Source organism: Lampetra fluviatilis, chromosome 10 (genome assembly GCF_964198595.1).
Source record: "Lampetra fluviatilis chromosome 10, kcLamFluv1.1, whole genome shotgun sequence".
Classification (NCBI taxonomy): domain Eukaryota; kingdom Metazoa; phylum Chordata; class Hyperoartia; order Petromyzontiformes; family Petromyzontidae; genus Lampetra; species Lampetra fluviatilis.
In genome coordinates, this window is record NC_136284.1 from 15,471,366 (window position 1) to 15,986,802 (window position 515,437).

The following is a 515,437-nucleotide window of genomic DNA, read 5'->3' on the forward strand; positions in this document are numbered from 1 at the left end:
ACCGACATTGAGATGGTTACCCAGCACGTGTGAGACACCAGACCTGGGCCCATGTCCCCCACGTGACTGTGGAGACCTCATTCACCCACCGCATTAACCACCTCCTCGTACTTTTCAACATCGGCTCCGTTCTCTGTTGCCTAGAAAGGGGCCGCGTGTTTTTTTTAGTCTTCGTGTCGCGATCCTCCCGGTAACTTCCCTCCGTGTGTGATGGTGCGGGATAGTAGCGGTAATAATTATTCACTTGCACAGAAATATCCCTCGTCGAATGCAAGTAAATTCTTCCTCGCTCATTTGCATGATGTTATCATGCGCGCTGCTGGTTTGGTTTGTAATTGTACCAGCGCTGATTTGAGCCTTAAACAATCAGATCGGATCAGGATATCCCCGTGTGACGTGATTAAGACGGGTCATACGTCCGGCTTGGCTTATCAGACTGATTAGCCAATTGGCTACAACGCATCTCTATCCATTGCAACAATCATCAACATGACGCGTGCTTAGTCACTCGCCTGCGTTTCAACGACGTACCGAACCTTTCCTGCGGCTATACGTACCGCGATCCAGTCATCCTAGGACATGCTCGATCTACCGCTGGATGAAGGCCTGACCCAAATGGCCCTTTCTCACGATTCTGCGTTGTAACGATCCACCCAGCTCCATCTCTCCAGCAGACGACGTGCTGTCGGACGCGTCCTGTCTCTCGGTAACCACTACGATTATCATCATCATCATCATCGACCATCGTTGCTTGTGGAGGGGATTGAGGTATCACAAGTCAATGGTCGAGATGGCTCCACGCTCGAAGCAGCAGCCGGGCAACGACACCTCTGCACGGGCAAGCCTAAAGCCCGTGGTGAACGTTACACGTTCCCATGGCAGGGCCCAGTCTCTCCGGAGGAAAAACGCAGCCGAAAGTGCCGCGTTTTTTTAGTTTTGCTCAATCGGATATGCGAAGACGGCGATGACGGTCATTTGATATTGATCAGCTGATCGGGATCATATTCTGCTGATTGCATCTGAAAGAATGTTTATTGGACCCTCGAAGAATTGGAACCAACATCTGAACATGATTTAACATCAGCGGGTTTAAGGAAATCAGAACAACGCATCCCTATGATATATGGACTTACAAGAACAGCAGTTGGAATGCGTGCGCTGCTGCCAAGTGCGCGTGTGTTTTGAGCCCGCCAGTGCGTGCTGCACAGAGCCACGTGCGTGACAAGTGACACATTGTACGCCGTCACCACGGGGAGTTCCTCCTGTCCGCAGTCTTCTTGTACTTAGCACTCGCGCCATATCTTCGCCACGCATCTGCACAGAAGAGACAAAGCAAACAAGACTCCCACATTCCTGGGCAATATCAGGCGGAGTCTCCGTGTTATTTTGGCGCAGGCATTGTGCCTTGTGGGCACGTCGTCATCACGCGTGACCTGGAGACGGGATGACCATCGTACACACTCCGCCTCTTCAATGAGGCCTGACGAAGACGTTTCCCAAATCCACGCTTTTCACCACGCCGCCGTTTTGTGGTGCAGCAGGCTGCCGTGACCCAACGGGCGGCGCACCGGACCTTCGGTCCAGAGGTCACGGGGTCCGACCTCCTGGCGCGGCAGTTGAAACAATGGGGACAGGTTTCTCAAATCCTCCCGTCGCCCTGTGTCCACCCAGCGGTGTGAGTGGGTTCACCACCACAGTCGATCGGCAGGCAGCGTGTGGGTGGGGTAAAGTGTGGGCACTAACACCTCCTCCAAGATTTCTGGCCAGCGTGGAAGAGGAGGCCAAATACACACTCAAGGGGCTCTGAGAAGCTTCTTCTAGTGAAGGCCATTTCGCGATCAGTGGAGAGAGCAAGCAACTACACGGCTGCACCTTTGCCTTCATGCTTCCCATTTTCTGTTTATTTTTCTGCGAATAAGTGCAGTAAATTGACCCCGTCAATATCAGGATGGTCCCGTATACCAGCACGGATAAGAGGAGTGCTCCTCTTTCAGTTGACATCAATTTGACAGTAACAAGATGATCACGGTGGACCTTGTGTGACGACCGTGTGATGTCTAGTCAGGTGAAAGCCCGACGAGACAACACGAGGCCTACAGGGCAGGACGTGGTGCAGTGCCTCAATCCGAGACGCTGGGCAGGTATTAAAGAAGAACCACGTTGCTCGTGGGTTTGAATGTTCACGTCACGAAAGTGAATCAAATGCAATCGACTTTTTGAAACGTCATTTTATTTGAATGTACATAATAGTAACATACAATGGATTAATTTAACTACATGGTTTAATTATTTTCATTACTAAATATATTATCAATATATAACTCAATGTATATAACTATACCGTATATAAGACATTTCAGGTTGGCGGTTGTATAACTTGTTCTTTTTTTACCCTCAGCATTGTTACTAAAAACACCTGTGGATAATTTACTCTGTGTATGTGTGTGTGTACCTGTGTATGTACATGTGCGTGTGTGTATGTGTGTGTACCTGTGCGTGTGTGTGTTCCTGTGCGTGTGTGTACCTGTGCGTGTGTGTATGTGTGTGTACCTGTGCGTGTGTGTACCTGTGCGTGTGTGTGTGTATCTGTGCGTGTGTGTGTGTGTACCTGTGTGTCTGTGTATATGTGCGTGTGTGTACCTGCGTGTGTGTGTGCTATGGGGAGCGGCAGTGTAGTGGATCTAACGTGCTGCGCTGCGAACCCGGCAACCCGAGTTGTCTGACCCGGTCCCGTGTCTCCCCCAGGTCGACTCAGAGCGCTTGCCCCGACACTCGGTTCAAGGCGATTGGCGGCGGATCTTTGTCTCCGTGTGCCGCGTGACCCTGGGGACGGGCGGGTCTGTGTCCACGCAAGGCGCTCTCCTCGCCTCTCCCCCCCAGGCCGTGACGAAAGCGCCTTTCGCTCTTGGCAGAGCACAGGAGGCGCTCGCAGAGAAGCCGAAAGCGACTCGCGGCAGGCCCACGTCCCTGACTGTGAACAACTTCGTCAACGCTTCCCAAACTTGCGAGCGTGGCTCTCGTCAGAGCTCCACGGTGCCGTGACGCTGTGGGCGAGGTGATCGTCAAATAGCGAGCGAGGTCACTTGTTCAATGCCCTGGTCTTGCCACGCAGCGAATACTGTCCCTCTCTCGTCCTCTCGTCCAATCTTTAACGATCGTTTGTTAAAAGACGACGGCACCACTTGCAAGACACAACTGAGATGCCACCCTCAAGCAAAGCAACATGTCAATGACGTGCGGATTTGAAACGCTGTGAGCTCAAACTTACATATTCACGCCATTAAGTTGCAATTTGGTTAACCCACGGAACATAACTGCTCGTCACACCACCCCTGATCCATGCGATTACATTCTTTAGCGATGTGCTGAGCTGTCAATCTTGATACCGGTGGTTATTAAAAACCAACAATGCCCTGGACCAGCGAACACATGTTTACGAGGCATGAACACTTTTCAAGTCTTGCTGCAAAAGCAACTTTCACAGACGATGTGTATTACACGTAACTTTTAAACAGACGTCAAAAACCGATGCGATTCCAGATTTGCATTGAGTAGGCAAACCTTCCACCCCCTGATTTTCTCACTTTTGTAGCGACGGCCAACATTTCTTAACTGACGTCCAATTTAGCCAAACACAACTTGAGCATTTGTTTTGGTATAGTTGCAAATAAATTGCAATGTTGGGTTTTACTCAAGAAGTTATTTAACCGAAGGCACAATGAAATTTCTTTTTTTTACAAAACCTCAACGTTCTCGGGTCAGCGATAGCTTGAATTTGGTCAGCGATATCCAGAATTGGCACATCGTCTGGGAGCGTGATTGTTTAAACTGCTTTGGGCAGCAAATGCCCTCCTCGTGGTTGTACGTCGGGTGCTACGCTGTTTTGCTGTCATCGTTGATTCGAAGCCAACTGATGATGAGGCATAATGGTTCTTGCAGTACATTTTCCACGCTCACCATTTTACATATTTTAATCCCTTCTTACACGGCCACTATATATCAACAATGCATTGCCAAACAGCTGCTAATAATCAGAAGTCTAGCTGCAAAGAGTGCATCCCTGGGCTATGTCATTTTTCCGATGAAACAAATAAAATCGGTATGAAGATAATAAGACGAAAAATTAAATGGCGTTCATAACAGAGGTGGTGGTTTAAAATGAAATAAAAAATACGGAGTAATAAAACAAAACTTTCAACAATGCATGTAATAAATAAATCATATTAGTGCCTTACGCAAAGCCCTGCAGCAAAGTAAGCGCAGATGAGATCGCAGTTGCATACGGTCAGAGTAAAAACACAACGAATACGCGGGACATAAATTACAACTCATTCACAACTCGGCACATATTTACAAAGTTTTCCCTGCCGGCAAACGCGCCAGGGCCTCGCGGGGAGTCGCGAGGCGCTGGGGGTGGAGGGGGGGCAGGGGAGAGGGGGGGGGGGGCGCGGGGGGGAGAGGGGGGGGGCAGGGGGGTGCCGAGGGGGCTCACGAGGGGTCAGCGCAGTGAACGCGGCGGCCGCGTGCCGATGCCACCCCCAGTGGCCTGGCGTCCAGGCCGCACGCGCTGCGTCCACGCTGGGGTGGCGGCTCTCCCACAGCTGGGAGATGAGACTGCGGGATCCCACACCGGAGGGGCTTTGGGAGGCTTCGTCGGGCAGTGGATTGTCCATGCTTGACGACGACGATGATTCCCTGAGCTGAGGGACATGGATGGGAGTGGTGTGGTCGCATGTGGCTTTTGTGTTTGCAGCTGGACCAGGCCGCAACTATTTGCGGGGCCACTTTGGAAATGAGGGCGATGGAAAAAAAAAACATCTTTAAATAAGTTGGTGTCCTGGTTTGATTTTGTTGTAGTACGAATCAAATAATTATATTCCATTGACAATGTTTTGCTCATTGTTATGGAGGCGAAGCCTGCATTCATCCCCACAATCGCACAACGAGCCCCTGCACCCCGGGCCCCCGAATCCGAGGCTGAACTGAAATGAAACGTCCGTTCCGCGCGCCATCCGCAGGCCTGCACAGGTGGCTTCAATCAGCGGCGCTCCTGGACATCGCACTCACAGCGGGGAGGCCAATGAACGCTCTCAAACTCCCAAGTGGTTTCCTGCTCAAAATACGTGCTCATCTCCCATTTGCAGCCTGAGCCAGTGGTGGAAATTCCACATTCATGTTGTTGTGAGGGGTGTCTCACCGTGAAACAAACAAAAAAATCACCCCACTCTGGTACTCGGTTTTCTGGCATGGATTGAGAAAGGGCTGAGTCAACCTCCTAGCGGATTGAGGGAGGCCTGTTGATTTTTCATAGCCACCGGTATCACGTGGGTGGGCGGTGGAGGTCATCTTAAAGAAAACGGTGCCAAGGGATGTGCAAAATGACAACAGCAAACACTCACACCTGCATTGTAACAGCTTCGCAATGGCAGCCGAAGTAACGTTTGGCTCACGACTGCACCGCAGCCTGGGCACCGTCAACACTGCGCAGTCGGCGTATTAATGAGGCTCCGACATTTAGATGCGAGTGACATCTTTTACATGGCACAACTTCCAGCTGTCGGGCTGATTGATTCCCTGCGTCGACGACATTGAGACCAAAACAAGGACCAGGGTGGCATTCGCTTCAACGACGTGGGCGGCAAATATAACGCAGATACGTCATCTCCTCACCGGTCCAACATTCTAAACAATGCGACACACAAAAACAGAGAGCTCTTATCTCTCGAGATCTGCACCCAGGCTGCTCGTATCAGGCCGTCCAACAGCCTGCCAGCTAACGGGGGAGGGGGGGGGGTAGCAACAGCCTCCCTGCCCCGCTGTGGCGCTGCCTATGGGCGGAAGAGAAGTGGCCTTGGGGACGAACGGACGACGAGGAGGATTTACGATGGTGACGATGAGGTGTAGATGAGAATGATGTAGCAGAAGAGGCGTGTGGAGAAGGAAGTGGATGACTAATTGCAAGGATGGACGGAAGGGGAAGAGAGCGAGAGGCAGCTACCCGGTCGAGGCAGCCGCGGAGGAAAGTGACTCGTGGCGCAAGAGAAAGTGGAGCAAGGGGAGGCGGAGGGAGGCAGACAGAAAGCACGTGATGATGCAATGTAGGTTGCAGAGAGGTGCCTGCAAAGGTCAGGTGTGGGGGGAGGTCGAAGGTCAGGTGTGGGGAGAGTTCAAAGTGAGGGATGAACTCACAGCCGAGGACTGTGAAAAGGAACGGTAGAATGACAGTGGTGGGAACGAGGGGGGGGGGGGGGGGGGTGGAGAAGGCGGACATTGGGGCAGGGAAGAGGAGGAGGCGATGGTGTGGAGATGCATTTGGACTGCGGACAACAAAATAAGCACAGCACTTTTCAAAACAAAGCTGGATGCAATCATGGGCTGTGGCGATGGGAACGACTGCCGTCCCAGGAGAGAGGACGGCGCATAAATAACGGCGCTGCGCCCACTACCACGCTCGCCGGCTTCCCTCGTGACGACGAAGAACTCTTCTTGTGCACATGCTGAGCGGACGCCGCGTGGCTCCGCCGAGCCGCGTGCTCACGCTGCTGCTCTGGGCTTCTGCCACGGGGCGTCACGCAATGACCAGCGCGGGCCGTGCCCCCCCCCCCCTAAATGCGCTTTAGCCCTTCCCTGTAGACGCGGGCGGGGGAATTGTGAGCCGGAGCCGAACGGCGCGAGAGACAAAAGCTGATTGCGTTGCGACTCATTCTGTTCGGCGTTGGACCGTTTGCTGAAGCGCGCTCAGCGTCGCCGGCGCTGCCCCGGGGGTGTCGCGTGCACCCTCGCACGTGGCCCTCCGCCCGTCGAGTCACCTGCAGCGGCGTCTCTCGCCCACCTGACCGAAGGGCCGCTAATTGTTTCCTCGTGGTTTTTTGATTTTTGTCTCGTGAAGAATAAAAGCACCGTTAAATTAGAACAAGTTTGAACACTTGCTATATCGTCATTCAAGTACAAACATGGCAACGCATGCACGGCATGTAGGTTGAGAACATCTTACTGGCGGCGGCGAGCGGGGCTCTGTGAAACGAACGCGCTGAGCGAGAGTGATGCCACCGCTTCTCCACCCAGTAACGCACACGGCCCCCCCACACAGCGCACTCGATAAATACAGCAGCAGCAGCACCGCCTGCACCACCGCTGTCGCCAAACTCAGACGAGCTTCCAACAACGACAACAACGTCGCCCGCTGCCCACATCCGATCGCCGGCAGAGAGAGAGAGGGGGTGTGTAGGGGGGGTGGGCGCTCCTCCGAGCCGGCCGTGCGGGGCGGTCACGGCGCGGGGCACAGCGCCGGCGCGATGCAGCGGCCCTGGTGCAGCACGGCGCCCGCCGGGCAGTGGCAGCCGGCCACGCACGGCTCCTGGCACGCGGGCGGCACCGCATTGCCGTCCCGGCAGCTGCGCGGGCACGCCGGGCCGCACGCCGACCACACGGCGCCGTGACGGCACACCGGCTCTGCGGGAACACGCGGACGGCACGTGACGTCGTCAGGGTGGACGCTATTTGGGTTTTTGTTTCTTGCGCAACGCGCGCTGTGGCACCTCTCTCGCGCAAAGCTGCCGCTCAAAAGCGCCGTCGCGTTCATACCCAGCGGTGGAAATGGGTCCCGGCACGGTTAATCGATCGTGATGTCGCGTGTGGTGGTGTAAAGCGTGGGTACGCATACCCCTTCCAAGTCGTCTGACCGGCATAGAAGAGTAGGCCAAATACCCTCTAGAGCCTCCCTCTCGTGGAGGCAGTTCCAGCAGCAGTGGCGTGAAGAAAGCTATTGCAGGGATGCACCTTTACGGCTCTTTAAAATTCCAGAGCAATTTGTATAGTTCTGTTGCAGGGTATTTGGTGCCCAATTAGTTAATTTGGCTGTGAGGTTGCTGGCGACTCTCTGGCAGCGCCGCACTCGCAGTGCACGAGACGCAGCGGGTGGAGCCCCCGTGGCTGCTGGGTTGGACCTCGGGGCCTCGTTGTTGCTGGCTCAGAGTCTTGCCACAGGGTCAGGGAGTCTGAGTGTTCATCTCCTCGTTACACGTGGGGGGTTCTCCAGGAACTCAAGTTTCCTTCCACATGCAGCAGCAGCAGCACCCCCAGGGCAGCACCGCCCTGGACAAGTCTTGGGACTCACCGCCGCTTGTTGTGTAAATGACGGCGGTTTTATTGTTGAGTTTAAAACAGCGAAGCCCCATGTCGCTGGACTAACCACAACGCGGGAAGTGTCACCATGCTTCCACAGCTGAAGACAACCTTGAATCTTTGTGCCCGATGATGATGATAACATTCTTAATTGGTTATAATCGTGTTTTTATGTTCCGCGTTACATGAATGTGTGCGCGTGCGTTTGTGGGGAGGAGCAGCAGCGGCGCAAACCCAGCAACCAATTCCCGCGTTAACGACCAGTAACAGTGGCGAATATGTACACTGGTTCTGGGGCTCCTTTAGGTCAACTCAACCGTAAATGAGTACCCGCTATAGCGTGTAAACATCAGCACGAGGGAGACAAAGGCAGCGGGGGCATGGTGGTGGCCACCCACCCCTCGTGCGCCATGCCGCCCTCCATTGAGTGTTCGCTGACGACACACTCGCCCAGGCAGCCTGCTGACGGCTCCGCGGGGGATCTCCCTCTCCGCGTGCTTGTGAGCAGTGGCGCGCTCTCACCTTGGCAGTGCAGCAGCGGGTCCCAGCGCACGGGGGCTCCCTCACGGCCGCACGCGCGCGAGTACGCCAGGAACGGCTCGCAGAAGCAGCGCTTGTGCAGCGGGCACTCGCACATGTCCATCACGCACGACCTGGCACGCACACACACGCACGGCGGCGGACTTGAGCGCGGTGTGTGTGTGTGTACCGGCTGACGCATGCCCCGTGCCCGGCCCTCTTAGGTGCTGGCTAACGGAACTTACCCTACACGGCCTGTGTCGGGTACACTGGGGGGTCCTCGTCTTTGTGTCCGTGTTCATTCGGTGAATTCCTCGGCAACGGTGGGTTCATGAGTTCACGGCGATATCCTCGAACTTGCGAAGACAAATCACGGCTGCCGTTTCGGTAGCAGGCAAATGCGCAATCACTCACGTCGCTGCTGGCGGAAAGGCTTCCTCTAGGGAGTCCTAGGAAGCCCCTAGAGATTGCAGTGTGACCTACTCGTCCATGCAGGGCCAAACACCTTGGGGATGGGAATACCCACACTTTACCCCACCACTAGCGGCCTGCCGTTCGACTGTGTGTGTAATCACGTTCATTTGGTTAATTCCTCGGAAAAGGAAATGCGTTCTTACTTGTAAATCACACGTTGAATAATCGCGGAATTTCCACAAACCATAAACACTGCAATCCATCTGGAAGTTAACATGAAATGAACTGTAACATGTATTTGGCTTCCTGTATAGGGACGTTTCATCAAAGCTTAGAGCAATTAGCCTGACTCGTAGTGGGGTTGAAAAGAGAAAGGTTTAGGCGAGAGTCCCTGTCACAGAACAACGTGGAGTGTGAAGGAAAATCGGGGCAGAGATCTAGCGGTGGTAACACCCCCACCACCCCCACCACCACCCCCACCACCACCCCCACCCCCAGCACCACCACCACCCCCACCACCACCCCCACCACCACAACCCCACCACCTCCACCACCCCCACCTCCACCCCCACCACCACCACCACCCCCAGCACCACCACCACCACCTCCACCCCCACCACCACCACCACCTCCACCACCACAACCCCCACCTCCACCCCCACCACCACCACCACCACCATCACCACCTCCACCCCCACCACCTCCACCCCCACCACCACCCCCACCACCATCACCACCATCACCACCACCACCCCCACCACCACCCCCACCACCACCACCTCCACCCCCACCACCACCACCACCACCCCCACCACCCCCACCACCACCACCTCCACCCCCACCACCCCCACCACCACCCCACCACCTCCACCACCACCACCCCCACCACCACCCCCACCACCACCCCCACCACCACCCCCACCACCACCCCACCACCTCCACCACCCCCACCTCCACCCCCACCACCACCACCACCCCCAGCACCACCCCCACCACCACCACCACCTCCACCACCACAACCCCCACCTCCACCCCCACCACCACCACCACCACCATCACCACCTCCACCCCCACCACCTCCACCCCCACCACCACCCCCACCACCATCACCACCTCCACCCCCACCACCACCACCACCTCCACCACCACCACCTCCACCCCCACCACCACCACCACCTCCACCACCACAACCCCCACCTCCACCCCCACCACCACCACCTCCACCCCCACCACCTCCACCACCTCCACCACCCCCACCTCCACCCCCACCACCACCACCACCCCCACCACCACCACCACCTCCACCACCACCTCCACCCCCACCACCACCTCCACCACCACAACCCCCACCTCCACCCCCACCACCACCACCTCCACCCCCACCACCCCCACCACCTCCACCCCCACCACCACCCCACCACCACCACCACCACACAGGGAACTAAACTGCTGTGTTCCCCCACTAATCCTATTTCTTGTGGTGGAGGCAACGCTGCGCTGTGGGAGTTGGAGGGGGATTCCCCCTCGTGCGTGGGGTCCCTGTGGCTACCGGTGACGTCACAGCAGCACAGTGACTCGGCAACCGCTCGCACGGTACGACGATAATCACCACACTGAACGCAGAAGTGACAAACCCAATGCAACACGTGTTTAACTCACGTGAACTACGCGACGATGATGACATTGAATCTACGTAGCACCTCCCCCCGGCCGGTGCTGAGCCCACTGCTCGGGCGATCCCGCGTATACAAGGATTGGCCAGCGGCACAATCGGGCGTCGCGGCAACACGATGTTGCCTGCCCATGATGTTGCGGGAGTCTCTCAGCCACGTGGAACAGCAGCGCGGTGTGCGGTGGACCCCCGCGACCCCCCGCAGCCCCCCACAGCCCCCCGCAGCGGGCCCTACCCCCGGCGTGCCGACACAAACCACTCCGCCGCCTCGCTCGGTCCACCGCCGTGGCCTCATTTTTGTCTTTCGGCGCGGTGCGCTCCTCCTGCTCCTCCCCCTCCACCTCCACCTCGCCGCCACTCCGGCCGCTGCGTGGAGGTGCGCCGGGAGGCGGCGTGGGTGGTCCCCGGGGTTCGCCCGCGGGCGTCAGCGCGACGCGCCGTGCGTGCCGTGCGTGCCGTGCGCGCCGTGCGTGCCGTGCACGCCGTCGGCCGCGACGCGAGGTCCCCCCCGCTCCGCTCACCGCGAGACGGACCGGCGGCGCTCGTGGCCTCCGAGAAGGTGCACGCAGATTAATAGTGCGGTGCCTTTTACGGCGCTTGGTGCTGGGCAAACACGCGGAGGACAGCGTGTTTGCTTTCCTGCCGAGGTATCGCTCCTCGCTCGCTCACCGGGCAGCCACCGCCGCCACCGCCGCCGCCGCTTCTTCGTAACTCTGCCTCGGTGTGTTTTGTGTTTGCGGTGTTAACCCCCAACCAACACCCCGCCGCTCCCCTCCGCTATGCCACAAACCCATCAATAAATATTTAAACGTACAAACAACCGATCACATGCTTCAAGAAAGTTGTTTTACCAACGGGATTGAAGGAGGCAAACGATGCAGAACCACCGCGACGCAGCTGTGCGGAGAGCCCCCGCAGCAGCGGTAGCTTGCATGGTGCTTGCTCGAAGCCCAATTATTTTAATTGGGCTTACTCGCTCTCTCGACTCCGGCTCAACTCTGCTGCCTCCCCACGCGTCCCTCGCTCATCTGCTCTCACTTGTCGCGCGGGGACCCGAGTGCAGGCTGTGCTTATTTCTTCAAATCGACAACGTAAACTCCATCCGTTACCCAAAAATAGCAAACAGATCCTGAACGCGCCGATTTCTAACGTCGATCTCCCGCCCGGCGCTCCCACCTGCCGTGATGTTGGGGAGAACCCCGCGGCTGCCTCCGATCACTGGGGGGAGACTCGGGGGCCCGCGCTCATCAGCTCCAGAAATCCACAGTGCACGAAAACTGAGTGAGCCAGTCCCACTCCCCCCCCACCCCCCCCCCCCACGGTAGCCGTGAGCCAGGACTTGCACCAGAGCCGAGGCAACCCGCCGGGAGCGTGGCTGAATGGGTGGTCTGCAGCTCGATGCTAACCGAGGCACGTTCCATTGTTGTGTCACTTGACAGTGATTTAATTCACCGCTTCCACGCTGGTGCTCTGGGCCAAGGCGCACGGTGCAAGGGAGCGGCGAGGTGCCCTTTGGAAACGGCGCGGGGAGACGGAAGAGCGATTTTGCTTTTTGCCGTCGTGCCCGAGTGTTGGGCAGAGTCGTGGCTCACGAGGCACGGCTCTGCCCGTGGCTCGGCTCGGGCTCATTGAAGTCCTGAGCGTGGCCGGGACCGTGCCCACGCCTGGCTCGGGTTAAGCAGGCGCTCACTTGAGCCGGAGTCGAGCCTGAACCAGACCGTGACGAAGAATTCCAGCCAAGGGGTTCCTGCACACTTGGTCCATTACCTTTTCATAATTTGATGCAGTATAAATTTTGTTACATAAAAATTAAGTGCATAATTTATTTAGCAGATTGTTTTTACAAAAATAATTAGAAAAAATATATTTAATATATTTAAACGCACGTTAACAAAACGCCAATTCGTTACATATTCAGCCCACCGGTGTGTTTGAAGAGTGAATCCACAACATTTATTATGAATAATACTGGTCGCGAAAGCCTACGTGTTTGTTGTCCTTCCCCCGCACACCTAATTAGCACGGTTGTCTACGTATGGTGCGAAAGAAGTTCAACTTGCATACATACAAAAGTTTTTTTTAAGTTTTGCTGGTTGTCTGGCCACGTGCCGCCTTGTGCGCAGAGCGGAGGGGACGCACAAGCGACCGGCAAACGGGGTGGGGGGGGGGCGCGGGTGAGGGGGCGACCCAAGAGGGGATGTATGGGCGCGGGGGGGGGGGGGTCACACACAAGAGGGGAGCACCCATTGGTGGACGAGGATGGCCATTCAACGTCCGGTACCTCATTCGTTTTTGTTTTTCCGGCCGGCCGGAGGGACAGGCAGACAAATAGCGAGCGAGCGAAGGCCGCGGCGTGGCACCTGTAGAAGGGGATGACGTCGATGACGTTGTGGCATTTCTTGAAGTCCCACGACTTGAGCTTGCGGCACTCGCGGTGCGCTCGCACGCGGTGCTTGGCCGACTTGGAGCAGAGGTGCGGCGCCAGGACGCGCGGCGCGCCCGAGCAGGGCTCGCGCGAGTCGCGCCACGACTCGGCAAACTCCTCCACGTCCGGGCGGAAGAGGCCGTCCCCGCCCAGCAGCTCGTCGCGCCGGTGCCCGTTGTAGTTGCCGCACAGGCCGCAGAGGCGGCCGCGCAGGTGCGGCGACGCCGTCACCTCCACGAAGCTGTCGCCGTCCCACGTCACTGACAGGCCTGGACGGTCAGGCGCACGCACGAGATAAAGACGAAAAGCACCCGTATAGCCTTCACAGACTGTTGGGGCAAGTGCTGTTAGTGAGCACCTATGAAAGCCGGGTACGGCACACGAGGGGGTGGGTGGCCAGCACCACGCCCGGCCGCCTTTGTCTCCCCAGTGGTGATGTTTACGCACCGCAACGGCTACGTCGCTGGCGTTGGCCGTGATTGGGAATCGAGCTCAGGTCGCTGGGTTCGTAGCGCAGCGCGCCAACCGCTACACCACATTTTTCAAGTCCCCTGAAGACTTCTTTATCGTCATCGTCGTCACCGCTCGATATATGCGGTAACATCTCAACGCCCCCCCCCCTCCTCCTCCACGGCCCGCCGGGGAGCTCACCGAGCGCGGTGCTGGCGGTGACGAGCTGCCCCGTGGCGTTGACGCTGTAGCCGCGGCCCTCGAAGGGCAGCGGCACGCGCGTGCCGTTGACCGCGACGCGCAGGTGCTGCATCAGCGTGACGGTGGCACCGGCGACGCGCAGCTCGACGGCGCGCGTCCACGAGAAGAAGCGCGTGCGGCGCGCGTCGTTGTGCACCACCACCTCGACGCGCGGCGTCCAGGCGGGAGGAGCGCGCGCCGGCGGGGAGCACTCCTTGGCGAGCGTGTAGCGGCACGTGCCCTGGAAGTTGAAGGCCTTGCCGTCGAAGGTGCGGTAGTGCGGGTCGCCGAACACCGTGCACACGCCCGGCTCTGCGCACGCACGGGCGGGCGAGCGTGAGCGTCGAGGAGGGACATCGCGCGCTTCGCGTACCCTCGTCGTGCGTGCAGTCGTGCGTGTACGGTGAGTGTCGACACATCTCACGTCGTCACACGGTCTCACGCAATGGGCAGTGGCGGATCCGGTGGGGGGGGGGGGGCAATGGTGGAGATCGATGGCTCCGTCCATTGAAACTGAACATTGAGCGTTCGTCGTGCCAACGGCCAGGTCAGAGCGGGCGGCGAGAGGAGTCGCGTTTCACTCGCTCCGCACGCCGCACAGCGACCGTTCAACGTCGCAACCTCGGTGCCAGCGCCCCTCCTGACTCCGCTATCAGGGCTAGTGCGTCAGCAGTAACGGATCGCTCTCTGATCCGTGAACACGACCGTAAAACTCCTGCCAAATAATAACTCCCCCTCCACCACCCCCCTCCACCGCATCGCACACTTGCTCGCGTCGTCGATATTCAAATCAGGACGGCTAAATGCACCGCAGGACCGCAAAGTTTTTGTTTCAAAGCTCACGGCCCCGGCAAGCCACGGATCCCGGATGAGGGATCTCGTTGGGCGGGCTCCAACCGTTGTGACGGCAACGCCCCAGCCCACGCGGGGCGCCTCCGCTGCCGAGGAAAACTCCGTGGGACGCCTTTGGTCATCAGGGCGACAGAGGAGACTTACTTTCGGCGCACTTGAGGCAACATTCGTCCGGCTTCTGGGTCAAAACCTTTCCCTGGAAGGACAAAGGGTCGCCAATTAGAATCTGGCACGTGCACGTCCGGACAGCGGAGTGCCGTCGACGTTGCCGTGTGCGCACGCGAAGCCGAGCGGCTCTCGCCTCTCTCCCACGATCCTCACTGCCACCGAGCACCGAGTGATAACTATCACTATCAACTAAACTATCAACTAAACTATCAACTAAACTATAAACTCAACTATCAACTAAACTATAAACTAAACTATCAACTAAACTATCAACTAAACTATCAACTAAACTATCAACTAAACTATCAACTAAACTATCAACTAAACAATGTTTTAATTTTACCAGGCAAGGCCCACTGAGCTATGTGGCTCTTTTTCAGAAGCAACCTGGCTACATATGATAGCTCAACGAAGTGGCTTATCACGTGGAAATGTATAGCAGTCAAATACTCTAAACGTACGTTGATTCTAAATGTGGAGGGAAAAAACGGTGGACCCGGAGAAGAATCCACACGACCAAGGGGAGAGAGAGACACGCAAACTCCAGATATACAGCAGCAGGCATCTTCAGGGTCGGGATCGAACCCACGACCTCCTGCATACCAGGCGAGGTAGTTAACACCTCGCCACCGGGGCAAGCGATGACTCCCTCCATTGGACCAGTCCTTGGCTGCCATTCGCCAATCTGCACTGACCAGCGTGGTGCAGTATGGTCAGGCAACCCTAATGCCCTACACAGGACTTCATTCAGCAGTGGCTTGAAAGCTGGATGAGAATGTTTCCACTAATTGTTATTAATTAAATCCTTATACGTTTGAGGTTCATCACGATTAATAAAAATGTGATGAGGTGGGGGATCAAAGATGACTCAGCCCGTGTTAGGTCACGCCAGGTCATTCACAAGCGCTTCAACGTGCACCGTGCGAGCGAGTGCTCGACAGGAACGTGTCGCGTCCCACGTGCACGAGATATCCTCAAGGTCACCGCACGGAGCGGGCATTCACTCCCCGGTGAGCGATTCGTTTGACAACATTCACACGGAGGGGCGAGAGACGAAAGCTCCCCCCCCCCCCCCCACTCGGCCCGCAGCCACAAGGCACTCCGACGAGGGCGACTCGCGCGAGGCGCACGCTGGCTGTGAGTTGGCCGACGCTCACAGCCCAACGCTCATCTCTCGGCGCATGTGCCGTGCAGCTCTGGCGTTTTGCCGTTTCGCCTTTCTGCCCGAGGTGGAAATATAAACGGTATAGCGATATAAAAAAGGGCAAAAGTGTACGAGGAGGAGCGAAACCGATTGGCGGCTCGTCGATACTCCAGCGATACATGCGTCCCGCCGTTCAGCCAGCCGCGAGACCCGGTTAGCTCATCCCTCACGGAGAGAGAGAGAGAGAGGAGAAGGAATCAGGAAGGAAAAAGAGTCGGCAGAATTGTCAGTGTCGCTGTCTCAAAGTTGTGCAGTCTCCTCTGTTTTATGGAGGTTTTTCTTTAGTTATCAACGCGTTTGTCATTCGCAGCTGTAAAGCGGCGATCGTGTGCGGGGTATCGAAAGCAATGTGTGCTGATAAAACAGAATCCTTAAAAAGAGCACTCTGGATTCCAGTGAGGCACTTAGAGTGTAAGAGGGCATTTAGCCATGGCCTTGACATACCGCCGTTATTGCCTCGGGCAATTAGGGTTCATCAAGCACTTCCTCCATCACTTTGGAAAAATAAGAAGGGGCGACTGTATCTTTCCTAAAGGTCAGGCGCTTGACAGAGCGGGCACGGGTCACGGGCGCAAGCGACGCGTGCTCAGGAGGCAGAGAGAGGACCCATGAAGAGGATGGCTCCGTCTGAAGCAGATCAGCGCCGAGTGCAAAAACAATAAATTCCATAACCTCTGGGCCGAGAGCTGCAAGTGGCGCGGGGGTTCTAATCTGCTACAGAATGCACACTCCAGGATTTAAACATCAAGATGACCTACGCATGTTTGAAAATGTTTGCGATGCAAAGCTTTCCCTCGAGTTATACAACAAGCCGAGGGGTAGCGATCGCAGGGCTCCGGGTGGAGTTGTAATCACAGCTCGAAAAGCGTTGCGTTTGAATAACGATGGGTAAAGTAGTCACGTCAAATCAATCAACTTATCAACTGATCGATTCATTTAATAAGCATCTTATTTTAAATCGATGCATGCAATGTATTTATAATGTATGTGGTTAGGTGCTGATTTTGATTAACATCCCACCGCATCGGAAACCCGTACTTTGTAATCATTGCGTTTAAAAAGACAATCGTCTAAACTGCCTTCGGGAGTCATCCATCAGCCTCATCGTAGCGCGTTGAGGCCGGGCGCACGAATCGCCGTGGTGCAGGCCGGGGGAAGAGAGTCAACGAGCGTGAAGATGACGAGACGGGGAAAGACCCACACGTGGAACACTCACACAGCAGCAGCAGCACGTCACCCCGTGTCCCAGAGCGGCCCACGGAAGTTGATGTCCGGAACTACTGCTGAGATCCCTTGAAGTGACCTCTTACCCACGCGAGGTGGTAAGAGCCGAGGCGGAGCGGGGATTTCACTCGGCTGGTCGGATCATCGTGGGGGGGGGGGGGGGGGCACGAATGGAGATGCCGAATCCGTTGCCCCCCAGTGGACGTGGCGATGAGTGAGGATACACACGGAGCCTGCGTGCGCACTCCTACAAGGGCGACTCTCCCAGCGCAGCGAGGAGGAGGGAGGGAGGGGAGGAAGGGAGGGAGCAGAGGGGAGGGGGGAGAGGGAGGGAGGGGGAGGAGGAGGGGAGGGGGGAGAGGGAGGGAGGGAGCAGAGGGGAGGGAGGGAGGGGGCAGCAGCAGGAGGAGGAGGCTCGCGACTCACGTGGGGGCAGCTGCTGACGGTGGGGGGGCACTGGATGGGCTGGCAGCGCTGGCTGCCGTTGTGGCACACGCAGGAGGTGCACACCTCGGGCCTCCAGCTCTCCCCATCCTTGCGTCACACAGAGACACAAACACAAAGAGACACAAAGAGACACAAACACAAACACAAACAGACACAACAAGACACAAACACAAAGAGAGACAACGAGACACAAACACAAACAGACACAGACACAAAGAGACACAAACACAAAGAGAGACAACGAGACATAACCGCGACTGTGAGCGGCGGGCGACGGAACGGGCAAACGTCACGCCCCGGTCGCAACTGTCAAACGCGCAATTATATTTCACCGCCTTAAGAGCTAGCGTGCACATGTTTGTACATATACACATGTTTGTGTGTATATATACACACGTGTTTGTACATATATACACATGTTTGTGTGTATGGTTGTGGAGGTAAACTGAGAAAACCTTCTCCAGTTGTATTCCCTAACAAGAGTGAATACTGAACACGCGTTTCCTCTCATTGATTTGACATTGCGTGGCCTAACCCAAAAATCAATTATGAATCAAAATGGAATATGAACGCACCCCCCAAATGTCTTCCAAATGAGAGCTGTGCGTGTCCACAGCTGCCGTGTCGAGTCGTGTCCCCTCTGTGCGTGGAGTGTCTCCCGGCTCTCCGCTCGCCACCCACACGTGAACTTACTCAATCAGCAGCGAGTGAAACACGTGCCGAGCATCATCCCTCTTGACGAGAAATGTCTTGAAGACAGTGCGAAGTTCTCCCTTGTTGATTATGAGTTTTTGTTTTATTAAACCCACACACAGGCCAGCGGTGGTGCGGTGGTGCGGTGGTTATGAACCTGGAGATCTGTGTTTGCTTCGCAGGCAGAGCTAACAGCTGACACTGTCGACTTCAGAGTGCTCCTCGCCAGCGGTACCTCGACACGTCCGTCGCAGGAGGCAGCCAAATGGGGCTCCTCTCATCCACAGCTTCGCACTGCCAGTCTAATGTCTGATGGATTATTAGCTACCGGGACTAATTAAGAACAGCAACCTTTGACCTGTGACAGCACATATCCCTGATGAAGGGAGACGTACTTGGCTCCTCAACTCAGGTCAGATGCTCCAAGTTCACCGTTGCGCCGCGTCAGGATTAAACCCCCCAACAGGGGGTCGGTCCGAGTGACGTTGGCCAGTGACCTGAGCTTCGATGCCACCTTCGTGGGCTGCTGCCGAGTCCCCCCCTGTCACCCCCCCCCGCCACCACCCGCCCACCCCTCATTTCTTAAAGTTGCCTCAAGCACCCCGAATCACTCTGAACAGATGTGCACGCTCAAAAGAGGCAGCCAACATAAGTTGACACCAGGATAACCAAAAATGCCAACGCGACAAACTCAACGCAACAAACACAACGCAACAAACACAACGCGACAAACGCGACAGACACAACGCGACAAACACAACGCGACAAACGCGACAGAGAGCCGTCCTTGCCCCGCGCCTCCCATGAGACGGCCAAGCAGAGGAACGCGCTCGGCCATCGCGACTCTGGAATCCGCGATGTGAATCCCCCCCGTCGGAGGGTGTTGCCCGGGGGCTGCGTGGCCGCCCACCTGGTAGGTGGCGTTGAGGGCGGTGCAGCTGCTGTGAGGGCGCACGGCGGAGATGCACGCCTCACAGCCCGTGTCCCCCGGCACTCCGGGCCCACAGCTCCGCTCGCACTCCACCGTGCCGTTCTGGAGCCGCGCGCACACACGCACGCACACACACGCACACACACGCACACACACGCACACACACGCGCACACACGCACACACACACGCACGCACACACACGCACACACGCACACACGCACACACACGCACACACGCACACACGCGCACACACACACAAACGCACACGCACACACGCGCACACACACACACGCACACACACGCACACACGCACACACACACGCACACACACATGCACACAGCACAGTCACTCGGTGGGTCGGGAACAAACGTCTGACGGACGTTCGCGGTCGAGCGCGGTACGGACGTTTCTCTCGTGCTGCAAGGAGCGCCGTCGGTGCCGAGGACGGGGGAGGGATTCCCGTTGCTCTGTTGAGGGGCAGTCCCACCGCAGAACAACCACCGGTCACTTCCCACCGAGCGGTGCTCAAACTCAGACAGAGATTGAACTCGTAATTGCAGAATCGTACCAACTCAGCTGCAGTGTTTCCCAGCCAGGGACAGGGCACGGATGCAGGTTAGGGGATGCGTCCATCGCATCACACCGTTGGTTCCAATAGTTTTTGTTAATTTATTTCCCTGAAGCATCCCATTTTGATCAAATACCGTCCTGTGACACGAGCGCTGCGAACGGCGCATGAGGTCTGAACGGAGACTCCCGAGTGTGGACTTGAGCGACGTGCGGCACCACGCAGCCTGGCCAAGGCTGGCCGAGGCTGAATCCGTCCGCGCTGACGACGGCGTCGTCCCACCGCTGCTACGGGGGAGGGCCTGGCGGGCCACCGCCCCTGGCACGTGGCTCACAGGTGAGCTCTGCCCTGGGCCCAGACATTCGGCGAGCACGCGACGTGGCCAGAGGGCGCTCCGTGACCCCCACGATCGCGGGAGTTCCACTCAAAGCAGCTCCTTGAACGGCTGCACAGCTGCTCTATGTCAGGCACGCTTCATGGACGTGGAAGGGGGGTGCTGGAAATTTATATAAACGAACATGAAATGGTTCTGAAATTGTAATAAAGAGTGCTTTGATGTCGTGGGCACCTGGCTTGTATCACAGCTAAACCGTAAAATTTTAAATGTATTGCAATTTGGAAAAATATTCTAAACAAGTGTATTTTTATTTTAAGAACTTGCATAATTTACAACTGCCTTGAATGTTTGCCACGAAGCAAAAAAAAATCAAATGCAAACCAGATGATATCTGGGCCAGATTCACACCCGGGTGAAGCGCGGTGGCGTTACGGGCCTCTCACTCCAGTCACTTTGATTCTGCCGGACGCTGGCAGAGCTCACACACCACACACACAGCTCACCACACGCAGCTCACACACACACACAGCTCACCACACACAGCTCACACACACACAGCTCACACACACACAGCTCACCACACACACACAGCTCACACACACAGCACACCACACACACACAGCTCACACACACAGCTCACCACACACACACAGCTCACACACAGCTCACACACACACAGCTCACACACACACAGCACACACACACAGCTCACACACACACAGCTCACACACGCACAGCTCACACACACACAGCTCACACACACACAGTTCACACACAGCTCACACACACACACAGCTCACCACACACACAGCACACACACACACAGCTCACACACAAACAGCTCACCACACACACACAGCTCACACACACAGCACACCACACACACACAGCTCACCACACACACAGCTCACCACACACACAACTCACCACACACACAGCTCACCACACACACACAGCTCACCACACACACAACTCACCACACACACAGCTCACCACACACACAACTCACCACACACACAGCTCACCACACACACACAGCTCACCACACACACAACTCACCACACACACAACTCACCACACAAACAGCTCACCACACACACACAGCTCACACACACAGCACACCACACACACACAGCTCACCACACACACAACTCACCACACACACAGCTCACCACACACACAGCTCACCACACGACTGTCAACGCCCCATAAGAGACAGCCAATATCCACTTGCAGCTCCTTGCTGTTGAGCGTCAGCTAAAGCCGTGCGTGGAACAACCCAATGGTGCAACGGAATACGAGGAGTCTGAGAGGGGGCGCGGTGGTGTGGTGGTGCGTGTGGGTGGTGGTGTGGTGGTGTGGCGGTGGTGCCGTGGTGCGTGTGGTTCCTGTGGGTGGTGCGGTGGTGGTGTGGCGGTGGTGGTACGGTGGTGGTGCGGTGGTGGTGCGGTGGTGGTGTGGCGGTGGTGCGGTGGTGGTGTGGCGGTGGTGCGGTGGTGGTGCGGTGGTGCGTGTGGTTCCTGTGGGTGGTGCGGTGGTGGTGTGGCGGTGGTGCGGTGGTGGTGCGGTGGTGGTGCGGTGGTGGTGTGGCGGTGGTGCGGTGGTGGTGCGGTGGTGGTGCTGTGGTGCGTGTGGTTCCTGTGGGTGGTGCGGTGGTGGTGTGGCGGTGGTGCGGTGGTGGTGTGGCGGTGGTGCCGTGGTGCGTGTGGTTCCTGTGGGTGGTGCGGTGGTGGTGTGGCGGTAGTGGTACGGTGGTGGTGGTGCGGTGGTGGTACGGTGGTGGTACGGTGGTGGTGTGGTGGTGGTACGGTGGTGGTGCGGTGGTGGTGTGGCGGTAGTGGTACGGTGGTGGTGGTGGTGCGGTGGTGGTGCGGTGATGGTACGGTGGTGGTACGGTGGTGGTGCGGTGGTGGTACGGTGGTGGTGCGGTGGTGGTACGGTGGTGGTGCGTGTGGTTCCTGTGGGTGGTGCGGTGCACACTGCTACCTTACACACACACGAAGTGCAGCCACCGTGGCTGAACACGTCTCCGTTGTCCAGAACCTTGGCCTGGAAGACGCAGCTCCCCGCGGGCAGATCGAACACCTTCCTCTGGCCTAGAGCACGTGGCACGCCGAGGGGGACGTGGGGCGAAATGCGTGCGAGGGTTGGAGGCGCGGCGAGCGCGGCTCTCTTCTCACCGCCGTTTTGCCACCCCCTCGACAACTTGGGCCGACGGCGGTAACGACGCCGAACGGCGGCGAGGAGAGGCGGTGCCGTGGCGCACCGCAACCTGGGTTCGATTCCCGGCCACGGCTGACATCAGTGGCGAGTGACATCTGAAGCGGTCCTGGACCAAACCCCTTTCGCCGACCTGCATTGACCGCCGTGGTGAAGCTGGGTCACAGAGCTCACGTTCCGTCAAGGGACTTTCATCCAGCAGTGGATTGACAAAGGGCTATAAACGATGTTTAATTACGATGCCTCGACGCATGCCCTGCTGCTGGATCTACAGGCTCGTACGGAATACTGAAAATATGTTTTTTACTTCGTGAGCAACTCTTTGTTGCCTTCTAAAGGCTTCAGACAGCAGCCAGGTGCTACCGGTCACCTGACCTATTGAGAGCTCCCTGCTCAGCCCAGCATCGTGCACGACACACAAGACTGCGTTTACACGTCCTGCGCTCGCTCAGTAACCGGGACGATGGCTGCACAAATCACTTGTCAGAGAACAATGTGACAGTCGTATTTAACAATTTCACGTGAGCATATTACAGGGAAGAGACCACTCCGATGTCGTTATCTAGATGCGGCAAGGTTACTCCCATTCGAAGTCCCGGTATAGGAGTTTAGTATAGGAGTTTAGCACACTTGGCCCAGAATCCAGAAAGTAACAGGTGCATCCTCATCATGTCTAAACCACATGACAGAGGCTCCGCGTTGGTGTCCTCTGTCCGTGCGTGTACCCTGGGAAACGTTCAGCGTCGGCCCGCCGGCACGTCGATTTGCACGATCTCAATCCTGGGCACCGATACGTCAAGCGGCCCGTCTGCTCGGTATCAAAGGGCACGCGAGATGCCCCTGCGAGGACAAGGAGAGAGATCCTCCGCCTGCGACGGGGCAAGCTGCGTTGCCGGTGCAGACCCCGTAGCAGACCCCGTAGCAGACCCCGTAGCGCCATCCCCAAGCCAGTCAGCTCGCTCTGTCAGCTCGCTCCTTCATAAAACTACACGCAGCTGGGCTGGGCGTTCATGCGTCGTGGGGACCACATCAGAGGGCATTCCATCTACAGATTAACCTTTTGACCGCCACTTCATGGCCCCATCTGCTCAACTAAGTCAGGCTGCTTTAAGAGGAATACACGTGCTGAGGAAAAATGCATAAAATGACAACTATGGCACCGGTGGAGGCCTAGACGCCCCTTGACCGCACAGTCGCTCGTCCAAGCGAAGCATCGGCCTGAGCGTCACCCCGCCAACGAAAATGGACGAAGTGAAGAGCTTCTGTCCATCACCCTCACGTGACGGCAGAGCGTTGCCACGCGTGCGGCCGCAGTGACCGCTGAAAACATTTCCACATCGCTGCCTCGCTGCCCCGTCCACGAGCGCGCAAATCAAGAGCTCGCGCTTCATGCCATCTTCCCATTGGGGACAATTTATGGATATGCCACCTCCACATAAGACGTAGAAAGCGATGATCTAAATACGTCGCATTTAAGACAGACTTTGCGCTCGACTGCGGCCTGAGCTAATGTACACACGGCACACCAAGCAAGACCGCGCCGGTGTAATTGGTCCCTGTGAGAGGGACTGCCTTGAAGCGCACGGTTCTACGGGCAGGGAGAGAATAGGGAAACGCGCTGGCAGTGATGCACAAGGAGAGACCACAGCGTTCGTCATCAGCACTGCCTTGTCACAGATACGTAGAGAGAGGAATAACGTGATGGACTGATACACAGGGGGGCCGTGAGAGATGACGATGGCTTGTGGATGCCTTCATCCGGTCGTGGATAGATTATGGCTGATGATGCTAATCACGTTTTGGGAAATGGCCCATTCAGATTAGAGAGACACATGAACGGTTTTCCACTAACAGTAAGTAGCAATACACACTCTGAAGGGAGGGCTGTAAATGCCTCCACATCTCTGAGCTGATCCCTCAGAAGCCATGCTGAGCCACACTGCAGCAAGCCAATCATTGTCACGTGGATGATTCTCGAGGACATTGAGTCATTGAGCACAGCACCGCACACTGTGGATGTGGCGAGCACATGTTTAGGAAATCCGTACGGAGATGCGGGATTAGTGGGCAAATCCCGTGAACGTTTCTGTTGTGTGAAATTCCACATGCGAGTTCCATGATTTAAGCAACATTCACAATTTATATGGAAAATTATCTGACGTAAGGAGCGCACATATGTATGGTGGACTTCTTTCGCACCGTACATAGCCAACGGTGCTCATCGGAGGTGCGGGGGAAGGACAACAAACTAAACACAACAACATTGAGACAAATCGCATTGCCCTTGACACGAATAGCGGTATCTGTGGCCAATAAAAAGCCACTTTGAGGTGAAGATTAAACCGCACGAAGCCACAAATGGTGCTCGTGTCTGGAATGTTTGTGAACGGGAGGGCAAATGTGAAGTTCATTGAGCTGACATAATGGAGCCACTGAGAGCGTCGCACAGGATGACTCAAATTACAATAAGTCTGATCTACATCACGCGGTATGCTCAATCATCCGGTTAACTGAACATGAATAAAATCATTGTATGTTGGCCGTGGATGGTGAGAGAGAACCGGGGGGTGGGAGGGGTGTGTGTGGGGGGGGGTGAGGAGGATGGGAGCAGCGGACACCGATGTTCGAATGTTGTTCTCTCTTTGGCCGGGAAAGGTTCCCCGAGTCTCAGGACTCTGTTTCTGCAGCTCGACTCAAGGGGAGGAGCCCTGGTAACGCCACTGCACATCACCGCCAAGTTCTACCCTTCTGCCCCATGCTACGGTTGTTAGAACATTTCCAGACATTCTCCACGCTCCGTTCTTCGACGGTCCCAACAGCCGGCTGTCCGTCCACCCCCCGCACGCGACCGCCCGATCAGCACCATGGCTCACAACGTCGCCCGTTCAACCTGACTGCGCCTGGACGCTGGGGCACTCTCGCTCGGTGGAGGCTACGCTAGATCGGGGGGCTTCGCAAGCCAGCCTCAGCTCCAATTAGCACGGTTGGCTACGTACGGTGCCAAAGAAGTTCTACGTGCAGCGTTAACTGTCCCGTGGCAGCACAGCAAGCCTCAAACGGCTTGTTTAACAAAGTGTTATCATCGGGATATATTCATCGAAAAAACCCACCGTTGAACGGCTTGAATGATATTTTATTTCCCCCAGTGAAGCACGCGCCTGTATTCATTCATATATACACATTTACATTACCTAAGATTCGCCCCTCATATAAGCACATTCAATGTCTGAACGTTACTTGTGCAGCCTGACGTTCAGGAATAACGCGGTGCAGAATGGGCTGCACCGATGCTTGCCGCCACCATCCGGGCCTCAAGCCGGCGGCGATCTGTTTAATGGGCCACTCCTTGCTGATGAATCTTAGAAAGTCCAAACCAGTCCAAGTCCGAGCTGCCTAAACAAATACGTCTGGAAGACATTGGTCAGGAAGACCTTTGGACTCATGGACCTCAAATGCAATTTGATTGTTGTTGCAATGAAAGAGCCTTCTTGTCTGGTGAAGTTTTTATTATTCTTCTTGTCTGGTGAAGTTTTTATTATTTTATTACTGACAGCAACGCTCGTCTCTGCATCGTTACACTCACTTGCTCCCCGCTAGCTGCACGTAACAGCTGCGTTTATCGGCCCTTATAAACGACTGTGGTCTCAAACACAAGGTAGCCTTTGGAATGGTGTGTTATTCTCATTGGCTGTGTATGTTGCCCCTCCTGTATTGGTTGGTTCTTGAACATTGTATTTGGTCTGCCTCATATTTCACTTCCCAGCAATTATTTCAAATGCCCCATTCATTGTGGCACCTGGAGACACACTGCATGAGAGGCAGAGCGGTATAAATGATGATGCTGATGCTGACAGTGATGACGGTGATGATGATGACGATGATGGTGATGGCGGTCAAGATGATGATAGACACGTACCCTTGCATGTGGCGCAGCACTTGCCAGGCGGGATGTGGGACAGCCGGGCCGGGCACGAAAGCACGGGGCACACCTCCTGCTCGCACTGCAACTTGCCGTCCTGCGGACGGGGGCCGGTCCCCAAACACCGTTACCACCCCGACTCCACCGGCTCACACACACAGGCCAGGGCAGAGCCCTCGCGATACGGGTGAGTTTCCACTGCACGTTCGAGCGATGCCAGCGCCGGGTCGGCACGGTACGGGTGGTTTTCCACTGGCACACGTGAGCTGTGCCGGCGCAGGGCCCTGACGGCATGCGAGGTGTTCCGCTGGCTCTCTGCCGTGAAACCCTGCACAGTCGTAGGAGTCGTAGCCACAACATCGAACCGCTAGCGCTGAGACGCTGGGCTCCTACTGCCTGTGACTACAAATGTTTGCTCAAGGCTGCTGAGTTGATCAAGTCTGCCCAGTCAGCGATGACTGCACACAAAATCATTATTTTCTGTGTGAGCGCTTCCTTCATTGAGACCATTTCAGCTCTGAGGACTGAATTGGATTAGGTTTAAATGCCACGTGACGAACACCTCCACAGCATGGCACGTGAGAAGGTGACACCGCCCCCTGGAGTTGAGGAGGCCATCGAGGGGCCCTCAGAAGCAGTTCTGATATGTCCCCTTCCAGCGGCCGTGTGGCGTTGCAGTGATTTTTTTAAGAGAACCGAATTCAAAGGTCTCCATATCATGAAGTCACCCTCAGAGGAAGCAACGAACAGGCAGCTGCATGTGTATGTACGTACGTATAGGTCTCTCTGCGAGTCTATGGGTCTCTGTGTGAGTCTATGGGTCTCTATGTGAGTTTATGGGTCTCTCTGTCAGTCTATGGGTCTCTCTGTGAGTCTATGGGTCTCTGTGTGAGTCTATGAGTCTCTGTGCGAGTCTATGTATGTATGTATGTTGAGCTTGTTCCGCACCGTACGTAGCCAACTGTGCTAATTGGAGGTGCGGGAGGAAAGGACAACAAACTGGACACGGGCCGTGGTCCTCACCGAGCACACGCACGAGATGCAGGGGTTCCTGTTTGGGTGGAACTCGTCTCCCTCGCGGTACGCGTGGCCTCCAAACGAGCAGCCTGCGGGAGCCGCCGTGCCACGGCAGTGTCAGATAGCGAGTCAGGCATGGCATGTCAGGCACGGCGAGTCAGACACGGAGAGTCAGGCATGGCAAGTCAGGCACGGCGAGTCAGACACAAAGAGTCAGACACGGAGAGGCAGACACGGTGAGTCAGACACAGCGAGACAGACACGGAGAGTCAGACACGGTGAGTCAGACACAGCGAGACAGACACGGAGAGTCAGACACGGCGGACTCACGGCAAGTGGCCTCGTCAGCGATGCCCTCCGCACAAATAGCAAATGCTTAGCACACTCAACAATCAAAGTGGCCTGCAAGGAGAAGACATATACATCTATAACAGGTGACGACTCAGGCAATGCTCCTTCTGCTCCTTCTGCGTCTTCTTCTCCTATGAAGAACAATGCAGAGGAAGGGCCATACCCAAAATGTCAGGCCGTTGCCTGAAATGTTGCCTGTTATATATAGATATTAACCTTTTAGAGCAGTGATAGTGACACATGTGTCGAATGCCCCGCGCCATCACCACGTCATCGGTTTTTAACTTTACACAGATCACTGCGTGGCCAAACACAACAAGTGAACTATGAATCAACATCGACAACATCAACATCATCATCGTCGGCTGCGAGAACCTCAGCGCCATAATGGGTGGGGAAGCTAGCGATCTCGCGTCATGCGGAGAGGGGTCCTTCGGTCCCCGCCGCGGCACCGCGGGGGCCTTACCGGCACAGAGGGGGCAGCAGAGGCCGTGCTGGTAGAGCGGGCGGTCGCAGGGCAGCACGCAGCGCCGGGCAGCCACCGTCAGCACCCCCTCCTGGGGGGGCGACACGCAGGGCGGGCACATGCGGTCACACCGTCACACGCGGTCACACCGTCACAGCGTCACACCGTTACCGTGACGTCACACCCTCACACCATTACACCACAGTCACACCACAGTCACACCACAGTCACACCGTCACACCACAGTCACACCGTCACGTCACACCGTCACACCGTCACACGTGGTCACACGTGGTCACACGTGGTCACACCGTCACACGTGGTCACACGTGGTCACACCGTCACACCGGAGATCCTCGCGACACCGCACTGTCCCTGCACCTCCCGTCAGCACGGTTGGCTACGTACGGCATGAAAGAAGTTCAACATACGTACGTACATCGGGAGTTAAGAAGCAATTAATGGTGACGTTTGAGTGCATTGCTTTAAGCAATTTGCCTCATTTTATCTCACTCGGGCGATCAAGAGTCAGCTCATAAAAAATAATTCCCTTCACCAATAATAATTACACAGACAGCCTCAGAGAGAGAATCTCAAGCCTCATTTCTGTGAGGGCCCCTGCATTAGGATGTTGGCCGATTGCATGTCACAGTGCGTGGGGGCAAGTCGAGCAAACCCACACACACGAGGAGGTAACACGCACAGGCTTTGACGACGACATAAGTGATTGGTGCCAGAGAGATGCGGCACTGCTGGAGCGCGCTGGGAAGTGAAGCAAATGACGAGGTGCAGTGGACACCGACGGGCGATCCGCTCGTTGATTGTGATGGCGATGATGATGAAGTCACAGCCTTGTTTTTAAGAAGTCTTTGGCGACCGCCTTAAAGCGTCGTCGCACAACTCGCATGGCCCGTAGAGCCACCCCGCAGCGACAGCCGCCAAGAACCCCCCACGCAGAGCCTCCTGGAAACGAGTCTGGACACTCAGCGAGGTTTTCCAAGAAAACTAGATCCCGTTGTTATTATGAGAATAATTACGTTGGGTATCGACCCAAGACGACGACACCACACAATCACTTCTAGATTCATTGCAACGAGCCTCTCAATAACAACAATAATAACAGTGTCTCTCGTGGAATCTCACGCAAAAAATATTCATTACAGAGTAAAAAAAAAGAAATTAATAAATGCTGTACAGAGGGCGGGCCTCCCGCGCCTCCAGCGAACGTGGTTCAGCGTCCAACGCACAGCGGCAAAAACACCGCGCGGGGACATGGCGGGAAGACAACAACGCGACCGCCCCCACGCCGTGCTGGAGACGGCACGGGCAGCATGGGGCTCCCGGGGTTCATGGTTACCTGGCAGGGTCATGGTTACCTGGCAGGGTTATGGTTACCTGGCAGGGTTATGGTTACCTGGCAGGGTCATGGTTACCTGGCAGGGTCATGGTTACCTGGCAGGGTCATGGTTACCTGGCAGGGTTATGGTTACCTGGCAGGGTCATGGTTACCTGGCAGGGTCATGGTTACCTGGCAGGATTGCTGCAAGCAGTGTGGAGCTCCCACCAGGTGCGCCATGAGTTCCTGCGGGATGGTTTCCCGCGCTCGGCAGCCTGCAACACAAGCGGAGACCTCCCGTCGTCATCGTCGTCGTCGTCCTCACTCACGCAGGGCGGCCGCAGCAGGTGTGAGCCAGCCCCGTCTCTCAGCAAGGGAGACAATTCCACTGCAACAGGGAGATTGTCGTCACCCTCAACTCGGAAACTGCCCACTGTCCCTGCTGGCTAAGATGCCATCGTCACAACGCGCCTGAGTGACGTTGCCGCACATTCGAGCTACATTGCAAGTCACACAAAAAATCGCACGTGCAGACATTGACTTCAAATAGAACCTCCTACGCGTTAAACGGTTGTTGTTGATCCCACTTCTCAAGACGCACAACGGCTGTCGTTGTGTGATGGGGGGGTAAGGGAGTTGGGTGACATGAGATGAGACCGTGGAGTTCGTGGGGACACGGATTGGTTCTGTGTCAGCTACGGTTCCCACCTGTCCGGGAAGTGCCACGTGTGTCTGGGTGGCAGGAATTGATTTGTGCCGTCCTGTGCCACAACCCTGTCCTGTACAGCCACTCGCCCAGGCTGTGGGCTGCTCTCAGCGTCTGCGCTCGCCGCGTGTCGAACATTAACTCGAGGAATGTGCTTTATCTGTGTTTTGCACACAAAAATGTTATACTAACTCCAAGTGCATTTCTTATCTGTGACGTGCTTTCAAATATTTTGAGTTTAGTGTTATCAGGAGCCACTGGTAGATGCAAACTGATACGGGGGTCATCACACAAGGCCTACCCCGTCTTGACGTGCCCAACGTAACTGGAATCGGGCCACTGTTCACAATCAGTTACTTCAATAGTTCACGAAGGTGACATCGCATCGATGAAGACGGCGTCTGCTGTGGCCCGTTCAAGCAAAGCAACGCGAGAGCGCCGCGCGCGGCTTGACCCGTGGGTCACGGCGCGCCTCGGCAGAGCGCGCTCGGCAGGCGTCGTCACCGCCGCTTCCAGCAGCACCAGCTGTACGCGGGGCCCGCGGCCTCCTGCCGGGGAGAGCACGCGAGAGGCGGCGGCGCAGAGGTCGTGTTTGTCTGGCGGGGGGGGGGGACCCCCTACCTCCCACCCCCTCCCCCCTCTCCTTGTGGCTTCTCGCGATGCTCGAAATGGCACAGGACGCGAGAGTAAATAATCCACGCGTGCCTCGCTCCTCTCTCGTTTTGTGTGTGTCGCTGTTTGCTGTAAGTGCTGGTGGCGGGACCAGCCTGGCGCCACCCGTGCTGAAGCACGGTAATTAATGACTCCCCCCACCCCCCCTCCTGCTGCTGCTGCTGTTGTAAGAGTGGGTGGAGAGAAACGCCTTCAAAGCCGCCCGCGTGCCCCACGTCAAACCGCGGCGGCTCCACTCCGTGTCGCGCGCACTTCGCCGGCCCCAGACAAGGCGGGGAGACAGATACAGTATATATATCTGTATATATCTGTATGTATATCTGTATATATCTGTATGTATATGTGTATATATATCTGAATATATATAGTTTACATTGTGCAGCGCGGTGTCGTCGTCGTCGTCGTTTTCGACACGTGTGTTCTGGCCACAAGGTTCAAAATGGAACTTACGGCGGATGTGAACGTAATGCACCCGAAGAAGCGCTGAAGATTTTTAGCAAACGGTTTGAGTGGCGTTGCTGCTCATAGCCGGGAGGCAGATTGGGACGCCGGTAATGGGCCAGCTGCTTCGTTCGGAGGCTCGGTTCCAGTTCTAACACAATTTCACTCCGTTTCCTTCAATTGATCTGAAACTGTAACGTGTCACGCGCCCGCCGCACGCAGATGGACACCCAAGCGCGCAGAGCCCCACACGTTGGCAGCACCACAAAGAGCCCGGTCCTTGCTCCTTCCGAGTCGCTACTTGTTTATTTATTTCCACATCACAAGCAAAAAGTGAGGGATTTGTTTTGACACGAGAACGAGCGCCTCTCGCCACTCACGCGTCGCCAGCGAACAAGAAGAGGGTGGGGAGAGAGTTCCCGTGTTCAAATTGTGTCTCTTGGGCGAGGGAGTCACCCTTGAGCTCACAGCCCTGTTGCCCAATTGTGCCCGAACAAACGCCTACACAGCATCTACACAACGCCTACAAAACGTCTACACAACGTCTTCTCAACGTTTATACAACGTCTATACAACGTCTACAAAACGTCTACACGAAATGTTTTTTTTTTTAAGCAGCTAATGTCCACTGAGCTAGAGAGCTCGTTTTCAGAAGCGACCTGGCCACAAATGAAAGCTCAACGAAGTGGCTCATCACGTGGACATCTATAGCGGCAGCCAAGCACTCTAATTGCATGTTCCTCAATGTGGAGGGGGAACCAGAGGACCCAGAGACAAATCCACGCAACCACAGGGAGAGCATGGAAACTCCAAATACACAGCAGCAGGCGTCAGGGTGGGGATCGAACCCACGACCTCCTGTGCACCAGGCGAGGGAGTTAACGTCTCCTGGCCACCACGGCGCCCCGCGGTGCGGGATCGGTGTGGTACAGTGGTTTGTGCGCTTCGCTATGAACCCCGCCGACCTGAGTTCGATTCCTACCCACGGTCTATCCAGGCCGGTGAACCTGGGCATTAGAGGACGAGGGTTTTTATTTTTCAGGAGAAAACATTGTGACGTTGCATGAACCCGAACTCACCAGAGTGGCGAATTATGGTCAAAAAACCTATAATCGCAATGGGTGTGGGGCTTTAGGTACAGGGCTGTAAATGTATTTATATCCAAGTGTAATTACACCACGTGGGCTGTAAACCCTGAACCTGCCACCGATGACGCTCACGCTGTCGGCTGTCGCCGAGTGAGGGCTGGGGAGCCCAGGGGGCGTCTCCCTCACGAGGCTGCTTCTGTGACGTCACGGCGCACGTGCTGCACGGGTCCGAGCACGTGCGATGCCGTACGTCGCATTCCCAGTACATCGCTGCGCCGGGTATTCCGAGGCGCGTAGGCAAGGCTGTGCGTGCCGCAGGGTACATGTCGCTACCGCTGTCTTACGCTGTGTGGATGGTAATTAAGTATAATGTGCTCCGTCCAAAGATGTCGCTGTGGTGTGATCGTCGGCACACTGGGCAGCACACGGCATGAAGGGGCGGGGTCCAGGGAGACGTGGGCCTGGCGGCAGCCCTGCCACGTGCTGCAGCCTGCGCCACACGCCGCAGATGGCGGTGGTGGCGGTGGTGGTGGTGGTGGAGGTGGTGGTGGAGGTGGTGGCGGTGGTTGCAGGCGGTGCCGGCGGTGGTGGAGGTGGTGGTGGTGATGGTGGTGGCGGTGGTGGCGCTGGTGGCGGTGGTGATGGAGGTGGTGGTAGTGGCGGTGATGGTGGTGATGGTGGCGGTGATGGTGGTGGCGGTGGTGAAGGTGGTGGAGGTGGTGGAGGTGGTGGAGGTGGTGGTGGTGGTGGTACCTTGGCACTCGAGGCAGCAAGCCCCGCGCTGCTTGACCACGAGCAGGCAGTCGCTGGGCACGGGGCTGCACTTCTCCCGCTCGCACGTCACCTCGCCGCTCTGGGGACGCACGGCACGGACACACGCACGGTCACACCACCACCGCCGCCACCTCCATCACCACCACCACCACCACCACCGCCACCACCTCCACCACCACCGCCACCACCTCCACCACCATCGCCACCTCCATCACCACCACCGCCACCTCCATCACCAAAGATAATGATCCCCATGTCGCCTTGACAGACTGTTAGGGCAAGCGTTGTGAGAGAGCACCTATGAAGGCCGGCACGGCACACGATTGGGTGGTTGGCCAGGACCACGCCCGACGGCCTTTGGCTCCCCAGTGGCGATGCTTTTTACACAACGGACCGGCTACTCATTTGAGGTTGAGTCGACCTAGGGGAGGCTCAGGACCGTGAGCGACACTCCGGTGATGGCGATGCCGATGGTGAGGATCGCACGACGGATTGGACAGGGATCCCCGTAGTGCACGAGCCAGACACGCGGTGCCCCTGGGTGACACCACAGACTGCCAACATGCACATTAACAGGCGTGTTAACACGCACGGATCGAGTGTGCTTGATTCCCACTACTTTGCTTTCTGCTGGGTGTGGGATGAAGGCTGGGGGAGAGAGAGAGAGAGTGTGCCCGTGTGTTTAGGCAGCAGGAGGAGTGCAGAGGATTGGCGCGACATAGGAAGCCGAATTTTGAGTCTCTCAGAACAATGTGCCCTGTGTGTGTGTGTGCGTCCTGTGCGTGTGTGTGTTCCATGTGTGTGTGTGCGCTCTGTGTGTGTGTGTGCGTCCTGTGCGTGTGTGTGTGTTCCATGTGTGTGTGTGCGCTCTGTGTGTGTGTGTGCGTCCTGTGCGTGTGTGTGTTCCATGTGTGTGTGTGCGCTCTGTGTGTGTGTGTGCGTCCTGTGCGTGTGTGTGTGTTCCATGTGTGTGTGTGCGCTCTGTGTGTGTGCTCCATGTGTGTGTGTGCTCTGTGTGTGTGTGCGCGCTCTGTGTGTGCTCCATGTGTGTGCTATGTGTGTGTGTGTGTTCCATGTGTGTGCGCGCTCTGTGTGTGCTCCATGTGTGTGCTATGTGTGTGTGTGTGCTTCCTGTGTGTGTGTGCTCCATGTGTGTGTGTGCTCTGTGTGTGTGTGCTCTGTGTGTGTGTGTGCTCTGTGTGTGTGTGTGCTATGTGTGTGTGCGTACTCTGTGTGTGCGTACTCTGTGTGTGTGTGTGCTCTGTGTGTGTGCTCTATGTGCCTAGCGCTGGTCTGCGTGTGGCCTCGTCCCTGGCCACATCGCCACTTTCACGATGAAAGTGGCTCCCCCCCCTCCCGGTGGCGGGCGCGAGGTGTCGTCGCGCGCGCCCCCCTTCGTATCCGTCGCCTCGTCTGTCCTGCCACTTGTCTCAAGAACGTCGCGTGTGGAACATCGTCGCTCAACCCATTGTCGGTCTCGGAGTCCAACAGCGAGAGAGACGCTTGATGAGCAGCGAGAGAGACGCTTGATGAGCAGCGAGAGAGACGCTTGATGAGCAGCTTCTTACTTTCGCGCGCAGACGACGATGGCTTGCAGATGAGTCACCACTTTTTTATGTGACCATGTGAGGCTCACTGAGCTATGCGGCTCTTTTTTCAGAAGCGACCTGGCCACAATGATGAATCAACGAAAGTGGCGTATCGTGTGGAAATATATAGCAGCCAAACACTCTAATCGCATTTGTGTTAATGCAGCCACGCGGGTGCCGGCTGAGAGTTGCACGCGCCCAGCTCTTGTCGATGCGCACGCGACGGAGTCTGCGTCTCGCGGGGCTTCTCTTCGATTGCCCAGTCGGGATTCGCTCGTGTGAGAAGGGGCGGGACGGGGGGGTCTCGAAGCTCGCCGAGGACATTGCGAGACGAGCGCGTGGCAGGCTCGCGCCGCTCGGTGCGCTCCCAGGTCTCGCACCCGATGCGTCGCCTCACCGCCGGGAAGAGCGAACCACACAGGAGGGATGTCGAATTGGGGGGAACTTTAACTCCGTCGGCCAATTTGCCTCGCGACAAACACCGCGCGTCACTTACTTCGTGCCAGAAACACTCGGTTCTGAGTAGTTCTGTTCAGAATGGAACCAAAGACAAAGATCCCCCGGCTAACCTTTACAGACTGCTGGGGCAAGTGCTGTTAGCGAGCACAAGAATGGAACCACACGCAGACACACACACACAGGGAACGTAATTAATGAGCGGGATTGTTCAGATCCTCCCCTTACAATATACTCCACGCGTACTCAATTACAACTTCATCAATTGTTGTTCTTGGCAGCCGCTTTCTCAATGTCTCTCAGACGCCAGCCGCGGCGCGAGGGGTCAGGGAGCGCTCTGCACCATAAACCCGAGTTCGGTTCCTGCTCACGGCCAACACCAGTGACGAATAGCTGAACCGGTCCTGGGCCTGCCCGAGGTCGACTCAGCCTCAAATGAGTACCTGGTGCGGTGTGTAGTAAACATCGCCACTGGGAGACAGAGGCGGCCGGGCGTGGTGCTGGCCACCCACCCCCTCGTGTGCCACAGTGCCGGTAGCCTTCACAGGTGCTGCTCGCTAACAGCACTTGCCCCGACAGTCTGTCCAGGCTACACGGGGGATCTTTGTCCGAGGGGCTCGGTGCCGTGCGATGGATGTCTCCTCCAGCAACCGAGCGCACCTCGAGGGCCGCGGATGAAGATTTGTTCGAACAAGAGGAAGTCCGCGGTTGGACATCGGGGCCGATGTCTTTCTCTCGCTCGAGCGACTGCGGCGAGGCGCTTCGCGAGGTTTGCCGCGACCCGTCCTGGTATCCCACGAATGTTCCTCTCTTTCTGAGGCAGCTGCTGTGAGTCTTGCCGGGCGATTACAAGTCTCGATTCTTATTCTGAGTTGCCCAAACACAATATACCGATAATTGTTTCTAAATAATCATTCTGATTCAAATCCAGCTCACAAATCTTCCTGTGGCCTCATCTGTATGTACGTTGAACTTCTTTCGCACCGTACGTAGCCAACCGTGCTAATCGGAGGTGTCGGGGAAGGACAACAAACTAAACACAAAAAGCAGCTCGAAACAAATGAGATGATTTAAAAGTGCATTATTCCAGTAACTTCCTAATATCTGAAGCGAGAGCGTTCCAGACGGCCGCAGAAACGCGTCTGAAAGCGCCGCCGCGATGATGCTCGACTCGGTCGTGGCGAGTCGTGGAGGGATGTCGCCTCGACACCTGGCGGGCAGCGCCGCCGCGACTGATATTGTCCCGGGCAGGTGAGCGCGCGGATGTCAGGTGTCGAGTGTGCGAAGGGAACACCGCAGTCGCTTCAGGCGAACCCAGCGGAGCCTCGCTCGGCGCGTGTGAATGAGAGCGGCTCAGCATTACGCCTTCTTTCTGATCACTTACAGAGAGCGGCTCTTCTGTTTGCTTTCTAAGAAAATGTGAATTCCAGTGGTTAAAGACTTTTTTTGAAGGTTCTGAATAATCCCACCTATTAGCCTGCCCTGTGTGTGCCTGTCTGTCTCTCGGCTTTGCCTGTGGGCACTGCGCATTCCTACCTCATTAAAGAGAACCATTTATAAAGCACAATACAGAAGCGGCGCGGACAAGTGGTCAAAACAGAGTCAATTTACGGGCGCACTAGGTGGGATTCGCTTAATTGTTTATATATTTCTTAAAACATTGCCGACACAAAAACTTGTCGTTTCAGAATATAAGTGCACGCAGCACGGCGTGAGGCAGCGTGGCTCCCGCCGTGTCACGAGCGAGCGCTTGGGGCCCGGCAGAGCCGTGCACAGGAACCGGGCGGAGGGCGCTGCGCTGGGTGGAGGCTGCCGGCAGAAGCCAACTCTCAACTTGGGCGCAAAGCGATCGCGGACAGCCTGTCGGCGATTTGAACGATCGGACGAGCGCAGGGAGTGTCCTCGTTATACAACTGCTGTGACGCACACAGGCCAAAAGGCCCAACAACGCCATGTGGGCAGCAACAAACAGCAACTTTTGAAGGTGCAGGTGGTAAGAGTTCACGTAACAATTCGTCGGTTTAAATGAATTATGGCATGCAAGTTACGTGCGCAAGAAGTGTGCGTCTCGCGACTGGGCGATTACTAATGTATACAATTAAACTGCAAATGATGTGAGAATGTCCCTTCAAAGTATTTAATATAAATCAGATGAAGCAAACGGGAGAGAACATACCGCATGCAATAAAAAAACAATACAGTACAAACATGACCGATGTAAATCACTTTGCGAATCTAATTGCAGCCCTAAATCACGACAGATAATTGAATCGCTGGGCGAAGGGGAGTTAATTATCACCTGCCTCGAGCACTCAGCGCACCATATGGAGGAGCGGTAACAGTGGAGACCTGGGTTTGATTCCCGGCCACGGCGAGCATGAGCATCTTGTGATGTTTCAACCATTCCTGATCCCGTCTTCACCAGCCCACACTCACCAAACTATCCCCGTGACCGACACGGCGTAGGGAGGCCTTAGTCCAGCAGCAGATTGACAAAGGGATGTGAATGAATTATTATTACATGAAAAAAAATCTACCAATGAGTTGCCAAAGGATGTAAATTAACCCGAGCGTAGGTGAACATGTTGCTTGTTCACAGCCGGAAGCCGAGTGATCATGAGAGTCCTGTGCTCACATCAATCCTTCATCTCACGGCACAGCCATCGATTCGCGTGCCCAAGAAAGGCGCATTTCTATTCACACGTTGCACGAACTGTGAATGGTTTACATGGCTAGAGGCTGCTACAAGCACCACGACGTGAACTGAATTGTGACGCTGAATCGCGATCGAACCGCAGGGAGTGTTTTTTAAATCATCTCGACTGCGAATGTCCCAGAATGGTTTTATTCCGCTTCTTAGCTCCACGCTCACTGTACCGAGGTGCTATGATGGCTCTCTACTTGCTGCGAACTCAAACAGTTGAACTGATGTCGCTGTGGGATTGTTAACATGCGACGTGAATACAGCACCAGACGAGAGGCACCCCTAATGCCACAGACGCACGCTGTCTCCACCAACGGAGAGGCGTGTCAACTGTTGCACCTCCTGCTCGAGTTTGCACAGTTTTACCTCCATCCATTAAAGTGGCGTCACAATCAGAACCAGAAATATTTATTTATACTGGAAAATCCGATGAGCTATAAAAAAAAAAGTGTTTTCAGATGTCCAGTCGACACGTCCAGTAGCGTGACAACCCAGGAGGATGCTTGCGTGGCAATGGGAGGCTACAACGTGGTAAATTCTATGTCGGGGTTAAATCTGTGGAACGTGTAGGGGAGAGCGCGAGCCTTCGCGCACCGCACCGCCGGCTCTCCGGCCAGCCGGCACATTTCGTTCGCGCGAGCACGCCCAGCTGCAACAAATTACGCGCAAATGTTTTAGCGTGAAACAATACGCGAGGTTACGGGGAGCAATTACATCAAGACGAGCGGGGGGGGGGGGCACGGAGAGTCCCTGGCGGGGACCGCGGGGATCGAACGTTGCCGCCGGGAAAGGCGCTGCCGACGTCCCTCTCACCTTGCAGACGCACGTGATGCACGGGTTGTTCCAGCTGAAGGGGATCTCCACCGCCTCGCCCTCGTTCGTGCACTTGGCCACCGTGCCTGCGTCGTCAGCACAACGACAGCGACGACGACGAGGGTCATTATCGAAGCCGGTGCGATGCGTCCAGGGCCGTGTATCCGGTGCGGCTGTGTGGCTGGTAGTTTTAGGGCAAAATTCGCGTCATTACAGAACTTCCCTTTGAGTTGGTGGTCGAAATGAAAAAAATGGCTACACGTCCAGTTCTTTTGAACCGGTGGTTTGGATAAGGCTGAGAGCTTTGGTTCGTGCAGTGCTACGCATATTTGTGCGTTGTTAAATAATGTTTCATTACGCGTCTTTACATCGCATCGATCACCCTCTCACGGCAATTTTACCACAAGCGTGCGACGTGCCCCAAAATGTCGACGTGGTACTCGCAATATCTGCTGGACCGAATCTCCCCTCGCTGGGAAGCGGCTGCCGCGTTCCGCTGGAGGAGAACGCCCTGTGGCGAAACCTCTGGGAAGCGCTCATGGACACGCGTGCCAACTGCATACCCACATGCGCCCGCGTTCGCAGTTGGCGAGCTTACAGCGAGAGTTTAATTACTTGAGAAATCTACACCCACCAAAAATTCCACCGAGTCTCAACGTCTCTTTGTGCAGGAGAGGGTCTCGCGTGGAGCCTGCGTTGCAGTTCCATTTCTGATATACACTCGCACACGACAAGAGATGCGTTTATGGAGATCCCACGCGTGCTGGAGAGCACTCGCACGCATCGCAGATGGGTGGCAACTCTCACCACGACACCACGGAACTCTAACTGCAATACCACGGAACTCTAACCGCGATTACACGGAAATCTAACCACCATATCACGGAATTCCAACCGCAATACCACGGAAATCTAAGTGCTACACCCCGTAACTCTGACCCCTATGTTATGTAACTCTAACTCGTGCCTAAGCACCCTGTCAGGGGACACTCGGCCATCTGCGGTGTAGAGGGAGTCGTCGTGCCAATATTACTTATTTGAAAATAAATAAATATCTGAGTCCTCTGTGTGTGCAATCATGTTTTCCCTTTGTGCGGACTTCAAAACAACTCACTGATTATAACTGCCATGCGGCAATTATTAGTGACTCACAGTGGTCAAAGATAATAATAATGATGAGGCAACATGTGTAGTAGGACCCACGTGGTGGGCTAGTGCCAAAGTTCCATCAATTACGTTGCAGTAACGTAGCAGAGCAGAAGACGTTCACGCACTCCGCTACGAACCCAGGCATCCGAGTTCAATCCCCGGTCGTGGCTACCATCAGCGCGAGTGATATCACATCGGTCCCCGGCTGCCCATGAGCAATCCGCATGGCTGACGAGGCCTTCATCCGGCAGCTGATTGAGAAGAGCTGCAAAGTGACGTTTACTAATACTTTGTTGGAATGTTTAATCAACGCGCTTCTGTTTATGGAAGTAACTACAATTACAAAGTTTTCCGATGCGAGTGAATCATTGTATACGCGTGTTTTGCATACAGTGGTATACACTGTTTGCCTGCGCAGTCATTTGAACATCCGGTGGCCCGTTCGACGGAACCCACCCAGGGCACTTTCTCTCCGTTCCATCGCGCGAGTGACGGGGAAGCGGCCGTCACTCGTCCCGCAAGCCACCCTGCTGGGCCCCCTGCCAGGCGGCCATGCCGCTTATGTGACGCGCCCGAGTCACATGGTGAGCGGTCTTGTGACGCGGGGAGAGGAGCGGCCCGAGTTGGACCAACTCCCGTGCGCGTCACGCGCGGGTCGTGCGTGACGCTCGGACGGCGGCGAGTCAAAATCCCATCATCGGCTCAGCCCATCGCATCTCTTTGGTCAGTAAAATCGGTACACGACGGTGGGAATCACGCAGGCGATGCCAACAGTCAATCAATTGTTCTCTGTAAAAAACTAAAATTCAACGGTCCTCATCACAGGAACGTGGAATGAGCAGCGATGAATGACTCGAATCACGGAGAAGCATGGAGCAACGACAGTGGCCACAGTCGAGTGAAGAATGCACCACCTTGCACCACCTTGCACCACCTTGCACCAACGTGCACTACCTTGCTCCACCTTGCACAGACGTCAAGTTCACATCCCGCGACCGGGGCCGAGTGGCCGTGCTGCCTCTGAGCCATCGGAGGTCACGGCCGTCCATCACCAAGTCGCGAGTTGCCTATAGAACATTCACCGTGAACTCACTCCAATAGTATGTCGAAAGCACTGCAGTGCAAAGCCATTAACAACAATGTTCATTCACGGGCCTCTGTCACTCCGATGATGGATGAAGGTTTCCTCACACCCATGTTTATCAAGGGGAGTAGCTTTTGTAACCATACTTCACCAGAGGTGGTGAAGGGTGGTGTGGGGGGTGGGGGGTCTAGACGTGGTTCAGACGTCGCTGGCGAATCAAGTCGTTTGCTTTGGCTGGGAATGGAACTCAGGCAGCCAGACTCAAATCACAGTGACCAGCCCACTGCACCAACAACACCCCAACTCACTCAACCTCTCAACATCAAACCCAATAGGCATCGCTGTTGGTAATTAAGGGAAGTGTTTGGCCAGCAAGGCATAATATAGCATGTGTATGTTGTATCACATTTTTTATTCACTAGGATCCCATATTGTAGATGGAGTATCCTTGCCAATAACATCTGGCAGCCCAAGCAGACTTGTACAATCCTGACTGCTGATGAAGTTGACGTTTATTTTGCGTAACGAGGTGAGAACTCAAGGAGACCAGGATAAGTTGCATTTTCCAGAGTGACCTGGGGCATTGGTCTGCCGGTAGGGGGCGATGATCGCTATGCCCCGTCCCCAATTCCAATCCCGGAGGTGGAATCCGGCCGAGCGCTTCCTCGCGAATGCCGCTAGTTCGTGTTGGTGCGGGACACGAGTATAGTTATGGTGGACTAGGGATTGTTTTACTTGCGTGCGGTGGAGAGGCAGAGGGAGACGCGTTTACTCGGATATTTAATTTCCGCTTCATTAGCCGGGCGTGGTTGAGCATCCATGCCTCATCCAGCGCTTGGGATGCAAGGGTTGGTGGATCACGCAGATTTGTAAAACTCCCACCAACCTCGCTGGACTGCAAGGTGACCGATACATGCTAGTATAGCACGTGGCTTTACGAATTCACCTGTGCACACACGAGCTATCATCATGATCATTATGATCCCATTGCACGCGTGGAGGGTTTTAGACAGGCACCCTGGTTCCCTGCCGTAGTTGGAACATTTCTTCAAGTGGAATTGGCCACAGCTCTCAATCAATGCCGGGGGCCCGACCACAAGCCTCGTCCCCTGGACAAACAACCGCGAGCGGGCGTGAGGATGACAGAGGCCGGCAGGCTGCTGCTGCTGCTGCCAACCAGCCACTCGCGCACACATCGCCCCACACGGGCGCGAGATCAACTCGCTGCGTCGCGCGGCGGGCAACGGCGCAGCCAAGAAAGAAGCCACCGCGAGCCGCTCCTACCCCAACAGCGTCCGCGCCGTGCACCACCTCCACCACTACACCACCACCACACCACCACCACTACCCCACCACTACACCACCACCACTACACCACCACTACACCACCACCACTACACCACCACACCACCACCACTACACTACCGCACCACCACCACACAACCACCACACCACCACCACACCACTACTACACCACCACTACACCACCACTACACCACCACCACCACACCACCACCGCACCACCACCAACACCACACCACCGCACCACCACCACCCCACCACCACTACACCACCACTAAACAACCACACCACCACCACTAAACCACCACCACTACACCACCACACCACCAATACCCAACCACCACCACACCACCACCACCACACCACCACCACCGCACCCCCACCACCACCACACCACCACCACTACATCACCACCGCACCACCACCACCACCACACCGCTGTGACCAGGCGACACCGCTGAGAATCCCTCGTCTGAGCCATTTCCCGCTGCCCTGCGCATTAAGTGACAGCGCGTGTGACCGTAGCGTTGGCTGTGAATGTGAACACCGCCGTGTGTCCAGCAGTCACAACCACCCCGTGCCATCACCAACAGCGCACGTCGGGTTAAGGGCGTCCGTGATTCACGACCACAAAATTATGAACATCTCCCACGAGCTAAATTACACAACACGGGGAGCGGTGGCGCAGCAGTTGGCGCACCCGGGTCCCCTGTGATCCAATCCCGAACACGGCCAACATCACGACTGGCGCTGGGAGCGTGCTACCCGAACCGATCAACCTCGCCAGCGTGGGGGAGCACGAGCAGCCACCCTCCGTGACCGACACGGCGTGGGGAGCAGGCTTTCATCCAGCAGTGGATTGACAAACGCCTGCGGGTTTGCTGTTGCATAGACGTTGCAGGAAGCCGATGGGGTTTTGTTTCGTGCCGAGAGGTAATTCAACCGCGCCAGCAACGCGCGGAGATGATGCTCGTACGGACGAATACAATTATCGATAACGTCCCATTTACTCCGCCGTCGACAAAGAATTCCCCACGTAGCCAACACAGGCTGTTGGGGCAAGTGCTGTTGCCGAGTGGGCCAAACAGCACGCCCGTCCGCCTTTGTCTCCCCAATGCCGATGCTTGTTTTACACCGTACCGGGTACGGCACTCATTTAAGACTGAGTCGACCTAGGGGGGAAGCCCAGGGTCGGTTCAAATATGTGCTACTGTTATCGGCCGTGAGCTCGAATCGAACTCGGGTCGCTGCTGGCTTGGTAGCGCAGCGCGCTTGAACCCCTCCACTGAATCTTGATTTGACGCTTTCGTGACTGCAGGAATCGCAACTCTCGGCTCTTTCGGTAAAGTCACGTGGGTAGGAAAAGTAACAGATCACGACGTTTCGATCGCCACTCAAGCAGCCGCCTTCAGGTGCCCCGCGTCGCCTGCGACTCGCCAGTCTTGCTCCGTCTGTGCGCCGACAGCCGCCACGGAGAGCCGCTGGGTCGGTGCAGAGAGAAGTCGCCGACTGTGGAGTCTACAGGGCTCCTCTACCCCGCCATAGCTGCCCCCCTCGTACAGACGGAATGGAGATACATCATTGTTCATCTGCATCATCATCATCATCATCAGCCATGGTCACTCCGCTGCTGGATGAGGCACTCCAGCAAACCGTCGAATAATCGTTGCAGCTCGTACCGTGAGGCTGCGAGCTGAGCGCGGTGTGCAGGGAGGGCTCCCACCGGGCACGGGTGTTTGGTTGTTAGCAAGGCGACACTGCTGCTGAAGAGACTCGCGACGTCTACACCGCTGAAACGACGCAATGCGACCAGCGACGTGACGAGACCCGCCTCACCAAGAAGCCCCATCGTGGCGGAGAGCGCGACCGCGTCTCCTTGTTTCAGGAGGCAGCCGCGCCATGGGACGTTTGGCCAGCGCCGTGGACACGCGCGCCCGGATGGCCCGCGGTGCCCCAGGGCAAGGGGCCCATGAACCCCTATTGTGATTACTGAATACATACAAATAGTCGCATTGCGGCTGACAGAATAGTTAATGGCGTGTGAACACTTACGAACGGTTGAAACAGCGTTTGTTGTCCTTCACCCGCACCTCTGGTTAGCACGGTTGGCGACGTACGGCGCGAAAGAAGTTCACCACACGGAGATCAACGTCACTGTGGAACTCGGGACGCATCCCCACCGATTCCATCTCCCCATTGGAATCTCGGACCCAGTGGCGAGCAAGTCGGCGTTCGCATGGGGGGTCGAGTCCGTGCACGGGAAAACCACTCTCACCTTGATCTCGTATTTATTTTAAGACATTAAAGGATTGCATTGTCAATTGCAATGCAAGGATATGGTGCCCTGCTGCAATGCGTGTAAGAACACGTGAAGTCCGCGTGTGTACTGTGTGTGTGATGTCCGCGTGTGTACTTGGTGTGTGATGCAGGCGTGTGTAAGGAATGTAACCAAACCATGAGCACGCGTGAGCCCTGCCCGGCACGCGTGAACACCGCGGCGCTGCGCTCTGGGGGCGTTCGACTCACGACAAATTGTCACGGGCCGACTCAGCGTGCCACCCCTCCAGGGCTGCTACGGCGACGAGCATTGTGTGTCAATTGTGGTCGTCCACCGTAGAAATGTGGAATTCCCACCACTGACCAAGGGCCGCCAACCGAGATGAGCGCCGGCGCTCTGCTGCATTTGGGCTGAAAGACGTGAGCGGTAAGTGTCGCCGCGACGTGCACGCGTGAACCCTGCCCGGCACGCATGAACCCTGCCTGGCACGTGTGAACCCTGCCTGGCACGTGTGAACCCTGCCCGGCACGCATGAACCCTGCCTGGCACGTGCGTGAGCCCTGCCCGGCAGGCGTGTGAGCCCTACCTGCCAAGAGCTGTGCCGGCGCGGGGGAGAGCACGCACCACATGTGGGTGAGCGTGAGCAGCGCCCACACCCAGCCGGCGCCGCGACACCCGGCACACGACATCGTGCTCCCTGTGGCAGCAGCAGCAGCTGCAGCTGTAGCAGGGGCAGCAGCTGCAGCAGCAGGGGCAGTCTGCGTGGCCACGGACTGGCACCGCCTGGCTCAGCCGCAGCTTCTCCTCCTCCCTCTTGACGATTGTAAAATCACCGCCGATGCCCGAGTGAGGAGGAGGTGGAGGAGAGGCTTCTCATTGTCCGCGGGTCCGTGCCGGCGTGCTCGAGTGGCGCTGTGCAGAGTCCTCGGCTCACGCTGACGATGGCGCAGAGAGACGCTCCCGGCTCGAGGGAGGAGGTCCCGGGCTCGGCGGGGAGGAGGGATGCTCGCTGGGGACCCCCCTGGGTGGGTCGCGGCGTCTGCGCGCGGCGCGGATTGCGCCCCTCTGGGCAGCGCGACTTTGTTTTGAAAAGTGCCGAGCGCGGACGCGGGGCGGGGCCACGAGGAGTCGGGGGACTCCGCTCAGCGAATCCGCCGGCGGGGGCGCCCGCCCGCCCCGCCGACCCCGCAGTCGGTCCTGGGGGCCCCTCCGCGTGGCCCCTCTCCCCCCGCGGCCCCCACCCCCTGCCCCCCCCGCGACGTCAAAATCTCTGCCGCCTCTGGCATTGCGCAACGCGCGCCGCCGCCGCTGCGCGCGGGGAGGAAGCGCGCTCGCTCCCTGCGAGTGGCCGCGACGCGACTCCACTCCACGCGCCGCGGTGCTGACCAGCGCCCCGGCGGGCGAGACGAAGTCGTCGCTCTCCGCCTGCCCGCCCCTTCGCCTCCTCGATAGGCGGCGGTGTGAGCCGCGGTGGCGAGCGCGCACCCGCCCGCCCGCCCGCCCCTCCATCGGAAACGTCTCGGCACGTTGACGAACGCGCGTCGAGGTGCCGCACGCAATGTGATGGCACGGGACGAGCACCCACGATGACCGCTCTCTCGCGCTCACGGGTCAGAGCGGTTAGAGAGGAAGCGTGGAGCGCAATGAGACCCGGGCACTAAGTGGGAGCGAGCACGAGGGGTGTGCACGTGGTGCAGCAGGAGGTGTCACGTGGTGCAGCAGGCGGTGTCACGTGGTGCAGCAGGAGGTGTCACGTGGTGCAGCAGGCGGTGTCACGGTGTGCAGCAGGCGGTGTCACGGTGTGCAGCAGGCGGTGTCACCGTGACGCTTTCTAATAAGACTTTGTGACAACGATTCACAGCCTTTATTGAATCCACTGCTTGATGGGGGGGGGGGGTCTCTCTACGCTATGTGGACATGGGGGGGCTCTTCGACCATACTTCACCAATCTGGTCCGTGCGGATTGAAGAGAGATTGGCCAAGGACCGTTCTGGCGGTGGCCCTTCTTCAGAGCACGTCGACTTGTGTGTAAATAGCGTGTTGATGTTGATGTTGGTGATGCTGTTGATGTTGGTGATGATGATGTTGTTGATGCTGTTGAAGATGTTGTTGATGTTGGTGATGTTGTTGATGATGATGTTGAAGATGTTGTTGAAGATGTTGTTGATGTTGTTGATGATGTCCTTGATGTTGTTGATGTTGTTGATGATGATGTTGTTGCTCCACGTTAGTTCCCCCATTGGTTCCTCTTCGAGATGTCCGCCGTTTAGCTGCCGCCGCTGTCGACGGCCCCGGCCTGTGGCGTGGAGCAGGGCGACGGAGCTCCACGGCTCTCCCAGCTGAGATAACGAAGTCTCGCTTCATGGGGACGCCTCATTGCCCATGACGGCGCCGACTCGACAGGACTCTACTGCTGTTTGTTTCCCTTCGAGGGCAGTGTCCTTGTTGTACCGCGTCTTGAGATGTTCCTGTCATTTCGCGCTGTATACACCCTCATTGTAACGGCGTACATAATACACTACATACTACACTACACACTACACTACACACTACACTACACTACATATTACGCTACATACTACACTACACACGACACTGCTCACGTGCTGTGGAAGCCCTGCAGTGGCCACACAGCAGAGGTGAGTTTCGCTGCCCGCGCGGCCCCGTGGATCTCAGAACGATGACGAACAGCGCAGCGACACAGCGCACACACGCCGGCTGTGTGTCACAGCGCACACACGCCGGCTGTGTGACACAGCGCACACACGCCGGCTGTGTGTCACAGCACACACACGCCGGCTGTGTGTCACAGCGCACACACGCCGGCTGTGTGACACAGCGCACACACGCCGGCTGTGTGACACAGCGCACACACGCCGGCTGTGTGTCACAGCGCACACACGCCGGCTGTGTGACACAGCGCACACACGCCGGCTGAGTGTCACAGCGCACACACGCCGGCTGTGTGACACAGCGCACACACGCCGGCTGTGTGACACAGCGCACACACGCCGGCTGAGTGACACAGCGCACACACGCCGGCTGAGTGTCACAGCGCACACACGCCGGCTGAGTGTCACAGCGCACACACGCCGGCTGAGTGTCACAGCGCACACACGCCGGCTGTGTGACACAGCGCACACACGCCGGCTGAGTGTCACAGCGCACACACAGCGCACACACGCCGGCTGAGTGTCACAGCGCACACACGCCGGCTGTGTGACACAGCGCACACACGCCGGCTGAGTGTCACAGCGCACACACGCCGGCTGAGTGTCACAGCGCACACACGCCGGCTGTGTGACACAGCGCACACACGCCGGCTGAGTGTCACAGCGCACACACGCCGGCTGAGTGTCACAGCGCACACACGCCGGCTGTGTGTCACAGCGCACACACGCCGGCTGAGTGTCACAGCGCACACACGCCGGCTGTGTGACACAGCGCACACACGCCGGCTGTGTGACACAGCGCACACACGCCGGCTGTGTGTCACAGCGCACACACGCCGGCTGTGTGACACAGCGCACACACGCCGGCTGTGTGACACAGCGCACACACGCCGGCTGTGTGACACAGCGCACACACGCCGGCTGAGTGACACAGCACACACACAGCGCACACACGCCGGCTGTGTCACACAGCGCACACACGCCGGCTGTGTGTCACAGCGCACACACGCCGGCTGTGTGACACAGCGCACACACAGCGCACACACGCCGGCTGTGTGTCACAGCGCACACACGCCGGCTGAGTGACACAGCACACACACAGCGCACACACGCCGGCTGTGTGTCACAGCGCACACACGCCGGCTGTGTGTCACAGCGCACACACGCCGGCTGTGTGACACAGCGCACACACGCCGGCTGAGTGACACAGCACACACACAGCGCACACACGCCGGCTGTGTGACACAGCGCACACACGCCGGCTGTGTGTCACAGCGCACACACGCCGGCTGAGTGACACAGCACACACACACGCCGGCTGTGTGACACAGCGCACACACGCCGGCTGAGTGTCACAGCGCACACACGCCGGCTGAGTGTCACAGCGCACACACGCCGGCTGTGTGACACAGCGCACACACGCCGGCTGAGTGTCACAGCGCACACACGCCGGCTGAGTGTCACAGCGCACACACGCCGGCTGTGTGTCACAGCGCACACACGCCGGCTGAGTGTCACAGCGCACACACGCCGGCTGTGTGACACAGCGCACACACGCCGGCTGTGTGTCACAGCGCACACACGCCGGCTGTGTGACACAGCGCACACACGCCGGCTGTGTGACACAGCGCACACACGCCGGCTGTGTGACACAGCGCACACACGCCGGCTGAGTGACACAGCACACACACAGCGCACACACGCCGGCTGTGTCACACAGCGCACACACGCCGGCTGTGTGTCACAGCGCACACACGCCGGCTGTGTGACACAGCGCACACACAGCGCACACACGCCGGCTGTGTGTCACAGCGCACACACGCCGGCTGAGTGACACAGCACACACACAGCGCACACACGCCGGCTGTGTGTCACAGCGCACACACGCCGGCTGTGTGTCACAGCGCACACACGCCGGCTGTGTGACACAGCGCACACACGCCGGCTGAGTGACACAGCACACACACAGCGCACACACGCCGGCTGTGTGACACAGCGCACACACGCCGGCTGTGTGTCACAGCGCACACACGCCGGCTGAGTGACACAGCACACACACAGCGCACACACGCCGGCTGTGTGACACAGCGCACACACGCCGGCTGTGTGACACAGCGCACACACGCCGGCTGTGTGACACAGCGCACACACGCCGGCTGAGTGACACAGCACACACACAGCGCACACACGCCGGCTGTGTGACACAGCGCACACACGCCGGCTGTGTGACACAGCGCACACACGCCGGCTGTGTGACACAGCGCACACACGCCGGCTGTGTGTCACAGCGCACACACGCCGGCTGTGTGACACAGCACACACACGCCGGCTGTGTGACACAGCGCACACACAGCGCACACACGCCGGCTGTGTGACACAGCGCACACACGCCGGCTGTGTGACACAGCGCACACACGCCGGCTGTGTGACACAGCGCACACACGCCGGCTGTGTGACACAGTGCACACACAGCGCACACACGCCGGCTGTGTGACACAGCGCACACACGCCGGCTGTGTGACACAGCGCACACACGCCGGCTGTGTGACACAGCGCACACACGCCGGCTGTGTGTCACAGCGCACACACGCCGGCTGTGTGACACAGCGCACACACGCCGGCTGTGTGACACAGCGCACACACGCCGGCTGTGTGACACAGCGCACACACGCCGGCTGTGTGACACAGCGCACACACGCCGGCTGCGAGGCATAGCGCACACACGCCGGCTGTGTGACACAGTGCACACACGCCGGCTGTGTGTCACAGCGCACACACGCCGGCTGTGTGTCACAGCGCACACACGCCGGCTGCGAGGCATAGCGCACACACGCCGGCTGTGTGACACAGTGCACACACGCCGGCTGTGGCAGGCTTGACACAGCGCACACACGCCGGCTGTGTGACACAGTGCACACACGCCGGCTGTGGCAGGCTTGACACAGCGCACACACGCCGGCTGTGTGACACAGCGCACACACGCCGGCTGTGGCAGGCTTGACACAGCGCACACACGCCGGCTGCGAGGCATAGCGCACACACGCCGGCTGTGTGACACAGTGCACACACGCCGGCTGTGGCAGGCTTGACACAGCGCACACACGCCGGCTGTGTGACACAGTGCACACACGCCGGCTGTGGCAGGCTTGACACAGCGCACACACGCCGGCTGTGTGACACAGCGCACACACGCCGGCTGTGTGACACAGCGCACACACGCCGGCTCGCAACCCCTGGGCGCGGCGAGGGCTGCGTGGGGTGATCGGCTGCGTCTCGCGGTGACCGAGCGCCGACACCGACACGCAGTGGCCAGCGCACCGCGCTGTGGACCCGGCTACCCGAGTTGGAGTCTCGACCAGGGCGAACATCAGCGGTGAGCGACATCTCCGCTGGTTCTGGCCACGCTTTCGTCAACTCCCGCTGACCAGCGCGGTAAAGTATGGTCAGACAACCCCCGTGACCAAGACGCCGTGAGGAGGGCTTCACCCATGAGTGGATTGCCACCAGAGCTCGACAAGACACGGGGGGCCAGGGGCTCAGTTCAGTCGCCGACTCGCGACGTCAAACCACTGACGAGAACGCGCGGTGGTTACTTACCACGAATGGTTTATTAAAAAATAACGATTTGGTTACAAAACATATTTGTTTGAAAACCAAACTATGCACGGATACGCTCGTTGCAGAAAACACGTTGGCCGTTTACATTTGACATGAGGTAATTGCACGTCAACATCACAACGTATACACGTACGGATCCTACATAAACGTTACGTAGCCGGTCATTCTAAATGTAAAGTATCACGAATTAAAAAACATCCCTGAATAACAACATTGGAGACTAAACATTGGAACAAAAAAGCGACGCTTTAACACAGAAATGCTGCAATTTTTGTAACATTGAAAGATATTCATAGTTTTAGTATGTTATCTAAAAGCAACATTTAAGCGAATGTAGAACCAAACAAATGGATAATTACTGGGTTTAGTCGAAGCAAAAGTGGCACGAGCATCAACGCGTGCGGCCCCACCACGTGGTCCACGGGCCCACACCACGTGGCCCACAGGCCCCACCACGTGGCCCACAGGCCCCACCACGTGGCCCACACAACTAAACAAACAGCAGCAGCAGGAGCCACCTCGCCAACACAGACGACGCTCTTGCCGCGCGCTCGCAACAGGTCCCGTGACAATCAGAGAGCGACCACACAACACCGCACGCGCTCTCAAGGTTGCAGCATGAACCGGCTTTGCCGACGGGCCACTTAGCCCACCAAATAATTGCTCCAACGTCATGTTAAAGGTTTGGCTACGCCTCGGCTGTAAATTCACCGCCGTTTCATTTGCGACCCAGCTCCCGTCAGTGGACGGACCTGCCGCGTGCGACTGTGATGCCACACGCGACTGCGATGCCACACGCGACTGTGATTGCCACACGCGACTGCGATGCCACACGCGACTGTGATTGCCACGCGGCTTCTCAGAGCGCCACCGCTCCACGCGGCACCCGCGGTGCGCGTGGAGGTTTCGCGCCCCGCGCGCTGTCCACGCATCCGGAGCCGCTTCGAGGATGAAGACGGTGGCGCATTCCTGCGAGGAGGAGGAGGCGAGAGCGCCGGGGTTGTCATCTCTCCCGCGTGGGTGGGGGGGGGGTGCCTCTGGTAATTGGATACAGTGGCGGATTTAATGCGAAGGGGAAGAGGGCTGCTCGCTTACGTCGTGAAACAGTGGAAGCAATGCCTCGTGCAGACATTGTTTGGAATGAAAGTAAACGACGACCCCTTACGCCGCTGTGAGTGTGCGTCCGAGCGAGAGCGTGGCGCACACGCGCTGCGATTTTGATCAGGGGCAGCAGGGTCAGAGAACGTGGCAGAGTTACATTTCTGTCACCTTCAATTCACTTCCGATTTTATTTGCACGTCACGGCCCTTATAATGGTCGTTTTAAACTGCTGTAAACGCTCCATGAAAAGAGAGTGGGTAGGCTGTATGAACGCGCGGTAAAAAGCGAGTAATGGTGAGCACAGATTTCGACAGATTGTAACTCATCGGATTGCATTGTAGGCAATACCACTCGCTGACAAACATCATTCAGGCCTTGTGTAACAGCAAGTCTACATGTATGTCCATTGACGTTAGCTGCACCACACTGGATGTGTTTTTGGGACAATGTGTTGTGATGTGGATACGGGTTAGGTCTCAGATGCATGCCAATTAGGCAACTTCCTGAACTCATACGTCTACAACATTGTGTGTAACGTAGTGAAACGTGTTCCCTGCTGTTTGTGAATCCGAGGTCCACACAAAATGACAAAATGTATTTTTTTTCAATAGTGCCATTTATCATCCTCGAAATGAAAAACAGATGTACTCTTAGGGGTGTTTAGAGAACACACGTTAAAGGACACCGTACACCGGGTTCAGAAAAATTAAGTATTCAAAGAACGAGAAATGTATTTTAAAGAGTGGTGAACATTGTAGTCGTTGCTCAATTACATAAACAGGTCCGCGCTCATCACAAGACGCCTGCCGACTGTGTTTGCAGCAGAAACGGCGGCGGCATGGGAGGTGCAGGCGCATCAAAAGAACAGGCGCTTGATGGGACGCCACACAGGGAGAGGATGTCGGGTGGCGGAGCGATCGGAAGGAGCGCTGGAATCGCACTCCAAGGGTAGAGGCAAAGCTGCGGTCAGGAGTTCCCAGCAGGGATCCAGCGCAGGTGGCTCGAGCGCAGGTGGACATCCACGACCGGAGATACCTCGACGCCAGTGCCGATGCATTTACCGTGACAGGTTGGCTAATGCAACGTGCAGGCCACTGAGTGAAGATGAGTTGCGCGGATGGGACACGATCCACGCTCAGTGTTGTACAACTGCCCGTTCACAACAGGAGATTGTTTTTGATGCACTATTTTGGGTGCCTAAACTATCTCCACGATGATATAATTGGTGGCCGAGCAGTAAAACACATTAAACGTCTTCAATCTACTGCTCAAACCTCAACCATTGAAACAATCCCATTGACACGTATTTGTTATAGCTATTGCGATTATAAACATTTCATCTTCATAACTATACCTACCGTATTTCCATTAAAAATATATATATTTCAATTCCAATTTCTTCGCCAATATGCTTCCAATTAAACTAAAATAACTAAATTTTGTCAAATTGGTGTTGGTGCTTCCGTGTGTTTTTCCTGGCCCTGGTCCTGAACTAGGCAAAGCCATGTGGTGTTGTTGTACTAAACAATGACTAAATAATGGTGGATAATTATATGAAATCCCCAGTGTTTGTAGGATGCATTTTTCTCTCAGCGCTGAGCAGTTGAAACCCAAAAAAGTAAGAAATCAAGCATCTTCAATTCCAGGAAAAATATAACAAGGGGACCTCAGAACACTTGCAAATGTGAAGGACGTAAGCACGCACGCCCCGATTTTGTTAGCTACAGAACGACCAAAGCATTGTCAGTATTTCGTCACTTTTTTTGTTGAATGCTTAAAAGCAAAAAAAACCCACAAAGCCCTGCCTGATTGGTCTCATATACTCGGGGGAAAAAAGACGGCCTGTTAGCGGTGCACAGGCAACCGTGTTCGCTCTGCTCGGCCACTCTGCTATGGAATCGTTTCACATTCTTGGTGAACAGCCATTGCTTCCTGGGCAATAAACCCACCAGCTGAGACCACACTTAAATGTCGGGTCAGTGCAATACACTCTGAGCTTGTTCCACTGAAAAGTAACCGGCTATAGCTTGAACAAAGCAATTGAAAATTCTGCTGCGGCAATAACTTATGTGTATTGATGACTGCGTGGTTTTTTTTCTCTCCCAAAGAACCTTGGACAAGGTGCTGTGACACCGGGTTATGTGCAAGGGTGGAACATTCATCCAGGGTCACGAGTCTACACAACGCACCGAATGATAGCACCTCGAGTGGCTGTATGGGTTGCATGAACACATTCTATACCACACGCACGAATGAAAAAAACAATCATCGTTACGTGTGCGATACAATGCACGTATTGTGAGCGTAAGAATCAACATTGATGAACCGATGGCTTGTTCCACCCATGTCCGTGTGCGCGATGGCCGTTATTCGACGACTGACGCATCATGCGAAGTGAGATTTGGTAGCGTACTGGAAATCACGCGTGGTGTTTAGAAGCAACGGGCACACGCGGTAGGAACGCAGTGACGACAGAAACCTACGGGACCTCAACATTGCACGCCGGCACGAGCGTTCAGCACCGCCGCCCATGTGCTTCCTGGATTACGCTGAAAATGTCATCCGAGGCATTTGCGCGAGAAGCGATGTTACACACAGTTGCATAGCGCTATTCGGTCTGCACATCCTAAATCTGATTGAGGACATTAATTAGTAACGCCATTAACTGCTGCATGGGAATGTGAAGGGGAGTACAGGGAAACACTTAGTCATTGCTTCTCAGAGACAGTAAGCGCCGTTTGAAAGGCCGTTACTGGTGAAGTAGAAATAGAATCGTTTTTTGTATATTTGGACGCGCGACTAAAACAGGCGCATTACATTGGAATTGTACGACTATCGTCCTAAACGACAGGACACAGTGTCAACTCGTGGCTCGCAGACTACAGGACGCTTGCAATAATTGGTTTACTATGGACATAAGACACAGCTAAATTAGCATTCAGTTCCAAATTAGCATTCCGCATCTAAACAGTGACTCGTCACTTTACTGCTCGACGTAACGTTGACAAACTCTGTGCCCGTCTTGTCCACAGGGTGACGTGCTGCGCGACGTTTAACCGCGAGGGGTACGGGTAGAAGAGTCGCCCCGACGATGCCCTGCAGCAGCACGAGGAGCTCCTCGGCGCCAGCTCGCCTGCACGCACGCGCGGCGAGCTGGCGCTGCGTGACGGGGACGCGCCGGCGACGAGGCCCCCTGCGCGGGCTGCGTGGCGCGACCGCGTTGGCATTTGCGCCCAGGGGCTCCGGAGCCGTTATCCATCTTCTGGCGTCCCGGACTCGGGCGCATCCGTCTCTTCCCCTGGTCGTGGAGACGGCAAAACGGCATTAGCGGCATTAGCACGCCCCGCGTGTGTTTGTGCAGTGCGGTGCCTTGTTGGGTTAAACTTCTCCTCCGAGTCGATATCAATCAAGAGGTCGAGAGTCAGCCGTCAAACTGCCCGTAGAATGTCGTGTCTGTTTAAACATGCAGAAGGAAAACATTTAGACATTCTAATTTATAACAATTCAGAAAATACACGTCACACGGTGCGCATACCACTACTATTTTGTAGTATATGCGGTCAACACGACATTATATGAAACACAATCCACATTTTAAATCACAGAACCAGATAAATGACAGTGTGATTCATATGGGTTTGTGAGTGGCCTTCCTGGGGTTTAGGAGCACAGATCTTGCACATCAATTACACAATGTGGGAAACGCATCGCATACTTCACCACTTGTAGCAATCCAACACTGATATGGTAGATGCAGAAGGTCCCTAATGCATGAATAAGAAACCTGATTCTCATCCATGCTGTCTTAAGGCTTCTCTCCTTGTCGGGCTAATGTAGTTCTGAAGATGCATGAGCTCAAGTATTCCTTGAGATGAAAACCAGGGGCAGCGGTGGCACAGCAGTTAGCGCATTGCGCTGTGAACCCAGCGACCTGAGTTTGAGTCCATGCCAAGGCAAACATCTAAACCAATCCCGGCTTCCCTCCCTCCCTCCGCCTCACAAACCGACTGGTGAAGTGTGGTCAAACAACCCGCCAGGGCAACAAGCCGTGGGGAAGCCTTCGTCTAGAAGTGGACTGACAAAGGAAAGTAAATTACTATTATATGATGTGAAAATTGTGTCCAAAGTAAGGTTTGCAGACCTGTGAGGTTGTTACAATCTTGGCCGTGCCTTACATAACGTGAAAAGGACAATTGACACAAACGTTGAATGTAAGTGTAATGAATTGACTAAACACTGTAAAAGTGATAACATATACAATGTATTTTGATACTAAATAAATGAGCAACTGAAACTAAATTCGTTGGCATATCAACCATAACCATTGCTACACTTAGATGCCCTTATCACCACAAACAATTCATCGTTGGCACACCAACGGGGCCCGAGAAGGTGTCTGTGTGTCAGTGCGAGAGTCTGCGGCACCGGTGCTGTAGCCGTGCTAATGTTTCTCCATTAACTCTAATAACATCAACGATTTTTAGGGTTAACTCTGCAAAATACGACTCAACACACAACAATGTACACGAATAGACATCCAGTGGCTTGATTACAAATAACTTGAATAAGGTTTTTTTTATTCTATGTAATAATAAGATTGCAAATGTAAGTATTTAATACAATTAGTTTTGTCTGAATAGGTCAAATGTAGAACAATTTCATGTACAGGTAGGGCTGCTTCACCAATGGCTGGGGGATAGGCCAAGCCCTGGTATATGACGTCTCTTGCAACACACAAACATTGCAGAGAAGATGATTTAATAAGAGCAATTATAGCTTTTGCAAATAGTTTGACGTTTACCAAAACCAGGACACTAAATACACACTGGGCAGCCGGCGGCAATAGAAGCTTGTTGTGCTTTAGTGTTTACACTGCTGCAATAGGCCATTCCTAAGCTATAGCAGTGGGCGTAGTCAAGTGTCAGGGATTGTGATTAGATAGCAGCGTGATGGGGTGGGAGTGTGATGGGGTGGGAGTGTGATGTGATGGGAGTGTGATGGGAGTGTGATGGGATGGGAGTGTGATGGGAGTGTGATGGGGTGGGAGTGTGATGAGATGGGAGTGTGATGGGATGGGAGTGTGATGGGATGGGAGTGTGATGGGAGTGTGATGTGATGGGAGTGTGATGGGAGTGTGATGGGAGTGTGATGTGATGAGAGTGTGATGGGGTGGGAGTGTGATGGGAGTGTGATGTGATTGGAGTGTGATGGGGTGGGAGTGTGATGGGAGTGTGATGGGATGGGAGTGTGATGGGATGGGAGTGTGATGGGAGTGTGATGTGATGGGAGTGTGATGGGAGTGTGATGGGATGGGAGTGTGATGGGAGTGTGATGGGGTGGGAGTGTGATGGGAGTGTGATGTGATGGGAGTGTGATGGGAGTGTGATGTGATGGGAGTGTGATGGGAGTGTGATGGGGTGGGAGTGTGATGGGAGTGTGATGGGGTGGGAGTGTGATGTGAGTGTGATGGGGCGTTGCCTGCAGGCTGGGCCGCTGAGCGGGTGGTGGCATTGTTCCTCCTCTTGGCGAACCGGGAGGGCGACTCTGCGGCCTCGGCCACTTCGACTTCAGGTTCCTCCACGATGGTGTCGCTGCACGCTGCACCGCAAGACACCATTTAGCATCGCCGTGCTTGTCTGTGTTGCTGCCCTCGTGACGTGTTCGAATGACCACGTTGCACATACAGATGCCTCTACTTTATTTGCATCGCGGAAGATATAGTTCTTCAGGCCAAATGCTTTATTCAAAATATAATGACGCTTGTGAAGTGGACCTCTGCGCTGTCCAGGAGAATGGGGTCACAAGGTTAAAAGAGCTCTGCTGAGCAACGACAATGACAAGCGTTTAACCCCTCGCCTCGTTCTCCAATGACCTGTCAAAACAAGAAATAATTATTTTAATGAACCCACACATTCTGAAAGATTTCGTTTGAATATTTGACCTCCTTTACAAAGGAACTCTCCAAAAAGTTGACAGAAATGTTTGCGGAGGTTTTGTGTTGATGCTTGTTTTTGTGATGAGGATTAAATAATGCTGAGCGGCATGAGGACAACTTCTGGCCTAACGTGGGAATTGACAGTGACAAAAAACTACTATAGTGAACATCACATACACAATAGAGATGACATTCTACACTTACATTATCACGCTTAGCGTAAATCATCGTTTCAGAAACCCGTGTTGAATACTGAGCTTTGTCTCCTATGGCTGTCTCAATCCCCATCGATCGCGTTGTTTTTTTACCTTCACCAGTTTGCCCTGGCGATTTGTATTTTGCTGTGTACGGTACCATGGAGCTCTTTAGGATGCTATAAGATTTTCTCGCGTTATCCTTACATGTCACAGACCGCGCTCACAAAAAGTAGACAATAGGCAATTTCACACGCATATAATAAAAAAACCCACGGATTTGCACTCGCACGCATAAACAGGGCAGCTGTGCCTGTCATTGCCATCGGTATTGGTCATTGGAATTGGGGCGTTTGGAATTGCTGAGGGAGAGGGGTGGGCTGCCGCTGAAAGGTTAAGGTGTGTCCAAGTAATTTTAGAAGATTTTTCAATGCCAACAATACGGCGCCGCTTGTTATTAGCTCAGGATTGATGACATTTTTTAAACAACATGTTTTTTTTTTACACACACATCACTTACAACCGGACCGCACTGCCATTGACTGCTGTACGCAGAGATCAAACGCCGCCGTGGTGCACGGCGAGAGTTCCACCGGCGTTAGCCAGTCGACAAAACGTTGCTCTGAAGACATTTTAACCTTTTTTTTAACGCCGTTAATTGTAGTTTAAAATTTTCAGAAAGTTTTGTTTAACGTGTCGTATTGGAATTTTAACTATAAATACGTGAGATATCATCATTATCATCATCAGCTGTGATCGATCCACTGCTGGATGAAGACCTCACTAAGCCGTTGCCAAATGTCACAGTTCTGTGATGCAGCAATGTGTGGGCTGCACATGCAATGCTTTGTTTAGTCAACTGCTTACCCACTATAAGACCAAGTATTTAACTGGAATTAACATTTTTTTTGTTCATACCTAATTAATTAACAACGTTTTATCCAAATGTAATCTCAAACCAATTGCTTGTTGATGTTGTTGTAATCCAGTGTCTAGATTAGGAAAAGCCCCTAAAAATTCACAGAAACTGTTTACAAAAACCGAAGACGTGAGAAGGTGTGCAGATAGACATGTTAAATGCGATATTATACGAAGCACAGAACATTACATCGCCATCAGCGATGACCTATCCGATGAGCTATAAAGCTCTTTTTCACAGATGTCCAGTCGGGGCGGGTCAGAACATTACAACAACAGAGAATACAAAAACCCGATAGGAGTGCAAAATAGAGGAAAGTTAAACAAATCACTTAAGAAATGAATATAAATAAAACTAAACTATGTTTTATCTTGCCAGGTAAGGCCCACTGAGCTATTAGTTTCGTTATTATAAGCGACCTGGCTATCACAAATGATAGCTCAACAAAGTGGCTTATCATCATCAGGTGGAAATGTATAAATAATAATCTACGACTTGGCGACAATGAGGGTGCAATGCCAAAGTCACCGGACGGAGCCCTCTCGCTCTGCTGGGCGGCATCGCTGCTGCTGCTGGCGGCGGTGCCGGAGAGGAGCAGGCGGCCCCCCTTCCCCAGGCGCTCGCACAGCAGGGCGAAGTGCTTCTTGAGACGGGCCGTGTCGCGCGGCGCCGCCAGCGTGCCGCCGCCGCCACCGCCGGGCGTCAGCGCCTGGTCCTTGCCGCTCTTGGCCAGACAGGTGCGCAGCAAGTAGGACAGCGCCGTGTCCACGCTCTCCTCCCAGCCCTGCCAGACGCGGCGCTCACGCCCATTTGGAGGCGGCCGAGGCTCGACAACATCCACGCTCTTGCGGTTTTGTGTTCACTGGTATCTCAAATGCATCACCGGCTTGCTAACGTGGCAATTGCACACAATTGTAGCACATTGTGATGAATGTTGTTGTTCGTGGCTAATACATGTCCTCAATCGTAATATCAGCTTTATCTTTCCTACTGACACAAAATGAGTTGTATATGTAATATTGATCTTGCAACTGAAGGAATGCATGTCAATATATATAGGGTGGCTCTTTATGCCAACCTCGAGCCTTTGACATTTTACCTCAACGAGAAGCTCTGCAATCATCTAGGCAGCACGCTTCGGCTGGCAACTCCACGCCGCCACTAAGTGAAAAGTCGTGCAGGCGTTGGCGCTGGAGGACCACGGGGCGCGCGCGCGCAGGTGTGGGTGGGTGGGTGGGTGGCACAGCGGCGTCGCTCACCAGCTGCTGGTTGTCCTGCAGCTCGGGCAGCAGGGCGGTGTGCAGGAGCGCCACCTCGTCGGGCGACAGGCTCTGCCACAGCGACAGCAGCAGCACCAGGAGGCGTGTGGCAGCCCGCAGCCGGGAGGCGGCGACCGTCAGCCTCGCCTCCGTGTCCTGCGCCATGTCCGCCAACTCCACGATCTGTCGCATGCGACGCGTGGGCGACAGGCGATCATTCCCGATTTGCATAACGGGAAAAACGCGCTCGAATCGAAGTGTAAAAGCGTTGTGGGCGATGTTGGTTTGAGGTGGCGAAGAGCTGAAATGTTTCTGAGAGATGAGCCGTGTGCCGCGTTACGTTGTCGTCATTGTGGAATCAGAGTTTGTGTAAGCGCTTTCTCCGCCAGTTGCAGAAGTCCGCGGTTCACATCCGGCAGGCAGCCCTGGTTAGTACTGTAGTCGTATTAATCGTAAGGTACGCTCCACCTGCTTCCCAGTGGACGCTCAAGGTTCTATTTAAAAAAATCAGGCCATTGTGTGCCAGTGTCATGGTCCAAGGGTGTCAAAAAGGAGTGTTTAGCACATTTGACTATGAACCTGGCAAAATGAGTTTTATTCCCAACCATAACTAATGTCTGAAATGGTATTGCAGATTTCATTCACAAACCCACATTGACCAATGTGATGAAGTATGGCCAAACAGCTGACACGAGGATGGGGATACTTTCATCCAGATTACAAAGAACTCTAAATTGTTATCATTGTTGATCTTATTTATTTTATAGAAATACATACACATATGGAAAACACTAAACGTTTCAGAAGCAGAGGCGGAATGAACTGTACGCTTTGGAAGACATTAAACTCAGAATTGTCTCCTGGAACAAATCTCGTACATCTTACCAAACAAATGCTTGATAGAAAAGCCAGTACACTCACCAAACTTAATAACCAGGCTACAGTCTACATTATAGACTGCCAGTACACTCACTCCGATTAAGAAGCAGGCTACAGTCTACATTAATGTTGATTTTATTTTATTATTTTTATTTAATTTTTATCATTTTTATTTCTATTCACTTTATTTTTATTTTTCTATCTCCATGACTTTACCGAAAGAACCAAAGGACACCAAAAGAAGGTTAAGTGTGTTCCTGTCTGTCGCCATGCTGGTTAGTGGGACCAGATCTGGTGGTGCACTTTTCAGCAGCACTGGAGAATTAGTAGCTATATTTGTCACAAATCCATCACTGCAGTAAGATGACATTAGACAAAAAATGCATAAACGTAACCATCTCGGACCTAAACGAAAATCACTTGCAACATTCTGTCATCGCCCATTCCCCATACGAATCTACAGTAACTCTGTCAGCAGATGACACACCAAGATATGGCCAGAGGCTCGCCGCTGCGTCCAACGCACTAAATGCCCGCATTGTGCACTCCACTTCAATCTGACACAGACTGTCAAGTCAACACACAATCCTCTCCGCCGAAGATTGTGCCGAGACAGCTGGCTGCCCATTAACGCACATTAATGTCAAAGAATGCTTACTCTCTCTTCTCTACAGATGCATATAATGGAGGAGGTTTGCATTACAGGGGATGGGCAGGCAATGAAAACCTCTTTATCTGGTTACCAGCTTTACTTAAGAGATGCTTTGGATATGAGCAACACAGAGATGACTTATCCATTTGCTCTTGCGCAATTTACAGTTCCATATTTGTACGAAGTTATCTGTATACAATTTCTACAATGCCGTCTTGTAATTTCACATGTAACACAACGCGAGTTATTATTATTTTAAATATCGGTTGATTCAAGATTAAAACGATATCACCACAATTGCCAAGTCCAATAACAAACTTCATAAAGCATGGAAATTAATGTGCAATTTGCACACGAATGTTTATCCCCTATTGCCTATTTCATAAAAGACAAAGAAGTAAATGTGGGTCTGAAACAGCCGAACGCAGCACACCACTTGGTCTCTCACCTGTACCGCCACTCTCTGTCGTGAATTTGAGTGGAGCAGGCCTCATAGGCTCAGAGTACTTATAGTGACTACGTTCAACCAAAACACAAAACCAACTTTTTAAATTTAGCTTGGCCTAGCCCAATGACGGATTTAAAAGGCATGAATATTGATAGCTGGCTTGTTCTCGTGGCGTCAGAGAGTTTATTTTCTCAAGTGAGATCCTACAGGGCCTGTTTTACAGGGTCGACCTGATCAAAACTGCCATAAAAAAATATTTCAAAGAAAATGGAATAAAAGTGACATCTATTCATTAGGACTCTTTATTTACAAATTCATTTTTCATTTAACAAATTTTTTTTATCACGTCCACTGGGTGGACTTCCTATGCAAATGGTTCACAGTGGTGCTGTGAGTCACGTGACATTAACTATCTTGTTATTCTCTCTTGGAGTGTTTTAAAAGCCCGTTTCTCTCTCTCTCGCAGTTTACTTAAGAGATCCAACCGATATTAAAACGCCCCACTCGGTGCTAAATGTGCAACACTCATGAAGCAGAACATCTCCGAGTGCGCCTTGTATAAATGGGGCCGGCCGTGACGCAAGGGCTCCCGCAGTCTGTCTGTGTTGTCTTAATCAGGCAGGGGAATGATGGCAATGGTCACTAAATAGAGACAGATAACATGAACAGGAAGTACCCATGGCTCTCTGCGGGATTCTTTAAAACTGGCAAAACTGGCCACAGCTAAAAGGTCGAGACAGGGTATGAAAAACACCAACAGCATTGCCAGCGAGTCTGAATAAAGAGTATCTGAAATAACATTTATTCAAATGTATAAACTCAACACTTTTGTCAGTGACACTGCCTTAAAAAGAAAACGTATATAATAGGTCAGGTTTTGGGGTAAGTTTGAATAAGCGTACATTCAAACGTGCACTTCGTCAAACTTAGCCCCGCTAAGTGAAGTAAGCAGTGTCAGCAACGATGCACAATCGTACAGTTCATTCCGCATACTGCGGAATGAACTATCCTACGCTTATCCCCTCTGGCAGCTGCTCCAGTCAACGCAGTTGACCACTCGGTCCCACAGCGAATCAAGCGAGGCGTGGTCTTGCGCAAGGGGCTGGGCCCATGGGGCCACGTGTTCCCACCTGCTGGTAGGTTCCCTCTAGAATGGAGTCCAGGTTCTGGAGGGGCGATGGCGTCTTGTCCTTAAACCTGGTGAGCAGCCGTCGCTGGACGGCACGGAACTGCACTGCCCGCTCGCTCAGCATCTCTCGGTACTTCTCCGCATCTGCACGAACCTGCACGTAGGCACACAGCAAGTAGGGGGGAAACGTTACACATTTGTTCACATTGAAGCACACGTGGCAAAGACAAACATCGCTTATCTTATCCTTGGAGTGTAAAATGGCAACCACATACTGTTTGTTGCCTATTTTCCCATTTCCTTCCAATTATATTGCAAGTGTGCTCTTGGCATCACGTCATGAGACAGAGCTATTATCGTGAGTAAAGCACCACCGTGTGGCAGGGAGTGACCGCAAAGGACCATGCCACGGAAATCCATCTGAAGTGGCTTCAATAGCATCTTTATCCACACGACAGACTCTTGTTTTTAAAATATGGAACGTGTCAATCACACGGAAATGTTTAATTCCGATTTGCGGAACAAACCGAATTAAGCGAACACACACATGTAATGCACCGTGGAGTTTTCAGTGACCGGATTGATGGAATCGATTGAGTACAACACGGCTGAACGATGGGTTGGTGACCACCGAGATTCAAGTCCAGATTCTCAGCTGTGCCAGCTCCGTGCCCAGACGACGCTGTGTTCGGCCCGCGAGCCACCTGCCCACCGTGACTGTAGCCCTCTTCATTAACCGTTTGCTCAGCATAGATGATGAACTATTCAAAGCAGCCCAGTAAGTTGTATAATTTAAGTCGTCGATAATTAAGTATACTCTCGAATCAAAGATGTGACAAAAGTGGTCTAATTTGGGACAGTAATGGACATGTTGGCTATAGCTAAGGACAATATTCTGTTGTCATTTCCGCTTGTTTTCCATATTAACCATTGTATTCATACTGTGGATCATCGACAGGTATTAGCTGGAGTGAGGATTAAACTAAAACCAACACTAACGGAACTGAAAATGAAGAAATTTTAAATTGACAACTTAAAAGAGAACATCAAAGAGAAGTGCTGGATAGCGATTGGAGTAAGATGAATTGTCTCGAGGACGACGTGGAGAAAGAATGGGATTACATCAAGAACCCATTTCGAGAAACAGCAAGGGGCAAAACCCTGTACGTCTCAGAAAGTGCCAGAGCTGAGCGATCGGAGGAAGCAAAACTCATCAGCCATGATCTATCCACTGCTGAGTTGAGACCCCTTCCGCAAGCCATCGCCAACCCCCATGATTTCGCGATGGAACAATTCATCCTGCACACAAACTGATTTCAGCGCTCCATCTCCACGCGGGACACAGACGCGTACCCTCCACTGACTCCACTCGTCGTTAGACTCGACCGCCGGACATCGTCTCTTCTCGTGGCGCCCCCTGCCCGAGCCCAACTTACTCTTCCTGACAGTCGATGTGGGCGTTGACACGGCCCAGTGGGAACGCGTTCGCCCCTTGTTGCAGGGGTTCATGGTTCCAATTCAGCGGCCGCTCTGAGTAATGCTGCGGGCGTCCGCTTCGACGTGGACGTTGAAGATCCCGTGACGTCATTCGTAAAGAGTAGGCCATTGTGTGCCATCGTTATGGTCCACATTTGAATTTAAAAAATCCGCAAGCGACTCTTTAAATATGCATGCCAATCATCACCCCTCCCTACGAAGGTTTGCAGGCCCTCCCCTATGCAATCTCTTTCACTTAATGCCGCTGCTTAAAAATATATTGCATCGGCCTTAATATCAAGCACATTCACGTAACTGGGATTTCATGATCACTCTGCAGAAGCCACAACATTGTTTTGAACACTGTATTAAGGTTCCGGTAGCGGTTGTTTCGTTTCTGCAACGGTGCAATGTGCATTGGACAGAGGGCGGCAGAGGGAGAGACTCACGTCAAAGTGCTGGTCCAGCAGCTCAAAGTATTCCTGCAGCGGGAGGGGCCCCATGAAGCTGCACTTGAAGTCGGCGGTGCCGAGCTGCTTCCGGAAGTGGCTCTCCAAGCGTCGCACCAGGTCGCTCGTCACCAGCCACAGCTCGTCTAGCTGGTCGCACTGCACGCGGTAGCGCTCTGCCCAATAGACACATCACCGCCAATCGCCACCCAGAGTGCCTTCAGTAGCGTCTTCATCCACACGAGAGACACCGCTTACATACCTTTGCGTATCAACCGAATGGAAAAATTTCATTCCGATTCGTGCAATCAACCAAATTAGACACAACACAAATGTAATATAATGGTTTTGTTTGTGCAGTTATCGGTGACCCCGGCTGAGACCATTGATGCATTAAACTTGAAAAACAGGCTTAGTAAAGGGTGGTGGCGACCGAGATTCTCAGCTGTGCCAGCTCAAGTGTTGTGACGCCGTATTAGGCGGCTGAGCCAGCAGCCCACATTACCCGAGCATTCTTGGTTAACCGTTTGCTCGGCACAGCTGAGAAATGTTCAGTGAATTCACTTGACACTGTATGAAAGTACCATCTTTCACGCAGCAGCAATAGCAGGGTCCTTTGTTTAATCAGGAGATGGAAATAGAGGCACGTTGAGACACATGAAACATTACCTGTTTGGTAACGGTCACCTGGGTTACAATTGATCAATTCGAATTATTAAACAATATATGTTAAAATAATCGACAAATCTAGATCATATTTAACAATAATTTAATGCAATTCAAACAGAGCAGGGGGATCTTGAGAGTGTTACAAGATCAAGGATTCCTTGGGATCGTAGGACTGAACCAAGGTGCCCCCTCTGCTCATCGACGGGACAGTAATAGAGCGTTGATTGATGCATTCATTATCAATTACGATTATCACCTGTATCTGCCATCAACCATTGTTACTTGAATGCATTTCGTTTTTTTTGCTCACTTCAAATTTGCAGCACTTTGTTTGACTCAGTGGGAGTCAGCTGGGAACGTCGCAGTTCGGCAGCATAGCTTACGGACCGTTTCACGCGACAAGCGGAGCAATTGTCTTATCTGTGACACCATCTCCCGGCTTCATCTCAAATAACAGAAGTTGTCAATTATAAACACAATTTTTGACATGAAGCGAAATAGCAACAACAACAAAAACAGTTTACTAGCGGCTAATCGCCATAAGCACTTTTGCGGTTTCAAAGCAACAAAAATATTGTAGGAGATTCTTCTACGAGAAATAAAAGTGCTTCAATGCCGTCAAAAACAATATCAAATCCAGTATGACTTATGGCTGTACTTTCACACCCACACAACACAAATACTTTATAATGGAACATCTTAGAACAGAGCAATAACAATTCACAAAGAGATAATGCTTGACAAAAATACCGGTACCACTTTATTGGGAATCAAGACACATGGCCAGGGATATTGTGAGTGCCGACTTCGGGCAGGCTGTTGGTGTCCAATGGGAGCGCCTGCCAAGCGTACTCACGGGATGTTTTAGAAGCCAGGACGGTCACCCTAGAACCCCGCAGCAACTGAAATCCAAGTGCGTTGACTTGGCCTTCTTCAGACTGCTGTAGAAAATCTGTGCACAAAAGTGACATGCATTACATGAATGGCACGTTCTCCATACACTGTACGAGTTTAAATATGTATTGAAAAACATAGATGAAAAATTTCGATGGCATAGCGATTGACTACATTTACTCACATCAACAATCTGAAATCTACGTATGCAACGTGTATGCTCAATTGCTCATGAAAGCTGAACTGTTTTGTTGAAAGTGTAAATGCCATGGCCAAATTAAATGAATAATCCTGTAAAAAAACACAATCCATCTCCTTAATAATAAGGAGGTGCATGATAATTATTTTCATATTTATTGTTAATGATTCATTGTCTTTATAGAATTACTGTAAATGCATAGAAGTTGAACTGTTGGTAACTTAAAATCCTTTTATTGAAAAGGGCAAGAATGTCTGACATGCATATGTGTTGTAATGCTGCCACTCATACCAAGGCAGCTGAAAACGGCATCATGCCTATAATTACCTTTGGATGATACATTCAACCTGTTCCCTTTCAATGAGAAGCCAGCTCCAACTACGCTCTGACGGTGAATGCATTTACAGGCAAGTTATTGGGATTACTGAAGTTGGGCATTTAATCTGGACTCGTAGTGCACTGACTACGTAGCCACCACGTGAGTGGTGCTACTGCAAACCAGTACAGTTACTGCTGTCATTTGCTTTGGTTGTTTTATTTCCATTTTACTTTTCATTTACATTTTTTAACTCAGGAAAGCCTCACGAAATCTCATTGCTCTCTATCAGGAGGGTCTTGCCAAGTAAAATCATTCAAATTGTAAGCAATGTTAGTGTTTTGGGTTTTTTATTGCCACGAGGCACGACGACACGCGGCTTTCGGTTACGGCGGGGCTTCTCTCTTGAACGAGGTGATGAGACACGTGGGCTAAAGTACATTTTACGTTGGCAAACAGCACTTCTATTTGCATGTTAACATTCAAAAAGTGCACTTATAAAAAGTGGTGTAAAATAGCAGTAAGTGCGGTCACGGCAGCACAATAAGTGGACCGAAATTACCTCATGTGTTTGAAATGTCAGCGGTAAGTGGAACTCAACATCAAACGCCGTGATATAAAACAAGACCGAGGCCACCATAAGATAATGTGACGCTTTGCCGCACCTTAAATGCTCCATGGCGCACGGTGATATAAAGCAGACAAACATTTAGTGGGGCCTCCCCTTGTACTCTCCGCCCAGTTTAGACCAATAGGTCATTGTTTATTTCGCCTACTCTGGCCGGTACTTTGCTCCAACGACAACGAGCACAGTAGTAGACTCGGTGGCCGGGGAATTCCTCGCGTACTCGTCTGTCCTTCTGTGCATCTGTCTCTCGTCACCACAATAACCCGAAAGCCGACAAAACCAAGTAACCTATAATTTATCGCTCACCACAACTCAAAAGTGGCTCAACCTAATGACCTAAAATTTACAGTTATCTTGTTCAAATGATGATCTTTTCTACGTTTGGTCTGAACCTTTCCCACAAGATCAGTTTACAAACCAGCGCAGCCTATCCCCATGGCATGAACGAGGAAGTGGGGCCTCTGTGCGCTGCCACTCCGCCACTATTTTTGTTCTTTATTCGTCATACGTCTAAAAAAGGGCCACGGCCTATTAAAGCAAACAAGTCATTGTAGGCCTACAACTGTATATATTGTAAGCAGTTAAATACTTTTTTCTTGAAAGTTTTTATTAGTTTAAAAAAATCTATAAACCCAACACACGCAGCGAGCGCGTGCGCAGGTATACAGGTGGGAGCGGCGAGGCTCTCCGATTGAATGTGCGCTGGGATGGCGCTCATCGCCACTTGTGGCAATGAACCAGCAAGGGGAAGTTCCACTCTCTCACGGTGGGGGCCGCCTCTCCATAGCCCATTTACATTTGCCAATGAAGCAGAGTAGAAATGCAGGCTTCTAATTTGTGCAAATGACTATTCATGCACTGTGTTCCGTTTGCTGCAAACTAATATTCAACAACAATAACTGACAGCTGTTTGTCAATTCACAGTTGGATGAATGCTGCCCCATGCTGTGTTGGTCACTGGGGGTTGTTGCCCCCCCCCCTCCCCCCCATCTAGAATCTGGACAGTCCAGGTTGGTGAAGGGCGGTTCGGGACTGCTTCAGACATCGCTGGGCACTGATATTTGCCTTGGCCAGGAATCGAACCGAGGTCACGGGTCTTATAGCTCAGTGCACCGTTCACTGTGTCCATCACTGGCTCGAGGATACATCCTACACGTGCATAAATGCTGCAGGTTTACAGTACACATCATTAGAATTCTCACACTATTTATTTTTCTTGTCAGTCGATTAAAAACCTGTAATACGACAATATAAACGTTTTACACTCGTCACAGTTTTGTTGGCAACAGTTCCCTAAGCAGGGGCAGAGTTATACGTGCAGTTGGTTCCTAACAACCGAAGAATGTTGCCATGCAATGCGTGCAGGAGCGAGGGAGATGGTGTGGAATGAGTCGAGCCGTGGCCACTGCGGGCAACTCGACTGCTACCGCTCATAACGTCTGGGCTGGCTCGTGCACAACAACAGCAGCAGCAGCAGCAGCACATCGTGAGCGTAGGGCGAGGTGAAATAAGCTAACGTTGCTGAAATGCCAAAGAGATACTTTCAGTGATTGGCATTCCTTAGAGGCACCTAGAACAGCGGTTCACAGCCCGCGATGCGCATACCCCTGGGGGTACACGTGACTTCTCTAGGGGGTACGTGAGCAAATTCACGTCACTGCGGTGGCCACCTGGGGTATGGTGCTGCTGTGCGCTCGCATTTCTACAGCTGCGTACTTATCAGCTGTATCGAACTTGGTGAGCCTGCGCAATTGGACGCCTGGGTCACCCACGTGCACGGCTACAAGTGCATTCTCTCATTGATCACTTTGATCAAATTTAGTTGTTTTACAAACAAACAAATTCATTCTACGACCCTCTCAAAAAACCCACGAAGCATTCGACGCCCGGCGAACCTCGGCCTTCGCGCTCTGCTCCACGGTGACAGCCTGAGACTCCGCTTCCACTCACAGGAGGGATTTTTAAACTGTTCTTAAAGCATATAGATTGCCTAAATTGTTATTCATTATTAAATAAATATCTTAGGTCTTAATTTTGTGTAAACGCAATTCAAATTGCTATATATCTACAGTAATTGTACTATATCCACAGCACAACTGATCGTACTGGTAGGGGTACATAGACAGGTGATGGGTGTGGGAGGGGAGTAGGCGACACACACTGCCTGAAGGGCTTCAGAGGAGTCACATGCTGCAGTGCCTCTGATCACAGCCAGCACTTCACAGAAAACACTTTTGCTTGAGGGAAGGCTGCAGCTGAACCACGGCACAATTGCGTGCGTTGGGGGAACATTTGCGGAGGTGTAATTCGTGAAGCAGATAAATAGTAGTAACACATTTCAAACGTTAAGTTGCTAAAAATGCATTTAATGATGTGGGAATTAATAGTTAGGCGGTACACTGACAGCACTGACTGTAGCTTTCATCAGCGACAGGCAAAGGGCTGCAGCTTGGGAGGGGATTCAAGTCGGTTTTTAAGTCTCAAATGGCACAAACAGGTGGCGTAATTCAGACGTGATTTGCACCAACCCTGAAAACCCCGAGGAGGGTGCTGGGGGCCACTCCCACGAACAGTGAAACCTTCACAACACAACAATGCATCACAACGACTACAGAACACTTCATTTGCGATAGAAAGTTACCATACTTAATATATATAATGTATGCTCACCACAGAAAAGTTCCTGACTTCCACTTTGAGATTTAATCAGTAACTAATGAAGCACCTTTCACTAAAGACGTTTGGATTTATCAAAAATTGTTGCATTCATACCCATAAATTATACCAATCAAATTGGAAGTGTAACTTGTTAGAAAAGCATTTTAAAAAATGTATTCAGCATGCAATATGAATTAAGGAATTACAATAAGATGCATCTATGCCTATCAGCAAATCTCTAAATGCTTCGCAGGCAGTGATCAACAATAGTTTACCAAAGCTGGCACTTAGGCACTTAGCATTAAACTTACCCCAGAAGTTTAAATCTTTTTGCAACAATACAAAGCATTCTTTTTAGTAACAATGATGTACAGTTAAATCCACTGCTGGATGAAGGATTTCCTTTGCCATATCTGTCATGGGCCTTATCTGACTGTACTTCACCAAGCCCGTTTTTCAAGGTTTGTTATTGCAAGGGAGAATGCGTCATTCACCAGCAATATGAAAAACTGCAGTTAGTGGGCTTGGACTCCCGTTGTACCCTAGAACGAACGCAATAAGAGGAGAGTAGATTGTCAACTGCGCTTCTGCGGAGCTCCACTTTCCCCGGAGGGTGAGCCCACCCACCTGGGAAGAGGGCCGCCAGGCTGACGGGTGGCTTGTTGGTGTCGACTGTGAGCTTGTGCTGAGCGCTCTTGGCCGGGGAAGTCGCGTGACACGCGAGGACCAGCGGGAGCGTGAACGCGCTCTTCACCACTCGTGGCACTCCTAGAAAGGAACGCAAGGCCTCAGCGAGGGGCTTGCACGAGGTTTGGATTTAAGCTTTGATTTCCCGTTCTTTCAAAGCTCCGGACAGACACCGCTGGCCGAACAAAAATGACGAGGTAATTGGCAAGCGGTTTAGAAAGACGGCCAAGTGTAAGAAGAGAACATCTCAAGAGAATACCTGCCAGGAAGATTGCCAGGACGGCAACAACGGAAATCGCCCTGTACACCCCAACACCAAAGTCATCCCATGATAATGAGGACACTTTTCTGCACAGCTGTCTCCTCCTTCACTCTACTGGGGAGACCACCTGGTGTTATGATATTTAACAGTGAAATCAAGTTATAATGTCCCTCACAAAAACATACTTTTTTGAATGACGTGTTTTGGTAAAAAAAAATACCAGGAAGATTCAATGCTTAAGTAACTAAAATTAACGTGGAAATTGCAAAGTCCTGGTACATATTTTTACCTTCCACTATCAACGTATATACAGGGCTTCTTTGCTCACTCGTTATTTTCCAGAACGTTGATAGGCTGGCTGCTAAGAAGTAGGGATTATTGGCATAAGGCACTACCACTAGAGGTACAAGGTATCCCGACCCATAATAATCCTTTATGATTGTACCCATATTTAAGTGCTTTTCGATAACACTGTGTAACATATATTGTTTTTGTTCCTGGGTAGTGTTATTTCCTAATTGCTTATGCCTCAAAAGTACAGAAAATGGTTATTTTTCCCCACAAACTTTGCTTTTGTGACCGGGACAGTGATATTAGAAATTTACCTATTTTCAATGAGAAAATTGGCGAATTTGTGTCTTTTCGTTCAAATAAAGCCAGAACATATGAATCAAAATTAACATTTATTTATACTAAAGTAATACTAAAATTACTACAAAAGATTTAGACACCAAGGCGCACGACCACAGGCGGTACTGGCCACAGCGGACCGAGTTCTCTGTGGGGAGGAACAATCTCGACAAACTACTCACTTCTAAATCTTTTGTAGTCACTTTTGTATGAATACTAAAGTAAAATTAGAAACGGCGAGGTGGCCAGGTCAAAATGATCCCGTCTGGTACCCCCTTAGTGCTGATGAGATGTCTGCGGCGGTGGCGGTGGTGGTAAATATCGTACTCGTCGTTACAAGAGGTTACTGCATTGAATATCTTGGCTCCACATTAAATAGTGAGGGTACAACAGCCAGATGAAGTCCACAACATTTCGAGCCACTGAAAAATTCTCAACACGATATCATGAGACAAGAACATGCACATTGACTCCTGCATGCATTGTAGTTTCTAATTTCCTCTATAGGAGATTGGATAAAATTGCTACGGGTTTCTTACACTGAATATAAAATCAATGGTGATGCGTCTGCAGTATTCTCATGCGAAATTGTGAAAAATTACAGCCTTGTGATCAATTAAAGAGAAGTAAGCTATTGTGATTCATGCCACGTGATGACCTTGTCCCTTTAACCTTGTCCACGTAATATTGCAAGGCGAAGTTGATGACGGTAGGAGGCACAAGAAGATACAGAAACAATTGGCAAGGAACGATACGTAGAGTGAACACAGTTGCCTCTCAGCAGTCTGATGGTTGCTGCCAAGGACGACGCTAAATGGAGGATCACTAGTCAGCAATGGTCCCCCAGTGGATGACTCTGCTCAAGGGAATTATGATTGTGATTCTGTCTGTAAAGACTTTCTCCTTGGACTGTGGTATGCCTTTGAACTTTTTAGCATTCTTGCCTTGGGGTTATGTATACACTGCACTGTTATGTATATCATTAGGTACAGCATTGCTATTTTATAATTAAATACAGCACTTTGAATTACAACCATTATTCAGTGGTTGAAAACACAATAGATGACAAACATACAGTATAATTATTTGACTACTGCACATATTTTACAACGAAGTATGCAAGGATACTGAAAAGTAATTCCAAACAAGGTTCTAATCAAAGCTAGCACGAGAGTAAAATGCATAAAGTGTGTGAATCCATGCATGGAAAGTGTACACTGATACATATGGAATAAATCCCGGGGTTTGAAAGATTAATATAATTGACACTGAATAACTTCTGTTTTCTTATACACATTTTTGGAGAGGTTTCGACCTAACAAAATGCTCACTTAACATGCAAAGATAAAGTATTAATAAATAGAGCATGTGCGACATTACTCCAGCCAGTGGATGCCAAATGAGAGTGGTTTTCAAGCCAACTTCCTGACAAGCTGCAGAAGTACTCGCATGCATGATGCATCAATGTTTGGCTCTGTACTTGGCAAGCTTGGTTATGCGCACGCAGCTAAAGTACAACAAATTTGGGACAAATCTTTAGCACTTACTTGACTTAGTGTACCGAGCTAATAAAACGTTCTTCGTCTTCAACTCAAAATTGTGCAATCTGCAGGGCATTGCCTGCACAGTAATGAAATAAATTACACTTACAGCTCTTGTTGGAAGAACTGCGCAGCAGATTTTCTTTCGCAACTAAACAGGGCCGCACATGTGTTTACTAAATTTTGCGTGGGACATTCGAGCATGCTATCAAGCCCATCCGGCAGATTTACATATACCATTTGGCAATGTGATCATCTACGGTATAAAGACACACTATTTGTTGAGATTCTACATGAGGTCTGTCATGTGAATTACATTTGTTCACATTTCATGGTGTGGAGAACAGTGTGGGGAGAGGGGATGACATAGAGGGGGTTCTTCAAATAATGAGTTAAACGGACAATTTAAAATAGTGAGTGAAATTTAACTAACTACTCACGAAGTGAAAGGGTAAAAGATGTTATGATGGTTAACAGTGATTACCTAAACACCTTTTTGACAACCTGCAACGTGATGACCAGGCCGTGCCATGGCCGAGTGGCAGTACGTCCGCCACTTATTGCAGAATTTCAGTGGACGTTTAAGATCCTGTGACGCCATTCAAAAACAGTAGGCCCTTGCATGCTGCTGTCATGGTTCAAATATACCAAGTTTGAAAATTAAGGGACTGGCTATGTACACACTTGTACACTTATGTCGATATAATAACATAGAAGCTGCTGTGATAACAATATCTCACCACATACAGTCAATGTTCCAGGAGTGAAGTTCTAATATTTAAATGGTGCCAAGACGCATCACTAAAGATTTCAGACTTATCCCTCTCAGGCTGTTGGGATAGCCACATTTTCTCAAATCTTTGAGTCGGTCTTAAACATCTAAATGGCCACACAATCAGTTATTTTGAGCCGCTGGTCTGGTTAAGGTTGATAGTTTTCGGTGCATGTAATACACATCTATGTGTAATGTTAAAACTACAAGGAGAGTGTTTGAAACCTCATAATTTAACTCCCGATTTTGGGGTGTATCACCGCCAATCACTTTTCCTAACATGAGTGGGAAAAGATTACAATATCATTTAAAAATTCCTCAGTCTAGAGAGCACACTGGACAAAAAACACATTCTCTGACGTGTAAGCTGCTACACGGATCGCGGTGTAACTTTGGTGACCTCGGCCCCGACAGCTGTCTGAGTGGGGAAGACGCATGCAGAATTAGTCCTCAACAAGATCACGTGCAGTGAAGGAAGCAAGCCATGGCTAATCCCTGGATCTGCTGACCAATGTTCCGTGGTTGCCACTAAATTAGGCTGCGATTTTCACGGACACAGCTGTGCTCTCTATCAAGGGTGCGTGGGCTCAATCGCAAAGGCCAGCAGAGCTCGATGTTATCAGTGTGAAGGGCTTACCTGTTGGGTTCCGCTCTGAGTTTGCAGGCAAAGAGAAGGAAATGCATGTCAGATGTGTGTCAAGCACCATTGCTCACAATCAGCTTTGGTCGAGATACTTTGGGGTTTGTTGTTTCATCCTCCTATGTATGTCATTAAAGTTTTAATTTCTGACAAAAAAGATCGGAATTTACCCGCATTGTTCTCACACATAATAGCCATCCAAACCACCGGGAATGTGCCCAATGTCATTAAATCTCGTAAGCTAAACCAGATTTGTGGAGAAGTCCAACTGTTTAGTTCCTCATATAGAGGCGTAGATGTGGTGACCACGCTTCTGTGCTCTTGCGCACAAATCTGGCTGTCGCCTGATGAAGCTCGTTGCAATTACTGGCGAAACGTCGTACTCAGTTTGTAAATGTTGTGGCTTTGCTCTCAAACACACCGGTTAGTGCTGTACTAGTGACAAATTGGCACGTTCTGTTTACGTGACAACCCTTACTAGTTGGCTGTGTCGGGTGGTGGCAGGTTTTAACGACACATTTCTATATTTAGGCGATCTAACCCAAAAAACCTCTATTATGGATTATATCGGTCGCGAAAACCTACATGTTAAACTGGAAAATCCATTTTGAAAAACAAACTCGAGAAATAAATGGTAACTGTATTAGCCGTATCAGATTCGCAAATGGAAAAGTCATAACAGCTGATGGTTATTAATTGTCGAAAATTACCGAATAAATTAACAGGGAAGACTGCAGTGGGGATAAAGATAACATGAGCAAAACAAAAACAAAACGCATATTTGAGGGACACCACTGGGAAAATACAACGATGTTGATGCGGGGCAACTGCTGAAGGCAGACCAGGGTCAATGTGCGGAGGTAAGCGAGAGCAAAATTACAATTGATATCGAAAAACAATACACAGAGGCTCTGAACTCAGAAGCTTACCCAATTAAGGACACTCCTACTCTATGGGCCATGTGAATGCATGCAATAGGATTATCTTAAACGAGAGGCTGACTGCACAATTCTGGCAAAGATTACACCGATGGTGGGTTTAACAACATATACATTTACGCGATCTAACCCCAAAAAAACCTCGACTATGGATAATATTGGTCGCGAAAGCCTACGTATTACACTGATTGCAATAAAATTCGACAAGAAATGGTCTTTGGAACAATATAAAGTGGTCTATGAACTGGCCGTCATGATACACTATGCCTGACGAAGCCAATATACTCACTGACCTATTACAGAGATATGAGGGTGTTTATCGAAACCAACACAATGGATAAGAGACAATGAACAACGCAACAATGTTTGTAGACTTCTATCGATAATTTCAAATCCGACCAAACTAACGTTTTAACAGAGGTAGCATTCATCCCATTTCATGTAAACATGCAGATCGCGGTATCAGATATCCCAAGATCACAAAGAAAGCGTGGACAGATGCACGGCCGGATGTTGTAGATGCACGGGCGGATCACGATGGTACAACCCGCCCGTTGTCGCAGCCACGAGCTGCCCCCCCCCCGCCGCCGCCGCCCTGGCTGCGTGTGCCGGGCTCCGCGTCACCGTGCGCACCTGTGGGCGTGCTGTAGTGCACCACCACCTCGCCCTGCAGCTCCGCCGGGGGGTGCGGCTGCTTCAGGAACACCGACACGGTGGCCGCGGTCGGCCTCCCGGCTTCTGCGGCGCGATCACGGCACACGCACGCGAGGGGAGCTCGCCACCCGTCATCACACCCCCCCCACCCCCCGCGCACTTTTGTGAACTTTTTTGGTTTTTAGATTTCCTGTGAAGCATCTGCTGGAGATTAGGCTGTGTTTAGACGCTCTATAACTGTAAATATTATTGCATAAAAAAACAAAGGCCTTAATGCATTCAAGATGATGCCTGCCTTCATCCAGCAGTAGATAACTAATGGTTGATGATGATGACGATATGAGGACTATCCAAAACTACTGCCTGCTATCCTTGTTTATCAACAAACATTCCATTACACTGATAATCATGAATGGAAATGTTATAAATATTGTGAACGTTTGTCAGACTGTCGGAGCCCTCGTCTCGCATGGCAGCGCTAGATGGGAGCGATGCGATGTAAGGCAGTGGTATTGATGAGTGTGCCGAGTTATTAGTTCAGTCCATTGTAAACGGATTTTGAGAAGGGTGTAATGTGAGCGAGACATCCTGTGGTACCTAGAGTGTAGTATGTGAACATATCCCTGGTCACGGATAGGGGCTCTCGGACAGACACCATCACCTTCACACTCTGCAGGATGCGTCTGCTCTGCACGGTTATCTGCAAGACAAGCGATGGCGTGTGAGCTCACGAGCGCCACGGCCTATCAAACGAGTGGTCATGCAACACGGCACATCAACGGCGTGTCTGGCAGCTCGAATAGCCGCTGCTCCCACAAAGCATACCACTTGTGCAGTTCTATCTAACAATGTTCACCTGTCTGTCCACAATGACGAAGTGAGTGTCTGAGTACGGGCTACGCTCTGATCCATATTCTTAGTCACGGCTCACCTCAGGCTTGGTTCTGGCTCAAGTGCATTATTATTACAAAGTAAACTCAACCCAAACCCCAGAAAAGGCTGTAAGCATTTCTGGAACCATGCTTAGAGCGGGCTCAAGTTAAACATGGCTTTGAAAATCCCGAGCATGGTCCCCAGCTATGCTCGGGATTTCCATGAGCTGAACCTGGGCCAAACCATGGCTCAGTTGCTTTCTTGTCCACTGAGAGCAACTGAGCAGCTCCAGCCTGAGCTGAGCAGCTCCATCCTGAGCTGAGCAGCTCCAGCCCGAGCTGAGCAGCTCCATCCTGAGCTGAACCGCTCCATCCTGAGCTGAGCAGCTCCATCCTGAGCTGAGCTGCTCCATCCTGAGCTGAGCTGCTCCATCCTGAGCTGAGCAGCTCCATCCTGAGCTGAGCCGCTGTTCGAGGCCAAGCCAGTGCTGAACCCGTGACTGGGCATAGGGCCCCTAGTGTTTGGGTTTTAGGTTGAATTAACTTTGGAATGATGCACAAAACAAAAGTATTGGGTTACATGTAATTTTGGCAAGTTTTATTCCATTAAGTTAAACACATTATAAGTTATTCTTTTAATAACATAACAAATAAACATTTGCTTTTGATATTGTTATATTAGATTTAGGAAGCATATCAGTTCTGTATAGCTATCTCAAGATAATTCCCAAGTGAGTTTGAGACAAATTCCACTAAAATTGAACGATTAAACCCAAAATCACGCCAATATCACCGAGTGTGGCACATGTTTTCTAAGATTTTGATAGCTTTCGCAGTGTTGAGTGTCAATCAGGTTAAATCCAAACCACAGATGCCAACGGCATTTCATCACTGCTTTGCAATTATAGGCCTCTAACAGTCAAGTTAGGTACTGTATGTTATACATTATAGATGGTTCACATCATAGCATTGGAACACTGATTATAATTAGCAACTGAAATAAATGTAAATAAACAAACGAAACTTAAAACTTCAGCAACGCACTAACATATGGAATGGCTCTTGGTGAATTTTTTTTGCGCAGATACAACTGTTACAAAAGATATTAGCTTAACTGTTAAAGTAAACCACATTTTTCTACATGCAAGATAAGTTTTCCGATGACCTACCTTAACGCTGATGGATGGCACAGACTCTCCACTTATGTCTATCCCAGATGCTACCTAGAGGCAGGATTTATTGAAAACAGGTGTTAATTTTGGGACAGATAATATTCCAAACAGTACAAGAACACTACCAATTTGGATAAAGACAATAAACAGTTCTGCAGACATCCAAGCATTGAGACAATTATCTTCTTAAAGATGAAATAAGTTGATATTAAGGGAAGGAATTGTGAAAAGGAATACAAATGCAATTCAGTTACTTTTTAAAGTTACTTTACTTCAAGCAGACGTTACTTAAACCCTAATTATAGCAAATTATCATACTCACGACCTATAAACAATCTGTTGAGTAAGTCCATTACGTAATCACGCACATTCATTTCCACATGTTATGGAAGATCTGTAATTTGGGAGCGTCTTGCCTTTGCTGCATCTCTACGTGAAGTGTCTCTCTCCTAGTTAGAGACTAGCATACAAAGGGGCTGCAGTCGTTCACATTTGAGAATGTAACTTTGCACAGGAATAGCACGGCTATGATACAATCGGTGCTTAGATGGCAGCGATAATAAAATACAGCTCCGTGGAAGATTTTAGCTGGACCTGCTTGCAAAGCTAACTTTTACTTGACTATTTGGAAAAGTCTGCTTTGCACAGAGAAAGGAAAATCAGGTACCATTGACAAATATTGTATTCTACAGATAGGGGACAATTTCTCCACAAGAAGCAATGTTGAAACAGCAAGACAAATTGATGGTAATATTCAAGTTACAGTATTTGTTGCGAGCACCCAGTTGTTTTAATTTCCTGTTGCTTGAAAAATTGAGCGGCAGAAGTGGCAATGGCCATGGGGAAGGGGCCAAACAAAACTGCTGGTTTATGTACAGGTTTTATTGTTTGGCACTTCAACAAATCATAAAATGCAGGCCTTTGTGGGCTGACAAAACATTTAAAGTACCTCCACTGACCAGAAAGGTGGAATGAAAAGCAGAAGAGAAGGCAATTGCATGAAGCAATGTGTTTTTGAGCAACCAACCATGTATTGGGAACATAAATGATCATGCACATCCGTGTCTCTCTTTGAGTATGGTTTATGGTAAAAACAAATATTTTATAATGTTCCTTTTTGGCCGTACATTACGTTTCCAAAATACCCCGGAGTGCATCACATATATAGAGAATGCACAGTGCAACAAGAACATGCGATTTGCTTGGTTTAAATATTAACCCACAGCATCTGTTGAGACCAACGTGGCAGATCAGCATTTAGAAACTAACAGATTTATTATAGAATCGCACTTCCTGGCTATGATGCAAGAAGCCAACATAAATGTTTTATAATTAATCTATGACAGTCTATTGTGGGTTCCATAACACTGATAACACATCAAGAATAGCCTGTCAGGAGACTAAACTTATTGACTGAGATGCAATGAGTTTCCATTTGGCGTAGATACATGATAAGGTTATATGGATGCTTTACTGTGCTGCTGTAAGAAGTAATCACATCAGAAGTAGACATATAAGAGGGTGACAGAGAGTGTGGTTTACCCAAATTTAATTAATCCAGTCTCTTGCCTGGATGTCCCACATAGGACAGCTGGACCATAGTAACATTACAAGTTTAGGATGTAGGAGCTTTGAGGATATCAACTTAAAATGCACTTTTATAAAGAGCGGTTTTGGAGATTATTACATTGCCCAATCTTTGCTGCTTCAAGCGTATGTCAGACAGCATAGCCACACCTCCGAGGTATGTGTTTATCAACGCCAATGTTTACTTGTGTTGTGCCTTCCTTTAACGTACGTTAACTGAAAACAAATTGATGCTTACTGGCTTGTTACACCACAAAGGATACCTCATGAGGTGATACCATATAAATTCTGACACACACAAGGGGGTGAATATGTTTAAGTTAAAGACAAAAGAGGACGTGATAGAAGCACTCATCCTTAGTATGACAGTGAATCCACAAGCATTGACAAAACGTGATGAGGTTATACTCACAGACGCGCTGTCGAGAGAAGAGGACACAGCAATTGTGACTGTCAGGTCATCGTCCTTATCTTTGGCAGGCAAGATGTCTACGCACGGAGCACGGCACCCAGAATGCAACAGGTTAGCTTTACATTGATTATGAGGAGTGACATCTGATATTGTTATGACTATGCTGTCTTCGAGGACTCGCTGATGACTTTTAATTCAAAGCTTCTCTTGATTCTTAGCAGAAACATTTCCAAATGAGGTCAGTAAGGGGAAGAAGCTTTTTCCCACAAAACATTGCCAGAAAAATGCCTCATGGTTTTATCTGATGAATGCATTCTTAGATTTGGTAACTGTTAAAAAAACAAAGACAACCATTGTTGTCTACAGTAACTGGCTATGTAGAACCGCAGCTCATTATCCTTAAACATGTGGTTTAGACTCGGCGCTCCATGGATGGTAACCCAGGATTTTGCACTGCGGATTCAATTGGAGTTAAACCAATGAGCTATACACTCACATCACTTTATTATTCTTGGCTACCTACAGATATCGGACTTTCATGAAAAAGCTAAAATCTATGTATGTGAATTAATATATCACAATCAGAATATTTATACTCGAGGAATCCGATGAGCTATAAAGCTCTTATTCATTCAATTACCATAGTTAACTTTTTTATTTACAAAAAGCCTGTTAAACAATGACTTTCATTGTACAGGTCAATGTGTCTATTGTAGAGTGACACGACTGGTTTTAAAATTGTGCAGTAGAGCTTTACAATCTATCTTACACCGTTTGTGACATTTGGTCACTAAATGCTGGAGGATTGTGCAGCGTTAGGTAAGTTGTTATGGCTACGATAAATGGAAATGCTTATCTATGTTCGGGGTTTTTCACTGACGAGGTCAAAGCAACTTCCTTCAACATCAAGTTTTAAACGTTTAGAGATTGCAGCGCATCAACAAATATGCAGCCTTCATATTTGGACAAACGACCATACCGGCTTATTCTGCTACGTAGCTTCCCACTTACTCTTTGTCAAGCACACAGGTTTCCCGGTGGAGTATTTCCATTTGGAATAAAAATTTCCTCCACACGGAATACCAACGACTCACCACCACCACCACGTGTTTCACTGATAAAGAATATTTAACGTCCATTGATGATGTGCTACACTCAAGTAGAATTTCAAACGCCTTCAAAAACTTCGATTGCTCTGATATTCAGTGCAGTACGCATGGCCACTACAATGGTCAAATACTATTTACACGGTTAGTCATGAAAAAACACTACCTTATGGTTAAAAAATATATATATGTCAAAATATGGACAAAAGTTTCACGTGATGGAACTTCATCAGATCAGAGAAGTGGAACATAAAACATAATATTAAGTGGTTCCTTGAAAAGACTGATATTAAGGGAAAACACAGCAGGAGTATGAGTAGGCTTACGCTATTCGACATATTAGGAACGAATCCAACTTAGAAAAAAGGTTAGCAAAACTATTTAAATACAAGATAGTAGGGTATGATAACATGTCAGTATGGTGCATTCTGGGAGGCACACCAACTGTGTAAACAATTGATATTTGTGAAACGCACGTGGACTCCACTGTATAAATAAGCGTACCCCCTTGGGACACGACGGTAAATTACGGCCAGCCTCCGCTACTGTGCCACAGTCAACTCAGTGATCGATGTTTCATTCGACGTTCCCCTGGAGGCCACGTCAAGTTGGGTTAGAGTTTCACAGAGGACGCCCACGAGAGACATTCACGTTAAACACCGGTTGCTGTAAACTATTTCTACGCAACTCTATGGGTGGTGAGGGTGGACACTCTGGTGTCTGTGTAACAACGGGCGCTCTGCAGATGGTCCACTTGTCCCCAGACCACTTACTCATTCATGTGGTTCGTCGTGAGAGACGTGCCTATTTCGATGAATAAAAAAAACACTCTTTTGCAACTAAATACGTTTGATGAGCCAGACCTGCTTGAAGATTAACACACATTCCTCTTTTGATACTGTACTGGCAGTGGTGCAAAAGCACAAATAACAAAAGACTGGACACATTTGTCAATAATACTGCTATAGAAAGTAAAAATATATACATGTAAAATAGGCTATAAATAAGGGTCAATGCTCAAAATGTCGTGTATTATATAAAAAATGTGTTACCCGCTTGGTGTTGCAAACACGCATTGAGTGTCGTGTGAAAGCAGGAAGCTTGCGAGCGTCTGTGCACCACCTTTAGTCCTGGTGGCTTCACGGATCAGCTTTGTGAGCTCCCTCATCTCGGCGTCGGTCTGCGTGTAGTTGAGGTCTCGGGCCTCCACGCGCGGCGCCTGGAAGAGCGAGGGGTCCGTGCCCAGGTAGGAGCACTGCAGCTGCCCCTCGGCACTCAGGGTCACCAGGATCCCACGAAGGTCCCTGAGCCACACACACGCGGTCCACACATGCACACGCGGTCCACACACACGCACATGCGGTCCATACACACACACGGTCCACACACACACGCACACGAGGTCCACACATGCACACGAGGTCCACACACACACACACGAGGTCCACACACACACACACGCGGTCCACATGCACACACGGTTCGCGTGCACAGCATCAATACAACACACGCCATGACCACACACGGTCCACACGCACACCGTGCCGCATTGCACTACAGCCAACTCAAACACCTATGCCATTTGTTTCTCTGCAAGTTGCAACACATTTTTTTTTAATACCAAGAACATTACAAGAAAGTGAACATTTACAAATGTGTCCAGAATCTGTGCACATTTAAAATACAGAAAACAATATAATAATATCGTAAAGGAAGCATGATAGGACATGGTTTAGCTTGCGTAGTGTTTCTAACTTAATAGCTTGGTCTTCTATCACAGATGTTAATTTGTGATTAATATATTTTTTTATACGATGATGGTTTATGTTTAAATACGTGCTTGTCTACAAGTCAACTGTGCCAGAAAAAAAAGCATGTTATCTGCTACACCATCAATTCGACTGGCATTGCAACAATATGTGAAATATCTTGTGTAAACAGCTGTCACTGAGTAATTCATCAACTGGAGATGCATGCATTTGGATCTTATCATTTATGTAACAGTTTCTGAATGCTGGACCTGCAGGTTGCCCTTCCTGTTTTGATTCACTTTGCACAATAACAGGACACGGCTCTATGTACACACAACACACACCGCTGCAGGAATGTACCCACGTACAATGGGGTGACTGATTATCAGGGCTCCACGAAAAGGTTCAGACACACCGATCGACTTCCTTTAACAAGCACGTTCAGGTTTTGAGGTGGAAATGTAACCTCGTGAAAATGTGATGCAAGTATTTGAATTAAGAATTCATTTCACAGCCTACCCACAGCTATTAAGTTTTACTGGCATGTTCACACCTTTGCTATAATAAGCATCAGCATGGGCCAGCCCAGATACACCTAAAAGATAGATCTTTACCACGATATATAACGTGTGTTTCCATGTGCTAGCAATTCCTAGCACCCATAGAGGGGGTATCAAAGTCAAGGTCTGCTATTTACCTATAGTTATGTTTCTCAGTCAAACACAGAAAGACAAACACTTTGCTGTCCACAAAGTGTGTATATGAAGAGTAGTGACTTTAGATTTACATGAAAATATGAAGCAGAACTTTGCCTCAGAAGTTATTGGCCAATAAAGTGTGATTTTGTGACTGAAGTAGATATGTAATATATAGTCCAATCCTGACTGACCAAACTTCAATATTCTGGAATTTGAACTTGGCTGGACTTTGCCTGGAAAATAAAGAATTTTTTTTTTTGTTCAAGCCAAAGATCCTCTCCATGTGTAGACAATTCTAAACTCCCCCCAGCCCAACTCTCCTAGCACAGACCAACCCCATGCAGCCCTCACGGATAGGCTGGCGACCAACTACACAGGGTATAGTGTCGTGGTCTGATATACAGTAAGTCATGTACTGTGATTTCACGTTTAGTGACCTTTAAGTGGTCACTTTATTTTACTGAACCAAGGCGAGAACTCGAGAGACAAGGGATAAGTGTCATTTGCAAGAGCGACAGGCGTCACGAAATTACGAAAGCCAAACAAATAAACTAAATAACTTGATGAATAATAAATAAATTAGAGCAAAAGTAACTGTGTCCATTAAGGTGAGTTTAGATTCAACCATTTACTCTTATTCATGTATAATGTTAGGTAGGATTTATATATAGTTCTTGTATTTATTTAGAATTTTAGGTATGGTTTACAGGGTGTAATTGATTTAACTGTTTATTTTTAAACGTAATCAAATTTACCTGGAGATCCGGCTAAGTGGACAGGATCTCCCCGTATTACACAGCGTTTTCAAGTATTCTGAAATAAATATTTCAGTGTCAAATGTTTAAAGTATGCCAGCAATCAAAGGTTAAACCAATGGGTCAAGAAGCTGACATTGAAATGCACCGGCTGAGTTGCACTTTTCAAATAAAAGATAATAAACTGCCAAAGTAAATAGTTTTGACTTAAACATTTCAAGAAAATAAACTACCTCCACGAATTGTATTTTTTATTTTGCAGGGTTTCAAGAGATAAATCAAATTATCTCATTAAACGTAACTGGCTTGGTCAAAACTGTTGTACTGTGTTTGTGTTCGATCCACTTCACAATATGGGTTGAATACGATGATGAGCACGTGGAAATGTTGCGATGCATTTCCCACGTGTCTTTAAAGCATGTATAATATTACCACTGCCGGGATGTGTAACATTGAGATGTGGCTTCGGTAGCATAGTTTTCTTTCATCTTACTTGCACACTGGCACTGTGTACAATCCAGGTACAATCTCTGTAAACGTGAACAACGTTTTTATGGAGGAAGCAGGGACGCAAGCAGATGAAGGATAGACTCTGAAGGTTGAGCAGCTGTCATCTGGGCTATGTCCTGTTGTACGTTGATACTCACGTTTGAACACAAATATTCAAAACCTGGCCACTTAGCAGGAATAGAAAGATACTAAGATGATTTATTCTAGATTTGAAGATGATTTATGTTACCAGACTTTACCAAAGCGTTTCAACTGCAAGGCAATATGATAAATGGACATTTACATCGTGTATTGAAGGTATTATTTTGTAAACACAAGTGGGAATCCCACTTTTAACGCTACCGTCGTGTATAAGGTGGTTTATAAATAAAATTTGTATGATGATGATGATGGACAGTTGCATCGTAAGGCAAGGGATACGTTTCATTTGCTAGAGAGGTGGCAGTGGTGGCTTGAGGTGGCCTTCATCCAGCAGTGGAATGATGGTGGCTGATATGACAATGGGTAACAGAGACAGATGATGATAAGAGATGTGGCAGGGATGGATGATGCACTTGACATTGCATGATAATGATGATGAAGTTCCTGAAAATTCTTATTTGTTTTTTTAATGAGCGCCCTGCACACCAGGGACTTCTAAGACTGTGTTACACCCAATAAGGAACTTACATCACACTTCATCCCACACAACTGATAGGGCACCCCCAGTGGTAGCTATCCCAGTGTGGCACAAGGTGACTCAGCACCTGGCCTGCAGGCAGATATTATTCTGCCAATATTGCGCAATGATTGCTGTTTAATCAAAATGTTGTAATTTCCAGGTCAGTTTCTAACTTGGCAAATTTAGACCGTGACATGTACACAATGGCCTTCTCATCTGGAATGACGTTAGAGGGTTCTTTAACGTCCATTGCGAAGCAGACGGAACGTAGCATTTTTACGGTTAATACACCCACAGTAATAACCAGGTCGGCTTGGCGGATTTGAACCACGAATCTCTGCAACAAGCGGCAAGCGGGCTGCCGCTGGGTAACGTCACCGGCCCTGATTGCGACGCTTGCCGTCGCTTCTGCTTCCCCTGTGTACTGATGGAAAGGGCACTCACTGAAAGGTCGCGATGCGCACCGCAACAGGCACATGGGGCAGCTGGGCGGCCCAGCGTAGCCGGTTATCTTGGTACACGAGGAGCGATCTGCTGTGGGTTCCCACCACCGAATGCACAGTCCCCTCACTCACTATACAAACACACGCACAGAGAGCAAGCACCACCACACAGACGCTGTCTTCATCATGCCGTCGTAACAGCGACACCACACTAACACTGTTAGTGGCATCATCCACGTTTAGAGCAGCAACCCCCACAATGGCCAAAAACCACATTCAAAGGAATGGCCAACAATGCTTTTTTTAAAGTACAATCTCCTTCTTGCGTTTGCTATCAAAGGTCAATATCCAAATCACTCAACCACTTGATCCCCAATTCAATTTAATGAGCCTTTTCACTCCACCTTTTATCCATCGTAAGCAACAGTCTGCGACAATGTGGAGGGACGGCTGTCTGCTGAGCAGCTACGCAGTTGCACGTCACCGGACAAACTAAGACGGTACCACATCAGGATGCCAAGACACCCATAGCCACACAGCAGTCCCAAATCGAGAATACTGATCACATATAACTACTCTTTAAACATTTTAATGTTAAAATCTAATGGACATTTTTAAGAAATGCTGCTATACCTTAAGCTGTTCACACAAATCCACACACGTGATTCCTTTCAGACGCAGCTGAATAGGATTTAGTAGAACAATAAACCAAAGCAACACTGAGCACGTTGAATGGCAATGCATCTTTCGGTTAAGGATCTCTAAAGATATATCCTATACATCAAAATAAACTTACTTGTAGAAACATGCACTGACATGTGAGGCTTTCTGAATGTATGTTGCATGTTATTGTTAACGTCAAGCAGTGTGAGAATTTAAAACATAATCAAATAGCACAGCTGGTTTATTTTAACACACTGATGGGTACTGATAGCGTACTACACAGCTCTTTCTGCTTTCCAATGCCACCACGTATGCTCAACGCTCCACTCGTAGATTAAATTCGCAGACTCAACCTAACGTAAGACGTTAGCGCCATACCGCAACGCAGCCCAGAGCCACACGGCGTTACTCCAAACGTACGCGGCCACTCGTGGGACGAACGCCGTGCTCGTTCCACGCGCAGCACAACTGGCACATTCACAAAAAATAAAAGAGAAGCATCTGCGCGCTCACCAGAGGCGTAGGGAAGGATGCAACTGGGATTGTACTCCAGCTTCTTCATGAACCGCAGCTGTCGGCCGTTCTCCTTGAGGCAGTAAACGTTCCTCTCTCCCAGGACGAATATGGACGGCGGTGCTTGGGAGAAGGCGGCGACCTGCACGTCCAGGGCCTGCTCTCCGATGTTGAGCGACCAGTCCGCCTGGAGCACCGCTCGCGGGACGGGAAAAAAAACACGCGCCCTCCACCTGCTGACCCCAGGCAAAATCTACGCCAGGCCCGAGATTCGCAGCGACGTTGGAAACCTCCCTCGTTGATTTTCACGAAGCCGAATTCAGCCGATCGTTTAAGCCGAGGAGCAACGTTGCAAGCAGAGCTTCACTTATTCTGCCTCCCTGTCGACGATAACGGGAACGTATATGATCGTAAAGAGAGCGCAGATAGGTACAGGAGGTTTCCAGGGTGGGTGTCTGTACAGCTGAGGGGTAGAGTCATAGCAGATAGTCAAGTGTGTAGCAGGAAATGTGTCGGGGGAAATGTAATTTTCCTGATGCACACTTGGACACTCTCCCATCAAAATGCATCATGTAAACCAGTGACACTTTAATAACATCAATACGGTGACTTTGAATTTAATGTGCATTACAAGTGATGCACATTAATCATGCACCAATGTGCACTAAACAGGTCTATTGGAGTCATTTACAAATTAGTTCCATGACATCTTCCGGGGTAATTCTCAGACATGAGGTGGTGCACTGCTCACTAGGAGAGTTCCGAATAGATTCCCTTTGCTACATCACATTATGCCAAGAGCACAATTGAAATATGTTGGGGGGGGGCGGGGAGAATAAAAGCCGCATTCATAAATATGCACTCATCCACAGCCGCAATAAGATATCATTGCACCCTCGAGTGATTGATACTGTGACGAGCGAGATGTGGTCACACGGCTGTGCCTCTCACCACCAGCTTCTTGCCCGAGCTGAGCTTCTGCTGCTCCCACTCCTGCCGACTGTCTGCGTCTGTGGCGACAGCCAGAGCCTGGTACCTGCGTGGACAATGCGACAGGTTACGGGGACAACAACAACGATATGGAACATCCATTTCGTTTTCTCGAACAACGTTCACGACCAGCTCATTTCAGGCCTTTCACCTTGCCTTAGTCAGCTGTCTCGTGCGGTGATGGCAATAAATACTGTAGCTTTATAAACTACTAGCCTATAGCCCGTCCAAGGACGGGTGTATTGCAGTAAATCTGACACATTCAAGCGAAAAGCACACAGTAAAATCATGTTCAGTGCATCCATTGGTGTGCCATTTGTAAGGCCGGTAACACAGACTTTGTTTATTTCACGGTTATATCCCATGTTCATCATGGCGCCCTTTTCCCTCCTACGTCTCAATAGGGTTACAGAGTTCGCGTGGCATGAGGGTTCTGGCTTTTTAAAGAGGCTTAAGGTCTCAGTGAGGAGCCCCCCCCCATGTGGAGTGACGTCAACCGCTCACGATTATTAATGACAGCGTTACGGAGTGAGCGTGACATCAAGGCTCTGGCTTGATATATATTAATGATTTCTTTATTACCTTTACTTTCCATAAAGGTCAAAATGAAAGCTAATTTGCGTAAACAAATTTTCGTTTCCGCTCCACCTTCTTCATGCGGAGTGACGTCACCTGATCATGATTATTAATGACGGGGGGGGGGGTGTCCATGTGGAGGACCCCACCTGTTCATGATTATTAATGAAGGGGGCTGGTCTACGTGGAGTGACGTCACGTGCGTTACACACAGACATTCTTGGCTCATTATATTAGTGATTACACGTGAAATGAAGTAAAAAAAATGACAAAAATATAAAATAATAAGTGCCCATCTAGATTAAATTGCAATTACATTTGACTTCGTATCACATTTTACCAGGAGTGTCATTTTAAACTTGGGTCTCAATAAATATAGCATTGTAAAATCACACTGGTGAGGTTTTTTGAATTCCACGTTAACCAATGATTATTCAATCTGATAAGTGTACTGTATTTGTCCAACTATAAATCCTCATACCACGAGAATCAGCCAATACAATCTGTCATGTCAAACTCATGCAAACATCATAAAACACTGGAATTTGGTAATTTGTGAATAATTTCCATGTCAATCTACAGCTTGATTAAGGCCTCCCTACACCGCTACAACGTGTTGATCATAGATATTGTTTGACCATACTTCGTCTTGCTGGTCAGTAAGGGTTAATGCAATAAGATTGCCAAGATAGGTTCGATATCACTCACCGCTGATGCTCATCATGTGGAGGAATCTAACTCGGGTCACCAGGTTCCGAGAACAGCACGCTAACCACTGGACCAGCAGAACTCTGATTCGCATGTACAACTGAATTTAAGTGAAAATATTTTCCTCTCACTCAGAAAACTTTTGCTTGCAAAATTACATCTCGAGGTACTGGCCACACATCCCAAATAGAACCCTTCCTTGCAAGTAACCTTGATACTCAGCTGAGCCTTTCCTCTGTGAAATATTAATGAAAAATATATACTTGACACAATAATATAAATCAAAGTGGGCTCATAAAATCCATACACATTTCCTTATGGGAAAGTATTCACGAGGAACTAACAAGTATCTAAAATTAAATCTGTGATCTCAAATGTAACCCTACCTAAATGTTTGTTTTTAATGGGATTGTCTGACCTTGCATAGCAGTATACCTTCACAGAACGAGTATAGACACGAGCATACAAAACGTTTCCACGACTGCAAGAAAGGCTGGTCTGGTTGCCTATTTATCGAGAGTGGAAAGTAAATCAGCCAGCTGAAATACTGAAGCAGTCCTACTGCAAAAAACAGGTATTAAAGACAGGTGAGAGTCCCTCAGCAAAGTGTGCTCTCATCTGATGCAACAGCTCGCAGGCAGATGGGTACATAATGTTCACTGTAACATCATAGGAAGAAGAATACACCATAAAACATTACTATACACCGCACATAAACCGTGGCTATTGTAAAATCATGCCCCCAAGTAATAATCAATAGTCTGTATCCAAAACTTTATTCTGAATTCTTATAGTTTATAACAATATTATTGCATACGAATAAATCAATGAAATAGAGTGCATCTTTGCACATTACAGTTCCTAATAAATTACAAATAGCTATGTAATTCTTTGTTATATTACACTTCATTAACAGATTATTACCATTAGTATTTTACTGATGGATTAAATGATGAGTATACACCCACATAGACTTTACATTCTTGTGGAAAAGTGGCGATGCAGCAGAGTGCTCAAGACAGAAGTGGAAGGTTTTGAGTGAAAGGCCCAGTTGCAGGGTCGACTCGCTATCCTCCCGAGGGCAATGCAATGACAACCAGCCCAGTCACAGGAAGGTGGAATGTCCACCCATGCTTTTAATAAGTGGAAATAAATGCCCAAGGCTTGTTTGGGCGAGGAAACACTGTCTCCTTGATGGACGAAAATGTATTATTATTATTCAGTGAGAATTCTACAAATACAGACATACCTCATGGAAACAATACAATACATTCAAGATGAGCGCATACTCGACTGACTTGCAACACTGGGTGCAATCCACCAACGTTATTACAGACACTGTGCAATAGCTCTAAGCGTTTTTCCTTAATGTCATGCTTGCCATTCTCGTGCCACCTTTGGGAATATCATTTGACCTTGGTCTCCCATGCAAGAATGTAGTTGTATAAAGAAACAATGGCTTTCTTTCACAGTTATGGCAAGATCTTGTCGACCCAAAAGACTACTAAACGCAGAGTGAAATCCAAGAATGTCAAACAGTTTTAAAGAAGTGATTTTTCTTTACATAAATTTAACCTTCAATTTCACAACCATAATCGAAAGTAAGGTAATACAAACATTACAAAGAAGAAACAAGATACGCTAGACCTTTAAAAGCTGCCTTGCACAAGTGAATGCATGCCCCATTCGGCTGAAATGTACAAAAGGATGACACCACACCAGGTATGTTTCACATCAGGTATGTTTCACAGCAGGAAGCTACAGAATTATTTTATAAAAGGCCATTATTGCTCATGTTAAGGAAAATAAAACACCACAGCCAGTTGAATTCAATTATAGGAGGATTTGTCAATGAATCTTCACACGTACACAACAGATCACATAAATGTATTTTGCATCAAACAAATGCAACATGTGTTCCATGCACACCTTCCACATTAAACACACGGTATTAAACGTCAACATAAAAGGTGATGTTACAGAGAAAGTAACTATGTATCTTCGTTTAAGCTGTATTAATGATTCAGTAGTTGTTTAACAATGCTTGTTGGAATTAAATGAAATAGTGACTGCCAAACTTCGCTATGAGCCCAGTGACTTGAGTTGCATTCACAGCCACGGCTACTAACGTCAGATGCAAGTTATATCAGAACCAGTCCTTGGCTCCCTTTCCCCGCCCACGCTGAGCAGCAAGGTGAAGTACGGTGAAAACAACCCCCATTCCCAAGACAGCGTCGAGAATACAGCTGGGTGATTCTCATGATTCCTAGCGAGGGGTAGACTGAGACTACACGAGGCCCACCGCTCAGACCACCGTGAACACCACCAGGAACAGAGTAAACAAACGTTGGCAATCCCGAATATTTGTTTCCCTAGCGGAATGAATATTTGTTCCGCCAAACTCTGTAAGCAAATGCCCATCAGCTGTTCATTAGAACCTATTCACACTGCAATATAATAACCACAGCAGCTGGGTCCGGTGCCGGTTTGCATGTCATCCACATCCCAAGTGTTCTTTATACTGCACGAGGAAACTTGTTCACAATACATTTCCAAGCGTAAATGCAGCTTACCCGCCAACACAACGTACGTGTCTCTCAAGCTACTGACGTACACACGTACACGGAGACTGTTAGAATATCCACTGGGTAAACCTACCCTGCAGATGGCAGAACTCACTTTGTGACCAAACTCAAGCATTGCAGTCTCCTTGTGGTTTTTATAAAAGCTAACCTTTGACAACTTATTGTGTCACTCAACCATGTCATTCTATCTTTTTGTCACACATTTGTACCTTCATTGACTTCAATGCCGAACACATAATGCGTCAATTCATTCTCTCTTCGCGTTCCATGGGTGTCATGGAATATTTCCGTGACTGGGTGTGGTGCCACACGGCTGTAATAACGTGACTTGGAGCTCAGGTTGATGAACTGCACAGGGATGTTGAAGCAAGATGTACACAAGACACTGATCTGTTGGACAATGAGGTGCTTGCTAGAGGCAATAAAGCAGGCTTGTTTCTGGCCTATCTGTGCAGTGCTTGAGAATTCTCCCCTTACATGCATGTGTTTTCTGTCATTTCGGTTTCCACCCACGCCAGGAATTTTGCAAAAACAAAGAGACCAAACATCCTGAACAGGATCTTGCTGGAGAACCAATGATCCAGGTATGTATATTTGTAGGTATACATTTGTCGGTAAATCTTTCACCCGACTGCTACTACAGTTGACTCGATTATAAGTGGGCAGATTGCCCAGGCTGCGGAATAACCATGCTTGTGGAAGAAATACTTTTTTTTTTGAATTGCTGGTTTAATTATTAGCAGCTCCTCGCTCATGACAAACATGTTGCAAGTAAACTGCCTACATTAAAACAAAAGACACGTTCCACATCTTCGCCCGTATTCTGCAGTGAAAAACACTTTAGCCTAATTTGCACATGCTTTGCTGAATGTGTTATATCTGGGCCACCTCTCCTCCTAATTAGCCTGGCTAACCGAGAAAGGACTACGGCACTTTAGTCGGCGCTGTCCTTGCTCCCGTCACAGATTACAGAAAAACTGGTAAAGGAGCTACCCAATTGTGTTGGAAGCTTCATTTGAATATTCCCAGCATGCGATACCATCTAATGCAACAGACAGAAAATATTCCTTGCGAAATAAAAATTACAAATTAAACCCCAAATACATCTCAGAGCTGACCGTGGGGTGCCTCCGAATGTTCCGCAATCGTGACCTGGGCAAAGTGTGAGGGCTCTGATTTTGTGAACACAGACACTGATGGGCCCCATCATGGCTATGAACAATCATCATACTTACTGGGCTGATGTCATCCCAAAAGACTGTGCCATTAAATTATTTTGCATTAAATATATAGCCATATATATCAAGTGGTTCACTCTTGCACATATTTTTCTTTTGCTTGGAAACATTTTTGTTTTCATCTTTGATTATTTTATGTTATTTGTCTATTTATCCATTTTCTGAACGTACCATTGCACTGTACATCCATTGCATCTAAGCCTTTCCTCGAAAATGAGGTGTTTGTCTCAGTGGGTTTTTTCCTTGCTTATAAAGTTAAAGTAGTTGCAAGGAAGTAAAAATGTTCCGTGCAATCTCACCATAAGTGCCAAACGATAGCGCACGTCAATCTCATGCTCTCACTCACCAAAGAGCACAACTCTCAGCAGCATGACCTTCGACTGGCGTTGGACAGCCCGTGAGATGCACAACGTAGCGAGGATGCTTGCTCTCCACTAGGTCTTAACCGAGTGATTAACATGTAAAGGTCCCGAGTAAGGGTGCAGCCCTGCCACTGCTCTCTCGCGCCACTGCTAGCGGCAGGGTCTCCACGAGAGGGAGCTCTCAAGAGCCCCTCTAGGAGAGGGCGTCACTGGCCTACTCTTGCTTGCTGACCAGGCGTCTTGGAAGAGGTGGGAGTACCCACACTTTACCCCACCAAACACGTGACCTGCCAATGGACGAGCTATAGTGCACCTATTTAAACTGCTGGCTGGACAGAGGCAACTGTCACGTCGGAAGGTCGGACCGGCAAACTCTGGATTGCAAATCCAGAGTGCTGGCCATTTAAACTACAGCAGCATTCCTCTTTAAAACGTCCTGCTGTAAATATGCTTCAGTAAAGTCAGATCTGCAGCCAAGAGATTGCCCTGCCTATATCCATGATTAGAGACAACATTACTCACAACAGCTTTAATCGGTGCTTCTTCCACCGCTCCACTTCTCCAGAAGTGCAGCAATGGGCCTCTGAGATCCCTTACAGCTTCCCACATACCTGTGGTTTCCTGGCATTGCTAGTTTTCTAGACACACAGTTCCACCAGCCACAGGACAGCTTCTCCAATCTCACCCCAATCACAAAAGCATGACTACAGTGTTAGGAAAACGAGTGAAGATGGTGATCTCATAGCCACACAGCTCATACCCATACATCAATGTCAAGGGAACTGGGTTCCCCGCCAGCAAAGCATCTTTACAAACGGATCTTTCTAGGGCTGCTAAAAACCACTAGTCACATTCACTGCTGTATTCTTATGTTTTTTCGGGGGCTATTTTGCCTTGCATATCTATATTCATCATATATATTTTTTATAAACTACACAAGTTATTACTTTCAGGAAATGCAGAGTTTAACCAAAAATGATATTTTAAAACCCACACCAATCTTGATTTGTGAAATAGAACCTTGCACATGAGGATTCAATATAGCATCGATATTCAAAGCACCATGTTACTTAATTTATTTTCTTTACCCTGTAACGTCACACCACTACACACGTACTGCTAACCCCACGATCCTTAAATATCAATACATGTTCCGCGCAACTTCCTTCCAGAAAAAAACATAGATATGCAAGAGCTGTTCCATTACCGCATACTCTGCTTAAGAGCGCATGTCAACCTGCTCTGCAAGTCATGCGGATAAAAGGAGTTGGCTGGATACAAATATTTGTTTTTAAATCTCCAATAAATATTAGACCTTATGAGTGGGCATAATTCACTCATTGGTAGCCTAACAGGAGGAAGCAAGTGCTGCATACAACACTTCTTTGTATAGTAATTTTAATTTCAATTCCCTATAGAAATAGAAATGTGTGGTGACAGTGCAGGATGTCACTGTGCAATGCCGGCCCTAGAGAGGCACGGCGTGCGATGTATTGACATCGCGGGCACCACGTGGATGTGGGTGCAGTACAGGCCCTAGAGGGGCTCGGTGAGCGCTGACTGGCAGTGCTGGATGGCACCACGCTCTGCGTGCAGTGCCGGCCCCTACAGGATAGGGTGCGGGAGTGCCGACCATGGGAATGGAGTGACTGAGGGCCATGGCACTCTGGTTGACCCCAAAGGACACGTGACCGCTTAGGTCTACACAGGGGCCCCAGGTGGGGGCTAGGGGTGGTCACGTGTCAGGGTCGAGATGCTGCTCGAGGATTCTAGAAGGTGGGCGTGGCCAAGGGCGGAGCCAGCCCCGCCATAGAGGATAGAAGCCGGGTCCCCGAGAGGGACCGGCTGCTGTTGTTCATCCTGAAGAATCTACGTTCTACGTCCTACAGAGTCACCAACACGTGGACTGGGACCCAAGCTGTGGTCCGGTCCATGGTAGCTAGTTCCAGTGTAATTAGTGTAGTTAGCCTGGTGGTCCACCACCATATGTTGTTATCTTGTTAAGGGGCAGTTACCCCTTGTGTTGGTATTAATAAATGTGTTGCCTCCAAAGAGTACGTCTGCAACTCAGTTGAACTCACTACAAATATATTAAGTGACTTATGCACCACTGAGTCATTTAAAACTGCAGTTTGTGTGCCTTATTTGAGTAAAATTTAGTAAAACACGAAACAATATTTTCCAATCCCACAATGGAAACTTTATGGAGGTCACATAGTAGTCGTATCGTGCAGAGACGCTCATAACCCAATACATTCCCAGGATAAACGAGCACAACAGCTTCCTGCGGAGGCTGGCATGAGACAGGCACTCACACCGGACAGGGCGACAAACCTGTAGCTTTCCACGCAGCGCTGCGAGGACACGGTGATGAAGGAGTCTGTGCGCCGGTTGTAAGTGAGAGGGCCTGGGATCAGGAAACCCGGCAGGAATCGACCAAACACGAAGCTCTCCTGCTCGAAGAAGCTGAGCATGCCATCCATCGATTGGATGCAGATGAAATCACGCCCTAGAGAAAAACATTCAAACTCATATTAGAATTACTGTGTATTGTGAACGACTAATATGTGGAGAGTTAAAATTCAAAGTCACATTGCTACAGGGTCAAAACAGAGGGTGATCTGTTCTCAAAAGCTGGATTTGCTATTTACTCCAGATGAATATCACAAGGTTACAAAACTCTGCCCAGACAATGCCTTGTGAAAACCCCGTTCAGTGCTTGATCTTTGCTTTGTGAACAATGCACAATATAATATAGGAGTATAGATTAGTTAATTTATTTTGTAAATAGTTCTTTTTTGTTATGTCTTTATATCCCATGTATGCAATGAAGGAACAAAGTAAAGAGACTCATTTAGGTAATTCCATCAGCACCAACACAGTGGTGTCAACATTAGAAATTAATTCAGAATCCAACACCAAACAACGAAAGTGATGTTAGCATCTCTCAATGTGTCTCTTCCAAGATGATTATTCATCCAGTTTTGAAAAGTATAATTTAAAACAAACAGTATTTACAACTTTATACATTGTCCTGATTTAAGTGGAAAAAACTTTCAAAAGCTTTGACAATACATGGCTGCATGAAGAGCTCCCCACACCATGCCTGTCATGCAGGCCTGACGATACTTCACCATGCTAGCCAGTGTGAACTGGTGAAGGGGGATCCAGGACTCGTTAAAATGTCGCTCACCGCTAATGTTAGCCATGGCCGGGGATCAAACTCAGGTCAATAGGTTCAGAGTGCAATGTGCTAACAACTCGTCCCGATTTCAAACAGACTCTGAAAGAGTCCCATGGCAAGCTTCAGCCATGCTTTATTTGGTATCGTCAAGCAAGTTAAACATGAGGCTTAAGATCTCATTACAAAGATAACGAGCCCTCCGATAAAGCGGCGTGCCACAACGCCAGCGAGGCCACCATGAGGGTCTCGGCCAAATAATCACCACGTCAGAGGGAGGGCTCAAGAGCCGTTCGACCACCATAGGGGAGACGTAAACACGAGGTCGACTTAGATGCAATCATATGCACCGACAACCGCAGTTACTCTTGATGCTTAGTTACCTTTCACCTCGCCAAAGGGTCCACAAGTCATGTTACAAGCTGTTCTCTGCAGGTTGTGTTCGTACATGAGTCTCAGCTGGTACTGATTACCATGTTCCACGGTACCAGAGGCACCTGCAGGCAAACACAAACATTAGGCGAGGGTGACAATTTTCAATGTGAACATTATCACTTTACCAATGTGTCATCTCTTCCTGTAAACCACTTTTCATTTAAACAAAACACCAGCTATCATTCTGTATTTACGGATGGTTGGCAACTTTGACTGATGAGCGTGACAGGACGTTTAAGTCATTAAAAAACACTCAACTGTCCAGATTCACTAATGACATTATCACTATATCAGCAACTGCAATTAAAAACAACACAAGGATCAAGTAACAGCATGAGAACAGATGAATGATTAACAAAACACAAGGCAGCAGCCAGCTCAGGACATTTCATGCAGCACTAAGAATTTCCATGTTGCCAAAATGTCCCAGTGTCCTGTGCACATATGCTTGTTACTGATCCATGAATGCGCTGAATACACTGTGTATTTGCATGCACAATGTAAGATTTTTCATTCATAAGCAAATGAGTTATATTTTTCCCCCGTTTTGAAAAATACTTCACATGTGGAGACTTTTAAATGGATATCTCTTGATCGATATTTGTGTAAACAACTTTATTTCATTGTTGATGCTAAACATATAGTATAGGCCCTTGTAATTCTGGAGCATATGGAGATAGAGATAAGCAAATATACGTAAAAGTCACCAGCAGTTTAAGTACTCCCAATAGGAGGAAGTAAGGAGTAAAGGGCCCTAGTGCTAAGGGATTTACAAATTGGTCTGTGAGAAAGAGCTTGAAAGAACGTTATAAATGTAGAGCTACCCACTACCTGCCAAGGCAGTGCATGACGGCATGTAGTTGCTGTTGCCGTGTGTTTTACCCCAGGACTGGTTGGTCTACTGGTTGCTTAAAAAAAGGGGTAATCTGTATTTTTCAAAATCACACGTAGGATTACGTTCAATCCTACATGGCGATTTTTCAGATCTGATGTTTCACGGAGAACTTTTAAGAAAGTACTCTGAAGATATAAAATTCCCATGCCTTGATAAATAAGTTGGCAGAACAAAACAAGAGACTTATGTAGCCCAGATATGATACATTTGATGGCTATGTTTTATTATAACTCTCCAGGTTAAACTTGTTATGACTATGGAAAGTGTTTTTTAGAGAAATGTTTTCATGTCACGCTTGTAAGTGGTTGTCCCGTGCCAATGACACAGAGCTGTGGCTCCATTTATCACGATTTCAAACAAAAACCTTCAAACCGTAGCAGCTTGTCTTCATATACCCTCACAGAGGCTAAAGTAAATACAGCCGATATGATGGGGGATATTTTGCACACTTTAAACGTGCAATTCTAATTTCAACGGCATCACAAAATTCAAATAAAACGTACAAACCTATTGCTACTGCACTTATTTTACATTTTTTATAGACCTATAATGCCAATTTAAGCTCTATGTAATTCTAAAGTACTGTGACTGCTCCAAATTAGAACTGTTATCCTGTATATGTAGTATGCTGAAGTGCCCAACATTAAGTTGTAACGTAATTAAAAATACAACTTTTCTCATTTATATCCCATCACGAATGGCATCACTCAAAACTTATCGAAAATTGCACGTTCCACAGTTTTCAAATCCACTTTAAAATAAATATCACCAGTATAGCGGCAGTTTAAAACAGTTACAACAAACGTCTGGCACTGTTAACATTGGCAGGGCACGCTTACAAGTTATAAGCACTTGGCATCTGATCACAAAGATAATGTTTGTAAGTGCACGCATTATGCTACCTGTGACGGTGTAAACGGCAAGCTTCCTAGGGTGCAGGATGGCCAGGTGAAGCAGCTCCGAGCCTCTGTCAGCACAGGGAACAATCGTACAACAACAACACAGGCAAAGGCCCCATTGAATTGAAGAATGTCTACGGTACTTTTGACTAATACACACAGCATGGGCCGTTGTGAATGGCAAAACAGCCATATTATTACGCACACAGTTTCTGGCATTTGAATGACTAATTTATTGACAATTGAACAGCCAAGTGGTGATTGTATTCATCCTATTTAATGCAGGAATGCATCAGAGGCTCAAGATTGATGTCCAGAAGAGTCCAGCTTGGCATGCATGGTCAATTCCTTATTGAGTTATTGTATGTGGGAGGAAACTAGAGCCCCTGAAAAATAGAAGGGGTCACTTAACAATCTGCAAAGATAGTTTAGCAAAGCACCTGCTGTAATGCTTGAACTTGTGGGTATCTCTAATGGTGTCACCACCACTGCCGGTCAGTGTGGAGTATCAGTATACTGTGGATGTTCACCACAAGGTTATATAATGTCTATGATAACATTTCGATGTTACGTTATGAGAGTGTAACATTGCTGATCTTACTGTTGTACTCTTATTGAATTGCTAGTCTATATCACCAATTAAAATATATGACTGGCATGTCGAGCAGACGTACTAATATTTAAACTAACTTAAAGAGGAGAACATGGAGTCAAATGTCAATTGCACATCTAAATTGTAATATCGGGACTGGATCTTCAGACAAAGAAATGCCCATTCAAGAATTCTCACAACCAGCAGTGCACACATCTTGTGGGGAAATGATCCAGGAAGATGATACCACCACACTAGAGCAGATATGACTTCAAAAGACTTCTCCCACACAACACTAGATAGTGGTGCTTGTAAACATGTTCAATACAAGTCTATCATCTGATGTTTCCATCAATTACCAAATTCTGTTTAAGCAGCCACTGACAATCCAGCTGATCATTTTTACTCACTGCTGTAGAATAATGAGAATTGTGTCCTTTAAAACAAAATAAACAAACTGAACAAGGACAAAAGAGCGCATGCCTACAGATCGTGAGTTTTTCCGCAGCTGTGCGAATTGTGCAGGACACAAAGGCGCGTGGACACGACGAGACTCACGAGATGAACTTTCCAGCCTCCACGTGCAGCACGGGCTGCTGGAGGTGCACCTCCAGGATGAGGTCGTCCGGGTGGAAGCCGGCGCCAGGCTTGGCCGGCTGTGGGGAGAATATCCGCAAGTAGCCACTGAAGCTGCCCACGATAATCTTATCTGCGACAAATCAAATCAAATTATTAGTACATTTTTGCTACTTGTGCTATTCTTATATTCTTCTACAGCAAGGCTCTCATGAAGGAAGGCACTATGTTTCACAGTCGAGTTTTGTCTGTAGTAGTTTCATAGTAGGGGGTGATGTTGCTATGTGGTTTAACCCAATGAAGTAATTTGTGAGTGAATTTCAAATTTGGAAAATTTGGACCGCAAATTCCAGCGAGCATAGCCTAGTCTGTTTTCGAATAACCTCACTATATCCGTAACGTTCACTCTGAAGCAGATGGCATATATTTTCGATTAACCAGGGCGGCCGCTCGGATTGAACCGCAAGCTTCCGCTATAAGTCCCTGCTGTTTCCTCTGCACATAGGAAACATTTCCAGATTTCAAATGAAATAACATTTCACGGACGCACAAACAGCACAACCTTTATGTATGACGTTTTGCCAATTATGCTCATTGTAATTACTGGTGAAACGTCGTACTGGAATTGTAAATGTTGTGGGTTTACTCTCCAACACACCGGTGTGCTGTACTAGTAACAAGCAACATTTTCAGTAAGATGTCAGTGTTTGTTAGTGATGATTGCAAGAGAATACTTTCAGACTGCTTATTTGTAGCTTATGCCATTGAACTGTGACATTATTATTGAGTTACGAACAAATACAATGAAAAGCCAATTAAAGGAGTTAAACTGCAATGCAACATTAAGCGGAATACACCAGGATGCAACCGAGCGCGTAAAAGTGAAATGCACATGGACAGAGGCAAGACGGCGTTTACCATGTCCAGTGCTGCTGTTGTCAATGTTGGCCACACAGAGGCAGCCCTGGTCAAACTCCTCCTGTTGGCCTGCACTGGTGGACCACCAGTCGCGCGCTTTGAACAGGGACATATCCGCCGCGGCCTCTCCCTAGCCCTGCAGAGAAGCAGACATGTCTACATTGGCTTCCCGTTGGAAGTTTACGGGACGTTGCTTTATTGGTTGTCATTAAAACACGCAGTGCTCCCTCAGACAAGTGTTCTGCATTGCAGGTCTCGGAGTTCCAGTGGTGGCCCCTGGTGGCCTTTAGTGTAGCGCCTGACGTGCGGCCTCCCGACAGGACATAAAATGTGAAACACCCCTTGCCGGCAGTGTGGCGACCCTCACACTGATGATGTCTTATCGGCGAAAGTGAAAATTTGTGAAGAATGCGGTCTCAGACTAATGGAAGGACAAAATCTTTCCAAAGCATAAGATTAAGTAGCCTTCCGGCTCTCTTGAAACAATGGTGCATCTTGCTTAAACGAATGTTACGAAACGAATAGTGTGCAGCATTTCAATGTTTCATGTTATACAATAACTTTTCAAAAATGTGGTACGCATTGATAAACATTTGCAACATATTTACAGATAAATTCACCTTTGGTCTGAATGGGTATATAACTATAAATACTGAATCGTTGGTGTTGTTATATTGAAATGCTTGTTTTGTTGGCTGGGAAAAGGCAGGAAACGGGACAGTGCAGGACTCATGCCGCTGAGATGTTGTCTAGAGTTGTCTTTATACCACTTGAGAGTGCCAGTAGATGCTTTCTCTTGTAGAGGTTGCCCTCTGCTGGACAATACCGTGTGAATCCACCATAAACATTACCAATAACGCTACTTCATAGCAAGGTGCTCGGTTAAAAACATGTTAAAAATACAGACCTGTGACAAGGTGTCCAGCACTGTCCGTCGTGTTGACAGTCTCAGAGGAGTCGGACCTCCTGCGCCCGTTTCCGAGACGGCTAAGCTGATTACATGCTGCTTAGTCGGAGATAAGAGTAGGCAGATCTGCATCTGTAACAACAGTGGGCAGTTGTCACGGGAGGGGAAGACAATATCATTACACCCACACAGAGAAGTGTCAACCAGAATACATATTTTTATTATTTTATTGTTTCCCTTCTACGTGACTTTACCGAAAGAACCAAGAATACAAAATACAGCTGTTCACCTTCATAAAACTGGTGTCAAATAATATCTGAAAACCTTGCACATCAAAATATAATTGCATTTACATTCGAAAGAAATGCATTACAATATTCGTGAAAATATTACCACGCGCTCATTATAACTGCAAGCGTGTAATTGAGAAAATATTAATTATTTAATAACTTTTCATACCATACCTCCACTTTGTAAATTAATTTCACACAATTATATACAAAATATGTAGCAATTTATTGCAAAAGCACCATTTACGAACGTGGCTAACATTTTTGTATCTTGCAATTGCACAGATATACAGAAATAGGGAGTATGAGACGCATATATACAAGCACAATGCGCGTGAATTCTATTGCAAAAAATTGTAAATGCAGGAACAAAAAGTCTCATACCCACTCTGGTAACTTATAAACAATCTACTGCACTTTTTGTCGAGTATAAATGTAGATTCTAAATGTGTGTAACATTTATAATACCAAGGTCTACTATAAGCTGAGAGCTATTCTTGCCAACTTGCTGTCCAATGTATTTTCGAAACCATGGGTTGATACAAGCAAATATCATGCGAATAACACTCGTGCGGATTAATACATCATGGGACCTCCTTTGCCAGTACCAAAATATGAGAATAGGTTTTTCACCTTTTATCTGGCAACAAAACAGGTGTTAGGTTGTTAAAACACCAACCTGAAACCTTTTACAAGGAATCATGTCTGCATTAACCACAATACTTGTGGTCAAAATGCAAACAAAAACATACTCTGATAATATATGCATTGTCTTTAAAAATGATTGGTCAACACCAGAGACAGCTTTCTTTTGAGCCTCGTCTCAAACGGTGTTAGACCAGAGGACGCCAAAAGGCGTACAGCCCAAAGACAATGCACTATCAGAGTAATGAGAGCTCAAAATGCAAACCAAAAAAAAGGGGAAAAACTTATTCTCATATTTTGGACTGGCAAAGGAGGTCCCATGAAGTAGATGCTCACCCCGAGCTCTCATTACTCTCATAGTGGCATTGTCTTTGTGCTGTATGCCTTTTGGCGTCATCTGGTCTAACACCGTTTCAGACGAGGCTCAAAAGAAAGCTGTCTCTGGTGTGGACCAATCAGTTTCAAAGAAAATGCATATATTATCAGAGTATGGGTTTTTTGCATTTTGACCACAAGTATTGTGGTTAATGCAGACATGATTCCTTGTAAAAGGTTTCAGGTTGGTGTTTTAACAACTTAACACCTGTTTTGTTGCCAGATAAAAGGGGAAAACGTATTCTCATATTTTGTATTAATACTATTCAGTAAGTGGTAATCTTGATTTGAAGCTTTCGTGACTGCAGGAATCCATACTCTTTGGTTCTTTCGGTAAAATCACGTAGGTAGAAATAAAATAAAACAAATCATGACGTTTCCATCGCAACACAAGCAATCATCACACAAGCAATCCTCCTTGTGTTGCGATCGAAACGTCGTGATTTATTTAATTTAATTGTATCTCTACCTACGTGACTTTACCGAAAGAACCAAAGGGTAAGTGATAATCGTTTTCAACAATATAACCGATTACAAATCACACGGAGGCACCGGTGAAATAATTATTGCAAGTGACACAAGCACAGAGCGTGGTCACGTAGCAACCTGTAGCAGTCGGCTCTGCCCGTGTCCACAGAGCCGCGCCTTGTTGGATTTAATTGCTCCGTCGTCGCAATGCATGGCCAAAAGGAGTCTCTGTCATTCAAGACAGATGATATGGGGCACATTAGTTGCCAGCTCGAGATTGCATTTAACTACAGTATTCTGTTACCGTATAAACAGCACGTTGAATGATTTAACTGCAGCATGTACACACTACCTTGTATGAATACCCTATTGTTTCTGTAAAACGGTATTCAACCCACTCGGGCATCCTAAGGTAAATTATGCCCGAGATTATGGTTTATTCAGTCAGAAAGCTAATATGTTGGTATTACTCGGAGTGAACAATTTGATGATATTGCATTGTCAGTGGTGCACAAGAACAAATAACACAACCTCAATAGATTCGTAATAAAATGCCTTAAAAGGAAATGTGTATATAATACGTGGCGTTTGGAGCAATTTGCCAATATCCCTTCTCCATACGGAATTTACCCGAAGTTAATATATTTGTTGATACTGCTTCACGTGGTCTGTAACTACACAAACGTATTATGTATTACTTAATGCAACAAAGCTTGCTACCCAGCTGAAGCTCACACACATTCCCCAAGGGATTTCATCCCTAACAATTAATGTCCCTAAAAGTTAGCCGAAACATTTTCACTCTGCATAATTGTGATAGTGCTGTGAACACACTAACCAGTTGTGCACCACATAGCGAGTTCTCCGTTCGGCCAGACCAACAATATACGTGGAGCGAGAATGAGCTGAGCTCCGGCCACAAGGAGTCAAGAGCCAATGGAGAGCGCTTTCTCAAATCTCTGCTTTGATGACCAAAGCTCCGAGAGGGGTAGATGAATACTTAATACATGCAAAGGAATCTTGAGGTTTATCATTAATACATGTGTTGAGACATCAAAAGAGTTTCCTGCAGAAATCCAGTCTCTGCTATTTTGCATAAAAGCAGTGAAATGTTCACCATTCCATAATCAGGCTTCTTTTGTTGCTGGTAAAACCTGGATTGCAACATCTCATAAAGCAGGCCCAGTTTAGTGCCAGCATTATCCCCACTCGTGCCATAGCATTCAGGGATCGAACTGCACCATCAATGCTGAACCAGCACGTTTGATTGAGGACGCCCGACGTGTATATTCGATCTTAGAGGAGCCCACACAAACCAGAAGATAAGGACCACTCATACCCCATTGCAATGGGACCCAGCATGCAACAAGTGCCAATGCAGTGTTAAGGCACATGTGTTCTCCACAAGTAATACACTTAAGCACGTAAAAGTCAGTTCTGCGTTGCACAATGCCAATATGCATCAAATGTAATCAAAGTAATGCATGAACCAGCATGCATACCACATGTACCAACAACGACACGTCACGCATCACGTGAACCAGAAGACATGATTCGCACGTCGCATAAATAGGCTCAAAAGTACCACATAAATCAGCACACGTAATGCATACATCAGGAAAAGAGCAAACGTGATCCACATAAAATGACCCAGCACACAATCCATGCAAGACATGATCCAACAGCATGCACCCGCATTTCGCCTTAGATCACGCACGCCCGGCCGCCTTTGTCTCTCGTACTGACATTGACCACAGTACATCAGGTGGAGACTAATTGATGTCCGAGTCAACCTAGGCGAGGTCCAAGCCAGGCTCACAATCCGCCTCTCTGCTATCGCTCCGAGCCGTGGGTCGGACTCGAACCCTCGAACCGCGGAACCACAGCGGGCGCGACACACACGGGGCTCGTACCAAAAGGGAGGAGCAGCAGCAGCGCGACACGGAGTCGCGCTTCTCGGCGTCTGTCGCGACAGGGAGCGCGACCACTGCCCGCCAGAGTCGCGACACGTCTCGCCGTGCCCGCTCGCCCGCCCGCCCGCCCGCCGGGAGCGCCACACCAGCCGTCTCCCAGTATCCCAGCGGAGCGCGTTCGCCACACAGGGTCCCAGTCGATAAAGTCGCGAATCGGGGACTCTGTTCGCGACGTGATCGCGACGCCGGCTGGCGGGGTCTCGACAGGAAGGGCCGCCCCGGGTCGCGACCTCCTCCTCCTCGACGACGACGTCGTGCGCAGACGCGGTCGCTAGGCTACGGGGTCAAGCACAGGGCCGGGGGTCCGCGGCGAACAAGACGAGGCCCCCTCGCGCGCGCGCGTGTGCGCGTGCGTTGTTGTTGTTGTTGGTTGTTCACCGCAGACCCTGAGCTCGCCAGACACATGGGCCCCCCAGTGGCCCACGTGCTCATGGCCCTGTAGAGTCGCCCTCGTTCACTCGGGGCTAGCCGGCTCCCCTGTCACCCTCGTTCACTCGGGGCTAGCCGCGTGGCCAGGGCTCTGAGTGTGTCTGCTTAACGACTTTAACGATCGTGCTGTGCAGTTTTTGGTTGTCCCGATAAATTCGATAAAACGCCTCCTCGTTCGAGACCCAAACGTGGCCGCACGCCTCCGCCCGGCGTTGACATTCCTCGTCATGCGAAGACCCCGGTCCCACCGGAACGTCGGACAGGCCGATGAGCAAACTCCTCCTTCGTAGCCCCGAACTTGAAGACAAACAGGGCCGCAGTGGTGGCGCAATCGCGGCCACGCGACTCGAAGCACGGCCCGGTGAGCGCCGCGCTCCTTCGTCGGATGAGGAAATCGCGAAACGAGGACGAACTCCCTCGCGAAGCCCTCCTCGACGTGCCCCACGGGACTCGACGTTTCGCAGCGAGCTCTCGGACACATTGCTCCCTCCGTCGTGCCATTGAACAAGAACGGGAGCTGCTGCGTGATACGCGTGGCTCCACCTCGGGGTTAGTGCTGCTTATCGCAGTCTCCCAGGCGCCGCCCTCTGCACGGGATACCGCCCTGCTTCCTGATACCCCTGCTGCCACAGCCGCCGGCTGCTGCTGTCGACCCTGCTGCTGCCCCTGCTGCGGCCCCTGCCCCTGCTGCGGCCCCTGCTGCGGCCTCTGCTGCCCCTGCTGCCTCTGCTGCCCCCGTCCCATCCGCGATGTGGCTCCTCGGTGGCCCCGGCACGGCGCTGCTGGCCGCGGCCGCGACGCTGACGGTGTTGGCCGTCGCGTGGAGAGCGGCGAGGAGGAGGCGCGGCCCTCCGGGACAGGTGAACTCGCACACAGCAGTGGATACAGCACACACAGTACAACAGATAGAGCACACACAGTACAACAGATAGAGTACAGATAGAGCACACATAGTACAACACAGCAGTGGATAGAGCACACACAGTACAGCAGGTAGAGCACACACAGTACAGATAGAGCACACACAGTACAGCAGGTAGAGCACACACACAGTACAGCAGATAGAGTACAGATAGAGCACACACAGTACAACACAGCAGTGGATAGAGCACACATAGTACAGCAGGTAGAGCACACACAGTACAACAGTGGATAGAGCACACAACGATACCACAGCACGTGTCCACTCAGTGTTTAAAACTCAGATAACGCAGCATTGAAGATGTAACAAAGCAGATGGCAACATAGCATATCCCATCTAACACAAAGCAGATACCACATACATCACGGCAGACACCAGAGTGTACCACACGCCGCAAAGTCGATGGCATGCTGCAAGTAGCTGCCACAGCACATACCACGTAGCAGACAGACACAGCAGATACCATATTCACACAGCAGATACTGTGCAACAGAATACATTCCACGAATTAGACGCCACGTACCAGTAGCACACACGAGTTACCGCATACTAGATGCTCTAGCACATATACCATTTAAAAGACACCACACAACAAAGACCGGGCACGTGGGGAGAAGTTGCATGTTGACGCGTCCCAGTTGGGCCTATGGAGCGACCAGGTCGTGGCTTGAGAGCCCACGTGGGAGGCCCATGCGGCCAGATGCCTAGAGCCTGCCAAGGGAATTCCACTGATCACGTGACATGATGCATGGCCAGCAACACCTCGACACATCCATCAACACCGCGGCTCTCGACACAGCACAGCAGGCTCCGGGCCTGCCCCCTTGCAGTTTAACAACAACACAAACCACGTACATCTTTACACATAACTGCACGCAAAGATAATAAGTAATTTAAGAAAAATATGACAGGGAAACGGGTCACCGTGGAATGTCTTGGTGGCAACAAAATGTACAACAGTCAAACTGTTGTGTTAAAGATGAACTAATTGGATACAAAGGGAAATAGACGCAGTTTATTCCGTCACCTATGTCGAGTCACAATGTAATGTGTGTTTGTCATCTGCTGTACACTTGCTGTGGCTGTGTTTGTCATCTGCTGTATACTTGCTGTGGCTGTGTTTGTCATCTGCTGTATACTTGATGTGTTTGTGTACAAGTGGCTCTGCGTGTGATACGGCTCTCAAACTACTTTGGTCAAAGACTAAAACCACCCCAAAATGCCACTTCTTTGAAAGGTCGCCGGCCCCTGCTCTAGAGGACACCGCGATGTGATGGGTGGCGTTGTGGCACGTGACGTGTATTCACAGCAGAGGTCACCAATTCCATCATCACAACTTTTTTTTTAGTACTCTCTTACAAGGTTATTTTTACAGCTGACCTTGGGGTTCGAGTTTGAGCTGGAGTGACCCGATTTCGAGTTGTAAGAACGTGGGGGGTTTGAGCTGGAATCGCTGGAGAGTCATGTGCAGGCTCGGGCTGGCCAGGGGGCAGTCGAGGCAAATGACCGATGGGGGGGGGGCGGTCCATTCTGAGGGCCGGTGGGCCGGTCTGTGTGGGGAAATTGCAAATGTGACGAGAGTAAATAGAATAATGAAACCATGTTATTGCCTCTAATGTGTACACTTCTTGCTTTTTTACACTCAGTTTGCGTTAAGTCCCCATATATTCAGCAGCCCCATAGATTCTTCTCAACCGACCATTTGTTTTTTGGACAAGCCCAAATGGGCCAATGACATTGCACGGCGATTTGGGCCGCTGTGTTTGCAAATGCCTGGGCCGATTTTTCTTGTCCCAGTCCACCATTGATCCTGTGGCTGGTATCACAAAACTCCTGACATGCGATGTTTGTCTTCTCCCCTGCTTGACACCACAAAGAGGAAACTAGTGAAGGCGTTTTTGCATTTCGGCACTGGATTGGAGGTGGTTGGTCGTGGGTTAGAGTTGCCAGATTGGAACCAATCGAGGAACAGATCAGAGCCGATCACGCACTGCACTGTAATCCACTGTTTGACGGCAATAATGCCACTTACACATCAATTTGTCATCATATGCTGTGCTCTGTGCACCCCAGCAGGATACAGAAAACCCTTCCCTCTCGCGCGGGTTTAGTGGTTGCGGTTTTGCAGATTCCTGCCAAATTTATTGAGGTACAGTTTGCTGATCGCACCCTCCCTCTGGCTCGACCAGTCGAGGTAACTGCACTGCTCGCGATGATGCTGTTGCCGCCGCAGAAGAACACGTGGCGCCCTCCTGCCTCCATCTCGTCTCCTGTGCGGCCGATCGCGGTCCCAGGCCACGCGGTGTTCCCAGCCTCCAGGGATCTGTCTTCCTGTAGAGTTTGAGTTTGAGGATCGCGGATTAGCCGTTAGCGGCAATTTACAAAGAACGTGACCCCTGCCGCGATGGACAGGTTTTTTTGCTGTATACGATACCTACCACCAGGTAGCTGTTGTAGAATCACCCTCACAAGGTGACACACGTGGTGCCGGGAGGGCGGGGGGGTGCCTGTGTTGGTGCTGGGGAGTAGAGGAGGAACCCACGTGTGTTGTCATGTCTGGTGCACACGGGGAGGGGGGTGGGGGTAGGGGGGTGGGGGTGTCAACATCAGAGGCCCTTCACCCAACGAGCTCCAGCACTTTCAGTTTTAAATAAATTGTTTTGTTCCAGACACTTGCATGGATCCAGTGGCAATGCCTCTGGCTGAGAGAACCACACGAAGGCATGCAAAGGGGATGACGTTTCTTGACGTCATTACAATGCACAGGGCGAGGCCAATGGTGAACCCCACCGCATTTGGAACTTGTCCGACCTTGGTAAAGGTGCAGCCCTAACACCATTGCTAATCGAAGGCCTCCTCTAGAGAGCCCCTCTCTACAGGGTATTTGGCCTACTCTTCCACACTAGCCAGACATCTTGAAAGAGGTGGGGGTACTCACACTTTACCCCACCACACGTGACCCGCTGACCAGCTAACTGTGGTGTAGCCATTGATACTCAGTCCAGACAAATATAGATGACCTTTAATTGGATGTTCTATTACCTTGTATTTTTAGTAACGGACAGTTCCTGTAGCACACCGCATTTTATTTACACTCGGTATAAAATAGCTGCAAGCGTTAACGCATGGTCCTTAGTTTGATTCCAGCGTGGTGAAGCATGGTCAGACAACCCCGTGTGGAGAAGCCTTTATCCACCTGTAGATTAACAAAGGGCTATAAGTTGTTATTTTTCTTAAGCACAAAATACAGTCATGGAGAATGTAGCGCACTGACCAAAAAAGTCACACTAAGCAGGGTGGCACAGTGGTAACACTTGTGCCTCAGAGTAAGTAGGGTCTGGGTTCTATTCCTGACTCGGATACATCTCTGTGTGGCAATTTGCATGTTCTCCAAGTTACCTGGTTTTCTCTGCCATAGCTATAAAAAAACACTCAGTGTAATTGGAACTGACCAAACATCACAATGCTGAATGAGTACAGGACCTACAAATTACTTAATTCGAAATTACAAAGTGCAGCATCGCCCCCTACAGCAAGAACTTGGCAGGACCCTATTGAAAAAGAGTCGTTAGACTCGGTGAGGTTTTCCTGGGTAAACGAGCGGAACAACACGGTTGATCATGTGAGCTGTGAATTTGACTGTCTCAGTGTTTTGCCCAAAACTGTCGCGTATTGGCACGCTACACTGTCTCTCTGTGAATTTCATCACTGTCGGGACAATTGGGTAAGTTCCTAGTTCCTACATACAGTGCGGTATATCATTATGGCATTGTGGATACTTTTTCGTACGATGATATCCGCAAATGTACTTCATTTTTATGCACACAATTGTGGATGATTGCCGATGATAGGAAGAATTGAGCCATGGACCCTCGTGCAGATAATAGGCGTCGTGGGTAATAGAGTTGCGACCAGAGGGGCTCTACTGTATTAGTATAGTGGTATCGTAGCCAGGGAATCGCCTGGCACTGTGTTGTCCCCAAGCAGTGCTCCTTTAAGTCAGCTGCCCGGTGCAGCGTGTTTAATTTCAACAGCAGCATAACCCGTGCTTTCATGTCACCACATCACCGGGGAATGTACCCAAGTCTCATCAGATCTCAGATGCTACGCAGGGGTGAGGGCTGGATATTGCTTGGATGAGCGATCGCCGTGCATAAGACAGCTTCCGCGTGGTACTACGTAATTGACAGCGGAGAGCAGTGCATCAAAATCCATTGTACCGCGCTCCTCTTCCACTGTGTGCTCTCCTCCCTTCGCAAACCCTCATGAGCAGCGTAATGAAGCATAGTCAGTAACCCCCATGGTTCGTATGGCTTTGGGAGGCACTAATCAGCAGTGGATCGACAATGAGGGGTGTGCCTGTAACACTATGGTCGTCCCCCAGGTGGCTAGGTATGCTACGTACTTGAGCTAAGAGCAAGCACTTAGCCAGGGCTGGGCCCCAAGTGATCGAACGAGTCTGGGTGGAGCTGCAGCAGCAGCCTCCGCTGGCGGCGGTTCCAGTGATCGTGCCTACTCCCTTCGTGCAGAGTTAGGGGCTTTGTGGGTAAATTGAGAATGTATTGAAAGAAACGTCAGTACGGAGCCGGCTTGTCAGCTCACAGCGAGCGCAGCAACTACGCTCAACAAGTCTCTTGCTTTCTAACCATGTGAGTGGGAACTCACATGGGTCGTTTTGAGGAATTTGTAAATGCTGTAACGTGGAACAAAAATGTGGATACTTGCCGGATATTCCAGCACGAGTGACATCTCCAGCTTGGCCCATTGCTTCTACTGTCTCGTGATTGCATTGTCTTGGATAAGCATGGATCTGTTGGGCTTCATTGGACAATCTTGAATGGTGGTGGATGTGTTTAAGCGTGGAGCATCCTGATTCTCACTTTAAGCTTCGTTCAAGATTTCGGATTTTATTGCCAATTCAGGTGAATAAATGTTTCAAACCTGACCTTGGATTCATGAAGCATATGATTTCATATTTGTTTTTGTCAATTATGCCCAGTGTGTTATGTATGGTTATAGTCTACATTGATTATGAGTCATTGTAAAAACTCAGCCTGTTTGTGCATTTATCATTTACCAGAGGAGATACAATTTAGATAAACATGTGTTTTCATTCCATGTTAATACGTAAATCATTATGTCTGTGTTCTCTATTTGACAGACTCAAGATGAGGACGACCAGAGCAGCAAATCACCAGAAGACAGCAAGTACAGCACTGCATCGGACCAGCGACAGGACAGCCAACCCACGCTGGACAGCAGTCCAGTAGTCCAAGCATCGTCCAGCAAAGCAGCGCTGAAGAGGAGACCACTCAACCAGGCAGGCGGGAGCCACTCCGCAGCGCAGGGCGACTTATTAACCCAACGAGCGGGTGGCAGCTTGTTAAACCAAACCGGAGAGAACAAAACATCCGTGGAACGCAGAGCAGAAAACCTCGCGGAGCCCGAGTCGAAGCCAGAATGCGGCGGTGCTGACTGGCGAAGGCAGAGAGGGTCATTTGGGGCGGAGAGCGGCGAGGAGTGGCAGTTACCGCAGAGTAAGGAAGTGCCACGGGGCGACCACACGACTCAGCAGCTGCCGGTCAGCAGAATATTGCCACCGAGATACAGCGCAGAGGAGCTGGAGAACAGCAGCACGGAGCAGCTGAAGAACAGCAGTTCTGAACAGCTGGAGAACAGCAGCTCAGAGCAGCTCAGGAACATCAGTTCTAAACCGCTGAAGAACAGCAGCTCGGAACAGCTGAAGAACAGCAGCTCGGAACAGCTGAAGAACAGCAGCTCGGAACAGCTGAAGAACAGCAGCTCAGAGCAGCTGGAGAACATCAGTTCTGAACAGCTGAAGAACAGCAGCTCGGAACAGCTGAAGAACAGCAGCTCGGAACAGCTGAAGAACAGCAGCTTGGAACAGCTGGAGAACAGCAGCTTGGAACAGCTGGAGAACAGCAGTTCTAAACAGCTGGAGAACAGCAGTTCTGAACAGCTGGCGAACAGCAGCTCGGTACAGCTGGAGAACAGAAGCTTGGAACAGCTGAAGAACATCAGTTCTGAACAGCTGGAGAACAGCAGTTCAGAACAGGTGAAGAACAGCAGCTCGGAACAGCTAGAGAACAGCAGCTCGGAACAGCTGAAGAACATCAGTTCTGAACAGCTGGAGAACAGCAGCTTGGAACAGCTGAAGAACATCAGTTCTGAACAGCTGGAGAACAGCAGTTCTGAACAGCTGAAGAACAGCAGCTCAGAACAGGTGAAGAACAGCAGCTCGGAACAGCTGGAGAACAGCAGCTTGGAACAGCTGAAGAACATCAGTTCTGAACAGCTGGAGAACAGCAGTTCTGAACAGCTGGAGAACAGCAGCTCAGAACAGGTGAAGAACAGCAGCTCGGAACAGCTGGAGAACAGCAGCTTGGAACAGCTGAAGAACATCAGTTCTGAACAGCTGGAGAACAGCAGTTCTGAACAGCTGGAGAACAGCAGCTCAGAACAGGTGAAGAACAGCAGCTCGGAACAGCTGGAGAACAGCAGCTTGGAACAGCTGAAGAACATCAGTTCTGAACAGCTGGAGAACAGCAGCTCGGAACAGCTGGAGAACAGCAGCTTGGAACAGCTGAAGAACAGCAGCTCGGAACAGCTGGAGAACAGCAGCTTGGAACAGCTGAAGAACATCAGTTCTGAACAGCTGGAGAACATCAGTTCTGAACAGCTGGAGAACAGCAGCTCAGAACAGGTGAAGAACAGCAGCTCGGAACAGCTGGAGAACATCAGTTCTGAACAGCTGGAGAACATCAGTTCTGAACAGCTGGAGAACAGCAGCTCAGAACAGGTGAAGAACAGCAGCTCGGAACAGCTGGAGAACAGCAGCTTGGAACAGCTGAAGAACATCAGTTCTGAACAGCTGGAGAACAGCAGTTCTGAACAGCTGGAGAACATCAGTTCTGAACAGCTGGAGAACATCAGTTCTGAACAGCTGGAGAACAGCAGCTCAGAACAGGTGAAGAACAGCAGCTCGGAACAGCTGGAGAACAGCAGCTTGGAACAGCTGAAGAACATCAGTTCTGAACAGCTGGAGAACAGCAGTTCTGAACAGCTGGAGAACAGCAGCTCGGAACAGCTGAAGTACTGCAGCTCGGAACAGCTGAAGAACTGCAGCACAGAGCAGTTAGAAAACAGCAGTACAGAGCAGCTGGAGAAAAGCACGGATCAGCTAGAAAACAGCAGCACGGAACAGCTTGAGCAGAGCAGCTCAGAACAGCTTGAGCAGAGCAGCTCAGAACAGCTTGAGCAGAAGAGCTCAGAACAGCTTGAGCAGAAGAGCTCAGAACAGCTTGAGCAGAGCAGCACAGAACAGTTTGAGCAGAGCAGCACAGAACAGTTTGAGAACAGCAGCACAGAACAGCTTGAGCAGAGCAGCACAGAACAGTTTGAGCAGAGCAGCACAGAACAGCTTGAGCAGAGCAGCACAGAACAGCTAGAGAACAGCAGCACGGAACAGCTAGAGCAGAGCAGCTCGGAGCAGCTTGAGCAGAGCAGCACCGAACAGCAGAGCAGCTCAGAACAGCAGAGCAGCTCAGAACAGCAGAGCAGCACGAAACATCTAGAGAACAGCAGCTCGGAACAGCTAGAGAACAGCAGCTCGGAACAGCTAGAGAACAGCAGCTCGGAACAGCTAGAGAACAGCAGCTCGGAACAGCTAGAGAACAGCAGCACAGAACAGCAGAGCAGCACGGAACAGCTTGAGCAGAGCAGCTCAGAACAGTTTGAGCAGAACAACTCAGAAAAGCTTGAGCAGAGCAGTACGGAACAGCACAGTGGCACGGAACAGCTAGAGAACAGCAGCACAGAACAGCAGAGCAGCACGGAACAGCTAGAGAACAGTGTAGAACAGTTGGCGAGCAGTGCAACAGTAATGGAGGGTCGCACAACAACAGATCCGTTAACGCAGCACAGCGGTGCGGTTGTGGAGCTTCAAGCAGAGCGGCGAGAGCAGAGCGAGACGCCACTGGACTGCACCGGGGAGCTGCTACAGGAGGGGAGGACGGAGCGCGTGGTGGATGGGCCGCAGGTCCGTACCGAGGCACAGACCGCCGAGAGCGCCGAGCCCACGGGCGACGGGGCGGCCCCGGCGCGGAAGAGCGGCACGGTGTTGGTGCTGGGTCTGGACGGAGCCGGCAAGACGAGCCTGCTGGAGGCGCTGGCGGTGCAGCCCTATGCCGGGAGCCCGGCCCCGCAGGTCAAGCCGGCGCCCACGCAGGGCACGCACACGGTGTGCGTGCACCACGCGGAGCAACACAGCACCAAGTATCTGGAGGGTACGTGCGCGTCTAGAGCTTTGAGCGGACACGCGTGCGTGTGTGTGCGCGCGTGTGCAGCGGTCGTGTAAATGGCTAGTGCGCTGCGCTACGAACCCAGCAACCCGAGTTCAATTCCCGCTCATGTTCAACATCGGTGACCAATATCTGAACCGGTTCTGGGCCTCCCCTAGGTTGACTCGGCCTTAAATGAGTACCATGTGCGATTTGTAAACAACACAAAGGCTATACAGGGGATATTTGTAATTTCTTTGGGTGCTATTGCGGATAGTAGGCTGCATAACAAACCTGGCGACTGGAGTTTGATTTTCGGCCACGAATAAACATCTGGCATATTTTCCAAACTGGTGCTGTGCCTCACTTAGGTCGACTCGGCCTTAAACGAGTGCCCAGTGCAGTGTTTAAACATCAGCGCTGGAGAGAGAGAGAGAGAGTCAGCCGGGCGTGGTGCCGGCGACGCCACCCCGACGTCGTCCTGCGCCGTGCCAACCTTCGCCGGTGTTGGCTCCACAGCGCTTGCCCCACCCGCCTGTGAAGACTCCCCTGCAGAGTTATGGGAAACTGATGTCGCAGTAATCGTCATATCGTGAAAAAATCGTGTAGTATTGTATCATGAAACATTGTCTCGTGGCAACCCGACTATCAGCTATCATAGATAGGTATCCCTATCTCAGGTGAGCAAGCCAAGCCATGGGAGGGTTCATTAACATTCTGACTGGGTGGTAGTACGTTAAACATTCGTAGAGGGCAGTGCGAAGGGAATCTGAGGTTAATTTACATAAATTATCAATCAGAATGCAATTATAAAAGCTGTATTGAGTTCATGACACTTGTTTCCATGGCATTGCACATTTCATTATTGCATGATTTCTACGTCAATTGTAGCGGTGTTGCAGTGGTTGGCGCACTGCGCTCCGTACCTGGCCACCTGCGTTTGATTGCCGGCCAGGCTTGGTGCTGGCCGCCACCACCCCCTCGTGCGCCATGCGGCCCTGAATGGGTGCACACGAGTGGCACCTTCCCAGTCTATAAAAGACCGTACGGTGGAACTTTTCATTTGGTATGGGGATTGATGGTGCAGTGATTCGCACACTATGCTACAAATCATTAATTCCCAGCCATTGGTTAATATCATTGGCAAGTTGTGTCCGAACCTGTTCTGGTCCTCCCCTAGGTTGGCTCGGCCTTCTGTTAGTATCCGGTGTGGCATGTGGGCATCGACAGTCCGAATACAAAGGTGGCCAGGCAAAGAGCTGCCCACACTACCCCGTCGAGTGCCATGCCAGCCTTAATAGGTGCTCACTAACAGGTCTTCCTGCAACAGTCCTCATGGTTGCATGCGGGATAGTTCATCTTTGTCTGTGTGTGTGTGTTTGTGTTACCATGTGACACGTGGACAGTTGGGGGAAGCGAAGACCTGCGGCCCCACTGGCAGCGCTACTTACAGGTGAGGTGTCGCCACAACACACTCGCCTCAAACCTGACAAGCGCCGACACTCGGTACTCGGAGGAAACCCAAGCGACTGCACCGGCACACTGATGTACACCTACAGACCATCGTTGTAATGAACACCGCCGTGTCCTTCAGCCGTCCGAGCAAAATCATTCCACGGTCAACACGCCTCCGTCACAACGTGCGTCTCTCCACGTGAAACAGTGCAGTGTGCCAAGCGTGTACGGTTGTGTTGTATCACATGTGAGTGAGTTTGTTGAACAGTGGCAATGTGGTCGTTACGTTTGAGAAAAATGAGAATCACGCAGCAAGCTGTTGGTGTGCGATAGCTGCACATTGCAGGTGGTGTGCATAGAGAATTGACGAGGTTGCAGCAGAGTTTGTGACATTGTGGTTACGAGCCAAGGAATGGATGGAACATGTCCGAGCTGACGTTAAGCTTTAGAGATGGAGCAGTGAAATCCGTTCACCTGTCGGATGGATTTTGCATCGCCCGATTATGAGGGACGGTGGCAACTTGGGGAGGTCTTTGTCCAGCAGTGGATTGATCATGGCTGGTAATGATGATGGTTACTTGGGGTGTAATTATGCATCGACTCATTAAGCTAAATGGGTTCTTAAATTGTGCTTTTAACAAACGATTCGTGATAATTTGTATGCCTTGTATGTCAATGGCTTGCATGACCCCACTTGCCACTGGAGGCCAATATATTCAACACAAAAGCAAATAAAATAGATTCTCGAATCAAGTTGCAACCCTGAGTCTCGACAATTCGTCAAATCGTTAAAGGCTTAGTGATTAATAACCTGCATGAACATCAATGGTGTTGACTGCTATTTGAACCTGGCCTAGGTCAGTACTGAATTAAAAGTAAGTACCGGGTGTAGCGTGTTCACATCGGCACTGGGGATACACATGGGGCCAGTCGCACATCCTTGAGTACCACGCTGGTCTCAAGAGGTGCTCACCAACAGCCTTCGCCCCAGCAGTCACCCGAGTCTGAATGTCCCTTCCTACTTCGCAGAACGTGGACGTGATGCTGTTTGTGGTGGACTGTGCGGACCACGCGCGCCTCCCGCTCGCTCGAGAGGAGCTGCAGAAACTGATGCAGGCGGGGTCCGGCCTGAACATCCCTACCATCGTCCTGGCCCACAAGCAGGTGAGTGGTGCTCGCTCGCTCGCTCGCCGTCTCACACCCGTGCCTCCCCGCCACGTGCATGAGCCACCAGCTGCGCTCCGGCCTACCGGCACCACACGCACGGTCACGGTTTGTCCCATACAGTGGAAGTCCTCTTTACAATCCTGCCTCTGATTACCCGCTCTTCTTCTTATCTGCGTTCCTGAATTGATCCGTGGACCCTCCTATTTATAATAGATTTAACCCAGACGTCAGGGCAACATCCTATTATTGTCATAACGTACAGATGTATTGTGAGAATTAGCCAAGCTAATGGGCCCTCTCGTGTGAATGTGGGAACTCTACATATTTGGTTCCCAGAGACAGACTTTGCAGCGGTGGGCACTGGTGACTATACTGTGCTGACGAGCCCTAATTGTGACGAAACCAGTCCACAGTTCTCTGTCACTGCATCACGACTGGCAGACGATCACATTTGCTCAATTTATTTTGATGCCGACCTAAGACAAAGACCCACAATGCACTTCTTCAGGAACTCATGATGAATTTTGCACAAGGCTCAAATTAACCCAGAGATCATGGTAAAGGTATGCTATTATCCGCATTTATCTGCGGTTTTGAAGAGATGTAAAATGCGCATATAAACATGGACACTAGGATCCGGCCATCATTACCCCCCCCCCCCCCGGCAGTATCGGCACAGTTGGAGGCGTTCACTGTTGTTTCACAAAGGCCATGTTTTTGTACGAACGTCGACGATGTTTTCACATGGCCAACGAGGAGCAACTGTTAAACATCGGTGTGAATGAACTTAAATAACTTTAATTGTGTAGCCAACTTCGTTCTACCTGACAATTGCCATTGTGAGAACTAACCCCAGTACATCACACCTACTGTACCGCACGGAGTTAGTTTGCGCATGATATTTTACAAACGCCAAGTCGAGCTTTCGCGAAGGAGCCTGTCAAACAAGTTCATCACGGCCTAACAGCTAATGCCCATCCCTAGCAGCTGGAAAATACTTGTGTTAGCCAGAACGAGAGGTCAGTCTGCTCAGAAGTGAAATAGTTTCAGATGAACGGCTACACAGGGACAACCTGCAATACCATACGGGCCTATCTTTGTGCGCACACACACTGCTCATACAGTGAGATCAATAGTGTACCTTCAAGTTGATATAACAGAACGAGCAGGAAAGCACATGCAAGCCATGCATATACAACAGTACAAACAAAACAAAAATAGCCTTGATTATAGAATCGTGACCCTGAATTAGCGACATTCTCTTCTGCGTATGTGCTATGAAGAAAGGGCCGTTGCCCCGAAACGTTGCCCATTATTTATTTGTGCTGTCCAGGCCGCACACACAACTGTGGTATTGAGCGTGGGGGTCCGTGCGGCGCCGTGAGCGTGCGTGGCCGTGTGCTTGCAGGATGTGGCGGGCGCGTGCGACGTCGCGGCTCTCTACACCGCGCTGGCCCTCGACTCGGACGAGCAACGTCAGCGGGTGGGCAGACTCTTCGTGCTGCCCACTCACCTGCCTTCCCCCGACATCGTGGACGTCTCCCTCCTCATACAGTTCGTCTTGGAGGGAGACGTCAAGTCAACGATTCCGATGCATAGCTCCAACCCGCTTCTGTAAACGATAAAGCGGCTGAATGCTTTTGAACGCCCGTCGCAGGTCTCCGGCACCGATTATAATTGCCGCCTTTGCGGGTTGTGAAGTCCCCTGGCAAGCGCTGTCTTGTGCCTTAGCCAAGGCGACTGGGTTCCCGCGCCCTTGTGATGGGTCTGGGGGTGAAACCCGCAGCTTTGGAAGGGGCTGAGCCCCCACACCCCCCACCTTTCTGAACTTTAGCTGAACATTCGTTTGAGATTTAACAGCGACCTTGTCGTGCTCCCCCTGTGTTTTTGGGTGCCATCCACACCCCCCCCCCCCTTGTGAGAGTGCCGTGCTAGACGTGTGGGCGGCGTCGAGGTGACTACTCGCGCGAGGCGTCGGGCCCGAGTGTTGAGGCTGCGACGGAATCGTCGCCGGGCCTCCGTGCGGTGCAGCCGTTGAGGTGAAACGAGTCGGGAGACTGGCAGTGTCCTCTCTTCAAGTTACAATCCCCGTGTTTGCCCGTTCGGCGGTATTGACAGTTCATGCAATACGCACAGAGTCGCATCAGGCTGATGTCGCTAGGAGGCGCTATCGCGTCGTTTCTGAAACTCGCGCTTTGGCAAGAAGTACTGTTTTCTCATTCACAGAGTGTTGGACTTATCAGACGGCTAAGGGCGTGCACCGACCATGCATAGCAACTGGTTGTTCTTGAGTTCAGTCTTAAAGCGATATATTTTTTTAACCCAGATGTCTACGGCTTTGGTTAGAGTTCTTTATTCGCAACCTGAATACCGCAAGTTCAAACTCGGCTCAGAGTTCGCCTCGGCCCATCATCAGCCCATCGTGGTCAATAACGTGACGTCCTGTGCCAGGACACGAATGGGCGTGGTATCGTGGGGGTGACCGGCCATGGGAATGTGGAATTTCCAGTGTTAGCTCGGCGGGCGCCAACAGAGGGAGCACTTGCACGTCGGAGCAGGGAGGCAGCGGCTTTTTGTTTGTTTCCGTGCGTACGCGTTTGGTTGAAGTGCCCTGCAGGTTTCTATTGTTCCGTGTGCACGTTCCCAGATGCAGACACGATCACAGTCTGTGCGAGCGTTGGCCAATCCACTCTGTAATCCATGCCACGCCAATACATTTGCCACAAATGCAATGAATGTGTTAAGTTATGGGTCGCTGTGCTGTACTGTGTATGCTTTCGGGTCACACAGTTCGGCATTGTTTCGGGTTGTTCGTTGCGGACTGTGTAATGTTACTTTGAAGGGAGGGAGATGGAGCTTTGAACCCAGTATCTCAACACCGCTCCAAGCTATGAAAACGAATACACAGCGGTGTTCTACTAGCTCCATCGTGGCCCAATCCAAACCCGCGGTGAATGCATCGGCAGTAGTGGCGTGTTTATAATTCTCTTCCTAAGGTCGGTTAATAAACTGTTTTGTACGCGGACGATGTGTGGAGAGCACATTACCTTGGCACCGATGAAGAGTACATTGCCGTGCCTTCTAGACCCTGCAGCAATGTCTCACGGTGTTGAGTTTGTGTTTGTTATGATGAACAATTGTACGCTCACAGTGGCCAAATAAAATAAATGTTGACTTTCTAAAGATTGTTTGTTTCCCTCTTTAACAACAATGCATCGGTTATGCCATGGCAAGAGTTATGTCAGACCTTGCAGAGAAAGTGAACAATATCTTGACTTAAAGCTTTCATGACTGCAGGAATTCATATTCTTTGGGTCTTTCGGTAAAGTCATGTAGATAGATTCAAAGACAATAACAAAAATAACCTAAAAAACTACGACGTTTTGATCGCAACCCAAGCATCACGTGGGTGCGAGTCGATGGAGACCAGCGCTCGACCATCACCAGGCGGTGGAAGCCGCTGGCCTTGGGCAGCTGCTGAGTGATCGCTGGTTTATGTAAAGAAGCTTCGCTCATAAAGAGGACGCTGGCATGGATTGTTCAGATGCCGTCATTGAGGTGTGTTCACATCAACGCGGACAGGTGGCTGTGTGGTCACCCACAGCACATGGCGCGTCCACACGCAGAACCACAACCGACGCTCAATAATCACGAGTTAGTGTCGAACTCAGAACCCACTACTGATAGAAATGGGTCCCTATCTTTAAACAAATGAATTGATGATCCCGCCGCGGAGATGGAGCGATGAGATGAGTCGGTGTGGTGCAGGAGGTGCTGGACGGGAGCCAACACTGGGTTGAGTGGTGGCTACGGGGGAGGGAGGCCTTTGTCCAGCAGGTGATAGACAATGGCTGATGATGGTGATGATGTGGTTAGCAGCAGGACGAGCTCAATGTGTGCATGTGATCCAGTCGTTCCCCCCTCACTGGACTTGAGAGCGCTCTTCATCGTCAGCCTTCCGCGCGTTGCTCATCAAGGAATTATAAAGTGTGCATTGTGGGGCTGCTGCTGCTGTGCTTCGTGTCAGGGCAAGTTGGAAATCTGCCCGACAAGCAGTTACACACACACACATTCAGTTACACACATGCAGTTACATACATTCAGTTACACACACATTCAGTTACACACATACATTCGGTTACACACATTCAGTTACACGCACATTCAGTTACACACACATTCAGTTACACACACATTCAGTTACACACACACATGCAGTTACGCACACACACATTCAGTTACACACAATCAGTTACACACATTCAGTTACACACATGCAGTTACACGGGGCATTCACATTCAGTTACACATTCAATTACACACACAGGTCATTCACATTCAGTTACACATTCAGTTACGCACACATTCAGTTCCACATGCAGTTACACACATGCAGTTACACACACACATGCATTTACACACAGGTCACTCTCGCATTCACACGAAACACCTTTGCCAAGCGCGGCACCAGGGCTGCATACGGAGTCCCGTACTCTGGTCCCAACGCCGCGTTGCTGATGAGACTCGCAGCCATCGGACCTCCCTGGGGCCGGCGTGGGCCCCTGCGGTCGCGGCGAGCGACACGTGACCTCGCGTGCTGTGCCTAAGGGCCGCGTGTCTCCCCCGCTACCCTTCGTCATCGTTGCCATCGGCCCTCATTAATCCGCTGCTGGATGAAGGCCTTCCCAGGCAGCCTCCATCTCTCATCACGGCTCCGCGATGCGACAATCGCCCTGGCACCCTGCACCCGAGCCGACCTCGGCACTCCTCCGTGTGCGCCGCGGACGTCGTCCCGGGCGCGTTCCTCCTCGAGTCGTCGTCTCTCGACCCGCCCGACTTCTCACGCGCACATCGAGGACCGCTTATGGGGTGCGAGGAAGCGAGTTTGGGATGTGAAGAGAGCACTGAGCATTTCCAGCGGGTGCCAGTGGCTGGCAAAGAGTTGCTTGGTGGTTGCAAGAAGCAGCGGCGACCGCCCAGGAAATTTGCAGAGCGCGGCTTTATTCCGACGCACGGGGCAGGCTCACGCATGCCTGGGTCACAGTCGCGTGCTTGGAATCCCACTGCGCTCCGAGCAATCACAATACAAAGTGCGTCGGTGCATTCGTGGATGCGTCGTCATCAACTTTCGTACGAAGCTTCACGGGGTCCGATCCCCGTCTGGTGCGCACAGATTTGTCCACTGGACTGCATTTAAAACACATAATAACGGCGCGATAGACGTATGGTGCTGTTCACAAGGAACACAAACAACTCAACAAGACGCAACAAATGTATAATAAGTGACGTTTGGGGAAATGTCCCTTCTTCAGAGCACAATGATAGATGTGCGAATTTTACACGTAGGCTTTCAGTGTTATGATTCATAATTGGTTTAATTTGAGTTAGGTAGTGGTGTAAAATGTGTGTCGTGAACCCTCCTCCACCCGACAGAGCCAACTAATGATAGTGGCACGTGATTCAAACGTGCCAAACTTGTCACTGCGCCAGCATCACCACCGGCGTCTGAAGAGTGATCTCACAACACGTGTACACCGTTTCACGCACGGCCAATTATTATTACTCGCAATACACGTGCATTGAAAAAGGGCCATTTATTTACACATCAGTCACGTGCCATGAAGAAGAAGGGCCATTGCCCGAAACGTTGACTATTCTATATTTGTACCGTATATATTTTAGGTTTGCCAACGCAAGCATCACCACAATGTGTCCACAAGTAGTTGTGTGGCTGTGTGATGTTTACCTGTTGAATGTCACGGTTCACACTGGTGGGCAGGAGTGGATGGTGAGGGGGAAATGACCGCAGCTTCTCCGCAGCGATCTGATGCGGCCGTGCTGTCCAGCTGTGAGCTCAAGCGAGTCCACCATGACTTATTTAGGGTTATTAATTGTAAAACCAAGGTGTGCACACATCCCTGAGTGTATAAACCTTACATATGCACTCACAAAATGCTGCCATACCGTGGCAGGGATCATTGTATGAGTAGTGTTGGTTTTACACATGGATATTTGACCGATTGTTGAGCATTTCATTGCCTGGTTTATGCAACTATTGTTCCGCTCTCCGTTAAACCCCAACGCGAAGAAATCCCAAACGCGTGTTCATGTTCAGAGCGGTGTTGTGGCTCCCCTCCACTCTGACTCCTGGTACCCGCTCATTTCCCTGGCTGCCTTCCAAACCAAGCCAACTCCACCACCACCAACAGCAACTCCACCACCACCAACTCCACCACCACCACCACCAACACCACCACCAACACCACCACCATCAGCGCAGTAATGCCCCCTCAGGCAACACACCTGGGCGCACCTCCACGCGCGCCCCCCACCCCTCGCCGCGACCGTTCAGAATTCGCTGGCTCTGCTCGACGGCCGCGAGCCGGAGCCGTCCTCTCAGCGAGGGCGCCGCGTTCCTAGCAGCCCGCGACCATCCCCGAGGCGCGGACATGGCGTACGCTCGGCGCTCCTCCCTCGACTTGGCGTACGGCGGCCGCCCGCGGGAGACGGCGGCGCGGACCTTCTACCCGGGCCTCCCCCTCGGCCGCGGCGACGGAGCGGGCGCCACGGCCGCCGCCCCGGGCGCGGACTCTTTGGGCGCGAACGGCGCCGCAGACGAAAAGGCGGAGATGCGGGGTCTGAACGAACGCTTGGCGGAATACATCGGCAAGGTAAGCGGCACGGCCCCGGGCGCGCGCGGGGCCGCCCGTGGGCCGCTCCGGCTCGCCGCGGCCGTTGTCGCTTTGAGCGGCCGAGCGGCCGGGTCCCTGCGAGTGACCCCCAAGCGAAGTCCCGCGGCGCGCGGCCCTGGAGCCTCCCCTGGAGTGACCGCTGCAAGGAAATGCCACGAACGGCGCAGCCACCCTGGGGGCCTTGAAGCCGCTGAGGTCCCCATTCACCTGAAACTATTGCCAATCGATACTTTTGACGAAATTAGAAAAAAAAGTGTAAAAGTTTAATAAATATTACTTTTTTTTTTAAACAGGAAATTTTAGGCTACGACAAATATTGTTGAATGTTTGGGCCGACAAAGCTTTCTGGCAATAGATTTGCCATTTGGGGAGAAGCTGAGGCATTTCTACCTCATTACTGGTCATCAGCAAGCCAACACAGCCCTGGACTCGGGAGTGCTATCGACAAGGAGTCATCATCAGCTGCAGCGTGGGACTCAATGCTGATTACAGAAATAGTTCTGAACAAGATAACTCGCTTTTCAGGCGCACTTGCTCATAAGGTTTCCATTGGCAAGGTCAGCATTACAAAATAGCTCCATCCGGCTCACATTTGCCATTTAATTTCACCATTTTAACATGAATCTGCCTTCTTTGATTGCCCTCGGTATATATGTTTTCGTTTGTATGTAGCTTAAGTGGATGCTGTAATCAGTTCGCTTTGTCCTGCACGTTTATAACTTAATTTGTCCAATGCAATTGTGAACAGCCCAACTCCGTCTTCTGATTTACATTTTTCTTGTCTCATGCAATTTCAACTTCACAGTTCCTTGCTTGTAAATGGTTTCTCTATTTGTATTAACACCTTGGCTGTTAATAAGTTCGATACCAGATTTTAGTGTTGACTGGATCAGAAGGTTTTCAATCCGTGTGTGTCCTGATGCCAGCTATGACCCATGGATCAGAGTTACATCAGAAACGCGGACACTCACAAGCAATACGAAATAACAGCTGAGAAGTGCCGAAAGCAGAGTTGAGGGATACCGAGCCAATACTAAAATACAGGCACACATACTCAGGGGATACAAATCACAAGACACGATGCAGCCTGTTTCGAGAGGTACATGGGCTTGGGCATTACGCTTGGCCAAAAGGGGCGATGTCCAGTGACCCACGACTGGGGATGAAACGGCAGCCGAAGGAGCGAAGGCAACCCGAGAGGAAGTGGCCACCACAGGGATGTGGCAATGCGAGGGGTTCACGTGCAGCAGTGAGACGGGCGGGTTGTGGCGTGACGGGATCACGAGGGATGGCGTGCAGAAGCCTCCATCCAGGGCTGGGGAGCAATTGTCTGATAATGATGACAGTGATGATTGTACATTTAGAATCCTGCTTCAAATGTCTCTCACCAGGGATGTTAGCCGTGAATTAAATAAACTATGGAGTTGCCTGTCGTTTGTTGGCTACGTACGGTGCGAGAGAAGTTCAGCATACATACATACAAACACTGCACTCAATCGCTGTCATCTGGACACCTGCTTTAGAACGCTTGGTGTGGCCAGGCCACGGTGGCTAGGAGATGTTAACTACCTCACCTGGTATACAGGAGGTTGTGGGTTCAATCCCGACCCTGACGCCTGCTGCATATTTTAAGATTGCATCTTCTCTTCCCGTGGCCGCGTGGATTTTGCTCCAGGTTCTCTGGTTTTTCCCTCCACACTTATAATCACCGTATGTTGAGAGTATGTGGCTGCTATACATTTCCACAAGATAAGCCACTTCGTTGAGCTATCATTTCTGAGAGCCATGTCGCTTTTGAAAAATAGCTAAATGGCTCAATGGGCCTTACCTGGTAAAATTAAATAAAAAATTAGTTAAAATCTCCACTTAAAGCTTTCGTGACGTCAGGAATTCATATTCTTTGGGTCTTTCGGTAAAGTCACGTATATAGGTTCAAACAAATAATATAATAAAATAAAACTACGACGTTTCGATCGCAACACAAGCGGTCATCATGAGGAGGAAAAAGGGGGGGAGGGAAGGGGGTGACGATCGTTTGTGTTGCGATCGAAACGTCGTAGTTTTTTGTTTATTTTATTATTTTTTGAACCTATCTACGTGACTTTACCGAAAGACCCAAACAATATAAAAAATAGTCGATTGTGTGGAGGCAGCAGCACTCTGAACGACCTTGTGTGAACGTGTGCAAGGTGCATTACCTGGAGGGCGTGAACCACGAGCTGGAGGTGAAGATCAAGGAGCTGCTGAAGAGTGGCCATGACAAGAGCCAGGCCAGCGGCAGCAGGTTCACAGCGGTCGAGGAGCTTTGTGCCAAGGTGAGATGCAAGCACCGCCTCGCGGCGAGCACCGTTGGCTATGTACGGTGCGAAAGAAGTTCAACATACATACACACAAAGGGTTTAGACATTTTCGATACCTGGAATTAATTTCTATATCGATTTACAACTTAGGGGACATCCATGTAGTACGTACGCAAAAATCTGTCAAAACTTGACCCCTCCCCCCTCCCTGTACGCACGCGGACTTTTTACACCCCCCCCCCCCGTTTTCTATGCGTACGCACATTGTCAGTAAACCCCCCATACGCAAGCGTGCGCATTTGGGTTACCCCTCCCTCCATGAGTACGAACTAAATGGATGGCCCCTTAACTCATCCATGGCTGCGTAGACAGCTCCTGCTGCTGCCCGTTGGGCTCAGCAGGAGGAGACGAAGTCCACTGCTGGACGGCGCGGTGAGGGATGTTGAAAAGAGACTCCGTGCCCTCGTTCCACCACGACTACCGCAACGTCCTGTCAATGGCAGTTGGAGGTTATCCGTTCCGAGTGAAGCACACGAGGTGTGAACCCGCAACCGCACAGATTGGCGAGGTCAAAGTTAATTGGCTCCATAGCACGCGGAGCGTCTTGCACAATCCGCCCTGCAACGGGGACGAACCTACTCAGTGGCCTGGCCTGGACATTGGACTTCGCTTGGCAGCCAACCATAATCTTGAACGATGGACGCCACGACGAGCTGATGTCAACAAACGCCAATGAGAGGGCGACCTTCGCAGATACATTCATCTTCACGTCTCACTTTGCTGCAGACACGGACGCGCGAGGCTAAGTCGGTCTCAGTGACAGAGACGCCCGCATCCGCTCCACATACTTCTCAAAGAGCCCCTCTGCCGTGACGCAGCAATGTGCACCCAACAATGTGCATGGCATTGCTGGGTGTAATGAGAGTCGGAATTTTAATCACATGTGCCAACACGATCTGTAGGGTGCTGTATAAAAATTGTTTAATATTCAGCCCAGGGTGAACTGTCTACATACAATGTAGCCGCTCGTTTTATGCAACAAAGAACGCTTTCAGGTACAAGTTGTGTTCCTCGTATTTGTAAAACAACACAAACCTGTAGTATTCACGTACTAAGGTACAGATAATGGGGGATTTGTTTATGTAGGAATTTCATTTTCCATTGAGAGAGAATAACTGTACGAGTAACCTTAATGTATGTTTAACTTCTTTCGTACCATACGAAGTGAATGTTATTCACAGGCCGAATGAATATTGTTTCAGCGATGCCGCTTTAGCAGACGTTTCTCTCCAGGCGTTCTCAAATCACTCACGCCAACATGCTTAGACAACACGCAAGGCAGGAAGGGATGTCCCGTTTTGTACTATATTCACATTATTTTGTCTCAGCCCAGGTATCCAATCAGCGGAGTTCATGCTCACATCCCAGGGCGCCCTTAACAAGAGCCCCGACGATGCGCGCTGCTCCCGTCACAGCGTTTGATTTCTTTCAGATCAAGAGCCACATCGTGGACAATGCGCGCGCCGGCGTGAAGATAGAAAATGCGCGCCTGGCAGCTGACGACTTCCACTACAAGTGGGTACTGGGAGCATTGGATGCATGATTTGAGTAAATATTACGGAAAGAGCCGAGTGGAAGGAAGGCCATGATCGTGATGTCTTTGAGTGAGGACACGGCTCATCGAGCTTATTGAACAAAGCCAAAACAATCTCCGCGACATTTGCGTCGCTGTTGTCAGCTTAACACACGCGGTCTAGTCTAAGGAGGCAAAACCTCCACGCGACTCATTTCTCATTGACCTCCCGCGTGCTCACGACGGCGCTCGCTCTTCCCCAGGCTCGAGACGGAGCGCAGCGCTCGCAGCTGCGTGGAGGAGGACATCTCCAGGCTCCACGCGCTGCTGGAGGAGTACGGCGCGGCGGGCGCGGGCGCCAAGGCGGAGATCGAGGCACTCTCCGAGGAGCTGCACTACATCAGGAAGACTCACCAGCAGGTGGACGAGGGGGCTGCCGCTCGTGCTCTGTGCCTGTGTGTGTGCGGAGTGCGGTGCTTTGTGGCTCACAGCCGGGCGATGTGCCGGATGGGAGGTGGGGAAAGACAGTGCTGATATTGCTGGCGTTCGGAACAAAGCGCCACTCCGCTGGAATGTGACTCTCACGTCTGGAGTGACTCTCCATCCTCCATTCTCTGCCCTCCTCTTCGTTTCCACCATCACAGATCCTCGGCCTCACTCTCATTCTCACCCCTTCCATTCCCTCCTTCGGTTCATCAAACGGTGCCCTCCAATCTTCTCTCCCGGCGACTTCCATCCCCACTCCTCCCTCGCCGATGCCATTCGCGATCCTCTCATCGACCTTCCTCTCCATCCCGCCTCCCCCTCTCCCCACATCCACATCTCGACCGTGCCCACGGTGCTGGCGGCGCGGCCTGCGATGGGTTAGCGGCCGGGTTCGATTCCCGCTCACAGCCAATAACGGTGACAGCGAATGTCTGAACCGGCCCTGGGCCTCCCCTAGGTCGACTCGGCCTCAAATGATTACCTGGTGCGATGTACAAACATCGTCAAAAGGGAGACAAAGGCGGCCGTGCGTGGCGCTGACCCCCTCGTGTGCCACAGTGCCGTCCTTCGTCGTTGCTACTCGCCAACAGCACTTTCCCCAACAGCCTGTTAAGGCTACACGGGGGGTCTTTGTCTTTGATGTGCCCTGCAGGACATGGCCACCCTCGGTGCCCGTCTGGAAGCGTCCTCTGTGTCCGTGGAGGTGGCCAGCGCCAAGGGGTCGGACCTGAGCGAGATCCTGGCCGGCCTGCGGCGGCAGTACGAGGCGATGATCGTCAAGACCCACGAGGAGACGGAGTTCGCCTACAAACAGAAGGTCGTCGTCGTCGTCGTCGTCCCGCCACAAGCCAGCGAGACCTCGCAGCCCAGAATCCGTTGTAACGACAGTCATAGACGTCCGCTCATTACGATGCAGTTGAACTCGAGGGGTTAACTTGTTTTTGACTGTGAATGCCGCGTCTAACGTGGCTACATAGACACAATGCGATCCCCTCCCATTCGCCGTGCCAGTGCGTGCACTCTGTGACACTTCGTACTTACCCGTGCCGCGGTTCTCTTCCCCCGTAACGTCTCTCCCGCCATGCCGATTCCTCGTCAAAGATGGACACGGTGAACGTGACGGTTTCTGAAAAGAAGCAGGCCTTGCAGCTCGTCAAGGACGAGATCTCGGACATGAACCACTCCAGCCAGAGTCTCCAGAAGGAGCTGGACACGCTGTGGGGCCTGGTGAGGAGGACTTCCCGCACGGCGCTCGCTCGCTCACGCGCCGCGCCCGGCCACCGATGCCGCCGTGGGGCAGCGGCGTCGGACACGCAGGGAGGTTCGCGGTTCGATTCCAGCGGCCGCCCCGATTAATACCGCCGGGCGTATCAGCCGTGAAAGCGCGCGGCAGTCTGCTTCGCAGCGGACGTTAAAGACCCCGCGGCGTTACTCGCAAGAGGAGGCCGCGGTGCGCCGGAGGAGGGGTTCAAATTTGCCAAAATTTAGAAACACTTCTTGCAAAGAACTCGATTGGAATCTCCGTAGCAATTATCGCTCGCGACTGTTGAAGCTTGGCAGGACCCTCCTAAAACAAGAGCCTTGAGATGTAGCGAGCCTCTCCTGGGTTACCAATCGTTATGATGTCATCATTGACGCAAGGGCAGTAAATGTGATGCCACTCGCGGGACCGCACTCTCTGATGCCTCCCGGGTGTCGGTCTCTCCCAGATCCGGTGTCTAGATGAGCAGCTGAGAAGCGCCGAGGCGTTGAACGCCGATAGCCTCTCGGGCTACAGCGGCGCCATCAGCGCCCTCGAGTCTGAGCTCGCGAAGCAGCGAGCGGACATCCACCGGCAGATGCACGAATACTCGCTGCTGCTGAACGAGAAGATGAAGCTGGAGCAAGAGATCTCCACCTACAGGGCCTTGCTGGAGAGCGGACACAGTCGGTGCGTGTAAATCAGAATCTCTATTCACCCTGGAGAAATCCGATGAGCTGCGAAGCTCTTTTTTCCACAGACGTCTCCAGTAATTGGGCGACGCGACTAACGTCACCGTCGACTGACATCCTGAACGAGTCTCCGCCTCACCCACGTGCGCTCCTGGCGATCGCCTTCAGGAGCTCGTTGCCAGTGTCCAGGTCGGCGAGACGCGAGAGGGCTTGTTCAGAGTTCGCGTCGTGGTGCTGTCCCTCCTCCGTCGACGGAGCGCAGACTAACAGTGAACTGAAGTTACATGATGAAAACGTTACTTGACTGTGCGTGCATTTCGGAACACATTTGCATTGTGTGAGGATTGATTAGCTAACAGATTGACTTGCCCCCGCCATATAAATGTCGATTTGTCCATAAGTGGCTTCGGGTCGATAAACAGGAGATGATCACCACCTCAATGTTCATCACTTGGACTTGACTTCAATGTCATCATATTCTCCTAAGATAAATGTGAACCCAACGCGAATTCGAATCTCTCTCTGGCTCGCACTGCAGCATCCCTCACCCCAATAGAGAAGCCTCCAAATGCCCATAAAATGCGGCAGCCGTTCGCTGCAATGATTTCGTGATGGACGTGCAGCGACTGCGATATTGAACCCAATGTGTGTGCGGGACGACGTGAACCGGAGGGGAGTGAACGTCGCGAAAGTGACCGCGTGCGTGGACTCGAACTCCACGGGCCCCTACACCCGCAGGCTTGACGACACCTCCACTGCTGCTGCTGCAGCCGCTGCTGCTGCTGCGTCTTCCGGCACGGATGATGGAGACGGCGTGGGGACTGCCGCTGCTGCTCCTGCTCGGGGTAGAGACGAGGACATCGGCAGAGGTGGATTCGCTCGCTGCACTTTGTGTTGTGTGGTGTGCGTATTGTGTGTGTGTGGTGTGCGTGTTGTGTGTGTGTGTGGTGTGCGTGTTGTGTGTGTGTGGTGTTTAGCTTTTTTAGTTGGTTTTCCTTTCCCACGCGCCTCCGATTAGCGCGGTTGGCTACGTCCGTTGTTGTTTTTAATCTGCGCGTTGCTGCCCCGTGCCCTTGTGCAGGGGAGAAAAAGAAAAGCGCGGTGATCGTCGTCACCCAGCACGTGACGGACGGGCGGGTGACGGAGGAGAGCGAGGAGCGCTGCGAGCACTGAACCACGAGGCGTCGTGCCGCTCACACCCCGCGCACACCACGAGCGGTAGTCGTAGCGAGGCTTTGGCGACCAACGTCATCCATGAGGTTGTTGTTTGGGGTGGGGGGGTTAGATCGCGTAAATATATAAATGTGTCGTTAAACCCGCCACCACCCGACACAGCCAACTAGTAAGGGCTGTCACGTCAAAAGAACGTGGCCAATTCGTCACTAGTACAGCATTAACCGGTGGGTTGGAGAGCCAAGCCACAACATTTACAATATAATTACGTTTCGCCAGTAATTACAACCGGCATCATCAGGCGGCAGCCAGATTTGTGTTGGCTGTGTCGGGTGGTGGCGGGTTTAACGACACATTTATATTGACGCGATGTAACCCCAAAAAAACCTGTATTATGGTCTCGACAATAGACTTGCATCCACACACAAGGTACACGCTGCCTGTACGCATGCCCTTATACACGTGACTGATCCCGCAATGCATTGCCGCGTGTTTGCGAGCGCTTGGCGAGAGCTCGAACAAGCAGGCGATGTTATGGACACACGCGACGAGGCTCGCGTCAACAACCCCAGCGCCATCCTCGTAACCCGCCCCGCATCATCCCTCACGGTCCACCTCGCTCCTGCACGCGAGCTCAACTTGCTTGCTCCATCCTTCTCTCAGTGGTCGTCCTCCTGGGCACATTCTCTCTCTAGGCTGCCCAAACACTCGACAGACTCCATCCTTCATCTCAGCCGTCATCGTCTCTTCGAGCGATGTGTCCGAGTCACACTCCGCTCAACCATCGCTGTTCTCTCTCGAGTTGACGTTGCCTCGTCCACGCGTTCATTCTCTCGTCCACGCGTTCCTCGTTCCGTCTCTCCGCGCTTCTGGTCACTTTTAAAATTTTGCTCAACTTTACATCGCTCATCTGAGCTGTCTCTCGTGATCTCATAATTGACAACAAATGTGTTTATCAATGGTGGCTTTCGTACTTGGTGTGGTTCATCAAGTCGTGTACTTTATACACGTGGATTCCATCCAGCATTAAAGGGAACAGTTAATTAAGCATTCAAGGAGGCGAACAATGTATTTTGTGACGTAAAACATTGTTGAATCATCTCAGGCCTCTGGCTCATGTAAAATAAAGCGTTGCTTTCTCTGGAAGATTCGTCCGAGTGTTGCCAGCATGTAAAGCAACAGTTGTACACAATCATAATAATCACTGATGGTGTTGCAAAGTGTTGCGTGAGTCATTAGGGCCTTACCCATCACATTTGGCTTTGTCCCAGTCATGCTGGGTCACGTGGATGTATCTGCATGGTTCGATTCTGCGATAGTTACGGGGCATATAGCTCTCCCACGGATGTGATGTTCGCGTGATGTCCGATGCTTTTGTTCCAAGTAGTGGCAGCTTCTTCAGAAGAAAGCTTCACAAGCTTGGATTTCTGAAGAAGCTCAAGGTACGTGGAGCGAACCGTCGGACGGCACGCACGAACAGCACGCGGTAAAGCTAGGGGACGCGGGAGAGCTGTCAGCCGCAAACACCTGCGCGGTAGCAGCGGCACTCGTGCTCTTGCTGACTGCTACGGCAGGGGTCGCCAACATCTGCGGCTCTGTAAGGACCGCGTGGTGACCTTATTCATTTGGCATTGCGGCTCTTGAAATTTTTAGGTTTTTTACCGAATTCGAACAAAAATTATAAAGACTCTTCTTCTTGCCCTGGTTGCCGACTCCTGCCCTACTGCGTGCACTTGGCACAGCGACCTATTTGAAAGGAGCTCCGTTCCAGAAATGATATAAAAAAAATCCGTCCCCCATGTTCCGGCCACATAGTGAGCGTGGGAACGAATATTGGCAAAGCTCCCGTCCCACGACCTTCGCACGTGGATTGTTTATTAACTTTGTGCGACTAACAAAGCAAGCGAGCTCTTGGAGAGCTGGTGGACAAAATCCGACATGAAAGGGGAGCAGCATCACGTGTCGTGTCATCAGTGCCTCTGCCACCACCGCCGTGAGGTCCAGGGCACTTGCCCCGGCTCGGGTTGTGTTGAGCAGCAGCAGCAGCAACTCGCCTGCTCATTCTGCTGCTGCCGCTGCCGCGCTTGTAAATTCCGGCTCGCCGCGGGAGTGAGCCACGCGGACGAGCGAGCGAGCGAGCCGGAAGCGAGAGCCAGAAGCAAGAACCGGGGCCGACAAGTAGCTGCAAGGGGGGGGGGAGGGAGGTTTGGCGGCGCGGGGATGGGCGACCCGGGGAGGCTGCGCGTGGCGGTGGTCGGTGCCGGGGCCGCGGGGCTCTGCGTGGCCCGGCACCTCCTGGCCCGGCCGCACGACTTCCACGCCCCGTGCGTGTGGGAGCTCGACTCGGCGGCGGGCGGCACGTGGGTGTACAAGCAGCACGGGGCGGGGGCGAACCTCTCCAGCATCTACCGCGACCTCATGTGAGTCCGCGGCGCGCCTCGTGCGCGCACTGCGGGGTCGACTGAAAGTCGTTCGCAGGTCGACGCGGTCGGCTCGGCCGCACGTCGATCGACCCGCCACCAGAGACGCGTCTCGGGCGCTGTGAGCAGAAGAGGAGCGACTCGCCTCACTCACTGCGCCAGTGCGCTGCAGGAACTCACTTTGGCTCGCGAGTTGTCCTGTGAGTGGTGCCTATCGCTACGTTCGCCGCAGGACAGCCACAGTACCTCGAAACGAAACGTCACTTTCCAGCTAAATAAAATCAACAAGGACAGGTGGCAACCCTGGGTGATGGAGAAAATGTCACGTTACGTCTTCTTAATTCGCGCGGCTGATGATGTAGATGGAGAGCGATGACCACAGCCTCACATTCAGGTGGACAAGCCAGCGGAGTTGCACCATCGCCGGGACGTCTCCTTCGTGTCTGTGGATCGGGGCACCGCGTCCTCGTTAAATGCCGCGCTGTCTGTTCTGGATGACCACGGTCGCACGCAACATCAGATAGCCGCAACTTCTGCCATGGTTTGTGCAGCGGATGCGATTGAGACGGCCACTGTCAATTCCCACAATCGACGCTTTGTCGTATCCCACCCTGGCATGGTTGTGTGGAGTAAGAGGAATCCACACGGTGCCGCAGGGCTTCAACACAGCAGGCGCAGTGACCTGCAACGCCTTTCCAAACTACTGGATTTGTTATCTCTTGAGTGAGAGTTCACTCAGTAATGCATACGTAAGTTACTGAGTTTCAGGGTTGTTACTAATTATATGACTTCTGTTGCCTATTAATGTACAAATTGTAAGATAACATTTATTTTGTTACGTAACAGTTTTGTTTATACTGGTAGGAACCTCCTGGTTACAGCAGCCCACAGGGGATTATTGTGTCTGTCCGTCCGTCGTGAAGGGAGGGGCAGGGTGGGGAGGGAGGGGCTGGGTGGGGAGGGGAGGGTGTGGGGGGGCTGGGTGGGGAGGGTGGGGAGGGGAGGGGAAGTTGGGGAGGGGCTGGGTGGGGAGGGTGGGGAGGGTGGGGAGGGGCTGGGTGGGGAGGGTGGGGAGGGGCTGGGTGGGGAGGATGGGGCTGGGTGGGGGTGGGAGGGGTGGGGAGGGGCTGGGTGGGGAGGATGGGGCTGGGTGGGGGGTGGGAGGGGTGGGGCTGGGTGGGGAGGGTGGGGCAGAAGAGTTGTTTCATTTAACTACTGCATAATCGGTACTTCAATCGATCGATTAATCGGATAGCCCAGCTCGAACTAAATACATCCCAGCTGTGAAGGCTTAATGCGTGTTTACAGTTAAGTGATGTAAGCAAACAGGAAACTACTGGTTTGTATCAGATACATGCACGGGATCTCTGTAATTATACGAACGATGACACGGGCGCTCATTGCGATGTTCGACGCTGCTGCGGATCGCACGACCGGGGTCGTGCGGTTCCCAGCGACACGAGACTGGAAGACAAAGTCGAACGGCACCCAATTACAATGGCAACAATTGGAGTGTTTGGGCAGCAGCCGTCAAGGAAGAGCTCCGTGGAGGCTGAGAGACATTGACCAGCCACGTGGAATTGAGCCATCTTGACAACTATTCATGTTCGTGACAAAAGCAACTCATTTAAAGCCGTAAATAATGAGCAATTAAGTTGAAACAATATGCAGCCCTTGTTTCTTTGGAAGTCTGTACTAATTTTAATGTAACAATTGAGATCGTGCCAGGCGTTCAGGCTGAGACAACAAGAGGCTGGTGTTGGTCCAGGGGTCGTTAAACCCGGGAACAGTGGCCATGTATGTAGCAGCCTGGCCCTCTGTTGGCCAATTTTATTTTATCTTTAATAACTTTTCTCCGGGGTTGTTTTGTTTATCTCCACGCGCAAACCGCTCTTAAGTGGGGACACGGCCAGACACAGGACGCGGCGCTGTCTCGGGGGGGGAAAACCCACTTCGCATTTTCCTGCATTCACGAATAAATAAACAAGACGACCGTAAGAAAGTGCCGTCTGTGGAGCTTGTCGCGCGAGTCGGAGGCGCTGACGTCTGGTCGTCGATCGCCGCCGCCGCCGCCAGAGGGCGTCGCATGCGGCTGCCGGGCCCCGCCACGGCAGCCGCATGCGACGGTGACCACGCGGGTCGGGGCGCGAGGGGGTGAGTCGCGGGGGGTGGGACGCACCAGTGGCCGAGGCACTCCGCTCTCCCACACTCGAGTGGTTCTCGCACGCGTTGTGGTTGTGCGGCGCCTACTTGGTTCGCGTCATCGGGAGGTGCGTTCGCAGAGGCACCGCTGGAGAGGGTTGGTGATTCGTTAGTAGCATGCAAACATTTTGGGTTGTGCCACTCATAGGGATGAAATGTGTGAAATGCTATTTATTCCGTGTGATAAGGCACAGTGCTTTCTCATGCTCGTGCTTATGTCAAATATGACGCTGCTGCACGTGTGTGTGTGTCCTCAGTGGGGAGCGGTGGTGCAGCGGTTCGTGCACTGCGCTACAAAACCGGTGACCCGAGTTCAATTCCTGCTCACGGCCAACGCCGTTGACACATATCCGTTGGACTGAACCCCCAATGATTGCCTGGTGCACTGTGTAAACATCGCCACAAGGGAGACAAAGGCGGCCGGGCGTGGTGCTAGCCATCGACCCCTTCGTGCGCTGTTCCGGGCCTCATAGGTGCTCGCGAACAGTTTGTTAAGGCTCTGCGGGGGATCTTTGTCTGTTGTTGTCCACAGGACTAACCTGCCCAAAGAAGTGATGGCCTTTCCCGACTTTCCTTTCGACAAGAGCCTGCCCTCGTTCCTGCATCACAGCGATGTCCGAGCATACTTGGACAAGTACATCGATCACTTTCATATCCGGCCACACATCAAGGCAAGGCCCACCAGGCGTCGTATCAAGCCATCTTACTCTACATCTCTACACAGCTACACATGCTTCCAAACCCACAGTGATGATTGTGCCACTGGTAGTTACTTTTAAAGTTTGTCAGTTATCTATCGTTGTTGGTATTATCCCACGCAGCACACACGGTCACATCGGTATAGGGAAAGGTTTTAAACCAAATGTTCGGCGGAACACCTTTGTTTTTTGGCGCGTGGTATGTTTCGTTAATACACCTGCAGTATTAGCCAGGGCGGCTGCTGGGCTCGAATCAAGAACCTCTGCAACAAGCGGCGAACGCTCGGCCTGTGACCACTCCACTTCATTCCCCGTCGCCTCTTCTGAGACACAATTCTTATGAATTTGCGTTGTTAAAATAAACAAGAACTTGAGCGCTGGACAATGTGGCCATCCTTTATATATGGAATTGGTTTATGGTAATATATTAAAAATATGCAATGAATGGATGAGAGTCCAAGTGGTGTTTTAAAGATAAAAAATAAAATCTATTTCTACGTGTAAAGCAGCTGCAGATCATCGCCTGGCATATCTTTGTAGGCAACCAAACAGTTAATTCGTGCACGGATTGGGTATTATCTACCTAATCCAGAAATGAGTCTGGCTTTCAGTGTAAACAGTGGGCATCCTACGGATATACCGGCACCCCCGCCATGGGAATGTGGAATTCCCACACTTGGCTGATGGATATCAATGAAGGCGAGTGCCGCCCTAATGCTGACGATTTAGCAGGGCGGAAGCCCCTCTGCACGCACACCGCGTGCTCTGCATCGTCCCGTGGCATGCGCCGGTGGGTGAACGTCTGCGCTGTCGCCTGGGCGTGCGAGCAGCTGCAGTGGCGCGTGGAGCGGGTGCAGCCCGTGCCGGCACCGGAGGGAGCTCCACGCCACGAGGCCTGGGACCTCACTGCGCGCAGTCTGGCCGATGGCGAAGTTGTCACTCGGCGTTACGACTCCGTCATCGTCTGCAACGGGCACGTGCCTCCACGTTCACACACTGCTCAGAGCACCCGTAGCACAGCGACACAAGCTCAGTTCATATTTATTTACAGTTCATATATATACAGTAGTCAGATATAAGTTTGGCTGTAGTGCATATGTCTTTCAAGCAGACAGCTGTGATCACATTTCGAGTAAATGAAGGTGTGGAGGCTCATGTCGAGATGGGGGGTAGATTACGCGCTGTGCAGAGGGAACGCCTGCCGATTCTCACGCTCCCTCGGTGGTAGGTGACCAATCGGTTCTGCCACCCTCTCGAAATCCTTGGCTCCTTCAAATCTTGAATAATTAGCAATAAGATACTTTTCCAAAATGTCCCTCCCAAAATTGCACAGAATCTCCTGTAGGGTAGCCAATATACGGTATTCATGTAACGTTTTATATCCATGTATTGATATATTAAATGAATACAACTTGAGGTACAGCAATGTCTAGCATAAGAGTTGGCAATACTCTTTGTGAATGTTTATAAAGACGATAACATCGAATAGATCATCACCAAACATCGTCGAGCCCACTCCAGCGATCAGCCCTCCCGCACAGTCCTTTCGTGCCACAGAACTGGGGCTCAACTCACGCCGACAGCGAGTCACGAGCTTGTGTGTGCGCGTCCGTGCGTGCGGAGCTTCTTTCGCACCGTAGTTAACCAACCGTGCAAATTTGTGCGCGCGCGTGCGCGTTGTGCTTTTCAGACATTATTCCAAACCCTATCTGCCAGACATCCCCGGCCTGGCCGACTTCAAGGGGCAGGTGCTGCACAGCCGCGACTACCGCAGCCGCGAGCGCTTCGCGGGCCAAGCGGTGGCGCTGCTCGGCGCCGGCAACTCGGGCCAGGACATCGCCGTGGACGTCTCGGCCGTGGCCCGCGAGGTGTGGCTCTGCCACCGACGCGCCCCACTGCGCTCCCGGCTGCCCGACAACGTCCGCCAAGCGCCGTCCGTGCGGAGCTTCACGGAGCGCGGCGTCGTGCTGGTCGACGGCTCGGAGCGCGCGGCCGACGCGTTCGTCTTCTGCACGGGCTACGAGTACTCGTTCCCATTCCTGGCGCCCGAGGCGCGCGTCGGCGTGGGCGACCGCCGCGCGTCGCCGCTCTACAAGCACATGATTCGCGCGGCCACGCCGACGCTCGCCTTCGTGGGCCTCTGCAAGCTGGTCAACCCCTTCGCCTTCTTCGACTGCCAGGCGCGCTACGCGCTGGCGACGCTGCGGGACCCCGCGCTGCTGCCGCCGCGCCCCGAGATGGACGCGGAGGCGCGGCGCGAGTCCGAGGCGCGGCGCGCCGCGGGCGTTCCCGAGCGCGACCGCCACCTGCTCGGCGAGCGCCAGTGGGCCTACATGGCCGAGCTGGCCCGCCTGCTCGGCACGCCCGAGGCCGCCCCTTCCGCCGCCGTGCGGGCCCTCTTCGACGCGGTGAGAGCTCACCGGGAGGGCAACCTTCTCGTGTACCGCAGCCTCAACTACCGGATCACAGGCGACGGTGAAGATGGGTGGTGCGTCGTTGGCTCTGGCGAAGGGAGCCGGTGAGCACCGCGGCTGCGTGCGGGGTCCCACCGCAACGAGCCGTTGTTGTGAGCGTTCGATTACCAACGCTTTAACCGCACACACAAATCGACCACTAATAAAGAAGAGTTCAATAATGTAGGGCTGTTGTTTGTAGGCCTACTGGCTAAGATATGCTAATAGAATGTGTGCTCCACACTAACTGAACTATTGTAATTCTACCACTGATCTCTACAGCAATTGTTCAGAAGCGACCTGGCCACAAGTGACAGCTAGTGGCTTACATCACGTGGAAAATTATAGCAGTAGTCAAAAACTCTAAACGCGTGATGTTGATTCTAAATATGGAAGGGGAAACCAGGAGGTCCCGGAGAAAAATCAACGCGACCACGGGGAGAACACACAAATTCAAAACGTAACGTTCTGTTTCTGCACACTGGGGACTCCTGGGTGATTACTCATCCAGAGCCATCAGGCGACGCAATGTCCCGTGTTGGTGCCGGAAGGCGCCTTCAGCACGTGCCTGACACGAGGCGCCTCGTGCACCAGACCCAGACACCGCTCACCACTCACTGCCTTCTCATTCCCATCCAGGACTCTATTCCGGCTTCCATAAGCGGTGGTGTCGCTGCTCCCCGTTGCTATTTTAGAGATCTTGTGCCGTGGGCTTTCCTCTGTTAGCGGAGGGAGTCGCTGAGCCCGTGGCTCGGCTCAGACTCAACTCGTGGAGATCCTGAGCACGGCTTGGATCATTTCTCAGAGCCGGCTCAAGTTTAAGCGTTTGGCTTTGAGCCGGCTCGCTTGAGCCAGAGCCGAGCCTGAGCCGAGTCGAGTCGTGATGAAGAATAGGGTCCTCCAACGCTGTGCGGTGCCTCAAGGAAACGGTCCCGAATCTTAAAACACCTTCGATTCTCCTGGCTGGCCGGTTGAAACATTTTGGCGGACCAAGTTGTTACTTTGTGGACTTTCCGGGGTCTTATGGCGCTGCACGTGTAACCGCCGTACAACACAACACACGTGCAGCAACATACAGCACAACACACAGCACAACACACAGCACAACACACACCACAACACACACCACAACACACAGCACACCACATGTGCAAGATGCTTGGCTGTGGAGTGTCCCTGCGTGAGTTGAAGAAAACCTGGAACCGCTCTAAGGCAGCGGAGATTGCACACACAGCACAGTAGTATTATTATTAAAGTGTTTATTAATAACCTTGAAATAAAGATTTTTGCACATCTGCCCAGGGACGAAATGCGTTATGCATGTTGTCTTTCAGGATATTCTGCGGACATCTGGGACAAAAAGGGGCTATCAGAGGGACAAATGTCACTCTTGTGTGTGGGTTTAATATGGCCCCTTCCACGTGAGCATTTAAACGAAGGCTTTGTTACCCAAGGAAGCCTTCGAGTTTCCGAGCACTCATGAAAGTTTATATTTGATGTCTAATTATAAAAAAAATATTCCTTAATCACACGGCTTTTTGAATGTTAAAAATATATATGTTGACGCGATCTTTGCTTTGAAAATCGGTTTGCCTACTGTTCAATCTGTTGGTTTGGCCAGATGAGGTCATTCTTACGTCGATATCGTGACAGGCTATACAGTATGTATAGCACAATCACCCGCTCCTCTGGGAGCCTGCTAACCTAACGGAGTTGTTCATCAAACAAGGCAGCGATATCACAGAGGTGTGTAGAGACCTACGTCTACGGGTGAACAATGGTGGTTGGCAGTGCTCCAGCTTCGATAACAACGAGACATCAAACGATGTGGTCTTAAACAACTGCAGTTTGACGATCGTGACATTCGTCAAATCTACCACCGAGGGCCACCGCCGTCTCACGATGTGTTCCAGTTTGTTGCGAAACTGTCAGGACATGCATCACGCTGGCCTCACCGCGAGATTCCTCTCCAGAATGGCCACAGCACTGTGGAGTGACGCTCCTGCTTGACGCATGAGGAGGAGCAAGAGGATGATGGTCCGAGAAAGGTGTGGAGGAGACACGAGCGCAGGAGCCAGATAGATTGTGGCATTGGAGGCATTCGCGTGCACAGTGTCCATGCGACAAACATGCTACATACATGCTACATACATGCTACATACATGCGACATACATGCTACATACATGCTACATACATGCTACATACATGCGACATACATGCTACATACATGCTACATACATGCTACATACATGCTACATACATGCTACATACATGCTACATTCCTTTGGTGTGTCGTGTATACTGTGCACGCGATGTCATGGGCAGCAGCAATACGTCTCCCCGACAGTGAATGCATACAGGAGGCAGCGATTACTTTTGACAATCAATGACAGTTGTAAACAAACTAACGCGATCATTGCAGCATAGACTTCACTTCGCTGCACACGGGAAGACCGAAACACATTTCGGTCTTCCTGGGCCGAGTTGTCCCTCCCGCCGACAGGGGTAGTGAGCGATGCTGCTGCTCATGCCACCGAACTGGTTCTCCCAGTGCCGGTGACACGTGGCCAGGCGGGGCTACACGTGACGGACCGGGGGAGTTCCCGCTTTGGTGCTCCTGAGATCGCCCTCCTCACTCACTCGCCCACTCACTCACCCACTCCTCACTCACTCACCCACTCACTCACCAACCTACCCACTCACCAACCCACTCCTCACCCACTCACTCACCCACTCACCAACTCACTCACCCACCCACTCACCCACTCACTCCTCACCAACTCACTCACTCACTCACTCCTCACCAACTCACCCACTCACTCCTCACTAACTCACTCACCCACTCACTCCTCACTAACTCACTCACCCACTCACTCACTCCTCACCAACTCACTCACCCACTCACTCCTCACCCACTCATTCACTCCTCACCAACTCACTCACCCACTCACTCACCCACTCACTCACTCACTCACCCACCCACTCACTCACTCCTCACTCACTCCTCACCCACTCACTCCTAACCCACTTACTCCTCACTCACCCACTCACTCACCCACTCACTCACCCACCCACCAACTCACTCACCCACTCACTCACCAACCCACTCACTCACTCACTCCTCACTCACCCACTCACTCACCCACTCACTCCTCACTCACTCACTCCTCACTCACTCCTCACTCACCCACTCACTCACCCACTCACTCACCCACTCACTCACCAACCCACTCACCCACTCACTCACCAACCCACTCACCCACTTACTCAACAACAACGGCCATTCGCCACGAAGTGACGGTGACATCAACACGGCGCTTGTGCCAGGCTGTGCACTTTAAGGCCACGTGAAGTGTCGAACGCCCGCCGGCAGGAAGTCACGGGACAGACCCTGCAGGTGCCGCGTGGTGACTGAGGCGACTGGCAGATGCACCACCTGGGTCCCCGACTGTGCCAACTTGCTGCGTTTTAGCCGCCCGGCGCGCCGCTCGTTGTTGTCACCCGCCCAACTCACTCACCCACCCACCCAACTCACCCACCCATCCACCCCCACCCATTCACCCAGCCACCCACCCCGCCCACTCACCCACCCCTCCACCCGCCCGGCTGAGCAAGTCTTGGCGAGTGACACGCGGCGAGTGACACGCAGCGCGTCAGGCCACAGGTGAGCGGACATCGTCGCTGAGCGCGCGCACCGCTCCACTGCCGCTCCCAACCCGCTTCGCCTGACCCCGCGCGGCTTCGCCTGACCCCGTCTGACCCCGCGCGGCTTCGTCTGACCCCGCCTGACCCCGCCTGCGAGCGGATGAAGCGAGGCGAGAAAACAGCCGCTTCCCCGGGGGAGCTTCCGTGCCCTGCTGCTGCTGGTAAGTACCCAGGGTTATGAACCGATTGTCAGTGAACCGGTAACCGTTACCAGAACCGATCACCTATTCCGATCGACAGGAATCGTTCAAGCTCTGATTGGTTGGCGGCAAACGTGTTTAGATCGAAGTCACCCACCGCGTCATTTGTCTTTGTGTGTGCTCAGGTCAAAGGGGAAAGGCGCTCTTACTAGTTCACCCTAGCGATTGCAAGTCTGTGTGAGTGGATGGACATGTGAGTCTGAGTGAGTCTGAGTGAGTGGGTGGGTGGTAGAGGCCGACCGAAACTGAATTTCTGGTTTCGGCCGACACCGAAACCAGACAGAAAGTAAAAAATAGACTTTCGGCCGAAACCGAAAGTATGCCGAAAGAGGTAATTTTCCAACTTTTGGCGCCGAAACCGAATTTCGGTCGGCCTCTAGTGGATGGACATGCGAGTCTGAGCGAGTCGAAGTGAGTCAGTGGGTGTGAGTGAGTGGGTTAGGAGTGAGTGAGTGGGTGAGTGAGTCTGAGTGAGTTAGTGGATGAGTGAGTGGCGGATGGACCTTCACTAGAGGCCCCTCTAGAGGGCATTTGGTCTACTCTTGTACGCTGTTGGAAGAGGTGAGCGTACCCACATTTCGCCCCTCCACACGCGACCGACTACTTGTGGTATTCACCCATTCTGACTTTGGGCATGGGTGCAACGTGCACCACGTCGACTCGATCCGGAGACGTCTGGGTGGCGATGAGCCCAGTAGCAGTCTCGACTCGAAGCAACGACACCGCCACAGCCGCCGCCTGCGTTCCCAGTCGGCCCGGCACAAACAACGACAACTCTGGCTGCTGATGCTGCCCACGCCAAACAAAGATCCCCCGTGTAGCCTTCACAGACTGTAGGGGCAAGTGGTGTTAGCGAGCACCTGTCAAGGACAGAACGGCACACGACGGGGTGGGTGGCCAGCACCAACGCCCAGCCACCTTTGTCTCCCCAGTGCCGAGTCGATCACACACCACAACAACAACAACGCCACAAAGTGGCGGTGATGTCACCACGGCGCTTGTGCCACTCAAACACACCCACCCACACTCACACACAACAACAACAACCGCCATTCACCACTAAGTGGCGGTGACGTCACTACGACGCTTGTGCCAGGCCATGTGCACCTTGAGGCCACGTGAAGTGTCGAACGCCCGCTGGCAGGAGGTCACGGGGCAGACCCAGGTGCCACAGGTCGACTGAGATGACTGGCCCATGCACCACCTGTGCCCCCTACTGTGCCAACTGCTGTGCTTTAGCCACACGGCGCTCCGCTCGTTGTTGTGAGCATCGCTCCTCCACCATCCGTTGTTGTTCGAGGGCAACTGCCTCCAACTGCCCGGAAGCGTCCTTCACCAGCCTCCTCCAGAGGCCGATCTTGAGGTATTGTTGAAATTCCCTACACCTCTGCTGTAGCAGACAGACAGAAAATATGGCACCGCCCTTTCCTGAAACCGCATTGGGGCTCCGCAAACCTCTCCTCAGCGTGCTGTTGAATAATCTTTGCCAGGACCTTTCCCGGCACACTGAGGAGTGAGATGCCCCTGTAGTTGTTACAGTCTGTGTGGTCCCCCACGTGCAGCAGCTACACCACGTGCATTAGCTACGGGCCCCGCACTTTCAAGGGCCCCGCGCTAAATGCTTTCAAGCTATCAATTCCGGTTCAGCGATTCTGCACTTGCTCTATTACTATAGTACTATACTGCCTTCAACTTTTATGAACGACTGGGTGTTGAAGGTTAGCGATTTGCCGTATTATCTGGCTGTATAGCAAATGAAAACATGCAATTACTTTACAATGCAAGCAAAAAATTTCTGTTTTAATATATTTTAGTTTTTTTATTTAGGGCCCCTTTATAACATACTACAGGCCCCGCACTAACTTCGTCCGGCACTGGTGAGTGGTCGTGGCCTTTGCTCAACTCGTGGGGGTTGTCTTTCTTTCATCGTCTCTCGCGGATAACAGGGACGACGATGATGACGATGATGACGGTAATGATGACGATGACGAGGTTGGGAGAATGATGGCGATTAGCGACGATTCTCAAATATCTCCAGTGCGTAACAATCCTACTCTTGACGTGAAACTAATGCAGCATTGTGTTTGATCTCAATTGCAGATCAAATAAACGCCGAGAAAAATATGAACTTTACCCTCAAAAGGTTGGTAACCTCGATACTTGCTCTGCTCCTGTTGGCCTCTTTGCTGCACCGTGGCTTCGAGTCGCTCAACAAACGCGCGCAGGGGCCTCTGCAAGTTACCAAATGCTGCGGCCAGACATGTCTGCTGCGCACGGAACCCTTCACTCCAGCACTGCGCGCAAACATCCTGATCGTGTCCGCCTTCTGGGACAACAGGAAGCGGCCAAACGTCGTTCGTATTCTGGCCATCGTGAACCGCAAGAGGCGTTACGCCCTCCGATGCAAGTTTTGTTCCAGCAAAAGCTTCATCCATTATGGAACTCCAGCCAAGGTGTACGTGCACAATGACCATTTCAACTTCCCTTGGGCTCTAGCAGACATCATATGTCTTCCTGTGTATTACAAAGAACATTACGCTCCCGACTTTGTCGGCTTGCAGCACAATAAATACACGTTTCCACTCATACCCATCGAGAATACGAGAATACGACTGTCCAAAGAGTTGAGCTTCACCCACGACTTTGGCGTCTGCATCTCCACCCTGTTCGGAGGCTACAACAACGTGCTGCAGTTCACGCAGGCCATGGAGATGTACCGGCTGCTGGGAGCGGGACGCGTCACCATCTACAACAGCAGCTGCGGCCCCGAGTTGGGCCGGGTGCTGGCCCACTACGCGGCCACTGGTCTGCTCGAGGTGATCCCCTGGCCAATAGATCGGCACCTCACGCCGTCCACGGGGTGGACGTACCCAACTCACCCGGGCGACGTGCATTACTACGGACAAACAGCCGCCCTCAACGACTGCCTCTACCGGCACATGTACGACACGCGCTACCTCGTGATGAACGACGTCGACGAGATTATAATTCCAGTGGATTGCGCCGACTGGCGTTGTCTTCTTAAAATGCTCAACAGGCTGTACCAGGCTGATATTTACATGGTTGACAACCACGTCTTTCCGTACACAGCCACGGACGACTTTGGTAAGATGTTCGATAAGTGGAAGTTCATCCCAGGGCACAATATTTTGACGCAGGTGCGACGTGAACCTAACATCCCGGGCATCTTTAACCCAAACAAATTGATTGTCAATCCAAGAAAGGTCATTTGGACTTCGGTGCACTCTACGGAGAGAGCCATTGGTAAGACGGTGCGTGTGCCCGGTAGGATTGCCAAGATGCACCACTACCGCACACCCGAGCAGCCCAGACTGCCCAAAAAAGAACTCATCTTCGATGCTAAAATGTGGCATTACTATTCTGCCCTTATTGACAATGTAAACACCGTTTTGTATGAAACGGGGTTTCTTAGCTAGAGCGGGTCGGATGGGAACAGCGTGTATTGCGTGCGAGTAAAGAGCTGGGTTCTGAAGTTGGCGCATACGCGACTTCCACGGACACATTTGACATGTTTTGTTCCAAAATTGCTTTTTTGTGTGAAAGTTCCAAAGTGGTATGTTGTCGTCTCTAGGATTCTGGTTTCCCTGCGACATTGAGATATGCCCTGAAGCCAGGAGGTGTCGTGGTTATGCAGTGAAACATCTCAATGCTCGACTGATTGGGGCTTCCCGGTTATGGATGGGGTGCCTGGAATACTGCACGAAATTAAACAAGCCATTGCATTGACAGATAACACAACACATTTAATCACATGTAGTAATGTGATAGCAAGTAACGAAGTATTTATAATTGTATCGGACTTGAAAATAATATCTCAATTTTATTCAGCATTATTCATGCAATTTGCATCTCGGAACACCGCACAATCTGCAACACACGGAAGTGTACACTTATATTAAGATGTTTTCAGAGAATGAGAATGTGTACACGTGGGAGGGAACGGGAAAACGTGTGCGAGGGGGCAACACTCTATCCCGTACAGATGGGACAGATGACATTATTCCACACTGTGCTGTACCGCTGTCTCCTGGCAAGCCGGGGTATGGCACCTCGATGCCCCGTGCTGGATTACAGGTGTGCAGACCCACCACTTCCCAGCACAAATCTTTGAACAATAAAGTTTAATCCGAGCCACTTAGCCATCACCGTGAAGCAGAGGATGAAGGCTGAGGTTCACCTCGTGTGGAAGGCTCCGTTTATTTTATTTATTTATTTAAATATGAGAGTACACCGAGAGCACGCGGACCTGTGCAAGTGCACAGGTTCACCAAATTCCATGCAACAGACAAGCACTTGATGTGTATATATATAGAGCTTTAAAGTGGTTGGTACACATACTTGTGTAAATTGTATTCACTGTATTACAATGGTCAGGCCTGCAATTGGTAGACAATCAGCCTGAGCCAGGAGCAGCCCATGGCACTGCTATTGTCACCAAATGTCATCCTATCTGCTAGATCCCGGCACCTGTTGTGCAGCTAACACCCAGTCGTCACCAAGGCTTATTGTTGCAGTTGGCCACCATCTGCCTTTATAACCCAGAGAATACATTTTCAGAAGTACGTGTTTCTCAAGCCGAAGTTTATTTTCGCGAAGTGAATAAACAGTTGCTCAGTCTTAACACCAAAAAAATGGGTTTAACATAAGAAATGATGATTACCAGCTGAGTCCACTCTCAGTAATTAATTTGTCCAAAAGTATATCTTACTACGAGCAGCTGGCTAAAGATGTTATCGTTTTTTCAACAAAGATATTTCAAAACCTAGTCAAGATGCTGCTCATTACATGCGTGCTTTCCAAAATAAGGTCCGTTTATAGTTATGTCAAATGTATGTATCAATATATACAGTCCATGTTTTGCTGATACCAATATGCTATTTCTCGAGTGAGAATGGCCATGAAATGTCAGGTTGTAAGGGGCACAGTTCAGAAAACGATGGTTACCTGGTCCAGGGTGGCCAATTTACGTGCATTGTGACAGGTTGTCAAGGTCGGGTGATGTGCGTCGTCTTCGTTGATGTAAATGCGATCGTACATTTCCAAACGGTCTCAAGTGTCGTCACACGTACAGCTGAATGAGCTCGTCGCTCACGGCAGACGGAGTGAGAACCCCCAAGTCGGTGATGAGCAAAGTGAGGAACGCGGGCGGCGTGTAGTCCGTGCGTGGGTGGGCTTCAGATCGAGCTTCGTTTGACAGCAACGCATCCGGTTCGTACTGGCAACACAGCCACGGACAATACACAAGTCACCGAAATACAACGTACTGGCGACACAGCCACGGACAACACAGTCACCGGAATGCAACGTCGCAGGGCAACACGACATTAAAATGTAATCAGCCCTGCAGTTGTCTGCTCAGCCGGCGCTGCCAGAAGGGCCTCCACTAGAGGGAGTTCTCGAGGGTACTTGGCCTACTCTTCTACGCTGACCGCGGGCTTTGAAATTTAATACATTTGCCCATTTCAACTGCCGCGCCGAAAGATTGAATCGATTGCAGTTCCCTACCATGTCATAATGCAATAATAATAACACACGTTAATTTACATTCATATGTTTTACCTAAGGGAAGACGCTGGCAAAACCAAACAGCTTCACTCGCGAAGAGAATAAATCCACTGAAATGGCATCACTCAAGTGCTCCTTGTCTATTTAAAACTGTTTAGCTCCGACTTTCAACTCGTGTCAGGCAGCTAACCTAGTATCTACCAGAGCTGTTTGGATTCTAGTTAACATCTCCATTGAATGGAATAGTCCAGTGAACAGAAAATCAATCATCAGATGACATCTCACCTGCAATGTTTCTCAGTACAGCCCGTCAATGGCTGAGTAACGTAATGCGACAATTGAATTCCATTGTGTGAATAAGTATATGTATATTTGCATTCAGAATTTGGTGGAATATTTTCCCTATATCTATGAATGACTTAATGTTCACCAAAATATGTATTGGTGGAAAAACAGTTCAAAGCAGTAGACTCCTGATCTGCGTCTTGAGACTCTGTGAAGCTTCCCTCGATAAAGGGAATTATTATTAAGATAATTAACATTGGTCCTTAAAAACTTTAACAAGTACTTGGCACTCATTTTACTTCAATCAGATACATTCATTTTACGGACACATTATAATAATCTTGGCAACAGACTGCAAACATTAATTTATATTTTAAAATATTAAAAGCTAAAAAAGAAAAACTGACAATAAAAAAAAAGCTTGCGCAAAACAATAAAATAGGCGCAAAGTTCAAGAGTTGCAGCAAGTGAAGCACTCTAACGTGCACTCTCGCCAACGCACGCTTGTGAACTATTGCCCTACATGACACACACAGCCACGATCGGACACCGCTGGCGTCATTCTGCAAAGAGATTCGTGGCACCAGCGTGCAAACAGCGGCCAACGTCAAGTCCATCTCTACGCCCCCCCAGGTGAAGAAGGGCCACTGCCCCAAACGTTGGCCTCGTGGATTTATTGTTCTGTTATGAGGCAGTGTTTGTGAAGAATGTGTTGAGTTATCTGACATGTGCTTTTGCAACCACTACCAATGTAGCCCAATCAATCTTTATTGTAAAAACTGCCGTTACATAATTACCTTGTATTTTTCAGGTACGTCCTGTTGGTTTAACGGGTAGAGTCTCATGAATTTGAAACTTTCTGCTACCACATACAGCGGTTTATTTTGCGCCTTAGCACAGATTGCCATCTGGTACGTGCCGATCTGCAACGAACAAACGCACAAAGGTTAAAATTGAGTTTATGAATGGCTCAACAATGTTGGTGGTGCTCAATCTGCTTTATATAATATTCATGCAATTTATAACACGTACAATATTTCACAAACATACACCGCAATGTCAATGCGCTTTTTTATATACACAGGGCATATATACTTCCACGGATACGGGTACAACAGACACGATTCAGATGAATAGAAATGGAATCAATGAATAGAAATGGAATCAATGAATACTGTGCTCACCGCAGAGGCGCTATGGCCACAGACAAACACAGGGACATGCACACCCCCACACGCAAAAGCACACAGACGTACACTCACGGCAAGACTAATGCACACACAGTATGCACGTGAGCAAACAATGAAATTAGATCCATTCGGCATTGACGCACGGAGTGATAAAACTGGACCGGTCATGTGCCCCCCACCCCATGCATCAACCCGTAATGACCAGGGTGGTGAAGTATGGTAACAACGCCGATGACTGACATGGCATGGGCAAGCCTTCAGCCAGGCAGCGTGAGTAGACGATGACTTTCTGTAATTAGGAATGAATGTGTATATCATCCTTCAAGGATTTAAAAATGAGGACCTATTTGTGGTTCTTCTATGCACTGACCCCTACCAGACAAATATGGAATTTCCAACACTGGTTCAGGGCTGGCAAAATAAAGATGAGCACTGGCCAGTGACGTGATAATGAATTGTGAGAATAAGTCAACAGATACATCGTGATAGGAAGGATGTGTTCTGGATGGAAGTGGCTAGATATGAAGAGGATCTTCCGGCCTTCGGGTCTCGGTAAGTGGGGAGAGAGAATGTTAGTCACTTTATTCCAGAACCTGCGATGTAATTAGAAGTGCATAATATTAAACGGCAGGGAAACATGACAGACGTTCTTAAAAAGAGGTTCCAATGGCTGAGGTCAGTGTTCCAGACAACGGAGGAGGCTGGCAAGGCAGAGGCACCTAAACGAGGAAAAGACAAAGTAGTCTTTGCAGATCTGGTGTTAAAGCTGCACAACCGTTACAGATTCTCGAATGCGTAAGCAATAGCGACGCTTGGTGCATCAACAGCAAAAGCCGTGATGCCACCTTGTGTCTTTGACAAGCACAGCTATCCCCACGCAGGTACACGGACGTGAACAAGCATGTGTCAACGTGCACAAGCTCACGAGCAAAGGCACTTGGCATACCTTGTTAATGATTCCTCCACTCTCCACAACTCCTTCTGCTCCCACAAACACCAAGTCCACTTGCTCCATGATGTAGCTGAAGACAGTGCCAAGGACACCACAGAAAACCACTCAAAGCGTGTATGTACTCTGTCACTACCATCAGCACAAAATGCACCATGCTTATCACAGTTGTCATGGGTTGAAAACTTACAGAAGTTTAATTGATTCGTTTAGTGTCATAACTGGAGGTCGTGAGTTTTCATGTGATATGTACGCATGTGGAACTTCCTTCGCACCCTACATAGCCACCCATAAACTTTCCACAGCAGAACCACAACAATCCACACCGTCTACGTCTCGGCCACGTGGCGCTGCTTCGGCTGGCTGCCTTCTGCTCCTTGAGCTCTGGCTCAGTGCCGCCTCCCAGTTCTGGTTCCAACGCTCTGTCCCATCCTTGAAATATGCGCACGTTATACATTGTGTTTATTATTCGTATTTATAATTATTACGAGGGGCGACCGTACCAACGTGGATCCCCCCCAATCCACGGCGCACCGCAGAGGTTGCGTAATCTGCAACAGAACATGTGGCCAGCGCATCGTGCCGCGCGTTACGGGAGGGAAGCGCGGCACGTGATCCGCCGCTAAAGTAATCCGCGATAAATTCGCAATTACAACGTTATGGGTTTTTCTAAGAACTAAACGAGACATCTATCTGCCGGATGGGTCGAGGTTGAAGGATATTTAGCATTTTTTTTTTTTGACATGCAAGTTTTAGAAATGCTAAATAATTTTCTCCTAAACAAATGCAGCCAGCAGACACAGCTCATCTGCGCTTTCGCGTTTTCCCCACCCACTTCCACGGGTCGCGCTTTGCAGTTCCGCGAAGCATTTTCACTCCATCGCAGATTACGGGGGCAGTCACAAACCGCCAATAAGTCGCAAATTACAAGGGATACGCGGATTACTGGAGTTCTGCTCTATCTGTAGATAACGTGTGGACTAAGATAATAGGGACAGATATATATATGTAGGATCCCCAGTCAAATGTATAATGTCCCTGCGGAAGCTAAAAGCCAAATATATTCTCTGCTTACCCGACTGCAGCATCCAAGATAACAGTTACAGGAACGGAAAGCTCCCGGATTCGCTGGGCCATGGCATGTCTGCGATTCAAAATAAACACAGTCACACGTCTACCGGAGCCCACTACGGCACATGCACAACAGTTGCTGAACAATTCAAATCTGTGACATCTCAACAGAAACATCAGCACAGGCCAGAAAAACGAATGGTTTAACAACATGCAAAAACATGCACTTAGTGTATGTTGAGCCCTCTGCCTTCAGCATTACGCACAACCATTTCCTGAAGTCTAAACATGACTAACTCGTTTGCAGTTGTTTCTTTATGTCACTGCTGCCTGTTTGGTTCATCATGGAGAATTTTACAAATTATGTTGTACAGCTCCGCCACGTAAAGGACCCCGATTGGTTCTTACCTGGTTTCAAAAGGAAGGCATACACGAAACATTACGGTTGCCATAAACGATGACAAACGTTCTCCACGCAGTGTCCACTGTAGTTCTCCGATGCATTTTCGGGTTGTACCGCGCATTGTTTAAACTATACTAAACTATTTTTTGTTTCATCAGGTAAGGCCCACGAAGCTATACAGCTCTTTTTCAGAAGTGACCTGGCCACAAATGATAGCTTAACAAAGTGGCTTATCACGTAGAAATGTATAGCAGCCAAATACTCCAAACGCACTTTTCTAAATGCGGAGGGAAAAACCGGAGGACCCGGAGACAAAACCACGCGACCACAGGGAGAGAGACACGCCAACTCCAAATATACAGGCATCAGGGTCAGGATCGAACCCACGACTTCATGCATACCAGGCGAGGTAGTCAACATCTCGCCACCGTGGCGCCATGTCCAACGTAGCTCCCGGCACGCACAGTGACACGTCGGAAACGACGCCGAGCCACACGCGGCACAACCCGGGCTCGCATGGGGGAGCTACACAGAAAACCGCGGACACTCCACGCACGGCGAGGGTGTTTACCCCGAGCGGTCGGGGCAGGACTCCGTGACGTAAACGTGGAAGCGCTTCTTGGAGGCGGCCGCCTCTGCCAGGACGCGCAGGACGACCCGCGAGCTGGAGTGGGTCAGGATCGTCTACGTAGCAGAGTGACAGAAAGCTCAGAGATGTGTCTGCCTACTTCCAGTACGCGGCACATGAGACATCGGCAAAACGTGTTTGTGGATTTCCAATACGATGTGGTTTTATTCAGCATTAAAACACGACGATGCTCAATGATGACACAGTTATACAACATACACACACTTGTTACACGTTGTGTGTATTGTCAATAAAATACAAGTGGTCATGTAGATATGGGTCCTAGTTCAACTCAAAAACATAATACGTAACACAAAATAATTTGAATAATTATGTCCAGTAGAAAGCTACTTGCCCATAAACATCAGGGAGTTCACGATAATTGGCCTGAGCAAGCCTGGTGAGACACTGAATGTTGAAACCAGTCCACTGCTTCTTGTAATGTGAAGAGACAAATATGTGTCTCTTTATTGATTGGTTCCTCACATTCTCCACAATGTTGTGTCTCATCGTCCCAGTTTCCTGCCTTGTTCCCACTTAACTCCTCGGCCAACTCTATATGCCTCTTCCGAGGAACTTCCCCACTCTGCTCGTATTGGTTTATTAAAGGCATCCTCCTCCCGTGTTCCTTACGCATGTATAGTCAGGGTGATAAGTGTTGATGCTCAAGCGACCTATGGCACTGTGCTCTATTGGAGGCCCTGAGCACACAGTAGAACTCCAGAAATGAATGGACGCATGAACTGGCATATACCGCCAGGTTTGACAGAATGTAAACATTTAGATATGAATACATTTTGACTTAAAACTTTCGTGACTGCAGGAATTCATATTCTTGGTTCTTTCGGCAAAGTCATGTAGATAGGAAAAGGATTTTTTTTTTTAATAAAAGCAAAAAACCATGACGTTTCCATCGCAACACAAGCGGTCTTCATCAGGCGGATTTTAATTAAATTTTTATTTTATTTTCTATCTATGTGACTTTACAGAAAGAACCGAGAATATAAATACATGTTTCACAGTATATAATTAGCATGCAGTGTTAAGGACAGTTGAACATTCCTGTAGGCAACACAAGAGAATGCGATCACGAGTGTAGCTATACCCCACACAGTTGCACGGATCACTTACCGCGCCATCACGAATGAAGGACTGCGACATCTTGGCAATCTTGTTCCTCGAGTCTGAGATTTTCGACAGAAACAATTCGCCTCTTTCGATCAGGATCTGCCGGCACTCAGCGATGGGCTGTTCACCACACGCATTGTCGGAATAAACACAGAGAAATATTAGGCACTGACGCTTGGAAAGAGTCTCTGACTTTTTTTACATACAGTGATAAAGATGTCAGCTGCCTGGAACGTAAAACATTCCAATGATTCCTAATCCACAAGTGGATGAAGGCCAACCCATGCCATGTCAGTCATGGGGTTTTGATTTTTAAAGAACATTTCAAGATCGTACTGTCAAGATACATTTCTACATTGAGGTTGGCGATGGGCATCAGTGTTTGGCGAGAGTGAAAGCAAGTTAAACACGCTCTCTCACCTTCTCATCAAGCTTAGTGAGAGTGATGGTTCTCAGGAACAGTTCACAGCAAGAGGACATGGACACAGATGCGTCGATGCCACTCAACAGGCGCATAATGCTCTTGAGGCTCTCCCTCAGGCCCTGCAGGGTCTCCCCTATACACACGCACAAACACAAGACAGAGAGGCCCCATCGCAGTCTAACCTTGACAGCTGTTGGAACAAGTGCAGCACCTCCGATTAGCGCGGTTAGCTATGTACGGCGCGAACGAAGTTCAACATACATACAAGAAAGTTCCTAAGGCAATGATGGAAAACAAAAGGTGGTTAATCACTTATTTCAAGTAAACATGGTGTATCCGATTTGTGGTCGTCCTCCGATCCACGCGTTCCTTCGTATCTTCGTGTAATCCCCAACATGCATCTCTCCACGTTTCCTTTTTGCACTTTTCAGCTGTTGTTCAATTTCCATCGACACCGAACACACTGGACGCCACTCCCACGTGTAGCATGATACACGTGGGACGGAAGTGAGGCTTACCGGTGTCCCGCTTGAGGAAGTGGATGAGGGTGCGGATGGCAGCCACAGCCGACGGATTGTCTGGGTCCTGCTCTATTTGACCTTTGAAGAATGCAACCACTCCTAAAACAAATATAAAATGTCACATCAACACAACTCCAGAACAGTGTGTAACCTTCCCATCAGTGCGCATCTCTTAAGTTGTTTAACATGGTGCCCTTTTTCTGATCTCATGTGCTTCATAACAGCACTTGCCTCATGCTTGTCCAGTTGCATGCTGCCACCCTCTCCCCGTGTGTTCCTCAGGCCTGGCTCACAAAGTCCACAATAGCTCAACGGGAGCTTACCTGGATTACAAATGCACTGGCCAGGGAATAAATTCGGCTGGCATGCAGCACTGTGCATTGCAGCAGTCAATGTGGATGTGTGCAGCCCTTTGTAGATCCACTGCTGGATGAGGGTCTGCGCATGCTGTGTGGGTCGTGAAGGTCGTTTGACCACAATGCATGTCACTGTCCGTATGGCTTTGTACAGGCTGTCATGGGCGCAAAGAAACCACGGACAGAACCGTGGACTCTGCTGCACTGCCATCTGCTGGCCACCACCACCGAAACGCATGATAACCACCAAACACACTGTGACGGACAAGCACAGCATTGGCATTCCCCCTTGGACACACCGGGACATGTCAACCTAACTTGACGTGAAATCTCATTTGGCTGTGATGTTTACTGTGAAAATGGCCGTGCATTGTGACGCGCACCGCTCAGCTACCTTTGTCATCCATAACTTGAGGCATTGCGAACTCCGTGCGGCACCTGTGTCAGAATTCGTTACCTAGAAGATAAAAACACGAAACAGTGGAACATTGTGTAAGCGGGCCCCGTGTGTGTGGAAGTTAAAACTCGGCCAAAAGCCTCAGCTGGGAAGCGTCACATTGACACTTGGCGATGAGGTGCAACCAGCGGTAGAATTCTCGTCGTCTCCGATGCCAACATTCAATTAATGATCAGCATCTTCACACGTGGCGTGAGGGCAGTGCCGACTCCACGGCAAAGTACGTGAGGTGCGTATGGTGGTGGTGTTGGTGGTGGTAGTGTTGGTGGTGGTGTTGGTGGTGTTGGTGGCAGTAGTGTTGGTGGTGATGTTGGTGGTGTGGGTGTTGGTGGTGTTGTTGGTGGTGGTAGTGTTGGTGTTGATGTTGGTGGTGTGGGTGTTGGTGGCGGTGGTGTTGATGTTGGTGGTGATGTTGGTGGTGTTGATGTTGGTGGTGATGTTGGTGGTGGTGTTGGTGGTGATGTTGGTGGTGTGGGTGTTGGTGGTAGTGTTGGTGGTGATGTTGGTGGTGGTGGTGTTGGTGGTAGTGTTGGTGGTGATGTTGGTGGTGTGGGTGTTGGTGGTGTGGGTGTTGATGTTGGTGGTGATGTTGGTGGTGTGGGTGTGGGTGTTGGTGGTGTGGGTGTTGGTGGTGTGGGTGTTGATGTTGGTGGTGATGTTGGTGGTGTTGGTGGTGATGTTGGTGGTGTGGGTGTTGGTGGTGTGGGTGTTGGTGGTGTTGGTGGTGATGTTGGTGGTGTGGGTGTTGGTGGTGATGTTGGTGATGTTGGTGGTGTTGGTGGTGTTGGTGGTGTTGGTGGTGTTGGTGGTGTTGTTGGTGGTGTTGGTGGTGTTGGTGGTGGTGGTGTGGGTGGTGTGGGTGTTGGTTGTTCGTCTTCAACGCGCGAGCTCCGCCACTCACTCCACGCCGCACTTACCCACGCGCGCCGCCCCTCGTGTCAGATCGGAGGTTTTAAATAAATAAAAACCTCCAGATCTCGAGGCAACCCCTCAGTATTCTGAGCAAAGATTTGACGATAGATCCTGTGGCCGGATTAGAAGTTCACGAATCGGGTCACACACAGAGCTCGCGTTATTAGAGGCGCCCCAAACTTTTGCTTTAAAACAACGGAGGGAAGTTTGTCTTGTAAATCCGTAGAATGCGGTCATAAACGCCACAATTGTGCTCCCCTCCTTTCCAGACGTGGAGATCATAACGAGAACACGCGGGACGGACCTCGACATGCAGAGAGACCAGCACGTGGACGCGTGACTGCCCAAACTCCACGCCGATGTCAGCTGCTCCCAACTCTCCCAATGCTAGAGCATACACCCCTGGCGGGAAGGGGTAACCCTGGTGTTAGTTCTAATGTCTAATAGATAAAACAGCTTCGTTGTGGTGAAAAGCGACGTCGCGAAAATCGTGAAACCTCGATGTACAGTAGCGACAGCGCTACTGTACCACGCAGTCAACGATCCGTGTGGATCGGAAACGTGCGTGGAGTCGCATCGATTCCTCGAGTCGGAGTCACGTGCATCGATTCCCGGAGGAGAATCGGAATCGCCGTTTCATTGAATCGCGGCAGAGCACGTGGCCAGCGGCGTGCGGCGGCTCCTCCCGGCTCCTCCCGGCCTCTTCTCGGCTCCTTCTCGGCCTCTTCCCGTCCTCCGTGCCCTCGCCGCCGTCACCTCGCCATGGACCCCATGAAGGCGCAGCAGCTGGCGGCAGAGCTCGAGGTGGAGATGATGGCGGACATGTACAACAGGCGAGTGGCGGTGTCGTGGGGACGTGCGGAGTCGCCAGGAGCAGGAGGCAGGAGCTGGGGCCCTCCCGCGGCCGTGAAGGTTGCCGGCGGCGGCGGCGGCCCCGTGGCCTCGCGTCATCTCCGGGGGTCTGGCCCACGGGGTGGCTCGCTCGGCAACCCTTGCACTGTGCCCTGCGCCCTGTGTTTAAACAATCACCCGTGTGCAGTGGCGCCGTGGATGTGTGTTTTTCTTTCGTTTGGCATGTAAGCAACAGTTTGTGTAGATGTCACCGTTGAATGTTGAGGTGCTTCAACCAATCCAAGGCGACGGTAGATGCTGGAGAGCGGTGAGGGATGACGGTGGCTTGGAGAGACTTAGTCCAGCAGTGGCTTGACCATGGCGGGTGATGAATACATGTACAGTACTGACATCGCGTGGTTGTCACCGCATAGAGCACTGACTCCTCACAATGGTCAAGGGTCAACCCTTGCTGCTTCATCATCATCATGATGGGTGTAAACGTCGTACCGTGGGCCCGGTTCCCCGACTCGCATTCGCGACAGGCGCGTGACCTTCACGAGCTGGACGCTCGTGCCGCTGCCGCTGCGCCCCACGTGGGGGCGCCGGCAATCTCGGTCTGTGGTCACAGACGGGCGGTGCGGGGGGGCTCCCTGTTGTTACCCAGCACTGCTGGAGGCAGCAGCAGCAGCAGCGAGGGCTGATGGATCACCGCGCGCAAGTTGTGAAACTCCATTCACGTCGAGGCGGTGCCATACCCTGGCTCGCCACGACAAGGCCGCGGACAGCGAGTGGACTGATCGCCGTCTCTTTATTCCATCTGTACGGCGGGGATAGAGTGTTTCCCCTCGCGCGCGAGTGGGTTTTCTCCGGGTGCTCTGGTTTTTCACCCGCATGTACAATAAACACTCGCCGCTAATTGGCTGAAAATAGCTTTAAATAAAAAACAAACGCAGGACCCTCCTGAAAGAGCCCTGCGACTGGGTGTAGTTCTCCTGGGTAAACAAAAAACTAAACTTGCAAGTCAACGGTGCTGCTTGTATGATATCATGGTACACTGGGTCTCGCTGTACAAGTGACACTCGTGGTAAGGTAACAGTGGTGAAATAGAACAAACGTCCCGTCTCCTTCAATAAAATAACGTTTTAATCCATCAACCTGCATTGCTGCTGAATTTGTGTCATCCAGAGACGCATTTGTTAAAGGAGGAAAACCCTGGGCAGATCCTGACTTCAGGATGGGGCTCGTACAAAATCGCGGCACACCTGGGACCGAACCACGGCAGCCCGCCATCCGTGTGCCAAGCACTGCTCTTGTGGAATCCCTTCAGCCAGCCGTGGCATGAAACTAAAAACTAAACTTTTTATGTTACCAGATAAGGCCCACTGAGCTGTGTAGCTCTTTTTCAGAAGTGACCTGGCTACAAATGAGAGCTCAACGAAGTGGCTTATCACGTGGACATTTACAGCAGCCAAATACTCTAAATGCATGTTTCCAAATTGGAGGGAAAAACTGGAGGACCCGGAGAAAAATCCACACGACCACGGGGAGAACGTGCAAACACGAAATAAACAGCGGGCATCAGGGTCGGGATTGGATCCACGACCTCCCGTGTTGCGGGCGAGGTCGTCACAGCTCCTAGCCACCTTGGCGTGAGATAATATTTGCAGGGCGGCACCATCGTCCGTTGAATCCTGCACGACGGCCGCGTGTGTGTGATGCGTGTCGCACAGAATTTACAAACGCGTCATCCAGGAGGGGTCCCTTCGCTGTGACATTGACGGTGGCGCGCGTCGCTTGTGCCCGCAGGATGACGAACGCGTGCCACCGCAAGTGCGTGCCGCCGCACTACAAGGAGGTGGACCTCTCCAAGGGCGAGGCCGTGTGCCTGGACCGCTGCGTCGCCAAGTACCTGGACGTGCACGAGCGGCTGGGCAAGAAGCTCACGGAACTCTCCATGCAGGACGAGGAGACCATGAAGCGCTTGCAGCAGGCTCCCTGATCCGCGCCGCAGCCTTCGGGGATGCATTCCCCCCTCCCTCCCTCCCCCGCATTAGAATCTGTACATACCTAAAAGGCTTCTAGGTTTGTGATTGAATGGTCGATCGTCTTGAATAGCGTCGCTCTTATCCCAGTGTCCACGTCTCGATGCCTTAGCACGTTAAAGGAGCCATTGCCCCGTGAGAGGATCGACATCCGTCACACAGACAGACGGTGCGGCTCGTGACGTCCCCGCTTGACTGTGACGATGCCAGAGATGGGAACTGAATTGCTGAGAACCTCCTATGCACATCGCCTAAAGGTGAAGATTGCTCCTAACTTTTGCTTTGTAATAACCAGGAATTTGTTTTCTATGATTTAAAAGTAATTCTTAGACTCATGTTAATTGTGCATGTAAGAATTTACTATTTATGATTTATCTCTCCACTAGATTCATACTATAGATTTCCATAGTATTATCTGCGGTGCATCGCAACATCGGAGTAATTGGGCAGTTAGAGAAGTATGTTACGTTTACACGACTTCCATTTGTTGTATCGCCGTTGAACGTTACCATTATTTTCAGAAACATTTTTTAATACATTACGTAAGAACATGAGCACATCCCCCCCTTGCACTGAGCAGATGTCCAGTTATCCGTTGACGTGGTGAATTGCATGGAAGAATCGATTTTATTGTAATATTCAACATCCTTGGTGATGTGGCGAGTTGATTTGCAGACGTGCTCTTTTGCACGTGATGATGTGGTGTGTGGTATTCCCAAACAGGAAGCAGTACATGTGGATTTACCTGTAAGCGGATTTTTTGTATCGTATGGCTCCTGCCTATCATTGCGGGAGATGTCACGCTGCTAATGGTGCTTTTCCTGGTTCGAGTTTCCCGCGGGAGAAACGAGGCAAGACGGGGTGGTTTGCGATGTTACAATCGCGTTAACCAAAGTCGTCGCTCGCGACAGGATTGAGATGGTGTACATCGTCGACATGTTACGATGGGAAATTCCTCCGTCCTGTGATGCCATTCACTGCAACGGGCTGTTATTGTTCTTTGCACTGACTGGTGATCATCGGCGATCTTTATTCTCGGTGTCGCTGTGGCCGCCTTGCCCCGTGCGTGACGCTCGCGGCGCCGTGCAAGTTGTGGGAGGGATGGTAAAGTCGATTAAACCTGAATTTTGGGCTCACGAAAACTGCATGTGAGAATGTGTTATTCACTCTTCGTGTGTACACTTGTAAGTGCATGCTACTGTAGAGGGTTGGGGCACCAATAAGGGAAACATTAATTATTCAAGGAACGTTGCACACAGTAAAGCGTGGAGAGGGAGTGACTCATTATAACCTTGGGATGCAGTTAAGGTTTTTTTTAAATGCATCTAAGCACCTCCACAGATAACGGGATCTGTATATTTGTTTTCTCTGAATGTGTAGAGTATGTGGGGGAAATGTTAATGACAATGTCTACCTAAATAGTGTTCTATCTTTAATTTGCATACCATTTTACTTCTGCACATTAAGTGACCTTGACACCAATGTACAGTGGGATTTGCAGTCACAATGGCAGTGCATCAGCCCTGTTGCTCTCCCCTCAAGGGCCATTGCCAATCATTTCGAGTTGTACATCTTTTTTGTAACAAGGCAGTATTATTTTATGTATTAACTAATAGAAGGTGATTTATTTTTGCTTGTGCACCAGTCAGCAGGGGTCCCATGTAGTATAACATTCAGAAAGGGAAACTTGTTGAACGGTAATATAGCAACACAAGTAAATGCACATGATTGTGTTTATTGCAGTAAAGTGAAATATTCCTATCAGTGATCTGTTAAAATGCAGCGTCGTCGGACACAATGGAATCTCCCGCTAGATGAAGACCCCTCCCCAAGCCGTCGCATTCTCATCACGGTCACGTGATGCACCGACCCATCCAGCAGTTGCACGTGAGCGGATTTCATAGCTACAGCCACCTGGAGATCACGACGACCCAAACCCACTTGACAGCCAATTTTACAATTATACGAACTTAAAAATATTTTAATTAATTAATGTATTAACATCATTACACCTCAATGGTACAATATCAATTGTTGCATAATGGAAAAAAAAGCTTAGAAGGTGATATTTTAGTTTTTTACCATTTTGGCAACATTCACAAACTGGATCTCAATTTATAAATGATTTTAAGGATGTGTATTTTACCATTATTTTTAAATATGTTCAACTAAATTAACTGACGAGTTTATTGCACGGTCAATTAATTAGATACATTTTTACCCTATACATCACATACATTTTCCTGCGGTACAATATAACTAACATCAAATCGCATTAAAATTCAGCACAATAGTGAACCATTCATTTCTAGAATCTTCTAAAAGATTTGGCACGATGGAAAATGTGTTTTTATCAGTAGAACATGCATTACTTTTTCAAATGTTTTCATTTGAAAAAGCTCACGTTGCAAGAGTCAAATTGTCCGACCGGTCTTACCACCCTTCTCAAATGTTTATCGCAAGCATCAGCCCTTCTCATCATGTGTCTCCACATCAATAAAACATTCTTTGACATTCAATCTGCCACACGGCCTCTGGGGCGTGCACGCTTCTGCTGTGCACGCAGCCGCCACAGATGTTCACGTTTGGCAGGCACAGCGATGGGTTTCCGCAAGTCCTGATAATTCTACTCCAAAACTCTCTCATTATGGCAACCATTTAAACGTACAATATTTGCTGCATTTTACGAGCATTGTAGCAACAGCGAAAATACATTGAGGTATCAGTAATAAATAACTATAAATATGTTCAACTGGGCACCGTCCCCTGGGCGGGTGTGAATGCATGCGATGTGGTGTGGACTGCCGTGCCAGGTGAGACGGTGCAGGGTAGGGCTGCGTGCTCCATCTCCCATCACGAATCAGTTTCACGTCTGCACCTGTAGGACAGATATTACATGAACTATACAAGAAAACATGATATTCAGGTTTTTTTTTAAGATCCCAATATTTTTGATTTAAAGCTTTCGTGACTGCAGGGATTCATCTTCTTGGTTCTTTCGGTAAAGTCACGTAGAAGGGAAGTAATAATTATTATGTTTTATTTTTATTATTTTATTACTTCCCTTCTACGTGACTTTACCGAAAGAACCAAGAAGATGAATCCCAATATTTGTTTCTCTGTATTGCACCCAATAGCATTTGGGACAGCATTCTACTGCCGAGAATTGGGAGTGCACTATGCGGATGGCAGAGGTTTGGAAGCTAGGACCTTGGTTGAGACGTCAATGATGTTGGCATGCTTTGGTTCTTGAGACTGAACACTGCGGCCTTTAAGGCGAGGGTTTTAGACATTGTACCTCCATAGAAGCGGGGACAGGTCGCATGGATGTTGAACTTCTTTCACACCGCATGTAGCCGGCCGTGCTCATCGGAGGTGCAAGTTTCGAGGGAAGCACTCGGATTTCCCGAACGATAATTTACAATCATTAAAGACATCTTCAAGGCGAATGAGGTTCATTCCACAAGTTTTGACTGTCACTTTCCGTCTGCCCAATTCTTGAGCCCGAAGCTCTGATATATATGCAATTAGCTGAATATTTTGGCTTTAGGTCTTGCCTTTCATCAGCGTTTTGGTGCCAGTCCAATGCCTGTCTCATTACCCAAGTGTTCAGCCGCAGGATATTTTATATCTCGCTGCGCGGCATGCTCTGGATGTACATAAGTAAAATTTCACTTTTTAGAAAATCTCTAAAGTCGTAGTCTGCCACACTTGCCTCTTCGTACTTCCTCTTTCGGTAGAAGGGGCTCTTCTTGCTGATGTAGAGCAGGACGAGGTCGCAGAGGAAGACTCCCTGAGGTTGGAGACAAACGCACAGGATGCGAGACGATGTGCTGCATCACGCGAGACCATCCATCAGTGGAGCGATCATGGCTCGTGATGATGGTGAAGATGATGATGATGCAATCTCGAGTTCAGTCGGTGTGCGGCAAATGTGTGGTCCAGCCTAAGCTGCACCCACTGCACAAACCGTGGCATTGATGCGGATACTCGATGCACAAATGGAAGCTGAGAGACTGGGTCACCCAGAAGAGACGGCGCACGACAACCCACAGCCCCACGCGCTGTGCCCGGTCCACACAAGCGAAGGAGACGTCACAGAGACGAACTCCGCTGCTCCTGACGCATGTGACACGTGGTGGTGGTGGTGGTGTTGTGTGTGTGTGTTAGAACTCACCACTCCTAGTGTGTGTGTGTGTTAGTACTCACCACTCCTAGTGTGTGTGTGTGTGTGTTAGTACTCACCACTCCTAGTGTGTGTGTGTTAGTACTCACCACTCCTAGTGTGTGTGTGTTAGTACTCACCACTCCTAGTGTGTGTGTTAGAACTCACCACTCCTAGTGTGTGTGTGTTAGAACTCACCACTCCTAGTGTGTGTGTTAGTACTCACCACTCCTAGTGTGTGTGTGTTAGAACTCACCACTCCTAGTGTGTGTGTGTTAGTACTCACCACTCCTAGTGTGTGTGTGTTAGAACTCACCACTCCTAGTGTGTGTGTTAGTACTCACCACTCCTAGTGTGTGTGTGTTAGAACTCACCACTCCTAGTGTGTGTGTGTTAGTACTCACCACTCCTAGTGTGTGTGTGTTAGTACTCACCACTCCTAGTGTGTGTGTGTTAGTACTCACCACTCCTAGTGTGTGTGTGTTAGTACTCACCACTCCTAGTGTGTGTGTGTTAGTACTCACCACTCCTAGTGTGTGTGTGTTAGTACTCACCACTCCTAGTGTGTGTGTTAGTACTCACCACTCCTAGTGTGTGTGTGTTAGTACTCACCACTCCTAGTGTGTGTGTGTTAGTACTCACCACTCCTAGTGTGTGTGTGTTAGTACTCACCACTCCTAGTGTGTGTGTTAGTACTCACCACTCCTAGTGTGTGTGTGTTAGTACTCACCACTTCTAGTGTGTGTGTGTGTTAGAACTCACCACTCCTAGTGTGTGTGTGTGTTAGAACTCACCACTCCTAGTGTGTGTGTGTTAGTACTCACCACTCCTAGTGTGTGTGTGTGTGTGTTAGAACTCACCACTCCTAGTGTGTGTGTGTTAGAACTCACCACTCCTAGTGTGTGTGTGTTAGTACTCACCACTCCTAGTGTGTGTGTGTTAGAACTCACCACTCCTAGTGTGTGTGTGTTAGTACTCACCACTCCTAGTGTGTGTGTGTGTTAGAACTCACTACTCCAGTGTGTGTGTGTGTGTTAGTACTCACCACTCCTAGTGTGTGTGTGTGTTAGAACTCACTACTCCAGTGTGTGTGTGTGTGTTAGTACTCACCACTCCTAGTGTGTGTGTGTGTGTTAGTACTCACTACTCCAGTGTGTGTGTGTGTGTTAGTACTCACTACTCCTAGTGTGTGTGTGTGTGTTAGTACTCACTACTCCAGTGTGTGTGTGTCTGTTAGTACTCACCACTCCTAGTGTGTGTGTGTGTGTTAGTACTCACTACTCCAGTGTGTGTGTGTGTGTTAGTACTCACTACTCCTAGTGTGTGTGTGTGTGTGTGTGTTAGTACTCACTACTCCTAGTGTGTGTGTGTGTTAGTACTCACTACTCCAGTGTGTGTGTGTGTGTTAGTACTCACCACTCCTAGTGTGTGTGTGTGTGTTAGTACTCACCACTCCTAGTGTGTGTGTGTTAGAACTCACTACTCCAGTGTGTGTGTGTGTGTTAGAACTCACCACTCCTAGTGTGTGTGTGTGTGTTAGAACTCACCACTCCTAGTGTGTGTGTGTGTGTGTGTGTTAGAACTCACCACTCCAGTGTGTGTGTGTTAGTACTCACCACTCCTAGTGTGTGTGTGTGTGTGTTAGAACTCACCACTCCTAGTGTGTGTGTGTGTGTGTGTTAGAACTCACCACTCCAGTGTGTGTGTGTGTGTTAGTACTCACCACTCCTAGTGTGTGTGTGTGTGTTAGAACTCACCACTCCTAGTGTGTGTGTGTGTGTTAGTACTCACCACTCCTAGTGTGTGTGTGTGTGTGTGTTAGAACTCACTACTCCAGTGTGTGTGTGTGTGTTAGTACTCACTACTCCAGTGTGTGTGTTAGAACTCACTACTCCAGTGTGTGTGTGTGTGTGTTAGAACTCACTACTCCAGTGTGTGTGTGTGTTAGTACTCACCACTCCTAGTGTGTGTGTGTGTGTTAGAACTCACCACTCCCAGCAAAGCAAGGCCAGCGCCGACGTTGGCCAGCGTGGGCGCGATGTTGAATTTTCCAGCCTGGTGACGCAATCGAGAGTTGGTGGTTATGTAAAAAAATGGATTTGAAATTACATGCGGTGTCGGCCTTTACTGATTTACAGATTATAATTATTTCTCACGCTCAAGATATTTAGATAAATTACCACCTACCAAAATTAAAATCTGTAAATTATGAGAAACGCCCATCTGTACAGAAGAATTGGTGCAGGCCACAAAACAACACACAGAGACGGCACTGTGTTTACTCAACCTTAGAAAAACACCAGTTCAGAAGAACTGCATTCCTAGTTGTTATGGAAATGTTGGGCTAACGGTGGTTTAACGGCTCCAAGCACATGCCAACATTGGCAAATTTTACATATTTACTGGGTACTGCTAATGTCTTATATCACCGTCAATCAACTGAGATGACGACATTGTGTTTATTCTGAACTGGTGGTTTCCTGTACTCATATTGTGTTGTTTAAACATGTTCATGACTGAACAAGTATATATTGAAATAAAACTCAAATTTATATCACGTATATATGTAGTCGCATGCTCCAGTCGCTTGGCAAAAATATGAAAACGAAGACTGATAATGCTGCATCCTGAAAAAATATACTCCCGTAAAAAAAAATTCTCTCTCATTTCACGTGAACGTGCATCATCGTTTTACTGCCACTCAATCCTGTCCTGGCCCACCATCTCCACGTCCACTCCACAGACCTTCACACCCCGGTTCACACTCTGATTCACACTGGTTCACACTCTGATTCACACTGGTTCACACTCTGGTTCACACTCTGGTTCACACTCCAGTTCACACTCTGATTCACACTCTGATTCACACTCTGGTTCACACTCCGGTCCCCCACGTGGAGCCACCCCCAACCCCTCCGCGTGACTCTCGGTCTCTGCCGCTGGTGCTTCCACGTCCATCGCCACTCGTCTCCCCGCGTGGTGTCCCCCTCTTCTCCCGACGCGTCCCACTCATCTCGGTCGACTCTCGCTCCCTCTCTCTCTCTCCGCTTGTCAGGGATGGGCACCACCACCACCACTCTTGCCTCGGGCGTGCAAGAGTAGATTTGTGAAATAGTGCACGTGTTCACACCTGCCCTGATGCGCTGTGTCGTAGGGAGTGTATCAGACGGTGGCGTGTGACCCAATTACCTTCCCATGCACCATGACATCAAATCGAATTCCGTACACCTTCATTAACGTGCGATGCTCCACGCCATTGACTTGATAGTACCTTCCAAATCTGACCAGAGCAACACGTTATCATAAACCATTCACATTATCAGTTGATACAGGATATTCAATTAATAGGTTTGTTAATTTATCTGTGTATGTTTTAAAATTGTAGTTCGAACAGTTGCACTGAGATTACTTTAAGAAAGAAACGAGCTATAAATAAAAACTAACATTTTAAATATGCAAACATGGATGGAGACAGTATTATTGGTCTCAAATTATTGGATGACACCAAACTAAATACAAAATAACTTCTTAAGAAATCGGAAGGAAGAACTTTCCAGACGGCCGCAGAAGCGCCTCTGAAAGCACCGCGCGATGATGATGCGGTGACCACCGCCTTAGTTCGATGACGCAAGACAACGTGGGATGGTGACAGCTCAGTGAGCAGCGCAGCATTCTGGCCGCCACCACCCGCCCGCCCGCTCGCTCGCCCGTCACCTGAAGTTGTACCCCGTCGCCACGTCCGCCGCGTCCGTGTCGAGCCGAGAGAAGGCGTACGTGGGCACGCACTCGCTGGGCGGGCGGTCCAGGTCGCACTGCCAGCCGATGCGCACGCCGATCACCCCGCCCTGGCACGAGAGCGCACGGCGCGACACCGATCGCCACGCGCGCATGAGGTGTACCAGCACGACGCAATCTGTCCCGAGGCGCGCGCGCGTCCTCGGAAGTGATCGATTAGCGGCGTGGGAGCCGGCGGGTAGCTGCCGGGGAACAAGGCGATGTCTGCTCAGAAATTTTGACTGAAAACTTTCGTGACTGCAGGAATTCATATTCTTGGTTCTTTCGGTAAAGTCACGTAGATATAAAACAAAAATCAATTGCTTTTAATTTAGATTTTAGTTTTCTATCTACGTGACTTCACCGAAAAAGCCAAGAAGATGTTTGCTCAGGTTCGTATCTCCAAGTTTTAGGCGGCGATTGATTCATTTTGCCGGTTTTCTCTAATAGCAACACAAATGTAGAACACTGTGCAGTAGAATTCATGAGAGAGCACCTCGCTTAGTGCCTCCCGTTCCGCACGTCTGGACGCACTCGCAGGGCTGATGCACGCACTAGTCGATCGCCGTGCGTTCAGAAGAGACTTCTCCAACATACGGTGCAAAAGAAGTTCAACAAATACGAAGACGACAACAACAACAACGACCACGACGACGACTACGACGTCACCGACCTTGACGGCGATGGCGTCAAAGCGCGTTACCCCGGCGCTCGTGACCAGGTCCCCCAGGCGGAAGACGGGGCAGTCCGGGGCGCTGGCGGCGTCGTAGCGGCACCGCTTCAGCGCGTCACCGTCGCCGCCGTCGCCCTCGAGCACGTTGTGCCTGCAAGCGCGCGCACACGGCTCGCTTGAGTCCCATTCACGTGCAAGGAAAGATAGACAGGCTGCTTCGAAACGTTTGTTTTAGCACTTCTGAGAATTTGCAACGACACTACAAGAAGTCTGCTGCATCCGGGCTCTGGAGACCACCGGGAGAAGATACCAGGCACGCGTTGACAACGATGGCGAACACGTGGAGACTCTTTGACTTTTTGAAGCTCTGAACAGTACATTGGTTATCATGTTAGGGTGAATTATCCGTTATTTTTCCATTAAAAACGATAGTCCCGTATAAGTGTTAACATGTTTTAAGCACCCTGTATATGCTCTGCTTAGACAAAGGCAAAGATCCCCCGTACAGCCTTCATCAGACTGTTGGGGCAAGTGCTGTTAGCGAGCACCTATGAATGCCGGAACGACACACGAGTGGGTGGGTGGCCAACACCACGCCCGGCCACCTTTGTCTCCCCAGTGGCAATGTTTACACACCGCACCAGGTTCTCATTTGAGGCTGAGTCGACCTAGGGGAGGCCCAGGACCGGTTCAGATAATCGTCACTGATGTTGGCCGTGAGTGGGAATCGAACTCGGGTTGTAGCGCAGCGTAGCGCTAACCGTTTCACCACCGCTCCCCACTGCTTAGAGAACATAACACTCACACACTAATTATGATTTCGTTACTATAGCGCTCGTTCGCCCAGGAAAGCTTCGCTCAGTCTCAACTCTTTACAGGAGGGTCCTGCCAAGCTTTCACAGTAGGGGGCGATGCAGCTACTGCTGTGCAATCCAATTGAGTCAGTTGCTGGTCAAGTTTCAACATTGGGACATTTGGCCAATACCAGTGAGAGTGTGGAGTTTTGCTGCTGTTGTTGTTGTTTAAGCTGTGGGAGGAAACTGGAGACACTCAGAACAGGGGGAGAACATGCAAGCTCCATGAGCCGCGGTGGCTATGAGATGTTAACTACCTCGCCTGGTATACAAGAGGTCTTGGGTTCGATCCCGACCTTGACGCCTCTGTATTTGGAGTTTTCATGTTCTCTCCGTAGTCGTGTGGACCTTTCTTAGGGGTTTCCGGTTTTTCCTTTCACATTTAGAATCCACATCACGCGTTCAGAGCGTGTGTCTGCGACACGTGATGATTATTAGCCACTTCGTTGAGCTATCATTTGCGGCCAGGTCGCTTCTGAAAAAGAACTCTGTAGCTCAGTGGGCACTTACCTGGTAAAATATAAATAGTTTAGTTTCAAAAAGTGTCAGAACAGAACCCAGACTCAGACCCCTCGTGCTGCGAGACACGAGTGTGTGCGCTGCGCCACCCTGCTGTGTCACCCTGTGCCACCCTGCGCCACCCTGCTGTGTCACCCTGTGCCACCCTGCGCCACCCTGCACCACCCTGTGCCACCCTGCGCCACCCTGTTGTCACCCTGCTGTCCGACAAAGTCGCGCTCCTTACTTGCGGAATGAGAACTTGGGAAAGTGGATGCTGTTCTTGATGAACACTGTGAAGTTTTCAGCTCCAGCCAAGATGAGATGCCTGCACACGTCCGCGCGGGTAGGCGTGTTATATAAACGTGCCGTGTCTGCATACTCCAACAATCGCGGAGCCAGTCAATGCTAACTCGTCCATGATGAGATTCCTATTGATGACAGTCGATCGGCACAGGCAGAGTGGAGTGGGGGCTCTATAAAGATCCCACGAGCGGAGGCCCTTCCCAGCAGCACTGGCCTGAGCAAGGAATTGCAGGGCTGCGCCTTTACCAACGACGACGATGATCGTCGCTGTTGCCCCGAGAGAGCGCCGGGGAGACAAGGGGACACCCGCGGGGGGGAGGCCGCGCGCTCGCGAGGAGGGTCGCCACCTGGGGGTAACGCCGCCTCCGCTCTCCACGGGGCACCAGGCGCGCACCTCGCAGCTCCGCCGCCCCGACTCGCCGCTCGCCACGCAGCGGCCCGTGCGCACGCCTGGCACGGCGGGGGGGTGGGGGGTCCCCCAGGGGAGGGGGGAGAGGGGGAGGGAGGCGGGGAGAGGGGGAGGGAGGGGAGGAAGGGGAGGGAGGGAGGGGAGGTAGGTAGGTAGGGGAGGGAGGGAGGAGAGGGGAGGGGAGAGGGGAAGGAAGGGGAGGGAGGGGGAGGGAGGGGGAGAGGGGAGGGGGACGGGGAGAGGGGAGGGAGGGGAGGTAGGTAGGTAGGTAGGGGAGGGAGTGAGGGGAGGGGAAGGGGGGAGGGAGGGGAGAGGGGACATTGGGAACGTTCACACAGCACAAGGTAAACTCCAAGGGTGCGATGGCAAATGCTGAATTCCGAACCGGTGGTCTATTCACATGTACAGTTTGCCCGCATTAAGTAAAACATTTTAATTATAATTATCAACACAACAAAGGTCAGAGTGATTTCCCTCACACTCTACTCTTTGGTTCTTTCGGTAAAGTCAGGTAGATAGAAAATTAATAGATCACGACGTTTCGATCGCAACACAAGCAACTATCATCAGGTGAAACAACCACAGCAGGAGAACTACTGACGTAGGAGCGAGTTCTAAACGCTCGTCCTTGATGATGTTGCTAACGGGTTTCGTAGCGTTTTCGAGGAAAGCAGCGATTTCAGATCTTGCTACGTCTGCCGAGATGTGTCCAAAGCCTTTGAGGGCCACGTCGACCTGGGCAATGATATCATCCACTGAGAAGTGTTTAGGGGTGACTGCGACATTCAACCCTTTAGCTAATACCGATTTTAGGCTGTCGGAAATTGCGCTGTTACTCTTATTGATAACAATCTTGTTGACATCGAACTTTTCCTACTGTATGTGGATCTGGCTTCTTCTTCGACAGGAAGTTGAATTTAGCAATCGGGTTAACTTTACATTTTGCTGACATTGTAGCGGCTGAAGAAACAGTCGTGTTATCTACACGGTCCCACTCAGATGTGGACATTGTATCTGTCAATGCTACGTGAGATTGTAAGAGAGTCTTGTCTACATTATCAGGTTCAAATCGGAGCGGTCTTATTCTCTCTGGGATCAGGGCTAGGCTAGCCCTGAACAAGATCCGTTCAATAGTTCACTGAAGCGGTGCTCATCTCCTGTTCACAGCCCTGAGACAGTGATTACAATTACACAATCTCATGGCAGGGTCGAGTCCGTCCATATGACAACCATTGTTGGCTTCCTCCCGAAGCGGCACTAATGTTATTGCTTCTGGAGGGGGGGGGGGGGCTGAGTCAACCCCCCACCAGGGTGTGAGTTGTCGACGAGGGATATCTCCAACTCTCGTACCGTTGCCAGTAGCCATCGGTTCCCCAGAAGGGCAGTCGCTGTCATTGGAGCAATGCGCTCCAGGAATGTCAGGATTCTACACTCACGCAAAGACAAAGATCACCCGTGTAGCCTGAACAGACTTTGTGGCAAGTGCTGTGAGCGAGTACCTGTGAAGGCCTGCACGGTACACAAGGGATAGGTGGCTAGCACCACGCCCGGACGCCCTTGTCTCCCCAGTGACGATGTTTACACAAGGCACCAGGTAGTCAATTGAGGCTGAGTCGACCGAGGGGAGGCCCAGGACCGGTTCAGATAATCGCCACTGGTGTTGGTGGCCGTGAGCAAAAATCCCACGGGCTCGTGACAGATCTCGCTAAACACGACACCGCCGTTCCCCGCTGAAGCACACACACACATATATAGTACACAATATATACGTGATTAATTATAATACTCTCATTCTATGCATTAGTTATGTTTGTGAAAATGTATTTGACTGTATAATGAACTGAGAGACAAAATAGCCCTTGTACGTGCGATCACAAATGGCATTGATCGTGAACACTCATCCCGTATTGAAGTCGAGTGGGATGGGCGCAGCACGTGCTGAATCACGCGTTCTTTATTTAGCCTTTCCCATTCTTCAAACGTTTTGCGACACAGTGCAGGGTCTGGCGAGCACAGCACCCCGGAGGGGTCAGAGGTCAGGCGACAACACTCGTGGTCGCGGAATCAACCCCAGCTCGACCTGGTCACTCGACACCGCTACAGAGCAAACAACCCCAAGCACAACGGGAGCTGTATGTACAGCGCTAATGACTTCTCTCCTTTATTTGCTCGTCTCTCTATATGATTGATTAAAAAAAAATGTTACCATAGCGACACCTCCGATTTCCACGGTTGGCTACGTACGGTGCGAAAGAAGTCCAACATAAATACGTAGTAACTCGTACAACTATTACCTGGACACATTCATCAGATTACACTGTGGCCTTAACAAGAAATATACAAAACAGGCGACGTTTCAGGCAATGGTCCTTCTACACAGAGACGCTGGATCTCAGCGGCCTCTCCGCTGGTTATAAATACTATGAATACATGTGAAATGCATCACGTTATGCCATTAACACGACATTTAACCATGTACCAAACGACGTATAATTGTTAGTTCCAGGAACGTGTGTGTGTTTTGAAGTGAAAATGAAATTACGGTGTCACCGTGCGAGTTCTGTCCGTGGTGCACGCCCGCTGGGCCCCGTGATGGTGGCGTACGGGTTACCTCGGGACAGACGCCTTGACACTGTCCAGGGGTTGCAATCATGTTCGTGACAACAAAGAACACATTTTCTCCCTAGGACACAGAGCGCACGCAGTTAATCACTCGGGTGCAGTAAAACATGCACGCCCCATCCCCAACCCCATCCACGTGCACAAATCACACTGCCCGTAGCCCGTGGACTGCAGGACATCAGTGGCCGAGGCCTGGTCGTCCAGTCAATACTCTCTGTCAACATTGCATTGATCTTCTTGGTAGAAGGGAGATAATAAAATAATATAAATATAAAACAATAACAATTCTCACGATATTTACATAATTTGATTATCTCCCATCTGCGTGACTTTACCGAAAGAACCAAGAATATGAATCCCTGCAGTCACGAAAGTTTAAATCAAAATTGCATTTATCATGCAACTTTTGTTTCCATGTGAGAATAGCCGCTTATTAGTACGGTGCATATTTGTTTCAGATATGTTTCCACTACAGTTATGAATCGGCAATTGAACACACAAGAAGACAATGGAGAACACATGAAGACAATTGAGAACACAAGAAGACAATGGTCCCTTGCGCACCGCCCCACGCAGGTGCAATACCGCCCTTGCCCACCAGTGGCCGTCACTTAAGGCAAACACCCCGTGGGGTGGTGCAGTCCAGTTGTGACGTCAAAGCAACGTGGTCGCCCACCAATCAGAGGGCGCCGGTTCAATCTCAAGGCACGGCGGTTGAAACAATGGGAAAGCGTTTTATCTTAATCTATAACAGTTCTAAAATTGTACATACGATGAAAGTGGTTCAGATAAAGAGTGGGATTGTTATTCAAGGTGGTGTTGTAGTTATGGTGACAGGAGAACAGGCGAGAGAGGTTAAGGTGGGGTTGAGATACAGTTAGTGATAGGGGTAGATGTAGTGATAGGGGTTGGGGTAGTGATAGGGGTTGGGGTAGTGATAGGGGTTGGGGTAGTGATGGGGGTTGGGGTAGTGATAGGGGTTGGGGTAGTGATGGGGGTTGGGGTAGTGATAGGGGTTGGGGTAGTGATAGGGGTTGGGGTAGTGATAGGGGTTGGGGTAGTGATAGGGGTTGGGGTAGTGATGGGTAGGGAGTAGCAGTCGTAGGATGATGGGCGAGGGTAGAAGAGATGGAGGTTCTGTTTCAGGCTGTTGTTGTTGTTGTTATTGCTCTGTGTGCTGTAGTGGGAGTTTGTTCCAGTGGAGGGGAGCGAGAAGGGAGCAGGAGAGTGAGAGAAAGAGCGACTGGGCGCCGCAGGGCGAAGGAGGCACAGAGAGGGGCAGCGGAGACTGCGAGCGTAGAGGATGGGACACTTTACTGTAGTGAGAGAGGATGGGACACTTTACTGTAGTGAGAGACGAGAGAAGCGAGGAAAAGGTGGGGCAAGCCTGCGGAGGAATATATATAGACAACAGAGTGAGTGATGTAAACAGCGACTAAGATAGCGAGCCAGTGGCGGTTGGGAAATATGAGCAGAAATGTGGGAATTGTGGGGAACGTTCACAAGGATCCGGGCTGAGGTATTGCGAGTGTTGTCGGAGAGGAGGGAAGGCGTCGGCGGAGAAGAGAGGAGCTGAGTAAAGACGAGGGAGTGAGTTTCGCAGCGGGACGAGTATTGAATGTTGAATTCTGTACAGGGGCTGAAAGCGGCAAGTGCGGGTGGTGGTGGTGGTGGCACGGAGGGAGAAGGAGGAGTTGAAGATGACAGCAAAGTTGCGAGCAGATGAGGCAGGAGGGGTGGTGAGCGGTGTAAATGGATCAGTCGGCACCGTGTGGTGAGGTACAGAGTGGGTCCTCCCACCAGCGTGGAAGAGTAGGCCAAATACTCTCTATAAGGGTCCTCCAGAGCTCCCTCTAGTAGAGAGCATTCCGCCAGCAGTGGCGTGAGCAGGGGATTGCAGGCCTGCGCCTTTGCCTCTGCCCTACGCTAGGACACGAGATGCATTCTCAGCCTACCTACTTTTCTTTTCTTAAATTCATCACCTTTTAATTCTACACATTGATTCAATTAACTCCTCGCCATAGCAATTAGAATATTCCCTGTATTTCAGGTCACAATTTTGTATAGCAATGTTTTGTGTGCTAACCACATGCCTAAATGCGTGTTAATGTCTATTGCGGTTATTTATTCAATGAACTGCGAGGTTAAATTGACAACGTTTCCTGCGATAATGTTGCTAACAAGTCATTTTTGCTCCATTTAGCATGGGCTGAAACTATATTTAGAGATAGCAATGGTCATACAGTATTTAGAGATAGCAATGATCAAACACTATTTGGAGATAGCAATGATCATGTAATATTTGGAGATAGCAATGGTCATACAGTATTTAGAGATAGCAATGATCAAACACTATTTGGAGATAGCAATGATCATGTAATATTTGGAGATAGCAATGATCATACAGTATTTAGAGATAGCAATGGCCGTAGCTTTGACAATCCACTGCTGGCTGAAGGCAGCCAGCAACCACGTCAGGCGATGTTTGGCCAAACTTCGCTGCGCTGGTCAGCAGTGCGGATTCATGAAGCAGGAGCGCTCGGGACCGGTTAAGACATCACTCCGCTGATCTCGGCCGTGACTGGGAAAGTTGGAATCAAACTCAGGTTGCCGGATCTCATAGGGCCGTGTGCTTTACCGTTGAGCCACTGCTCCAGCCATACAACACTGGGTGAACTTGTTTAGAACGTGACGAACACAAAGCCGCTTTGGTCGGTGTACATTTTGTTCACCGATACTCGGCTGTATGTACTGCGTTAATGACGAACACATACACGTGAGTGCAGTGTGTAACTGCGCTGTGAAACAGAAGCAATGGAGTCACCACGTTGAACAAGAGACGCTGCACCACATAGAAGGAGGCGTGCGGGAGGGATGTGCCGTGAGCCACACGCGGAATCTGGCATCCTCATCTGCTCCGCAAATATCATCGTGGACTTCGGCGTTTGCTCTGCTTGTCCCATGGAGATAGGCTGACGCAATAAAAGGGCTCAGGTGATAGCGACACTCTGCCCGGAACAGCTGCGAGATTATTGTTGCCACAAACCATACGCTCGGCTCACTGGGGCCGGGTATCCAATGGTGATATTTATTTTGAAACTGTTCCCGGTATAGAGTGTCCCCAATCAATAAACAAACGCTCTCACCTCTTTTAGTTGAGGATACATTAGCCTGGCGCAGTGGTTCACACAGCTCGCTGCGGACCCAGTGACCTAAGTTCGATACCCAGCCATGACTGACATCGGCTGCGAATGACCGCGCCAGTCACGTGTCCACCCTTCCTCAACCACAATGACCAACGTGGTGAAGTATGGCCAACAGGATTCCCATCACCGAAATGGTGTGCGGATGCCTTCATCCAGCAGTAGATTGGCAAAGGGCTGTAAAATATGTAAATAAATTACCCATTACCTGTGGAGGTATGACATAGTCAGCGGCATCCCAAACATGCGCATCTCCGTGTAATGCATCACTTGTAAGTGGGACGCTGGGTTGGTCTCGTGTCATGTCGGGCTGAAGCTCAGACACCAACTCGCCAGGCGACGCGGCATCTGAGCCTTGCGTTAACTTCCCCTCCTTGGACTCAAGACGACGGGCATCGGTTTGCCGATCTCGGAATTTCACCTTTGACTCTTTCATTTCTGCACCCGCTCGGAGCGGCGCATTGCCCCGTGAAGCAGGTCGCAGAGATGCGGAGTCCGGCTCAGCTCCCTTCCCTTGAGTCTCCGACTGTTGGCGGATTTTCAAAAGTTCCTCTGGCAGGAACCGCCTATCTGGCTGCTGCTGCTGCTGCTGCTGCAGCTGCTGCTGCTGCAGCTGCTGCTCTGTTGCGTCGGAGTTGCCCTCCGCGGCTCGCGGTCGGGGCGCTTGAGTTGGCCGTGCCGTGTCGGGCTCTGGCCGCCCGGCCCCCGGCCCGCGGGGGACACTGGAGTCGGGGCGCGCGTGGAGTCGTGGGGGGCGCGCCGGTGACGGCCGCGCCGCAGCGACGTCGCCACCCAGCAGGGCGGCGGCTCCTTTCACCTTGGTGATAACGGAGCTCTCGATGCCGGTATCGGTCTCCTGATACGCTTTCTTGGTCACGAACACCCAACTTGGGAGGCGGGGGACGGACAGCGCGCGGGGGTGGGCACAGAAGCGGGCAGAGGACGTCAGCTGGAGTGAAATCGTGTTGCGGTAAATTCAAACAAAACATCGCAGGGCTGCGATTACTCCCGGAGCAAGCTCGAGATCACAAGAATAGTATTCCATCATCCCACATATCCACGATTGAGTTAGCCTCTACTGTACTGTGTTCATTGTATTACCCAGGGCTAGAACGCCCTACAACGTACAATATGACAGCGAACTCAATCGTATATCGCACGACGCGAACGGCACTTGGCTAACGAGTTAATCTCAAAAACGTCGAAATCCATCAAGGGAGCTGATGTGATGCGACATGCGCTCGCGGTGACGACGGTGGAGAGCCTCCACAGAGACCTCACTCAGTGTTGGGCGAGAGCAGGGGACGAGTGTGCAACCGGAGGCCACGGGCGATGAATCGGTCCTGGGCCTCTCTTAGGTCGACTCAACCTCAAATGAGTACCTGGTGCGGTGTGTAAACATCGCCACTGGGGAGACAAAGGCGGCCGGGCGTGGTACTCGCCACCGATCCCCTCGTGTGCCGTGGCGGGTTTCATAGGTGCTACCTGCTAACAGCACTTGTCCCAACAGTCCGTTGAGGCTATGCGGGGGATCTTTGTCTTGGTGGACAGTGGGCAGAGCAGCCTCTGGACGTGTGGATGGTCTCTGCAGGTCGACACGTGGAGTTGTAAGCGCAGCGCGCGAGTCGAGGCGCGCTGCCGGCGAGAGGCGACGGCACGAGAGAGAGGGAGGGAGGGAGGGAGGCAGGGAGGGAGGGAGGGGGAGGGACGGGGATGCTTGGAACGCGAGCAGCAGTCCCGGTTCGCTACCCAGTGAGGGTTTGAAACTTTGATTTTTTTTTTGAAACTGAAAAATCCCCTTTGTTGTACGATTAGTAAACTTGTCAAACAAGGCGGCGTGGCGCACAGTGACGCCTCCTCGGCTCCTGCGTCCCCACGGCGACTGGTGCTGCCTGTTTATACTCTACACTCGGAGTTTGCCGAGCAATCTGCGGCATCGCTTCTTTACCCCCCCGCCCGCCACTCGAACGCATTCTTCTCCAACAACAACAACAACACCAACAACCAGGGTGAGGACGCCTTCAAAGCAAAGCTGTCCAGCGTGTAGATGATACCAAGTGACATGTCGGGGGCGATGGCAGCTGCATCACGCAGAGAGGTCACGGCTCTCGGTGCCCCGAGAGCGGCCACACTCGGTCAGGCAGTTTGAATCGTTCCCTGCTTTGTGATTCTTCCAAGGCGCTCTTCACACAGCAGCAGCGTTGACGTGTCGCTCTTTACTATGAAACGGCACTCAAGTGAAGCAAAAGTTGATACGGGCCGCCGGAGTTCTCAACAAACCAAGGCCGAGGTCACAAACGAGCACGTAAATAATAACCCGTTTACAAAAAAACGTAACAGCCACACTGGCAAGATGATGACATCAATACCCAAGAAAACACGCCAACAAGCGACCAGGTGACCCGGCCTGAGGCCAAGTCGCACGCAGCGCCAAGGAACTCGAGATCTCTGTGTGAGCGGCACAACTGGGAAACAGCGGAAGGTGCGCGCCGTGCCATCGTTGAAGGCCGACCGGAATCAGAAATTACGAACTAAGGGGGCAGACTGGAGGAGGAGGAGGATGGAGTGGTTTTGTAGAGATTAACTTGATCAAGGAAAGGTAACAAAGCAATGCGTACAAAGAAGAAAAAGAGTCGAATGAGTGGGTACCACCTGCTATTACCGATGTGGTTAATGAAAATAAATTCCTAACCTATGAACGGTGCACAAATAGCCGTGGCGAGAGAGACTCGTGCTCGGAGTTGCACCGAGAGACGGAGAAACACGCCGAGACGGCGCGAGACGCACGGCGGCCGTCAAGAACACGATGGAGTGGCAGCCACGTGGTGGGTGGATTATTGAAGAGTATTGATGAGTATTGATGAGTGAGTATTGATGATGAGTATTGATGACACCGCGTGCCGGATCGCGAGATGGCACCGGCTCGGGGGAGACCTTCGCCCGAGCGTTGAATCGATCCTCGCTGACGACGTAGGGCACGCGCAAGAACACAATCCTTCAGAGGCGCATTTAATCCACACACCGCCTTCTGACCGAGCATCAGCCTCCAAGCAACCCAGCCACGTACGACGACTCTGACGTATTGTTGTTTATTATTTGTGTTTGCTGTTCGTTACTGGCACGCGAAGTGTCAATCCGACGATGAACAGATTCGGGTTATTGGGGCCACACGCGGCCAACTTGGCTCGAGTTGTCACAACAATCGGCACGCACGGCCACCCCGCGCCAATGGGTGGTGTGTGTGTGTGTCTCTGCCTCTGCGTTGCGACACGGCAGAGTGTGTGCTTATCCACGCATCATATCCACTGTAAGCTCCTGAAACTACACGTGGAAAATTCGTACAAAAAACAACTTTGCCTTCGAGCCACGTGGTGTTGCAACACGAAAACAAATTGGTTTAAGCCTTGTGCCTGGACTAAGCTGCAGGGATATATATAATGCAGTGTTCACGCGACGGATGTGTTGAGTGCGATAGGTGTCACAACTGAAGGCGCACCGCCTTCCACAAGGCGGTTGCTGTAATAGCATCACATGAAAAGGCGGCTCCGCAATTAATAACAATCACAGATTTGCCATTCTGTCAACAATTGCAGGTTTCAACACGAGGGTGCCACTTTGCCGCCGTGCGGTCGCGGTGGAGGCTTCAGCTCCCCTTTGTTTGCTCAATCGGCGCTCTTCATTTAAACGCAAAAATCCGTGTGGATTCGCGGCTGTCCCGTGACTCACCAGGATAGTCGCAGGTCGGTGAAGCCGCGGACGGCATCGGCGCTGCTGTTGCTGAGGAAGGCGGCTCACGAAGCCGAGTTTCGTTGTGGCATTGCAGTAAACTCCCCTGACGGAGATTAAATATCTCTTGTGCTGAAGCGGCTTCACTTTAGTTGCAGTGCTATTGTATTGTGACGTCAGTATTGCATTGTGACGTCAGTAGTGTGAAGTCTGTGGTGTGACGTCAGTATTGTGACGTCAGTATTGTGACGTCAGTAGTGTGACATCTGTAGTGTGACGTCAGTAGTGTGACGTCAGTAGTGTGACGTCATTATGGTATGGCCACTTGCACGGACAGCACACAAGAAGGTGTTTTCACCTGGGTGACACGTTTGAGACTAAATTTCGATTTAAAGCTTTCGTGACTGCAGGGATTCATCTTCTTGGTTCTTTCGGTAAAGTCACGTAGAAGGGAAGTAATAAAATAATAAAAATAAAACATAATAAAACAATTCTCACGACGTTTCGGCCACAACGCAAGTAGCCGTCCTCAGGCGAAGAATGAAACACCACCAAGCTTGGAGCGTATATTTAAGCTGGGTTAGAGGGGGGGAGGTGGGAAGAAGAGCGCCTAGACAAAATAATTTGCATATCAAGAGGAATTCAGCATATGGAAAATGCGTAGGTGGGCGGCGGGGGTTCCAAATCAATACTATGCCCGTGCATTATGCAGGATTAGCAGCATCAAAGGGGGGGGGAGGGGAGTTTAACAAAGGAAAGGAATGTTAATAGTATGTAGCTGCAGTTACTAAACAACCACGTAAAAAACTAAAGTAAAAACTGCATAACAAACTAAAGTATAAACTACATAGCATCATCAGTGTACTTACTATACTCTACAATAAGCTGAGTTACTAACAGTAAGTAATACATACAAAATTCTACGTTGTAAAAAATTATATAATATGCTTCCATCTAAACTTTATTCTCTTACATCACACGCGTCTATACCGTACTATATACTGCCATAGACAAACCCAACATTAAATTACATACTGTATTGCTATAAACCACCCTATACCTTATACATTTTAATATAACACTATGTATTATTCTACCCACCCTAATGTGTATCGAAATGGTTTATTACGTCCTTCCAGTGATTGCTAAGCCAGAATCCATCTTCTCGGTTAAAATTGTCTCTGTGTTTGTATATGTGGATCGCCTCATGAACGAATCTCTCATGATAGCCAAATGGCTTGCAGAGAACCTCTGTCTTGGAGAAGTCAATGTCATGTGAGCCCACTGAGTTGTAACAGTGATCTGCCACGGCTGAGGTGTTTGTCCTACCGTGTTTCAGGTCAGCTTTATGTTCACGGATGCGGTCCGAGACATGTCGTTTGGTTTCCCAAATGTAACTGCTACCACAGAGGCAACTTAGTTTGTAGACACCAGGGTACTGTATGTCTGGAACCACATCTTTTACAGACGGTACCAGATCGCGGATTTTATGTACTGTGTTGAATCGGACCTGGATCTTGTGTTTAATCAGGATTTTGGAGATCTTTTTTGTGACCCCAGCAATGTAGGGTAAGGTGATGGTCTTGAAAGGCTCCTCAACAGGATCCTTCTTGATGGTTGGAGTGATGGCTTTGCGGATTATGTAGTCGGAGTAACCATTAGCCTTAAGAGCTTGGCGTACGTGTTTGAGTTCACTGGAAATGTGTTCCTGGTCGGAGATGCATTGGGCTCTATGATATAGAGTCTTGATGAGGGAATTCTTCTGGGATGGATGGTGGTGGGAATCCGGTTGCTTATCTAAAACCAGATTCCCACCACCATCCATCCCAGAAGAATTCCCTCATCAAGACTCTATATCATAGAGCCCAATGCATCTCCGACCAGGAACACATTTCCAGTGAACTCAAACACGTACGCCAAGCTCTTAAGGCTAATGGTTACTCCGACTACACAATCCGCAAAGCCATCACTCCAACCATCAAGAAGGATCCTGTTGAGGAGCCTTTCAAGACCATCACCTTACCCTACATTGCTGGGGTCACAAAAAAGATCTCCAAAATCCTGATTAAACACAAGATCCAGGTCCGATTCAACACAGTACATAAAATCCGCGATCTGGTACCGTCTGTAAAAGATGTGGTTCCAGACATACAGTACCCTGGTGCCTACAAACTAAGTTGCCTCTGTGGTAGCAGTTACATTGGGGAAACCAAACGACATGTCTCGGACCGCATCCGTGAACATAAAGCTGACCTGAAACACGGTAGGACAAACACCTCAGCCGTGGCAGATCACTGTTACAACTCAGTGGGCTCACATGACATTGACTTCTCCAAGACAGAGGTTCTCTGCAAGCCATCTGGCTGTCATGAGAGATTCGTTCATGAGGCGATCCACATATACAAACACAGAGACAATTTTAACCGAGAAGATGGATTCTGGCTTAGCAATCACTGGAAGGACGTAATAAACCATTTCGATACACATTAGGGTGGGTAGAATAATACATAGTGTTATATTAAAATGTATAAGGTATAGGGTGGTTTATAGCAATACAGTATGTAATTTAATGTTGGGTTTGTCTATGGCAGTATATAGTACGGTATAGACGCGTGTGATGTAAGAGAATAAAGTTTAGATGGAAGCATATTATATAATTTTTTACAACGTAGAATTTTGTATGTATTACTTACTGTTAGTAACTCAGCTTATTGTAGAGTATAGTAAGTACACTGATGATGCTATGTAGTTTATACTTTAGTTTGTTATGCAGTTTTTACTTTAGTTTTTTACGTGGTTGTTTAGTAACTGCAGCTACATACTATTAACATTCCTTTCCTTTGTTAAACTCCCCTCCCCCCCCCTTTGATGCTGCTAATCCTGCATAATGCACGGGCATAGTATTGATTTGGAACCCCCCCCCGCCCACCTCCTACGCATTTTCCATATGCTGAATTCCTCTTGATATGCAAATTATTTTGTCTAGGCGCTCTTCTTCCCACCTCCCCCCCTCTAACCCAGCTTAAATATACGCTCCAAGCTTGGTGGTGTTTCATTCTTCGCCTGAGGACGGCTACTTGCGTTGTGGCCGAAACGTCGTGAGAATTGTTTTATTATGTTTTATTTTTATTATTTTATTACTTCCCTTCTACGTGACTTTACCGAAAGAACCAAGAATACGTTTGAGACTATCGCCAGATTCACCTGAATACATTTGAAAATCGTTGAAGACATTTCATGGCTGATATTCTTTTGGTTTTTCGGTAAAGTCACGTCCAAAAATTAACACAAAACGACGACGTTTCGTCACCACGAGGAGGATGAAACGTAGTTTTTTGTAAAAAAAAATCTTATTTTCTTTGAACCTACCTACGTGACTTTACCGAAAGACCTAAAGAATACGAATTCCTGCAGTCACGAAAGCTTCGAGTCAAGATTCCGTGGCTCGCCGCGCAGCATGGACGGCTACGACACCTCGGCGCGCAGCGCGTCACTGACGCTGTGCAGGTCCTCGTGCCTGCGCAGCGCCAGCGAGCCAGCGAGCCGCTACAGCAGCAGCAGCAGCGGCTGCGGCGGCGGCGGCTCTTGCACGCGATGCGTGGCCTGCTAATCCTGCCCCGGGGGATATTGGGGTGGGGTGGGGGGGGTTCTACTCGACAACGCAGCTGCTCGCCGCACCACGCCCGGCGCACGCCACGCGCGGGCCGCCCTTCCATTGCTGGCTGCGGCGCGCAGCTCGGTTTCTCGTCTTTCTGGATCTGCCATGGCGCGCCTCCTCACCCAATGAGGTAGGCGAGAACCGCGAGCTGTATGGCCCGGAGCAGCACGCCCACGGCGCGGTTGTGCGCGATCACGAGCTTCTCCGTCTTGTAGTCGAAGAAGCTGCAGAGGAGGCTCCTGGCCGTCCACGCGTGCTCCTCCATGCTGCACGGCCCGAACCGCGCACGCCGTGAGAGACAGAGAGAGACACAGAGATGGTGGTGGTGATGGTGGTGATGGTGGTGATGGTGGTGGTGATGGTGGTGATGTTGCGGCTGCGTTATTGCGCTGCGCTTTGCTCGAGCCTCAACTCCTCCCTCCTCCTCGCTGCTGCGGCAGAGATGCTCCCTGCTAAGGCAAAGACAAAGATATCCCGTATGGCCTCCACAAAATGTTGGGTCAAGTGCTCTAAGTGAGCACCTATGAAGGCCGGCACGGTGCACGAGGGGGGTTTTGGCAAGCACCAAGCCCGGCCGTCTTTGTCTCCCTAGTGGCGATGTTTACACATCGAAGCAGGTACAGTACTTATTTGAGACTGAGTCGACTTCGGGGAGGCCCAGGACCGATTCAAATTTTCGTCACTGGCGTTGGCCGTGAACTCGGGTGGCCGTGTTCGTGGCGCGGTGCGCTAACCACTGCGCCACCGCTCCCCACGTAGCCCTGCGTACTACACGCACTGGCCCAGCCGTCTTTTCGGTCACAATGGTGGGAGCAAACCAGAGCACGGGAAACTCTCGCCTCTGATGGCACAACCCCCACGTGCCTTCTCTGATGGTCACTCGATTTCTCGGCCATTGCGCGCCGTTGCTCAAGTTCAAGGTCATTTATTAGGTGTAGCCCTGTGAGCCATTCGGCTCTTGAATCAGGTGCAACCGCAACAAACAAAAAACAAAAACATGAACAAGAAAACATCTTAAAGTGACTATGTGCAAACAGAAAAGACAACAAAATATTGCAGAAAAAGCACCGTACACCAACACTATCTAAATCACTCTCATTCATGTAAAGCGCCTGGAGTTAAGGCTCTCTCCGTGTCAACGTAAAATGAGATAACAATCCATTGTACTGCACTGTTGACGCTCCCTCCTTCACCAATCCATATTGACCAGCGTGGTGAAATTTGGTCAAATCATTGCGACGATGGACGCATTCATCCAGCAGTGGGTTCGCCAGGGGGCCGCGCGTGCACGAACGGGGCGACCCGAGCGGGCTGCGGCCGTCAACTCCCGCGGTTCAACCACGGACGGCTCAGACCCGGATTCAAATCCAGCTCCTCAACGGCGCCGACTGAGTGCCCTGGAACGCGGACGAATCCACAGCCCACATCGTCCATTCCTCGAGTGGCTCGAGTAAGTCGACTTGAGTGGAACACGAGAACGTCCGTGCACGGCGGAGGCGTTGGGCGGTCGCTCGTCACCGAGACCATCAACTCGCCATCACCGAGAATCCGTGCGGTGAGAATTCGGATTCGATCCCAGCACGTTTCTTGCGCTGCAGCCAGGATCTATGGACGAGAACGGCCACCTTCGCAGCCACGTGCATTGCGATGCGTTTGCGTGTCGCTGCACCTCCAGCACGAATAAAGATCACGGACTTAACTCCACACGCTCCTCGATGATACCGTGGCCGCAAAATGAAAAGTTTCCGAAGCTGATGTACTTTATATGCTGCATCATCTTCTCCGTGTAATAATGCGCTCGTCCGTGTGTCCGGTGGACGATGCACCTCTCGTACCAAGTCAGCCCTGGAGGGCCTCGACATCTCCATGATTTTGGAACAAAAAGAATCGACAAATATCTTCACAAATCATGCAAAGCGATAAAATATATATATATTTTTTAAACGCTGCGCGTGCCTTGTAAACATGACTGAGTGGAGTTTGTTTATTGTACATTATCAGGAGCTTGTCTATGTACATTATCAGGAGCTTGTCTATGTACATTATCATCAGTGTCTATTGCACACCACTGTCGTGACAGAATGAGTCACTCGAGTACGGAGCACGGGAAGCTCGGAGAGAAGAGGATTATGGGTACAGCAGCCCGGCCTGCCAGTGAGTCACGTGGGCAGAGTGAGGGACCTGATGAGAGCCAAAAGGGGCCGTGGCCGAGGGCGGAGCCTGGCCACGCCGGGGAGGATAAAAGGGAGGCTCCGACCGTCAGTCGGGGCTGTCTTCTGGGAAGGGAACTCGTCGTGCTGCCGGCGTCCTCGTCGTCACGTGCTCGGCATCGTCGGTCGGGTGGCGTGGGGACCGTGGGCAGATATCCCGTGTGGCTATATGGAACGGAATAAAAGATGTGCCTCCAACTCTTAGTGTGTTCAGATTGACACACTACATCATCATCATCAGCGTGTCTATTGTACATCATCATCGTCAGCGTGTCTATTGTACATCATCATCGTCAGCGTGTCTATTGTACATCATAATCGTCAGAGTGTCTATTGTACATCATCATCGTCAGTGTCTATTGTACATCATCATCGTCAGAGTGTCTATTGTACATCATCATCGTCAGAGTGTCTATTGTACATCATCAGCGTCAGAGTGTCTATTGTACAAATCATTCGTCAGCGACCAATTCCCGACGCGCTTTGCGAGTCTTGCCTCTCCCACGCTGCCATTGGTCGAGATCATCACAAGCAACGATGATGACGTCGTGGCGTCATTTTTTAAGACGTGAAAAGAAAAATCGAACGATACGATTATGGTGGATCTGGTATTGTACGATATATATACCCCCGCAGTATTTCCGCATTGCGGCGACCATATCGATCACGCTTGCAACACCGCGATCACACAAAGACAAAGATCCCCCGTATAGCCTCAACAGACTGTTGGGGCAAGTGCTGTTAGCGAGCACCTACGAAGACCGGCACTGTGGCACACGAGGGGGTGGGTGGTCGGCACCACGCCCGGCCAACCTTTGTCTCCCTTGTGGCGATGTTTACGACACACTGCACCATGGTACTCATTTGAGGCTGAGTCGCCCTAGGTGAGGCCCGGGACCGAGTCAGATGATCATGACTGCTGTCGGCCGTGGGCGGGAATCGCCGGGTTCGTAGCGCAGCGCGCTCACCGCAACACCGCCCACTCAGCCCGGCACGCACCCTCCGCGCCCCGTCACCTCCGAGACCCGAGACGAGCGTTTGCGGCAGTGCGTGGAGGAGGCGCCACGCGCTCACGACGAGTACTGCCGAACTGCCCCGCGGCTCCTCCATCGCGCACGGCAGTTGCTGCTGCCATCTGTGCGGCGCGGTCGCTGAAGCCGCCCCACCGCCCGACTCGCGCGAGAGGAAATTGTCTCTCGGGAGGACGAGAAGGAGGAGTTGCCCACAGCCATTTGAACATCGGAGGAGGTTTGCACCATGACCCCGACTGCCAAGAGACGGTGAGAGCCCTCGTCTCTCTGAGCGCTGCCACTGCGACCGCGGGCTCCACTCGGAGTGCCTCGCTTGGACCCTGCTTCCTCCTGGCTTAGACACACACACGCACATCATCATCATAACAACACAGCTGTTGTTTCTAGACCCGAATTACAACACTTGAACATTAATATTTACCTTTTATCTTTCTATACTCGACTCTCCTTCTCTTCGCTCCGTCTCCTCGTTTTATGTTTCTCTATTTGTTACTTTCGCTCCGAACGCAGCGACTCTCGTGCCGACGCCGACATCCTCGGCTCGGCTCCTGCCGAGGGCGCAGCCTGCGGGAATAGCTCCGCGCTCACAGCAGGGCTGCTCCACATCTGTCCGCCTCCCTCACCACCCTCTCCCTCTCTTCCCCCCTCTCCCTCTCTGCCCTTCTTTATATTTACTTGTTCCTCTTACCAGCTCTTCTCTCTTCTCCGTTAAACTTCGTTTTTTTTTCTTATTGTTTATTATTTTTGCGGCGGTCAATGTTGTCGGGAAGGCCGCACTCTTCACTGCCTCCTCTGCCCTGAACCACGTGCTCGAGGAGCACTCAACCCTTCACTCACTCATCCATTCACTCACCCACTCACCCACCCACTCACTCACCCATCCATTCACTCACCCATCCATTCACTCACCCACTCACCCACCCATTCACTCACCCATCCATTCACTCACCCATCCATTCACTCACCCATCCATTCACTCACCCACTCACCCACCCATTCACTCACCCATCCATTCACTCACCCACTCACCCACCCATTCACTCACTCATCCATTCACTCACCCATCCATTCACTCACCCACTCACCCACCCATTCACTCACCCATCCATTCACTCACCCATCCATTCACTCACCCACTCACCCACCCACTCACTCACCCATCCATTCACTCACCCACTCACCCACTCACCCATCCATTCACTCACCCATCCATTCACTCACCCATCCATTCACTCACTCACTCACCCATCCATTCACTCACCCACTCACTCACCGACTCACCCACTCGCCCACTCACTCACCCACCCACCCACTCGCCCACTCACCCACTCACCAACCCACCCATTCACCCAGACATCGTATACAATTCAGCCCCCAGTACTATACTTAAGAAGCTTGACTCAATTTATCACTCGGACTTAATATTTGCATTGAACTGCCCATATAGGACCCACCACTGCGATCTCTACATTGGGTGAAACTTAACTTCTCTTAATGATCGACGGCTTGTGCATCAGATTTCATGTATTCACGATGTACTTACAAAAAATCAGCAGACTACCTGCTGGATCTCCTCTCTGTTTCGAAGAACAAATGTGACCTCAGGTCTTCGCTCATTTACCAGCTTCGCATTCCCTATTGCCGTACAAATACTGGAGGAAGGGACTTTGCTATTGATGCCCCCAGGGTCTGGAATGCTATCGCCAATAAACTGCAACTTGGATCACTACCTGTGAGATCTTCACTGAAAACTGCTCTAGAGGAGTTGTCCACCCCTAGCTGCCACTGCTATGCAGAGTGGCCTGAAATCAAATGTATCATTCCAGATGACTGCTGCATGATCTTGAGTTTTGAGTATAGTGTGCTGATCTTTAAAGGTGGATTGAAAAATTATGATACTGATGCTTCTGCTGTTATGGAGTGACTCATGCAGCCAGCTCTGGCTGCAAAGTTTGGTCGTACATGTTGTGTAGATCGTTTATTGTTCATTTTTAATCACAGTTCCCATCATCACTGTTACATTGTTTTTATAGCTTTATTTTGGTGATTTTGAAAACGTTTTGGTTTAGCCATGTCTGTTTGTTGTAGTACAGAGTTAGATGATAACTTTTATCTAAATTGTCTATTGGTTGTTATTGTTTGACTTGCATCCCACTGGGATTTTTGCACACAGTGTTGAAATACGGTGTTTTTTCTGGAAGACTCTGCTGTTTTTTCCTGGATGTTTCTGTTGCACGTAGTCATTTTAAAATGTTCTTTGTTCATGTTTTTTTTGTTGCGGTTGCACCCGAGTCAAGAGCCGCATGGCTCACATGGTTATACCTAATAAATGAAACTGAAATGAAACTGAAAAACTCACCCACTCACTCATTCGTCCACTCACACACCCATTCACCCACCCACCCATTCACTCACCCATTCACTCAAACATCCACCCACCCACTCACCTACTCACTCACTCACCCACTCACTCACTCACCCGCTCACCCCTTCACTCACTCAACCACTCACCCAGCCACTGACCCACTCACCCACTCACTCACCCACTCACCCACTCACTCCTCCACTCACCCAGCCACTGACCCACTCACCCACTCACTCACTCACTCACTCACCCCTCCACTCACCCAGCTACTGACCCACTCACCCACCCACTCACTCACCCACTCACCTCTCCACTCACCCAGCCACTGACCCACTCACCCACCCACTCACTCACCCACTCACCCAGCCACTGACCCACTCACCCACCCACTCACTCACCCACTCACCCAGCCACTGACTCACTCACCCACTCACCCCTCCACTCACCCAGCCACTGACTCACTCACCCACCCACCCACTCACCCACTCACCCCTCCACTCACCCAGCCACTGACCCACTCACTCACTCACTCACTCACCCACTCACCCCTCCACTCACCCAGCCACTGACTCACTCACCCACTCACTCACTCACTCACTCACCCACTCACTCACCCACTCACCCCTCCACTCACTCAACCACTGACCCACTCACCCACCCACTCACTCACCCACTCACCCACTCACCCCTCCACTCACCCAGCCACTCACTCACCCACTCACCCCTCCACTCACCCAGCCACTGACCCACTCACCCACCCACTCACTCACTCACCCACTCACCCCTCCACTCACCCAGCCACTGACTCACCCACTCACCCACCCACCCACTCACTCACCCACTCACTCACCCACTCACCCAGCCACTGACTCACTCACCCACTCACTCACTCACCCACTCACCCCTCCACTCACCCAGCCACTGACTCACTCACCCACTCACTCACTCACCCACTCACCCTCCACTCACCCAGCCACTGACTCACTCACCCACTCACTCACCCACTCACCCAGCCACTGACTCACTCACCCACTCACTCACCCACTCACCCCTCCACTCACCCAGCCACTGACCCACTCACCCACCCACTCACTCACTCACCCACTCACCCCTCCACTCACCCAGCCACTGACCCACTCACCCACCCACTCACTCACTCACCCACCCACTCACTCACTCACCCACTCACCCCTCCACTCACCCAGCCACTGACTCACCCACTCACCCACCCACTCACTCACCCACTCACTCACCCACTCACCCAGCCACTGACTCACTCACCCACTCACTCACTCACTCACCCACTCACCCCTCCACTCACCCAGCCACTGACTCACTCACCCACTCACTCACTCACCCACTCACCCCTCCACTCACCCAGCCACTGACTCACTCACCCACTCACTCACTCACCCACTCACCCCTCCACTCACCCAGCCACTGACTCACGCACCCACTCACTCACTCACCCACTCACCCACTCACCCACTCACTCACCCACTCACTCACCCACTCACTCACTCACCCACCCACCCACTCACTCACTCACCCACTCACCCACTCACTCACTCACCCACTCACTCACTCACCCACCCCTCCAGCGAGGTCGCCCACGATGCTCCCTCCGGACTCCCTCCCGGGCCGCACCGTTGACCCCGCCACACGGACACGTGGTGTGTGTTCGCAGCAGCACCCGGCCCCCCGCTGGCCCTGTGACCTGTGTGTGTGTGAGGGTTCCTCTTTGATACCAACACGAGCCTTTTGCCCGCCCATGGACGGGTGTATTGCAGTAAATCTGAAACTTGCACGCAAAAAGCAGACCGCGACGTGATATCCATTGCATCAATGCGTGTGCAATTTGTCAGGGCGCGGTGATACAGACTTGTTTAATTTTAAGGTTATAATCCCTTTTTCATCATTACGTACTTTTTACTTCGATGTCCCAACAGCGTGATGGAGATCACGTGACGTGAGGGTTCTGCCTTTGTAGTGAGGGTTGTGAGTTGACGCAGAGGAGGGGGGAGGAGGCGCCTCGCCCCCCCATGTGGAGCGACGTCACCCGCTAATGATTATTCATGGGGGGGGGGGGGGGTGACCATTTGCAGGACGTCACCTGCTCATGATTATTAATAAGGTGGGGGCATGTGGAGGACGTAACCTGCTCATGAATTCTAGATTTGAAGCTTTCGTGACTGCAATGATTCATATTCTTAGGTTTTTTCGGTAAAGTCACGTAGGTAAGAAACATTAAAAAGTAAAATAAAATAAAAATCACGACGTTTCGGAGGCAACACAAGCTTCCGTCTTCAGGTGGTACCGTCACAGCCACGACAGCTGTATCAAGTAAATGAGAGATTGCAGAAGCTACCACTCCGTTTATATAATGGTTGGAGAAGGTGGTGGGGCAAGGGCCGCATACTTTTATTAATATGGTAAGGTGAGGCTTAAGACTAAGAATAGACTGCATAACAAAGGCTGAACCTTTGTTATGGAGAGGTGCGGTTTGTGACTCAACCTGTGACAGGGAGACCACCACTAGACATGGTAAAACTGTGATGGTTGTCTGTCAAATAAGGTTGGCAAATAAGTGTAGTTAAATCTTTTTTGCATGGTTAATCACATCTTTCCAATGATTACTCAGTTTATAACCGTCATCACGGTTGAAATTATGTCTGTGTTTGTATATTTGTATGGCTTCGTGTACAAACCTTTGATGGTAGCCGGGAGGTTTGCAGAGAACCTTGGTCTCGGAAAAGACAATTTCATGAGAGCCCACCGAGTTGTAGCAATGATCGGCAACGGGCGAAGAATCAGTTCTGCCGTGTTTCAGATGTGACTTGTGCTCGCGGACACGATCAGAAACATGACGTTTCGTTTCTCCAATGTAGCCATCACCACAAATGCAACTCATGAATATTAATGAGGGGGGCTGGTCGACGTGGAGTGACGTCACGAGCGTTGCACACAGACATTCTTGGCTCATTATAGTAGCTAATAATAATGGGGGGGGGGGTCTATTTGGAGGACGTCACCTGCTCATGAATATTAATGAGGGGGGCTGGTCGACGTGGAGTGACGTCACGAGCGTTGCACACAGACATTCTTGGCTCATTATAGTAGCTAATAATAATGGGGGGGGGGTCTATTTGGAGGACGTCACCTGCTCATGAATATTAATGAGGGGGGCTGGTCGACGTGGAGTGACGTCACGAGCGTTGCACACAGACATTCTTGGCTCATTATAGTAGCTAATATTAATGGGGGGGGGTCTATTTGGAGGACGTCACCTGCTCATGAATATTAATGAGGGGGCTGGTCGACGTGGAGTGACGTCACGAGCGTTGCACACAGACATTCTTGGCTCATTATAGTAGCTAATAATAATGGGGGGGGGTCTATTTGGAGGACGTCACCTGCTCATGAATATTAATGAGGGGGGCTGGTCGATGTGGAGTGACGTCACAAGCGTTAAGGATAGACATTCCTGGGAAAACATGCCCCCTCATCTCAATTTCCGATGCTAAAATGTCCCTCCTCCTTCCCCTCATGCTCCCCCTCGTCTCTTCTCGTCTCGATTCCTGTCGTTCTCTTCTTCTTCGTGGTCTTCCTGCCGACGCTTTCACTCCACTGCAGCAAATTGAAAAAGCTTCGGCCCCCAATCCTCTGCTCTCCATTGGCTGCCCGTCAACTGCCGCTCTTTATTCAAAATCCTCACCCTCGTTCGCAAATCGCTCCATGGCTCTGCGCCGCCCGATCTCGCTTCCCTTATTGATTGTTGCGCTCCAACTCGGCCCCTGCGTTCACAATCTCCATCATCCCTCACCACCCCCTCCCTGTGCTCAGTCACGTTCCGCTCCGTGACTCTTCTGCCTCCCCGCCATTGGAATAAACTCCCACGCCACTTTAAACAGGTGACTTCACTAACCAGTTTCTTTCCTCCCTTAAGACGTATCTATTTTCAACAGTGTATCCCACTACTAGTTCCTGACCTCGTCCTTATAACCTAAACCATCCTCCTCCTTCCATTTCCAAACCTCGCCACTCCCTTTTCCTATCATCACCCTTCCTTGCCTTCCCTTACCCTCCTCTAATTCTGTTCTCATTATATATAAACAATCTTGGACTAAAGTTAAATCACTCATAATTACATCTCTTTGCCAACACGATTTTGATATAATTCAATATTAACTGTAATCAATAAAATTATCCTTAATCCTAAAAATATGGAGAACATGGTCTCTTCCTAAAACAAAAACCCAGTTTCTTTCTCTTCACCTATTATAGATGTCAGAAACAACACCATTGAACGAACGGGGTGCTTCAAATACTTGGGATTACTAATTGATTCAAAACTTACATTCCAACCCCATATCGATCACTTCCTGGGCCTCCTTGAAAACAAACGCTCCTGCACTGGACTCGCTACTGCGGTGACACTCCATCGCCAGCGCTTCATTGTCAGCTGGATATTTCTCACTGTCCTTTACAATAGAATATGTTTCACCAGCACATCTTAAGAAATCAAAAATAGATACTGAGAACCCTGCCAGTTACCAGTCAATTACTAACCTCTCCGTGGTGTGGAGGTGAGTGGTTGTGGTGGGTGGTGGTGAGTGGTGGTGAGTGGTGTGGTGGTGGTGTGGTGGTGAGTGGTGGTGTGGTGGTGTGGTGGTGAGTGGTGGTGGTGTGGTGGTGAGTGGTGGTGTGAAGGTGAGTGGTGGTATGGTTGTGTGGTGGTGAGTGGTGGTGTGGTGGTGAGTGGTGGTGGTGTGGTGGTGAGTGGTGGTGGTGGTGTAGTGGTGAGTGGTGGTGGTGGTGTGAAGGTGAGTGGTGGTGGTGTGGTGGTGTGGTGGTGAGTGGTGGTGGTGTGGTGGTGAGTGGTGGTGGTGTGGTGGTGAGTGGTGGTGAGTGGTGTGGTGGTGGTGTGGTGGTGAGTGGTGGTGTGGTGGTGTGGTGGTGAGTGGTAGTGGTGGTGGTGGTGTGGTGGTGAGTGGTGGTGTGAAGGTGAGTGGTGGTGTGGTTGTGTGGTGGTGAGTGGTGGTGTGGTGGTGAGTGGTGGTGGTGTGGTGGTGAGTGGTGGTGGTGGTGTAGTGGTGAGTGGTGGTGGTGGTGTGAAGGTGAGTGGTGGTGGTGTGGTGGTGTGGTGGTGAGTGGTGGTGGTGTGGTGGTGAGTGGTGGTGGTGTGGTGGTGAGTGGTGGTGGTGTGGTGGTGAGTGGTGGTGGTGTGGTGGTGAGTGGTGGTTGTGTGGTGAGTGTTGGTGGTGTGGTGAGGTGGTGAGTGGTGGTGGTGGTGTGGTGGTGAGTGGTGGTGGTGGTGTGGAGGTGAGTGGTGGTGGTGTGGTCGTGAGTGGTGGTGGTGTGGTGGTGAGTGGTGGTGGTGGTGTGGAGGTGAGTGGTGGTGGTGTGGTGGTGAGTGGTGTGGTGGTGAGTGGTGGTGGTGTGATGTGGTGGTGAGTGCTGATGTCACCCACGATACGTGGAGCTTAAGCACTGGACACGTGACAATATCTTCACTGATTCACTAACATCGATTAAACATGCTCAATTGTTCGTGTTAAAATAGACAATTTGCAATTTCATGCAAAGTGCATGCTTAACCTAACATAATAGATAAAAAAAAGAAGGAGATGAAACACGATATGGGTCTCATCAGCAGTCGAGCTTGCAAAACAAATGATGCCAGGTATTGTTGTTCAACGCGACATCCATTAAGCGTTGCCATGGAACATCGCGCTGGGTTTTTTTTCCATTTATTTCCAAATGTAAGTTGAATTTATCTTTTCACGCACCCATATTCGTACCGTATTCATTGCCATATTTAGTTTATATTTGTTGAATTTAAATGTTTTGAAATACCATGGTTTTGTATTGTTATTGATGTAACCCTGCTAGCCCTCGCCAAAGAGGTGGTGATGATGATGGTGGTACGTCTCAGCGCCTTAAAGTCATCTCATGGCCCATTGAATGATACATTGTCTACTTATTTCCGTTGTATTATACGTTTGTTCATTTTCACTCACATCGTCTGTTAACCCACAACTTTGTAAGCCACACACGTCTTGAAACATAACACATGTAGGTGTTGTATGTAATAAAATAGTGAATTGCATTTGTGAACCTAACCAATTCATCAATTTCTCGTGTGCGCTGCAGGTTGAACTCTGCCGTTTGTGGTCACGTGAAATGGAAGGTTTTGGTGGTTTTGTCGCTTTTCGTGCTCGTGTGTTTACTGCTCAATCTTCGCAGCACCTCGCGGATATTTGTCGAGCTGCGGAGAAAGCAGAGATTGAACGTCACAGTGGAATCCTCCCGGTGTCTTTCGCAAACGGAAATATTGCAACCGATTCCGAACGGGAACGCCCTGGTCGTGTCGGCGTATTTAGACTCGCGCTTGGAACCGGGATCAGTGCGCGTCCTGGCCATAGTGAAGAGATCTCCCCCCCTTGAGCTCCACTGCTACTTTGCATGCCGCAATGGACTTTTCGTGGTGGCTTCCCCAGCCGAAGTAAATTTGTTTCATGATCACTTCGGCTTTCCTTGGGCCGGAGCTCATATCTTGTGCTCCTTGCACGATAGCCCGTGCGCCAAGCCGGACAAAGTGGCACTTGTGCCCTCGGAACGATCCGATGGGCAGTGCTTCGTCGCAAACATTCAAAACGCAGCCCCACCACAACCAGAGGACAGCTTCACCCACGACTTTGGCGTCTGCATCTCCACCCTGTTCGGAGGCTACAACAACGTGCTGCAGTTCACGCAGGCCATGGAGATGTACCGGCTGCTGGGAGCGGGACGCGTCACCATCTACAACAGCAGCTGCGGCCCCGAGTTGGGCCGGGTGCTGGCCCACTACGCGGCCACTGGTCTGCTCGAGGTGATCCCCTGGCCAATAGATCGGCACCTCACGCCGTCCACAGGGTGGACGTACCCAACTCACCCGGGCGACGTGCATTACTACGGACAAACAGCCGCCCTCAACGACTGCCTCTACCGGCACATGTACGACACGCGCTACCTCGTGATGAACGACGTCGACGAGATTATAATTCCAGTGGATTGCGCCAGTTGGGCTTGCCTCATGATGCACCTCAACGGGATCTACGACGCCGATGTCTACAGGTTTAACAACCACGTCTTCCCCTACACGGTGGTGGACGACTTTGGCCGTGTGTTTGACAGATGGAAGGGGATCCCTGGCCGTAACATTCTGACGCAAGTTCGCCGTGAACCAAACCCGTTCTTTGTATTCAACCCGACCAAGATGATTCTGAATCCGAGGCAGGTTGTCGAGACGTCGGTGCATCACGTGGTGTCTACCTTTGGCAAAAGAGCGTTGGTCTCGAGTTCACTTGCCAAGCTGCACCACTATCGATCGCCTGAGAGGCCGAATATCAATAAACGGGATCTCATCATAGACCCCGTGATGTGGAAGTACAAGGCTGCTCTCGTGAGCAACGTGAATTCCGTGTTGCACAAAGTGGGGCTTCTCCGTTAATTATTAAGTGATTTTTTTTTGTGATATAAAACCAATAAAGTTTAACTCTTGGTGCTGCCTTGTATCACTCCAGGGCACGTAGGTGCACGCCTTCAAACATCGCGTTTTAAAATGTGATCTCCCTTCTCCACACCTTCTCGTGTCTGCTGCATTCGGATAATGCGAGTAACATCCTGAAATTTGTGGATTATTTTTTTCTATGTTTTATAACGTTTTGGAAATTGTGAAGACTGCAAAAGGATACGGTGTAAAATAAATAAATAAATCGCACATTTTCCACTTGTCGAGATTTTTTTATGAAAGTTGACATTATCCAGGTTTCTGTAGGAGGACAATAATGCATTCAATTTCAGACATTCATCGCTGTCACGGATGTGTATGAACTCTCTAAATCCGGCAGTGGTAGCTGCAGTGTGTAAGTTTTGGCATCTGTTTGCTATTGCTGATTAATCGCCATACGACGGCCCCGAGCCAGTGATAGAGTAGCTTGTGTTCAGTGAGCACAAGTTACTGAAGCTAGTTATTAACGTAAGTTTTGTAATTACATAAAACGAAGAGAATCCTAATGTAGGAAGCGCTTGCTGACGAGTGAGACCGGGCAGCGCTGGACGAGGAATCTCGCACGCGCCCCCTTCATTCACTCAACCAATGAGAGCGACCCCCCCCCCCCTCCGTTATTTGATTATCACGATTCTTGGTCACAATTGAATTAAACAACAACAATCGTGTCATGCTGTTTGTTCCCCAATGTTATGAGTTCTTAGCCAGGTGAGAACTCGTAAGACCGGGATACAGCCTCAGGCTCCACCTCAGAGAAACATCACCACAGACATCTCGAGTGAGGGCATCGCTCAGAGCACCGAAGTCCTGGAGTTCTTCTCTGACGATCACCCGGACTGGGAGCGCAGTAGCAGCAGCAGCAACAGCTCCTGCAACGTGCTCCCCCTCCTCGTCCCCCACCTCGTCTGATGCCGGCTCTTCCTGCAAAGCATCTGTGCCACCCTGCACCGCTATTAATGCCCCGAGAGAGTTTAACATCACAGCCCTCTTCGCCCCGTCGCCCACGGACCCCCGGCAGCAAGGCACTCCGCGTCGAGCTGGGTGGTCACTCAGCTACGTGCGTGTGCGCCGCCTCCATGAGATGGTCACGTAACCAAGTGCGCCCATGGGCTCCTACTCGAGGGGACCCCAGATCACGAATAGCTGAGGAGTAGATGGCTGTGGCCAGTGTCCTTAACCATTCGCGTTTGTTGTGTTATGATAACAAGAAAAACTCACGTTGACCCTGCAACATCGGTGTGTGTGTCCGTCCCTGTGTTCACTCGGGACACAATAGTGTGTGGAAGTAAACAACACATTTATCAGAAAGAAAAATACTACTGTATAATAGGCAACGTTTTGGAAAATGCTCCTTTATAGCACGCCAACACAGAGGCCCGAGGGATGGGGTGGGTGGATACTACTTTACACCATGGGACCTGATGATTTAAAACAAAAAATGTTTCCTACCTGGTGAACGGGTTTTAAACTAGCAAGTTAATAGTATGCCCAATGAGAAGTTTGACGTCTGTGTAGGTGTCAGAGGGTATCCTAAGAAGCGTGGAATCGCAGAGGGTTTCAGGCAGGGCCTGCCCTTCGTGGCTAACCGACCCGAGGCAGGAAACAACAAAGATACATTCACAAACTTGCTATTTCGGGACGTGGGACTAATTGTTACGTAAATGTTCCGATTGTTGTTATTGGTACGTTTGCATGCCCAGGATAAGCCTCACTGAGTCTCGAAGACTATTTTTCAGGAGGGTCCTGCCAAGTGTTTTGCAGTCGGGGTGCGCTGTTCCTTTGCGACAGCCTTGCCTTCATCTCACTGGGGGCATTGGGCGGCGGGTATTGCCTGAGAACAGCCCCTCGTGGTGGGGCGTTCGATACACAGTGCAAAGGTAACTCGAGCGAGCTGTCACCAGTGGGAAAGCCGCCAGCTTTAACATGCTCGACGTGGAGTGTGAAATGAAACACTGTACTGCAAAATCTCCCGGATTGAAACACGTGTATTTAACATTAGCGCCATGAAAATGGAGCTAAATGCCAATGTCGGGGTTTGTGTAGTTTGTGCTCCTCATCCTTTGAAGGAACGCAGACGACTGGTTTACTCTACGGCTCATCGTTTGGGTTGCGTGGCCGCAATTGCACGACTGCGGCTTGTCTTGAAATCCCCATTCATCAAGGAGATGTGCGCAGTGACAGCTTGATGGGAAATGGCTCATTTACGTCCACTTCAAAGTGAAATTCTGAACGCCCGGTGCGAAAGTGGAATTGCACTTTTAAATCAAACGCAATACCTCTGGGTTTTTGGGTAATGCATGAAAACGTTACGTAACCTACTATTTGTTCATCGGTACAGTTAATTGGATTCATCTAATGCACGGTATATTTAACATTAGTATTGGTAGAGTTGAAATCGCTAAAGTGCTCATTATGTAATATTTTGAACAGCGGACATGCAACTTCATGTATTTTATAACATTTCAGTTGTGTAAATTTCAAACTTTTTATACGTGTAAATTCTTTCTCCAATAATGTGAATGTTTTTATTACTCGAATACAACCTGTTGCCGTGACTATCCCAGGTGAGAGTTCATCTTCCTACTTGGTGGCTTTCTTCACGCCACTTCGGTGTAGAGGTTCCACCATTATTTATTATTTTAACGATTTTTTTCAAATGTTCTTACACAAGCAAATTGGCGCACCACATTAAAGAGCCCGTTCTGCCTCAGTGTCTTATAAACCTGTAATTGCTCTTGCAATTCCCTATTCAGGGAATCTCCCGTATGCTTTTAGCAGCCTTAACCTCAAGGCCGATGGGAATAGGATAAGGATCGCAACAACGTCGTTGTGGATGTCTCATTGTCTTTATTGATATTCATCGCCGCGTTATTCACCATAAATGCCTACATTGCAGGATATTTGCTACAAAAGAGGAAATTATACGATAAACGGGAATATTTAAAAATGCTTACTTTATTTAAAAAAAAACCTACATTTTAATTCCGACTAATGTAAGCAACAACTACAGGTAAATTAATCAATTACATGGCACAACTTCAATGATCCCTAATGTCCCACTCTTCCATCGGGCGGCACAGCGAGGAGCTATGTTTTTGTACCCGCCTGTTCCTCCTTCCCGTCCCAAGAGAATTGTGAGTTAGCAGCGAGGCGTCCCCTGGGGCGTTCGGAAGAGCGCTCGGAGCAAGAGCGTCTGCGTGACGCCGGCGCCGATCACGACGACGCTCTGCAGCGTGGACCACATGTCGACGAGGGCGACGGTCTCGTGCAGCATGTAGATGTCGATGCCTCGACGCACGCGCATCATGTGGTAATGCCGCCACGTGGCAAACATATTCATCTGCACGTGTCGCGATGTGAACTGCACGCACGAACACACCGCACGTGGCACGAGTCCAGAGAAAAGAAAAATGCAGTTATGGGTCTGGTGGATGTTTTCTGAAAGTCACACGGGAATTGCATAAAGGGTGAGTAGCAACATTTCTCTCGCATCACGAGCTTTCCCGTCGGCATTTTATACCCATAAGAGTGATCTCCAGTCACGTTTTCCTAACGAATGCCAATTTGGATAAAATGTCTCAGATTTGTATGTATTTTTCTGCAAAGTGTCCGTATGAACGACTGCACCATTGGGCCGAGGCAGCACCACACAGCACCTCACAGGGTACAAAGGTGGGTGCTGCTCTCCGACTTGGCACATTGGATGGAAAAACAATCAACTGCAGCCTCTCTCTCCACTCAGAGTCCTGTTCAACAAATGATATGGCGATGTCGCTGCTGCTTTGGCAGTGGTGTACAAGCACGAATAACAAACTCAACATATTTGTCAATAACACTGTGGCCTTGAAAATAAAAGTGAATAATCGGCGATATTTCCGGCGTTTGGCAATGTGTCCATGAGCTCGATGCTCACCACGAGATATCTGCGGGCGAGAGTTCGTGCGATGCTATTCCTCCTCCGTTGAAGGAGCGCAGGCTACAGTGGTTGACCACGTGGGTCCATAGTTCTAGTTGCATAGCCACAGTCGCACTGCTGTGACTTGGCCACTGATGGACCCGCGGGCCTTGCAATCAAGACGAGTGGGGTGGCGTGCCGGAGCGATGCGTCTGAGATGGTCAACTGCAGAGGTCGTGCGCCCTCTATTGGGCGCGTGCAGTCTGGCTGCGATTTGTGCATAAATTGTAGTGGGTCTGGCCACATTTGTGTCGTTAAGAGCATCCACCGCCCGACACAGCCAGCCAAGTGCAATGTCCTCGCGCACGAGCGTTTGACGAACCAATTGCGATCGCTCCAACTCACTCCCCGATGGCGACTTGAAGAACAATCGACTTCCATAATAGAGGGGGTTTTTAGGGTAAGATTGCGTAAATATAAATGTGTCGTTAAAGCCGCCACCACCCGACGCAGCCAATTAGTAAGGGTTGTCACGTAAACACTTCGCGTAAAACTAAAAAACTTAACTAACTGACTGTGGCGGCTTTGACGACACATTTATATTGACGCGATCTCACCCAAACAACCTCTACTTTTGATTTGGAGCTTTCGTGACTGCAGGAATTACTCTTTGGTTCTTTCGGTAAAGTCACGTAGAAAGGAAACAAATTAAATAATAGCATACGACCGAAACGTCGTATGCTATTATTTAATTTAATTTCTTTCTACGTGACTTTACCGAAAGAACCAAAAATCTCTATTTTGCTTAATGTTTGTCGCGAAAGCCAAGCACGTGTGAAACACTCGACTTGAAGAAGAGCAGCAGTCCACGTGGCCGGGCTGGGTGACGGTGACTGCGAGTGGCGGTGTGGGTCGCACGTCGCGAACCTCGATGGCGGCCAGGGAGTCGTTGCGCTGCGCCGCCTCGGCCTCTCGCTGCGCCGCCTCGAGCTTGTAGAAGATCCCCAACTCCAGGAAGACCTGCTTCTTGCCGAAGCGGGCCGCCGAGTTGTCCACACACACCTCGTAGGCGCCTGGCCGCACCGGTACAAGGTCGAGAAAGAGGGGGGCGATTGGAACACTTAAACACACACACGTGTTACACTCTCACACACACACACGTGTTACACTCTCACACACACGTGTTACACTCTCACACACACACACGTGTTACACACACACACACATGTTACACTCTCACACACACACGTGTTACACACACACACACACGTGTTACACTCTCACACACACACACACACGTGTTACACACACACACACGTGTTACACTCTCACACTGCACGCCGAAACGACTGGACATCTGTGAAAAAGAGCTTTCTCGCTCATCGGATTCCTCCAGTATCAATACTGATTCTGTCATGGTTCCTAACATTGGACTTGCAAAACAGAGGTTCTTGGTTCGATCTCCCGGCACAGAGGTTTTAAACAACGGGCTAGTTTCTTAAATGTCCTCTCTCCCATGCATCTGCCGCTGTCCGTGATTGGGTTCCGTGCGATGGGGTAAAGTGTGGGCACACTCACCTCTACCACGACGTCTGGTGAGCGTGAAAGGGCAGGACAAATAGCCTCAAAACCGGGGTGCTCTCTGGAGCTCACCAAAGCAGAATCGTGGCACACACTTCATTGTACGAAAGGTCTTGGGAATGTTCGGCATGCGGCCGACAAACGCAATTTCTGTTGGATTCCAAATGCCATTCGCACAGACACACGGAGATGTCCAGCAAGCACCGACTTGCTCCCGCAATTAGCGCACACACGTGGAGATCCCCTGCACGCTGTGCGTACCCTCAGTCGTGACTTGGAACTCGATGGTTCCACGTTGTCTCTCGTCCAGGTTCGCCTCGAGACGTCCCGACGGGCTACGCACGAACGCCCTGACAGCGTTCTCCTGCTGGAAGCCCAACGTCCACTGCACCTGAGACACGTGGACACACAGACGCACGTCACTCCATGCGGGGGGTGCGAGACCTGGCGACACGACTGACGCCCTCATTCAGGCGAAACGGACGTCGTTAACTCGAATCCAGTCCGTATTTACGTAGAACTTCTTTCGCACCGTACGTAGCCAAGCGTGCTAATCGGAGGTCCGTTGGGAAGAACAACAATCAGTTCAGCTAAATGCCGAAAACAATGTCCCTTGAAGCACCAGAACCCGACCGGACGAATTAAATGTTGAAAGACGGAATACCTACACGTGACTTCCTGACGAGAAACCAAGGGCAGTAGTGTATACAGTAGTGTAGTTATCACAGCTCGTTGGGCATGATATTTCCTCGTCCATCTGGTGAGGGCCCACCAGCCTGCGTGAACTATACACAACCATGTGAGGCTTTGTGAGCATTAATGAATGGAATGAGTTTTCAACATGACTCTGAGCTGCAAAAACATGCGGGCAAGCTTGAAGCTATTCCGCAATGCAGAACAGGGAAAATAACTGCAGACAACGTCGGATAAGAGGGAACCACGGGGGTTGCGGTTGAAGTGAATATTTACGAGCGGTGGTGCTGCGGTTAGCGCTACGAACCCGGCGACCCGAGTTCGATTCCCACTCACGGTCCTGGACCCCAATGAGTGCCTGGTGCGGTGTGTCAACATCACCACTGGGGATACAAAGGCGGACGGGCGTGGTGTTGGCCACCTAATCCCCTCGTGTGCCGTTCTGGCCTTGATAGGTGCTCGCTAACAGCACTTGCCCCAACAGTTTGTTGGTGCTACACGGGGGATCTTTGTCTTGTGGCATATCGTGGCCCCTCTTACCTCAAAGGTAAAGAAGAAATCTCCACCAGGACGCGCCGGGACGAAGTAGCACTCCTGCTTGCCTGCGGCCACGTGCACTGCGAAGTCATAACGCGTGCTGCCCTGGTGGTCCCCACTCCACGGGGACTGCGAGAGGACCAGCGAGCGGGGGGGCATCGTCAGGGCCAGGCCGAGGAGGAGAAGGCAGGGCAGGAGTGGAGAAACTCTCACGCTGCCCATGATGTGTCTCGAGTCAGGCTCGGTGTTAGCGCAAGGGAATGGGTGCTACCGCAAGCAAACGCCGCCGTTTTTATGCCCTTGGGTTTGGGAAAACAAGCAGGTGCCTTTTTTTTGTGACATCCACACCCCACGTGAATCGATAATTATCATTCGGGGTCACATATCCATGAAAGTAACGTGTGATGACGATGAATAATGTCGTTTCACGATAATAGTTATGATGAATAAGGTGGCATTAATGGCAATTGTTATGATGAATCAGGTGGCGCAGACAATGTGTGATGAAGTTTGATGTCCAGGACGTCATCACCACCACCATCACCACCACCATCACCACCACCATCACCACCACCACCATCATCACCACCACCACCATCACCACCACCACCACCGTCATCACCACCATCACCACCATCATCACCACCATCACCACCATCATCACCACCACCATCACCACCACCAGCACCACAATCACCAGCACCACCATCACCACCACCATCACCACCACCACCACAATCACCACCATCACCACCATCATCACCACCATCATCACCACCACCATCACCACCAGCACCACCATCACCACCACCAGCACCACCATCACCACCACCATCATCATCACCACCATCACCACCACCATCCTCACCATCACCACCACCATCACCATCATCACCACCACCATCATCACCACCACCAACATCACCACCACCACCATCACCACCACCACCATCATCACCACCATCACCACCATCATCACCACCACCACCATCACCACCACCATCACCACCACCATCATCACCACCATCACCACCACCATCATCACCACCACCACCATCGCTGCTGTAACCGCTAACACACGAGGCAGTCGCCCACGTCTGTGGAATAATATCGTTTGATCTTCGTTTGAGTCATTAATGTTTTACATATCCATGTAATATTTGTATTGGCTATATATATTTAATTATTGCCAATATATTATCGCATTCCCGATTAGTATGGTTGGCTACGTACGGTGCGAAAGAAATTCTACATACATAGATATTGCACAACTAGGATGGATATATGTGGGTGGTGGGGGGAGGTGGTGGTGGAGAGGAGGAAGGCGGAGGGGGTGGTGGGGGGGAGGAGGCGGGGGGGAGGGGGGGAGGAGGCGGGGGGGAGGGGGGGAGGAGGCGGGGGGGAGGGGGAGGAGGCGGGGGGGGAGGGGGAGGAGGCGGGGGGGGAGGGGGAGGAGGCGGGGGGGGAGGGGGAGGAGGCGGGGGGGGGGAGGGGGAGGAGGCGGGGGGGGGAGGAGGCGGGGGGGGAGGGGGAGGCACAACCCGGACGTGACGTCCCACGTGACGTCACTTCCCGCTCTCCCACCCTCGGGACGTCGCCATTTCGGAGTGGTGTAGCGAGTGGCGCTGTTCGAGGTGAGGTCGCGGCGCGTCCCCCGCGGGGTTCCTCGCGGGGGGTTCTCGCGTCTCGCCGTCGATTATCTCGCTCTTCACTGGGCACGCGGCGGGTAACGCGCTCGCCACGACGCGGGCGGTGGCCGCTGGCGACGCGCCACCAGTCCGTGCGGGCCTGGCGGCCTGGCGGCGTGCACCATGCGGGGAGGGGATGAATGGGGAATGGCGGCGGCGGCGCCTCTGCGCTGCGGCCTCCGCAGCCTTCGCCGCGGTGGCGAAGGCGGCGGCGGCCTCCGGGGCCCCCTTCGGGGCAGGGCGCCGCGCGTGGCCATCTCGCCCCGCCTGGTCGCAGCCGCCCTGGGGCAGCGCCTTGATAGAGGGCGCCGCAGTGGCCAGGAGATGTTGACTACCTCGCCCGGTGTGCAGGAGGTCCGAGGGCTCCATCCCGACCCTGACCGCCTGCTGCTGCTGCTGCTGTCTATTTGGGGTCTCTGTCGCGTGGGTAAATTATCGGGGCTCCGCCGGTTTGTCCCTCCACATGTATAACTGACATCACGCGTTGACAAGTATTTGGCTGCTCCGACTCTCCGCACGACAAGCCACTTCGTCGAGGTTGTAATTTTTGATAGGCAGGTCGCTTCGGTCGCTTCTGAAGAAGAACCACGTAGCTCAGTGGGGCCTTAGCTGCTACATAAAACTAAAATAAACGAGAGCCTGCGGGGGTGACACCGCCGCCTCGATCCAGCACAGGAATCGATTCGCTATCATTGTGCTTAGGGGGGGAGCGAACTAAATACATATCGATTATCTTGTGTTCACAATCATATTATTCATGCTGGAGGACTCCGATGAGCTATAAAGCTTTTATTCTTTGGGTCTTTCGGTAAAGTCACGTAGATAGGTTCAAAGAATCGATCGCTTGTGTTGTGATCGAAACGTAATTCGTTTTGTTAGTTTTTCTTTGAACCTATCTACGTGACTTTAGCGAAAGACCCAGAGAATATGAATTCCTGCAGTCACAAAAGCTTTAAGTGAAGATCTAGAAAGTTATTTTTTCGCAGATGTCCAGTAGGGGCAGGTTATAACGCTACAACAACAACACAAACTACGTCGTTTTGCGTTGGAACTATGAACCCCATGTCCAACCAATCGGGGTATTTATTGCCTATAAACATTTGCCTGTTCAGCGTTTTTTTTATAAAAAAAAAACGCGAACCGGACTGCTGATGATGCTGAACGTTGAAACCGCTGGTCCAGTGTTGAGCCCCAGTGCTGCTGAGATGATGAGCTCTCAGAATACCGTGTGGCTGATGGAATGTGTAAAAACATACATTTGTTTACGTGGAGGGACTGAGATGGGATGGTGGTGCGAAACGTCTGCTGATTGTGGAACTTACAGGATGATACAATTGGGGATAACCCCACTCAAATTAGCAAGACATTTTAGAGAAACGGTTTTAAAGGCTCTATCCTTCCAATGTCAAGACTGTACCCACGTTACGTGTGTGTGACTTTCTCCGGATACACGCCGCTTGCGGCATACAGTGCTGGAAGCCGGCATTCGTTATCCGTGGGTGTTGTTGGCCTCATGATGAGCCGTGAGCGTGCTTCCTGCTTTAGTTTGTGCCACCACTGCCGATGAAATCCTCTCGTGTCCAGTTGGCAGCTTCCCAGTTTCTCGGCACGCTGCTGCTGATGGGGTTGTTGAATCGCGACCTTTCGTGAGAACCACAACCCGCGTAGAGGCTGTGGGATTTAACATTTGAATGAATAAACGTGGATTTTGAGAGGAGAGAGAGGGTCCTTCCGGTCCAATATGTGACGGACTTCTTTTGACCTTGGCTCGGTCGGTAGCCGTTTGCTTTACAAATCACCTTCACTTCCCAGTAGGCCAAGCCATCCTGTCAGCTGTGCCGCATTGCACGGCGAGGAGTGGGCTCCCACGGAACGATGCGCAGACGACTGAGGGATGATGACTAAACGAGGCGTCACTTCTGTATACTTTGAAAAGCAACTCTTTTGTCCATGGATTCGTCGCCAAGTCGATTTATTAGTGAAAAGTTTTTTTTATAACACGTGGAAGTTCATGAACACTAAACTGCGAGTCTTAATTTATTACCAAAGTGAATCGTGGATAAATATGCATTAAGTGTCAACCACAAATATGCTAACGGAGCAAAAACGAAAGTTCTTGGTTAAAGGAACGGCGATACATAATATGCAAACAAACAGGCTTATTAGATTTTAAATCGCCCTGGAAAGGACGCTATATAGGTCCGGAATAGAATAGAATTACGGCTGGTGGGAAGTCCCCCCAGTAGTCATGAAAGGCCTCACGTTGCCAATGGATTTCTGCGATTTTATTCACCGATGTAGGGTTGGGGCACCCCTCCTTCTATACAAATAACAACTCGACACAATCGTCAATACCAGTGGCCCTTCGTCGAGAATGGATTTTGTGTTATAAGGGCATCTATATCGGCAGTGTTACTAATGAATTAATATATTGAGTTTTTTGTGAATGCATCGTCACAATTTCATTGACCATTTGAGCAGGAGATGCACTGGCTTGTGTACTTATAAATTCCCCTTTTGTGTGCGTTTAGGTTTGCAGAGTGAGCTCCGGTTAAAAACCCCGCGCAATGGACGCGAACATGAAGGTAAGCCGCTTCACAAGCGGTGACTGTTCAACGAGAACACGAACGCCATCAGATATGCCTTACAAGATACTCTTGCCTTGTGCCAACAGTCGCAAGCCTTGAACGAGCCTTGAACACCAGATTCAAATAAATGCTCATTATGAACAATGCTGATTAAAATTATAGTTCTGCATCAATAGCTAGCCCCCCCCTCATCAGTGCAGTACTATTTCAGATGAAGGTATGATGTTTAAAATAGTTTTAACCTTGACATTGGTCAGATTCGTAGTCCATACAAGTGGACATGTGTTGACTATATGGAAGAAGCAATGCTGTACAATTAGATTTGTCTATGTCAATATGGATCAGTTTAACACGTATGGTCAATATGGATATTAGTATTTCAAGGTTGCTCTCCCAACATGAGTTTTATAATGAAATGCCTGGTACACACTAGAGCAGATACAATTAGTTTTGTTATTCACTACATGGTTTATTATAACAGCTGTATACTCTTTTGTAAAATACATGAATATGGCTCACCCTTGAATCTATAGAAATTCAGTTGAGCATTTGTTGAACAAGATTTATTTTCATGTCACTCTATGGGAGTCATAGACATGTCATAGGTGTGTTTTCTTTACTCACTCAAACATTGAATCAGAATTTTATAATAGCTGCCTGTGGCCTCAACCATTTGTAATCCCCCTTTGTGGGATCAGGAATGGTGATATATAGCTGTTGATAATACAGTGTAAATTATCTTCTGTGATGACGCAACATTTGCACAAAAACGCTTACTAAGCCTGGTTTAAATAATGAGTTGTATCTTGGCTGTGTTTGTAAATGACCACCAATATTGGTGGTAAACAGTTTTTTCTGTCAGTAAACCATGTTTACTGGCTCCATTTCTCGTAGATGTTGGCCATGAAATAGTCTGTCACCAAATACGGTCTTTGCCGAGAAATAAAGAAATCAAGGCTGCCGTGTCTAGTGTGTACAAGGCAAGAGGCTATGGTTAAAACGTTTCCTCTGAACCACACGGAAACATTTTATTTCCAAGCCAAATTTTTTCGCTCCAAGCCATCGAGCCTTCGTGCGTGCAGCTTTTGGGCATTTTTGCCGAATAACGGAATTATCTTCTTGTGAAAGTAGGGACGCAGAGACAATGCGGCACACACCTGCATTGCACAGCTGGCAGAGGGGTGGAGAAGAGGCGACCTTGCGGAGGAGAGCCCTGGGGGCCACACAGGTGTTGTGTGGCCCCAGGACACGCGAACCGCTCACACTCTCCCTTGTGGGCGGACGCAGTTGGGCTGCGTTGTGTTATAACCCACTTTCCAGTGTTGTATTCCAGCCCAAGCCTAGATATTATTGTTACTAAACTCGCTCCCCTCTGCTTGCTGGTTTTCCGGACAAATTTGATCCATGCTGGTGACGTGCCGAAGGCCGAAGATTTTCAGTCCTCCAACGGTAAGTAAATCAGACAAGCAAACCTATTTTCTCACATACCCATATTTTCTAGGTCCATAAACAAGTGTAATCCAATTGAGTGTCATTGGAGATTGTAAGCAGTCGACTCCAAAAAAAAAATCTATTGCCAATAACGGCTGTGAAGTCTCGCCTCCAAATTGCTCAGATTTGGGTGCCTATTTTCCCACCAGCTGTGTCGGCATAGATTTTCACTCGTGAGTAAAGGCTTTAAAAAAAAAATCTGCACTTATGTTGGAGCCAAAAAAGAGTAAAATTTTCCAGAACTATGGTTTACACGTATTGCCGATTCATGCAGTTGTATTCCGGGGAAATTGAAAAATGTATAGCATTTTAATTTCACCCGAAATACCACGTATATACAGTGTGTGCATAAACATATACTGTACGTATTCGTATGGATACATTTCCAGTCGTGTACACACATAGTTACGTGCTGAGTCTGGAATGCCTTGCAGCAATCCAACTGCTTGCGCTGTTTGACACTCATGTCCTGACACTGTCGGGACTTGGTGCCAAACATTACCAAAGTAACCAAATGCATATTTGGTATTCGAAACATTATCTTGTTATTTATGCTACTTCAGTGCAGGTATCTACATATAAAAACATTCCCAAATGATTAAGTTTAAATCTCTGTTTATTGTATGACTGCCATTGTAGAAAACTAGGTGTTTAACGATTCATTGCTAAAAGCCCGTTCTTACGCTTGCGTGAGAAAATATTAAAAATATCTGCAAATTACATGGTCGAGTGAATATTGTACAAATGAAATGGTTGATGAGGAACTATCGAATTGATACAAATAGAATTGGTTCTTGAATCAAATCATGGTGCCATATCATGACGATTCATCCAAATTGTAAGGCGGGTGGATCGTTACATGCCTAGTAGGAATCCTGTGCCGCATTAACAGAACGTGTTTAATTTAAATATGTATGTGAAATGTATCTGTCCACAATATCAACAGCATACATAAATGTGCATATACGGACACGTTAGGGATGCGTTGCCGGTTTTCGGAAAACGAAAATCCAGCCGAGCTACAACATTTCGGATGATCTGGAAACCGTTTTGTTTCGGATTGGTCTGAAAGTATAACGTCACATGTCACGTCCGTGCTTTTCCCAGCATAAGTGACAGTCAAGTGTCATCGATTGACATCACTTTTGTGAGCACGAAGACGCGTTAAATAATTATAATTACGTTTGTGTGCGTGATCAGAAAATGTGAATCCGAAATTGCCATTTTAAGTCCGAAATGTTTAAATCCGAAATGAATCCCTCATACACGCTTACGCATACATACGGTATAGAATTATATTGAAAACCACACTCTTTGCCCAATTGATGTGATACTTTTTTGGCTCATGGGAGGTGAAGACATCAGCTGGTTCATCCTCCATCTTTTGTAATAGCTTTGGTTTGGCCAAAAACTGTGCAGCAGTGTTGGGGTATGTGAGAAAAATATAACTTCTTAACATTTCTGGCTTTAATTAGCCAAGCCAATGGAACCTTTGACCAGCATTAACTTGCTGGTTACTTCCATTAAGTTTTGATTGTGCTTTTTTAAACTTTATCCAATTAGTGACGTTTTAGTTTGTCATTAGTTGATTGAGCTTTTTTTTTTAAAGCATCCCCCATTTTTGTATTGAAAACCTTGCACATTGGGATGGTAACAGTAATGAGCATAATGCAGTCAGTTGGAAGAGCACATGTAACCATGAGTGCCAAATGGCTCTTTGATGTAGCCGGTGGGTTTATTGGATGAGTCGCATTGTCTGCAAGCAGTGGAGCTACTGGAGACAGTTGTGTTTTCAGTTTTATATTTGATTACAGATCTCGGTAACCTCTGCGAATACAAGCCATTCAGCTGTGAACATAATATCTGTATTCTTTGGGTCTTTCGGTAAAGTCACGTAGATAGGTTCAAAGAAAATAACAAAAACTACGACGTTTCAATCACAACACCAGCGATCGTCGTCAGGAGGAGAAAAGAGGAAAGCTGCTGAGGCAGTCTGTTGTAAAGGTTTAGAATTGTTGTAGCCCAAGGGGCATACACGAATTGGGCGGGGCTAGTGATGTTTATGTGAGAAATTAGCATGTTAATGTTAGATGGGAGAGCGGTCTCCATGACGAGGGCGCGGAGGTGGCTATGTTACTGTGAGAGATTAGCAAGTTAATGGGAGATCGCAGAGCAGCAACGGCGAGCGAGGTGGCTGTGTTAGTGTGGGAAATGTAACTTGTTAATGTAAAATCAGAGAGCCGAAAATAACAGCCAGTTATGACTTAAACTGGTTGATAACGTCCTTCCAATCATTGCTCAGTTTATACCCATCTTCTCGATTGAAGTTGTCTGTCTGTTTTTGTGGATGGCTTCAGGAACAAATCTTTGTTGATAGCCAGTGGGTTTGCAAAGTACCATCGTCCTAGAGAAATCAATTGTATAATATCTGTGTTTGAAGCTGTAGCTGCAATAGATTTGTTTTTGCATTTATTAAAAATCCTCATTTACAAATGCAATTTGAGATTAGGGAGTTGTATTAAAAACACATACGCTTGCCTTCCTGGTGTCTTCTACGGTGAGATTGGTGTTAGACAAAATTCTACGTTCTGGGGCAAGACGACCATTAACATGCACAGAAATTTATTCATTAACTCATGAAAATGTAAACTCTCCATGCTAGCGTGTACATGCAAAGAGTACAGCTTCCAGGTATAAAGTTGAATACGTATCTGTCGTCTTATCTGTGAACCGTGCATGGCTACGGTTTAGCGGATCTGCAGTGCTTGCCGCGACGTGAATCTCGCAGAGAAAAAGTTTAGAGATGGGAAAAGAGTTTGAGTGCCGTTGTAAAAACTCTCTGGCTGAATCATGCACTGCACTGTATTATAGTGGTCCACGTGAATTACTGTTCCGCTATATTTCCCACTTTGGGGAGAGGTGGGAGCACTTCTTCACTACCTGTGACTTAGAATCGTCTGGAAATGCTAAAAACTGCATCAACATTAAGGCATATGCATTTTCTTGAGAGTTATGTGGAAATTACTAGGAATTAAAGGCCGAACTCTGGCAACGTGTGGAATTTCTAGAGTAGTGGAGGAAAACTGCATCCGGATCCAAAGTGTGTGTATTCAATGCACGCCTCTTAATAAGCATATCAACAATATACATCCTCAAGAATAGACATACAAGCTGTGGTAGATACTAATTACATAGAAGATAGAAATATGATGGATCCACATCTGTTCAGCATCCATTAATTTTAGCATTAGCTGAATCTGCTAAATCCAACTTGCGTGGTGCTTTTATCGATGTTGATACACAGCGTTGCGATAGTTAAACAGCTCTCACTACACATAAAAGATGCTCATTTCAACTCCGCTTCCAGCTATAAGTCACTGGCCTCCAAAGGACCAATCTCACAATTTAATGTGTCAATATAACTGAGCTAATGGGGTTCGCATTGTGAATGGAGGCGTGATGATGATGACTGGGTTAACGTTGAGCCTGCACCAACACTTTGTAGCTGTATGGCAGAGTGACAGTGTGCAATTAGGTTGGGAGGCTCATAGTCTGGTATCTGATGACCGCTCTGATCCTTCCCCCCTTAACAGTAAACACTTCCATTTGCATGCAAGGCTCTGCCAATCTCCTTGCAGTTGTCTACTTGATGTTATTTTAGGGCGCTATATTTCCAAGTCTAAAAATTGTGTTCACGTGAACTATTTCAATGATTGAACTTGGAAGAGGTGTTGGGCATCTTGTGATACATCCTAGGTATATAACTTATACAATAACACCTTAATGAGTGCATCTTTTCTTGAGCAATCCAGGATGTGCTGCTGTGCAAGTAATAGATCATTATCCATGCTAAACTGTTCTCAGTTCTATCTGGCTGATGGGAATTACATGAGTGCATGATCGATTATCAACATTTAAGCCTAATTATACTCTTGCATTGTGATTCAAGATGACCATCACAAAGCTTGTACAATGTGCATTTTGGATGTATTAGAATGTTGTGACTTTTAGCTTCTATTAGATGAGGTCACTTAACATTAGCATCCTTTAATTCTGTGTGCGGAAATGCTTTTACAAGTACCCCATCGTATTCGACATCTTGCATGTGGAGATTCTACCATTCGTTAGAGAACTACGAGATCATTTCATTATCATTTGGATATAGATTTGTGTGCTTTTTTATATTTATAAGATATTCAAATACTTTTATCATAGGCGATGAACTGATCAACAACTGTAGTCCCGTGATGTCTGCTTTTTATGCCCGTTTTTAAAGTCAATTTCACAATTGAACCCTTTTCCCCTGACCGGTATCCACTCTGGCGTTGGCCATCTAATGCCCCCAGTTGCGCTGAAGTGGTGGTAACAATGCATGTTCGTGCGATCATATCGTTCCTCTCTGTGTTGAGCGTGAGTATTTATGTTTACGCCAACGTGTTTTCGTCCAGATGGATCTGAGTACGGTCCGAGCCTTGCATCGCACCTGCAGAAGCAGCCACCGGACTTCCCAATTGTGGGTACGTTCAAACACATCATGGGGTTCCTCATTTTATATTCCGTAAATGCCAGATATGTTGCATGTTTTCTCTCACAACAGTACATTCAGCTCATATTTGTAAATCTGTCACAAATTAACCTGAATTTATATTTGATGTTTCCATTCGTTAGTAATAGCATTATATAATATGCAGCTGATCAATATGATAAACAGCCAACAACCACGATGATACAATGACTGCAATATCAATAGGCCTGCATATATTATAACAATACTGTAAGGCCTCGTTTAACACGGTAGATGCGTTCCTGAAAAGTGTCGCGTTAAGTGAAACGTGCATTAACGCAATGATTAAGTTTGGCGCGTTACGAGGACGGTGCACTCAGTAAGATGGCGGAAGAAATAACTGAGGGTCGCTGCCGCGGATTGTATCACACCGCACGGCCGCACAGGTCGAGAAAATAGTTTGTCCTCTGCCGCTCAGAAAGCACGTTATAACGGTGTGTGTTATAATGGTACATGTTATAACGGCACGTGTTATAATGGTACATGTTATAACGGGCATGTTACGTGTTATAACGGCACATGTTATAACGGGCGTGCTCCATGTTATAATGGTACATGTTATAACGGGCATGTTACGTGTTATCATGGTGCATGTTATAACGGTGCACGTTCCGTGTTGTCCTAAAAGTATTCCCAAATGGATGAACCACGTTATTGTGAAAACGTGTTGTGTGAACACCACGCGTTAAGCGAGGACTTGGCGTACTCGCACGCTTTCAAATATTTGGTGTCTGCTGTAGCTGGTGTGAATTGATGTAAGATTGTTGATAAAAATGTATTCAAACTATTGCTGTACATTATGCAATATAATGTACAAGGAAATGTTGCACAACTGTCTTTACATTGACTGTGTGGCACTGTCTGATGTAACACGCTTCGGTTTGCTTTCACGTAAAACCTGCGTGCTTCGTGACAGAAAAAATACACACTGCACGTATCATTATCATTCTACACGTGTTAAAAACAGGATTTGTAAGATGGTAGCAATTAATGGAAGCGTGATCAAATGTTTGTTTTGCCTTGTGCTGTTTGTAGGGTTGAAGTGTATTATGGAGCACCAAAATGAAGGAATGGCACTCACGTATTCGTGCAGTCAGTGCAACGTGGAGGGCACCATGCACCTAGCCGCTGCTTTGGCCCACATCCGCGGCTATAAGCACATCCACAAGTATCTGGTTCGTACAGATATTGTCTTACAATACCATTTATTTAGTGTCCAAACACAACCGCATCTCCGGATGATTCACACGGGGAACAGCATAAAATGTTTATCTATACGCACATGAGCACAAATGGATCGTGCAGTACTTTATAACGTGAGCTCTGCAATGTTGATGTCGCTCAATAACGATTTGTATTGCATTAAACGGGAGGAAATTCAATAAAAAATGTATTGGTTTTAATTGCACCTTTTTTGGGGGAAATTGCCAGTACACCACACGCAGAAGAGCATGCTTTAATGTTGAAGTAGTCATGTGGAAAACCTACATGTTGCCTTGCAATATTGGGGAGGGCACTCATCCATAGCAAAATGTTTCTGGTAAATGGGAAAAATTAAGGCACCCCCTAACTTTTAACAATGGTGCTGGTTACGATTACAATTGTAAGAAGTTGTGCTTTAATTTTACATTTAGTAGTTTTTTTAATCAACATATCTTCTGTTCCCTGGAAATACAGCAATCGTTTTACCCTGAGAAGTTAAGCGCGATTGGGCCAGAATGTTCAAAGTCTGAGCAGCTGCAGCAGCTTATACCAATGGCTTTGGAAGTAATGCAGTTGGAAGGCTGGACTGCTGACCAGGTATGCGCGCGTGCACACTAAACACGAATTTACCATGAGAGGTTTTAATAATTCTATCTGGACACTTTTAGTCGAGCTCTGTTTATACATAGGCACCTCTACGTGAAATTGTCCATCAATGTTGTAGAGTTAGTTTAACACGTAGTAGTCTTTCGCGACCATTGTTATTCATAATAAAAGTTTTTGGGTTAGATCGCGGAAGTAGAAATGTGTTGCAACCCTCCACCATCTGACACAGCCAGTAAGGTTTGTCACATAAACAATACGTGCCAATTAGTTACTACTTCAGCCCAGCAGTGTGTCGGAGAATAAATCCACAATTTACAATTTGAGTACCACGTTTAGCTGGTAATTACATCCACCACCACCAGCATATTTGCCTGAATAGTGCCGCAATCCACCTGTTTTCGGTCTTAAATAGAGCAAGATGACGTCATCCCTCTAAGCCAATCATGTGCAGAGGGGAAGGGTTATTATAATTCTATAACAATAGATTGTTAATTGCAATTGATTTGCATGCGTTGCCTTTCCTTGTAAAGGCAACACATGCTAATCAACGGTGAATACATTTTTTTTAAATTAATAATCTTTTGTTAATCGCTGTTGGTGGATTGCAGGTGTATTGCGTCACAGTAATTTTATATAGCGTCATTCATGCAAAATTATATACGCTGAAATAAAATATATTTATTTTTAATTATTTGCCATATTGGTTTTCATCTAAGCAGTTAATGTCTTCTGTGCATGCATTTTGTAAAGTATAAATATGTTAATCTGGTGTGTGCAATTTTTTTTATTGTTGTAGATAAGCAAAACCAAAATGTATGTTAAAAAACCTACTTATGAAGATCATATTGAGAAAAAAATTGTGCGTATCGAAGGGAAAGGTAAGGAGTGATTTTTGTGTGCTTTTGTGATGTATCGCGTAATATGATGATGTCACGTAGCTGGCTTGCCGGGTACTTGAGGTAGAACCAAATTTAGAAAAAGGTCAGATACATGACAAGATGAACAGCGCACGAATAGACTACTGCATAAAAGTAACGCACAAACACCACTTTAATAATGGGGAAACTGCTTTACGGTGCTTTTTAAAGGAAGCGAATGTACTCGAGAGTAAGGATGCGTTGTGCTGTATGTGAAAAGGTTAGATTATGTGAACATCCATAGAAAACGACAGTGACGCCATGGACCATTACTGACCGGGGTGTACATCACAACACAACATATGCAGCGGGCTGCCCCTTTATTATTGGACATTACTACTGTGGTTGTTTTGTACTTGCACATTGCTGCCTCTACAGTATATCTTGGAATGTTTAATTTGGAGTCGGCTTTGTTGCTTGTTTCGAATTTGAATGGTTTTTATTTCTCTGCGTTAGGTCTGAAGGAGCACATTAATGCTTGGTCCAAGAGTGAGCCCCTGCTTGGTGAGTCTACTGGACATGTGTGAAAACGAGCTTCATAGCTCATCTGATTCCTCCAGTATATATAATATTCTGACTCTTGAGTCTGCATTACATGGCAACATGGTAGCGCACCTCAGACATGATCTCCCTCATTAGGTTTTTTTGCAGGGCGATTGCCATGTTTGTCCACGTGTAGGTTTGTACCTACGTGTTAATGCATGTAATTTTAATTCACACGCTAATGATTACACTAATATAATTATTATTTACAGTTGTTTGTCAATCCACATCTGCGCTGTCGCTGTTCGGGGTTTGACAACGCTTCGCCACGCTGGTAGTCAGTGCTGACTTGTGAAGTCAGGGGGGACAGGACCAGCTCAGATCTCGTTTTCCATCGGTGTTCACCGTGGCCAGGAATCAACTCGGTTTGCCAGCTACACTAACGACTGGCCCCACAATTCCTCCAACGATTGTGTGTGTGTCGTATTTATGTTGTATGTCTGTATTTGCAGGTGTGGAACACATAATCGAGAATCGACATGTAGGGAGGCCTTCAGAACTGTACTACACATGTGACCTGTGCTCAGTCTCTTCCACGATGATCAGCATCCTCAGTCATCTGGCCAGTGGAAAACACCGCACCAAGTACCTGGTGAGCGTGCATTCACGTTGCATTGTCCCTCATCCTCCTCATTGGCCACTCTTTTGGAGGACTGACTTGCATGTGGATAGATTTGCTGAAGTTTCATTGTTTATGACGGTGACTCACCCAGTCACCACAATGCTCACCAGCGTATGAGTCCAATTTTTTGTAAAAATTATTAGTATGAGAAATCAGTGGGGAAAATAATTTAGATTAGGGGAATAAATAATTAAAAGTCACAGACGGAAAGTAAGCATTAACGCTGAATATACATATTCTATGGGTCTTTCGGTAAAGCCACGTAGATAGAAAAATAATAAAAAAAATATCACGACGTTTCGATCGCAACATCTTGCGTGTTTGAGATTCTGCTTGGCCTTGATAGGCCTCATTGTACAAGGGGTCACTATTCGAACCCCGTTTTATTCATAATGTCCACCATTCACGTTGACAGTGTTTGTGTACCATATTGTGTGTTTATAAGCCACTTCATTGGGCTGCCATTTGTGACCAGGTCGTTTCTGAAACAGAGCTGTATAGCTCAGTGGGCCTTGCCTTGTAAAATAAATAAAATAGTTGAGGTTTATTGGTGCCAACTCCAGGCTCTCTCTTTGGATTGCGTCGACTGTGGTTCTGTGGCACCAACCGCTCTGAGCCCAGCAAAGAACGTTTCTACCACTTTCAATTAACTCACTTGAATTTATTCGAATGTCCAGCACTCTTAACAGCACATTAGCCCACACAAGTACAGCCTGGCTGGGAGTACAACTTCAAATACAAGGCAAATACATGTATTTAATCTAAACTAGTGAAACCAAACCCATCTTGATGGTATTGTGCAAGAATTTGCAGGGTTAACCAAGCACAAGTGACGGCATACCAAAATTGAGGTTATATCTGAGTGTAGAAAACCTAACTGGAAATATACTGCAACAGTGGCTGTTATACTTTATTTATTAAGTAGATTTACCAATGTGCTCTTTTGCATTTTACGTTCACAGCAAACGTATCAGCCGCTGGAGGAGGCTACAATTCCCAAGGAGCTGAAGGGGTCTGAGCGCATGATGCGTATACGTGATATTGCTAAAGAGATCGTCAAGAAGGAGGGAGTGAAAAACTTCAAGGTAAGCGTGTGACCCAGCCCTGCTTCATCCTCCAGCCACTTACATTGAGACATGAGCAGGGGTTTGACAACCTGCGGCTCCGGAGACGCTTGCGGCTCTTTAAGGACTGCTGCTGCTTCATGACGATATTTATTAAGGACCACCGTGTCTCGTATTCACATTGCATTGCGGCACTTAAAATATAGTTTTTTTTACTGAATTTGAAAAAAAATGGCTCGTTAATTTGGTTGCTGACCCCCTCCCCCCCCCCCCTGGGCATGAGCAACAAGGGAATGCGTGTGAATATGCAATGCGACTACTACCTTGTAAGCTAATAAATCGTGAAGATTGTTGCAAATTTGAAAAGCCGCACATGTTAATTGCTGTACAAACAGTGGTCTTGTTTGCAGTGATTATATTCACATTTTATAAAACAAGGTGAAGTGTAGTCTATTGTATGTGGTAATATGTTCAAGAGCTGAATGCCATTGGGGGAGACCGGTGTCTTTCTCGCCATCCACCTGTGGCTTGTTTTTGTGGAACTTTCAACACAACTAATACTCTTCTTTGGGTCTTTCGGTCAAGTCACTTGGGTTTCTTTGAACCTATCTACGTGACTTTACCGAAAGACCCAAATAATAGGAATTCCTGCAGTCACGAAAGCTTTAAGTCAAGATACAACTAATACTGTCATCTCGGCAACATGGCTGTCATTCATTTCCATCCAGATATAATCGGTAGAGCTAAATAAAGTGTATTAAACAAGATATCAACACGGAATTATCTTAGGAGCACAGTTAAAACGCTAGACCGAGGCCCGGCCCTCACCTGTTGGAAAGCCACGCTGTGCGTGAACAGTTAGATGAGGTTATACACACCTTGACGAAGATATAGGGGTCGTAGGTCATGCTGCCCTCTGAGGTCCAGGGAGGCCTGCACCGTACGTAGCCAGCCGTGCTAATGGGAGGAGCGGGGCTAGCAACTCCACGGCACTTCTCGTTAACTAACACACGTGTGGTGTGCTGCATTGTTGTGTTCAGGTGAAGATGTTGAAAACCGATGAATTCAAGCCCCCTGTGCCTATAGCACGCCAGACTGACAAGAAGGTTATTAAACGACCATATGTAGACGGTAAGGTCTTGTAACACCTGACTTCACCGATTGTGTTTCATGTCTTTGCTTGTGGCTTATTGACAGTAACATATCAAACGCTTACATTTAATTTTAATTGTGAATCCTTTAAAGCACCTTATGGCTTTTATTTAGAACATGGTAAAATATGTAACTGCACAAGGTTCGAGCAATAGACCCCAGTAGTGAGAAACTGCAGTTCCATAACTAAACGAAATGTGGCAATAGCGTGGCACAGTCTGCTGCACCTGGAGATGAGCGCTTCTAGTCGCATTGCTTGTTGTGTTGTTGGAAATGTCAGCAATCTCAGCTGCATAGTTTGTTTAGGAAAGGGAGATTGTTGTCCTTCCCCCTCACCTCCGATGAGCACGGTTGGCTACGTACGGCGCGAAAGAAGTGCAACATAGATACCTATATAAAGACACAGATTACAAGTCGTCATTGCTTTGCATGCAGTTTAATTTCTAAGCTTTGGGAGTGCAATTTAATTCCTCTGCTAGCACCACTGTTCTCCTTGGACTCTGTGCTTTCTGTTGTGTGGGAAGGGGCCAAGGCACACGCCACTGTCTGCCTGTTAGTATCTGTTTGCTTGCAGAGCAGTAAAGTATTATGGGTAAATTGATTTTTTGCAAAAAATGGGCACAGACTTTTTTTTAAACAGTCAACTACTTAATACCTTTCTAAACCTTGTAACAGTCTGATATCAGATGCCATGATTACACAGCAGGCAGTTTTAACAAGATTTACAACAGTATATTAAAGTGTTATGTTTCCATGCATTTAAAGGATTAAATAGGTATTTTAGTTTTCAGTTAATTGACGAATGTGATTGAGGTGGATGTGTTTCTGCAGGGGGTGTGAGCTGGGTGTGTCCGTCTGTGTGTGTACTGCTCGACTCCGTCCACAGCTCCAGACGGAAAGTTCATGGCAAACAAGATGCCTCGCTTTGGCATGGGACCCCCCCCACCTCCACCATTCGGTAGAGCAAGTAAGCCACCTTTGGAGTTGCTATTTAAGAAATGAAGCTACTATTTCATGCAATGTAGTTATTTTTTTTCAATCAACGTCGTTGGGAATCGTGAGTGAGCTAATTTGTCGCGATTGTGTAATTGTTATCGGTAATGTTTAGACTTCTTACATCGTGGGGGGCCCTACGGCATGGATCGCAATCCCATGTTTGGACGGGGGGCACCCAGACCGATGGGGCCACCTTTACCACCCCCCCTGGTTCCCAGGTACCATGTGGCACACGCACAAGCTCCGTAAACATACATTACCAGAGTCTCAATTTTTGAGTGATGGCGACAGACGTGGAGAATAGGTTTATCGAATTGAAACATCCATCAGGAGTTTCTCGCCATCATTGCTAAATGTTTTAAGCTAATATGCACTGTTAATTGCTTTAGTTTTATTTACTGCCTTTGTTTTTGTGCAAGCGCTGAAGTTACAGTACATGTAATAGACCATAATAAAAACGACACATTAAACATTGCACAGAATTTATCAGACACTCGACAATATATGTGGGAAGTAGTCTTAATTAAATTTTCCCCTCAATTTTGGTGTATAAACGAGCTGTTCTCCAAAGACATGTCTGACTGTATCGCCGCCGCCCCTCTCTGTCTCAGAGATCCATACGGATATGAACAAAGGCAACGTTACCAACCTCCGCAAGCAAGCTTTTACGAAGAGGTGTGTAATGATATTTGCTATTATGTCTGTAGTGCTCGAGTAAGAATACTTAATGCCTTTTTCTGCTTGTACGTTTTTGATCCACTCAATGATTGGACTAAGAAGTGCCGATTATTTGTGATTATTTACAGGAAGATGATTATCTACCACCACCACTGCCACAGGGGAGACTGACAAATGATCAAATTCTTGACAGCCTGGTAAGGAGAGCAAGCACTGCACGTGCTTATATGTAGTTAATTATCTCAGGTGTTTACACTGCGCTTTTTTTATCCAACCCTTGAGTAAATACAGCAGCTTTAAAGGCCCAAATAATATTTTCCTGGAGGTAACATATTTCACTCTTGGAGGCTGTGGTCGACATGTTTGAATTTTGCCTTTCAATAACCAGTCTTAGGTCATCAGCATCATCAGCCATGGTCTATTCACTGCTAGATGAAGTCCGAGCCATCGCCATCCCTCGTGGCTCGCGTAGTCCACTGTTGCCAATTAACGTTTCACCTTTGTTTGCGTATGTGTAGGTCAACTTTAAAATAGCAGGAGAGGAGGAGGCGTCTGCAGCCCTCAAGGCATCCAACATTCTGACCCAGGCCCTTCTGCAGTACCGTCTGAGAGACATTGGCCGTCCGGTAATGTGCTCATGTTTATTTGTCCACAAAAGCTTTTTAATGTTATATAATGGTAGTCAAAATAAGCTTTATAGTTTGACATTTATATTTTGAGGCATCACCAGAGTCGTGACTGTTGGATACCGAGAATTTGCTGCTTTCTCCCTGCAAGTTCTGAATTCACCGGTCTATGCAGAGACATTAAAACACTTTTCTTAGACCGTTTAAGGGGATGAATGCCAAGTCGTAACAGACAAGTTTTGAATTGTACTATATTAATTCAAACCATGTTGGATATGAAAAATACACAGCCACCAAGAAGGGAGTGCTGAGTTTTAAAAATGACAATCGTATTTTTGTGTAATTGATAATAAAATTGTAACATTTTTCAAATTAAACTTCTTAACAGGAACCAAGGGAAGCACAAATGGGCTTCAATCGCACCCGGAGTTACGGTATTGGATTTGCATCTCACGTAGTGCACATTTTTTCTTGCATCTTAGAACAATTCTAAATGTTTACCAATGTACAAAACTTAATGAGTAACGGTTAAATGTAATATCTATGTACAATCAGTGAGTGGTGTATTTGCTTGTGTGTGTGTGTTCAGACGACGGCTACGCCTCTGATCTGCCTCCCATGAGGAGCTCGGGGATGTCTCCGCTCCGCATGCCCCGGCCCCCTGGGCCCCCGCGGCCCGGTGCCATGCCCATGAGAGCCATGGCCTCCGCTGGGACTGCATCCAGAATGAATGACTACTCCTACTCGCAGTATGACTCCTACATGTGAACCGCTAGTCCATTCTCCTTGTAACGCTACACCAGTTATTATTGCAAGTTACTGGGGGGGGTCGGTCTTTAAAAACGAGACTACCCCCTTCTCTTGAGTTCTCACCTGGTTAAACCCTAAATAGGTCTTCAGAATAAAATGTTTTTATCAATTCCGTATTTTCATCCAAATGTCATTCTACCAAGTATCCATAATCTTTATTGATGTACTAATGCTTAACAAATACATTGTAGATTGTTTCAAAGCAATGTGTGTTAATTTTGCTCGAGAAATGTGACAATTAAATAAGATTGTACACGCAGGATTTTACAATTTTCAAAAAGTTTTGGACTGGAGCTGCTTGTGAAAATTAATGCAACAAAAACTGTGCTTACTCAACATAGGTTAAACATGTTTCGGCACTTAAAGACATGTAGTTCATTTTGTGGATCTGAAAATACTGATCAAGAACACAGTTTCAGCATTAGCCTTGAGCGTCCACAAGCAGAGAACATCCACGGCTCATCCAACAGCAGCAACGGGCTGCTTGAGTTCAAATGTCATGCCCCAAGATTGTTTTGTAATTCTTCACTGTTACACTTTCTAGTAAACACACATGTTGTACCACATTTGTTGCATTGAGTAAAGGTGTGGAAATAATAAAGTTTTTTTTTACACGTAAAAGCATATTGTTTAATTGTTTTTCACCTGTTGTAAAGATGGTCCTTAAGTATATCTAGGATAACCTTTTGTATCTAACATTTTCCCATGAGTGTAATGTTTTTAAGACGTCAATAAAGTGGTTGCTTTTCAGTAAAATACGTGTAGTTGTGTGGGCATCAAAGCAACCAAATGGTAGTGTTATGAATATTTAAATGAAGATAGACATCAATAGATGGCTTTGACAGTGCTGAGCAAGCACACTTCCAAAGCATCGTTAATAAGTCATTTTGCTTTGTTTAAAAATAATTACGTATAGTTTTTTTACCCCTCTGTCAAACCAGGGTATGATACATCAATGCCTCCGGGAAGGGCGTGTCGCGATGTTTGTGCGATCCACTAACCCCCCTCAACACTGCCGTATTGCAGACGTGAGCCACCAACACCACCCGGCTAGAGGAATGTCTTCCTATTGATGACTAAACCTCGGCATTACTATTCAGCACAATTTAGCACAACGAAGGGTAAAAAAACGGGTACATTTGCCAAGAGGTCGTGTGATTTGTGGCGTATGATGGCTGATCACCGTGTTAATTATTTGCACAATAGAGCAGATTAAAACATTACCATCAATTTCAAAGCTACTACTTTTTGACGGTCAGTTTTTCATTCTTGTCCAGAGCCTCTCTAATTTGTACCGCACTGGCACGGGGAAAGAAACGTGCTCGTGACTGGTTTGGCTAATGTTGATTAAGTACAGTGGATAATGGGATCATGGACAATAAGTCCAGGTTGTAACATGACGTGTATTAAACACGTGGATTCATCGCCGCGACACGACTCGCCCGCTCACTGGTCAGGCATCTGAACACGAGGCACTTCTACTGGGCCAGCGGTGAGCAAGGAGCGCGTCTGTCTTTGTATTAAAAGAAACATTCTGAAAGGACGTTTGGTTGCTGTGGGGTGTTTGCGGTTTTTGTCTCTTCATGTGTAACTGCCCTTAGGTTTGTTGTGGAAACAATTTAGTGGTGACCTCAAGTATTGTGTTGCGTGGTGAGCATTTCTCCTACAGCAGACTGCCAACCATCTCTAGATTTAGCAAAGCATATTTTCAAACATCAACTTTAATATAAAAAGCTTAATTATACAAACTAAAGGTAGACAACACCCCAACCTCCTACCAAATTACTCGATGCAAGGTGTACTTCCATCTGTCAAACTGAAAGAGCCAACACTAAAGTTCTCTTAGTTTCAGTGTGTTAAGTTCCTTGTGCTAGAGGATAACATGTTGATCCATGTGGAAACCCAAAACGATATAAAATGCCTTTCTCAACTCATTGATGGTAAACAACGCGGTGCCCAAGCGCAAACAAATCGCCTCGCGCGTGCAGAGCGCCCGCTGGATGTTTTTGTAATCGCTCGCAAGTTACTCGCTGGTTAGGGATACTTCACAAAGTATACACTTGGTTAAGCTATTGATGTTCATTATTCTTACATTTAATTCTCAGAACCCGTGCTGGGTCAGGCAAAGAGGGGTGGGGGGCGGTCGGTTTGAAACAAAAAATGTCCAACAAGGGCGGTAGCATCAGACAAAGGCTGAGAGAACAACCTCCTCCTCGCTGCCGCCGTGCTGCACCATCGCCATCATTCACCCCACTTTGTTTGGCCGTGGGAGCCGCTGCTGGTTGCCAAGGCGCCCTCGGCTCGGCACTCCGAGGGGCAGGGGTCGCATTCAACCGCGAAGGGCAGCGACGCGCCCCCCCTCCCCAGCCTCCAGGCAGTGTCGAGTCGCCGTCGACCTGCCGCAGAAGACGCATCTCGCTTCTCCCACCACGTGGGCTCGTGCGGTCACGTCCGTCCACGTCGTCCCGGGCTGGAGGCGAGTCGCCCTCCTTCCCGCAATGCCCGTCGCGTGTGCTCCACGACCACTCGGCATCTCGGTGGCTCGTGCGGCTGTGTGCAGCTTCAGTAAATGTGTTGAACGTCATACTCTTAGGTTTTTTCGGTAAAGTCACGTAGGTAAGAATAAAAATAAATTATAAAAATGATATTAATATTTGTATTCTTACCTACGTGACTTTACCGGAAAAATCTAAGAGTATGAATCCTTGCAGTCACGAAAGCTTCAAATCTATGTTGAACTTCTTTCGCACCGTACGTAGCCAACCGTGCTCGTCGGAGGTGCGGGGCGACCTCGCGTGCGCCGTAAAGCTTGCGAATGCTCGCGTGGCCTGTGTGGCGATGGTGAATTGTTGTTGGGGCGATTCGGTGTGCGCACAAATCACTGCTGTCTGTTTGATCGCGTGCGCATTTTGAATGCCATCGCGAAATGAGAACGTTGTACTTGTCTTGGTATTCGCGATAATTCTGCCAGAGGTTTCTCTTCTGACCCGTGACAACGCGGCGGTGATTACAGGAGACCCGGGCTCGCGTCGTCCAGCACAACAGACGCTGCCCTTCGGTCTTTCGACCCAACTTTATTATTTGTAACAAATACGAATGCGGCCGAGAGCAAATTAGTCGGTGGCGGCAAGAGAGGAATTCGTCCCGAGCATCTCCGAGGGGTCGCGTCAGCGCTTCCGTTGCGGTTCGATTCCGTCAGTCCGCCCTGGTTATTAACTGTCGAGTGTATGAACCGTAACTAGACTGCGCTGTGTGGTTTTTACAGTGGACGTTAAAGGTCTCGTGACGCCATCGTTCAAAAAGAGTAGGCCAGGCCACACCGTCTCTTGCTCAGAGCTGCTGGTCATTCCACATTTCCGTGGCGGAGGCCCGGCGCGTCCTGAGAGTCGCTGCAGCCGACTCGCTTCACCGACCGGCAGGCACAATCGGAACTGCCGCGTTGGCTCCATTCACGGGGAAGTGCCCCCCCCCCCCCCCCACGGAGGGAAGTTGTGCAGCGGTATCCCCGTGGCAACACGACACACTCACGGCTCGGCCGTGTTAGTTTAGAGAAAACCCACAGGGCGATGAGTTACTCACCTCGCTGCCCAAAGACGGTACAGTACCTTGTTTCTAAGTTGGTATGATGTATAATGTGCTACGATGGACACACATTGGCAGCGAACTGTGTTCATGAGTGGAGCTTTAACCCCCTTCACACCCCAGCGCTGTTGTGTGCGGGGCGCAGCAGCGATCTCGAGAGGGCACCGCGTTCATGGAGCAGCAGCAGCCGCCGAACTCGCAGTAAGATTCACTTTGATCCTCACTGGCACTGCGGCTAATCGCTTAACTGACCACTGCTCGTGATGCACAGTCGTTGTGACCGGCACGCACGTGGTTCCGCGTGACCTGGAGTGCCCTCCCACGTGGCAGGGAGCCGAGGGGTGGCGGCCCCGCGCAGCGCCACGCGCACCCCACGGCGCGCACCCTGCAGCTCGCTCAGCCTCGCACGGCGAGCGGCAGGTGAGAAGCGCTGGGCACGTGGGGCTCGCCACAGACACTTCCCCGGTCGCTGCTTCACAGTCCACTTCACGTGGCTGTGGGCAAGTCGTCCACAGCACAGCCACTTGGTGTTCCCACGCGATCAGAATCATCATCAACATCAACTTTGCTCTATCCTCTGCTGGATGATGAAGCCCCCCCCCCCCATCCCCACTATGTCGTCCCCATCCACCATGCTTCTGCGACAACAATCCGTTACATTCGAGCGCACGAGCTCAGCGCACCTCTGCCTCTCTGCGGTAGTCACCCTCTTGGTGTTGTGTCGTCTCCTCTGGCTTCCCGCGTGTCTCCCGGCTCATGCAGCTGCTCTAGTCCCCTTCCAGCGATGCGCCCTCATGCAAGCACTTTCAATTGCCACCATTTCATCGTTACTAACGCCTTTTTATATACACACATCGTATTTCATGTTCTATGTTACGTGCATGCTTTGTGCTCTGTGTATGAATGATTCGCTTTGTTTGCTGGGGAACTCTTGCAACTGCTGTCAACTGGCACAAGACCCCCTTGGGAATGAGACGTGAACCTCAAGAGCGTTATCCCGGTTAAATAAAGACTTATTAATAATACTGTAATAGTCATTGAGTCATTATACGAGTAAAACACTTACATCATCGTTTTGTCCCTTTTGGCCTGTGCTCCGAAATGGCGATTTTTATATTAAAGTTGCCGAACACTCGCGCGTATCACGTGGCTGGGCCACTGACAATGCCGGATCCCTCGTCTGTGTGCGCAGCTGCCCGGCCTCCACAGGCAACCACAAGTCCGAGTCACCACGACGGCGTCCTCCTGTCTGGCATTGAGGATGGCATCCACGAATTGCGCGTTCGCGCAGCGCTCGTGCAGTAATCTCACCTACATTTAATACATGTTTTCACGTGGATAACACATCTCGTTTTTTGCACTAGAAATAATAAGACACTCGTAATATGAATTGTAACGTATGGAAACGTGTGTGTATCGGGAGTTGGTAGGGTGATCGTCTACCCCAGCGCTCTTCATCGCAAAGCCCGCGGGGCCCGTCCTGTGTAGGGTATTTCACATTCTGAATGACCCACGCCAGTGGTGGAGGGTGCCTCCAGTTAGAGACAGCATCACTTGGCAGCGTAGCCAGAATGAGAACGCAACCAATGTACAGGGTGCTTCAAAACAATGTGCACACTTGCGAGAATTTGCAACGATGCCACGAGAAGTGCTGCCTCCTCCGAGCTCTGGAGACCACCTAGAGAAGATTCCAGGCACGCGTTGACAATGATGGCGAACACGTGGAGACTCTTTGACTTTTTCGAGCTATTAACATTTACATATCTTATAATATTGCAGTGAATTATCCGTTCTTTTTCCATTAAAACGATAGTCCCATATAAGTGTTAAAACATCCTTGAAGCACCCTGTTCTGCACCAGTCTTGGGCTCCCACCACATCTCAAGCCGAATACACTGCAAGCGCCTCTTTAATGGAGAGCAATGATGATGCAGCCACTGCCATCACACCGCACACATATTCAATCAATCCACCCACCTGCACACATTACCCGAGATGAAACCCGGATGTAGACTCGCTTGCCTGCTCAGCCCGGAGCGACGAGTTGCCACCATTGCATTCTGAGACGAATTAAAGTATTAAATTAAACATTTAGAACCAGAAAACTTAAAATGTGGATTTTACTGTTACAGTCAATGCAGATATACCACCTTATTCTCGGTGCCTTGAGGTACTGCTGCGTTTATAGGACTCATGCAACGAATGGGCCTGCCTGCAGTGCAGTATTCAGTGCACCGTGAACCCAGTGACCCCTTACCTGCGAGTATTGACACATTTTCCCACTGGTTTACAATATAAATAGCAAGCTAACATTCGAGTTATTTCATTTTCTTGCTTTCTACAATGAAAAAATTATGTATGGAGCCAGCATTAATAAAGTTGTGAATTCACCATCGGTACTCGTTGTCATGATTGTTGCTTGAAGCGGTCTTTGTACACCGATGGCGTTCCAGCACACAATATCCCTCCAGTGAGGATGGTGATGGAGCAGCCAACACTATTCCAGCCATTCAACCCAATCGAGCAGACACACACCTGTACAACTGGATGCATTACGGTGCCATTGCTTATATCTGTTGACCCCTTGCCCACAACTATTATCTGCGCGGTCAGGTCGAGCTGGTATCCGTATTACCCACAATTATACAATTAATAACAAAAGGGAGGATGGCGTCAAGGAGCATAACCCATCAGGCAAACTTCGGTCATCCTCGCAGTGGCTTTTGGCGAACCGTTAAACAAAGATGATCACTGCATCGCGCGCTTTCAGATGCGCTTCTGGGGCCGTCTGGAACGCTCTTCCTTCCGATATTCGGAAGCCACTTGAGCTATGCACTTTTAAATAATGTAGATTGAAAACGAATTTCTTTAGAACTGAATCTTGTGTTGATGGGCCTTCCCCCGCACCTCCGATTAGCATGGTTGGCTATGTACGGTGTGAACGAAGTTCAGCTTATTTACATATAAGTGGCCGATTGTTTCCGGCATTGGCATATAAAAAGGAGGCTGTGCACTGACATTTAACCTGCTAACAATGCCACAGATGGGCTCAGGGACACCCAACTTTCACTCGTGGAGATGCACAAGTGGCAGAGAGAGGTGGGCACTAAGTTCGTCTGCTGTTTCTCATGGATACGATAACTGCACACACAAACACGTTCTGTAATTTTTGCACTTTATTTTTCCCACCAGCTCTGAGGGATACAAAATGTATATCGAGTAAAAAACACATTCACATAGTGCTTTACACAGATTATAGCCTCGTTCATTCACACTGGAAATGAACTGAGTCCTTCAGTGAGTCATTCAGATTCCGGTCCAGGGCTCTGTCAGCATGGGTTCTCTGCTGTGGATGACGATTCCCACAATGCAACAGAGGAACTATTCGTTGTAAATTGAATCATACTTTTAAAAAATGCTACTTTATACATTTTTGTGATACATTGGGGCATGGGAATAAAGCGAGAGGGGGAGATGACTCATCTGCGCAACTTTATGACAGAAATGGAAAACCTTATTTCACCAAAAAAGTCTTCATGGGCCCAAGTGGCTGCTTTATTAGTGACACGAAACCAGTGCTATTTTTTACGTCCAGATTCCAGGTCTGATTTATCGTTCTTCTACAGGCAATCCAGGCACAAGATAAATGTTACCCCTCTTTGCCACACTGCCACATACCGTGTATGTATGTGCGTGAGAGGCAATTTCAAAAGAGTGGCTGGGTGGCACAGTGTAACGTTAGTGCCTAACGGCAATTAGCTCCTGAATTCGATTCCCAAGGGACATTTATCTTTGGAGTTTGTTTGCTCTTCCAATGTTCTCCAAAGGTTCCTTCCGAGTTCTCTGGTTTCCTCCCAGAGCTTAAAGCAACCCCCATAATGTAACCGGTGTTGGTCAAACATCCCGATACTGACAAAAATACCAGCAGATTACGTAAAAATCGGCCCCTACTGCAAACCTTGGCAGGACCATTCTGAAAGAGTCTTGAAACTCAGCGAGGCTTACTGAGTAAACAAGTGAATGAATAATAACATAACAATCAAAACCAGTTTGCCCACCACCACATTGCAATATAAAGAGTTAGTGTTCATGTATCTCACAGTATTCTCAAGATTTTAAGTATTTTCCCACAGCCCTTTTGTTGTGATACAGCACACAAACACAACGAATGTAATATTGAGCCATTTGTGTCTGTACGTCAATCATGAATATAAAGCATTCAAATCCACACGTACTGCTGGTGTCCTGAGCAAGAGTGAGCATACACGAGGTGATTGTGTTCAACAGAGAGTGTTCAACAGAGAGTGTTCAACAGAGAGTGTTCAACAGAGAGTGTTCAACAGAGAGTGTTCAACAGAGAGTGTTCAACAGAGAGTGTTCAACAGAGAGTGTGCGCGTGTCTCACGCCAGCTCGTCGCGGCGTGTGCGCGCGTGACAAATGTCTCAAATAGAGATTTGATCCTCAAAGATGGCCAGCAGCACCATGATGCCCCACCCTGCCAGCAGGCCCACGTTCTGCAGCGCAAACACCACCCACGGGAATTTACCGGTGACTTTCATCAGCTCCGGCATCTGTGTGGGGGAGCGCACAGAGAGCGTGACCATTAAATATCGCGTCCCAGCGTGCCGCTTGAGGCAATTTCGTGCACGTGTAAACTATTCGCGTGTGTGAAAATAATTTTACAATTTTACGAAGTCGTATCAGTAGTGTGGAGTACATTTAAATGCGTGCTGTTGTGGAATGCTCGTCGCACAGACTACGTTTGTGAACAGGGCACAGTGCATTCATGCACCAGGTGTAAGCATACATCTTGCCATATTGAAGAATAATACACAATTGACATAAACACACACTAGAGATCTCCTAACTATGCATGACTTGGGAATTTACGATTTTCCGAAATCAGATTTTCATATTTCTATGCCTAAATCGTCAGATTCATTTCATACCTTCGGATTAAAAAGTATAACATTTGAATAATTTGTATTTAAGTACTAAATGCAACAATTTCAACGTTAAACATGAATTAATAGCTTTAAATGTTAAATATTTGTTTTAGTTGTTTTAAAATAAAGTTCAAACTGTAAAACGATCATTCTGATATAAACATTTTAAGTTGTATTTCAGACGTCACTCCGTGTCAGGTCAGTTCTAAAACGATGTTAATTTGGGAACACCCGAAATTGAAATCTAGGTTTCTGTGGTTCTTCAAATGAATTAGAAAATCGGGGAACATGTTCTTTAATGGCAGAGATAATATCAAAGAATGAGATCCAAATTCAATTCCATGAAGAGATTGTCGACCCTATGAATCGTTGACATTCACTTTCAAAGGCTTTAGTTGTATCCCGTGATAAAGAATATTAGTGAATATTCCATCAGCTATGAAATCAAAATAATTCTGATGATGATTAAAACAATGATGGATAATGAAGATAATGATGCCAACCATTATGATCTACGATGTTTGAAAATGCTGAGAAATTGCTGCTACCACCGCATCCCAGGTACTGGTACAGGGCATCGCACGACATCCCATCGGGCTGCAACCCCAGCAGCAGGCGCTAGAGGGCAGACAGCGAACTGCACGAGTCGCCATAAACTAACATGCAAGGTGGGTTGGGTGATATCGATAATTATATTATCTAGGCTCATGATGCACACATCTAGAGCCGGATTCGGGGAGGCAATCGGGATAATTCTCCAGGCCCCAAGCGGCGGGGGAGGGGAGGGGTCTGTTCTGGTGTCCTGGTGCAGAGATTCACAAATCCCTCCCTGATGCATATACTCACATGTGAAACCCCGTATTTGTTGACCAATATATGCTCTATGTATTTAACATGACCACTGCGTCCTTAAGAAATCACACACATTAAGCACAACATTGTGCTTAATGTTGAAAACATTGTTGAGAACACTGTAAATCTATTTTTTTTAAACTGTGAACTGCAACCCTGAATTGTGGCAATTCGTCGAATCGTCCCACTCCAAGGGTTCACCTCCCAGTTTGGTGATCAACAATCATGGTTTTGACGCGTCGTCTTTGGAGAGCTGTCCTGGTGAGATGTGCATCGCACCCTTAGAGGCCATGAACAACATGTGTCCAAATTTAACTGTGGAAAGTTCACGTGGATTCACATTCTACATTGCAGCCACTCTTAACTGATCATGGTCTCGGGTTGTTAATTCCCTAGGTACTCATCAGAGCTGGGTGTAGCGTGTAGCCACCACGCGTGGTGCGTCAGTGGCTGCGAGCCGGTGTGGCGTGGGCGGGGCACTGACCAAGTCGACGAGAGAGATGTAGTAGAACATTCCGGCGGTTACAGAAAATATCCACTGCTGCACAATGGTGTCATTGGAGAGGGACAGGCCCACGTAGAGCCCCGTGAAGGCCGTGAGGGAGCTAATGAAGTTGAGGACGAGGGCTGGACACACTCTCATCCCGGAGTTCAGCAGCGCTGCAAAGTCCCCTGAGCGTCCGAGGAGAAAGGGGTGGGGGGGGGGGGCGTGCGGTGTGAGCACACGTGCCAGCGGCTCTGCGGTTCTGAGATTCACAAGCTCTGTGGCATTGTATGAACGTATGTTGAACTTCTTTCGTACCGTACAGACTATAGCAATTCAACATTCATCGCTTCTGTGATCAGCCAACTTTAAGGACCCTATTTAAAACGTTTAAACGAAGCGCATTATTTTATTTCATTTCTAACTACGTGACTTTACCGAAAGAACCAAAAAGAAAGCTTCAAATCAAGATTGAAGCGCATTCTCACCACAATTATCCAGAGACTGACCGACGACACAGCGTGGATTTGAAAAGCGTCCAAATGCGCCCCCATTTCAAGATGCAGCCCAAACACACAAAAGCAGGGAGGACGTGGGCGAATCGCACGGAAGCGGGTCACCTATCTCGTGAGGAACCTCGTGAAAGAAGATGGCGAGCGAAGTGGTCAGGCCCGCGCGGTTAGAGGCCGAGAAGGCAGCACCCATGGCGAGCCCGTCGGCGAAGTTGTGGATGCTGTCGCCAACCAGGATCATGATGGCCAGGGAACTCATTCCTGGGGAGTCGCGCAGGCATCACCACAGATGTGCTCGGGTCAAGCAGCGCTGCAACCGTTGGGAATTGTGGAGCATTAAATGCCCGCAGATGTGCGTCCAAGTCCATTTGCCCCCTCAAATAGCCAGGCAGAGGAGGCGGACAGCCTGCTGCAGCAAGAGCCTGGGAGAGCAGTCCAGGGCACGTGGACTCGTTCACAGCCATCGAATGTTACCAACTGAAACCACCGCAGGAAAGCAGTGCAGGGTGGATCAGGGGCACACCGATTAGCACCGCACTGCACTATAAATCCAGCAACCCGAGTTTGATTCCTGTTTGCAGCCAACATCAGCGGTGAGTATTATCTGAATCAGTTCTGGGTCTCCACGTTCGCCAACCTGCATTGCACGGCGTGGTGAAGAATGGTCAAACTTCCCATGACTGAAATGCCGGTAAGAACAACAAACTAAAGACAAAACGTGAATGGACAAAGGGCGGTAACCTCTTATTATCATTGCAGCTCAGAGGGTTGGTAAATCTAACCCACGTGATAACAATCGGGCATAAAAGCTCAAGTGAAGCACACGGCTGTCGAGGACCTGACCTTTGAACGTGCCACGATGCTTCGGAAGCGCGGCCGACGTCGGTGTCACCTCGGCCTCTTCCTCCGTGTCCTGGGAGGGAGCGGCACGGCACATTGGCATCCCCCAGTGCCAGCGGCACAGCAACCCTGTCTCTCACATGCTTACTGTAGCTTTCAAGTGGCAGACACTACTGATAATACTTGAAACAAGTGTCATTATTTGCATTATTATCATACTATTACTCTTTAGCGGAGATAGATTTGGTATTATCCTGTAGGAAAGCGAGCTCAGTGATTATACTATGGGACCGATGTGGAACGACAAGGATGGCAGCAGCATGGAGCGTGCGGTGTTCCGTGTGAGCGTAGCCACGTGGGTGGCGGCAGTGCTCACGAGGCGTGTGGTGGAGGCCGTGCCGCGTCCGGCCTTGCCGGCTCTGAACGAGTCGCGCAGCGCCAGGTCGTGCGAGTGTCCGCAGTGGTTCTGCTGCTGCTGCTGCTCGCGTTCCTGGCCGCCGTCCTGCTGTGGATGAGGAGCAGTAGCACTGCGGTTAGCCGCAAACGCACTACCAGTGCACGTCCAGCAAGATCGGCTCTTCCCCAACACTGCTCTGCTGTTCTCCAAAACCTCACATCCGATTGGCACGGTTGGCTACGCACGGTGCGAACGAAGTTCAACAAACATTCAAACATCCAGTGATCAGCTCGTCCCCAACACTGCGCTCCTCTTCTCGGCAACCTCCCACACATGCCCCGTATATTATCTAAAGCAACGTAATTATAATCACATCTTGACACAATCTGCTGAGAAGTTAGTTTAAATGTTTAATTGTGTATGTGGGATGTCAGATTAAATCTCGAGCTCCTTTATGTGTAAATTACTCTCACGGTGTAATACTGTGCTCAGAGATTTTGCATATTATAAAAATATATATGCAGACACGCAAGTGTGCATTTATCACCTACATATTTTGTCCTGCCAGGTGATTGTTGTTAAAACCAAGTCAGGCAGCCACCTGTGTGGTCTGTGTGTTTGCTCTTTGTCTGCTGCATCGGCAATAAAACATTCCACACGCCCAGCAGGTCTGTCCGTGATGAAGCGTCGACCAATCACTTGGAGCATTCACCCCAGACACAGAAGATGTCGGCATGAACAAACGTCAACACACTCTGTGGCCAGACAATTGTAAACGTACGATGTTTATGTTCCACGTAGTAAGTGTTTCTTGTTTTCACTTAAAAGGCTTCTGCTCCGAATTAATTATTGACTGGCAATCCCAGCTGTAATTGTTTTATACGTGTGAAGAATATCACATTCCCATTTCGCAACGTGCAGTTTTTTTACATTCACACATCTTCAGTTGTTATTTTACAGTTTGCAAATGTTTTGGCAATTGCCTCTTTCTTTGCAGTGTTTGTTTCCAAATCTTCCTTCCTGCAGCTGCTGTTCTGCATTTGACACAAAGTGGACCCCCGCCTATCTATGGGGTGCAACCTAAACCTTGTGTACGGGATGCCAAGAGAAACATCTACACTCCGCGGGTCTAAGGGCTCCTCGCGAGTTCCAATGGCGTGCCCGGCACTCATTGCCGAGGAGCGACCGTGGGGGCGGAACTGATCGGAGTTGAAGACGGAGAACATTCACGTCGAATTGGTTGTCAGGAAAACAACCAAATAGATATAAGGGGTCGTTTGGGAGACCGTCCTCGGAGAAATGAACGGATTGGCGGAGAGTCGTGGAACGTTCCAGAAAGAACGGAGAAGAGAATGAAAGGAAGGAGAGATGGGGGGTTCGGGGCGCCAACTGAGCGCAGCGACTCCCTGGTGTGTGACGACACGCTGTGCGGAAGACGTGATAAAGGCGATGTTCAAGTCTCACCCGGGCTAGAACTCCTCTACACTTGTAACGCCAGAAGTGGCAAAGTCACACGATTGAAGCCCTTCAGCTGGAAAGAGTCAACCATCCATCAGACATCAGCCAAGTCTCCCCGTGCTGTGCGTGTCAGCTCTCCTCGGCGCTGAAACACGTTCCTATGTTTGGGTCCCAGCGTATATATGAGGTGCTTGTTCAAGGAATTTTCAACGAGTGCTTATCAGGGATGATTTGGCAAAATAACGAAATGCTTTTGTAAAGAGGCTGCTCTTCCAAATTACATGCCTGAACTTGAATCAGTAAAACAAAGGGCCCTTGTGCATGCGGCCTTACACCCAGACGCGACATGCGCCAGTGCCGTGCACGTGAACTCGCTGCGATGCGGCATGTTGCTATCGCACGCTACTGACAAAGTAGCTCACTCCAAGGCCCTGCCCGCAGACCGCGCCTGCATGTAAGGCTTGCATCGTCACAATGAGGTGCCGCTCGCGTACCCCTTGAGATGAAGCGATCAGCAAATGGAAGATCTTCTCCACCAAGAAGAAGATGTAGATTCCTCCCAGGAGAGCCATCAGCTTCCACACGTGACTGTTTTTCTCGACAAAGTCCTCCTCGGCGTGGTCGTGACCGTCACCGTGGTCGTGCAGGGCCAGCATCTGCAAGGGAAATGGTTTGCAACCCTCACCAGCCACTCTGAGATCTGTTCCTGCACTTTAGCACGTGCCAGGCGTAGTCAAAAGGTCAAAATGCATTCCTGCTCAAATTATGAGCATTGAGACGTTGGTGCTCATCTCCTCTATAAAGAGCTGAGCCAGTGGTGGTAAATTCCCATTCCCATGGCAGGGTGTGTGATTATATCCAAAGGACGATCACTGTTGACTTCTCCATAAAGTGGTACTCATTGTATCGACCTGCAGAAATGACGGGATGAGTCAACCCCAACCAGGATGTGAACTCGAAACCTTCTATCGTGAGTCACTCACTCGACCGGGGAGCCACCTGGCCGGTTTTACATAACCGAGTGATTGTAATCGAGTGTGTAAGTCAAGAGGCGGAGATTTCCCCCATTGAATATCTGCAAAGCAAACTCACTTGTGCTGCACATTGTGATGACTATGCTCGTCGTGCTTGGGATTGGTTGGCAGATCCCATGTGTATGGGTTACCTCTGAATTTACAACTTAGCCTGAACACATCCGTGTTGCTTAACCGGATAATCACGTGACATTCGCAAGATGGGCCGATAATTGCGATGTCGATTCCCTTCGAGTAATTGGAGCGACATTTTTCAAATTTGGATCACGACGCCACACGCGGTGGTCCGCTCTTGTGAATGACGTCACGCGATCTATAAGGCCCGCCGCAGTATTAATCAGGGCGACCGCTGAATTCGAACCGCGAATCTCTCAAGCAAGCGACGATCCCAGCGCTACCGCTGGGCCGCGTCCCCACCTACGGGCCTCGATGCAGTTTCACCCGCCTGCGCCCCGCACGGCTCCGCCACAGCAAACATCCTCACGGAGCACGGCCCCGCTAGCCTGCTGACAACCCTGCGCCTAGGCACAAATCGCCCAAATGTCATGACTACAGTATTATTTATATATTTTTTAATTCCTTGGAGTAAGCACTTTTCAAATTGCGAGCGATTGACTCTCACGGAATCCCCGCAGTTTGTAAAAGCTGTTACACACACTGCTGTTACACACTGCTGTTACACACACTGCTGTTACACACACTGCTGTTACACACACTGCTGTTACACACACTGCTGTTACACACGCTGCTGTTACACACACTGCTGTTACACACACTGCTGTTACACACTGCTGTTACACACTGCTGTTACACACACTGCTGTTACACACACTGCTGTTACACACACTGCTGTTACACACACTGCTGTTACACACACTGCTGTTACACACACTGCTGTTACACACACTGCTGTTACACACTGCTGTTACACACTGCTGTTACACACACTGCTGTTACACACACTGCTGTTACACACACTGCTGTTACACACACTGCTGTTACACACACTGCTGTTACACACACTGCTGTTACACACTGCTGTTACACACACTGCTGTTACACACACTGCTGTTACACACACTGCTGTTACACACACTGCTGTTACACACTGCTGTTACACACACTGCTGTTACACACACTGCTGTTACACACACTGCTGTTACACACTGCTGTTACACACTGCTGTTACACACACTGCTGTTACACACGCTGCTGTTACACACACTGCTGTTACACACACTGCTGTTACACACACTGCTGTTACACACTGCTGTTACACACACTGCTGTTACACACACTGCTGTTACACACACTGCTGTTACACACACTGCTGTTACACACACTGCTGTTACACACACTGCTGTTACACACACTGCTGTTACAAACACTGCTGTTACACACACTGCTGTTACACACACTGCTGTTACACACGCTGCTGTTACACACACTGCTGTTACACACACTGCTGTTACACACACTGCTGTTACACACACTGCTGTTACACACACTGCTGTTACACACACTGCTGTTACACACACTGCTGTTACAAACACTGCTGTTACAAACACTGCTGTTACACACACTGCTGTTACACACTGCTGTTACACACACTGCTGTTACACACACTGCTGTTACAAACACTGCTGTTACACACACTGCTGTTACACACACTGCTGTTACACACACTGCTGTTACACACACTGCTGTTACACACTGCTGTTACACACACTGCTGTTACACACTGCTGTTACACACACTGCTGTTACACACACTGCTGTTACACACACTGCTGTTACACACACTGCTGTTACACACACTGCTGTTACACACACTGCTGTTACACACACTGCTGTTACACACACTGCTGTTACAAACACTGCTGTTACACACGCTGCTGTTACACACACTGCTGTTACACACACTGCTGTTACACACACTGCTGTTACAAACACTGCTGTTACACACACTGCTGTTACACACACTGCTGTTACACACACTGCTGTTACACACACTGCTGTTACAAACACTGCTGTTACACACACTGCTGTTACACACACTGCTGTTACACACACTGCTGTTACACACACTGCTGTTACACACACTGCTGTTACACACACTGCTGTTACACACACTGCTGTTACAAACACTGCTGTTACACACGCTGCTGTTACACACACTGCTGTTACACACACTGCTGTTACACACACTGCTGTTACACACACTGCTGTTACACACACTGCTGTTACACACACTGCTGTTACAAACACTGCTGTTACACACACTGCTGTTACACACACTGCTGTTACACACACTGCTGTTACACACACTGCTGTTACACACACTGCTGTTACACACACTGCTGTTACACACACTGCTGTTACACACACTGCTGTTACACACACTGCTGTTACACACACTGCTGTTACACACACTGCTGTTACAAACACTGCTGTTACAAACACTGCTGTTACAAACACTGCTGTTACACACACTGCTGTTACACACACTGCTGTTACACACACTGCTGTTACAAACACTGCTGTTACACACACTGCTGTTACACACGCTGCTGTTACAAACACTGCACCATTGTTGGGCTGTCGAGAGTGGGGATATTTAATCCGGATTATGGGTTAATCCGGAATGCGGCTGTTTCTTTAACTATTCACTACGGGCACCCAGCTTTTAATGAGTGGCGCCTCGCTCATACTTGTGTGACTGCACCTGCACTTGGGGCGATGAGAGCATCATGTGTATCCCTAGCAATGACTGATATTTGTACATATATGGCCCTTTTGTCACTCCACTGCTGGATGAAGGCACCCCGTGCCGTGTTCGTCGTGGGGGTTGTTTGACCATACCCGCACATCACTTCACCACGCTGGGCAATGTGGGGTGAAGCAAGACGCTTAGACGTGGGGGCATAGAAGTACGGTACAACGTGCCCACCGTCTATAAGTTCTGTAGTCACCGATGACAATCTAAGAGTGTGCGTGGTGGACATCTATGCAAGAACTATACAGGCTCAAAACTATTAGCTTCGGAGATCATGTCAGAGCAGGTGCATTTTTATTTTTCAAACGTGGACCTAGGGTGATATGTTGTCTCGAACCAACACTTCTCCAATGTAATTAACGAGTTCCATAAATTTCAACAACAAAAAATAAGCAGACGAATGATCCATTCCCCATATCTGTACCTCCACATCCAAAATAAAAGTAGATTGCATACATCCCATCAGCCAAGTGTTGTTCAAACCAGACGCACCTCGGGAATCAGGTGCAAGGTGGCATCTCCGGAGAGGGTGCCCACAGCCAGAGCGATGAACGTCTGCAGGATGACTCGGTACGTCTCCTGGCACGAGGTGAACAGGATGACAGCGACTCCCATCAGGGAGGAAAGGCTCACCACCAGCACCGCCAGGGTTCCATACCCATACTCTGGCGAAGGAAACAGAAAATTGCTCATGAAACACATTGTCGTGATTCACAGACCTTGGTCAACGCACTGCTACGTGAAGGTTTCCTCGTGTGTCGTTTCGGTCGTGGGGGTTGTTTGACCATACTTCACCATGCTGGTCAGTGCAAGTTGGTGATGGGCGCTCGGCAATGCGACTCGGGCCACCGGGTTCAGACTGCAAGGTCATCGCCGCCGCAGCGCCACTCCACCGCAGCTTGTGTTCACGTCGCGAAGAGTGCCACGTGTTTACGATTGGCGCGTGCTAATCTCGTGTGTGCTTAGGCAAAGGCAAAAAGGGTGGCTTTAAAAATATGTGTGTGAAAGGTGGAGGTGAATGTGTAGCAGAGGTTTAAGATTGACAATAAAGGTGACCGAGATGTTTTTTTTAACTGCGCGCGGCCTATTCTTGTCTCTGATGTCACGGGTTTTTAATGTTTACTGTGGGCAAAATTCCAAGAATGGACACTTTCATGAACTCACAGCAAACTCCCAATTCTAGCACTGTGCTCCGAGTGCACGTGACGGATGTGTTCCCGATGTTTAATTTGTTCATCTTCGAACAGGGCCGAGGCACGACATTGCAACCGATTCGAGAATAAAAACGGGTTTTGGACTTATCCGAGGTGATGACGTCACGGCACACATTCCGTGAAGTCGGCGTGCGCACCTTGGAGCAAATGGTTGGCGGATCACCGAGAGATTCATGAAACTTTCCAAACCTTAAATCTTGACTTGAAGCTTTCGTGACTGCAGGAATTCATCTTCTTTGGGTCTTTCGGTAAAGTCACGTAGATAGGTTCAAAGAAAATAACAATAAAATAACAAAACTACGACGTTTCGATCTACGTGACTTTAGCGAAAGAACCAAAGAATATGAATTCCTGCAGTCACGAAAGTTTTAAGTCAAAATTTAATTATGTAATTACACGAGAAATAGAACTTCTTAGGGAGATCAGATGCCAACGTGACTGAGCGCGTCATAATAAAGCAATTGGAGCGTGAATGCTCACAAAATAGTGTTGAAAATTGGTAAAGCTTATGGAAATAACTGAGTACATCAAGAAGAAATGAGATCAATATTTACAAAGATCAGGGCCACGTAAAGTATTGGCACATTTGACGTGCCAGCTTGACTGGCACATGAAAGTATATATTCGTGAATTACATGCAAGGCGACGACGCGTGGCGCTGTAAAGTGATAGAATGAGTCTGGGAATAGAATGGAGGCCTAAATTATTAAAAGATGAAGTAGGTGTGTCATGCTTAATTAAGGTTAAGCTGAGCGTGTGTGTGCTTGTCCATAGAAGGAGTTGCAGAGCAAGATTCTAGAGAAACAATCGCGATTCTGACACCACGCTCGAGCCCATGCTGGATCCCAAGATCTAACCCGCGCTCAAACACACGATGCCTCAAACCCACGCTTGACCACATTTCCGTAAACAGCTCAATCCCACGCTCAACCCCGTGCCAGATCTCTCCGCACGTGAACACGCGGCCATTCCGATTCCGTCTAAACGTTTCTGCGACGACACAATTGATGCCTTCCATCGGTTGGTGACCGCGTGGCATCGCTTCCCATTGGCCACACACGCGTCGTCCCTCCTTAGTTCACGGACAACATTGTGTCGCCACCACGGCGCGAGCGAGTCGAGGTGAGCGTGGGGTGACGGTGAAGGTGGGGTGAAGGTGAAGATGGGCTAGGCTCCTCACTCTCCACAGTGGTGGGGGCCGCGCCGGGCGCCGTCGCCTCCTGGTCGCCGTGGGCCCGGCAGGCCCCGCTCAGCAGCTGCTGGACGATGGCCACGGCGAGCGCGGAGAAGTTGCGCCGAACGACGCCGCTCGAATTGAAGTCGAAGACGTCGCAGAGCTCGTGCGCGCTGTAGCACGTCTCCTCGGGGCCGCGGTGCTTCTCCTCCTCCTCGTCGTCGTGGTGGTGCGCCTGCTCCTCCTCGTGGCCCCCGTGCCCTTCCTCCGTCTTGCCCAGATGAAGGAGCTCGAGCAAGGCCGCCAGGTCTGCCGCACGACAGCGCGCTCGTCAGCCCCGAGACGTGGCCAAGGCGGCTGCGGTGGCTCCGTGTGCGAGTGGGATGCAAGGTTAAGCGATCTCGAGAAAGATGCAGTCTTCTACGTATTATAAGTCGCAATCTGTTTGAGCGTAATTTCTAAACATATTGGGGCGCATCATATAATGCCGGAGGTTGTGAGCGAGACAGATTTGTGTAACCGGATTAACGCCAGGCACAGGTTTTGGGTGCGTCTTCCTTTCCGGAGCGTCTTATAAACCAGAGAATATGGTAATGGTGTTGTGTGTATAGCAGAATGTGGATATGTTACACAACGTACAATGTTTGGCTTTCCTGACACTCATCTAAAGGTTCGCAATGCAGGTTTTAACATTTTGTGTCCTGAATGATCAAACCTTTAAAACCTGGCGGTGGCTGTGGGATTGTCCTCCCTCACCACTCACCGCCCCCTCTTACCTCGTGAGAATCGGTGTTCTTTGCGCTCATTTGCCTTGGTATTTATGATCGCTCCAAGCCCGTGCCAACTGGATTCAGAGTTTTATTAGAGGCTCTATATTTTTGCACTCATTTATGATTCTCTTCATTTCACAATATCGGGTTATCGGGGTCCGTTGCAGCAACTCGCACACGGACACAGGCAGCGCGCTATGTATCATCACAGAGCCATGCCGCCCAATGTCGCAATGGTTCTTCTGCACTTAACCGGTGCCTAATCCACGCCGCCGACTGCACGGGCTGCGTTGAAGTCTGCCGGCTAAACTCTGCACTCTGCTCAGCCGCGAGACTGATTGTGTTCGTGAAGCTCTGCCCGGTTCAATCCGCAAGTGGGAACAATGTGGCTGCTATGATCCACATCGCCATGAAGTTACTAAAGGCCTCCTTTATAAATCAACATCGCAGCTCCAAGCGTGTTGCCCATCACCAAGAGTGATCTTACAAGTGAGTGACGTCTGAGTTATTGTTGTGGTTGTCACGAGTAGAGGTGTTCATTTCGGATCGAGTCGTCCGGCCAACGTACGAACAGCGACATCGTCTCGTAGTCTATGGCTCCAAGAGGGATGTTGGTCGTGAAGTCACCCACACCGCTAACACTGCACTCACTCCCCCGCTTGCCCACATGATGTGAACGCACCTCGCAATCTCTCTTACGTCAGTGTTGCTCCGTGCAGCATCAGAAGGTATGCGTTGTGTTGGGATATTACATTTATACAATCACCAACACCGGTTTCAATCGCTATCTATCTGTGATCGGCGGGATGAATGTCACGTGAATTCCAACGAGACCTAACCATTTAAAGGGCTTGAGAACGTTTAAACACAGCGCCTTTAATTTATAATTATTAATAACAGGATATCCACCCCTCTCGGATGTGTTGATGGATTGCGCCGCGTGTCTTTGTTGGGCACAAAGTCCGACGTTTCGCTTCGTGGGCTGGGATCTGGGACGTCGCTCCCCAAAACCGCGCGGCAGAGTCGCCGCGCGGCAAAGACGCCGTGCGGTGACGGCGGCGGAGCGACAAATCGCGCAGCCCCCGAGAATACCTTGCTCGGTCATGGCGTCGGGCGCGCTGCTGTGCGTGCGGAATATGTGGTCGAGGAAGAAGTCTGGGCCGAGGAGCGCGTGCCTCAAGCAGCGGTGCGCCCCGGCGAGGAAGAGCGCGGCCACGCGCCCGAGCTGCCCTGCCTCCACCGCCCGGGCCGGCACCGCTCTCCGCGCGGCAGCGTCCATGCACTGCGCGTTTTTTAAAACAAATATTACATATAAAACAGGGGGAACATAGACATAGGGTAGGGAGGGGGGGTAGAGAGAGAGGGAAGGGGCAAGAAGGAACAGGGCAGAGCGTGAAATATTTCGTGAAATCTTTCATTTAAAAAAGGGGGGGGGGCACATAAAGCAAAGCGTTGAAAAAAAATCTAAATTATGAACGAAGCAAAGTGCCGACTACACCGAGCATCTTCTTGCTTCCTCTGATCGTAAAAAAAAGAGTGAGGGAGGGATTGGCTTCTCCAAACCCCCGTGGTGTCCTTCTCTCTCTTGATCGGTAAAAGCGAGAATCGGTGTTCTGCGCACTCAATTGCAACACTCGGTTGCATGATTATTTATGACGGCTCCAAGCCCGTGCCAGCTGGATTCAGTCTTATTAGGCTCTGTATTTGTGCACGCATTTATGATTCTATTCACTTTACAATATCCGTTCATAGGGCACCCCTGCTCCTTTGCGGCAACTCGCACACGGACGCATCATCACAGAGCCATGCTGCCCGATGTCGCAATGATTCTTCTGCACTTAACCGGTGCCTAATCCACGCCGCCGACTGCACGGGCTGCGTTGAAGTCTCCCGGCTAAACTCTGCACTCTGCTCAGCAGCGAGACTGACTTTACCGAAAGAACCAAGAATATGAGACTGATTGTGTTCGTGAAACTGTGCTCGGTTCAATTTGCAAATAGAAACAATGTGGCTGCTATGTTCCACATGGCCATGAGTTCACTAAAGGCCTCCTTCATAAATCCTTTATAAATCCTTTATAAATCCTTTATAAATCAACATCGCAGCTCCAAGCGTGTCGCCAAATTGCCGTAACGATGATGCACAAACGATACGTTGGTTATAGAATTTGATGTGGATATGCCCGAAGTAATGAACCATAACGTTGGCAATGTAATTGATCCCATCATAGCTTGACACCCATGTAACGTGCAGCGGATCTCAATTACAACCGCAAAGCACCACTATCAGAGTCAGAGCCACTGGGAAGACAAAGGCGGTCGGCCGTGGTGCTGGCCAACCACCCCCTCGTGTTCCGTGCCGGCCTTCATAGGTGCTACTCCCTAACAGCACTTGCCCCAACAGTTGCTTAATGCTACACGGGGGATCTATTGTTTTGAGTACCCTGTGTGTGAGTGTAGGGATGAGTGTGGTTTGTATACACTGGCACACTCAGGGCTAAACCCTCGTGTGTGTGTGTGTGTGACTGTGTGTGTGGGTTAGTGATTCTGCCTCGTGTGTGTGTGTTAGTGACTGTGTGTTAGTGACTGTGTGTGTTAGTAGCTGTGTGTGTGTTAGTGATTGTGTGTGTGTGTGAGTGACTGTGTGTGTGTGTTAGTGACTGTGTGTGTGTGTGAGTGACTGTGTGTGTGACTGTGTGTGTGTGTTAGTGACTGTGTGTGTGTGTGAGTGACTGTGTGTGTGACTGTGTGTGTATGTGTGTTAATGAATGTGTGTGTGTGTGTGTGAGTGCGTGTGTGTTAGTGGATGTGTGTGTGTTAGTGATTGCCGCTGTGTCCCCTCGCTGTGTCCTTGCTCCGTGACCTCCGCATTCCTCTTCCTTCCCCACGTTCACACAGAGCGGCGGTGGTGGTCCATGTTGCGATGGTCGACGATTCGCCTCTGGGCTCACGAATCTCGCGGTGCCTAAACTAGACCTGGGATCCGGCTTCTGGATCCATCTCAACCTCCCGTTACTAATTAGAGCACCGACTGTAAGAGAAGTTTGTTTTGGGCTAGATCGCGTAAAAAGATAAATGTGTCGTGAAAACCCGCCACCACCCGACACAGGCAACTAGTAAGGGCTGACACGTAAACAGAACGTGCCAATTCGTCACTAGTACAGCACTAGCCGGTGTGTTGGAGAGCCAAGCCACAACATTTACAATCTGAGTTCGACGTTTCGCCAGTTATTACAATTAGCTTCATCAGGCGACGTACATGATGCATGTGCATTATGCGAGCCCTTTGATCTTGTCCTTCCTGTCCATTGTGTGTAATAATCCCTATAGAAGTACGCTGCCCTTTGTAGACACGCACTTAAACAATGTATTATTTGATGATTCGCTTCCACGCAGCACTGAGGCGGTAGCGATCTGAACGGTTAAAGGTATTTTTAATTCTTTCAATTTCGATAGATTCTCTAATTAGTCTGGGCCAGTAGTAGCTAGTTTTGCACAAAACTTCAACAAAATCAATTGAGTGTCCTTGTTGGCACTCGTGCTCTGCTACTGCTGACAGTTGTATTTGGGTGAATTTAAAATGTATCTGATGTTCGTTTAGTCTCGTGCTGATCATTCGTCCTGTTTGCCCAGCATCACATTTACCACACGTGCAGTTCATCCTGTACGCACCTTCTGTTGATAGCTTCGGTCTACATCTTTTGATATTTGTCGCGAAAGCCTCCGTGTTAAACAGCGACGGTGTCAGAGTGACGCGGTGTGGGGAGTTGTGACACTCTGCTGAACGCGCTCCCTGCACGGCGCCTTTGCTCACGCATCGCGAGCCAAAAGAAAACCACTTTCTACTACTGGACAATCTGTGAAAAAGAGCTTCACAGCTCATCGGATTCCCCCAATGATAAATAAAGATTCTGAGAGTGATCAAGAGTCTGGTTCTGACGTGCGGTGGGTCGGAATTCGCCGCCAGGAACCTGAGCCGGAGCGCGTCCACACGGAGAGCGGCGGCAGCGGTTGGCGAGAGAGGAGAGAGAGAGGGGGGACATGGAGTAGGGAGAGAGGGGGTAGAGAGAGAGGGGGTAGAGAGAGAGAGGGGGGGTAGAGAGAGGGGGGGTAGAGAGAGGGGGTAGAGAGAGAGAGGGGGGGTAGAGAGAGGGGGTAGAGAGAGAGAGAGGGGGTAGAGAGAGGGGGTAGAGAGAGAGAGGGGGGGTAGAGAGAGGGGGGGTAGAGAGAGGGGGTAGAGAGAGAGAGGGGGGGTAGAGAGAGGGGGTAGAGAGAGAGAGGGGGGGTAGAGAGAAAGGGGGGGGTAGAGAGAGGGGGTAGAGAGAGAGAGGGGGGGTAGAGAGAGGGGGTAGAGAGAGAGAGGGGGGGTAGAGAGAGGGGGGGTAGAGAAAGGGGGTAGAGAGAGAGAGGGGGGTAGAGAGAGGGGGTAGAGAGAGAGAGGGGGGGTAGAGAGAAAGGGGGGGGGCGACATGGAGTAGGAATAGAGGGGGTAGACAGAGAGGGGGGGCAGAGAGAGGGGGTAGAGAGAGGGGGTAGAGAGAGAGAGGGGGCAGAGAGAGAGGGGGGGGGCAGAGAGAGGGGGTAGAGAGAGAGAAGGGGTAAGAAGGAGGAGAGCAGAGCAAGACATCTTTTGTGAAATCTTTCATTTAAAAAGGGGGAGGGGGGGGGTTACGTAAAGCAAAGCATTAAAAAACGAATTGATGAACGAAGCAAAGTGCCGACTACACCGCGCATCTTCTTGTTTCCTCTGATCGTAAAAAAAAGAGAGAGGAGACAGAGGAGCGAGTGGAGAGAAGAGAGAGGAGAGAGGGAGAGAGGAGCGAGTGGAGGGGGGGCGAGTGGAGGGGGCGAGTGGAGGGGGAGCGAGTGGAGGGGGGGGCGAGTGGAGGGGGCGAGTGGAGGGGGCGAGTGGAGGGGGGGCGAGTGGAGGGGGCGAGTGGAGGGGGGGCGAGTGGAGGGGGGGGCGAGTGGAGGGGGCGAGTGGAGGGGGGGGCGAGTGGAGGGGGGGCGAGTGGAGGGGGCGAGTGGAGGGGGGGGCGAGTGGAGGGGGCGAGTGGAGGGGGGGGCGAGTGGAGGGGGGGCGAGTGGCGCTCTGGGGCCACTCCACCGCCCCAGCTGCTCGCAGGGGACGAGGGCCCCGCCACCCGGCAGCGGTGACGCGGTGGAGTGGGGGGCTCCCCCAACACCCTGTCCCCCCACTGCTTACCCGGTTGTTGACAAAAGTGGCTCCGGCTGTTTGGTTTTATCGGTAAAGTCACGTGGGGAAAATAATAATAATAATAGAAATAATAAAAATAATAATAGAAATATTTTGTTTTTACTATTATTTCTATTTCAATTATTTATTATTTATTTTGTTACCTACGTGACTTTAACGAAACAACCTAAGAGTATGAATCCTTGCAGTCATGAAAGCTTAAAATCTAGAATGGCTACGGCTGGTGGAACTACTGGTAACGACGTTATGTACTCTAACAAAACTGTTATGTACTACAACAAAATGATACTTTTTGGTTCTTTCGGTAAAGTCACGTGGGTATAAAATAAAATAAAGCACGACGTTTCGGGCGCAACACAAGCGTCCTTCATCAGGTGCTTTCCCACCAAAGAATATGGATTTCTACAGTCACGAAAGCTTCAAATCAAGATTTTAGAACATTGTTACATACTCTAACAACATTAGCATGGTTGGCTGCGAACGGTGCGAAATAAAGAAATACGTACGATGAGAAAGAGACGTTGCCAAAACCGTCACCTACTATTATATACACGTTTACATTTTGACTTAAAACTTTCGTGACTGCAGGAATTCATATTCTTGGTTCTTTCGGTAAAGTCACGTAGATAGAAAAAAAAATTAAATGTAAATGAAACCAAATTTTATTTTATTTGTATTTTTTATGAATTTCTTTTATTTTTATTGTATTTTCGATCTACGTGACTTTACCGAAAGAACCAAGAATACACGCACGTTTACTTGTCAGGCCACGGTCTCACTGACAGATTCTGTGCTGTGTACACCACTGCTCAGGCAGCAGCAACAGCAGCAGCAGCATTATCAGCAGCAGCAGCATCAGCAGCAGCAACATCAGCAGCAGCATCATCAGCAGCAGCAGGAGCAGCATCAGCAGCAGCAACATCAGCAGCAGCATCAGCATTATCAACAGCAGCATCAGCAGCATAAGCAGCATCAGCATCATCATCAGCAGCATCATCAGCAGCAGCATCATCATCAGCAGCAGCATCAGCAGCAGCAACATGCAGCAGCAGCATCAGCAGCATTATCATCAGCAGCAGCATCAGCAGCAGCATCAGCAGCATCATCAGCAGCAGCATCATCAGCAGCAACAACTTGCATCAGCAGCATCATCATCATCAGCATCAACAGTAGCATCAGCAGCAGCAACTTGCATCAGCAGCATCATCAGCAGCAGCAACTTGCATCATCAGCAGCAGCATCATCAGCAGCAGCAGCAACTTGCATCATCAGCAGCATCATCATCAGCAGCATCATCAGCAGCATCAGCAGCATCATCATCATCAGCAGCATCAGCAGCAGCATCATCAGCATCAGCATCATCAGCAGCAGCATCACGGGACGTGCCACTCAAGCGGCTCCCCCGTGGAGGCGCCGCACTGCGCGCTGCCCGCGACCTTTTGGAAGAGGCGCGTGGCGGGAGGGAAGCCGCTCCGCGTAGAGTCCAGCAGCCCCAGCGTCTGCGATGAGGAGAGGCCGCTGCTGCCGCCGGCGGCCCTCACGAGGCTGTCCAGGAGGAAGGCGAAGGGCAGGGGGGCGCCCTGGCCCGGCCCGCAGCCGCGGCCGGGCTCCCTCAGCAGGTGAAGCAGCAGCAGCGCCGCGTGAGCGCCACTCACGCCGCCCGCCGCGGGGCCGAGCGGCGCCCACGCGCCCGCCGTGTCGTTGAAGCACTGCGAGCCAGGAGCGGGTGGGTGGGTGGGTGAGTGAGTGAGTGGGTGAGTGAGTGAGTGGGTGAGTGAGTGGGTGGGTGAGTGAGCGAGTGGGTGGGTGGGTGGGTGCGTGGGTGAGTGGGTGCGTGGGTGAGTGAGTGGGTGGGTGGGTGCGTGGGTGAGTAGGTGGGTGAGTACGTGGGTGAGTGAGTGGGTGAATGAGTGGGTGGGTGGGTGAGTAGGTGCGTGGGTGAGTGAGTGGGTGAGTGAGTGGGTGGATAAGGGGGGCGGGGGAAGAGACGCGGGCGGTGAGCGCGAGTCGTGCGAGCCGCTTTGTTGTAGAGGTTCACGGTTCGGTAGCGGCGGGCCGCCCTGGTCAATTCAGAACTACGCGACGTCGTCTGCGTCACATGGGATGTTCAAGAGCCACCTGTGGACGTGGTTTTCTCTCCGCTCTAAAACGCAAACCATTGACCGCACATTCCCAGCATTTGGCTTTACACTCAATGTCTGCCACGTGTGAACAACGTGTAAACTATAATTTTGTGTATTAGGAAATCGTAAATTGCGCTCAGTTTCCTGAATATTTACCCCACGTGTCATCGGGAAGAGAATGCCGAGCTGTGAAGAAGTTTGTGTATTCAGGTGCGCACTGCTCAGTGAAGAGCTTTTCAAGGGCGTTACAAGGCGGAATCTCGAGATGTATGGCCTCAAGCTGGCTGTTTACAAGAACATTGTTTTACAATGGGGATGTTAGGCTACGAATCAGGAGTAATAGGATCCTGGCAAAACATTTAGAAAATAAGCCCCTTGCCTCTGACCCTATGGACATGCAGAGGATGCCGGGAATTTCATGGCAGGCTAGAGGGGGAAATGACTCTGGAGCTTGAAAAGAACGTGGAAGGAAGAAACCGTGGACACGATCACGCATCGCTGGAGGTGCTGGGAGGGGGGCACGTGTGCAGCTTGGGCAGTCAGCGAGTGGCACCCAGAGGCGTGACACTGCCGGAGCGCGCCAGCTGAGAGAGATCGCCAGCTAAAGTCGTGCCGTCTTGGCGGGAAAGGCTGGCGAGTGTGCGGTGTGGACACCGCTGGCACCATTCACCACTTCGCCGTCGTCAGCAGCTTATTCCATCGTGAAAACAAGTTTCGTTGATCGAAACGCCTGCATGGTGACAACAGCCATCCCGAGCGTGCTAGCGATGCCCAATAACCACCACGGGAATCTTTGTTGTGCCTGTAGACCAGGGCCCCTCAAGCACACTCGCACTACATTTATTTGGGGAGCGGTGGTGCAACGAATACAACTCGCACAGAACGATGGTCACCAGCGTCATGACATGCATCGTCACGATCACCATCATCATCAACTCCAGCGTCAGGGTGAATCCGGTCATCATGACTGAAAGAGAATGGTGGTGGTGATGATTATGACCGTCGTCCTTAAGTTCAGGATGAAGATCATCCCCATCGTCTCGTGCTTGTTAAGAACCCCAACGACAGCATGTCACGATCGCCGTCACACCGCATCTACTGCCATCAACCCATCGACACGGACACCATCACTGCCATCACGATGGTGAGAGACCGGACCGAGTCCAGCGACTCTGGGATTCGGGGTCAATCGAGCTGCTGTTGTGTGGCCACACCGCAAGCGGAGTCCAACTTGGGCGGCTCAAATCGACATTCGGTGGTGTAGGGCCCACCCCGGCACCCACGGAGCGCGGGCCGTGTGAGAGACGCGGCTGCCATCAGCGCTGCCCCCCCCCCCCTCGTACCGGCACGCAGAGCGCCTCGTCCCCACAGCGGGAGCGCGCCAGCAGCGCGGCCAGGGCGCGCGTCTCCTCGGCGCTGGGCTCGGGCGACTCCCCGTCGCCCCCCGAGTCCCAGTCGGGGTTGCCGCTGCCGCTGCTGCTGCCGCTGCTGCTGCCGCTGCTGCCGCTGGGCTGCGCCTCCACGACGGAGCCGAGCAGCGCGGCGAGGCAGAGCACGGCGAGCGGCGCGGTTCGCATCGCGAGTCCGAGCGCGCGGCGCGCGGCGCTTGGCGCGCAGGTTCCTTGGAGCTCGCGGGGGCAGCGAGGGCGAGGGCGACTGCTGCGGGAGAATGGGAGCTGGGTCCGCGGAATGCCGGGCTGGAGGAGGTGCCAGGGTAGTGGCAGGAGGCGTAACAATGAGGGGGGAGGAGGAGGAGAGGGGCGAGGAGGAGGAACGCGAAGCGGGCTCGAGACGCGCAGAGCCTCCCGCGGCGCGCACCACCTCAGAGTCAGAGTTTTTGTTTACACTGCAGGACGAATCCGATGAGCTATAAAGCTCTTTATCACAGATGTCCCTGCCCGGGGTCATGCCTGAGCATGGCTTCACGGTTGCACGGCGTTGGCAGCGCACTCCGTAAAGGCGAGCACCGCCCTCCGATTAGCACGGGTGGATACGTACGGTGCAAAAGAAGTTCAACATACATACACACAGCCTCTGCAATGTCTTCTTCAGGCGACTTCTGGCTGGTGGGCATACACTTGAGGGAGAAACAGGCAGCTCCTCTATGATGTACTTGGCTTACTCTTCCGCGCTGACGTCTTGGAATGATGTGAGAGTACCCGCACCCGAAACCACATCCACTGCACAAACCATGGCAGTAGACGCGGATACCTGCTGATGATGCACAAATGGAAAATAAAAAAAACTCTCCAGGAGTCGCGTGCGACTCTGGTCACCCAGAACTGACCGTACACCAAACAACGACGCAATGCCCAGATCCGCAAATACGAAGGAGACATCGTCACAGCGATCCACCGCGCTGCTCCTGACACGGTTAGCTGGGCCTGAGCACCTGAATGTGACATCGCAGTCTACATCAGCTGCCGTACAACCAGAAGATGATGAAGATGATGATGAAGATGGTGGCGGAGTGGCGCCCAAAGGCTGAGCGCGTCCCAGGGAGGCCGCTCTAGTCGTGCCCTCTGACCTCGGAGGCGATGGAAATTGGACTATCCACTTGGAATGGAGGAATCCGATGAGCTATGAAGCTCTATTTCACGGATGTCCAATAGAGGCGGGTCAGCAATAATAATAATAAAGTATTTAAAAACGATAACTTCCATTCACAACGTCGTAAGAGCCACACAGAGATTACGTGAAGATAGCACAGAGATGACGTGAAGATAGCACAGACAGAGATGACGTGAAGATAGCACAGAGATGACGTGAAGATAGCACAGACAGAGATGACGTGAAGATAGCACAGACAGAGATGACGTGAAGATAGCACAGACAGAGATGACGTGAAGATAGCACAGAGATGACGTGAAGATAGCACAGACAGAGATGACGTGAAGATAGCACAGAGATGACGTGAAGATAGCACAGACAGAGATGACGTGAAGATAGCACAGAGATGACGTGAAGATAGCACAGACAGAGATGACGTGAAGATAGCACAGACAGAGATGACGTGAAGATAGCACAGAGATGACGTGAAGATAGCACAGAGATGACGTGAAGATAGCACAGACAAAGATGACGTGAAGATAGCACAGAGATGACGTGAAGATAGCACAGACAGAGATGACGTGAAGATAGCACAGACAGAGATGACGTGAAGATAGCACAGACAGAGATGACGTGAAGATAGCACAGACAGAGATGACGTGAAGATAGCACAGACAGGCAGACGTCGTGGGAGCGGAGCCAGGCCACGTGGCTCGCTGGAGACAAATTGATTCCCAGCAACTGGAGGAGGAGATTGTGTTGCGAAGGTTGGGTTGCAGAAACAGTTGCATGAATTGAAATGGAGAAAACATCTTGAACCACCTCCTTATATTTGCTGGGGGAAAAAGTTAATTGTAGCACCCAATGGCGTATGAACTCCACAAAGTGTTACACGAGCTTAATGAAGAAGGCTGCCGTGCACAGAGTTGATGGAGCGATGAAACGAGCTCGTGTGGAGCTCTTGAGATGACCGTTCAAGACCTTCGATCGCGGGAGATGACAGCGGCTTGGGATGGCCTTCTTTCAACAGTATATTGATCATGGCTGATGATGAATTTCCAGTTATCAATTCCGTGACATGACATATTTAAAGGTGGTCGTGCAATACAACCCATAGGCTCTGCAACACTGCCGTGAAAGGGCAGAAAATTGGCTTCACTCTCGCACGAAAAAAACCCCACGACAAGATTGCAGATGAGCACAAGGTGACCTGGTTTATCGGGTGTTTTATTAAAAGAAAAATTCACTGACCACGAATTTACAAGCGCTCGGCGTTGAGTGGGCGTGTGAGCGGTGAGGTTGAACTGCTTCGTCGCAGTGATGGCAGGCCAGACACTCGTGACTAGTTGCCCACGATGGAATGTTCGACAATTTAAGAAATCGCGTTACTAAATCTCTCACACTCGCAATATTCTTGCCAGTTTCACTTGTTGCCCTGTCAACGAAAAGGCTCAGTTCCAAATCAGTTGGACTTTGCAATGGAGATGGGAATTGGGCCGGAATGCCCTTGGATGTTAGGGTGGCTACGAATCCAACTGCAGCAACGCAGAGTGATCACAGCTGATGGCAATGATGATAGTGATTCGATCATGTACCGATGTCGAAGCAATACTCGCCACAATGCTTACAGGAAGAGTGAACAGGAAGACATTGTAGGGGCTTGAGGATAAATGTAAAAAGCAGCGATCTATTTTTAGCCAAGAGTTGGCAATTCCATTGAGGAAGCCCGACTTCTTTCAAGACCATTGTGATGGCCCGGGCTCTGCAGTGTGCGGCTGCCACTGCAGTTACCGCTCCGTGTATTCCTGATCAGACTCCTCGGCGAGACGTCTCATGTGCATGGAATGAAGCTGGGCATTCCTCACGTGGCTAGGAGATGTTAACTACCTCGCCTGGTATGAAGGAGGTCGTGGGCTCGATCTCGACCCTGACGCCTGCTGCTGCTGTGTATTTGGAGTTGGCGTGTCTCTCTCCCTGTGGTCGTGTGGATTTTTCTCTGAGTCGTCCGGTGTTTCCCTCCACATTTAGAAACCCGCATTTACAAGTGTTTGGCTGCTGTACATTTCCACGTGATAAGCCACTTCGCTGAGTTATTCTTTGTGGCCAGGTCGCTTCTGAAAAAGAGCTCTAAAGCTCAGTGGGCCTTACCTTGTAAAACAAATTGAGTTTAGTTGTACGAGTATGCTGAGATTGTTGGTGTCCCACAGTACAGGTCGCTCCCTCTGACTCATGGACGGTATCAAATACCCGATGTCCACTGGCACATCCGAGCCAGCGCAGGACTCAGCCCACGCCGAGCTGCGACACATCCGTGATACGCTAGCCTCACGAGACATCTGAATCTGGCTCGGGGCAAGAAGGGCCTGGAGCGGCCACTGACGCATTCATTGCACGCGATGTCCGTAAACAGAACGTGAGGAGGACGCGCCGTCACGTCGCGCCGTGACGTCGGTGGCGCGGCTCGGCTTGCGCAGTGGACAGACAACCCGACCCGTGCCGAGGCGCGATGGCCTCGGCTCGGCTCGGCTGTGGGAGGCAGTTACTCGCCGAGTCCCATCACCCCCAAAGTCTCGTGACATGATTATTTTCGGGTGGAATGACATTAATATGACTAAGCTACGCACGTGACCATTTGAGGTAGTTAAATACTACAACACAGACAGGGATACAGGGCGATGTGGACTCTCAATAATGACTCTTGATTTTCAGTGATCAGTGATTTTTGGTGATAAAAAATACATTAATGTTCGTAAATTATACAATGTGTTCCTAACCACGAGCATATAAAATACAACCTGATTCGTTGGAAATTAAGTTGTATGCCAGGGGACTTTTAATTGCTCCCAAGTTAGAAGATGCGGTGCCAACTATACACACAAGTGGGACCATTTTTGTTCTACCAGCATCAAAGTCTGATAAAATAAGAACAGGTTCGCTGTTCGACTTTTGGCGTTCTCTGGCCTGACACTGGTGAGACTGGGCCCTGACGAAAGCTGTCTCTAAATCAGTTTCAAAGACGATGCATCATATCATTATCAGAGCAGGTTTGTCTGCATGTTCACCACCAATACTAAGTGTGCTCAATGCAGACTTGGTGCCTTGCAAAAGGTTTCTATTTGGCGTTTGAACATCCTGTTTTATTGCCATAAAGAAAAAAAACCTATTGTTACGTATCCACATACACGTCAGTAGCACGACACAGTTACACGACGTTTCGCAATACGCCTCAAGCAGGTATACGGCTATGCGGTGCGCTCAGGGCCGAGACGGATGTGAATTACATCTCAGAGGCGGATATATTCCCACCTTCAGTAAGTAGACTGCGAGTTCCAAAAGAGAGGCGACCTATTTTTTTGTTACAAAAAGGTTGAGATGCTCCTCCTGCCCACACTGCCACGGGGATCAGCGGTGGACTGTCGAGAGCGAGGCTCGCGGGTGACTACAGCACGGTGGACTGTCGCGAGCGAGGCTCGCGGGTGACTACAGCACGGTGGACTGTCGAGAGCGAGGCTCGCGGGTGACTACAGCACGGTGGACTGTCGAGAGCGAGGCTCGCGGGTGACTACAGCACGGTGGACTGTCGAGAGCGAGGCTCGCGGGTGACTACAGCACGGTGGACTGTCGAGAGCGAGGCTCGCGGGTGACTACAGCACGGTGGACTGTCGCGAGCGAGGCTCGCGGGTGACTACAGCACGGTGGACTGTCGAGAGCGAGGCTCGCGGGTGACTACAGCACGGTGGACTGTCGAGAGCGAGGCTCGCGGGTGACTACAGCACGGTGGACTGTCGCGAGCGAGGCTCGCGGGTGACTACAGCACGGTGGACTGTCGAGAGCGAGGCTCGCGGGTGACTACAGCACGGTGGACTGTCGAGAGCGAGGCTCGCGGGTGACTACATCACGGTGGACTGTCGAGAGCGAGGCTCGCGGGTGACTACATCACGGTGGACTGTCGAGAGCGAGGCTCGCGGGTGACTACATCACGGTGGACTGTCGAGAGCGAGGCTCGCGGGTGACTACAGCACGGTGGACTGTCGCGAGCGAGGCCCGTGGGTGACTACATCACGGTGGTCTGCTCCTGCTGGCTGCACGACAGCTGCGTGCCCGCGCTGCTGCCGCGGAGCAGCAGCGAGACCCGCGTGTTGCTGCCGCCGCCGCCGCCGCCGCTGCCGGCCGCGTGCTGCTGCTGCTGCTGGCGCTGCTGCTTGGAGCTCTGCACGAGGAGACGCTCCGATCGCCAGCCGCGCCACTTCCGCCTCAGCTCCAGCTGCACCTGCACAGAAGCCGGCGAGGCGCGTTCACGCCGGAGCAAGCCGCAGGTGGAACACGACAAATACCCCCCCCCCCCTCCCCCTATAGCCTGGACAGGCTGCTGGGGCAAGTGCTGTGAGCGAGCAGCACCTGCGAAGGCCGGCACTGTGGCACACCGGGGGCTGGGTGGCCAGCACCACGCCCGACCGCCTTTGTTTCCCCAGTGGCGACGTTCACACACTGTACCAGGTACTCATTCGAGGCCGAGTCGACCTAAGGGAGGCCCAGGACCGGTTCACCGTGGTTCGTGACACAGACGGGATCACCGACATAACGTGCGCGAGAGTTGCAGTGTGAATGTGTGCGGTGCCCCCTCACCTCGCCGTTGAGGAAGCAGTAGAGGAGCGCCACGACGAAGCCCTGCGTGGACACGCAACAGCGGCGAGCGCACGGATCACACTCGGGCCCGGGTCGCTTGCCAGCCACAAGCCGCGTCTCGTTACAGCGGGTGCTGCCACCGAATGAACGCCGATAGAATCATTCGCTTGCCCAGAAGGCCGTGGGGCCAATGGGTCGTGTAAGGGATATTGGCCACGCAAGCCAGAGAGAATGCTTACCGATTCCAATTTACAAACTTGCGGGTGAACGTGAGCACGTGTCTCAAGTAGAATAAAAAACAAACACAGTGGGGCGCTCAGGGCCTCTCTGCGTCTCTGGGAGAGATGCAGCACAGGTTTGGTGGCGATGCGGAGCCTCGTGGTGTCCAGGCCATGACCCCAAGCAGTGGAGATTTTATTGTTTTGTTAATGTCACAATTTCGTGAGCAATATTATCCACAATAAAGTTGTCTGGGTTCGTAAATGTGTCGTAAACCCACTTCCACCCGACACAGCCAATGAGTGAGGTTTGTCACAACACGTGCCAATGAGTTAGTGACTACTTCACTACACCGGCTGTGTGTGGAGAGCAAACCCAGCGAAACATTTACAATTCGAGGGAACGACGTTTCGCTGGTGATTGCAACAAATCAGCATCATCAGGCGATTGCCGGAATCGCGAAGAAGTCTTCCTGCTTCCTGTCTGCAACCACCTCACCAGTGAGTCCTGGCCAGTAATAATCCCTTTTATGCAAAACATAATTAAATAATCTATTAAAATAATTAATAATAGTTTTGTATTCCCCATGAGATTACGGTTGGCGAGATAATGAACCTCAGCTCGCTATTCTCCGGCTACATCTGATTTAAGTGTGAATTCTTGACCATTAAAAATTATGAATTACAATTCTACATCCCGCGCCGACACCAACCACAGGCCTTGTGGATGAGACGATGACGAGTAGAGGATGTTCGTTCTGGAGATAAATGAACGGTGGTTTAGCTTTGGAGGCGTTGTGCGTTCTCCATAACGCTCAGGCGAAGTCGAGACAAATCCCCCCGCGGGTATCCCCATCCTAGGCCAGAGATATCTTCTTGATCTCAAGAAATAACTAAGACGGGAAATTGTATTTGACCTTGGGAGAGGAGATGTGTGAATGTTCGTGTTCGCACATGACTGCCGCCGTGAAGGCGTTCAAATTCTATGCATTTAAATCACATTTTATAAGCGTCTATTTATTCACAAATTACCTTGCAGTGTTGCCAAAAATCGCGTGTTATTGCTTTGCATTTAAACAGCGATGTCTACTACATTGTCGTGTTTTTAATGAGAGCGGACAATTACCGCGGGCTTCCATTCCCAAAGGTAATAAAACATAATCGTTGGCGACTATAAATGGCACGCTCTAAACAAAGAAGCGTTTTGCAAATCCGCCTGCGACGCCACGTGACTGCATGCCGCACAACGCCTCCACGCATTGATCAGCGGCCAAATGCACATCAGCGGTGTCAGTGACTGGGACACCATACATAGTAGCTGGCGTTATTAATATGTAACCCGACCCGCACTGCCGGCAACCCCCCCACAGTCCCTCCTCCTGCTCCTGCTGCTCCTGCTGCTGCCCCCACGCTCCCGAGTCACCTGGAACGACCCGAGCGCGAGCTCCAGGTAGAGGCGCGTGCGCGTCGCCAGCTCGCCCGCCTCGTCGGGGAAGAAGGCGAACACCGCGTAGTGGACGCCGAACAGCGGGATGAGCAGCAGCGTCGACTTGGCGAGGCGCCTGCACCCCCGAGCGCGCGCACGGCACCCCGTGAACGCGCGCACGGCACCCCGTGAACGCGCGCACGGCACCCCGTGAACGCGCGCACGGCACCCCGTGAACGCGCGCACGGCACCCCGTGAACGCGCGCACGGCACCCCGTGAACGCGCGCACGGCACCCCGTGAACGCGCGCACGGCACCCCGTGAACGCGCGCACGGCACCCCGTGAACGCACAGGAACAAAGACCCCCCCCCCCATTCCCCGTGCAGGGTACGAGCGCGCTTGGGGCTGAGTGGTGTTGGGCGAGCGCTGGAGCAGCAGCAGCAGCGGCAGCGTCTCGGCGGCAGCAGCCCGGTAGATGGGGCCGCGCGCTCGTGAGTCGCGCCAAGTGAACATTTAGAGGTGGCACAGCTGTGGGAAGGACTAGCATAGACATTCATTGTTGTAGCTATTTTATAATAATATAACATAACAGATATATCCCTTCCTAACACAAGGAACACCAACTGGGCTTCCTGGTATCCAGCTGAAGTGCTCTGTTAATTTTAATTATACACATGTTGAACTTCTTTCGCACCGTATGTAGCCAACCGCGCTTATTGGAAGTGCATAATCAACCGTTGTAATTGCGCATATACAGTACCGGATAACGTCACTGGTTATAGTGTTGTTAATTTAAAGTTTGCTTTGTAAATGTTATCAGACTGACTCATGCACATGCATTCAACACCACAGCCGCAGTTCACACACGAGAAAACAAAGACAAAGACCCCCGTATAGCCTTAACAGACTGTTGTGGCAAGTGCTGCTAGCGAGTCCCTATGAAGGCTGGCACAGCACACGAGGGAGTGGGTGGCAATGTTTACATATCGCACTAGGTATTTATTTGAGGCTGAATAGACCTAGGGGAGGCCCATTACCGATTCAAATATGCCCCACACACTCACCCACTCACCCACCCACTCACACACTCATCCACTCACACACTCACCGACTCACACACTCACCCACTCACACACTCACACACTCACCCACCCACTCACACATTCATCCACTCACTTACTCACCGACTCACACACTCACACACTCACTCACTCACCCACTCACACACTCACCCACTCACTCACTCATTCACACACTCACACACTCACCGACTCACACACTCACCCACTCACCCACCCACTCACACACTCACACACTCACCCACTCACTCACCCACTCACTCACTCACACACTAATCCACTCACACATTCATCCACTCACACACTCACTCACCGACTCACCCACTCACTCACACATTTATCCATTCACACACTCACACACTCACACACTCACCGACTCACCCACTCACTCACTCACTCACACACTCACCGACTCACCCTTTCTGCTTTGGCCTTCGCAACGTCTCAGCTTTGGAATCCCGTCCCATCATCCATCATCCCTACTCCCATCATTCCTACTCCCATCATCCCTACTCCCAATCTCTTATGAATCACCTTGCTCAATTCTATAGATGTTCGCTCTTATCTATTACGACTTTTATTGTGTTATTCTTTACTCTGCTCGGCACTTGACATTATGGGCCTGCGATCAGCAACTGTGTTAACATAATAATATATAGTCACGCTACAAAACTGATAAATGTAATGGCTAATCAATGTGCATTGATTAATTGTGTTGGTTTATGCGGTAACAAGCATTCAGCCATCAGCTGTTTTTTTTTAAATGACCGGAGGACATTGGTCAACGATTGAACGTCCCAGCAACAACATCAGCACGTCGCAGACACTGAGGAGCGAACACAGTTGAGGAAAAATAAGAAGAAGTTTTACCCTTTCTGGCAAAAAACACGTGTTAAGATGTTCAAAAACACCAAAGAGATACCATGTGCAAGGCATCATGCCTGCATTACCCACACATACTTGTGGCAAAACGTTCAAACAAACATGCTCTATACTCTTTGGTTCTTTCGGCAAAGTCACGTAGGTATAAAATAAAATGAATCACGACGTTTCGGGCGCAACACAAACGTCCGTCATCAGGTGATGTCGTGATTTATTTTATTTTCTACCTACGTGACTTTACCGAAAGAACCAAAGAGTATGGATTCCTGTAGTCACGAAAGCTTCAAACATGCTCTGATACGACATGGGGCATTGTCTTTGCAACTGATTGACCTGTACCAGAGACAGTCTTCTTCATGGCCTTGCCTCCCAGTGTTCGAGCAGAGCTCGCCAGAAGGCGAGCAGCACAGAGACAATGCCAGTATCAGAGCACTTCGAGCTCGCGTCGAGGAAAACAACATTCAAGCCACGCGCCATCCAAGTCACACGATCGGCACCATCGACCTCGCAGCACCGTGCAGGGCTGGAGCGCACATCTCGGACACGGAGGCGCCCCGTGGCGGGGGCTCGCTCCCCCCATCGAGGCGTTGACGCATGACTAACCACAGTGCACGTCTTTCCATGACAAAACATTCTCTCAATATGTAAATAATGGGGTTTTCCCGCACGCAAATACAATTTTTAGCGCTCGCGAACGTATACATTAATGATTCTGGGAAAGCGTATTGTGTAATCGTAACCCCTCCACAACTCTGAAAATGGTTCATTGCAAAAACAGTAGCACAATCATTAACTATGCAATTGAGTGGCCAAGCAACCTTGAAAATACAATTGAGCTCAATTCACGTTTCAATGGGAGAATGTGTGCCTATTGTTGTGTTCTTGTCCATGGAAGAAGCCCTCTTGAGATACAGAGCCCTTGTTTTTGCCACAGAGGGCAGCGAATCCTGGGGAACACAGAGCTACTGCCTCACAGTCGTGAGGGCAGCGTGGGGAGTCTCCTTAGAGTCGTGAGGGCAGCGTGGGGACTCCCCTTAGAGTCGTGAGGGCAGCGTGGGGACTCCCCTTAGAGTCGCGAGGGCAGCATGGGGACTCCCCTTAGAGTCGTGAGGGCAGCGTGGAGACTCCCCTTAGAGTCGTGAGGGCAGCGTGGGGACTCCCCTTAGAGTCGTGAGGGCAGCGTGGGGAGTCTCGAGGGAGATCACGACAGCACTCCCGTGGCGAACTACGTGACCCCCGCGGCAACGGGAATGAAAATAAAACATAAACTGTGACTCGATGGGAAGCGAATTGAGCTCAAGTGATGGGACGTGAGCCAAGTGGTGGGATCGAGGTCATGGGGTGGGATTTGAGCCATGGGAATGGGGAAGGGAGTGAACCGTTGTTACGCGCACGCATGCACATGGTTGCATTAATTGATACTAAACTCATTTATTTACTAGGTAAAAGGTAAAGCCCGCCGAGCTTTTTAGCTCAATTCAGAGGGAACCTGGCCACGCATGTTTACTCATCAAAGTGGGAATATCGAGCAGCCAATTCATCTCAACGCACGTTTCTCAATGTGGAGGGCAGACGCGTAGGACCACGTGACCACCACGGGAAGAGAGAGAGAGACACGCGAACTCCAGACTTACACGAGTCACGGCTCGGGATGTCACCCACCACCTCCCGCGTTACAGGCGACCGGGATGACGTCTCCTCGTCACCACGTGACAAATACATTGAAGTAATTCGATTGCCACGAAAGGGTATGGTCATTCGATTCAAGCATCTTTTTCACACAGTTTTTTTTGCGCGCCATTAGTATTACTTCACAATTAACTGCGTCTAGTTTGGTCCAGATTCTTGAGCAGAGCAGCGGCACAATTGTCCGGTGCACTGCAGGAGGAACTCAGTGACCAGAGCTCGATTCTGGCCACGGGGAGCCACGGCATCGCGCAGAGCCTCGCGGGGCCAGAACGCGTCTCAGACGCAGCGCGGTCCCAGTCGCCGCCAGGCGGCGTGCGAGAGGCAGTGGCGATGCCACCCGCACACATTCACGCGCATGTGCGATGTCTGAGCTGAGCTCATCGCTCCTCTTCGCTCCCTGTGGGGCACACGGCCGCGACAAAGCCCACGCCGTGGCGGACGGCCTTTAGCAGCTTTCTCCGCCTGAACCCAAGACAGGCCCATGGTCTTAAGTTGGTTTATTTGCAATGTCTGACGTTCTCATTATTGATCATTCCTGAAGATGCTTGACCCATTGTCAAATTAAATGTCGTACCTAAATTGAGCTGTGAGAATCGTTCTTCAGCGCACCGCTGAGTGAGCCCAAATGAGAACAATCAGCGCGTTAAACGCTTGCACACGTGACAATCGTTTGGCTGTGTTAGGTGGTGGAGGGTCTTAATGACACAAATGTGGCCGGATCATTACGTAGCCTAAGCAGGAAATAGATTTCGAATTGATTCATGTTCACGTTTGGCTCCTCCATTCCATAATCAATTGTATGCTCTCTATGTAAAGGTTAGGTGGGATTAGGGGTTGATAGGTCATCAGTATTTGAAGTACTTTTTTCTCGTTATTTATGTATTTATCTTTTAGTGTTTTATTTGCTAAGTAGTGGGGTTTTGTTTTGTATCATCTGTGTAAGGAACTCGCTAATTGATGTGCAGCGTTGTGGGATGCAATTGCATGAATGGCGCTGGATAAAGTGAAATTATTATTTTCAACATCACCATCTTCCTTTGTCATCATTAGAACTATCATCGTCGTAATCATCATCACCGCCACAATTATCATCATCATCATAATTGTCAACATCGCATGAAAACAAACGCCACGTGGACCGGGCCCTCATTGTCCAGGAACGCCGTTGACGACCGATGCCGCACGCGAGAGGCCGACATCGCGTCCACGTATTAATTCTAGATTTGAAGCTTTCGTGACTGCAAGGATTCATACTCTTAGGGTTTTTCGGTAAAGTCACGTAGGAAAAAAATAAAAATAAAATGTATTAATGTTTATTTTATTTTTTACCTACGTGACTTTAATTTAATTTTTTACCTACGTGACTTTACCGCAAAAACCTAAGAGTATCGCGTCCACGATTCATCGCGGGGGGTGCCACTGACTTGTAGTGGTGGTTGCTGCGTGCTCCTCGGACGAGCGGCGAGCGCAGCTTCTTGAGCAGCATGTGGATGATGCTCACGAAGAGGGAGAAGTTGATCTGGCAGCACACGCGACCAGACGATCGTTAGGCGCGCGCTGCAGAACCTGGCCACGGCGAGGTTCTGACGGCTCGCCAGCTCGTCAGAACCTCGGGGGTGCCGCCGTGTCGACCGCGACTCGCACCAGGGCCCTTCCCAGCTCGCATCGGGCGCGCACAGCCGAGGTCTTTGCACGAATGTTTGTTCAGGACACGAGAACGAAACGCAGCGCCAGGAGGAACAATACACGAAAAATGTTCGGAAAAAGCCACTTTCCACACGGAATGTTTGTATACTGCAGAGGGCATTGCCAGGCTACATTAAAGCCTGGAGCTCTGCTTTGACCCAAACTGTGACGAGATCGCGGTTCATTGCCGGCCGTGTTATAAACGCGCCTTGCGTGTATTTCTACGGCTCACTGCGATAGTTCTGAACAGTTAAGGACTGTTAAGTCACCGAAGGCCGTGCTCACAGCCTGGCGCTCAATTCCAACAAAACAACCCCCACGCCACCGACGCCTCCTCCACGGGCGACACGGACGGCGACGAGCATCTCCGACGTCCGTGGGAGCAGCGCGCGACCGCGACTGCTGCCCACCAGGATGGAGAGCAGAATGGGGCCCTTGATGATCCACCAGGGCAGCGTGCTGCCATTCGTGTCCCAGCAGCTGCCACGCACACGCACGCACACAAACAAAGACCGCCCCGTGTAGACTGAACACACTCGGGGCAAGTGCAGTTAGCGAGTAGCAACCTATGAAGGTCGGCACGGCACACGAGGGGATGGGTGGCCAGCACCGCACCCGACCGCCTTTGTTTCCCCAGTGGCGGTGATTTTTACACACCGCACCAGGTACTCAATTGAGTCTGAATCAACCTACTCACACACACGCATGCAACCCAGAGACAGGTCATACGTATGTATGTAGAACTTCTTTCGCACCGTACGTAGCCAACAATGCTGATCAGTGTAGGTGGCTACACCGCAGCTAGTCGAGCGGCAAGGCACACGTGGTGGGTTATGGCCAGTGTGGAGGAGAAGTAGGCCAAAGTACAATATTGAGGTGTGCTCCCAAGAGCTCCCCCGAGTGGAGGTCCTTCTGCACCTTCACCCCGCCACACGCCCCTTCATTCCTCGGGGCTGTTGTGTTGAGTCTGCTCTCCTACTCCCGCACCTCCGATTCGCACGGTTGGCTACATCGCACGGCGCGAAACAAGTTCAACATACTCACATTGTCTAACTGGTAAACTATTAACCATGATAATTGGTTTTTTACCCTTTTATCTGGCAACAAAACTGACACCTTTTTTAACAAGGAGTCATGTTTGCATTGACCACAATACCTGCAGTCGGAATGCAAACAAAAAAAACACAACTATGATAATGTATGCACCGTGGACCAATCAATTTCAAGGACAGTGCATACATTATCAGAGTTATGTTTTTTTTTGCATTCCGACTGCAGGTATTGTGGTCAATGCAAACATGACTCCTTGTTAAAAAAAGGTGTCAGTTTTGTTGCCAGATAAAAGGGTAAAAAACCAATTATCATATTTTGCTACTGGCAAATGAGGTTCCAATGGTGTAAACTATTAACCAGTTGAGGCAATTCAATGCAAAGCGCGTCGAGCACGTTTCGGATGCCTGACCGGCACCGTGGGCTGCCCGTGTTCGGCGTGAAGAGCCCGCGCGTGCGGCGCTCACCCCGTGTCCTCCAGCAGAAGGCGCGAGGCCACCCAGGCCAGGGCGCACAGCGCGGGGGCTCCTGCGCACACGCGGGACAACTCAACTTGACCTCGCCCGGCATCGCCGCCTCGCGCCGTAGTTTGGCTGTGAGTGCGCACGCACACACGCACGCACACACGCACGCACGCACGACTTGTCACCGCGCACGCGTGCTGCGCTCACCCCAGCCGAAGGCGATGTAGCAGTAGAAGTAAGTCCGCTCGGGGAAGAAGGCGACGAGCAGCAGCGTGTGCAGGTAGAGGCCCTCGACCAGCAGCCAGCTGAAGTTGACCACGATGCAGTACTGGAAGAACACCATGGCCAGCTTGCACCACGGCTGGGGCAACGGGGGGCGGCACAAGCGGGCGGGGGGGGGGGAGAAGCTGAAACGGAAGTGGCGCGAAGGCGGCGTGCACGGCGTCACCCGGCACCGTGGAGGCGAGGGTTGGTGGATCACGCCAAGGTCGTGACAGCTGTGGGCACCGATGTCACCACCTCGTGGCCTGCCAGGGAACGTCGGCAGCGCAGCGCGTGGGCAAACTTCCATCGGTGGGGGCACCGCGCGTGACCCCCTTGGCACGCGGCGCCTCGGGGCAGGCCACGTGTGAGAAGACTCGTGGACGGAGTTGGTGAAAACATCGCCATGTAGGACCGTAAAGCTTGGACAACTGTTGGCACCAATTCTGGCTGCCTTACCACTTGCCTGTGGTGTTTCAGCATCTCTGAATCATTTTAAACCATATTATAAGCACGAACTCTTTATTTCTATGCACTACAAACTGCTGTATACAGCAGTGCCCTCAACATCAAAGCGTGACGCTACGAAGAATATTGTACTTCACTCTTGTCCTAGAATCACCAAAGGTTCGTGCTATGTTACAGCAGCTATGAAAGACTTCCCGCGCGCGTGATTGTAAAAGCACGCGCGCCTTAATGGATAATCGATTTCATCTCCATCATCCACCGCTTATGTTGCTCATGGTGTGACGACGCCACCAGCCGTTAGCGAAATGAACGACGGTATTTTTTTGTTTAAAGGTATTACACGGACACTGTCGAAGATAACGAAATAAAAACACGGCATGAGTCACGTCAATGCCACGCTTGATGTGAAGTGGGCCACGTGACCACGTGGCCACGTGGACGCCTCCCAGCGCGGAGAGGGCCCCGCTCACGCGCGCCAGGCGCAGCTCCCGGGTCTCGAGGAGTCTCGAACGAGCGACGGGGGCGGGGCGGTGGGGGGTGATGGGGGGTGATGGGGGGGGGTGATGGGATGGGGGTGATGGGGGGTGATGGGGGTGGTGATGGGGGGGGGGTGATGGGGGGGTGATGGGGGGGTGATGGGAGGGGTGATGGGGGGGGGGTGATGGGGTGGTGATTGGGGGGGTGATGGGAGGGGTTATGGGGGGGTGATGGGAGTGGTGATGGGGGGGGGTGATGGGGGGGTGATGGGGGTGGTGATGGGGGGGGGGTGATGGGAGGGGTTATGGGGGGGTGATGGGGGGGTGATGGGGGTGGTGATGGGGGGGGGGTGATGGGGGTGGTGATCGGGGGTGATGGGGGGGGACATTACAGCTCCATCGTGCGGTTACATCCACAAGTAATGGCCATGTCCGCATCGATCAATACGACACTCGAATCTCTCCTCTCTCGCGGTGAAATCGAGATGCGACTGCGACAGACGATGGCAGGTTGCTGTAGTCAGAGCCACGTTGCATGGAACATTGCAGAAGATCGCTCGCGACCGTCAGCAACGCAACAGTTGCGGTGTTGCCCAATCCACTCCGCCTGTTCACGCAGTCACACAGCGCGTTTAAACTCTGCAAATCAGTCACTCGAAATATCCATCATCACCACCACCATCATCATCACCATCATCATCACCATCATCACCATAATCACCATCATCATCACCATCATCATCACCATAATCGCCATCATCACCATCATCATCACCATCATCACCATTATCACTATCAAAATCACCATCATCACCATCATCATCATCACCATCATCACCATCATCACCACCATCATCATCATCACTATCTTCGCCATCATCACCATCATCGCCATCATCACCACCATCACCATCATTACCACCATCGCCACCATCGCTATCACCGCCATCATCACCATCGTCACCATCATAATCACCATCATTATCACCATTATCACCACCATCATGTCCTGTACTCATAGTGTGTCCTGCACTCATCGTATTCATGCCGACGGTGCAGGTCACCCTCCTTGGCGGCGGGCAGAGCTGGCGAGCAGCAGCCCCCTGCCCACAGCCCCCTGCCCACAGCCCCCTGCCCCGGGCTAATGTCACATTGACGCCGCGGTCTACCCACACGGTCCACCCGCACGGTCCACTCCGCATTCTTGAACAGGGAAATTGAGTTTTCAGGTCCAGACGGCGTGCAGCCGTGTCGACACGGGCAACATCAGTTTGTGTCTATTTGTTTGTGTTTCTCCCTTGTGAGGGACTCTGTAGGATGAACGTTGAGATGTATAAGTGGCACGGCGTGACCAGCAAGGTCTGCATGATCTCTACTAAGTTAGGGCACATGACAAGGGGCTGACAGGCGTGTCTCCAGTGCGCCGCGTGGAGTGGCCACGTGGGGCCGGCCTGCCCTGGGCGCTGCGCCGTGCTCCGGGTGCGGGGAGGTTCGACTCGGTGCAGGGCGCCGCTGTTACCGTGGGCGATCCGCAGTTGTCGGAGTCCTCGTTGGAGAAGAGCACGACGTCTTTCACCAGCACGGAGCAGGCCCGCAGCATGTAGGACGCGAAGAGCTGCACGTGGATGTAGTTCCTCGTGCAGCGTAACTTTCTGCAGGTGCACATACAGAGACACACACAGACACACACAGACACACACACACACAGACACACACAGACACACACACACAGAGAGACACACACTCAGACACACACACAGAGACACACACAGACACACACAGACACACACACAGAGACACACACACATAGACACACACACAGAGACACACACACACAGAGACACACACACACAGAGACACAGACACACACACAGAGAGCATCACCATCGTGCCCCGCGAGAGGTGAAGGTAGCTCTGAGTAAACAAGGCGTAGTGTTTGCTCACAGAGCGCCGCTCTTTATTTAAAAGAGCCCCACAGAGCGTGCGGTGGCAGGAGCAGAACGACTTCGCTGGGAACACCACGGGACGCCTCGCAGCCTCGCTCCCCTGGCCAGTCAGTGCCCTGGTCGGGGCCACTACGCTTGTGCCAAGCCATGTGCACCTTGAGGCCACGTGAAGTGTCGAACGCCCGCTGGCAGGAGGTCACGGGGCAGACCCAGGTGCCACGGGTCGACTGACTGAGATGACCGAGATGACTGGCTGATGCACCACCTGTGCCCCCTACTGTGCCAACTTGCTGTGCTTTAGCCACCCGGCGCTCCGCTCGTTGTTGTGAGCGTCGCTCCTCCGCCCTCCGTTGTTGTTGGAGGGCGACTGCCTCCAACTGCCCAGTAGCGTCCTTCACGAGCCTCCTCCACAGAGGCCGATCTTGACACCGCTGATACCAGTCATCGGGAAGTCCACTCGGATCCACGTCCTCCTATACCACATCACTCCATCTCTTCTCTAGCCCGTGCCGCGCCCGTTTAGCCCCCTCGATCCGGCCGAACAAAAGCTGTTTAGGCATGCGGTGGCTGGGCATGCGGGCTACATGATCCAGCCAACGCAGCCTTGCCTGCCGGAGGAGCTCACCGATTGGACTTTGCCCAGATCTTTCAAGGATTTGTGAGCTCCTCGCACAATCCAACCTGGTTAAACCCAGGATGGATCGTAGGCAGGCCAGCCTAAATGTTTCTAACCGGCGAAGATGCTCCATTAGGGGGGTTCACGTTTCGCAAGCATAGAGAAGGGAGGGAATGACTGTGGCCGAAAATACCTGAAACTTCGTGCGGAGCAACAGACCAGGTAGCTCCCACACAGTGTTACGCAACTGATGAAAATCACCGATTGGAAGTTGTGGAGGTGGAGTGTCCGATGGTATAAAATACCCAGGCAGGTGCTTAGTTTTGGTGGGGCTGATGGTAAGGCTCCACCTCTTAGTGGCACGCTCCAGTCTCAGCAGCAGCGTCTCCAACTCGTCCTCTGAATGAGCAGCTATTACCAAATCATCGGCATACATAATGTGGTTGACCAATAGGGAGCCATCCCTTGACCGCACCCGGGCATCGATCAGCCTCCCATTATATCTGTACCAAATGGAAATTCCCCCGGTACAGCTATTGAAGGCTTCACGAACTACGTGGTCAAAATAGATGTTAAATAATGTGGGAGTCAGAGGACATCCCTGTCGCACCACAAGGTTTACAGGGAATGGCTCTGACTCCCGGCCACGTAGTTTTACCCGGGCCCGCTCACCATGATGAAGGTCCTTAATGATCGTGAGTAGAGGGTCAGGGACTCCGAAAGCACGAAGAACAACCCAGAGCCCAGGCCTACTGATGGTATCATAGGCCTTGACCAGGTCAATAAAGCAGAGATGTAGGTCTTGTTGGAATTTCCTACACCTCTGCTGTAGCAGACGGACAGAAAATATGGCATCTGTGCAGGACCGCCCTTTCCTGAAACCGCATTCGGGCTCCGCAAGCCTCTCCTCAGCGTGCCTGGCAAGGCGATGTTGAATAATCCTTGCCAGGACCTTTCCCGGCACACTGAGGAGTGAGATGCCCCTGTAGTTGTTACAGTCTGTGCGGTCCCCCTTCTTAAAGAGGGGGACCACCAGGGCATCCTTCCAATCCTGCGGAACCCGTCCAGTGGTCCAGACTGTTGTTATGATGGCATATATGGCAGTCTATGCACAAACGCCACCCTCCATCAGCATTTCGCTTGGGAGATCATCTCTGCCCGGTGCCTTTCCTGGTCTCAGACTTTGGACCGCCTTCAGTACTTCCTCACCAGATGGCACCTCAGCCAGCCACTCACAGGGGGTGACTTCTTCCAATATTTGAGGCACCGCAGCCTCAGCAGGGTCATCCCCACTTTGTGCCACGATGTTTTCGTGTGTTTTTTGGCTACGTATGGTGCGAAAGAAGTTCAACATACATACAAACAGCAAGGCGCACACGATGCCCGCTACCCACCTGAAAAGGCATAGCACAAGCATGGCAGCAGACAGCAGGGCGAAGGAGAGGCTGTAGCCGACCGTGTACACCTCCTTCACGGCCAGGTAGTACAGCCTCTGTGGCGCGCACGGCAGACAGGGATCGCGTGGCACTGTTAGCAGCGCCTGCAGCTCACGCCGACACCACATCCACAACAACCTCCCATCCGAAATGCAGACGTCCGTGCTGGACACCGGCCTCGACTCTTCTGTCAGCCTGGACAGGATGCCCCGAGCCTGCCGACGGCGCGAGCCGCGGGGAAAGAGCCGCGTCCCAAACAAGGACCGCCCTGAAGACGCTTCGTGAGGTCTTCAGCGCTGAAGACGCTTCGTGAGGTCTTGAGCGCTGAAGACGCTTCGTGAGGTCTTCAGCGCTGAAGACGCTTCGTGAGGTCTTCAGCGCTGAAGACGCTTCGTGAGGTCTTCAGTTCTGGACTCTCTCTGCTGCCGCGATGGCAGTGGGCACCGCTCTCAACCGAATGAACAACAACAGGCGGAGGAATGAGTGAGAGTGGGGATATTGATTAATACATAGAATGATCAGGAACTCCACCAAACTGTGAATGCGTTGGGGCGCAAATCGTCAGGTGTCATATGACGACTGATGAGTGTCCGATACAACAGCCCTGGTGTGTGTAGTAGGACAAGCGGTCTCCACTCAGCTACCACCCCGGATGCTGCAGTGGAATGTCTCCCAACAGCAAACTTACAATCGTAGCCCTGCTGCTGCTGCTGCTGATTTCTAACGCCGTACGAAAGAAGAAGAAGACGACACCGCACCACACTTTACAATGCACAGAGCAATACACGTCAGTGCAAGGTGAACCTGCACGTTCTCGACTGGACACAGTCCAGCAAACTTGAGATCACCCGAGGTGATGAGGGAGAGAGATGATCTGGATAACAGAAACCACAGCTGACCTGGGTGTCTCGTGTCTACCAGCCACGAGACCGCGTCGTCTCACCCCCACTGTGTCCAACCTCCACACTGCAGGTCACAACAACACAATCACTCACTCACCAGCTCGCTCACTTGCTCACCCACTCACTCACCAGCTCACTCACTCACTCGCTTACTCACTCACTCACTCACCCACTCACTCACTCACCCACCCACCCACCCACTCACCCACTCACTCACTCACTAGCTCACCCACTCACTCACCGACCCACGCTGCGAGGGCTCCGCGCCGCGTGCGAGAAACGCCGCTCACCTTGTCCACGTCCGTCAGGCTCGAGTTGTCGTAGCCGCACGCCACTCCGTAGGGCGGCTCCGGCTCCGTCCACCCCTGCGCCGTGCAGCTCTGCGTCACGGCGCCTTGCGGCACAGAGACAGCGCGCTCGCGTCACGGACACGCCGCTACTGCCACCGCTGCTGCTGCTGCGTGTAAACACGCCGCGTGTAACGAAGCACACTCCCGAGCACAATGAGGGTGATGGTTTTTTTCATTACAGAGAAATGATTTACGACTCTTTGCCAAATCCACTGCTGGATAATGTCTTCCCCATTGTAGTTTTCAGTCATGGGGGTTTATCGGCCATGCTTCGCCATGCTGGTTGGTCAGTGCAAGTTGGTGAAGGGGGAATATGACCCAGGACCGATTCAGATTTAACTCGTCACTAACGTTAGCCGTGGCCAGATTTTCCGCCGTCTTGGTTCCAAAGCCTCCAGGTGACCAGCGGCTTTGGGGTTTTGATTTTAGGCCTGGGAAACAATTCCATTAATTCGATACTTCTGTTGTGCCCGATTCTTCTGGGTACATGAGGGCCGAATGGGCCTCCTTGAACGCGAGCAACATGCGCCAGAAGCGAAACGTGACGTTAACAAACTAGATACAGCACTACCACTGGGATCATTTTACGAAAAAATGTGCGCTGAATTTTTTTTGCTCAGAATAAACAGCGTGCTTGGCGGAGACAGCCTCCCAGCGAGATGTGTGCACACACACACTGGCACACACACACTGGCACACACACACTGGCACACACACACTGGCACACACACTGGCACACACACACTGGCACACACACACTGGCACACACACACTGATGCCCTCCCGCGATACCTGTGGAGCAACCCCCTGGGGTGACACCAGACTGTGGCGTGGACTTCGGATCAGTGCCTAGCTGCATGAAGCCCTCTTCGGTGCTCCCCGTGAGGGCGAGGCACAGGCGGGATGGGTCACTTACCCGAGGCACTGTGGGAGCTGCTGCAACACCTCATTAGAAAGCAACAATGAGGCGTGCAGCGATCGATTATCCCGCGCAAGTAAAATAGAAATATCAATGGTACGCTAAAGTTACGTTTAGGCTAACGGGGCAACTCCGATTTGCGCGGTTGGCTACGTACGGTGCAAATAAAGTTCAACATTACACACATACAAACATAACGGTGCAAGAGATCCAGAAACAAACGATGCAATTGGGAACGGTGAAAAAGGAGACAAAATAAAAATTGACTCTTGAATAAAATGGTGACCCCAACCCATAACCACTCCGTCACTGCGTGCCCTTGCGCCCTGTACCCTGCACACTGCGCCCTGCGCCCTGCGCCACTCCGCGGCCGCGTTGGCAGCAGTGGGGGTGGAGGAGGAGGCCACGGCCTCTGGACGCTCTTTGTTCGGCTCACTTCGCCTGGTGCCGGGTCGTCTATTTTCATTGCGGGATCAAAACCCACTTCGCTGTTCCAAGTGGGTCCTTGTGCAGGCACGCCGGCCATCCCCTGGCGCGTGGGAGCTCTGCACCTTTTCATCGACCCGGCAGACGGAGCACAAGCGGCCAATGCGACGTTGACACGCCTTGCGTCACGCGCAGACATCCGCAGTGGAGCCGGGGCTGTGTCCAGCGTGCGCACACCTTGTTTGTTGATGAAAAAGAAGATGAAGTCAGGGCACGCTAGGGTGACGTTTTGGCCCAGGGCGGTGTGTGGCCAGCAGGAGACTCTGTCCCACGTGCCTTCGCAGCCTACGGGCAGAAGGGAGCGAAGCGAGTGTGACGAGCGATTCGTTTGCACCCGGCCAGCAACAGACACACACGCACACACGCACGCACACAGACGCACACACGCACACAGACGCACACGCACACACGCACACAGACATGCACACACGCACACAGACACGCACACACGCACACAGACACACACACGCACACAGACGCACACCTCCAGCAGAGACCTCGAATTCCACTCCCTGTTCCCCGAACCCAGCGGTGGCCGCGTGGCGTCTCCCGAGTGGCATGCGGCTCTTTAATCCACCACATGCGGCTCTATCGAAGTAACGTAGAACGTGCTGTCACAGTAGCAGCAAAGAGATAATGAACGAGTGTGACGTGGGGCACGTGGGTGACGTGGGGCACGTGGGTGACGTGGACATGAGTGTCACGTGGGGCACGAGTGTCACGTGGGGCACGTGGGTGACGTGGGGCACGAGCGATGATCGCTGTGCATCGTCCCAGTGGAGCAATCTGCGGGGCACGCGGTGGCCTGTGAAGCAGACGGTGTGTAGTAGTAGTATGGTTGCTATTACAACCGCGGTATTAACCAGGGCGGACGCTGGATTCGAACCGTGAGCCTCTACAACAGGTGGCAAATTCGTTCCCGCTGTGCCCCGTCACTGCCCGTCAATGTTGATACATCACAGTGGAGCAGCGGGCTCCGTGTGTTCAGCGCTTTGAAACCTCCACGCGTGGCAATTAGCACTCGGTAATAATAATAAATAAATAAAATGAAAATAACTCAACTCATTTTATTTATTTTTTCACGTGACTTTACCGAAAGTACCAAAGAGTATGTATCCTAGCAGTCACGAAACCTTCAAATCTAGAATTAAGTATCAGTCTTTGAAAAGGGCTGGTAGTTTATGCGTGAGCACGCATTCATACTATTTTAAAAACACATTATTTGCGGGAAATAATTGCTAGTCATTAACTCAATTAAGGATTGGCGTTCAATCATTTGTAATAAAACTGTGTAATGCAAATGTGATATTCCATCTTATTTAACGCCTATATAATGATGTAAAATTATGCATTAAATTAACCTAGACCGTAAATTATGCATGCAATAAACCGGCGAATCTTACATAATCACAAAATAGCCTCAGCAAGCTAATATGATATTAATATGATGTTAAGTATGAATAACGTCCATGCTCAAGGACTAATCGTGGGCCGTGTGTGTGTGTATCTACAAAATGTTGACTGTAGAATTATGATGAAGGCGACATCCAAATTATTCACCCAGAATCTCCATCCAGTGGAAATGATTGTGTGCAGGCCGATAGAGACTACTACGTGGAATCTGTTCCTTGCTAAGGCCATCAGCACACTCAGTGAGGTCCGCCCTGCAAGGGACCCCCGCAGTGACAAAGTAAGCGAAAGAGCGGGTTTGCCAGGTCGACAAAACAACCTCGGAATACCCGACAAAGACAAAGGGCAAGTCGCGATCAAGTTCGCTGGGCAAGAGCAAGAGCAGGCGAGAGGGTGGGCCGAGAGCAGCTGCTCAAGGTGACGTGTAATGCAGGTGAAGTGGAATCCAGGTGAAGTGGGATCCAGGTGAAGTGGAATGCAGGTGAAGTGGGATCCAGGTGAAGTGGAATCCAGGTGCAATGAAGCGTCGCAAATGACGGCGCTTTTTGGAAAACTGAGCTTGAGAATGCAAAGTAACAAATCGATCTTCTGAAAGAATAGGGATTCCTATCGGGGACGCATGATTGCAATCACATTGAGAGGCAGGCACAGCAGCGCGTGGCTTTGAGGACAAACGCAGGTTAATGAAGTGATTCAAACGTTTAAGAAAAATAAGCGGCCGTGGGCAGGAAACCTCACCAGAAGCATTGTTGGCACACGGTCAAGAATATTCATGGTGCTGGCTCCCAAGGAATGGAACTCGTCTCCCGAGGAGATGGACCAATGAAATCAGTTCGTGCGCAGATGCCGGGTGGATTGTCATCCCGCAGTGTATTGGCCATGGCTGATCATGACGATGTCGACGGTGAGGACGACTGTGTAGGGCTGCCCCTGTCAGTGCTGCCGAGGGGGTGCGGTGTGCACCCACCCGGCTCGTGGCTGTCATTGCGCGTGGCCAAGAGCCCCTCTGTGCAGCGCTCCTCTGCGTGTCTCAACGCCAGCATGAACCTGCACTCGCGGTGCATGACGTCCATCTGCCACAATGCACGGTCACAGACACAGACACACGCGCGCCTACTGATGAAGCCACCTCTGCATCGGAATATATCATCGCAGCATTTTAAAAGCGCGTTTAATTCGCACACGCGTGGCCGCGCCGCGCCGTGATCACACGCGCAACCAAATCGACACCACCCCTGTGCAGCCCACAGATATCCGTGAAGCACATCCCGGCGCTCTGTATGTGCAGCTCACGTGCAGCCTGGGACGCGGGTGCAGCTGCACATCACCGTCTCTATCCCCGTGTCCCCGTCCCTAGCCCCATGTCCCCGTCTCGCTCTCGAACCCCGTGTCCCCGTCTCTCGCCCCGTGTCTCCGTCTCTATCCCCGTGTCCCCGTCTCTCGCCCCGTGTCCCCGTCTCTATCCCCGTGTCCCCGTCTCTCGCCCCGTGTCCCCGTCTCGCCAGCCCCGAGGACGCGGGCACCACGCTCCGCCCCAGGCTGAACCGGCACATCGCTGAATCGTCCAAAAGCGACCACGCGCACGATGCTCGCCTCATGTGGCAATCCACAGCTCGGTGCTGGCCTGCCCACCTGGGGATTATATGACTATACTTCACCTCGCTGGACAGTGTGGGTTAAAGGCGGGGAGAATAGAAGTACGGTACAACAATGTGTGTTGCTGCGCTGACCTCTGCCGCCCCTCTACGTGGGCGGTCAACAAGACACGAAGAGGCAGACACGGGAAGGCAGAGACGGGAGGCAGACACGGGAGGCAGAGACGGGGAGACAGACACGGGGAGGCAGAGACGGGGAGACAGACACGGGGAGGCAGAGACGGGGAGACAGACACGGGGAGGCAGAGACGGGGAGGCAGACACGGGAGGTAGAGACGGGGAGACAGACACGGGGAGGCAGAGACGGGGAGGCAGAGACGGGGAGGCAGACACGGGGAGGCAGATACGGGAAGGCAGAGACAGGGAGGCAGACACGGGAGGTAGAGACGGGGAGACAGACACGGGGAGGCAGAGACGGGGAGGCAGACACGGGAGGTAGAGACGGGGAGACAGACAAGGGGAGACAGACACGGGGAGGCAGAGACGGGGAGGCAGACACGGGGAGGCAGAGACGGGGAGGCAGAGACGGGGAGGCAGATACGGGAAGGCAGAGACGGGGAGGCAGACACGGGAGGTAGAGACGGGGAGACAGACACGGGGAGGCAGACACGGGGAGGCAGAGACGGGGAGACAGACACGGGGAGGCAGATACGGGAAGGCAGAGACGGGGAGGCAGACACGGGAGGTAGAGACGGGGAGACAGACACGGGGAGGCAGAGACGGGAAGGCAGACACGGGGAGGCAGAGACGGGGAGACAGACACGGGGAGACAGACACGGGGAGGCAGAGACGGGGAGGCAGACACGGGAGGCAGAGACGGGGAGGCAGACACGGGGAGGCAGAGACGGGGAGACAGACACGGGAGGCAGACACGGGGAGGCAGAGACGGGGAGGCAGACACGGGAGGCAGAGACGGGGAGGCAGACACGGGGAGGCAGAGACGGGGAGACAGACACGGGAGGCAGACACGGGGAGGCAGATACGGGGAGGCAGATACGGGAAGGCAGAGACGGGGAGGCAGACACGGGGAGGCAGACACGGGGAGACAGACACGGGGAGGCAGACACGGGGAGACAGACACGGGGAGGCAGACACGGGGAGGCAGAGACGGGGAGGCAGAGACGGGGAGGCAGAGACGGGGAGGCAGAGACGGGGAGACAGACACGGGGAGGCAGACACGGGGAGGCAGAGACGGGGAGGCAGATACGGGGAGACAGACACGGGGAGGCAGAGACGGGGAGGTAGAGACGGGGAGGCAGACACGGGGAGGCAGACACGGGGAGGCAGAGACGGGGAGGCAGACACGGGGAGGCAGACACGGGGAGGCAGACACGGGGAGACAGACACGGGGAGGCAGACACGGGGAGGCAGAGATGGGGAGGCAGATACGGGAAGGCAGACACGGGGAGGTAGAGACGGGGAGACAGACACGGGGAGGCAGACACGGGGAGACAGACACGGGGAGGCAGACACGGGGAGACAGACACGGGGAGGCAGACACGGGGAGGCAGAGACGGGGAGGTAGAGACGGGGAGACAGACACGGGGAGGCAGACACGGGGAGACAGACACGGGGAGGCAGACACGGGGAGGCAGAGACGGGGAGACAGACACGGGGAGGCAGACACGGGGAGACAGACACGGGGAGGCAGACACGGGGAGGCAGAGACGGGGAGACAGACACGGGGAGGCAGACACGGGGAGACAGACACGGGGAGACAGACACGGGGAGACAGACACGGGAGGCAGAGACGGGGAGGCAGAGACGGGGAGGCAGAGACGGGGAGACAGACACGGGGAGGCAGACACGGGAGGCAGAGACGGGGAGGCAGACACGGGGAGGCAGAGACGGGGAGACAGACACGGGGAGGCAGAGACGGGGAGACAGACACGGGGAGGCAGAGACGGGGAGACAGACACGGGGAGGCAGACACGGGGAGACAGACACGGGGAGGCAGACACGGGGAGACAGACACGGGGAGGCAGAGACGGGGAGACAGACACGGGGAGGCAGAGACGGGGAGACAGACACGGGGAGGCAGACACGGGGAGACAGACACGGGGAGACAGACACGGGGAGGCAGAGACGGGGAGGCAGACACGGGGAGACAGACACGGGGAGGCAGAGACGGGGAGACAGACACGGGGAGGCAGACACGGGGAGACAGACACGGGGAGGCAGACACGGGGAGGCAGAGACGGGGAGGCAGACACGGGGAGACAGACACGGGGAGGCAGAGACGGGGAGACAGACACGGGGAGGCAGAGACGGGGAGACAGACACGGGAGTCAGAGACGGGGAGACAGACACGGGGAGGCAGAGACGGGGAGACAGACACGAGGAGACAGACACGGGAGGCAGAGACGGGGAGACAGACACGGGGAGGCAGACACGGGAGGCAGAGACGGGCAGACAGACACGGGAGGCAGAGACGGGGAGACAGACACGAGGAGACAGACACGGGAGGCAGAGACGGGGAGACAGACACGGGGAGGCAGACACGGGAGGCAGAGACGGGGAGGCAGACACGGGAGGCAGAGACGGGGAGACAGACACGGGAGACAGACACGGGAGGCAGACACGGAGTCCGCGAGGAGCCCCCCGAGGCGAGATGCAGCAGCGTGAGTCGAGTGGAGACGATCGTGGGCATCGGCATCAAGTGTCTACAGTCGTGCTTCGTGTAGCGAGGCCACGATCGTAGGAGTTTCATTCTCAAGAGTTGACCCCGCGGTCAACAAAATGCAAAAGTAAGAACTTAGAGCAAGTACCGTACAACAATGAGCGCCCATAGAAATGTGCACAAAAATCAGCCGAGTTACAGATGAAACAGCCCAACAAAAACTGTCCAACAAAACATAATCAGCATCAAACATAATACGTTTCCAATGATATAAGTTGGCTGGGATAAAAAAAAAGTAAACCCATTGGTAGTGAAAGTGAAGTGACCGACCCCGTGATGGCGCGACGGGGCCGTGCCACGTGCCACGTGCGGCGCCGCGGTGGCCGCCGCGCGCCGGTCGAGCGTCTCGGGTGGAGGGGGGGGGTCCGCCATTAAGCAGCAGTGCTCCCTGCCGCCGTGTGCCCCCCAATCGGGGTGGCTGGGCGGACACGCGAGATTCAAGCTCAAGAGGTCACCGTGGACAAAGTCGTTGATGGCCCCGCATCTCGCCATTTCTCTTCTTCGACACGTGCATTGAGAGAGCCCACACCAGCGCCTCTACCCTGAGCGCGTGAGTCGTAGAATCTACACGAGCACGGCATCCCGGTGATGCACCCACCTGGCTGAGATGATGACGATGGTGGCGATGCCCCGGTGCTGAGATTGGGTCAGCCCTGAGAGGCGACAAGGTTCGTGGGAAATCTCGAAGCAACGGAGCTCGCGTGCGCCACAGTGAAGACCCCAGCGGTTTTCCACCACCCCCTCGGAAGAGGTCCCCTGTCACTCACTCCACAGTCTGCAGTCACCACTCCCGTCTGGAGTCCAGGGACTCGGGTGCTGCCTGCACACCCCGCGGAGCCGTCATCGGCAGCAGCAGCAGCGGCGATAGCGGCGGCAGCGCTGCGCGTGGCCGCTCGAGTCGCGCACGCGGTGCTGAGTGCGCGTGCAGCGGAGAGCGCAATTATGCCGTGTGTGTGTGTGTGTGTAAGGGCACGTGTGTGTGTGTAAGGGCACGTGTGTGTGTGTGTAAGGGCACGTTTGTATGTAGGGGCACTTGTGTGTGTGTATGAGCATGTGTATGAACACGCGTGTGTATGAGCGCGTATGTGTGTGCCGTGATGGCCTTCATAGGTGGTACTCGCTAACAGCACTTGCCCCGAGGGTCTGTGAAAGCTATACGGGGGATCTTTGTCTTGTGTGTGTGCACTCTGACTGAGCGGGTAGCGGGGTCATGCAGGACAAAAATAACCTGAGCAGCACCAGGCGCTGGGGGAAGGGGTCAGCTACCGGGCTTCCACTTCACCTGGCTATCTCACTCTAATTATTATTATTATTCATTCCATGCCTGTTTAGCCCCCTTTATCCGGCCAAACAGAAGCTGCTTGGGCATGCGGTGGCTGGGCATGCGGTGGCTGGGCATGCGGTGGCTGGGCATGCGGTGGCTGGGCATGCGGTGGCTGTGCATGCGGTGGCTGGGCATGTGGTGGCTGGGCATCAGGGCTTTTCACACAACCAACGCAGCCTCGCCTGCCAGAGGAGCTCACTGATGAGACTGTGTCCAGATCTTTCAAGGATCTGCGAGCTCCTCACACAATCCAGTCTGGTTAAAGCCAGGATGGATCGTAGGCAGGCCAGTCTGAATGTTTAAAAAAGGCGCGGGTGTTCCTTTAATGGGGTCCACGTTTCACAAGCACAGAGAAGGGAGGGAATATCTGTGGCCGAGAAGACCTGGAGCTTCGTATGGAGCGGTAGGACAGGTAGCTTCCACACGGGGTCACATACCACCTCTCACACTCTGCAGAACACGGCAAAGCAGAAACAAACTCCACACAGAAAGACACGTGAGTCGGAAATCGACCCCAGGACAGTGTTGCTGTTAGGCACACGCACAACCACTGCACCACAACGCCGACGATTAATTTCCGTTTATTCGAAAACAAGTTTTTGTAAAATTAATACGACGTGTTAACTCAACGATTTTTAAGTTAACTAATTCATGTTTATTTTAAAGTTTCGGTCAGGTGCCCTTTTATAATCTACTGCTGGATGAAAACCTCCCCATATCTTGTCGGTCACCCTAACTGGGGCGGGGACAGGGCTGGTTGGGATACCACTCGTCACTGGTCACACTCGCCACTGGTACCACTCGCCACGAATCGCTGCACAACCGCTCATTTTACCTGTGAGTGAAGGTACCACAATGACATGTTCAGAGTGGTATTCGAACGCTCTTAACTGATGTGAAACATGCCTGGACAACGTGGACACCTCTACACCACTCGGGCTGCCGTGTGTGTTCTGTCTCCCGTGTCGTCGTTGCGATGTGGACACGTGTTTTTTGTACAATATGCTCTTAAAATGTTTCAGATTTTTGCGAGATGATCGAGCCTGCGTCGGAATCGCGTTGATTTCCATGTATGAGCAAAATTGAACGACATTCTAACACCAGGTGTCATGCGTGTTTAGCTGTGTGACTTTGCAAATATGAACTCGCATTATTGCGTTGGGCAGTAATGCAGTAACGCAGCGAGATGTGGAGTGGTGGTGAAGTGGCTATCGCACTGCGCTAGCTACGAACCCAGCTGCCCGAGTCTCATCGAGTTCCATTCCCTGCTGTCATCAGTGGCGATTGATATCTGAAGCTGCACGAGCGCGATCTGCCGGTGAGAATCGATTCAGATTCACGATGGCAGTTCACAACTGCTGCACTGCTTTGACAATGTCACGTTAGGTTCTTGGTGGTGACAAATTATCCGTACGTCACCTATGCTAAACATGATCGGACACGGAGTTGATGTGTTGTTGTTGTTTTTCATCACTATCTGACCATCAACCCCTGGCCTCACTTGTGCATTCGGTGTGGGGCCGTTCTCGAACCGTTCCCGCGCCGTTCCCAATCCGTTCCCAATCCGTTCCCGCGCCGTTCCCAATCCGTTCCCAATCCGTTCCCGAGCCGTTCCCGAGCCGTTCCCGAGCCGTTCCCGAGCCGTTCCCGGGCCGACCTGGAGGCGGTGAGCACGAGGCGTGGCAGCGCTGTCGTGATTGTAGCCGAGGTATTTCTACTTCCGATGTTGTATTGTTGTTTAAACGTGACATGTACTTTCGTAATTATCATACAAAAAAAGATAAAAGCAGTTTTTTTTTACGTTTTCAAGAATTTCATATGCTCATTGATTTGTTTCTGTGTAATTGTATATCTCAAAGCACGCGAATACGATGTTATTGATACACGGACAAGCTTTGTTTTGTTAAACTATAACGGATCGTCTGTTTTGCTCATATTTTTACGGGTTATGTCATGTGCAAACAGCAGGCTGTGTACAATTTGTGCTCTGTTATTAAGTTAACCGTGCAATTATGGCATTTTCCACATGGTATCGCGGTGCATTTGGAATGCAAAATAAACATCTGAAATTATTTAAAAAAATCAATCGCCAAATGCGAATCCAATGCAATATCTCGCAGTGACATTTCATGACACCGCTGCAATGCTGGTCGGAACAGTAATTTATTGAATTTATTTTTGTTATCACCATTTCACTCAGCTCGTTATCGCTGCCCCAGATTAAGCGCTCATGCCTGGACTGGCAATGTCGACCCAGGCAGAGGATGGGAGGTGAGGGCCACGGCATTCCAGAGTCGACTCGAACACGGGATCGTGCGAGACGCGTCGCCATGGCGCCTCCATGAGTGAAGCGTGGCGGAGAGACCCACGGAATGATACACACGGAATGATACACACGGAATGATACACACGGAATGATACACACGGAATGAGACCCACGGAATGATACACACGGAATGATACACACGGAATGATACACACGGAATGAGACCCACGGAATGATACACACGGAATGATACACACGGAATGATACACACGGAATGAGACCCACGGAATGATACACACGGAATGATACACACGGAATGATACACAGGGAATGAGACCCACGGAATGATACACACGGAATTATACACACGGAATGATACACACGGAATGAGACCCACGGAATGATACACACGGAATGATACACACGGAATGATACACAGGGAATGAGACCCACGGAATGATACACACGGAATGATACACACGGAATGATACACACGGAATTATACACACGGAATGATACACACGGAATGAGACCCACGGAATGATACACACGGAATTATACACACGGAATGATACACACGGAATTATACACACGGAATGATACACACGGAATGAGACCCACGGAATGATACACACGGAATGATACACACGGAATGATACCCACGGAATGATACACACGGAATTATACACACGGAATGATACACACGGAATGAGACCCACGGAATGATACCCACGGAATGATACACACGGAATTATACACACGGAATGATACACACGGAATGAGACCCACGGAATGATACACACGGAATGATACACACGGAATGATAGCCACGGCATGCAGCTTTGATACCCTTGGAGTGTTTGTTGATCGGTGTGCATAGCGGAGGAACGTGTGCCAGCAAGTTTGTGTGCATGAGTGTGTGAGTGTGTGCCGGGTTAGCGCGATTCGATTCCCGCTCACAGCCAACACCAGTGACGATTACTTGAACCGGTCCTAGGCCGCCCTTAGGTCGACTCAGCCTCACAATGAGTAGTATCTGGTGCGGTGTGTACACATCGCCACGAGGGAGACAAAAGCGGTCGGGCGTGGTGCTGGCCACCCACCCCCTCGTGTTCCTTGCCGGCCTTCATAGGTGCTCGCTAACAGCACTTGCCCCCACAGTCTGTGACTACGATGGGGCGACCTTTGTCTTTGTGTGTGCACGTGCAGTCGGGACGCGCCAGTTACAATGGCACGAGACTAATTGGCGATCCGCCATAGGAGGCAGCTCCCAGTGGCACCTTGTCATTTATGGCTGTCGTGATGACGGCAATGAAAGGGAAACAAACACCAACACGCGCAATTAAAATACAAGCCGTGTCCGACCATTATAGTCATTTAGTGGTCACACAAGGTCTCAAAAACTGAGGCGTGTATTAAAACAAATGTATTTAGAAATATAGAAGACGATCTTTTACAGTGCGTTTAGATTTTAACGAAAAGAACACCGTGACAGAGCAAGTATGTGGGGTTCGTGGGAGGTAAGAAATGATGGATGTTTGGTATGTACAAGGTAAAGGTCATTTCCTGAAGGTCACAGCCCTATCGGTCCTACGCAGCACAGCCACAGCAAACAACACGATAGATATTTCCATAGGAAGGCTTTAAAGACCAATGGTACGATTCATAGTTCGTGTTTTGGGTGGGAACACGCCAATTACAGCTGTGTGCCCTCCACCACCCAGCACAGCCAACCACATTGAGTCGTCACCTCTGCACAAACAAACTCAAGTGGCACGTGTTGTTCACGCGTGGTGACTCTACGTGTTGGGTTGCGTGGCGTGGTGGAGGGTGCCCACCTCCGACTGGCGCGACACCCACGTGTTCTAACCCACAACACGTGGCCACCGCGGTGGCGAGACGCTCGCTCCCTCGCCCGGTATGCAGGAGGTCTCGTGGCTTCTTCGGTCCTGACCCTGACGCCGGCTGCATATTTGCAGTTTGCGTGTCTCTCTCCCCGTGGTCGCGTGGATTTGTCTCCGCGTCCTCCGTTTTTTGTTTTGATTCCCCTCCACATTTGGACTCGACATCGCCGCGTTCAGAGTATTTGCCTGCAATGTATTTCCACATGATGACAACCAACCTCGTTGAGCCGTCATTAGTGATGGCCAATGTCGCTTCTGAAACAGAACATCGCGATACCAGTGGGACCGCAAACCTCTGGCCGCGGTCACTGCCCAGCGGCGTCCTGCACAGTGCAGCAGGTGGCGCCGCACTCCTCGCCGGGGGTCGCAGTCGGTGTGCACCGCGTGGCCATTCAAGTGATTTCTCTGTGCCGGGTCGTGTAAGCTCTGAGCGACACACACTCGGTAAGATCGTCACGTGGCCTCACCCTAAATCAATGATGAGTCGGTGTCCCGTACGAGCTGGCGATCAAGGCCCGAGTGCGTCCTAGACCACGCTGCGTTGGATAACCACCTGGCACCTCCGATCAGCACGGTGGGCTACGTACGGTGCGAAAGAAGTCCAACATACGTACCATGTTCAGGTGCAGCGTCTGTGGTGCACCTCCTACTGTTTGTTTACAAGACACGTTCCATTTCTCAGTCAAGTTCGATAGTAAAGGCAACAAACACCCTCAAACAAAGCTCATTGTTTGAAATTTCCGAAGTACATTCACCTGCCCCTCTCACAGGGCTCAGGAATAGGCGCCACGGTGGCTAGGAGATGTTGACTACCTCACCCAGTAGACGGGAGGTCGTGGGTTCGATCCCGACCCTGACGTCTGCTGCTGCTGTATATTTGGAGTTTGCGTGTCTCTCTCCCCTTGGTCGCGTGGATTTTTCTCCGGGTCCTCCGGTCCCCCCCCCCCACTCCACATTTAGAATCAACACGCGCTTAGAGTATTTGTCTGCTATACATTTCCACATTCTGATAAGCCACTTCGGTGAGCTATCATTCGTGGCCAGGTCGCTTCTCACAAAGAGCGACACAACTCAATTGGCGTCATCTGGTCAATTACAAAACGCGGTTGTGTTGACAATGTTCCCCACACCTCTGGCGAGGGGTCCGCCTCGGAATACATCACTACGTGGATGGCGCCTTGACCCCAACGGTGATACCCAGCGTGCAAATACGCCTGCAACATTTAAGATTTAACTTTTACTATAAATTAGTTTATTCCGCAGCAAATCATTGTGGTTTTTTAACGGTTTGTTCGTTCCTCAATAGGTAGGTGCCGATTTAAAAACAGTTTATCCGGAAACATGTGTAAACTGTAGTTAGTATATTCTTTGGGTCTTTCGGTAAAGTCACGTAGATAGGTTTGAAGAAAATGACAAAAACTACGTTCCAGCCTGATGACGACCGCTTGCGTTGCGATCGAAACGTCGTAGTTTATTTTATTTTATTAACCTACCTACGTGACTTTACCGAAAGACCTAAAGAATATGAATTCCTGCAGTCACGAAAGCTGCAAGTCAAGTTGTAGTTAGTATCCGCGTCCCGCGGTGTAAAGTGCGGTCTCCAACTCTTATTGCCACCATCTGAGCAGCATCTCCAGCTGTGTGCTATAAAAACGGGCATTGGTCCAAGCGTCGTTTATTTTAAGGCTGCACGGAGATGTTGACGAATGTTTAGTAGTGCGATTGTTACGTACATGTAGTGGGTAATAAACTAGAGGAAACTTTCTTTGAAGCCACACGTTTATTACAACTTATGAAACTACAATACAAAGGGGTAACGGCCCCTTCCACCCGATGTCCTACGTAGCCGGCTAGCTCGCCTCTCCGGCTATCACGACGCCTACACTGCCAGGGGCTTGAGTCTTCTCTGGAGTCTTCTCAGGCTATCAGCTCGGAGCTTCAATGGTACAGCTCAAGCCACACCCGAGCCGAGCCAGGGGTTCGGCTTTGCCCACAGAGCTCTTCTCTCGTCAGGGCTCCAGGTCGATCTTCAGTCTTCAGCCGGACGACACTGAGCCGAGCCGTTCATGGCCCTGCCTTATATACCTGGTCCCGGCTCACTGCGCTCCTGCCCACGCCTCCCTTCCAGAACCTTCTCGAAGGCCCTGGGGAATGACCTCATCCCCCAGCTCCCTCCCGAGGGCCTGAGGTCCCAACCGCTGGTCCCGATGCTCCTCCAGGGATTGCCGAGGGCCAACTGCCCCTCATCATCATCACCCTCGAGCAGGTCCGGCCTCCCTTCTGCTCTCTACTGGCCTGAGCTAGGACTGCCGGCTACGAGGAGTGGCGATCGTGGCTAACTATGCCACGACATTTACATTTGTCACGTCGCCTTTAGTTTACTATAGAGGGTAAGAGAAGAACTCCGACAACCGTGTTCGTTTTAACCCACGTGCGAACGGCGATTTAATCAAATATAGTGCTCCACAATTGTAACAATGGGGAGCGTCATTGGAACCTCATTTGCCAGAAGAAGAAATATGATAATTGGTTTTTTTACCCTTTTATCTGGCAACAAAACTGACACCTATTTTTTACAAGGAGTCATGTTTGCATAGACCACAATACCTGCAGTCATAATGCAAACAAAAAACATAACTCTGATAATATATGCACTGTCCTTGAAGTCCTTGAAGTTGATTGGTCCACACCCGAGACAGCTTTCCTTAGAGCCTAGTCTCACATGGTGTTGGACCAGATGACGCCAAAAGGCGCACTTTCAAGGACAGTGCATACATTACTAGAGTTGTGTTTTTTGTTTGCATTATGACTGCAGGTATTGTGGTCTATGCAAACATGACTCCTTGTAAAAAAAGGTGTCATTTTTGTTGCCAGATAAAAGGGTGAAAAACCAATTATCAAATTATCAATGGGGAGCGTGTCTACGACTCGTCACTCTGTCCACAAAGAACTCTCACTAACCAGCCGAGCCGTCTTCCTCTCCAGGCTTATCTCAACTCTGCCATTCCCACAACTCCGATCTGCCCTTACTTTGACTGGACTTCTCTTCCACTTCATCAAAGGCATTGACTGCTGCACCTCCGAGTGGCTACGCACGGCCCGAAAGGAGTTAAACACACATGTCCTGTACTTGGCGTGTGTGAGTCATCCTTAGTGTGGGAATGTGTGTGAGTGATAGTGTATGTGGGTGATAGTGGGTGTGGGTGATAGTGTATGTGGGTGATAGTGGGTGTGGGTGATAATGTGTGCGTGTGCGTGAGTGATCGTGTGTGTGAGTGATCGTGTGTGTGAGTGATACTTAGTGTTTTGCGAGTTTTGGTGAGCAGGATCGTACCGAAGAGTGAACACCAGAGATGACGGCACGTGATGTTAATTTCAGAGTGTTGTAGGTGAGTGCCAGGCAGCTGTGTGATTGATGCGAGTGTCCGTGTTTTTGAGTTTGAGTGATTGCTCGTTAGTGTGTGTTTGTCTACTCGTGAGTAAGGGTGTGACCCCTTGACTGCTGCTGCTGTTTGTCGGTATCCTAATGATGGGCCACTTTGTTGAGCCATCATTTGTGCACAGAGCGCTTCTGAAAAATGAGTTAATACCTCAGTGGGCTTTGCCTGGTAGGATGGGGATGATTTAGTTTAATTTGTGTGTTTGGGTGATTTGTTTACCTCTCTTGTACTTGACACGACTACCGTATTGTTGTTGTATTGTTGTTGTTGTATTGTTGTTGTATTGTTGTTGTTGTATTGTTGTTGTATTGTTGTTGTATTGTTGTTGTATTGTTGTTGTTGTATTGTTGTTGTATTGTTGTTGTTGTATTGTTGTTGTATTGTTGTTGTATTGTTGTTGTTGTATTGTTGTTGTATTGTTGTTGTATTGTTGTTGTTGTATTGTTGTTGTTGTATTGTTGTTGTTGTATTGTTGTTGTTGTATTGTTGTTGTATTGTTGTTGTATTGTTGTTGTTGTTGTATTGTTGTTGTTGTATTGTTGTTGTATTGTTGTTGTTGTATTGTTGTTGTAACGTTCTTACCCGCCCCTACTGGACATCTGTGAACAAGAGCTGTATAGCTCGTCGGATTCCTCCTGCAGTGTGAATACACATTCTGATCTGATTCTGAGGTGACAATGGATGAGTGCTCGTGAGGGAGGGTGAGGGAGGGTGAGTGCTGGTAAGCGTCCTCAATAAGTTCAGTGTGGTGGTTCATGGTGAGTGGCTACTGAGTAGGGCTCATGGTCGTGTTGTGGAGAGAATTCGTAGTATTAATTCGTAGTATTGATTTGTAGTTTTCATTCGTAGTATTAATTCGTAGTATTCCCCTCTTGACGACTGGGATTGTCACCTGGCTGAGCAGTCGATGGTTATGGTCGGGGTATTGTAATGGAGGAACTGTGAACAGAGGAGGGTATCGGACAGATTATGCTCGTTGACCCACGAAGCCTCTCTGAGTCTCAAAGCTGTTCTCCAGGAGGGTCCTGTCGGGTTTTCCGAGTCGGGGCGATGCTGTTGCTGTGTGTGTAAGGAAGTTATGGGTCATTTTTCAGCGTTGTGATGTTTGGCCAATACAAGCGTTGGCATTATGTGCAGCCCGCTTACTGGGCGTAGTACCACCAGCCCTAAGCGGGGCTTGGGTGAGCGCTGGTCAGCGCGGAGGCACCATGTGCAGTGTGCGGTGCGGCTCCCGGTGAGGGAGCGTCAGCCAGCCAGGGTTACCTTGGGGCATGATACGCTGGTTGACCTGCCGACACGTGACCGGATGATATTGGAGGGGGGCCATCGGTGGACGGGGGCCGCTGGGCGGTCACGTGGTATAGAAGAGCTCTCGGGAGCCTTCGGGAAAGAGTTCGAGAGATCGAGAAGGTGGGCGGGGCGAGGGGCGGAGCCAGCCCCAGCCCAGGCCGATATAACGGGGGGGGGGGGGGGGCCGTGAGGGGTGAGGGGTTCTTCGTGTTGCTGGTGATGAAGATCCACGTCGGGTTCAAGAAGCCTCGAGCCACGCGACCCGGGACCCAGATTGTGGTCCGGGCCGGGATAGCGAACCGTGTCTAGTTCTGCCGTAGCGTGGCTAGATGAGCATTCAACATCCAAGTGTAGGTTGTGTTGTGTTGAGTTGTGTTGAGTTGGTGTAATAAATAGTGTTGCTCCCAAGACAACGTCTGTGACTCAGTTGGACTCACTAGACAAGTTACATTGTGTGTGTGAACTCGAAGGAGACCCATGCAGGATAGGGGAGACATACACTACATACACACATACACACTACACACAGACACATGCACACTACACTACATACACACATACACATACACACAGACACATACACACTACACTACATACACACAGACACATACACACTACATACACACATACACACAGACACATACACTACATACACACAGACACATACACTACATACACACAGACACATACACACTACACACAGACACATACACACTACACACACACAGACGCAGTGCGAGTGTCAGCACTGCGCCACCCTGACCCCAATTGTCAATATTATTGGCTACGATACAATGTTTTCATACACCACAGTTTCCTGTGTGGTACAATAAAGTAGTTGTGCATGTCTCATACACATAAATGTACACAAACGGCAGGGTTAAGTCATAAATTATATAAACTCTGCACCGTGACGCTAAATGTGGCAATGCTGGCCCTAGTTGGCATTGCACGCCCTTAAAAGGGCAGGACGGGGAGTGATGAGGTTGTTGTTGTTTTATTGCTGTTATCTCCTCGACCTCTGATCCAAGTCCACCGCGGTGTCTTCGCTGTCGGGTAATAAACTCTGCACATGGACAACGTCCGTCCTGGCATCTTGATGTAGTCAAATTCGTTCAGGTCAACGTACCAGGGGCCTCTCCACTGCTAGATATTTAGTCCACGTACAAGGGACGTGTGACTTCTCCTTACGTATCGCTATGCACCGTGGCGATGGCACGCTCCATCTGTGGTCTGTGTGATAACTGTGCCAGCACCATGTCGCTACCACCGAATCCACGTGGACACGATCAGCACGCATGTCGCTAGTAAACGGAGACACCGTCAAACATTCGCATGCTCTCTTCCTTGAGTCCACAAAGGCCCTCAGTGACCGCCTGCTCTCCGACCCCTCATTATCCTCATCTTGTATGCAACAGTACGCAACTAACACTGACGGACATTTTATCTAATGTGTGTATGTTTAACTTCTTTCGCACCGTACGTATCCCACCGTGCTAATCGGAGGTGCTAAACCTGGATGAGGGACAACACGTGCTGCGAATACAATCCCGGAGTAGAGGATCGCTAAATGAAATTAATGGAGCCGAACTCGCAGCGATTGTTGAATGTTAACGGTGTTTGACGCCACGTTTTCATTTGACCGAGTTAAATTAATACTGATGTCAGTGGCCTTGTTACATTTTTATAGACGCAAACACCCCGATGCAACGCGGAATGTATTCCTTGTAAGACTAAAAATATAGAGATTGTTTTTAAAAGGTGGCACATTTTACTTTCGAAATATGCTGCGGCGTTTTGTTTCCGATCATCGCCACTGTCGAGCAGACCGATAGATGCGGCTCACGCAGCTCAGCCCAAGCTGGGCCACTCAGCTGCTTCCAAAGACGACGAAGGAGGCCACGTTGAGAGGCGACTCGGGCTCCTCAGCGCGTGGCTTTGAGCCATGGCTCACCGGGCCACAGCCAAGCGTGAGCCTGGCATCTTGTACAGAAACAGGCGTCGTCTTCCAATTGCAACCCCTGCAGATACATCATCGAATCTACAGTCATTCCGTTATTTGACGACTGTGATGTATCCTATCGGGTTGTTTCTTCGGTTGAACTTACACTCACACAATATGTACACTCACACAATCTGTACACTCACACAATCTGTACACTCACACAATCTGTACACTCACACAATCTGTACACTCACACAATCTGTACACTCACACAATCTGTACACTCACACAATCTGTACAGAGGTGCTGCGTGAAGGAGGCATCACCGTGTCGTCTATGCCATGGCTGGCCAAGTGTCCTTGGAGGTGAGAAGATATTTTGATTGCAGGGCTATTCTCCATCCCAATGATATTGTCCGTTGCTCTGCTTTTATTTGTCTGACCTCTTGTTGTTGTTGTTACCGTTGGACAATCCCCCCAGAAATCAGCGACGCGCATCTCATTGTCTATGAACAGTTCCCCAGATTTTGCACACAATTTGGCTCACAACGCATTTAGCCGAGCTGCTGCCACAACCTTTTTGGAACCACCACCCAGTTTCGCCTCTTGACATCTCTGTGCTCATTTAAACTTAATTTCATAAAATCGCCAACGTTTAAAATGTGAATGAAATTTTATAAGATACATTCTTTTTTTTCAAGTTTGTGTTTTTAAATCTGTAATTGTGGAATTATTTGATGTTGTCTGCCGGGCGGAGTAGCCCTTTACAAAAGAGCTTCCGATCTCAATGGGGCTTCACCCAAAGGGAAATCAACTTGTGAGTTATGATTCTGTATATGGGGGGGCTCGTCGTCGTTGGTGAGCTGCACGCGCCGGAGCTGAGGTCGCCCCTGCCTGCCGAGTAAACACCGCGAAGTGGAACGCGTCCATTGGCTGGTGGTAAAGTCCAGCTGCGTTCATTGGCAGCAGGTAAAGTTCAACTGCGCGTGGAGCTGTACCAATCCGTCCCGGCGCGCTCCCTCGCAGCAGCAGCAGCAGCAGGTTTGTGTCTCATGCAACGGCATTCGAATCGTAATAATGATAATAATGATGATGAAGAGTAGTAACTTGAATATGTCACATTGATGGTAGATTGTTGGATGTTACCCAGACTTTGTTACGTCGCTATGGGTCACGCGTTCTTGTTCATGTATGTTAATCGATAACGCTTGTCCAACAAACGATATTGGTTGGGGAGTAACATATGTACGCGGGTTGAACTTCTTTCGCACCGTACGTAGCCAACCGTGCTAATCGGAGGTGCGGGAGAAGGATAACAAAAACGATAAATTAGTTTTCAATCTAGATTTAAAAGTGCATAGCTCCAGTGGCTTCCTAATATCGAAGGTGTATAATCCAATATGACATTTTAAAAAAAGCTGTATGTATAATCAAATAAACTATTCATCATCCACTGCTGGATGATACCATCTCTCAGGGTCTCTCTATGCAACAATCCATCTCGCCCCACGTGGTGGTCGTCCTCTGAGCGTGGAGCTCCCCGCCCGTGGCTGCCGCTCTGGCGCGAGGCGCCACCACCGGCGCCCAGCGCCCAGAGACCTCGCGGGGGCTCTCCTCTGCGCGGCCACTCCGATCCACCTCTTCCTAGTTTTCGTTTCCCACCAACTTCCAGCGTCTCTTCTCACTTTCCAACATGTTCTGCTTTTGAGTCATCTTCTCCTGCTCCGCATGGCCGATGTCTTGATGTAGAGAAATGCTTTTTTTTTGTTTGTTACATTTTCTTTGTCGTTGTCCGTGTTTTGTTATCCACGTGACACACTGAGCAGCAGGGAACGCTCACGCTGAGCACCACTTTCATGTTTAGGAACGTTGTCACGTTGATTTTCATCATCATCATCAACATTATTGAGTGTTTTTACAAAAGGACTGAAAGCCGCTCCCAACTTCCTCTATTTCATCGTCTTGATCTCAGTCCACCTGCAACAACTGCCCTCGGTGTGGCACGCCCGATGTGTTATAAATGTTTTTTGTTTTGCTCATATTTCACTAGTGTGACGAGCTTATTCAAACGTCACCTGTTTTTCTTTACCCATGATGATTGTAACGACGTATATATATCTTCAGAAAATCTGAGATGGTGAATGTTTCTCAATATAATTTTCTGAAAATATCTTCCCGTGTTGATGGGAATAAGGTTAGCGAAAGCCTGGCTACCTGCACGACTTCCCTGCTCACGTCTGTTTGTGGTACTTCATGCAATTTCAGTCGCTCTTAAAGTTTGTAAGTAGTTATTATTTATAAACGTGTGTATTTACTTCATGAATCTCTATGTGATTTCAGGAAAGCACAGTAGAATGTCAAGTGGAATATTTCTTGTGGACTTCATGAAATAATTATTGACAGTATGTTCTTTAAACATGTCATTTAAAAAAAATATTTTATCTTTAAAAATACCATTCAATTCTAGATTTGAATTGAATGGTATTTTTTCTAGACATAACTTCAACCGAGATGATGGATTCAAATTGAGAAATCATTGGAAGGATGTAATTAAACAAGTTAAACTTTAGCTGCCGTGCAGTTTACTGTTCGACAGCCAGTTTAGATTTATTTTCATAATCATATCCATATTCCCAGTCTGTTACCCCCAGCTTCACACACTACCATCACCATTACCACACGTCGTTTTTCATCTTGCGCATTTCTAATTTACCCCCCCGGCAGCATAACAAAAGGCTGCTTAATCTTAGCTTTCTTATCTACTTCCGCCCCCTGCATCACAAAGCTTCAGTTTGAACTCCATGCGTTGCCTCACAGCGTCCGTTGCTTCACAACGTTGCCTCCCAGTCCACAGCCCGCCCACACACTCACCATGGCCCCTCCCCTCCCTCAATCCCCCGCGACTATATAATTAATCGTCACAGCCATCTCTTAGACACACTTAAGCGGTTGTGCTTTCGCTACGTTGTCCCCACCTGAAGAAGGACGCTTGTGTTGCACCTGAAACGTCGTGATTTAATTTAGTTGTTTTCATTCATTTTATTTTTTACCTACGGGACTTTAACGAAAAAACCAAAGAGTATGAATACCATTCAAGACAAATACAACTCAATATCGAACTTTATTTTACGGAAACAATAAATATATAATAATTGATTGCAGAGAGCTGTGTGCGGCTACATTTCACATTCTCTTTATCAACCGACAGCTGAGTCTGGTGTTGTGTTGTGCCTGACTTGTTCTGTAGGCACGCAAGATGAATAGAGTCATAGCCACCGGAGGTTCTTCAATGGAATACCACCAAAGTGTCCAGCACAACCACAATTCAAATGCCTACTCTGGCTATCCCGAACACAACTCCAATTCAAATGCCTACTCTGGCTATCCCGAACACAACTCCAATTCAAATGCCTACTCTGGCTATCCCGAACACAACTCCAATTCAAATGCCTACTCTGGCTATCCCCAATACAACCCCAATTCAAGTGCCTACTCTGGCTATCCCGAACACAACTCCAATTCAAGTGCCTACTCTGGCTATCCCGAACACAACTCCAATTCAAGTGCCTACTCTGGCTATCCCGAACACAACCCCAATTCAAGTGCCTACTCTGGCTATCCCGAAAACAACCGCAATGCAAATGCCTACTCTGGCTATCCCAAACACAACCGCAATGCAAATGCCTCCTCTGGCTATGCCCAATACAACCCCAATGCAAATGTCGAGCCTGACTATCCTCAATACAACTTCAACCAACAGCCATACCCCATGGCAAGCGCAATCGCCTACCCCCCTCCGTACGAGCGCTCTGCGAGTGGACTCGGCTCCAACGACTCACCACCACCACCCCCCGTACAGAATTACGAGAATTTGTCGGTGGTGGATGACCGCGTGAGTGAGTCGGGGAGCGCAGGGAACGAGACGGCGATGCATTTCTCGGAGAAGTCTATCCGCCACGGTAAGCCTTGAACATTTAAAATATACGCTCATCTATTTTGACAGAGCAAATTATTGCAATGTTAAGTGGTTCGTACTGCGACTTCAGCGGTTGCAGCGTCCCTGTGACGTCTGTGTATATGTAGCATGCACGCACGCTGCAGGCACGAATTTCACGTGCGTGGTGATGTGGACAAACTTGGAATGTGAAACTTAGCTGGTGAGCTGAGCCACCACTACTGAGAGGCTGGGTTCGACTCTACGTTTCAGACGCCTGTGATTAAACCGGTCACCAATGACGGCACACGCAAAAAATCATTCATCCAATTACGTTTTTTGGTTGTGCATTTAATTGGGCTACATTCCAACTCTGAGAATATTTTTTTTAGTGTTTTGACAGTCGTGTAGCAGGGCGGGTGGGAACTGTGTTCACCAGAGGGCACTTGCGAGATGTAGCTCTGTGACAGCCTCTTCCGTGTGCCGTTCTCCGACACGAAGGGGTGGCAGCAATGCTCTGCTCATGGCGCCGTCGCCGCAGTGGCGTCTGCTTGCTTCTGTGTTGAACTTCTTTCGCACCGTACGGAGCCAACCGTGCTAATCGGAGATGCGGAGAGTTGGGGGAGAGGAATCACGTGCGCGGGAAGTTGTCTACGATACGAACCGTTGCCGCTTTGTGAGTCGTGTGATGTGTCTATATCTGCATTGTTTACAAACGTATAGAGCCTGTGATGTGTGTGTGTTTCGTCTCTGTGGCAGCATTCATCAGGAAGGTTTACGCCATCCTTATGGCACAACTGATTGTCACAATTGGTATCATCTGCGCGTTTATTTATTGGTAAGGAATCTATATTTCATGCATAAACCTTTAACTTTGTAAATGTTTGTACATTCTGTTAAAGTGTATGCTCAAGTGATGACATTCACATGCAACACACTATAATTGTGTTCCGCAGTATTCTCGTTTTCATTTGATTACAATCACCCAATATTGCCGCGAAACAGACTTTTCTAGAGACTTCAGAAGGACACTGATCTCTTGTTCATCAGATGCTCTCTTTCTTCACTTTCCCGTTGACAATTTCCAGGGAAACGCTCAGGAACTGGTCCCAGGACGTTCCGTGGCTCGTTTATGCTTCAATGTAAGTTTCATATTGCGTAGCATTTCTATAAACCGTAAACCTTTACAATAATTTCTACACGAGCATTTTTATATATATTTATGAATTAATTGCTTGTTATGTCCGTAGATGCATTATTGTTAAGTAATTCCCCAATTAAACTTCACAACATTATTATGCAACACAAAGTGTGGATTTTGTCGCAAAAGCGGTAGTTATCTCGGTTTAATGGAGGAGGGTTGATGGATCACAAAGATGCATGAAACTTCCTACCCATGGCCTGTCAGGCTACGGCAGTACAGCAAGCGGATTAATTTCCATCTGTACGGGGATTCGGAGTTACAGCCACCCCAGCTCCAGCCCAGCAAGGGTTTCTCTCCGGCTACTGCGGTATAAAGACTCACTCACCGAGTTGCCCAAACACCCCAACATATCATCGCAGAGGTTGGGAAATTGTTGCCACCTGTTCTGGCCGCCTTCACACTCGAGTGTGGGTTCCTGTGCGTCCGTGTCAGAACTGTGCGCATTGCAATTCTCCAGAGATTTGAGATGTAATTTACTTTAATGATGCTTATATATGAATTCAACACGTTGTTATTATTGTTATTGCATTGATATTAATAGGGTCTCTTCTGGTGTGACTGTTTCCCCAGACCGGCTACGTTCATCCTGCTCATGTGCTTGTCCTGCTGCAGCGGGATTCGCCGTAAAGCTCCCTGTAACTTCATCTTCCTGCTGCTCTTCGTAAGACATTTACGATGGGTCCTATAACCCGGTCCAAAACTTGTCCCGTGGGTCGAACCCCATGAATTGTCGTTTTCACTTCCTGCATCATGACTTGAAGATGCTTGACGCAGTTTCAAACGAAACGTCAGGTCTAGTTGCTAAACTCGGTTGTGAGAATTGTTCTTCGGGTCACAACGACAATTGGTACATCAGACGCTCGTGCGCCACGTGACAAGTTTACTTGTGTGGCCACGTCGGGTGGTGAAGGGTTCTTCCTGACACACATTTGGCCAGATCATGGCGTTGGCCTCACACAAAAATAAATTATGAACAAAAAAAACCCACCTTGAACAACCCGCACTGACCGACTTGTTAAAGTAAAATTAAATAACCACGACGATCCACACGGTGCGGCCCTTATCCAGCAGAGGATAGATAACTGCCCCGTGACCAATTGGGCAGTGCTCGTGCACGTTGGTCGGTACCCTGTAGGGAGCGAAGTCGCCGTCGTGGTCTCGCGTGACAGGAGGTGACTGGGATTGGGGAGGCGGTGCAGGAGGTTACGCATCAAATGAACCTCATGGCGGTACCCCGGGGTACCAAAGTACCACAGTACCCCGGCTCTCGCACAATGTCCGTCATGCAGTAATTTTTAGCCTGTTGATGGTCGGCGATGCGGCAATCGACTCATCTCGACGAGCTGTACACTATGATGCACCACTTCGGTGCGTACCGCGAGCGTTCAGGGTTTCAGCGCAATAGTCCTCGCTGCATTTCGACATCGCGGAGTGGCACTGATATCGGATTGGTTGGTACCCAGTCGCGGAGTTAAATACACCCCTGGAAAAAATAGTGTCCCAGAAAAAACATTGAATTGCCTCGGCCATTTTGTATTGTTTGATACCCCGAGGTACCGCCATGAGGATCAAATGACCAATTACTCGGTTGGGATTACACAGCAGCAGCAGCGTCACCCCATCCTGCAAAACGCAGCCATAGAGAACGGAGTCTTGAGAAGCAGGAAGCCTGCAGGGCAGTGACATAGTAACAACATTATCAGTGGCGTAGTAACTACATTATCAGTGGCGTAGTAACTACATTATTAGTGGCGTAGTAACTACATTATCAGTGGCGTAGTAACTACATTATCAGTGGCGTAGTGACTACATTATCAGTGGCGTAGTGACTACATTATCAGTAGTGTAGTAACTACATTATCAGTGGCGTAGTGACTACATTATCAGTGGCGTAGTGACTACATTATCAGTAGTGTAGTAACGACATTATCAGTAGTGGAGTAACTACATTATCAGTGGTGTAGTAACGACATTATCAGTGGCGTAGTAACTACATTATCAGTGGTGTAGTAACTACATTATCAGTGGCGTAGTAGCTACAGTATCAGTGGTGTAGTAACTACATTATCAGTGGCGTAGTGACTACATTATCAGTGGCGTAGTAACTACATTATCAGTAGTGTAGTAACTACATAATCAGTGGCGTAGTAACTACATTATCAGTGGCGTAGTAACTACATTATCAGTGGCGTAGTAACTACATTATCAGTGGTGTAGTAACGACATTATCAGTGGCGTAGTAACTACATAATCAGTGGCGTAGTAACTACATTATCAGTGGCGTAGTAACTAAATTATCAGTGGCATAGTAACGACATTATCAGTGGCGTAGTAACTACATAATCAGTGGCGTAGTAACTACATTATCAGTGGCGTAGTAACTACATTATCAGTGGTATAATAACTACATTATCAGTGGCGTAGTAACTACATTATCAGTGGCGTAGTGACTACATAATCAGTGGTGTAGTGACTACATTATCAGTGGTGTAGTAACTACATTATCAGTGGCGTAGTAACAACATTATCAGTGGCGTAGTAACTACATTATTAGTGGTGTAGTAACTACATTATCAGTGGTGTAGTAACGACATTAGTAGTGACTAAATTATAAGCTCAGGGGGTGCGGTAATCGGTCAGGTGGGGCCCCAATATTTGGTTGTCTGGAGGGAACCCACGGGCGGCTCTGTCAACCGCGATGTGATTGCCACTTGTGGACATTTCAAACGTCTGTCGACCAACTCCACATTCCGTGTATCCGCAGACCCTGCTGGAAGGGGTATTGCTGGGATCTGTGTCTTGGTAAGTGTCCGTTCCTACCCTCCTTGACTGGAATCAGTCGTCGTTTGGATTCTTGCATCACCAAGTGGATTACGCATTTACCTCAGTAAAGAAAATCCCAGAATGCAATGTTCCAGCAACATCTCACCATTTGTATATACATTAGTTCATGCCATCCTCTTGCAATATTGAAGGGTATGTGGCTGTTACTCACGAGCTCCTATTAGGTAACTATTCATATGCCAATTTAAAACACTGGTCATCTGGAAACTTTTTCAATACAATTCCCATCAGGCGCATGGTGTGAACGGGTGCAGTCTCCAACTGCTGTCCACCGTCTCTCGACGTGCTATGAAGAAGCGCCATTGCCTGAAACGTCACCAATTAATCACTTTCCTTCTAAGGCCACAGTGTTATTGACGAACGTGTTCAGTGCTTTTTGTTATTTGTGCTTGTGCACCACTGCCAACGCGGTACAACCAAATAATTTGATTATTTTAATTCTATAACCATTACTCAAACACATAATCGCATGTTCAATGTGAAGAGAAGGAGCGCCTCGTCAGATCCGCGTGGCTGTGGAGACGCCAGCGGCGTTAATTTTGGGATCTGAGGAGCCTCACAGATTCGCGATTTTGAGGCCGAGGTCGTAAGAGGAAAATCAAACCGACAGCCGGACAAGAATATAAGAAGAGCCACTTTGAATTAGTTACACCATAAGGAACACTTCTATGGATTACACAATACGGGACCCTTGGCTTGGTGACCGTCTTCCAGCTTGTATCTTCCTCTCCACTCCTCATACTCTCCCCCTTCTATACCCCTCAGCCCCCCTCTCTAGAATGTCCCCTCGCCCGACTTCCCTCAGCCAACCTCCCCCTGTCCTTTAAATCGAACCGTCCCAAATCGTCGCCTCTGGGTTCCACCGCCGTTCTTTCCCGCCAATTCTCCCTCAAAAGTTCCCGCTAATGCTCCCTCAAACCATTCCTGTCAATTCTTCCTCAAAACTTTCCCGTCAATTCTCCCTCACAACTTTCCCGACAATTATCCCTCAAAACTATCCCGACAATTCTCCCTCAAAACTATCCCAACAATTCCCCCCCTCAAAACTTTCCCGCTAATGCTCCCTCTAAACTTTCCCGCCAAATCCACATTAAAACTTGCACACCAATTCTCCCAAAAAAATTCCCGCCAAATCTACCTTAATACTTTCCCACCACTTCTCCATTTAAACTTTTCCGTCAAATTCTCACTCGAAACTTTCCCGCCAAATCTCCCTCGAAACTATTCCACCAATTCCCCCTCAACACTTTCCCGCCAATTCTCCATCAAAACTTTACCGCCAATCACTCCAGCATCCCCGCCCCCTGAGCAGTCCCTGCGGAGACGTTGGTTTATTCTATTGAATAGCCGTGAGGTTGCACATCGACTTGGGGTCGTTTTCGGTCATGACACAGAAACTATACAACACCCACACAGCGGGTGATTAAACAACGAGCATCAGCTTCACCCTGCCAACCCCGGCCCCCCATCACGACTCTTCATTCTCCTCTTGGTATCCCCTGCCCCCCTGGATAGCCGCTCGCCCAGTCACAAACAACGTCTCCCCACGTCTCCACCTCATCCACGCGCTGCTCCGTCGCCACTCTGTGTTGCAGAGAGGCGGCTTCCTCAAGGAGGCTCGCCGTCCTCACGACGGTGATCTCAACCCGTGCTGGTCTCCGTGCCGGATTATCCTACTAGTACAAGGAGCTACACATGCAGTAGCCACACATGCACGTGCAGTAGCTACACGTGCAGTAGCTACACGTGTAGTAGCTACAACACGTGTAGTAGAGCTTTGTGACGTCATATTTGAGGGGGGGGGGGGGTCAAAAATCGTCCAGAATCGCGTGACGTCATTTATGGACGGCCCCTTGCTCTATTACTATAGTACTTTACCGCCTTCAACTTTTATGAACGACTCGGTGTTTAAGGTTAGCGATTTGTCGTATTATCTGCCTGTATAGCAAATGAAAAAATATAATTACTTTACTATGCAAGTTAAAAATGTGTTTTAATATATTTGTTTTATTTATGGCCTCTTAATAACATACTACAGGCCTCGCAATAGCTTAATCCGGCACTGTTTGGCCTACCGCTCACCACATTTGGTGCTCACGTTGTGCACTGCCGACCGAAGAGCAGCCGGGGGCTGATGCTGCCAGGGCCACGTGGCAAGCAGCTGTGGGGGCATCGACGGCTGTGGCCGCGATCACGTCTCGAGCTTGACCTTGTCACTACAGCAAACCTGTCAACCCATACGGTTTACCCGTATTCTTGTGCAGGGAAATTGAGTTTTCGTCTTTTTTTTGTGTTTCTCCCTTGTGGTGAGGGGATTTATAAGGGCACGGGGTAACCAATAGGGTCTGAGTGGGACTAATAAGGTAGGCACTGAGAAGGGGGTTGACAGGTTTGCTAAAGGAGCAGCAGCATCATATAATATTGGGATATCGTCCCCAAGACACCACGCTGCTTTCGATCATGAAACTGCTACTGAGCGTCATCTTCTACTGCCTCGGTTGGGCCTCAGCTGCTGCCCCACCACAACGCATGCGGCACCCCTTCCTAGCGACTCCACGCAGTAGTCAGGCGCGTTACTCCAAGGCGATACCAAACGGGGCAAATGTCGATCTTCGACTCATCTCGCTCTGCTCCCTGAGAGCGGTGTTGCTGTGCTCGGTGAAGGACCGCCACGGTGGGTTCTGTGTTTCTCCCTGGGGCAGCTACTACTCGGCCGCCTCGGTGATGTGGGCAGCGGGCATCACCGCTTTCATCTCCCTGGGCCTCACCATCTTCAGCTTCCAGACCAAGGCACGAGCTGACACTGACCACCACTCACCCCTCTGTGTGACCACCACATTAGCAATGTCATATTAAAGCTCCATAGTAAGCATATGCAGAATAGGCATGGATAAACATATTCGTAGAAATGATCTATTACCCCCATCAGATTATAGTAAAAGTAAATATTAATACATTACCTCACTTGGATTTGTTCTTAAATAAAACATGCTAAATTAAACCAGCTTAATTAAACGTGCAAAATAAAACCAGCTGCTTGTGTTGTGGTTATTGCAAACATGATGCCTTGTATAAAGGTGTCCGTTTTTGTACCAGTTGAAAGGGTAAAACCCTTTTACTAAAACCAGCTATATTAAACCTGCTAAATTAAACCTGCTAAATTAAACCTGCTATATTAAACCTGCTATAAAAACCTGCTAAAAGGTGGTTGCAGGATCATCAGGGATGTGAAAATGCTCAAACTGATTTCTCTCGTAATCTCATCGAGATCTTTATCCGATGAGGTCCACATTCCATGGACGTGATAGATACCCGGATCAGGTCCTGGTGGACTGTTGATCCACGTATTGCTGGTTATCACACACGATTTTGCGCAATCACCGAACCCCAATTTTCTCAAGAGAGATATCCACGACCGACATCTCCTGCCACAGACTTCTGCGCCCAGGATGTAACCTCTGTCACTGTTTTGCGGCTGTCATTTGTAGATTGATTTCACGATGAAGTCCGGGATAATGTTCGTGTTTCTCATGGCGCTGCTGTCGTTTGGATTGATGTGCGCCATTCTACGCAGCGACGTGAGTCGTCACCTTACACTACTTCACACGCTGCTGATTTGAATAAAATTGTATCCAATGCTGCAACGTCCATCGTATGATATCGGTGTTGTCATTCTTTAACTATTCCACATTCCCGCAGTGATTACCGTATGGTTCGTGTGCTTTCTTTCAGTGGGCCAACATCGCTTATGCCACACTTGGCGCTCTCATCTTTGCAGTCGTAAGTACAGTAGTTGAGAGTATTTGCAAAGTAGGTTTTTTTAAAGAATACATTTTCATAAAATCCAACAGTTGTGAGCAAAAGAAACCACGCAATTGTGCAACCCAATCAATTTCAAGGACGGTGCATACATTATCAGAGTTGTGTTTTTTGTTTGCATTCCGACCGCAGGTATTGTGGTCAATGCAAACATGACTCCTTGTAAAAAAAGGTGTCAGTTTTGTTGCCAGATAGAAGGGTAAACAAACAATTATCAACCCACGTTGGTTTTTCTTCATTACGCAACTGCGGAGTTCCATCGCATTACGCAAACGCGCCGTGCGGTTTTGGTGAAGGAATCTATTTTCTATTCGACGAGAATATTCACGGTCACAAACACTTCGCATTGTCTGCGCTTCTCGTGGTTAATAAGCCAAAGACAAGACGAGCCATGTTCCTGATATCGCTAAGAGGCATCCCTCTGTACCAAACGTGTACAGCCTCTGTCTGTGTCCATGCGACGTGGATGGCACGGCAGCCCAGCCACGAGAATCCGATTCCCGTTCACGGCCATCACCAGTGACGATTGTCTGAAGCTGCTGTCCTGGGCCTTCCCTTGTCCTCAAATGAGTACCCAGTGCGATGTGTAAACATCACCACTCGTGAGACAAAGGCGGCCAGGCGTGGGGCTGGCCACCCACCCCCTCGTGTGCTGCTACTCACTAGCAAGACGACCGTGGTGAGTGACGCTCTTCTGCGTGTGTCGCAGTACCTCGTGATCGACACGCAGCTCATGATGGGAGGGAATCACCGCTACAGCCTGAGTCCCGAGGAGTACATCTTCGCGGCACTCAACCTCTACATCGACATCGTCAGCATCTTCCTCTTCATCCTCTCCATCTTCCAGCGGTGAAGTCGGCACAGCCCGAACGAGAGGCGCGGCGCCCTGACGACGTCCACCGTTCGCGATTGTCCTCGAAGGAAATCAACAAATCTGTCAATATCTCTAAATTTGTCTTATTTCCATTGTTACAAAAATTATGTTTAGACATTCCATAATTGCAAGTTTAGAGCATAAAACCTATATTTTTGGGGTATTTCGGTAAAGCCACGTATATAGGTTCAAAGAAAATGCAAAAACTACGTTCCAGCCTGATGACGACCGCTTGTGTCGCGATCGAAAAGTCGTAGTTTTTTTATTTTTGTAATTTTCTTTGAACCTATCTACGTGACTTTACCGAAAGACCCAAATAATATGCATTCCTGCAGTCACGAAAGCTTTAAGTCAGGACATAAAACCTACTTTTACACATTATCTGTGGTAATGTAAATAAGTTGTCGTGATGCGCTACTGCAACGAGTGGTTATAGTCTCATAATGATCTATTTAGGCGTTTGACATTGTGTCGAACATTATTATGGAACATTGTTTACTGTGGGCAGTACTAATCAGGGTTTCTTAACCTCGTGCTGAAGCAATTCTACCAATATATTTACGAATGAACTGCAAATATTGATTTCAACTGTCACGAGATTATGAAATATTGTCTGGGTTAATACGTATGCTTTCACTACCAACATTGTATTGCGAACTTTATTTTGTGTGAGATCACCGCTCCCACCCCCTTGCACGACAGCACACGGCAGAACACCTCGCTGTGCCACAGACGAGGCCCCTCATCGCCAGGCGTCGATCCTCTGTGGCAGGCCCCCTCCGTCTGGAATGTCATCCCGCCATACATTCACAGCAGCATTCAATATACACCAACTTTAAAGAGACACTTAAAGCCCCAACCTCGACCGCCTGGCTTTTAAGTGTTGCCGCGCTTGGCCCCGTGTCTCAGTCACGCTCGTTCCCATTCTCCATGTTATTATAAGACCACAAGGGCCTTCTCCAGTCAGCTGGGATGGAACCAAACTGCCGCATTGCATAAACCACCACCTCCACAACCTCCGTCCTTTAGTCCACTCCGCCGCTCGCCACCAGCACTGCACGTGCTGCCCAGTTCAGTCAAAGCGAGCGGAGGGCAGCTCTCATTGTCAGAGCTCTCGTTGCCGGATACACAGCACCGCTGCTAAGATGACTCTGCAATACGAGCACCAAATAAAACCTCAAGTATCACTTCACTGCAAGCACACAAGGCATACCAAAACTTGTTTTAATCCATAATACTATTGCAGTGTAAAATATATCAGTTGCACTGCATTGTACATCGGTTAAACATGATTCGTTTCCGCAAATATCACTTTATTATGCAATTCTTTATAAACACAGAACAAACCACAGCTGTGCCTTATCTTCACCCCATATTCTCTATAAACACTGCGGTGCACTCAGCGAGTCATCTGCACCACTCCCTTGCTCAAGCCAGAGTGCTCTCACCCATAACATCTGGTAATCCAGCAGCATGCGTTTACAACAAGATCGACCCTGCTGATGACACCCAAGTTGAAGCCGGCCCAGAGGTTTCTTGCTTCAACAAATTCTGCTTCATAATATTGGGCTGGAAAGCCAAGAGGCTGATGTACGTAAAAAGTTTTCAGATTACAAGAGCACATCTGTTTTGATCAAGGTATGCAGGGTGGAGTATGGTGGCCCAGAGTTTGTGCATTTTGCCACTTGTTCCAGAGGTTCGCAATAAGAACCCAGCAGCAGCCCTAGTTATTACTATGGTTTATCAAGCATACAATGCGTGCCGTCTTATTCACAGTGGACGTTATTCGATATGAGCAGGTCATTGACATCATGGCGGAAATTTACAAAATTCGGAATATTACCTGCGAATTACTTAATTGGGATTACAACAATCTTCAGAGTATATATTAATTTAGGCCAGGTGCTGAGTCACCTTGAACCGACTGGGACAGCTGCTACTGGGGATGCCCTTTCAAATGCTTGAGATGAAACGTGATGTAAATACACTCATCACGTATTAAACGCTCCGAGATGCCCGAGGGAAAGGGCACTCTATTAAACAAATTACTATTCTCATTACCTGTACAATATTAATAATCCAATGACCAGTATATGTGCATCATATATATGTAACTCATCAATAACACTACTGTACAAAATAAGAACATGAATCAGTGCTGTCACCCCAAACAAAGGCCCTTTTCCAGAGCAGAGGGCACAAGTATTTGAAGCAGTCACTTCCCAATATCGTAGCCCACAATAAGTACAGCTCTTTGACGTGTTTTTTGGTTGTACCAAGTTTGCAGAATGTTCGTTTCTTCAGTTCCTGAAGGAGCTCCCAGCATGTGCAGCGAACCATCAGATATCGTTCCCAACGGCATGCGGTACAACCCAAAAACGCATTGGAGACCCACATGGCACAACTGCGAAAATCCAGGCAGTAGCACGGTATACATTTCGCACCTCCGATTAGCACGGTTGGCTATGTACGGTGTAAAAGAAGTGAAACATACATACATACAAACATACATTTCTCTCATAAAACCAGTGTGAATAACGGAGGTTTTTCTTTTTTACAAAGGTGTGTGCACCACTGCCAATACAGTCCTGCCAATCATTCGAAATCAGCGAAAATGTCCAGTGGCCAGGCTGGAGGAGAGTTCACGTTGACTCTGCAGGCAGGCAGTCACTTGGCCGAGCCGGCAGCGTTGCTGGGCACCACACCCAGGTTGGTCCACACGAAGCCCCTCTCCGGGCGGATGGGCACCGTGGGGAATGGAGACGACATGCACTTGAAGTACTCGGAGGGCGCGTGGCACACAAACTCAAAGTACTCCATCTTCCTCGGCAGCTCCTCCTCCGGTCCTGATGGGAGATGGCGAGTGCACGAGTTGTAATTCACACGACGATCATTTAAAAAATGCACAAATTGTGTACGACTATGCTGCGATACCCTGTGATCAAATCATATGGAAGACCACCAGTCCCCACGGATCTCTGAAGCAGAATTGAGCCTGGATAGTGCAAGGATGGGTGGCCACCGTGCGTACTTGACAGGTGCAAGTACGCACGTGTGGCGCCCTCACCCAGGATGTAGGTTGCAGGGTCGAAGCAGCCCCGCGGGCTTTCCTGCGTGGGCAGCAACCACGTGATGACGGCGCTCTTCTCGCAGTACTGGTCCTGCAGGAAGCCGCGAAGTTGAGCGTAGTAGAGGCTTCCGTCTTCATCCAGCACAGAGACCACGTCTCCAACTTGGTAGTAAACTCCCTGCGGCACGGCACGGAGGGCGAGGAAGGGATTGCTCTGCCACGGCGGTTCAAGTCACTTGTCTGCTACAAATCTCCTCTGGGCAGGTTGCGACCAACTACTGTTCAAGGCCTTAGGCTATGCTAGATAACGCACATGGTCATGTTTTAGACCAATTACTCAATATCGTAAATATTGGGGCCATGTTATTATTCTAAACAGCAAAAGATGGCACCTTTTAATGTCTAGAAATCGCCATTTACGTGTATTTATTAGTACTCTTGATTCCAGCACTTACTCACTTTCATGTTGGATAAGTTTCTCACTCAGAGAAAATGTTAAACGTTGGTTTGAAAACCACTCCCCGCACCCACCAATCAATACAAGAGGATCTTTAAGTGTTTGATTGTACATCCCCAAGCGCCTGGAAAACCCAAGAGCAAGAAAATATTCAACCACAATCTCTCGGTGTTTAATCTCACCTCATGGAAAATAGAATCACTTGTGACAACGGTGGACACGGCTTCCGATGCACGCAGAGGCTGAAACAAAGTGAAGTCACATGTCAAATACTCTGCATCACTCTCATCGTTTCAAGTTGTTGCTCGCGCTCTCTGCAGTGAACACGTGGCGGAGGAGTAATCACTCCTCCACTCCACGGCAGTTCGGGAAACGCGGTCCATTGAGCTTAGTATTTTCAAGGGAAAACTTGATTATAAAAATACACTAAAAACATATGAATATACATTTCTCAAAACTTTAGCTTGATGTACAATGACTTGAGAAGTAAGATCATTCTGCATAGAATATCAATGAGAGTTCCTAGTGAAAAATGTAAAGGTGTCATTGGTTGATCACACAGTTGATCATATGATTTCACAAGGTCAGAGCAGAACAATTGTCATACCAGATTCTTTCTCAATGCCACCTCAGCTGTGTTTAATAAAAGTGCATTACCAGTGACGTAAATATCACAAACGTTATGTTACAATGATGTGCAAGGATAGGTGAAAGAACGTGGTAGTCAGACCATCCGTGTTAGATTTTAAAATGCGACTGCTTTCCGGACGATGGGCTTTAATCGCAACCCGTTAAACACATTTGCGCCAGTTTTCAAAATGACAAACTCAAGTATCTATTTTACTCAGGATGATGGAGTCTGTACACAACACCGCATGGATGCACGGCGTTGTCTCCAGAGCACGGGGGATGGAGCAGACACGGCAAGGGCGCGTACATGCTTGAGTTTGAAGATGTGGCGTCTGCCCTTGCCCTTGGCAAACACCTTTTTCTCGGCCACTGGCTGCGACTTGGCCTTCGTGTTCCTGAGACGGGCCGAGCGCCGATGAGTCTCCGCTCTTCCCTGCAGACACATCAACCAACAACAACAACACAGTGTGTGTGCATTTGCCATTAGTGGGGAGCAGTGGTGCAGCAGTTAGCGCTCTGCGCTATGAACCCGGCAACCCCAGTTCGATTCCCGCTCACGGCCAACACCAGTAACGATTATCTGAACCGGTTATGGGCCTGCCCTAGGTCGACTCAGCCTCAAATGAGTACCTGGTGCGGTGTGTAAACATCACCACTAGGGAGACAAAGGCGGCCGGGCGTGGTGTTGGCCACCCACCCCCTCGTGTGTCGTGCCGGCCTTCATAGGTGCTCGCTAACAGCACTTGCCCCTACAGTCTGTTACAGGCTACACGGGGCATCTTCGTCTTTTGCATCTGCCATCTCTGTGGCTGAGTCAGATATAATCAAAGGGACTTCCAGAGGCCGTGCCATTGCCTGCAACGTTGACCTTGTGTATAGTGTATATCGTGTATAGTGTGTATATCGTGTATATCGTGTATCTCTTGTGTATGTACATTGTGTATACTGTGTATGTTGATGTTTTGAGGCAGCGTAAATGACGGGAGACGCAATGCACGAGAGGGGTCCTGGTGAAAGCAGTCAAGACAAGGCACTGTACAGACACTGTACAAACACTGTACAGACACCATGCAGTCGAGACGAGACACTGCACAGGGACTGTACAGACACTGTACAGACGAGACGAGGCACTGTACACTGTACAGACGTGACACTGTACAGACGAGACGAGGCACTGTACAGACACTGTACAGACAAGGCACTGTACAGACACCCTGCAGTCGAGGCGAGGCAACTGGGGGGGAGGGGGTCTGGGCTTCGGGCTACGAAGAGAGACCGTGGGGGGCGGGGGTGGGGCAGAGGGGGGCGGGCACGGGGGGGGGGCAGAGGGGGGCGGGCACGGGGGGGGGCAGAGGGGGCGGGCACGGGGGGGGGCAGAGGGGGGCGGGCACGGGGGGGGGCAAAGGGGGGCGGGCACGGGGGGGGGCAGAGGGGGGCGGGCACGGGGGGGGGCAGAGGGGGGCAGGCACGGGGGGGGGCAGAAGGGGACGGGCACGGGGGGGGCAGAAGGGGGCGGGCACGGGGGGGGCAGGGGGGGCGGGCACGGGGGGGGGCAGGGGGGGCGGGCACGGGGGGGGGGGGCAGGGGGGGGGCAGGGGGGGGCAGGGGGGGGGGCAGGGGGGGGGCAGGGGGGGGGCAGGGGGGGGCAGGGGGGGCGGGCACGGGGGGGGGGCACGTCCTGCACGCCGCTGCGCTGCGACTCACCTGGCGCCCTCCTCCACCGCCGCCGCCGCCGCCTCCTCCTCCTCCACCGCCCCCGTTGGTTCTGGGGGGCCCTGGAGACGCGGGGGGCCCCGGCGCGGGGCGGCTGGTGCAGCCCTGGCACAGAACCTCGCCCTGGAGGCCGCGGCGCCACATCGGGGAGGCGCACACCCCGCACGCACTGCAGCTCGGCTTCAGGCCCAGCGGCATGGCCCCTACACTCACTCACTGAGCCAGAGGCCCTCCACCAACCCACTGAGCCAGAGCCCCTCCCCTCACTGAGCCCCCTCCACCCACTGAGCCAGAGGCCCCTCCCCTCACTGAGCCAGAGGCTCCTCCCCCCACTGAGCCAGAGGCCCTCCACTGAAGGGTCCCGGGCGCGACTCGCCGCGTCCCGCCGGCCCCGCGAGTCGCGCGCTCTCCGCCTCTCTCCCTGCACCGCCTCGGACTCGCCTGACGCTGCTGCTGCTACCGCCTGTATCTCTGTCGTGTTGCTGTCTTGGCGCTGCTGCTGCTGCTGTTGTGATTGTTGTTGTTATTGTTGCTGTGTCGCTGTGTGCGTGTTTATAGAAATCGACTGGCGTCTCCGACCCCGACACGCTGCGTGCGCCCCCCCCCACGCGGAGCGGCGGAACAGGAATCTGTTTTAGAAAGAGCGATTTCGATTCCGTGATCAACCCCCAGCTCAATCCCGTGCTTAAAGCCATCGAACAGATCGATCCCATCCATCCTCGACCCGGATCCAAAGCTGGTGAAATAATGCTCTTAAGAAGGCCGTGTTGCTGATGGGATGTGTAAAGCATAACTGCATTTATGTGGAGGGACAGATCTATGCGAAAGAAGCGTGCAGAGTCTGCGTAACCAATTTTATTACCGTCAGAGAGTAGATTGGGATCGCACATTTCCGAATCGATAATTGAACCTTATGGCGATTCCGCGTGTACATGCGGTGTTGTTTCATCGGTTAATAAGCCTCCTGTTTGTGGCCACCAGCGTGGATTATGCCTCCTTGTCAATAGAATAGAACCATAACGGTCGAAATCTATTTAATCTGAGTCAATCATTCCCACCACAGCACGCACATGGAGCCAAACAGATTGGAGTTTATTTTTTAAATCGTGACGAGGAATCGTTACTGATTGAATCGTGGAGAGGGTGAATCCGACACGGATTCTGTCATTCTAGATTTGAAGCTTTCGTGACTGCAAGGATTCATACTCTTAGGTTTTTTCGGTAAAGTCACGTAGGTAAAAATGTTTAAATAAAAAGGTGATTTAATTTATTTATTATTATAATTATTTTATTTATATTATTCTTTTATTTTTTACCTACGTGACTTTACCGAAAAAAACTTAAGAGTTCGGATTCTGTAGCCAGGCACGGCCACAGCTGTGAGAAATATCCTCCAGTCAGACCCGCGAAGCCTTAATTGGTTCAAGAATATGCTTTGTTCTTTCGGTAAAGTCACGTAGAAGAGAAATAATAAAATAATAAAAATATAAAACAATACAATTCTCACTACGTTTCGACTGCAACACAAGCAATCATCATCAGGTGTGGATTTCACACGTGAGAATTTTTTAGTTTTATATTTTTATGATTTTATTATTTCCCTTCTACGTGACTTTACCCAAAGAACCAAGAATATGAATCCCTGCAGTCACGAAAGCTTTAAATCTAAAATTGGTTCAAGAATGTAAACAATTGTCATATGTTAGTGAGGGCCACTTCTCAAGGGCTGCGCACTTCGATTCAAGTGTCCATTTTCTGTTCTGCCATTTCGTGGTCACCTTTCACTCCAACGCGTGTTTGAGTCTGACAGTCCACGATACACTCTGTGATCCACCAACGCCTGCCTCAAGCACGCTGTGCTGCGGGCGTGTGGCAACTCCGTGGTCGTGGTAGGTCGCTAACTCCACTTACCCCTGCAGTCCAGGAAAGTGTGGCATGGTGGGTCAATCGCTGTTCGACGATGCTGGTGACCCGAGTCAGATCCCAGGTCACGAAATAAAGGTCTGCGCGATTTCCTTAAGTGAGTTTGAGGAGGTGCTCATCTCTTTACAGTCGCGAGCCGGGAGTTGAAATTCTGCATTCCTACCGCAGCAGCGAGCCTATCCCCAGGATAAACAATATTGATTTTCCGACAAAGTTGTGCTCATTTTAGGAGTACAATGACCCCAAAAACGATTACTCATGAGCCAAGTCAATCCCCAACCAGGATTTGAACTCACAACCTTTTGTTTTGCTGAGCCGATGTCTTTACCGCTGAGCTACCCGTTGAGTCGGCAGTCCAAGTGTATCTGGTGAAGTGAGTGAACATCGCCACTGGGAGACTCGGCGTATTTGACACACACGCTACTTGTGTTCCACCAATTACAATGCGCTTAACACTGGGGACTTGGATTTAAACAGGTTTTTATTTTTTTATTTGTGCAAATAAAAAAATACTTTTACAAATTTCCAGACAATAAGCATAACAACATTATTAATACTGTATTCAATTGTTTTACCAAGATTTATATCGATACAAATATTGGAAATATGGCCGACACAATAGCCAGATTAATAGCATTTAATGAAAATGTTAAACACCGTGTGTCCTGATTAGTGAATACATGTAATGACTAATAATTGAACATTTAACTACAATAATTCTTGTTAGTCATGTGCAAAATGTTACGTAAATTAAAATTTCTGCAAAAATATAAATGTCTGCTTTGTTACATTGCATTCAGTTAAAACATTAAGCATAGCTATATGTGCTTGGGTTATGTGACGGAGCGTGCCTTATGTGAGCCATTGCAAGATGCACTTCTCGAACGTGTAGCGATCAAAGGGAAACTGCAAGTGGCGCACGTATGGCACGACACACTTGGTGAGATTCCCAGCTTCATCCAAAGTGCGCAGTCCAAACGAGTCCTGGGTATACACCTAGAGATTTCACGCGCACACACACGCGCGCACGTCCAATCACAACGCAGTGGGGTACGATGGGCATTTTAAACTCGTAAAACTCAGGATATATCAAAATATACACACAGCAGTGTTTTTCATCCCTGCAACATTGTTAAAAGTACTTGTGTGAAATGTGTAAGACGCCAGGAAGGGCGATAGTAGCATCGTTATGGATGTAAGTGCTTCACAATGTATTTTTGTGTGAATCTGGAAGTCCAACGGGTGTCCAAACTTGTCCAGGAATGGTCAACATTGACATGTGTGGACATTCTATATTTCATTGGGCATTGTTCTGTACACCGAAGCCAGATCATTGTAAACTCACTTTGGCAAGAGGGTAAACTCCGTCCTGGCTGTGGTAAGTTCTATTGGTCCCTTCTGGGAAATGGCAAAGCTTTTTAAAAATGTTCTTCATAAATAAAATGTTTCCGTAAAAACAACACCATTCACTTTAGCAGTTAATTAAAATATTTTAATAATTATTAGATGCAGTGCAATGTTTACATTGTGCATACAACTGTGGCGGCATTTTATGCTACTGTAATTAATATTCACTGTTGCTTTGTTGCATAGAGTGGAAATGAAACGCTGTGGATAACAATGCAACAGACGATACCTCCTGCGCTGTCATGCCCAAGATCCCCAGATGTTCGTCATACGTCTCAAAGAAACTGTGGATATATTGAACAGAAAAGAAAGGTTGCCTCATTCAACAAGATGGTGAACACTTACCGAAACGATAACCTTCACACACGGCGTTAGCCACATTAAAATACACACACTTATTCAGTTGAATTTATATATTTTTTTAAATCTCAAATATGATGGTAGTTACTGGCGAAAATTCGTACTATAAATATATTGTGGGTTTATTCTCCAACACACCGGTGTGCTGTACTCGTATCGAATTCGTTTACGTGACAAACCCTTACTAATTGGCTGTGTTGGGTGGTGGCGAGTTTAACGACACATTTACATGTACGTGATCTAACCCAAAACACCTCTATCATGGATAATATTGGTCGCGAAGGCGATGTTTGTGTTTTTTCCCTCACTCAGATCGCATCGTTGGTCACTCATGTGTAAAACATTTCTCGTCAGGACGAGGACTTCATCATCATCAAAGGCAAGCACCATTTAAATAAGAGCACAAACATGCATTGAATAATGTTGTCATTGCAAGTGATGTGGAATTATCCAAGAGACAGTGCAACTGTTAGGTCACTTTTGCACATTAGTACACCACACGTGAAATAACCCCCACTTTTATCAGTGTTCATTCGCACGTTCGGTCGGGATTTAGTCTTGGACCGAACCCTCCCAGTAGTGCAGTTTGCGTCGAGCTGTGCAGAGTCCGGGCACCACCACCCCCACAACCTCCACCACCCCCACAACCTCCACCACCCCCACAACCTCCACCACCCCCACAACCTCCACCACCACCACAACCTCCACCACCCCCACAACCTCCACCACCCTTACAACCTCCACCACCCCCACAACCTCCACCACCACCAACCCCACAACCCCCACCACCACCAATTCCACATTCTCCACCACCCTCACCACCCCCACAACCTCCAAAACCTCCACCACCACCAATCCCACCCCCACAACCTCCACTACCACCAACCCCACCCCCACAACCTCCACCACCCCCACAACCTCCACCACCACCAACCCCACAACCTCCACCACCACCAACCCCACAACCTTCACCACCACCAACCCCACCACCACAACCTCCACCACCACCACCAACCCCACCTCCACCACCCCCACCACCACCACTAACCCTAACAGGGCCCTCACCACCCTCACCACCACCATCACCACCACCCCCACCACCACGAACCCCACCACCCCCACAACCCCACCACCCTCACCACCCCCACCACCACTAACCCCACCAGGGCCCTCACCACCACCACCACCAACCCCACCTCCACCAACCCCACCCTCACCACCCCACCACCACCACCCCCACCACCACGACCCCCACCTGGGCCCTCACCACCCTCACCACCCTTACCACTACCACCCCCACCACCACGAACCCCACCACCCCCACAACCCCACCACCCTCACCACTAACCCCACCAGGGCCCTCACTACCCTCACCACCACCACCACCACCAACCCCACCACCACCACGACCCCCACTGGGGCCCTCACCTGGACTGCCACGGCATCACCACATCCTCGCCAGGTCCCCCGACCATCACCAGGTTGTTGATGCGCAGGAAATTTCTCTTCCACGCTGCAGGGTCCACACGTGTCAAACGCGAACATTAATCTTTTGTTGATGCAAACACTTGGAGTCGTGTTTGTGCGACATTTGAAACGAATTTCTCAAACCGATTGAGACCTTCCCTCCCAATGCGGTATTGGCCATTTGCGATGCCAGCCCAGCCTGCCATCAGGGCTGCACCACCCTGCGGGACTGTTCGCATTGCCTCTTACCCCAGATGATACAGACGACAGGGAGGTTTCAGTACCAGGCCTTGTATCATTTCACCTCGACCTATTTACTAATATATTATTGGTTCTTTCGGTAAAGTCACGTAAAGTTTTAAGTCACTATATACTGCTATGATGAGCCAATAATGTCTGTGTGTCCCGCGCGTGACGTCACTCCATGTCGACCAGACATCGAAGTAAAAAGGACGTCTTGATGAACGAGGGATTATAACCTTCACATGAAATAAGTATGTGTCACCGCGCCCTTACAAATTGCACACGAATGGATGCAATGAATATCACGTCGCGGTCTGCTTTTCACTTGCAAGTCTCAGATTTACTGCAATACACCCATCCTTGGACGGGCAAAAGGCGAGTTATCTATATTTTTGCAGATAAAGCAAGGTCAATATGTGGAATGCAAGAAAAAAAACAGATCACGTTGACCACAGTAACGATAAGAAATTTGAATACGAAAGTTGAATATAAGTGTGGTACATTCGCTTGGGTTATCAATGTGCTGGAAACATATATGTAGAGAACATGTAGAGAACATGTAGAGAACATGCAGAGAACATGTGGTCTCTGTACTGCATGTCCATGTAAGGTTATATAATCGTCCAGCAGCCTATGGGGTCTGTGAAGCAATGTTGTGGCAGTTGTACCAGGCACCTGGCAGCATCTGTTTAACAGGACGCGCTCTGCTGGTGAGACTCAGAATTGTAAACAGTCCAGGGGTGGTCGTGCGGCTTCAACAAAGAGCAGCAGGGAAAGACGGATTCCGAGGTTTGCAAAGATTTATGGGAGTAAAATATTATATAATCATAATGTGCTAAAACAGACGCATGTCTGTTTATTTTATCTCTATTCCCACCAATCCATCATCGCAGTATATCTTGCAGTTTGTGTAACGTCTAAGTATATACACACATCCATTAATAATTATTGTGTAAACATACATATTTTGATTTAAAAAAATTCTTGTAACATTATTTATTTTAAAATTAACAGCTTCAAAAAATACGATTTCCAATTTTTAATTGTGTAACTATATAAATATGTTAGGGATACTAATATCTTGCATTGTAAAATCTGAGTTGGAGCTCATCTCGAACTCGGAAGTTATGAAACGCAGAGAGTTTTCGTAGAATTCCCATCAGCAAGTGAGGAGGAAGGCCGTGGCAGATGGCATTCGTGATGTATACGCGCACAACTGTCTCCCTTTCATAACCAGTCTCAATTCCTCCACACGTCTGTGCTTCTGCTATCCAGCGAGTGGCAATCACAACTATTGGTTGCATAACAGGGGAAGTTTATGGTGCCGTATTTAACCAAATTGCCATTTCTCTGATACAATCTTAATACAAACTTGTTCCAAAGCAGTAAAGTACATATTGCGTTAATTCGATTTTGGAATAAATGTGATATCCAAGATGATTACATTACTGCTGTTTACACTTGCACGATGCCAAAGATTGAATGAAACACATTGTACGGATATCTGGCTCAACTAGGATGTATGATGTTGCAGGAAAGTGTTTCAGTGAACAGTGACGTCATACCGTCAGCGTGAGGGCTGTGCGTCTGGTTGTTGATAACTGCCAGGAACTTGCTGTTCGTCTCAAATTTCTCTTGATGAAGAGGATCTGGACACAATTAAACAATTGCAACTCACACCTACAAGTTGAACATACCGTCAGTCGCTTTCAATAATCAGACGCGTAATCCGTCAAGTGCTCAGTCGATATGCCGGTGATGATCCCCTCCCAGCACGGGGTCTCGTGAATTCTGACTTGAGATTAAAATATATTTACTTTGTTTATGCATTGTTTGTGCCGTCTTGTCTCGACTGTTTTAGCTGTACCAACTGTCTTGTTTGTGTTGTCTTGTTTGTGTTGTCTTGTTTGTGTTGTCTTGTTTGTGTTGTCGTGTTTGTGTTGTCTTGTTTGTCTTGTTTGTGTTGTCGTGTTTGTGTTGTCTTGTTTGTGTTGTCGTGTTTGTGTTGTCTTGTTTGCAGTCTCACTGATGTCCGTCTTGTCTCTGCTATCCATATTCTTCTTGCAGGAATAAGATAAAAACAAGTCAGCTGATGCTCAGTCTGATGCACGTCAACGTGAGCATAATAATCGATTCTAATTGATGAATGGTTACACACCTGCCAGTAGGTAACTCACAAGGCGTCAGCAACCACGACATAGGCGTGAGAATCCCACGCGCGTCGCCACCGCACGGAGAGGGCCACGTGCGCGTGGCCGGCTCACCGTTCCAGTAGTTGCATATGGAGAGGCGCTGCCCAAGGCCGTTGTAGCAGATGTTGTGGACGTGCGTCCTGGCCATCGGCAAGGCCTTCTGGAACAAAGCTGGAACTGCAGAGGAGAGAGATGGCGTGTTTGGGGAGAGAGAGAGAGAGACGCAGATGAGGACGGTGGTGGCACTCCGAGCCGTCGCGTTTGCGTCGGTGAACCCCGCACGGTGACCCCGGCAGTGACCCCGCACGGTGACCCCGGCGAGGAATCGACGCGCCTCTGACACATTTACCTCCGTACTGTCCCATCTGCGGGGACGCGAGCGAGATGAAGGTGTCCACGTTGTGAAGAGACAGCAGAGACAGCGCCGCGCGACACAGCAGGCCTCCTGGTCGGGCGAGGGTGGGAAACCATCGGCGTCACGTCCACAGGAGTAGCTCCCCTCTCACTCTCACTAAACCCAGCAACCTTCGCTGACGGCCAGCCACGGCGCATCGTCTGGTGCGTCAGAATGACCTGGGCTGAACATCTCGAGGTGATGTCTTTGCAAAAGAGTCGCGAACTAAATACAGAGACGGGGCGAGAGACGTCACCTTCACTCCATCACAGACAACGCGTGGAGGGGCATCGCATCCTCTCACATCACGACGTCGTTTAACTTTAAACGTCATCCTGTCTCATCATGTGCAGATGGCGTGGTGAGCACCTTGTGAGTAGCAGAGGAGATGCACACCCTGGGGAGCGCGGCTCATGATGGGCTGCATCTTGTGGATGAGGCCCCGCGCCTGATCCCACATGGGGGCCAGGCTCCTGTAGCCGTCGTAAAGGCTTATGGTCGACACCTCCGTGCCCGGGTGCGCCTGGCCCCACACGAACCGTCGGACAAGGCACGCGACTCGTCACTGATGCGCGTTGATAACAGTTGAAGGGAACCCGCCGCTTCACAGCTTCAACGTCGGTGCACGTGTGCAGATGTTTGTGTCTCGCATCGTACGCAGCCAATCGTGCTCATCGGAAGCGCGGGGGAAGGACAACAAACAAACACAAATACGGTTCTAAATATATTAGATTTCAATCTAGATTTTAAAATGCATAGCTCCAGTGACATCCTAATATCGGGAGCAAGAGCGTTCCAGACGGCCACAGAAGCGCATCTGAAAGCGCCACGCGATGCAGTGACCGGCTTTGTTCGATTTCCAGCCAAAAGCAGCAGCGAGGATGGCCGCAGTGTGCGTGATGGTTTATGCTCCGTGACGACACCAGCAAGGTGCTGCGGTGAATTCGTGACAAGCACTTCGCGTGGAATGAGTGCGACCTTGCCACGTGTTCGCTCAGCAATCGGCAAAAGTGGACCGCCACATCCTAACAAGGAAAAACACTCTTCACACTCGACAGTAGAAACACTCGTCAGTAGAAACACTCCACACACTCGTCAGTAGAAACACTCTTCACACTCGTCAGTAGAAACACTCTTCACACTCGTCAGTAGAAACACTCTTCACACTCGTCAGTAGAAACACTCGTCAGTAGAAACACTCTTCACACTCGTCAAAAGAAACACTCTTCACAATCGTCAGTAGAAACACTCCTCACACTCGTCAGTAGAAACACTCTTCACACTCGTCAGTAGAAACACTCGTCAGTAGAAACACTCCTCACACTCGTCAGTAGAAACACTCCTCACACTCGTCAGTAGAAACACTCGTCAGTAGAAACACTCTTCACACTCGTCAGTAGAAACACTCTTCACACTCCTCAGTAGAAACACTCCTCACACTCGTCAGTAGAAACACTCTTCACACTCGTCAGTAGAAACACTCTTCACACTCGTCAGTAGAAACACTCCTCACACTCGTCAGTAGAAACACTCTTCACACTCGTCAGTAGAAACACTCCTCAAACTCGTCAGTAGAAACACTCTTCACACTCGTCAGTAGAAACACTCCTCACACTCGTCAGTAGAAACACTCTTCACACTCGTCAGTAGAAACACTCTTCACACTCGTCAGTAGAAACACTCTTCACACTCGTCAGTAGAAACACTCCTCACACTCGTCAGTAGAAACACTCTTCACACGCGTCAGTAGAAACACTCCTCACACTCGTCAGTAGAAACACTCTTCACACTCGTCAGTAGAAACACTCGTCAGTAGAAACACTCTTCACACTCGACAGTAGAAACACTCTTCACACGCGTCAGTAGAAACCAGAGGTGTGGACTCGAGTCATGTGACTTGGACTCGAGTCAGACTCGAGTCATGAATTTGATGACTTGCGACTCGACTTGGACTTGCATAACAATGACTTTGTCCCACCTATGAGATGTGGACTCGAGTCATGTGACTTGGACTCGAGTCAGACTCGAGTCATGAATTTGATGACTTGCGACTCGACTTGGACTTGCATAACAATGACTTTGTCCCACCTCTGGTAGAAACACTCTTCACATTCGTCAGTAGAAACACTCTTCACACTCGTCAGTAGAAACACTCCTCACACTCGTCAGTAGAAACACTCTTCACACTCGTCAGTAGAAACACTCCTCACACTCGTCAGTAGAAACACTCTTCACACTCGTCAGTAGAAACACTCTTCACACGCGTCAGTAGAAACACACTTCACACTCGACAGTAGAAACACTGGACAGTAGAAACACTCTTCACACGCGTCAGTAGAAACACTCTTCACACGCGTCAGTAAGGCTGCATTATTGAGAAGGTTGTGATTCGGGAACCACGTTGAGGTTATTGAACGCGTAGCGCATCACGCCTGATAACACAAACCACAGTGCATACTAAATATAATCATACATATACATCACGTACAAATAAAAACACATCGTAAAAAAAGTTTACAGATATATCCTCTGAAAATGTCATCTCAACTGCGCCCAAGGTGATGATGGAGCAGCGGAGTGGACCGCCGTGCCCAGAGGGACGCGCTCTCTCACCTGCTCGATTCTTCGTGCCATCACGAGGAAGTTGCACGGTTTGCCGAACAAGCCGTGAACGATGACGATCGGTTTGTATGCAGCAGTAGCGGCGACAAAGGCACTTAGGCCAAACAGTGTCACACTCACGACGAACTTACTGCCGGAGAACATGGCCATGGATTTAGACTTCATGGTGGCACAACAGCGTGCACTGAATCGCATTCACCGAAACAAACAGGACAGCTCAGAGAAGCTGACCGTGCATTGAGGACTTGGAGTTGGCTGCTGGAATTTATACCCTGCCGGAGAGGAACTCGTTTGCTGCTGCTGTGGTATGTGAGCAGGGCGGGGTGGGGAGATTCTTTCTCGGATGTTGCTGCCGCGTCTTAATGAGGGTGAAATTGAGATTGGAACTTTCCAGTCTACAATGTTTAGCCATAATTTTAGGCCACATGACCAGGAAACGCTCGCGGCGGCGAATCTCTCGACAATCGCGCACATGTTGTCATGATCGCGTTCACATGTGATTCGATTAATCAACATAAACGTGTCAAGAATCAGACAGCTCGACGGTCAGAAGGTCGTGGAGCCGGCGTCCTGGCTGACATCCCGGTGCCGGGTCTGGTGAGTTTCAGCTGCCCGTGATTAGAACCAGACTGTCAACTGGAGCACGCGAAAAATGCGTCTCATTACATTTGGTCTGTAGCTGGATATTACATGCTGATGGACCATAACGACCAACCACGGATGTGTCTCTATTGCTGTGTACCTCTTGTGGTGTCTATGATCGGCCGATACTCCCTTTCTGTGCATACCTCGATCTCGGATGCGTTCTTGGGGTGATCGGGAGCTTTACTACGGTGACCCCCCACCCCAGGTGTGGAACTCCCTCCTGGTGGTGCCGTTCGAGTCCAGGCTCTCCACCAGTGCTAATATATTTAGCTGCCTACTAACCACACCGATCTGTTTAAGTTATATTTGCCTCTAATTCGCGTTGTTCTTCTCTGGCAATTACTTTGCCGCCCTGTTCCTTCTCTTGTGAAAGGCGCCTTCTCAGTGTTCATTAGTATGACGAGCGCAAAGTAGTGTCGACGAAAAGATTGAGCAGTGTTTGACAGCGTACAAAACAGATTTTGTTAAATTTTTTAAACATCTTATTTTACTCTTCGCTCGTGTTTTACTGTCACTTTACACGAAGCCGACACGAGCTATGATTGTGATGAAGGCTGTTGGCAAAAACAGCTAAGAACGGGGGAAGATTTGAGAAAGTTTATCACGTTCATTAAACATCGTTTTTTTCTGGCGTATGAACTTGAATGTGAAATGTTTTGTGCCAAAATGTTAGTTTGTAGCAATGATAAAAAAACAGAGAAATGTTCCCTGCCATGAACATATAATAATCAAACAAAACTATTCTAATTGAATCTGAGATACTATCGTTGTAGGATTTTTTCCACCGTTTATAGGCTAGCCAGGCACCAAATCGAGTCAACATAGTTCAATGCTTGTGGGAGAACGGCGGCCCAATGGTCCGGTGCGAAAAACGTTCAAGATACTTAAAACTATGCTATAAGTAAGCAAACAATATAGCAGTGTCATTGTGTATGTACGTGGGTGTTGTGTGTGGTGGCGTACACAGCACGATACTATTATTATTACTATAAAATCATTATCTTTATCAGCCATGCTCCATCCGCTGCTGGATGGAGCTTTCCCCGTGTCCATTGAGAAGCCGGCGAGGGAGGCGAGGGACGAGCTTGTGTCGCAGGCTCCAGCCGCCCCCACGTGTGCACGGGGTGGGTGTCGAGCCCTGTGCACGGGGTGGGTGTCGAGCCCTGTGCACGGGGTGGGTGTGCACGTGCCGCAGTTGAATTGAACGCCGGCGTACGGTCGATTTCAACTCAATTGAATTAAATCTACAAATGTGTAACTCATTAATTGATCTTACATGTAATCCATTGTTTAGTTCATCAAAGCGTGTGAGAATAAGTTGTGCTGTGTTTTGAATTGTATCGATTTTACTCCAAGCAACGTCTTACGTCGTGATGTGTCACGATTCTTGTGACGCCTCTCGATAGACCACGCCACTTAGGACCAACAAGACGTCGATCCATGCTGTTCTGCAACTTTGTTAGACTTAAACCATATTATTGTGTATTACACGCATTTGTGTTAACTTCTGTCACATTTTATCTTGGATTTCTTTCTTGTCCTGAAATACTGAAAACCCATCTCCACGCTCTCACAAGGATGTGTACCCGTTTGACGAACGTGTGTGCAAGCTGCACATCATCATCATCACTGCAGTCGTCACAGCCATTAAACTCACTACGTAAGGGCGGTCCAGATGTCTTGTGACCCACAATTAATTAACCCCAAAATAGACTTTACCGAAAGAACCAAAGTTTATAACCCCAAAAAGTTTTTCATTGCACGTGAATTTATGTTTAAAATGAACCATACTTTTAAAATATATTACGTTTAAGAGAATGAATTGGGGTCACAAGACATCTGGACCACTCTGTATCTCTATCATTTTTGGTTCCTAATGAGACACGTCGTTAGAGTAACACCTCTCATTGTCCACTGCTCATTCGTGTGTTTTATTTTTCACGAAAAAAGGCAAATGTCACTGTGGTCGGAGCGTCTTTCCCCTTTTGTCCGAGCTTCAGATTTCTCTTCCCGCTTGTGCGCAGATTGCGTGAAGCCACAGTCAGGCAGCAGGCAGCAGGAAAGCCGCAGTCAGGCAGCAGGCAGCAGGCAAGCCGCAGCAGGCAGCAGGCAAGCCGCAGTCAGGCGGCATGCAGCAGGCAAGCCGCAGCAGGCAAGCCACAGTCAGGCAGCAGGCAGCAGGCAATCCGCAGTCAGGAAGCAGGCAGCAGGCAATCCGCAGCAGGCAGCAGGCAAGCCGCTTCCCTGCAGCTCGGAGCGGGCCAACAAGCCTCGTTGAACTTGTGCAACTTCCACAATTCAGTCTATTTTTGCTCATGACGGCTGATTGCACACTGCCACGTCAATAACTGTTGTTCTACAATGAAAAACGGCATTTCACAATGACTTTGACTTTTCCATGCATTGTTTACTCAGATGGGGTGGAGTGGTCACATCGTGATTCGGAATCAGAATTTTTTATTTTTTTACTGGAGGAATCTGTTGAGCTATGAAGCTATTTTTCACAGATGTCCACTAGCGCGTGACACAATGAGTCCAACTACCTGAAAATCTATTCCTGGCCATGGCGAACGGCAGTTGCGAGTGATGTTTGAACCGATGCGAGGCTCAGCCCTTTCACCACCCCCCGCAAAGTTGGCTCATGTGGTGAGGCATGGTCCAAAACCCGCCATGACCCAACATGGCATGGGGAGGTCTTCACCCAGAAGTAGATTGACAAAGGCCCATCATTATTATTTATCGTTATATGGAAATATCCCAAATTCTCTCGGTAACAGTAATAAGGCCAATATTGTTATAATATACGGAGCGCATCTTCAGACTCTTCAGAAAGAGAGTGCATATCATCACACCGACGTGCCATTATGAGAGAAACTATCAGGGGTGGACCGGGGAAAGAAATATGTCCTGGCCCAACTCACATAACCACCACGATCAACGTCAAACGATACCATGTCAAGAAGCGTTTATTTTTAGCATGTGACCAATTGAAATCGCCCATAATGCGTCCGATCTCATTGGATCTCAGAAGCTAAGCAGCTTGCAGCCTGGATAGTACTTGGATGGGATACTGGCTGTGAGGATTCGCATCGTGCAAGCTAAACAGTGTAAACACTACAAAGTGTCTGTACACATGAACATTTATATTAAAAACTGAGTTTGTGAGAGAAAAAATCGAATACAATTAAATGTTAAATGTAAACTCCGCAAAATAATACATTCAATATAATAGAATAAATATAACGAAACATTCCACTGCACAAAAACGAACTTAAACATGCGGAGTAAGTGTTGTTTACCAACAGTTAATTGACTATCACGCGACATGTAAACACCAGCTTAACAACACACATCAACTCATCTCATGAGCTCAGGAATTGAACAAAAACTGTTTACGACAATTACTTGCCTATTTACTGTACTTATTTTTGTGTAAGCAGAGGCGTTGTGATTCAAATCTTGGATTTTGTAGAGGGTTCTCGAAATCAACAACTCGTTGTTAAGGTTCTTTCTTACGCAAATTTTCGCCAATGAAATGTGCACATTACAAAGACCGGAGACTTCTCTCAAGCCCCCACGCACGGAGAGACCCAGAGTGTGTGTGGAGCAAGGGACTTCTGTTAACATATTTGCGGTGGCGGTGGCGGCTGGTCTGATTTATTATCACGACTACGACTACGCTTGTTTAGCCAGGAAAGCATGAGTCTCAAACCGGTGCTGATGAGCTGTAATAAGCACGAAACCGGTCTATCACTCATTGGTTCTTTCGGTAAAGTCACGTCGAAAGAAATGTAATTAAATAATAATATAATACGACGTTTCGATTGTAACACAAGCAACCATCACCAGGTACATAAGAATAAAAAAGCAAACATAGTAAACTTGGAAATATAATGCAATACAACACAGAGAGTCGGCCAACAAAACAGAAAGAACCAAAGAGTAATTCCTGCAGTCACGAAAGATTCGAACCGGTCTATCACTATATTCTTGGTTCTTTCGGTAAAGTCACGTAGAAGAGAAATCATAAAATAATACAAAATAAAACATAACAAAATTCTCACGAAAGCAGTCACGAAAGCTTTAGATCGGTCTATCACTGTTGCACTGCTGCTGTCAGTCGGTAACATTTGCTCAAATTTATTTTCATGGTGACCTTTTAAGGCAAAAAAAAATCTTAATTCAATTCTACAGCAACTGCTGATGGTTTTTGCGTAATGCGAAGTGGCTGTTTGGTTTGTATTTATTGTTGCTTGTCCCTTGAACCCGGTGGCCGCCACTGCATCCTTGGTTCCCACATCAGTGTTGCTATTTCCTTGAGAGTGTCGTTCTCGAAGGCGCCTGATTATTGCTGTTTTTGTTGTCAATGTTCATCATAGCCCGAGGTATCACCTTGCAGGAGCATCGCAACTGCCACGAAGCAGGAAGAGGCGTCACGGTACTCCACGGAAACTCCTCAGACGGATTTGAGTTGCGAGATTAAAATTGAAGGACATTTTACCAGTCAACTATTAATGTTGCAGCTGCACAAATACAAATATCCCCCATATAGCCTCAGCAGAATTCTGGGACAAGTGCTGTTAACGAGCTCCTAATAAGGCCGCACGGCACGCGAGGGAGTGGGTGACCAGAACCACTCTCTAACCCATTTCGTTGTGCCGTGTGGATCATCCTCTCCATCAGCCATGATCAACCCACTGCTGGATGAAGGGCCCACAGCGGCTTATTGGTTCCACGTGCTGCGAACATCGAGGAAGCTCCAAAGTGAGCGCCGTGCAGTGAAATTGAAGAGCACCGCTCCCCGAGATGACTGTGTTCCTCATTAGGGCGGTTAAAGTCATTAGAGCGGTTAAAGTCGTGATGTTGTGTAACAACATGCAGGACTGGGGACCGCATGGGGAACAGGAGAACCCCACGGTTAAACGCGGTGAGCGGTTTTGCCACACAAACAGAATGTCTGATATCCAGATTTGAAGTTTTCGTGACTGCAGGGATCCATGCTCCTTGGTTCTTTCGGTAAAGTCACGTAGGTAGAAAATACATGTATTTTAATAATGTTATTTTATTTTATACCTACGTGTAAAAATTTTTTTATTTATTTTATACCTACGTGACTGGATTTTTATTTATTTTATTTTATACCTACGTGACTTTACCGAAAAAACCAAAGAGTAAGAATGTCTGCTAATAGACACTCGTTTATTTATAGAAATACTACATATAGCAATCCAGACGGCCGGCAGTCATACAATCCACGTGGACTGCATTTACAGATGGATGGGCAGGAGAGCAGTGCAGTGAGGTACATGGTTGTACTGCACTGCTATGATCCGACCTATGCGCTACTGCCTTCAGCAGCCAACATTGACCAGCGTGGTGAAGTATGGTCAGACGTGAAATGTAACGTCTGGCACTTGAGCATTCATTCTTCCAACCCTGACTGCTGCATGATGAGACTCCGCGTGTTGAAACCGGTGCTTGCAACTGAATCAATTCTGCTGACATTATTCACTCCCGCAGGGTCGTGGAGCCCACTAGTTGTGTACAGAATACTTGTGTGTTTATATCGACACACGGGCGTACTGAAGGAGACATTGTCCATCATTTAACCTTTTATCTATAAAAACCTTTAAACTGCTCTTGCAAGCGAGATATCGATTATGGAATCGGATCCATCCCCACAAGGGATACACGCACGAATCGAATCGTGGCAGAGAGGGCGGGTGGGGGCGGGGCGAAGGGCCGCGTCACGTGGTAGGGCTGCTGCTATATAAGGCGCGCGTGGAGCCGGACACGGTCTCTTTGACTCGGGACGCTGCGACTGGTGGAAGACTGCTCTCTGATGGCCGACGACTCCATCCTCGTGCATCGGCGCGCCACGCGCACCATCGGTAATTAGCGCGGCGCTCAAAGCGTTCACCTGGTTGTGCCAAGTGCGCGGCACTCGATATTGCAGTTTATTATGTAGTCGTCGTTGTTCCATTGCGATGTTTGTGCGAGGCCTTTTTTGCTAGGCCTCATTTATGGTGAGGGGCGGCGCGCGTGTCAACGTAACGCAGAATGATAAAAGTTGGGCACCTATAATGCTGTTAGCAACAAGCGAGTGATTATAAATGCTGTTGGCAAGCGAGTGCTACAATGATGACATTTATTTGCTACTCTCGACTGCCTGGATGACGATGCATTTCAACCACCATTGTCTTGTCTGAGGCACTCCGCTTGTTTTTTTGTTAATTTTTGGCCACATTGCTGAATGGTTTTTTGTTTAAACGAGCACGCTGCAGAGTTTGATTGCAGCAGCGTCGGCTCTGTGCAGATTACTCGCCGCCTGTTAAATCGCGGCAGCATTGAGCGGCACGAACATGTGCTGAGTTAAGGCGTTAAACACCGTTCTACCAACGCTGCCTTGTAATAAAATGTATAAAGTAGGCCAACTTTTAGGACATTTCCCATGAGCTGCATGGCTCTGATAGAGCGGTGGCCATCGGCGCTGCCAATAGTGCGAGTGGGCGGTTGTACTTGGTGCGAATGGTGTAGACGCCGCACACTGTACAGTATACACTGTATATACCACGTGGGTCCGTGCAGTGGTGCAGCGCGACCTCGCACGTGGGGGCGCCTTGGCCCAGTCGCCCACGTGCGCAGAGTCCAGTGCAGCTCCCACGTGTGTGGAGGCTTGTGGACTAACCTGGTCACTCGCTCTTTCAGGCCTGTGGAGGGGGAGGACGACTTGATTGAAAATTCAAGGTGAGAAAAAATCCTTTTGTTGTTTTAAGTTGCGGTGCGACTACACACGTAGCAGTTTCTCAGTGCAGTATTGTGTTGCGAGTAAAGCAGACGATGGGCTTAATCACATTGCAGTTGCTAATGAGTTGATGACGTCTTGACACGAGACTTGGCCTCGTTACACGCGCCACGTTTGAGAGCCTTCGTTTGTGGGTGAAGCACTGCGACATGAATACGGCGTAATCACCTTGTGGTGAAGTATGGTTAAACATCGCCATGGTGCGTGAGGAGTAGGCCTTAATCATTTTATTGACAGTGCTAGGAGTGGTAAAAAAAATCATTCAAAATGTTTAACTCCTTTTGTCGCAAGCTCGGACCCTCACAACCTGGGACGTGATCTCGCTGCAGCTGTCCAGCCGCTAGGGGGTGAGGCACTCGCACGAGTGCACGGCGGCTTTGGCACGATGAGAAGGGACATTGCTACATGTGTAGTTGAGATACCGACTTCACTGATGATGATGACTTGACAAATGGGAATCTCTCCTATCCGCTGTGATGGAATGTTTGTGTCTGAAACGGTTTACAAAAATTACAAGCAACGTTAATTGTTAAGTCAAATCTGACCATCTTGATGGGTTTTGTTTTCCGGCAGATGTGCGGGTCTTTACCAAGACGACGCCCTCCGAGGTAAGGCGCACACACCTGCTTGTGTACAGCTGCACTTGCATTTGTCGGGGATACACGTGATGATTTCATAGTTCAGCTGAGTGCAACTTTGAAGAGATTTTGATTTGTCTTTCGCTCCTATCTGATATCCCTGTTACAGTTATTCATGGTCTTGCTGGGTTAAAACTTTCTGACTGAAGTTTTGCATGTTTGCTTTTTGACCCTCCAGGTAGAAAAGAGGATGCTTCAATTTGAAGGTAAAATTTACTTTACTGGTCTTCTATCGTTCCTGGAGTAAATGGAGCAGCTTTGGGGCAGTTCTCTACTTTGCGAATTACCTTCAGCCCTTTGAAATGCATTGCTTATTCGTATAATCCGGAGCGATTTTGTAAAGTTTAGTTTGTGAATTATACCTTTCCACCGCCATTAACCTAATTTTCACTTTATAGATTCAACTTGCACTTAATCTCAATCGGTATTGCACTGTTAATTTTGCAGTTTGAAGATGTGAAGAACGTCCTGCATTTGTAGCCCCAGTGGTGGCTTGAAGAACGACCACAGGTAAATATGCCCCCTTGGCTCGTTAGTGTTCTGTAATGCACAGTCTGTAGTGCCGATGATGATCAAAAACCAGGTCTCTGACATTGATGACAGCATTTACACCTTCTGATGGCATGACTGTGCGTGACACAAGTGTTTAGTAGGCTTGTGCAACTGTAGATTTCCAGAAAAGCTATTTTAATCGTGTACATAGTGTTTTGTACTGTCGACTCCCCCCCCACCCATTGCCTTAAGCATTGGGTGTGATTTTTGATGGATACATTTTTATAATTTTGAGTTGAATAATATTTCAGGCCATTGTTAAAATGTGGCTTTAACACTTTTATTATCTCCTTTCAGGTCCTGGTGCATGCTGGATGGCATTGGTGTAGAAGTTTATATATATGCTCAAGGTTTGTTTCACCAGTTCAAAATATTAACTACCTTGCATTGTATTTTGAAGCACATGCTTGCCAATGATGAACCATGATTTCGCCATATGAATTCCATGATTCAAAAAATCACCGTTCCATTACTCCTGAGGCATTGCATTGTGCTCTTAACGAGTGTTTGGTGATTTGGCAATAGGTTATCCAAAATCTTACAAATTTGTTTTTGTGTTGCAGGTATGGAGGACTGAGATGCAAACTCCACGTTTTGCAAATCTCCACTTGAATGTGCTGCTGTCTCAACTTGAGGACTGTTTATGAAATTGCATGTGGCTTTGGTTTCAATTATTTTTTGTAAGTCTTGTAATAAATAAAACTGAATTTTTAATACAATGTTTTCTTGTTGAAACTATGTTAAAGGTGCATGAAAGCAATTGTATTTTCCAAACTGCCTTATAGGGAATGGCTGTAATAAATTTCAATCCTAAGGCTGCACTATTCACTCGCAACGACTGGCATGAGGAACCAGATGGGCTGGCAGCCATGTGAGCTGGTTCCCAAAGATTCTCTAAGCTCTGGGTCCTAAGGTGTTATGGAAAACTTTGCTTGAAAGGAAGCCTCTAGAGATCCTGCGCGTGCTAACTATCCCATCGTCCTAGATTTGAAGCTTTGGTGACTGCAAGGATTCATACTATTAGGTCTTTATAATAAAATAAATCACGCCGTTTTGGAGGTGCAAGTCTCCGTCATCAGGTGGAACGTCACAGCTGAATTTACTGAGGAAGAATCCCAAGACAAGCCCTTAAATACAAGTTGGGGGGGGGGGGGGGCTTGTCTGTGGTAGCCTTTGGTCCTCGGAGCGGGGCTAAAAGAGAATGGTGCACATTGGCTCATGGTTGTGGCCTGTGTTAGCTGATAAGTGTAAAAGTAAGCAATACTGGTGAACGCTGGGGATGTCAACACTAGTTAAAGTAGAATAGTATCCCATAGTCCAGGTGGGAGGTCCCTATTGCTGTACGGCCTTCTCAAGCCAAGGTCCACCGACCCTTGCGTAAGTGACTGCATTATAGGTGGACACCTTTTCGGCAAGGAAAAATGTTCTGGTCGTTAGTCCTGGGAGCAGCTTCGGGGCTAGCCATTGGCACACTAATCAAGTAATCTCAATTACAACTGCCTCCATGAAAGGTAAATAGGGTGGCGATTGTACAGAACTGTCGAGGCCTTGTGACCCTTAGCTGGTGTGATACGTGCCATTTGTGGTAGCTACCCACGTCAATGGGAGCCTTACAGGTTGAGTAATCGGGGCCACATTACCATTGTACACCTGGCAGCACCCTGGAACTGCCTTCAGCACTTTATCAAACCAACCTTAGGATGCCAAGTCATTTGTTAAATGGTATGCCAGGGTAATTAGTTGGTCTATTTGAAACAGGAGGGAGTCCTGGATATATATAAAAAAAAACGTAGATTTTATTCATAAAAGGATATCGAAGTCAATGCTAACACAACGGGATGGTTATTTGTTCAACTGGGAAAGTCCCACTCAATACTAATTTCACGATGCTCCAAAAAGAGTTTGGCAATTTCTTTAACATTTTTGATGTGCGACAACCAATGTCCAGAGATAACGGTCCATACAGCACCAGAATGCTGCACGGTGGTGGCCTTGTATATAGATGGATTCAGAAAGGGCCCAGCCAACAGACCGCACAATGTGAATTGAGGTGATCGATTCATGCTTCAGTGGGTGGTTCTGCAGCCAAAACGAGTGTTTCACTACAGCCAGTTTTGGTAGACTATCAAATCGTGTAAAATAAAAATAAGCCAACGCGTAGTTCAGGTAGGAACAACCAATAGTACAAGTACATCAACTTGGGGAAATGATTTAAATGCGGCCTGTCAACTACAAGTAGGCCTTTATCTGAGGAAACAGCATATTCAGGGTGTATCAAAAATACAACACGGTATCCGTAGAAGGGGCTGAGGAGCCAAACACCCTCATTTCATTGTGTGCTTGTAACACGTTGGCAAATATATTGAGATAACTTTGAATTTACCACTTAACTCGAACCCTGGTGAAACCCCACCACAATTATCCCAAGCTCCAGTGATTTCCAATGCAGGGGATGACTGAATATGCAATGCTACAAGATATTTAAATTAACATCTTATAGCATGTTCTTTGTAAGTGCTGTCATTTGTAATGATGGCACTGAAATGAGTAAAGCCCCTGCCACGTAAATTAAAGGTTCATTTTCCACTTATTCATTTGCACCAACACATGCACTGCGTACGCTACAGTACATTGCTTTACTTTGTAATGAAAAATACTTCCACTGTAAAACCATAATGCACCGTGGATTAAGTGCATTAACCACACCGATAAAGAAAATTACAAGCAGAGTCCAAGTAATGAAATTGGACCAATTTCAAGAGTTCAGTTAAATTAAATACCCCTGCGGGTAAATCAATATCACAAGGCGGCAAGGTATAATAAGGGGGAGAGAGAGCGCTGCCCACTCAGTCAAACAGCACTGCTCAGCCCCACTACTCAGATTTGAGATTAGAGGTTTGGTCCACAAAAAAAGTCCATTCACTCAATTACAAAGTCCAAGATCACTCGTTGTAATGGGTGATGTGGTGAACACCATGCAGTCAATGTTTCTTCACACATCAACAGACCAAACAATATTTTGAATAAATTACAATGAAATTATTCAGATTACTTGATGAAAATTTTGTCGTAAGCCAATTGACAGTTGTGGCTTCTTTGTGTATCGTGCACAAAAGACTGCCCATTGTAAAGTGACGCGAGTCATTTATTATTTTGATCCTGCAGACGCAGCAGGATGAGTGCAAGGTCTGGGTCACTAGAGGGAGAGGAGGTCCTCGCCGGTGCAAGCCTCGCCTCCGGGTCGCTCCCGCCTCCGCCCAATTGTAAACTTGCCGAGTATTCCCACTCGTCCGCATAAGGCTCCTCCAGCCCAACCTCGGAGCCCTCCCTGGCGGCGGCGGCGGTCACGGCCGCCGCTGCTTGGGAGGGCTGCTGCTCGGCCCTCGCGGCCGCGCGCGGCAGGGCCCGGCTCTCCGGGCTGCCGGGGGAGAGTTCCCCGGCAGCCGCCCCCAGGGTGGGGATCGAGGCAAGGTGCTGCGAGTGCGTGTCGTGGAACCAAGCCAGCAGGTTGTCGAGCAGGTCCGAGCCGCCCCCGGCCGCTAAGTCTTCGGCCACCGTGGCCGAGCCGCCCAGGGAGCCCTCGGCGCTGCCAAACTCCAGGCTGTAGTCGTCCCGCACGGCGGCCGCCGAGGCGGAGGCGGCGGCGGCCTTCATTTCTGTCCAGACGTGGGAGGGGGTAGAGGCCGTGGTCTGGGGCCAGGGCATAGAGGTCAAAGGGAACGAGGAGGAGAGCCGCGCGCCGCCGTCGGGCCAGGCGTCCGTGCCGTCCGAGGGGCCGGGCGACGCGGAGGGAGAGAGCCCCGGTGGGGCCGGCGGGTGCGCGGGCTCCAGCTCCTGCAGGGACAGCTGGATGGCCAGCAGCATGTCCGCGTCCTCCTCCTCCAAGAAGCCCGAAGGAACCTGCTTGCACGAGATGGAATTCACGTTGCAACTCAATCTGGAGAGGCTCAGCGGCAGAACGGCAACATTTAGCAAATCATCTCCACGTACGCTCCGCTACTTGAACCAATCGCAACTTCAATTCAATTGCAATGCGGGACGCCGCCTTCGTGAAACCCATCAGAAACCTGAATTTATTCAGCTGCCAAGAGCCCAATGACAGAAACACCTCTTTGGGGAAAATAAATCTGCAAAAGAATGGAAGAGAATAGGAATTGATGTGAATGAGTCGGAAATAAATATTGCAAACAGGAGATATACTTATCAAGATAGAAAATTTGTTAAAATCGAGAACATATTTGATACCATACAATAACAAGATTACAAGTAAAACATAACGGACTTATGAAAGTAGAATGGATACGGTAAAGAACTAGGTTCTAGAGCTTTTGAATGGCCTGATTAGGTGCTTGCTAACAGTAATTGTAATGATCTCATATCACTACAGTTTGTGTCATGTGTTGTTATTCAACAAGCTGATGTGTCAAGTAAAGACTCGATTCGAGTGAACAGTGGACGAGTTTAAATGCTGGATTTTACTTGAGTCTTACATTTTGATTTTGAGAAGGGTGCTGGGAAGCCTGCACACTCAAAGGACCACATGTGGATGAAACGGTGAAACACCTTCTTGGTGGTTTGCCACATTTCTGTGATCGAAACATCGGCACCCTTTTTGCCACGAATGCTGCACTGAGGAAGACACGGCATGTGGAACCTGTCGCCCAATGTGCCTCACTGCTCCAACGAGTGTGAAAAGACGCTCGTTTGCATTTACGGCATTTAAATAGCGGTGAGAATTCCACATCACCGTGGCGGCGCCGGTATCTCCTAAGGACATCCCGCAACACGATACTAATTTTATCGATCCCCGCAGAGATGATAGGCCGAGTAGGCAGGTGCGTACGTGTGAGCGGCGCAGGCGCGGCAGGCTGGGTGGGGAGTACTCCGGCAGAGAGAGGCTGCTCACGTGGCTGAATGAGCGAGAGCTCTCCATGCGGCGAGCCCTCCGTCCACTCAGAGGCGAGTCTGCGGCGCGCCACAAAAGACAGAGATCCCCCGTGCAGCCGTTAATAGACTGATGGGGGCAGACGGTGTCAGCAGGCAATTTTGAAGGCTGGCACTGCACACGGGGTCACTGGCCAGCACCACGCCCGGCCACCTTTGCCCAATGCTGACATTTACACACACCGCACACCAGGCATTGAACTCGCATTGCCGGGTTCGTAGCGCGAGGCGCTATCCACGACGCTGCCGCTCCCCACGACGCTGCCGCTCCCCATTCCGGTGGACCACGCGCACACGCGCGCACACACAGACGTGTATCTGGGGAGCTGCACATGTACAATGCAGTGATGGGTGCAATGGAGAAAACATGCAACATGCACACAGATGCAAGCAAATGCACAATTTAGTCAATCGTACGGAATATATTATCAGCTCCACTTTGCGAAACTGCGTGTATCATATGTGAAGCAACATAACTATAACCCAAAGCTTGCTAATTTAAAATGTTTAAGAAATGATAAAAAAAAAATTCAGGAAGTCTGGAGCACAGCAATTTTTATTAATTATAGCCTGTCAAACTAAATGGGTCAAACAGTTCAATGTCACATTCCTATTATCTTCTTAGGTTTTTTCGGTAAAGTCACGTAGGTAAAACATCAAAATGAATGAAAATAAAATAAAATCAAAAATCACGACGTTTCGGAGGCAACACAAGTCTCCGTCATCAGGTGGGACCGTCACAGCCAGATTAGCTGCATCAAGTGAGGCAATGATTCAAGATGTAATCCCTTAAAAGCGAGTTGAGGGGGGGAGGAGAGGGAGGGGGGAGCTCATCAGACTATGGTAGCCAATGAATGGAACGTATCGGGAGGGAGGGGGTCGAGGCCAAAAGGGTGGGCGACGGCGTGCAAGCGATTGTGCGCAAGCGGCTAATTACTGCACACGCCAACACAATGGGCAGAGAGGGGGAGGGAAGCTCTAATACACATGATAGACAAAAGAACGAAAATGCCCATGTTAATACCAATGCTGGCTGAACAATGAAGAGAGTACTGTTAAAAAAATAACTGGGGATGTTAACACTCGGTAAAGTAAAGTAAAATAGTGCCTGTCAGATAAGATGGTCCAAAAAATTGTAATGAAGTCTTTTTTGGACCATCTTATCTGACAGGCACTATTTTACTTTACTTTACCGAGTGTTAACATCCCCAGCTATTTTTTTAACAGTACTCTCTTCATTGTTCAGCCAGCATTGGTATTAACATGGGCATTTTCGTTCTTTTGTCTATCATGTGTATTAGAGCTTCCCTCCCCCTCTCTGCCCATTGTGTTGGCGTGTGCAGTAATTAGCCGCTTGCGCACAATCGCTTGCACGCCGTCGCCCACCCTTTTGGCCTCGACCCCCTCCCTCCCGATACGTTCCATTCATTGGCTACCATAGTCTGATGAGCTCCCCCCTCCCTCTCCTCCCCCCCTCAACTCGCTTTTAAGGGATTACATCTTGAATCATTGCCTCACTTGATGCAGCTAATCTGGCTGTGACGGTCCCACCTGATGACGGAGACTTGTGTTGCCTCCGAAACGTCGTGATTTTTGATTTTATTTTATTTTCATTCATTTTGATGTTTTACCTACGTGACTTTACCGAAAAAACCTAAGAAGATGATTCCTTGCAGTCACGAAAGCTTCAAATCTAGAATACATTCCTATTAGCTTCTGCAACATTGGGGCACGTGGCACGAAGAAGGAGCTTCTCTTGCCACGACATGGCATGAGAGGGATACACGTGTAATGGTGTTATTGGACGAACGTACACCATCTCCGGCTAGCACCCACTGCTTACCTGTAGGGGGCAATCACGATATCCCGGGGCAGGGCGGGCTGTGGGGTGTTTGGATCCCCCCCGCCCGTCCCAACGGGTGGGGGGGGCTGCGGGGTGTCCTGGGAAGGCGGCTAGCCGAGGAGCTTGGCCTCGTCTGACCCGCAGTCCTTGTCAGGGCCGGGCCCCTGTGGCCAGTGGTCGAGACCTGCACCTTGGCGCGGTCAGGTCAGACTAGCCCAAGACCCTAGCTTAGGAACAGGGCGAGTTCAGTGGGGAAGTGTATCCCCTTAGCTAGCGGGTGGAAGTTCACAAGTTGGTGTTATAATAAATAAGTGTTGCCTCAAGTATCCGTCTACGGCGTCTGAAGAAGCCACTGCGCACGCGTAGCCTCGGCCTACCGGTGGACGACTCCTCGCGGAGGCCTGGGTCAGTGAGGTGGCTGTGGCTGCTGCGGGGGTCTCCTCTTCGACTGCGGCGCCTGCGCCGCTCCAACACCTCCTCGTACTCCTGCGTTGACAGAAGCCGGCGGTCAAGAGCACGCACAGTCACGGCCGCACACTCAAACAACAAGGACAATCATCCCCGCAAAACCTACACAGACTGTCGGGGAGCGCACGCCCATGATGGCCAACACAGGGGACGTGAGGGAGTGGTGGAGCCAGCACCACGCACGGCCACGTTTTCTCTTCCGTGCTGACGTTTGTACATCGCACCAGCTTCTCGTCATTGACAATCGTTCCACAGTGCAGGGATAATTCAGACAGATTAATTCTATTTTTTGATTCTGAGGTCCCAAAAGCATCATCTCTGCTTTATTACAATTTAACATCAACATTATTTTCCACGACGTTGTCGTGGTTTTGCCCCCATTCAGACAGACATTGGTTGCATTCTCCAGCCTTCTACATGGCCACGGATTGCTTACTTTGAGCGCGTGGAGCGAAACGTCAGACATCGTGACCAACAACACGGGGCATGACGAGAACACACGTGGGAGAGCTCAGAATGAAAATCTGGAGCATAACCATGGGAGCCGTTGCAAGCCGTGTATGATTGAAGGTGTCCTTGTGCGACTGACGGTGTCCGTGTGAAACACCTCTGGAGAAGAGAAGCCCAGGAACTCCCACTCCCACGGCCGCCCAACGAGCCTGTAAAGGGCACACGCGGAGATTACCGAGAACGCCCTTAACGTCTCGCGTACATCACTGCACTTAAAACTACACACGCGGGAGAGAACAGCCCACGTTACAATGAATAAGGTGTTTTTTGTTGCAGAGGAAAATAAAACGCGGTGTTCATTCGGCTGCATGTGCGACTTTGTGTCCGTGTGCGTGTAAAGTGGCTGCGGTGCCGCACGTTCCCACGAGCGTGCAGCCTGCCCGCGCGTGCCCGTGCGTGCGAGCAGCCTGCCTGCGTGCGGCCGCGTGCGTCGCCTCGCGCCTCGGCGTGCGTTCGTGCCTGCGAGAAGACGGCGGCGAGTCCGGCGGGGCCACGCCCCTCGCCACGGACGCCAGGAACTCCTGCCGCTTCTGCTGCGCGAGGCGCGCGGCGCGCACGATCTTCTGCCGCGGCGTGCGCAGGTACGGCCGGTTCACCTTCTGCGCGAGGTCTTCCGTCAGCATCTCCAGGTCCATCTGCACCAGCGGCGGTCGGGAGGCGCGAGCGTCACGGATGCGCACGCGGCGTCACGAGGGATTACGCCAACCCCGGGGGAGGCAGCGGCCAAAGGAACTCGAGGCCCATCGTGCCCAGTAAGTTACGTCAAGAAACAGGATCGTGATTTGAAGCTTTCGTGACTGCAGGAATCCATACTCTTTGGTTGTTTCAGTAAAGTCACGTCGGTAGAAATTTAATAGAAACTGCTGTTTTTTCTTGCTGTGGTTGTCCCACCTGATGACGATTGCTTGTGTTGTGATCGAAACGTCGTGATCTATTATTTTTCTACGTGACTTTACCGAAAGAACCAAAGAGTAAAGAAACAGGAAATACGACACCCATTAAATTGCTGTTAATGATGAGGTCTGAAAACCTTTCATAGTTCCTGTAATTGGATGCTTTGACACTTCACTAGATATGAACTGTAGTGAAAGCAACCACATTTCGGCTTTGCTCTTTTCATGCAGAAAAGATGAACAATAAAAAATTGTTCCAGAACATAGTTTGTCCTCTATTCCAACTAAATCCCTCACCTGCAAAACTCCTGTGAGCTCATTAACTTATTTTGTCATTGAAATAACAGCCTTACCACGTGTAGAAATCAAAAATAACATAACTTGTAATTTTATGAAAAGGAGTCAAGGGGCGCACACACGGGTGTGTTACACATGCGTGTTTTTACACACACACACACACACACGTGTGACACACGCGTGTGGTGGGCACAGTCCACAGTGCTCGTGCCACACCTGCATGAGCTCAAAGATGTCCTTCTGCGTGCTGTGCGGCTCCAGGAAGTAGCCGTAGCCGTAGGAGCCGCGCAGGACCCGCCTGGTCTTCAGGAGCTCCTGCACTGCGTGCTCGATGAAGCTGGTGTCCACGCCCTCCACTGCACACACAAAGACCACCTTGTTCGTGCGCCAAATTTAGCCCAAAGACAAGGATGTTTGAAGCACGAGTGGTATCTATTGATTGAAACAAGTAGGCCATTGTGTGCTGCCATCAGAGTCCAAATGTGGCAAATTTGAAAATGACCCACGAATTACTCACTTGGGCTGGTTACATATGGAGCAAAAGAAGTTCAACACGCAGAGAAGCATTATTGGCCGGGCCAGAGGTGGACTTTTAAGATAAAAAAATAAACAGCTGGCTTTTGCATACAGGTGTATGTGGATTAATGTTATAAATGTCATGGCAGGATTGGATTAGCAAGGTGGATGTTCAGACCAACCACGGTGTATCCCAATCTATCCCCCTCTGCTCCTCCTCCTCCTCCTTACTGTTCTCCAGTGCACTCCGCAGGATCTCCATCTTGGCTCGTGCCGTCTGCAGCAGTGGCAGCTCCAACTGCGGAGCGGCACGGGCAGGCAGAGTGAACGCCTACACCGGCACTAACAGGCACACGCTCGGGTTGTCCTCTAAGGCAAAGACGTTGCACTGAGAAGTGGAGAGATGCACGACGCTTTCACTTTCTCTGGCAACAGCCGACACTCTTCTGCTGTTCCCTCTCCACGTAAAAATGACAAACCTGGTTTTCTGGGCTCTGCAAATTAAACTGCCACGTGTCACTGCCACAGCAGAATTTCCTGACGTATTGATGTGGTACACACATCAGCACTGGTCAGCTGTTTGTGCTTTAGAGTGTTCAGCTGAATCCCTGTACCAGCCCTTCCAACGAGTTTCCCAATCTGGTTTGACACGACCCCCATAACAACATCCGACTAAGCGTGCTCGCTATAAATGCACACAATACAAACAAACGACTGCCAATCATATGTTTTATATGCATTGAAACACATGGTAAATATAACTCCAGCTCTGATTGTTTCCTTTATCTGTATGGTTTTTTTTTAAATCTCTCGTGATTTCTCCCAATTTGTCCCCTTGTGTTGCTTTTGCCATTTCCTTGTTTCTCCAAGTGTGAATGTTTGAGTTGCATAAAACAATGCATCATTCTGACTTTATTATGGGTAATGGTCGCGAAAGCCTACGCGTGTTAAACGGACACCGAAAAGATGGTCAATGCGTTCGTTTTCTCTCGATTTTACTTTTTGTAATTCACCGTCTGCCGGCATCCCCCTTAGACCGTTAAGCCGCCTACGACGCGTGCAGAGTGCGGCTGCCAGGATCGCCATGCGAGCGCCTCTCCGTGAACGCACGGCCTCCCATGTGCTGGCGTCCTTCCACTGGCTGCTGCTCCGGATTCACGACGCAGAGTTCAAGATTCTCCTCCTCCTCACCTACAGGGCTCTGAAGGGTGTTGCTTCCTCACATAGACAGGAGCTCCTTCACCCATACGTTCTAACACATCTCTGTGGCCCCCAGGATGTGGAATTCACTTCCACTGGAGGCTCGCTCCGCTGACTCCCCCCCCTCTTTTTATTCAAATCGCACGTTCAGAGGCAACTTATTTTCAAGGGCTTTTTATTTTTCTTGGATCCTCTGTTTTAGGATCGTATTTTAATGGTGTGAGCCCGCATGTGCGTCTTGTACAGCATCTCGATGACCTCCGCGTGAAAGGCGCTTGAAAAGCGTAAATTATTATTATTAAGTGTTTCCCAGGCAGTTGTGTTGTGCCAAACCTTGTAACTGTGCTCATGGTTTTTGAAGCGGCTGTAGTAGTGCATAAATCGATCAAGCTCCTGGAACTTCTTGTGCTTCTTCTCAGCCTGAACACAAAAGAAAATGTCAACCATCGCAGAGCAGATTCCTGTCCATCCCAAAGCCGAAATAATAACCTTCAAATTACTCAACAGGGATTACACATAGCAAACAGTGAACACTTGGCAGGACCCCCCTTGAAAAGAGTCGAGATTCAGCGAGGCTTTCCAGGGTAGTAATAATGATAAAAACAATGATATATGTGTATGTGATGTATATATATGCGTGTATGTGTGCGGCGCGTGCGCGATGTCACCTCGTTTGCCACGTCGCGTGACGAGTCCTCCACCGCCTGGATGACCTCGTAGCGCGTGCAGCGGTAGTAGCCGCCCGTGGACGAGCTGTGCTTCTTCCACTCCTCCAGGCAGATCCAGCAGAAGTCGTGCTTACACTGCCCAGCAGAGACCCACATCCCTCCCTCAGCACCCATAACTGGAGACAGCTGTCGCTGTTTGAACTATGCCCGGGCCACCTTCATCTGCAGGGTGCTGATGTCGTCAACACACCGCACCGGATATTCACGTTGGTCTGAGCTGGCTTAATAGGGGCCCAGGACCACTTCTCTATAACTTTCCACTGGACTTTTACATGCCAATAATTATAAGCTAGGATTGCAAATTGCAGTGAAGTATGCTAATCACTACATCACATCTCCTCCACACACGTGCGTACATCATTTATGTCATGAGTGCACACCAAGAGCCAGAAATGGAAATAAATGGATACCAAGAATTGAGAGAGGGCTGGAATCCAATAGAGTCAAACTCCTCAAATCAATAATCTTCTGTTCTGCAAATCTTATTATTTGCAGAACCCAGAGGGTCTGCAATTCCTTCCATTACTCATAGATTCCCCAAGGATTAGTGGATTAATCTGATGATGATTAATCTGTTTTAAACTGCATATTGTCTCTATATAGTACAGGAGAAATAGAGCTTGGACCGGACTGAACAGCCATCTCACACTGATACAAAGGACCACGACAAAAAGAGATTAACACAAACTGGGACATTGTGAGAAACGAAAATTCAGCTTTATGAAGTATACGGCCAATGAATGGAATGAGCCCCCCTGGAACATAAATAGTGGATTTTCTAACCAACATGACTACATCTAAATAAAAAATATGTGATTCATAATAAGCTTGACCTGCGATAACTTGTTATTTGTAATACGTGATATATTTTTATAATGCACATTGCCGTTAGCCACCGAAAAATTGCCCACTGTTGACCGAATCAACAAAAAAGTTTCCCAAGTGGTGAAAAAGTGTCAATGTTATTGGTGGTACTCACCTTAGTACATTGCATATGGTTACACCCATCGTTCTTCTGAATAGGAGACTTGCAGCTGGGGCATGGCTTTGAGTTAGAGATGAGCCAGAGGCAGTTGGCAGCATCCTCTGCTGCAACGCTCACACCGCTCACTACAACCAAAGAAAAACATCCCCCCGAATATCTTTAAACAGACTGTGGGGCAAGCGCTGTTAACAGGCACTTATGAAGGCCGATACGGCACACGAGGGGTTGGAGTGGCCAGCACTACGTCTGCGTGTTCGCGTTGCTACAACCACACGAACACGCAGACACCCGAAAACACAAGGCATAAATAAGAATGCAGTATATTTGCTATGCACGCTATTTGAAAACGCAAGGCTATCATGAAGACGCTATGTTTCACAGTCTGCAGTAGTTTCGCAGTCGGGGGCAATGTTACTATGTGCATTGCCAATCTAGCAATTGAGATTTTTTTTATTATTACAAATTTGGATGCCAAACACAATCGTCCTGCTCTACAGTGAATCAGATGGCACATATTTTACAGTTCATACACCTGCAGTAATAACCAGGGTGGACAGTCAGATTAGCAACTCGAACCCCTGCAACCAGCGACGAACGTGCTACCACAGGACCATGTCACCACCATGTGGCAGAACGCAAATCCAATATGCACAGATACACGAGTACACAGGGCAGCAACAAAGACACACACGTGGTGGACGAGCGTGTACAATCAAAATCATCCAGGGTACGGGATCCGAGTCCGTAGCATATTCCCTTGAAATGTGCAAAATGAAGAGCAGGACAGCTTTTTTCCAACAGAAATGTTTCATTTATCCCAGAGGCACAGAGACGGTGACTCTAGATCCTGGGTGTTGGGCCTCGTGCGTGTACTCACGCTCCTCTGGCTTCATGTCCACGATCTTTTGAAGCCACTGTTTCCAGGTGTCACAGTCGCACGGCTCATGGGCCTCTCCCAAACACTCCCTTCGCACGCGCACACACACCACACACACACCATACACACCACACACACACCATACGCGCACACACCACACACACACCATACACACCACACACACACCATACGCGCACACACCACACACACGTGTAAGCCCACAAGCACATATGCTCTCTCCCATAGGTGGTTACAGATACACTCACAAACACAGTACCAGATTTATGGAACCATATAAATCATGATTTTTTCCATAATTGATAATTACCATATATACACAATTATCAAAGCCTATGGCCAAATCACCCGGAATGCACTCAATCTGGTCAAAATCTTGGAAGCTAAACTTGGCTGAGCTCACGTAGAAGGCTGTGCAGCTGATACTTAGCCGTACACTGGCCATCGCAACATCCAACCATGGTCGGTAATGTGGCCTGTTGTCTGGTCAAGCATGCTGTGAGATGTATAGTGCACAAAAAGCTAATTAGCAGGGCCAGGCAACAGCAGAGCCAGCTCTTCCTCGGCCACAGAACAGCTGTTAGAAGAGTTATTTTATGGCCAACAACGTTCCTGTACTGCGACGAAAGGCTGCGTAGGGCTCAAGGAAGGCTCTTTTCTCCTCCGCCAGGCAACACGATAGCATTGTTCAACAGATCACATAGTGCTGGTGAGACTCGGGAGACTTAAAACCAGCCCATTTGGGTTGATGAAACATATATTGGTGCAGTAACATTGGTCTAAACGGCCAAAAACCTGATTGGCAAAAAATGTTGTGTTATGTTTACGTGTGGTAAGAAACCTGTATTATTGTATTATATTCAATCCATCACAAAGGCACATCTAGTAAAGTATGTCTACAAGGAGCATGACCTTATCCTTATCTTTCCTCCTCGCTCCTCCTCTAATCTCTCTGCAGCCCAGTGATCAAAAACATCTGCTGAGCAGGAGTCTAAGTGATGGAGTAGGTGATGATCAGGAAACAGGTAAAAACTATTTTCTGGAGGAAACATCACAGAGCCTTCTAACTCGTGACCTTTAACCTCATGACTGTTTCCCGGTCATACATTCAACCAGCCTGCTTGCATCAGAGGGACTTGTGATGCCACACAAGACTTCCCACGCACGGCGACACACTGGTGTCATTCTGGCTCCGGTCCAGGGACTAGGAACTGCTCATGGAAACGTGGCTTTGGGTAATGGCAAAGCTCAGCATTATTGTTATTGTTCTGCTTGTGTACCCAGGAAATGCTCACCGAGTCCCAAGCTTCATTTTCAGGAGGGTCCTGCCAAGTTTTCACAGTCGGATACGATATGTACGGTCCCAATTGAGCAATATGCAGCGTGTCATTTTCAGCATGGGGATGTTTGGCCAAAACCAGTTACAATGTACGTTTTTTTTTGCTGTCGGCAGAAATTGGAGAACCCATAAGAAACCCGTGCACACCAGAGGGAGAACATACAATTGTACTCAGAAAAGCGACTGAGTAGGGAGTTCAACCCAGGACTTTCTTGCTGCGAAGCATCACGAGCGCATCACGAGCACGTGACGAGTGCGTCACCCCGCCGCCCCGCTTGGTGTGCCCGCCGCGCGTACCAGCAGAACGTGTGTCCGCTGCCGCAGTCGACGGCGGTGGGGGTGTGGGCACGCACGGCCGAGCCGCCCGCGGCGCCGGGCAAAGCCAGGCGCACCGCCTGCTCGCAGCGGGGCACCGGGCACCACCGGATGCTAGGGTTGGTGTCCACGAACGCCTGCCAAGCAAGGGTGGCACGGGGAAGCGGTGGAGCAGCACACACACACGCGGAGCAAGCGTCACGTGCGCACAAGCGTTATTTATTTTCTTTAGAACTGATTTTTGTGTTTAGTTTGTTGTCCTTCCCCCGTACCTACGATCAGCACGGTTAGCCATATACGGTGTGAAATAAGTTCAACATACATACAGGCAAGATGCAGGGTGCTAATTGTGTAGAGATCTGTGCAATAGTGAACCTGGTGTATTGGCTAACCCGAGTTGATACCGACTGCCTAGGAGAGAGACATTATTCTGGCTGCGAGTGAAGTACCTTGATGTCAAACTGGAGATATCGGCGCGCCATCTCCCTGCACACCAGCACCTCAATGGTCTCAATGGGCACGAGCGAATAGCAGTCGTAGGCTGGGCAGAGGATGCTGTGCGCCTTGCCCTCCTGGATCTTCATGTTCAGGTACCTAAGACAACAGCACACAATGGCAATACAATGTCAAGGTTGGAAACCTCAAAATTCCAAACGATCCTAAGTCGGCGCTGTAAGTGCCTTTCCCAGAGTGGCTCGTGAAGGGGCTACGGCAAACACTTGTGTCGGTAACAAGCCGCGTCATGAGCATCCTGCAAATGAGCAATTGCCACTGCTGGGTTTCCCACTGTCTTCATCACACACCTTTGTTAACGTTCATTAAAATGGATGTATTTTTAACGATTCCCACCAAAAGAATATAATCTAGGATGTTATCTTCGCTCCGCATCCACCCCACATTAGTGACCGTGCAGGAATTAGTTAAAGTCCACTTACTCCTCCCAACACTTCTTACAGAAGAGATGCCCGCAAGGGACATCCACAGGATCAGACTCGGGCATCCGTCCCAGGCAGATCTCACACTGCACAAACAAAAACACAGCAAGGATCCAACTCAGCCCCAGGGTAGATGCTGTGAGTACCTATTAAGGCCGGCACGTCAACACTACGCCCGGCCGCATTTGTCTCCTCAACAGTGACATTTACACGTCGCGCCAGGTACTCATTTGAGGCCTAGTCGAGCTAGGGGAGGACCAGAACTGGTTCAGTAGCTAACCACTACACTGCCACTCCTCACTACCGCTCGTGCAGTACATAAATATACATTGACGGTACACCGCTGCTGTAAAGGAAAGACTTGCGTGACTGCGCATTGCTGCATTGTGCTTCAGGGCGCGTCCTTGCCTCTGAGCGTGCAAGTGAGCGCCCCCCCTCGCCCGCGTTCAGCTCGTGCGTTTCGTCGCGAGCAATTCGCGCGCCCCTACCGTGCTCAGCCCATGTCGCAGGTCGCCGGGCGGGGTGATGGGCGAGCGTAGGGGCGGCCGCGAGTCGGGGATGGTGCCCCAGCTGTTCTGCCCGGTGGGGGGTGGCGGAGGAGGCTGCACCCCCGAGCGCTGGCAACACTCGTCAGAGTTCAACATCCACGCCTCGAGCAGCCGCTCTCGGTCCCAGCCTGGGGAGTGCGCGCGCCACCAAACACAGAGCTCCACCACGCAGCCTTGAGCAGAGGGCCGTCGACGAGCGCTTATTAAGGCCCGGTACGGCGCACAAGGGGGGTGGACGCCAGTTCCATGCCTGGCCACCTTTGCCTCCCCAAGGCTGTTTATATACTGCACCAAATACTCATTTGAGAGCGAGTCAACCTAGGGGAGGCCCAGGAACAGTTGGGATATGGGTGACTGATGTTAGCCGTGAACAGAAACAGGACTCGTAGCACGGTGCGCTCACCACTGCACTACCGCTCCACTGCTGCAGGTGCACCGGCAACGCCGCAGCACAGACACAAGCAGACACATGCAGGCACCCACCAGCACAGACAGAGGTTGAAACAGCCTTGGCAGAAATATTTATACGTGCATAGATTAGAGTATAAACTAAAGTATATGACTGATAATTTCAGATATATTATAGCAGTTGAATAGTGCTGCTGAGAATTTTTGGTCAAGATTTCCTTCTGAACGAGATGTGTGCCGTTTCAATATCAGCGTACAGCCGTTCTTCCACACGAAACCCAGAGGCTGTCTTGAGATGCAGCACTGGGACAACTTATCAATGCAAAGTCAACTGGATTGTATTTTCAGCCGCAATCAAGCTGCAAGCACCAGCCTGCAGCTTGAACCATTCATGATGACCATAAGCTCCATTCCAGGTTCATTAAAGATTTGTTTTTGATAGAGCACCCTTTATACCCTCAAACATTTCAAAGGGCACCCCCAGTGGCAGCTGTCCCTATGTGGCATTAAGGACGATATTGGTCGCGAGACCTACGTGTTAAACTGCGAACATCAGGTTGGTGTGAATGGCATTGGCTACGATGACCTTCTGACCCCAGGGTTGTGGCGCGGCGGGTACCGTGGGAGCGCAGCAGGGCCTCGGCGGTGAAGAGCGGCACCTGCAGCATGTCGGCCGTCTCCACGATCAGCAGGTCCTTGAGCTCCCGCAGCTCCTGCGCACGGAGGCCCTCGAACGGCTGTGGGGGACGAGCAGACAAGGCGGCGTTACCACCACGAGCGGTCGCGGCAGGAGGTGAGGCCAACTCGTCACATTGTCTGCGCCTTCAGCAGATAATAGAACTTCAGACTATGGTCAGGAGACAGATATATGACTTCGGTGATGCTCTCGGCAAACAGGGGAGATACCAGCCTCCTTATGCTCATCTTAATCACGGAGATCTGCTGTAAGTTAGCACTCAATGCACCTTAACATCTGCGATTATCCACGGATAATTGCATGACAATGGAGCTCAATGTCTAGGCTTTTATTTGCTTATCTGCGACACTTCAGCGCAGATAAGAGGCGTTTAACCATGTACATACAAATCTTGAGCGAGGTTTTAAGCTCAATCATGAAGAGCAGCCGTGCTGAAAAGAGAGGGGGGCTGACGAGTCCACGTGGGCGAGGGTCGCTACCTCTCGACAACCGTGAGCGAGCGGCTCCTGGGATTCGTCCCCATCCCCGTCAGGGTAATCCTGCGCCAGCACCATGCGCGACTCCAGGTGCAGCGCGACCTCGTAGTGACGGTTTACTTCGGCACGGTCGCACGGGGTGGCTCCATCCTCGTTCTCCACGAACAGCGACGCTCCACGCACCACCAGCAACTGCGCAGCCGCAGGGAAACGCAGCCGGACAGGAGTCCACCACGAACAGCACTCAGACAGAGACAACCCACAGCGTACGACGCTCGTACTCACACGCACACAGGGAACAGCACTCGCACGGACACAACCACAAAGGAGAACGTTGCACCAGTATCTACACAACCGGAAATGGGGAATTAATATCACAAAGCCACATTGGGGAGAGCACAAACACAGACCCAGCCGGGGCATTCACCTCACAGCCACAGGGGGGAGAGCACCGGCTGAAATAAAACCACGCAAGGCACAGCACCGGTCCAAGAACTACACGCAGGAGTAAAGTCTGGGAAATGCAGGAAAGAGTGTTGACAGGAAAGTAATGCATTAAAACAAATTCACTTAATTCAGACTAAAGTTTGTTCTTTTAGTAAAGGTTAACTCAAGTACTTTGCAGGAATTTCAGTTTGAAATAGCAACATTGCAGACAGTCCAGCAGACAAGGCCACATTTCATTGGGTTGACCTTTGCTAATTGCAGCCAGGTCAGAGTCCCACTTGCTACTGCAATCAAACACTCAATTGACTTCAGCATTATTTCATTTATTCCTTGAATGGAAAATATGTATAGACGATAACCCACCAGTTTTACCATTTTAATCTTCTGTAATATTCATACATACCACATACATAACACAGACAACCACAAACACACACACGTACACAAATACACACACGCTTGCACACAAGCCAATTTGAGTAAAACGATGCATGCGTTCGATAATAAGGCAGCTGCGCAGGCCAGAACAGTGCCTTCATGTCACTACTTGATGCATTCACAGAAGGTTGGTTTAGTTTTGTAGATGTTTGTGCTTTAGACATTTCAAGTAAAGCTTACGAATTTGTCTTTGTCTGACAAACAATCTCACACATGCTTGGAGGTAATGAAAGTCTTCAGTTTATGCAGTCATTAACTGATATTTTGTTGGTTCTTGTCGGGTCATAGGAAATTCCACTGCACCATAATCATGCTTTAGTATGCCTTAGTATGCCACTCAGAATATACTGGGTGCTTCGCCCAAGCCCCAAGGCTCATAACCGTGACTTTATATTGGCTATTTGGGTCCCAGCGTTTATGACTGAAGCCAGTGAAGCCAGTGATTATGATCCAAACGAAGCTTACATTTTAGCTAGTTCAACCCTTGAGAAGAATTTAAAATATGCAACGCTTTATATTTTAACAAATGACACCTCGCCGAATGCCACCCGGACACAGAGGTCCACATCTCAACAACAGATGCCACTGAACTGGCAGAGCACGGCCACGACTCATCTGTCTGCAGCCACCAATTCAACTCTGCGCGAGCCACGGCCGATGCAGCCAGGAACCCCATTAACATAGCCGCTAGGCACTTGTGGGCGGCTCATATTGACAAGATGAGGTAGAGCTTTGGTCGGCCAGCACACAGCAAACTGGTGGGCTGGGCGCGTAACTGACAATCAAGTCACTTTGTTTTTTGATAATCCCCAACAACGAGGCCTGCCCTGGAACCTGTCAGCAAGCCTTCACCACTTCACGTGGCCTCAGCGTGCATTCATTCTAGATAACGAGACTTCACCACTTAACGTGGCCTCAACATTCATTCTAGATAATAAGGAGCTGCAGGGAGATAGCCTCCACCTCGTCGTGGTCATTGGCGGCCGCAGGTTTTGTCAGTGTGGAGAGACAAGTTGGCGTGGAATGCACACGCGATGATGGGACTCCCTCCGTTAGGTGTTATGTACACTGCGACGAGACGGCTGTCAATGACAATTGAGATGCACTGGGTCACACGCCATGAGGTGTGTTTTATCAGAGGCAGACGATCTGCTGCCGTTGTGGCGCGGCGTGTCACGGCGTGCGTCGCACCTCCACGCAGCGCTTCATGCCGGAGCAGGCGGCGTAATGCAGCGGCGTGTTCCCGTGGTGGTCGCGTGCGTCGATCTTGGTGCGCTCGCGCTGCTGCGGGCCGAGCAGGGGCCCCTGCCAGTCGAGCAGCATGCGCAGACACAGCAGCCGGCGCTCCTCCTGCTGGCCCGAAGGCGGCACGATGAGCACCGCCAGCGGTGTGCAGGCGCAGTGCAGGGCCGTCTCCTCCAGGCCATTCCGCTTGTTGGGATTGCCTTCCTTCTCCCTCAAGAACACCCTGAAGGGAACGCACACGCACACACACGCACGGATTGTGCCCCACAGTCTGTTGAAGGCTACAAGGCAGACTGCCGTTCTAGTTGCGCATGGGCACGTGTGCGTGCGTGCATGCGCTCACGAGAGCAGGCGGGGCATGGCATGCCGCGTGGCGTAGTGCATCGCCGTGTTGTTGTCGTAGGCCTCCCCGTAGGAGGCATTGGGGTCGAGCTGCTGGGCGAGCGGCACGTTGGTGTAGTACAGTTGCAGCGCCAGGCCCTCGTCGCCCGCCTGCAGCGCCTTGCGGAACTTGGTGGAGGCGCTCCCCATGGTGGCGGCGTCGCCGCCGCCGTCGCTGCTCGCCGCTGCGCGTCCACGCGACTACGGGGCCTCGAGCCAGAGCATGGCGGCGCTGATCGAGCAGACCACGCGACAAAACGCCTGCGTCGCCACGGGCTCGCGCTGCGTCTCGCTTCCTCCACAGTGGTCACAACTCTCAATTATCCAGGGTTGTGGGGGAGACGGATGACTCGGGTAAAAGCAAAAATGCAATTAAAGTGAAAAGTGCCGTTTGCCTACGTAGCGTCGGGTGAAGAGACACCGAAATCGTTATTCTACAAGGCAATGCAGGAAACAGGTTACGTATACAGTAAATCTTCATTACACACTGAAAGAAAATTCAACCATGTCAGATTTTTCAAGCATTGTTAAACCCCCATGTTTACTGTTACTTTGGATGTGGCCACTGAGTCACTTACCCTCTAAGCAGCAGCTAATAATAGAATCAGCTAGTGAGAGTAGAGATATTTTATTTATTTATTCACAACCACGGTTAATCTATAACCCAGATAACCTACCCACATAAACAAGAGTTAACTATAATTCCCTCCCATGCGTCTATTCTCTTTTGGTTTATAAGACATGGAGTTGTATCATCAAATATTTATGTTATCTGACTACTTCAGCAGTTTTTTTTTTCTTGCTGTAGGCGTCTCACCTGATGACGATTGCTTGTGTTGCGATCGAAACGTCGTGATTTATTTTATTTTCTACCTACGTGACTTTACCGAAAGAACCAAAGAGTATGGATTCCTGCAGTTACGAAAGCTTCAAATCAAGATTATGTTTTCTAGTTTCCGAACAAAGGCAAAGATTAAAGGCATTTAGTTAACTCCTCACGCACACAGACAGGAAAATGTTTGCAGATATTGATCCTCAATATCTGTGCTGATGCAAAACTAAAGAACAAATCGTGTTAATGTACCTACCTTTCTCTGCGAGTCTATTTTCAGCTACGCTATTCACACAATTCACGGAGTTTGCACTTTACAGAAGCCGGCAATGCTAAGCGCTTAAAAAAATATGAAAAAAGCATTTTAAAAGAAAATAATAACATTGTAATGCATTATAATAATCCAGAGACACCACTGATGACACGTCACAGAAACTTGTGGAATGCAAGAAATCGGCAAAGCAGCATAAAATCTTGGTGACAAATTCACACTTTGTATTCTTGATCTGGCCACAATTCTAAGCAATCTATACTATCTGGATTATAGTGTGGACTGTATTGCGATATTGGTGATTAATAGTTTCCACCTATTGGGAATTTAGGATGTGAAGACAATATCAACTTGGACAAAGCAATTACTTGTGATGATGGTGACGAGGGAAAATATTACTTCTTCAATATATCAGGAGTCATCATGTGGCCTCTTCATAGACCTGTTCAAAAAAGACATTCGCCAGACATCTAAATTGAGAAAAAACTGCCACAGGCTTTCCACATGTTGCCAATTATATAGGATGAGGCTATTTCTGTTAAGAGTAATGACATAATTACGAGGTTGTCATGAATATTAGCAATGCATGAGTGCAGCTAAATCAGATAAAAACACTCATCAATCTTGGGAGTGACAGTAATTCAAGTTCATATGAATCCTGAAGTAAGAAGAAAAAAAAAATTCCCTGTGACCAACATGGCAAACAGGGAAGGCCTTCATTCAGCAGTAGATTTGCAATGACTGAAAATTATGACTATAATCCACAAATTATTCGTTGAAGATTGTATTTTTATCTTTCCTGCCTAAAAGGGAGGGGCAAAGCGGTCAATAGACTGGGCGGGCGTTAATGTGGAGGGCAAGGGAGTGTGGGGCGGCTCTGCGTGGAGGTGATGTTGTCAGGGATCGAGACAAACACCCATGCCGACACCACCACAACAATGCGTGCGGTCTGAAAAGCTTTCTGCAATCCACACTGAGCAAGGGTCACTGCCAAAACGTTGTCCTGTGAATATTCTTCTGTTCAAAGCAGTCTCTGTGACCAAAACTAAAGGACAGCCTCCTGGGCGTACTCGAACGCAGGATATCAGCAGGGGCTCCATATTCCTACAAGCGCAGCATTAAAGCCCAAGAAGGCACGAGAGCCACGGCTGTCTGCGAGAGAGGGAGGGGGGGCAACGTGGGGCGGGCCGTGCGATCGCACCAGGGTGGGATGCCAGCGAGCGTGGGGGACAAGGCGGCGCTGCCGATGTTGGTGAATTCGTTTGCATCAGCCGCGACTCACGATGGTGGCTACTGCTTCCCTCGCTCCATCTAAGCAGAATGGAATGAAACAAAAGGCAGAAAACCATTGGGACCACAAAAACACTGTACTGTAACATTGCAATGTTATAACACAACTCTCCAAATGGCAACAATAACTGCAGCAATATAGATGTGTGCAGGAGAGTGCTTTATCAGTAAATATTCTGTTGACAAATGTCAACTCAAAACAGAGGCTCACATTTTTTTGACAAGTTTGCAAACGTCACGTGGGTTGAATGAGTAAACAACATCCAAGAGCCCCTTGTGACATACAATGACATCATCACTTGTGACTAAAGTACTGTGGCATTGTGGCGAACTTTTTAGACGTAAATGCCGCCTTCTTCCCATACTCGTCACCATATAAAATGTTAAATATTTCTTTCAAAACTCATTGGCTGAAAAGCCTTCTGGGAGTGCTTCTGCTCAACACCATTGGCTCAATGCAAGCAGACTCTGAACCGGTTGCGACAATCAGTGTCACATCCACAGACAGGCTTGATTAAACCGATTGTAGTGAACGACCCCATGTTTGAAGAAAATGATTCTCCTTGTGTATAAATGCTCGTAATCAAAGTAATACAAACAATACATTGGCCCTGTAGAGAATTACAATGGCAAAAACACGTAAATGTATTAATCCAGACAAGGTTAGCTCCAGGGTGCACACAAACGAGCAGAATGAAGTTGTCTGTGCCATCTGCATCGCTAGCAACGTGGCCCCCTGTCACCACCAGAACAAGCATCGCTCTTCAGCACAAAAGTTAAAAACTAACTGCAGCAGGTGCACAATGTTCCCTCTACGTCGTGTTTTTAAACCACCCACGACATTACTCAAGTTGTCTGGGAGACAAATCTAAACTACTCTGCAATATCCCAAGTCTTAAGATAAAATTTGGACCTAAATCGTAGTCAAATATGGATGAACCTTGCACAACGTTTCATAAATACCATAAATAGTATTTGTCCTTTCAGACAACTTATGTCACGTAAAACAATCAGACAGCCAGGAAACATGACATTATATATATGTGTTATGATTATTTTGCCCAACACCATTCCATGTAATTTGCAACAAGGAAATTTTAATAAATTATCAGAATACAAATCTACAGATTGTAGGAAGACCCAACCCAAAACACACACAGCTCTTATCCTGCAGGTGCGTAACCCAGGTTATTAACGAAATAAAATACTTGAAAAGGCGTCAGGACCTCCGCTACAGCACTTTAGGGATGCCACTGGTGGATCACTCCAATACAATGTAACACAGCAATACAGTGATGTCAATAGAACGACACCATGACAGATCGTAGGACCATGACTTTAGTGTTTTTTTGCTTTAATAAACTTTCAAGCTCACATCGGACAGCCCAGGACACAGCCTAGGAGGTAACTACAGGTTAAGGATTGTTTCTTTTATGGGTAATATCATCCTTTCAGTAAAACTTGAGGCATAAAATTCATATATGTTTTCGTTGTGGAACAATCTGTTAAACATTGCAACTGTAATTGCTTGTGTTCAGTTGCACATTGCACAGTCAATATCTACAATGATTAATTAAGTGCAAGTCAGGTTATACCCAAGCCTCTCGCTCCCACCCTGGCTTGCTGCTCAGAGCTGGCGCTTCAAACTTTTAAGAGACCCCTTTATGTGTCTGAAGGAAGTGCAATGCCCTATGGCAGGCAGCCTTGGCAGGGAGACGAGGTATCCCATTGTGCTGCTGCCCCACATTGTCGCCGACATGAGGGCAAGGTACTTGGGGGACTGCACCACCACACGTCACAGCTCTGAGAATTGTGGTCCGAGCAGAAATAATTCAGGCAATAGACTGAAGTGTTATTTTATTTCGGTAGTTAAACAGACGCCTTGACGTTTGATCTCATGAGTTATTGCTACGGGCTTTGACATCCATGTCAAGGCAGCCAAATCCCCTGGGGGATTAGACCCAGTGAAAAACTTAGTTTGAGAATTTCTGGCCTGGATGGCCCAGGCCAAGATGTCTCCCAAACCAAGCAGGAGATCGAGGCTAGGAAGATGACCTGCTTAGCCTTGGAAATCAAAAAACGTATCAAACCACTATTTCAAAAATAATTATATTTTCTAATGATTGGGGTGGACAAGGATCACGAATAAGAGAATGTGCAGGTAAGATAAGAGCTATGTTTGTCACCTCCCACTGTGATCCAAAAACAATAATTAACCGTTGGTATCATTGTTTATACAACCTTGTCTCATCACAGATTAATGTCGCGAGTCCCATGGGCCCAAGGCTAAAGATCTCAGCGTCTCACTGTACGCTTGTGATCTAACACCAGGGAAGAAACGCCAGGCAGAGACACCATCACAGGGAATCATGATTGTATGAAGCGGAGACCCTCGCGAGAGCCTCCCATGCCTGAGTGCCGCGGTTCAGTCATAGGTGGAGCCTCATCATTATTTATAGTGTTTACCCCACGGCTGGCTTTGTAAACACAGCACTTAAGCATGGCCAGCCAATTGCACCGTTCTGTGATGATGCAGAGCTCACTGGAGAAAAAAGAAAACACGTAGAGTGAGCAATTAAAATCGATGTGGGGTGATGCAACCACTTGCATTTGTGGTGAAAACAGTGGAGCTGCTCAAAGCCCCCCACCTCGACATCGCCAACTGGCACCGGTGTCTCCCACTGCTTTGATCCTTTCTGACGTCACCTTGTTCATGCTCATTGAATATTACATACTTTCAATGAAACTCGATAATCATACATTTGTTGTAGTTTATTAGTGTATTTGAAGTGTGCGCTAAATTATAATTATCCTAAATATGCTTTAGGCTCAATTAAACAATTTTGCGGACACTGTACATTGTCCAATTCATTTTAATATGGCTCAATTTTATGCATGACGAAAACGAAAAAAAAAATCCCAATTTCAGGCACCTATACAATAATCAACGAGTGGGAAAATGCACATGTGAATACACTCAGAGCCGAATTTCTCACCGAATATTTTCTGGGTCACTAGTAGAGTGGAGCAGGCATGTGACGATAGCCACAGCTACAGTGAGAGTTCTACTGGATATCACGTGCGGAGTATGGAAATATATTCCTGTAGGTGACCCCGACAGAGCCGGTTGAAACTATGCCCAGAATAGATTTTAGCTGATTACTTCTCAATGTAATGGTATCAATCCACTGCTGGATAAACGCCTCCCAAGACAGTATTGGTAAAAGCCTGGGTTATTTGCATCTCATAAATGGCATAACAACTTGGGCTGAGACCGAATGATGATGGCCTCGTGCATGCTCTCGTGCCAATCTTGGCTTTTTACAGATACATCCGTCTTGGTCGTACAAATGCATTTCTGAAAGTCTTTCAAAACCTTGTTGTTATGTTTTTGTTGCCAAGTAAATTAATACTACCTCCTGTATGTAGTTTAGCAGGTACACATTAACAAATGCCCCCTCGGACCCCACGGATCACGTGACCACTCCTTCACAGCGCACACACCAATTTTCTGTCCACGCTAACTTGAGCTGTGCATCAACATTGCTTCGTGTATTATTACGCATTGAAGTTAAATGCCACTCATTGTTTATATATAGTGTGACCACCCAGTACATGGCCTACCTTGAAGCGATGAGTGTTGCCCAACTGTTTGAGACTGCAAATGAAACTGGACGCGACAAGTCGAGACTGGGGCAGCCGGTCCAACAACCTTAATTTCCCAGCTTGAGGAGGGGACACTTCCCAAAGCTGCATCTTCCACCGCACTCCTCAAAGATGTGCCTTCCACATGCACTCACAGTTGCACTTATTTCTAAAAGTATGGGGCCAAAAAAACACACACACAGGTTGTGTTTAAATGTTATTTTTTTTACGCAAGTTGAAAACACGTTTCGGTGATAACCCCACAAATATCTCTTCCTCCCAATGCTCTTCATATGTGCCAACACCACCAATTTCACTTACGAAGACAAAGGATTGAGCCTGAAACCCCATTGGATGGGTTTCCAACAAATGCCTTCTCGACATCATACACTTAACCAAGACGAGGAACACCATAAAACACGTGACATCATCCGTACATAATACAACAAACCCTACGGGATCTTTCTTGCCAGTATCAAAACATGACAATAGGCTGTAGCCTTCCTGGCAATAAAGCAGTTGTGTTAAGATGTGAAAACACCAAACAGAATGCCTTTTCAAGGAAAGTGTAAAACCTATTGTTATACAACAAACCCTTTTTGCATCTACAAAATGAAGTATAGACCAATGCGCATGCATTAGCGTAGGGTAATGAGCGACACTCCACAAGGGGAAATGTTCCAGCGAAGAGAGTTTACAAAGAGCCCCAGCTGCATGACAACTGCACTCACTGCACGGAACAGGCAATGACACTGCACCACACAGTCCAAGCAATGGTGGAAGGGACAATTATTCATTTCCCAAAGTCGGTAATCTCAAAGTAAAAACGAACGTGGTTTAATGTAAGAAATCACCCGCTGCAAGTGAAAGTATCAATGGGTTTTGAGTTTGAGCTTATTATATTTGTTGCACGGATAATCCTGTTTAGCCAGTTGCCCGGCAATTCTACAAGGGAGCTGGGTGGAGTGTGAACACAGCGACAAGGAACAAGAAACACATCAATGTTGCAGAGAACGAATACAGAGTCCTTCGGGAATATTGCACTAAAACAGAGGTATTTAATAGACGTCACTTAAATACACACGAATGAAATAAACAGCGCAAATATAATGTGAGAGCAAGAAGTGCCAGAACAAGTTGGGTGGGGGTGCAAGCAAGCTGTATAGGGCCTCACCTAGTCCTATAAAGTAAGTTGCCTCCTGTAGGAGACAGCTGGACATGGTTAGACACAGACCCAGCGTGCAGCCATCATCGTGAGTCTCAAACTGCCATCAACGGGCTACGTGAAGACACTCTATTTCTCCCTGCAGGCCACTCACGTCAATGAGGCTTCACGTGGTTCTATGAAGACGATCTCTCCTTGTAGAACAGAGGTGATCTCAACACGGTCTCACCATATTCTAGAAAGCCACTTAACCCTGCACATGAGGACCAAGAACTTCAATGTGTTCCGTCTGCTTCTTTCACCTCGAGGTCACTGCGCTGATCTCCACAACAAGTGGAAGATTAAAAGCAGCCCACTGCGGAAGGACACACACATTGCAATATCTCATCAATCCCTACGCCTCCACGCTCATTCGGAGGTAACGAACTCATCATCCACAACCTCACCCAGGAGGCCCTGGATTGCCTAAAGATCTGTGACAGAAACCTTTGACAACTCGCTTGCATCCCTTACAAGAAATATGCTATTCTGCAGCCAGCCATACGACGGGAGACCTGCTTCTTTAAAGACGTGAACCGTATAGATACGATATCATGACTCCTCAATGTCTGACCTGGCTCTATAAAGACGTCGCCCCTACACATGAAGAGACAGCGAATATTGGAGCGGTTAACCTGCTTGTAGAGTGGAGGCAGTCACCCCATGTAGTCTCGCCCGGTGTGTATCACGAGGACAGCATCTCAATGTGTCTCTCAGCTGCTTCCAGAGTCACCCTCCAGAGACGAGACAGTGAATCTCAGCGCGACTGACCCGGTCCTATACAGGACAGTGGGTCTCAATGTGGTCTCACCCGGCTCTACAACGGCTATCTGGGTTCTATAAAGACACCAGGAGACATGGGTATCGATTGTGGATATATAAAGACAGTCACTCCCTGTACCGACGAGAGAGTGAATCTCAGCGTGGCTCATATACAGGCAAGTGACCCTGTATATGAGACAGTGAATCTCTCTCTCCCTGTAGAGGGTGAATCTCCATCGAGAGCAAACGTGTCTCTGTAGAGAGAGTGAATGTGTCTCTGTGTGTCTGTGTGTGTGTCCGTGTGTGTCTGTGTGTGTGTGTGTCTGTGTTTGTGTGTCTGTGTGTGTGTCTGTGTGTGTATGTCTGTGTGTGTGTCTGTGTGTCTGTGTGTATGTGTGTGTGTGTCTGTGTGTGTGTGTCTGTGTGTGTGTCTGTGTGTGTGGTGTCTGTGTGTGTGTCTGTGTGTGTGTGGTGTCTGTGTGTGTGTGTGTGTGTCTGTGTGTGTCTGTGTGTGTGTGTGTGTCTGTGTGTCTGTGTGTGTCTGTGTGTGTCTGTGTGTGTGTGTGTCTGTGTGTGTGTCTGTGTGTGTGTGTCTGTGTGTGTGTGTCTGTGTGTCTGTGTGTGTGTGTGTGTGTGTCTGTGTGTCTGTGTGTGTCTGTGTGTGTGTCTGTGTCTGTGTGTGTGTCTGTGTGTGTGTGTCTGTGTCTGTGTGTGTGTCTGTGTGTGTGTGTCTGTGTCTGTGTGTGTGTCTGTGTGTGTCTGTGTGTGTGTGTGTCTGTTTAAATCGTAGTTTAGTGATGGTTAAGTTTAGTGTATGCCGATGATTTGGTAATAGCTGCTCATTCAGAAGAGGAGTTGGAGACGCTGCTGCTGAGGCTGGAGTGTGCCACTAAGAGGTGGGGCCTTACCATCAGCCCCACCAAAACTAAGCACCTGCCTGGGTATTTTGTACCATCGGGCACTCCGCCCCCACAACTCCCAATCGGTGATGGGGCAGTTGTGGAGAGAGTAGAGAGTTTCCCATACCTGGGCAGTGTGCTCATGACCAGCTCCAGTTTATCAGCAGAGGTCTCACTCCGAATCAGTCGAGCGGCAATATCTTTTCATCGGTTGCGTAACGCTGTGTGGAAGCTACCTGGTCTGTCGCTCCGCACGAAGCTTCAGGTCTTCTCGGCCACGGTCATTCCCTCCCTTCTCTACGCTTGCGAAACGTGGACCCCCCTAGTGGAGCATCTTCGCCGGTTGGAAACATTTAGGCTGGCCTGCCTACGATCCATCCTGGGTTTGACCAGGCTGGATTGTGTGAGGAGCTCACAAGTCCTTGAAAGATCTGGGCAAAGTCCCATCAGTGAGCTCCTCCGGCAGGCAAGGCTGCGTTGGCTGGGTCATGTAGCCCGCATGCCCAGCCACCGCATGCCTAAACAGCTTTTGTTCGGCCGGATCGAGGGGGCTAAACGGGCGCGGCACGGGCTAGAGAAGAGATGGAGTGATGTGGTACAGGAGGACGTGGAGCTGAGTGGACTTGCCGATGACTGGTACCAGCGGTGTCAAGATCGGCCTCAGTGGAGGAGGCTCGTGAAGGACGCTACTGGGCAGTTGGAGGCAGTCGCCCTCCAACAACAACGGAGGGCGGAGGAGCGACGCTCACAACAACGAGCGGAGCGCCGGGTGGCTAAAGCACAGCAAGTTGGCACAGTAGGGGGCACAGGTGGTGCATCAGCCAGTCATCTCGGTCATCTCGGTCAGTCGACCCGTGGCACCTGGGTCTGCCCCGTGACCTCCTGCCAGCGGGCGTTCGACACTTCACGTGGCCTCAAGGTGCACATGGCCTGGCACAAGCGTCGTGGTGACGTCACCGCCACTTAGTGGCGAATGGCGGTTGTTGTGTGTGTCTGTGTGTGTCTGTCTGTGTCTGTGTGTCTGTGTGTCTGTGTCTGTGTGTCTGTGTGTGTGTGTCTGTGTGTATGTGTGTCTGTGTGTGAGTGTGTGTGTGTCTGTGTGTATGTGTGTGAGTGTGAGTGTCTGTGTGTGTGTGTGTCTGTGTGTGAGTGTGAGTGTCTGTGTGTGTGTGTGTCTGTGTGTGAGTGTCTGTGTGTGTGTGTGTGTCTGTGTGTGAGTGTGAGTGTCTGTGTGTGACTGTCTGTGTGTGTGTGTCTGTGTGTGAGTGTCTGTGTGTGTGTCTGTGTGTCTGTGTGTGTGTGTCTGTGTGTGAGTGTCTGTGTGTATGTGTGTGAGTGTCTGTGTGTGAGTGTCTGTGTGTGAGTGTCTGTGTGTGAGTGTCTGTGTGTGAGTGTCTGTGTGTGAGTGTCTGTGTGTGAGTGTCTGTGTGTGAGTGTCTGTGTGTGAGTGTCTGTGTGTGAGTGTCTGTGTGTGAGTGTCTGTGTGTGAGTGTCTGTGTGTGAGTGTCTGTGTGTGAGTGTCTGTGTGTGAGTGTCTGTGTGTGAGTGTCTGTGTCTGAGTGTCTGTGTGTGAGTGTCTGTGTGTGAGTGTCTGTGTGTGAGTGTCTGTGTGTGAGTGTCTGTGTGTGAGTGTCTGTGTGTGAGTGTCTGTGTGTGAGTGTCTGTGTGTGAGTGTCTGTGTGTGAGTGTCTGTGTGTGAGTGTCTGTGTGTGAGTGTCTGTGTGTGAGTGTCTGTGTGTGAGTGTCTGTGTGTGAGTGTCTGTGTGTGAGTGTCTGTGTGTGAGTGTCTGTGTCTGAGTGTCTGTGTGTGAGTGTCTGTGTGTGTGTGTCTGTGTGTGAGTGTCTGTGTGTGAGTGTCTGTGTGTGAGTGTCTGTGTGTGTGTGTCTGTGTGTGTGTGTCTGTGTGTGAGTGTCTGTGTGTGTGTGTCTGTGTGTGAGTGTCTGTGTGTGAGTGTCTGTGTGTGAGTGTCTGTGTGTGAGTGTCTGTGTGTGAGTGTCTGTGTGTGAGTGTCTGTGTGTGAGTGTCTGTGTGTGAGTGTCTGTGTGTGAGTGTCTGTGTGTGAGTGTCTGTGTGTGAGTGTCTGTGTGTGAGTGTCTGTGTGTGTGTGTCTGTGTGTGAGTGTCTGTGTGTGAGTGTCTGTGTGTGAGTGTCTGTGTGTGAGTGTCTGTGTGTGAGTGTCTGTGTGTGAGTGTCTGTGTGTGTGTGTGTCTGTGTGTGAGTGTCTGTGTGTGAGTGTATGTGTGTGTGAGTGTCTGTGTGTGAGTGTCTGTGTGTGAGTGTCTGTGTGTGAGTGTCTGTGTGTGAGTGTCTGTGTGTGAGTGTCTGTGTGTGTGTGTCTGTGTGTGAGTGTCTGTGTGTGTGTGTGTCTGTGTGTGAGTGTCTGTGTGTGAGTGTCTGTGTGTGAGTGTCTGTGTGTGAGTGTCTGTGTGTGAGTGTCTGTGTGTGAGTGTCTGTGTGTGAGTGTCTGTGTGTGAGTGTCTGTGTGTGAGTGTCTGTGTGTGAGTGTCTGTGTGTGAGTGTCTGTGTGTGAGTGTCTGTGTGTGAGTGTCTGTGTCTGAGTGTCTGTGTGTGAGTGTCTGTGTGTGTGTGTCTGTGTGTGAGTGTCTGTGTGTGAGTGTCTGTGTGTGAGTGTCTGTGTGTGTGTGTCTGTGTGTGTGTGTCTGTGTGTGAGTGTCTGTGTGTGTGTGTCTGTGTGTGTGTGTCTGTGTGTGAGTGTCTGTGTGTGAGTGTCTGTGTGTGAGTGTCTGTGTGTGAGTGTCTGTGTGTGAGTGTCTGTGTGTGAGTGTCTGTGTGTGAGTGTCTGTGTGTGAGTGTCTGTGTGTGAGTGTCTGTGTGTGTGTGTCTGTGTGTGAGTGTCTGTGTGTGAGTGTCTGTGTGTGAGTGTCTGTGTGTGAGTGTCTGTGTGTGAGTGTCTGTGTGTGAGTGTCTGTGTGTGTGTGTGTCTGTGTGTGAGTGTCTGTGTGTGAGTGTATGTGTGTGTGAGTGTCTGTGTGTGAGTGTCTGTGTGTGAGTGTCTGTGTGTGAGTGTCTGTGTGTGAGTGTCTGTGTGTGAGTGTCTGTGTGTGAGTGTCTGTGTGTGAGTGTCTGTGTGTGAGTGTCTGTGTGTGAGTGTCTGTGTGTGAGTGTCTGTGTGTGAGTGTCTGTGTGTGAGTGTCTGTGTGTGAGTGTCTGTGTGTGAGTGTCTGTGTGTGAGTGTCTGTGTGTGAGTGTCTGTGTGTGAGTGTCTGTGTGTGAGTGTCTGTGTGTGTGTGTCTGTGTGTGAGTGTCTGTGTGTGTGTGTCTGTGTGTGAGTGTCTGTGTGTGAGTGTCTGTGTGTGTGTGTCTGTGTGTGAGTGTCTGTGTGTATGTGTGTCTGTGTGTCTGTGTCTGTGTGTCTGTGTCTGTGTGTCTGTGTGTGAGTGTCTGTGTGTGAGTGTCTGTGTGTGAGTGTCTGTGTGTGAGTGTCTGTGTGTGAGTGTCTGTGTGTGAGTGTCTGTGTGTGAGTGTCTGTGTGTGAGTGTCTGTGTGTGAGTGTCTGTGTGTGAGTGTCTGTGTGTGAGTGTCTGTGTGTGAGTGTCTGTGTGTGAGTGTCTGTGTGTGAGTGTCTGTGTGTGAGTGTCTGTGTGTGAGTGTCTGTGTGTGAGTGTCTGTGTGTGAGTGTCTGTGTGTGAGTGTCTGTGTGTGAGTGTCTGTGTGTGAGTGTCTGTGTGTGAGTGTCTGTGTGTGAGTGTCTGTGTGTGAGTGTATGTGTGTGTGAGTGTCTGTGTGTGTGAGTGTCTGTGTGTGAGTGTCTGTGTGTGAGTGTCTGTGTGTGAGTGTCTGTGTGTGAGTGTCTGTGTGTGAGTGTATGTGTGTGTGAGTGTCTGTGTGTGAGTGTCTGTGTGTGAGTGTCTGTGTGTGTGAGTGTCTGTGTGTGAGTGTCTGTGTGTGAGTGTCTGTGTGTGAGTGTCTGTGTGTGAGTGTCTGTGTGTGAGTGTCTGTGTGTGAGTGTCTGTGTGTGAGTGTCTGTGTGTGAGTGTCTGTGTGTGAGTGTCTGTGTGTGAGTGTCTGTGTGTGAGTGTCTGTGTGTGAGTGTCTGTGTGTGAGTGTCTGTGTGTGTGAGTGTCTGTGTGTGAGTGTCTGTGTGTCTGTGTGTGAGTGTCTGTGTGTGAGTGTCTGTGTGTGAGTGTCTGTGTGTGAGTGTCTGTGTGTGAGTGTATGTGTGTGTGAGTGTATGTGTGTGTGAGTGTCTGTGTGTGAGTGTCTGTGTGTGAGTGTCTGTGTGTGTGAGTGTCTGTGTGTGAGTGTCTGTGTGTGAGTGTCTGTGTGTGAGTGTCTGTGTGTGAGTGTCTGTGTGTGAGTGTCTGTGTGTGAGTGTCTGTGTGTGAGTGTCTGTGTGTGAGTGTCTGTGTGTGAGTGTCTGTGTGTGAGTGTCTGTGTGTGAGTGTCTGTGTGTGAGTGTCTGTGTGTGAGTGTCTGTGTGTGAGTGTCTGTGTGTGAGTGTCTGTGTGTGAGTGTCTGTGTGTGAGTGTCTGTGTGTGTGAGTGTCTGTGTGTCTGTGTGTGAGTGTCTGTGTGTGAGTGTCTGTGTGTGAGTGTCTGTGTGTGAGTGTCTGTGTGTGAGTGTATGTGTGTGTGAGTGTCTGTGTGTGAGTGTCTGTGTGTGAGTGTCTGTGTGTGTGAGTGTCTGTGTGTGAGTGTCTGTGTGTGAGTGTCTGTGTGTGAGTGTCTGTGTGTGAGTGTCTGTGTGTGAGTGTCTGTGTGTGAGTGTCTGTGTGTGAGTGTCTGTGTGTGAGTGTCTGTGTGTGAGTGTCTGTGTGTGAGTGTCTGTGTGTGAGTGTCTGTGTGTGAGTGTCTGTGTGTGAGTGTCTGTGTGTGAGTGTCTGTGTGTGAGTGTCTGTGTGTGAGTGTCTGTGTGTGAGTGTCTGTGTGTGAGTGTCTGTGTGTGAGTGTCTGTGTGTGAGTGTCTGTGTGTGAGTGTCTGTGTGTGAGTGTCTGTGTGTGAGTGTCTGTGTGTGAGTGTCTGTGTGTGAGTGTCTGTGTGTGAGTGTCTGTGTGTGAGTGTCTGTGTGTGAGTGTCTGTGTGTGTGAGTGTCTGTGTGTGAGTGTCTGTGTGTCTGTGTGTGAGTGTCTGTGTGTGAGTGTCTGTGTGTGAGTGTCTGTGTGTGAGTGTATGTGTGTGTGAGTGTCTGTGTGTGAGTGTCTGTGTGTGAGTGTCTGTGTGTGTGAGTGTCTGTGTGTGAGTGTCTGTGTGTGAGTGTCTGTGTGTGAGTGTCTGTGTGTGAGTGTCTGTGTGTGAGTGTCTGTGTGTGAGTGTCTGTGTGTGAGTGTCTGTGTGTGAGTGTCTGTGTGTGAGTGTCTGTGTGTGAGTGTCTGTGTGTGAGTGTCTGTGTGTGAGTGTCTGTGTGTGAGTGTCTGTGTGTGAGTGTCTGTGTGTGAGTGTCTGTGTGTGAGTGTCTGTGTGTGAGTGTCTGTGTGTGTGAGTGTCTGTGTGTGAGTGTCTGTGTGTCTGTGTGTGAGTGTCTGTGTGTGAGTGTCTGTGTGTGAGTGTCTGTGTGTGAGTGTCTGTGTGTGAGTGTCTGTGTGTGAGTGTATGTGTGTGTGAGTGTCTGTGTGTGAGTGTCTGTGTGTGAGTGTCTGTGTGTGTGAGTGTCTGTGTGTGAGTGTCTGTGTGTGAGTGTCTGTGTGTGAGTGTCTGTGTGTGAGTGTCTGTGTGTGAGTGTCTGTGTGTGAGTGTCTGTGTGTGAGTGTCTGTGTGTGAGTGTCTGTGTGTGAGTGTCTGTGTGTGAGTGTCTGTGTGTGAGTGTCTGTGTGTGAGTGTCTGTGTGTGAGTGTCTGTGTGTGAGTGTCTGTGTGTGAGTGTCTGTGTGTGAGTGTCTGTGTGTGAGTGTCTGTGTGTGAGTGTCTGTGTGTGAGTGTCTGTGTGTGAGTGTCTGTGTGTGAGTGTCTGTGTGTGAGTGTCTGTGTGTGAGTGTCTGTGTGTGAGTGTCTGTGTGTGAGTGTCTGTGTGTGAGTGTCTGTGTGTGAGTGTCTGTGTGTGAGTGTCTGTGTGTGAGTGTCTGTGTGTGAGTGTCTGTGTGTGAGTGTCTGTGTGTGTGAGTGTCTGTGTGTGAGTGTCTGTGTGTCTGTGTGTGAGTGTCTGTGTGTGAGTGTCTGTGTGTGAGTGTCTGTGTGTGAGTGTCTGTGTGTGAGTGTCTGTGTGTGAGTGTCTGTGTGTGAGTGTCTGTGTGTGAGTGTCTGTGTGTGAGTGTCTGTGTGTGAGTGTCTGTGTGTGAGTGTCTGTGTGTGAGTGTCTGTGTGTGAGTGTCTGTGTGTGAGTGTCTGTGTGTGAGTGTCTGTGTGTGAGTGTCTGTGTGTGAGTGTCTGTGTGTGAGTGTCTGTGTGTGAGTGTCTGTGTGTGTGTGTCTGTGTGTGAGTGTCTGTGTGTCTCTCACCGCCACCGCCGCTGCGCTTTGCTGGACGCGGCCGGAGGCCCGGGACGTCGCCTCCCTCTCCGCCTTCACAATTCCCAGCACGCACGCGCGGCCGCCGGCCTCGCGCGTCGCCATTGGTTATTGAGCCGACCACGAGCACCCAGCGACCAATGGGAGCCGCGGAGACGCGGGGGCGCCGCTAATCCGCGCTGGGAAATTCAGACGGGGCTGTGACGTCACGGCCACGGGACTCGAGTGTTCGATTCCTCGACTCCGCGCCGCGATTCCGTCGCGCGGGTTCGAGAGAATCGATTCTTTAATAAAATCGAGCCGAGCGAGCGGTAACGTGGAGTGGGCGACGTGGCCTTCATCCTCTCGGGTGGCCCCAACCGTCGTCACGCGTCCTCGTGCCACCTGAGACATCATCAGTGTGGGGGCCGCCACGTTTGAAACCGTCGTGGGTTTGACAGCAGCACGATGCTGATGGGGGTGGTGGTGGTGATGGTGGTGGGGGGTCACTGGGTGTCTTGTCGGGGTCGCACGGCAGGGGGCGCCATGAGGGGCGCTGCTGAACACGACGAAGGCCGTCGTCGTACGGGCGAAATGGACGTCGGTTCATTCGAATCCAGGTAGTGGTCAGGAGAGCTGCATGCTGACAATGAATGAATTTCACTTTTATTAAAGAGCCAGAAGCCGATCGGAGAGGTATTCGAGTGAAGCAACTGAACGTTGAAGGACTCTGGAAACCTAAACGTGACGTCCTCGTCAGACGGATGGCGCGTTGCAGATGGAATGGCGACAACTCTTGCTGCTGCTGCTGCCATCTGACAAGCTGCACGTGGCCGGCTCGCCACCTCCATGAGGCCTCGAGGACTTTGCGGTCCAGGCCGCAAGTGACGGCCCATCGACGAGCCCCACGTGACGGTGGTCACCGAAGTGTGTCAGCCCCCCGGGCAAGGAATGGCAACTCAGCCAGCAGCCACTCACCCGGCGACTTGCACAGCCCCCACCGGCACCACCACAGTGCGGCTACTCGGACGATGACTACGCCAGAGAGAAACTCGAGAAATGTCTGCTCAGAATCCAAGACTAGAATGGAGCTGCCTTCGTGGAGATGTCGGATATTGCGGGAGTAACTGTGGTGCCACAACCGCAGAGAAACTCCACAAGCGCCGCGACTCCCCCCCCCCCCGGCCCCTGCACTAAACACGCGACCCGCACGCAGCGCACTCATGGAGTGTCCCGGCGGGGAGTCGCCTGGCACCACGGGTTTTCATCCGAAGGGCCCCGAGAGGGGAAGTCCCACGGTTTCCCAGTGCCAGGAGATTGGCCGACCCCCCCCCCCCCCCCAGGACAAATTAAAATTGTATGGGCGCACAGAAGCTCACCGGGCTCACCGCAATGAGATGCTCACAGCAGCGGAGAGGGCTCAAGGTGAAATATTAGGCGAGCAGCGCAGACGCGGAGGTGGGAGGGAAATCCCTGCGCCCACCGCGGGTTTGTATTCGGCAGCTGGGCGGTCAGGGGTAAGGAATGCGGGCACATGGACAATGGGCCGGGGGATAGCGTAACGTAATGCCCTAGGTAACGGCAGCGAAACGTTTGACAATCGAAAGGTAGGCGCATGATTGGCTGTGCAGGATGATGTAATGTAACCCTGGATTTTTGAAATCCCAGGGCATAAAAAGGGGAACCCGAAACGGTTCAAGCGTCTTCTGATCTCCAGCCGCTTGGTGTCAGGGACCGACTCCCTGCCTGCCTCCTCCGCCTCCGCGTCCGTGCGACGCAGTGAGAACGGCTGCGAGGTGCGTCACAGGGCGCCTGAGTATTTGGGGGAATGCGTAGTGATAGGATAGGCTCTGCTCGCAGAATATTTCCTCCGGGCAGTGCAAGGTTTTGCGCCTTGTAATAAACGTTAGCACAGAGCATCGGTGCAGTGCGATTTGTGTGTGTGGAGCCGCTGCGTGGGCGGACGAGCGGCGAGAGCGAGGGCCGAGCCGCAGCCCGAGCACGCGTTAGAATGATCGCCTGCAGGGGCGCGCGTGTTCGCGCCGCTGCTGCCGTCATGTTCACCGTGGGGCGTGCGCGCGTTAGAATGATCGCCTGCAGGGGCGCGCGTGTTCGCGCCGCTGCTACAGCCTTAGTCGCAGTGTGTGCGCGGTTTGGGATACAGCTGCCCACCGACGCGGGCGTGTTCACGCAGTCGCTGTAATGTTCGCTGTGGGGGCGTGCATGTGTTGCAGTATAATTGCACGCAGGAGCGCGCGCGTTCACACAGCTGCTGTAGCATGAGCGTTGGTGCGTGTGTGGTGTGGTGTGTGTGGAGTGTGGTGTGTGAGTGTGTATGAGTGTGTGTGAGTGCGAGTGTGTGCGTGCGAGTGTGTGTGTGTGGTGTATGGTGTGTGTGTGGTGTGTGTGTGGTGTGTGTGTGTGGTGTGTGCGTGTGGTGTGTGTGGTGTGTGTGGTATGTGTGGTGTGTGTGGGTGGTGTGTGTGGTGTGTGTGGGTGGTGTGTGTGGTGTGTGTGGTGTGTGGTGTGGTGTGGGTGTGTGTGGTGTGTGTGATGTGTGTGGGTGGTGTGTGTGGTGTGTGTGTGGTGTGTGTGGTCCGGCGAGGGCGGTGGGGTGGACGCCGGCCCCCTGCACAGAACTCACCAAACGAGCTCGATGATGATTGGAGTGAGATGTGATACGGTACTATACAGCACATACACAGGCTGATGTCTGATACTGAAGATGAACTCCCGAAGCTAACTACAGAAGGTGTTCACCCGATCATTTGCTCCTGTGACAAAGTGGCCAGACCGGACGAAAGATTAACACGAGGTTAAAATAATACGAAATAAATATGAAATACAAACACAACTGTCATAAGATGCAGAACGTACCTGCCAACAAGGGTATTTCATTGATTTTGATCACGTTGATTAAAACATCTATTGAAATTGAGATGAATAAAACAATGATATAACCATTCTGATCGCTATAAGCCTCAGTGCTTCTTGGAAGCGTATTGTTAATGCCACGGTGGCTAGGAGATGTTAACTACCTCGCATGGTGTACAGGAGGCCGTGGGTTCCATCTCGACCCTGACGCCTGCTGCTGCTGTATATTTGGAGTGTGCGTGTCTCTCTCTCTCCCCGTGGTCGCGTGCATTTTCCTCCGGGTCCTCCCGTTTTTCCTTCAGAATGTAAAGTTCTTTAAGCTAACCAGGTGGTTCAGACTTCAAAGCGCTATTCGTATATTTATCTTAGCATCTTTGAGAATGTGTGCATATTAGTATGCCTACGTTTGTTTACCCACGACCGCCTCAATATTCGTTTTCAGGCTGGTCCTGCCAGGTTTTCACAGTAGGGTGGTGATATCGCTACGTATCCCCCCACTTGAATAATTTGCAGGTATTCTTGTCGTAGCTACGGTAAGAAAACGGAGAGCCTGGAGGAAACCCACGCAGACCATGGCGAGAACGTACACGCTGCACACAGAGAGGCGCCCAGGTCAGGAATGGGATGCAAGCTTCTGGCTTTGGTCGCACAGAAGAGTGACCGCTGCCACCCATGGGTGATGCTCAGAATTGCTGATCTCCAGCGTGATACGTAAAATGTGTTGATGATGAGCGAGGCGCGGTAAGGAGCTTTAATGGAGATGGAAATGATGCATCAACAAACAACTGTCATTCCAGAATAAAACACCGCTCAAATTTACAGTTTTCTTTATTATTTTTTTATTGACATCCCAGATTTGGTTAACATTAATGGAATTAAACACACGAACTCAATACAAATAAGACAATGGGAGAAACATCTTGTGTAGAGAGATGATATTGCAAGGGATAGTTATTTCAATTTAATTTAACAATGGTTTGGAAATTGACATTACTTTTCTTCTCAATCTAAATTTGGTAAATACTTTAGTGTTTATGCCCCGAAAGTGTCCATCATTGTCCTCTTCAAATAATTGGTCGACAGGAGAGTAAAAAACGTAAATCAGTCATCCACAGGCCACATTTTGGAAAACATGGGAAAGTGGTAAATAAAATGGCATCGACTTTGTTTACATCCAGGAGGTCGGACTACAGGCCGACTAAGCACCTGAAATAGCACCAAACGCATTCTCCGAGTTCTGCAATTGTCAGCACTGTTGGTCTAGAACCCTCGTGTTTGTAGTGCCACAGGGACCCTCTGAATAGCTTGAATGTTTTCTTTGTTGACTGAGGTAGCTGCATCTGTGAGGACGCTTTGAAGTAGCACCTCCAATCCGAGCAGGTTAAGATCCCTGTACATTACACACGACTATACTCCCCATCGACGTGCTTTGGGCAACCTTAACGAGACTCAAAAACGCAACAGGCACAAAGCACGACCGGGTGTAAACATTACGTGGAAACTTCTGGCACTTGAAGCACTAGCGTCAGCTGAAACCACCTTGCGCTGGCTTCTGCGGGGTAGATGAACGCTCCTTGTTCACAATGAAATCCAAAATGCAAGCGGGTGGATGGACCGTTTCTGGACAGGAATCACCATTTCAGTGCAGCAGTTCTGGAGATGTGTACAGAGGGCTGTGTCCTTTTACAGGAAGCAAACTGGGCCAATATCTACACCAAACTCCTGATCGGGGCCACCCACATCCTTGGGTGCGATGTCCACAATAGGCAGACGGCTGGTCTTGGGTGTTCTGTACTCAATCACCGTCTTGCCCCACTGGCCGGTGTGCATCTGTGAACAGGAGCAAAGGCGCACGCACTCTTAGAGCCTCCTTACACACTCACGGTCAAGTTTCAAGGAGCCGTTAGTCGGCGATGATTGCTGCTGTGTATAACCCCAATTGAGCAATGTGTGGTATCACTTTTGAATTTAGCAAATTTGGACCCCGATGATTGGTAACATCCACCGTGAAGCAGACGCCGTGTATCATTATGGTCATTACTCCGGCAGTATTAATCAGGGCGGCTGCTGGATTCGAACCGTGAGCCTCTGCTACAAGCAGGGAACGTGCCACCGGTGGGCTGCGTCGACAACAACAACAGCAGCACAGACTGACAAACACAACGCGCTGCTGTGTTCACTTTGGCCTCGTACTTCATCACCCAGACTGCACCCAAATGTACTAGCGTTGTGCTGCGCAGCTGTGCTGCCACCTTTGCCACCGTGCACTGACCAGCATGGTGAAGTCTGGGAACAAATGCCCCTGCAAACCGAACGGCATGGGGAGGCCTTTGTCCAGCGGTGGATTGACAAAAGGGCTGTCCATGTACACATTTACGTGAAAAGATAACTGAATAACATCACATTGTCAAGCGTGTGTGACTATGAGTGTACGAGGCTGTAATGAGTTTGAGGGTGTAGAGTATACCCACGTAGGGTACTTGACGTGTGGCGCTGTGCTGAGTTGTGTGTGCGGCTACGCATGCCAACGTTTGTCTAGTGAGGCTGTGTGCGATGCGTGTGAGAGGGTGGGCGTGCCTGCCTGTGACACCGTGTCGTAGAGTGCTACCTGCGTGTTTACGAATGTGGCTGCCTGTGACTATAGCGAATACATTTGGCCAAATATGTAGAACGCACAAGTTTTATTTAGCTTATTCTGAGTGTGGTGTGAGTGTGCATGTGCGCGGTGCTACGAACCTGGCGACGAATATCTAAACCGATCCTGGGCCTCCCCTAGGTCGACTCACCCTCAAATGAGTACTTGGTGCGATGTGTAAATGTGAACACTAGGGAGACGAAAGTAGCCGTGCATGGTGCTGGCCACCCACGCCCTCCTGTGCCATTCCGGCCTTCATAGGTGCTAGCTAACAGCACTTTCCCCTACAGTCTGTTCACTCTGTACGGTGGATGTTTGTTTTTGCCAGCGTGTAGGCACGCCGTGTGGTGCAGGCACTTACGGTGCAACCGTCTTCCAGCACAGAGTAGGCCAACTTGGAGTTGCCCTCGGCACGGATTTCCATCTCGTTGGAGCCTTGCAGCAGCAGCGCCTGCTGCAGGTTCCCAGCGGCTCCGTTCTGGTAGGCCACGCTGTTCTTGCAGTGATACGTGATCTTCTGGGAGGCCTCCGTGGAGAAGAGGCGCAGGAACGTGAGCTGGATCTCCGTGCTGTGGCTGTCTTCTCCGTACGTGAACTGTGCACAACAGGGGGAAATCATTCGCTCGATTAAACAGTTACCCTCTCGTTGGCAAGGACGCACAAACTTTGGAGGCATGCACTGTTTGAAAATCTAAGCCCACATCAGCCCACGGATGGGTGATAAGGCCACCCGGAAACGAGTATGGAATTTACGGACACTTGGAACCAAGTCCTCATTGTAGGATCAGATAACCTAGGTGAGACTAAGGCCAGGTTGAGATACCAATTTACACTGATGCATATTGCCAGGAATCAAGCCCAGGCAGCAACTAAAATGTTTGATCAATTAATGAGTCAACCTCCCTAATTAACCTCTTCAAAAAGTCAAAGGAGCAAGCTCTTGCTTCTGCATTTTTCAAACTAAATGGACGAAGAGAGCTGAATGACTATTGAGCCATGGTGTACAAATGACGAGGGCACACACTGGAGGACCACGAGAAGAGCCATTTCTCCATGTTACCAACCCGCGTTGATGTCCTTCCTGCTGTTTCCCATTAGCAAATGCCACCCCCGCACCTCTGAAGCAGCAGCAGCAGCATCGCGTGTGCTCTGCGCCATTACCAAGTGGGTTGTGTGTGTGTCTGGAGGCAGCAGCAATGACCTGGGCATCTGGGCTCATCGTGACTCCGAACCAGACGTGCTTCTTGCTGCCGCTGGCCTTGAGCCACCAGTTCTTGCGCGCGATGCTGGGATTGTCGGCGTTCATGCAGCTCTCTCCCGTCTCCATGTTGCACCAAACCTGGATGGCGTCCGACTTGGAGCCCTCGTTGGGGTCAATCCAGTACAGGCCTGGTGGGACAGGAGGGCACCGTTATGCAACAGCAGGGGCGACAATGCCGCGTGTGGAATATTTGAATGGTGGTAAGTGAAGGCGGCACGTGATGGAGGTAAGGTGTTGAGAATTTTACTAGCTTACTGCAATTGCCCAGTTAAACCTTTGTATTATCAAAAGACTTTCAAGTTAATTTATGATTGGGAAATCTACGTTTAGTTACTCCATTATATTAAAATATTATTTAAATTAGTCATTTTTTACTAAGTCACGTTTTAACTTTTCTACAATTAATGCTGCACATAGCTGTATAACGGTCATTTGCACTATTTGATAAAACCTCTGCAGGCACGAACATGTACGTTTACCGCCATTGCTTTCTAGACGAATCATTGATTCACCTTGCACCACACCGCGTGTGCATGCCGCCTCGGGCCGCTGCGGCGTGTCGATGCGCCTGGGTGGCGCGGTGGGGTGCGGGGTGGGGGGTGGGTGGGGGGAGGGGTGGGGGTGGCACGGTGGGGTGGGGGCTACGCACCGCTGGGCAGGTCGGGGTAGCACAGCTTGAGGTTGCGGCAGGTGCGTGCCGGGTTCTTCTGCGAGCCGTCGGGGCTCACCATGTTCTCCACGCGCACATTCAGGGAGCTGATGGAGGCCTCCAGCTCGAGATTGCGCTCGCCCTGGTTCTGAGCCTCGTCGGCGGCGAAGCCTCCGGACGGGGGTCCTGGGGGGCCGGGGGGACCGGGGGGACCCTGCCGGGGCACAAACAAGCGTCGGGAAAGCGTCGGGCACGCGTGTTGTGTACGCGTCGGGCACGCGTTGTGTACGCGTGGCGCGTGTTGCGTACGCGTAGCGCGCGTTTCGCTATGCGCGGCCCTGCGTTACGCTTGTCACTTGTCTGATGACCACCGACAGGGGCTGGTTGACTCCGATCCGAACGGTCCAGTGCCGTACAGGGTTAAACACATCCACCTCCTGTCATTCGATCTGAGTGTGCAATGTTACCTTCTGTTGTAGATGATACTCGCTGCAGAAATGTTATTTTCACATATGGCAGTCAGTTGCATGCAATATTATGGGACGGCAGCCATCCAGATGAGGTCGCTCACAATCACGTACAACTTTTAACATTGGCTGCCCATTAATAATTAATCAATTGCTGTGGTGAGGGAATAACTGAAAAACTTATTTCAAAAGTAGAAAATTGCCATCGACAGTCTATCTGCCGTGACTGTCATCAATGAGGACTTCTGCGCCAAGCAGTGAGAGTGGGTATGCTTGCATGCGTTGGCTGCTGACGAGGTTGGTACGTGGGTTTAGGAGGTGGGTGAGCTGCTAGTTGGGGGTGGGGATAACCAACTCAGCATACGGGTTGGTAGATGTATTAGATATTGAAAGGAATATTGAAGGTTTTGTGTATGGGCCAATGCGTGGGTGGCCAATGAGAGCAGATAGGTGGGTTCATGATGGATGAATTCATGCATGGGCTGATGGGTGAGCTGGTAGGAGGGTTCAAAGGTGGATGAACTTGAAAGTTGTTGGCCTATTAGTTTGATTTTTGGATTGCTTGGCTGGATAATACACGGCGGATAAACCGTCTGGCAGTTGATGGAGTGCAGATGTGGGGGCACTCACGGCGGCACCAGCTTCTCCGTTGCGTCCACGGGGGCCGGCAGGACCGAGAGGACCAGGAGCACCATTGGCACCATCCTTACCGTGGGAACCAGCGCCACCAACGGGACCCTGCAGGACGCATGTGCAGAGGCACGCACATCCTCAACAAACATCGCCAGGGGCTGCGATTCCTGATGGCCTCTCTGAATATCAGCAACACAACAGTGGCATTGACCCAGCACGATCTCGGCGGTGAGATGAGCGTTGTCGAAGTGCTGCCACCCCTGGTTTGGTGAGAGTCACCCTCTCGTGATGGCGGTGCCGACGGCTGCCCCCCCGCTTCCCAGTAGCATAAGTCAGCAGGCCCCTCTTTCGAGGCTGAGCTTGACTCCAGTGGCAAGTCCACTACGCTACAGCTCCTCCTGGCACGACATCAACCTCTCTGCTCTAGAGCCCTTGCTGCGCTAACTTAGCCCCTTTTAGCTGGCCAAACAAAAAGTGCCTGTCGGCAACGTCACTCTGTAATTTAGACAATCACATTTACTTTATTGGTCCTCCGAGTTCATCAATTCGGAGGATTCTCCTATTTACACGATTCTATAACGGGGGACCTCGCTGCTGCATCGCAGCGTGCACTCACCCTCGCTCCAGCAGGGCCCGCGGGGCCGGGCGTGCCGCTCTCTCCGCTCAAGCCCTGGTCGGGAGGAGGAGGTTGCACACAGACACGAGTGGTTAGTTCCTTTGGCGGTGCGTTTACTCACAAGACCGTTCACTGCGGCGGCGGTGACGGTGCGAACGTGGCGGCACGCGGCACGATGGCAGAGCGACTCCCTGCCGGTGAGACGCGGTGGCCACGGCACGCGGTGCGGCACATGGCGAAAACCGAAGAGGAACGTCGAAAAACAACGCGGGGAAAACTACAGCCGGTGGGTGCGTTCCGGCCGCTCGGAACGCAGCTATGGTCGTGCCGACACGGACAGCCATTCAGCTTGAAGGGGTCTGGAATGGACGCTGCTGGTAACGATGACATAGGTGGTGCCAATTACAGATATGTAGAGGAAAAATTCTGGTCAATGTACTTGCTTGATCTTGAAAAAAGGATAATGAATATAGACATTATGACATGAGAGATCACCATTATTGAAGCCTAATATATGATGATGATGATGATGATGAAAAAAATAATGAGGTATACGAAATATATAATTTGATATATTTGCAATGAATTCGCGGTAGTTGTACAGAATATATGGTGGCTGTGTGTGTGTGTCTGTGTGTGTGTGTGTCTGTGTGTGTCTGTGTGTGTGTATGTGTGTGTGTATGTGAGTGTGTGTGTGATGTGTGTGTATGTGAGTGTGTGTGTGGTGTGTGTGTGTGTATGTGAGTGTGTGTGTGTGTCTGTGGCTTACGGGTGGGCCTGGTGGGCCAGGAAGACCGGCGAATCCACGGTGGCCCTTGTGTCCTCTCTCTCCTGCTGCGCCGCCCTCCCCTCGCTCTCCCAAGCCGCCCAAGGGGCCCTGCACGGCACGAAACAATTTGATCGTGTGCGTGATGACACGTGTGAGAGCCTGTGTTGTGCGGGAGAGCGTGCATTCGTGATTTATCAAGTTGTGTGCAAGTGCGATCGATTGTGTTTTGGGTTACGTATTATATGTCACTGTGAGAGCGAGTGCACAACTGCGTGCACGATTTATGAAATCGTGTTGTTCATGTTGCAGATGGCAGTGCCCACCTTGGTGCGTGCGTGACTCTGCGCGTGTTGAGTTTGTGAAAGTCAATTCGTGTGAATGCGCGACCACGAGCGTGACCACGTGGTGGATGCGTTGTGAGACGTGTGGCGTTGCGCACGTGTGTGGCGTGTGTCAACGCGTGAGTGAGCTGTGTCACGTGGAAGTGCCACCTACCACGGGGCCACGGGGTCCAGGTGGGCCGGCAGGTCCGGATGGCCCTGCGGGGCCCTGCAGGCACACGGGAGGTTAGATGCAGCGACCGGCTCAACACACACTCCGCACCACCAGCACAGCACACACAGTTCTTTGCTGACTATCAAATGTCGTTTAAGAGTTGTATCTGCATTGTTTGATATTTTGACCTTATACATTGTTGTTATTTTTTTCAATCTTTTATTGCACATGCACTGTATTACTTTCACGACCCAGCTCTCCCTAAAATAAAGGAGGATACATCACGCTTAGGCACAGGTTCTGAAGTCACGCTTTCCAACACGCAGTTGTCCTCGGAAGTATTTAATTAGCGATAGCAGAGGTGCTCGCGCAAGGAGCTAGAAGCCACAGCGTCTCAAGGCCTAGGCCGTGATGAGGCACGCGGCTCGGATCCCGTCGCTGCCGACAGGGGAGGGTGGGAGGGAGACGGGGGAGGGTGGGGAGGGAGACGGGCCGAAGCCGTCAGGCCCGGGAGGCCAGGCCGGCAGGGCCAGGAGGCCAGGCCGCGTGCATTTAGCGCTGAACTTTGTCTCAACGATTGGGGCGACCCTTTGATCAATTGGGGCAACTTTTTTTTGGCAAGCTCCTTAAAGCAACACAACTGGATACTAAAGTCCGTTGGTGCTGAATCATTTTGTACGAGAGTTATCGTGATCCCTTCTTACAGAGGGCGCATGCAGTTAATGCATTGCTAACGCTTTCAACCGGCGTTGAAAGCATTGAAATGAAAATTTTAGTTCCGATGGGCTCTTGTCTTTCTAAATAAAGGAACCGATTGATGTATTAAATTATCAGGGCACCGCGCAGGATTGCAGACCCAGGAGAGAGTGGGAGCTACAGGCAGAGGTGACGCTGGACAGGGCAGGGCAGTCCCAGTGCCTGTGTGTGTGCGTGCGACTGTGTGTGTGTGCGTGCGAGTGCGTGCGTGCGAGCGTGTGCGTGTGTGTGAGTGCGTGTGCGTGTGTGTGTGCGACTGTGTATGCTCCACGCGAGTCCTTACAACGTCTCCCCTCTCCCCAGTGCGGCCTGGTGAGCCTGCCTGGCCGCTAGGGCCAGATGCCCCCGGGGCTCCAGCGGGGCCGGCATTGCCAGGGGGGCCACGGTCTCCCTGCACTCACGGTAACACGGCAACCACGACACCACGCACACCGTCACCCTCCCGGCCGACGCGCCGCCCCCACCCGCACCGCCCCCATCGTCGCCACCGCCACCATGAACACCTCCACCCTTATCTCCACCACCCATGCCACCAACACAAAGGCCAACGCAACTACCAACAGCAGCGACATTATCTGTAGCGCTAACAATACCATCGGCAACACCACAACCAACAATAATGAGTGAGTGGGTGAGTGAGTGAGTGAGTGGGTGAGTGAGTGAGTGGGTGGGTGAGTGTCTGGTGCTGCACCTTTGGCCCTTGAGGTCCATCACGTCCTGGCAGACCATCAGCTCCAGCAGCGCCCTGAACGCACGGTCAGAGTGGCACAGCCACACACGTGTGCGGGTCACCATCGCGATCACTCCAAGTGTAAGTTGACTGTCATTACATTAAAAAGGGTTATATTTCAGATGTTCATATGCTGTATTATCCAAAGAGTTATGAAAATTACTTGACTTTATTTGCTAGATACATTTATTTTATTTTATTCATCTGGTAATTAGTGTTAATTAGGCACTCGAATAGCAACATAACATCACAGATTTATAACCTGGGGTACTCTTTACGAATTAATTTAACCAACAGTTTTCAACCTTACTCTGGCTGAGAAAGTATTACAGCTGCTTAAACAATCTGAGGTGGCCCCGTGACAGTTGCCAGCGTTTTACAGGAATCTACAAACATACGCACGCTCTGCTGGCATGGTGTTAGTCAACCCCACGCTAATTAGTTCATTTGGTTGAGCTGAAAGCTCTCCGTTGAAAGGAGACAAGTTCAAATTCCAGCCAGGGCCCACGTCTCCGAAGCCAGTGAAACAAGTCCACCTAATCAGCTGGTCCACGCGGGTGAGAAGTCCCCAATGGAGATATTTTGCTGGGACTGGTCCCCCACCAAAGGGACGTAAAACTCTCAGCATTGGCTCAGCAGTGCCAACGGAGGCAACCGCTATACGTGAACCCGGCGACACAGTTTGACCCCGGCGACACAATTTGACCCGGTGACACCTTTTGACCCTGGTGACACCGTTTGACCCCGGTGATACCGTTTGACCCGGTGACACCTTTTGACCCTGGTGACACCTTTTGACCCTGGTGACACCGTTTGACCCCGGTGATACCGTTTGACCCTGGTGACACCGTTTGACCCCGGTGACACCGTTTGTCCCCGATAACACCGTTTGACCCCCGTGACACTGCTTGACCCCGGCTCGCTCGGCCTATGCTGGGAACACTCACGTCACGGCCACTGTCACCGGGGGATCCTGCGGAGCCCATGGCACCGGCGGGACCGGCTGACCCCCTCTCTCCGCTCGGGCCGACGGTACCTTGCTTGCCAGACTCTCCCTGCACACACGCACAAAGACAAATATCCCCCGTATAGCCTTAACAGACAGTTTGGGCAAGTGCTGTTAGCGAGTAGCACCTACGAAGGCACCGGGTACTCATTTGAGGCTGAGTCGACCTAGGGGAGGCCCAAGACCGGTTCAGATAATTGTCACCGGTGTTGGCCATGAGCGAGAATCGAACTCGGGTCGCCGGCTTCGTAGCGCAGCATAGCGCTAACCACGCACGCACACACACACACACAAGCACCCACGACGCACCGCAAATGCCATTCCCCACCATAATGGGGATGATGTCACCAGGGCATGCGGAGAACCCCCCCCCCCCGCCCCATTGAGACTCGAGGTGAGGCACACTGCGGCGGCAAGGCCCGCGTGGCGCACGGCAGGGCGCTGTGGCCAGCACCAGGCCCCAGCGCCGCTTGACGGTGCGGTGTTTACGGTGCGGTGTTTACACCGCACCGTCCACTCACTTGGCACTGAATCAATTTGGGCATTGCCAAGAACTGGTTCAGGTACACTGTCATAACCACTATAGTGATACTTCCTAACAAGTCAAATAATCACTTAATCACATTGAAAGGGATTAACCCTGAGAGTTTCCACAGGGCGTCTGAAATTATTTTGTTGTGTGGTAACTGCAAAGTGAAGCAAGCTTAGGTAATAACGGTCATAACATGTATTCACACCACGGACATGACCTTGCAAGGAATTTACAACGGAATTCACAATGGGAATCTCATTCGGAGCCTTTGCCGCATCACATTCGATGGTTAAATGTCAGTTGTGCAGAGTTTAAATGTGGAATAGCCTTGTAAGTATGATCCATGTTCTTGGCGTCCCTGAATATCCACAGCTCAGTAACTTGCCAATGAGGTTTACGATCACACCATGGGGAAAATCATCTAAAGTGCTACAGTTTAAGCAAGTGCTGAGTTGCCATGGCCGTGGGTCATGATGTCACATTGGTCACATACCACCTGATCATCACAAGAGTGCCTTTCAGTAACTTCCCCTTGTGGCTAAAGCAAGTTTATAATTGGCAATGAAGTCATGTGAACGCACGGCTGGGAGAGCAAGACAAGGGGTTCTACGAGGCTGGATCAACGTCGACTGGTGAAGGAGAGGAAGGAGCTGTGTGTACGAATGACACGGCCTGGTGGGGGTCATCCGCCGCTCCCTACGCGAGAGCGTCGACTTGCTGCGTGCGGACGGCACTGTAGGTGCGGTGACCGGCACTCACCGCGGGACCAGCAGGGCCATTGAATCCCCTCTCTCCACGCTGTCCGGGCAGACCCACGACACCACGGCTACCAGCCAATCCCGAGGGGCCGGGGGAACCTTCCGCTCCCTACGTGCGCGCGCACACACACGCACACAGATTATGCACAATCACGCACGCGTGCCAGCGCTTTGCGCGTCGGCACACTGATGCGCGGTGGTTCTGCCGGCTTCATTCCTCACAGCGCACACTTCGCTATTTGGCGCGTCGAGGAGCGACGGATGATTTAAGAGTAAAACAAAGTGCACGTGATTAACGATTAACGTAAACGACGTGAGCGGCCCTGAAGCATTCTTCCGATGCAGTGTGGCCACGGACTTGATTGCAGGTTCGTCGCGTGGTGTGTCGATGCGGTTTTCCGTGAGCGTCGCCGTGACGACGGAGAGCCGCGCGGAGCGGGCCGCTCCAGGGCGGCACTCACCACGGAGCCGTCGTCTCCGGGCGCTCCCTTCTCGCCCGAGGGGCCTGTGACTCCTGCAGGGCCTGGCGCTCCCGTGCTTCCTGGGGGCCCGGTCTCTCCGCGAGGGCCCTTGGTGCCCTCCTTGCCATCGGGGCCGGAGGGGCCGGGTGGCCCGGGGTTTCCCTGCACAGAGGCGGCAGCATCAGTACTGCTCGCAGCGCCCTCCGTGGCTCCTGCTGTCATCTGCATGGCGCTGAGGCTCCTGAAGACAGCTCGTTGTTATTTGTTGTTATTTGTTTACCCAGGAAAGCTTCGCCGAGTCTCAGTGTCTGCAGTAGGGGGCGATATTGTTACGTGTGATGCCAATTGAGTTATTTGAGAATAATATTTCAACTTTGAGATGTTTGGCCAATACCGGTTACATCGAGGAACGTGAAATTGCAAACTGCTCTCCGATTCAACAAGAAGCATCCCTCCACTAAAGACTGCTGCAGTCTTAGTTGATGTCCATTCAATCCACATTAGTGTGTGGGCTAGAAGCTTGGGTTTCAGCGGCCACGTGGTAAAGAGCTTTCGAGTAAATGTTCGATAGAGGGCGGCACTTTGTGAAGGAGCGCCGTCCTGTAACGAGTGCGTCAGGGATGCTACCGCAGGAGTCCGCAGGTGTGCTCCTGAACAGGTGGAGACATCAGTGCAGCACTCAGATGTCCCAATGTATGCATCCCAAATCTACCCACTGCATCCGTCCACCGACATCGCAATAATGTCACTTCCCCCCCTGCGCCGCCTCTGCCAGTGAGGGCGACGTCACGCCGAGTGGGATCACTGCGAGGGAGTGGCTCGGCTACTCACAACGGGGCCAGCAGCGCCCACGCGACCGGCAGCGCCGGGGAATCCAGATACACCCTGCACACACACACACACAGGCACACAGGCACGCCGGTAAACAACCACACACCTCATTGCTAATCGCTACTGCACTTACAGAAAACATACAAATGAAGACAAGCCACCGACTGGAAGAGCAGTATAATAAATGCAACTGCTTTCTTCCTCTCTCGAGGTTGCGAAGGCAGAGCAGGAGGAGGGTCGAGGAGTGGGAGGTCGAGACGGGGGGGGGGGGGGTGAGGAGCCATGTCGAGGGTGATGAGGAGCTGTGTGCGGGTACAAGGGAGGAGGAGGTTCTCACCCCTGGGCCAGAAGGACCGCGATCGCCCTTGGGACCGGCTGGTCCGGCAGGACCCTGCGGGGGGACACGCAGAACGACACTCAGCCACAGAGACAGCCGCACTCTCGCCTGTCGTAATTGGCGTGGGGCCCCGACAAGCCGGCGAGCGACGCCGCCACCGCCGCGCTCCGTTCCGCGCCTCTTACCGCGGAACCGGCGCCTCCTGCGGGGCCGCCTGGGCCGGCCGCCCCCGACTCTCCGCGGGCTCCGGTCTCTCCCGGCTCTCCCTTGCCACCGGGCAGTCCGTCCAGACCCTGGGGAGAGGTTCGCACGCGGGGCGGAGCGCGGTTAGCTCCGCGAACGCGCGGGGCGGGGACGAGCGGGTGCATGCTCGGAGCACGTGCGTCAGATGTACGGAACGGATGTGATGTGATACTAATACGACGTTCGTCTTGTACAGCCGCTGCGTGAGCACAACCAACGGGAGTCGTTTCACTCCCACAGGAGAAACCAGCATGGCAGCTGTGAACGCAATCCTGGAGAGTATCACCTGATAGGAACATTCTCCTGTCCAGTTTGATATCATAATGCTGTGGCTGGGACAAGGATTTTCGGAGTTGTCGCCTGCACAACAAGAACCTCTTTGAGTCTTGGGTGTATTTACCTTGACCGCAAGGACCCTGAACGTGAATTAGAATGGCTCAATACGCTTTATTGCGCGCTACGATTCCCAATCGCACTTTAAATAAGGACAGTTTAATGTTCAATTGGCGGCATTAAACGCAGCATAGCAGTGCTGTGCATGATATGCTATCCGACGCACTGCTCATGCCGCACATGGCACCGTGATTCGTCGTGAATGTGTGGGCAGTCTAAACCCCATTGACTAATCTACCCGGCACACTGCCGTCACTGCCGTGGATGGCAGGCGCATTCACAGATCACTCACCAATCAGAGATCACTCACAAATCACTCGCAGATCACTCACAAATGACTTGTGTGCCCGAGAGTCATTTCATTGATGACGCTCGGCGCTGCCTCTTGAGCTTGTTTTCAAACCCCCGGCATCCGAATCTCAAGCTCGTGAGCCAACAGCAGGAGAGTAACTGAGCAGTGTGGCTGAGCAGTCCCTGTTGAGGCGGTGTCAGCTACTTCTCTACGATTTTGACTCAACGTAAAGTCAGAAACAAAAGCTGGAAAAAAGGGGCATTGTATTTTTATCTTAATTATGCGGAAGATCTTGAAGGTCCCGTAGTGGCAAGATCATTGAAACTAATACTCATCTTTAGCCGTGATCTACTCCCTGCTGCATCATGGCCTCCCGAAGCTGTCACCACCTCCCATGGCCCTGCGATGCAACAATCCATCTGCACACGGAGCGACTCCCATCGCTCCGTCTCCTCCTCGCTGGGCGTCCTCTCTGGTGAGTTCTCTCATTTGGCTGCCACTCCGTCGATCGTCTCTGCCACCACGAGTGTGAGTGTGCCACCAAACGCTAACGATACATCTGTCGGGTTCCAATACTGTGGACTTTCTGTGCACTACGTAGAGTCAACCACTGCTGATGAACACAACGACCTCCTGTACCCAGCAGCCTCGGTGCCGTGCAACCCCGGCGACTGAGCGTTCAAACTCAGACTTGCGGGGCGGCGTTGGTGCGCGCGTGCGGCCGTGCGTGGACTCACGGAGGGACCGGCGAAGCCAGATGGACCGCTGGGGCCTCCCTCTCCGCGCTCACCCTGCGGAACACCACGCGAGACGACATCACGTGTGAGCGCGCGTGGAAGCGTGCGCGAGCGCGCGTGCGGTCGCGTGCACGAGCGTGCCGCTGTGGTGCTGGGCGCGTGCTGTGCTTGTGGCCGTTCGTTGTTTTCGCCACGCGACCGTCGATCAGTGGCGGTGCGGCGCACTCACGGGAGATCCACGGCCGCCGATGGGACCGGCGGGACCCCCGGGGCCCCCCTCTCCCTGCGGGGAAGAGAACGGGAAGGCGGCGTCAACACGGCCACTCGCGGCGCCGGAGCCCCTCCCAACGGCAGAGCATCCTGAGATCGTCGTGGGGTGAGCTTGGAAGAAGACGCCGCAGAACTACTTGCGAGTCACATTGGTCGGTCTCACCCAACTCTGGACAACAACGCTGGAATATACGCCATGAAGACTAAATCGCAGGATCAGTAATCACGTACATTGTACAGTATTGGGACTGTATGTGCACATCTCAGAGCTGGGATGGACTGAATTAATGAAAAGAGCAAATGTAATGGTTTTATTCCGTGATTGGTGACCAGGCTGAGACTGTGAACTTGCTGTCCCTAAGGAGAGGCATTCATCACAGATTGCCGCTGGGATACGAACCTACGCTCAGCGGTGCTGCGTCAATGCCCGGGCGTGAGTGCTCCGGACCTCACGAGCCACTCGGCTCCCTTCCTCCAATCAGATCCCCGATGGCGCTCTTTGTCCCCAGAGTCTAATCTCATCTCGGCCAATCACGAGCCGAGTTGATTTCACAGTGTGGAACTCCGTACCTGGTGATGTTATAGTCAGCTGTGCTTGTGGGATGGTGAGGATTTTTATTTTTTTTAAGTCTCAAAAATGAATCGAGTTATTTTTTTTGCACGACACCAGAGAGCCGTGGCGAGTGATGACTTTAAGTCCACACTGTGCTCACGCACACACGCACATACGCACGAGCACACGCACACACGCACGAGCACACACACATACGCACGCGCACACGCACATACGCACGAGCACACGCACACACGCACGCGCACACGCACTCACCCTCTCCCCACTTGGCCCAGCTGCTCCGGGGGAACCAATGGGACCGGTCAGACCCTGGAAGACAGCAGATGCCAGTTAATGCCACGTGCAGGAGGGAACAGGAGAGCCTCGTGTGCGCGCCATGTGGAGGCCACGTGAAACGAGGCGGCGCAGCGCTTACCCGGGGGCCGTCTTTCCCTGGGCCGCCATCAGCGCCACTGGGGCCAGGCTCGCCCTGTCACGCACGCACAGACACGCACACAGATCAATACTTACAGATACACAGATCAATACTTAAAGATACACAGATCAATACTTACAGATACACAGATTTAAACTTACAGATACACAGATTTAAACTTACAGATACACGCACGCACAGACACGCACACAGATCAATACTTACAGATACACAGATAAATACATACAGATACACGCACGCACACACACAGAGATACGTAAGCACATTACACACACACACACACGCTCGTGTCTACGCACACGCAGACACATGCAAATGTGTACGTTCAAGCGATCTCGAATGCGTACAAGCACAGCGATGCTGAGGGAGGCAATGCCAGTAATGAGTACGGCACATATTACATGTCACACTTGCAGAATAAATTATTAGAAACGTATAGAACTACAGGGTAAGAGCATGTAACTCTCCTAGCTCTTTGTAGTTCATATATATAAGCACTGAAGAAAACGTTACGTTTTGACATCTTTTCTTAATAGTCCAGAGCTAAAACCAGATTTTTTTGTGGTTAGAGTTGTGGTCAGGTTCTTTGCTGCGGTTTCCAAAGCACGTGGCCGTGCAGCGTTGGCTTCGATGCAGCGGGGTGCCCGAGCGCGCCTCTGCTCCCTCTTTCCCTCGCGTGTTTCTATTTCACGAGTGGCACGGCACTCTCTTTCCTCGTGGCAAAAGGCAACCGTTCTCAAAGCGCCGTGTTCACGGGGCCAGTAACTGGCCTCAACAACAGCCGCTCTGCGTACATGGTGCCATCTTCAACAGCAGCACGATGCCCACCGATTATCAGGGCAGGGACGAACACACACGCACACGCACACACGCGCACACACGCCACACACGCACACACGCCACACACGCACACACGTCACACACGCACACGGCGTGTGCCCCGGGCCTCGCCCCGCGGGCGCCCCTCCGCGGGGTTGAGGCGGATGCCCCCAAATGCGGAGCGCGCGTCTCTCGTGCACGCGCGGGAGACTCACGCGGTTTCCCTTGGGTCCCGGCATTCCGTTCGATCCGCCCTCACCGGGCATGCCCTGCACACCAGGGGCTCCGGGGCCTCCGGGAGGCCCGGACGGGCCCGTGGATCCCTGCACATACGCACCGGACACACGCAAACACGAACGGGAAGCGTGAACTCTTGGGGCACGCGCGGCGGGCACGGCGAGCAGCGGCCGTCACTGCCGGCGCGGCACGCGCACGGCGTGGCGCGCCGACGGCACTCTGCCCGGCCACGTTTGTCTCCTCGGTGCCGAGGTTCCCACCACCCCAGGTAGTGAACTTTAGGCTTGTATCCTTGAAAAGGCTCGGGGCCTCGTGTAGGTTTAAACTATACTGGCCAGAGCAGGGAGCGCTGCCGAGTTGCTGTGGCTGCTATCGTGGCTGGGGCGGTGACGCGGGCCGGCTGGAGCGTGTTCCTCGCTTGTCGCAGAGGCTCGCGGTTGTAAACCGGCCGACTGCCATGGATATTACTGCTAGTGTATTAGCCGTAACATCCTTCGCACCTTCGACCTTCACACGACACGTTAAAGGTCCGTCATTGTGTGCCGGCGTCACGGTCCAATTTTTTTTCAAATTCAAAAATCACACCGCAAATGACGCGATTGGAATCACACGCGGAAACATCGCCCCCACTGCGACACTTCCGCGGACTGCGTCTGCGAACCGCAGCAGTGCCTTCCTTCGTGATAGCCTTGCAACGGCACCAATACCAAACGTACTCAATAATTATGATGACTGTTATTATCAAGTGGGTGGGGGTGATTGTGTGAAACCGCTGCTGCTGCCGCTACTGCGGCTGCTGGCGCGGCTGGTGGCCTCACCTTGGCTCCATCGTTTCCGGGGGATCCAGGGGCTCCAGTGGCGCCGGTGGGGCCAGAAGGCCCACCCTCTCCCCTCTGTCCCGCAGATCCACGCTCGCCCTGCAGCCACAGCACAAGCGGTCGCTCAGTGAGTCACGGCAAGGGGCGCTACCATCTCCACTGGCGCCATTCAAACTGCTCGCAAAGATTCTCGACCAAAACAGTCTCTGCGTTCTCTATAGATGCGACATTGCCGAGCAGAGACCGGCATGAGGCCCGGTCTTTGGCCTAAATATCATCAGCAATGTCATATTGCCGACGGCACCATGGCGAGAGAGAAAGCGTCGGCTGTTGACGAGTTGATTCTTATTCACCGCAGGTCGTGAGTTTGAGAAAGAATCTCGCTCACGCCGGGAGTGGATTGCACGGTTCGGAACGCGGGGGCCACGGAGGCACCGACGGGAGGGACGCCATCACCACGCCGAGCGAGCGAGCGCTGTGCTCGACCTCGAGGGCCGTAGAGATCGTGACAGCACGAGAACTCCCGTGGCTAACCCGATAGTTATTGTAGAGTTATCACGCCCAGCATGTGCTGCACGCTGAGTGTGTACGCTGCGTGCTGTGCGATGCTGCACGCTGAGTGTGTACGCTGCGTGCTGTGCGATGCTGCCCGCTGAGTGTGTACGCTGCGTGCTGTGCGATGCTGCACGCTGAGTGTGTACGCTGCGTGCTGTGCGATGCTGCACGCTGAGTGTGTACGCTGCGTGTTGTGCGATGCTGCACGCTGAGTGTGTACGCTGCGTGTTGTGCGATGCTGCACACTGAGTGTGTACTCTGCGTGCTGCACGATGCCGCACGGTAGCCGTGCGTCGGTGCAGTCAGGGCTCCTTACCCTAGATCCAGACGGCCCGGCTCCTCCAGACTCACCGGGGGTTCCCTGGGAAAACACGGCACGGCGTTTACTCCGAGATCCGCTCACACCCGAACGTCCCGATTCGGGTCTCGCCCTGGCTCACACAGTGCTCCCGCCTCGCCGTGCGGGTGAGCGAGCGTTCACGTTCCACCCGGCGTCGGTGTTTTGGCAGTGCAGAGGGCAGAAGAGCTCGGCCTCCGGGCGAGTTCTGATCGACTGTTGGTCGGAGGATGTTCACGTGATCACCGCTAGCCCATGCTGTTAATGCAGCCGAGGTCTTATTGATGCTGCGTTGGTGTTGAACTGGGGCTGGTCGGGTTGGATTGCAAACTTAGAATAGATTGAGTTGAATACGATGACGTAGCTGGATTGTGCGGTGGCCAACAGAGAGCAGTACAACAATCGCATCATTGTACTTGTGGGCAGAACCAAATAAAAGATCGAGCAGTGCTGTACATGTACAGCTGAACATGACAGTGTGCATCGTGGTGTCGTGTGGACACCATCCTCTTGCGAAGTTTTGATGGGAAGAGGATCACAGTAAAATTATTCAATTAACTGAAGATATCCTGAAGATATTCTACACAACTGGTAAACTTTGTATTCACTGACAACCAGAGTGGAATGAATTTCGTTCATCAATAACAGCATCGCTCTGTTTGCGAATCTCAAGCGTTCGACTCAGACGGGTGATCGTAAAGCGTCCTCGTCAAACGCTCAGCCGCCAATGCTGCGAGCTCCCACAGCCCGTTCAAGTCCACGGTGCGATGTGCTCACAACGCTCGACAAACGCCGCTTCACTCGACTAAAACACTCCGATGCTGTGAACAGTTGTGGCAAACTGAGTTATGATTATTCTTTAGTTCTTATGTCACAGGCCTGACAAGAACACTGAAGTGCGACTGCCTGGCGAGGGCCTCGATGAGGAACGTTACCTTCTCTCCTGGCGACCCAGCCTCTCCGTGAGCTCCAGCCATGCCGGGCAAACCCTGCGGGAGCACACAACACGGAGTGAGCATCGTGCACGCCACACCGGCACCATCCTGGCACCAGGGTGGTGCCAGTATACATTCTGAATTTAGATGTTATTGTCTTGTGGATCGTTCACATTGCAAATAAAAATGTCACGTAAATAACGGCGACCTCGCAGGGAATATGAATTGGATGTTTTGTTGAAGGTAAACATTGACACGCTGCTGTACCTGGAACCCGGGGCCACCTGCCGCTCCCTGCTCTCCCTTCTCGCCGGAAGCTCCCTGGAGACACACAGACCACGCGCGTCACACGCCGCACGTCACACACGCGCGTCACGCCGCGTGTCACACCGCGTGTCACACCACGCAGTCACACACCAGTCATACCACGTGTCACACCGCGCGTCACACCGCGCAGTTACGCACCAGTCATACCACGCATCACACCATGTACGTCACACACCTGTCACACCACGCGCGTCACACACCTGTCACACCACGCGCGTCACACACCTGTCACACCACTCGCGTCACACACCTGTCACGTGGTGTCGATTGGCGGTTGCGGTGCGTGCGGTGCGTGTGGTTGCGTTGCGTGCGGTTGCATTGCGATTGGTGCGTGCGGTGCGTGTGGTTGCATTGCGAGTGGTGCGTGCGTTGCGTGTGGTGCGTGCGTTCACTCTGCGTGCGGTGCAGCCGGACTCACAGCTGGTCCGGCAGGGCCGGGGGCGCCGGTGTCTCCGTTCTTGCCAGGGTGTCCCTGTGTCAGGGGGGAGGAGCGGAGCGGCGCGTCAGATTGAACAGGCCTCACCTCCGCCATCGTCGCCGGTCACAATTCTTAGCGAACGTGAAAAGTCGACAGAGCTAAGCGCTCGTTACGTTATCTGGAAACGGCTGGGAGTCATTTCACCCAACAGCCGATATGCGCAGATCACCTTTAAGAATGCAATTTGAATCTAAATAGGTTATCGGACTCTTATTGAAGCAACAATCCTTTCTATGAGAGCAAATCAGGTGCACAGCGCCAAGTGTTTTACTGCAGTTAGGAAACGAGATATGATTTGTGTAACAGGTGACCGAGTTACAACGAGACATTACACCTCAGGACCAACTTAATCCAGATCACTGCCCTGATTGGAACCCGGGGACCAGTACTGCTGAGTGGGTCAAGTAGGAGCGTCCGCCAGCGCGTGACACGGAGACCAAAACTAGCTTCTCAACCCCCTGCTCGTCCACGCCGGCGGCGTTCATTCCGTTAGGGCGGTTGCGGACAATGCGGCTCGGGGCTCTGGGTGCGAGGAGAGAGAAGCTTACCACGCCACCGGCTGGGCCCACATCTCCACGCTCTCCCGACTTCCCTCCGTCTCCCTGCACGTGCACGAAGAACAACACACCGTCAAAACACATGGATGGCAACACACGCCATGCTGACACATGCAACCGTACATCGCACACACCTTCACGGATACGGCAAAACATCAGGCTGGTCAGCCACAGATTTGAATGCTCACGCAATAATTTACACTTAATGAGTACATCTCTTGGGCCCAAGAAGAGGCCCAAAAGTGAGGCTCCTCGGTGGGAACACCGAAACTCGAGCGACTCAGAAGAGGGCGCGCACGGAGAAAGGAGCACCCGGGCAATGAAAATGGTTCTTGGGTTTAAACTGATCACGACATACCATCCTTGTAATGGCGTGCCATGTTATGGCACTTAAGAATTTGTCATTATTATAACGTGCCTAGTTTTATCACAAGAACAAGTTATTTCTCAAAAACTGCAGACCACCAGAGGTGTGAGGCCTGTGCAGCCACTGTGGAACCCAAGAGGCAACGGAAACCCCAAACCTCGGCCCTTGGGCCCCTGCGGGCGTGCACGACGACCACGGCGGAAGGAGCCGGAATCAAAGTGACGTCTCCCCGAGCCCCGAGAGACCGCCGTGTGCGGCGTGCGACTCACCGGAGAGCCACGGCCTCCAGGGAAGCCCATGACTCCAGGCTGGCCACGTGGTCCAGGGGGACCGGAGGAGCCTGGGCTGCCGTCACCACCGACGGGGCCCTGCGCGCGGCACACACGGGAGGGGAGGGGGGGGGACGTTACGGCACCCCGCGTCACACCCGCAGCTTTCGTCAGAATCTCACGCGAGCCGTTCCGTGGCGAAGAGGGTGGCGGATCCTCTGTGTCCGCAGCAGCTTTGCCAAATAACTCTATAGGCGATGAGAGGGAGAGAGTGTCTCCAGTGCACGCAGCTTATGCTCGCTGGAATGGCTCGCCTCTATCACAAGGACGCATCGCAGCTGCTCAGGGGTGCCATGTTGACCTGGGCGGCCAAGTGAGGTACAAACGTGGGGACTGCTAAGACTAAAAAGATCGCGGTGCGGTCACACCGTGGTATCTGGCGACAAATGGCCATTCGGAACGTTCCGTGAATCTCCAAGTGCAAGCTAGGCTCCGGTGAGAGCCTGCGTCGCCTCGTTGCCAGGGGCGCGTGCGGCACTGTCTCGGGGCGAGGGCCGCCTGTGAGTGCTCAGCATCCCTCCATTCAGCTCACCGCGGGTCCTGTCTTCCCATCTTGCCCGGGGTTTCCTGGGCTGCCGGTCAGACCCTGTGAGAGACATCCGCGTGGGAGACATCCGATGTGTTAGCTCAAACAAATCGCGCGCGTCACCTCGCGCCATTACAGCCAGCGTAAGAAATCGAACAGGAATGCGTGTATAAGCACAATGTCAACAACGCACGTATAATAGTTCACATGTTCTGGCAATGAGCCTACGAAATGACATCCTGTCAAGTGATTGACAAATAAAAAATCGTCTGAAATCTAAAACTTTTCAGGTAAGCACTTGATGGGTCATGTTTCGTAATTATTTATCGATATATTACACTTGTTTACCCTGGAAAGCGTCACCGAGTCTCAAGATTCTTTATCAGGAGGGCCCTGCCAAGGTTCCGCAGTAGGAGGGCGATGTTGTGGTTGCTATTTGTAATCCCTACTGAGTTATTTGTAAGTTGTTGTGGCATCGGGATGATTGGCCAATACTAAATTTCGATTGAAAGCTTTCGTGACTGCAGGGATTCATCTTCTTGGTTCTTTCGGTAAAGTCACGTAGAATGGAAAAAATAAAATAATAGTAAGTTTTATTTTTTTTATTTTATTATTTCCATTCTACGTGACTTTACCGAAAGAACCAAGAAGATGGCCAACACGAGTTACGTTGCATGGTTTATTTTTTGGGAGGAAACCGGAGAACCCGGACGAAAGGCACGTACAACAGAGGGAGAACATGCACACTCCACACAGAAAGGCACCCGAGTCTGGAATTAAACCCAGGCCTTCTTGCGGTGTGGAGAGGGTGCCAGACGAGCTACGGCGATGAGGTCTCCCCTAGCCGCGAGACGTGGGAGGGCGCGAGGCAGCGGCGCTCGCGCTGGCTCGGCACGGACTCACTCACCCTGGCGCCGGGGATGCCTGCTGAGCCAGAGATGCCGGGCTCTCCAGACTCTCCCTTGGGCCCAACGGGGCCTCCAGGCCCAACCTCCCCACCAGCGCCCTGCCGGAACGCACGCACGCGCACACGGAAGCTTCCTCACCATTCAACCAAACGATTTCACGCCGAAGGTGTCTGGTGCCTCCGAACCCACGACACCGTTGCTACACTGCTGGGTCTGTCCAGTGACCTCCTGTCCGCGAGCCTTCGACACTTCACGTGGCACAGGCGTCGTCGTGATGTCGCCGCCAATCGGTGGCGAACGGCAGCTGCTGTTGTTGTTGTTACAAGTGCGTTTGTGGGTGTTTGTGTGATTCCGTGTGTTTATTGTTGTTATTATTATCATTACGCTGGTTTACCAGGAAAGCCTTTTCCAGCAGCAACCTGCACAGGTGTCACATTAGGCTGCAATGGTCGCTGTGTGTGATCCAAAATGAGGACATCTTCTGGTAATTTGGACCATGACATCGGCACGCAATGGCCTACTCTTACAGATAACATCAAAGGAACTTTAACGTCCACCATGAAGCAGCCCTCAGTATTATTACTGCGGTAGTTAGACACACAGTGATAACCGGGGCGGCCACTGGATCCGAACTGCTCAACCTCTGTGGGGAGCGTCAGCATAACGGTTAGCATGTTGCACTATGAACCTGGCCAGCCAAATTCGATTCCCGCTCATGGCCAACATCAGCGACGATTATCTGAACCGGTCCTGAGCCTCCCCTAGGTTGACTCAGCCTCAAATGAGTACCTGGTGCAGTGTGTAGTAAACAACGCTACTTGGGAAACAAAGGCGGCCAGGCGCGGTGCTGCCCACCCACTCCCTCGTGTGCCGTTTCGACCTTCATAGGCGCTTGCTAGCAGCACTTGCCCCAACAGTCTGGTTAAGGATATATGGGGGAACGTTGTCTTCGTGTGTGAGTGTCGAGCGCTGTCGGTGCTCACCCTTTCACCCTGAAGGCCATCAGCACCTGGAGCTCCTGGAGAACCGCCAGACCCCTAGACAGACGCACGTAGCAGCAGCAGCAGCAGCAGCAGCGGCGGCAGCGGCGGCACAGCGGATGCACGTGCGCATTTGACAAAACTCGTCACGAGCAGGCGAACTCCGAACTTTCAGCAACTCGGTCCTACAAGGCTGTCTATCACGAGCGGGAACACCTCAATCGTCTTCTTTAAAAGGCAAAGGCGCAGCCCTCAAATTCCCTGCTCCCGCCACTGCTGGCGGAGAAGCGTCCACTGGAGGGAGCTCTCGGGAACCCCTATAGAGGGTGTTTGGCCGGCTTTTCCACGCTGGTCAGACGTCTTGGAAGAGGTGCGAGCCCCACACTTTACCCCACGTGACCCACCTGTGGCGACCCCATTCACACTGCTGGGTGGACATACGCAAGGGGGGAGATTTAAGAAACTGCCACGCCAAGAGGTGTAACCGGTGACCTCTGCTGACCTTCACACTGCGGTGGACCTGACCTCAGGTACAACAGGACAGGTGCCGTGGCTCTCACGTGTTATTTATTTCTAAACTTTTATTTGACCAGGGGAAGGCCACTGAGCTATTAGCTTTTTATCAAAGGCGACCTGGCCACACGCAATAGCTCATCGAAGTGGCTGACATCATCACACGTGAGAACTCATAGTCGGAGCCAAATCATCTAAACGCACGTCTCAAAATGTTGAGGGTAAAACTGGACGAACCCAGAGATATATCCACGCAACCACGCGGAGAGTGAACACGCAAACTCCAAATATACAGGAGTCAGGGGCCGGGATCGAACCCACGCCCTCCTGTCGCCACTGCAATGCCCCTTTCTTGTTCATTGTTAAAATCTAACAGTTGCGGCCCTTGATCTCGAGAACAACATTCCCAGTGTAACAGTCGACGTCAAGTGAAATGAGAAGCACTGCATCATCAGCTTTGCGGAGTGCATGATCAGTGGCCTACCCTCTCTCCAGTCGGCCCTGGGGGCCCTCCCGGTCCTGCCTCCCCGCGAGCGCCGCGACGGCCTTCAGGTCCTGACGGGCCGGGGGGTCCGGCGGGTCCAGCAGAGCCCTAGGGGTGGGGGCACGGGGGGGACGAACGGGGGCGGTCAGAGGTCACGCGGAGCGCGCTGTGGGTAGCGCCACATCGCTACGGACGCCACCTCGAAGCCTGCGGGCCGAGTGCGGAGCCGTGAGGCGGCAGCTGTAGGAGTCGAGCTGCAACCACGCGGTGTGGGAGTTGTTTCGAGCTAAACTGATAGAAGCTCGGAGCTTGATTTGCCACGGTCTGTCGAGAGACCAAAGAGGCTTTGCAAAACGATACAAATTAATCAGCCTCGTTGTAATCCGCGCACAGATGTGGGCTATATTGACGCGTACGAGAACACCGCTGACGCAGCACCTTCCACCGCACGTGGACCGCACAGCACGAGCGTCAGCGGCTCAGCAGCGCCAGCGGAGACGACTGTCGCCCCACTCTAAACTGAGCCTCAGCTGATACGACAGCAAAGTGAACCCTGCCAATAATTCAAATTATAATTCTGATTTGTATTTGATATAACACTGCCCTATATGCTGGGGCATATCAGAGCGCTTCAGCATCACGTCCCATCTCAAACACGTGAAAGGGCATCGCCCGTAGCAGCTGAGGGCACAAGGTGACTCGGCACCTGACAGGCAGTCATCTGCTGTCAGTAGGGGGCGGTGATTGTGGCTGTGTGCAACCCCTAATTTGCAGCAAGCGGTACATGTTAGAACTTCGGAAATTTGGATCCCGATGCCGGCACACAACGACCTTCCCTTGCGAACGACGTCACGGGATCTTTAACGTCCACTGTGCAGCAGACGTCGCGTGGCATCGCTATGGCGATTACGCCCACAGTGATTACCAGGGCGGCCGCTCGATTTGAACCTCTGCAACAAGCGGGCACCACGTCACCGCCGCTGCCAGCAGCCGAGGGCCGCGGGGAACCGGACGCACGACCGGGCGTCCCCTCGCCATCTGGTTTGTTATTGTCGTTATTGTGTCTATGCATCACTGAGAACACCACGGTCGCTGACGACTGACGATCCCTCGTGTAGAAAGCGTGTGCGCTGTACCCATGGTGAGGAAGCTTCACTTAGCGTGAAGGTGCCACAGGTTTGCGTGCGGGGCTTCGAAGCCGGCGACCCGAATTCAATTCCCGTTCATGGCCAACACCGGTGACGATTTTTTTAACCGGTCCTGGGCCTCCCCTTGGGCAACTAATTTTAGTACCTGGTGCGGCGTGAAAACATCGCCACTGGGGAGACAAAGGCAGCCGGGCGTGGTGCTGGCCACCCACCCTGTCGTGTGCCGTGCCGGCCTTCATAGGTGCTACTCGCTAACAGCACTTGCCCCAACAGTCTGTTACGGGCTGTACGGGGGATCTTTTTCTTTGTGCGGACAGCTCCACCGGATCAACCCGAGCGAGCAGCCGTGGCGTTTGTTTGAATCCGCGACGTGGCGTTGCCCGGCGCGCTGGCAAGCGAGGCGAGTACTCACGGGGTCTCCCCTGCCACCGGACTCGCCCTTGAACCCTGGTGACCCGGCCTCGCCCTGCACGCACACGCGGGGGAGGGGGGGTGTGAGCGCTCCTGTGAGGCGCACGCTCCGGCCGTGTCGCGCCGCGCGGCGTGCACGACCCACGCCGAGGAGTTCACATCCCAGCCTGGGGTCTGTTCAACCCGTCACCGTCAGGGGCGGTGAGCACAGGCGGTGAACATCACGTCTGGGACCGTGAGAGTGAGGATGAGAGTGGGACGAGAGACGTTGGGGTCTAGGAGCAGGGCACAGGGGAAGGGAGCAGGAAGCGTTTGCGTGAGGGAAGCCGGTGAGAGGGATCCAGGAGGGCCGACGTTCCGGGTCGTCCGCTTCGAGGAGGTGGTTGCCGGGCGACGGAGACCGTAAGGCGACGAAGCGCCGGCCAGATCCGGCGACCGTGCCCGGCGAGCGGCCCAGCGTGGGAGTGAGGAGCGGCGAGGGGCGAGCGAGCGCACGGGAGGAGCGGTGGGGCGGGCGAGCGCATCGCAGGTGCGGTGAGCGTTAATCGGTGAGTGCGTGATGGGTGTGGCGAGTGGAGTGAGCGTGAGGTGGTGAGTGTGCAATGGGTGTGGTGAGCGAGGACTGGGTGAGCGCTGGGCCCTGCTTACGTTCGCTCCCACGGGTCCTGGGGCTCCAACGCCTCCGGCCGGGCCGGGGGCCCCACGCTCTCCCGGGAACCCTGGGGCTCCCGAGCTGCCGGCGTTTCCCTGCAGACAGCGGACGAGAGCACAAACTCACACTCCCTGCCTCACACTCCCTGCCTCACACTCCCTGCCTCACACTCCCTGCCTCACACTCCCTGCCTCACACTCCCTGCCTCACTCTCCCTGCCTCACCATCACGCAAACTCCGGTCACCCTCGCAGCATCGAACAAAGGAGGTCACTGCATCGCGCGCTTTCAGATGCGCTTCTGCGGTCGTCTGGAACGCTCTTCCTTCCGATATTAGGAAGCCCCTGGAGCTATGCACTTTAAAATTTAGTTTGAAAACTAATTTCTTTACAACTGCTGTCTTGTTTAGTTTGCTGTCGTTCCCAGCACCTCCAATTAGCACGGGTGGCTACGTACGGTGCGGGAGAAGTTCAACATGCACACGTACACACACACGTATACACACACACACGCACACAAACACACGTACACACACACACACGTACACTCACACACACGTACACACACGTACACACACACAAAATCCCAACCCGCTTGCGTTTTCATCGCGAGGTCGTTTTTACAACGGTGCAGGCAGGTGAAGCAGCATCATCACACAACTGACCACATTTTTAATGTATCGAAACTACGGAACTCCCAAAAGATTATGAAGGAAAATATATTTAAATAACTTTGTACGCGCTCAGGAAAATATCGACGTAGGCTCGAACATCAGTGGGAAGCTGTGACACAGGCCAACAGCCCAAGATATCAATCACGTGAAGAACAGCCACTCTCAGCAGAATTCTAACCATGTAAGAGTATGAACACATGCTGTGTGGTCCTTATCTGCATTTCAGCACAGATTGCTATGTACTTATTGCAACATTCACATTCCTGTATTCAAATAAAACTATCAATGTGTATGATTTCAGAACAGTATTGAGTCCACGCCATAACTATCACGTGGGCAATGCACATTCGAGGAAATTCGGCTTTGCTAAATAGACTAATAATAATATACAAGCTGCAAACAACACGAGTGGCAGGGCAGCAGTAGATAGGTGAGAAACACGTGGAGAGATAACCGAGGTGGAGGAATCTGTGCAGTGGACCCTGACAGATGCACAGCGCCCGAGGCAGTTTCATTAGAATGAGGAGACGATGTAGGTGAAGGTGGTGGTGGTGGCGGTGATGATGATGAGTAGCAGCGTGTGACATGGCAGATCCAATGCAGCCGACGCGCGACCCCTGCTTGTACTCACAATCTCACCCTTGTGGCCCTGCGGTCCGTCAGAACCTGGCGTGCCCTGTTAGGAAGAGAGCGAGGGGTTAAACGCGTTCCGGGGGCCGGCCACTTCCAGCCAGGGCGGCCCTGTGGCTGGGTGCCCACGCACGCCGAGGCTCGGCTTGGCGATGACTGCTCCCAACGGCGTCAAGGTCGGCCTCTGGGCCGGAGGCCTGTGAAGGATGCTGCTCGGCAATTGGAGGCAGTCACTTCCAATATGTGAAGTGCCGGGTGGCTAAAACTTAGTGAGTTGATACAGTGGGGAGGACACGTGGTGCATCTGCCGGTCATCTCGGTCAGTGAACCCATAGTGCCTGAGTCGGTCCGGTGATATCCTGTCAGCGAGCCTTCGATACGTCACGCGGCCTCAAAATACACCCAGCTTGGCATAAGTGCTGTGGTGGTGTCAGCGTCGCCTAGCAGCGAGGGGCGGATGCTGTGTGTGTGTGTGTGCGGATGTTGTGTGTGTGTGGATGCTGTCTGTGTGTGTGTGGATGCTGTGTATGTGTGTGTGGATGCTGTCTGTGTGTGTGTGCGGATGCTGTGTGTGTGCGGATGCTGTGTGTGTGTGCGGATGCTGTGTGTGTGTGTGTGGATGCTGTGTGTGTGTGTGTGGATGCTGTCTGTGTGTGTGTGCGGATGCTGTGTGTGCGGATGCTGTGTGTGTGCGGATGCTGTGTGTGTGTGTGGATGCTGTGTGTGTGTGTGTGTGGATGCTGTGTGTGTGTGCGTGCAGTGGAGAGGACGTACAGCAGGGCCAGGAGGGCCGCTGGGACCCAGGGGGCCCATCTCTCCACGGCCGCCAGCGCCTCCATCGGATCCACGGGGGCCTGGGGGACCGGCATCACCCTGGAGACAAGCGGCGGCGCCATCAGCGTCAGACACCGTGGTGACATCATCACCACCACACATAGCGACACCATCACACACCGTGACATCATCACCGCGACCCATAGCGACACCATCACACACCGTGACATCATCACCACCACACATAGCGACACCATCACACACCGTGACATCATCACCGCGACCCATAGCGACACCATCACACACCGTGACATCATCACCACCACACATAGCGACACCATCACACACCGTGACATCATCACCGCGACCCATAGCGACACCATCACACACCGTGACATCATCACCGCGACCCATAGCGACACCATCACACACCGTGACATCATCACCACCACACATAGCGATACCATTACACACCGTGACATCATCACCACCACACATAGCGACACCATCACACACCGTGACATCATCACCACCACACATAGTGATACCATCACACACCGTGACATCATCACCACCACACATAGCGATACCATCACACACCGTGACATCATCACCACCACACATAGCGATACCATCACACACCGTGACATCATCACCACCACACATAGCGACACCATCACACACCGTGACATCATCACCACCACACATAGCGACACCATCACACACCGTGACATCATTACCACCACACATAGCGACACCATCACACACCGTGACATCATCACCACCACACATAGCGATACCATCACACACCGTGACATCATCACCACCACACATAGCGACACCATCACACACCGTGACATCATCACCACCACACATAGCGACACCATCACACACCGTGACATCATCACCACCACACATAGTGACACCATCACACACCGTGACATCATCACCACCACACATAGTGACACCATCACACACCGTGACATCATCACCACCACACATAGCGACACCATCACACACCGTGACATCATCACCACCACACATAGCGACACCATCACACACCGTGACATCATCACCACCACACATAGCGACACCATCACACACCGTGACATCATCACCACCACACATAGCGACACCATCACACACCGTGAAACCATCACACACTGTCACACAATCACGTCTTAAAGATTTTACTTCCAGCGAGCTTAGTTTATTTCTGTAAAATAATTTCACGTGGGGTACTTGGTGATTAGTAAGGAGGCACGCTTGTGTCACCTTAGCGGGGAGTTTCCTCTGACTACCTTAGATCTTTGTTGATTAGACGATCATTATTGACTGGTCATGTGAGACGAAGGCACACTAATAGCCTAGGCTCCTTGAGGTTTGTTTAATGTAGTTTTAATGAATATTTGTACCTCAAGACAGGTTGACCAAGGAACATTTGCAATCATCCTGGCAGATCTGCAGGGTACTTTGTTAGTCCTCCCATCATGCTGTGATGTCCACAGACTTGAGCCGAGACTGCCCTCGTCATAGGGACTAAGACTGTCCTCAACTGGCTCTGGGTCAGTGGCAGAGAAGAGCACAGCCCCCATCGACGACGTGGCCTGGTCTCAGCTGCCAGGGCCATAGCCAAGATGTCACGCTGCTTCTTCCGACACAGCCCACGCGACCGCGCCCATGGGAAGTGGCTGCCTTGTGTGCGTGGCTTTTAAAACGCAGCACGCAAAGGACACATTTTGAACCAAGCGCTCATGAGTTGATCTGTGAACATCACCTTATAAAAGAAAGCCACCCCTCAGATTCCGTTCATGAAGGCCAGAGGATATAAAACTTCCCAGAGTTTTTCATCTGCAGCCGCCCGGGCGGTCTGGAAGAGTCTGCCAACTGAAATTCGCTCAGCCGTGACGCTCGGTGCTTTTGAGATTGGACTAAAAAACATTCATTTTCTCTTCTGCGTGAGTTTTAGTTTTATCCGTGCCATCCGCACTTCCATCTCAACGTTTTGCTCAATATGGCGCGTCACAAATCTTGGACTCATCAATCGAAAGCCTTTGTGGAGGCCAAGTGAAACCACCGGGGCCCTTTCTCGCCTCGAGGTGTTGCTACGAGCGCGATCGTGTTGTGAGAGGTCAGAGAGGAAGGCGCCGTGCTGTGAGACGCGGTGAAGACGAGAGGGGCATTACCTTGGCGCCTGGGCCGCCTGGGAAGCCTGCAGCACCTGCGGGTCCAGCCGAGCCCTGTGAGGGCACACGCAGTCACACACAGGGCACGTGCGGTCAGCCACGACTCGACAGATGTCACCGCGGTCAACTCGATCCCGTCGTGAGGATTGCGACGTGTGCGGTGGTCTCTGGTTGAATGAACCCCGCAGAAGATGAGTCACTGCTTCCACTTGTTACTGTGACCATGTTGTCACATGGACACGTGGACACATCCCCACTCGGAGATGCTAAGAGCCTGCAGACAGGCAATGCATTGCTTCACCATGAATCAACAATAACACTTAGCAAACCCTTATGGGTGATACATTTAGTCCAAGATTTTCTTAAATTATGGTGCATTTCATTGTAAAATAGTGTATTACCTATGCCTTGAGATATTTTTTTAAATGTTTAAATGCGGGCCAGATTAATTTAGAGTGGTGTAGCCTGGGGCCTGCGATTTTTAGGGACCCTACCATGAGTAAATAAATGCAGCTTTAGAACGGGTGAAACACATTAATAATCACGAGTGGGTGACGTCACTCCACATGTACACCCCCCCCCTCATGAATAATCATGAGCAGGTGACATCACACCACATCGAACAGCCCACCACATTAAAAATCATGAAGAGGTGACGTCTTCCAAATGGACACCCCCCTCTCATTAATAATCATTAGCGGGTGACGTCACTCCACATGGGGGGGCGAGGCGCCTCCTCCCCCCTCCTCGGCGTCAACTCACAACCCTCACTACAAAGGCAGAACCCTCACGTCACGTGATCTCCGTAACGCTCGAAGTCAAAATGACGTCATGATGAACAAGGGATTATAACCTTTAAATTAAATAGGTCTGTCACCGCGCCCTTACAAATTGCACACGAATGGATGCAATGAATATCACGTCGCGGATTTTCGCTTGCAAGTTTCAGATTTACTGCAATACACCCGCCCTTGGACGGGCAAAAGGCGAGTTGAACATGATGTGGCCTTGCCGCCTGCCACCCAGGTGAGAGTAAAGCAGAGCAGGATGGTAGGGTCACTCACTGGGGCCCCGGCGGCTCCGGCCTGTCCGTCATTGCCGCGGCCTCCCTGCGGGGACACGGACACGCGCATTAGCCCACAGCCCGCGGGCACACGGACTGCCAGGGTAAGATGGACAGACACCATGGGTTAAACATCACACGCATTGTCACAGAGATTCCATAATATTCATATTTTAGTTTTTGTTGACATTTAATCGCGTGGACGTAGGAATATATTTGCTTTCATGCATTTGTTTTTGGCCGTAAATACAGTTCCACATGGAGCTGGGACGGCTATGTCAATTAACCAACAAAACATTGGATTCGACTCCTGTACTGGCTTTGTGGTTGATTACTGCGGCCCCTTAAGATATGGGGGTCACCCTCACATCCTACATTTGAAGGCAAGAACCCCCTAACCAGCCAAATCCAGCATGACGTGGCTTCTGATGATTACGTCACGAAAGTCCGCCCGTCACCTCCCGTCCAGCGGCACACACGGATGGGAGGTGAGACTTTTACTGTCAACGATTTTCATGTTATCCAATGAGTCGAGTATTTGAACCAACAATTGTGCGTGCGCACGCGTGCGATCATGCGTGCGCACGCGTGTGCTGCAAGAGCAACGCATCTCAACAAAACCAAAGTAAGTGAAAATGTAGGCTTTCACTTTCGCTAGAGAGGTCCCATCAACGATGGGTTGGCATCGGCAAATCGATGGGCTTATTGGGCTGTGCGCCTGGCCCTTAGAAGGAAGGGCTTCAGAAGCTATTACCTTTAAATAATCTCTCAAAGCTCTTGACTGGGTATTCAAAACTGATCATATAGCAAAACGTTGCTATACCTCCGCATGTCTTCATCGTCATCAATGATCGCTCATGCACACTCAGAGGAACCCGTGCTCGCGGAGAGCGCGTGGAGTGCTCGGGACTTACGGCCGGGCCGCTGGGTCCGGGGCGGCCCCTCTCTCCCGGAGAGCCACGTCCACCCTGGGGCAGAGCGCACGGAGCGACAGCCACACGTCACACACAGCCACGCGTCACACGCAGACACGCGTCACACACAGCCACACAGTCGTCGTCCCGCAGCAGCACCACCACCGACGTGTACATGTGTGGCCGTATCAAGTTCTGTGCTCGAGTACTGTGAAGGGAAGCGACTACAATCTCGTGCGCTGCGAGCGTGACACGTGTGAAGACGCGGTGAGAGTGGTGCATGTCAGGGTGTGTAACGGCGCTGGCCTCTGGCTCGCGCCACCACAGAAACCTCACAGCCGTCCTCTCCGCTATGCCCGCTGCCACCCACTCGCCAAATAAATAGGAAAAATGTTTAGAGTACTGTAGTGGATAACATAATGTTATACTGGTAGGAACGAAGTGAACCAGCCTACAATAGATTATATCGTCCGTCCGTCCGTCCGTGTAGCAACATCGCCCCCTACTGCAAACACTTGGCATGACCCTACAAAAACCTTTAGACTCAGTGACGCTTTCCTGGCTAAACAAGTGTAACATTCCCTTATAATTCCCTCAGATAGCTTTTAATTAAAACATTTAAATTAATTAGGCTTTCCTGGCTAAACAAGTATAACATTCCCTTATAATTCCCTCAGATAGCTTTTAATTGAAACTTTTAAATTAAAATTTAACTCACAGCGGCCTAAAGCCTACAGCTAGGCCTAAAGCCTCGAACTACGCCTCAAACTTTCCCTTCGTATCGTACCCCCGCGTGTGTGCAAGGGAGTTAATGTTTAACAATGTTACATTCCCTGATGCTTTTAAATAGAAACATTTACATTTTAAGCTTTTACATAAATAATAAAAACATTTAAATTAAAAATTAACTCACGGCGACCTAAAGCCTACAGCTAGGCCTAAAGCCTAGAACTAGGCCTCAAACTCTCCCTTCGTATCGTACCCCCGCGTGTGTGAAAGGGAGTTAATGTTTAACAATGTTACATTCCCTGATGTTTTTAAATAGAAACATTTACATTTAAAGCTTTTACGTAAATAATTAAAACATTTAAATTAAAAATTAACTCACAGCGGCCTAAAGCCTACAGCTAGGCCTAAAGCCTAAAACTAGGCCTCAAACTCTCCCTTCGTATCGTCCGATTAGGTGTAGCAACATCGCCCCCTACTGCAAACACTTGGCAGGACCCTTTAGACTCAGTGGGGCTTTCCTGGCTAAACAAGTGTAATAATACATTATGTTTATATTCTTTGGTTATTCATTCCTACCAGCCCACCCCGCAGGGTCCTGTTAGCTTACAATACGGAACTAAAGGTGACATTATAAAGTCATGAATACGATACAACTGACTGAGAAGACTAGGACTGCCCGCTAGTATTTCGCAAATGGCGAAACTATGGCGATGAATTTGAATTTCCAATCATGCGTCTGCAACACATTACAAATGACAATACAATCCTGATCTACCAATCACTTGTAATCAGATCTACACTCATATATTGGTCGTGATCACATCTGGTCAAACTCACACCTCCCACACAAGTGTGCGAACTCCTATGTGAGCCAACTCTGGTGTCATACACACCCCGATGTGTGTGTGCGCTATTAAGTATGTACGTTCCTCTGGCGTGGACCTGTCTCTCCATAGAATTAACAATTTATTACAATAAATGGGTTCGGTGAAGCACCGTTGTGTTGGTTACATGACGGTCGTGACCTGCAACTGGTGATGATAGAACGAGCCCAACGGAAGCATTTCAAATCCTAGCTCCAGATTCTCGATGTCTCAACCAGCGCCAAGGGGCGCTCGCCCCGCCGACTCTCAAGACACGCGGCACGCGCTGCCTGGCACGGTGGCGATGTACGGAGTGCGCAACTCACAGAAATGCCCACGACTCCGCTCGATCCAGACGTGCCAGCCTCGCCCTACCGAAGGTGAACAAACAGGCTGAGTGAGGCAAGCCGGGCGCACACAACAACACAGCGTACTGTGAATGTGGGACGGGTGCGCACGCTCCGTGAGCCGGGATGGAGAGGCAGCACTCACCCTGGCTCCTGCGGGGCCAGTGTCTCCCTTGGCTCCGTCGTTGCCGTTGAATCCCTGCGAGACAGAGACAGAGAGAGACAGAGATAGAGAGAGACAGCGCCCTGTAGAGCTGTCCCACTGCCGCCACGCACTCAACTCTCGCGTTCCCTCCAACAGCAGCAGCAGCGGGACACTGCGAGCCGGCTCTGCTGTCAGCTCAGCCGGCTCGCACCGTACCCGTCGTGGCTCTCAGTACCAGCCCCCCCTAGCGTGTGCCCTTGCTTCAAGGGGAGGTGGGGGAGCGACACACACTCACGGAGTGGGGCGCGACACGGGCAAAGTGAACCTGTGGACATGTCACAGCCCAACGACGCCATCTGCTGTCTCTCTCTCTCTCGTCTGTCGCCTGTCCTGCTCGAGCCCCCCTCGCCCGCCGCAGCTGTAAAGGGCAGCGCCTCTTTAGGTGATGGGGAACTTAGAAGTGTGGGGGGCAAGCACCCCCTGCCAGCCACGGCGCTGTGGGGTGGCTGAGTTACAGCAGCAGGTCGCCCGATATCTGTAGCCAACTCTACTTCATATATACTACAGAAACAAGGGTTGTTTATTCTCATAAAATAACCAGTTAATTAATGAACACATTTTCACTTTTTTTTTTTCCTGGAGGGTTCAGTCAACCTTTGACCATCCACAGCTGAGTGTTGACCAGGCCCGGCCCAAGGGACAGAGCCCCCTGAGCCTTGAGGAGCCCCCTGGGTGGCATTGCCACGGAAGCGAAGCCCCAACTCGCAATGGTTCATATTCAAGATGACAACACGCATTGGGCGTAAACGCGTCGCGAATACGACAGCATTTCAATTCGCTCTGCAGAAACACCGAGAATATTTACAACCCAAAAGATGGATGACTTGTTTACACATCTAACCTTCTCAAGCTAACGGGTTGATGTGCTGTAATCAGCTGATTGAATGAGAGTAACACATCGGTTTAACCTGTTTAAGGCTCAAGATGAAGACAATGGAGATTTGTTTTGTTTGCTACTTATAGTTTGTGAGCACATACTCAGAGCTGTTAGCCGAGAACAGGCGTCAAGGATTGCCTGGGAGGTTGTTCGCCTCGTCACATGAGCCCACCACATTCTGCCATCGGCCTATCACGAATGGACGACTTTGAAAATCAGATATTATCATTGACCGTTGAAGATTAAAATAAAATATTTCTTATGAATCAAGTGGTTGATTGGAATGACTGAAGTATGTATTGCTGTTTTATTCTTGAGCGGAAGTCAACACTAACGTGTATTTGTTTTCTGACTCCAATGTAACTCCTGAGATTGCATACCCGTCAACCCACATGGCTTACCCCGTGTTCTTGTTCAGGGATATTTAGTTTTCAGGGCCATACGACGAACAGCCGTTTCGATACGGGCAAAATAAATTGTTCTATTTGTTTGTGTTTCTCCCTTGTGATGGTACTTTGTAGGATGAACCTTGAGATGTATAAGGGCACGGGGTGGCCAATAAGGTCTGAATTGGTCTGTAATAAGATAGGCACTGATAAGGGGTTGACAGGTATGATAAGATTGCCATCCTCAAAAAAAAGTACAACTCCACAATCGAAAAGAAGTTCCCGTTTTCTTCGGCAGTCCACGTGTGAAAGAGCACGCGTGGCATTGCGCAGCCGTGTTTTGGTGGCACTCACTCTGCTGCCCTTGATTCCAGGGAGACCTGGGGTTCCTGGGAATCCACGGGGTCCCTGGAGACACAACAACGACAGTGACGTCCCATGAGAGAGGCGTCTTGACGCGCACAGAGCCCTCGCCGTCCAGCACGACGAGGCAGGGCCCCCCAGCACCAGATCGCTCTACGCACTCCAGCAGCTACGCACGCGGCAATTACAAAGACCCCCCGTATAGCGCCAACACACTTCTGGGGCAGGTGCTGTTAGCGAACACCTTCGAAGGGCGGCACGGCACACGAGGGGGTGCGTGCAACTCCACTACCACCACAACATCGTCGCAGGCTATTTCCTCGCAATCAAGGATCATTGTCTTCAAATATAAAAGTTCGATTATAATCTGTGGGGGGGGGGTGAGTATGGGGGGTGATTGGGGGGGGGGTGAGTGGGGGGTGTGAATAGGGGGGGGGGGTGAGTGGGGGGGGGTTAGTGGGGGGGTGAGGGGGGACCATCGCAGGGCCAGGCACACAGAGCGCACTCTTCTGTTGTACTCTACTATACTGGACTTCTATGCTCGCTACCTTCAAACAGCACTGACCAGCGCGGTGAAGTATGGTCCAATAACCCCCCGCGACCCACGCAGCGTCATCCAGCAGCGAATTGGCAAACAAGGGACTGAACACGCAGTAGACGTACAGTACGTCAGGGGAAAGAGTATTGACCGTGCTTCTTGCTGTTTAAATTAGTTCAACTATCTCCTACCTACACGTTCACCAACTCGTTTTTGTGGGGAGCAATGCGTGTGGTGCTGGGGGCCTGGGGGCGGGGTGGATGGTCTCACCTGTGCACCTGGAAGTCCCCGATCTCCGGGCCGTCCTGGCCTGCCTGGCTCACCCTGCAGCAGAGGATGGACGCGCATCGTCACAACGCGTCACTCTGACACCCACCCACCCACTAACCCGTCACTCTGACACTCACCCACCCACCCGTCACTCACCCACCCACCCACTAACCCATCATTCACCCACTCATCCACCCACCCACCCACCAACCCGTCACTCTGACACCCACCCACCCATCATTCACCCACTCACTCACCCACCCACCAACCCATCATTCACCCACTCACTCACCCACCCACCAACCCATCATTCACCCACTCACTCACCCACCCACCAACCCATCACTCTGACACTCACTCACTCACCCACCAACCCATCACTCTGACACTCACTCACCCACACACCAACCCGTCACTCTGACACTCACTCACTCACTCACCCACCCACCCACCAACCCGTCACTCTGACACTCACTGCGCGACGGCCACCTACTCGCACCCAGCATATGGCCTGGAGGGCGTGCTGGTGTGGTTGGGACTATGTCTGTCTCATGGCGAATGTGAGATATTTGATATTTATGTGTGGGTTCTGCTTTATATGTTAGTGTGCTGGTGTGTATGTGAGTGTGCTGGTGTGTGTGCTGGTGTGTGTGCCAGTGTGTGAGTGAGTGTGTGCTGGTGTGTGTGAGTGAGTGTGTGTGTGTCAGAGTGTGTTAGTGAGTGTGTGTGAGTGAGTGAGTGTGTGAGAGTGTGTGAGCGAGTGTGTGTGTGTGTGAGAGTGTGCTGGTGTGTGTGTGAGTGAGTGTGAGTGTCCATGTTGGCGTACATCCTCTCCGTTCTTGCCGCTGAGCCCTGCGGGTCCAGGAGGTCCGGCTGGGCCCTGCACCCCACGCGACATTGGCACCGAGTCACTCCTCAACATCTCCGCTCTCACGCTCATCGGCACCCGTCGCCATGAGTTATATTCTCGCGCACCTCGTGATATTCGATGGGAATTCGAAAGAATATCAGCACCGATTACCTTTTAACGTCATTGGAGTTTAAGAACTGTGGGTAGCTAGCGAGCGAGCGATCGATGGTTCAGTATATTTTGTTTCGTGGCCTGCTATTGAAGCTGCCGAGGTGTGGATGGCGAGGTGTGAGACACCCGTGGGCACCCGTGCGCGTCGCCTCGTACTCACACTCGGTCCGCTCTCGCCGGGCTCTCCGGGGCTGCCTGGGTATCCTGGTGGACCCTGCGGGACACGGAGGGAAAGGAACATCACGGCCGTGCATTCTCCGGTGGGCGACAGCAGGCGGAGGCCGCGGACTGGGAGGGTACCACGTGGCCCTGCGCGACGTCGTGGGGACACCTCGTGGCTGCGCTACGGATCACGCCGAGTCGGAGGCAGCGGCAGCATCTTGAGTGGAAGAGACACCGCGGTCTCTTCCCCTCGTGGACACGTCTAACGATCTCACATCAGCGCAGCTGCACGTCGAGGCCTGTGTGAAACTTCCAAATCGATTCCCCCATCCGTGCGGAAAATCTGAAAGAGATTTGGCCTTTGCCCGCGCGTCTCGATGCGCAAAGCGACAAGTCGATGGACGTAATGTTACCCGGGCAATGCTTTGTGGGAGCCCCTCAAGACAATCGAATGGGCGCTGTGGAATTCAACATGCGGAGTGGCCTCCTGCGTGTCGCCCGGAGCCAAAATTGAAAGTTGAACTGCCGCATTGGCACCAATTGAGTTTAAGACAATTCAATTGCTGAATAAATATAAACAAACTAAAGCACATTTCCAACGAGGGTGTGTCGCATTTTAGCCGTAATGTTTAGAGGGCAGGTTTCCTCAGCAGTGGCCGAGCAGGGAACGCCGAGCTGACGACGAAGACTCCGAAACACGCGCAGAGGGCTCGACCCATCAGGCGCTGGGTTCATGGGGCCCACAGGCGCCCTGCCATGCGGTGCTGGACTTCCTCAAGCCGTGTCTTGAGGACACATTTACATCGTAAAGTCACATCTGTGCTGACCTCATATTCTACCACGTCCATCGTAAAGGAAGACAAACATTCATCGGGTGGGAGAAGAATGTGAAGGACTCATTGATCAGTTCGGGAGAGGAGGAAGAGAAGATGGATTGGGTTGGTGACTAGAAGTGAGAGAGAATGAGTTGAAGGAGGTGATTGGGCAGGTGGTGGGAGTGAGAGGGAATGAGTTGAAGGAGGTGATTGGGCAGGTGGTGGGAGTGAGAGGGAATGAGTTGAAGAAGGTGGTTGGGCAGGTGGTGGGAGTGAGAGGGAATGAGTTGAAGGAGGTGATTGGGCAGGTGGTGGGAGTGAGAGGGAATGAGTTGAAGAAGGTGGTTGGGCAGGTGGTGGGAGTGAGAGGGAATCAGTTGAAGGAGGTGAGTGGGCAGGTGGTGGGAGTGAGAGGGAATGAGTTGAAGGAGGTGATTGGGCAGGTGGTGGGAGTGAGAGGGAGTGAGTTGAAGGAGGTGATTGGGCAGGTGGTGGGAGTGAGAGGGAATGAGTCGAAGGAGGTGATTGGGCAGGTGGTGGGAGTGAGAGGGAGTGAGTTGAAGGAGGTGATTGGGCAGGTGGTGGGAGTGAGAGGGAATGAGGTGAAGGATGTGATTGGGCAGGTGGTGGGAGTGAGAGGGAATGAAGGAGCTGATTGGGCAGGTGGTGCGAGTGAGATGGAATGAAGGAGGTGATTGGCCGGTGGTGGGAGTGAGAGGGAATGAGTTGAAGTGAGGTGGTCGGGGAAAATCTTTGTGGGGAAAGACGGAGAGGAAGAAAAAGATGGGCGACGCTGGGCGATGTTGGAGCGGGACGGACCACGTGCGGACAGAGGGAGGGAGACAGAGGGAGGGAGACAGAGGGAGGGAGACAGAGGGAGGGAGACAGAGGGAGGGAGACAGAGGGAGGGAGACAGAGGGAGGGAGACAGAGGGAGGGAGACAGAGGGAGGGATGGTAGAGGGAGGGATGGTAGAGGGAGGGATGGTAGAGTGGATGTAGGCGGTAAAAGTTCATGCAAATAACTAAACCGTTTATTCCACAAAACCTCAACTGCAGCTGAAAATGTAGAGGCAACTTCCCCAAGCACCCTACTAACATATTGTCTGCTTCTTCTTGGTTCTTTCGGTAAAGTCACGTAGAAGGGAAGTAATAAAATAATAGAAATAAAACACAATAAAATAATATAACTTGACTTTACCGAAAGAACCAAGAAGATGAATCCCTGCAGTCACGAAAGCTTTAAATCGAAATATTGTCTGCTTATCTATGTTGTTATTTGTATTCTACACGACAACGACGACGCTCAGGATTGTTTTGATATCTGAACTCTCCAGTTATTGTTCAGTGCCAGAAATCCCGACAGAAGCAGGAGATCCGTGGCGTTGGTTACTCCCTGTACGTGCGAGATGTCAACTCGTGGTTACAATGACAATCCTATCTCGAGTTAAAACTCCGACCCTCAGCTCATTGAGTCGGCCTATTAGGGGCACCTCAAACCCCAGGACGAACGCGATCTCAGTGTTTGAAATGTCATGCGACCTGTGACCTCATGACACACGCCAGCAAAGTCCACTGCAAGTGCAGACCGCTGAGCTTAGGGAACCAACTCTGGTTATTGTTCCACAGCTACAGCGATCGTTCATGCCAGTAACGTCACGGTGGATAGAGAGCGCGCTCAGAGCACATTCACCCAAGGGGGCCGTGCTTTGCGGATGTTTCGTGAGAAGGATGTGGATCTGTAAAGTATCCCGGTTGTGATGTGTTTAGTGGAACATTGCTGAAACTGGCGAATGCAAATAATGAAATCCGTTCTGCGTCGTTCACCCTTCGCTGACAAACGCGATGGTGGCTGGGCCGTTTCTTGTGAGCGCGGTGCAGGGAGCTGTGTGTGCGGTGCAGGGGGCTGCGTGTGTGGTGCAGGGAGCTGTGTGTGCGGTGCAGGGGGCTGCGTGTACTCACGGAGGAACCGGCGGGTCCTGGTGCCCCGCGTGGTCCCATGGGTCCCTGTGGTCACAGGGGCACACAGTTACACAGACACACACGTTTACACACAGTTACACACATACACACACAGGTACACACAGGTACACACAGTTACACGCAGTTACACAACAGTTACACGCAGTTGCACACACAGTTACACGCAATTACACACAGACACACACGTTTACACACAGTTACACACGGCCGGCACCCAGCGAGGGTGGCGCTGACATCGACCATAGCGGACAGGTCGACTTGCAGGTCGACTTGCAGGTCGACTTGCAGGAGGCCAAAGTCGTCTGATTTAGACAACCATAGCCACCAATGGGCGTCATGGGCAGAATTCAAACCACCGTGGTTGTCATGATCGAAGTGACGTACCGCCGTGTAGGCTACATCTACCCACATCTACAAAGATAAAGATCCCCAGTATAGCCTTAAAAGACTTTTGGGGCAAGTGCTTTTAACAAGTCGCCATGAAGGACGGCACGGTACACGAGGGGTGGATGGCTAGCACCACGCCCGGCCGCCTTTATCTCCCTAGTGGTGATGTTTACTATACACCACACCAGGTGCTCATTTGAGACTGAGTCGACCTAGGGAAGGCCCAGGACCAGTGCAGATAATCGTCACTGGTGGTGTTGGCCATGAGCGGGAATCGAACTCGGGTCGCTGGGTTCGTAGCGCAGCGCGCTAACCACTACGTCACCGCTCCCCATAAATGCATACAGATATACACACGCAAACACACAACAACATTCACATAAAGTAATTTCATTCACGATGTTATTGTGCAATTCGCATGAAACAAGGCTTTGGCTTACGTATTATTCGACATGTGTAATGTCACAGGGTATTAAACATGGACTCAGCTCTCTTTATATCGGATAGGTTGAGGTTAACTTGGCAATCTGGCAACTAGGCCTTGCCTAGGAAGCATTTCATCCGGGGTAAATATCTATTCCATGTGACCATTTGTTCACAATGCCACGCGACAGCGCACCGGGTGATGGTATCCAACTCGTATGTACAGTGCTGGCCGCATTGCTCACCGGGGCGCCGGGAGGAGACGGTCCTACGGGAGCCTTGTACTGGGCAGCGAACCTCTGTGGAGACAAGCAGCAGCACACGAGTCGTCAGCGCTCGGCAGGGCGACCGGGCGCAGCCTGGGCCGTGCCCCACGCTCGCGACGGGTCTCCGTCTGTTGCAGCGACGGGCAAGATGACTGACGCCCTCGTTTGTGAGTCGTTTGCAGGGAATCGGACAAGTTGGTTAAATGGGCACTTTGACGTTTTGCGTCTGTTCATGACCAAGCACGACCCACCAGTCGAGGGCACACTGCCTGGTGGTGATGAATAGCCGCTGTGGGCAGCATGAGGAGGATCCGCGGCCCCGTGGCGTGGAGATTAGAGGGAGGACGGAAATGGGCCCACTTCGAGATGAAAGGTTACACGCGTGGGGAGTCATGGGAAATGAAGTGAAATGGGAACGAGTAAGGGGCCGATGAAGATGTCACTAAGATTCTAATCATTTCATTTTAGATCGCGCCACCCGTGCAATTACTTTGCACCAGAAATACGTGTGGTGGGTGGGTGCACGAGGAGCGTGCTGGGTTGTCGTGAGAAGCCCACAATCACAAGTCGGCGTCATGTCAAGCACGTTGCTAAATGCAAACTACCAGCCAGGCACGCCGAGGGAGCGAGCCGCCCGCGCCTCGCCACGCCCGCGACGCGTGCACACAGTGCGCCGCCTTGTGTACCCTGATTCCCTTCGGTATTATTTGTTGCACGCGATGTGTGCTGCACGCCCTGTACTGTTGCGTGCTGTATTGCCGCATGTTGTCTGTGTACATGTCTATCCTGTAAGACACGTGCTGCAGGTTGCGTGTCATTTGTACGTCACGTGTGTGTGTGTACGTGTGTATGTGTGTGTGTGTAGGTGGTGGACTCTCACCTCGCCCATGGTATGAGTGAGCTGACTGTCATCTGTACTCTCCTGCCAGACACACACAGCAGTGCACAGCGCTCACGCGTAGCCTCCACACGAAATCGCACACGCGCCGCCTCTACGCCGCTCACACGGCGTTGTGGAGTGTGGTGGAGTATGGTGGAGTGGTGTGGAGTGTGGTGGAGTGTGGTGGAGTGTGGTGGAGTGTGGTAGAGTGTTGCGCTATTCACTTTGTACTGTAGCCTGCGATTACGTCTGAGTGAATTTGTTTTGCACGAGCACTTCTCATTAAGTAGATCGTGATGCTGTTTTGACCAATTTTATAATTACAAACCGATTTCCCAAAACGTTTGGCAGTTGTTATTCGGTGATTTTATATTTTCACGCATTATTTTACGCATTAAAAGGGAGAGGACGATATTTATTTAAAGTGTAATATCGGCAAATAAAGCTGATAAATCATTGCAGACAGCATTTTGTTTAACGTGCACCTACAGACGTTGTATGACGCTATATATTTAAACATCACCTGATGTCATCCTGTTAGAATTACAGTTCACCCTTCATACATTCACATATGCAGTGATTGGAATTTATACTAAAATAATAATTTAAATTAAACAGGACATCAATTGACATGCGCAATGTATAGCAAGCTGATGCATTGACACATCACTACAACTAGATTGAAATGCTGCGTATTCTCGTTGCTTTTCATCTCAACTTGCAACTCGTCACACCGCATTCGCTCACTGTCGTGGAGAGAGAACGACTCGGGCGCGAGGAGGAACCACAGACGAGCGAAAAGGCCACCACGCGCTGAGCCGCTGCCAGCAATTGGCCAAGCTCTGCGCTCTTCTATGTATTCAGGTGTTGTCGGCCAATATAATGCGCATTTACGTTTGAGAGGAAACCGAGCACCCTGAGAATCCCACGCGCGTGACCTGGACTCCAGGCCACGCGCGTGGCCACCACGGCGCGGCGTGGCGCTGCGTCCCACTGTGAGCAGCGGAGTCAATGTGCGTGGAGTGGCTACCGCACGTTCGCAATGCGACTCTACACCGCGTGCACACTCAGGCTGCAGTGCCAGCAGCCTGAGTGTGCTGCTGGCACCACGGCGAGCCGCGTGTCTCGCTGTGGCCACTCGGCCTGCCCGCAGAGCCCCCCCGCTCCTCGTTCAGCACCGCGGACAGCAACGCTCCCCGGCGCAGCAGCGCGCACGCTACTCACGTCTGTGTGGCGGGCAAAGGGAGGAGGAGACACGTGCACAACACAGACAAGACGAGAGTTACATTGTGTTCGACCACGAGCGGCATCACCGCACGTCTGTGATTTTGTCTTTTGTACGAGCTGAAACCATTGTACGTGATAACTCCCAATGTCATCAATGGCAATGCGTGTAAACGAGAATGTTGGGGTATGTTCCCAAAATACAGTGAGAAAACGCCACGCGGGGAAGTAAAATCCGACTCGAATAATCGAGTTTTAATTGTGGTTAAAATCTGTTCAACGACGTTTAAATAAACTGCAGCCTTTCTTTCAGTCTGCGCAAAATACGTGCGCATGGAGACGATGCTACATCCGTGGAATCGCATCTTCAAAGCAATGGCCCGATATCTCTGAAGAGCTCTCTCCCTCTCTCCCGCGAGTAATTGCTGTTGATCGCAGTGCGTGGGGTGGCGGGAGCAATGTTGTACGGTGTGCAAGGTCATACTCCAGAAGTGAAAATCAGAGCAAGGCCGTCGGACAAGCTGACAAGGGGAGTTCCTCCTCACAGAATATGCCTGACTGTGGGATAGCGAGCGAGTCGCGGATGCTCCCACTGCAACATGAGAAGCATCGCTTTCAGGGCCCTGCTATTGTGTGTGTGGATGTCTATTTATATATAAATAGGTGAACTCATTCATATGTCTGCCATCGTGTGTGTCCGATCGTGTGAATGGGTGCACGGGCGCCGCGGCTCAAGCCTCTCCCCCTCGCTCTCTCGCCACCCACGCCTCACGCGTGGAAGCGATTGGCAGGCGCTCTCATGCCAGTCCACGTGCAACTTCATTGTTTTAATTGTTTACAATTAAGGAAACATTTTTTTAAATTTAATTTAACCCCCGGGTCAAGAATACATTGATTAAAATACGGGTTTTATTGTAATAGTAACGTTTTGGTAGTTCCGTGAAGGATTTGATAGGTTTAACTTGAGATGAATATTACCATGGTAGACTTAGCTGGAGAGCTATCGAGGTGAACATAGACAAATACATGATAACACTCAAGATGCATCTCTACTCGTAGAGAAAACATAATAACTACTGCAGACCACACTCGCATGAGTTACAGTCCGTCAAATATTAAACATCCCTGATAGATAAATAATTGTCCTGCCCTGCTATAGCGTTGCACAAGAAATTCAAATAAACGTTGAGGTTGTAATCTCTGTCAATGTGCACATCACAATGTTAATATTCTGGGTAATGCATCTGAAGGCCACCTTCATTGGAGCAATGGCCTATAGAATTAAGTATAAACTGATATCGCGAAGTTATGAGTCGCATATATCATGATAGGGAGAGATCAAGTTTATTTAATTTTTTATATAAATCGTAGCCTTTATCTTTCAAAATAAACGCCATATGCTACAAAAAATATATTTTACAGGATAGACGTGCGGTAAAGACGAGGCATACGAGAGAGAGACTAAGGGAGTAGGATTCGACATTTCAAGGCAAACAACACATTGTGTAAAACAGGCAAAGTCAAAAGATAACATCATACAAATGTATTCAGACTCAAATTAAAGTGAAAGTTATAAATCCTCACTTTTAAAATGTCATAAATATACAATGACAATTATAATTGCCTTCCGTATCAGACATGCACAGTACATTTAAGATGTGCAACGAGTGATTGAACATTAAACAAACCCCAATAAAATTCAGCTTTTGCCTGCGCGAGAAACCATAAACATCGTTTCGTGCTTTTAGTTTGACACAGCAACTCTACGGCGAGGCGATCACTCTGTGGATCTGCCATTGTGACGTTCACATCGAGGCCAGCCTCTTTACAGAGGCCAGACACTAATTGCCCCACAACACGGAGTGGGCCCACAGTTGAGGCTGCTCACGGCATTGCCCCGAGAAGAGTCTCTGCTGGGCCGCCCGTTCGACGACCATCTCTTCCCTTCACACGACTCACAGTGGCGGCCACGTGGACAGGGAGATGAAACTGGAGTTTAGAAAATCCCACAGAAAGCAATAACAAGCGACTAATCATAATCGCCCGAATTAACGATTTCCCATTCACAAGGGTATGACAACATTCTGTAATTACAATTGTCGATTTAGTGACGATTATGATTACATTAGCTCACTAGCTGCGACATTATTTAAGATGCCTGATTTCAAAATCGAATTATAAATTATATTTAAGAGGCCGCGATGCAACGTGGTTGCTTTACGAAGACGATGTAGGGTTAGCAAGCTCGCCGCTACCTGCGTGTGCCCTGAGACTAACGCAGTGCGGGTTCACTGCCCTCGTGGGTGAGCGCAGGCTGAGATGTCACAAGTGAGAAGGGCTGCATCGCAAACCTCTCTCGAATTCCGCATTAAGAGGCCAAATAGCATCTTGCAAAGTGATTTGTTCGGGTACCAGGTTGTTGTTTTTTAACTGTGTTTAGTTTGAATCGTCATTGCAGGCGCGCTTATTAACGCACGTAAAATAAATATGATGAGCAGTTGAAGCTGTTGGAAAACAGCTCATTGGAGTGAATCAGTTAAATATTCTCTAACAGTTGCTGTACTGTGGTTGTATGTGTGTGAATATATATACTGTGGCGCTCACGCAAACGCACGGTTGGCTACATACGGTGCGAAATAAGTTCAAGTTCAACATACAAACATGGAGAATACCTTCAGGCGCAATGGTTCCCATTGGCAACTGCGCAACAGACCCGCACACTTAGACCGCAGGCTTGGCGATCGCGGAGCGCAGCGCATCCCACGCCTCACTAATCAGCTCCAGCTAGGAAACAGAGCTCAGTAGTGGTCACTGGGTTGAATTACAGCTGAAATAGATTTTCCGGAGTTGGTCCATCTAAACGTCTCAACGTATAAGTTGTGAGAATCAACTCTAGCAACTCCCTTGCCGCGGTGTACACGCTGTGTGTACACGCTGTGTACACGCTGTGTGTACACGCTGTGTACACGCTGTGTGTACACGCTGTGTACACGCTGTGTACACGCTGTGCTCACGCTGTGCCCACGCTGTGTCCAGCTGAGATCCACCTGCTCGGTCTCTACCCCGCTGGCCTCATCGCTGCGGCGCGACTCTCACCGTCCTCCCGCGCCTCGTGTCCTGCTGCTGCTGCTGCAGCAGTCACAGGGTGCTTTGTTGTTCACGATTTTAACTTGAGAGTGCTATAAACGATTGTCTCTGGTGGTTGAGCCACATATTTGATTGTCTATGATAACGAGCAGGATATAAAGATCTAATACGTTATTTCAACATTTGGCCAATTAAAAGCGGCATTAATTAGTGTCGAATGCCCCAAAGTCACGCCGACGCAATGACTTCAAACGTGGGGTAGCGTGCGTGTCAAGCCACTGCAGTGCCGTGTGGGCACCCGTCCTGCTGCTCGAGTGAGATCCTGGACCTGCGCTCATCGAGACGCTGAGTTCGCGTCCAGAGCGCGGCGAGTTGCCGGCGCCGCTCGCATCGCGCACGAGCCTCGCAGGTCGCGCTCTGCTCCCGACACGACGCTTGGCGCACACGAAGGGGACCCCCGTGCACTGCCAGTCGCGATGGAGCACAGGATTCACCCTCGAGGGTCTTTGTTGTTGAGGTGTCTTATGAACTCGGTCGTAGGGGTAAACACCGACAGCATACGCCCTTGCACATCACGCGTCGTAACCGCGAAGAGGAAGAGCATCGTACGCGCCCGTTAAATGTTGTCGAATCAATGCATTAGGACGCAATGAATGAGCGTGTAAGTTGACATGCGGCACACTTGACCGATTCCATCCAACCACGGTCACTAGCACCGTATACCAAAGAAGCTATTCCGTTTTGGAAAACGGTCAGCTGAGTCAACTGCTTGTGATTGTAAACCCATTGAGAGGCGATTCTAATCGCGAGGAAGCGGAGTCGCATCCAATGGCACCGCGGATGGAGCGCAGAGGGCGGCTCGAGACCACGCGCGGCATCGTTCCGCGCGGTCCCCTAGGGGTGCGACTCCACCCCCCACGCCCCCGGCTCGACCTGCAGGCCCAGCCTACCTGTGGCGCCCGGCGTCGGGCGCTGTCCGAGGTACCGCGGGCATCGACGGGCCCGGGCGCGTGACCGAGCGAGTGACAACATCGGAGCGAGGCGATGACACTTACGGTTCTCCTCCCGTCCGCTGACGAGGTGTATCGCTTGTAACGCCGCTAGCAGCAGCCATATCCGGGTATCCACAAAGCAGAGCATGTCTAAATATTAGACACGCACTTGCGGGGAAGAATTTGTGCGGATTACCGTGCCGGCATAAAAGAGAACACTCGCCCTTAGTCGCAGCACCGGGCCCCTGACGTACTATTTTAACCCCAGGACTCTACTTTGCAATACAATTTATATGTGGAGCCCCGCCTCCGATCCATGCGACAGGGCAATCCGATTGAGCCGGACGCCTGACCCTGCCCACTCGTGTAACGTGAGCCCGCCGCCCGCCTCGAAGCTCCTATATTGCTTGGCGCAGCGAGCGCGCCGGCTCCGAGGGGCACCGCGGCCACGCGCCTGGCGCGCGCTCCACGCTCCCTGAGCCTGCTGGCAGTGGCCCAGCTTTGCACTTCACGGTGACAACCGCGAGTTCACTGTCAATGTGAAGCTCAATAGTTGACCAATGACCCGCGAGCTTACAGAGTGAAGCAGACAAACTTACACTGTTGGAAATTAGTGGTGAAATGGGATTACGGCTGAAGCTACGGCCATGGTTCATGGAGCAGTAGATCGAGAATGGCTGTAGTCGCGTGCGTGTGTTGTGTGTACGCTGCATCAGATCTAGTCGGGTGCCGCCGTGCTGACTGAGCGCTTGACTCGTAACCGGCAGGGTTACAGGTTCACACCCGACTCCGGGCTCGACTTCAGGCGCCATCCTTCTTGCATAATCGATACAATGAATGAGTCGTGGGAAGCCCAGAGCGGGCCCCGTCATGGGAATGTGGAAAATCCACCGCTGGCTCCGGGTGTCCAATGTTTGAGCGAGGAGACGTTTCGATTGATCTCCCCCACCGCCCGGGGAGATGTGAACGGAGCCCCAAGCAGCGTCCCTCGCCACGCCACTCGGGCCGCCAGCCTCTCTTATCGCGTGGAGTTCTTTATATTTAATACACATAGAGTTTATATATTATACTAATACATCGTTATAGAGAGCGCCTTAGCTCCAGGAGCTTTACAAAGTTTCAACAGCTGTAACCAAAACAGAGCGATTCAGGTGGTGAGGGCACAGTGCAAGGGCCGAGCAGTCGTCAGTGACCGTGACGGAGGGCGCGCGTGGGGGTCACGGGAGGGCGGCAGGGGAGGAACGGCGCGGGCCCACGGGGCGAGGGGAAGGCCGAGGAAGGCCGCGGCGCGAGGTGGTCAGCTGCACTCGCCGTGGCGCCACGCGTCGTGCGAGTTTGGGGGAAGCCGCTCCGAGAGGAATGAGAAGCTCGCCGCGGCAGCTGCGCCCCAGCAGCAGCAGTGGCGAGCGCTACGCACGGTGCTTATGCAAAACAGACAAAGATTCCCCGTATAGCCTTTACTGCCTGTTGTGGCAAGTGCTGTTAGCGAGCACCTGTATGAAGGCCAGCACAGCCCACGAGGGCGTGGGTGGCCAGCACCACGCCAAGCCGCCTTTGTCTCCTAAAGGGGCAAATATTTACACACGGCACCAGGTACTCAGTTGAGGCTGAGTCAATCTAGGGGATGCCCAAGACCGGTTCAGATTATCGTCCCGGTGTTGACCATGAGCGGGAATCGAACTCGTGTGGCCAGGTTCGCAGTACAACGCGCTAACCGCTGTGCCACCGCTCCCCACTCCAGGTAACACGCACACTCACACCTGCTGATCAGCCAGCCTCCCTCCCTCCCACAGCATTACCAGACGCGACTCAGATATCACTGATATTAGCCATGGTCAGGACTCAATCTGAGCTGTGTGGTTCGTCAAACACAGCGCAAAATCTGTTCCCTTCTCGCGTCCCACACCAAAAATATCGCCTCTCAAAACAAAAGTGTCGAAGTCATGGGAATGGGGCTGCCCGTGTCGCACGTGGCACGAGAGGGGGTCACGTGGCACTAGAGGGGGTCACGTGGCACGAGAGGGGCGCGTGGACCACGCGGCCCCTCAGCGTGGTTGGGGGAGAGGGGACTGCCCCCCCCTCCCGTGAACCAACTCCCACTATAAATTATTATAGTCAAGTCAAATATAATGTTGGTACAATAATTTAGACCGGTGGAGATTTATCTTCTAAGTTCAAGGAACGCATCCTAGATGAAGGCAGACGGCATATCTACTCATTCTGTCTCCTCATTCTGTTTAGCGTTTAAAAAAATGTCTCGACTGTCTAACATTCACTGTGGTGCCCCTCTGAGAAGAAGTTCACCCTGCAGGGTTCATGCGTGGACGGAGCACGTGAACAGTGGCTGGCACCGCTGTTAATATTCAAATAAACATCTTCACCGTCAGCTTTACGAACTGTGGTTTACTTTGAGTTACCCAGTCATGTTTACAATTGCAGGTTTATGGCAATATCGTGATGGACATGGCGAGAATGGGTAGTAGTGTGATCAGTGGGGGGGTGCAGCAATGTCAACTGTGCCATTGTTAGTCGCCCATAGGGTGGAGTTAACAGGCAGGAGTGGTGACTGCCCGTGCAGGTCACAGAGCCGGGTCTAACAAAGCCCTCGAGATAGAAGCGGGTGGCCTTTGAACGCCGGGGACTTGGCCACAGATGCCACTCATGGAAGTATCAGGTCAGCTACTTGGCAGTAGGGAAGAGGACGTGGCATATGCATGTTCGTGTCATTCGCATCTGTGACGACGGGAAAACCCATCGCAGCCAAAGGAAGCTCGCGCCATGAAATACCACGGCTATGGTGCTTGGTCATGGTGCTTGGTTATGGTGCTTGGTTATGGTGCTTGGTTATGGTGCTTGGTCATGGTGTTGGTCATGGTGCTTGGTTATGGTGCTTGGTTATGGTGCTTGGTCATGGTGCTTGGTCATGGTGCTTGGTTATGGTGCTTGGTTATGTTGCTTGGTCATGGTGTTGGTCATGGTGCTTGGTTATGGTGCTTGGTTATGGTGCTTGGTCATGGTGCTTGGTCATGGTGCTTGGTTATGGTGCTTGGTCATGGTGCTTGGTTATGGTGCTTGGTTATGGTGCTTGGTTATGGTGCTTGGTTATGGTGCTTGGTCATGGTGTTGGTCATGGTGCTTGGTTATGGTGCTTGGTTATGGTGCTTGGTCATGGTGCTTGGTCATGGTGCTTGGTCATGGTGTTGGCTATGGTGCTTGGTTATGGTGTTGGCTATGGTGCTTGGTTATGGTGTTGGCTATGGTGCTTGGTCATGGTGCTTGGTTATGGTGCTTGGTTATGGTGCTTGGTCATGGTGCTTGGTCATGGTGCTTGGTCATGGTGTTGGCTATGGTGCTTGGTTATGGTGCTGGCTATGGTGCTTGGTTATGGTGTTGGCTATGGTGCTTGGTTATGGTGCTTGGTCATGGTGCTTGGTTATGGTGCTTGGTCATGGTGCTTGGTTATGGTGCTTGGTCATGGTGCTTGGTTATGGTGTTGGCTATGGTGCTTGGTTATGGTGCTTGGCTATGGTGCTTGGTTATGGTGCTTGGCTATGGTGCTTGGTTATGGTGCTTGGTCATGGTGCTTGGTTATGGTGCTTGGTCATGGTGCTTGGTTATGGTGCTTGGCTATGGTGCTTGGTCATGGTGAACCTCCTGTCGTATTATTCCAGCGCCTTTAGTATATATCGGGAACTTTACATATGAACAGCAACATACAGACCTGGATTAGGGAAAAACATTTTATTTTCAAAAATTGAATATGATCAATACTTCAGCGTTTTGTGCCCTACCGAGAGTGCCTGCTAGAAGGATCGATATTCTCGTTGCTAGAAGGATCGATATTCTCGTTGTTATAAGGATCGATATTCTCGTTGCTAGAAGGATCGATATTCTCGTTGCTAGAAGGATCGATATTCTCGTGGTTATAAGGATCGATATTCTCCTGGCTAGAAGGATCGATATTTCGTTGCGCAGTTCAGGAGCAGTATGGAGTCACACGGCGCCCGTGAGGGTCGCGTGGACTGGCTACTTGAGGAGGGGAGAGCCGCGCCTCCTTGCCAAACTCCTCTTGTAAACAAAACTAAGCATTTGTATTTTACCAGGTAAGACCCACTGACCTTCATAGTTTCTTTTCGTAAGCGACCTGACCACAAATGATAGCTCAACCAAGTGGCTCATCACGTGGAAATGTTTAGCAGCCAAATACTCTAAACGCACGTTATAAATGTGGAGGGGAAAACCGGAGGACCCGGAGAAAAAAGCCACACGACCACGAGAAGAGAGACACGCACACTCCAAATATACAGCAGCAGGCGCCAGGGGAGGGATAGAGCCCACGCCCTCCTGTATACCAGGCGAGGTAGTCAACATCTCCTAGCCACCGTGGCGATACTACGTCATGCACAGTCATCATTCAAATACTCGAAGCGCTCGTCTCGCGTGCACTTTGTAACGCTTCATCCACGACTCGTTATGGTAGCTCAGGCAGTCACGCCGACATTTGAAGCTGTTTTGCGAAATGTGTTCTGGGAGAGATTAAAATTATCTCACTACGATTGGAGAGAATATTAAATCATGGCAGCTTTTCTGATGATACGGTCATGAGAACAACCAATGAGCACGAACTGTACAGGGTATTCTTGAAGAACTTCATTATGTTTAAGGTTAAATATTAACAACAACAATAATAACGAGTGTCAATCCACTGCTAGATGAAAGCCTTCCCACTCCGGGCCGGTCATGGAGGCTATTTGGCTATTTCTGCGACGCCTTTCGGAGGCTTTCATCCAGCAGTGGATAGTTCATGGCTGCTGCTGCTGCTGATGATGATGATGCCCGAGGTGCTACAATGAACCCGTGCACAAACAACTCCATGCCTGATCTATATGGGATCTGCTATCTCGGACCCATAATTCTCAGAGCACACGAAGAGAATGCGCATTATACTTGGCAGCCTTTCTAAATTACAGTACCATTTTCTAAAACCACAGTTTCTAAAGTCCTTGTGGTATTTGTTTAAAGCTGCAGCAGTGCAGGCTTCTCTCGGGATGACCCCAACACTGATGGCCGTCCACTCCACACAGACTCCTCTACGTAGACTCCTCTACGTAGACTCCTCTATGGAGACAGAGGCGACGTAGTAAAGCGTCACGGATACAAACTGCGGCATAAGAGACAGTGGCTCGCTGAGATATTCGGGCATGGATCGCGGAGATGGAGGCGCTTTAAGCTGCTAGGGGGAGCGAGCAGCATTTGGGGAGCAAATGTGGCGAGCGCCATTCCGCGCTGACCGCACGCACACACGTGGCGGGCCCGCGGGCACGCGGCACGCCGTGCCGAGGAGCGCTTTGAACCAAACGGCTCCACCGCGAAAACACACGGGGGGGGGGGGGTGCAGTACAGACAGCACCACACCACCCACTCTCACCAACTCCATTCAACTGTTCGAAAATTCAACCGCTCGCCAATTCAACTGGTCGCAGATAAAATTTTCACAAGTGCCACTATTCACTGATTCAACAGTTGTCATGATGGGAAGTGTCATCGTGAGTCAATGTTACTTGCGGGAAGAAGTCAGTGTGCCTGGCGAGAACCACTCACAGGAGGGGTTCACAGAAATACTAATTTGCATAAATTAAGCAGTCTACAGACCACTGGAGGAACGATCATGTGCAGGTAGCTGGCGAGGTGCTCCACTCACGCGATGATCTCCGCAGGATCCACCAACTCCACTTACAAAGTTCGAGTCACCCCCCCTCACTAACTCGAGTCACCCCCCCCCCCCCCACTAACACGAGTCACCCCCCCCCCACTAACACGAGTCACCCCCCCCACTAACACGAGTCACCCCCCCCCCACTAACTCGAGTCGCCCCCCCCGACTAACTCGAGTCACCCCCCCCCCACTAACTCGAGTCACCCCCCCTCACTAACTCGAGTCACCCCCCCCCCACTAACACGAGTCACCCCCCCCCCCACTAACATGAGTCACCCCCCCCCCACTAACACGAGTGACCCCCCCCCCACTAACGCGAGTCACCCCCCCCCCCCACTAACACGAGTCACCCCCCCCCTCCACTAACACGAGTCAACCCCCCCCCCACTAACTCGAGTCGCCCCCCCCCGACTAACTCGAGTCACCCCCCCCACTAACACGAGTCACCCCCCCCCACTAACACGAGTCAACCCCCCCACTAACTCGAGTCACCCCCCCCACTAACACGAGTCACCCCCCCCCCCACTAACTCGAGTCACCCCCCCTCACTAACTCGAGTCACCCCCCCCCCCACTAACACGAGTCACCCCCCCCGCACTAACTTGAATCGCCCCCCCCCGACTAACTCGAGTCACCCCCCCCCCACTTACACGAGTCACCCCCCCCCCCCACTAACACGAGTCACCCCCCCCCCACTAACACGAGTCACCCCCCCCACTAACTCGAGTCACCCCCCCCCCACTAACACGAGTCACCCCCCCCCCCCCCACTAACTCGAGTCACCCCCCCTCACTAACTCGAGTCACCCCCCCCCCCACTAACACGAGTCACCCCCCCCCCCACTAACACGAGTCACCCCCCCCCCCACTAACACGAGTCACCCTCCCCCCACTAACACGAGTCACCCCCCCCCCACTAACACGAGTCACCCCCCCCCCCCCCACTAACACGAGTCACCCCCCCCACTAACACGAGTCACCCCCCCTCCACTAACACGAGTCAACCCCCCCCCCCACTAACTCGAGTCGCCCCCCCCCACTAACACGAGTCGCCCCCCCCCCCCACTAACTCGAGTCACCCCCCCCACTAACTCGAGTCACCCCCCCCCCCACTAACTCGAGTCACCCCCCCCCCCCACTAACTCGAGTCACCCCCCCCACTAACACGAGTCACCCCCCCCCCCCCACTAACTCGAGTCACCCCCCCCACTAACTCGAGTCACCCCCCCCCCCACTAACTCGAGTCGCCCCCCCCCCCACTAACTCGAGTCACCCCCCCCACTAACACGAGTCACCCCCCCTCCCCACTAACTCGAGTCACCCCCCCCACTAACTCGAGTCACCCCCCCCCCCACTAACTCGAGTCACCCCCCCCACTAACACGAGTCACCCCCCCCCACTAACTCGAGTCGCCCCCCCCGACTAACTCGAGTCACCCCCCCCCACTAACTCGAGTCACCCCCCCCCCCACTAACACGAGTAACCCCCCCCCCACTAACACGAGTCACCCCCCCCCCCACTAACACGAGTCACCCCCCCCCCACTAACACGAGTCACCCCCCCCTCCACTAACACGAGTCAACCCCCCCCCCCCCCCACTAACTCGAGTCGCCCCCCCCGACTAACTCGAGTCACCCCCCCCCCCCCCCCACTAACACGAGTCGCCCCCCCCCCCCACTAACACGAGTCACCCCCCCTCCACTAACTCGAGTCGCCCCCCCCCCACTAACACGAGTCGCCCCCCCCGACTAACTCGAGTCACCCCCCCACTAACACGAGTCACCCCCCCCCCCCACTAACTCGAGTCACCCCCCCCGACTAACTCGAGTCACCCCCCCCCCCCCCACTAACACGAGTCGCCCCCCCCGACTAACTCGAGTCACCCCCCCACTAACACGAGTCACCCCCCCCCCCCCCACTAACTCGAGTCGCCCCCCCCGACTAACTCGAGTCACCCCCCCCCACTAACTCGAGTCACCCCCCCCCCCCACTAACACGAGTCACCACCCCCCCCCACTAACACGAGTCACCCCCCCCCACTAACACGAGTCACCCCCACCCCCCCACTAACACGAGTCACCCCCCCCACTAACACGAGTCACCCCCCCCCACTAACACGAGTCAACCCCTCCCCCCACTAACTCGAGTCGCCCCCCCCCCCACTAACTCGAGTCGCCCCCCCCCCACTAACACGAGTCGCCCCCCCCCACTAACTCGAGTCGCCCCCCCCGACTAACTCGAGTCACCCCCCCCCACTAACACGAGTCACCCCCCCCCCACTAACACGAGTCACCCCCCCTCCACTAACACGAGTCAACCCCCCCCCACTAACTCGAGTCGCCCCCCCCGACTAACTCGAGTCACCCCCCCCCCACTAACTCGAGTCACCCCCCCTCACTAACTCGAGTCACCCTCCCCCCCCACTAACACGAGTCACCCCCCCCCCCCCACTAACTCGAGTCACCCCCCCCCCCCCCACTAACTCGAGTCACCCCCCCTCACTAACTCGAGTCACCCTCCCCCCCCACTAACACGAGTCACCCCCCCCCCCCACTAACTCGAGTCACCCCCCCCCCACTAACTCGAGTCACCCCCCCCCCCCCCTAACTCGAGTCACCCCCCCCCCCACTAACACGAGTCACCCCCCAACTAACACGAGTCACCCCCCCCCCCACTAACTCGAGTCACCCCCCCCACTAACTCGAGTCACCCCCCCCACTAACTCGAGTCGCCCCCCCCCCCCCCACTAACACGAGTCACCCCCCAACTAACACGAGTCACCCCCCCCCCCACTAACACGAGTCACCCCCCAACTAACTCGAGTCACCCTCCCCCCCACTAACACGAGTCACCCCCCCTCACTAACTCGAGTCGCCCCCCCCCCCCACTAACACGAGTCACCCCCCAACTAACACGAGTCACCCCCCCCCACTAACTCGAGTCACCCCCCCCACTAACTCGAGTCGCCCCCCCCCCCCCCACTAACTCGAGTCACCCTCCCCCCCCACTAACACGAGTCACCCCCCCCCCCCCACTAACTCGAGTCACCCCCCCTCACTAACTCGAGTCACCCCCCCCCCCCCCACTAACTCGAGTCACCCCCTCTCACTAACTCGAGTCACCCTCCCCCCCCACTAACACGAGTCACCCCCCCCCCCCCCCCACTAACTCGAGTCACCCCCCCTCACTAACTCGAGTCGCCCCCCCCACTAACTCGAGTCGCCCCCCCCCCCCCCACTAACTCGAGTCACCCCCCCTCACTAACTCGAGTCACCCTCCCCCCCCCACTAACACGAGTCACCCCCCCCCCCCCCACTAACTCGAGTCACCCCCCCTCACTAACTCGAGTCACCCCCCCCCCCCCCCCACTAACTCGAGTCACCCCCCCTCACTAACTCGAGTCACCCTCCCCCCCCACTAACACGAGTCACCCCCCCCCCCCCCCCACTAACTCGAGTCACCCCCCCTCACTAACTCGAGTCGCCCCCCCCCCCCCACTAACTCGAGTCACCTCCCCCACTAACTCGAGTCGCCCCCCCCCCCCACTAACTCGAGTCACCCCCCCTCACTAACTCGAGTCACCCTCCCCCCCCACTAACACGAGTCACCCCCCCCCCCCCCCCCACTAACTCGAGTCACCCCCCCTCACTAACTCGAGTCGCCCCCCCCCCCCACTAACTCGAGTCACCCCCCCCTCACTAACTCGAGTCACCCTCCCCCCCCACTAACACGAGTCACCCCCCCCCCCCACTAACTCGAGTCACCCCCCCTCACTAACTCGAGTCGCCCCCCCCCCCCCACTAACTCGAGTCACCCCCCCTCACTAACTCGAGTCACCCTCCCCCCCCACTAACACGAGTCACCCCCCCCCCCCCCCACTAACTCGAGTCACCCCCCCTCACTAACTCGAGTCGCCCCCCCCCCCCACTAACTCGAGTCGCCCCCCCCCACTAACTCGAGTCACCCCCCCCCCCCACTAACACGAGTCGCCCCCAGCTCTGCATCAGCTGCTCGGGGCTCCAACCCTCAACTCGATCCCAGTATCGACGTGACCGGCTGACAGAACTACAGAGCAGCGCATTCAGTGGACGAGTTTAGTCTATTCTTGTTTTATCGGTACATTTGTATCTACTGTTTCGGGGTTTCTTGATGTCCATAGCGGGATTTTTCATATCCAATGCAAATATAAACGGCTTACGTGTGTATAGATATCCATGTGTTCATTAAATGTTCATCATCAGAAGCTGAATCAGGGTGTTGTTTGTTACAGTGACGTCGTCTATCCTCCGAGCGTGTTCCAGCTTCACGGTGCGCTCTGCCCTGCGCATCTCTAACACCGTTTAGCTACAAACATTACAGCAATGATTGGAACGCCGTGACGACTGATATTCGATGAGTTAACGTGGAGGTGTAGGATTATACACACCTCAGACATGTTGTTAAGAACGAAAGATGTAAAAAAACGAAGTTGCCTTTGTTCCAAGATGCGCGATGATCGGAGACACGAGTGACAACGGGTCCACAAACTCTGTGATGTAGCTCCACACTTTAAACCCTGTTGACTAGAAGAGTATACAATGATAAACTGCTGATTTGGACTCTGACTAGACCGCCTTGTATCAACTAACAGTCGACTCGATCAAGAAAATGAATGACATCTCCAGACTTAGATCAAACTTCCACACCAGCGCGGTCATATCCACTAGAATGGGTCTGTCCACTCACACCGCCATATCGTCAACTCTCAAGCATCTGGCCTTTAAATGATGACAGGCCTCTCTCCCAGGCTCGTCTCACCTCCCGGATGCTAACCGGGACCCTATTTAGTTCTCTCAGTTTTCTTCTCCCTAGTTTGACTTTTGTCAAATTGGGAAATATATTTATACATAATTAAATATGATCAAATATGATGGGCCGATGTACCACGCAGTCAGTGAGACCATTCCACACACGAGACACATGGGCGAGGTTGGGAGGAACGCGCAAGCGAGTTGACTCCACTCTGTGCGCTCCACTGGGATAGCGACACGGACATGTCCAGCACTGCCCGCCACGTGCCCCCCCCCCCCCTCTCCACGAGGCTCATCGCACATGCCGCGAAACGACTCGCAGCCCCAGGCAGGCGCTGCACGGCCCCAGCCTGGAGCTGCACGGCCCCAGCCTGGAGCTGCACGGCCCCAGCCTGGAGCTGCACGGCCCCAGCCTGGAGCTGCACGGCCCCAGCCTGGAGCTGCACGGCCCCAGCCTGGAGCTGCACGGCCCCAGCCTGGAGCTGCACGGCCCCAGCCTGGAGCTGCACGGCCCCAGCCTGGAGCTGCACGGCCCCAGCCTGGAGCTGCACGGCCCCAGCCTGGAGCTGCACGGCCCCAGCCTGGAGCTGCACGGCCCCAGCCTGGAGCTGCACGGCCCCAGCCTGGCGCTGCACGGCCCCAGCCTGGAGCTGCACGGCCCCAGCCTGGCGCTGCACGGCCCCAGCCTGGAGCTGCACGGCCCCAGCCTGGAGCTGCACGGCCCCAGCCTGGAGCTGCACGGCCCCAGCCTGGCGCTGCACGGGGGTTGTGCGCTCACTCGGCGCGGCCCCTTCTGGCGCGCGTATCAACGACTCCGGCCTCGCTCGAGTCCGCCAGGTGCGGCGGCGGCGGCGGTGCCGCTCACGGTGTTCGAGCTGCAAGCTTCTCGAATGCTTTGAGATGCATCGTGAAATCGAGGGCGCAAAATGTAAAATAGTCGCGTTTGCAGTTCGTTCTCGGCGCAGATCGCTAAGGGGGGGGGGGGGGGGGGCTGCTTGCGACACTTTGTGGTTTGGCCGTGAGCGCAGTTGCCGCTTTTTTTATAGAATATAAAATTCATCCAATATGCTCCTCCGCATGTGGCGCGGGCAGGAGAAGTCTGGCTTGATTTTACTCAGCGGGCCAGGAAACACTGGGCTAATGAAGTCAATATTGGCTAATTCCATCTATCGAGTATGGATCAGTTGTATTGATCTTAAACGAGGCAGCCTACCCCATAGCGGCATAGCGTATTTACATTCTTGACTTAAAGCTTTCGTGACTGCAGGAATCCATATTTTTGGGTCTGTCGGTAAAGTAGATAGGTTAAAATAAATAACCACAAATAAGAAAAAACTACGACGCTTCGATCGCTTGTGTTGCGATCGAAACATAGTTTTTTTGTTATTTTCTTTGAACCTATCTACGTGACTTTGCCGAAAGACCCAAAGAATACGTATTTACATTGTCGCATTATTAATTAGATTAATTGTAGTATTCTTCCATCTAAAGTTGATTGAAGCCACTTAAGAAACCAAAAATACAAATTCACCCTAGCGATGGCTTAAATACGCCGAGAATAAACACTGTGCGGGTAGTGATAGCGTCCAATCCACAACAAGTCACTGTAACACTAAACACGTACCAAGGACGGGACAGGGTTTGTGCTAATTTTACGAATAAACATGTAACCATTACAACGCCTTCCTGCAATAGACCTCCTTGGTATCATGATTCGACTCCAACCCACTGAGCTCAGAGCCGACTCGTGCCGTGTCTCGTGTCGCGTGTCTCGTGTCGCGTGCCGTGTCGCGTGTCGCGCGCGCCTGCCGGGCAATCTGCAGCGCAACGTGGAGTGCGTGAGCTGGGGGAGCGGTGGGACAGTGGTTCGCCCACGCTGCTCCGAGTCCGACGACGGGAACGTGATTTCCGGTCACACCAACATCAGTGGAGAGTGATGTCTGAACCAATCCTAAGTGGCCACGCTTCAGACACCCACACGCACCAGCTTGGTGAAGGATGGTCGCACATTCTTCACGACACATGCAGCGTGGAGACACCTTCATCCAGGAGTGGATTGGCAAACATCCGCACACGTGGGTGCCGTTTTCTCCGTGAGTGTCAGCCCTGTTGGCTGGGTCCCTGCCAAAGTGTTTTTGTTCAGTTCAGGTAGAGGCTGCGCCCTCCCTTGTGACCCTGTCCTGATGAGAGAAAGAGAGGAGACTTCCCCATTGCCGTCTGTCACTGGCAGAAGCCACTACACTGGGCACCCTTGCAAACGAGATATCCCAATAATAATATTATCATTGTCTTTATTCGGTATCAATGCTGGCCTTAATCACTAACTTTAGTCGTTGGGTGATGTGTGTATGTTGAACTTCCTTCGCGCCGTACGTAGCCAACCGCGCTAATCGGATGTACGGGGGTGCTGGCGGTTGCACGACTTGGGCAGTGCTCATCACGCTTGTTGCTCTTGATCAAGTGGGGTCAATTCCACATTCTTATGGCAGGGATTGCCTTAAATGGAACGGGTGGCTTCCCATCCAGCAGGGCAGCTTAATCCATGATGGTGCAGTGATGAAGGAACTAAATCGATCTTGGCTTAAATATGATGTATGACATTTTTTTTATATTACTTCACTTAAGTTTCAAATAAAAAAAGGTTTAACTTTTTAAAATGCTTAATTATGGAATTCATCGTCATCATCTTCTTCCGTTATTTATCAACCGCTGTATGAACGCCTCCCCTCGCCGTCACCATCCGTCAAGGCCCAGTGCTGCTTTCATCCACCTGACCCCTGCACATGGATTGATTTCATCGCTCCATCTCCCTCTTAGACGCCGTCTGTCCTTTAGCTGTCATTCCATCACCAGTCTCGTCCATCGGCCATTACCCTGTCTCGTGACGTGACCTGCCCACAATCAACTATCCAGTCTGTGTGCGATGCACTGGGTACGTCTGCGCATTCTAATACACGCGATGTGTGGTGAATCTGCATCCGCGTTGTAGTCACAGGCGGAGGGGTTCGCGTGCAGGCGCCGCCACTCAGGTGGGGACACCGCGTCGCTCCGTGCGCCCTGACGAGGCCTGCGCGTGCTCCCCACGCGCTCGGCGCGCCACGCTCCTCCCTGCACGCGATCACGGATCGCCGCGCTCACAGAGGGGCCGCCATTCACATGGAGAAGCCCTCGCGATTGGAGGCGGCCACGTGGCTCAGATGGAGGTCAGAGCGATGAGCCGGCAGCGTTGAGGGATTGGGCTCGTTTCCAGGTTTCAGCCTCAGCCCGATCACGAATGGCTGCACAGAACAAAAAACTTCATTAAATTTGGTTTTTAACTTAATTTGGCTAAATTCCAGCTGTGAGAACTAAAATATTGTCTAATACACCGAGTAAGTGGGAGACTGCTGCCCTCTACGATGTGGACTCGAGGTCACTTGAAGGGGTCTCAGAGGTAGCCCTGTGAGATCCTCTTCTGCGGGTCATTCCGGTGCATGAAGAGTCGAAGTGCCCTGCGAGAGACCCGATTGGGTACTTCGTATCGATACGTGACCCCAAGAGTACACTCGGGATTACATTTGGGTAAAATTACAAAAAATATATGGATTTTAGTGTATCGATATTGTTTTGTCTTGTTTGGGCTGTCTTATTTTGACCTTAACATTTGTTATGGTTGCCTGGTTTATTTGTCTCAGCTGTTCTGTCTGTCTCATTTCTACTGTCTCACGTGTACTGTCTCACGTTTACTGTCTCATGTGTACTGTCTCACGTGTACTGTCTCATGTGTACTGTCTCATGTGTACTGTCTCATTTCTACTGTCTCATTTCTACTGTCTCATATGTACTGTCTCATGTGTATTGTCTCATGTGCACTGTCTCATGTGTACTGTCTCATGTGCACTGTCTCGTGTGTACTGTCTCATGTGTCCTGTCTTGTTTCTCTGCTAGCCAAATGTAGACTTCGCATGCACTTTAATCGGCTCTTAACATCGACCGTGAGCGTAAGAATAAATTTTACTCGACGAATCGACCAGAACGCCCTCGTCTCATGCCACCGCTATTTTGGGCTAAATTTGTTCAACAGAACCTTTTCCCCATTATCGCCAAACCTGAATGAGGCCCCACACACACATATATATTGGTTTAATAAATACAACCGCACGTAGAGTAGATTTGTTATCAAATGTGCCCAATCTTACAACCGTTTCACATTGGATCAGTGATTATAGAATTTCCAAATCATGTCGGTGTTGTTTTATTGATTAGACAAAGCAATAATAATAATAATGATCAGACATCAGGCGTGAGAAATTTACTCAAATATTTGCTTATTTCCAAATGAAGCACACGTCGGTTAATACGCGGTAAGTAGCTGACAGTTCATGTCAGGTAGTGGACATGAAAGTCTGCCAAAATGGCAATCATGGACATCCTTACACAGGAGGTGGTCCATCTCAAGGGATCAGATCGGTGAAGGGCTTCACTAAAACTGAATTGGGTAGCAGGAGGGCAGAGAGCATTTGCCAGCTGATCCAAAGAGAAAGGCGCAGTGCATGATGCCAGTGTGAATGGAAGTTTGTGACACGTTCCAGGTGACGAGTGTCTGAGTGCCCCGTTTCGCCACGTCGCTCTCCGGCTTTCCTGCTGCACTGCCCATTATTATTTACAGAGTGCAGAGAAAGCAAACCCAGCGTCACATCTCTCAACAGTCACTCGGTACAACGTTTAAAAGCAGCTGCGCCATTATGCGCGGTGCTAGACATCTGCAGCAACTGGAAGCAGATTTGCACGAATATAATTTAGTTAAAGTTATAGATAAATATATTTATATCTGAACATCTATTAGATTTTAAAAAATTACCATGCAGATATGTTAATTATTTGCTTATTTTATTTTCGACATTCATTCACGGAAAACAGAGTTCGCATTTTTATATTTCATGACCGGATTTTGAAAGTGATAGTATTTATATGATATTTATGAATGACAGAAGTCAGTCAACTAAATGAAAGTTGTAAGTTATCATTGATTGTATTTTAAAATTTAGTGCTTAAGTCTGTTACGTAAAATATATATTTTTTATAAAAGCATTTGGTTCCTAAAGGAAACTTGATTAAGCCGGCATTTGGTTTGAGTTAAGGGTGGCCACATCCTTGGCTTTGATGTGAACTCTGTGCTTGGCATCGCTTCATCCCCTTCATACCGACTGCACATGATACTGTATTTCAACTATCACGACACATCTTCACGAGCGGCTAATACTGTACTGACCTTGATAAGTTTCAAGACTACAAGATTGCGTATCAATACACATATACTCATCGTAGCGCAGTAGGTGTGCTGATATCAAATAAAGATCTTATAACATTTAAGTACTGCACTCTGAAGACGGACCATTGCCCAACACGTCACCTATTGTATATTGTTATTACTTGTAGGGCCACAGCGTTGTTCTTGACAAATGTGTTCAGTCTTCGTTTTGTTCATCGTGCCTGGGCACCACGGCCAAGCAAGCAGCTGCAGCACCAGATTATAATTAGTCAAAGGCAACAACACATTCATGAGGATGGCATATTGGTTGTTCTATTCTTGTGCATGGCGATATGTTCAGGAGCTGAATACCCAATGTCCGAGGTCTATGACAAGGGCGCCGCCACGGTGGCGAAATGTTAACTACATCGCCTGGTATGCAGAAGGTCGTGGAGTTCGATTCCAACCCTGGCGCCTCCAAAACTCCAACTTATATTTGGAGTTTGCGTGTCTCTCTCCCAGTGGTCACGTGGATTTTACCACGGGTCCTCCGGGGTTTCCTTCCACGTTTAGAAACACGCGTTTAGAGTATTTGGCTGCGAAACATTTCCACTTCGTTATCATTTGTGGCCAGGTCGCTTCTGAAAAAGAGATATATAGCTCAGTGGACCTTACCTAGTAAAATAAACATTCGTTTAGAGGGCTTCAGGAGAGACTTCCGTGTAGGGTTGCTATTCCTCCTCCGTTGAAGAAGCATAGATTACAGTGGTTTACTATATGGTCTAAAGTTTGGATTGCATGGCTTGTCCTAAATGTTCCATTCATGAAGAAGATGTGTGCATCGGCCTGTTGATGTTCCGATGGCGTTGATGGTTCTACCAAAAGTGTCTTCGAGGAGGAGGACGAGCATATTGGTGAATGGAAACAGGGTGGAGAGTGGCAGACTCTGCTGGATGAAGGCCTCCTCATTGGGCGCAAATGTGTCGTGAAAGCTCTCCCAAGCAACGTGGCCGTCTGCAGCCAGCACGTGACCCAGTACCCAGGGAGGGCTCCGCGTGCTGAGGAGCGGGCCTCGTGCAGGCGCCGCGGATCAATCGGCGGCTCCAGCACGACGTGGGATTGCTCGCGATCAACAGGAGGAGTAGAATGGTGGTGGTTGCCTACGCCCCCACTCGAGTTGAACATCGTGGAGCCACACAGACACGACCGTTGAGTCAGATGCCTTCTATGACTTCCTGTCCCAGGTGCTGGCTTTCCTAGCCCCTCGAGGTAGTCACTGTCTAAGGTGACTTTGATGTCTGAGTGAGTCGTGATGTTGGCACTCGGGTGGGAGTTACTTGAATACGTGGGCCAGATGAATACAAACGATCTCTGGCCTGACGCACGTGGCATTGCTGTGTCATGGGTGGCTTCGGTTTGAGGTGAGGATATATGTCAGGATGGGTGGCAGAGTGGCACAGTGGGAATACTCGTGCTTCCCAGCAAGTTGGCCCTGGGTTGAATTCCCGACTGGGGTGTTTGTTGTGTATTTCACCTCCTATTCTGCATGGGTTTCTCCTGGGTTCTCCGGATTTTTCACATTGGCCAAATACCCGAAAATTACTCAATTGGGATTATGGCAAACATCGCACTCTCCTGCGACAAAACTTGTCAAGACCCTCCTGATGGATGGTGGCAATCATCTCGCAATCCTCCTTATTCAGTGCGCTATGGCAGCTATGCCAACGATTCTTTTGTGTGCAAACTAATCCACCGCCGCTCTGGAGACCTCAGAATTTACAACCTACACTGAGATGTCACCGGCCTATGGGATGCAGGCACATCAGCATGGTGTTTGTCATGCATGGCGTTCAGCGCACTTTCAAAAAGTTCAAGTGTCGGGAGGAGGGTGGGTGAGTGTCCCAGCGCTGAGCTGGCACCACCGCGCGAGGCTCCACAATCCCAGCAGCCACTTGCAATGAAGCCAGATTCTCAAGTGCAGTGGTGTCGAGTTCTAGACCTGGTCACCACTGCACACCGTGTCGTGGCTTGGCTGGAAACATGGGTTGAAAGGTCAAATTAGGTCACCAAACTATCTGTTGTACTGCAATCTAGCAGACACCGCACAACGCTTTGACGTTTGCTAGTCGATCCCCAAAGTAATGGATTACAGGCGCGCTTCGTCGTGCTTCTGAGCAATCACCCACAAGGTGTGAACAAAAGATGTGCGTTTCTCGGGAGGGTGAAGGGAGTCCATCAGCATAGAGGGTGGTTGGTACCTCACGAAGGGAGTCGGCAGGAGGACAGGGAAGCCAGTTGTGGTTTGTCTTTATACACACACACACGGCGAGAAGAATCTACATATCGTGAAATTGCCTTCACGTGAACGAGGAGAGGAGCACGCAAATGTGTGAGATTGCATATGTGGCCACATTTCGAGTCCAACCCACAGTTGGGATCCAAGCCATCGGGGGAGGCACATGTGGCCGGGGTTTGGGCGAGTGGACATGCCAGTGGGAGTGAGGACACGTGCAGATGTACGCCCGCAATTCTTCAGTGAAATCGGCACCCATCGGCTCTACAACATTCCACCTCTGCCAGTCGGCTACTCGACGCTTTGTCAAGGCCACATGCGGCCCCTGGTGTTGCGACTGAGAAGCTAAGAGCTGGAAGACACGCGCGCTGCGCACGTGCACAGGGCCATTGGGCTGGCTCTGCGGTCTTCACGGGAGCACGTGACGCTCTCTGGTAGGAACAGCCGATTGGACCTCCTAGGTTATGATGGTCCAGGTAAGATCAGCAAATAATAAAAAAAACGTGTTACGCTCTATGTAGACAGGTCCGTTAATAGAGGGGAGGGGGGCCCGGGGCACATCCCACTGTGGACCCCCCGACGCCTTAAAACACCGTCACGTCAAAGCGCGGGGCACCCCCAAATCGCGGTGCACAGGGCAGTCGCTCCGAATCGCCGTGCACCCTAGGGACGGCTCTGTATGGAGGGTCCGTTGTCAGTTCACAAATACAGCATGAAGACATCCCCCACGCTGTGTCACTGAGGTTATTTGACCGTGCAGTACTTCACCATGCTGGTCAGTGCAGATTTGTAAAATAGGGCCCATGACCATATCAGATGCAATTCACCACTGGTCTTAGGCCATGGCCATTAATCGATTTCAGGTCACCGAGTGCATCGCCAAGTGCGCTAATCACTGTGTCACTGCCTCGTCTCTTATGAAGGGACACGCTCAATTGTATGTGCATGCGATTGCACGTTCGATAGTATGCCATCTGACAAGGGCGAATGCTTCATCTTGCTGTGGCCACACTGATAGTGCAGCTCTCTTTTGGAAGCTGAGTCCTTGGCGAGAGGCATTCGTGGCCTGAGTGTGGGTAGAGGCATGCCAGCAGAAGCGGGCAGGCACAGATATATGCCTACAGTCCGAAGTGATGTGGCACCCACAGGCTGTCCTGTGGAATCAGTACCCAGAGGCTACACAAGGGAGAGTGTGGCAGGAGTGAATGTGGTAGAGAGGGCAGATGAGACCATGACTAACAGCGGGGCATCCGCGCCTCTGGGACATGGCGTCTGCAGGCGATTCTAGTTTTGGTAGGGTTCTGGCTGTGAGGCATTTCAGCTTTTGGAAGCTTAAGATAAGCTGTTCAAAAATTAAACGAATCCTATAGTTGATGGCTCTTGCATATTCACCACCGGGTTTCTAGTAGGAAGAGAGAATGTGGAGGTAGTAAAGAACGTACGAGTTTGTGTATAAAGTGATGTGAGTGACAAAAAGGTGAGAGACGTGTTGCATCGGGATGGTTTTTTTCGTTAACTGAAAATATATGTTGGAAGCGTAGACAGGATGTGAGTAATAAACCATTTCGATACACATGAGTTGAATAATACATAGTGTTATATTAAAATGTATAAAGTATAGGGTGGTTTACAGCAATACAGTATATAATTTAATGTTGGGTTTATCTATGGCAGTATATAGTACTGTATATGCTAAGAGAATAAAGTTTAGATGGAAGTATATTATATACTTCTTACGACGTAGAATTGTAATTTTATTATTTGTTGTTAGTAACTCAGCTTATTGTAGAGTATAGTAAGTATCAGTTTATATTTTAGTTTTTTATGTAGTTTTCACTTCGGTTTTCTACGTGGTTGTTTGGTAAATGCAGCTACATATCACTAACATTCCTTTCCTTTATTAACGCTGTTCCTTGCGCCCCCCCGTGGTGCTGTTGATCCTGCATAATGCATGGGCATAATGGGACTTTGAAACCCCTCCGCCCACCCCCTACGCATTGTCCATTGGTATGCTAAATTCTTCTTCATATGCACATTCTTTTGTTAAGGCGCTCCTCCTCGCTACACCTATATAAGCTCCTAGCTTGATAATGTTCTCATTCTTCGCCTGAGGACGGCTGCTTGCGTTGTGGCCGAAACGTCGTGAGAATTGTTTTATTATGTTTTATTTTTATTATTTTATTACTTCCCTTCTACGTGACTTTACCGAAAGAACCAAGAAGAGGATGTGAGTGTTAAGAGAATGTAGTTTGAGGCAGGGGTCATATCTTTTGCTTCGACCATACCAAATTAACGAGAAAATATGTTTCTGCCGTGAACATGCAGATAATGCTCGGGATTTTATGGCAGGATAAGATCACTGAAATGTGCAATTGAAGTCGAGTCAAAGTGACTTGACCGTTCTCATTGCAACGTCTCATTACGTCTGCAACGTCACTTTGACTCTATCTCTCTGGCCTCTTTCTGTGCTGTGAAGAAGGGCCATAGCCAGAAACGTTGTCCATTATATATTTTTTTATTTTTTTCATGGAGTTATTTACAAATGTGTTGAGTTTTTTTGTTGGTAGTGGAGTCGGTGGGACGTGGGCTGCGCTATCATCAGAAAAGAGCGAATCCACTTTTGGTGTGGGCAGTGCGAGTTTGAGTTTATTTTATTTGTATACACGGAGGGTCCCGTGTAGTCAGTTTCCCCGCTATTGTACACATCCGTGGCGCGTGCACACAACAACAGCAGCAGCAGCACAACAACAACAGCAGCAGCAACAGCACAACAACAACAGCAGCAGCAACAGCACAACAACAGCAGCGATGCATCAGGACAGCAGAGAAGCAGCAGCGGGGTCGACGTGTGCGGCGGTCGTGCACGGGACGCGCGCGAATCAAAAATCGGTGCAGACATTGAGTGACAGCAGGACGAGCCAGGAGACAAGTTGCGTGCGAGTGAGCGCCGTGATTCTGCGTCACAGTCACACAAACGCACTCCGCGAACCCAATGAGACGGTGCGAGCATGGGGGAGCAAGAGGAGGCAAACAGGCGAGGTCGAGGGACTGCTATTCTCTGTGGTTTGGTCTCATAGGGGAACAAAGGGGGTGGGGGTGATGGGAGGGAACCGACCTGTAGGTGAGAAACGTGCATCAGCAACGTGTGTCGGGATGAGAATGTCATCTAGACTGGAGGAGGAATCCGATGCGCTATCAAGGTCTTTTCCGCAGGTGTCCAGTGGGGGCCGGTGTGATGGTGCACGTGATGGCTCCGTTCACTTCACGACACCCACCAGACGCTCTCACCAGCCACTCCCCAGATACCCACGACTCACTTGACACTCACCACTCATCGGCGCACTCAACCAACAGCACGCACACACTCACCTGACATCATTCACTCACCAATTACCACTCTCAGACACTCAGCTGACCCTCACCGAGCGTGCCGCCAGACGTGCATCACTCACAGACTACCGCCGATGTAGTTGTCTGCGGCACGGGCTGCACCCGGGTTGCCACCTTTTCCTCAAACCGAAACCAAACATATTTCTCATTCAGCCTAGGCATCAACAACAATAATACTCCTACTGAGTTGTGTTTGATATTAGCTGCCCTCATCCTCCTCTACACACAACGACTTCCACGCGATAAGCAACGTACTTCTCAACGATATGGCAAATGATTGCCATCAGCGCAATATACTGCAATAACGTGCTGCCCCCCGAGGACGGATACCAATGCATAGACTGTCCGAGTGAGAGCCCGGACAGCTGGCAACTGTGGGCCACACCGCGGTCCACGTGCAGCAGGTCGCGTGTGACCCTGCTGCTGGTGGCGGCGGAGCCGCATTCGCGACTCGTGGGAGAGCCACTTCGACTTGAGCACCAGCAGCAGGCAATCGACTTGAGCACCAGCAGCAGGCAATTGACTTGAGCACCAGCAGCAGGCAATCGACTTGAGCACCAGCAGCAGGCAATCGACCATCGCGGCCTCCTCGCGGCCTCGTCCGCCGAGCGTCGCCTGCGCTTCGATGACGTGCGCACGGACACGGCGCGAGCCGCAGCATATGCTGCAGACTCAATTCGTGTAAAGTTGCCCTCGTTACAGTACTCGCGTGAACAATCCGTGCAATTGAGACACTTCTACAGCACACCGGGTGTGTTGCAGAGCAAACCCGCAGCAGCATCTACACTTGTTATTACGAACTGGCGGAGTCGGATGGAGGTGCGGAGTCGGATGGAGGTGCGGTTACGACGCAATTTATATTCACGTCTATTTGCGGAACCCAAAAACGTTATTATGAATAATATTGGTCGCAAAAGCCTCCGTGCTAATTTCCACAAGGACATGTTGAAAGCATCTTAGGAGGCGTCAGAATACTGACGTACAACTGCCTTGATTTAATGACGACTGTGCATGACGCATTGTCGCCACGGTGGCTGGGAGATGTTGACTACCTCGCCTGGTATACAGGAGGTCGTGGATTCGATCCCGAACCTGACGCCTTTATATTTGGAGTTTGCGTTTCTCGATCTCCGTAGTCGCGTGGATTTTTCTCCGGGTCCTCCGGTTTCCCCTCCACATTTAGAGACACGCGTTTAGAGTATTTGGCTGCTATAAATGTCCACATGATAAGCCACTTCGTTGAACTATAATTTGTGGCCAGGTCGCTTCTGAAAAAGAGCTCTATAGCTCAGTGGGCCTTACCTGGTTACATAACAAATTTGAGTTGAGGATGCATTGTACCCTCGTCGCTTGTGGAGAGACGTCACGCCGAGCTGGGGGCTGTGTGGCATGAACGGGAGGGAGGCGCCCGGCCCGCAGCCAGAATGGGACAACAACTCGACCCAGCCCAGGGGTCAACTGGACACCCCCCGCCCCCCCCGCCCCCCCCCCCCCCGGGACAGGCAACTCGCGACCACCTTGCCACCAAGTGGGAAGTCGACAGTGGTCGTATTCTCGCGAGAAGAACCCGGTGCAAACCTGTCAACCCACCACGGTGCACCCCCCCCCCCCCCGCATTCTTGTTTGCAGGTCCGTACGGCGGACAGACGGTTCAATGCGGGCAGAAAAAAACCTGTTTTGTCAATTTTTTGTGTTTCTCCCTTGTGATGGGACTTTGTTAGGTTGAACGTTGAGATTTAGAAAGGCACGGGGTGACCAACAGGGTCTGAATAGGTCTGTAACAAGGTGGGCACTGATAGGAAGGGGTAGACAGGTAGGAAGGGGTTGACAGGTTGACAGGTGGTTTGAGAATGCCCACCCCCGAGCCGGGAGGCGGCAGCAGAACGCGCGCTGCAGTTTGGCCGCGAGGTCTCTTACCGCTCCCTAGCGGGGGACAGTGGACACGCTGGGAGCCTGCGCCATTGCTGTGTTACACCCTACAGCACTCGTCAATAACCACGCTGCATAACGCGAAGTGGCGTGAATATCCTCCACGTGTATGGTGAATAAAAAGAGGATACGTGAGTTACTGATTACATCGCAGGGTCGCGACTGAGAAACGAACAGGCGGCAGTGGATAGACCATGGCTGAGTAACGGTGAAGGACAATCAAGATTTACAGTGTTCTGTCCCTCCACTCTCCCACGCCGTGTCAGTCACGGGGGCTATTTGACCATACTTCACCGCTCAACCCCAGTGGCATAGCATTGCCACATCATTGTTGTGTTTTAGTCGTGACATGTTTCATTTTACACACTGTACTTTGTTACGATAGCCAGTGTCTCTATCTCTCGGTGTGTCTTCCCAAGTCTGCTTCTCTCTCTGTCTTTCTCTCTGTGCCTTTGTCTCCATCTCTCCACGTCTCTCTTCCTCTCTCCGTGTATCCAAACGTCTCTCACTTGCAAATTCACTTCGTCGAATCAAAGTTGACCGTAACAATTGCAGGAACCACGTGGATTAGAAGACACGTGCAAGTGAAAACATCATATTGACATGCGAAAAACAAGTGGGCTTGGGCAGGACCCGCAGCTAGGAGGGACGATGGCCGGTGGTCGAGACTAAACACGGAGTCGCAGCCAAAGGAGAGAATGTGCTCGAGATAGAGTGATGATGAAACCAAATCATATGCAGGAGCTAGATGGATTGTTGCATTGCGAGACCGTGAGGGGTGGCGATGGCATGGGGAGGCCTTCATGCAGCAGTAGAAGGTCCATGGCTGATGATTTAGCAGTTCACCTCCTGCCTTTCATATTCCTCCTCGCCGATCACACTCGTGGAACCATCAACCGCAGCAGAACATCAACGAGTTGATGTGCAGATCTGCATGAATGGGAAATAGAAGTTGATGTGCAGATCTTCATGAATGGGAAATAGAAGTTGATGTGCAGATCTTCATGAATGGGTAATCGAAGGCAAGCCAGAGTTGTGTGATTGTGGCCATGCAACCCAAACTACGGAACGTAGTAAACCGCCCTCGTGTGTGGCCCTTCCACTAGTGGAACAGATAAGTTAATGTTTCAAGGAATCGTTTGAATTGTGATATAAGTGTAGAATAGTTGGCGACGACCCACTCAGAGACGGAGGTAAGGTTAAGGGCTTTCGACGTTTATTCAGGGCTAGACAACACACGGGGGGGGGGGGGGGTGAACCACTTCCCAGGGGTTAGGGGTCCCTGGCTAGGTCCCACTGGGTCCCAACACAGCCGGCTGCCCCGTGCCGTCTCCTCTGCGCCGGCCGTGGGACCAGCCAACACGACCGAGCGAGGAGCACAGCCACGTCCAGCCCTGGCGCTGTGCTATCCCCTATTCCTCCCCTCTTGCCCCTGGCTCCCCCCGTTCCACCCTACTTCGACCCTTGACTCCAGCTACGACCCCGCTTACGTCACGGGGTCCCCCCTTTATCCTCGAGGAGCTGTGTCGTCATGTGCGCCGTCCAGCGCGCGTGACCCCACGTCCCGTGACGCAATCGCACCGGACAGCGCACATGACGCCACTACTCTCTTCTACTCCTCTACATCAGCATGAACCTTGCAAGAGATTTCACAACTTTGTATCTTTTCAGAGAAAAATGTTGCCCGTTTTTTTAAAATGGGCACTAATGATTTCTATTTTGACTTCAGAATTTGATTCAGTTGTCCATTTTGTATCATTTAAATGTCCATTTATTGTTTATTAGCAAGAATTAACATTTTTTTTATCCAACCTTTTAGATAGTTTGTATGCATCATAGAGGGGCTCCTGAACTTCAGAAACCTGAAAAAATACTTCGAGTAACTGAGATGCAAGCAACTAGAGCAGGGAATGTTGTGTAGAAGAACATCTCTCGGAGCTCAGGCCAGACACCCAGAGCTAACAGAGGACGAAATAAACAAAAGCAGAAACACCAGAAGCCGAAACGAAAACCCACAAAACCAAAATGCATCTACCCAAATTCAAACACCACAGTCTCAACAGGAGCCCAAATAATTTGATCTGAAAACTGAGAAATATCGGGAACCGATAGAATAACGAGACATTCATGCGCTGGCTGTACTAATTTATCAAACGTATTGATAACAAACACTCTGCACTTGCCTTTTAAATAGCAGTGGCAAAGTGAATGCTGCTCTCTACTGGGCGAATTAACACATCACCGCCATGCGCTCACTTGAGTGGCGAATTATTTGCTCATTAATCAAATCACAGACATTGCGTTCCGCCTAGAGGACGGTTGGTGACACCCCAATGGTGAGTGCAACATTCCGTTGATCGATGACAGAGGTCGGCGGGCCGAGACAGGTTGGGGACCACTGCTCTGCAGAGGTCACTTGAGGCTGCTGCATCTGAAGATGTCGACTAAACTAAACTATTTTTACTGGAAGGAACCTCCTGGTTACACCAGCCCACAGGGGATTATTGTGTCCGTCCGTCGTGCAGGGAGGGGCTGGGTGGGGAGGGGCTGGGTGGAAAGGGGAGGGAGGGGAGGGGCTGGGTGGGGAGGGTGGGGCTGGGTGGGGAGGGGAGGGTGGGGAGGAGCTGGGTGGGGAGAGGCTGGTCACCCCGTGGTGCCCTTATAAAACTCAACGTTTAACCTACTCACGCTTGTGTTCGCCCTCACAGTCGGGCATATTTACAGAATACAACACGCCGCTGTTAACCCTTGCCATTGACCGAGCAACCCAACGTTCCTACCAGTTCCCTCCGCAGGAATATGTTTTTTTATTTTACCAGGTAAGGCCCACTGAGCTATAAAGCACTTTCTCAGAAGCGACCTGGCCACAAATGATAGCTCATCGAAGTGGCTTATCACGTGGAAATTTATAGCAGCCAAATACTCTAAACGCATGTTTCTCTATGCGGAGGGAAAAAACTGGAGTACCCAGATAAAAATCCACACGACCACGGGGAGAAAATGCAAACTCCAGACATACAGCAGGCGTCAGGCTGGGGATCCAACCCACGGTCTCCTGTATACCAAGCGAGGTAGTTAGCGTCTCGCCATCGCAGCGCCATGTTGATTTTAGATCATCGACTGCCAGAGCCTCTCTGGCAGGTCTAGGTGATGTTGCCCCTGCTTCTGAAGGGGTCCAGGATGTTCTGCTGAAGGAAATGCTCTGGCACGTCCACTGGTGGTTTGTGCTTGTGAGAGTGTATACATGGCCACAAGGCTGCTGCTGCTGCTCCTCCTAAAGTAACTCTGGCAGTCTTGATTTGAAGCTTTCGTGACTGCAGGAATTCATACTCTTTGGTTCTTTCGGTAAAGTCACGTAGATATAAAAAAAAATAATAACTAATTAATCACAACGTTTCGATAGCAACACAAGCCATCATCTTCAGGTGAAACAAATTATAAACAGCAGGCGGACTGCTGAGGAGGAAATGTATCGAGAGAGCTGCTGCAACCAAGGGTTACGTCCGTAGGGTAAGTGGGTGGGACTAGGGATGGAATTTGCAAGCGGTGAGTGTTGGCTAATCCGAGGAGGGGGAGGGGGGAGCTGTCGCAACGGGTGAGAGGGTGGGGGTGACATTTACAGAGGGAAAAAGTTGATAGAGATAAAATAAACTTAGCAAACTTAGCAATGTAAGGCAACTCAGAGAGTCTGCCAACACAACAGTCAACACCACGCGTACTGGTTATGTTGAGCAGTAAATCATCATTCGGTGACACCACACACATTAATGAATGCTTGTAAACTCATGAAATCAGTCATAACCAGTGAAATATTGTTTACCCATGCAGCCTCAATAAATATCAGTGGGTGGAGTCACATGGGCCCCACTGTTTGCCAAATCGTAGTCACTTAACTCGATCATGTGCGGGGAAGAGGTCACTGTTTCAAATAACTCGTGGGTTTCTTTTCATCCCCAATGTTTACCAGAACTAATTAACAAAGGGCCATATTGTTCGCATACTTACATCCAAAATGTAATAAATATCCTGCAATAAAACATCTGAACACTTCATAAAATATAAACAGGAATTCTGACAATTCCAGAGTTTCTGCTTGAGAAGAGCTGCCTGGTGAAGCTCCTCTACTCTCGTCCAATCCGATGAAGGGAACAACAATGAGGAGCATGGTGGCGTTGTACCTGCGACGTCTGACAGTCTTGATGAGTTCGTGTGACGTCTATTCGCGAACGATGAGCGGTACACAAGACAAAGACCCCCCGTGTAGCCTTAACAGACTGTTGGGACAAGTGCTTTTAGCGAAGCACATATGAAGGCCAGCACGGCGCACGAGGGGGTGGGTGGCCGGAACTTCGCCCGGCCACCTTTGTCTGCCAAGTGGCGATATTTACACACCGCACCAGGTACTCATTTGAGGCTGAGTCAACCTAGGGGAGGCCCAGAACCGGTTCAGATAATCGTCACTGGTGTTGGCCGTGAGCGGGAATCGAACTCGTGTGGCCGGGTTCGTAGCGCAGAGCGCGAACCACGACACTACTGCTCCCTATTAAGAGGCCCACACGTGTCATTGTGCACACACATGTACCATGTCAGGACGTCGCTCCACGATTGCTGCTGTTAATGGTGTTTACATTACGTCAATGTTGGCACGCTGTTTATGTTGACAAAATAAATGGATGCTACGCACCCTTCCCATATTTGTCCCTCCACGTAAAATGTAAACACGTCTCTTGCACATACAGGAACAATACAGCCAGCTTAGGTGTTCTGTTACGTACATTCCCCAAAGTGAACACAGTCGTCATTGCCGGTTATCCACGTCGAGGAGGACTCCGACTCATCTCAGTCCAGATTCGTTTTCCAGAGGCTGGTCAGATGTATCCAGAGATTGGCAACGTTGCACTGCGATGTGTGAATGAGTAGATATTTAATTGACACCCTCTTTATGTCTGTACGTTGAACTTCTTTCTCGGCGTACGTAGCCAACCGAGCTAATCGGAAGTGTGGGGGAAGGACAACAAACTAAACATGAAAATCAGTTCTAAAAAAAATGCAATCGAGATGCTGATTTAAAAGTGAATTCCTTTAAACGTTGTTACTGCAGGATTCCCCAGCCTTGTGTGCTCTTACGTTTTGTTAAAATTATTTTTTGTGTTGAATGTACCCGTGAAAGCCTCGCCGAGTTTCACTCCTCTGCTTTGGGGTGTTTGGCCAACGCCATGAATAAGTGACACGTGAGGGGGAGTGGATGACTTGGAGAAATAAAACAGTGCACATACGAGGGGATACAACTCAAGGTATGCATAGACGTGGACATATTCACGGCCCTACTTGCTGTGCTCAACATGTCTCTGACCAACCCTCCTAGTCCAACGAGTTTCGTATTTGCACAAACCTGCGTGCCCCCCCCCCAGCTCACTCTCGCTGTTGCTTCGTCATCGGAAGAGCTGATGCCGAGACAAGGACATAATTGCAGACGGGCTCGCCCTAGCCAACTGCGTGAGCCACAAATGAGATGGCCGTGGGATAAGGGAAGCTCAGTCATCTCTCCTCGTGAAGGCTATTAAGGAGTGAATTATTGAGGAATGCCGAGACCGATGTTACAATAATAACGCTTAAACTCTTTCGTTATTTATTTTCTGCTGGCCATGCAATTTACCTTTGCTATGTACTGCGCGGCTAACGAGGACCACGTGATTTCCAGGAATCTCGGGAGTCGGGAAGGGCTCCGTGTGTGTGCACGGGGGCTGCGGGGGGGGGCTGCTGGGGGGGGGGCTGCAGGGGGGGGGCTGCGGGGGGGGGGGGGGCGCTCGGTGGGGGGGGTGGGCTAGGTGGGGGGGGGCTCGGTGGGGGGGGGGGGCTGCGGGGGGGGGGCTCGGTGGGGGGGGCTCGATGGGTTTTTGCGAACGGGAGGAGGAGGAGGAGCTGCGGGGCCGGGCGCTGCACTTCGCGGGGCGGGGTGCGGGGAGGCTCCGTGCCCTGCACGAGGAGGCAGCAGAGCCCAGCGGGGGGGCAGCGAGGAGGGTGCAGAGCCACCCCCACCCCCCCATGCGGAGTGAGCCAACGCGGCTTACAGCTCCCCCCTCAGAGCGGCGCCGCTTCAACAGAGCTGCTGCTGCTGCCTCTCTCTCTCGTCCAGGTGAGACGCGGCTCTCCTCCTCCTCCTCACGTCTCGCGTGTCACAGCAAGACGCAGAGGAGTTGGCCGCCAATGTCGCGAGGTCTGAGAGGGCTTCACAAGAGAGTTCGTGTCGTTTTGCTGTTCGTCCTCCGTCGAAGGAGCGCAGTGGGTTGCCATGTGGGTCCATAGTTTGGGTTGCATTGCCACAGTCGTGCGTCTTACATTTTCCATTCATGAAGGAGATTTGCGAATCGGCCTGTTGATGTTCCGATTTGGTTAATGATTCTACCGGGGTCTTAGAAGAGGAATGTCAAAGACAGGAGATGCGATGTTTGGTCTTTATGCTCTGCTTGTTGAACGATAATCGATAATCCAATAACAGGTTTCAGAATCGATTGCCGGTCTTAAATTTCAGGATCGATTTTTCATTGGGATTTTTTGTTCAAAAAAGATGAATGCACCGATTGTTACGCGATCACGTGCTAACGGCACGGCGGCCTAAGTGGTACATTTGCGCTCGCGTTGTTAGTGAAGTGGTAAAGGGGCAGCCCTGCAAGTGGCTCTGCCTGCTCGCGACACTGCTGACGGAAGGGTGTCCACGGGGGGGGGGTCCAGAGCGGTCGCCATCACCGTCCCGCTGTGGCTGCTCCCTCCGTGTCGCACTTTACAGGGGGGTACACAATGTGGCGAGGCACTTCGAATTGACTGGGCATTTCGAAATGTTCATCAGCAAACCGGTTACCGCGCTTTACTGGTTTCTCTCCCGTGGTTACCGATTATTTCGTGGGGGGGTGGGGGAATACCTTATTTAAACCACCCTAGTATTATTTAATCGAGACTTGTAATGATTAACGCGGGTATTTTCAGAGCGCCTTGCTGGACCGCGTGGTTTATCGATTCGTGTTGCGGTCCCAGGGTGCCGGGTCGAGTCGAACGTAGATACAGAGCACGAGGTTTCTCTTCGACGGGATCGCGTTCTGAGACGCGGGCTCGCGGCTGTGAAAGTCGGACTCGTAGCCGCCGTGCCCGTCTGCCATGAACAGGCCCACACATCGCCTGTGAATGCCACACAGCGCCTTATCCCGTGATCGCAAATGTTGAGACTTGAAATGTTGGAAGAACAAAAACAATACCAAGAGTTTTCGCCACAAGACGAAACGAAGCCAGCTTGCTTTCTTAAGTACCCGTTGTGTGTGTGTGTGTGAGAAAGGGCGCGTTTAAAGCCGACATCAAACGTTTGCCACTTGAACAAAAAAATCTGCAGCGAATTATGGTCGCACTCGCTGGGGTAGCGATTAACATTCCAGCGTGAGAGCGAAACCAGACCCAGCGCCCAGCGAGCCGTGAGCCACGGCGCTGACTGGCGACGTGGACTTATTTGTTTAAACAACCACGCTTGTTGATGACCCTCACTCGGGGAAGCCTCGCTGCGTCTCACAACTCTTTGAGGGAGGGTCCCACAAAGTGTTCGCGATAGGGGCATCGCGATGTCACTCCGCGAGATTCCCTTTGAGAAATTTACCAAAAGAAAATTCACAATCTGGAAGTTTTTGACCAACACCAGTTACATATGTATGGCGGTTGTTTAAGCTTTGGGAGGAAACTGGAAAAGGGAGGAAGTCCACTGAGAGCAGGGGGAGAATAAACAGACTCTGAGCAGAAAGTCGCCCGTGTCGGAAATCAAACATATGGCCTCGTTGTTGTGAGGCACGCGTGTTAGTACACACCACCCCGCTGATAAATTGCTCCGCTGGTGATGGAACCGCAGTAAAACCCGTGCCGAGCCTCATTGCCCACATGGTTGAGGTTTTGGTGGTTTTCGCGGTCATACAGAACGAAAGGACAAACACTCTGGTGACTCAGGCTTCCTTGTTGACTGCATTTAGGACGAGGAATCACATAAGTGGCAGGGCACCATCTCGTCATGTGTGTTCACCCCGTTATTGCTAATGTTCCAAGCGTCTCAAATCCCTACAACAGTCTCGCCTACAGCCGTGATCATGTCGTACAACTTTGTTGAGACGCTACAGCCGTGACTCTAGTTACGTTCTTTGGCCCAAGTGTGAGGGAGGAACTCAAACCCAAATCGGCACCTTCACACCATTGTCGAGCGGCGACCTCTCTGGAGATGGACAATCTACAACATCCCACTTGGTCTGCCTCTTCATACTGTGGGCACTGTGTCAGTGTGACACGTGCCAAATATTGGCAGGAGCCGTCTATTATGTTAACCCATAAATGAGTCCGTAGGAGGTTGAGAGTGCTCTCTAACCTTATTAATATTAACATTGCCATCTGTTTAAAGCTTTCGTGACTGCAAGACAGCGTCTGAAATTCATTCAGACGCTGTCTTTCCGACAGACCTGTTCTTCACCTGAGGACGGCTGCTTGCGTTGTGGCCGAAACGTCGTGAGAATTGTATTTTATTATGTTAAATCTTTATTATTTTATTATTTCCCTTCTACGTGACTTTACCGAAAGAACCAAGAAGATTGCCATCTGTCTCCTGCAGTTCAACATTGACCAACTTTTTGTAATCCCTCGAACATTGGCACATGGTCTGTACGAAGGTTTGTGCAAGAACGTTTGTCTGGACTTTGAATAAAACATGTGAATGCAATCGTAAAGTGTGAAGCTTGAGTTGGGAGCCGTGCCCTCTGGACAGTCCGCAGTGTTCACCGTAGCTCTGGTTCTGTGCCCTTCTCTCTAGGCTACGTATCGCACACTGTGAAGAATGGCCAACGTTAAGATGACGCTGCTGCTACTTGTTGCCCTTGTCGGTAAGTTGGTTTCCTCAGGAAATGATCAACATTTACCTGAGTTTGGAATGACACCACAGTGTGCCAGCATTAGCGTGTCACCCGCCGTGACAGCGCAGGTACAAACTTTAGTAGCCGCAGAGGTCACGGTACCCAATTACACAATCCCACGACTAATGATACAATTCTGCATGACACGCGACTAATCAACGAATTAGTTGATGACTCAATACATTTTAACAGTTCTAATTCTGATAACAAGAGCAGAAAAGGCTCTATTTTATGCAACTTAACGAAAAATTGAGCCATATTGTGGAATTTTCTGGGTAATGCAATACATAAGTCAACTTCTGCATCTATGACTCTAAATACAATAGATTATGTTAGGTCTCATTAGAAGTCAGGCCTAAACAAATATTGCCGGTCTACCAGATGTAAAAGCAATACCTGTCAACAGTGAGGTCATGTTTAATTTCCCAGAATATTTCGCGCCACGGCGGCATTACATTTTTGTACCTTTTTCCAATCGACCGGGATTGACAGTCGGGTTAACGACCCGGACCGCAGATAGCTGCGCTTATCATCTGACGCGACTCGCAGACGTTACCGGCAACCCGCAGAGCACACGTTGCTGGGAGATTAACTCGCGTTTCGATGTCTCCTTCCTGATGTCACGCGTAGGGCCGTGCGCAGCGCAATATCCGCAGTACGGGGAGGGAGACCGGAATGGCAACGTCTTCCCACCGTTCGACACGCCACGTGAGTGATCCCACGAGTGCAGCGTCGTCACCGCTCAGGAGGCCTCTGACCTCTCGGCGTGGACGATACACAAACGTAAACATATGCGCTTAGTGCGCATGGTACTGTGCGTAAAGTTCAAACGATATATTGTACATATCCTCGTTGGATGCGGAAGACGTGTTCCGGAAAAGTGCCACATTAAATAGAAATACTTTAAGGGAGGAATTACTGCTCTATACATTGCAGGGAATACATATATACATAAACCAATGCAATTTTTTGTCACATTTGCACTGTACAATCTTACAGGAGGTACTGTAGTGGGTTCGATCCCGACCCTGACGCCTGCTGTATAATCGTAGTGTGCATGTTCTCCACGTGGTCGAGTAGATTCTTCACCGGGTCCTCTGGGTTTTCCCTCCACATCTAGAAACATGCATTTATAATATTTGGCTGCTAGAAATGTCCACATGATAAGCCACTTCGTCGGGTTATCATTTGTGGCCAGGTCGCGTCTGAAAAGGAGCTATATAGCTCAGGGGCTTTAACTGATAAAGTAAAAAATAATTTAGTTTAGTTTTGGAACTGACGCTGTATGCAAGTGTGTGTGTGATGTGTGTGATATGTGTGATATGTGTGTGTGATATGTGTGTGTGATATGTGTGTGTGTGTGATGTGTGTGTGTGTGATGTGTGTGTGATGTGTGTGATGTGTGTCTGATGTGTGTCTGATGTGTGTGATGTGTAATGTGTGTGTGTGATGTGTGTGTTGTGTGTGTGATGTGTGTGTGATGTGTGTGTGTGATGTGTCTTCGTGGCATTGGTGTCCTACAGCCATAACGGTTTCTGTTTGTATTTTGTCAACAGCTGGGCAAGGAGGCGCATACTATGACTACGAATATCCAGGTAACACCGCTTATTCATGTTTTAGGACATTCCCTAAGTAATATTGTGCACGACACAAACAAGTTGACATTTCACACGTGGGGTCCGACTCAAGGGAATAGCAGCAAAAACCTGCGTATGCTTTGTGCCCATGTTGCGCAAAGTGGTAGAATAATAACAATAACAGAGATGTGGCAAATACACCGGGGCTCGAACGCAGGTGCAGGTACTCTCGGGCCCCCGGTGTGCAGTAGAGAGGAAGGGAACCGACAGACGCCCGGGGAAGCGACAGGGGATGAAGGGTCTGCGTTGAAGTTTGGGAGATCCTGTGCAGATGCACTGCTTCCATACCTCAATTTGGAACTCCCAAAATGCGATTTAAAGTTTCACCAGCACGATGAGCGGGAAGCCATCGGCGTATTGTTTATCTTTAGGCCTCGGTGTGTTGGGTTGATATGTCGGCGTCTTGCGTTTGGCCTTGTTGGTTACGTGAGGCGGCTAGCGCCAGTCTCGGGGCACTTCGCACGACCGGCACCCAGGGCTCAATTGCAGGCAGGCACTTTTGTTGAGACCAGATTATCCCGTGCGCGGAGTTTATGTTCTTAGACAAGTGTCAAAATAACTACAAAAATAATAGAAATACGTGGGGTTTCTTTTTTACTTCGGTCATGAAAAGTGAAATTTCCACAACATGAGATTATGACACTGCGTGACAACCTGGCGGACGGTCGAAAGTAGGACATGGAGCAAAGTTCAATGTAAAAAGAGATTTTCTGTTTGAAAATGTTGTATTTTGTTGTGATATTTGACCGCGATATTTTTCCGTGGCCATTTTAAGTTGTACAGCAATTCGAATGCATAAACACGCTCAGAAATATTCGAAACAAAACAAGGAGTCAAACATGCAACGCATTGCCAGGCACAGCTGTGCAGCTGGCAGACAGCTCAGAGGGCAACGTGCCAGGGCTTGGCTGGAAGGCTCAGGGGGTTTCCAAACTCGATGTTACATATTGTTCCCGTTAACTAAAAGCTGGAATAATCAAACACTTGTTACGTGGACACACGTGCATTTACAGAAGGTTATCAGACTCCCTCTCCAGCTGAACCGCCTGTTGTGATACTCCCGGCTGGTCAAGGTAAGGAGGACGAACGTAAGGCTCTTTAAACACAAACATCTCCTTCGATGGAAACTATCACTCGTGAGCGTGGTGGCTGGCAACTCAGAGGGCTAGCATTTCAAAATATGTATCATAATCTCTATTTATCTTAGAGAAATGGGATGAGCTTTCTTATCATCTTCACGTAATGTATGTAGCGCCTTGACCAAGGCCTTGGCGAAGGCGCCTTGACAGAGAATGAACAATGTCACTACAGATGAATTTCATGGTGAAGATGAGGTGAATACAATAGATGAGAGGAAGTAATGGGCTGCCAAGCTCTTCTTCACAGATGTCGAATTGAATGGTACCCTGATTATTATTATCGACGTCTGTACAAACCACTCTAAATTGTCTTGGATAACGGGGGATGTGGGGGGGGGAGATGGCCCAGATAACAACAAAAACACGAATAATGTAAACACCTCATGTCATCAATATGTGAATTAGACCCTAAAACATTGTTATTGTTTACCTACCTACATGTACGTGTTTATATTGTTTATGAACAATACCACTTTACTCGCCGACCTGTTCGTGGTCACGTGGGCACCGAGTCAATATGGCTGTCAACTTTTTTCCTGCAGTCTGAATGCCACTCGAAACGATTTTCATCATCATCATCATCCTCATCATCATCCATGACCCAAGCACTGCTCGTGGTGTCTTCCCAAAGCCGTCACCATCTCTCATCTGGCACCTGCACACCACACGTCACACTTCCTCTCTGTGGTGGGCATCCTCCCAGCTGCGTTGTTGCTTCGGTGGCGTCGCGGTTAGCGCACTTCGCTACTCACCTAGCGACCCGAGTTCGATACCCGCTCACGGCCATAACCAGTGACGATTATCTGAACCGATCCTGGGCCTCCCCTAAGTCGACTCGGCTTTAATTGAGTACCTGGTACGATGTGTAAACATCGTCACTCGGAAGACAAAGGTGGTCGGGCGTGTTGCTGGCCACCCACCCCCTCGTGTGCCGTGCCGGCCTTCACAAGTGCTACTCACTAACAGCACTTGCCCCGACAGTCTGATAAGGCGATACAGGGGATCTTTGTCTTTGTTGTTGCATTCTACATTTGCCACTCCATCATCAGTCTCGACCGTCGGCCGTCATATTCCTTCTCGTGATGCGCTTTTCCTGCCAACGCTGCACAAAATAGCGACATTATTTCTTAAAATTACCAATACATCTTGATGAATGTACGGTGCGGTGCAGTATATATTATGGATCTTGAGTGAATTTTTTAATGTTAAATCTGTGCATTTTCCACCCTGACAGATATCACACCGACGGATTCATTGCAAGTCTATGGTGAGAGCTCGCGCTGCCGTCAAATAATTTCACCACGGCTTTGAAATGTAATTGTGCATCCGTACGAGCGGCAATGCACACGTTCCGTGCATCAATGGCTCCGACCTTCCCGCTGGTGGAACATCTAAAAGAGCCTCTTCCAGTGCGCTATCAAACTCTTGCTTTCCGCTTAATATAACCAGACATGGGATAGAGCTGCCACCTTTCCCACAGACCAAACCCTGGGTGTATTTCTCAGCAAGGTTCGGTCGATCAAAACCCGTGCAGTATGCAGTGCTGGACTACAATAAAGTTGAGCACACTACCACGAAGGAAATAGTAGCGGTGCCAGGCGATTGCGAAACGGCCCTTAGCCAACATCTGAGAGAGATTGGCCACGGTAAGATCAGCAGGGCCACCGCTTGCTGATGAGGCCGTGCGAAATCCTCTCCAAACAACTGATTCAGGAACAAAATAGGAAAGCCTCTGTGCCCATGGCTTCATTGTAATGTTTTACATGATTCAATAAACATAATTGGTATTTCTATTGCATATTAGATGTGCAGTATTTTTTATGATAATTTGGTTTTACTAAACTACTGCTGCTGCTGTTCAGCAAAGGTAACACTAATATGCCTAACAGATGTTTAAATGTCTGACATCTGTTAACCATATTATGCAGCATGCTGATACAAGCACTGGAGAGACAATGTGGTGTTTGCCATAGAAGTGTCCGACAACAGCCTTAGCCACAACAGTTCCAGAAGGTAACATCTGAATGTTTGTTTCTGTGTTACAGGCCCAAGACCTGTGCAGCCTGTCAAACCAGTTGGTAATGCAGTGCCTTTTTCTATTTCATGTAGACGGTGGTGACTAAGACTCTTCACATTAGCTGGGTTTAGTTGATTTCAGTGTTTGTCGACAGGAGTTATGTTCACTCAACTTCCGTCTGAATGGTTAGGGTGGCACCATGTGTCCTGTGTGAGAGTGGATGGAGTTTGTTCTTTCTCCGTGACCCATCTGTGTCGATACGAGCGTGTGGATCAGCTATGTCGGAAGGTACAAAACGCAAAAGCCCTACCGAGTCACCGATGTTCATTCGAATGATGTTCTAAATTGGCACAATATGTCTAGAGCATATGCTTTCTTTTTTAGATATTGCCGGCAGGGGGGATTTTACATTGTAACTCTTTTAACGTAAGCCTATGAAAGTTTGTATCTGGAGCCTTTGAAGAGTCCAAATATGACACCAACTTGATTATCTCATTGAGGACCCCCCTTTTAGATTTAATATATGTATCCTTGGCCAAAAGATTTGTGTACATTTAGGAAGTTATTAGGGGTGCTAAATCCAATTTAAGTTGACATTTTAGACACAGGCATTTCCGACATTTTGGAGGATTTTTTTTCAGAACTCGAAGCTACCATCAACCATCAGCACCAAAGGGTAGGAGTGTGAGTAATGCGGTGGTGCCCTCAGCACCACACCCATTCACGCACCTTAAAGAGTAGTGCTCACAATGTATCGGCGTCAGCGGTCTCTTGTGAAAGCGAACGAGAGAGAAATAGTGAATCAAAGGCTGGGTCCGCGGAGGTCAACACCCTCAGTACTCGGCGGCACCCAATGAATGATGAAGCGAGCACTTTCTCAGCGGCTATTCTTTATGATTGGCTCCTTCGCAGCGGAGAGAGAGATGCTGCACGTTCAGCGCGTGATTCCAACTGCTGAATTGTGACTGAAAACCTCTTGTGACCGGCAGCATGGAAAAGCATTGTGATGAGAAGTGTTGGCTGTTCGCTCGTTGATAATATGTTTATGTATGATGAACCTTTTTCGCACCGTGCTAATTGGAGATGGATGTAGGGAAAGGACAACAAACTAAACACAAACAGCAGTTCTAAAGACATGAGTCTTCAACCTGAGAGATTTAAAAGTGCAGACTCCTAATTGAAGTATTCTGTTGTTGTGCCTCGAATGTTCCAGAGCCAGAGCCCACTGAACCGGGTCTCGGAGGTAAGCCGATGGGAAACGCCGTTTTTGATCCTCGTTTGTGTATCTATCGCGATGCATTGACATTTCAAGGAAACGATGTAAATTCAAATATAGTTGAATACCCCTACACTGAAGTGAAGTTGGAATGAACCTCATTTTCTCAGGGCAGGGTCCAATCCCCGTAAATGTGGGTTACGGTAAAGTGCAATGGGGTTAAACTATAATCGCCGTGCAATTTCCATACACTTTGCATTTCAGTCGTCTTTGTCTTTGCCAATTACAGTATAGGCCTTACACCGTCTAATAAGGGAAAGAAAGTCAATCAAATTCTGCACAATAAAAGACTGGGTTCTCTGTGGCCCAACGTCCCCGCAGCAAGCAGGCCATTGGCCAGGAGGAATCGAGGGTGTCTACTATGTCACGGGCATATGGCGTGTAAAGTTGACCTTCACGAATACTCGACACACATGTGTGTGTGTGCACGCCTGTAGCGGTTAGAACGCTGCACTACGAACAAGGTCACGTGAGTTTGATTCTCGCCCACGGCCAACATCAGTGACGATTATTTGAACCAATCCTGGGCCTCCGCTAGATTGACTCAGCCTCAAATAAGTATCTGGTATAGTGTGTAAGCATGGCCACGAGGGAGACAAAGGCGGCCGAGCGTGGTGCTGGCCACCCACCCCCTTGTGTGCCGTGCCGGCCTTCATAGGTGCTACTCGCCAACAGCACTTGCCCCAACAGGCGGTTAAGGCTACACGGGTGGTCTTTGTACGTGTGCAGGCTGCCGCGAGGAGCAGTACGTGTGCACGCGGCTCTACTCGGTGCAGAAGCCGTGCCGCGAGTGCCTCCACACGCGCTGCTTCTACAGGTGCCGCTCCTCCTCGCTTCGTGCACGCCACGGGCAAGCCCGCCACTGCCCTCCTCTGCCCCGTGCCATCATAGGTCGTTTCCTGCACCCAGGTGCGTTCGAAGCATCGGACGCACCTGGGTGCCCTGCGCGGTGACGACGATGACGTCACCCTGCTCGCAGCCCGAGTGAGAGATGTGGCCGCTCGAACGGGCATGGGACGGTACCCGCCTCCCTTGGCAACTATAAACCAGAAGTGTAAATTGCACATTTCTGTGGCAGGTTCATTCCACAATTGCGTTTAGCCTCCCACAAATCTGCACTTAAGTTACGTGCCCCAGAGGGATATCTTGCCGAGAGCCCTTGTAATTGCCTGGAAATTCACCATGCTCTGCTCTCCTATGGAAGAATGCATATTTCAGTTGTCAGGCATTGTCAATGATGGCAGTGCATTTTTTTCATCTCTGTACAACGATACCAATTCTAGTTGTAAGTCCAACATGATATTAAATTTAATATGCAAAAGGAATGTAAAATGTTATTGCTATTTTAGATTTTTTTGTTATGGAATGTGACAAAGTGCTGATCGTTGCCACTGCGAATTTGCTTCAAGTTGACTGCACTCTCCAAGTCTGTAATTAAGCCCACAGACGAAAAACAATCGATTCCAGTACACGGAAAGCCACAAGGCCTAGCAAAGCATAATAGGAGTCTAGAGCCAGGCACAGATGGTTCGGCCTCCACCTCTGTGTCCTTTGAGTCTCTAATGTCACTGTTTTGTTGAGGTAAAACTGAGTTTTTTTAGAACTATTTGTACCTAGTTGATATTGATTATTATGTTCAATTGTTTATTTTAACATATATATATGTTGTCCTTAATCCTTTATTCATTGCTCTGTGATTTTCTTGTACATTTTAGGGGCGTTCGTGTTTATGTTATGAACAAAGAACTTTGTGTGCGCACCGTGTGTGAACAAGACCAGCTTGCCAAAGGTAGCGTGGCCCCAAAACAAAAAACACGCAGCACCACGAGTCCATGCAGTGAGATGAAACAGCACAAACACACACACACATTGTGTTTCGTGGTTCCTATTATCCGTGTAAAGTAATCAGAAATTCAACTCTGCAGCCTTCACACCGCCTCGGCACCTCTTGCTCAGCTGGTAACCCAGTGACCACACACGTCACCTCGTGGCGCTGTTTTTGTAGATACATTGAAATGCGTCGAGGTGAAGTAGACGTGGCAACCGGACCTTGCCCACGTGGTTACACACACCTGTAGTTGTGAATTGCCTCCGAGCGACTGTGGTGGTTGGTTTAATCATGCAGGAAGTAGCATACTGAGCGACTGTGGTGGTTGGTTTAATCATGCAGGAAGTAGCATACTGAGCGACTGTGGTGGTTGGTTTAATCATGCAGGAAGTAGCATACTGAGCGACTGTGGTGGTTGGTTTAATCATGCAGGAAGTAGCATACTGAGCGACTGTGGTGGTTGGTTTAATCATGCAGGAAGTAGCATACTGAGCGACTGTGGTGGTTGGTTTAATCATGCAGGAAGTAGCATACTGAGCGACTGTGGTGGTTGGTTTAATCATGCAGGAAGTAGCATACTGAGCGACTGTGGTGGTTGGTTTAATCATGCAGGAAGTAGCATACTGAGCGACTGTGGTGGTTGGTTTAATCATGCAGGAAGTAGCATACTGAGCGACTGTGGTGGTTGGTTTAATCATGCAGGAAGTAGCATACTGAGCGACTGTGGTGGTTGGTTTAATCATGCAGGAAGTAGCATACTGAGCGACTGTGGTGGTTGGTTTAATCATGCAGGAAGTAGCATACTGAGCGACTGTGGTGGTTGGTTTAATCATGCAGGAAGTAGCATACTGAGCGACTGTGGTGGTTGGTTTAATCATGCAGGAAGTAGCATACTGAGCGACTGTGGTGGTTGGTTTAATCATGCAGGAAGTAGCATACTGAGCGACTGTGGTGGTTGGTTTAATCATGCAGGAAGTAGCATACTGAGCGACTGTGGTGGTTGGTTTAATCATGCAGGAAGTAGCATACTGAGCGACTGTGGTGGTTGGTTTAATCATGCAGGAAGTAGCATACTGAGCGACTGTGGTGGTTGGTTTAATCATGCAGGAAGTAGCATACTGAGCGACTGTGGTGGTTGGTTTAATCATGCAGGAAGTAGCATACTGAGCGACTGTGGTGGTTGGTTTAATCATGCAGGAAGTAGCATACTGAGCGACTGTGGTGGTTGGTTTAATCATGCAGGAAGTAGCATACTGAGCGACTGTGGTGGTTGGTTTAATCATGCAGGAAGTAGCATACTGAGCGACTGTGGTGGTTGGTTTAATCATGCAGGAAGTAGCATACTGAGCGACTGTGGTGGTTGGTTTAATCATGCAGGAAGTAGCATACTGAGCGACTGTGGTGGTTGGTTTAATCATGCAGGAAGTAGCATACTGAGCGACTGTGGTGGTTGGTTTAATCATGCAGGAAGTAGCATACTGAGCGACTGTGGTGGTTGGTTTAATCATGCAGGAAGTAGCATACTGAGCGACTGTGGTGGTTGGTTTAATCATGCAGGAAGTAGCATACTGAGCGACTGTGGTGGTTGGTTTAATCATGCAGGAAGTAGCATACTGAGCGACTGTGGTGGTTGGTTTAATCATGCAGGAAGTAGCATACTGAGCGACTGTGGTGGTTGGTTTAATCATGCAGGAAGTAGCATACTGAGCGACTGTGGTGGTTGGTTTAATCATGCAGGAAGTAGCATACTGAGCGACTGTGGTGGTTGGTTTAATCATGCAGGAAGTAGCATACTGAGCGACTGTGGTGGTTGGTTTAATCATGCAGGAAGTAGCATACTGAGCGACTGTGGTGGTTGGTTTAATCATGCAGGAAGTAGCATACTGAGCGACTGTGGTGGTTGGTTTAATCATGCAGGAAGTAGCATACTGAGCGACTGTGGTGGTTGGTTTAATCATGCAGGAAGTAGCATACTGAGCGACTGTGGTGGTTGGTTTAATCATGCAGGAAGTAGCATACTGAGCGACTGTGGTGGTTGGTTTAATCATGCAGGAAGTAGCATACTGAGCGACTGTGGTGGTTGGTTTAATCATGCAGGAAGTAGCATACTGAGCGACTGTGGTGGTTGGTTTAATCATGCAGGAAGTAGCATACTGAGCGACTGTGGTGGTTGGTTTAATCATGCAGGAAGTAGCATACTGAGCGACTGTGGTGGTTGGTTTAATCATGCAGGAAGTAGCATACTGAGCGACTGTGGTGGTTGGTTTAATCATGCAGGAAGTAGCATACTGAGCGACTGTGGTGGTTGGTTTAATCATGCAGGAAGTAGCATACTGAGCGACTGTGGTGGTTGGTTTAATCATGCAGGAAGTAGCATACTGAGCGACTGTGGTGGTTGGTTTAATCATGCAGGAAGTAGCATACTGAGCGACTGTGGTGGTTGGTTTAATCATGCAGGAAGTAGCATACTGAGCGACTGTGGTGGTTGGTTTAATCATGCAGGAAGTAGCATACTGAGCGACTGTGGTGGTTGGTTTAATCATGCAGGAAGTAGCATACTGAGCGACTGTGGTGGTTGGTTTAATCATGCAGGAAGTAGCATACTGAGCGACTGTGGTGGTTGGTTTAATCATGCAGGAAGTAGCATACTGAGCGACTGTGGTGGTTGGTTTAATCATGCAGGAAGTAGCATACTGAGCGACTGTGGTGGTTGGTTTAATCATGCAGGAAGTAGCATACTGAGCGACTGTGGTGGTTGGTTTAATCATGCAGGAAGTAGCATACTGAGCGACTGTGGTGGTTGGTTTAATCATGCAGGAAGTAGCATACTGAGCGACTGTGGTGGTTGGTTTAATCATGCAGGAAGTAGCATACTGAGCGACTGTGGTGGTTGGTTTAATCATGCAGGAAGTAGCATACTGAGCGACTGTGGTGGTTGGTTTAATCATGCAGGAAGTAGCATACTGAGCGACTGTGGTGGTTGGTTTAATCATGCAGGAAGTAGCATACTGAGCGACTGTGGTGGTTGGTTTAATCATGCAGGAAGTAGCATACTGAGCGACTGTGGTGGTTGGTTTAATCATGCAGGAAGTAGCATACTGAGCGACTGTGGTGGTTGGTTTAATCATGCAGGAAGTAGCATACTGAGCGACTGTGGTGGTTGGTTTAATCATGCAGGAAGTAGCATACTGAGCGACTGTGGTGGTTGGTTTAATCATGCAGGAAGTAGCATACTGAGCGACTGTGGTGGTTGGTTTAATCATGCAGGAAGTAGCATACTGAGCGACTGTGGTGGTTGGTTTAATCATGCAGGAAGTAGCATACTGAGCGACTGTGGTGGTTGGTTTAATCATGCAGGAAGTAGCATACTGAGCGACTGTGGTGGTTGGTTTAATCATGCAGGAAGTAGCATACTGAGCGACTGTGGTGGTTGGTTTAATCATGCAGGAAGTAGCATACTGAGCGACTGTGGTGGTTGGTTTAATCATGCAGGAAGTAGCATACTGAGCGACTGTGGTGGTTGGTTTAATCATGCAGGAAGTAGCATACTGAGCGACTGTGGTGGTTGGTTTAATCATGCAGGAAGTAGCATACTGAGCGACTGTGGTGGTTGGTTTAATCATGCAGGAAGTAGCATACTGAGCGACTGTGGTGGTTGGTTTAATCATGCAGGAAGTAGCATACTGAGCGACTGTGGTGGTTGGTTTAATCATGCAGGAAGTAGCATACTGAGCGACTGTGGTGGTTGGTTTAATCATGCAGGAAGTAGCATACTGAGCGACTGTGGTGGTTGGTTTAATCATGCAGGAAGTAGCATACTGAGCGACTGTGGTGGTTGGTTTAATCATGCAGGAAGTAGCATACTGAGCGACTGTGGTGGTTGGTTTAATCATGCAGGAAGTAGCATACTGAGCGACTGTGGTGGTTGGTTTAATCATGCAGGAAGTAGCATACTGAGCGACTGTGGTGGTTGGTTTAATCATGCAGGAAGTAGCATACTGAGCGACTGTGGTGGTTGGTTTAATCATGCAGGAAGTAGCATACTGAGCGACTGTGGTGGTTGGTTTAATCATGCAGGAAGTAGCATACTGAGCGACTGTGGTGGTTGGTTTAATCATGCAGGAAGTAGCATACTGAGCGACTGGTTCGAGCAAGTTACGCCAGCGGAAAATACAAAAGCAGGTTTCACACATATATACTGTGTATACATCTAAAACATGCAGCAATGAGTATTCTCGCACATATGGATTTTCTTCAGGCGCCACAAGTTCATTGCACATGCAAAAATAAAGTGCAGATTAAACCAACCTGGCATGAGTAACTTAACGTACCAGCACAGTAATTAGCAGGCCTCTATCCTGCATTAAGATATCGAATTACTCGTTACTCTGTGCGTGTGCATGTTTCTTAAAATATATATAACCATGAAAAGTACAACAGTAATTTGGCTTTGTATAATTCGTAGCAAAATGTTTGTTTGTAAGCTTTATTTGAATGCCACGCAAATTGCTGACAAGACCCAATTTTTTTTGTCTATTACCGTGCGAATGTGTTGTGGAAAAAAGAGTGTTGGGTGTTGACACAGGTGTGCATGAGCCAAAGGTTTGTTAGCTGTGAACGCAGTGCAATGTAAAACAGACCACCCTCTGGCCCATTCTATTACACTGATACACCATGCGGTAAACAGAGATAACAGTTTCTATCATATTTTTGCGTTAGATCGTGTAAATATATAAATGTGTCGTTAAAACCCGCCACCACCCGACACAGCCAACTAGTAAGGTTTGTCACACAAACAGAACATGCCAATTCGTCACTAGTACAGCACACTGGTGTGTTGTAGAGCCAAGCCACAACATTTACAATCTGAGTACGACGTTTCGCCAGTAATTACAACTAGCTTCATCAGGCACCAGCCAGATTTGTGGAGAAGTCCACCTGCTTCGTACCTTATATAGAGGTGTAGATTTGGTGACCACGCTTCTGCGCTCTTGCGCAAAGTGGTGGGGGGGATTACTGAGTCAACGTACATGATGCATGTGCATTATGCGAGCCCTTTGATATTGTCCTTCCTGTCCATTGTGTGTATTAAAATAGCTGTACCAACGGTAATTCCTATTGAAGTATGGTGCCCTTTATAGGCATGAATTTAAACAATGTATTATTTGATGATTCGCTTCCACGCAGCATTAAGGCAGTAGCTATCCGAACGGTTAAAATAATTTTTATTTCTTTCAATATCGATAAATTCTCTAATTAGTCTGGGCCAGTAGTAGCTAGTTTTGCACAGAACTTCTACATTTTCAAAATCAATCGAGTGACCTTGTTGGCACTCGTGTTCTGCTACTGCTATATTTCTCTGATGTTCTTTTAGTCTCGTGCTGATCATTCATCCTGTTTGCCCAACATAGCATTTTCCACACGTGCAGTTAATCCTGTACACACCTTCTGTTGATAGCTTCGGTAATACATCTTTTGTACAATATATTAATTTCTGTATTTAATGTACCATGCCAAATCTGACTCGGATGTTTTGTTTTTCCAAACATCTGGTTAGTTTATCAGTTACTCCCGCAATGTACGGTATTTTTATCGTTTTAATTACTTGGGCAATTTCAGTGCTCGTGTTATTTTATTTGGTTTTGGCATTCAATGCTCTGTTGATTTGTGCATCATTGTAACCGTTCATTTTTAGCGCTTCAAATACATCAGAAGATACATCAGAAGATGTATCTATACATTTCCTGCAAAAAAATGTATAATCGTTTAAGTTCAATGATTGCTTTTCTCAGTTTTACTGGGATTGTTGCAATCGACATCGCTTCATTAAACAAAATATCCCTTCGGGGCTAACAGAGCAGTGCAACCCTTCATGTTAAGAACGGCCCACGGAAGTGGATATCACAGAACTGCCTCTGAGTACCCTTCGCATGATCTGTGTTCTGCATTGTCGGGGGGGGGGGGGGGGGCAGCACATTCCCACATCATGTAGGAGCTTCGCCTGAAACATTGCCTGCTATACATTGTTTTACTTTAATGGCCACAGTGTTCTTGACACACGTGTTGAGGTTTTGTTATAAAAACAGTTGACATGTATCGCGGGCTCACAATGCAGTCATTGTTGTTGACAGCCAATCTGTGCCGAGACCAGTACTCCCACTGCGGCCTGTACGCCGGCCTCGGCTTCTGCGGCGACATCTCGAGTTCGTGCGGGAAGAGCTGCCACTCCTGCTAATGGCAGAGCCACGTGGGAGCAGCCGCAGCACCGGCCGGAGGCGTCGAGGCCTAGCCAGCCTGGTGCAGCCCATCCAACAACCGGCGTGTGGCTTGTGTAATGAATAAAGTTACACGAACATTATGTCATGCTTTGAAATCCTAGAAATGTTGACTTCACATTTAAGTTTAACTTGTACTTGAATTTGTATTGTATAACCTCCAACATTCCTTGTATTCATTGATACATACTAACCTCGACATGCTGTTTAACAATGTTATCTTATATATACTTGTCTTAATTTCAGGTCAGATTGAGCATCAGGAGATAATTAGAGGTCATTTTTTAAAATCGTGTCTAGAAATGTATTTTTCCTGTGGATGCTGCAGAGTTTCTGCGATTTTCTGTGCTTGCAAAATCCCGCAAACTGCATATTCTTTGTGTTCATGAGAACCTAGTTAATGTCTCAGTGGCAGCTTGAAAACATCGTTGTTACTGTCGATTATAATTACATACGTGTGCAGGTGCTGAAGACAGGCAGCAATGTAGCATGAGCAATGCCATGTTCGGTGTGATTAGCGATGGTGGAAGGGCTAGGAGATGGCATTGCACTTCAATCCATGGGAATGTTTAACAGAGCACTCGACACTGCAGAACTGCAGTCTCGTTCTCAGTCTCTACGCATTCTCACATTTAATCAATATTAGAGTTGGCAGATAATGGCCATAGACGGCCTTGCCTTAAAATTAAAATGTCACTGAAACTTGCTTTCTGGGCCATTGTTTACTTAGGCAAAGATTCGTTAGAGAAACGACGGTGTTTATTGAGTGATTGACAACCACGTGACCTCTTGCAAACATGAGTGACGCACACCGATGCGCCCCCTACAGGCCAGGCGTGAGGGCAGCTTTACTGGGAAACCACTGCCACCCGTTTCCATGCGTCGTGGTATTGTGACGTGGCACGATGTCACGTGAGATGTATTACGATGGAACTCTCATCCGCAATGAAATCTGGATACGGTGGTGGAGGTAAGTTGAGTTTGTTGTCCTTCCCCCGCACCTCTAATTAACACGGTTGGATACATAAGGTGCGAAAGAAGTTCAACGTACATAGGCAAGGATAATTGCAGATACAGTGTGTCATGTCCAGATCTCTTCACGTGCCGTGGCCAGGGTGAAAAACACTCATATGAACAGAAGCACATGTTCAAATCGGAGTCAGTTTATTGGACTTAATGATTAGCTGTCTCCCTTGCGGTGAGCATGGCCTCAAATCAAATTTTAAATGTTGCCAACTTCGCAAAATTTAGGGGAAATTAAGAGTTGGACTAATCAGTGGGAGCTCACAGCCAGGCGCAGTAAAAATGCTGTCGACGAGAAGAGTGGTACCTCGTATTCAAATGATTTTACAGTAAATATACATGCCTCCACGTTGTACACGACGCTTTAGTTCACTTGCAGCTGCTCTGCAGTGAATGAACTGAAATTTTTCATCCATCAACCATATCAATTGGCTTTGCATCTTAAGAAAAGACAATTAGGTCATTTATACCAACAAATTATGAACAGCACACATGTTTAAGCTCAAATGACACCAATAGTTGGACGGCAACATAACCATTGTCTAATATAAAAGTAAAAATAAAGTTACCAACATAAAACATGCATTCCTTTTGCTTGATTTGTATAAAAAATCTATAACACGTCTTTGTAGTCTGAGATGACCATCATCGTGAACATATGTTGTATCAAAGTGTTCGCTCAAGGATCTCTATAGTACTGGGCTGTGGGAACAGGACTATACAGTTTAGCAGAGGTAGATGACCCTCCAGTATTCCCAACAGGGTCATGCCTCCAGCACTACCAGAGAGGAAGGTTGCGCAATGGCTTCCAAAACCTCCAGGAGAGACACTGCTCAGTGACCGAGCAGTGGGGCAGAAACAAAAATATCATCACCGAGGCTATGAAGGACGTTTCTTGTTGTGTGCTAAACAGGAGTTGCTTTATTCACAACGAGTATTGTTGTGCAATGCAAAATAAAGGCGTTCCATTTAACACGCAGGTTTTTGCCGTTAATATTACTGTGACCTAACCTAAAAGTCTACTTTGAATCAAAAACATTACATTTCATGTATAATGTAGGTTTGTATTGGGGTTAGATTGCATAACTATGAATGTGTCGTTAAACCTGCCACCACGCGACACATTGATATTTACGCGATCTAACCCAAAAAAACGATATTATGGATGATATTGTTTGCGAAAGCCTACGTGTTGAACTGACATTTCATATGACTGACCACTCTTAAAAAATAGGAATGCTTTTTTTTTTTGCTGGAACGGCAACTCGGTGTGTTTCATGGGTAGTATAAATAAGTTCAGATCCTCACAAATCGCAGAGGCGAAAGTAAAGCTGGGAAGTAAACGGAAACACACTGTTGCTGATCCAGCATCAAAGTTACATTTCAGATTAACATTGGGAGCAAGCAAGTCTGCGTTGGACTACCCACAATACGAATAGAGCATCATAAATAAGCATTTATCAGTCATGTATACATTTATATTCTACATCTGCATTAACAGCTCCAAAAAGTGCAATATTTCAAGCGTGTACATTTCGACGGCCTTACGTAAGCCCGTGAATGCAAATGTCGAGATCTGTCAAGTTTCAAAGAGCTGCGTTTAAACGAGTTGACGGTGCAGTATGGTTACGGAAATTTAATTTCATGAAATGTGAGGACAATGCGACACGGAGTGGCCATGCACTTGACCCGCCAGCTGCGCACAGCCAAGCAGCACGCATCGTCGCGTTCTCATTAGGACACGGACTCCCGTGTTTACTCGCGCACCTCCTGCCCCCTCCCAGAGGTCAGCGCTGTGGGCTCTGCGCTGCAGCTGGAGCGCGGTCCGTGCCCCGCCCGCCACCTGCTTGGGTCGCGACCACTCGGTGGCCTGTTTTGTTTCGCGGGGTTAGATTCGGGTTTTTGCATTATGGGTGCGCAAAACTGCTGGATGGGCAATCGAACGCGGGATGTGCATCGTAAACAGAACGCTGAAACAGACTACACCAATCCCCTGGCTCCATGTTCTATCGCGAACATTCAGCCACCAAATATCCACGGAGACACACACCTCAACCATGTTCCTCGTCGCCAACTCGAGTCCCCATCCCCTTTTGGCATCGCTCTGTCACCATACTAATATCTCACTGAGATCCGGAAGAATGCTGGCGAACAGAGCGGAATAACACGGACGTCCAGAATAAACTCCTAATTCGAGACGAAAACACATGGCACCTCCTGGCTTTGACATTCCCTGAAGACACTGGTAGCAATCATCAACCGCATCAGAACATCGACAGGCCGATGCGCGCATCTCCTTCATGAATTAAAAATTAAAGACAACGCCACAGTAGTGCGATAATGGCCATGCAACACAAACTATGGACCGTACAGTAAACACAAAGAGACGCATGGAGTTCCATAGAGACTCACATAGACACACATAGAGATACATAAAGGCAAGCGACCTAAACGATTGACCCACATAGAAAACCGTTGTAGTCTGCGCTCATTCAACGGAGGAGGAATAGCAGCAACATGACACGAACTCTCTTCGAAGCCCTCTTGTCATGGCTCGCAGACCTCGGACATTGGCAATTAGCAACCTGAACATGATCATCATCTGTCACAGCCGTGCGATGTCATCGTGAACCTCGCACCTGTACCCCTCAGGAATGTGTAACATACACCATTCGTGTAGGACTTTGAGACAGGTGAGATTGTTATATTGTACACCACCAGCACTGATTACTCTATCACTGCCACAATGACTCGGGGAGACGTGGCAGGCCAAGAGGCCTCGCACCACCACTGCCCCCCCTCCACCCTGCCTCGCCCCCCCCTCCACACTGCCTCGCCCCCCCCCCCATCCACACTGCCTCGCCCCCCCCCTCCACACTGCCTCGCCCCCCCCCCCTCCACACTGCCTCGCCCCCCCCTCCACACTGCCTCGCCCCTCCCCCTCCACACTGCCTCGCCCCCCCCCTCCACACTGCCTCGCCCCCCCTCCACACTGCCTCGCCCCCCCTCCACACTGCCTCGCCCCCCCCCCCTCCACACTGCCTCGCCCCCCCCCCCCCTCCACACTGCCTCGCCCCCCCCCTCCACACTGCCTCGCCCCCCCCCCCTCCACACTGCCTCGCCTCCCTCCTCCACACTGCCTCGCCCCCCCCCTCCACACTGCCTCGCCCCCCCCCCCCCTCCACACTGCCTCGCCCCCCCCCCTCCACACTGCCTCGCCCCCCCCTCCACACTGCCTCGCCCCCCTCCACACTGCCTCGCCCCCCCCCCCTCCACACTGCCTCGCCCCCCCCCCTCCACACTGCCTCGCCCCCCCCCTCCACACTGCCTCGCCCCCTCCTCCACACTGCCTCGCCCCCCCCCCTCCACACTGCCTTGCCTCCCTCCTCCACACTGCCTCGCCCCCCCCCCTCCACACTGCCTCGCCCCCCCCCCCCTCCACACTGCCTCGCCCCCCCCCTCCACACTGCCTCGCCCCCCCCCCTCCACACTGCCTCGCCCCCCTCCTCCACACTGCCTCGCCCCCCCCCTCCACACTGCCTCGCCCCCCTCCTCCACACTGCCTCGCCCCCCCCCCTCCACACTGCCTCGCCCCCCCCCTCCACACTGCCTCGCCCCCCCCCTCCACACTGCCTCGCCCCCCCCCTCCACACTGCCTCGCCCCCCCCTCCACACTGCCTCGCCCCCCCCTCCACACTGCCTCGCCCCCTCCTCCACACTGCCTCGCCCCCCTCCTCCACACTGCCTCGCCCCCCCCCCTCCACACTGCCTCGCCCCCCTCCTCCACACTGCCTCGCCCCCCCCCCTCCACACTGCCTCGCCCCCCCCCCTCCACACTGCCTCGCCCCCCCCCTCCACACTGCCTCGCCCCCCCCCCCTCCACACTGCCTCGCCCCCCTCCTCCACACTGCCTCGCCCCCCCCCCTCCACACTGCCTCGCCCCCCTCCTCCACACTGCCTCGCCCCCCCCCCTCCACACTGCCTCGCCCCCCCCCTCCACACTGCCTCGCCCCCCCCCTCCACACTGCCTCGCCCCCCCCCTCCACACTGCCTCGCCCCCCCCCTCCACACTGCCTCGCCCCCCCCTCCACACTGCCTCGCCCCCTCCTCCACACTGCCTCGCCCCCCTCCTCCACACTGCCTCGCCCCCCCCCCTCCACACTGCCTCGCCCCCCTCCTCCACACTGCCTCGCCCCCCCTCCTCCACACTGCCTCGCCCCCCTCCTCCACACTGCCTCGCCCCCCACCTCCACACTGCCTCGTCCCCCACTGCCCCCCCGCCTCGGCCCCGCACACCTTCCAGTGACCCCCCCCCCTCCGCCAGCCCCCCCCCGTCTGCGACCCCGCCCGCACGAGACCTCGCGTGACCGATCGCGCCACTGCCAGCGCACGCCACGGTCATTGGCTAACGCGTCTTGAGGGGGCGTGGCACGCTGCCATCTCGAGCGTCTATTGGCCGAGCTGGACGAGGTGGGCGGGGCGTTAGCGGGGGGGGGGGGGCGACGCTGGCCACGCCCTCTGCCCGTCTACCTGGCGGAGTGCTGACGACTGCCGGCAGAGTCCGAGGAGAGCGAGGAGGAGAGTGGCCCCCTCGGTGCCGTAGCTGCCGCCTCGCTCCCGCGGGTCGCGATGTCGCTGTGCGTGATGTGCGCCTGGCTGCTGCTGCCGCTGGCACTGCTGGCGCTACTCGTAGCGCTCGGCGTGGTGCTGCTCGCCAGGCACGGCGTGCTGCCTTTCGGCGCCTCCGCCGAGCACAACCCGTTCAAGACGGACACGCGGCGCGAACCCGCGGCCCTGACCATCGAGAAGGAGGCGCGGGAGAAAGTGATCCGCCAAGGTGAGGAGCCGTGGAGCCGCGGCCGCGGAGGCCCGCCAGGCGGAGGAGGCCCTCCTCCGCCTGGCGGGCCTCCGCGGCCTCCTCCGCCTGTCAGTCGCGGGACGGGGGACGCTGCTGAGCTGGGGCCGACAGGAGGGTTGCAACTCACTTGCAAGGGGAGTCGGAGACCACCGGTTGCACCTGCCAGGCCTCGACAAACCTCGACTCCGCCTCCCTCGAGGGAGCCCTGCTGATGCTCACCGCAGTCTCATGCTGGGGCCACATGGGGCCACACTAGTGGGGCTTGTGCCAAGTTCATGGCCGTGGCTGGCGGGCTGCCGCCTCTCACCCACTCGCCGCGCGCTATCAGCAGCAGCTGTAGCAGCAACTTTGTTGTGTGTGTTTATGAACAGTGCAGGGCATCAACGCGTCTGTATTCACTGACATGCATGGGTTACGCATGCACACAGTGCACATATTCTGTGTGCTATGTCTAGTGTATGCACCATGTGCGTATGTAGCTCGTATTAACAGTGCAGTACTTACACCTGTGGCAATATCGCGGTGACCCCCCAGTGTGTGTGTGTGCTCATCGCTGCCTGTGTTGTATCCGTCTGCTGGACTTACTATCCAAGGCAATTTACATAACAAAGAAATGTAACTTTATTGTGTAATTTGACTTCAATAAGTATTGTCTCTGATATGAATCCTTCCTGAATATGGCCACTAACTAAATATAGCTGCAGAGTTTTTTTGGAGGTTGAAGATAGGAAAGGGGCTAGGTGTTATCACCTTCATTCCTAACACAGGTCTAAGTTTTGTACTCCCAATAAATGCCCCGCCTGACCGCCTGTTGTAATCTCGCGTGAGACGCTGTGATTAGAGCACGTAATGTGAACAATGCCAAGGACTGACACAGACCAAGCATGGCCACCCTGAGCCACACAGCTATTTTTAGAATGGTTTCATCACGTCGTAACGTGACCTACGTGACAGCATTCCAGTGAGACTAATGCTGCCTATGAACTCTGTGCACGTACATTACTACCCGGAGATTGTGCCGGGTTTCTTGCCAAATGGCTATGTAGAGATATGCTGCACGTCATGTTGGCACAGTGGTTCACGCGTTACACTATGACCTTGATGACCAAGGATCTGGGTTCAATTCCCAGCCCGTGCATGTCATTTGGATCGTCTGCCTTTAATCTTCCAAAGACCTCCCCGAGGTGGACTCTGCTCTAAATGGGCACCCGGTGCGTTGCGCGTACGCAAACACTGCAAAGGCGGCCAGCCGGGGTGCTGGCCACCCACCTATCCCGGTGTGCCGTGCCGGCGATAAAGAGGTTCTTTGCCTTGGTGTGCATGTCAGGATTTGTGGAGAGCCGCGTGCCGAAGCAGCTGGATGCCGTGGTGGTGGGAAGTGGCATTGGAGGACTCACAACGGCGGCGCTGCTGGCCAAAGCTGGGCGTCGTGTGCTGGTGCTGGAGCAGCACACTCGTGCTGGGGGCTGCTGTCACACCTACCAGAAGAAGGGCTTTGAGTTCGATGTAGGTGAGGAATCCAAGCACAACAAGCAGCCCTTGGGATTCTCTGTCTGTGTTGCCTTCTGTTCAAATAATTGCATCAGAAAATCAAAAGGCATTCCCTTCACAAATGGAAAATTAATGTCAAGCCACAGTAGTGCAATTGTTGCCATGCAAGCCAGACGATAGACCATATCGTAAACCATTGTGGTCTGCGCTCTTTCAACAGGGAGGTGGCAAAACGATACGAAATCTCTCCTCAAGCCCTCTCGTGGCTCGCAGGCCTCAACGTCAGCATTTAGCTCTTGGACACATTGCCATTCGCAAGAACAGAATACATGGGTAGTGTGGAAGGGTGCAAGTGGTGGACTTAACAAAAGATTATAACTCAAACTCTACAACTTAACGTAGGCTTTCACGACCGTTATCATCCTGAGACCAATAGTAATCATATTTCAGCACTAAATAATTTACCAATTGTAAGCACAACCCATGTCATGTGGCGTTGTGCAACTCCCCTGCGGTATTGTGCAGTCACAATCGTGGTGTACTGTTACATTGCCTTTCTGAAGAATCAACATGTGGCGATTACCCCAACTTGGGACTGGTTGTCATCTGCACAGGGAACGTGGACTTCACCTGTGTTGGTCCGGTAGAATTACATGAGAAAGTTCCTGCCGCTAGAACTTTCCCCTGCAGGGCATTCTGGCTATAAATAATTGGGGGCGGATATTAACGTTTTCTTTGTGGGATTGGCTGTGTGGCTATTAGGCCTAGTCTTAGGGTGTGTATTTTCCGAAAGACTTTGTTTTTCCTTTGTGACGATGTTCTTTGTGTGTGTGCATGGCGATGTGTTCACGACAGGGATACACTACATTGGGGAGATGCACAAGAACTCCGTGTCTCGTACACTGATTGACCAGCTGACGGACGGGCAGCTGCAATGGGTGGAGTTGGACGATCCGTTCGACACGGTGGTGTTCGGAGACCCCGCTGCCCCGCGCCTCGTCGTGCCTCTCTACAGTGGGAGGCGCCGCTTCTGGGACGAGCTCCACGCCGCCTTCCCCAAGGATACAAAAGCAATTGACAAGTTCCACTCCCTCCTGCAGGTACAGCTGGTGGTTCACCAGGGACTCGTTTGTACTATGTCATTTGTATTGTCTCACTTTCATTGTCTTGTGTGTTCTGTCTTTTTTTTTTCTAAATGTGCATTAAGATATAAATTGTATACAATTTTCATCAACTGTAAACAATTCTTACACACGTGACTTCATCCTTGCATTGTGTATAATAATTGATTTTAATTTCTGAATTCACAAATTCCTAGTGTATGGTGACACTTGGATGACACTAGGAAAATATATGAACTCTTTTCCATGACAGTAGCCTGTTGTCTGATGTAAAATTGTCATCTCCATGTGGTATTCCAACTCAGTCCTGTAACCCCATTGCCTGTAGATGTGTGGGGTAATTGTGATGGTGATGAGGTTGATAGTGAATCATGTAATAATGTGATGGTAGTGAGAGTAATAATTATGGTGAAGATAGAGATATTAGTAAAGATATGGTTGTGATAATGGGGTTTTGATGATGTAGAAAAGCAAGGATTGATAAAAAAAAAAAGGCACCGTAACATTTGTCAACATTGCCTTTTGATTAATAATAAAGGTTTTTGGATCTAACCCAACAACCTTCAATATTAATAATAATTGTCGCGAAAGCCTACGTGTTAAACTGATTACCTTTTTGATCTTGATAATACCACTAAAAAAGGTGTGTCATTTTGAATATTAAGGTGAGCTTTAAGTAAAAATTAGAAATGTGTATTCTTTGGGGTCTTTCGGTAAAGCCACGTAGATAGAAAAAATAATAAAAATGTCGTGATATTTTTATTTCTCTATCTACGTGGCTTTACCGCAAGACCCAAAGAATATGAATTCCTGCAGTCACGAAAGCTTTAAGTCAAGATTTATAAATGTGTATTATTAAAAAATTATTAATATTGACTTTGGTAAAGTCACGTAGATAGAAAAATAATAAGATAAATCACGACGTTTCGATCGCAACACAAGCAATCGTCTTCAGGTGAAAAAATACAGCAGGCGGACTGCTGAGGCAGGAATAAATAAAGTACTAACATATCCTCTTAACCATCATTCCTGTTGTATAATGTCATAGCAACTGTGTTATGGGCCGCGCTGCACATGCATGTGTTGGACTGCTCTGCTTTGTGCAGGAGGTGCGCAAGGGGTTTCTCTATTCGCCGCTACTGAAGATGCTGCCTCTGTGGCTGTCCAAGCTGCTCATTCGCGTGGGCATCATCGACCGGTTGACCTCCTACTTCCGTCTGTCTTCGCGTAGCCTCTCCTCTGTGCTCGCCGAGATTACCGACAATGCAGACCTTCGTGCCGTCATGGCCTACAACTTTGGGGACTACGGTACGTAGCATGCGTTGTGCAGTCTTTATGCAGCACGTCGCGTGATTCGCCGATTCTTCACACAGTCTGTGGTGTGGATTTTTCATTGACCCTGCATCGTAGATTTTTCATGTCCTATGTGTCGTGGATTCTTTACAACTCGTACGGGTAGAGCGCACAGATTGCGCTATTTTTTTCTTATTTAAATCGAGTCCACAGCTCTCAGTTTTTTACTTTGGATCCTGTCTTGAATACGAATAAACGTCGGCCGTGGCTTGCATTTTTTTTTCTGTATCTTAATGTACTCCGTAGCTAGAGTATTGAGCACTATTTGGCACCAAACAGCAGATAATAACATCTAGTTGAGCTCATCTTCTTGGTTCTTTCGGTAAAGTCACGTAGAAGGGAAGTAATAAAATATTAAAAATAAACATAATAAAATAATTCTCACGACGTTTCGGCCACAATGCAAGTAGCCGTCCTCAGGTGAAACCAGGTCTGTCGAGGCGACAGCGTCTGAAAACGTCGTGAGAATTATTTTATTATGTTTTATTTTTATTATTTTATTACTTCCCTTCTACGTGACTTTACCGAAAGAACCAAGAAGATGAATCCCTGCAGTCACGAAAGCTTTAAATCGAAATCTAGTTGAGCCTTCTGGATAAATCAGATCATTTGCGACAATGTATTTGTTACCATGTGTGGATTTACGCTTTTTCTGGGTGTAGGTATATGCTTCCTGTCGATCTTGTCTGTGTCTCTCGATGGCTTTGCCTATCTGTTTGTTCCACTATCTCAAGGCTTTCTTTGTCAGTACCTGTCTGTCTGATTTATGACTTTCCCGGTGTCCCTGTGTTTATGCGTGCTGCAAGTGGATCTCGACCTAGCCCTTTATTTCCCCTCTCTTTTTCCTTGGCCCTGTCACTTCACATTTCTAGCTAACATCTCACCCATTTCTGCCTTTACCATCACACCTCCTAGTCCAGCTTATGAATGTTTTTTAATGCATTGTAAAAATGCAACATTTAATGGAAATCATATTTGTTATGCTTGATATAATTTGGAACAAAATATACAGTGGATCATAGATACTGTGATACTATTTGTAACCTTACATTTTTATTTGACTTTCGTGACTGCAGGAATTCATATTCTTTAGTAAAAATAAAAATAATAAAATAAAATAAAAATGTAATAAAAACCAAAAACTTACGACGTTTCGATCGCAACACCCCAAGGGGTTCTCCCTTATCGCTGGTTGTAGCCAACATTTTCATGGAAAAATTTGAGACGGACGCCATCCAGGCATCCACTCTACGCCTGTCCTTGTGGAAGAGGTACATGGATAACACGTTCGTCATCTGGCCACATGGTCGACCGGCTCTGAAACAATTCCTCAACCACATCAGTTCCATACACTCAGCCATAAAGTTCACCATGGAGGTAGAAAAGGATGGCAATCTACTTTTCTTGGATGTCTTAATCAAAAAGAGACCAGATGACTCAATGAGCCATTCCGTCAACAGAAAAATAACCCATACTGATGCCAACCTAAAACCTGATTCCCACCACCATCCATCCCAGAAGAATTCCCTCATCACAACGCTACACCATAGAGCTCAATGTATCTCCGACAATGAACACCTAACCAGTAAACTCAAGGTGAACGGATACTCTGACTACACAATCCGCAAAGCCATCTGAGGACCCAATCAAAACCATCACCTTGCCATACATAGCAGGGGTAACCAAAAAGATTTCCAAAATCATGAACAAACAAAATCCAGGTCCGATTTAACACAGTACGTAAAATTCGTGATCTGATCTCATCTGTGAAGGACAAGACTCCTGACATGCAACACATTCCTGCGGAGGGAGCTGGTAGGAACGTTGGGTTGCTCTGTCAATGGCCAGGGTCAACGTCGGCGTGTTGTATTCCGCAAATATGCCCGACTGTGAGGGCGGGCACAAGCCGGCGTGAGTAGGTTAAACGTTGAGTTTTATAAGGGCACCACGGGGTGTCCAGCCCCTGCCCCCCCACCCCCACTCAGCCCCACCCTCCCCACCCAGCCCCTCCCCACCCTCCCCACCCCACCCTCCCCTCCCCACCCAGCCCCAACCTCCTCAGCCCCTCCCTCCCCACCAAGCCCTTCCCTGCACGACGGACGGACGGACACAATAATCCCCTGTGGGCTGGTGTAACCAGGAGGTTCCTACCAGTAATATCCCAGTGTCTACAAACTAAGCTGTATCTGCGGCAGCAGTTAGTTACATTGGGGAAGCTAAGCGACATGCCTCGGACCGTGTTCATGAACGTAAGGCAGATTTGAAAGACGGTAGGACCAATACTTCTGCCGTAGCTGATCATTCTTTAAATGCGGCTGGCTTACACGAAATTGATTTCTCTTAAACGATGGTATTTTGCAAGCCTACTGGCTTAGTTCATGAGGCCATCCACATATATAGACACAGACATAATTTCAACCGAGAAGACGTTTATAAACTGAGCAATCATTGGAATGATGTCCTCAACCACTTTGGGTCATGACTTGATTCGTAATTTCTTGTCAACCTCCACCGTCAGCAGTGTAGATGTGTGGAGTGAGGTGCAATGCCCCCCATCTCTACCCCCTCTCTCTCCCCCTATCTCTACCCCCTCTCTGCCCCTATTTCTTCCCCCCTCTCTCTCTCCCTATATCTACCCCTTCTCTCTCCCCCCCCCTCTCTCTTTCCCTATATCTACCCCTTCTCTCTCCCCCCCCTCTCTCTCTCCCTATCTCTACCCCCCTTCTTTCGTGACGACCGAAAGACCCAAAGAGTATGAATTCCTGCAGTCACGAAAGCTTTACGTCAAGATTAATCGATGTATAATTTTAGACTTTAAGGAATAGAATTTCAGGGCAAACAGAGCATACTGATAGTATTGCATGAAGACTAATGAGCAAAAAATTTATACTTAAGGAACATTTACAGAAACATTACATGATTCAAGTTATTATATTTTGTTATCTTGTAAGTCTGTGTTAATAGCAATTGAAGTAGAAGAGCAGTGTCTGATATTTTATTTGAAGTTAAAGTTACTCTTGTTTACAATACTAGTTTAATTTAAATTACTGTTATATTATCTAATCATATGCACAATACTCAATACGTGTAGCTTGAATGTCCGGATCAGTTTAAACAGATGATAGCACGGTTGGCTACACGGTTGGCTACATCCGATACAAAAGAAGTTCAAAATACAAATGTACAAATGTTCGTAAATGCTGTCAAGATGATTCTCATCGTCTGCCCTCCAGGTTGCCCTCCCAAGGACACAAGCTTCGTGATGCAGGCGATCCTCATCAACCACTTTGTGCAGGGCAGCTGGTACCCGGTGGGGGGCGCCAGCGAGATCGCCATGCACATCATCCCCGTGATCCAGCGCGCGGGCGGCGCCGTGCTGGTGCGTGCCCCCGTCTCGCGCATCCTGCTCGACTCGGACGGCCGTGCCTGTGGTGCGTCTGCGCACCATGACGATGGGAAACTTCGTGGCTCGGTTTTCTGAGAACGTGTCCCCGAGACGCTTAAGGCCTCCTATTCTTCAGAATCAGAATATTTATTGATACTGGAGGAATGCGATGAGCTGTAAAGCCCTTTTTCACAGATGTCCAGTAGGGGCAGGTCAGAATGTTACAACAAACCATACAAAAACACGATAGGAGTGCAAAGTAGAGGAAAGGTAAACAAATCACTTGCAAAAAAACTAAACAATGTTTTATCTTATCAGGGAAAGCCCACTGAGCTTTGTCACGGCTCGGCTCTGGCTCAAGTGAGTCGGTTCAAAGCCGTGCTTCACTTTAGCCTGCTCTGAGCACCGTTCCTGCCACGCTCAGGATTCCCATGAGCTCTCAGCCAAGCCATGGTTGAAAGCAAAGAAGCGGCTCAAGCTTGCGCTCAATTCTGGGCTCAAGCCTGGACTGAACCGTGTTAGGGGCCTAGGTGGAACTGAGCTGTGACTAAGTTTACAGTAAAAAAATATTCCGATGACAAAATCACCTGGAATGCGCCCAATCTCATCAGACATCGGAAGCTAAGCTGCGTGAAGCCTGGGTAGTGCTTGTATGGGTGACCAACATGCATAAAACAGGTGTCGTAGCTCTCTGCAGTGCTACGTTGCGAGGATTGGCAGTGCAGAAAAATCCAATGTGCTGTACACAATGCTCCAGCCTTTGTAATCCCTGTCTTCATCAACCCACACCAATACAGTGAAATACAGCTATCCTTAAATTTATGAATGTTTGATTTACAAAATTTAGCATTCACGCAATTGACAAATTATGGACACTTTTCGATTAACGAAATGGAATTTCCACGTGAACGAAAATTTACGCGGCATGTACCATGAGATCCAACGGGAAGCACCTGAGTCATTATCTATCAGCGACAGCGTCATGGTGTCCCTGCAGTGCAACAGTGACGCCTCCACATCCCCTTGCCACTCATTCCAAGATGCGGCTCTTTTGCTGAGTGGGCTGAAAAGGTTATCAATTTTCGTTTTGAATTAATTATTATTCAACCATTCTTATATTTGTTCTTTATTATTTTTGTATTATAAAAAGTGATATAGGTGTTTATTATTAGGTTAGGAGCAGAGTTGGAATGACTGTCTAAAACACATCCCTAATTGTTAGTCTTAAATTGAGGGGAAAAGCCGTTCCGATTTACAAAATTTTGTTGTACGTATGTTTTTTGAAGAACACATCTATTTTGTAAATCGAAGGATGGCTGTATAGGCAAATACTCCCCATGACCCGCACGGTGTGGGAGGCTCTAATTCAGAAGTGGAGTGACAAAAAATTCCATTCATCTACAGGCAAAATAGGAACTCAATTAATTAACCACATTCCTCCGCAGGTTCTAAAGCCATGTGACTTAAATTATTGTAAAATGTTGCAACACAATAGCTACCCTCGCCTCACGCAAATATTCTGGAGATTTATCACGGCTGTATCTCATACAGTGGAACTTATTTACATACCCGCTCTGAACTGTTTAATCATGCATCAACATGTGGCTTGTGATGGACAGATGTTTAAATTTGAGCCATTGTGCTTGGCTTGTCTTGTTTAAGTTGGGGAGCAATCTCCTGGCATGACCGACTGACACACGACGAAGTGCCACTGCTGCACAGTGCTGCGTTACTGGTGCCCTTGTCAACGCGTGTCGTTGCTCGCCCCCCTGTGTGCTGGCAGGAGTGATGGTGAACAAAGGAGGCGAAGAGGTGCAGGTTAATGCCCCCATGGTCATTTCGGACGCTGGCATGTTTAACACCTACGAGGTTCTGCTTGCGGAGGAGAAGCTGGCGACTGCGGGTGAGATGGCGTCACATGGAAAGGTGTTTTTGTTATTGCTCTGCTCGTGTGCCTAGGATTGGCTCACTGAGACTCAGAAGGGTCCTGCCATATGTTTGCATTAAGCGGAACTGTTGCTATGGGTAATCCAAACATTTTTTTTTTCAAGTAATTTATTGCTGCTTTAGGTCAAAACCAGTTCCATTGTTTTTTTTAGCTTGTGGGAATAAAGTGGAGAACCCGGAAGAAATTGATGCATAACAGGGGGAGCTCTTGAGTGAAGAACTCCTTGAGCCAACACTTTCACATGTTCCCCTATTGTGTGCTGACATGACAAGGTCACGCGTTTGGGTTTAATGTGATCACTGAAAAAGTGTTGTTTGCGGTTTTCTTGAATTGTAATTGGAAATGTGTTGATGAGAATTGGTAAATCACCCAAAGGAATGACAATTTGTCTTGTCAGCTGAGGGGTCTTAGAGATTAATGTTTCCCGGTGGGATTTGTTCAAGATTATTGAGCTCCACATGTTTCATGAATAGTCCTGTACATAACCTCTAAATACCAAGTAGCAACACTTTACAAAGCCACACCTTGCTGAAGAGACTTTGCGAAGTCAAAATCAGTCTCAAGATTTGTTAAACCACGTGATACGAGGAGACAATGATTTGAAAGGTCAATTAAACCCTTGTATTTAGTGATTTAATTGCGCAAGCTGCTTTGCATTTCCACAGGAGTGAGCTTGCGCACGGAGAAATATGTCCGCGTGATGTGTGTGTGCCCTCTACACGCAGGAGCTCGTGAGCAGCTGAGTCGACTGCAGCACGGCATAGGAGCCTTCACCGTGTTTGTAGGACTCGACGGAACCAAGGAACAGCTCAAACTGAAAGCTGCTAACGTGTGGTTGTTCAAGGAGAATGACCTCGATGCCAGGTATGCATTGGGGACATGTGGGTAGTTTCTTTTTATTTTGTACGGCAGGGCAATTAGTGCCGACCTTTGTTGATGTCGAGGTTAGTTAATGGCCATGGGAGCGATCTAGCGAATGTCTGAGATGCCGCCATTGAATGAACGAAGCATCGGACATTGATGGGCGACGTGTCCCACGATTAGGCCTTGACAGCCACGTTCGCAACACGGCAGCGTCTCGCCTACCAGCGGCGTAAGAGGTGGTCACACCGGCCGTGCGATATTCGGATGCGGTACAAAGCAAACCACGACTCTGGCTTCTCGCTTGCATTTCAAGTGTGTTTTTGTGGTTCAAATTGTAACAACCTGTGTCAACGGTGAGACGTATAATTTAAAACGAACCTTGCAGAGATGTATGCATTGGTAATGATGGTGGGAGTGGTGGTTCAATCCTGTAAATCCTGACTTGTGGGCAGGGATGGTAACAAATTTAGAAGAGATGTCATGTTTTTGTACGTCCCTCCCGCTTTGGTACGAGATGCCAGTGGGGGGCAGTGCAGCACGTGAGTTGCACATCTGCGTGGTGTTTGAGAGCTCTCCCGTATCTGGCAACTTCATTTCTCTTTGGCACAGAAAAGAAAAACGTCATTAAATAATTGACCAAACATCTAAAGCACATTTTTTTCTTCAAAACCACTTCAGGAGGATGAGTGGTGCTTTGCTGGGTTAACGCTCCAACTGTTAAGGAGTTTGCTCAGACTAAGGCATTGTGAATGGGACTTGAGTGTTCCTGAGTGATGTCGCCTCTGCTCCAACTCACGCAGCTTCAGCAGGTTCATGGCGCTCTCCAAAGAAGAGGCAGCTGAGGCAGATGTCCCCATGCAATTCATTTCCTTCCCCTCTGCCAAGGACCCCTGCTGGGAGCAGCGCTATCCTGGTAAGCACGCAGCCCCGCGTCACTGCCGGCAACACAAACAGCAGACAGCTTCTCGCCACACGTTGGGGACGTGTGTCGGAGCGGGAGAGGCCGCTTCTTCGCGAGAACTGAGTCGATACTCAATCGGCAGAGATGGTTGTCATGCTTCAATGAGGCGATATATATTTTTTAAAGTCGCTAGTTGATGGTCGGAACTTGGTCACCAAATGATCCAATTGAAAAAAAGTATTTGGATTTTCACTGAATTCGGATTCATAATCCCCAAGCCACGATCTAGGCACTGCTTGATGAAGACCTCCCCATGTCATTGCCATTAGTTGTTTCACAGTAAAAGTCCATACACGCACCTTTCCATGCTTCTTTGCATTTAAAATGAACCTTGCAGAGATGTATTGGTATTGGTGGTGGGAGCGGTAGTGTTATGGCTAGCGCGCTGCACTACAAACCCAGCGACCTAGGTTCGATACCCGCTCACGGCCAACATCAGTGATGATTATCTGAACCGGTCCTGGGCCTCCCCTAGGTCTACTCAGCATCAAATGAGTACCTGCAACGGTGTGTAAACATCGTCACTAGGTAGACAAATGCGGTTGGGCGTGGTGCTGGCCACCCACCCCCTCGTGTGCAATTCCGTTCTTCATAAGTGCTCGTGAACAGCATTTGCCCCAACAGTCTGCTCAAGGCTATATGGGAGATCTGTCTGATGGGAGTGGTGGTGCAAACCTGTAAATCCTGACTTTTTCGGCACGGTTGGCGGGTAATTGAGAAGAGATGTCACGTTTTTTTTACGTACTTCCATGCTTTGAAATATTATCTTTGCCAGTTTTCGTTTTTCTGATCTATGCCATACTAGGTAATATACACTGATTGAACACTTTTTTTTCCAAGCACATTGGTATTCAATTATTTTATAATTTAAATTATTTAATCACTTTCAATCATCTTCTGCTTCAGAGTAAAGCCTTGCAGTGCAGAGATAACAGCATCACACCCACTAATTGTGTCTGTTTTAGAGATGTAATTGGTGACTTAAGTATTATGTTTGGAATTACACTTGTTTTTTGTCACTTTTTACCATTTTATGTGCTTATAATTATAATGACTTGTTTTTGTTTTAGGGCCCATTACACCGGGGCATCTCGGAGCGCGATAGTCGCGATAAGCGCTGTACATCTCATCTTAAACATTTAAAAGTTGCACCCCCAGTAGCAGCTGTCCCTCTGTGACTCAGCACCTGGCCCTGCAAACGAGCATTCGTCTGCCAGTAGGAGGCGATGGTTGCTGTGTGTAATCCCCGTTGAGTAATTTATAACACGCTTGAAATGTGCAAACCTTTGTGCTTATTTCAGGAAAGTCCACGCTGGCCATAGTGACGTTTGCTCCCTACGAGTGGTTTGAGGAGTGGAAGGATGAGCACGTGAAGAAGAGAGGGGAGGAGTACATGACGTTCAAGATGGCCATGGCACGGCGCTTGTTGGACAGTGCCACAGACTTGTTCCCTCAGATCCGAGACAACGTGAGCGTCACCATCGGGCACTGCCGACCTCTACACCAGGACACGAAACGCTCTCTCGCTTTGCACACCAGTTTCTTGTAACTTCATGGCTGAGACAATACGCAAGTGCCTCCGTTGTGTAGTCTCATACAGACGTGGCAGGGCTTGTGATCGAGTCCCGACGGATGCTCTCCAAAATGTATTGCTCGCGGCCACAGCCGACGCTTAAAATTGGATAATGCAGAATTTAAGTCCAAATCTGAGTGAATCGCCAGCCAGCAAACTTTATTTGGCAAATTAAACCTCGCTGAACTGGAAACTTTGGACACATCCACACGCCCAGTGTTGGCAATGTATATGATGCTGTTGTCGCATTGCGCTCTGTGCAGATTGAGTACATCGAGGCAGGGAGTCCACTCTCCCATCAGCACTACATCGCATCCCCTCGCGGGGAGATTTACGGCATCCACCACAACCTGCCGCGCTTCAGTGCTGAAACCACAGCAGTTCTGCGTCCGGAGACCTCCATCCCCAACCTGTATCTCACAGGTGAAAGCACAAATACACAGCTAGAAACACCGTTTTCATCACCAACCAGCCGTTGTTCATTGACAGCCCTCTTGTGAATACACCGTTGGATTAGGGCCTCCACCACACCATGTGGGTCACGGGGAGCTATTTAACCATACTTCATCACACTGGTCAATGGGGGTTGGTGAAGGCAGAGAGTATAGATGTGGGAGCATTGATGTATGGTACAGTCATGCAATGTGCTGCACTCCCCTCTGCTGTCCAGCAGCCCATGATATGATTTCATCATGGCGGTCGCTCATCCAAGCACTAGCCAGGCTTCACTCTGCCTAGTTTCTGAGATTGACAAGATCGGGTGCATTCCAGGTGATTTGGTCATTTGCCAACCAGCGTGAGGCATACAATGGTAAGTTGAGCCCGAGTTATATTGCACCGCTATTGCATGTGTAGTGGTGGTGTTGACGTGCGCCGACTGTGACAGTGATGGATCACGTGGCGGCACGGGGTGCGGGGTTGGGCACGCGTTGTGGGCGTGGTATGGACGCGCGCGCCGGGAGTGACAGATGACGGGGCGGCGCGGCGTGGGTGGTGAGGCACGCTGAGATGTGGGAAAACAGGATCGTAGCCAGCGCCCAGTGATTGGTCGAATAGGATGGGTGCTCGCAGCGACGTCCGCAGGTGGGGTATAAAGGGGGACGCGCGAGAGCACTCGGGGAGAGTTATCCAGTTGAAGATCGAAGACGGAGTTGAAGACCTAGTGCCCCGAGACCCCTAGTCCCGCCGTCCTTGTAGGGACCGGGGCCCTGTGTGGCTCGGAGGCGAGACTGTGGGACCCGTGGTCCGACGCCCATGTGGGTCGGGCTGGGGACCCACAGTCAAGACGGACACCCCGGGCAGGGAGTGTCCAGAGTAGCTCAGTGGGCGTTAGTCGCCAGAGTAGCTAAGTGGGTGTTGGTCACCCGAGTAGCTCAGTGGGCGTTAGTCGCCAGAGTAGCTAAGTGGGTGTTGGTCACCCGAGTAGCTCAGTGGGCGTTAGTCGCCAGAGTAGCTAAGTGGGTGTTTGTCACCCGGGATACTAAGTGGTTGTTAGTCACCTGTGAACGAGTTGGTGAAATAAAGAGTGTGCTACCCGTGAAGTCGTCTCCCGCCGAGTTACTACATTACACATGCAGTTTGGCTGGATGACAAATACTATCCATTGTTTATCAATCGATAGTGTAAAAGGATATTCAAAGAACATTACTTTTTTCAGGCATTGAAAAAGCATAGAAAATTGGTGCAGATTAATGTCTCCCTACTGAACCATTGCCGTAGTATCCCAGCCTCGGTTCTTCTCGCCAGTTGAAACGGCTCGCTCGAAGCACCCCCACACATCTCTCTTATCCTGACATCCCCCTGTGTTTTCTGCTCTCCATGCTGCTCCACCCCAGGCCAGGATGTGTTGACCGCAGGATTTACGGGAGCCATGTTCGGAGGTCTGCTGTGCGCATGGCGTGTGCTCAACCGCAACATCTACTGGGACCTCCTGTCTCTGCGCAACAAGATCTCGCCCAGGCAGCACAGCAAGCAGGGGTAGTGCTCCATGCCTCGCTTGTGCACTGCTATCGAGGGAAATCCCTTTTACAAGTGGCCCTGCTCTCTGCCTCTCTGGTGCGCATACGTGCGCATGTTGAACGCCTTTTGCACAGTTCGTAGCCAACCGTGCTACTCGGAGGTGTGGGGGAAGGACAAGAGAAGTGAGATTCTCTTCCTCGCACGAGGTCACAGTGATCACCAACACGACTTGGAAATGAATGAAACATGCCTCTTCCCATTGTGAGGATAAATTGGCCTTCCTAAGCAGCAGCCAGTTAGGAAAATGTTCAGATGTTTCTACATGAATTGTCAATGCAGGACCTGGTTTACGAATGTGTTTAAATGTGCACCTTAACGCATTGCTGATCTATATATCGTCTGGGTATATGGATATCCAGAAATGTGGTGCTGTGATTAGAGTATGCAGCTGAATGGGTTTGTAAATTCAAATCTCGGGTGGAGGTTAACTCATCCCATCCTCTGGGGCCACCAGTGGACATGAGCAACCCCTCATTGGTTGTTGGTGCATGGAGAGGACTGGAAAAGTCAAACCAATTGCACGAGACGACCCATGAGATTAGAACTCCAATAATCCGCGTTGAAATGGGGAGCAAGGCTATATTGCAGACCCGGTAATCCGTGCTGCAGCGCCTCGGTCAGACTTATAATCTTCACAAAGAATATTTACGCTGACCCAGAGTGCCACGGATTATGGGAGAATTGGCCGCAGCGATTTTATTAATCCGCAAATACCTTGCCAATTCCTGAGAAAGCGCAGCACACGACTAGGTGATAAGAATTTCGAAGATCCATATGGCGCAATTATGCCATGCGCGTCTCTTGATAAACTAAACAAATCATGTTGGCAGAGTTATTCTATGCAACATGAACAAAAACACAATCTTATCCCTGCATTTCCCCAGGCGCGATCTCTGTCCAGCTCCACATTAGCCCCTCCCTGCGGATCGTGGTTTGCGAACCGGCAAAATATCCGGTGCCGTATCTCGCCGATCATGGGAGGAGTCGTGATCCACCAATAATCCAACTACAATTTACAGACGTTCGTGTATTATTGACAGTGCACAAATGATTGTTCTTCCGTATAGACGTTAGCCTCCTACTGGAATAAGTTGGCAGGACCCTCCTGAAAAAGTGCCTTGATTGATGCATTCCTGGGTAAGAAAGTGTAATAGTAATCATTCGTGAGTGTCCAAGTCAGATAAAAGCACGGGCGTGGCTTTTTGATGATAACTAGGGGTCAACTTGGATAACTCGGTTAATTGTAATAAAGCAACCAGCTATCACATCACAAGCTCTGTGGCCAGGTGGCTCAGCGGTAGAGTGCGCAATTTGTAATCGGAAGATTGCAAGTTCTAATCGTAGTTGGGGATTGACTTGGACCATCATCCCCCACCTCTTGGCTCAATAAAGTGAGTACCACTTAGTGGGTGGTTGTCCAATGAATCGTAATCAAACAGGAAATCTGTAGTTCTTACAATGCAATTGAGTTTTTACTAATGATTCGTTTTGCTGTCTAGATTTTTAATATTTGTCAGATGTCATGAATTTTCCACACCATACCCAAATAAAAACGATTGGAAAATCTACATTTTGTATCTTGTTGGCGAGGTGGGATAGTGCTCATGCGTAAACAAAACAAGCCAAGCACACATCAATGCCTTCGCATTTGATTTCTTACTGCACCTCTCAGCTGTTGCGGGTCAACACCTGACCTCCAAGGATAGCTCAAACGTATCCCAATATCTGGGTTGCTGTACCACGTGCCTTACCCATCAACCTCATTGCTATTATATTTACAATGCTTACCACATTTTATTCCCAACTTCCAAATTTGGTTACCATGTCTTCAAATGACATTCCCTTCATCCTCCACATGCACCTGCAATCTAAAACAGAAACTTTTAAATTTCCTTTAAAGGTACCACCTCTGGTGGGTCATGTAAAGTTGAAATGTTTTAGTCATTTTTTACTCGTTGCGTTGCAGTATTTGAATCTACAATAATTATATTCGGGTAACTTCACTTTTAAACAATAAGTGACTATACCACACAGGCAGAACTTTGAATTTTTATTAAAATACAGACACCATTTGACGTGATGGTTTCATAAAACCAGTTTATTTAGAAAAGGGAATGTCAGTGATATGGGTACATAGTTATGTTTTATCTTCAAGGGGGGGAGTTTGTCCCTTCCAGAAAGTCGTGAATTTCATGAATGCGAGGTCAAGGAGCGGGCACAGTCGGAGGATGATGCAGGGTTGTTACATGTGTAGTGCTGTACTTTTACACGGACAACTTCTTGCTTTTCTGTCGTCACTTTATTTTCACTAACGCAGCACATTCCAGCCACATTCCTCCGGCCAGCTGCGTGCCTAGATATGCCCCCACTATACCCCACACGCACGTGTGTGCAATTTCCCCCCTTGGCGCGTTGTTAAACCACTACACATGTAATGATTCACCTGCTCATCAGTCAATGGTAAACTGCCCGAGTCACCCACTCCCCAATCTCTCCTTCACACAGGTCTGCTGGTTTCACAATCATCCGGGACACCAGTCCGGCGGTCTCCAACACAGAATGAGGCCGGCCGTGCCGACAAAACTCTCAGATATTACATTGCCACCCGCAGGACATGAGGGATGGGGGTGAGGTCAATGGGACCCCCTATGTCTCACCTGAGTCGGGGGAACGGGAGGAGTGGAAGGGGGTTCCAGGGGTGCAGTCTATACACGGGGTTTTCCTCTTTTACCGACTGTTTTCTTAGATATAAGACCCCTAACATCACACAGCAAATGACACGCACATATTTGTGTCGACATTTTCTCACATGCGCTTGCATGTGTGCACCTGCATTCAACATACACCCACACACTCATGAAGACGTATGTTCACCACACACGCGCATTCTCGAGAAGGGTATTATGGGGAGAGCGAGGGCTACACAACATGTTAACGACACGGAATGGCTGTTGAAGTGAGTGCAAGTCTTTGAGAGACAAACTTTAATCCACGCAGCAGACGAACTGGGTCCATACCAAACTATAAAATATAATCCTTGTGCAGTGGGTTCTAAATAGGCGCACACCGAGTCTTGGAGGCAACACGTTTATTTACTAACAAAACTCGAACCGGCTAACATAACAGATAAAGGCGCAATGCTCCGAGGCTAACTTTGTACATCACGGGTTAACTTTGTACATTATGGGTTAACTACATAGGGTGGTGGCCACCGCTCCTAACCACGATGTGGTTGGACCAGGAAAGCTAACGCGCTGCCTGGCCCTCGTGTGCGAGGATCGAAGCAGGCGGCTTCATGCCCGGGTCGAACAGCCCCGCTCCCTGTCGGGACTGGGCTTATAAAGGCTGCGGCGTCACTGGGCTCCGCCCCTGGCCACGCCCCCTTCTAGATCCTTCGTGGAGGCTCTCGGTCCACACCACGTGCCCCCTCGTCCGGTCACGTGCTTTCGCGGGTTCACGCAGGATTTCATGCCCTGACCCGACCTCCGTGACACCTGGACCCTGCCCTCTCGTGAGCCCCTGATGCAGTTGTGATGCCGCAGCCGCGAAGCCGCTCTGCGGGCGCCCCACCTACGACCCCCTCACCAACCCCCCGCCCAAACACACACACATAGAGCCTCGCGGGGAAGTCGCCTGGCCCACAGGTTTTCACCCAGGAGCCCCCCCCCCCCCCCCCCCTTCGTAGGGGGGGATATTCTCCACGGTTTTCCCTGAGGCCAGGGAATTGACTGAGGCTTTCCCCAGGCTGAATTACACTGCGGCGCCGTGAATTAACGTGGAAATGCACGATCACGACGAGGCTACGCAGCCACCACGGATAGGAAACACGACACACCCACGGGTCGGCAAGCAGGGGGGCGGAGCCACGAACGGCGGGAAAACGGGGCCGTCCCTCTGATTGGTCGGGCGCTCGGCAGCAAACCGGGGCACGGACGTAGCTGAAAAGCAACGACCCGCGGCGGGAAATCCCAGCGACCTGATTGGCCGGCGGGTCGGCGCCGAATTATCTTTGATGTAGAAGACAATAAAAGGGGCACGGAGAGTGAAAGAGGCTCTCTTCTGCTCGAGTGGAGATCGGGGTGGTCACCTAGTCAGGGCCCACGAGGGCTCCGTGCAACCTCACCCCTCCGCGGCTCCCCACACAACCGAGGTGAACCGTGAGTACGTGAGGGAGAGTGGGAATTTAGAGTGAAATCGGAAGGAGGCTAATTTCAAGGAGGCGAGGGAAATCGGGTTTAGACGGCCGGGGCTAACCTAGACCTGCCCTGCTGACCCAGGCTGACCCGGGTGAGAGTATCTCGCAGACGCGCCGGAAATAAATAGTAAGCGATCGATAAAGAGCCTCGTGTGATTTCTACGAGCGCGAGGAAAGTGCGTGGTGGGGTGTGTGTGTGTGCGCGCTCGCCGTCACGAGTGTGGCCGGTGCTTCCGCGGGTGCACGCTTCGTCCGGTGGCTGCGCACTCCCGTGCTGCGTGCGGGCGGACACCCACCGCCCCCGTGGACACCCGCCACGGACACCCCCGCGGCCCTTTAAACGAGCGCTATTACCCGCCCACGGCAGCCGCCCGTGTACGAGCGACGTCACTGCCCCTTGACCCCTGACCTCCCATCCCGCGCGTGTGATTGGTGCGCGCGGTCGTGAGAGCGGAGACGCCGCGTTTGAGTGGCGGTGCGTGTGAGGGCCGTGGTGTGCCAAGGGAGTCTACCACTAATGTTGGAGGGGATGCACGTGGAGAGTGGGGGTGAATGACCCGAGGTGGTCCAGGGCCAGCCAGGAGTTATGTTTCGCAGGGGGGAAACGGCAGCAGCGAGAGAAGAAGAAGAGCAGGAAGGGGGGGGGGGATCGGGGGCCAGCAGCCCCAACACAGGACACCCAGTGGTGCCGTAGAACAGCACCCTGCGTGCAGGTACCCCTCTTCCCTCGGTACTGTCGCTGCACTGCAGTGACACTCCCATTCATGTCGCTACACTGCAGTGACACGACCATTCATGTCGCTACACTTATTAGAACACTGCCTCGTTTGGAGAAGAGCGTCAATCCATAAGTGAGCAAAAACGTACAATGCCCGCAGATGTTCAAACGTGTAATAGTTCAGTTGAATAGTGGTATGACTTAAGCGAGCCACGTAAAAACTAACAAACAAATGATAAGAACACATTCAACTGTTCTTTTACAATGGCTGTCGTGGGGTGTATGCTGAGGGAGTTGACAACAGCCGTCATTTCCCACGCGTCGACAAATGCCACATTTAGATGTTTGAACACATCGCGTGTAATTTGTACAAGCCTGTACGTGTTCCAGTTATTAAATAACTGCACGGTGCCAACATCTCTCGTGTTGGCCAGCTTCACGATGACTTTAGTGTCTGGACTCTGGCTCAGCAGCTTCTCCACTGAGGCAGCGATGTTCCTCATCCTTCTCTCGAACACCGCCAGGGGGAAAGCTGTGAAGTGGGCTCCAAGAGACAGTCCGATTACGGTGTTCTTGCCTCCAGTTATGTCGTCCAGCTGCTTCGCGATGTATTGCACGTCTCTCGAGAAGGTTAGAGACTGTGTTATGAATGGGTATCCGTGGCAGTTCCACTGCAGGATAATTTTATTTTTATCATCAAAAGCGATTTTTGGCTGCTGTTTGCCATGTTTGTGAACGTCAAAATATTTGAAACCTGAAAAGCAGAAAAAGCGAGTAAGCGCCAGTTGTAAAAAAGAACACACCGTGTCTCAGATTGTTTACACATAGCATGGTACACATTCACAACGTTAGATTTTGTAAGATATAATACGATGTTTTAAAACTGCAAAATTTATTTTAAGAATATAAACGCATGAGGAGAGAAAGTAAACAGCCCAATAAATATTTTATAAATAATTAAATATTGCACAAACCTATATGATGGCTTATGCAGGAAAGATGATGGAGGAAGAGAAATACATCTGAGAATAATCTCCAATCTACAGCTTCACAAGAAATTGTAAGAGGATGTTTTACTGAACATGCCATTTTTTCATAAGTCTTTTCCAGTCATCTTTGCACATGTATCTGCCTATTCGCATGTGTTTAAGGTGTAAGTTTGCTAGACAAAAGATAAACGGGAAATGACATGATTCAAGTGTAAATGATAATGAACATGGCTGCAACGTGAAGGTTGCTTGAAATTAATTCCATCGTGAAATACTGTGCGCATTGCTGCTAACAGGTATGCATGCAGGTCGGTATTGGGTCAATGGGGCAATTTGCCCACCTTGGTGGCACTTCTCGTATTTCATTACGTCAGGGCCAGCATATTCTACAGTCCTTTACTTTAAATGGTCCGTGTCGTACACATGCCAAGTGCAATTGCCACGTGTACTATTATTAGTTGCAGATCACTTACAGATACTGTATATGTAAAGGAATGGAAGCTTCCTCATGCCATGTTGGTCATCGGGGCTGTTTGACCTCAGTGCCAGTGTAGAATGATGAGGGTGGCTGGGTGGGTGGAGGGGTCACCCAGGACTGGGTAAGATATCACCTCAAATGTGAGCAGCGGCTGGGAATCTAACTCAGGTGGCCAGGATCCCTTAAAAGCGCAGTATGCGAGCCATAGTGCCACCGCTGAGATAACATCTTTCCGTGGGATTGTAATAGGACGTTACATGTGCAGTGACATGGAATGGATCCCTACGGAGGGTAGCGCGGGTTTCTGGAAAAAAGGGGGACCTGCTGCTGTCGCAGCCCGGTCGGCCAGCAGGGGAGGGAATGGGCGGGAGGAAGAGGATGCGGGGATAAGGTGACAGAGGGGGTACGTGAGAGGAAGCCCGAGACCTTCTGGTAGGTTCTGGAAGGGGGGCGTGGCCGAGAGGGAAGCAAGACTGCGCTGGGGGATAAAAGGGGGACCCCATGGAGAACTCGGGGTTGCTGTTGGAGTGGAACCCTGTGGAGCTACGCGAGTCATGGTCGTCATCTTCAGCGTTGTTGGTCAGGCAGCCTGTTGCTGTCCTGACCAAGTGTAGTTATTCCCTGTGCCTGTGAGGGCCTCAATAAACAGTGCCTCCCATTCTAGTGTCCGTGAAGTGCATCACTACACATGGAATGTGATCTTGGGTGCATCGTTTTTGTCCGCGACTTGTAAGCTATGTCAAGCGCCTTGATGGAAGTCACTCGACAAATATAACCAAGATTATGAACGTGAAAACAAAAAATTCCCAAGAACCGTGTCGTGCTGCTGACCTTTGGTGAAACTAACGAGGTATTCCCACCACTGGCGGATGGTGGAGTCGCCGAGGAAGTAGATATGCTTCTCCTTCAGGCACTCGGTCACTTGTTGTGGAGTGTCAAAGCGCCGCATGGCACAGTAGCTCGAGTTCCATGCACCGTTCCAGAAGAATCCGCTGGGGCTGGGGTTACCCAGTCCCGCTGTGCAGGGCGGCAACTTCTGTTCTGCCGTGTCTGGAGTTCATCAGAATGAAAACGTCAAATATCAATCATGGTGAAAATCAGACGAGTGAATATAATACTGTGTATGCACGCAATGTTCACTTGATCATGAATAATAGTAACTTGCGTAAAAAATAATGGTTTTAGTCGTTGCATACTACCGTACAGAACAAATACTGAAAAGAGCACAAAGTCGCATGGAGAGTAGCACGCTTGAAATTACATGGAGAGAAAGAAAGAGGAGCACAGGAATTAGAACGTACGCAGATTAATGACATCATCCAGACTATGAAGATAAATGAGAGTACTTGGGAAGGCCGCATTACGGCGAGGAGAATGAGAAAGGATAATGGACGATGGGCAAGAATGGTGGCGTGGCAGCGAGGGGATGGAACTCGAGGGGATGGCCACCAATGGAACAACGACATCGGTTATTGTGCAGGTGCTGGATGAACTGTTCCATCACACGATCGAGAAGTGGTAGTCATTTGGGGAGGCCTTCATCCAGCAGTGGATTGATCATGGGTGATACTGATCGACAGCAGTGAGTCAACCTTTCTTTGCTACTGTACCCACTGTTGAATTTAGTTTCAACAGAGTACGCCCTTGGCTGACCCACCAAATGAAATGCAAGAATAATGAACATCATTATTTTATACTCTTTGATTCTTTCGGTAAAGTCACGAAGGTAGAAAAATTAAAACCTACGTGACTTTACCGAAAGAAGCAAAGAGTATGGATTCCTGCAGTCACGAAAGCTTCAAATCAAAATTAATATTTGAACCAATTGTTCGTTTTGTGAGGTATCCCCAACTAGCTCGTAACTGCAAGCGAATAAAAACAATGAATGGACGCTCTGCACTCTTGGAAACCGCATTGTTTATGATCAATGAGTTTATAAAGGTCTCATATCTTTCTAGGTTACTGTATGGATTTACATTTTATCCTCGTTATTTTATATTGGCAGGTTCATACATGATCATTCACCAATGACTCATGTATGATATAATTGAACACATTCATAAATTACGTCATGTACCGCCTGGAACATTGCCACATACCCCCAGGGCTCCGCGTAGTACGTTATATAATTGAATCACGCATAAAGTCTGTCTTGTTATATTTGATTTATCACTAGAGTACTTTACTTATCTCTGCCATTTTTTCATTGTTTATACAATACTATATTACCCATAATACTATGCGATCCAATTATTTTGGACATGAAAAACGGTGGAAATTGTGGGCCCAATGATGAACTATCTCAGTAAGACAATACCGTCGATATATTCCACACAGCCATTAGAGTTGGTGATCACTGCCTTTTTACACGACCGAGAAAGTGGCGAAGGTGCAGGCGTGCAACCGCTCGCTGGCAGAAGGGACTCCACGCGGGAGCTCTTCGAGGCCCTCTGGAGCGTATTTGTCCTCATTTTCCATGCGGGCAAGATGTCTAGTCCCCGCCAGATGAGACCTGCCGATAAGGCCGGCTGTGGTGAACCCATTCACACCGCTGGTGGAGAGTGGCGCGGGGGATTTAAGAAACTTGCCACCGTTTTAACTGCCGCACCGGGAGGTCGAACCGGCTACGTCTGAATTGCGAGTCCAGTGCGATGGCCGCTACACCGCGGTGGCAGCATCGCAAACGACATTGGAAATATGTTTGAGAAAGCACTCACTGTTCGGCGGGTGAGTTGTCACTGTGTAATTTACATTTAATGGCACATATAGTCGACCCCTGTAATAAAAATAAAAAGGTTGTTAATAATTACTCAAGTATTTAATATGCTCACAATGGAATTTTTTTTACAAGTATAGCTTTCAAATTTTGTAAACTATACATGACGATTTCGCATTGTGTGGTACCAGAGAATACTTGTGGTCAATGTTAAACCCTGGATATTCTATTGGAACACAGCTCACATAAGCCTGCATATGGTCCCACGCATTGATGCAATTACGCATCTGTACACTCAGAATGCAGTCGACACAACCTCCGCTGTCTGCTTTACCACAGTGGCGAGGAGTTGTTAACTACCTAGCCCGCATACAGGAGGGCGTGGGTTCCATCCCGACCCTAACACCTGTATCTTTGAAGTTTGCATGTTCTCCCCGTGGTTGAGCTCTCATTTGTGGCCAGGTCGCTTCTGAAAAAGAGCTATGTAGCTCAGTAAACCTTACCTGGTCAAATAAAATACATTGTTTAGTTAATCGGCATCATCTGGCTCTCGGTCTTCCACTCGCTAACATTTGAACGCCCATTGCCCACGTGACTGCACTCATCCACTCTGCACAATGCGTCCCACCTTCCAAAAGCGTCTCTCCGATTTAATTCGCAATTTTGATTTAGAACTTTCGTGACTGCAGGGATACATATTCTTGGTTGTTTCGGTAAAGTCACGTAGAAGGGAAACAATAAAATAATAAAAATATAAAACAATAAAATTCTCACCTCACAACGTTTCGACTGCAACACAAGCAACAGTTGATGATGATTGCTTGTGTTACAGTCGAAACGTGAGAATTTTATTGTTTTATATTTTTATTATTTTATTGTTTCCCTTCTACCTGACTTTACCGAAAGAACCAAGAATATGAATTCACAATGTTTTCCGTTCCATTCTATTCTGAACGTACATATTGTCCTAAACGTACTGCTTATCCTAAACTGCGACAAAGTACTTTTGTCCGACTCGTGCAACTACATTCAGACGACAGAAGTTTAGTTTCAAGGTTGCTTTGTTAAAATACAGCCCTGACCTGGACAGAAGTAACAGACATTGCTCCTACTCGATCGTCCATCTCTTAACACGAGTCTATCAAATATTTACTCAATCGTGTGTCTTATATACATTACATTGTGTACGTTATTCTACGTAAAAATACACCAAATCTGTTACTCTCTCCATATCCTTACTTTCTACAGCCATATGTGATTAAGCCTAACCACTTCATATTTTAGAAAAATCAGCTCCCAGGTAAGCTATGTGAAATGTAAAACCGATACCGTACTCCATGCTAAACATAAACATATTTATAGTTAGACCAAACAACTTATCTGATGTTTAGTTTCTTTCACGTTTTGGTTACTTTACTGGAATGTTTTTTTAATCATTTGTGATCCACTGAATTAACAAATTGACCGTGCACGCATGTCAGAGACATGCCCTCCCAAGGGGTGGTCCAGGCAAATGACTTCAATAAAACATCGAAGCGTTGGATGCAGCAGCGCCGTCTCTGCCGCACTCGTTCACTCACGTTCAGCACAATTGGCCCGATCATCAATGTCTCGCATCCTCCCTTCCACAAAACAAGCTATTTTATTTATATTTCATCCTAATTTAAATAAATACTGCTAATTAGAGCAGTAGACAATCAGAAGAGTAATGCTGCAAAACGATTGCCAAGCCAGGGTCACAATGACCTCCTGCTGCTCTGCAGCTGCGCACACTTGTCGTCTGGAAAGTGGCTCGTTGTTTTCACTCGCGTTATACCTTGCAAAGAGTGCCTCTTCTTGCTTCGAGACGTAACTTCTTTGTCTGTTGTAAGACCTAAAATTCTGCAGCGCAGAGCAAGACATATTCGCCGGCTTTTCACAACTCCACGGCTCTCCGGTTGCCGGGTCGGTCAAATCGCACACCTCTTTGTCCGTGCTGAGGTGGACGTTGCAGTTGGTGACTTTCTTCACTTTGCCGGAGACGAACGTGCCCAGGAAGACGATTTTGTTGGGGATTGTCTCCCTGACCCTGTCCAGCACCGCGACCGCCTCAGCGGGGTGCACGAGCATGAGGCTCAGCTTGCTGTCCCCGGCCCACAGCAGGCGCAGGGCCACGCCGTAGGAGCCGTCCCCGTGGTCCGCCACCTCGCCCGGAGAGGCGGCGCGCAGCCGCTCGTTGTACATCCTGGCCAGGATGAAGTCGCCCCCGGAGCGCTTCCTTCTGTTGGCGGCATCGTGCATCTGCACCACCACGTTCAGTGTGCTCCCGATGCTGTACATCGCTTGGGGATTTACAACAGCGACAACGCTGTTGTTTGCGGCTGTCACGAAGGAGAAATCCGTGATTTTTTCCGCCGCCGCCGTCGTCGCTGCACTTGTTGCTTCCGCGGAACCCGGCGCCCTCTCGGTGGCAGAGGCATTGAGTGTCACGCGGCTCCGTTGCACCATGGTGAATGCCTCGATCCTCTCAATAACTTCCTGGAAAGTGATCATGGAGACACTTAAAGAAAAACGTTTCTGCCAAAACATCTCCAGTATAATCGAGGTACAGTATTCTGAGTGCGGTAGTGAACAGTCGGGCCTGTTTAGTGCATAAGAACAAAACAACCAAAATATGGACTCGCAGAGTTATTTTAATGAAATTAAAACGATGCCATTAGCCACAAATCCACCACGACAGCGCAGAATACGTGCTAGTTGCTGCGTGTAAGTAAACTAACATGCAACATCATTATAATGCTGGAGTCATCCAGGCTGATAAGAGCATTCGACCAAAATGTCCACAAGTGCATTCTAGAACCATCCCTGCCGCCCTCCGCTCCCTCCAACGGCTTCCCCATCGCCAACAGGCCCAGAGCGGCGAGATCAGCGCCTCTCCCTCCCCGACCCCGAACCACAGCTCACGGGGCAACTCCCCACGACTCGTGACCTCCTCCTCCTCTCTACACCCATGGGCAGCCCGCTGCCGGGCGTCATTCTCCATGACATCCCCCGCCGTCTGGATCGCAGCCATCAGAATGATCATGATCATCCCCTCGCTGCTCATTCACAGCAGCAGCGGCAGCGTCCAACCCAAAATATCACACATAGCAATAAATAGCATGCCATAGAGCACGTCTATAGTATCTAACCTATATCTATTTTATGTCAGTTTGTTGATATATTTAAAAACCCCAAATATACGCATGTGATAAATTCTCGAATAAACACGGACCTCATGGTATATGGTGAACCCGACGGACAGCAGCAACAGCAGCAGTCCTAAAAGCAGTGTCGCTACGTTTCTTTTCAGCTTCATTGCACTTGCAGATCTGTCCAGGCGTTCAACCTGTGTGCAGATAACACGTTCTGTTAGCAGGATTGATGACATGGTAATAAAATGAAACATATCGTGTACTCTATGCATGTGTAAAGAAGCTCCTTAGAGACGTCCATGAAGATGAGGGTAAGTCTTTATTTGCGTAGGCGTAGATGTCCACAGCTCTGCGATGGGTTCAGCACCAGCGTGGCCTCACCACTCCGCTCCCCTCTCTGTCCACTTCGCCCCAGGCCAGCGCCCCGACTGGCGGCCTCGCTCCCCTTTTCCATCTTTCTCTCCCCGCCATTAATTCGACGGTGCTCTCCTCTCCTCCGCATGTCACACCTTCGGCCACCTGCTCTTAATTATTACAACCTGTTCTAATGTGTACATCTTGAACGTATCTCTATTTCGTTCCCTACACATGTATGTTGAACTTCTTTCGCTCCGTAAAGAGTGTTGTATATGTGACCCTTTTTCCAAAATTCATATTAAGAATAATTCTGCCAAAAAAAAATATATATTTTTTAATCGCGGGGTCACTTGGAGCGCAAACAAAGGTTGTAGTACCCACCCTCACCACAGCTGCCTTTCACACTCGAGGCCAGAGGGTAGGAGATGAACCATAAAATATACTTAAAGGACCCCCCCCCCCCGTACAAAGGAGAGGAAGAAGGGGCGTTGTCACACGGGCTTCAAAAGCTGCACCCACAAGCAGGGTGGCGAAAAGCGAACATCCGGGTTTTGTGGGCTAGTTTAGCTAAATAATAACAATTCCAAAACTTAGCGACCGACGTAAGTACACCTCGCACTCGCTCCAATTAAAAAGCAGGCTACAATCTACATCAGTGGATCATTACTCCTCATTTATTAATTATGTAATGTACTCCATAGGAAAAGAGCCTCCCAACCGCCTTTGTCTTCCCGCAGCATGGATAGCAAGATTTGCACACAAGCAAAGAACATCTCCCCATAAAAATCAAACCTCGATGGAAATACTGTGAACCCGGCTATAACATACCTTGAATCACTTACAATCTAAACTATAAGAGGTAAAGTGAGTTTCATTTTAACTTCCAAACAGAAACTTGAAAGCTTGTGTGAGACAAAGAGTAACACCCACCACGAGAAAGGACCCCCCCTCCTTCCAGGTTAATTATTGCAGAGGCTGAACGGACAATCTGGGACAGCTGCTTCGTTTGAATAACTTAATTATTCCAATAAATCAGAACACACACACACGGACACACATACCACTCCCCCTCCCCACAGCAAGCGATATTAAAGCAAAGTTGGGCTTTTGTGAACAGAGAGAGGGGAGGGAATATACAATTCTAAGTACGAACACGACTCACAAATCGTCAGTCTTGCTTCAGCCTTGCTCAGGCTTGCGGTGCCGTCGCAAGGGAGCAGGCACCGTCATACCATGGGTGTCATGTCTCGCAGAGAGAAGTGACGATGCGTGGTTGAGTGCGGGGTTCGACATGAGTCGACAAGAGTATCGCTGAAAGTTGTACGCTACATTTACCCTGATGTGTTCGCTCGCAAAGTCAAGGATTGCGAAAAGTGGTATTGTACTAAGCTTTGACAGTTGTTTAAGAGGTGTGCGAATACAATTCACAAACTTTGTGAGTGAGCGCCAGCAACAGCGCCGGACAATCATCACCACCGACACAGAAGAAGCGCCATCAGAAGAAGTATCGCTCGAAATCATTCTGCTCTGGGCACCGACTCACAAGAGCCACTGCAGTTCGAGATAAGCTGACGAGAATTCCAGCATCATCCGCGTGAAATAGCGGAAAGCGCCCAACGTCGATCAAGCAACGAACGCTATCTGACGACGGGATCATCGCGCACCACGACGGCGAGCGTCGCGCCGACTCGTCATCCAGCAGCGGACAAACAGCTGCCGACGGCGCCCTGAGCGAGACAGGGAGCAACAAAGCCGTTTGTATGACGCCCACCCTCACACTCAAAGCTCCACAGGTAACAAACTACATTTTGATGCAAGGAATGCCCAACCTCGGCGTCTGCTGTATGCGAAGAATTGATCAAAGAAGACTAATTATAAAAGTGCAGGAACCATCAGCTGGCAGTGAAGGCATCGCGGCTCATCGAGTGATAAGAATACGTTGTTTAATAAGTACATTAGTCGTTTTTTGTTTTTTTTCTAATCGCATAAATTACAAATAGATTCATCGAGACGAAGTAAACTTATGAAACCTTCGTCACGAGTCTACACGCTCACAGAGAGAGAATATCGTGTTAAACCTGTTTCTTTGTCATAGAACATTGCCCACTAATTAATTAAAACTTAGCCAGAGACAAGAATCTCCCATAAGAGGGCACGCACGCCGTCGCACACCATTGTTCCAAGACATTTCGTTAAATATATAATCTTGCCGATGAATCTATTGACGTATACTTTCGCCCTTGGGGTATAATATTTTGCTTTTATTGCCTTTCGTATGACTATCATCGCATGCCTGTTTTAAAGACTCTCCATCACCGTCTAAGCTCGCGTTACGCGGTGGAATTAATTATATGTGCGGTTGCTAAAGTGAAACAATGTAATCCCCGATGGTACCGTGGATAATTCCAAGCATGAGAGTTCGCATATTAGAGTGTCATGTTTTTGTTTAGAATTAAAATTGCTTAAAACAGAAGTGTTTGAGTGTTTCTTTCCTAAGTTCATGCATAGCAATCTTATTTATAAGAACTGTATCCTGCGTTGAGATATGACTTTGGAGACCTAACATAACATAAACACACTAAGATATAATCAATTAATGTTTAAGCAAGAATAATTGCAGTATCTCGATTGATAAATACGATCCTGGACAACGAAGCTAAGCCTAATTATCATAACTGCCCACATTAGCATAATCGCAAACATTCGCATGAACTAATAAGATCAGCTCCCTGATTAGCTTAATTCATGCGCATATTTACATAAATGAGCATATTTCCTAGACTTACGCATTTTTTAAATCTTCATTTAATTTTTATTATTTTTATCAATTTTTCATAACCTGACATACAACAAGAGCAAACCCTGATGATCATATGTGCAGGAGGACAACAAACTAGACACAAAAAGCAGTTCAAAAGAAATGAGTTTTCAATCGAATTATTTAAAAGTGGAATTCTGCTCATATTTTGGTTTACTCACAATTCTCCACGGCAAGGCATAATGAGTTTGTGTTGCATTGAACGGTGCCCCAGAGTTTGGATGGAGTGCTCTTACTAATCACATCCGGTAACACAGCAGCATTTGTTTAAGAAAAATTCAAAACTGGACCCAAGTTTGCATTTTCAACAAATGCTGCTTGATATTGGTCTGGAAATCCAATAAACTGATGGACTAAAATACGTATATGTTTTATATGTGAAAGGTGTGAGAAGTCTTAATCCAGCAGTGAAGTTACATTGGGCTGTGTTTGTGAGATTGTCAAATACTAAATGATATAACTTAAATACATGTGCAGCTTGTAATTTCAAATTCCACTTTAGGGTTGACTCAGCCCATCATTCTTACAAAGTCAACAGTGGTTGCCATAGGAATGTGGAATTTCCACCACTGGCTCAGAGCCGAGCACCACCTCACTGTTCACTGGAGCAGAAACGATATCTTTGACTTTGTTACAATATCATTTGTATCTCCCACCCTTCGGAGCATAAACACCACTCATTGTTACTCTGTAATAATGCATAACTAGATCTTGACTTCAAGATTTCGTGACTGCAGGAATCCATACTCTTTGGGTCTTTCGGTAAAGTCACGTAGGTAGAGAAAATAATGACAATAAAATGATAAAAATAGATCTTGATTTTAAGCTTTCGTAACTGCAGGAATCCATACTCTTTGGTTCTCTCGGTAAAGTCACATAGGTATAAAATAAAATAAATCACGACGTTTCGGGCGCAACACAAGCATCCATCATCAGGTGGGAAAGTATGGTCTGCTGCAAACTATTCTCCACAGCAAGGCATACATATTTTATTGTTATTATTTTTTTCTATCTACGTGACTTTACCAAAAGACCCAAAGAATATGAATACATAACTAGTTAGCAACACCATAAACATGTCAAGGATGTTGCTGAACACAGTCCCGAGCGTGTTAAGCAAGGCATGCGACTCAGTAACCACAACTTTTCCATTCAGTTTACTCCGTGGCTCCATATCCCTCCATACATTTGCCTTATAATCGTCTCGTACTTATGACAATCCACTATTCCCATCAATCAGCATTGTGTCAGGAGATTACAAAATGTACATCGGGAATTCTTAAAAGAAGCCATGCATCACGTTATTTGAGGGAACAGGCCCTGAAAGATGACGTTCCTACCTTACTGCTTCTCTCCAACACCAGCTTGAGGAGCACCCTTATTGTGCCTTGTGTTCAGTTCTGGAATTCACACATTTAAGCAAAAAATCAAATCGAGGACCGGGCTGAAACAGTCTTCTTGCTATGATTGAAAACCGGTTAAATCTTAATTTGTTGCTCAGATTAGAAATCAGGGTATCACTCGAGTCAACTTTATGCCTCCACTCGTGCATGATTATTTATAATTAATTTCAGCGACTTGGTCACTTCTTTATTTCAGCTAAGTTGCCACGACGTGGCAAATTGAAACACAAGAGACCCCACTCGAGACAAGCCGCCACAACGCACAACAGTAACGCACAACAGTAACGCACAACAGTAATGCAGCAGCATTTCTCTACTTAGTGGTATCTACGCAGCAGGTTGTGCTGCAGTGAACTTGGGTACTTTTAAATATAGAGTTTATGTTGTGTGTGTTTATTTGAAGTTTTATTAGATTCGATAGTATTGGTCATGAGCTAGCTCTGATTCGACATAAACTCCAGTTGTGTTTTCAAGTCAAAGCAACTGGCTGCTCAAACAAGTTTAATTTATTTTCGTGATTTTTTTTTTTACCGAAGAAAGCCTCGCTGAGTCCCGAGACTCTTTTTAAAGAGGGTCTTGCCAAGTTTTCACAGTAACGGCGATGTTGCTGCTGCTACTGCGTGATCCAATCAAAGACAAAATCCCCCGTATAGCCTTAACAAGTAATTTGCAGCTACAGTACCTTTTCAGCACTTTGATGTGTGGCCAATACCAGTTACATTGTTCGCTTTTAGCAACCACGTTGCAGGTTTAAAATGAAGATATCTCGATGCCTTGCGGGAGGGATGACCATATTTCATCTTCAGAATTTGATGTTTTTCTTCCAATTCCAGTTCAGGTGACCCTCGCGTAACGTCCCCCATAGACGCGAATGCGCAGTGACGCAGTTCCCCCTTTAGGAACATACTTGACACTTACGATTTGCGTTTCACAGTTACGCGCTCAAAGCAGATTTGGCATTTTCTAAACATAACGTCGTTTTTTATTATACAAATTCTAAATCATAACAAATATTTCGCAGGTGAACTCAAATGTCACTGCACCATGGTCGTGCCAAATGCCCACGGGCTGGGCGTAGCAATCTCATTTTGTAATAATCTTTGTAATGAGTAATATTCTCAGACTTAATTTCTGTATTATTATTATTGATTAAAATCCTAAGTAATTTTTGAAAAGTTAATAATATAAAGCGTTAAATGTATATGTATTTTGTAAATCCAGGGTTAAAATAAAGCAATTACTGAATATAGTACTTCGTTTTCTTAGGTAACGCACTCCTTATAATGTCCACGTCTATGGGGAACATCGTCTCCGTACAGCGCGATTCGACTTACGCGCTGTTTTTCATGATCGCATGTCGCGTGTTATGCCAGGGAGTCTCGTACATTTATGTTATTTTCTAATAGAAATGATGATAGTTGTCATTTGTGGCGGAGACGTGGCGAGGCGGTGGCCCCGTGCTGCCGGCCCGCTCGGCTCCACTGCAGCACTCACCTTGACGACTGCGCTCGCTAGAGGCGGCAGCTGGCCAGGATCGGGCACAACTTTTAGCCAACTTTTCACCCAGACACCTGGAGAGCGCGGACCAAGTGTTTCTGATACAACGTTAAAACTAACAATAACATTTTTAAGAATCGCAGTTGAGAGGAAAACGACTGTGCTGTGTGCTAGAGTCTTGCTGCGACTGCGTTGCCACTCAAACGCAACATCTTCACGGGTAGGAGGAAGAGATATTATAAAACGAAGTTTCGAGAAAAAATACTGTGGACAACAATGAGTTGAATCAATGCCGTTACGAAACCTGTGGCAAGAGCAAATGCTAGCTTATGCGAACGAAATAGTAATTAACACAATTACACGTCTATTTCTTAAGATGCATCGAGCGACATGTATTCACATTGTGAACAGAATACGGTGCAGTACGTTTAGCTAACCAGAGGCGTGTCGAATTGAGTATCACGCTCGTTTAACACTAGTAGGCTTTCGCGACCAATATAATCCATAAAACAGTTTTATTGGGTTTAACAACACATTTATCTTTACGCGATCTGACAACAACAAAAACACTTTATTCTGGATAGTATAAAGTTGCTGTTTCTTGAAATGTGTAAGAGATAATAAAGATACGAATGCATTCTACGGAGCCCCTGTAAGAGTAACGAGCACAGGAGGCTGATGCGCCCTCTGAGTGATTCGAAGCGAAATCGCGGCGCAGGGCGCGAGCCCTCGTCCTGTACTCACGGCGGCGGTCGCCAGTCGCGATGCCGCTGCAACCCCGTGGCACCGCGGAATCTGCCACGAGACTCCGGGCGCGGCCCGGGCGGCCACCGCGGAGATCCGCCCCGAGCCCCGTGGCAGCGGCGGCGCTCGAGCAAAGGTCCCTCCCCCCCCCCACACAAAGTGACGCCCACGGAGGCAGTCACCCAAAGCCACGCCGTGTGACACCAGCTGCTGTTCGTGCACAACATGAACCCTCCCCTCTACACATACATAACATCCATGTTCTTACTTAAATTGTGTAAAAGTACCAATATATCACAACACAGTGCAACAAAATATTGAATGAATAGAATGAAACATTCAATTGTACTGTCCATTTGGAAGTTGTATATTTACCTGTTGTGATTACGGTGATGAGCAGACGCACGATCACCACGGGGAAGGCGCAATCCGACACCGGCACTTGCTGAGTTGAATTCATCTTTTTTTCTGACTTTAGCTTCCTCCACTCACTTCAGCTGAGACCCCACGATCGCGATACAAGAAACACAACACATTTAGTGCAAGTTCTCATCCCGTAACCGCGAGGCATTGCTGACAAAGGCACGAAAGTGAATCTGACAACGTTTACTAATGCAGTATGCAATCGCGAAACTTATCTAATTTTGCGAACTAAAAATCCGCGAATGGAGAGGTTTTTTGCGTGCTAAAGTAACTTCAGTCCACGTGTCATCACCTGCACACCACAATATTTATACAAGCACCATCACGCCCCATGAACCAGTACAACCTTGAAGTGTGTATGTGTAATGCGATAAAATCGTAGTGGTTGAATTTTTACACCACACAAATGCTTCTATACAAACGTGGAAGGCAAGGGAGACCCGCCTCTGTGAGTATGGCAGCGTGTGCTGTGTGATGGGCAGCCTAACCAGCGCTGCAGACTGCATCGGTGTAACTTGCCTCGAGATTGAGGGGGCTCAACATTATCTTAGCACATGCCTGGGCTCAAGTATGGGTTCCATCACATCTCATGTAAACGTCGACGTATAGACATACACATGATGCATCTATAGTTTATCAACTGTCACAAAGCTGGTAAAAATAAATCCATAAAACATACATCTGGATTTCATCGGTACTGGTCCAATGAATCGAACCCATCCAGGCCCTTCTTGCTATGAAGTGCAAATCGAGTGGAAGTGCAATAATTCCAGTACTCACGGACAGAAGACACCATTGCAAGTGTCCTTGGGGAGCAGTGGAAGTCCCCATCACCCGATGAGGTCCCTTCGCGCAGCTCCACCGCAGCAGCAATGCGGGCTCAGGGCAGCGAGCCGCCCGCTCGGCCTGCCGGTTAGATTCCAGTCCAATATCACCCAATCTTGCAGACACTTTGTTTACCATGAAACTGTCGGTCGCTATGGCTTGTGTCGTACTTTATGGATAATTTGTGGCCTCAGAAATCCGTGTTCGTCAGATGATGATCCCCTGGGGCGAGATCACAGCGGTAGCGACCAACACGTTCCTTGGCTGTGGACAATGGAGGATGCCAACATCGTGGATCAAACTTGATTTGGAGCTTTCGTGACTGCAGGAATTAATCTTTGGTTCTTTCGGTAAAGTCACGTAGAAAGAAAAAATGAATTAAATAATAGCATACGACATGGATCTTCTTCACAAAAGTCCCACGCGCACCTCTGCGCACCATTATTGACGACGGAACACGATGGCACGCGCTCTCCAAATGGGGGTCTCGTGTCAATATTGATTCTTTGCTGGGTTGTGCATTTTTTGTCAATATTGATTCTTTGCTGGGTTGTGCATTTTTGAAAGATTTATACTGCTCCTAGCTTTTATTTATACATTTTTACTTTATCATTATTGCACATGCTCCATCCACTGCTGGATGAAGGCATCCCCAACCCATCACCACCTACAAACCACGTGGTACATTTCGCATTGTTTCCCGCACCTCCGATTAGCACCCTTGACGACGTACCGCGCGAAAGAAGTTCAACATACGTACTGTACACACACAAAGGGTCAAGGTGCAGCCCTGCAATTGATTTCTAACGCCCCTGCTGCTGGAAAGGGCCTCGACTACATTCGGCAAGACGAAGCTCTAGCGGGTATTTTGCCTACTCTTCCATGCTGACCAGACACAATAAACGAGCTGGGCGTACCCACTTATCACCCTACCACACGTGAGCTGCCTTGTGGATACCCATTGAGACCGCTTCGTGTGCAGAGGTGCGGGGGACTTAGAGACGCGCACCATTGTTTCACCTGCCGCGCCCGGAGATCAAATTTAATTGGCAGCTCCCTTCGTATCTCAGTTATAAAGGAAGCTGTTCAAATATATCGGTTTGCACTCCTCGCAATCGCATGAAAAAGCACGCTTAAATATCGGTTACCGGTTCGCCACACACATCGACAGGAGCACATCGCACCTTTTAGTGGCGATATGAGGGGAGCTGCCCCGCAACAGGTAGCGGTGGTACAGGTAGAGGTGGTGCAGGTAGAGGTGGTACAGGTAGTGGTGGTGCAGGTAGTGGTGGTGCAGGTAGTGGTGGTGCAGGTAGAGGTGGTGCAGGTAGTGGTGGTGCAGGTAGAGGTGGTATAGGTAGTGGTGGTGCAGGTAGAGGTGGTGCAGGTAGTGGTGGTGCAGGTAGTGGTGGTGCAGGTAGAGGTGGTGCAGGTAGTGGTGGTGCAGGTAGAGGTGGTGCAGGTAGTGGTGGTGCAGGTAGAGGTGGTGCAGGTAGAGGTGGTGCAGGTAGTGGTGGTGCAGGTAGAGGTGGTGCAGGTAGTGGTGGTGCAGGTAGAGGTGGTGCAGGTAGAGGTGGTGCAGGTAGTGGTGGTGCAGGTAGAGGTGGTGCAGGTAGTGGTGGTGCAGGTAGAGGTTGTGCAGGTAGAGGTGGTGCAGGTAGTGGTGGTGCAGGTAGTGGTGTGCAGGTAGAGGTGGTGCAGGTAGAGGTGGTGAAGGTAGTGGTGGTACAGGTAGAGGTGGTACAGGTAGAGGTGGTACAGGTAACGTGGTACAGGTAGAGGTGGTACAGGTAGAGGTGGTGAAGGTAGTGGTGGTACAGGTAGAGGTGGTGCATGTAGAGGTGGTGCAGGCAGTGGTGGTCAGGTAGTGGTGGTGCAGGTAGTGGTGGTGCAGGTAGATGTGGTACAGGTAGTGGTGGTACAGGTAGTGGTGGTAGAGGTAGAGGTGGTACAGGTAGTGGTGGTACAGGTAACGTGGTACAGGTAACGTGGTACAGGTAGTGGTGGTACAGGTAACGTGGTACAGGTAGTGGTGGTACAGGTAGAGGTGGTACAGGTAACGGTGGTACAGGTAACGTGGTACAGGTAGTGGTGGTACAGGTAACGTGGTGCAGGCTGCGTAATCATCAAGATGCGGTGGCAAGCGGAGCAGCGTGCGGTGGACAAGGAGATTCGCACGGTCGGCTCACATGCGGTACGAGAGAAGTTCAACATACGCACATGCATACATCATGGGGTGCAGTTGGCGTCAGGAGTGGGCTGTGAATGTCAATTGTGGCCACTTAAACTCATCTCGGTCACTCGCAGGCATCAACACTCAACGCTCTTTCGCAATCTTCACGTTATCGTCACACGCGCTCGCTTACGTCGCCGCGTGCTAGCGGGTCAAACTCTGCACCAGCAACCCCCGCCTAACGCTCGACGCAGAGGGACTAAGGTTGCACCACTCCAAATAGTTCGACTTTCAAGAATTAAATGTTGATGAACGGCACACCGACGTGCACATGGGTAGCTGTGGTGATGAATCGAACGCAGCCGGCAGGTCCAGCGGGCAGAGCAGCGCCACTTCACCGCGACCACGTGCAATGAATGCATCGTGGATGACCTTCAGGACGGATGTTTGTCGCTTGAGTGCGTCGGACCGCTGATTGCAGGCTTGATATACGGCTGTTGACTTCAAAGAAAGCCACACGCCGACTACAAACCAGTTTTTCAATTTTCCTTGACACAAATGTCAAACTGGAATTATGTATAGTATTGCAAACGTAGGTGTTTGTGTCAGAAGGGTCTGCTCCAGCCTTCTTCAACCGTGGTGAGACGATGGCGCTGACTGGTTCGTTGGTCGAGAACCCTGACCAAGTGAAGTACTGCACAGACGTGAGTGGTGTGTTTGACTGAGTGGTGTGTTTGACTGAGTGGTGTGTTAGGCTGAGTGGTGTGTTAGACTGAGTGGTGTGTTAGACTATGTGAGTGGTGTGTTAGACTGAGTGGTGTGTTTGACTGAGTGGTGTGTTAGACTGAGTGGTGTGTTTGACCGAGTGGTGTGTTTGACCGAGTGGTGTGTTTGACCGAGTGGTGTGTTTGACCGAGTGGTGTGTTTGACCGAGTGGTGTGTTTGACCGAGTGGTGTGTTTGACTGAGTGGTGTGGTGTGTTAGACTGAGTGGTGTGGTGTGTTAGACTGAGTGGTGTGTTTGACTGAGTGGTGTGTTAGGCTGAGTGGTGTGTTAGGCTGAGTGGTGTGTTTGACTGAGTGGTGTGTTTGACTATCATGTCAATTTATATTATTTGGGTCTTTCGGTAAAGTCACGTAGAACAACAAACATTTTGAAAACAATATGAACTGCTGCAGTCATGAAAGCTTTCAGTCAAGATTTGCGATGTCAATTCCTGTTACATTTACCTGTTTACACTTTGCCACGCCACTCTGAACCAACACTTTGTGGACACCCCCCCCCCATCTCGCTACGGACTTTGAAGTGACATTCATTGCTTCACACCCAAGAGAACGCTGACTTTTCTCACGAACCGCTTTTGTGCGTGATTACAAAACGCATATTCTTTGGGTATTTCGGTAAAGTCACGCAGATAGGTTCAAAACAAATAAAAAAAATAACAAAAAAAATATGTCGTTATGACGACCGCTTGTGTTGCGATCGAAACGTCATAGTTTTTTGTTATTTTAAAATTATCTACGTGACTTTACCGAAAGACCTAAAGAATATGAATTCCTGCAGTCACGAAAGCTTTGAGTACAAGAGTGAGTTTAACCATGATTACAATCTGCAGTTAGGCAGAAGTGAGTCTACCCATAGACAGCCAATGTCGGCTTGTACAAAGTGGGACCCTTTTTATTGATCCCAAAGGAAAGGGGTGATGGTTGATTGAACCTGTAATATCTTCAATAATGGCGGGAGACGAGTTGACAGGGCAGCACTCGTTTATTCACAATGGTTGCACAGTAACAGGCACAACCGAGATAACGCCTATGCTACGCGCGCCCGGCTCGGCCACGCACTCAGTCTCTCCAGTAGGGTACGCGTGCCTAACTCTGCCTTGCACTCAGGCTCTCCGGCTACGCTCTACCCACGGGGAGCTATCAGACCCGCCTTGCCAGGCCACGGGTCTCGACCACTGAGTTACACAGCCCGGCCCTTACAAGGGCGTCGGGCTATGAATCCCAAGGCCTCGCCTCTGAGCCTCACAGAGCCCCGGCCCTTACAAGGGCAGCGGGGCTAGGGGTCCCAGGGCCTATCTCTTCCTCCGTCTTCTGTCTTCGCCGGTTACCAACTCCCCGAGTGCCCCCGCGCATCGCCTTACATAGCCCTCCGCTCCAGGGGCGGGGCCTATGCGGACCGCGATGTGGGCACCCGCCTGCGGACCGTGATGTAGCCACCCACCACGCGCTGTCTCACGATCCTCCCTGCCAGCACGTATCACCACTACAAACCCACTACCAGGATTTGAAACTGGCAACCTTCCGAGTGTGAGCTACTGGCTCTACTGCAGAGCCATACTCGTCCTAGTTGCCTCCTTTACTAGATTAAGGCAAATAAGGTGTCAAAGGTTCGCTGGTAGGTCATGGGACAGCCACAGGTGTTATGAGTTGACGGAGAGGACTGGAAGATGCACTGCCCGCCCCTCTCCCCTGTGGATGCTTATCGCCACTCTGCCCCACCCTGCTGGCAATGCGGCTCCCTGCGACTGCCCAGCAGCGTCCTCCACGAGCCTGCTTTATAGAGGCCGATTTTTGCATCGCTGGTACCAGTTGCTGGCACGTTCACTCAGCACAAAGTCATCCTGTAACAACACAGCAGCCCATACATTTTCGCGCCCATACTGATCCGGTTAGCCCCCTCTATTCAGCCAAAAATAGTTGCTTGGGCATGCGGTGGCTGGACCTGCGGGCTCTATGACCCAGCCCACGCATCTTCGCCTTCTGGAGGAGCTCACCGATGGAACCGTGTCCAGACCTTTCAAGCTTCTCCGAGCTCCTCACACAATACAGTCTGGCTGGATCAGCCTGAACGTTGCAAATGTGCGCAGGTGTTCCTGCAAAGGAGTTCACATTTTGCAATCGTAAAGAGGAATGATGGTGGCCAAGACCCACAGCTCCATCGGCCAGGCACCTCCCACGCAACGTTACGTGGACGATAAAAAAAAGTCGCAGTGCTGCTCCATTGATTCGAAGACCTCGGTTGTCAACCGGAGCTGGCCACGAGCACAACACACACCGACAAGATTACACACACACGATTACACACACGATGACATACACACACGATGAGACACACACACACGGACAAGATTACACACACACACGATGACACACACACGATGACACACACCAACAAGATTACACACACACCAACAAGATTACACACACACGGACAAGATTATACACACACACGATGACACACACACGATGACACAACAACCGCCATTCGCCACTAAGTGGCGGTGACGTCACCACGACGCTTGTGCCAGGCCATGTGCACCTTGAGGCCACGTGAAGTGTCGAACGCCCGCTGGCAGGAGGTCACGGGGCAGACCCAGGTGCCACGGGTCGACTGACCGAGATGACCGAGATGACTGGCTGATGCACCACCCGTGCCCCCTACTGTGCCAACTTGCTGTGCTTTAGCCACCCGGCGCTCTGCTCGTTGTTGTGAGTGTCGCTCCTCCGCCCTCCGTTGTTGGAGGGCGACTGCCTCCAACTGCCCAGTAAGCTGCCTTCACGAACCTCCTCTACAGAGGCCGACTCAGCTCCACGTCCTCCTGTACCACATCACTCCATCTCTTCTCTAGCCCGTGCCGCGCCCGATTAGCCCCCTCGATCTGGCCGAACAAAAGCTGTTTAGGCATGCGGTGGCTGGGCATGCGGGCTACATGACCCAGCAAACGCAGCCTTGCCTGCCGGAGGAGCTCACCGATGGTACTTTGTCCACATCTTTCAAGGATTTGTGAGCTCCTCACACAATCCATCCTGCTTAAACCCAGGATGGATCGTAGGCAGGCAAGCCTAAATGTTTCTAACCGGCGAAGATGTTCCATTCGCGGGGTCCACGTTTTGCAAGCGTAGAGAAGGAAGGGAATGACTGTGGCCGAGCAGACCCTAAGCTTCGTGCGGAGTGACAGACCAAGTAGCTTCCACACTGTTAAGCAACCAATGAAAATATAATGCTGCTCAACTGATTCGGAGTGAGACCAGTCATGAGCACACTGCCCAGGTATGGGAAACTCTCCACTCTCTCCACAACTACCCCATATCACCAATTAGGAGTTGTGGGGGTGGAGTGTCCAATGGTACAAAATACCCAGGCAGGTGCTTAGTTTTGGTGGGGCTGATGGTAAGGCCCCACCTCTTAGTGGCACGCATCAGGTTCAGCAGCAGAACCTCCAACTCCTCATCTGAGTGAGCAGCAATTACCAGACCATCGGAATACAGATAGGGAACCATCCCTTGGCCGTACCCGGGCATTGATCAGCCTCCCATTATATCTGCACTAGATGGAAATTCCTCCGGTACAGCCATCGAAGGCTTCACAAACTACGTGGTCGAAAAATGTTAAATAATGTGAGAGCCAGATGACATCCCTGTCGCACCCCAAGGTGAACAGGGAATGGCTCCGACTCCAGGCCATGTAGTTTTACCCGGGCCCGCTCACCATCATAAAGGTCCTTAATGATCGTGAGCAGAGGGTCAGGGACTCTGAAAGCACGAAGAATAACCAAGAGCCCAGGCCTACTGATGGTATCATAGGCCTTGACCAGGTCAATAAAGCAGAGATGTAGGTTTTGTTGGAATTCCCTACATCTCTGCTGTAGTAGACGGACAGAAAGTATGGCATCTGTGCAGGACCGCCCTTTCTTGAAACCGCATTGGGGCTCCGCAAGCCTCTCCTCAGCGTGCCTGGCAAGGCGATGTTGAATAATCCTTGCCAGGACCTTTCCCGGCAAACTGAGGAGTGAGATGCCCCTGTGGATGTTCCAGTCTGTGCGGTCCCCCTTCTTAAAGAGGGGCACCATCAAGGCATCCTTCCAATCCTGCGGAACCCATCCAGTGGTCGACTGTTGTTATGATGTCATGTAGGGCAGTCTGTGCACAAACGCCACCCGCCCTCAGCATTTTGCTTGGGAGATCATCTCTGCCCAGTGCCTTTCCTGGTCTCAGACTCTGGATCGCCTTTAGTACTTCCTCAATAGATGGCACCTCAGCCAGCCACTCACAGGGGGTGACTTTTTCCAACATTTGAGACACCGATAATTGAGACACCGCAGCCTCAGCAGGGTCATCCCCACTTTTTCCCAAGTTGTTTTCCATGCCGAGGGATTCCCCCTCCCCCAGGACTTCACAGAAATGCTCAGCAAATCTGCAAACCTGTTCCTGGGGGTCGGAGATTGGATCACCATTTTTTCCCCTCATGATGGTAATAGGTGTGGCGCTGCAGGTTACTTTTTTATGGGAGTTAAATAGCGATTTGTGATCACGAGCCATTGAGGCAGACTCCGTCTCCTCAGCAACCCGCGACCACCACCCATCCTTGCAGCGCCTCACGGCTATCTGAACCTCCGGGCGGGGAGAGTCTAGACGATGGGAATGGGCCCGTCGCTTTTTCTCAGCCAGCCTGAACACCTCCTCTGTCAGCCAGGGTCTCTGGGGAGGTCTGGACCACGTACCCAAAGCAGCCATTGCAGCTGCATGAGCAACGGTCCTAAACCTCGCCCATTTACCCTCGACATCAGGACTGGGGGACGATGCAAACCCCAGCTGCAAGCAATGATGAAATTCTCGCTTGCAACTTTCATCAGCTAGATGATACCAGGCCACCTTGTGTTTGAATGGGGTCCTGAGTGTACACCCACCACCGGAGTGGAAGAATGGCAGGCACATCTTACAGATTAGAAGTCGATGGTCAGTGGGCAGATCAGCTTCACGGTAGGTCCTAGTATCAAGGACATGGGCCCGCATCCGCTGTTCCGTCACTACGTAGTCCAGCAGATGTTCTTGCTTGGACCCGGCATGTATCCATGATGTTGTGTGCCGATGCCAGAACAGCGTGTTGGTAATTACAAGCCCATGGGCTGCACAAAAATCTCGCAGCCTCCTACCATTGTTATTGGGCTGATCTGGCCCATGCCTTCCAACCACTCCAGATCAGGTGCCAGCATCATGACCAACTCGGGCATTGAAGTCGCCCAACAGGATGACTCTATCCCGAGGGGCCACTTTAGCTAGCACCTGTGACAGGTCATAGAAGCTACCCGACTCATCGGCCTTGCCTGCATCCCTCCACAGATGTTCGTCTTCGGTGGAGGCATAAGTAACCACGACCACCACTTCTCGCCTCCGGTTGATGAGAAGGCGAGCCCAAAGTAGTCTGGGGCTTACCGCTTTCCACACCTCACCGCCACGCTCCCACGCCCCCTTCATTATTTTGTTCAGAAGAAGAGCCACCCCCTGTTGTTTGGTGGTCTCCTGCCCCGAGTAGAGGACTGTCCACCCCTCATGGTGGCAGGAGCCAGAACCGGTCCACCGGACCTCCTGAATAGCAGAGATCCAGGCGGTACCGGTCCAGCTCCCGACAGAGGGAGTGGCAGCCTCTCCTCCGCAGTGAGCATTCGAACATTCCACGTGGCCACCCTCAGTAGTATTGTTGTTTCTGGAGGAGCCCCGAGGGTAAAGATTCAATCTCCTGGCTCTGCCAAATTGGGTTTG

General features: G+C 50.4%; 23 protein-coding genes, 1 long non-coding RNA gene and 1 other non-coding gene across 40 annotated transcripts; 13 read left to right on the forward strand and 12 right to left on the reverse strand.

The window, feature by feature from the left end:
* Positions 1-6,277: 6,277 nt before the first annotated feature.
* On the reverse strand, positions 6,278-45,324 carry BMPER (BMP binding endothelial regulator). The gene is made up of 17 exons (XM_078860707.1): positions 45,222-45,324; positions 44,812-44,864; positions 43,981-44,050; positions 38,823-38,908; positions 33,240-33,339; positions 29,772-29,854; positions 28,244-28,334; positions 27,433-27,515; positions 26,407-26,506; positions 22,257-22,366; positions 19,343-19,465; positions 17,719-17,826; positions 14,841-14,892; positions 13,806-14,156; positions 13,090-13,423; positions 8,647-8,777; positions 6,278-7,452 (listed from the first exon to the last, which is right to left on the reverse strand). Exons 1-17 carry the CDS (start codon positions 45,322-45,324, stop codon positions 7,268-7,270), a joined length of 2,163 nt encoding a protein of 720 aa, XP_078716833.1. The 3' UTR covers positions 6,278-7,267.
* Positions 45,325-56,085: 10,761 nt separating this feature from the next.
* BBS9 (Bardet-Biedl syndrome 9) lies at positions 56,086-107,199 on the reverse strand. 3 transcript variants are annotated; one of them, XM_078860643.1, is made up of 23 exons: positions 106,551-107,199; positions 102,860-102,991; positions 101,953-102,088; positions 101,017-101,167; positions 99,870-99,934; positions 98,021-98,134; positions 96,791-96,965; positions 88,949-89,033; positions 87,998-88,184; positions 86,823-86,952; positions 83,126-83,307; positions 80,898-80,974; positions 78,896-78,949; positions 77,452-77,554; positions 76,834-76,938; positions 75,260-75,274; positions 71,358-71,498; positions 66,892-66,987; positions 65,367-65,542; positions 63,443-63,595; positions 60,334-60,516; positions 59,603-59,858; positions 56,087-57,624 (listed from the first exon to the last, which is right to left on the reverse strand). In XM_078860643.1, the coding sequence occupies exons 3-23, from the start codon at positions 102,062-102,064 to the stop codon at positions 56,948-56,950; spliced, it is 3,237 nt and encodes a 1,078-aa protein (XP_078716769.1). In that variant the 5' UTR covers positions 102,065-102,088; positions 102,860-102,991; positions 106,551-107,199; the 3' UTR covers positions 56,087-56,947. The 3 variants fall into 3 exon arrangements, with proteins under 3 accessions (XP_078716772.1, XP_078716769.1, XP_078716771.1); XM_078860645.1 differs by lacking the exon at positions 75,260-75,274; XM_078860646.1 differs by lacking the exons at positions 102,860-102,991; positions 106,551-107,199 and having other exon boundaries at positions 56,086-57,624; positions 101,017-101,114; positions 101,953-102,028.
* Position 107,200: 1 nt separating this feature from the next.
* Positions 107,201-122,056, forward strand: LOC144934628 (uncharacterized). Its single transcript, XM_078860642.1, has 5 exons — positions 107,201-107,899; positions 113,123-116,267; positions 117,668-117,714; positions 118,746-118,880; positions 120,292-122,056. Exons 1-5 carry the CDS (start codon positions 107,789-107,791, stop codon positions 120,499-120,501), a joined length of 3,648 nt encoding a protein of 1,215 aa, XP_078716768.1. The 5' UTR covers positions 107,201-107,788; the 3' UTR covers positions 120,502-122,056.
* Positions 122,057-125,297: 3,241 nt separating this feature from the next.
* Positions 125,298-133,897, forward strand: LOC144934351 (keratin, type 1 cytoskeletal 11-like). The gene is made up of 9 exons (XM_078860035.1): positions 125,298-125,554; positions 127,765-127,890; positions 129,368-129,450; positions 129,712-129,868; positions 130,587-130,751; positions 131,036-131,161; positions 131,644-131,864; positions 132,605-132,735; positions 132,948-133,897. Exons 1-9 carry the CDS (start codon positions 125,333-125,335, stop codon positions 133,037-133,039), a joined length of 1,323 nt encoding a protein of 440 aa, XP_078716161.1. The 5' UTR covers positions 125,298-125,332; the 3' UTR covers positions 133,040-133,897.
* Positions 133,898-134,986: 1,089 nt separating this feature from the next.
* On the forward strand, positions 134,987-142,304 carry LOC144934620 (uncharacterized). Of its 2 annotated transcripts, none has more exons than XM_078860631.1 (4): positions 134,987-135,459; positions 138,194-138,332; positions 139,190-139,332; positions 140,050-142,304. In XM_078860631.1, exons 1-4 carry the CDS (start codon positions 135,260-135,262, stop codon positions 140,879-140,881), a joined length of 1,314 nt encoding a protein of 437 aa, XP_078716757.1. In that variant the 5' UTR covers positions 134,987-135,259; the 3' UTR covers positions 140,882-142,304. The 2 variants fall into 2 exon arrangements, with proteins under 2 accessions (XP_078716757.1, XP_078716758.1); XM_078860632.1 differs by having other exon boundaries at positions 140,076-142,304.
* A 4,537-nt stretch (positions 142,305-146,841) lies between these two features.
* Positions 146,842-148,155, forward strand: LOC144934652 (uncharacterized). Its single transcript, XM_078860708.1, has one exon. The coding sequence runs from the start codon at positions 146,842-146,844 to the stop codon at positions 148,153-148,155; it is 1,314 nt and encodes a 437-aa protein (XP_078716834.1).
* Positions 148,156-148,622: 467 nt separating this feature from the next.
* EIF2B1 (eukaryotic translation initiation factor 2B subunit alpha) lies at positions 148,623-159,078 on the reverse strand. Of its 2 annotated transcripts, none has more exons than XM_078860639.1 (10): positions 158,873-159,078; positions 157,594-157,656; positions 156,841-156,942; positions 156,319-156,455; positions 155,902-156,018; positions 154,714-154,826; positions 153,744-153,812; positions 152,666-152,741; positions 151,327-151,452; positions 148,623-149,954 (listed from the first exon to the last, which is right to left on the reverse strand). In XM_078860639.1, the coding sequence occupies exons 2-10, from the start codon at positions 157,616-157,618 to the stop codon at positions 149,799-149,801; spliced, it is 921 nt and encodes a 306-aa protein (XP_078716765.1). In that variant the 5' UTR covers positions 157,619-157,656; positions 158,873-159,078; the 3' UTR covers positions 148,623-149,798. The 2 variants fall into 2 exon arrangements, with proteins under 2 accessions (XP_078716765.1, XP_078716764.1); XM_078860638.1 differs by having other exon boundaries at positions 158,574-159,078.
* Positions 159,079-159,158: 80 nt separating this feature from the next.
* TIMM10 (translocase of inner mitochondrial membrane 10) lies at positions 159,159-162,586 on the forward strand. Its single transcript, XM_078860640.1, has 2 exons — positions 159,159-159,401; positions 161,209-162,586. The coding sequence occupies exons 1-2, from the start codon at positions 159,331-159,333 to the stop codon at positions 161,399-161,401; spliced, it is 264 nt and encodes an 87-aa protein (XP_078716766.1). The 5' UTR covers positions 159,159-159,330; the 3' UTR covers positions 161,402-162,586.
* A 2,483-nt stretch (positions 162,587-165,069) lies between these two features.
* On the reverse strand, positions 165,070-185,768 carry LOC144934627 (P2X purinoceptor 5-like). Its single transcript, XM_078860641.1, has 11 exons — positions 185,455-185,768; positions 178,157-178,835; positions 174,735-174,806; positions 173,474-173,549; positions 172,062-172,164; positions 171,656-171,736; positions 170,057-170,207; positions 169,324-169,454; positions 168,799-168,889; positions 167,599-167,664; positions 165,070-165,237 (listed from the first exon to the last, which is right to left on the reverse strand). The coding sequence occupies exons 1-11, from the start codon at positions 185,595-185,597 to the stop codon at positions 165,070-165,072; spliced, it is 1,761 nt and encodes a 586-aa protein (XP_078716767.1). The 5' UTR covers positions 185,598-185,768.
* Positions 185,769-193,080: 7,312 nt separating this feature from the next.
* Positions 193,081-198,436, forward strand: LOC144934653 (uncharacterized). The gene is made up of 2 exons (XM_078860709.1): positions 193,081-193,091; positions 197,515-198,436. The coding sequence occupies exons 1-2, from the start codon at positions 193,081-193,083 to the stop codon at positions 198,428-198,430; spliced, it is 927 nt and encodes a 308-aa protein (XP_078716835.1). The 3' UTR covers positions 198,431-198,436.
* A 3,193-nt stretch (positions 198,437-201,629) lies between these two features.
* TMED6 (transmembrane p24 trafficking protein 6) lies at positions 201,630-205,418 on the reverse strand. The gene is made up of 4 exons (XM_078860036.1): positions 205,200-205,418; positions 204,228-204,357; positions 203,313-203,458; positions 201,630-201,851 (listed from the first exon to the last, which is right to left on the reverse strand). The coding sequence occupies exons 1-4, from the start codon at positions 205,416-205,418 to the stop codon at positions 201,630-201,632; spliced, it is 717 nt and encodes a 238-aa protein (XP_078716162.1).
* Positions 205,419-206,761: 1,343 nt separating this feature from the next.
* On the forward strand, positions 206,762-225,368 carry LOC144934622 (uncharacterized). 2 transcript variants are annotated; one of them, XM_078860633.1, is made up of 18 exons: positions 206,762-206,830; positions 209,416-209,469; positions 210,897-210,921; positions 215,412-215,480; positions 216,563-216,702; positions 217,205-217,327; positions 218,133-218,214; positions 218,710-218,757; positions 219,249-219,388; positions 220,381-220,503; positions 221,523-221,613; positions 222,521-222,601; positions 222,743-222,848; positions 223,242-223,305; positions 223,437-223,505; positions 223,827-223,934; positions 224,323-224,368; positions 224,524-225,368. In XM_078860633.1, the coding sequence occupies exons 2-18, from the start codon at positions 209,452-209,454 to the stop codon at positions 224,700-224,702; spliced, it is 1,512 nt and encodes a 503-aa protein (XP_078716759.1). In that variant the 5' UTR covers positions 206,762-206,830; positions 209,416-209,451; the 3' UTR covers positions 224,703-225,368. The 2 variants fall into 2 exon arrangements, with proteins under 2 accessions (XP_078716759.1, XP_078716760.1); XM_078860634.1 differs by lacking the exon at positions 210,897-210,921 and having other exon boundaries at positions 206,770-206,830; positions 215,412-215,476.
* A 1,505-nt stretch (positions 225,369-226,873) lies between these two features.
* LOC144934353 (uncharacterized) lies at positions 226,874-230,717 on the forward strand. Of its 2 annotated transcripts, none has more exons than XM_078860037.1 (4): positions 226,874-227,220; positions 228,450-228,527; positions 228,657-228,746; positions 229,519-230,717. In XM_078860037.1, the coding sequence occupies exons 1-4, from the start codon at positions 226,905-226,907 to the stop codon at positions 229,629-229,631; spliced, it is 597 nt and encodes a 198-aa protein (XP_078716163.1). In that variant the 5' UTR covers positions 226,874-226,904; the 3' UTR covers positions 229,632-230,717. The 2 variants fall into 2 exon arrangements, with proteins under 2 accessions (XP_078716163.1, XP_078716164.1); XM_078860038.1 differs by having other exon boundaries at positions 228,472-228,527.
* Positions 230,718-231,520: 803 nt separating this feature from the next.
* On the reverse strand, positions 231,521-253,814 carry LOC144934623 (zinc transporter ZIP12-like). 2 transcript variants are annotated; one of them, XM_078860637.1, is made up of 11 exons: positions 253,467-253,814; positions 251,437-251,709; positions 245,876-246,065; positions 244,020-244,322; positions 242,118-242,290; positions 238,311-238,472; positions 236,338-236,463; positions 235,965-236,034; positions 235,230-235,382; positions 234,610-234,797; positions 231,521-232,898 (listed from the first exon to the last, which is right to left on the reverse strand). In XM_078860637.1, exons 1-11 carry the CDS (start codon positions 253,698-253,700, stop codon positions 232,770-232,772), a joined length of 2,001 nt encoding a protein of 666 aa, XP_078716763.1. In that variant the 5' UTR covers positions 253,701-253,814; the 3' UTR covers positions 231,521-232,769. The 2 variants fall into 2 exon arrangements, with proteins under 2 accessions (XP_078716763.1, XP_078716762.1); XM_078860636.1 differs by having other exon boundaries at positions 236,338-236,466.
* A 4,913-nt stretch (positions 253,815-258,727) lies between these two features.
* On the reverse strand, positions 258,728-289,054 carry LOC144934654 (vasoactive intestinal polypeptide receptor 2-like). The gene is made up of 16 exons (XM_078860710.1): positions 288,994-289,054; positions 284,225-284,380; positions 282,185-282,311; positions 281,670-281,817; positions 278,032-278,137; positions 275,042-275,185; positions 274,190-274,293; positions 272,956-273,053; positions 270,519-270,651; positions 268,002-268,155; positions 267,798-267,858; positions 266,691-266,760; positions 266,019-266,113; positions 260,941-261,079; positions 259,300-259,341; positions 258,728-258,943 (listed from the first exon to the last, which is right to left on the reverse strand). Exons 1-16 carry the CDS (start codon positions 289,052-289,054, stop codon positions 258,728-258,730), a joined length of 1,854 nt encoding a protein of 617 aa, XP_078716836.1.
* Positions 289,055-293,458: 4,404 nt separating this feature from the next.
* On the forward strand, positions 293,459-306,221 carry LOC144934655 (protein lifeguard 2-like). Its single transcript, XM_078860711.1, has 11 exons — positions 293,459-293,593; positions 296,815-297,143; positions 297,300-297,526; positions 298,261-298,339; positions 298,590-298,643; positions 299,276-299,366; positions 301,470-301,507; positions 304,252-304,339; positions 305,038-305,127; positions 305,282-305,329; positions 306,078-306,221. Exons 1-11 carry the CDS (start codon positions 293,459-293,461, stop codon positions 306,219-306,221), a joined length of 1,323 nt encoding a protein of 440 aa, XP_078716837.1.
* Positions 306,222-307,466: 1,245 nt separating this feature from the next.
* GATAD1 (GATA zinc finger domain containing 1) lies at positions 307,467-312,741 on the reverse strand. Of its 2 annotated transcripts, none has more exons than XM_078860648.1 (5): positions 312,104-312,741; positions 310,755-310,832; positions 309,952-310,011; positions 309,310-309,490; positions 307,467-309,088 (listed from the first exon to the last, which is right to left on the reverse strand). In XM_078860648.1, the coding sequence occupies exons 1-5, from the start codon at positions 312,308-312,310 to the stop codon at positions 308,910-308,912; spliced, it is 705 nt and encodes a 234-aa protein (XP_078716774.1). In that variant the 5' UTR covers positions 312,311-312,741; the 3' UTR covers positions 307,467-308,909. The 2 variants fall into 2 exon arrangements, with proteins under 2 accessions (XP_078716774.1, XP_078716773.1); XM_078860647.1 differs by having other exon boundaries at positions 310,707-310,832; positions 312,104-312,740.
* Positions 312,742-314,532: 1,791 nt separating this feature from the next.
* Positions 314,533-323,017, reverse strand: LOC144934354 (lysosomal thioesterase PPT2-like). The gene is made up of 8 exons (XM_078860039.1): positions 322,712-323,017; positions 320,468-320,621; positions 320,054-320,149; positions 319,777-319,881; positions 319,078-319,161; positions 317,231-317,315; positions 315,672-315,726; positions 314,533-315,031 (listed from the first exon to the last, which is right to left on the reverse strand). Exons 1-8 carry the CDS (start codon positions 322,913-322,915, stop codon positions 314,888-314,890), a joined length of 927 nt encoding a protein of 308 aa, XP_078716165.1. The 5' UTR covers positions 322,916-323,017; the 3' UTR covers positions 314,533-314,887.
* Positions 323,018-329,167: 6,150 nt separating this feature from the next.
* On the forward strand, positions 329,168-332,079 carry LOC144934355 (uncharacterized). Of its 2 annotated transcripts, XR_013637153.1 has the most exons (7): positions 329,168-329,256; positions 330,074-330,112; positions 330,744-330,778; positions 330,987-331,014; positions 331,256-331,318; positions 331,658-331,710; positions 331,924-332,079. It is a non-coding gene; the product is annotated as an uncharacterized LOC144934355 (long non-coding RNA). The 2 variants fall into 2 exon arrangements; XR_013637152.1 differs by having other exon boundaries at positions 331,658-332,079.
* Positions 330,824-330,911, forward strand: LOC144934661 (small nucleolar RNA snR60/Z15/Z230/Z193/J17). The gene has a single exon (XR_013637186.1). It is a non-coding gene; the product is annotated as a small nucleolar RNA snR60/Z15/Z230/Z193/J17 (small nucleolar RNA).
* Positions 332,080-333,136: 1,057 nt separating the features above from the next.
* On the reverse strand, positions 333,137-367,251 carry ANKIB1 (ankyrin repeat and IBR domain containing 1). 5 transcript variants are annotated; one of them, XM_078860652.1, is made up of 22 exons: positions 367,164-367,241; positions 357,886-358,075; positions 354,254-354,282; positions 351,831-352,100; positions 351,434-351,710; positions 349,361-349,549; positions 348,804-348,921; positions 347,717-347,904; positions 347,229-347,314; positions 346,743-346,887; positions 346,276-346,430; positions 344,622-344,710; positions 343,739-343,869; positions 342,700-342,834; positions 342,365-342,451; positions 341,063-341,129; positions 340,532-340,671; positions 339,537-339,760; positions 339,223-339,274; positions 338,525-338,633; positions 336,204-336,325; positions 333,137-335,260 (listed from the first exon to the last, which is right to left on the reverse strand). In XM_078860652.1, the coding sequence occupies exons 4-22, from the start codon at positions 352,016-352,018 to the stop codon at positions 334,502-334,504; spliced, it is 3,261 nt and encodes a 1,086-aa protein (XP_078716778.1). In that variant the 5' UTR covers positions 352,019-352,100; positions 354,254-354,282; positions 357,886-358,075; positions 367,164-367,241; the 3' UTR covers positions 333,137-334,501. The 5 variants fall into 5 exon arrangements, with proteins under 5 accessions (XP_078716778.1, XP_078716776.1, XP_078716777.1 ...); XM_078860650.1 differs by having other exon boundaries at positions 354,173-354,282; XM_078860651.1 differs by lacking the exon at positions 357,886-358,075 and having other exon boundaries at positions 367,164-367,251.
* A 3,640-nt stretch (positions 367,252-370,891) lies between these two features.
* LOC144934637 (uncharacterized) lies at positions 370,892-414,078 on the reverse strand. The gene is made up of 48 exons (XM_078860664.1): positions 414,040-414,078; positions 413,139-413,192; positions 412,063-412,107; positions 409,286-409,339; positions 408,931-408,984; positions 408,105-408,158; positions 407,288-407,341; positions 405,611-405,664; positions 405,445-405,489; positions 403,527-403,580; positions 402,614-402,658; positions 401,550-401,603; positions 399,364-399,462; positions 398,591-398,635; positions 397,284-397,382; positions 396,637-396,690; positions 395,077-395,184; positions 394,083-394,136; positions 393,099-393,197; positions 392,198-392,251; positions 391,606-391,704; positions 390,961-391,014; positions 390,353-390,406; positions 389,875-389,928; positions 389,608-389,661; positions 388,652-388,696; positions 387,781-387,879; positions 386,941-387,048; positions 385,886-385,939; positions 385,726-385,779; positions 384,856-384,909; positions 384,627-384,680; positions 383,147-383,254; positions 382,962-383,015; positions 382,625-382,678; positions 381,794-381,955; positions 381,334-381,441; positions 379,984-380,091; positions 378,998-379,051; positions 378,590-378,697; positions 377,551-377,604; positions 377,056-377,163; positions 376,287-376,340; positions 375,668-375,775; positions 374,571-374,784; positions 373,862-374,049; positions 373,022-373,255; positions 370,892-371,855 (listed from the first exon to the last, which is right to left on the reverse strand). Exons 1-48 carry the CDS (start codon positions 414,046-414,048, stop codon positions 371,709-371,711), a joined length of 3,834 nt encoding a protein of 1,277 aa, XP_078716790.1. The 5' UTR covers positions 414,049-414,078; the 3' UTR covers positions 370,892-371,708.
* Positions 414,079-448,720: 34,642 nt separating this feature from the next.
* On the forward strand, positions 448,721-467,786 carry LOC144934633 (uncharacterized). The gene is made up of 11 exons (XM_078860654.1): positions 448,721-448,824; positions 451,516-451,585; positions 452,246-452,323; positions 453,172-453,210; positions 454,266-454,325; positions 455,626-455,658; positions 456,437-456,469; positions 457,622-457,651; positions 458,414-458,501; positions 459,400-459,473; positions 465,644-467,786. Exons 2-11 carry the CDS (start codon positions 451,540-451,542, stop codon positions 465,745-465,747), a joined length of 585 nt encoding a protein of 194 aa, XP_078716780.1. The 5' UTR covers positions 448,721-448,824; positions 451,516-451,539; the 3' UTR covers positions 465,748-467,786.
* A 3,537-nt stretch (positions 467,787-471,323) lies between these two features.
* Positions 471,324-487,951, forward strand: RETSAT (retinol saturase). The gene is made up of 11 exons (XM_078860655.1): positions 471,324-471,647; positions 472,996-473,178; positions 474,015-474,259; positions 475,387-475,588; positions 478,867-479,064; positions 480,802-480,921; positions 481,692-481,830; positions 482,631-482,743; positions 484,093-484,259; positions 484,628-484,787; positions 486,200-487,951. Exons 1-11 carry the CDS (start codon positions 471,440-471,442, stop codon positions 486,343-486,345), a joined length of 1,881 nt encoding a protein of 626 aa, XP_078716781.1. The 5' UTR covers positions 471,324-471,439; the 3' UTR covers positions 486,346-487,951.
* A 2,111-nt stretch (positions 487,952-490,062) lies between these two features.
* On the reverse strand, positions 490,063-505,582 carry LOC144934635 (NXPE family member 2-like). Of its 3 annotated transcripts, XM_078860659.1 has the most exons (8): positions 505,472-505,582; positions 504,725-504,801; positions 503,168-503,227; positions 498,733-498,846; positions 497,296-497,996; positions 495,481-495,539; positions 493,595-493,813; positions 490,063-492,050 (listed from the first exon to the last, which is right to left on the reverse strand). In XM_078860659.1, the coding sequence occupies exons 4-8, from the start codon at positions 498,814-498,816 to the stop codon at positions 491,518-491,520; spliced, it is 1,596 nt and encodes a 531-aa protein (XP_078716785.1). In that variant the 5' UTR covers positions 498,817-498,846; positions 503,168-503,227; positions 504,725-504,801; positions 505,472-505,582; the 3' UTR covers positions 490,063-491,517. The 3 variants fall into 3 exon arrangements, with proteins under 3 accessions (XP_078716785.1, XP_078716784.1, XP_078716782.1); XM_078860658.1 differs by lacking the exon at positions 504,725-504,801; XM_078860656.1 differs by lacking the exons at positions 503,168-503,227; positions 504,725-504,801; positions 505,472-505,582 and having other exon boundaries at positions 498,733-498,933.
* Between the last annotated feature and the right edge of the window lie 9,855 nt (positions 505,583-515,437).

What these genes read in the sequence shown, in the direction of transcription:
- BMPER (XM_078860707.1), bottom strand. Translation starts at nt 45,324, where the DNA reads ATGTCGTGTGCCGGGTGTCGCGGCGCCGGCTGGGTGTGGGCGCTGCTC. An exon ending in CACCGCCAGCACCGCGCTCG is followed by an intron (nt 13,424 to 13,805) that starts GTGAGCTCCCCG and finishes CTGACCGTCCAG; the next exon opens with GCCTGTCAGTGACGTGGGAC. An exon ending in GACGTCATCCCCTTCTACAG is followed by an intron (nt 8,778 to 13,089) that starts GTGCCACGCCGC and finishes TGTGCGTGCCAG; the next exon opens with GTCGTGCGTGATGGACATGT.
- LOC144934654 (XM_078860710.1), bottom strand. Translation starts at nt 289,054, where the DNA reads ATGAGGTCATTCCCCAGGGCCTTCGAGAAGGTTCTGGAAGGGAGGCGT. An exon ending in ACAACTGCGGATCGCCCACG is followed by an intron (nt 268,156 to 270,518) that starts GTAACAGCGGCG and finishes CCGTTGCCCCAG; the next exon opens with CCGTGGTGCAAGCTGGCCAT. An exon ending in CGCAGCAACCACCACTACAA is followed by an intron (nt 261,080 to 266,018) that starts GTCAGTGGCACC and finishes TCGGGGGTGCAG; the next exon opens with GCGCCTCGCCAAGTCGACGC.
- EIF2B1 (XM_078860639.1), bottom strand. Translation starts at nt 157,618, where the DNA reads ATGCCTCAAGTTATGGATGACAAAG. An exon ending in GTGGAGGAATCATTAACAAG is followed by an intron (nt 151,453 to 152,665) that starts GTATGCCAAGTG and finishes TGTTCGTTGCAG; the next exon opens with ATCGGCACGTACCAGATGGC. An exon ending in ACGTACCTGAAAAATACAAG is followed by an intron (nt 149,955 to 151,326) that starts GTAATTATGTAA and finishes CTGTGTTGCCAG; the next exon opens with TACGAACCGGATGCGTTGCT.
- LOC144934635 (XM_078860656.1), bottom strand. Translation starts at nt 498,924, where the DNA reads ATGCATAGAGTACACGATATGTTTCATTTTATTACCATGTCATCAATC. An exon ending in GGTTCACCATATACCATGAG is followed by an intron (nt 497,997 to 498,732) that starts GTCCGTGTTTAT and finishes ATCACTTTCCAG; the next exon opens with GAAGTTATTGAGAGGATCGA. An exon ending in GAAGAGGCACTCTTTGCAAG is followed by an intron (nt 495,540 to 497,295) that starts GTATAACGCGAG and finishes TTTTTATTACAG; the next exon opens with GGGTCGACTATATGTGCCAT.
- LOC144934623 (XM_078860636.1), bottom strand. Translation starts at nt 253,700, where the DNA reads ATGCGAACCGCGCCGCTCGCCGTGCTCTGCCTCGCCGCGCTGCTCGGC. An exon ending in ACGAGGCGCTCTGCGTGCCG is followed by an intron (nt 251,710 to 253,466) that starts GTACGAGGGGGG and finishes CCTGGCTCGCAG; the next exon opens with TGCTTCAACGACACGGCGGG. An exon ending in CCACGCGCCTCTTCCAAAAG is followed by an intron (nt 246,066 to 251,436) that starts GTCGCGGGCAGC and finishes AAAAACGCGCAG; the next exon opens with TGCATGGACGCTGCCGCGCG.
- GATAD1 (XM_078860647.1), bottom strand. Translation starts at nt 312,310, where the DNA reads ATGCCGCTGGGCCTGAAGCCGAGCTGCAGTGCGTGCGGGGTGTGCGCC. An exon ending in GCGGTGGAGGAGGGCGCCAG is followed by an intron (nt 310,833 to 312,103) that starts GTGAGTCGCAGC and finishes ATGTGTCTGCAG; the next exon opens with GGAAGAGCGGAGACTCATCG. An exon ending in GTGATTCTATTTTCCATGAG is followed by an intron (nt 309,491 to 309,951) that starts GTGAGATTAAAC and finishes GCCGTGCCGCAG; the next exon opens with GGAGTTTACTACCAAGTTGG.
- LOC144934637 (XM_078860664.1), bottom strand. An exon ending in CCGGAGCCGCCGGGGCCCCA is followed by an intron (nt 401,604 to 402,613) that starts GTGAGTGACCCT and finishes GTGCCCTCACAG; the next exon opens with GGCTCGGCTGGACCCGCAGG. An exon ending in CCGGGCCGTCTGGATCTAGG is followed by an intron (nt 387,880 to 388,651) that starts GTAAGGAGCCCT and finishes CTGTGGCTGCAG; the next exon opens with GGCGAGCGTGGATCTGCGGG.
- LOC144934655 (XM_078860711.1), top strand. Translation starts at nt 293,459, where the DNA reads ATGCGGCTCACGCAGCTCAGCCCAAGCTGGGCCACTCAGCTGCTTCCA. An exon ending in AATTCAAGTGCCTACTCTGG is followed by an intron (nt 297,144 to 297,299) that starts CTATCCCGAACA and finishes TGTCGAGCCTGA; the next exon opens with CTATCCTCAATACAACTTCA. An exon ending in TCTTCAGCTTCCAGACCAAG is followed by an intron (nt 304,340 to 305,037) that starts GCACGAGCTGAC and finishes TGTCATTTGTAG; the next exon opens with ATTGATTTCACGATGAAGTC.
- LOC144934622 (XM_078860633.1), top strand. An exon ending in TAAACGACCATATGTAGACG is followed by an intron (nt 221,614 to 222,520) that starts GTAAGGTCTTGT and finishes CTCCGTCCACAG; the next exon opens with CTCCAGACGGAAAGTTCATG. An exon ending in CCACCCCCCCTGGTTCCCAG is followed by an intron (nt 222,849 to 223,241) that starts GTACCATGTGGC and finishes TCTCTGTCTCAG; the next exon opens with AGATCCATACGGATATGAAC.
- LOC144934627 (XM_078860641.1), bottom strand. Translation starts at nt 185,597, where the DNA reads ATGGAGGAGCACGCGTGGACGGCCAGGAGCCTCCTCTGCAGCTTCTTC. An exon ending in GGAGGCGGCGTTACCCCCAG is followed by an intron (nt 171,737 to 172,061) that starts GTGGCGACCCTC and finishes GGACGTGTGCAG; the next exon opens with GCATCTCATCTTGGCTGGAG. An exon ending in GCGACGGGGTACAACTTCAG is followed by an intron (nt 168,890 to 169,323) that starts GTGACGGGCGAG and finishes TGCTCTGGTCAG; the next exon opens with ATTTGGAAGGTACTATCAAG.
- RETSAT (XM_078860655.1), top strand. Translation starts at nt 471,440, where the DNA reads ATGTCGCTGTGCGTGATGTGCGCCTGGCTGCTGCTGCCGCTGGCACTG. An exon ending in GGGCTTTGAGTTCGATGTAG is followed by an intron (nt 473,179 to 474,014) that starts GTGAGGAATCCA and finishes TGTTCACGACAG; the next exon opens with GGATACACTACATTGGGGAG. An exon ending in AGTTCCACTCCCTCCTGCAG is followed by an intron (nt 474,260 to 475,386) that starts GTACAGCTGGTG and finishes TGCTTTGTGCAG; the next exon opens with GAGGTGCGCAAGGGGTTTCT.
- LOC144934620 (XM_078860631.1), top strand. Translation starts at nt 135,260, where the DNA reads ATGGGCGACCCGGGGAGGCTGCGCGTGGCGGTGGTCGGTGCCGGGGCC. An exon ending in AGCATCTACCGCGACCTCAT is followed by an intron (nt 135,460 to 138,193) that starts GTGAGTCCGCGG and finishes TGTTGTCCACAG; the next exon opens with GACTAACCTGCCCAAAGAAG. An exon ending in TCCGTCATCGTCTGCAACGG is followed by an intron (nt 139,333 to 140,049) that starts GCACGTGCCTCC and finishes TGTGCTTTTCAG; the next exon opens with ACATTATTCCAAACCCTATC.
- BBS9 (XM_078860643.1), bottom strand. Translation starts at nt 102,064, where the DNA reads ATGTCCCTGTTCAAAGCGCGCGACTGGTGGTCCACCAGTGCAGGCCAA. An exon ending in GAGGCTGGAAAGTTCATCTC is followed by an intron (nt 99,935 to 101,016) that starts GTGAGTCTCGTC and finishes CTGTGCTGACAG; the next exon opens with AGGCTCGGAGCTGCTTCACC. An exon ending in CCTGGCGGCCCTCTTCCCAG is followed by an intron (nt 66,988 to 71,357) that starts GTGGGTGGGCTC and finishes TTTTGTGCACAG; the next exon opens with ATTTTCTACAGCAGTCTGAA.
- LOC144934351 (XM_078860035.1), top strand. Translation starts at nt 125,333, where the DNA reads ATGGCGTACGCTCGGCGCTCCTCCCTCGACTTGGCGTACGGCGGCCGC. An exon ending in TCAGGAAGACTCACCAGCAG is followed by an intron (nt 129,869 to 130,586) that starts GTGGACGAGGGG and finishes TGTGCCCTGCAG; the next exon opens with GACATGGCCACCCTCGGTGC. An exon ending in AGTTCGCCTACAAACAGAAG is followed by an intron (nt 130,752 to 131,035) that starts GTCGTCGTCGTC and finishes TCCTCGTCAAAG; the next exon opens with ATGGACACGGTGAACGTGAC.
- LOC144934353 (XM_078860037.1), top strand. Translation starts at nt 226,905, where the DNA reads ATGTCCAACAAGGGCGGTAGCATCAGACAAAGGCTGAGAGAACAACCT. An exon ending in CACGTCGTCCCGGGCTGGAG is followed by an intron (nt 227,221 to 228,449) that starts GCGAGTCGCCCT and finishes TTCACACCCCAG; the next exon opens with CGCTGTTGTGTGCGGGGCGC. An exon ending in CCTCGCACGGCGAGCGGCAG is followed by an intron (nt 228,747 to 229,518) that starts GTGAGAAGCGCT and finishes CTGTGTGCGCAG; the next exon opens with CTGCCCGGCCTCCACAGGCA.
- LOC144934633 (XM_078860654.1), top strand. Translation starts at nt 451,540, where the DNA reads ATGGCCAACGTTAAGATGACGCTGCTGCTACTTGTTGCCCTTGTCG. An exon ending in GATACTCCCGGCTGGTCAAG is followed by an intron (nt 454,326 to 455,625) that starts GTAAGGAGGACG and finishes CCACCCTGACAG; the next exon opens with ATATCACACCGACGGATTCA. An exon ending in GCAGCCTGTCAAACCAGTTG is followed by an intron (nt 456,470 to 457,621) that starts GTAATGCAGTGC and finishes CGAATGTTCCAG; the next exon opens with AGCCAGAGCCCACTGAACCG.
- TMED6 (XM_078860036.1), bottom strand. Translation starts at nt 205,418, where the DNA reads ATGGGCAGCGTGAGAGTTTCTCCACTCCTGCCCTGCCTTCTCCTCCTC. An exon ending in GTTCCAAGTCACGACTGAGG is followed by an intron (nt 203,459 to 204,227) that starts GTACGCACAGCG and finishes CGGTGCGGCCAG; the next exon opens with GCGCCTACGAGGTGTGTGTG. An exon ending in ACTCCCTGGCCGCCATCGAG is followed by an intron (nt 201,852 to 203,312) that starts GTTCGCGACGTG and finishes TCGTGCGTGCAG; the next exon opens with TTCACATCGCGACACGTGCA.
- ANKIB1 (XM_078860651.1), bottom strand. Translation starts at nt 352,018, where the DNA reads ATGGGGAGCGCCTCCACCAAGTTCCGCAAGGCGCTGCAGGCGGGCGAC. An exon ending in GGCCCTGCTGCGCTCCCACG is followed by an intron (nt 347,905 to 348,803) that starts GTACCCGCCGCG and finishes CGCACTCCCCAG; the next exon opens with GCTGGGACCGAGAGCGGCTG. An exon ending in TGCGACATGGGCTGAGCACG is followed by an intron (nt 347,315 to 347,716) that starts GTAGGGGCGCGC and finishes TTGTTTGTGCAG; the next exon opens with TGTGAGATCTGCCTGGGACG.
- LOC144934628 (XM_078860642.1), top strand. Translation starts at nt 107,789, where the DNA reads ATGTGGCTCCTCGGTGGCCCCGGCACGGCGCTGCTGGCCGCGGCCGCG. An exon ending in GGCGCGGCCCTCCGGGACAG is followed by an intron (nt 107,900 to 113,122) that starts GTGAACTCGCAC and finishes TCTATTTGACAG; the next exon opens with ACTCAAGATGAGGACGACCA. An exon ending in TCGTCCTGGCCCACAAGCAG is followed by an intron (nt 118,881 to 120,291) that starts GTGAGTGGTGCT and finishes GTGTGCTTGCAG; the next exon opens with GATGTGGCGGGCGCGTGCGA.
- LOC144934652 (XM_078860708.1), top strand. Translation starts at nt 146,842, where the DNA reads ATGAACTTTACCCTCAAAAGGTTGGTAACCTCGATACTTGCTCTGCTC.
- TIMM10 (XM_078860640.1), top strand. Translation starts at nt 159,331, where the DNA reads ATGGACCCCATGAAGGCGCAGCAGCTGGCGGCAGAGCTCGAGGTGGAG. An exon ending in ATGGCGGACATGTACAACAG is followed by an intron (nt 159,402 to 161,208) that starts GCGAGTGGCGGT and finishes TTGTGCCCGCAG; the next exon opens with GATGACGAACGCGTGCCACC.
- LOC144934354 (XM_078860039.1), bottom strand. Translation starts at nt 322,915, where the DNA reads ATGCGATTCAGTGCACGCTGTTGTGCCACCATGAAGTCTAAATCCATG. An exon ending in GCAGATGGGACAGTACGGAG is followed by an intron (nt 319,882 to 320,053) that starts GTAAATGTGTCA and finishes TCTCCTCTGCAG; the next exon opens with TTCCAGCTTTGTTCCAGAAG. An exon ending in TGGGCATGACAGCGCAGGAG is followed by an intron (nt 315,032 to 315,671) that starts GTATCGTCTGTT and finishes TGAAATCTCTAG; the next exon opens with GTGTATACCCAGGACTCGTT.